The sequence below is a fragment of the Phocoena phocoena genome, chromosome 12 (genome assembly GCF_963924675.1).
Source record: "Phocoena phocoena chromosome 12, mPhoPho1.1, whole genome shotgun sequence".
Classification (NCBI taxonomy): domain Eukaryota; kingdom Metazoa; phylum Chordata; class Mammalia; order Artiodactyla; family Phocoenidae; genus Phocoena; species Phocoena phocoena.
The window spans coordinates 16,206,903-16,783,618 of record NC_089230.1 but is presented as its reverse complement, the minus strand read 5'-3'; the positions used below and the strand labels follow the sequence as shown (position 1 = coordinate 16,783,618).

At 41.7% G+C, this 576,716-nt stretch overlaps 1 protein-coding gene and 1 pseudogene across 2 annotated transcripts; both read left to right on the top strand.

Annotated features, from left to right (window-relative positions):
- The first annotated feature begins 150,226 nt into the window (after nt 1-150,226).
- UST (uronyl 2-sulfotransferase) lies at nt 150,227-443,489 on the top strand. Of its 2 annotated transcripts, XM_065888985.1 has the most exons (9): nt 150,227-150,516; nt 263,311-263,354; nt 314,359-314,514; nt 326,042-326,121; nt 336,475-336,628; nt 378,168-378,265; nt 380,103-380,260; nt 440,509-440,788; nt 442,377-443,489. In XM_065888985.1, the coding sequence occupies exons 1-9, from the start codon at nt 150,264-150,266 to the stop codon at nt 442,474-442,476; spliced, it is 1,323 nt and encodes a 440-aa protein (XP_065745057.1). In that variant the 5' UTR covers nt 150,227-150,263; the 3' UTR covers nt 442,477-443,489. The 2 variants fall into 2 exon arrangements, with proteins under 2 accessions (XP_065745057.1, XP_065745058.1); XM_065888986.1 differs by lacking the exon at nt 442,377-443,489 and having other exon boundaries at nt 150,264-150,516; nt 440,509-440,792.
- On the top strand, nt 344,532-352,853 carry LOC136132294 (serine/threonine-protein kinase 3 pseudogene; annotated as a pseudogene).
- Nucleotides 443,490-576,716: the final 133,227 nt, after the last annotated feature.

Sequence of the window (576,716 nt, the reverse complement as noted above, 5' to 3'; positions counted from 1 at the left end):
GAGCCCGGCACTGTAAACTTTTCTCCTTTGTAGCTGGCATGATGCTAAACATTGTCAGTGGAGGGCGATAGAGGGACCACTGCAGGAAGAAGGGGTTTCTCTTCCTAGCAGCCAGCAGTGACATGGGGTGGTGGTGGGGATCCTCTGGGGCTCACTGGGGCATTTCAGCAAACTAATTGGGCTGCAGCCACACCTTCCCCAATGATGTCTGAATTCCAGTTTGGGGAGGAGGCTTCCTGTGTTCATTTCCTAGGGATGCCATAACAAACAGAAATGTATTGTATCAGATTTCCAGAGGCTGGAAGTGTGAGATGCAGCTGTCGACGGGCTTGGTTCCTTCTGAGAGCCGGGAGCGAATCTATTCCAGGTTTCTGGTAGTTTGCTGGCAATCCTTGGCTCACAGAAGCATCACCCACATCTCTCCCTTCATCTTCACATGGAAGATGCTCTGCCTGTGTCTGTGTCAGTATCCAAACCTACGCCCCCCCCCCCGTTTTTTTTTTTGCGGTACGTGGGCCTCTCACTGTTGTGGCCTCTCCCGTTGTGGAGCACAGGCTCCGGACGCACAAGCCCAGTGGCCACGGCTCACGGGCCCAGCCATTCCACGGCATGTGGGATCTTCCCGGACTGGGGCACGAACCCGCATCCCCCACATCGGCAGGCGGACTCCCAACCACTGTGCCACCAGGGAAGCCCCAAACCTCCCCTTTTTATATATGACACAAGTCATTCTGGTTTAGGGTCCCACTCTACCCCAGTATAACCTTATCCTAACAACTAATTACATCTGCGGTGACCATAAGGTCATTCCAAATAAGGTCATGTTCTGAGGTTCTGGGGTTTAGGACTTCAACATATGGATTTGGGGGACACAGTTCAACCCATACCACATTTTTTTTATATATAAATATTTATTTTTTATGTTAAGAAAAATGTATTAAATTGTATAACCTATTTTTGGTGATGTGGATATATTTTTTTCTCTATTTTTTTTAAACATCTTTATTGGAGTATAATTGCTTTACAATGGTGTGTTAGTTTCTGCTTTATAACAAAGTGACTCAGTTATACATATACATATGTCCCCATATCTCTTCCCTCTTGCGTCTCCCTCCCTCCCACCCTCCCTATCCCACCCCTCTAGGTGGTCACAAAGCACCGAGCTGATCTCCCTGTGCTATGCGGCTACTTCCCACTAGCTATCTGTTTTACATTTGGTAGTGTATATATGTCCATGCTACTCTCTCACTTTGTCACAGCTTACCCTTCCCCCTCCCCATATCCTCAAGTCCATTCTCTAGTAGGTCTGTGTCTTTATTCCCGTCTTGCCCCTAGGTTCTTCATGAGCATTTTTTTTTCTTTAGATTCCATATATATGTGTTAGCATACGGTATTTGTTTTTCTCTTTCTGACTTAATTCACTCTGTATGACAGACTCTAGGTCCATCCACCTCACTACAAATAACTCAATTTCATTTATTTTTATGGCTGAGTAATATTCCATTGTATATATGTGCCACATCTTCTTTATCCATTCATCTGTCGATGGACACTTAGGTTGCTTCCATGTCCTGGCTATTGTAAATAGAGCTGCAGTGAACATTGTGGTACATGACTCTCTTGGAATTATGGTTTTCTCAGTGTATATGCCCAGTAGTGGGATTGCTGGGTCGTATGGTAGTTCTATTTTTAGTTTTTTAAGGAATCTCCATACAGTTCCCCATAGTGGCTGTATCAATTTACATTCCCACCAACAGGGCAAGAGGGTTCCCTTATCTCCACACACTCTCCAGCATTTATTGTTTGTAGATTTTTTGGTGATGGCTGTTCTGACCGGTGTGAGATGATATCTTATTGTAGTTTTGATTTGCATTTCTCTAATGATTAATGATGTTAAGTATTCTTTCATGTGTTTGTTGGCAATCTGTATATCTTCTTTGGAGAAATGTCTATTTAGGTCTTCTGTCCATTTTTGGATTGGGTTGTTTGTTTTTTTGTTATTGAGCTGCATGAGCTGCTTGTAAATTTTGGAGATTAATCCTTTGTCAGTTGCTTCATTTGCAAATATTTTCTCCCATTCTGAGGGTTATTTTTTCGTCTTGTTTATGGTTTCCTTTGCTGTGCAAAAGATTTTAGGTTTCATTAGGTCCCATTTGTTTATTTTTGTTTTTATTTCCATTTCTCTAGGACGTAACACCACCACCCTTTTACATTTGCTCCTCCCTCAGTATTCCTTCACTCAGCCTTAGGGTATTCTTCAGAGATATTTTTTGCCCCTTTATAGCTAATACCCTTGTTTGTTTGTTTTATAATTTATTTTACTAAAGTACAGTTGATTTACAGTGTTGTGTTAATTTCTGCTGTACAGCAAAGTGATTCAGTCATACATATATATATTCCTCTTCTTTTTTTTTTGCAGTACGCAGGCCTCTCACTGCTGTGGCCTCTCCCGTTGCGGAGCACAGCCTCCAGACGCGCAGGCCCAGCGGCCGTGGCTCACAGGCCCAGCCGCTCTGCAGCATGTGGGGTCTTCCCAGACCGGGGCACGAACCTGTGTCCCCTGCATCGGCAGGCGGACTCTCAACCACTGTGCCACCAGAGAAGCCCTTCCTTTTCTTTTTTAAAAAAAATAATTTATGTATTTATTTTTGGCTGTGTTGGGTCTTCGTTGCTGCACGCGGGCTTTCTCTAGTTGCAGCGAGCGGGGGCTACTCTTCGTTGATGTGCTCAGGCTTCTCACTGCGGTGACTTCTCTTGTTGTGGAGCACGGGCTCTAGGCACAGTAGTTGTGGCTCGTGGGCTCTAGAGTGCAGGCTCAGTAGTTTTGGCGCACAGGCCTAGTTGCTCTGCGGCATGTGGGATCCTCCTGGTCCAGGGCTCGAACTCATGTCCCTGCACTGGCAGGCAGATTCTTACCCACTGTGCCACCAGGGAAGCCCTATATTCTTTTTCATATTCTTTTCCATTATGGTTTATTATAGGATATTATATATTACAGGATATTACAGCAGGACCTTGTTTATCCATTCTATATATAATAGTTTACATCTTAACACCCTTGTTACTAGGTAATTATTCTCTACTAGTATAACTTCTCTAAGTTAAACTTCTCCTTTCTCCTGACTGAACCCTAATGGATATGAAAGTAAAGGAAACTAACAGAAGACGTGCCAGGAACTTTACTTTTAATCTTTCCTCAACCTTATCGGGTAGGGATTTTTCTCACACTCATTGATAAAGTGATTATGTAGCTTTCCCAAGTGCTACGCTTGGGGAGTGGCAGTGCTGGAGCTTAAACTTTTGTTTTATTCCAAAGGCTGAGCATCCTCTACTGCCCAGTGCAGCTTCCATACTGAAGAGGCCTGTGTGGGTCTCCAGCAGGCTGGTCTTGTCCCCACCACGATGGTCACAGTCTCCGTCCAATGAAAATGTTGGCTTCGTTCATTTGCTCATTTATTCATTCAACAAATATTCACATTGTGTATGTTTACTACCACATGCTAAGTTCTATATGCTAAGGGACACAGAGAGGGCTGAAGCCCTGATCTCCAAGAGCTGAAATTAAAATGGCAGAGGCCGACAAGTGGGAAACATGTGTTAGATGCTGTGGAAAAGCTTCTCTGAGAAAGTGATGCCTAAACTGAGGTTTGGAAAAGATCAAACCAGGAAAAGAACGAAGGAAGGGTATTCCAGACAGAAGAAAGAGTAGGGACAAAGGCATGAAAAGAACTGGGCGTGGTTTCTTAGGGAGACCGTATCAGCAATGGTGGAAGGAATTGAGAACATTAAACCTATAAAAACGAATATATTTCTCAACACACAGGATTCCTATGCCCTTAAAATGCTTGTGGTCCAAAAACCATGCACGGTTGTGATAGACAGTCATGATCCCAGAATGTCAGCCAGGCGGCAAACCTAGAGATTCTCAATGTCCTCATGTGGAAGGAGATAAAATATGGAAAGTTCACATCTGATATTAAGACCATAGCTGTGCACAAGGGGGAGTATCCAGGGCCACACTGTGGCTCTTTGCTAGGCCAGCCTGGAGATCCCGAGGGCCAAATCTTACCTCGCCTAAGTAATTCTTGAAAAGTGATACTTCACAAAATCAGTGTTCCCCATGTGTTTTTGACCTTACACGCTTGTCAGTTACAAAGTTTTGAATGCACCCCACAAACACAGATTGTGTAAGTATATCACTATACTACTGTACTGTACCCATTATGAAACATAAGTGAGATTTAAAAGTATGAGATGAAGACTCAATAAACAATTTAAATACATTGTTTTTACTTATTACTGACGCCAAAAGCCCTTGACCTATCTCCCATGAGAAGTACCATTTTTCATGAGAGCACCCTGATTATACATACTTCATTTCTGAAAAATCTTGATTTACATTTGGTGATACAGGGATTTGAAGGCTTATTTATAAGCCTGGTCTTCATGGCATTAGCAGCTGAAGCAGATCCCTCACAAAGATGCAAATGGAGGAAGTCATCCTTGGCTGAGTTTACGAAGCTATGATAACCGTCAGTAGCTCAGTGAGGCCAAATGGTGCCTGACGGCAATATAATAATGCCCTGTCTTCCTAGACTTGCCCAGAAATGAATAAATACATATAAAGGGGTATTCATGTGTTCAATGTTCAACAAATGTAAAATTATTAAGTCGGTGCAAAATTGCAATGAAAAACTCTCTTACTGGTGTCTTTGTTGGTCCTCATAGCTGACACTGAGAACAGATGGACCTTTGCACCGCCTTCACCGTCACTGGCAGGGTCTGCTGTTTGACGTGGCAGCCGACTTCCCACAGAGCAATCGAGTGATCCAGGAGGGCAAGGTAGGAGCTGCAGGAGCCTTTCCTGACCTGGCCTCCCAAGTCACACACCAGTACTTTCATTGTATTCCATTTGCCACACGGGTCCGCCTAGGAAGGAACGACACAGGGCAGAGACATCAGGAAGCGTGGATCACTGCGGAGTATTGGAGGCTGGCTACCACAGAATAGGGCAGAAAAAGGAGAGAAGGTGCTGAAAAAAATATATATCTCTATGACAGCCAGAAAACAGAGAATCCAACCTAACAAAGTAACAGAAAAGTCCCAGGATGACACTGTGTCGCAGGCTTAACAAGCACCCAGAGCAGACTGTATGAGGAGTCTGCTGAGGGGGGCAGGCGGGAGTCCTCCAGGAAAAATAAATAAACAAAGAAAGAAAAAGATAGAAAGACCCTCTGGTGTGCTTAAGTGTTTTTAAAAGGTGGTTTGTATAAAAGATAAACTGAGGTATATTACAAATTTTAAGAGTTTCTTAAAAAAAATCGGATGGACTCTGGTAGCACCAAACAGGAAGTGGTTAGGGGCCCTCTCCCACAGGAGCCAGGGGAGACTTCGATAAAGTGCAGCAGCAAAGAAAGGAAATTATTTGATTGGCTACAGCTTGAAGCCTCCTTGGATGTTTGTGATTGGTTGTCCTTAGCGTTTTCGTAACCTGGAAGCATTTACAGCCTTCGATTTTGGGTTGCTTATGTAGGCTTCCATGGTATTAGAGTCACCTCAGTCTAATGGCCGCCTTGTTTAATTTAACAATATATCAAATAATTATAAAAATTGTAGTGTGTGTAATTTTAATAATTATGCAGGAAAATCAAACCTTCAATACATAAAATACTATAAAGGGAAAAAACAAGACAGTTATAAGTCTAGGAGAACAAAACATTTTGCCAGAAAGACAATATAACAATTGTATGCTACTTAGGTTTTACAGGGAATATTGTTTCCATGAACATACTAATGTCAGAGACTTTTATTCACCTAGATAAATAAAAATGGAATATAACTGTTAGGAAAATGGCAAGAGACGAAGTAGGAGTAGAGAATACAGAAGCACTAAATTTTCATCCAACGTAACAGAAAATCAATAGATAACGTCCAAGGTTAAAAAAACTCAATAAGCATTACTTAGAAATCTAGAAATAAATATCAAACAAAATGGTTAAAGAATTTAAAGTCACCCCCTCTGGGGATCAGAACCAGGGATGCGGAAGCTGGAGGGGCAAGGCAGGGGCACCTGTTTTTTGTTATAAACCATTTAGTACTATTTAATTTTCTTTGCTCCTATAAAAAAGAAGACTAATTCAAATAATATGTATAAAGTAGATCTCCTGTGATCTAGGAACTAGCATTTCTGAATTTCTACATTCAGAAATTACAACACTTATGGCTGCAAATATATCTGGAGAGTAAACTGCCGCTGTGATGAATATAAAAATGTCTTCACTGTATCACACATAGTCAGTCAATTATAGGAACTAAAAAGGATTAGAAATGCACAACTAAATGGCTATTTAAATTATCCATTAAAAACCAAATATTTTCAACCCTTTTAGAAATCATTGCTTTAGCCCCTTGGTTGCATGTTTCTTCCCTTTTCTGCCCATTTTGGCTGTCTTAGCCAGGACCTCCACAACGCCTCCTTCCCCAAGATTTCAACACCTGGGCTCTGCTGCCACTCCTCTTTCCAAGTCAGAAGATATCTTTCCTTCTGCTCAGCGCCTTAGCCCTGCATCCACACTTCATTTACGACATTTTAAGCTTCTGCCTTGTATTATTTATCTCCACGTCTGGAGGACAAGGTCTGTATTCCCATGAGCGCCTTTATCCTACTCATGTGCTTCTAAAATGAATGGCTTCTGCGACAGGACTGTATTAGCTCAGTGCAAAATTGAAATGAAAGATTATCTGAGCAGTGTCTTTGCTGTTCCCCACAGCCTGACACCTGGAACTGCGTGTCTCCTTTACACCCCCTTCACTAGATATTTCAAACTCAGTTCTTTGATTGCTGAGTTATCATGAGCAGCCAACCACCCTTATCAAAGCGTAAGGCAGCCTGCGGTTATTGGGCAATGAAAAGGGTGGCTTTTCAAAGTTACTACCTGGAAGTTTAGAGTTCTTATGAATATTTCTAGGAAGCCAGAGACTCCTGGGGAACATTTCAATGAACACTCTGGTCAATAGCTAGCTTTCATCAGTGATAAATTCAGGTCAACATAATGCCTTTATCCTACTAATGTGCTACAAAGATGAAGTACTTGAACAAACACAGGCCTCTGCCTGGACTGTCACTTTCAATCAGATTTACCTGAGTTTGATGCACGTGTGCCTGCTTAAAACATGCATAGGTATATATAGAGTTCTTACATGGAAGACAAAATGTGCATAAAATGTTAAGATAGAACAAAACCCAAGGAAATGTCTTGCTTGCTCCGCATTGGCCAGAGCTTCCCTTTCCTTTAGAGACCTGATGGCCCACACTCCCTCCCTTCTGCCTGGGACATTTTAGGAGAGGCTGACAAGTGAGTGCATTGAGGTCAGCCATCTAAAGACATACCCTGGGACCCCCTGGTGGAGTGTCAAAGACAATTTATCAGAATAAAGGGTAAAAATATTAGAACTTCTATGTGTATTTAATTTTTATATTAAAAATAATTAACTGGGCTTCCCTGGTGGTGCAGTGGTTGAGAGTCCGCCTGCCGATGCAGGGGACACGGGTTCGTGCCCCAGTCCGGGAGGATCCCACATGCCGCGGAGCGGCTGGGCCCGTGAGCCACGGCCGCTGAGCCTGCGCATCCGGAGCCTGTGCTCCACTACGGGAGAGGCCACAACAGTGAGAAGCCCGCGTACCACAAAAAAAAAAAAAAAAAAATTAACCATTACTAACATTCTATATGAGCCGTCACTGACATCATCACTAGGTCCATAGGTCAGATGCCCAATGTCACTAGGCACCCTGAGGAAAGAGTTCCACAACAGGGCGGTGGGGGGAGGGGTGGGTGACAATGACCCTCATTCATTTATTCTCTGAAGAATTTCCAAGGTGTTGCTGTTTCTATGTGACCGTGGAAATAGTTTTCAAGATACATCACTGGATTTAACTGAAATGACGCTCACCGAATGGGCAAGTGAGCGCTACTAATGCAAGTGCAATGGGCAGCCAGAAAGTGGCAGAATGGACCTGTGGTCTCGGGATGATTTGTCTATGTCATAATAATAAGATAAAAAATAATGCTTATCCAATTCTGTCTTATAAAATGTTGGTCAGAAAAATTCAAAAATTTCAAGAAAAGACTCAAAAGAGGGATTCACATCCATTATCTGTAATAGTGAAATTAACCTAAGTGTATTATTTGTTGTGCCTTGGGATGTTGGCTATTAGCTCTATAAAGTTTCCTGGAAGAGCAAGACATTTTCAAATTGAGCATCTGGAACATGAAGACAAACCTCTATAATTGGTAAACCGGAAGGGAATGATATTTATTTCTAGAGTTCTAAATAGTGTGCTTACAGAACCATTTTTTAAAACTTGGATATTACTTTACTTATTGATTTTCTGTTATGATAGCTGAAGAGTTAGTGCTCCTATATTCTCTACCCCTACTTCCTCTCTTGCCATCCCCCCAATAGTTATATCCCATTTTTAGTAAGGTCAGTAAGGGTATTTACATTAGTATGCTTTGGTAAATAATATTCATAGCAAAACCCAAGTGATCCACTATTATCATCTTATCATTTTTTATCCTTGCAAAATGTTTCTTTCCCTGGAGTTATATAATTGTTGTACTTTCTATACACTGAGACTTGATTTTTTTCCCAATCAGATGATTTATATATCAACCAACTTTTTTATGCTCAAGCATATCAGATGGTGTATCATTTCATCACTGTTGCTTTTACCTGGAGACCCACACCCCTAACACCCTCCATCCTCCACATACAATCTGGACTGTTCACTTTCTAGGCCGCAGCACTGTGTCATCCTGCTTATTAGGGGACTAGATGGAAAAGGGATTGGAGCAAGATTGTCAAGGGGCTGGTTTGTCACAATAGGGGGTTTGGATTGCATTAAGTTATTGGAAGACCCCATGAAGTGAGAAGATGAAATCTGCTAGGTAGAGTCATTGCACCAGCGCAACCCGGGGTTAAGGAGATCATGTCTTTCCTGAAGTTCAGCTCTCAGCTGCAGGTTGAGGCACTTACAATGGGAGGAAAACAATCTATGATAAAAAGTTGAGGATAAAGAATTTTCAACGTCACAGGAATTCATAGTTCAGGCCATTGTAACTCTCTAAATCTCTCTATGCATTTAACACTTTCCAAAATCTGTGTCAGAACAAGCATTTACTTAAAATGCAAACTTTGAAGTTGGAAATAAAGCTGACCTCTCATTACAAAGAGAGATTACTAAGACAACTTGAATTTCAAAGGGCGGCAAGAACAGGAGAAAATTTGTTCTGGTGGCTGCACTGCAGCAGGCAGGACCCGTGGAGCCCCCGCTCCGACTTCCCTATTCTTTGGACCCTCCTCACGTGCTTTTGTCCTCTTCTATGCTTTTTCATTTATATTATTGAAACTACATTATCATGGCTATCTTACTGCCTTATAGTAGTTTGTAATTTTCCAGTGCTTTCACAAAAATCCCATTAAGCCTTCTGACAGCATACAAGGTAGATATAGGTAGATAGATAGGGTCAGTGGTGTAATTTCCATTTTTATAGGTAAAAAAAGGCTAAGGGAGGTTTAACGACTTGTTGAGAATCCACTAGCTGGTCAGCAGCTTCAACAGCTTGAACAGTAAACTTTTCCAACTATCAGCAGTGTTTTATCTCTTTCTCCTATGACTCCTTGTCTTTCTTTCCCAGCTCACTTCCAGTGCTTTTTTTCCTTCTTCTTCAACATGATATCTATATTATTATAACTGAAATCTATTGCTTATCATATTTATAAAGTTTGTTTTCTGTTGTTAATAATTTTAAATAATCAAAATAACTTTAAGAATTATACAATTAATCTATATTAATGATAGCTTATATGTTAACATAATTTAAATATAAAATATAACTACCATTTATTATATTTTAATAAATAATATTTTAAATAATAAATAGTTTTTAAAGAAAATTATGTTTTTCTTAAAAAGCTCGTCCTTTGGGGCTTCCCTGGTGGCGCAGTGGTTGGGAGTCCGCCTGCCGATGCGGGGGGCGCGGGTTCGTGCCCCGGTCTGGGAGGATCCCGCGTGCCGCGGAGCGGCTGGGCCCGTGAGCCATGGCCGCTGGGCCTGCGCGTCCGGAGCCTGTCCTCCGCGGCGGGAGAGGCCACAGCAGTGAGAGGCCCGCGTAACTCATAAAAAAAAAAAAAAAAAAGCTCGTCCTTTGTACTCGCATGTGGTTCTCAACTCTTTCCTCCCACCCCAGCCTGAGGGTCATGGGGTTATTGGGGAGGGAGATTGCCACGCCTGCAACAGAATCCACATGGTTCACCTTGGATCTCTCACCCACGTGTTTCTGTTTGAGGTTTGTGTGAGCCTCGATTTCAGAAAACCTGATTCTCACGTTCTGAACGTATACAAGAAATTAGGAGGCATGGTTTATCCGCTTTCTTTGATCTACAAAAGGTAACTCCACAGGATTTGTGTAAACATCAAGCTAAGTCTATTTTTAATTCAACCCAACTGTCTTCAATTCAACCTGGGAAAATCAACCTGGGAATTTCCCACCTGATTTACCCGCCGCCTGCTGCGGGGCTGACGCAGCTCAGCCAGCGGGGGAGCCGCTGCGCTAGGGGGCGCTCGGAGCGGTCGCTCGGAGGAAAGGGTTGCGGAAGCTGTGGCCTGCGAAGAAGCACGGAGTTCGGCGGACGTGAGGCCGCATCTCTCTGAGCTCTGTAGTCTTTTCGGGAAGAATGAGGACCCCTCTGCCCTGATGAAAACTGGTCGCAGCGGTAAGCCATCACCCTGTCATCTTCATCTTGATTGGTTCATGTTTATCGAGTTCTAGGGCACCGTTCCTCCCTGCCCGCAAATAAAGAACATCCTGGAACACATGGGAGAGCGGTCGTCCTTAGTGACTTCTGATTTGACAAAGACAGTTCTCTGTAGCTGACTGTGCCCTGTGGACCTAATCCCGAGGCACAAATTATCTGCCTGGGGTCAGTCTGGCCTAGGCACATGCTTTATTTAACATGTCGTTTTAAACAAAATGTTTAAAATAGATATCAAGGGCTTCCCTGGTAGCGCAGTGGTTGAGAGTCCGCCTGCTGATGCAGGGGACACGGGTTAGTAGTGCCCCGGTCTGGGAGGATCCCACATGCCGCGGAGCGGCTGGGCCCGTGAGCCATGGCTGCTGGGCCTGCGCTTCCGGAGCCTGTGCTCTGCAACGGGAGAGGCCACAGCAGTGAGAGGCCCGCGTACCGCAAAAAAAAAAAAAAGGTATCAACACTTCAGAATGAAAAGACTCACAGGAAATCCCGATTTTGTGTTTCTTTTGAAAAAAAGGTATTCCTGGCAACCATGGCCCCAAATTCCTACAGGGCAGCTGTGAGGGTGGACTGGGCCTGGGCCCCTCAGTTCTGCACAAACCCCACTGGCCAGCATGGCCCCTTAGGGGCTCACCTGGTCACCATCTGCTTAGTGTGAGCAATTCCTGCGCTGAGGTTTTCCTGCAAAGGCCTCATCCCCTTCTCAGCGCAGGCTGTGTGCTTTGGTCAGCGTTGGGGGAGCAGGGTTGGGGGATAGTGTCTATGTGTTCTGGGGGGCGGTCAACCACTTCTTCCTGAGGACTTTGCTTATCCTTGATTCGTCACTTTCCTTGCCAACTTCCTGAGGTGTGGCAGAATCTTATCCCCAAATATACGTGATATTCATCCCCCAGGCCTCTGAATAGCTCATACTACCTGCTGTGTGGATCCGTGACGAAGCCAGGGACCTCTCCCCTTAGGCTTGATCAGAACACAGGTCTAAACCCAGACCTAAACCAGCGGGGAAACTGAGGTTCAGAGCTGCAGAGTGGTCCCGAGGCAGCCAGCATTGCAGGGCACTGGGGCTGAGAGCGGCCGGCACTGCTCTGTCATATGCTAAAGAAATTCACTACCTAATGTCACTTAGCTCTCCTAGATACGTAGTTTTCTATTTCTTACTTTTTAATATTTTTTTGAATTTTATTTAATTTCTTTTTTATACAGCAGGTTCTTATATTAGTTATCCATTTTATACATATTAGTGTATACATGTCATTCCCAATCTCCCAGTTCATCCCACCAACCCCATCTCCCCTGCCTGCCTCTTTCCCCCTTGGTGTCCATACGTTTGTTCTCTACATCTGTGCCTCAGTTTCTGCCCTGCAAAACGGTTCATCTGTACCATTTTTCTAGGTTCCACATATATGCGTTAATATATTTGTTTTTCTCTTTCTGACTTCACTCTGTATGACAGTCTATAGATCCATCCACGTCTCTACAAATGACCCAATTTCATTCCTTTATATGGCTGAGTAATATCCCATTGTATATATGTACCACATCTTCTTTATCCACTTGTCTGTCGATGGGCATTTAGGTTGCTTCCATGACCTGGCTATTGTAAATAGTCCTGCAGTGAACATTGGGGTGCATGTGTCTTTTTGAATTATGATTTTCTCAGGGTATATGCCCAGGAGTGGGACTGCTGGGTCATATGGTAATTCTATGTTTAGTTTTTTAAGTAACCTCCATACTGTTCTTCATAGTGGCTGTATCAATTTACATTCCCACCAACAGTGCAAGAGGGTTCTCTTTTCTCCACACCCTCTCCAGCATTTGTTGTTTGTAGAGTTTCTGATGATACCCATTCTAACTGCTGTAAGGTGATACCTCATTGTAGTTTTGATTTGCATTTCTCTAATAATTAGTGATGTTGAGCAGCTTTTCATGTGCTTCTTGGCCATCTGTGTGTCTTCTTTGGAGAAATGTCTATTTAGGTCTTCTGCCCATTTTTGGATTGGGTTGTTTGTTTCTTTAATATTGAGCTGCATGAGCTGTTTATATGTTTTGGAGATTAATCCTTTGTCTGTTGATTCATTTGCACATATTTTCTCCCATTCTGAGGGTTGTCTTTTCGTCTTGTTTATGGTTTCCTTTGGTGTGCAAAAACTTTGAAGTTTCATTAGGTCCCATTTGTTTACTTTTGTTTTTATTTCCATTACTCTAGGAGGTGGATCAAAAAAGATCTTCCTGTGATTTATATCAAAGAGTGTTCTTCCTATGTTTTCCTCTAAGAATATTATAGTGTCCGGTCTTCCATTTAGGGCTCTAATCCATTTGGAGTTTATTTTTTGTGTATGGTGTTAGGGAGTGTTCTAATTTCATTCTTTTACATCTAGCTGTCCAGTTTTCCCAGCACCACTTATTGAAGAGACTGTCTTTTCTCCATTGTATATCCTTGCCTCTTTTGTCATATATTAGTTGACCATAGGTGCGTGGGTGTATCTCTGAGCTTTCTATCCTGTTCCATTGATCTATATTTCTGTTTTTGTGCCATTACCATATTGTCTTGATGACTGTAGCTTTGCAGTAGAGTTTGAAGTCAGGGAGGCTGATTCCTCCAGCTCCGTTTTTTTCCCTCAAGACTGCTTTGGCTATTCGGGGTCATTCGTGTCTCCATACAAATTTTGAGATGATTTGTTCTAGTTCCATAATAAATGCCATTGGTAATTTGGTAGGGATTGCATTGAATCTGTAGATTGCTTTGGGTAGTTTAGTCATTACAATATTGATTCTTCCAATCCAAGAACATGGTATATCTCTCCATCTGTTGGTATCATCTTTAATTTCTTTCATCAGTGTCTTATAGTTTTCTGCATAAAGGTCTTTTGTCTCCCTAGGTAGGCTTATTCCTAAGTATTTTATTCTTTTTGTTGCAGTGGTAAATGGGAGTTTTCCCTTAATTTCTCTTTCAGATTCTTCATCATTAGTGTATAGGAATGCAAGGGATTTCTGTGCATTAATTTTGTATCCTGCAACTTTACCAAATTCATTGATTAGCTCTAGCAGTTTTCCAGTGGCATTTTTAGGATTCTCTATGTATAGTATCATGTCATCTGCAAACAGTGACAGTTTTACTTCTTCTTTTCCAATTTGTATTCCTTTTATTTCTTTTTCTTCTCTGATTGCCGTTGCTAGGAATGCCAAAACTATGTTGAATAATAGTGGTGAGAGTGGACATCCTTGTCTTGCTCCTGATCTTAGAGGAAATGCTTTCAGTTTTTCACCATTAAGAATGATGTTTGCTGTGGCTTTGTCGTATATGGCCTTTATTATGTAGAGGTCGGTTCCTTCTGTGTCCACTTTCTGGAGAGATTTTATCATAAATGGGTGCTGAATTTAGTCAAAAGCTTTTTCTGCATCTATTGAGATGATCATATGGTTTTTATTCTTCAATATGTTAATATGGTATATCACATGGATTGATTTGCTCATATTGAAGAATCCTTGCATCCCTGGGATAGATCCCACTTGATCATGGTGTATGATCCTTTTAATGTGTTGTTGGATTCTGTTTGCTAGTATTTTGTTGAGGATTTTTGCATCTATATTCATCAGTGATATTGGTCTGTAATTTTCTGTTTTTGTAGTATCTTTGTCTGGTTTTGGTATCAGGGTGATGGTGGCCTCATAGAATGAGTTTGGGAGTGTTCCTCCCTCTGCTATATTTTGGCAGAGTTTGAGAAGGATAGGTGTTAGCTCTTCTCTAAATGTTTGATGGACTTCACCTGTGAAGCCATCTGGTCCTGGACTTTTGTTTGTTGGAAGATTTTTAATCACAGTTTCAATTTCATGACTTGTGATTGGTCTGTTGATATTTTCTATTTCTTCCTGGTTCAGTCTTGGAAAGTTATACCTTTCTAAGAATTTGTCCATTTCTTCCAGGTTGTCCATTTCATTGGCATAGAGTTGCTTGTAGTAGACTCTTAGGATACTCTGTATATCTGTGGTGTCTGTTGTAATTTCTCCTTTTTCATTTCTAATTTTATTGATTTGAGTCCTCTCCCTCTTTTTCTTGATGAGTCTGGCTAATGGTTTATCAATTTTGTTTATCTTCTCAAAGAACCAGCTTTTAGTTTGCTTGATCTTTGCTATTGTTTTCTTTGTTTCTATTTCATTTATTTCTGCTCTGATTTTTATGATTTCTTTCCTTCTACTAACTTTGGATTTTGTTTGTTCTTCTTTCTCTAGTTCCTCTAGGTATAAGGTTAGATTGTTTATTTGAGATGTTCGTTGTTTCTTGACGTAGGCTTGTATTGCTATAATCTTCCCTCTTAGAACTGCTTTTGCTGCATCCCATAGGTTTTGTATCATCATTGTCATTTGTGTCTAGGTATTTTTTTGATTTCCTCTTTGATTTCTTCAGTGAACTCCTGGTTATTTAGTAATGTATTGTTTAGCCTCCATGTGTTTGTGTTTTTTATGTTTTTTTCCCTGGAATTGATTTCTAATCACATAGTGTTGTGGTCAGAAAAGATGCTTAATATGATTTCAATTTTCTTAAATTTACTGAGGCTTGATTTGTGACCCAAGATATGATCTATCCTGGAGAATGTTCCATGGACAGTTGAGAAGGAAGTGTAATCTGCTGTTTTTGGATGGAATGTCCTATAAATATCAATTGAATCTATCTGGTTTATTGTGTCATTTAAAGCTTCTGTTTCCTTATTAATTTTCTGTTTGGATGATCTGTCCATTGTTGTAAGTGAGGTGTTAAAATCCCCACTGTTATTGTATTACTGTTGATTTCCTCTTTTATAGCTGTTAGCAGTTCCCTTATGTATTGAGGTGCTCCTATGTTGGGTGCATATATATTTATAATTGCTATATCTTCTTCATGGATTGATCCCTTGATCATTATATAGTGTCCTTCCTTGTCTCTTGTAACATTCTTTATTTTAAAGTCTATTTTATCTGATATGAGTATTGCTACTCCAGCTTTCTTTTGATTTCCATTTGCATGGAATATCTTTTTCCATCCATCCCCTGACTTTCAGTCTGTATGTGTCTCTAGGTCTGAAGTGGGTCTTTTGTAGACAGCATATATATGGGTCTTGTTTTTGTATCCATTCAGCATTTGTCGTAGAGCTGGTTTGGTGGTGCTGAATTCTCTTAGCTTTTGCTTGTCTGTAAAGCTTTTGATTTCTCCGTCGAATCTGAATGAGATCCTTGCTGGGTAGAGTAATCTTGGATGTAGGTTCTTCCCTTTCATCTCTTTAAATATGTCATGCCACTCCCTTCTGGCTTGTAGAGTTTCTGCCGGGAAATCAGCTGTTAACCTTATGGGAGTTCCCTTGTATGCTATTTGTCATTTTTCCCTTGCTGCTTTTTTTGTTGTTGTTGTTGTTGTACGCGGGCCTCTCACTGTTGTGGCCTTTCCCGTTGCGGAGCACAGGCTCTGGACGCACAGGCTCAGCAGCTATGGCTCACGGGCCCAGCCGCTCTGCGACATGTGGGATCTTCCCGGACTGGGGCATGAACCCGTGTCCCCTACATTGGCAGGCGGACTCTCAACCACTGCGCCACCAGGGAAGCCCTCCCTTATTGCTTTTAATAATTTTTCTTTGTCTTTAAATTTTTTCCATTTGATTACTATGTGTCTCAGCTCATTTCTCCTTGGGTTTATCCTTCCTGGGACTCTCTGTGCTTACGGGACTTGGGTGGCTATTTCCTTTCCCATGTTAGGTAAGTTTTCAACTATAATCTCTTCAAATATTTTCTTGGGTCCTTTCTCTCTTTCTTCTCCTTCTGTGACCCCTATAATGCCAATATTTGTGTGTTTAATGTTGTCTAGAGGTCTCAGGCTGTCTTCATTTTTTTTCATTCTTTTTTCTTTATTCTTTTCCACAGCAGTGAATTCCACCATTCTGTCCTCCAGGTCACTTATCCGTTGTTCTGCCTCAGTTATTCTGCTTTGATTCCTTCTAGTGTAGTTTTCATTTCAGTTATTGTATTGTTCATCTCTGTTTGTTTGTTGTTGAATTCTTCTAGGTCTTTATTAAACATTTCTTGCATCTTCTCGATCTTTGCCTCCATTCTTTTTCCGAGGTCCTGAGTTATCTTCACTATCATTATTCTGAATTCTTTTTCTGGAAGGTTGCCTATCTCCACTTCATTTAGTTGTTTTTCTGGGGTTTTATCTTGTTCCTTCATCTGGTACATAGTCCTCTGCCTTTTCATCTTGTGTTTCTGTGAATGTGGTTTTTGTTCCACAGGCTGCAGGATTGTAGTTCTTGCTTCTGCTCTCTGCCCTCTGATGGATGAGGCTCTCTAAGAGGGTTGTGCAAGCTTCCTGATGGGAGGGACTGGTGGTGGGTAGAGCTGGCTGTTGCTCTGGTGGGTAGAGCTCAGTAAAACTTTAATCCACTTGTCTGCTGATGTGTGGGGCTGGGTGCCCTCCCTGTTGGTTTTTTGGCCTGAGGCGACCCAGTACTGGAGCCTACCCGAGCTCTTTGGTGGGGCTAATGGCAGACTCCAGGAGGCCTCATGCCAAGGAGCACTTCCCAGAACTTCCGCTACCAGTGTCCTTGTCCTCACTGTGAGACACAGCCACCGCCCCGCCTCCACAGGTGACTCTCCAACACTAGCAGGTAGGTCTGGTTCACTCTTCTATGGGGTCACTGCTCCTTCCCCTGGGTCCTGATTTGCACACTACTTTGTGTGTGCCCTCCAAGAGTGGAGTCTCTGTTTCCTCCCAGTCCTGTCGAAGTCCTGCGATCCAATCCCGCTAGCCTTCAAAGTCTGATTCTCTAGGAATTCCTCCTTCCGTTGCCGACCCCCAGGTTGGGAAGCCTGACATGGGGCTCAGACCCTTCACTCCCGTGGGTGGACTTCTGTGGTATAATTGTTCTCCAGTTTGTGAATCACCCACCCAGCATTTAAGGGATTTGCTTTTATTGTGACTGCGCCCCTCCTACCATCTCGTTGCGGCTTCTCCTTTGTCTTCGATGTGGGGTATCTTTTTTGGTCAAGTCCAGTGTCTTCTTGTCGATGATTGTTTAGCAGTTAGTTGTGATTCCAGTGCTCTCACAAGAGGGAATGAGAGCACGTCCTTCTACTCCGCCATCTTGAACCAATCTCTTAGATATGTAGTTTTTAAAAAAATTAACCACAGAAATTGGCTTTTTTCCTCCAAGTAGTTTGAGTATCTTATATATCATTTAAAGTGTCTTCCTCTGTAGTAGAAGGGGTTGCCAGACGTTCACCCAGTTTTCTCCTCTTCCCCCCAGGGCACACAACCAGAGCTCATTTCCCAGCCTCCCTTGCCGTTAGTTGAGGTCATGTGACTTGCTTCTAGCCAATGTGATATGACAGGAATAAAGACATCCCATCCACTGCTGGCTCATAAAATCTCTCACATTCTTCTCCCTCAGAAACACAGATTGAAGAGAATGCAGGTTTGAAAGGAGTCTCTCTCCTGAATGAATTCTTCTGTGTGTAGCATTTGATAGGTTACATCTCTCCTCTACCAGTAAGGGGTAAATTAGTTAATTTTTCTGTGCCTCAGTTTTCCTCATCTGCAAATTGGGAATATTGATTGTAACTAACTTGTAAATATTGTTAGAGCTATTGGAAGTATTATATGAGTTAATATTTGTAAATCACCTAGAAGAGCACTCTGTTTATAGTGAGCACTGCAGGAAAAATGTGTTAAAATATTAAAGCTCTATAAATATTATAATATTAGCTTTTATGGCTGTTCTAAACGTTTTCACACATTTCCTTGGATGGCAATGAGAATTTCCTTGGGTGACAGGTTTGTTTGTTTGTTTGAGGATAGGATAGAACTTAGGAGTTATGGCCTAGGTGTCAGATGGATTAGCCTGGGTTCAAATCTTGGCTTTGGCACTCAGCTGTGAGGCATTTAAAAATTACTTAACCTCACTGAATCTCAATTTTCTCATTAATAGGACCCTTAATACCTACTTAATATGGTTATTGGTGGATTCATGAGATAAAGTTTATAAAAAATTTAGTCAAGTGGCTGGCACATAGTAACTGCTCATTAAATAGCATTGCTGCTAGGCAGTAAGTGATTGAGAGGTCTGGTTTGAGATGCAGTTGTCCCGAACATTTGTAGTTAATATCTGAACCATTTTCTTCATCCCTACAATGAGGTGGTTAAGTTGAATTTAATTTTCAAACTTTTTTTTTTAGCTGCAAAACTCTTCCTTCAAGCAAAATCTTACATAGATGGAAGCAGTAGGGTAAAGAGGGAGGAGACTCCTCTCCACCCACTGTTTTTCCCTCACAACCCCTTTCTGGATTGTCCCTGAATCACCTTTGTGGAATCCCAGGGCTCCTCAGCACAGTTTGATCATTTGTAGGACTTGAAATTCTCTAAACAATTTTGTTCCGGCTCTAACATTTTATGACCGCCAAGAACTGGCATTTGGCAATGAAATAGAACTGTGGTTAAAATGATACCAACACAACCTGTTCCCTATGCCGAGGCCTCTTCTGACTTGTCCAGTTGCTTCCGTCGCTGCCTCTCACACTCACCAGTTCAACCCTCTCTCTCAGGGAACAGTCCCTCCCTTTCCACCTGCTTCTGCCACATGGAGAGAGGGGGCAGGATACTGACGTAAGGCCATTGTCCAGCTGTCTCAGACCTCATCTAGGGGCCTAGCCTGTAGCATCTAGTGGAGCCACGCTAAGGCCAGAGGTTGAGTTTATGACAGATAAGTCCCTCAGCCAATTGCAGAGCAAGGTTTTAAAACAAAATAAGCTATCTAGAGAAAAATGAGCTCTCTCAATGCTTCTTCTCTAGCCCTACTTATTTGTGTCAATGTAAACCATCCAGTCAAAACTCCAGTCAGCCAGCTCTGACTTCAGAGGAGCAGCTCCATTTCCCTTGCATTCAGAGCAGGTCACTTTGCTGCTCAAACCCTCAGGGCACTTCCACTTCCACTGAGGTGAAATTCAAGGACTTTTCCTTGGCCTCAGACCTTATCTCCCACCACTCTCCTCCTGGCCCTTGCTGCCACAATCATAATGACTCTGTAGTTCCTCCAACGTGTGAAGCACCTTCTGCTTCATCTCTTTCTTGCTTGAGGATACCTTGAAATTCCTCAGTTCCCTCTGGTAAGCCATCATTCTGTGATTTTTTTACCTCCTCTATAAAGCCTTCCTAAATCAATAGATAAGATCAGTGTCTCTCTGGATAAACACAGTTATCACAAACTTACATACGTACAAACTGTAAAAAAACAGGAGGAAAAAACCCCCTCTTTCTCTACCCTCTTAGGTTCTGTGACTGGGGCTCTGGAAATTAAATGGACAAAAGTCAGACTAACAAGAGAAAAACAGAGTTTATAAACTTGTGCAGTGCAAATAGACTCAGGAGTTGCTCAGTGATGCATAGCTCAAAGGGGTGCTTACAACCTGGGGCTTATATAGCACCTTCAGAAAGAATAATAGATTTGTGGAGAAGTGACAAGATAAAGAAAAAGGGGTTCAGACTCCTAGACGTGGCCAGCTGTGGGAAGGTAAGTATGTGGGGGGAAGTAATGGAAGATAAGGGCTGTTTTAGTAAGATTTGTTATGTACATTACATCTCTGGGCTAAGAGTCTCTGGTGATTAAGAGTCATCTTGCCCTTCCTGGTACAGGGAGGGCACCTTTCTCACAAGAAATTCTAGATCCTGCTTTTAGATAGAAAGGTCACAGCCCTTCTTGCGTTGCTGTGTCTGAAGTACCTTCAGCTCAAAATAATATTTATGCCAAAGTGGCATACTTTGAGGGGGCATATTCTGATTCGCTACAATGTATATAAGGTGGACCAAATTTCTACCATTGGTACCTCTACCTTTAACTCTTACTATTAATAAATTCAGCTAATACTTATTAAGCACAATTTATATGCCAGTGAATGTGCTAAGCATGTCACATAGCTTATTTCATTTAATTCTTTCAACAACTCTATGTGGCTCAAAGAGGTTAAGTTAACCTGCCCACAATGACACAACGAGTAGATGGCAATAGACCAGGAATCCAACTCAACTCTACGCGACAACAGATTTTGACGGGTTCTCCACAGCCCCACTACAGACGACTGAGCTGGACTCAGCCAGCAGTTGGGGTGTAGTTATCTTTACTGCCTTTGAATTTTGCTGTGCCAAGCACCCCCTAAGGCTAAGAGGCTTTTGTTATACATCTTAACCTGTTAGCCCTGAAAGGCAAGGAAGGTCATTACACACAATGGGCACTTAAATCCATTTGAATGATGACTCTGCTGCTTTTATAACCAAGCCAGCAGTTTGGACTGGAGTCCCAAACTCTGGGCTGCTCGATAAATCCCTGTCAGAGTGATTGCTGATGGCTTGTTTTCTTTCCTTTGCTGGAGTATTTATAGAAGAACTTTGAGCAAGCTCCAAAATATAATACTCTCCAGAGATACTTTTTGGACCTTGAAACTATGTCCTGTAAAGAGAAAAAAAAGGATTTCAGATAAGTCTCAAATATTGATTTGTGAGTACCTCTCAGAGAACTCAGCTATGCTTAGTTGAATCCTGTATTATTCCTATCCAATCCTACCACTGAAACAAACTACTAACATATTTAAGTACATGCTGACTAAAGTAAAAATTTTTAAATATTTTAGTAACTTCATTGCCAAAAACAAGTTGTTGCATTACTTCAAACTTGTCGCAGAATCTGAGTCAAACAGGAAATTTATAAACCATGTAGTGCAATACTGTTATTTTTCAGAATAAGAGATGTAGAGAAGAGAATGAATTTGCCTGAGATCACAAAGCTAGTCTTTGTCTCAGTTATAAGTAAACAAATCAAACTTGATATCTATAATTCATTCTTTTGGATGTGTTGCCCACTTCCTGAATTTATTACTTTTTTTGTGGTATCTTCAATGCCTGGCACAATACAAACACAATATACAAGTGCTCAAGAAATGTTTACTGAGTTGGACAATGTTTCAAAAATCTGATATGTTTCCAGATACAATATTTGCTTTTATCAGTTACTGATCCAAATAATTTTTAAAAATAAAAATGCATCCATACTGTAAAAGAAAAAGTGTACCGGAGTCAAACAGTCCAGGAAGACTTTGTTCAAGACTATTGCAACTGGGGAGAGAGAGTGAACTCAACTCTGCTGAAACAAAAGGTGGGGAGAATTTTTGAACACTAAGGTGAGCTAGTGAACAAATATTGGAGGATGTTAGTGGGGAGGTTGATCATCTGTGTATGCTATTAGGCTCCTACCCTCCCACAAAGAGTGGGATATGGGGACACTGTCCTTCTTAAAGATTACATATCAGAGGAGTGGCTCCCAGGTCCTAGAGAAGATGTTCCTGGGTGTGGCAAGAGGCTAGGTGAAGATTTATGTCTCAGTGGGAGAGAAAGAATTTGTGATGCCAAATTTTCTAAAGTAAATGCTCTAAGCAGAGGGAGGTCAGGGGTCAAGGGTCAGGAAGAAGACTGTGTAAAGTTTAGTCGAGCTGAGGGGAATGCTAAGGTTGTCTTGGTCAGTACCTTCTGGTAAAGAAGGAAGTTTAAACACATATATTTACTTTTACTCTCTCCCAAAACCCCAATAAAATGCTAGCAAAAATATTTTTGTTAAGGCTTAAAACCACAAGGACTGGAGGTAAGAGTAAAGAACTTTTGGAAACTGGAAAGCAAATAAAAGAACAGAAATTGACTCTTGGTAGACTGAGAGGGTTAATTCCTTAACTGGCTTTGTGGAAAGCCAAGAAGCAACCTGGTTTATGTTGCACACCCTGCCCTGCCCCCCAAATGTTTCTGAATTGTCAGTGTCAGGAATATCTGGATGTGAAGATAGGGTTAAAAACAGGGTGATTGTTTGAATAGCACAAATGAAAAACTCAATTAAATGGTTGGAAGATTAGCTTGAGGAAATCTAATGGAAAATGGAACAAAAAAGGCAAAGAGATGAAAAAAAGAGGAGAGACAACTATAAGAAAATTAAAGAACTAGTCCCTGAAATCAAATAGCCCCCAAAGGAAGGGGTTCTAGAAATAGGACAAAGAATATAAAGGGGAGGAATTAAACAAGGCACAAGTAATGCAAGATAATTTGCCAGCACCAGATCAAAAGGCTTCCACGTAAAGATGCATCAATGTGAAATTTTAGAATGTTAGGGGCAGCAAGAGATCCCGTGAATTTCCAGAGAGGAACAAACAAGGTTGCATGTAAAGAATGGGGAATCAGAATTACAGTAACATTTGAAAGTGAAAAGGCAATGGAGCCTTAAAATTCTGAAGGAAATCTTTTGAAAAAATGTATTTTCGAATAGAGAGTTTCAACCTTTCCAAGCTATCACTTTATATGTGAGGTCAGACTAAAAAGAGTTTTGGATGTTCTAAGTCTCCCATATTTACCTCCCATGCGATTTTTCGCAAGAAGTTAATGTGTATCACGGAAATAGAGGAATGAACTGAGAGAGGAGAGCATGGAATGTAGGAAGAAAGAGATCCAATACAGGAAAGGGGAAAAAGGCATCTCTAGGGGGACAGGGAATGTTAATTCCAAGATCACAAGTGTGCCCAGCTTAGATGGCAAGTTTAGACTACAAATACTGTGTGCTGTCACTTATATATGGAATATTAAAAAACCAAACTTATAAAAACAGACAGTAGAATGGTGATTACCAGGACCTGGGGGGTGGGGGAAATGGAGAGATGTGTGATGGTACAAACTCGCAGCTAGTAGATGAAAAAGTCCTGGAGGTCTAATCCACAGCATCGTGATTTTAGTCAACAATACTGTATTATAAACTTCAAAGTTGCTAAGAGACTAAATTTTAATTGTTCTTACCACAAAAAAAGAAAGTAATAATTATGTGATGATAGAGGTGTTAGCTAATGCTAAGGTGGTAACCGTATTGCAATATATAAATGTATCAAATCAACATGTGTACACCTTAAGCTTCTACAATGTTATATGACAATTCTATCTCAATTTAAATAACTACATACATACATACATGGATACATAATTTAAAAAGAGAGGTTAAAAGATTCTTAGTAGTTTTCATTATGAAGATTAAAGTGATAGAATACCTGAGAAGCGATTTAGCTATTTGATGATGATTTGGGGCTTAAATTAAGGATCAGGTTATAGAAACCTGAGAAATTTAACATACAAATGGACAATGGCCAGACCATATATAAAAATGGAACTGTGACCCACAGTCTGTAGCAATCAGACCAGAAAACCAGTCCATTAGCTACAGTAACTGGCCCAGGAAGCCAGGCTGTGCTATCTGTAAGTCAGACTTGTAGGAAGTCAGACTACCATCTCTAGAAAATGGTCCAGGAAGTCAAATAATAATCCCTGTAACAATCAGCCTCAAACAGCCAGGATCTGATGAATGACTGACAGCTTTCCTAACTTTTATTCCTGCTTCCAACTTAGGACTAACCAGAGAAAGCCGAATACGTACCGCTAACCAATCACATGGATGCCCTGCTTCTAGTTAGTCCAATTACACCTTTCCCAGACCTAGAGTCTCTATTCAGGGCACACCTGAAGCCTTCCCTTTGTTCCACTATGAAGCTTTCCTACTCCACTGCCTGCCTTTGGGTTTCTGCTGAAAAGCAAGTGATGGTGTCTGACTCTTGCTATAGTGATCTCTGAGTAAATAGCCTTTACTTGTTCTCATATTTCCACAAACCCAAGCCAAAAAAAAAAAAAAAAGCCATTTTTAAATGCAATGATTTTAAAAGCAATGATAATCTATCATGAGACTTAGCTGTGAGTAAAAATTTCATAATCATAGACTTTAATTTATGTTTATAACATAATTATGTTTAATTTACATTAATGTATAAATTTTAATGTAAGCATTAAATATTAACCCATATTTTTATTTGCTTTCATGGATAGAGTTAAAAAGTATATCTAGTCCATTGTACTGCAGGAGATAGAAGCCACTAAAAATCTTTTTTAAAGAACACTCTGCTATTGTGATATAATTTGTGTATAATTAAAGACATCCATCTAAGTGTGAGGTTTAATGAGTTTTGACAAATGTATTCACCCATGTGACCACCACTACAATCGAGAACATTTCAGCATCCCCCAAAGTTCCCTTATGCCCGGTTGGATGCCCCACTATACACCCAGCCCCAGGCAACCAGTGATCTGCTTTCTGTCACTACTGATTAGATTCCCTATGAAGGAATTGCAGAACGAACAAACAGAACCAAGCAGTACCATTGTTTTACCGTTTTTCATCCTCACCAGAGACGTACTACATGAGCATCAGTCATTTCACGTTAGCTCCAGTGAGTCTTGTCCGTGTTTTACATTTTACCTCATCTTTTGAGTTCCTGGAGGTCTCCCTTTGTGGTGTGGTTTTGTTTGGTTTTAGGTACATAGAACATGCTTTTGTTTTCAAGAATTTCGCTCTGACATAGACTTTCAGTTATTTCATTTCCTGGAATGAGTGAGAAAGGCCAGGTTATCAGCAGATAGTATGTTTCAGGATATTATTTCCAAGAGTGGGATTTAAGTTATTGTGGTTGGGTTGAAATGGGGGATGTAGTTTACTAGGAGCTCTGGACTTGTTCAAATAGAAGATGAGAGGTAATCAAAGCATAGTTTCCATGCTACAGAACCTGTGAATCTTTATGTGCCTGTAGGACGCCCTCTTCTGTACCTATCATTCCATGTACTAACCATTCTCCTTTTATCTTCTTCCTTCCACAGAAGTCAGGTTATTTTGATATAATTTACAAATGGTAACATTCACCCTTTTAGGTGTACTGCAGTTCAATAAGTTTTGACAAATGTATGTAGTCCTATAACCACCACCACAATCAAATAATGATATTTCTGTCATTCCCAAAACTTCCCTTGTGCCTCTGTAGTCAATCCCCTGCCTCCGTCTCCAGCTCCTGGAACCATGGATCTGATTTGCCTTTCCCAGGTGTCACATAGTTGGAAGTATGCAATATGTAGCCTTTTCAGCTTGATTTCTTTCACCTAGTAATATGCATTTGAGATTCATCCATGTTGGGTATATCAGTAGTTTGTTTCTTTTTATTGCTGAGCAGTATTCCAGTGTATGAATGAACCACAATTGTTTAGCCATTTGTCTGTTGATGGACATTTGAAAAAGTTCTGTTTTTGGAAACTATGAGTAAAGCAGCTGTAAATAGTTGCATACATGTCTTTCTGGAATATATACTTTCTCATTTCTCTTGGATAAATACCTAGAATGGGATTGCTAGGTCAAATGGTGTATATAACTTTCTAAAAAACTGCCAAACTCTTTTCTAAGTTGACTGTACATTTGTTTTCTTACTAGGAATGTACAGAAGTTTCATTTGTTCTACAGCCTTATCAGCACTTGGAATTATCAGTTTAAAAAATTTTACCTATTCCAATAGGTGTGTAGTAATGTCTCAGTGTTGTCTTAGTTTGTTTGCATTTCCCCAAGGACTAATGATATTGAGCATCTTTTTTGTTTTGGCTGTGTTGGGTCTTTTGTTTCTGTGCGAGGGCTTTCTCTAGTTGCGGCGAGCAGGGGCCACTCTTCATCGCGGTGCGCAGGCCTTTCACTGTCGCAGCCTCTCTTGTTACGGGGCACAGGCTCCAGACGTGGAGGCTCAGTAGTTGTGGCTCACGGACCTAGTTGCTCAGCGGCATGTGGGATCTCCCCAGACCAGAGCTCGAACCCGTGTCCCCTGCATTGGCAGGCAGATTCTCAACCACTGCGCCACAAGGGAAGCCCTGAGCATCTTTTTAAGTGCTCATTTTCTAACCATATCTCTTTGGTGAACTAAAGTTTTTTGCTGTTCTTTTAAATTATTCAGTTGTAAGGGTTTTTTGTATATTCTGAATACAAGTCATTTTTCAGAGATGCGTTTTACAAATATTTTCTCTTAGTTTGTTGTTTGTCTCTTTTATCTTCTTTAAGGTATCTTTCAAAGAACAGAAGTTTATAATTTTTTAAAATAAATTTATTTTATTTATTTATTTATTTTTGGCTGTGTTGGGTCTTCGTTATTGCGTGTGGGCTTTCTCTAGTTGTGGCGAGTGGGGGATACTCTTCGTTGCGGTGCGTGGGCTTCTCGTTGTGGTGGCTTCTCTTGTTGCGGAGCACAGGCTCTAGGCGTACAGGCTTCAGTAGTTGCAGCACGCGGGCTCAGTAGTTGTGGCACATGGGCTTAGATGCTCCGCGGCATGTGGGATTTTCCCAGACCAGGGCTCGAACCCGTGTCCCCTACATTGGCAGGCGGATTCTCAACCACTGCACCACCAGGGAAACCCAGAAGTTTATAATTTTGACATAGTACAGTTTATATCAGTTTGCCCATCTCAATTTCACAAGGCTTTTCTCCTGTGTTTGCCTCTAGAAGTGATATGTTTACATTTATTTTTTAGGACTATGATCCAATTTGAGTTACTTTTTTGTATGTGGTGTGAAGTAAGAGTTGAGGGTTTTTTACTTTTGCACTTAGATAACCAGATTTTCCAGCACCATTTGTTTAAAAGTCTTTCTCCCTCGAATTGCCTTGACACCTTGTCAAAATGAATTGATCGTATATGTATGGGGCTTTTATTCCCACTTGAATTGTCCTTATCAGAGTAATGCTGGCCTCAGAGGATGAATTGGGAAGTAATCACTCCTTAATTTCTTAGAAGAGTTTGGGTAGAATTGGTGTTCTTTCTTTCTTAAATATTTGCCAGAATTTCCCAGTGAAGTCATATGGGCCTGGAGTTTTATTCATGGGAAAGTTTATTCATACAATTTAATTTAAAAAACAGATATAGAGCTATTCAGGTTATCTATTTCTTTTTGTGTAGACTTTGATAAATTTTGTATTTTAAGGAATTTGTCCAATTAATCTCAGTTGTCACATTTTTTGGCATGGTGTTTATTAGGAAAAAGTAATTCTTGATAATCCCTTATTATCTTTTAAAATACTTTCTAGTACTGCTTTAGTTGCATCCCACAAGTATGGGAATGTTGTGTTTTCATCTTCATTCAGTTCAAAATACTTTCTAATTTATTTTTTGATTTCTTCTCTGACCCACGGCTTACTTTTTAAAGTAAATTAGTGTCCAAATATTTGACTATTTTTCCAGACAACCTTCTGTTATGGATTTTTAGTTTAATTTCAGTCAGAGAACATATTTTGTATTACTTGAGCCCTGTTATATTTTTTGAGACTTTCAAATGGAAATATATTAATTTATAATATTATGTTAGTTTTAGGTATAAAACATAGTGATTCAATATTTTAATAGAGTATATTCTATTTAAAGTTATTACAAAACATTGGCTATATTCCCTGTACTGTACAATATATCCTTGTAGCTTATTTATTTTATACATAGTAGTTTGTATCTCTTAATCCCCTACCTGTATCTTGCCCTTCCCCAACCCCTCTCCCCATTGGTAACCACTAGTTTCTTCTTTATATCTATGAGTCTATTTCTGTTTTGTTATATTCATTTGTTTTTTTTTTTTAGATTCCAAATATAAGTAATAACATATAGTATTTGTCTTTCTCTGTCTGATTTATTTCACTAAGTATAATACCTTCCAGGTCCAGTTGAGACTTCTTTACGCATCCAGGATATGGTCTAACTTGGTAAATGTTGTGTGCACTTGAGAAGAATGAGTATTCATTCTGCTCTCGTTCAGTGGCGTGTTCTAGAAATGTCAATTAGGTCTATCTGGTTAATAGAGTTGTTTAAATTTTCTATATCCTTACTGATTTTATGTCAACTTATTTGATTAGTTATTGAGAAAGGAGAAAAAGGTGGTCAACTCTCCAATTACAATTGTAGATTATTTCTTCTTGCAGTTCTGTCAGTTTTGTTCCATGTATTTTGAAGATCTGTTATTAGTTGCATTCACATTTAGGATTATGTTCTCTTGAGTAATTAACCTTTATCATTATGAAATAACCTTTTTATCTCTGGTAATACTCTTTGCCATGAAATCTGTTTTGCCTGATATTAGTATAGGAACTCCAAGTTAAATTTTTTTCTTATCTATTTATTTGTAGTATTAGCATGATATATCTTGTCTCATCTCTTTATTTCTAACATATTTGTGTTTTCATATGTGAAATGGACTTCTTGTAGGCAGCATACAGTTGGGTCTTTCTAACCAACCAGACAATCTCTATCTTTAACTAGAGTGTTTAGACGATTTACATTTAATGGGATTGTTGATCTTTATGGATTCTTTCTCCATGCACTCTCCATCAACCCCCCATAATACTCTACGGTATAAGTTCCAACCACCTCAGTATTCTCAAACTCAATTTTTGTCTCCTCAAATAAAATACTCTACTTGTGATCTCTTTCTCCATGATTCATGATCCAGAGAAGACTCCAAACAGATAGCTGGGGTGATTACTTGGCTCACCTTGTGTGTTTCCATTCTCTGAGAGAGCACAGTCCTGTGTTGCCTGTTGTCTAATATCCCCAAACTGCTTCCTCATACATTTTGTCCAATTTTCTTGTTTCTGGTGAGAGGGTAAATCTAGTCCCCATTATTCAATCATGGCTGGAGTGGAAGTCTCCCTCAAAATCTTTTAAAATTAATAAATTAGCTAAGGAAATCTTGACATATATGCTGTGAAATGCATGTTATAAAATTATATAAATTGATATATGTATTAATTTCATATAAAATGATAGAAGTGGGGGAATATAATATCTGCTTAACTCTCATTCCCTCATATCCTAGCATTGGACTCTCTCTCGAGGTAATGAGAGTTGGCCTCCTTTTATCTTTTGTACTTTTCTGCATTGCAAGTCATGGTGTTCATGTGTCCACCCCAGGATATCCCACCTTCAGGTTAAGCTTTTTCAATGGCAATATAAATGATTTTAATTATAAAAGTAAGAGTGGGCTGTTATAAACCACTACTCAGGATTTATAGTGCCCCAGCTTTGAAGACAGCTTTACTTAAGGTGCCTTGGTGGGATGTTGCTGTCCCCACATGCTCACATTATTTTGAAATTAGAGTCCTTTACAGCAAGGTCCCTGAGAAGTCTCTATTTTCTTTCAGTCAGAAAAGAGTCAGGAGAGATTTCTTTCACAGAGTACAAATGGTTGCTGTTTTATGTGTTTTATCTGATATGTTTACTCTCCACTCCCTGCCTCCTCCTTCTCTGCCTCTTCATTATCTTTATCATTTTTCAAATTTAGTTTAATTTATTTTTTTACACAGCAGGTTCTTATTAGTCATCAGTTTTATACAGATCACTGCATACATGTCAATCCAGATCTCTCAGTTCATCCCACCACCACCACCACCCCCTGTTGCTTTACCCCCTTGGTGTCCATACGTTTGTTCTCTACATCTGTGTCTCAATTTCTGCCCTGCAAACCGGTTCATCTGTACTACTTTTCTAGGTTCCACATATATGCGTTAATATACGATATTTATTTTTCTCTTTGTGACTTGCTTCACTCTGAATGAGTGAAGATCCATCCACATCTCAACGAATGACCCAATTTCGTTCCTTTTTATGGCTGAGTAATATTCCATTGCATATATGTACCACATCTTCTTTATCCATTCGTCTGTTGATGGGCATTTAGGTTGCTTCCATGACCTGGCTATTGTAAATAGTGCTGCAAAGAACATTGGGCTGCATGTGTCTTTTTCAATTATGGTTTTCTCTGGGCATATGCCCAGTAGTGGGACTGCTGGATCATATGGTAATTCTATTTTTAGTTTTTTAAGGAACTTCCATACTGTTCTCTATAGCGGCTGTATCAATTTACATTCCCACCAATAGTGGAAGAGGGTTCTGTTTTTTTCTCCACACCCTCTCCAGCATTTGTTGTTTGTAGAGTTTCTGATGATGCCCATTCTAACTGATGTGAGGTGATACCTCATTATAGTTTTGATTTGCATTTATCTAATAATTAATGATGCTGAGCAGCTTTTCACGTGCTTCTTGGCCATCTGTGTGTCTTCTTTCTAGAAATGTCTATTTAGGTCTTCCGCCCATTTTTAGATTGGGTTGTTTGTTTCTTTACTATTGAGCTGCATGAGCTGTTTATATATTTTGGAGATTAATCCTTTGTCTTATGATTCATTTGCAAACATTTTCTCCCATTCTGAGGGTTGTCTATTCGTCTTGTTTATGGTTTCCTTTGCTGTGCAAAAGCTTTGAAGTTTCATTAGGTCCCATTCGTTTATTTTTGTTTTTATTTCCATTACTCTAGGAAGTGGATCAAAAAAGATCTTGCTGTGATTTATGTCAAAGAGTATCCTTCCTATGTTTTCCTCTAAGAGTTTTATAGTGTCCGGTCTTCCATTTAGGTCTCTAATCAATTTGGAGTTTATTTTTGTGTATTGTGTTATGGAGTGTTCTAATTTCATTCTTTTACATGTAGCTGTTCAATTTTCCCAGCACCACTTATTGAAGAGGCTGTCTTTTCTCCATTGTATATCCTTGCTGCCTTTGTCATAGATTAGTTGACCATAGGTACGTGGGTTTATCTCTGGGCTTTATATCTTTTTCCATTGATCTATGTTTCTGTTTTTGTGCCAGTACCATATTGTCTTGATTACTGTAGCTTTGTAGTATAGTCTGAAGTCAGGGAGCCTGATTCCTCCAGCTCCGTTTTTCATTCTCAAGATTGCTTTGTCTATTCGGGGTCTTTTGTGTTTCCATACAAATTGTGAAATTTTTTGTTCTAATTCTGTGAAAAATGCCAGTGGTAATTTGATAGGGATTGCATTGAATCTGTAGATTGCTTTGGGTAGTAGAGTCATTTCCACAATGTTGATTCTTTCAATCCAAGAACATGGTATATCTCTCCATCTATTTGTATCATCTTTAATTTCTTGCATCAGTGTCTTATAATTTTCTGCATACAGGTCTTTTGTCTCCTTAGGTAGGTTTATTCCTAGATATTTTATTCCTTTTGTTGCAATGGTAAATAGGAGTGTTTTCGTGATTTCACTTTCAGATTTTTCATCATTAGTGTATAGGAATGCCAGAGACTTCTGTGCATTAATTTTCTATCCTGCTACTTTACCAAATTCATTGATTAGCTCTAGCAGTTTTCTGGTAGCATCTTTAGGATTCTCTATGTATAGTATCATGTCATCTGCAAACTGTGACAGCTTTAATTCTTCTTTTCCGATTTTGATTCCTTTTATTTCTTTTTCTCCTCTGATTGCTGTGGCTAAAACTTCCAAAACTATGTTAAATAAGAGTGGTGAGAGTGGGCAACCTTGTCTTGTTCCTGATCTTAGTGGAAATGCTTTCAGTTTTTCACCATTGAGGACGATGTTGGCTGTGGGTTTGTCATATAGGGCCTTTATTATGTTGAGGGAAGTTCCCTCTATGCCTACTTTCTGCAGGGTTTTTTACCATAAATGGGTGTTGAATTTTGTCGAAAGCTTTTTCTGCATCTATTGAGATGATCATATGGGTTTTCTCCTTCAATTTGTTAATATGGTGTATCACGTTGATTGATTTGCATATATTGAAGAATTCTTGTATTACTGGAATAAACCCCAGTTGATTATGGTGTATGATCCTTTTAATGTGCTGTGGATTTTGTTTGCTAATATTTTGTTGAGGATTTTTGCATCTATGTTCATCAGTGATATTGGCCTGTAGTTTTCTTTCTTTGTGACATCCTTGTCTGGTTTTGGTATCAGGGTGATGGTGGCCTCGTACAATGAGTTTGGGAGTGTTCCTTCATCTGCTATATTTTGGAATAGTTTGAGAAGGATAGGTGTTAGCTCTTCTCTAAATGTTTGATAGAATTCGCCTGTGAAGCCATCTGGTCCTGGGCTTTTCTTTGTTGGAAGATTTTTAATCACAGTTTCAATTTCAGTGCTGTTGATATTTTCTGTTTCTTCCTGATTCAGTCTTGGCAGGTTGTGCATGTCTTAGAATTTGTCCATTTCTTCCAGGTTGTCCATTTTATTGGCATAGAGTTGCTGTAGTAATCTCTCATGGTCTTTTGTATTTCTGCAGTGTCAGTTGTTACTTCTCCTTTTTCATTTCTAATTCTGTTGATTTGAGTTCTCCCTCTTTTTCTTGATGAGTCTGGCTAATGGTTTATCAATTTTGTTTATCTTCTCAAAGAACCAGCTCTTAGTTTTCTTGATCTTTGCTATTGTTTTCTTTGTTTCTTTTCATCTATTTCTGCTTTGATCTTTATGATTTCTTTCCTTCTGCTAACTTTGGGGTTTTTTTGTTCTTGTTTCTCTAATTGCTTTAGGTGCAAGGTTAGGTTGTTTATTCGAGATGTTTCCTGTTTCTTAAGGTAGGATTGTATTGCTATAAAGTTTCCTCTTAGAACTGCTTTTGCTGCATCCCATAGGTTTTGGGTCGTCGTGTCTCCATTGTCATTTGTTTCTAGGTATTTTTTAATTTCCTCTTTCATTTCTTCAGTGATCACTTCGTTATTAAGTAGTATATTGTTTGGCCTCCATGTGTTTGTATTTTTTACAGATCTTTTACTGTAATTGATATCTAGTCTCATAGCGTTGTGGTTGGAAAAGATACTTGATACAATTTCAATTTTCTTAAATTTACCAAGGCTTGATTTGTGAGCCAAGATATGATCTATCCTGGAGAATGTTCCATGAGCCCTTGAGAAAAATGTGTATTCTGTTGTTTTTGAATGGAATGTTCTATAAATATCAATTAAGTCCATCTTGTTTAATGTATCATTTAAAGCTTGTGTTTCCTTATTTATTTTCATTTTGGATGATCCGTCCATTGGTGAAAGTGGGGTGTTAAATTCCCGTACTATGATTGTGTTACTGTCGATTTCCCGTTTTATGGCTGTTAGCATTTGCCTTATGTATTGAGGTGCTCCTATGTTGGGTGCATAAATATTTACAATCGTTATATCTTCTTGGATCGATCCCTTGATCATTATGTAGTGTCCTTCTTTGTCTCTTCTAATAGTCTTTATTTTAAAGTCTGTTTTGTCTGATATGAAAATTGCTACTCCAGCTTTCTTTTGGTTTCCATTTGCATGGAGTATCTTTTTCCATCCCCTTACTTTCAGTCTGTATGTGTCTCTAGGTCTGAAGTGGGTCTCTTGTAGACAGCATATATATGGGTCTTGTTTTTGTATCCATTCAGTGAGCCTGTGTCTTTTGGTTGGAGCATTTAATCCATTCACATTTAAGGTAATTATCGATATGTATGTTCCTATTACCATTTTCTTAATTGTTTTGGGTTCGTTATTGTAGGTCTTTTCCTTCTCTTGTGTTTCGTGTCTAGAGAAGTTCCTTTAGCATTTGTTGTAAAGCTGGTTTGGTGGTGCTGAACTCTCTCGGCTTTTGCTTGTCTGTAAAGGTTTTAATTTCTTTATCAAATCTGAATGAGATCCTTGCTGGGTAGAGTAATCTTGGTTGCAGGTTCTTCTCCTTCATCACTTTAAATATGTCTGTCAGTCCCTTCTGGCTTGCAGAGTTTCTGCTGAAAGATCAGCTGTTAACATTATGGGGATTCCCTTGTGTGTTATTTTTCCCTTGCTGCTTTTAATATGTTTTCTTTGTATTTAATTTTTGACAGTTTGATTATTATGTGTCTTGGCATATTTCTCCTTGGATTTATCCTGTATGGGACTCTCTGTGCTTCTTGGACTTGATTAACTATTTCCTTTCCCATATTAGGGAAGTGTTCAACTATAATCTCTTCAAATATTTTCTCAGGCCGCTCCTCTTTCTCTTGTTCTTCCGGAACCCCTATAATTCGAATGTTGGTGTGTTTAATGTTGTCCCAGATGTCTCTGAGACTGTCCTCAGTTCTTTTCATTCTTTTTTCTTTATTCTGCTCTGCAGTAGTTATTTCCACTATTTTATCTTCCAGGTCACTTATCCGTTCTTCTGCCTCAGTTATTCTGCTATTGATCCCATCTAGAGTATTTTTAATTTATTTATTGTGTTGTTCATCATTGCTTGTTTCATCTTTAGTTCTTCTAGGTCTTTGTTAAATGTTTCTTGCATTTTGTCTATTCTATTTCCAAGATTTTGGATCATCTTTACTATCATTATTCTGAATTCATTTTCAGGTAGACTGCCTATTTACTCTTCATTTTTTAGGTCTGGTGGGTTTTTTTCTTGCTCCTTCATCTGCTGTGTGTTTCTGTCTTCTCATTTTGCTTCTCTTACTGGGCTTGGGGTCTCCTTTTTTCAGGCTGCAGGTTCATAGTTCCCATTGTTATTGGTGTCTGTCCCCAGTGGCTAAATTTGTTCAGTGGGTTGTGTAGGCTTCCTGGTGGAGGGGACTAGTGTCTGTGTTCTGGTGGATGTGGCTGGATCTTTTCTTTCTGGTGGGCAGGTCCACATCTGGTGGTGTGTTTTGGGGTGTCTGTGGACTTATTATGATTTTAGGCAGCCTCTCTGCTAACGGGTGGGGTTGTGTTCCTGTCTTGCTAGTTGTTTGGCATAGGGTGTCCAGCACTGTAGCTTGCTGGTCGTTGAGTGAACCTGGGTGCTGGTGTTGAGATGGAGATCTCTGGGAGATTTTCGCCGTTTGATATTATGTGGAGCTGGGAGGTCTCATGTGGACCAGTTTCCTGAATTTGGCTCTCCCACCTCAGAGGCACAGCACTGACTCCTGGCTGCAGCACCAAGAGCCTTTCATCCACACGGCTCAAAATAAAATGGAGAAAAAGTAGAAAGAAAGAAAGAGAGAAAGAAAGAAAGAAAGGAAAGAAAGGAAGGAAGGAAGGAAGAAAGGAGGGAGGGTGGAAGGAAGGAAAGAAAGAAAGAAGATAAAGTAAAATAAAATAAAGTAAGATAAAATAAAATAAAGTTATTAAAATAAAAAATAATTATTAAGAAAAGAGAAGAGGGCTTCCCTGGTGGCGCAGTGGTTGAGAGTCCGCCTTCCAATTCAGGGGACACGGGTTCGTGCCCCGTTCCGGGAAGATCCCACATGCCGCGGAGTGGCTGGGCCCGTGAGCCATGGCCGCTGAGCCTGCGCGTCCGGAGCCTGTGCCCCGCAATGGGAGAGGCCACAACAGTGAGAGGCCCGCGTACTACAAAAAAAAAAAAAAAAAAAAAAAAAGAAAAGAGAAGAAAAAAACCAAAACGGATGGATAGAACCCTAGGACAAATGGTGGAAGCAAAGCTATACAGGCAAAATCTCACACAGAAGCATACACATACACACTCACAAAAAGAGGAAAAGGGGAAAAAAAATCATAGATCTTGCTCTCGAAGCCCACCTCCTCAATTTGGGATGATTCGTTGTCTATTCATGTATTCCACAGATGCAGGGTACATCAAGTTGATTGTGGAGCTTTAATCCGCTGCTTGCAAGGCTGCTGGGAGAGATTTCCCTTTCTCTTCTTTGTTCTCACAGCTCCCGGGTCTCAGCTTTGGATTTGGCCCCGCCTCTGCGTGTCGGTCGCGGAGGGTGTCAGTTCTTTGCTCAGACAGGACGGGGTTAAAGGAGCCGCTGATTCCGGGGCTCTGGCTCACTCAGGCGAGGGGCGGGGGGGGGGGGGGAGGGAGGGGCACGCAGTGCGGGGCGAGCCTGCGGCGGCAGAGGCCGGCGTGACGTTGCACCAGCCTGAGGCGCGCCGTGCGTTCTCCGGGGGAAGTTGTCCCTGGATCATTAGCGGGCTGCACAGGCTCCCCGGAAGGGGGCTGTGGAGAGTGACCTGTGCTTGCACACAGGCTTCTTGGTGGCGGCAGCAGCAGCCTTAGCGTCTCATGTCCGTCTCTGGGGTCCATGCTTTTAGCCGCGTCTCGCACCCGTCTCTGGAGCTCCTTTAAGCAGCACTCTTAATACCCTCTCCTCGCGCACCAGGAAACAAAGAGGGAAGATAAAGTCTCTTGCCTCTTCGGCAGGTCCAGACCTTTCCTCGGACTCCCTCCCGGCTAGCCGTGGTGCACCAACCCCACGCAGGCCGCATTCACGCCACCAACCCCAGTCCTCTGCCTGGGATCCGACTGAAGCCCGAGCCTCAACTCCCAGCCCCGCCCGCCCCGGTGGGTGAGCAGACAAGCCTCTCGGGCACCGATCCTCTGTGCGGGAATCTCTCCACTTTGCCCTCCGCACCCCTGTAGTTCTTCTTGCTTCTGCTGTCTGCCCTCTATGTTTATCATTTTAATAGTACTGCTTTATAACTTATTTAAGCTTTAGTATGCATAAACTATTTTACATTATTATAAGGAATACAAGTTTGTAATGAAAGTAATTATTAACTTCTACTCTATAGAAAATGAAACAGCTACATAAATGTTGTTAAGACTTACTCAAGGTCAGGTATGGATATGTATTAGTAACAGAGCTAAGACTAAAACTCCAGGTCTTCTGATTCCAAATCTCATGGTGATTTTTCACGGTATTTCAGTGTCTTTCCTGCAGGCCCTTTCTTATTTATTGGTCTAGTTTGTTCTCAACCAACCTTGCCTTCAAAACTCATGCTTGATGTAATTTTTTTAATCCCAGAGGCTTTCAATTTCCCTGATGTTACAGAGCAGTATTCCTTTTATAAACATGTTGGAAGAATCCCTTTCTAAACAAGGTTCACGATATAAATGTTTGTTTTTGATGCTTCTGTTTTAATGAACACATGAAGTTCCCAAAAGCTTTTTATAAGTCCATTTGTTCATGAGTCCAAAGCATTACTTTTAAATTGGTTAATGTATCCATATCATGTAAAGTTAGTTTTCTTCAAAGAACTGTACACATTGATGGGATTAGTTCAGAATTTTGGACTTTCTTGGCCCCTTTCTTACCACTTTCATCATTCTCCAAAAGCTTTGTACTTTTTGGACATAATGGAGTTAATGATGTTAACAAACTAACTCAGAAAACACAAACACGATCTGGCGTGCAGATCTGGGTGTGTTTAGTCTGCACGGAGCTTTTCCAAAATGTGAATTAGCTGCAATATTTAAAACCAGGAGACTTCATAAAAATCAGAATTTTTTCTGTCTTGAAAAATCAGAATATCTTGCACCAGTGAGCCCTCAACCCCTCATGATAACAGTTGTCCAGAGCTGAGGTTTGGCTGCCCTCTTCCGATAGGGCATGCACTACTTGGTCTGCTACAAGTTTTATTTTCCCGTTGTCTTTTACTGGTCTCACTTCACTCATTTACTTTATCTGCCTGAGCTTATGATTTCAGCCGCAGACTAACAAACTTTAGTCGAGACTAAAATATCTGGGTGCAACCATGGTGCCCTCTGTTGGTGAAGAGCAGGCTGGTGGGGTGTGGCTCTGAAAAGTTGCTTTGTTCATCTGTACAGATGGCTGTGAATTGAAAGTTTGTAAGTAGAGAAGCACTTACATTTATTAAGTATGTATATGTAGCAGCATAAGTATTCTCCAAGTTTCCCACACCTGTGTACCTGCAGTTCAATTCCTAACCTTGACAGACCTTTCGGGAGGATTGGGTATGTGTGTTTGTATGTGCACGTGCACTGTGGGATACAGGAAGTGGAGAGAAGTTAGCAGTACGCTTCCCTTGAAAATTCTTCCCAGAGACCAAGCATTACAGGAATTTGTTCATCTGGCTTTCTGGAAGAGGTCCCGCCTTTCCTGCATTGCTGTTGAACATGACTTATCCCATAGCAGAAAGAGCAACAACGTTTGGAATCAGAAAACCCTGATAACGGTCTTATTCTTGCCCATTACTATTTGGTCTGGATCAAGCTACCAAGTTTCTGTGGTCTTTTGGTTTTCTCATGGAAGAATCAGGATAATAACAACCATGCAATTTAGCAAGGTTGTTGTGTGATAATCTGTGTCGGGTTAGAAACAGAGATGGTGAAAGACATAAATTATGCCACACTTCATGTTTCTGGCTTGTTTACATAGGGATTCAGGCTGGAAGGTTGAAACATATCCCATTAATTTTGAAAACTTATTTTTTTAATTTAGCAGAAGTCAATACGTTTTAAAAACAGCTCTCTCCTAGAGTTTTAATAATAAAATGCCATTTGATCAAGTATGGGTAGGATTACGTACACAGCTCTGTCATTCTAACATCTCTCAGTCCTGGGCAAACTTTCTGTGTGGAATGTAACTGGTCCTCAGATGTAAGGGATAATAGCAGTAAAGCTTTGCCTTGGGCCTCTGCTTTTCTCTCGCTGTGGGCTCTCTTCCTATGAGTGGTCAGCCATTACCATGGTTTCAGTATCACATTCTTGCAGGTGATTTTTTTATTACCTCTAACCTGATATTCGTGTACCTCTTTGATTACATAAGTGATATTTTCATTTGAATTTCCCTTCATCAACTCACAGTCCAGAATTCAAAACTCAATTCATCTCCTTTCCCAAATAGAGGCCCTTCTAAAATCTTCTATCAGTGGCATCAGTATTCTCTCAATACAATGTAACTAGATTGTTCAGTGATTAACATGGCCACCATCACTGGGTTTGAATAACCTGTGACCCAGTCTTCCCCTTTATTCCTTGTATCTAGTCTAGATAGATCTTTTTCAGTATCATTCACATCTGTCCTTCCTTTTCTATTTCACTTATACCACATCAGTCTAAGGCCTCCTCACTACCGCTTGAATCATTATGGAAATCCAGCCTAAGGATCCTGAAATTAAGCTTTTCATGAAAACCCTTCACTGGTTTCCTATAGACTACACCATTAAGCCTGAATGTTTCTGCCTGTCTTAAGCCTTTCCATACGCTAACCTTACATCTTTACATATTTTCGTTTTGCATCTCATTTCTCACTAGTCAGACCCTCCACTCCTTCACCCTAGCCTCTTTGCTTGCATGTTTTCCTTGCATGGACACTCTTCTGTGTCTATCCAAGTCAGACAAGATCTAAGAGGTCTAGTCATATGCCACCCCATTTCTAAGGCTTGTCTGACTATTCCTTCCTATCCTTGTTTCCCTCTTCCTGAACTTCTATAACAGTAACAATCTGTCATGCAGTCATCACGCTGACTTATCCGTACTTCTTGTTCACCGTCATTCATGAGTGCCATTTTTGCCTCTTCATCTAAATGATAAGCTACTTGAGGAGAGATATCACATCATGCTGAATCTCTCTCAGATTCCTCGACTGTGGTAAATATTGATTGAAGGAAAAATGGAATGCCTTGTTGATTTATTTGGATAAGTGAATTGAACAATAGATTCAATTAGATTTTGACAAGGCCTAACTTACTTTGTTTTTTTTGAACTTTTTTTTTATACAGCAGGTTCTTATTAGTTATCTATTTTATACACATTAGTGTATATATGTCGATCCCAATCTCCCAGTTCATCCCACCACCATCACCCTCCCCCCCCTTGGCGTCCATACGTTTGTTCTCTACATCTGTGTCTCTATTTCTCCCTTGCAAACTGGTTCATCTGTACCATTTTTCTAGATTCCACATATATGCGTTAATATACGATTTTTTTTCACTTTCTGACTTACTTCACTCTGTGTGACAGTCTCTAGATCCATCCATGTCTCTACCAATGACCCAATTTAATTTGTTTATGGCTGAGTAATACTCCATTGTATATATGTACCACGTCTTCTTTATCCATTCGTCTGTTGATGGGCATTTAGGTTGCTTCTATGACCTGGCTATTGTAAATAGTGCTGCAATGAACATTGGGGTGCATGTGTCTTTTAGAATTATGGTTTTCTCTGGGTATATGCCCAGTAGTAGGATTGCTCAGTCATATGATAATTCTATTTTTAGTTTTTGTTTGTTCTTTTTTTTTTTTGCAGTACACGGGCCTCTCACTGTTGTGGCCTCTCCCGTTGTGGAGCACAGGCTCCAGACGCACAGGCTCAGTGGCCATGGCTCACGGGCCTAGCCATTCCACGGCATGTGGGATCTTCCCAGACCGGGGCACGAACCCGCGTCCCCTGCATTGGCAGGCAGATTCCCAACCACTGCGCCACCAGGGAAGCCCTATTTTTAGTTTTTTAACGAACCTCCATACTGTTCTCCATAGTGGCTGTATCAATTTCCATTCCCACCAACAGTGCATTCCCACCAACAGTTTCTCCACACCCTCTCCAGCATTTGTTGTTTGTAGAGTTTCTGATGATACCCATTCTAATTGGTATGAGGCGATACCTCATTGTAGTTTTGATTTGCATTTCTCTAGTAATTAGTGATATATTGCACAGCTTTTCATGTGCCTCTTGGCCATTTGTATATCTTCTTTGGAGAAGTGTCTATTTAGGTCTTCTGCCCATTTTTGGATGGGGTTGTTTGCTTTTTTAATATTGAGCTGCATGAGCTGTTTATATATGTTGGAGATTAATCCTTTGTCCATTGATTCGTTTGCAAATATTTTCTCCCATTCTTTGGGTTGTCTTTTCGTCTTGTTTATAGTTTCCTTTGGTGTGCAAAAGCGTTTAAGTTTCATTAGGTCCCATTTGTTTATTTTTGTTTTTATTTCCATTACTCTAGGAGGTGGATCAAAAAAGATCTTCCTGTGATTTATGTCAAAGAGTGTTCTTCCTATGTTTTCCTCTAAAAGTTTTATAGTGTCCGGTCTTACATTTAGGTCTTTAATCCATTTTGAATTTATTTTTGTGTATGGTGTTCAGGAGTGTTCTAATTTCATTCTTTTACATCTAGTTGTCCAGTTTTCCCAGCTCCACTTACTGAAGAGACTGTCTTTTCTTCATTGTATATCCTTGCCTCCTATGTCATAGATTAGTTGACCACAGGTATGTGGGTGTATCTCTGGGCTTTCTATCCTGTTCTGTTTATCTATATTTCTATTTCTGTGCCAGTGCCATATTGTGTGATTACTGTAGCTTTGTAGTATAGTCAGAAGTCAGGGAGCCTGATTCCTCCAGCTCTGTTTTTTTCCATCAGGATTGCTTTGGCTATTTGGGGTCATTTGTGCCTCCATACAAATTTTAAGATTTTTTATTCCAGTTCTGTGAAAAATGCCATTGGTAGTTTGATAGGGGTTGCAATGAATCTGTAGATTGCTTTGAGTAGTATAGTCATTTTCACAATGTTGCTTATTCCAATCCAAGAACATGGTATATCTCTCCAGCTATTTGTGTCATCTTTGATTTCGTTCATCAGTGTCTTATAGTTTTCTGAGTACAGGTCTTTTACCTCCTGAGGTAGGTTTATTCCTATGTATTTTATTGTTTTTGTTGCAGTTGTGAATGCAATTGTTTCCTTAATTTCTCTTCCGATTTTTCGTTGTTAGTGTATAGGATTTCAAGAGAATTCTGTGGATTAACTTTGTATTCTGTAACTTTACCAAATTCATTGATTAGCTCTAGTAGTTTTCTGGTGGCATCTTTAGGATTCTCTATATATAGTATCATGTCATCTGCAAACAGTGACAGTTTTACTTCTTCTTTTCCAATTTGTATTCCTTTTATTTCTTTTACTTCTCTGATTGCCGTGGCTAGGACTTCCAAAACCATGTTGAATAATAGTGGTGAGAGTGGACGTCCTTATCTTGTTCCTGATTTTAGAGGAAATGCTTTCAGTTTTTCACCATTTACAATGATGTTTGCTGTGGGTTTGTCATATATGGCCTTTATTATTTAGGTAGGTTCCCTCTATGCCCACTTTCTGGAGAGTTTTTATCATAAATTAGTGTTAAATTTTCTCAAAAGCTTTTTCTGCATCTATTGACATGATCATATGGTTTTTATTGTTCTGTTTGTTAATATGGTATATTACATCGATTGACTTGCATATACTGAAGCATATACTTGCTTCCCTGATAAATCCCACTTGATCATGGTGTATAATCCTTTTAATGTGTTGTTAGATTCTGTTTGCTAGTATTTTGTTGAAGATTTTTGCATCCGTATTCATCAGTGATACTGGTCTGTAATTTTCTGTTTTTGTAGTATCTTTGGTTTTGGTATCAGGGTGATGGTGGCCTCATAGAATGAGTTTGGGAGTGTTTCTTCCTCTGCAATTTTTTGAAGAGTTTGAGAAGGATGGGTGTTAGCTCTTCTCGAAATGTTTGATAGAATTCACCTGTGAAGCCACCTGGTCCTGGACTTTTGTTTGTTGGAAGATTTTTAATCACAGTTTCAATTTCATGACTTGTGATTGGTCTGTTCATATTTTCTATTTCTTCCTGGTTCAATCTTGGAAGGTTATACCTTTCCAAGAATTTGTCCATTTCTTCCAGGTTGTCCATTTTATTGGCATAGAGTTGCTTGTCTCTTAGGATGCTTTGTATTTCTGCAGTGTCTGTTATAACTTCTCCTTTTTCATTTCTAATTTTATTGGTTTAAGTCCTCTCCCTCTTTTTCTTGATGAGTCTGGCTAATGGTTTATCAATTTTGTTTATCTTCTCAAAGAACCAGCTCTTAGTTTTCTTGATCTTTGCTATTGTCCTCTTTGTTTCTATTTCATTTTTTTCTGCTCTGATCTTTATGATTTGTTTCCTTCTGCTAACTTTGGGTTTTGTTTGTTTTTCTTTCTCTATCTAGTTCCTTTAGGTGTAAGGTTAGGTTGTTTATTTGAGATGTTTCTTGTTTCTTGAGGTAGGCTTGTATTGCTATAATGTTCCCTCTTAGACTGCTTTTGCTGCATCCCAGAGGTTTTGGATTATCATGTTTTTGTTGTCATTTGTCTCTAGGTAGTTTTTGATTTCCTCTTTGATTTCTTCAGTGATCTCTTGGTTATTTAGTAATGTATTGTTTAGTTTCCATGTGTTTGTGTTTTTTACATTTTTTTCCCCTGTAATTGATTTCAAGCATAGAAAGATGCTTGATATGATTTCAGTTTTCTTCAAGTTACTGAGGCTTGATTTGTGACCCAAAATGTGATCTATCCTGGAGAATGTTCCATGTGCACTTGAGAAGAAAGTGTAATCTGCCATTTTTGGATGGAATATGCTACAAATTTGAATTAAATCTATTTGGTCTATTGTGTCATTTAAAGCTTGTGTTTCCATATTAATTTTCTGTCTGGATGATCTGTCCATTGGTGTAAGTGAGGTGTTAAAGTCCCCGCTATTATTGTGTAACTGTTGATTTTCTCTTTTATAGCTGTTAGGATTTGCCTTATGTATTGAGGTGTTCCTATGTTGGATGTATATATATTTCTAATTGTTATATCTTCTTCTTGGATTGATCCCTTGATCATTATGTAGTGTCCTTGGTTGTCTGTTGTAACATACTTTAAGTCTATTTTATCTGATATGAGTATTGCTACTCCAGCTTTCTTTTAATTTCCATTTGCATGGAATATATTTTTCCATCCCCTCACTTTCAGTCTGTATGTGTCCCTAGGCCTGAAGTGTGTCTCTTATAGACAGCATATATACGGGTCATTTGGCAAGCCTGTGTCTTTTGGTTGGAGTATATAATCCATTCACATTTAAGGTAATTACTGATTGATTTATTTATTATTGCTGTGTTGGGTCTTCGTTTCTGTGTGAGGGCTTTCTCTAGTTGTGGCACGCGGGGGGGCCACTCTTCATCGCGGTGCACGGGCCCCTCACTGTCGTGGCCTCTCTTGTTGCGGAGCACAGGCTCCAGACACGCAAGCTCAGTAGTTGTGGCTCACGGGCCTAGTTGCTCCGCGGCATGTGGATCCTCCCAGACCAGGGCTCGAACCCGTGTCCCCTGCATTAGCAGGCAGATTCTCAACCACTGCGCCACCAGGGAAGCCCTAAGGTAATTATTGATATTATGTTCCTATTACCATTTATTTAATTGGTTTGAGTTTCTTTTTGTAGGTCCTTTTCTTCTCTTGTGTTTCCCACTTAGTGACATTCCTTTAGCATTTGTTGTAGAGCTGGTTTGGTGGTGCTGAATTCTCTTAGCTTTTGCTTGTCTGTAAAGCTTTTGATTTCTCTGTCGAATCTGAATGAGATCCTTGCCTGGTAGAGTAATCTTGGATGTAGGTTCTTCCCTTTCATCACTTTAAAGATATCATGCCACTCCCTTTTGGCTAGTAGACTTTCTGCTGAGAAATCAGCTGTTGACCTTATGGGAGTTCTCTTGTAATGTAAGACCAGACACTATAAACCTCTTAGAGGAAAGCATAGGAAGAACACTCTTTGACATAAATCAGAGCAAGATCTTTTTTGATCCACTTCCTAGAGTAATGGAAATAAAAACAAAAATAAACAAATGGGACCTAATGAAACTTAAAAGCTTTTGCATACCAAAGGAAACTATAAACAAGACGAAAAGACAACCCACAGAATAGGAGAAGATATTTGCAAATGAATCAATGGACAAAGGATTAATCTCCAATGTATATAAACAGCTCATGCAGCTCAATATTAAAAAAGCAAACAACCCAATCCAAAAATGGGCAGAAGACCTAAATAGACACTTCTCCAAAGAAGACATACAAATGGCCAAGAGGCACATGAAAAGCTGTTCAACATCACTAATTACTAGAGAAATACAAATCAAAACTACAGTGAGGTATCGCCTCACACCAGTTAGAATGGGTATCATCAGAAACTCTACAAACAACAAATGTTGGAGAGGGTGTGGAGAAACTGTTGGTGGGAATGCACTGTTGGTGGGAATGGAAATTGATACAGCCACTATGGAGAACAGTATGGAGGTTCGTTAAAAAACGAAAAATAGGGCTTCCCTGGTGGCGCGGTAGTTGGGAATCCGCCTGCCAATGCAGGGGACGCGGGTTCATGCCCCGGTCCGGGAAGATCCCACATGCCGTGCAGCGGCTAGGCCCGTGAGCCATGGCTGCTGAGCCTGAGTGTCTGGAGCCTGTGCTCCACAACGGGAGAGGCCACAATAGTGAGAGGCCCATGTACTGCAAAAACAAACAAACAAACAAAAACTCAAAATAGAATTACCATATGACTGAGCAATCCCACTACTGGGCATATACCCAGAGAAAACCATAATTCTAAAAGACACACGCACCCCAATGTTCATTGCAGCACTATTTACAATAGCCAGGTCATAGAAGCAACCTAAATGCCCATCAACAGACGAATGGATAAAGAAGACGTGGTACATATATACAATGGAGTATTACTCAGCCATAAACAAATTAAATTGGGTCATTGGTAGAGACATGGATGGATCTAGAGACTGTCACACAGAGTGAAGTAAGTCAGAAAGTGAAAAAAAATCGTATATTAACGCATATATGTGGAATCTAGAAAAATGGTACAGATGAACCAGTTTGCAGGGCAGAAATAGAGACACGTATGTAGAGAACAAACGTATGGACACCAAGGTTGGTGGGGGAGGGTGATGGTGGTGGGATGAACTGGGAGATTGGGATCGACATATATACACTAATGTGTATAAAATAGATAACTAATAAGGACCTGCTGTATAAAAAAAATAAAGTTCAAAAAAAACAAAGTAAGTTAAGCCTTGTCAAAATCTAATTGAATCTGTTGTTCAATTCACTTATCCAAATAAATCAACAAGGCATTCCATTTTTCCTTCAATCAATATTTACCACAGTCGAGGAATCTGAGAGAGATTCAGCATGATGTGATATCTCTCCTCAAGTAGCTTATCATTTAGATGAAGAGGCAAAAATGGCACTCATGAATGACGGTGAACAAGAAGTACGGATAAGTCAGCGTGATGACTGCATGACAGATTGTTACTGTTATAGAAGTTCAGGAAGAGGGAAACAAGGATAGGAAGGAATAGTCAGACAAGCCTTAGAAATGGGGTGGCATATGACTAGACCTCTTAGATCTTGTCTGACTTGGATAGACACAGAAGAGTGTCCATGCAAGGAAAACATGCAAGCAAAGAGGCTAGGGTGAAGGAGTGGAGGGTTTGACTAGTGAGAAATGAGATGCAAAACGAAAATATGTAAAGATGTAAGGTTAGCGTATGGAAAGGCTTAAGACAGGCAGAAACATTCAGGCTTAATGGTGTAGTCTATAGGAAACCAGTGAAGGGTTTTCATGAAAAGCTTAATTTCAGGATCCTTAGGCTGGATTCCCATAATGATTCAGTGGTGATGAGGAGGCCTTAGACCGTCTATTCATCTCCTTTCCCAAATAGAGACCCTTCTAAAATCTTCTATCAGTGGCATCTGTATTCTCTCAATTCAATGTATCTAGATTTTTTCAGTGATTATTGTGGCCACCATCACTCGGTTTGATTAACCTGTGACCCAGTCATCCCCTTTATTCCTTGTATCTAGTCTAGATCTTTTTCAGGGCAGGTAGCCCTCTGCCTTTTCATTTTGTCTATCTTTCTGTGAATGTGGTTTTTGTTCCACAGGCTGCAGGATTGTAGTTCTTCTTGCTTCTGCTGTCTGCCCTCTGATGGATGAGGCTGTCTAAGAGGCTTGTGCAAGTTTCCTGATGGGAAGGACTGGTGGTGGGTAGAACTGGCTGTTGCTCTGGTGGGTAGAGCTCAGTAAAACTTTAATCCACTTGTCTGCTGATATGGGGCTGGTTACCCTCCCTGTTGGTTTTTTCGCCTGAGGCGACCCAGCACTGGATCCTACCTGGGCTCTTTGGTGGGGTTAATGGCGGACTCTGGGAGGGCTCACACCATGGAGTACTTCCTAGAACTTCTGCTACCAGTGTCCTTGTCCTCCCTGTGAGACACAGCCACCGCCCCGCCTCCACAGGTGACTCTCCAACACTAGCAGGTAGGTCTGGTTCACTCTTCTATGGGGTCACTGCTCCTTCCCCTGGGTCCTGATTTGCACACTACTTTGTGTGTGCCCTCCAAGAGTGGAGTCTCTGTTTCCTCCCAGTCCTGTCGAAGTCCTGCGATCCAATCCCGCTAGCCTTCAAAGTCTGATTCTCTAGGAATTCCTCCTTCTGTTGCCGACCCCCAGGTTGGGAAGCCTGACATGGGGCTCAGACCCTTCACTCCAGTGGGTGGACTTCTGTGGTATAATTGTTCTCCAGTTTGTGAATCACCCACCCAGCATTTAAGGGATTTGCTTTTATCGTGACTGAGCCCCTCCTACCATCTCGTTGTGGCTTCTCCTTTGTCTTCGATGTGGGGTATCTTTTTTGGTCAATTCCAGTGTCTTCTTGTCGATGATTGTTTAGCAGTTAATTGTGATTCCAGTGCTCTCACAAGAGGGAGTGAGCGCACGTCCTTCTACTCCGTCATCTTGAACCAGTCGATTAACTTACTTTTCAATACATACATCCCTCTTGGGCAAGTAAGTTGTGTTTTTAAATAAAAGGAATGGAGGAAATTGTTGTAATTTACTTTTAAAGTAAAAATTGGGACCCAGTTTAATGAATACACAATGTATTTTGAAAGGCAGTGGGACAGAATATTTGAAATCAGGTCTGTTCTAGAAAAATCTAAGATATTTGTAACAAAATCATTAGATCTCCTAAATTCATCATGTTTCTAGTACTTAAACACTCCTAGACCACTGGAGAGGAAGTCAGAACAATATTGGCTATAGAACCTGACCAATGGGATTGACTGCCCAACGAAAGTGACAGGAACCTTCCGCCCACAAAAGTACCATGTCTTTTTTCCACGAACTCACCCTGCAGTGATTAAGTATGTGTACTTGAGAATGCTTCCAAAGGTTTGAGCAATCCATCTGGCAAAAGCATTTGACATTATGGGATTTGTTACTGTGGTGCTGTGCCAGCGCCAAGACTTATTTAATTGCATTAGTCATCAGGCAGCAGTGCCACTAATCTTGGATCTTACTGAGTGCCGTCTGGATTATATGTGTGAGAAACAAAACAAACAAAACTAAACAACTACAAACATCACCCATGTTTAAGTCTGAGGTCTGGATGTTCTGACCCCAGCTCCCAACCAGTCCTGTGGTGAAACTGTAAGGTTCACCCCCATGCAAAAGAGGCATAACTGAGGTCAAAATGGTGAGAGCTTCCAAAAGGCCTTGTCTATCCAAAACACAATTCCCCAGTCACGTGCTGAAGGTCTCCAAATTCTTACTATTGGGTCTTACTGTACTATTCTGTATATTTGAGTGGTACTTCCAAGAAGTCCCAGTTTAAACACAAGTATATTACCTGGAATTAGTTACCTGTTAACCCCTTAGTTCTCTGCTGTGATCTGTAAGAGCTAGCTAGCTTCCTCCAGCTGGATCCTGAGGGAATTGAAGTCAAGTAGGTTGGTTGTTTCGATGGGTTCAAAAATGCAAAGGCTATAACCATGAGATACTGCTGGTTAGAAATAACAGGGTTATAAGGATGTATCCTGAGAAGCTAGCCTTAGTAATGAGGGGGGAAGAGGGAGAACAGGGAAGAGGAAGAAACTTCCTACTTTATGACTTTGCCTACCTCTGATCTGACATTCGTGACTTCCCATACCAGATGTCATGAGACTGAAGCCTAACCATTACTTTGTGAAGCCCTTTAGCTTTGCCAATTGACACATTAGAAACTTACTCAAAACTTCCTCCCAACTCTCTGAAAGTTCAGCCAAGAGAAAAGAAGTTAAAGGGCAAGGCAAAGAGGAAGATAAAAAGCAGACGTTCAGTTTCCAGAAAAATCAACTTCCTTTTTTGTCTAGAAAATCTCCCTTTCTGCAAAATGTTGCCCTAAAAAAAAAAAAAAAAAAAAAATGTTGCCCTATTGTGAAAGGTTTTGTACTTCTACCTTAACAGCCACTTGGAGTCCTGTCTGTACTCCTCTGTGTATTCTAGGATAAAATAACCAAACTCCTTATTGCCTGTGGCAGGAGAACTAAAAAAGTATTTAGAAGTGATTGGGCAAAGCTCCTGACAGGGACTAATATGGGTGGGTAGCCTCCCAATGGATGGGTAATTGGCTAGAAGCAGAATGCAGAGCTGCGGTGGGAATTTGTGAGGTAGAGGAGAGGGACACACACAATGAACCCCATCAAATGATTCACTAGAAACATCCTTCCCGCCCACCGTTGATTTGAGACCTCTGTCCTGAGAAACATAACTTCAGTATCATCTGAATATAAAATTTTGGTTTACTTTAATGGGCACATAGATATTAGTTAAAATATCAGATTTTGTGATATTAATCTTCATGATATAAAATAAACAGTACTACCCTCTCGTCCCTTTTAAACTGCCACTCTTCTACCTTACAATAAAATTGGCTTTCCCAACAAGGGTCTGAGAGGGAAAATATCACTGAATAAGGTTACAAATATAATTCACATGCCTATGATTTTTATTTTAAAAATGGAAATCAAAGCAAACTTCATTCATTAGCAAAACAAACCGAGGACTTGTTTCTCCACCAAAATAAACTTTCAGATGCTCTGAGTACATCAAGAGCCAAAACAATTTTTTTTTTAGCTAGTCTTCTCTAAGAGCGCTCTTTTGGCTGCTATGATACAATCATCTGTCACATCTGGCCTGGCCCACCTTAGTCCTCTCTGCCTAGTATGGAAGACACTGGATTGATTGCAGCTGTACGACAGAGTCACTGGCTCCTCCGATCAAAAGTTATGAAGAACTTTAGCCTGGCTCTCTAAGATTTATTCCTCAAAATGATCCCAATGATAGCTCTGACTATACCAAGAAGGTCCTGAAAAGGGCAGGGTTTGGAACACCACAGGATCATATACATGCTTCCTTCACAACTCATCCTTCACCTTGGCAGGCATACGTCTTCAAGTTCAGTTCAGGACGTACAATGATCAAGAGACTGAGACAAAGTAGATTTGGCTCCCTGGCTTGGAGTGGATTCCTGGCCGAAAACCCAGGGCAATGACTTGAGTGGTCAGATTTCCAAAATATAAAAGGAAATAGCAAGGGAAAAGGAGAAAAGAGAATGGTGTGTGTGTGTGTGTGGTTTCAGAGGTGTGTGAGTGAGAAAGATGGGTAAAACAAAACAGATTAGAAACCATGCCTCGCCTCTGCTATGCTCTGTGCTGGATGCCACTTGTTCACCTCTCCAGGTTCACTTTCCACCTTTTCTAATGTGATCTTGCTCTAGAAAGCCAACCTTTTATAGACCTCATCAATAGGTTCCCATGCCCTCTGACTCCCCATGGTTTCAACCACTGGAAGGCCCTGGCAGGAGTTCTGAAAGCTAAAGAGAGTAAAGCTGTAGTTGGCAAGGGTGTGTCCGCCTATGAAGACCACACCTCCTGCCAGGTGGCTTCTCCATGACACCCTCTCTGGAATTTCATGACTTTGCTCCCGTTCTGCCTTTCACACCTATGGGTGGTAATGGTGATAACAGACCTTTACTGTTGCCAGTTCTGGGATCTGACACTATCGTCTGTTGGTTCCCTTAAACCTTGCCCACACCTCAGTAAATTATCCCTTTATTAAACTCTCCCCAAATCAAATTATTTGAGCGTGCTACTGGTTTCCCATCAAGACTTGGATTGACACATGTGCTAAATACAAGAGTTTTTGCAAAGGAAGTGATGGAGATTGAGCTTGGGAAAGGCAGGTTAGAACCATAGTAATGTTATTTATGGCTCTAGCGTTGTCGATGCCAATGGAACAGGCCTATCCTTTTGTCTCCACAGACAGCACAGCATAAACAAAAAGAAAAAGCAGTAAACGAGGAGTCAGAAGACTTAGAATCCAGTCTGAAATTTACCCCACACTGGGTATGTGGCCTTGGTCAATTAATTTAATTTTTGTATGACTCAGTTTTCTCGTTTGTGTAATGGAAATAACCTGCTCCGTATACTTCACAGCACTGGTAGGAGATTCAAATAACATAATGCTTTGAAAAAAGCCTTCTCTGTATTTATCTACTGTAAAAATTCTGTAGGCTCTTCCGGGCTTAGCAGCAATATCAGCTACTTTGAAGATTTCCTTGAGTCTCCCCATAAGAATTAATTCTCTTTCCTTCGTTTTCACGTAGCAACTGATCAAACCTCTATTAAAGCATCTATCCCATTACATTATAGATGAGTGTTTATAAATGTATTACGTTAGTTGCATGATCTGCTCTTTACAGGTTGTATTCCAAACACCAGGCATGAAGATCTCAGCGTGAGTTCAGGAAGGAATGCATAGCACAGGCTCTTCTCTTTTACTCTCATGTCTCCATCATGTTTATATACTACTAGTTATCTCACCATCACCTTGTTTTGCTCTACAATAGCCTTGCTCCACAATGCCTGTCCCACTCATAACTTCTAGAAGTAGCCCGAAGGACTGCACAACACCACACTAACTGAGCCAGGGATAAACTCCAAAGGCATCTGAGCAGACAGCTAGCCATATATTGTCTGGTTTGGACCAATGAGCTATCCCTATCAGATTTTTTTTCTAAAAATTTGAGCTATTCTGTAGTCAGTCAAGAGAGTTTTGAAGCAGGAAGGTACTAGAAACCTGGGACATGGGCATTTGTGAGCTCATGTAAAAGCTGATGAGTAAGCTAAGGAGGTGAGCCTGCAGCAGGGACAGAACAGAGGAGGCATGCGGAGATGAGTGAGGTGAGAGGCTGCACCGTGCCAGCAAATGGGAATTCTACTCTGGGGCTTTATAGACCCTAGGAGGCTGGGTTATGTTGTGTTCACCAACCTTAGATTCTGTGACACTTCTCCGTGTCCCTCTGCATCTCCTGTGTGTGTGTGAGCGAGCTTCAGGGGGTTTCTAGTGCTTGGCAGTCCAGTGAGCTCCGACTGGAAGATCCATCTTAGTTTTCTTTCATGGTCCCGACACGGTTGTTGGGATAGTGAGTGAGTTGAGCTATGGCCACTTTGAATTTGTCAGATACGGCTTACGGCTCGTCCTTTTTTTTTTTTTTTTTTTTGCGGTACGCGGGCCTCTCACTGCTGTGGCCTCTCCCGTTGCGGAGCACAGGCTCCGGACGCACAGGCTCAGCGGCCATGGCTCACGGGCCCAGCCGCTCCGCAGCACGCGGGATCCTCCCGGACCGGGGCACGAACCCGTGTCCCCTGCATCGGCAGGCGGACTCCCAACCACTGCGCCACCAGGGAAGCCCTCGTCCTATTTCTTATATGCATGAGCTTTCTTCTTGTTTACAAGGTTTTCACAGCTTGGACGAAATCTTTTTTCTCTCATACCTGCTGAGCAGATGTCTCCTTTCCTTTGCCATCAAGTGTCAAAATTGTTTTGTTCTTAACCACTTTATTCCCTTAGCTCATTGTCCCTTTTCTCTACCCCATAGGTGCTCACATGTCACACAACTTCTGATAACCCACGTCTCCAGGGAGCAAAACAGAGTAAGAGTAAGAACAAGCAAAAAAAATGAAGTTTTAAAGCCAACAATTATAATACTATAGGCAAGCCGTAGGCCTGGGGGACCTCCAGTCTTTTTTGTTTATTTTTGAATTTTCGAATTTTATTTTATTTATTTTTTATACAGCAGGTTCTTATTAGCTATCTGTTTTATACATATTAGTGTATACATGTCAATCCCAATCTCCCAGTTCATCCCACCACCCCCCGCCACTTTCCCCGCTTGGTGTCCATACGTTTGTTCTCTACATCTGTGTCTCTATTTCTGCCCTGCAAACTGGGAACCTCCGGTCTTAACCCTGTCTCCCACATCTGGGACAGGGGCTATACTTCTGGGGCTCTTGGTTGACAGGGATTCCAGTGGGCCCAGACTGCACTGAATCAAGATGATACAATTGATCTGGGATCCCCCATACTGAGTTGCTTCTGGGGTCTGATGAAGAGAAACCTTAAACTGTGTCCCAAAGCAGCTGAGCGCCATCCGAATTCCTAAGAATTGGAACCAGCTGACTCTTTCCCGGTGTTCAGGATGGGAAAGTTTCTAGGGGCAGTTCTATTACCCGGAGATACTCAGAATCACAACTTGTCATATGGCTCTAAATTTGATATCAGTTTCTGTAACAGTGGGTTGGGAAGTGCTGAAGCAGAGAGGGGAAGTTGGAACCTAAAAGAGGAAGAGGAGAAAAATGGCCTTGGAAAAATGGCGGCAGATTTGCTGCTTTCTTACTGTGAAAGTGTTATTTTTCAGCAACTACCTTGTGTATAAAGTAGTTTCTGTGGTGAAATCCCACCCTTTGAGCTACAGTTTAAGTGTGTGCATTCTGCTTTTAGGAACTTATGCTAATGGTTTCATTAAATAGTTATCCATAATAATAAATTCATGAAATACTTGCTTAATTATTAAAGAAATGATGTAACATCCAGCTATAGAGTCCACTAATTGCCTTTATAAGTATTGTAAGTTGCAAACTTTCTTAGAGAAGTGGTCTTTTTATTTTTCTTTCATCTTTTTGCTTCATAATGGCTTTCCTGATAACAATGATAGTACAGAAGAAATATTAACAGCATGACCAACAACTGGGCTTTACTTCCAAGGATCATAAGTGATCATCAGAGGTTATGCAATGGCACTTGAAGGAGGGAAAAATGGAAGGGGGAAATCTAAGTTCTTCAGTCAGATGTTCCGTTTGTTTTGACCAGGGCCCTTTCACCAACTCTCGGAAGTCTGTGATCAGGGATTCATTGCAGGCAGCTGTGTTACCTTTCAATCTGTGAGCAAGCCAATACCCTTCAAACCTCAGAGTGATGAATATCACCCCCAGTTACAAAGAGGTTTGTTCCTTGCTTTAAAGTGAGAATCCAAATCTTGAAGTTTGGATGAAAAACCTTATTGAAAAAACAGTGAGTGGTGAAATACAGTTCAGTGTCACAGTTTTTTAAAAGAAGAATATGGGCGTCTTTAAAAGGAGGTAATGATAAACACATTTAGCCTGTTAGTCCCTAGTGAGCTGTAAATCAAGTTCTGAGCTCTCAAAGCCTGAGATAATCATGTGAGCCCGGGCAGGGATGGCCTGAAATCATATTCTGGTGACATTATAACTTTGGCATTGACCTAAGGTTGTTATTTAATATCTCCAAGCCTCAGTTTATCTGCAAAAAAGGAGAGTGGTAGGATTATTTCTCAGGATTAATATGGAAATTAAAATAGATATTTTGTAAAAGCTCAGTAGTTGCTGCTAGAGGTGTTCCCACATATACGACTATATATCCCAGTTCATTTGAACTGCACTCAACTCCTGAAGTTATGAAATCCAAATAGCGGTGCCTTACTCTGTTCAGGCTGCTATACCACAATACCATAGGGTGGCTTGTAAATAAGAGAAATATATTTCTCACAGTCCTGGAGGCTGAGAAGTTCAAGATCAAGGTGCCAAGGATTCAGTGTCTGGTGAGCCCATCTTCTGGTTCATAGACGGCTGTCTTTTCATTGTGTCCTCGCATGGTAGAGGGCTAAGGGGTCTCTCTGGGGCCTCTTTTATAAGAGTACTAAATCCCATTTATGAGGGCTCCACCCTCTTGACCTAAACACCTTCCAAAAGCCTTACCTCCAAATACCATCATACTGGGGCTTAGATTTCAATATAAGAATTTGGGGAGACACAAACATTCAAGGAACTCATAGTCTTGTTGGAAAGACAGACAGTAACAATTCAGAATGACAGATTCTCTAGTAGAAGTTACCACTGGAAAGTAGTGAGGGGATAGTGGATGCCAGGTGCAGTGGTAATTTTCTGTTTTAAGAAAAGTATTTTTCAATGTCTCCTGTGAGATAGGTTAAGGTTAAGATGGTGAAATGTGAGCTGGATTAGAGAAATGTTAGACAGCTTGCATCTGGCTGGCTCACTAGACCCAAAGGATGTTAATGAATAGTCAGTTAACCTGTATAGATTTCTAGTGGTGGACCGCAAGGCTCTGAGCCCTTGTCTTATTCCGCTTTTGTATTAGTGGTTTAATAAAGTCATAGAAGGCATACTCATAAATGTACGCAGCAGATGCACACCTGCCAAAAACAACTGATTTAAATGATAATGGAATCAAGATTTATAGTGATCTCAGTCTGTTGGGATATAGCATCAAAATAAATCAGATCCAACTTAGAAAAGGAAGAAGCCTTCATTTATGATTGTACTGTTGTATCCTCATAAACATTCTTACTGTTAGTGCTGGTTATGTCAATTTCTTTTCTTGCACCTAAGAGATCCCCAACTGAGACAGCTGATAGCATCAAGTTCTCGGGGGCCTAACCCGGGAGAAGTGTGGAGCCGCTAGGGGGTAGATGAGGGGAGTAGATTGGACTCTATGGCTTCCTACATAGGTAAGGGAAGTGTGTTAATCAATTTTGTTTGAAGTTGAAAATAACATAAACGAAACTAAAGAACAAACAAAACGCATTGCATGTCATACTTCACGGATCCCAGAGATAAACCTATGTGCAGTATGGTTGGAGCCAAGTGCTCCCTGTAGGGAGAAATCTGCCTCGCTCAATCCCTTGACTGTTGTTTCCTGTGTGCTCTACTTATTCTTAGATTGGTTCTCATTATATGGGGATAAAGATGACCCTCAACATCTATGACATATTCTATTAACTTAGCAGAACGAAAACCCCTTTCCCATTAGTTCCCCCAGAGCCCTAAGGTGGGCTCTCATTGACCTGACTTAGGTCACATCCCAACACCAGTCACTGTGGACAGGGTAGGGTGGCCATATGTAGGTCGTGTTCCCATTCTAGGTTTGGAAGGGTTAGTAGCGGCAGATAGGATCATTTCTATCCAAACCACATGAGGTAGGTTCCCACACAAAGAGGCATCCTATGAATAGAAGCAGAGGGGAGTGGATACTAGATAGGCAAACACAACAGGTGATCAGCCTGGAGGTAATATTCCCACTGTACTATTCACAACAATACTGGATAAGACGGGATGGAAAATGGTTAGAAGAACTGCGGTGAAAAACCTAAGGGGAGGCGTGAGAGCTGTTTTAAAGCTTGTGAAGAGTGAAGGGTCTTCCTGGAGAGAGGGCACTGGCTTGATTTCTTATATTCAGAGCATAGAAATAAGATTATTGGATAGAAGATTCTAGGAAGCTAATTTTAGTTCAATATGTGAACAAAATTCTATAATGACTTATGTTGTCCAACCATGGTCAGTCACAGAGCAAGCTCTTCCCAAAGGGAGGGACTGATCACGAATTCCTGTTGATGAAGAAGCTTCCATTGGGTGGGAAGCTGAATTAAATGACCACCAAGATATCTGTTTTATCTTTAAGTTCCTATAACTCTTTGATTTTAAACGATATGGCAAGCATCCAGTGCATTACCTAGACAGTTTTGTTGGAATCCAGCTATTTCAAACTGCCAAAGCCAGAAATTTGAACCCTCTGACCAAGTTAATTAGGAGTGCCTGTATCCATGGGTATGTGTCAGCATTTGTATAAATGTAATCTTTATGAAAGTACCTCTTGTTGCTGGAAAGGCCCATGTAGCTTCTGGAGAGCTATTTTGCGTTTCAAGGCTTAAGTTTAAGCGCTAAGAAGTCCCAGAAATGCACCCAATAGCCTGACTTGAGATTTCCATTTATAAATACTTTGACTGTATTATGGTTAAAGGAAGTTGATTAAAAGGAAAGAAGATAAGTTTTGTAATGAGTGGATCTGGTGAGTTTGGAAAATTCCATATTAAATGTTTCTCTCATTCACTTATAGTCTCTGAATGATGATAATGATTATAGCTTTCGTTTGTTGAGTGCTCGCTCCTAATATTAATAGCTAACATTTATTGCTATTACTAAAAAATAGCTGATATCATTTACTGGGAATGATTCCAAATACTTTATATGTAGTATCTCATTTAATACTCATAAGACCCCTATGAGGCAGGTATGAGGATTATCGTCATGTTATCAATGAGCAGATGGAGGTGCAGAGTTTAACCGCTTGTCAAGTTCACACACTTGTAAGAAGCAGTACTGCGATGCACCAAAAATGCTTTCATATGTGTTATCTTCTTTAAATCACAGAACAGCCCTGTGAAGAAGGTATAAATAGTTCCATTTTTAAAATGACGATAAATATCAAGATGTCACTTGTTTAAGGTTATGTCACCTAGCTATCCGGTAGTGATTGGAAGTGGAGTCAAGCTGCCTCTGAAACTTGTGCTTTACTTTCTCTTATATTCTGGAATCCAGAATGGTGGATGCAGCCCTGACTGGATTGGTCTTGGACTCCGTCCGCTGTGAACTAGTCTTTTCTTTGGGGTAGCTTCTATCACACTGCCCTCTGCTGGTCTGGGGTGTAACTGGTGGCATCAAGTGTCTGCTCAGCCCCTCGGGGTTCCGGAGAGGGGCAAGAAAATCCTCAGAGTTCCTCACCTGCTTTGTCTTCAAATTGTTAGTTCCTTGGGTGATCCCACAGTTCTTTTGTTTCTTAGCCTATGGATTTTCAGGGATTTCCCTAAGAGCAATGTTTCTTCACTTTCTGCTTCCAGGGACCATTAGGGAGCATAATTTTATGTAGCAGTTGACAGGGATTAGGAGAATGGAGTGAAAGGTCAGTGACCATGACTTATCGTCTTAGAGTGTCCTGTGCCTTATAACAAATCTGTTGTATTTTTAATCCTGTTCAGAAGAAAATGAAGCATCTGGCTACCCAGGGTCCTCTGTATCTTTGTAATTAATCTCAGGTACTAAGTTATATTGTGTAGATCAAGAATTCAAGAAACAATATAATCTCCCTAAATTCTCATGAATTATGTATATAACATCAGTATATATGTATATATATATATATATTTACATGTATAGGATCTCTACTAAAGTATGTGTTCAGAATCTCCATTTGTCTGTCTGATCTATTTATATCTTGCTCCATGTTTTAATCTACACCTCATAAATTTTATCATGCTGAATACAATGACTTTTTCCAGTGAGCATTCTGGAAACTGTCCTACAATGGTAGTAGTGACTTGGATTCTGGGTGGGAGGGTCATTCCTAAAATGGTGCCAGGGGAAGAAGGTCCTGAGCTGAATCAGCACAAGAAAGAGCAGAGTCAGTGTGGAGAAGTGGACGAAGGTCATGGATGGGAAGGCAACAAGCCCGGGAAGCAAGAACAGAACAGAAATAATTAGAGACTGGGCTGTGATATCAGCTCCCAGATAATGATAAGGTCCCTAATAGATTTGTCAAAAAAGCGTAACATCAGCTACATTTCGTATTTGCATTTGTTTTCTTTGTTTTTATTTTCATAAAGATAGAAAATAAAAACAAAGAAAACTTGTGAGCTCTTTGTAACGGATTTTCCTTTGTGCCATCTCTATTCCAGATGGTATCCATTCTGCCCAGGCTCACTTCTTCTCATGGCAAGTTTCTCAAAATGAAACTCCGTTTAGAACTTACAAATGAAGGAATAAACAAATGCACAAGAATTTAGTGACTCGATGCAAATATAATCTCAGCCACACAGAGTTTAACTTCATCTCTTGCTGTTATCAGCTGAATCTTAGCTGCTGCTTTCACAGCGAGGCTGTCCAGGTCTCAGAGGCGTTCCCCATTATATGACTCCGGAAGCCCAGCCAAGGACTTCAGACAGCACAAATGTTATTTGGTCGATGATATCTTTTTTTAAAAAAATTAATTAATGTATTTATTTTTGCTGTGTTGGGTCTTCGTTTTCTATGCGAAGGCTTTCTCTAGTTGTAGCATGTGGGGGCCATTCTTCATCGTGGTGTGTGGGCCTCTCACTATCGCGGCCTCTCTTGTTGCGGACCACAGGCTCTAGACGCGCAGGCTCAGTAGTTGTGGCTCACGGGCCTAGTTGGCTCCGCGGCATGTGGGATCCTCCCAGACCAGGGCTCGAACCCATGTCCCCTGCATTAGCAGGCAGATTCTCAACCACTGCGCCACCAGGGAAGCCCGGTCCATGATATCTTTAAAAAGTGTTTCCCAGAATCATGAAGGAAGAGAGCTCAGACACCTGACTGGAGGTTATTTATCTAGAATTAGTAACCAAGCTGAAAGCGCCACATACACCCAGCAATGTTACAGAGAAGTTTGCGGAATCAGCTGAGAGATAAATGATACTTTATTAATTTATTAAAAAAAAATTTATTGGAGTATGTTTAATTTACAATGTTGTGTTAGTTTCAGGTGTACAGCAAAGTGAATCAGTTATAATACTTTATTAATTTAATCTCACCTTAAATCACTTGGCTCTTTGGTTAGAATACTTTCATACTTTCTCTTTTCCATGTTTATCTCAGAGGTCCTAAAGCATTCTTTTTTTGTTTACAGGAATGTGGTGATGGTATCATTGGCAAAATAACATAGTGGGAATAAACCTGCTAATTTATGTTACTCAAAACATGTTATTAATTTATGAGTAACTTGTGAGTCACATTAACCTGAAATTTCTTATAAAGCTCCTTGCTTGCCCCTGTCCACTTATGTAGAAGTCTAGCACTACTATCATGAGTAAATGCTACTTCCTGCGTGCCATCTGCCTCCAGTATTTTTTTTTTTTTTTTGTGGTACGCGGGCCTCTCACTGTTGTGGCCTCTCCCGTTGCGGAGCACAGGCTCCGGACGCGCAGGCTCAGCGGCCATGGCTCACGGGCCCAGCCGCTCCGCGGCATGTGGGATCTTCCCGGACCGGGGCATGAACCCGCGTCCCCTGCATCGGCAGGTGGACTCTCAACCACTGCGCCACCAGGGAAGCCCCGCCTCCAGTATTAATTTACTTCCCTCATCTACAGTGAAGTCCAGATGCAGAACGGGAAGAGGGTTGAGGAGCAAATAGAAACAAGCAGCTTGAGACTGACTTTACAAGCGGGACCCCGCTCCTCTTCCACGTGGTGCACTCATGCATGGACTGGACCAAGTAGTTCAAAGGGTCCGTGGTGGATTAGGAGTAACAACGGATGTACTTTGAATGTAAAGGAGAAACGAAAGGGAGAAGTGTCAAACTGTAGTGACATATGCTGGTTCTTCAGTAAATCCAAAGGTATTCAAGTGCCGACTGTACACTTAACACCATGCTCAAACGTCACTGTGGTAACATTTCCCTAGGGAGTTAAAATGGCTTGCAGACTACTGAGTCCTCCAGATAAACCTGCATTTTATATAGTACCCTGTATGACTATGATGTAGACAGTCAATGAGACATCCTTCAAAATGCTGTTTTGGGTACCATTTGGAGCTTGGTGTGGAAAAAATAATTTTATCATCCTTTATTGGGCGTATGTGACTTAGTAATGAAATTTACTATTTAATAAGTGATTATCCAATAGTACCATTTTTGGGCAATCATAATAAAAGGTATTACAAGGGGAATCAGTTGTAAAAGCCATAGAAAATAAGTACATATTGTACATATTGATACATGAACTGATTTGAAAATGCAGGTGAGAAAGGTTGTGTTATCTCGGAGAAGCCAGAATGGAGGTGGGGTGGAGGACAGTTAGTAATAGGCGGGCTCACTGAGCGTCTGGCTATGCCAGGGGCCCCAGAGGCAGGCAGGGGGGTCAGTATCTGCTTAGGCATGAATAGGCTCTGATTTATTCTGAGGCAAAGCAGAAATCCCAACTCAAGGGCAAAGACAAAGAATGAGTTTCAACCCATTGTTTGCCTGTTGCTACAGTTGACTTTTATGGGCTTGGTCACAGTTGTAGGTGCTCTCACCCCAGGGAAAGGAAATAATTTTTGATTGTCTATTTATGAAGAGTTTTCAGATAGGTTATGAAATTGAAGCCTCCAACAGTTCTGTAAAAGGGGTATCATTTCCCAATTAGGTTAAGGAATATCAATTGTAACTAAAAGTTTCCATTCAAACTCAGGTGTCCTGATTCCAGATTTAGTGCCTGGAATTTAGTTATGCTATGCCCTTGGGAAGTAGCTGTATATTAATTATTTAGGTCAATTTTAAATTTCTCCAGAGCTGCACAAAATTGGGATGACCCATATTAAGGGTTATTCTTAAGAGATTGGTGCAATAGCCTTCTACTGAAATGAAGATTTTCTTTGCAACAGAAATTGCTAAAATTTTTGTAAATCAAGTTAACAGAACCATTTGGATAATGTTAAAAAGTATTTACCTAAACAAGTTTTACAACTTCATTTCCTAGAATCCAATTGTTTAAATAACTGCACCATTGTAAACACACAAGTGTAATTTTGCTAAGGAGTTGATTTTGACCAGAAGCAATCAGATTGGTTTATTACTGAAAGGATGATGTAGTCCTTGCGGGGGGAAGGTACTTAAAAATGACATTTGAAAAACTTTTCTAAACATTAATGTTAAATCTTTAAACTGTTTAGAAAAACTAAAAATTTGTAATGCTAGGGAACTTGCCTACATTTCTTTGTCTGAGTTCAAAATAATTATCATGTAATTCCTATAGATCATACGGTTCTGAAATAAAATAAATAGTATTAAATAAATGCAGGGAATTTGATAAATTATGATCCCCTTTAGGAGCAAAAGGTTTTATTTATTTATTTTTTATAAATTTATTTATTCATTTATTTATTTTTGGCTGTGTCGGGTCTTCGTTGCTGCGCACGGGCTTTCTCTCGTTGCAGTGCGCAGGCTTCTCATTGCAGTGGCTTCTCTTGCTGTGGAGCACGGGCTCTAGGTGCACGGGCTTCAGTAGTTGTGGCACTCAGGCTCAGTAGTTGTGGCTCATGGGCTCTAGAGTGCAGGCTTAGTAGTTGTGGTGCATGGGCTTAGTTGCTCCGTGGCATGTGGATCCTCCTGGACCGGGGCTCGAACCCGTGTCCCCTGCATTGGCAGGCGGATTCTTAACCACTGAGCCACCAGGGAAGTCCAAAAGGATTTATTTTGACAGCATTTTTATTTGCACCAGTTGTTCTAATAAATATAATTTTCATATTTAAAAAATTATGGGGCTTCCCTGGTGGCGCAGTGGTTAAGAGTCCGCCTGCCAATGCAGGGGACACGGGTTCGTGCCCCAGTCCGGGAAGATCCCACATGCTGCGGAGCGGCTGGGCCCGTGAGCCACGGCCGCTGAGCCTGCGCGTCCGGAGCCTGTGCTCCGCAACGGGAGAGGCCGCGGCAGTGAGAGGCCCGCGTACCGGAAAAAAAAAAAAAAAATTATGAGGTTCTGATTTTTCTCCTTTATGGAACACACCTATCGAATAAGACAATTAAAAAAACTTACAGAGCTCTCCTAAACGGTGGCATTAAAAAAAATATGCCTTCACTTTTTCTGCCAGCCATTGGTGGTTGAAAACGTGTAGTGTTGCAGCAAGAGCCTGAGGTTATCGTAATAACTGAGTGAAAATATAACAATGCACTTGAAAGCTCCTGGCATGTGGTAGAATCTCAATAATCAAGCATTAAATTCTTCATGGAGCTGGATATTTATGGGAAAAAAAAGAATTCATTTGGAATTTTACTTTCAAAAATCTTAAAAATTTACTTGGCTCCAAACTTTCAGCAAACATGTATTGTGTCCTTATGCATTTGCGACCTTGGAGCCACCTGCTATTTTCCCACAGCAGTGTAGTTCATGTGCCCGTGATTAACTGCAAGCATTGTTTATTTTGTCTTCATTAGCAAGAGCTGGCAAGAGACCCAGTTTTCTTAGCCTCAGCTAAGAAAGGAGGAGTCAGCTTTGATAAACTTGCAATACTTCAATTTCAGTGAAATAGTGATCTGGAGGCAAAGCCAACACATGTATCCACTGTTTCTCAGTTAATATGAAGGCCACATCTAGACTGCACAGGTACTCCATTTTCACATGCAAAAATGTCAGATAATTCTATTGTGTCTTAGCCCAACTACCTTGTCCCATCTTTCCCCTTCCATATAGAGAAAGGAAATTTATATTTAAATGAAAAAATAACTGACAACTCGTTTTTTGATTGTTTTAATGTCTTTATCAAAGACCATATTAGTTTTTGTTTGAGAAGTCTTTTTAAAGTACAAATAAGAATACTCGGGCTTCCCTGGTGGCGCAGTGGTTGAGAGTCCGCCTGCCGATGCAGGGGACACGGGTTCGTGCCCCAGTCTGGGAGGATCCCACATGACGCGGAGCGGCTGGGCCCGTGAGCCATGGCCGCTGAGCCTGCGCGTCCGGAGCCTGTTGCTCCGCAACGGGAGAGGCCACAACAGTGAGAGGCCCGCGTACCGCAAAAAAAAAAAAAAAAAAAAAAAAAAAAAAGAATACTCAAATGTGTATTGAGAAGTAATCTGTAATAAAGAGTAAATGGTCATTGAACAGTAATGAACAGTAGCATCTAATAACAATAATTGAACAATTGAATAATAATGTCAAGTGACTTGTGACACTGACCAAAATGTGGCTCCTGAATCTTTCCAGCTGTATCAAATGACTAATCGTGATTAACCTGTAAATAGCTTTTGGGCTTTTACAGATTTCTTAATTTAGAAAATATTAACAAGGTGTTGGGGAAGTCAAAATGTTTATCCCTCTAGTTCCAATCCTGTAACAATTATATGTCAACTTAAATGTCTCTTGTAGCAAATCTAGCCAGCCAGCCAGCCACTCTCCCATGATTGGACTAGACAGAATGAGGAAGTTGAGGGAAAAAAATTCTCAAGAAATTTGGAGATACCAGACATGAAAAATGTGAGATCATAGTGTAAAGGGAGGAAAACCTTTTCCTCTACCCTCTTACTTTACTCTCTTATTCTGAGGACTGTGAATTAAACTGACAAAAGACAGAGTGACGGGAGAACAGGTTTATTTCATATGCACGTGGGGAGCCTCACAGAAAAAAAGTAAAAACCCCCAAAGTGGTTAGGTCTGGGAGCTTATATACTGTTTTAACAAAGGATGATAAAGTGTGGAGAAGTGATAAGACAAAGAAAAAAGGGTTTGGGCTTCTAGGACAGTAAATTATGGGAAAGTAAACACATGGAAGAAACTAATGGAAGATAAGAGTAATTTGGTAAGATTTGTTGTGCAGACTCAAGTCAGTGCTTTCTCCAGTGATGAGAATCATCTCCTCATCCTGGTGTGGGAAAAGGGAGAGGGGACACTTTCAAAAAGGGAAATTTATACGCTGCTTTTAGGTAGAACTGCTGTTTCTCAGTTGCCTTCAGCTCAGAATAATCCTTATGCCAAAGTGACATATTTTGGTGGTGGCATATTTGGACACCCTTCAATAGCATGGTGCAAAAAAAAAGCAAACTAAATATAAATCCCAGCCTGGGTCTCCCTCTTACTACTAATGCGTCATTACAGATGTGGTTTAACTTGTCTGATATTAAGCTATCTTATCTAAGATGGACATGGTAATATTGATCCCACCTATAAGGTTGGAATAAGGACCAACTGAGAAATGCACGTGAGCCCTTTATAAACTGTTAAGAACTTTATGCACGCTGAGTATTACATGTTAAGTGCACCATGTGGGGTAGCCTCCAAATTAGTTTTTACCAATTAAAAAAAAAAAAACATTGTACCTAGAAATCCTGATATAAAGAGGGGTGGGTGCAAGAGAGGTCTACTCTCCTAAGAAGTTTATTCCTTTTTCACGTCTATAAATCAATGCAAATAGTTTTATCTTTTATCTTAAAATACATTATGATATCCTTTAAAAATTATGCCTAAGATTCTTATGTGCTTCTCTCCCCCTCATCCCTACCCCCAGTTGACAAGCTTTGCTCAAAATGGAATAAACGGTTCTCCAGAAAAGTATTAGTGATGGCTCAAGTTTTAGTGACAGGCCTCCTAGAGGAAATGGCACTTAAACTGGTGCTGAAGGAAGAAAAGGCTTGGCCAGGATGAGGACAGAGAGAATAGTATTTGAGAATAAAGCAAAAGCATAAGCAAAAACAAAGAGATGGCAAGAACAGAGTGTGATGGGAAATTTAACTGTGAAAATATCTTAAAACATTTCAAAATATAACCCAAAAAGTAATTTAATATTTAAAAATGATTCCTTCTGAGAAGTCACTTCAATGAAGCTCTTTGTTCTATGAATGCTGGCTATTTTGTTTTATTCTTTATCTTTCTGAAGAGCATGATCTAATTAAATCTGTTATTTTGAAGACCAAGGTAAGTGTCAAAATGGCCACATGTAAAGTCCTTTAAAAGAATGCTCTTCTTTTTTTTTTTGCGGTACGCGGGCCTCTCACTGTTGTGGCCTCTCACTGTTGTGGCCTCTCCCGTTGCGGAGCACAGGCTCCGGATGCGCAGGCTCAGCGGCCATGGCTCACGGGCCCAGTCGCTCCGCGGCACGTGGGATCCTCCCAGACCAGGGTATGAACCTGTGTCCCCTGCATCGGCAGGCAGACTCTCAACCACTGTGCCACCAGGGAAGCCCTAAAAGAATGCTCTTCTTTTATAACAGAAGGCAGCCTTAATTTGGCTGAATGCAATAGTAATTTTTCTTTTTGATAAGAGCTTTGGGTAAAAAAATAGTTATCCAACTCTTCTTTTGAAAAATGCCAACTCTTCTGAAAAATGCAGCAGATTTTTTGGAATCAAACGAAAATGACCTTTTTAGACACAGGAAGCCAAGTAATTCATGAAGATGCCCGGCTTTGTTTTAGCAGCGAACCAAGAAGATGCACTTTGACAGAGTTTATTTTCAAGTTGGTGAAAAGGAAAGGACAGTGAGATGCTTTCCTGTATTACCAGTGAGATGCTTTCCTGTACTACCCATAGAGCATATTTGTTACTTCACCAGACTTGATAATGAGATGGACTAAGCCTTTCTAGAGACATTTGGGATAGAAACTATTATCACACACGTGAATAGTATCCTTCAAACCTCCTATGTTCAACATAAACATTAAATGTGTTCTTCCTTCTCTTTGGAAGATTCTAGGGGCGTTCGGCAAGAAGAGGCTGCTGACTGGAGTCCAGAACCGAACTAATCAACTCTCTGAAGTCAAAACAGTGTCTGAATGATGAGTCCCCAGGCAGATTTCAGGAATGTAGAACATTTGGTGAGTTTGCATATTGTACCAGGAGCCTCTTGTTTTCTCTGCAGGTTAAACCAAAACCAAGAACGTTCTGGGGAACCAGAAACTCTTGGGCTCTAATACTGTTCTTTGAAAAGCCCTCTTCCACTCCTTCACTGACAAATGCAATCAGATTCCTGCAGTGTGAAGTGCATTGTGCTGAGGGCTAGAGAAGACAAAGGAATATAAACACATAAATCTCTGTCTTAGGGGGGGTGTTCAATTCTTAGGGGAGATAGGCATACATACAAAGAGATATAATGAGATTAAATAAAAAATTAGTGCCACGACATGCATTCATTCTCTCTTTCAACAGATTTTGCTGATCATCTGTTGTCAGCTAGACACTCTGCTTGCCTTGTTAGGAAGTTTAGACTTTATCCTATGGGCACTGGAAGCCATTAAAATGTTTAAGCAGGCACTAGCTTGACAAGATTGTGTTTTAGAAGGGCCTATCTGTTGTAAAGTGGCAAGATTAGAGTCAAAGCCACCAATGGAAGTTGTTTCAATGATCAAGGCAAGAGATGATAGTGGCCTGAGCTAAGGCAGAGGAGTAGAAACGGAGGGAAGTGAACATGTCTGAGGAAGTACTGTTGGAGAACTTGGGCAATGATGAGATGCAAGGAAGGGGTAGGGAAGGGGAAAACCCCAGACTGGGACTCCACAGAAGATGGGTGTGAGCCCATGTTTGGGAGGAAATCTGGACGTGACACTGGGAAATAATGCTGATGTTCTGCTTTCACTTAAGGCAAGAAGTGGAGAGAACTTTCAGGGAGAATTTAAGGATCTAGGGGAGTTTGCTTACTATACAATAAGACAATGTTTTCCACAATAGATCATGACCCATCAGTGAGTCAAGAAATCAATTTAGTGGATTTTGACTACCATTACTTTTACTTTCTCAAGATAATTAATTAATTTTTGGTTGCATTGGGTCTTCGTTGCTGCACGCCGGCTTTCTCTAGTTGTGGCGGGGGGGGGGCTCCTCCTCGTTGCTGTACGCGGGCTTCTCATTGTGGTGGCTTCTCTTGTGGCAGAGCATAGGCTCTAGGCACGCGGGCTTCAGTAGTTGTGGCATGCAGGCTTAGTAGTTGTGGCGCACGGGCTTAGTTGCTCTGCGGCACGTGGGATCTTCCCGGACCAGGGACCCGTGTCCCCTGCATTGGCAGGCGGATTCTTAACCACTGTGCCACCAGAGAAGTCCTGTGTTTACTTTTAAAAGCAGCTTTTTTGAAGTAAAATTTACACACCATAGAATTCACCTATTGCAGGTGTACAATTCAGTGATTTTCAATTTATACAGTTGACCGTTGAACAACAGAGGTTTGAACTGCGCAGGTCCACTTATACACAGATTTCTTTCAATAAACATATTGGAAAATTTTTTGGAGACTTGCAACAATTCGTAAAAACTTGCAGATGAACCACATAGCCTAGAAATATCAAAAAAATTAAGGAAAAATGTATGCCATGGATGCATAAAATTTATGTAGATGCTAGCCTATCCTTACATGCACGTAAGGTGAGTGAGTGATATTTAATCTAAAATCAATAATGTGTTAGGGTTTTCTTTTTTACTATTTTTAACTTTGCTTTCAAAGAATTATATTACTGTACAGTATGCCTCTCTCTCCTGTAATTGGAGCCTATTATCACAGGTAAGTGGATTTTTAAAAACTGTAACAATGTTTCCAATACTGTATTATGAATATGACTGTAATATTGTATGACATAAAGTTTTTTATAACGATTCATTCATTAGTGTATATGCTAGGCTACTGTGAAGCAGTTGTATTGATTACAACTAGGTGACCATAAAGCAATCATATTGCTGCTTCGTTGTTATCAATGCATGAATTATTATACCTGTAAATAAATATGAATTTCTTTTTCACATTATCTTTTCATTTTTCATGTCTAGTGTTAGTAACACACATAACGTCTACAGTGTTTTGTATCCTATAAGACAATACTGATGTAGGTACTGACAGATGGTTCATCTTGTAAACAGATGACGTGAACTTATGGTATGGATAAGTATGGTACAGTACTGTAAGTGTGCTTCCTCTTCCTTATGATTTTCTTAATATCTTCTTTTCTCTAGCTTGCTTTTTGTAAGAATACAGTGTATAATACATATAACATATGAAATGTGTGTTAATTGACTGTTTATATTATCGGTAAGGCTTCTGGTCAACAGTAGGCTATTAGTAATTAAGTCTGGGGGGAGTCAAAATGTATACATGGATTTTAAATTGCCCAGCGGGTCAGCATCCCTGACCCTTGCACCGTTCAAGAGTCAACTGTGGTTGTAAAGCCATGACCACAATCCAATATTAGAACATTTTTAACACCTAGCAGGTTTCCTTGTGTTGTTTGAAGTTCATCTCTGCTTCCATCCTCAGCCCTAGGCAACCATTGATCTTTCTGTCTCCTTATAGTTGCCTTTTCTGGACATTTCATATAAATGGAATCATAGAATATGCAGTCTTTTGTGTCTAGCTTATTTCCCTTAGCATAGCATTTTTGAGGTTCATCCATGTTGAATAGGTATCAACAGTTTGTTCCTTTTATTGCCGAATGGTCCGTTGTATGGATACATTTTGTTACCCATTCACCAGTTGATGGACATTCGGACGGTTTCCAGTTTGGGGCTAATATGAATAATGCTGCTATGAACATTTGTGTATAAGTCTTTGGGTGGACATGTCTTCATTTCTCTTGGATATATCCCTAGGAGTGGAATTTCTGTGTCATCTGAAAAGTTTATGTTTAACTTTTTAGAAACTGCGAAATTATTTTTCAAAGTGGCTGTACCATTTTACATCCCAGCAGCAATGCGTGAGTGTTTCAGTGGCGGCACACTCTCCAACTAGTAGTGTTAGTCTTTCTGACTATAACTCTTCTAGTGCGTGTATTGGTATCTCATTGTGGTTCTAATTTCCCTAATGACTAATGTGGTTGAGCACACAATGAGCTTATTAACCATTCATATATCTTCATATCTTTTGTGCATTTTGTAACTGGGTTATCCTCTTATTATTGAATTATGAGAGTCCAGGATATATTTCTTTACTAGATGCAAGATTAACAAACATTTTCTTCTACCCTGTAGCTTGTCTTTTCATTTTCTTAATGGTATCACATTAGAAGCACAGAAGTTTTTAATGAAATCCGATTTCTTAATGTTTCTTTTATGGATTTTGCTTTTGGTCTTTTATCTAAGAACTCCTTCCAACCCAAGGTCACAAAGATTTATATTCTCTTCAAGAAGTATTATAGTTCTAGCTGTTACATTTAGGTCTCTGATTCATTTTGAGTTAAATGTTGTGTATGGTATGAGGTAAGGATATAACTTCATTTTTTTTTTTTTTTTTTGCCTGTGGGTGTGCAGTTGCCTCACAGAGTGTTATTTGTTTAAAAAAGACAATAGAATGCATTGCACATTTCAAAATAAAATGTGTATATATTCCACGTGGTTTCTGAGTTATATAAAAGAAAAAGATATAGTATTTTGCTGGTTTGTGATCAAAATATCTTCAAAGCTACTGCAGTATGGCTTCCGGAGTGTACAGTGCAAAAATTTGGGAAGGAGGAAAAGGAGAAGGTAGGAAGCAACTGAGGTTGGAAGCCCAGAGTCAGGACTTAACATCTAGGGCGATGACCAAGTTCAGAGTGAGTGATATGAGCTGGTGAGGGCCCTATAATATTGGGGAACTTGGGCTCTAGACAAAAGCCAATCCTGAGTAAGAGAAATCTATGAAAGTATAATGAAGGGAGTATGTAATTCTAACAGGGAGGATTAGAGTAAATTCCCCACTGGGAGAGAACATTTGAGTTGGGCTTGAAGGATGAATAGGCTTTATCAGGCATCCCAGGGAGAGAGGCACTTTACTCAAGGGAAGAGCAGAGGTAAGCAAAGGAATAGATCAACTAGAAAGAAAAGAACCACTAGCGCATCGTGGTGAGAGATGATAGAAAAGTAAGTCAACTGTGATGAAAATTCCACTAATGTAGGAAGCTGGGTTTGAAGTTTTTAAAACCAAAACCTTACTTGGTCTCACCACCTAACTAAATAAAGACTAGTGTTTGTGTTTTTCAGTCATCTTCTATTTAAAAGTTTGATTAAAATAATTAAATTAATGTTTGTTGTATATACATGTAGGAAAGTCTTTTATCCATTCACTGTTCAGTCTTTCAAAATTTGTCTTTTTTCATTCTTCAAGACTCACTTTTTTCCAAGTGATAAACTTTTAAAATTGGCATTGCCTATAATGACAACCTATCCACCCTTTTCATTTTTACTTAAAAAAAAATCTACAGCCTCATGAGAAATTAGAATATCAGGCCTGCCCCTCTGTGCTGTCCTTCTTCCCCAACCTTAATAATCCATGTCAATATTTAAACCCCTTTAGCAGTAGAACATTCTTCACAAAGTTAGGTTAATGGTGCATTCACGTGGGATCTTTAACTCTTCCAGTGTAATTTGAGTTATTTTCTGCAAGTTAATTTTAACATACAGGCCAAAAAGAGGTGTGGGCAGGTGCACACCATTTTACAGCTCACAAATATGTTTTCAAAATCCCTATTGGATGGGTATCTATCAAAAAATATCGATCTCTGTCATTACCTTGCTTTTTGGCCTTGAACAAATATAATTTACCAGGCCTTGATTGCCTTACCTATAAATTCGGAAGCTTGGACTATTCTAAGGTTCTCTTCCTGCAATAGAAGCATGACTATTTTAGCCATTCCCCTGGACATCTTCAGCATAAATTATATTCACTTATACAAGCCAAGATCCAAAAGCAACATATAAACCCACCAACTGGACAGAAAAGTGTGATGAATAAGAATAATGGACACTCATACACATTTATAAGAAATAACATTTCCTTTCATACTAAACTTTTAAATCTTAAGCACATTAAGTATATTGTATTTTCTTTTGCGACTGGTTTGTAACGGATGTGATTTTTCATCATAGGCAGCGTGCACTTAGTCATTTATTTATTCAGAAAATATTTCTCAGCCACATATTGCATGTAGATTCTGTCCTGGGTCCTGTAATGGGCACAGACATCCAAAAATGATCATCTAAAGATCGAATAAGACAGCTAGGGCAGGGATGTAAATAAGAATGGTGCCAGTCAGTCTGTGTGATCACTCGGGTCAGGGAGTCACAGATAACAGCTACCATAAAGTACAAGGGAGTGAGTGCTTATTTCCAAATGTGACGAGGAAGACCACAGACGGCAGCATCTGAGAAAACTCCTTTGCATCCTAATGAGCACCTGTTCCCAAGAATGTTGTAGACTATCTGAAGGTTAAGTCAACTTGGCAGAAAAGCACTTAGATCATCTGTGTCAGTGTGAGCCTGTGGACCAAAACAGATCGCACTTTAGGGCCGTAATACTTGACAGTGTCTCCTCAGAACATTTTAGGGTGTTTTCTGTAAATGACCTGGGTTTTGGCACCACATTTATTGCCTAGTATTTTCTTTTTTGGCTGTCAGTTCAACCTCAGAGCTACATCATAGAAGTATAGGAAGTACACATAGAGGTTTAAAAATATTTACTGTAAATTGGAATAAAACTTAGGAAATAGATGATATTTTAGTATGCTATTTTAAATATCACATTTCCTCTTTTTTAAAAGCTGGCAGAAGTAATAACTTAGTTATCTGAATGTCTTTAAAGACTAAGACATAGCTTTTTCCTGACTTATTTTTAGTTTTAAGAAACAACGTTTTTTTTAAATCCAATTTTGGAGGCGGGTAGAGACACTTTATAACAACCACATGTATGAAGTTACATACATATTCAGGGCATAGTAGAAAATGGTGTTGTAGGGAGAGGCCAGGACTCAGAGATAATGTCTAGTTCTGTCATTAACTAATTGTGAAGCCCTGGATGAATCTCTTAAGTGTACTAACCTTGGGTTTTCTCCACCATAAAAGTCAGGGGACTGAAATAAATGATCTCTAAATCCCTTTCTAGTTCTGATAATTTTTGTCTATATTTATAACTTATTCTGTGTAGAGGCAAATAGCCAAGTTTTATAGAGTAATATTTACCCATTAGTACAAATACTGAGAACGTCTCCTTGAATTGAAGCAGATCAGCCTGGGAGGACTGCCTGCATAAAGAGATACGAAATGATATGTCTGTGTTTGTGTTTGTGTGCAGAGCTGAAGGCTGAAGTCCAGTGACTCTCTTTTTGCTTTGTGCCAGCATCAGTACTAATCAAATGGTTGAATTAGCTCTGAACCCCTCGCAGATCAACCTAACTAATTTGCGAGTGGGGAAATTCTGCTGAAGCAATTGTTGAGCACTTAGTCTGAGAGCTGTAAATAGAATCTGATTTAATTGCTCAATAATACAAAAATAAGTTATCTCTCAATTATAGAGTGGAAAATTTAGGCAAGCAACAAGAAAAACAACCTCACAAACCACAAAAGCAGTATCCAGTGGGAGACAAAGTACTTTAACCGAGGACATTTTCCTGGGGTTCCTGAAATCACCCCAGAGGCAGCTGTCTCCTCTGCCTACATTCAAGCCCCATCCTATTTGTAGGTTTCAAAAGTAGCAATGCAAATGTTTCATCAACGTGTTTGACGTGTGATAGGCCTGTACTAAAGGATTATTTTGCCATGAGTCCTAGTTGCAAGGAATGTGCTAAACTCAGAAGAGGTATTTCTAGGACACCATGCCTGGGAATAATAGGCATTCATATAGCAACTGCCTCAGACCATGGTACCAGATCCCTGAGCACTGGTTTTCTTTAAGTGATGCCTAGAGCATCCCAAGTTGGGACGAGACATCAAAGGAAACTGACTGAACGAATGCCCTGCTCGAGTTACTAAGCGTGTGCTGACATAGAGCTTGTGAGGAAGGGCTGAGACTTTGGGTTAGTGGAGGACAAGAGCCCGTTACCCGTTCTGATAACAAGCTATCTTTATTTCTCCAAGCGTGTTGATTGATAATTTGGGCTGGGGAGGGCGCAGTGGTACCAAGAGTACAAGTCACTTAGTAGAGGGGGCCAAAAGGGGCAAGACACAGAGGAGGAGAGAGTGTCAGACTAAAGCAAAGACAAGCAATGTGAAGTGGTAGACAGAACATGGACTGTGAAGCCAGACAGAGTCAGGTGTTCATCTCGGCTCTACCGCTTCCTGACTGCCTGGTTTATATTTCAGTCTCCTCATCCGTAAATCAGTAATAATACCCCCTACCTCATGAGATCTTGTGAGGATGAAATAACGTGTGTAAAGGCCTCAAATACAGTGAGCATTAAAAGAAGTGATCTTTCTCTCCCTGCCCTCCAGCAATGTTATTGTGTTCCCCCAGATCCATATGCTGTAGTCCTAAACCCCCAGTGCCTCAGAACGAGACTGCATTTGGAGACAGGGTCTTTCTTTATTTTTTCTTTTTTAAATTGAAGTACAGTTGATGTATAACACTAAATAAGTTACAGGTGTACAATATAGTGATTCACAATCTCCAGAAGTTATACTCCATCTGTAGCCACTACAGAGCACTGGCTATATTCCCCATGCTGCACATTTTATATATAATATCAATAGTTTTTACTTCCTAATCCTCCATCCCAAATAGTCCCTCCCCCCCTTTTCTCTCCCCACTGGTAACCACTACTTTGTCGTCTGTATCTGTGAGTCCGCGTCTTTTTTGTTATATTCACTAGTTGGTTGTAGTTTTTAGATTCCACATATAAGTGATACCATACAGTATCTTTCTTTCTCGGACTTATTTCTAAACATAATACCCTCCAAGTCCATCCATGTTACTGCAAATGGCAAAATTTCATTCTTTTTTATGGCTGAGTAGTGTTCCAGTGTGTGCGTGTGTGTGCGTGTGTGTGTATGCGTGTACGCACGCACATACACCACAGGAGAAAAGGTCTTTATGGAGACAATTAAGTTAAAATGAGGTCATTAAGGTAGGCCCTAATCCAATATGACTGGTGTGCTTAGAAGAAGAGATTAGGACACAGCTGTACACAGAGGGAAAACCAAGTAGAGAAGCAGGGAGAAGATAGCCACCTAGGACTTCCAGCCTCCAGAATTGTGAGAAAATAAATTTCTGTTTTTTAAGCCACCCAGTCTGTGGTATTTTGCTATGGTAGCCCTAGCAAACTAATGTAAGCACCAACCCCTACCCCACCTCCAGCAGAAGGGCACATGGCAAAATATGGCCACTGTGGGGAGAGAAATCTAGCATCCAGAAGTAGCCGTAGCTCGTAGGTAATAGTATACCAGGGACACCTAGACTCATGCCAAACCATTTGGTGTGTACTATGTGAAGGAAAAACAAATACCATGAATGTGAAGTAAGTCAACATTATCCAAGCAAGATATAAATCTCTGATAAAACAAACTTTATCTTATGAGTAAGAGAAAATAAAAATTTTAATAATGGGTGTGTTAAGCCATTTATACATAAAACCAGACATTATTGGAATTACGAGCTGAACAGACTAAAAAGTACAGTTGACCATTGAACAATGTGAGGGTTAGGGTCACCTATTCCCCCAACCCAGGGTACAGTTGAAAATCGTGTACTGCTATCTCCGTGTCAGAAAACAAAGGAATCGGGCTTCCCTGGTGGTGCAGTGGTTGAGAGTCCGCCTGCCAATGCAGGGGATGCGGGTTTGAGCCCTTGTCCGGGAAGATCCCACATGCTGCGGAGCAGCTGGGTCCATGCGCCACAGCTACTGAGTCTGAGCTCTAGAGCCCGCGCATCCAGAGCCTGTGCTCCACGACGGGAGAGGCCACTGCAATGACAAGCCGGAGCACCACGGCAAAGAGTGGCCCCCGCTCGCCTCAACTAGAGAAAAGCCCGGGTGTAGCAACAAAGGCCCAGTGCAGCCAAAAATAAAATAAATTAATTAAAAAAAAAAACACCATTCACTTAAAAAAAAACCCCAAAAACCCAAAGGAATTGAAAAATGACTCATCCAAGGGCAGGAAGCTGAAACAGTTTGGCTAGAATAGGATTCAAACCCTCGTTCTTTTGATTCCACATGTTGTGATCTCTAACAGAACACAAGCTTTCCCCCACTCTCAGTTCATTTAAAGATCTGTAAAATGAAGATACAAGTACTACATTCATTGAAAAAAAAATCCACATATAAGTGGACCCGTGCAGCTCAAGCCAGCGTTGTTCAAGGGTCAACTGTAGTTATTGTTGCCATTATTGTAATGATGGCTAAAAGCGATAATAGAAATCTTAACGTAAAAATCCCAGTGTGTTGGTTTAATAAGGTGCTTCAATTTAAACCCCATGTGGACATGAGTAGTCATCTTTTCCTACCAGTCTAACTCATTGAAAACTCTCATCAGCCTTCCTGCTGCCTGGAGGGAAGACAGGTGAATAGGATTCACAGGGAAGGGCTTTCAAAACAATATCTTCTCATCCAGAACCCACTTCAGTGTAGCTGTTGAAATGCTTTAAAATGCCTTTTCAATGTGCCAAAGGACGAGTAATGAACTTTGGAGGGCTGTGTGCTTTCTTGCTGATTTGACTGTGAATCTTTTTATAGAAACTGAAGCCCATTTTATTTTAATGACTGCAAAGTGAGGCAGGAATGTAAATTCACTCTAATGAACAGGATTGTCTCCTTAAGGAAGGCCAGCACCATTACCTCTAACCGAATTTAAAGGGATACGAATCACTGAGATTAAACAGATGTTAACATTTTGCCATATTTACATTGGAAGGAAGGAAGGAAGGGAGGGAGGGAGGGAGGGAGGGAAGAAGGAGGGGGAGAGGGAGAGACAGAGAGAGAGAAGAAGAGAGACTTTTGGTTTCATTTCCAATATGTAAAGAGCTTGGAAGTCATAGCTCCCATTCTCACAACAAGAAAAAAGCTGAACAAAGTGATAATCAATGACTCTTCTTAGATCCATCAGAGAACTGAGGTCACAGGGCATACTGCCTCCACCAAACTGGAGACACAGGCAAATAAAGAAAATCACAGCCAAAATCAGCTTATTGGGAGCAGAAGCTGTTAGAGCCAGTAACTGGTAGGAACACTTAAAATGGTAATTTTGACAAGTTGCTGGAGGCTGAAGTGTGGACTAGCTTGAGAGTTAAAAACTCCTGGGGCTTCAGTCTTGAGGAGGTGTCACACTTTTGTGGGTTTACCTCCAGGAGTCCCACCAGGATCTCCCAGTGAAGACCAGAAAAAACTCCTTTCCTGTTTCAGGAAGGAGGAGGGGGAAAGTAACCTTCTGAATTATGCCTAGAGAAAAAGTAATCATTTTGCAGTACATATCGAGTGTTCTCCATGACAAAGACCTGTCCTCTAGGGCAAACTACTTTACCAAGCTTTATCTGACCTGGGGAAAGGGCAGTCAGACAACTCTAGGCCCCTCTAACTTTCTTCTGTCTCCTAAGGGGAGAAAATCTGCCTAAGAAACACTTCTGAAGGTCAAAGCCCAGGGACTGTAGGTACTGAGAGATTGATATCTAATCATAGGATTATGGAATACTTCCCTTCCCCAACATCTTAACCACATCAACAGGGCTCCAGTATAATAATGGTGGATTACAATGAAGGAGCTGTAAGGCACAGACTCTATTTAAGAAGGATGTCATAGGGAAATTCAAAGACAACAGGAAAGAGAAACAAACTAGGGAGCTAGAGGAAACTGAAGTCCCTGGCACCAACAGCTACAGAAAACATTAAACATAGCCTGGCTCCTAGCCAGATTAACATAAAACCTCACACTAAAAGCCTAATTGCCTCAGTTCCTATTACCCAATACATCATGTCTGACTTTCAACAAAAAATTACAAGGCATGTTCAAAGGCAAGAAAAAACATAGTCTGAAAAGAGAAGGCAAGCATCAAAACCAGACTCAGCTATGTCACAGATTTTTAAATTATCAGATATCTAATTTTAAATAAATATGACTAATATGTTAAGGGCTCTAATGGAAAAAGTAGACAACATGCGAGAACTGATGAGTACTGTAAGCAGAGAGCTGGACACTCATTTGATGAGGCCGGCATTACCCTAATGCCAAAGCCATGTGAAACATTACAAGAAAGGAAAACAACAGACCAATATCTCTCATGGACATGGATGAAAAAATCCTCAACACAATGTTAGAAAGTCCAATCCAACATAGACCTAAATGTAAAATGTGAAAACTTCTAGAAGATAATATAGGAGAAGAATCCAGATGACCTTGGATTTGGTGATGAGCTTTTACGTACAACACCAAAAGCATGATGCCTGAAAGAAAAAATTGATTAGTTGTACTTTATTAAAATTAAAAATTTCTACTCTGTGAAAGACACTGTAAAGAGAATGAAGATAAAAGCCACACACTGGGAGAAAATAGTTACAAGATATGTATCTGATAAAGGACTTGTATCTAAAATATACAACTCTGGAAAATCAATAATAAGGAAAGAAACAACCCAATTTAAAAATGGGCAAAAAATCTGAACAGACTCTTCACCATAGAAGGTATACAGATGGTAAAAACACATATGAAAAGATATTTACCATCATTTTTCATCAAAGGATTGCACGTTCAAACAACCTGATACCACTTAGAATGGCAAAAATCCAAAACACTGGCAATACCAAATGCTGACAAGGATACAGAGCAACAGGAACTCTCATTCACTGCTGGTGGGAATGCAAAGTGGTGCAGCCACTTTGGAAGACAGTTTGACAGTTTCTTACAAACATAGTCTTACTATACAAGGCAGCAATCATGCTCTTAGCTGTTTATGCAATTGAGTTGAAAACTTATGTCTTCACAAAATCTGCATATGCATGCTTATAGCAACTTTATTCATAATCACCAAAAACTAGACACAACCAAGATATCCTTCAACAGGCAAGTGGACATACAAACTATGGTACATCCAGACAATGAAATAGTATTTGATAATAAAAATTAATGAGCTATCATCCCCCACCCCCACCCCCAAAATGAGGGAAACTTACATGCATATTGCTCCGTAAAAGAAGCCAGTCTGAACGAAGACTCCATACTATATGATTCCAACTGTATGACATTCTGGAAAAGGCCACCTACAGAGAGAGTAAAAGGATCAGGGGTTGTCACAGCTTTGGGGGATGGGTGGAAGGGATGAATAGGTGAAGCACAGGGGTTTTTAGGGCAAACTAGGAAACTGTTCTGTATAATACTCTAATAATGGATATGTGACACTATTTGTCAAAGTCATAGAACTGTACAATGCAAAAAGTGAACCTTAATGTAAATTATGGACTTTAGTTGATAATAATGTATCGGTGTTGTTTCACTAATTCTAACAAATGTACAACAGAAATGCAAGATGTTAATAATAGCGGAAACTGTGAAGGGGACAGGGTTCTATAGCAACTCCCTGTGCTACCTGCTCAATTTTTGTGTAAATCTAACACTGCTCTAAAATATAAAGTCTACTAAAGAAAGAAAGTAAAAGGAAGGAAGGAAAGAAGAGGGAAGGAGGGAGGAAGAAAGCTTTACAAGTACATATGAAGTTCCCCAAACCCATCCCTTCTTTCTCTCTCTCCCTCAAGATGTGACCATGGTCCTAAAATTGGTGTCTTTTCCCATTTTTCGTTTTATATTTGTAACGTATATACACACACACATACTTTAATAAACAATATATAGTACTATTTTGGTACTTTACAATTTTACATAAATGACATACTGTATACATTCATTTTGATCAACTATATTAATTTATAATATACATACAAAATAAAACCCATCAGTTTTAGGTGTGAAATCTGACACATTTTGATAAATGTACATACTTGTGTCAGGACCACAGCAATCATGATATAGAAATCTCCTTTGCAGTTACTTCTCCCACCGATCACCTGACCTTGCAATCACTGACATGCTTTCTATGACCACAGTTTTGCCTTTTAAATTTTAAAGAATTTTAAAGTTTAAAGAGTTTTATCTAAATAGAATTATACAGTATATATGCTTGTTTCTGGTTTCTTTCACTTAGCATAATACTTATGATACTTGCTCATCTGTGTTTATCAATAGGCCATTTCTTTTTATTTCTGAATGGTACTTTTTTGTATTGCTACTTCACAATTTGTTCGTTTATTTACCTGTTGATGGACCTCTGAGTTCTGTCCAGTTATGGGCTATTACATGTAAAGCAGCTATGCATGTTGTGTACAAGTCTTAATGTTAACTTATGCTTTCATTTCTCTTGGGTAAATACCTAGGGCTGCAATGGCAGGATGGTAGAGTAGGTTTATGTTTTTAGGAAACTGACAGTCTGCTGATGATGTTGCGTTTTACATTTCCACGTGCAGTGTATGATAATTCCAGTTGTGCCTCCACATTGACACTCGGTAATGATCAGTCTCTTAAATTTTAGCCATTTTAATAGGTGTATAGTGGTACCTTATTGTGGTTTTGATTTACATCTCCGTAATGACCAAGGATGTAGAGCATTTTTTCATGTGTTTATTTGCCATCTGTGTATCTTATTTAGTAAAATATCTGTTCAAGTCTTTTGCCCATTTCCTTTTGGGCTTTATGTCTTATTATTGTACTGTGTGAGTTCTTTACACGTTTTAGATACAAATTCTTTATTAGAAAGTATTTGAAACTATTTTTGCCCCGTCTGTGGCTTGCCTTTTCACTTCCTTAAGTGTCTTTTGAAGACTGAGAGTTCTTAACTTTTATGAAATCCAGTTTTTCTGTTTTTTTCTTTTATACTTGTGCTCTTAGTGTCCTGATTAAGAAAACATTTCCTAACCCGAGGTTACTGTGATTGTCTTCTATGTTTTCGTCTAAAAGCTTTATAGTTGTAGCTCTTCCTTTTAGGTCTATAATCGTTTTGAGTTAATTTTTGTATATGATTTGAGGTAAGGAACAAGGGTAATTTTTTTGCATAGGGACAGCCAGTTGTTCCAGTGTTATTTATTGAAAAGATGATCCCCCCATATCAAATTCCTTTGATACCTTTGTCAAAAATCAGATCAATTGACTGGGTGGGGAATGGGGTGACATGCAGCATATTTTCAGAAGGCAGAAGTGAGAAGTGGAATGGTCCCTTTTCTCAGTATGACAGTCATTTTACCGAAGAAAATTATATTTAAAAACGATCATTTAAGTTTTCTGGGAATTGTCCCAAGTGTATACAGCAAATGAAGAAACATCCATTCAAGAAAATCTACTAAATCTTGATAAGAGGAAGAGTCTTTGGCATCTGAGCCATGACCGGCCCTTCCCTTCCCTCGACAAGCTGCATCTTCTGGAAACGCTGCTCTGGGTCCTCTACTTCAGGCAGCTGTGGCAGAGAACTATACAGGGGTTCCGTCTCCCTCCTGTGTCCCAGAACAGGGCTATAGCTTCACCCGGGGAGGGGTAGGCTGCCGGTATTTCTCATCTCCTCTCAGCCCTTTGCTGCAGAAGCTCCATTCCTATCTTATGTGGCCTAGAGGACTGAGGCTCCCTTCCTAGACTCTACTCATCGGGTGGAAACACTATTTCAGGACCAGCAGTCTGAGAACAGTGGAGTCCCCTTCGCTTCCTCTCCAACTCGCTCGGAGGCAGAGATTCTACAAGGAAAAGGCCAGCCAAAAAGACCAGAGGTTACTACCTCCCCCCTCCAGCATCCATTAGTAGAGCAATGGATCCTCCAGGATAAGGAGGCCATTAACTGCACCCCAGCTTCTGTGCAGAGTGCAGAGTTTCTGCCCAAGGGGAGAGGCAGGCCTTAAGAACAACTGTATGGCAACAAATTAAATAACTCAGATGAAATGGATAAACTAGAAACACAAACTACCGAAACTGACTCCAGAAAAAACCCTGAAAATCAGAATATACTTCTAAGAAGTAAAGAGGTTGATTTAATAACTTAAAACCTGCCCATAAAGAAAAGCCCAGTCTCAGATAGCTTCACTGTGAATTCTTCCAAACATTTAAAGAATGAATACCAATTCTTCATAAACCCTTCCAAAAAAATAGAAGAAGCAGAAATATTTTCTAAATTATTCTATGAGGTCACTATTACCCTGATACCAAAACCAGATACAGACATGAAAAGAAGAGAAATTATTACAGATCATTATTCCTTATTAATACAGATGCAAAAATTCTCAGCAAAATGTCATCAAACTGAATCCAGCACATAGGAAAAGGACTGTGCACAATTACCAAGTGGGATTTCTCCCAGGAATTCAAGATTGATCTAATATATGAAAATCAAATATAATATGCTGTAGTCCTATAATAAAAGGCAAAAACCTCAATAGGCACAGAAATAACAGGTATTTTTCAAATGGCCGATACGCACAAGAAAAAAATGCTCAGTGCCATTAGTCATGAGGAAATGCAAATCAAAAACACAATTAGATGCCGCTTTGCACCCGTTAGGTTGGCCATAATTAAAAAAATATACGGTAAGATGTGTTGGTGACGATGTGGAGAAATTGGGACCCTCAGTCATTATGGGTATGAGTGTAAAATTGTGCAGCAACTTTGGAAAACACCTGGAATTTCCTCAGACGTCTTAGCAAAGAGTTAGCATATGATCTATCAATTCCGTTCTGAAGTGTAAAGCAACAAGAAAGTAAAACAAAAATTTGTACATGAATGTTCATAACATTTTTAACAATAGCCCAAAGTGCAAATAACCTACATGTCCATCAACCGACGAATGAATAAACAAACGGTGGCATATCGTACAATGGAGTATTATTTAGCAGTAAAGGGGAATAAAGTACGGATACGTGCTACAACACGGATGGACCTTGAAAACGTTATGTTAAGTCAAAGAAGTCAGACACGAATGGCCACCTATTGTTTGATTCTACTTATATGAAATGTCAAGAACAATCAAATCTATAGAGAAAAAAGTAATTTATTAGTTGCCAGGGGCTAGGGAAAGAGAGGAAATGGGAGTGACTGCTGTGTGTGGGTTTCTTTCAGGGGTAAAAAACATGTTCTAAACTTAGAATCACTGTACAACTCTATGAGTATACTAAAATCCAATCAGCCATAGATTTTTGGACCTACTTATGAAATTTCTACTTTATTCCACTGATACATATGATTGATCTCTATGTCTATATTTACAGCAGTCCTACACTGTGTTAATTACCTTCCTTTTTTAATGAATGTTTAAATCAGGCAGTGTTAACAGTCCAAGTTTGTTCTTCTTTTGCAAAAGATTTTGGCAATTCTAGATCCTGTGTCTTTCCACGCACATTTTAGAGCCAGCTTACTAATTTCTGCAAAAGTCTGCTGGAATTTTGGTTAAGAGGCATTGAAACTATGGATCAGTTTATGGAGAACTGACATCTTAATTGTATAGAGTCTTCCAGTGTACATGTGCATGACGTATCTCCCCATTTTTTATGTCTTCATTTATTTTTCTCAGTGATGTTTTATAGCTTTCCGTGTACACGTCTTGCACATCTTTTGTCAAATTTATCCCCAAGTATTTTATAACTGATGTTTTTTAAAATTTCAATTTCCAGTTATTGCTACTATATGGATATATGATTGATTTTTCTATAGTGACTTTGTATCCTGAAACCTTGCTAATCTCATAATTTCTAGTAGCTTTTTTGTAGTTTCTGTAGGATTTTCTGCCTAAGTGACCATATCTGAGGATAAGCTAAAAATAACAGTTACCCACAACAAGCCCCCAGAAGTATTTATCAACTGTAGTCAGGCCCTTCTCTGGATCTCTCTTCCTAATTTAGCATATTGAAGAAAAGTGAGGACATCAAACACAGGAGTAAATGATCAATACACAACTTTTCTGTTTAGGGACGTTCTTATCAGCGCTTACAGAGAGTTTTCCAGAAGGCGGTTTGACAGTATATGTCAAAAGCCACTTAGGTGTACATAGCTTTTGACCTAACTGCCTAAAAATGGAGAAAGGGAGCATAACTTTTATGCATTTTCATGGTTTGGCTTAGGGTTGGCCATGTTTATTTTTAATACTTTGAGGATAAAACAATTTGAGTTGAGAATAGATATTTTTGTTATGCCTTGCAGTAGGAACATCACCTTGAGCACTGAGCTGTGGTAATAAGCCAGCTATGCTTTGTGTTAATTCATGACTTTTATTTTTAAACAGAATTTGCTCTAGCAGGTACTTTCCTCTTAGCAGATCTGTTCATCAAGGTCACTCTGTGTGATCCATAATTGCCCTGCTAGTCACCTTACAAATGGCATGTTCTATGGTTATTTGTCCTGGGCTGATGAGAGTGTGGATGCACTGGGCAGAGCATTCTGGGAGTTACCCAAGGGGAAAAATAACTACTGACAAATAGTGGGTGACAAGCATGGTTAGGGTATTCTACATGGTTTTCTCTTTCAATCCACCATTTTCAGCATTTACTGTGTGTCCTTATTAGATCTGTCCGGGGAAGATGGGGATAAAAAAGATGAAATAGACACAGTCTCTGTACTAAGGGCTTTGTAATATAGTGAAGAGGATCTGTTCTTTTTGGTGGGACCTCAGCTGCTGGACTGCTCTTTCCTCCATCTTTTGGCTTTGACTATAGATGTAATACCAAGTGCTTCAGTAGCCATGTTGTGATAATGAAACAGCAGTTGTGAGGACAAGAAGCCAACATACTGAGAATGGTAGCATGGAAATATAGAAAGCGTCTGGTTCCCTAATGACAGTATTGGGCTACTGAACCAACATCGAGACCACTGCCCTCTTGAGCAAACAAGAAATGTCATCATGGTTAAGGACAGGTCTTCAGTTACCTACAGCTGAAAGTGTTTCTCACTTTGACACATGAAATACCAGGGAACCAGAAGTTTTGAGCCTGAAGCTACAGTTTAAAATTTTACATTAGGTTTAAGTTTTTCCAACAGTAACTTGCAAAGTTTTAAAACATTCCTGCCCAGCTCCACTGGCACCACTTTTGCTATAGAATGCCTCTTTTTCATTTGGGCACATTGTTTCTGGAAAGCTACTGAGCCTGGCGCTTTTCCTATGATGAGTAAACTAGACATCTCAGCAAGGAGAAAACAAATCTAGGCAGAAGGCAAAGCTGGAGGCTTTTCCTTCTGCCGTGAGGTACGTAGACATATTTTCAGCACCATCCTTAGAATTAATTAATTAAAAGAATACGCTAAGTGTTTCCAAGGCTTGTTCTGAAATGACTCCTTCAATTAGAGGTTCTTTACTTTTGGCTTCTTTAAATCTTGCTGGTCCATTGTTTTACACTTAAATCAAGGAGCTTTTACATTTTTCTAGACCTTCGGGCTATCCTGCTTCTATAGCTGCCACCTGAAGGGCAGAAGAGAGGTAGATCAAGACTGAAATTTTCAATTTCTCTTTTCCTTTTTAGTTTTCAAATTAATGAGCTGTATGCAAATAGATGGGTGGCAAAGTGAGCTCAGGTTAGTGTCCTCCTTCCTTCATCTCATGCTCACGCGTGTCATCTGGCAGGCTGGGGCCTGCATAATGTTCCATTAATGATCCAATTTGGCCCATGTGAACTTCACCTCCTGTCCACATCTATATCAGCTTCTGCTTGGGAAGGCTTTGCATTTTCTTCATGACTGGAGATCATAGTGGGCGCTATGACTGAAACATCTGTAGGAAAATGAAGTAATGGGCCAGCTAATATGCTTAATGGCCTTAATAGCGTTAAAAACGAATGCGTTTAATGCTCATTTCATTCATAGCTGCCCTTGGCATTATGGATGGCAAGCCCATGCGTGATGCTGAGACAAAAATGGCCCAAATGTCACTGCAAGTTTGAAGAAGAGTGAAAGAAAAATATTATAGCAGCATTATAAAATTTCATCTCAAATCTGTCTTCATCGGAAAGAATTACATTATATGAGAAAAGAGGCAGCCAACCAGGAGACGGTTGCTGGCTTAAAGGAATTTAGCTCATGTGTAGAAAAGAAGAAATCCTGGGAGGCTGTGCTGAGGGGTCCAGTGAGCAAAGACCAATAACATGGGAGGAAGAGACTCTTCTGGGAAATAGGGGATTTTTAACTGGGGAGGTCACCCTTTCCTTTCATGGTTACAGAGTTTTCTCCTCATAGCATAGGCTGTGTTCCACACCCTCCCAGACCTCCTCCCCTTCTGGACTCTGTGTCATATTCCTCAGGGCACTATTTACCAGAAGTAGTTGGGTGAATGAATTCTGATCACTTCCTCACAATTAGCCCTACACGAGAAGCTGTCTCTGATGAGATTCTCTGCAGAAAGTTCTCAAGGATCATGGGCGGTCGGGACACTTGGCACCACTGCAGGTTCTAGCAGGGCCCTCCGATATTGTAGGCAAGCTTTTGCCACCTCCAGAGGGGCACAGGGATGGCCCTGGGGAGACAATTAACAATAATGTTCTAAACTCTGAAGATAAACTTCAATAGCAACTCTGGGGCCTCTTTCGTGGATTCTGTTCCCTCAGCTCTCAGAGAATCCTAGGGGGAGAAGGATAGTCTTTCCAGCTCCCTCAGGGATCCAAAGAGTGCTAGAGGCCCAGACAAGATAGGCTAAAGAAGAGTAACAAGAAGTCCTCAGAAAATGAAATCACTGCACCTCCACGTTCACTGCAGCTTCATGCAAAACAGGTAAGACGTAGAAACAACCTAAGTGTCCATCAGTGCATGCATGGATAAAGAAAATGTCACACACACACACACACACACACACACACACACACACACACACACACGCACGCACACACGGGCAATGGAATACTATTCAGCTCTAAAAAAGGAAATTCTGCCATTTGCAACAACATGAATGGATCTTGAAGGCATTGTGCTAAGTGAGATAAGTCAGACAGAGACAACTACTGTATATTATCACTTATACATGGAACCTAAAAAAGCCAAACTCATAGAGGCAGAGTAGAATAGTGGTTGCCAGGGATGGAAGGTGGGGGAAGTGGGGAGATGTTGGTCAAAGGGTACAAACTCCCAGCTATAAGGTGAATAAGTTCTGGGAGTCTAATATATACCATGGTGACTGTAATTAACAATACTGTACTACATACTTGAAAGTTGTTAAGAGACCAGATCTTAAGTGTGAATCATCACAAAAAAATGGTAATTATATGAGGTGCTGGAGGGGTTAACTAACCTTATTGTGGTACTCACTTTGCAATATATACGTGTATCAAACTATCACCTTGTACACCTTAAACTTACAAATGATATATGTCAATACTATCTCAAAGCTGGAAAAAATAGTTTGATATATTATATGGTAGGAAGGATTTTCTAAAGGTGAATAATTTTCATATTATATTGGAAAGTTCTTTTCTACTCTGATAAAATTAAACTATAATTATCAATTTTAAAAAGTCCTCAGAATTATAGAAGCAAACTGTGGACATGAAGAAACTTTTTACTTACTGATAACAGGCATTGGTGTAGAGACACTGCCAGAGGTTGGATCCAGAGATAAACATGGCCGGTCAAGCACTAGCGTCCGACATGGCTGCTACACTGCTCCTGACTCAGCTTTGCAGGGCTCCTGCCTTTTAGTAAGATTGCTGAATGACTTTTACGATCAACTCAGGCAGGAGGTTGTGATGTTTCCCGGAAAGGAGAACTTAAAAAAATTTCTCTCTGTAGAATAAATACTAGCGATGTAAGCGTTGGGATTTGTGAAAAGTTTGGGTTTCAGCCAAGGCATGTATATATCAAGGTCATGAAGGTTCATTTCTCTAAATTTTCATCACAATTTTAATTTGGCCACAGCATCTTTGACTGTGCTAAGCACTTGTGTTTCCTTAGAGCTGCTCACCCCCAGGTCTTAAAAAAAGCATTCTGTATTAGTTAGTTTTTGAGGACCGCTGGGACTTTCCTTGGTGACAGGCAATTCAGAAATTAAAAAAATTAAGGAATAAAGAAAATGATGAGAAACAGTGCGTCTTCTGAATGATTCTGGATAATCTGAAGAGAGTCCAGCTACCACAGCTCCTTAAAGCTCAGATATTCACTTATTGCCCCACCACACCTAAATAATTGCTTTCACAACTGATATTTGATTTCATCATATTTGAGTTTTTTCCTTGGAACGAGTTTATAAAGTGAACTCTCTCAGATGAAAATAAAATTTAATTTCCCGACTTTATTTTCTAAATGGCTTATCGATACTCTTTATTCATCAGTTTTGAGGACACATTTAAAAGGGGGAGATAAATATAAATTAGAGTACCTGTAATATTCCTTTTTACTCTCAACTACTAAGAGGAACTTCATTTTGTTAACATGTAGGAAAAAGTCATCCTCAAACTATAATTAAGCAATGCTGGGGTTTTTTCTTGAAATAAAGGAGCAGCTGAAACTTGGCTTAATAGTCCCTGTTTTCTGACACCTTAGTTACTAATCCAGATGTTTGGAGTTGTATTTGCATAGAGCGGAATTTTAGAGAGGGTTTTTTCATTTCAATATGTAATCTAGTGAAAGGCAGCTAAGCCATGTTAAGAACAGCAATTCTTTCTTTAGATATCGAATACAAGTACAGTGTTTTAAAATGCCATAATTAAGCATAAGAAGTTAAAGTGGAAAGGTGAATTTACCAGCAATACTAAATTTCTTTTATAATCTTTAAAAAAAATATGTGCAAGTACTATGTGTCCAGTATTTTAGTGCCTTACCATATTTAGTTCTCTCAGTTGCCGTATGAAACAGGCATTATGAATTCCTTCTTACAGACAAGAAAACCAAGGCTCAGAGTGTCTGAGGGAACTTCTCAAGGACACAAAGTCAGGAATGGTAGGGCTGAGACCGCAGCTTAAGCTCATTATCTTTCCACTACACTATGTTCCCATCCTTTGGAACAGCCATGGAAAAATCAACCAAGACCACTATCTCTTTATTATGAATATGGTATTAAATAGAAGGCAGAAAAGTATCAGTAGCTTCTACCCAGAAGAAAATCTTTTTTGCCTGATCTGTTCTTCATCTTTAAACTTCTATGCTCTCTCCTTTTACCTGTCCATCACCACATGAGGCATGTGGACTCGTGCTGGTGCAGGAAGAAAACGTCCTCAACTGAAGAAATTATATCAAAATATTAACAGTGGTTGTGTTTAGACTAGGGAAAATTTATTCCTTCTTTCTACATTTCTATATTTTATAATAAAAAATACACCTTAAAAATAAGATTTAAAATGCATATTTCTATTTTTTTTAAATTAAAAATATGTCTGTAATGGGAAAACAAGGATTAGATAAGTTATTGAGATGTAAGAATTTGGGTGGAAAGTCTGCTAGCTATAAAAGCCCAACTTGTAAACATACCAAGATGTCGGAACTAATTTAGCTGTTATCTCTTACTTGATTTAATTTCTTTCACAGCCTTTGGCTGTACTTCCACGTGTCTTGTGAGGACATGTGACAATGCTCCGCGGTCATTCTCTGGGTTTCAAGGGCTCTTCTTGCTTAATCTTTTTGGCATTAACCTTCTTGCCCTTCCCAGCCCTTCATTTGCCTCCAAGGTTTTTCTAGGACAGTGATGGGTTTATTTTATTTTTTCCTCTTTCCAGTATTAGGTCAGATTATGCTCCGATGCTCCAGAGTACTCTCTTTGTTTAAATACACACATTTTTTCCTCCTATTACAAAAGTAATGTTTTGGAAACCTTAGAAAAAAATAGTTGAACCAAACAATGAAAAAAAGTGCCATATATAATTTAATTACCCAGAGATGCTTTTGTGTATTTCCTTCCATTACTTTGTCTATTTGTGTGTGTGTGTGTGTGTGTGTGTGTGTGTGTGTGTGTGTGGTTCATAACAAATTGGACAGAATTTTTAAAAAAATCCCAATTTAAAATAGAATGGTTCAGTCTAGATGTAAAATGAAAACCTAAGATATGGTTTTATTGTGCCATGATTGCTTTAAAGACACCTGTCTACAGCTTTTGCCAACTCTCCAGTAGTTTATATAAAATATCAAAACTAAATTTGCCTCTTAGCTTTATCTATCTTGAAGGAAGGCACTTTTCTCCCCTTGAACCCTTGAACTCACGTTCATGTATAAAATAAGAGCTTCCTTCCTCTCCACCGGTACGTCCACCATCTCCAGGATGTACTGAATAAGGAAGCTTCAGAATTCTTTCCACCTCTTCACCAGCTCCCCGCTTTGGAAGAAGGAGTGACTTTCTGCCTGGAAAGATGGGAGAGCCCATCAGGCTGTGAAGTAAGCCAATGCAGAAGTGGAACTCGGCATCAGAAAAGAGGCCGGTGTCTATCTCCTCCCCATAACGTTTTCCCCTGTGGTGAGCACAACAGGAAGGGCACCTCCTGCCTGAGGTTCTCCAGCGGCACTGCCTACTGGTTGCAAGAGCAAGCCGGATTCAGCCCACCCTCCTAACTCTGCTGCATGCTGGGTCCTCCCAACTGTTGCCTGTGTGTATGTATCAAATTGTTTAAAACACAGCAGGGGGCTCCCCTGGTGGCGCAGTGGTTGAGAGTCCGCCTGCCGATGCAGGGGACGCGGTTCATGCCCCGGTCCAGGAAGATCCCACATACCGCAGAGCGGCTGGGCCCGTGAGCCATGGCCGCTGAGCCTGCATGTCCGGAGCCTGTGCTCCGCGACGGGAGAGGCCACAACAGTGAGAGGCCCGCGTACCGCAAAAACAAAACAAAAAAACACAGCAGGAAGGAGGAGCCTGATAATCAGCACCCAATCTCAATAATGGTCTCTGTAGAGCACACTCTGTATGTTATAATGTACACCTGTGCAGTGTGTGTATGCTGTAAGTGTATATTATTTCTCAGAATTTGAATTGCAAGTAGATTTTTGTCAGTTGCAGGAAGACGTTTTGATTTCCTTTAGGGCTCCATAATTAAGCTTCCTAGAATAGCTCAGAAAACAATTTTGCAATTATGTCAAAGCTAACCTATAACTTTAGTATAAAATTTAGCAAAAAATAAGTTGAATAAAGTGCCATTCACATGTACACTGAAACCACCAACCCTTGCTCACTTAGTTGAGAACAACAGAGCAAATTTAATAGACTTAGAGCCAGTTGAGCTGTTTTCTAGCTGAGGGGCTGGCTAAGGTGCCTTCCTCATGTCTCAGTGTCTCTAGACACCATGAGGTGCTTCCTGTGGGGAACTGATGGGGAGCGTGTCATCCCATTCTGTGATGGTAATTTTATGTGTCAGCTTGGATCATGGCATGCCCAGATATTTGGCTAGACATTATTTCTGGATGTGACTGTGTGTTTCCAGATGAAATTAGCATTTGTATCAGTGGACTCAGTAAGGCATTTGCCTTCTGCAGTGTGGGTGGGCATCACCCAATCCATGAGGGCCTGAGTAGAACAAAAAGGTGGAGGAAGGAGGCATTTGGCCCTTCCTGCCTGGCTGCTTGAGCTGGGACATCCATCTTCTCTTGCCCTTGATGCTTCTACTTCTCAGGCCTTCAGACCCAGCTGGGATCTATACCACCAGCTCCCCTGGTTCTCAGGCCTTTGGATTCAGATTGAACCACACCACTGGCTTTCCTGGGTCTCCAGCTTGCAGATGGCAGATTGCGGGGACTTTTCAACCGCTATAGTTCCGTGAGCCAATTCCTTATAATAAGTCTCTTCATATTTGTATCTATATATTTCCTGTCAGTTCTGTTTCTCCAGAGTGCCTTGACTAATACACATTCTAAGTCCCAAATGGAATCTGTTCTTTTCAAAGAAAGAGGGGTCTCTGAAACAGAGCTGTGGCCAAACTGCCAGAGATCCAGACAGGTTAGAGGGATAAGAAGAGAAAGAGGAAATGCTCAGAATTAAAGAAACAGGGATGCCAGGCCTTCTCCCTATGACCCAGACATCAGTGTGGATAGATGGGAGATGATCTGAAAGCTGACCAAACGTGATTCTAAGCATGTGTGAAACTCATATGGGGAATCTGCAAAGTGAGGCTTTGTAGTAGCTGGGGACCCACGTTAGCAGGTAAACACTTGTTTCAGTAAAACAAGAATTACACCAGAAGCTATACAACCCGAAAACAGGAACATCAGTACTAGTAGAAAAGGTAGAGATGACAGAGAGAGAGGGAGAGAGAGAGAGAGAAATTGTCAAGGGTTTTAGTGATGTTTGCAACCTCAAAACACATTCTGTTGCAGAGCCTGGCAGGGTATATTTGCCCATTTATGTAATTTAGAGTGTTCTGTTCAACCATGATTGAGCAGAGGTAGGTTGAGCAGAGGTAGGTTAGGACATTGATGTTCATTGTTGAACATTGTTGTCCAAGATCACACAGCTAGTAAAAGGCAGATCTGGGACCCAGACCCAGACAGTGACTCTAGCATCCCTGCACTTAACCACTGCACTCAGTGTGTCTATAGATACAAACAATGAGTCCTCCTAAAATGAACTCCCAAGAGGTTACCAAACCAGAAGCCACCTTTTCTCTTTATAGATACACGTCAAAGAGAAATGTTGACATCTGGCAATCCTTAACAATTTTACACTTATACATTTTTAACTAGGGACTATTTCTTTCAGTGTTCTTAAAATTTTCAAGGTAATGCTACTTCAAGTAAAATAGCCACAACTGGGAATGTCAGCAGAGTATGCTATACAAAATAAAACCGGCAATGTCTTTCAAAGAACAGTCAAATGTGTTTTGTCATTGCACAGACAGTCTCCTTCCATGGCAACATAGAAAAGAGCTTCCTTTCCATCCTGTTGATGAACTCCTTTGTTAAGAGTATGAAAAATAGGAAGAAAGAAAAAATAAAGGTTTTTCAATTTCTTTGTAATAGAGGGGCTAAACATAGTGTTTCATTGATTTATTTTTTGAAACTTAACAATTGGCTCGCTCTGGGTCCTTTCCCATCCAGCCACACTCCTCTCAGCTTCTAGGTTGAAAAGGTGTGTTCTCATTATCTAAACACTCATTACTGAATCCCTAATGTTATGAGGTTCAAAAGATGACACAACCTGGAAATCTTTAACAATAAACTGACCACATTTATAAGAGAATTCCTACTCAAACAGTTTCAAAACATGTTTCACAACCTTTGGTTATCTGAATGTTGATGATAGTTTTTTATTAGCATGCTACAAGGCAAATTCACTCAAAAGAAAAATGGCGAATCTTGCCATATATACAATTTCATAAAGTCATTGAAATGAATGGCAAAGAATGGCTTCACTCACAAAGCCACTGGCAAATAAGTTTCCAGCAGAGTTAGAAGACTTGACAACTGAAGAAGAGACACTTGACAAGGATGATGATGCTTTGAAAAGGAATGACTTGAATATCAAAGGATTAAGAAAAGATCTTGTAAAATATGAGGAAATCCTTGAATATATTTGTGGAAAAAAATGACTGCCGTTCTAGTTTGCATTGAAAGTCCAGTGTGAAGAATGTCAAACTGTGCTATAAGATAACTTTGCTGGGACAAAATTATACCCCTTAACCTTGCTGGGACAAAATACTTAATTCTTCCTTTAGCCTAAGAATTAACACATACATGCAATGATAGGCTAACATTTTTAAGGTAATGTAAAACTAATTTTCATAATTTTGGCTTCATTTTCAAAATAACAGCCTAATCAAGCTTTCTTTTTGATTTTCTATTAAATGTTGGTTCCCATTTTGTGCAGATTTACTTTTAAGTGGTTCTTTTCTGGTACCAATTATTCTTGGATAATGAGGACTTTCTGTACTTTATTCTGGCAGAGCAGGGGCTAAATGGGGTTCATGAGGCTAGATGGCTCGCTCATCATCAACTTCACTTCAATAAAAAACTCTTCTGAGGACCCACAGAGTCTGGAATGCCATGAGTTGAATTACTTTTCACCTTGCTTCACATCCAATGTTTACCTCCTCATGGCTAGGTTTGATGAAGGCTTTGCAGACCCACAGAAACAGGTCCGTGATGACAGTCCTAGATTTAAGAGAGGCTCAGTAAAGAGCAGCTCTTCAGAGTAACCCTGGCTGCCCAAAGTCAGGGGTCCTCAGAAAGTCCTTTTTCCTCAGAAAATTCTTCTGACTAAATAGTTCACATTGCCATACACAGAGAAGTACTAATTAAGCTAATGCTTGGAAAAGCATCTTTTTCTTTGCCCCAGCAATTCACCTTTTAAGTTCTTACACACTGTGGACATTACTGAAAGGGTAGCTGAAATGATCTTCTGGCATAAATCAGTTTATTTACTTATGGATGCATCATAGTGTTATTTTCTTGCAAAAAACTTAATAACAACCTATTATTAAAAAAAAACTCTCTCAAAAATGATTTATTATAAACACATTCAGCTGCTAAGAACTCTTGTCTCTCTCTCTAGACCTAAACCTTCCTCTAAATTTTGCAACCAATTTTCTCCTGTACAATAATCTCAAATTGATGAGTAAGTGTAAGGAAAGTGACTAATGCTAAAGATTAATCTTCAACTGGATAATTTTTTACTTGGGGAGATTCCATTGAAACTGAGCAAATATCTCTAAAAAAGAGTAAAAATTATATTTAGATATTTAACATACTAACATGAAAGTGGTAGTCTTGTATGGGGATGGCAGCTTGCTTCTTAGTCTGCTTTAGGCTGCTAAAGTGCAATGTGACTAACATGTCCATAGCACTTTTCCTAAAAGGTTATAACAAAAATATGATCTTTGTTTCTGCTGAACATGAGCTGTTTGAGTTTATTGATGACAAGCCACGCTGCTACCTTTACCTCTATTCAAAAGAGCCAAAGTTGCATTCTTCACAGAGTCAGAGACTCTTTATTCCATGTTAAAGAAAAGTTATATTAGAGGGCCTAGTGCCAATAGTACTTAAAATACCATCAATTTTAAAAGATCTTTAATTCAGAAAAAAATTTTTTTAAAAAGCCATTCGGAGGTTGACCTATGGCTAAATTGTCACTAGTCCCTATTGGAATACAAGTAATGCTAGCATTAATACATTTTTTTTAAAAGATTTTTCGTTTTTTTGGATGTGGACCATTTTTTAAAGTCTTTATTGAATTTGTTACAATATTGCTTCTGTTTTATGTTTTGTTCTTTTGGCCGTGAGGCATGTGGGATCTTAGCTTCCCGACCAGGGATCGAACCCACACCCCCTGCATTGGAAGGTGAAGTCTTAACCACTGGATCACCAGGGAAGTCCCAATACATCTTTTGTTTGTTTGTTTGTTTGACATGTGGACTTTTATTTTTTTCCCAAAATTAATGATGTTTTTATCACTATTATTTTTAATTTTAAGTTCATATCTTTTATTATTTTTTCTTTTTAAAATTTATTTATTTGACAGTCTTTTTTTTTTTTTTTTTACCAAAGCAAAGGCATTGATAAAGCAAATACGATCTGCAATAATAAACACATCTCAATAGAGGCTAAATATCATTAACTTACTACATAATTTACACAGTAAATATGGTCAATTTTTGCTTCTTTCCAATAGAATACATTTGATAACATTTTTTTTATTATAGCAGGTACTTATTAGTCATCAATTTCATACACATCAGTGTATGCATGTCAATCCCAATTCATCACACCACCCCGCGGCTTTCCCCGCTTGGTGTCCATACGTTTGTTCTCTACATCTGTGTCTCAATTTCTGCCCTGCAAACCGGTTCACGTGTACCATTTTTCTAGATTTCACATATATGCATTAATATACGATATTTGTTTTTCTCTTTCTGACTTACTTCACTCTGTATGACAGTCTCTAGATCCATCCACGTCTCAACAAATGACCCAATTTTGTTCCTTTCTAGGCCGAGTAATATTCCATTGTATATATGTGCCACATCTTTATCCATTCAACTATCGATGGGCATTTAGGTTGCTTCCATGACCTGACTATTGTAAATAGTGCTGCAGTGAACATTGGGGTGCATGTGTCTTTTTTTTTTTTTTTTGGATGACCACAACAAAAGCAACAATGATTGCAATTACCAAACATGAAACACACTCATACTATGTCATAATATTGACATTCAGTCCAGTAATCCTCCACTGTAACAGCTCCTTTACTTTGCAGCGAAAATTGATTTGTATATTTTTTGCCTCTGAGTCCTTGTGGGATTTTTTTTTTTTTTTGCGGTATGTGGGCCTCTCACTGTTGTGGCCTCTCCCGTTGCAGAGCACAGGCTCCGGACGCACAGGCTCAGCGGCCATGGCTCACGGGCCTAGCCACTCCGCAGCATGTGGGATCTTCCCGGACTGGGGCACGAACCCGTGTCCCCTGCATCGGCAGGCGGACTCTCAACCACTGCACCACCAGGGAAGCCCTGGATTTTTTTTTTTATTCAGACAGAAAGTCACAAAAATTATAATCATCCTCATCAGTTCACTCAGTCCCATGTAATTAATTTTTTTTTCATCTTGATCTTTTGTTGGCACTTTTATGAATTCATCAGTTTTCCATTAGAGTTCTGAAAATGCTTATTCATTCAGTTCAGTAGTATAGTCAGTTACCAGAAACCTGTACTTGTCAGAGTCTTTTCCATGAATTCCTTGAAGATGAAACGCTTTTATAGGAACATTTTTGCAAAAGCATCAGAGTACACCCAGAACTGTCTGGAAATGACAAAAGACTTAAAAATGACCGCAGTTAAAGATTTGATGAAAGTTCATAATACTGCAGTTGACAAGGAAATTTAGTTATTTCTGAGATATACATTTTAAAGTAATAACTAGAATTATGACTTATAACATTATACCAGAACATAAAAGACTTTTAGAAATTTCATGTAATGTCTGAAACATCTATATTAAGATATTTCCATACAAATAACCCAAAGAAAGTTTAGTATTAGTTTTTTTTTTTTGTTTGTTTGTTTGTTTATACTGCAGGTTCTTATTAGTCATCAATTTTATACACATCAGTGTATACATGTCAATCCCAATCGCCCAATTCAGCACACCACCATCCCCACCCCACTGTGGTTTTCCTCCCCTGGTGTCCATATGTTTGGTCTCTACATGTGTGTCTCAACTTCTGCCATGCAGCTAGTTCATCTGTGCCATTTTTCTAGGTTCCACATACATGCGTTAATATACGATACTTGTTTTTCTCTTTTCTGACTGACTTCACTCTGTATGACAGTCTCTAGATCCATCCACGTCTTAACAAATGACTCCATTTCGTTCCTTTTTATGGCTGAGTAATATTCCATTGTATATATGTGCCACATCTTCTTTATCCATTCATCTGTCGATGGGCATTTAGGTTGCTTCAATGACCTGGCTATTGTAAATAGGGCTGCAATGAACATTGGGGTGCATGTGTCTTTTTGAATTACGCTTTTCTCTGGGTATATGCCCAGTAGTGGGATTGCTGGATCATATGGTAATTCTATTTTTAGTTTTTTAAGGAAACTCCATACTGTTCTCCATAGTGGCTGTATCAATTTACATTCCCACCAACCCTGCAAGAGGGTCCCCTTTTCTCCACACCCTCTCCAGCATTTGTTGTTTGTAGATTTTCTGATGATGCCTGTTCTAGCTGCTGTGAGGTGATACCTCACTGTAGTTTTGATTTGCATTTCTCTAATAACTAGTGATGTAGAGCAGCTTTTCATGTGCTTCTTGGCCATCTATGTGTCTACTTTGGAGAAATGTCTATTTAGGTCTTCTGTCCATTTTTGGATTGGGTTGTTTGTTTCTTTAATATTGAGCTGCATGAGCTGTTTATGTATTTTGGAGATTAATCCTTTGTCTGTTGATTCATTTGCACATATTTTCTCCCACTCTGAGGGTTGTTTTTTTCCTCTTGTTTATGGTTTCCTTTGCTGTGCAAAAGCTTTTGAGTTTCATTAAGTCCCATTTGTTTATTTTTATTTCCATTACTCTAGGAGGTGGATCAAAAAAGATCTTTCTGTGATTTATGTCAGAGAGTATTCTTCCTATGTTTTCCTCTAAGAGATTTATAGTGTCTGGTCTTCCATTTAGGTCTCTAATCCACTTGGAGTTTATTTTTGTGTATGGTGTTAGTGAGAGTTCTAATTTCATTCTTTTACATGTAGCTGTGCAGTTTTCCCAGCACCACTTATCGAAGAGACTGTATTTTCTCCATTGTATATCTTTGTCTCCTTTGTCATAGATTAGTTGACCGTAGGTGCGTGGGTTTATCTCTGGGCTTTCTATCTTGTTCCATTGATCTATGTTTCTGTTTTTGTGCCAGTACCATATTGTCTTCATTGCTGTAGCTTTGTAATATAGTCTGAAGTCAAGGAGTCTAATTCCTCTTGCTTCGTTTTTTTCCCTCAAGACTGCTATGGCTATTCAGGGTCATTCGTGTCTCCATACAAATTTTGAGATGATTTGTTCTAGTTCCATAATAAATGCCATTGGTAATTTGATAGGGATTGCATTGAATCTGTAGATTGCTTTGGGTAGTATAGTCATTTTCACAATATTGATTCTTCCAATCCAAGAACATGGTATGTCTCTCCATCTGTTGGTGTCATCTTTAATTTCTTTCATCAGTGTCTTATAGTTTTCTGCATTCAGGTCTTCTGTTTCGCTAAGTAGGTTTATTCCTAGGTATTTTATTCTTTTTGATGCAATGGTGAATGGGAGTGTTTCCATAATTTCTCTTTCAGAGTTTTCATCATTAGTGTATAGGAATGCAAGAGATTTCTGTGCATTAATTTTGTATCCTGCAAGTTTACCAAATTCATTGATTAGCTCTAGTAGTTTTCTGGTGGCATTTTTAGGATTCTCTATGTATAGTATCATGTCATCTGCAAACAGTGACAGTTTTACTTCTTCCTTTCCAAATTGTATTCCTTTTATTTCGTTTTCTTCTCTGATTGCTGTTGCTAGGAATGCCAAAACTATGTTGAATAATAGTGGTGAGAGTGGACATCCTTGTCTTGTTCTCGATCTTAGAGGAAATGCTTTCAGTTTGTCACCATTGAAAATTATGTTTGCTGTGGGTTTGTCATGTATGGACTTTATTATATTCAGGTAGTTTCGCTCTATGCCCACTTTCTGGAGAGTTTTTATCATACATGGGTGTTGAATTTTGTCAGAAGCTTTCTCTGCATCTACTGAGATGATATGGTTTTTATTCTTCAATTTATTAATATGGTGTATCACATTGATTGATTTGCATATACTGAAGCATCCTTGCATCCTTGGGATAAATCCCATTTGATCACGGTGTGTGATCCTTTTAATGTGTTGTTGGATTCTGTTTGCTAGTATTTTGTTGAAGATTTTTGCATCTGTATTCATCAGTGATATTGGTCTGTAATTTTCTGTTTTTGTAGTATCTTTGGTTTTGGTATCAGGGTGACCATGGCCTCATAGAATGAGTTTGGGAGTGTTCCTTCCTCTGCAATTTTTTGGAAGAGTTTGAGAAGGATGGGTGTTAGCTCTTCTCTAAATGTTTGATAGAATTCACCTGTGAAGCCATCTGGTCCTGGACTTTTGTTTGTTGGAAGATTTTTAATCACAGTTTCAGTTTCATGACTTGTGATTGGTCTGTTGATATTTTCTATTTCTTCCTGGTTCAGTCTTGGAAGGTTATACCTTCTAAGAATTTGTCCATTTCTTCCACCTTTAACATTTTATTGGCATAGAGTTGCTTGTAGTAGTCTCTTAAGATGCTTTGTATTTCTGTGATGTCTGTTGGAACTTCTTCTCTTTCTAATTTTATTGATTTGAGTCCTCTCCCTGTTTTTCTTGATGAATGTGTCTAATGGTTTATCAATTTTGTTTATCTTCTCAAGAACCAGGTTTTAGTTTTCTTGATCTTTGCTATTCTTTTCTTTGTTTCTATTTCATTTATTTCTTCTCTGATCTTTATTATTTCTTTCCTTCTACTAACACTGGGTTTTGTTTGTTCTTCTTCCTTAGTTCCTTTAGGTGTAAGTTTAGATTGTTTACTTGAGATGTTTCTTGTTTCTTGAGGTAGGCTTGTATAGCTATAAATTTCCCTCTTAGAACTGCTTTTTGCTGCCTCCCATAGGTTTTGGATCATCATGTTTTCATTGTCATTTGTCTCTAGGCATTTTTTGATTTCCTTTTTGATTTCTTCAGTGATGTCTTGGTGTTTTAGTAACATATTGTTTATCCTCCATGTGTTTGTGTTTTTTACGTTTTTTTCCATGGAATTCATTTCTAATCTCAAAGTGTTGTCGTCAGAAAAGATGCTTGATATGAGTTCAATTTTCTTAAATTTACTGAGGCTTGATTTGTGACCCAAGATGTGATCTATCCTGGAGAATGATCAGTGTGCACTTGAGAAGAAAGTGTAATCTGCTGTTTTTGGATGGAATGTCCTATAAATATCAATTAAATCTATCTAGTCAATTGTGACATTTAAAGCTTCTGTTTCCTTATTTATTTTCATTTTGGATGATCTGTTCATTGGTGTAAGTGAGGTGTTAAAGTCCCCCACTATTATTGTGTTACTCGATTTCCTCTTTTATAGCTGTTAGCAGTTACCTTATGTATTGAGGTGCTCCTATGTTGGGTGCATATATATTTATAATTGTTATATCTTCTTCTTGGTTTGATCCCTTGATCATTATGTAGTGTCCTTGGTTGTCTCTTGTAACATTCTTTATTTTAAAGTCTATTTTATCTGATATGAATATAGCTACTCCATCTTTCTTTTGATTTCCTTTTGCATGGAATATCTTTTTCCGTCCCCTGACTTTCAGTCTGTATGTGTCCCTAGGTCTGAATTGGGTCTCTTGTTGACAGCATATGTTTGGATCTTGTTTTTGTATCCATTCAGCAAGCCTGTGTCTTTTGGTTGGAGCATTTAATCCATTCATGTTTAAGGTAATTATTGATATGTATGTTCCTATGACCATTTTCTTAATTGTTTTGGGTTTGTTTTTGTAGATCCTTTTCTTCCCTTGTGTTTCCCACTAATAGAAGTTCCTTTAGCATTTTTTGTAGAGCTGTTTTGGTGCTGCCGAATACCCTTAGCCTTTGCTTGTCTGTAAAGCTTCTGATTTCTCCATCGAATCTGAATATGATCCTTGCTGGGTAGAGTAATCTTGGTTGTAGTTTCTTCTCTTTCATCACTTTAAGTATATCATGCCACTCCCTTCTGTCTTGTAGAGTTTCTGCCAAGAAATCAGCTGTTAACCTTATGGGGGTTCCCTTGTATGTCATCTGTCGTTTTCCCCTTGCTGCTTTCAGTAATTTTTCTTTGTCTTTAATTTTTGCCACTTTGATTACTATGTGTCTCAGTTTGTTTCTCCTTGGGATAATCCTGTATGGGACTCTCTGTGCTTCCTGGACTTGGTTGGCTATTTCCTTTCCCATGTTAGGGAAGTTTTCGACTATAATCTCTTCAAATATTTTCTTGGGTCCTTTCTCTCTCTCTTCTCCTCCTGGGACCCCTATAATGCGAATGTTGTTGTTTTGAATGTTGTCCCAGAGGTCTGTTAGGCTGTCTTCATTTATTTTCATTCTTTTTTCTTTATTCTGTTCCTCAGCAGTGAATTCCACCATTCTGTCTTCCAGGTCACCTTTCTGTTCTTCTGCCTCAGTTATTCTGTTATTGATTCCTTCTAGTGTAGTTTTCATTTCAGTTATTGTATTGTTCATCTCTGTTTGTTTGTTCTTTAATTCTTCTAGGTCTTTGTTAAACATTTCTTGCATCTTCTCGATCTTTGCCTCCATTGTTTTTCTGAGGTCCTGGATCATCTTCACTAGCATTATTCTGAATTCTTTTTCTGGAAGGTTGCCTATCTCCACTGCATTTAGTTGTTTTTCTGGGGTTTTATCTTGTTCCTTCATCTGGTACATAGCCCCCTGCCTTTTCATCTTGTCTGTCTTTCTGTGAATGTGTTGTTTGTTCCACAGGCTGCAGGATTGTAGTTCTTCCTGCTTCTGGTGTCTGCCCTCTGGTCCATGAGGCTTGTGTAAGTTTCCTGATGGGAGGGACTGGTGGTCAGTAGAGCTGACTGTTGCTCTGGTGAGCAGAGCTCAGTATAACTTTAGTCCGCTTGACTGTTTTTGGGTGGGGCTGGGTTCCCTCCCTGTTGGTTGTTTTGCCTGAGGCAACCCAATGCTGGAGCCTACCTGAGCTCTTTGGTGGGGCTAATGACAGACTCTGGGAGGGCTCACGCCAAGGAGTACTTCCCAGAACTTCTGCTGCCAGTGTCCTTGTCCCCACAGTGAGCCACAGCCACACGCTGCCTCTGCAGGAGACCCTCCAACACTAGCAGGTAGGTCTGGTTCAGTCTCCGCTGGGGTCACTGCTCCTTCTTCTGGCTCCCGATGCACACACTACTTTGTGTATGCCCTCCAAGAGTGGAGTCTCTGTTTCTCCCAAGTCCAGTCGAAGTCCTGCAATCAATTCCCACTAGGCTTCCAAGTCTGATTCTCTAGGAATTCCTCCTCCCATTGCCGGATCCCCAGGTTGGGAATCCTGATTTGGGGCTCAGTACGTTCACTCCAGTGGGTGGAGTTCTGTGGTATAAGTGTTCTCCAGTCTGTGAGTCACCCACCCAGAGGTTGTAGGATTTGATTTTACTGTGATTGCGCCCCTCCTACCATCTCATTTTGGCTTCTGCTTTGTCTTTGGATGTGGGGTATCTTTTTTGGTGAGTTCCAGTGTCTTCCTGTCAATGATTGTCCAGCAGCTAGTTGTGATTCTAGTGTTCTCGCAGGAGGGAGTGAGAGCGCGTCCTTCTACTCCGCCATCTTGGTTCCTCTCCTCCCCAGTACATCTTAATATTAGCCTCCTCTCAATAATTTAGACGTTGGCTTTCCAGTCTGCCAATTGTCTTGTTCTGTTGCTAGTCTGTTTCACTCTTGCCTTCCGTTCTTTCTAAGCACATGGCTCTAGAAGGAGAATAGAATGATAAGAACTAAAACTTGAATTCATTAATTTCGAGAGTTGTTTGGAACTCTGATTCGAAGAGCTGAATTTAAAAAGTTAATAGATTTGGGACTGTTTTATTTATTTATTTATTGTTGGCTGTGTTGGGTCTTCATTGCTGCACGCCGAATTTCTCTAGTTTCGGCAAGCAGGGGCTACTCTTCGTTGTGGTGAGCGGGCTTCTCATTTTGGTGACTTTTCTTGTTGCGGAGCAGGGGCTCTAGGTGCATGGGCTTCAGTAGTTGTGGCACATGGGCCCAGTAGTTGTGGCTAACAGGCTCTAGAGCGCAGGCTCAGTAGTCGTGGTGCACGGGCTTAGTTGCCCCACAGCATGTGGGATCCTCCTGGACCAGGGCTCGAACCCATGTCCCCTGCATTGGCAGGCAGATTCTTAACCACTGCACCACCAGGGAAGCCCCTGGGACTTTTTTATGAACTTCAGTTATCTGTACCATTCCTGGTGAATTTTTTGCATGATAGGTGTCTACCTTCCCATACCAAGTGTTAAGACATGAAATATATCATTCACTTTATTTTTTCAAAAATCAAATTAAATCTAACTCAGAGGAAAGTTTATAGTAATCATTATTGGGACTCGATTCTCTGTGTTCCATCTTCTGTTCCTGCTAGCCAGGACCTTTTGAGGGCTTCTGAGATCTTACAGCAAAGCAGAACATTTGGGAAACTCCACTGCTCTGTGGCCTGTAAGTGCTTGATATTACAGTTGTCTATGACTTTATAGGCCTTGGAAATTGCTCCAGTTTTAGTGCCACCCTTGGGAAGGGTACTCAGTGCCTAGGGACTGCTCACTCATGGTACTGTGAGGTTCTGTTCCCTTCCTCAGTCACTAAGAGTTAACATTTAACTACTGTTCCCTTCTTGTATTAACCATCCTCTCTTGTCCTTTATCTTCTCCCTCACTCCCAAAGTGGATACCTGTCTCACTTTCCTCTGTCAAAATCTCTTAATTTTGTTTTTTAATTTTCAAAAACAGAAGCCAGAAAGGGAGGTTATCTTCAGGCAACTTGCACTTGACTTTGAAACATAAACTTCTCTGAGAAGGAAAATCCCAAAGTTCATCTCACTTCTTGGAAAAGGATTAAAAAAAAATAATAAACAGGAAGAGCCAAATATATCTCAATAGCTATCACTTAAGATATGGTTTATAATTAGATAAAATGTGAGAAACATAACAATGCAATATAAATGTAATGAGTAAGATAATGAATGAAGGATATAAAATGGAAGTGGAAAAAAGTTGTTGGCAATCATTAAAAACTAAGTTGTTTTGGTTTAACCTGACCTTGCTGACAAAGATTGCCTATGTTAACACGACTGCTGGATTTCCGCCCCCGCCCCCATTCAAAGGAGACTCTCCAGCCTTGATATTTAACTTTTGATTTCAAAATTCAATTCCAGCAACATTCAGTGTTCCTCCAAGGGTGGGCATGAGACCAAATGTCCTGTCAGAATCACCAAGTGCAGATTCCTGGACCCACTCTAAGACTGCAGCTCCTGCAATATCGATGACTTTTCAATATTGATGACTTTTCAGTATTGTGGTTGCAGCAGTCCACAGTCTCTGGAGCAACATGTGAACCAGTCAAAGCCAAATACTCTTTCAGTCACTGGCCAGTTAAAAATTTCCATCCCAGGACTTCCATCCTCTTCTCACGCCTAACACAGGCTCCTCTTTCTGGTTCTCCTAGTTTCAAGGGACTTGCTTGTGTCCCTCCCTGGGCAGAAGCAGCGAGGGCCAGGTGAGTCACCTACCGGATTGGCTCCTGACTGGCCCCAGGTTGGCTTTCAGCGGCTCTGGTTTTGGCCACGAGCATCACTCTGTCACATTCACCTCATGAATAAGTCTTTGCATCCTGGAGCACGGTCAAAACAAATTACTCGTAGAATTCTTATCTTTAAATATTTAGTCTAGCTTTTTGGACTCACCTTGGGCTCTGTGCTAGGTGACGCTCTTCTCTAGCACCTCACCAGGAGTTACCACAACATTTTGTTTTCAACATTTCTGTTGCCTCTGAGAATTCACCTCTCATCTGCACCCCATTTCTCAATGGCTCAGCTCCACTTTGATATTTAGGGTTATCTGTTATTTAGTAAACCTGTATAACAATTCTCGAGTGGGTTATGACTAGGGTGCCCTTGCAAATCCAAATTGGAACCCTGTTGAGAGTGAAAAGGCTGCTATTGATAACACTGGGACCGGAGTCAAGTCAAGCAAAACGAAGACCATCTTAGTGATGACAGGCACTATGAGAAGTGCTGCGGTGCCAGTTTTTCTTTCCTTTTTTTTTTTAGTGACTGTTCTCAGCTTTTCCCTAAGCCTCTATTTCTGCTGACAGTTGAAAACACTTGATTTGGGCATTTAAAAAGAACCTAATTCCAATTTAAAACTTACCCCAGTCTCTCTAGAGGCAAATGTTCAGGCTCTCAGAGACTTGCCCATCTCTCCTTCTTTCTTTCTCCTGGTAACATCTGGGTGTTGGGGAAGTTTCCTGAAGATGGTGCATTTAAACAAGGATCCTCTGGTCCAAGGGCCATTCAGCAGTCTTTGCTGAGCCTGTTGGCCTTTGGTTGATGGGCAGCTCAACCCTCTAGTTCATGAGGTGCTGAACTGTGTCCTTGTCGCATCTGCTACCCAAATGGCTGCAGTGGAGCACCTCCCAGGGTTGTCAGCATTCTCTAGGCCCAGGAGTCACTTGCCCTGCTATCTTGCCCCCACCCTGGCTCCCATACTGCCACAGTCCCTCTGAGTCCCACCTCTATTTAGAAGCAGGCCAGCTTGAGAGGGTCCACCTCCCAGCCTTGCTTTCAGGTTCTTTTGACTTCGTCTGGAGCACTTCCTGGCAGATCTATCACCCAGTTAAGTCTGCATACTCTGCCAGGGCTTGGAGGGTGTCGTCTGGACCCCTGAGATACCACCCACGGACTCTGGCTGGAAGGGGTGGGTAGAGGGGGAGTTGCTTCTTCAATTGTTAAATCCATGGTACACTCTCATCAGCTACCTAGTTCACTGTTTTAAGGGATTTGCCTATTTTAACTCTTTTAATCTTCACAGCAAACATCTAGTGTAGGTAACATTAATACCTTCAGGTTACAGATGAAACAGGAACAGAGAATAAGTAATTTGCCTGAGGTCACCCAGCAAACAAGGGACAGAGCCAGGACTTGGGTCCAGGCAGCCTGGTATCAGGATCTGTACTCTGAACCACTATGCAGGGAGAAGTTTTGGGATTAGGCTGATAAAATGTGATTATTCAACAAGAAGTTTCCTCCTAGATAAATTATTTAGGTGTTAAAAATTCTTCTGACATGAACAGATACTCTGACACTCAGTATTTTGGAGACTCTAAGTCAACGCTTTTACTCTGTTAACCTAACTTTTCATTAAAAAGCAGCATCTCCTACCATTGTAACTCATAGTTAAAATAATAACTTTACTGACTTGCTGTTTATAAACCCCACTGATACAATAATTTAGTAAATAAATGTGATTTCTTCAGAATTAGGCGTGCTGATCTCATGTCTTCTCTTAGGATTTTAATTAATTGGATGCCAGTAAATATTGGAATAGTTTTTAGTGCTTTAAGTGTATACATTTTTTAATGAAACGTCTTTTCGAATACTTGTGGTTTTCTTCTTTTCTTTCTTTTTTCTTTTCTTAACAAAGCAAATAGTTATTTCTGATACAGAGAAATTCTTTACTCTGTCTTAGATGTTCCCTTATCGTTACATCTCTAATTTAATCTTGTACTAATTCCAAAGAACAATTGTGCAGTTTCTGGATCTTCTAAAGTATGTCCCATTCATTTCCTGAAGCCTTGGAAACTCTTTATGCATAATGCTCTCCTCCCCAAGCCTTTATTCATTTTTTAATTCTTTTTGACCAAAAGTTTGCACTTTTCCCAAACCTCTGTGTTTTTTTTTTTTGCGGTACACGGGCCTCTCACTGTTGTGGCCTCTCCCGTTGCAGAGCACAGGCTCCGGACACGCAGGCTCAGTGGCCATGGCTCATGGGCCCAGCCGCTCCACGGCATGTGGGATCTTCCCGGACCGGGACACGAACCTGTGTCCCCTGCATCTGCAGGCGGACTCTCAACCACTGTGCCACCAGGGAAGCCCCAAACCTCTGTGTTTTTTAAAAAATCTTTTTTATCTTATTTTTTCAGTTATTAGGTGAATTTCTACTATCTTTCTGTCTCTGTTTTTTCCCCCGGGTTGTTTTGGTGATTCAGTTTCTGGCCTTCAAATGTATAGTTGCCACATTTTTACTGCCACTGACTATAAAATTCTGCCCAGTTACTAGGCTGTGAGAAAGTAGATGCAAAATTGTTCCTATTGCCTGCTGCCCAGCTGTGTGGCACTGGCACCAGAGTCCAAGAAAGCATCCTTTTTCTCCCTGTATTTCTTAGATTCAGGAGCCTGTTCAATATGCATCATCTATGGGACCAGCCAAGTAATTGCCTATTGATAACCACCTAGAACCTCTTACTTGTTTAAATAAAGTTAGTTTCACTTTCATTTTGCTTCAACTTCCACATAGAGAACGCTATTTATCTTTTTCTAATGGTATTTAAATAATTATTATCCTAACCCTGCAGGTTCAGTGAAGCGATATTGCCATTGGTGTTTTAGCTACAAAGGAGTTGCTCTCCCTTTGGAAATAAGCAGCATTGGCTTGCTGAAACTTGGCTGGAATTCGAAGCCCCAGAAACTGGGCTGGGGACAGAAGCAGCATTTGATGAAAAACAGAGAGTTAAGGCGCAGCACCCTGCAGAGGAAAACAAAACACAAGTCATCCATGTTGTCCAATAGTATCAACAATCCCAGTGAGCCGAGCAGAGAATCCATTTGGTAGGCGTTGGAGTAAAAACCAGACAGCAGTAACACGCAATACAGTAATTCATTTTTCTCGTTTGATTCTCAAAGTCTCATGGCCAGAAAGGGACAGAGCTGGAATCTGCTCTGCGTGGTGGGAGCAGAGAGCCTGTACACGTCATATCTATGCTTGAGTGCATTCTGGTTTCCGATCTTTGAGAGGTCGTCACCTGCCCTGGGTCATCCACTGATACATGGGGATCCAGGCTTGCCACGTTCTCTGGCTGCTGCAGAGGCTTCTACACTCTCAAATACTCTACTGAGATCGGGACAGGGACCCAGAGAATGTCCGCTGACCTGGAAAGGGGCTGCTGCAGTTGACTTTTTTTTTTTTTTTTTTTTAATGCGGTACGCGGGCCTCTCACTGCTGTGGCCTCTCCCGTTGCGGAGCACAGGCTCCGGACGCGCAGGCTCAGTGGCCATGGCTCAGGGCCCAGCCGCTCCGCGGCATGTGGGATCTTCTCGGACCCAGGCACGAACCCGTGTCCCCTGCATCGGCAGGCGGACTCTCAACCATTGCACCACCAGGGAAGCCCTGCAGTTGACTTTTATAGGACATCTGTAGAATGGGCTTTTGGCCCAACTTGTACACAAAACCTCAGTGAGGTTGATTTTGGGGTGTTATTTGTGCTTTTGCTTGTATCACAACCCTTTAGAATGCTCATTTTATTACCTTGTGGTTATGTCTTTTTCTATTTTGAGTAGATACATTATTTTCTTTCTGGCTGCTTATTTTCCTACCTTTTTTGTTTTCGGTCCAATTTACCACAAAATATAGATGTTCCCAGTAATTTTTTCATGTGTCTTTTTGTGGCTTGATAGTTTATTATTGCTAAATAACTCTCCATGGTATGGATGCACCACAGTTTATCTATTCACCTATTGAAGGCTATCTTGGTTACTTGCAAGTTTTGGCAATTAAGAATAAAGCTGCTGGGGTTTCCCTGGTGGCGCAGTGGTTGAGAGTCCACCTACCAATGCAGGGGACACGGGTTCGTGCCCCGGTCCGGGAGGATCCCACATGCCACGGAGCGGCTGGCCCGTGAGTCATGGCCGCTGGGCTTGCGCGTCAAAAAATGAATAAAGCTGCTGTAAACATTCACGTACAGGTTTTTGTGCGGACATAAGTTTTCAGTTCATTCAGGTGAATATCAAGGAGCACAATTTCTAGATCATATGGCAAGAGTATGTTTAGTCTTGTAAGAAACTACAGACTGTCTTCCAAAGTGGCTGTACCAGTTTACATCTCACCAGCAATGAGTGAGAGTTCATTCCTGCTGCCGCGCATTCTCACCAGCATTTGGTGGAGTCCGTTTTGTGGATGTTAGCCATTTTAATAGGTATGTAGAAATAGCTCACTGTTGCTTTCATTGGCAGTTCCTAATGACATATGATGTCGTGCGTCTATTTTTGTTTTTTTGTGTTTGTTTGTTTGTTTGTTTTTGGCTGTGTTCCCTGACCAGAGGTCAAACCTGTACCCCCTGCAGTGGATGTATGGAGCTCTGACCACCAGACCGAAAGGGAATTCCCAGATGCTGTGCATCTTTTCACATGCTTATTTGCTATTTGTCTGTCTTCTTTGGTGATGTGTCTGTTCATATCTTTTGCTCATTTTTTAAATTGAGATTTTTGGTTTTTTACTGTTAAGTTTTACAAGTTCTTTGTTTGGGATACCAGTCTCCTATCAGATATGTGTTTTATAATTATTTTCTCCCAGCCTGCGGCTTGTCTTTCCATTCTCTTAACAATGTTTTTCACAGCGCAGAAGTTTTAAATTTTAATGAAATCCAACTTAACAATTTTTTTCTTTCATGGATCGTGCTTTTGGTATTGTATCTAAAAAGACCTTGTCAAACACAAGGTCATCTATATATTTTCTCCTTTGTTATCTTCTGGAAGTCTTATAGTTTTGCATTTTACATTTAATTCTGTGATCTGTTTTGAGTTGATTTTTGTGAAAGGATTAGGTGTGTGTCTAGATTAATTTTTTTGCATGTGGATGTCCAGTTGTTCCAGCACCAAATGTTGAAAACACCGTCTTGTTTCCATTGAATTGCCTTTGCTCCTTTGTTAAAGTTCAGCTTACTTCATTTGTGGGGGCCTATTTCTGGGCACTCTGTTCTGTTTCATTTTTCTATTTGTTTATTCTTTTGCCAGTACCAACTGTCTTAATTGCTATAGCCTTAGAGTAAATCTTGAAGTTGGGTAGTATAAGTCCCCTGTGCCTTCCTTCAATATTGTGTTGGTTATTCTGGGTCTTTTGCCTTTCTGTATAAACTTCAGAGCCAGTTTGTCCACTTAGAGGGGTGGGACAGGGAGAGTGGAAGGGAGACGCAAGAGGGAGGAGATATGGGGATATGTGTATATGTATAGCTGATTCACTTTGTTATACAACAGAAACTAACACACCATTGTAAAGCAATTATACTCCAATAAGGATGTTAAAAAATATTTAAAAAAAAAATAATAACTTGCTGGGATTTTGACTAGGATTGCATTGAATATATAGATCAAGTTGGAACAGTTGATATCTTGACGATATTGAAGTCTTCCTATATTCACGTACATGGAATATCTCGCCATTTATTTATATCTTCTTTGATTTCTTTTATCAGAGGACTTTAATTTCCTCATGTAGATATTATACGTATTTTGTTAGATTTATACCTAAGGATTTCATTTTGGATGCTAATGTAAAGGGTATTGTGTTTTTAATTTCATATTCCAATTGTTCATTGCTGGTATATGAGAAAGCAATTAACTTTTGTATATTAATCTTGTATGCTGCAATCTTGCTATGATTGCCTATTAATTCCAGGAGGTTTTTGCTGTCGTGATTGATTCTTTGGGATTTTCTACACAGACAATCATGTTATCTGTGAACAAAGACAGTTTTATTTCTTCCTTCTCAACCTATATGCCTTTTATTTCCTTTTCTTGTCTTACTGCGTTAGTTTAGGACTTTCAGTATGATGCTGAAAAAGAGTGGTGAGCGTGGTTATCATTGCCTTGTTCCTCATATTAGAAGAAAAGCATCTACTTTCTCACCATTAAGTATGATGGTAGCTGTAGGGTTTTTGTACATGTTCTTTATCAATTTGAGGAAATTCCCCTCTATTCCTAATTTGATGAGGTTTTTTTGTTTTGTTTTGTTTTGTTTGCGTTACGTGGGCCTCTCACTGTTGTGGCCTCTCTCGTTGCGGAGCACAGGCTCCGGACGCGCAGGCTCAGCGGCCACGGCTCACGGGCCCAGCTGCTCCGCGGCATGTGGGATCTTCTGGACCGGGGCATGAACCCGTGTCCCCTGAATCGGCAGGCGGACTCTCAACCACTGCGCCACCAGGGAAGCCTGAGGTTTTTTTTTTTTTAATCATAAAAGGATATTGGGATTTTGTCAAATGCTTGTTCAGCATGTATTGATATAAGCATATAATTTTTCGTCTTTAACTTTTTGTTATGATGGATTACATTAATTGATTTTCAAATGTTGAACCAGCCTTCCATACTTGGAATAAATTCCAGTTGGTCATGGTTTATACATCATTTTATGCATTGTTGGATTCAATTTGCTAATATTTTGTAGAGCATTTCTGCACCTCTACAAAATATTCGTGTTCATGAGAGATATTGGTCAGTAGTTTTCTTTCTTATAATGTCTTTGTCTAGTTTTGGTATTAGGATTATGTTGGCCTCATTGAATTAGTTAGGAAGTATTTCCTGTTTCTATTTTCTCCTTACTCTGTTTACTTCTAGACTTATTCATAAGCCTCAAAAGAGTCAATAATCATAAACTCATATGTCTCATTTGGTATGTTGCATCATATTTTATGTAAGAGAACAGGGACAGCTATTAGCTTTTAATTATTTTGTGGCCTTAGGTTTTAACATTTAGTTAAACTCCTGTTCAAGCCAGAAATACCTTATTATCAACATTAGCATAAAGAAAAATTTTCTGAAAGTCATTCTTGCCTTGGCAATAGTACCAAGATTAATTGTCAATAAATGCCTGTCTGTTTGTTTGGCATCATTGTAAATTGAGCAAAGTAGCTTTCAGAAAATTTCCCTTTATAGGGATAATGCTAGACTGAAGAGATGTATGCTCAGAAAATAAGCAGCCTTTTGTAAGGAAAATTCCTCTGAATAAAACCGCCTTCAAAATACTTTGCGACAACAACAAATAAAGAGCTTCTGCAGGAAAAACCAGAAACAAAACTCTGACTCTAATTCCAAGGCCAACGATACCACACTGTATATAATACACTTCCTTTTGTGCAAAAATAAGAACATGAGTATAAAGGGAACATTTATGAGAGCCAGCATGATCAATTTGAAGAAAATAGCGGCCAGAAACTGCAATCCAATTTTTTTCTGTCTAGAAAATCAACGAACCACAGACATCTAATAAATCAGTCAATTATACTCAGATGCAAGGCTCTACAAAAGATGTAATATTAGGTTTTGCAAATCATTACTGTCTTACAGAGATTTTATGACAGTAAGTTCTACTGATTAAAGTGCCAGTATAAAACATTGCTTTTCATTCCAATAGCTAGTGCAGACTCATCCTCTGTAATGATGGAAGGTAATAATTATCTAGTGGGCAAAACCCACATGTTAGCAAACAACCAACAACAACAAAAAATCAGACTGCTCAAAGGAAATGGAAGAGCTGATGAGGTACAGCTGAGGTGGTGTCAGGCTTAGATCCCCAGTGAAAACACCCAGAGCAACACCCAGATTCCTCAGATGGCAGGTGCTGTGCATGTTTCCATGACAACTCCAAGGGCTTGGATGGGGACTTATCACTGGGGTTGCAGAGTTAGGATTTCTCTGAAAGGGGAATTACAAAATTTTTTAATTAAAAAAAAATTTATTCCTAATTTTAAAAAATGGAGATCATTTTTAAAGCCTTTGAGTTCTTTGTCAGCCCCACTGCCTAGGGTACCATTGCATGGCATGACAAATTCCCCTTTGTATTCTGTAGTCAGACCTTTTAGGATAGACCAGGCCAGAGGCTTCCTGACTTTACAGTAGGGCTGGCTTAGTTTCTGTCACCAGCCAAAAGTTCCTAAGGACTCTGGGCCTGAGTGAAAATTCACTTTTGTGGGGAAGGTTGCTCGAAATAATGATGGACTAGATAAAAATCATTATATAGGACTTGCCCTGTCCCCGCTTTGGACCTTACCTCAGCCCTGACTACCCAGGAAAGGAAAAGGAAATCTCTGTCTCCAGTCTCTTTCCTCATTCTAAGGGAAAGCTCTGCTGAAAAATCTATAGTAGGCCTAATATTCAATCACGAGAAATGCTGTGCTAAATGCTTGACCCATATCGTGAGCAATCCTCTGTCTCAGACTGGTCTGGACAATGGCTGTTAGGGACTGAAAGCTTGTGTCCCCCCAAAATTAATGTATTGAAGCCCTAATTCCCAGTGTGGCTGTATTTGGAGATGGGGTCTCTAAGGAAGTAAGTGCAGCCAAATGAGTTTGTAAGGGTGGGGCCCTGATTTGATAGGATTAGTTTCCTTTTAAGAAGAGACACAGGAGAACTCTCTCTTTCCCTTCCTCTACCCACCCCGGACCCTCCATCTTTCCACACACATGAGAACAAAGCAAGGAGGCAGCTGTTTGCGTCAGAAAGAGAGCTCTCTCATCAGAAACCAAATCAGCTGGAACCTTGAACTTGAACTTCTCACCTCCAGAGCAGTCAGAAAGTATATTTCTGTGGTTTAAGCCACCCAGTCTATTGGGTTTTGTTATGGCAACCCCAGCAGACTAACATTCCCTCAGAGAGGGAGATAGTCATTACATAAGATTCTGTCAGACACAGATGGTATCAGCCCTGGCAGTCCAGAAGCCTGCAATAAAAAACACCACATCACTGATCTTCATGTTTGGAGTGATGGCATTTTTTCCTATACATATAAGTGTGTCTGGAAATCCTAAGATAAGACAGCATTTTTAGTGTGACTTCTGGGTAATGACTGCCCTTGTGTCTGCTTAGCTTGTTATGAAAGCAGTTCAAGCCTCGTGACACAACTGTTGGACACACTGAGCATTGTCATAACATCTACAGATGGGACACAGATGGTCAGTAACTTTCACCAGGACTGACTAACCTGTGGGTGATCAGGAAAGAAACCACAAGGGACTGGAAATTGAACTCTGCTTCTCTGCGTGATCCTTGGGTGCCACTTTTGGCAGCAAAGTAGAGAATTTATTTTGACATCTTTACCCCATCAAAGTCTGTGGTTCTTCCCAACACTCCTCGCCACCTCATTTGCTCACCTGCAGCCTGTGCTAAGGTTGTGACTAAACGGCCCCATCTCATTAGGAGCCGCTTAGAGGGAGTATACGCAGGTTGTATAAGGGGAGCGAGGCTTGCAGGCACTGGGCTGATTGTGATTTGTTCATTTTTTACAGTAATCAGTGAAACGTTGATTGATTCGTTCTTATTTTCATGTTCTGGTTGTTACTGCTTACCGTGAATGTTCTTTTCTTTCAGTTGTGTCTCTTTACTGTTTTCTGTCCTCCAAATGAACATTCTCAAAGAGACCTTTGACCCTGAATCTACTTTTAGTTTATTGTTTCTGAAATACAATACATTGAAATCTAATTACTTGCATTGTTAAAGTGTATCAGTGGGGACACTCTTTTAGTTACTCATTTTAAAATAAATTCCCAAGGAGCTTCAGGTTCATCCCCTATGACTTTTCAGATGGTAAGTGAATAAGCACAGTAGAGATCCTGGTTTGGAATCCAGTAGTAGGTTTTGTTTAATGGAAACACCGTGTGTGAAGCCCCTCTACTTCCACTCTGGCAGTTCTGTCGGTGGTACCTCTACCTAATGGGTAAATGTTGAGCAGTTGGTGCTGTGAAGGGGTTTGTCAATATCCATGGTATAAACACTCCCCCACCACCTGTTTCAGGCGCCAACAGGGTGTCACTCATGTGGTGTTGGTAAGAGGTGCATACAGTTGGCTTTCAGGCTCCTGCTTGGTATGAGTACCAGGTCTAATTATATCGTAGAAAGGGAGATTTAACCTCTGCACCAGATCTTTGATTAGACCCCTGCTCTAAGGGGTTCCTTGTGCCTTGAAACCAGCCTTTGTCACCTAACCATGCATCTCTGCTGTGTGCGCTAGCTCCCCAAACATGATGGAGGAAATATACCAAGGCTTTAAAAATGCAGCAGAATCTGACAGTCTTCCCACACCCTTGTTCCCCGAGGCCACATCCCTCACCTCTTTAGTTCAAAAGCAATATTTCTCCATAGAGAACCACTTCCACTCTGTCTGTATGATCCAGTGCATTCAGTAAGCGTGGATGAGTACAATTTTCTGCCTCAGTGGAAGATGGAATGACATTGGTGAAATTGTGATACACAGTTAATTTGGTTTATACAAAAAAAAAAAAAAAGAAAAAAGAGCAAGCGAGACTTTCAGTTATCTGCTCATGTCAAAAACAAGGAAAAGGTTTATTGCACCTATTCTATGGCACATCCAGTGGTCAGTGGCGGTAGAAAGGACTGTGGTTTTCTCACCAGGGCAGCTCTGCCCTGTGGTTTCGGGAATTGTACCTGCTCTCTAGCCTCATGCCTACTTCTCCAGCATTCCCCAAAGTTCTGTGGGTTGCCCACTATCCTTCGAATAAACTCCTTTTTCTACTAAGTTGAACAAAGTTGGCTATTGCTTGCAACTAAGAAGAGTTCAGGCTCTGAAGCTAGACAACTTTGGGTCAACTCCCAGATGCCAAACCTACTAGTTTGTGTCCTTAAGCAAATTTCTCTATATGACTCAGGTTCCTCAACTGTAAAAGTGGGATAATATCTCTTATGGCGTTATTATGAGGCTTAAATGAGTTAATACATATAAAGCCCTTAGAACAGTGCCTGGCACATAGTAAGCCCTCAATAACTGTTAGCTATTATCATCATGCTGGGTACATTGTAGCAAAAATTGGTTGATGTCAACCAACTCCAGATACAAAGGAGAAACAAACAGCCATGAAACCATTGCTTTTTATGACACTTATTTTACATTTTCTCAAACATAAGAAACCGCTTCATAGTATAATAGCTTCAAACTTGATACAGAACAGAGAATATGTATTTAGTTTTTCCGTGGAAATCAGCAGTTTAGAAGTTGATCACTGTTTAAATCCAGCATCTGTTAATGTTTAAAGCAATTCATAGTTTTCCTCAGAGCACATGATTTTAGACAAAGACAACAAACAAAAGTGCCAGAATGGGCTCACTATCTGGTTTGCATAAAATGAAATGATTTGAATAAAATCTCTATATGAACTGTGTGTGTGCTTCTTCAGTTCCATATGAACAAAAGCTTTTATTATCCTTCTCAAAAATTCCTCTGATTCTTGCCATTTCAAATTCTGGAATGGCTATTCTAATTTTAATGTCCCATTCTTGTTTCCTTCTTGGCAAAATTCATTGTTTTGCTTTAGTGTTCTAATTTTTTTTTTAATGTTTCCAACATTTCTAACACATGGGCAGTTTTTAAAACTCTGGCCTTTTACTTTTTTTCCTGTTCATTTTGATTCAAAAAAATAAGAAGGAGGGGAACCCCTTGCATTTTCCAAAGTATATTTTACAATGAACACAGTTGGCTACTGGCTTCGCTAGAGATGATTCACTTATTCATTCAACAAATAGACACAGAACTCCTATCTGGAGCAGGACAGGGATAGATGCCAGGGATGTCGTGTTGAACAAGGCATGACCCCATCCTCAAAAAGTTTACAATTTAGTAGGAAGAGAGACAGGGAAACAGGCAGTTCTAATACCCCTCCACTAGAGGTAAAATTCATTGTGCTGTGGGAGCACAGCAGAGGGACACCCAGCCCAAACTCAGCGGGTCAGGAAAGGATTCCCACAGGAACTGACATTTAGCTGAGACTTGTACAATAAATAAGAATTAGCCTAGTGAAGGACAGTGTTTTTCTTTAATATGCTTGCATAAGTGTATATAATTAAATTATATAATGCTATGAATATCTTTTATGAATCTTTTCTTCTAAAAAAGATGATCACAGGGCTTCCCTGGTGGAGCAGTGGTTGAGAGTCCGCCTGCCGATGCAGGGTACACGGGTTCGTGCCCCGGTCCGGGAAGATCCCATATGCCGCGGAGCGGCTGGGCCCGTGAGCCATGGCCGCTGAGCCGGCGCGTCTGGAGCCTGTGCTCCGCAACGGGAGAGGCCACAACAGCTAGAGGCCCGCGTACCGCAAAAAAAAGAAAAGAAAAGAAAAGAAAAGATGATCACAATTTTTAATGTCCTATAAACATTTGATTTCTTTTGACAAGCAAGATGTAAACATAGCAGATTCTGAAACTGAGAATTTTACATGTATTTGCAGCTTAAATTGTACCCCTGATTTTAAAATACTTTAGAAACTTGTCTTGGTCAACTCAGGTTGCTATAACAAATACCACAGACTGGGTGGCTTAAACAACAAATATATATTTCTCACAGTTCTGGAGGCTGAAAGTTTGAGATCAGGGTGCCAGCATGGTGGAGTCCTTGGTGAGAGCCCTCTTCCTGGCTTGCAGAGAGCTCCTTCTAGCTGTATCCTCACATGGGAGAGAGAGACAGAGAGAGTAAGAGAGAAAGCTCTGGCCTCTTCATCCCCTGTTAAGGGTATCCATCCTATCTTTGCTTATGACCTTGTCTAAACCTAACTACCTCCCAAAGGCCCTACCTCCAAATAGCATCAGGGACTAGGGCTTCAATATGTAGATTTTGGGAGGACACAAACATTTAGTCTCTTGCAATACTTTACTATGTAGTTATGTTTTATTTTTCCTGTGTGAGAAAGTTTATTTTCATCACGTTTCTCTAGCAATAAATCAAATTCATTAAGAACGAAACAGTGAAATTTTTTTTTTTTTTTTTTTTTGTGGTACGCGGGCCTCTCACTGTAGTGACCTCTCCCGTTGCAGAGCGCAGGCTCCGGACGCACAGGCTCAGCGGCCATGGCTCACAGGTCCATGAACCTGTGGGTAGAAGCAGGAGGGGTCTTGCTTACCATCACTCTCAGTGACCACTCAGGGAATCTGTGCTTCCTGCCTCCACAGTTCTGTGTTCTGTGGGTTTGGGGATTCTGATTCACAAAGAGAAATACTTCTACCAAGTGACACATCAGTAGTCCCACCGATCAATAAGCCATGACTGTTGTCTAGGCACTTTGATCTTCATGTAACAAGGAACCAGCAGGAATGAAAAGTAGTTATTATCTTATTAGGGACAACTGACCCTAATCCTTGGAAGACGTAGGGCTGCTGTTATATAATGGGGGAAAGGAAGAAAAATTTTGTCACTTAGTGATCCGCTTGGGCATCTCTTGGTAGTTCTTTGTCTGACTTGATGGTTAATAGGCATGTGCAGCAGTGCTGGCTGGGGAATACATGGTAGCCAGCAGCTCACATCCCTCAGTGATTAGGGTCTGGGTCACACTACCAGCTAAGCCACTGAGACTAGCAGAGGTGCTAGCTGAAGGCAAGGGGAATATAAAATGGATAGTGGAGGAAGGATTCACTGAGCTTCAGTTGTAACTTCAGTCAAGACCAGATGCCGTTCTTTTCTTCTGTAAACTATTTTGGGGGCTGTAGTTCACTCTTTAACCTTTTGCTTACAAGTTTCTCCCAAGAAAAGAGGTCTGATGGAATCCAAAGGGGCTGCTCATGGAACTTATATTAAAAAGTATATTCAAGGGCCATATAGTATGCACAGCTGTGGATGCTGTTATGTACTGCTCAGAGTTTCTGTTAGGAATGAAGGGCTTATTCCCCCAGTTGCTGGAAGTGCTGCTAGCAGCCCCCTGTTGTCAGCCCTCTTTTTCTTTTTAACTTTTTATTTTATATTGGAGTATAGTTGATTACCAATGTTGTGTTAGTTTCAGGTGTACAACAGAGTGATTCAGTTATACATATACATGTATCTATTCTTTTTCAAATTCTTTTCCCAATTAAGTTGTTACAGAATATTGAGCAGAGTTCCCTGTGCTATACAGTAGGCCCTTGTTGGTTATCCATTTTAAATATAGCAGTGTGTACATGTCGATTCCAAACTCCTCAATTATCCCTCCCCCCTACCCTTCCCCCCGGTAACCATAAGTTTGTTCTCTAAGTCTGTGAGTCTGTTTCTGTCTTGTATATAAGTTCATTTGTATCATTTTTTTAAGATTCTGCCTATAAGTGATATATATACGATATTTCTCTTTCTCTGTCTGACTTACTTTGCTCGGTGTGACAATCTCTAGGTCCATCCATGTTGCTGTGAGTGGCATTATTGCATTCTTTTTAATGGCTGAGTAATATTCTATTATATTCATTTCAATAGATGCAGAAAAAGCTTTTGACAAAATTCAACCCACATTTATAATAAAAACTCTCCAGAAAGTGGGCATAGAGGGAACATACCTCAACATAATAAAGGCCATATATGACAAACCTACAGCTAACATCATACTCAATGGTGAAAAGCTAAAAACATTTCATCTAAGATCAGGAAGAAGACAAGGATGTCCACTCTTGCCACTTTTATTCAACATAGTTTTGGAAGTCCTAGCCATGGCAATCAGAGAAGAAAAAGAAATAAAGGAATCCAGTTTGGAAAAGAAGAAGTTAAACTGTCACTGTCTGCAGATGATGTGGTACTATACACAGAAAATCCTAAAGACACTACCAGAAACTACTAGAGCTCATCAATGAATTTGGTAAATTTGCAGGCTACAAAATTAATGCACAGAAATCTGTTGCATTTCTATACACTAACAATGAAAGATCAGAAAGAGAAATTCACGAAACAACCTCATTTACCATCGCATCAAAAAGAATAAAATACCTAGGAATAAACCTACCTAAGGAGACAAAAGACCTGTACTCTGAAAACTGTAAGATGCTGATGAAAGAAATTGAAGATGACACAAAGAGATGGAAAGATGTACCATGTTCTTGGATTGGAAGAATCAATATTGTCAAAATGACTCTACAAGGCAATCTGCAGATTCAATGCAATCCCTATCAGATTATCAATGGCATTTTTCACAGAACTTGAACAAAAAAATCTTAAAATTTAGATGGAGACACAAAAGACCCCGAATAGCCAAAGCGATCTAGAGAAAGTAAAACGGAGCTGGAGGAATCAGGCTCCCTGACTTCAGACTATACTACAAAGCTATAGTCATCAAAGTAGTATGGTACTGGCACAAAAAATAGAAATGTAGATCAATGAAAAAGGATAGAAAGCCCAGAGATAAAGCCATGCATCTAAGCTCAATTAATCAACGACAAAGGAGGCAAGACTATACAATGGAGGAAAGACAGTCTTTTCAATAAATGATACTGGGAAAACTGGAGAGCTACATGTTAAAAAAAAAATGAAATTAGGACATTCTCTAACACCATACACAAAAATAATTTCGGCCCTCTTTAGGAAGTGACTCACCTGAAAAGAACTGTCTCACCTGAACTCATACTCCCTTTCCAGGGCAATCCACGTGCAATGACTGACCATTGCGAGTGAACAAAGGCCCAGCCCCATTTACTCAACTTGGAAGAAGTCTGAAGGGCCATCCCAGGCTCAAAGATAGCCCAACTTTTCCCACTGCCCAATGCATAGGAGTTGGTCCCAAGGGCACTCCCTAATAAACTTCCTGTATGAAAACCAGTTTCAGAGTCTGCTTCCAGGGAACCCAACCTGCATCAGTCAGTTAGAATCACCCTTGACTTCATATGACAGAAACCCTACCGCCATAGCTAGACCAACTGGGCTTTTATATATCTCTAAATAAGTGCTGCATTGTCTCCATGCTGGCGTCAAGGAACTAGTTTCCTTCTAGCTTCCTGCTGTATTACTATTAGACTATGGCTTTCATTTCCATATAAGAGGATGGTTGCGCCACTTCCAGTTTCATGTTCTAGGTGAGAAGAAGAGTGGAGAGCAAAAGACAAAGGAGCATGCCTTTTAAAATTTTGTAAGAAGTCTTACCTAGTGACTTATATTTCAATGGCGAGAATGGATCACTTTGCCATCCTCAGCCACATGGAAGACTAGGCAGATAATTTGACTGGGTATATTGTTGCTCTGAACTAAATCAGGGCTATGATAGTTAAAAATAAGGCAGAATGAGGTTACTGAACAAGTAACTAGTAGTGTCTTCCTTTCCTCATGGCATGTAAACTCCTGAAGGGCAGGGACATTACTTGTCTTCTTTACTTCCATATCCACAATGCCTAGAACAATGCCTGACCTCTAACAGAAAACTAGTAGTTGATGAATGAATGGCTGAATCATTTTTACTTCAATTGAGTTATATTTCTATTATCACATCATATTGAAAATATAATGATCTGAAGAATGTGTGGTTTGGCTAAGAAGAGGAGAGGAATCCCATAAACAGAGATTAAATTTAAAATTTCCTTGTGGAAAGGATAATGAAACAACTAAGATTAAGTAATTTAATTGGTCCTTTGTTATTCTTAAATGAAAAGCATTGCAAGATTTCAAATCAAAAACAGACCAGTATACAAAGCCTTTAAACAACTTAAGAGGAGCCAGGATTATTTGACCTTATATCCCTGGCACTGGCGTAAGAGGGATCCCAAGAGGATTTTTTGAGTGAACACTGATAGAAGTGAGTGTTGAATGAATGAGACAGAAGTAGTCTGGCAGCTCTCATGTTCTTATGTAAAATAATCTCTCAGATATTTGAGAGAATGCACATATAGTTTAGTCATGTGAGTTATGATATTAACACGTATATAGTCCTAAGAATATAGGCAATGGAGGCAAGCTGGTTCAAACAACTTTGTATTAAGAGAGCATTGTTAAATTATGAGTGTACTTTCATAAAGAAGTGCTAAGTAAGAGTTCTTCAAAATCTTTTTATATTATTCTCTCTTTTTATCTTTACTCCTGTAAAAACAGGAGTAACCTAAACTTAACTTAAAGGGAAAGATGAGAACAGCTAGTTAGGAAATCAGTCTTTGTCTATCTGTGTCTCCGTCTTTCTGAGTCTCACTCCTTAATTCCTTGAACACAGAAAAGAAACTGAAAGTATTGAGAAAATCAGATTTGGTAATAATTCATCAAAATACAACTTATAAATCCTTTACATGGGTTTGTGCTTAGGAAAAATGGGAAAAGACATGGGGAAATTTGAAAATATTTTGTACCAACCAATGTACTCAGTTCCTTAAACTTTCAAAACATTCTAGCAATTGCTTTTAATTTTCAAACCCTGCTTATTTCAGTGAGAATTAAATTAGTCTACTTTTAAACAATTGAAACATCTTTCATCAATGCAGATTTGTAAGATTTAGTTCACAGCCAAAGATAAATTGATTTTATAAGCAATTTGCATTTAATCACAGGGTGTTTATTTTGCATTTGGGGGAGCCTAAACCTGGAAGGCTTTTTTTTGGATCAAGTTGCAAATTTGAAATCATAAAATTAAATCACAAATTAAATGTGTTAAAAACTTTGGAAAATGTCTTCTATTTCTGTTAATAACTTTCTAAATATTTATTTGAAAGCACATTCTCCCAATATATTCAAACCAGTCACATAATACTATTTAGAGTCGTGAGTCTTGGACACATATGCAACTAGAATCCAAACTGTGGGCCTGGGAGGTGTAGGTTTGGAAGTCTTCACCTTCCCATGCGTGTGTAAAGGGCTGTGTGGGTAGCACTTCTAGAAAGGTATTGGAATGAAGAACCAAGGCACACAGTGTGTGAAGGGAAAAGAAATCGATGCTCAGTGGACCAAGACTTCTGAGATGCCCCCAGCTCCCCCTCAGCTCCTGGGAAACCATCCTTTCATCTCCTACACAGTACGCCAGGTGGGGAAGGGCTCACCCTGAAGAAAGAAAGAGTATGGGGAAATGATTTAGGGTTGCCACGGAGGGCCTGTTGTGTATGTTTTGATGTGATACCGCTGACAGTTCTATTCCTTTTTAGACCAAGGCCAGAGTCCTACGTAGACTGTGGTATGGTGACCCGAACGAAAGGCATCCCCAGCGTCTCAGTGAAATGGAAGACATGGGACATAGTGCTTTCAGCTTAATGCAATCATACCAGCAATAAGGAAAAAGCATCTCTTTGAAGGGAGGCAGGAACATGAGTCAATGGTTATTGTGAGGACAACCATCAAAGGTAGAAGCAGGCACCTGACACATTGGGAGCATCTGGCACTGCCAGCTGCAGCCACCTTGGATGTCACAAAGCCAGGTGGGAAGCTGGTGGAAGATAGTAATTTATGAGATACTAACAAGAAGGAATTTGAAAGGACTGGGTCCCAGTGAGGCCACTGATGTACTGGGAAACATGAAGTAAAATGGAGTCAGATCAGACTCCTGACCATAAACAATTCTCCATTGATCTTGTCTTCATGTCTAATGTTTCACAGCATGGCCTCTGGACCACCTGCATTAGAATCACCAGGGACACCTGTTTAAGTTGCAAATTCCTAAGCTCTACTCTTTTTAAAAAAATTTTCTTTTTCTTGTGGTAAATATACATAATATAAAAGTTATCATTTTAATCATGTTTAAATGTTCAATTCAGTGGTATTAAGTACATTCACAATGCTGTGAAACCATCACCATTAGTCAATCCAGAACTTTCTCATCATCCCAAACCGGAATTCTACACCCGTTAAACAACAACTCCCCATTCCCTTCTCCCTCACACCCTGGTAACTTCTGTTTTACTTTCTGTCTTTGGATTTGCTGAGGCCCACTCTTGAGTGGAGAGTGGCAGAACTGACCAAGGAATCTGCATTTTAAAACATTTCCCAGGATATTCAGGTATATTGGAACCTTAAAAAACCACCAGGTAAGCAGTCACCTGACAAATTCATTACTCTAGATTTTGATGACCCATATGATCCAGCAATCCCACTACTGGGCATATACCCAGAGAAAACCATAATTCAAAAAGACACATGCACCCCAATGTTCATTGCAGCACTATTTACAATAGCCAGGTCATGGAAGCAACCTAAATGCCCATCGACAGACGAATGGATAAAGAAGTTGTGGTACATATATACAATGGAATATTACTCAGCCATAAAAAGGAACAAAATTGAGTCATTTGTTGAGACGTGGATGGATCTAGAGACTGTCATACAGAGTGAAGTAAGTCAGAAAGAGAAAAACAAATATCATATATTAACGCATGTATGTGGAACCTAGAAAAATGGTACAGATGAACCGGTTTGCAGGGCAGAAGTTGAGACACAGATGTAGACAACAAACGTATGGACACCAAGAGGAAAAGCTGCGGGGGTGTGGGGATGGTGGTGTGCTGAATTGGGCAATTGGGATTGACATGTATACACGGATGTGTATAAAACTGATGACTAATAAGAACCTGCTGTATAAAAAAATAAATAAAATAAAATTCAAAAAAAATGAATACTAAACTTTCTTTGGGTTATTTGTATGGAAATATGTTAATATAAATGTTTCAGACATTACATGAAATTCCTAAAAAAAAAAAAAAAAAAAAGCCTGATCCTAGGGGCTTCCCTGGTGGCGCAGTGGTTGAGAGTCCGCCTGCCGATGCAGGGGACGCGGGTTCGTGCCCCGGTCCGGGAAGATCCTACATGCCGCGGAGCGGCTGGGCCCGTGAGCCATGGCCGCTGAGCCTGCGCGTCCGGAGCCTGTGCTCCGCAACGGGAGAGGCCGCAACAGTGAGAGGCCCGCGTACCGCAAAAAAAAAAAAAAAGCCTGATCCTACTTCAGTGCTGGAATCATCTGTTCTTCCAGTAGCCTCGATGCTCACCAGCTGAATAAAGCCTTTAACAAATTAAAAAAAAAAAAAAAAAAGATTTAAAAAAAAATTTATTTTATTGTTTATTTTTGGCTGCGTTGTGTCTTCGCTGCTGCACGTGGGCTTTCTCTAGTTGTGGCGAGCGGGGACTACTCTTCCTTGCAGTGCGCAGGCTTCTCATTGTGGTGGCTTCTCTTGTTGTGGAACACGGGCTCTAGGTGCGCAAGCTTCAGTAGTTGTGGCACGCGGGCTCAGTAGTTGTGGCACACGGGCTTGGTTGCTCCATGGCATGTGGGATCTTCCCAGACCAGGGCTCGAACCCGTGTCCCCTGCATTGGCAGGCAGATTCTTAACCACTGTGCCACCAGCAAAGTCCATAGATTTTGATGACTTTCTAAAGTTTGCACTTAAACATTTTTGAGATGAAAACACCATTATTATCAGACAGTGAAGTGAGACCCAAAGAGAAAGCCAAGTGTGGAGGGGGAAGCTTGACTACATGAACACTGACTCTCCACCCAACCAGTGGTTCGTCACACTAGTAGAAAATGCCCACATAGTCAGTCTTTCATGATAAAGAATAATAAAGAGAAGAGCTTAGGGGCAGAGGGAAGCTGAACAACACTGACCAAAAGCAGTGGGATGAATCACTAAAGCAGATTCAAGTTTGCTCCAGTATTTTCTGGGATCAAAGCTCCCCGAGCTGTGGCCTGAGAGACCTTCATTCTGAACAGTTCAGGAAGTCTTCTGATTTCACTCTTTCTCCAGTGCTTTTCCTCTCCAGCTCCAACTTTCCTGGAAAGCTAGACTACTTCTTTTTCCTTACAGAACACATGTATTATATATATGAGGGAAGCAGGTGAAAAGTTTAACTCAGTAATAACTTATGTACTGAAAAAATAAGGTTTCTCTACTTGGTATGCCATCCATACAGTCTTCCACAGCTCCCAATCACTGACTAACCATAAGAAATGAATGGAATGCCCAATATGGTTTAAAGCTTAGTTCAATCCAGTATTCTGTGTTGGCTCCCTATTAAAGCAAATAGTTTTGTCTCTCAGATAGACCTCCCCTCCCCTAAGGTAATGTCAGGGTACAAGCAGAGAAGGGGGACTCAGGGTCCTTGGGTAAGCTGTCCTATGGTCCCTTGGGCAATGTCCTATCCATTTGATTGCTGGGCACGCTGTTGGTCTGCGAGGCTGAGGTCTGCGGTTGTTGAACTCATGATCCGTCCTTTGGGCACAGGCTCTTCTCCCAGCACCACTCCCTGTGCTGACGCAGCTTCACCTTGGCTCCTGTTGGCTGCATAACCTGAATCCTTTGCCAGGGTCTCCAGCCAGCCAGCTAGACTGGCTGTCCACTCCGTCTTTATTGTGGGATCACCTTGCCCATGGCTGGCCCACCAGCTCTCAGGCTCTGCCTCTTCTCGATCACAATATTCCATAATAAATTTAAAAGCAGTTACCCACACATTTAACACTTATTTAAATGTATACTTTATATCAATCTAGAGTTAGTACTTAGCTATATATCCCTTCCTCACCCTCAAACTCTAAGACTCCTAGCATGCTTTCCCCTTTGTCCCTCTCTTGGTTGACCATCCCCAACAAGATTTCAGGTTCACTAGTTGTTCTGATTTGTGTTATACCAGATCTATCTAAACTTGATATAGAAATCAATATCTTAAGGAAGTTTACTTCATTGTTTAATTCACTCTCCTGGTACCTAGGGATACTTTCTTATTTGCTTGAGAAATTTTAGTAAAAGTAATGAGCGATATTCATTTGGCAAATATCTATTGATCACCCGCCATGTGCTGAGCACTGTGCTAAATGATGGGGAATATAGCTCCTTACAAGATGGATAAGGTCTCTAATTTTACAGAGGTTATTTTGCTGTTTTTTCTTAGCGGACAACTAACGCTGACCTACCACTGCAATCATGACATACATCTCTAGTACTGATCAAAAGTTTTTTGGCAAGACTTCTTTAACTAGTTGAGAATGGGTAGACAATGGTGAGTTGGTTAAAGCTCTTTAGATTTGGGTACTGTAAGAGTGAGGATGTTTTGGTTGTAAGGTGTAGACCGTTCAGTTAAAAATAGCTTAAACGATATGGAGTTCATTATTCCTATTTCAAGAAGTCTGGTGATAGGGTTTTGCCTGTGTTGGTTAATTTAGTGGTAGAGCAATCTAGGGAGATCAATGTTCCTGGTTTACTCAGGGCTGAAGGGTTTCCTGGGACACGGGACTTTCAGTGCTAACTCTGTGACAGTCTCGGGTCAACTGGGATGGTTAGTAACCCTATCATATCATCAAGGGCCCCGTTTTGGCTTTTGTCCTGTTGGAGCAGCTCTAAGCATCATATCTTCATTGGACAACTATCAAAATTAGGACAGTTCGTGAATACCTGCTTATATCTCTTTGTATGAGAAAGAAAAACCTTTCTAAAAGCCACCTGGCAGAATTCTCCTTTTATCTCATTGGCCAGGGTTGTGTCATAAGCCCGTGCCTATACTAATAACTCTCAAGAGATATGAATGACCATGATTGGCTAAGATTAATCAGTATTTATGACTTGAGACTGGGAAGGGGCATATGAAACATATATCTTACAATATGTGAACACATGCTGATATAGAAAGTGCTGATATTACTTTTCTAATAGTAGAAAAGAAGTGGAGAGGAGGGCTTCTCTGTAGACAACCAATACAAGTAAGAAAATGCATAGACATTCAAAGAAACAAAACAAATATACAGGTTTAAAAAAAAAGTTAATGGAAACTGATGCCAGGTGGACCCAGATATTGGATTTTAGTGTAAAAAGACTTCAGAATAAATATTTTCAAAGAATTAAAGTAAAATATGTTAACTATGAGTCAGAAATAGAAAAATGGAAGCTATGAGGAGAACCACGTGGGAATCCTGGAGCTGAAAAAGTGCAATAGCTGAAATTAGAAATTCACTAGATGGATGCAACTTTATATTCAGGAAAAAGAATCAATGAATTTATATATATATATATATATATATATATATATATATATATATATATATAATTAGATTATTCAGTAAAAACAAACTAACAAAAAGAAAACAGATGAAAACAAATGAACAGTCTCAGACATATATGGGGCAATATCAAGTATTTCAACATGTATATAAATGGGCTCGCCCAAAAAAGAGAGAGAAAAATGGATAGAAAAAAATTTTGAAGAAATAAAGTCTCTCAAATTTCCCAGTGTTGTGAAAAAAATTAACTTATGGATCAAGAAGCTCAAAGAATACCAAGTTGGCCAAAAACAAAGAGAACCATGCCAAGAGACATGGTTAAACTGCAGAAAGACAAAGAGAAAATCTTGAAAGCAGCAAGAGAAAAATGACAGATCACATACAGGGAACAACAGTATGAATAGTGACCAACATTATAAATAAAATACAAAATTTAAAAAAATACAGAAAAATCAAGAAAGCCAAATGTCAGTTTTTTGAAAGAAGTCAACATAATTGATAAAACTTTAACTAGATTGATCAAGAGAAAGAGGACAGATAATAATTACCAATATCAGGAATGAAAACAGGATATCACTATGGAAATTGTGAAGAAGGAGAAAGAAATTTGTACTAGTTTTGCTGTTTCACCTCAAACTGAAAAAGTATAGCCACAGTGCATGATATGTGCTTAGTTAAGATGAAAAGACATTAAATTTATACAAGAAGATATTCTGAGAACATTTATTACAGTATATTATTATCATTGCTCTATTTTATTATTGGCTGTTGTTAATCTCCTACTGTGCCTAATTTATAAATTACACTTTATTATAAGTATGTATATATAGGAAAAACATAGTATATATAGAGTTTCGTACTATCTGTGGTTTCAGGCATCCACTGGGGGTCTTGGAATGTACCCCCCGCCATGGACAACGGAAGACTGCCCTACTCGTAAATTCCTAAGTATGATGACAAAGTCTGTGTAAAATTTCTTCCCTGTCCCTCCGCATTAAACTAGTACAAAAAAAAAGTTGGAAAAATTAAAACAATATAGAGTCGCTTAAGCATATTATCTACAATGTCCAGTTTTCATTGAAGCACTTGACAAATTCTAATGCCTATTTAAGATTAAATTTTTTTCAACAAGTAAAAATAGGCAGCAATTTTCTCCATCTAATAAAGGTATCAGCAAAGAATTACAGCTAATCTCATATGTAATGGTGAAAGATTGAATACTTTCTACCAAGGGTCAGGAATAAAACAAGGATGTTCACCCTTAACACTTTTGTTCAAAATTGTAGTGATGGCTCCAGCCAGTGAAATAAGAAAATCAAAAGAATTATAAGGCTTATAGTTTGAAAAGGAGGAAGTAAAACTTTTTTATTTGTAGAAAACATGATTATGTATTTAGAATATTGTAGAGAATTTACAGAACACTATTAGAACTCATAAGTGAATTTAGGAGGTTTATACATGAGAAACCATGTGAAACTTGGATTTAAAATTTTCCATTTATAATCACATTTAAAATACTTGAACATAAATGTAAGAAAAGATTTCACATAATTGTAAGAAAAGATTTCAGAGTCTTGCACTGAAAACAGAAAATATTACTAAGAGGAATTACAAACTGCCATATAATTCAGTGGAGGAAAGGATTGTTTCTTTCAATAAATGAAACTAGAATAACTGAATATCTATATGGAGGGAATGAATACTCTTTCCTCATGCCATAGACAAAAATTAATTAAAAATGGATAATGGACCTAGATAAAAGGGCTAAAGCTATAAAACGTCTAAAAGAAAAAACTCTTTGTGACTTTAGGTTCAGTAAAGATTTTTTAGAGAGATCATAGGAAGCATTAACCACAAAAGAAAAAGTTGATAAATTGGACAGCATCAAAAATTTAAATGCATGCTTGTTGAAAACCACAGTTAAGAAAATGAAAGTACAAGTACAGATTGGGAGAAAATATTTGTAAAATATATATTTGAAAAGGAATATAAAAAGAATTCTTACAGCTCAATAATATGACAACTCAATAACAAGACAAACAACTCAATATATGTATGTCAATCATACCTCAATAAAGTGGTTTTAAAAAATAAATGAAATAGACACCCCCCCCCAAAAATGGGCAAAAATAGATACTTCACAGTAGAAGATACAAGAGCCCAAAACAAACATGTGGAAAGATGTTCAACATCACTGGAAATTAAGGAAATGCAAACTAAAATTATAGTCAGATACCTCTACATGCCCATTAAAACAGTTGCAATAAAGAAACAAAGAACTCAAAAAGGTAAACATAGAATTACCATATAATCCAGCAATTCCGCTCCTAGGAATATACCCCAAAGAATTGTAAACAGGGACTCATATTGCTGGGCACCTATGTTCACAGCAGCATTATTCACAATAGCCAAAAGGTAGAAACAGCCCAAATGTCCAGCAGCAACAGGTGAATGGATAAAAATGTGTGTACATACAATGGAATAGTATTCAGCCTTAAAAAAGAATGAAATTATAATAAATACATCCTACAACATGAGTGAATCTTGAAAACATTGTGCTAAGTGAAATGAGCCAGACATAAAAGGATAATAACTGTATGATTCCACTTATGTGAAAGACCTAGAATAGGCAAATTCATAGAGACAAAGTAGAATGGAGGCTCCTAGAAGCTAGAAGGAGGCTATAGGGGATTCGTGTTTAATGGGTACATAGTTTCCATTTGGGAAGATGAAAAATTTCTGGAAGTCATTAGTGATAATGACTGCACAATATTGTGAATGTACTTAATGCCACTGAACTGTACACTTAAAAATGGTTAAAATGGTAAATTTTATGTTATGTAGGGTTTACCACTAAGAGTTCTTCTCCCAATTCCAATGTAGGGGGTATTTCCCCACACCAGCCCACAATTCTCAGACGCCAGCTGGATGTCTGTCCTACAATTCAACTCAATCCTGACACCATTTACTCAGAAGCATAAATAGTATCAGATTTCACAGGTTAAAGGCTCAGTCTCACAAGACTGCCCTCCACTTCAGCTGCCAATCACAAGTCCAGGAGGTTACCTGTGCTTCTGACTAAGCGGCTATAAATCAGAGGTTCCCACAACCCCCTCCTTGGGTTCGATTAATGCTGGAGCAGCTCATAGGACTCAAGAAACCAGTTTACTTACTAGACTGTGGGTTTATTACAAAGGATATTAAAGGATATGAATCAACAGCCAGATGAAGAGATGCATACTTCGGACAAGTCATGTGGAAAGGCAGAACTTCTATGCCCTCTCTGAGACCACCATACTCCAGCATCTCCAAGTGTTCACCAACCCAGAAGCTCTCAGAACCCTATCCTTCTGGGTTTTTACAGAGGTTTCATTAAACAGGTGGGGTGATTAAATCATTGGCCATTGGCTATCCATTCATCCTCTAGCCCCTCTCTGCTCAGGGGAGGGGAGAGAGGGGAAGAGAAAGGGAGACAGAGAGTTCCAACCCTCCGATCACCTAATTGGGTCCCTTGGAAACCAGCCCTCATCCTTAAGAAATCTAGGTGCTTTTTCCAAAAGTCACTTCATTAACATAACAAAAGACAACTTTTTTAAAAACATCTTTATTGAAGTATAATCGCTTTACAATGGTGTGTTAGCTTCTGCTTTATAACAAAGTGAATCAGCTATACATATACATATATCCCCGTAGCTCCTGACTCTTGTGTCTCCCTCCCACCCTCCCTATCCCACACCTCTAGGTGGTCACAAAGTACCGAGCTGATCTCCCTGTGCTATGCGGCTGCTTCCCACTAGCTATCTATTTTACTACAAAAGACAACTTTATTATTTTCCTCACTTAGGAAATTCCAAAGGTTTTAGGAGCTCTGTGCCAGAAACTGGAAGGAACGAAATATCTATTTCTTATTATAAATTACATCACAACCACAATAAAAATGGTTAAAATGGTAAATTTTATGCAAAATTTACCACAAGGAAAAAAATTAAGTACAAAACCCAAGTGAACAAAATGCTACTACATGACATGGGTGAATCTGACAGAAAGGAGCAAGAGAAGATAGTATGCTCTACCATTCCACTTGTGTATTTACAAAAGCAAATCAGTGGTTGCCTGGTGCTGGGGGCGGAGCAGCAGCAGGCACATTTGGGGGATGATGGAGTTGGTCTTAGACATGGTTGTAATGATGGGTTGTAGGACTGTGTAAGTTTACTAAACCTTGTCAAAATGTGCAATTAAAACAGGTGAATTTTACGCCTGACACTCTACACCTGACACTAACACAACACTGTAAATCAATTATGCTTCAATAAAACGAAACAAACGGCCTCCTGGAAGAACTTAGGGGGATATTCCAGTGAGGGGGGTTTCAGGTCTATCTGTGAGGCCGACATTTCTGAAGAAGCTGGTTCTCAAGGGCGTATTAGTGTGGTTTTCTGTTCCCATGTATTTCTCTTCTCATTGATGTCCTCACCCGTACCCTGCAGAGGGAACTCCAAGCCCACAATGAAGCAGAAAACAAGCCTCAAAGAAACTGTTGGCCCAAGTGTGGGACCCAAAGATTTGGATTTATGCTTTCCTAGTCCATCCCGACCCGCCCTCCTCCCTTGACTGCTCACCGTGCACCCCCGTGCAGTTCTGGGGCTGGAAGGGACAGATAAGTTAGACAGAGGTCCCCAGCCTTTTGGGCACCAGGGACCGGTTTCGTGGAAGACAGTTTTCCCACGGACGAGGTGGGCAGGGGTTCCGGCGGTACTGCGGGCAGTGGGGAGCAGTGGCCAGCGGCAGGTGAAGCTTCGCTCACACGCCCCGCCGCTCGCCTCCTGCTGTGCGGCCCAGTTCCTAACACGGGTCCATGGCCCGGGGGTTGGGGACCCCTGAAGTAAGGGACAACTGGGATAGCAGAGGAAGCTCTGGGGGACTGGATTTCTCAGGAAGAAAAGCAATCTTTTAAAATTTCATCATTACCTCTGATCTCTCGGTCCAAGCCAGAGGCAGATTTACAGGAAGCTAATGAGGCCTGTTTTAAGGCCTTCCCCAGAACTGCCCATTGCAAGGTCTGGAAAGGGCTCTAGCAAAGCATTCACGTGGTCAGTTGTTTTTTGTGGTGAGTATGGTCTTGGAGTGACTTTTGGACCATTCTACATGTCTTAAACTATAACAAACAAAAGCTTTAAGATTAATCATGTTTAAAAATCAAACGGGAGAAAGTCACTTTAGGAGAAAAATGGGCAAAGGACAGAAACTGAGACCCTTGGATAGAAGCTGTTAGATATTTAACAATACCAATTAAGAGTGCTGTTCCGGGCTTCCCTGGTGGTGCGGTGGTTGAGAGTCCGCCTGCCGATGCAGGGGATGCAGGTTCGTGCCCCGGTCCGGGAAGATCCCACATGCCGCGGGACGGCTGGGCCCGTGAGCCATGGCCGCTGGTCCTGTGTGTCCGGAGCCTCTACTCCGCAATGGGAGAGGCCAGAACAGTAAGAGGCCCGTGTACCGCAAAAAAAAAAAAAAAAAAAAAAGTGCTGTTCCTTTCACCCTGCCTTCCCTTCTATCCCATTTCCCTGAAGTATGATGGTGTCAGTGGGGCAGTGGGCATTTTAAGACACAGCTAAGGGAAAGTTGTTGGGGACACATTTAGATTGGTTTACTTGGGATAGAAGATTCACAGTCACCTGTGATTATAGGCATGTAGTCACTAGGTGTTAGTGTAGCAATGGCTTCAGGATTCTTCCAACTGCCTGCTACACCATCTCCCCTCATGTCATGGAACGAAAGTGCAGGGCAAGGGGACAGATCACTACCTGACCTTGTGCTGCAGGTAGTGGAAAAGAAACAGTATAGGTAGGGTGTATATGTCAATCTCAATCTCCAACTTATCCCTCCCTGCCTTTCCCCCCGGTAATCGTACATCTGTGACTCGATTTCTGTTTTGTAAATAAGTTCATTTGTACCATTATTTTAGATTCCACATATAAGCGATATCATATGGTATTTGTCTTTCTCTGTCTGACTTACTTTAAGGACCTACTGTAAAGTACAGGGAACTCTACGCAATACTCTGTAATGACCTATAAGGGAAAAGAATCTGAAAAAGAGTGGATATATGTGTATGTATAACTGATTCACTCTGCTGTACACCTGAAACTAACACAACATTGTAAATCAACTAGACTCCAACAAAAATTAAACAAACGAACAAAAAATGTAGGGAAGGCTGTCCTGTGAAATTGTGTAAGTGATGCCTTTGATTCTCACCAATTCACAGTCAAAACCGAAGCTGTCTCCTGTTATGAATATTCTTGGTAATGCAGCATATATAAAATGCCCTGTAAACTTTTTTCCCTTATGAGAAACTTTTCTCTCTTTTTTCTCTTATGACAGAAACTATGTAAAATAGAATTTATCAAAATTCCTACAGTAGTAGGGCAGAAACCTGTAGCTATACTACAAAGAGCAAGTATATCTGTGTGTGATGTTACATGGTTACATCCTAGATATCAACATTTTTCAGTCATCCATGCTAGAGAAAGGACTGAATTGTCTTTCTATTTTCTGTATAAAAAAATGATTACAAAATTGTTGTCACATGAAGAGGTGACCAAAGTTTATGCAACTAAAATACGTAAGGAAAATAATATAATAGAGATGTTTCAGTCAGTTAATTAATAAAAATATCATGTAAATGCTCTGGATTTTGTTATGTTTATGGTATATATCAATGTATTAGTCAGGGTTCTCCAGAGCAACAGCACCAGTAGAATATATATAGGTATATATAGGAAGAGTTTTATTATAGAAATTGACTCTTGCAATTATGGAAGCCGAGAAGTCACAGTCTGTGACTGCAAGCTATAGAACTAGGAAAGCTGGTGGTGTACTTCAGTCTGAGTCCAAAGGACTGAGAACTGGGGGACTGATGGTGTAAGTGCATATCTGCATCCAAACGCACGAGAGTCAGGAGTGCCAGTGTCCAAGGGCAGGAGATGGATGGCTCAGCTCAAGCAAGGAGAGCGTGAATTCACCCTTCCTCCACGTTTTTGTTCTATTCAGGCCCTCAGCGAGTTGAATGATGCCCATCCACATTGGGAGGGCTGCCTGCTTTACTCAGTTCAGTAATTCAAATGCTACTCTCTTCTGGAAACCCCTTGCCAACAAACCCAGAAATAATATTTCACCAGCTATTTGAGTATCCCTTATCCAGTCAAGTTGGCAAATAAAATTAACCATCCCAGTTAGCTTTATAATGTTCATAACTTCTTGTAATTATTTTTGTCATCTTAAATAAATATTAACTCCCATGCTTAATTCTGTATTCATAATTTTGTATTCTTGTCTTTAAGAGGGCCTTCCAAGCTGTATTAATTTGGGGACCACAAAATCTGCATCATTGGTCCCCTCATTTGATTATTTTTCTTCTTACTCAGTTTAGATTCCAGCGTCCAACATTGTACTCCTCCTTTGCAAATACCCTGAAAACCACTGCCTTCCCTCCCTTTCCCTGGTAAAACTCCAGCCCAGGTTAAGCACAACTAAACACCTACACAGCACCTGTACACAAGTAAGCAAACTGGACCACAGGAAAACACAACACTGGTGCCGACTAGGTTCACTTTAAATTCAGAACCACCCATTTCAAATGAGCTCAATACTGTTCAGCAATCTTACTACATTTTCTTCATGTGTGTTTTCCACTCTCTGAAACAATCATGCCACAGCACGTTCTCTTTATTCAAACTTCCTACGTTTCCTCTTGCCCACATCTTCATTCTCACTTACCTCATATTCCACTGATAAAACAGATGCCACCACCCAAGAATTTCTCTATTTCCATGCCAGTAAATTTCTAACATATGCTGTCTTTTTCAATGGATAAATTGTCTGTTCCTGTTAAAGACCAAACCCTCTACTTAATTCTGGATCCATCCTTTTCCTGCAAATATCACCTGTCTTTCCTAGATCGTCAATCCACCCCTTTCTACTGGATCATTCCTATCACCACACTAATATCTCCTGCCTTCAAAAGAGACAGAGTGACAGAGACAGAGACAGATAGAGACACCAGAGAGACTTTCTAAACCCCTATGAACTTTTCAGCTGTTGCCCCATTTTCCTGCTCCCTTTCACAGCAAACAGATCATCTCAAAGATGCCTCTATGGACGTTTATAGCCAACCCCAGCACACACACACTCTCCAAATCAGGCCATTTCTCACCACCTCCACCACTGTTATTCAAGTCCAAGCCACCATCATCTCTAGCCTGGATTACTTCAGTCAGCCCCTACATCTAGTTCTTCAAAGGGCAGCAAGATCAGTATTTTAAAATGCCAAACCTGATTAAAACCTCTATCATGACTCCGACAACTTCTTATCACACCTACAATGAAATTGAAACCCCTGACACTGGAAACTAACACAATGTTGTAAATCAATCATACTCCAATAAAAATTTTTTAAAAATTTGAAACCCTTTGTCCTGGTCTACAAGGACTTCCACAATCTGGCATCTTTCTTTTTCTCTAATTTCATCTCTTGCTTTTTTCTACCTCATTTACTATGTTCTATGGCGCCTCAGATTGCTTGCTATTCCTGGGACAAGTGAATTCCTGCCTGGGGGGACTCTGCTTTCTGTTCCCTCTACTTGGTGTACTATTCTCTAAGATTTTCATGTAGCTTTTCCCTTAATTCCCATTTACTTAATTCTGCTCAAAATTAACCTCTTCTAAAAGTCTTCCCCAGCCACTCTATCTAAACTAGCACTTCCTACCTACGTTCTCAGCTTTGTTTTCTTCTTAGCACATGTTACTACCTGGTATTCATAACTGTTTATTCATTACCTGTCTTTATGTTTACTCTTTGTCTCCTCCACTAGAATACGAGTTCCATGAAGGCAAGGGCACTATCTCTCTTGTTCTCTGCTATATCCCAGGGCTTAGGACAGTGCATGGCACATGGTAAAAACTCAATAAATATTTTAAATGAATGTAAGAGTGAATGAATGGATGAGCTCTTCAATCTATCCTATCAGGTTTTAGTCCCAGTGATACATCTGAAGTTGTCAAAGTTACCAGTGCTCTCTGCTATTTTCTTGACATGTGAATAGGTTATGGTACAGCCTCAGTTGCTAAAATAGAGACCCCAAAGTACAGTCATTCTAGAGAGAAGTTAATTTCTTTCACAGTGGAGTCCAGAGGGAAGCGGGCATTCCATAGCAGATGGGGGCAGTTCTGCTCCACAGAAGCATTCAGGGATCCAGCTTCCCTTCTTCAGTTTCTCTGATATTCCTAAGAGTACTGTCTTCATGTGCATGATCGAAACTGGGTCACTTCCATGTCTACATTCCAAATAGGAACCAGGAAAAGAGAGTCTCTGCTGTAACCTCTAAGGAGCATTTGCCGCAGTTGATCATTCTCTCCTTCTTGAAATGCTTTGATTCCCTTGGCTTCAGTGACACAGTGCTCTCCTGGGTTTCCTCCTACTCTCTGCCAACTCTTTCTCATTCTTTTTTGCTGGCTCTAGTTCTTCTGTTTGACCTCAAGATGTTGGACTTCTCCAAGGCTATGTCCTGTGCCGTCTTCTATTCTTTCTATTTACATGCTTCGCTAGTTAATTCTATGCAATCATATGATTTTATATACCATCTAGATAGAAATAACTTCTGAATCTATACCTTTAGCCTTGACCTCTCACTGGAGCGCTAACATCATGTATCTAACTTCCGACCTAACGTAGCAGATCGTACCTCCTGGTTGCTTGTCCCGCCCCTCCCCCTCCCCCAAGCCTGCCCCTGCTCCAGCTCCAGTCGGCTGTACCTCAGGAAATAGTGGCACCATTGATCCAGTTGCTCTGGCCAATCCCTAAGTGTCATCCTTAGGGGTTTACTCTCCTTCACGTCCTCACATCCAGTCTATTGGCCAGTCCTATACTCTCAACCTCCAGAAAACATCCCAAATTTGTTAGCTTTTCTCTTTTTTAAAAAAAAACCCCTATCTATATTTATTAATTTTTATTTTTGGCTGTGCCATGTGGCTTGTGGGACCCCAGTTCCCTGACCAGGGATTGAACCCCCGGCCATAGCAGTGAAAGTACCGAATCCTAACCACTAGGCCTGCAGGGAACTCCCAGCTTTTCTCTATCATCATCATTACCATCCCTGGACTACTCATAGACTTTTTTTTTTTTTGCGGTACGCGGGCCTCTCACTGCTATGGCCTCTCCCATTGCGGAGCAAGGCTCCGGACGCGCAGGCTCAGCAGCCGTGGCTCACAGGCCCAGCCGCTCCGCGGCATGTGGGATCCTTCCGGACCGGGGCACGAACCCGTGTCCCCTGCATCGGCAGGCGGACTCTCAACCACTGCACCACCAGGGAAGCCCTCATAGCCTTTTTTTTCACTCTTGCTCCCCAACAACCCATGCCCACACAGCAGCCTGAGCGATTGCTTATAAACATGAATCAGATGCTACTCACCTAGCCTCTCCAATGTTTCCCATCTCCTGTAGAATAAAAGACAGACTCTACCCTGGTCTACAAGGCCGTACAGGGACCGGCCCCATCTCCCTCTCCAGGCTCATCTCCTGCCACTTGCCTTCTGGGTGATCCCACGCCCACCACAGAGGCACATACCAAGTCCACTTCCATTTGGGGGTTTTGGATGAGGTGTTCCCTCCCCAGACAGTTACTTTTCATCCTTTCAGTCACATCTCTAATGCCAGCTCCTCAGAGAAGTCTTCCTTTTCCACACAACCTTCAGTAAATCAGCACATCACTCTGTCACATCACCCCGTCTTTTACCCTATTGGCATAATGTATTTGTCTATTGTCGGTCTCCCCTCACAGGAAATATAAATCTCGTGGGAGCAGGCTCTGCCTTGGGCTCTACTGTAACACCGGGGCCACACAAATCTTGGGCCCTCAGGAAGGGTTTGCTGAATGAATGCCTGAATATGGCTCCAATTTTGGACCATTCTCAGCATCTCAGTAGTGCTTTAAGGATCATAACAGTCTGAAGAAAGGTTTTTTATTTCCAATGGCACTTAAAGACTTTCCGTACCACTTTAGTACCATAAAATCTATCCTTCTCTTCTGACATAAGGACGAAAAGTGATGTCCTCATTTGGTAGATGCACCCAGAAGTACTTAGGAGAGACAACAGTCTGTAGCGTAGAGATTCTTAATCTGGGTCCATGGTCCGCTGAGAGGTCCATGGATGAGCTGAAATTATATGCGAAAATTACATGTATTTTTCTGGGAGGTGAGTTAATAGATCTGTCAGGTTCTCAGAGGGGTTTGTGGCCGAAATAAAGTTCACTTTATTGTAGAAAAAGTATTTGAGATAGAGTCACAAGATCTGTATTTGAGTTCTGGTATTGCCGCTTACAAATAATATAAATCTGTGCAGATTATGTAATCTATTTGCATTCTAGTTTCCTCATCTCTAAAAATAACCTTTTGTATTCTAATTTACATGTACCTGGCACTGTAAAAATGTATTTAATTCCATCACTGAATGCTAGGTGCCTTATTGCATCTCATGGATAATGACATGGAGGCTCAGAGCACACTTGGGTTACTCACTCAAGATAATCTTCATCCCCAGGGAGGTTCTTGACCAAGACTCATGCTCCTTCCACCATCTGAATTGGCTGCTCTTTTTTTAAAAAAATTAAATTAATTAATTAATTTATTTTTGGCTGTGTTGGGTCTTCGTTTCTGTGCGAGGGCTTTCTCTAGTTGCGGCGAGCGGGCTCCACTCTTCATCGCGGTGCACGGGCCTCTCACTGTCGCAGCCTCTCTTGTTGCCGAGCACAGGCTCCAGACGCGCAGGCTCAGTAGTTGTGGCTCACGGACCTAGTTGCTCCGAGGCATGTGGGATCTTCCCAGACCAGGGCTCGAACCCGTGTCCCCTGCACTGGCAGGCAGATTCTCAACCACTGCTCCACCAGGGAAGCCCCAAATTGGCTGCTCTTTAAAAAGAGTTTGCACTGTCATACATGCTGCAGGATAATTTCTTGGACACTTCACTGCAAGTACCATAGGAAAGCAGCTCGCTGGTGATGTGCTTCTTCCACAGGTTAAGTGTCATCCTGAACCAGAAAAGACTGTGAGTTCAGGAATGCAGACCTTATGTTCCATTCCTTACAGAAGTGAAAACTGAGGCGCAAAGAGGCTAAGTAACTGACCTTAGGTCAGAAAGCTAGTAATTTGCACAGCTGGAAGACTATACTTCATACTCTAGTATTTTCTTAAATTTTCTATTAAGATGACCTTGGGAATCTTTATTTAACTAAGCGTTTTGACTAGAGAGCTGACTCCCTATCTTCATAGTTCATTTTCTGGCTGTTCTTCAGAAAATTATTTTAAAGTACTTTGGAAAGCTTGAGCAATATTTTTCTCTAAGAAGACAGAAAGGTATGTGACATGCCCATTGAACAAGGACTAATGACATTGTTAATCAGGGAGGGAAAAATAATATCACTTCTGCATCGATTTCGGCTCTTACACATTAACATCAGACAATGACCTCTAAAATGAGGAAAGCACCAGCTTAACATTGTGAATTGACAAGGATCTCGGAAATGAGGAATTAAGGTTGAGTAGAGATTCAACTCTGCAGGTACATGGCAGAGTAAGAGGCAGCTGAAAATAACACAAAAGCAACTGATGAGTATTTGACTTAAACTTTTTCCCTTTCACTCTATCTATACCCATGTCTATGACACTTTGTAAGAAATAGGTAGCAGACTAAGACAATATGCAACAGAGCCTTTAGGTGGCCAACGATAGCATATTGTCCAGTCCCAAGAAACAGCTGTGCAGTACAACATTTGATTTTAAATACATTTGTCCTTAACTATAAGTTTAAAGCTCAGTTTTTAAAAGTTTGTGCCATTGCATAGGTGCTTAAATATAAGGTAGTTTGTTGGTAGCTTAGTGTTTGGCTTTTATTATCCTCTCATCCAAATGTACCTCTAGATCAGGTAGACTTTCTAGAGAACATTTGGGAAAAGGGCAGGAGCTATGAGCCCCTGATTGTTTTCAGTGCATTTCTGCCCCATCTATCACGGCAGCTCTATGATTGCTTTCTTTCTCTTTCTTTTCCTTTTGCTTCCCCTTCCTCTCTTTTATTAATGCCTTAGTCTTTTGACCAAATAGCTCAACACTTTATTCAACAGATTTGCCTTGGAATAATTTTGGCCATCTCTAAAAATCAAGTAAGTCTTCAAAGGATGAAAATAAGTTCCCTTCAAGGAACTGCCGACGCCAAAGGAAATTAAAAAATAAAAGGCCCAAAGGTGCATAATGAAGATGATATAGTTTGAATTATTTCTCTGAATTATTTTCCTTGTCTTCTAGTTTCTTTCCCTGTAGCTCTTTCATCAATATGGACAAAGAAAGCACTTCAGGTTCATGGGGGCTGAGCAGGAGAACAGGGAACAGAGAAAAGGAGAGAGAAAAAAGCAAGTCATGAGGAACATTGGTCTTAGCTGTCCCACTCCAGGGCCAAATCCTGTTCAGGGAAGTTTGAAAACAGCCATATAGTTTGGGGCTACTATGGGCTGAATGTTTGTGTTCCCCACAAATTCACGTGTGGAAGCCCTAACCCCCAATGTGATGATACTGTATTTGGTGGTGGAGCCTTTGGGAGATTATTAGGTCAATCTCATGCATGAGATTAATGCCCTTATAAGAAGAATAAAGTGTTCCCCGCCTCCCGCCATGTGAGGATACAAGTCAGGGTGTGGAATCTGCTGGCACCTTGACCTTGGACTTCCCAGCCTCCAGAACTGGGAGAAATAAATGTTGGTCGTGTAAGTCATCGAGTGCATGGTATTTTGTTATAGCAGCTTGCACTGACTAAGACAAGGGCATTCCCAGAATGGTGGGGTTTCTTTGTACTTCCTTGGAACAGATGTGGGATATATGAAGCCTCCTGGAGAATTACTGGGTTAACATAGTGCCAACCAGACAGGCTAGAAGTGGCTGAGGAAGGATTTGAAGCCGAGATGGCCTGATGGCCCCTCAGGTCTGCCTTGGGCAAGCAGGACGCCCTGAAATCCAGAAAAGTTCCTGGGTCCCTCAAGGTGGCGGAGGGGGCACAGAAGGTTCAGATCTGGGGATCATGTCATGTGGGGTGAGACTTTGAAGCAGAGGCTGTTAAGTAGATGGCTCTAAACTAGGAGCCACACCAGTCAGAAGCAGAGGTGCAAACAGAGAGCCGTGGACTGCAATGGCCGTGAGACACAGCGCCCACGCCCCTGACTGTGAAGCAGTACACTCCCTGCGTGGGACCGTCTTGGCCAGGAAGAGGGGGAGCCTTTGCAGGGAGTTTGCACCTTGACTTTGACTGAATAGTAACCCCAAATGACCAAATATAGTAAGTGTGCCCTGAAAGAGATTGTTTCCAACCAAAAAAGGTTTAGCTAGATCAACTCCTGCCATCCCTAACCCCTACCCTTTGAGGAAATAGGACCTGAGTAAGATGTGATCAGTTACAGGAAATAAAGGGTCATATTTTTATACTTTAAGCAACGCATTGGGACTTAAACAAATATCCGCACTTTAAATGTGACAACACTCATTTGCATTAATAATTTTTTAAAAATCCAATTACTTTATTTTCACATCTTTTAAGCAAGGCAGATGAGTCGATCAAATCACTGATCTAATTAAAGGCACAAAAGATATCTTGCGATAAATGAATATTTGGGGATTCATATTGGTACTCAGCTTCATGGAAAGCACCAGGCATATTTCATAATAAACCAATAACACTGCATTACACAAAGTTCATCTGAAAAAGAATTATTCAACTAGTTATTGGAAATAATGTTTTTAGAGGTCCCACATAATTTCCCACTTTCCCAGGCTTTTCTTGCCCCCTGCAGACTCCTTGGTCTCTCTGCCGGGACATCCGACTTCCTCCCACGGAAAATGTGCATCAGATACAGTCAATGTAAAACCTGCACAAGGAAATCAAATCCAAGAGTTCAGAGTCGCAGCACTCTTGGATCAAAAACAATCACCAATTCAATCATCTATTTTTCTTATTTGCTTACAAATAACTCTCAAATCTAAAAATCACTTCTACACTCAAGGGACAAAGGTTTGTAAGACAATTTTAAAAATCGAAGAAAAACTATTCCTTTTGGAAATGAATATTGGGATTCTCTAAATATTTGAATGACTTTGCTATTTACAATGCGTCACAAACAATTTATCATTTAATTACATGCTGCCGTGCATTATTGTCAAATTGCTTCACTTATGAACGATCCTGTCTTCCCGAAAAGATTGCAAATTCTTCGAAGGCTGAACAGCTGGTCTTACACTTTTCTGTTTTGCTTCATGGCAATTCACAGAGTGGTAGGCACATAATAGTGCTAAATATATATTTATTGGATGATTGCAAAGAACATATTGATTTTACACTATATTAACATAGATTGAGCCTGGTCAAGAATTTTTAAAAGAAAAAGATGAGCAAAAAATTGAATGCAGTTTAGAACCTCTTAGGAGCACTGTAAAAAATAATTCAGCCAGAAAAGCCACTCTAAATTTAGTGTAATCATTTGTACTGCAGAGATTCAAATATATGGTCCAAACAGCAGTCTGCACTCTAAGGTAACACATTCAATATTTGGACATATTAAGAAGGTTTTTCTTTTTTCATTAATTGTAAACAGCGTTAATTTTTTAGGCTTTTTACGTAGACTGAATGAAGACTCTTAAAGAAAATTCACTGTAGAAGATAGCCATCGTGGACCCACCCTTTTCTCAGAGTTGGAAGCTATAACCAAATTGCAGCAGTGAGGCTTCACTGTGCTATGTTAAGACTAGGAATCAGTGTCTGCACTTAACAGTACCTTTTTGGATAAGTGGTTTCTTTCTGCAAAATCTAAGCCATCTCTGTCTTTTATGCATTCCCTATATTAATATTGTTTTCTCTGCAGGATCTGTTTAATTATAATAGAATCAAGAATTTCTGCTCAAGACTTGCCTAAGAGCTAAGAGGCCTGTGAGCACTGGCCCGAAGGGGAGAATCTCTAAAGAACCTTTAGACAAAACTCCAGCTGGTGTCTGTGATTGGGGTCCAGCATTCTTAGCAATGATGCGGTTTCACAGATCTCCGCTGTCCCTCTCCAGGCAGGGCTGCCACTGTCCCCCAAACACATCTCTGTGCCCTTTCTTTCTCAGTTAGTTCTCATTACTTGGCATGCCCTCTGGGCTACTGCCCAGCGATAAATCCTCCTTATCCTACAATCCAGCTCCCGTACCACCTTTTCGGGAAAGCTTTTCAGACTAAGTCTCCCGTATCTGATATTCGTTATTCTTATCGTCTATTTCCTCATCTGTAAAATGGGGAAAATAAGAGTATCTGCATGAGGTTGTTGTGAAGATTAAATGACAATTCAGGTAAAGAGATTAGAACATGCTAGGAATGTAGCAATACTAACATAGTTTAGCTATCATTTTCAATACAAAATACTTGAGGTAAAAGGCCCTTTGGTTTAATGCTTTCTTTGTTTTTCTGCTTATTCGTTTGCTTGCTTTCTTGTTTATCTGTTTATGCCTTGTCTCAGGAGAGGGGTAAGAGTCATAAGGGAGCAGGGGTGGAGAGCACCTCTTGTTCTGTGTGTGTGTGTGTGTGTGTGTGTGTGTGTGTGTGTGTGTGTAGCTGTGCGCAGAAGGATGTGTCTGCTACACACTGGGAGCATACGGGGAACCTAAGACCAAGTTCCCGTCCACTCAATGGACCAGGGGCCCACAAGACTGGAAACCAGCAATGTTAGTGTTGTTATTAAAACCTTATTCTTTCATTTGACTTCTCAAATCCGAGGCAGAAAAACAGAACAGGCTGGCTTGTAATTTATCGTTATTACAATAGGGACATTCCAACTCAACAACTTTCCTGAAACAGCCCTACGTTTAGCAGAGCAGTAAAAGAAGAGGGTCTGAACACAACCCTGGTGGTCTTCCAAGGCCAAAGCTCAGAGAGCTTGGTTCTCCAAAAGAGTGAATGCCCCAGTCCCTGAAATTAGCAACATTCTGAAGACAAGCAATACTTCTGCCAAGGTGAATGGTAACACCTGGCAAAACCCATGGGTTCATATTCCTTTTGTGATTCCATGAGGCATTCTGTTTTTTCTTTTTTAAATTGAAATACAGTTGATTTACAACATTGTGTTAGTTTCAGGTGTACAGCAAAATGATTCAGTTATGTGTATGTATATATATATATATATATATTCGAATATAGTTCCCTGTGCTATACAGTAAATCCTTGTTGTTCATCTATTTTATGTATAGTAGTTTATATCTGTTAATCCCGTACTCTTAATTTATCCCTCCCCCCTCCCCTTCCCCTTTGATAACCATAAGTTTGTTTTCTACGTCTGCGAGTCTGTTTCTGTTTTGTGTATAGATTCATTTGTATTATTTATGAAATTCTGCATATAGGTGATATCATATGATATTTGTCTTTGGCTGACTTACTTCACTTAGTATAATATTCTCTAGGTCCATCCATGTTGCTACAAAGGGCAATATGTCATTCTTTTTTACGGCTGAGTAGTTTTCCAGTGCATATATAAACCACATCTTCTTTAGCCAATCATCTGTTGATGGCCACTTGGGTTGTTTCCACAGCATGAGGCATTCTTAGTCACAGGAAGCAGTTGAATTGTTAATTAGACTGTGGGGCATGGAGGTGGTGAGGGATTACTTCATTCATTCATTCTTTTTTTCCCCTCAACAGTATATTTTTCATCTCAAACAACTCCTTTAATGATCATTTGAATGTTCCAGGAGGATGCAGACCTATTCTCCATTGTGCCTCCATCTCTCATCCCCAATTGGCCAGATATGGAATAATGAGAGGTGACCCATTGAACTTAAGATCCTTCATATTGAAACGAACCTTCTCATTCAATAAATATTTACTGAGTGACCACTATCTGTCAGACTATTCTAGGTGCTGGGGAAAGATCAGTGAATGAGTGAGACAGAATCAGGGCCCTCATGCTGCTTGTTTTCCAGCGAGGAGAGATACACAACAGATAAAAATACCAACATGTCATATTATGGTAAGTTCTACAGAGAAAATTAAAGAAGGTCGAGGGAATAAAGAATGCAGGTCACGTGTACATTTTGTATAGGGTAGTCAGAAAAGATTCCTTGGCTAAGGTAACATTGTGCAGAGACTGAAGGAAGTCAAAGGGCAAACAAACCATGTAGAGATCTGGGAAAAGAACTTTTGAGGCAGAGGGGACCACGACTGCAAAGGCCCTGATGGAGGGGCAAGTTTTGTTGGTCTGATGAACAATGATGAGATAGGACGAGTAGGGAAAAGTGACAGGAGATGAGGTCAGAGAGACAATGGGGCCAAATAGAAGGGCACTTGTAGGGCACTAGAAGAACTTTGGTTTTGACTCTGAGTGTGTTGGGAGCCACTAGCAAGTTCTGTGCAGAGGAGTTACCTCTGGCTGTTGTGAAGGGGATGAAGTACAGAGTGAAAGTCTGGGATCAAGAAGGAGGAATGGCAGGGACCGCTGATTGCCACTTAGTAGTCACTTGTCCTTTCTTACTTTAGTAATAGGACCCTGATTCTTTTGTGGCAGCAGTGTGCCCAGCTGAAACCTCTATTTCCCAGCCCTCCATTGCAGCTGGACATGGTCCTGTGACTATGTTCTGGCCAAAAATCTGTAAGAGGATGATTCATGGCATTTTTGGAATACTGCTTTAAAAGAACCCACTCCATTTGGAGGAAGACTTTTGTCTTCTTTTGCTTCCTTCTGTTGCCAGCCTGGAATATAAGCATAAGGGGTGGCACTCCAGTGGCCATCTTGAATCATGAAGTTACCTTTAAAATGAAACCACACGCTGAGGATGGTGAAAGCTCCGATGCTTCCTTGATGAGAGCATGGAGATGCCTCACCAACTCTGCACTGCCTGCTTCTGGACTTGTTTCATATGAGAGGGAGATACACTTCTATTTTGTTTAAGCCATTGTTATTTTGGGTTTTTCAGTTACACACAGCTAGACCTAAATATAACTGACATAGGAGGCCACTGCAGTAACCCAGATGAGAGAAGATGGTGGCTTGGACCAGAGTGGTAGCAAAGGAAGTTGGATGCTGGATACTGTTTTGAAAGTAGGGCCTATAGGATTTGCAGATGGGTTGGACACAGGAGTGAGAGAAGGAGAAAGACTAAGGAAGACTTCTGGGTTTTGCCCTTGAGTGATTTGATAGTGCCATCATTTATAGAGATGCAGAAGCCTTGGGAGAGAGTATGCTTGGGTGTGGGGTTGGGTGGATTCAAGAGTCTAGGGCAGTGACAGACTAGCCTTGCTAGAAGCAGAGAGGGACACAGTGAAACAGAAGGAAGGATAGAGAGAGGGTTTAGATTGGTGGGGAAATGAGGTCACTTCTGTCCTACTGCTCTTATTTTCTCAATAAAGCATGAGGCCAGGTCGTCAGCTGAGACAGAAGAGATGAAAGTAGTGGAAGTAGAAGAGAGAAGTATGAAATAGCCATTTTAGAGAGTGGGGTTGCTGGACAGCAATGAGTGAGCGTCCAAGGAAATTTGTGCTAAAGTGAAGCAGTTGGCAGTGCTGGGTGTCTTCTGCAATCCGGTCCAGTGGCACTGCTGTGTTTATCTGGGTTTTGCCAGACAAGTATGTACCATGTAAGATGACAGGAACATGGGAATGAAAGGGTGTCTGCAAGATAGGGATCAGAACGATGGATCAGGAATCAGAACTAAAGGAGGAAGTAAACATACGAGATGGGTGATGGATTAAAAAGTTGAGTGTTCTTGAAAAGACTGAAAATTGCCCGAGTGTGGGCGCTTGTAACGTGAGCAGAGGAGAGAAGGTGATGATGGCCAGGGGTTGGGATTGTTGAAAATGAGTGGCTCAGGTGAGAGAGATGAAAATCACCAGAGAGAGAAGGGATGAGAAAGCTCAAGCTATTAAATAAAGTATGTTGAATTATAAGACTAATAATAAATGTTCACAAATTCCTCTAGTTAGTTGGTTTGTTAACTAGTTTGAATAAAGATACCATTCATCAGTATAAGTACTTTAAATTCAAAGTTTTTTTTTGATGGGACATTTATAGGATTTCAAAGAACAAAGTTTTACCCAAACATCTAAGTTTTTGTGGGGTGAAAATATAAAGCAATCTTCTCTATGTAAAATTTCTTCATATCTTAAGATCCGTTCTTTTCCCTCTGTGAGTTTTTTTAGGCAGTTAGTCCATTAACACAATCTTTTAAAAACTGCCCGATTTTTCCCCTCTAAAATTTATTGATTTATTTGTTTTTGGCTGCATTGGGTCATCGTTTTTGTGTGCAGGCTTTCTCTAGTTGCGGCGAGCAGGGGCTACTCTTCGTTGTGGTGCATGGGCTTCTCATTGCGGTGGCATCTCTTGTTGCAGAGCACGGGCTCTAGGTGCACCGGCTTCAGTAGTTGTGGCACGTGGGCTCAGTAGTTGTCTCGCGGGCTTAGTTGCTCCGCGGCATGTGGGATCCTCCCGGACCAGGGCTCAAACCCATGTCCCCTGCATTGGCAGGTGGATTCTTAACTACTGCGCCACCAGGGAAATCCCCCCTCTAAAATTCTTCATGTCATAGCTTACTTTTTTCTAAGCCAAATGTTGCCGCCTCGTATTTTCCTCATAACTTTTTCACTGTTTTCTAAACTCTTATTCCCATATTTAGTTACTTTTTAAGATGTTTATTTCCTTTCTTCCGCCTCCAACTGCCTGTTGTAACCTCGCTGTTGCTGAGATTCCTTTCCTTACGAGAAAGAATTGGGAAGTTTCCCAACTCATTCTGTGAGAGAAGTTTCTAGACCCTGGGGGTCTCGTGAGCACACAGGATCTTGTACATTATCCTACATCTAATGAAAAACGTCCAGATGATAGGGCCAGGCCTCAGGTGCGGGTCTGATTTGTCACAGGTGGTCTCTGAAACATTATGCAAATTGTTTTGCTCCTCCCGTCTCCTAGTCCCTCGTCATTAACTCAAGAATTATTAATTGGGAGCCGATTCTCAGGTACTCAGCGTGCTGATTAAAGTCATTCACAGTAGTGGGCAATGACTGATTGGCTTAATGCTCTCAGGGGCACTCACATTTGTAAAATGTGCATATTAATCCAAATAAATCTGATTCATGGAATAAATGTGAAACAAACCATTAACACTTTATTTTAGGATTTTCTGTGCTAGAACACAGGGACTTCCCTTCTCTTTCCGCCTCAAAGCAGCCTTCCCATTCATGAGAAAGTGGGCCAGGACGACATAAAATTGGGAAGTAGAGTATGTGTGTGTGGATGTGTGTGACACCACTCACCTCATCCACAACTGTCTCCAGTTCATGATCTATGTGTCTTCTTCGGGAATCAGAGATACTCACGTCTGGATGACGGTTAAACCGTATTATTTTTAAATTGTAAACTCTTTTTTTTTTTTTTTGCGGTACGTGGGCCTCTCATTGTTGTGGCCTCTCCCGTTGCGGAGCACAGGCTCCGGACGCGCAGGCTCAGTGGCCATGGCTCACGGGCCCAGCCGCTCTGCGGTATGTGGGATCTTCCTGGACCGGGGCACAAACCCGTGTCCCCTGCATCGGCAGGCGGACTCTCAACCACTGCGCCACCAGGGAAGCCCCCTAAATTGTAAACTCTTGATCTCAGGATTCTACTCCCTGATTTTCCATAGAAACTTTCTCAGATACCCAACTTTATAAAGGTTTTCAGGAAAACAGTCTTAGAATCATAGATGTCCCTGGCTCCTGGTTCTTCCTTTAATCCGTTGTCAGTCACTGGAATGTACAGAGTGAATAGGAAACCAGAGGTGTGAGGCAGACACAAGGAGCCTGAAATTTCCATTTCTGTTTCTCAAAGTGGCCTGAGCTAAATGCGTGTATCCCATCTTCCAGTCACCGTGCAAGTTATTAGGAAAAGCACCCTGACTGGGAGATAGTACCATGCAGTGGTTATTATAGTGGGCTTGAGCGTCAAACAGGTTTGGGTATGGCACCCAACTCGACTCCTGGTATCTCCGTGACCTTGGGCAAGTCATTTAAGTCCCAGGTGGCACAGCTTCTATATCTAGCAATGAATTATTCTTACTGGAAGTGTGGCTGACGAGAGCAGCCCTTTCTGTGCATCACCCACCCTCGCCAGAGGATCTGTGTTTGATGCAGCTTTCCTGCCCGGAAGGTGCTCTTTCAGGTCCAGAAACTTCCCTTGGAAGGAAGGGTGGCAGCGATGAAATGGGTATGCAAGGGCTCTTTCCCCTTCATATCTGCTAGAGGAAAGACCTCCTTGAGTCCGCCCTATAACACCCATCCTCACCCCACCCCCCCCCTTGCCTTTCTGGTCGCTTCCTGGATGAGCAGCTGTAGAGCGAAGGCGAGCAAGAAGCAAGCGTCCTCCTGTTTCTCTTCCAGAAGTTGGGGCGATGAGCCTGGCCCTATGGGGTCATGTTTTAATTGTAATTTACACCACTTGCTCTTTTACCATCTCAGCAAAGTCTTGAACCTATCTCCAAGTACCTTTCATCGGCCTTTTGTAAACAGCTCGGCACACAGAAGGAGAATCAAGTTTCTGAAATGAGAAAACAAACAAAACCCAAAAACCATATAGTACTAAAAGAAGTCGTGCTTCTTCCTGCCGGTGACTGTTTACGAGAGGGAAGTCAGCGGGGCCCCCAAGAGGTCGCTGGTGGCGCAGGAACTGAGGCCAGATTGTAGAGAAAGGGGGAAGGAAAAAAAACCCCAGAAACTTTCTTCCTAGTAGCGAATAATCGCCGCCCCCCCTCACCCCCCCTCCCCCGCTCCAGGCAGAGGCAGTAACGTGACACCCGAGAGAAACCCGTAGACCCGAGCCGAGAGAGGGAGGGAAGAGGGAGGAGAGAGAGCGGCGGAGAGCTGGAGGGAGAAAGGGGAGGAGAGGGAGGAAAACCCCTGTCAAGGAGGTGGAGCGAGGGGATGGTGTCCGCCTCCCGTTCCTCCCTGCCGTTTTTTAGAGGAGCCTGAACCCGGACAAAACACGCCGAGACCGACAGACACAAAGCCGGGGGGTCCACGCTGGCGCTGGAGGCGAGCCCCGGCGGCCGCGAGCGAGCCCGAGGCGCGGCGGGGCGCGGGGCACGGGGGCGCTAGCGGGCGCGGGCCGGGCGCGGGCAGCACCGCCGAGCCGGGGCTGGGCACCTCGGCCGCTCGGGCCGCGGCGGCGGGGACCATGCCGAGGAAAGTCTCCTGAGCCCGGCAACTTCGGCCCCTCCCCGCCCCCACCCGGGCTGCCCTCGGCGCGGCCCTGTCCATGTGCAGCCGGCCGGCCGGGCTCTCCTCCTCGCAGGCGGATGGGTGACCTTTTCCTGGCACGGGCAGGCTGTGCAAGGCGGCGGAGCAGGCGATGAAGAAGAAGCAGCAGCAGCAGCATCCCGGCAGCGGCGCGGATCCCTGGCCCCATGGGGCCCCTCTGGGGGGCGCCCCTCCCGGCCTGGGCAGCTGGAAGCGCCGGGTCTCCCTGCTGCCTCTCCTGCGCTTCTCCCTCCGGGACTACGGTTTCTGCATGGCCACCCTGCTGGTCTTCTGCCTGGGCTCCCTCTTCTATCAGCTCGGCGGGGGACCCCCGCGCTTTCTGCTCGACCTGCGGCAGTATTTGGGTAAGGAAGGGAGACGGGAGCGAGGGCGGCGCGCGCTGCTCGAAGTTGTGCAGGGGAGTGGGGCGCGCCGGGCACTCTGGAGCTGCCCCCGCCGCCGCCTCCCCGAGGGTCCCCAGGTGGGACGCCGACGAGCCTCGGTGCGGCGGCCCCGAGCTGCTGCTGCCTCCAGCGCGTCAGTCTGTCTGCGCCTAGGCGGGGGCGCCGCGGGGTTGATGTGCCGGGCAGGTAGCCCGGGGCTGGGCGCTGCATACCTTCCCCCGCCTCCGCCACCCCCTCTGGGCGGAGTGCAGGCGTGTGAGTGAGTGTGTACGAGTGTGTGTATATTCAAGCCTGGCAGAGTGGGGAGAGACGAGGGGCAGCGACTGCTCCTCCATGGCATTAGCGACCACAGTCCCGTCCTGTCCGGTGCTCGGGGTCGCGCGGGTGGGATTGACTCCTCCCCACGGCCCGTTCTGTGAATTGTGCCCCACGAGAGCTCCTGCCCCCCGGCCTGGGTGGCCCAGGGGCAGTTTTCGGGCTCCACGCTGTCCCTGAGCTGCCCTGTGCTTGGGACACCCCCTGCCCACCCCACTGTCCTCAGCGAGTGAGACGCGGGGAGCCGGGGTCCGGGGCGCGAGTCACCCTGGCCAGCAGTGTCGCCTACTTCGACTGAACGATCCTCAGCGCTGTGTCTCAAATCTGAACTTCTGGGGGGGGGGGCGGGTTTTGCCTGGTTTATTAGGAGCGAGGTCACCTATTTTAGCAGAGGTAAGGAAGGAGTGTGCGAAGAGAGAAAAGAGCGTCTCCAGAGAGAGGGCGTGACCCGCAGCTTGGTGGTCCGGGCGCGGGGAGAGCGGTGCCAGGGCGCAGCGGAAGTACCCCCCAGGCCCCCGGTGCGCGCCTTGGCTAAGGGAGGATGCACATCTCTCACAAGTCTTGCGGGGGGCCGGGGCGGAGGGGGAGAGGCTGGGAGGGATTCAGCTAATCGCAAACGTCCAAGGGGATAAACCTAAGCCCCCGGCAAACTTCGGCATCTGCGTGACGGGAGCGAAGGCGCAAAGGGAAGCCCCCGGAGCGCTGGAACCATCATGGGCCAAACGACTCCGGCGGCGGGAGGCTGCCACCCTCACCCACAGAAATCCTTTCGTCGCAGAAACCACAGGTCTGGATAGCAGATCGTTTTCGAAGGAAAAAACCACTTCAGCGAAGTGACAAATGTGTTAGAGCGTTTTCAAATGTACACGCAGATAAAATAATGTTTTTTTTCCACGTAGAGAAGCTCAGATTTTAAAAGTTACACTTCTTTTTCAGTAGAAACTTTAGGGAACTACGGTTTTTCTAAGATGCTTTAGGGAAAATTAAAGGAAAATATTGCCCAAGTAGATTTCCAAACATATCTGGTTTCTTAGAGGGTTTGGGGTAATACGCACTTTTGCTAAGGAGTCAACTCACTCTTCTTTCGAGTTCTGTGTTAGGAAGTCTCACAGCCTCATAGGCTCTCCGATTCCTGCTAGTACCACACAGGTCACAATTGTTACGATTACCGACAATCACTGTTAACTGGCATAGGGAGGGAAGTGATTTGGAAGCTCAGGGGCCTTTCTCCATAAACTCTGCTAATGAATTCTTTGGTGAGGTTCTTTTAAAGCAAAATATGCAGGCAAGTGATGTAGGGAAAGTGCAGTGGACAGGGAAGGAAGACATCTGTGGTGTCCTGAGGAGCACTTGGCTTTGGGCAGGGCACTGGAACCACATGGGCCTCAACTTTTCCATAGGTAAAATCCTGGGCGGGACCAGATTGTCTCTGACACCTCCACGCAGCTCTTAAAATGTTATGGCTCTGATACCCTTCTTGGGGCTGGGGAGCCTGGGAGGAGGAAGGAGCAAAGGCATGTAGTGAGGCTAAAGTCAGGAAACCGCAGCATCTAGCATGTTAACCTCTTGAAAATTCAACCAAGTACGTGTGGTATCCAGAATTTAGTGTGCTTTCATTCTATATTTCAAAAAATGAGGCCTGATACATTTGGAGGCTTATTTGCTGGAAGGGTGAATTCACAGCATTCACTCAGGGAACCAGGAAGAACTGAAGGATGGAATATTGCTCCTATTACTAACTCACCATTGAGTTTCTGACTGATGTAACAGGTTAAAAAATGACATCGTTGTGAACTGAAAATAGGAAACCCTTGGCCAAATTTGTTCCCTGTTGTTTTGTTATGTAAACATAATGATTTTCAGGAAAAGCAGGCTTGTGGTCTTTAAGAGGATCTAAAATATACCCTTAATAAAATAAGGCCAAGGTATCTGCAGAATTACTCTCCCCTTGTTTCCTCCATTCTATTATTTTAGTGTCTGTGAAAACAAAACTGTGGTTAGTAAACACATCCTCTCAATTTTCCTAGGTAGCCAATTTTGGAGGCAAGTATTTGTCTTAAATAAAAGTTCATATAAAGTCAAAATTTTCCAAATCAAAGTAATATTTATAGCAATATTTGTCTTGACAGGATATTATTTTTAATATACTTGTATAATATATTACATCTGACATAGTAGCTACTAAATAAATATTTGTCAAAGTGATGACTGCACCTATTGTATCAAATAGGTAGTGTGATGTTTAACATATTGAATATTCTCACAGGAAAAAAAAAAGGACCATTTATGATAGAAGCTAATATTTATTGGGTATGTGCCAGTCAGTGTACATGTAGGATGAAATTGTATTAGCATAGCAATATCATAGGTAGGTGCAGCTGTTATTCCCATTTTTGATATGGGAGAAGGGAGGGCAACGAAGTTCACCGACTTGCTGAGGGGCGCATAGTAAGTAAGGCAAGATTTGAACCCACATCCGGCTGAGTCAAGTACCCATTGCGTTAGCACTACAAGCAGTTTGAGAGAAAAAGGAAATAGAGCCAAGATGCGAGTGGAAACCTAAAGGGCTGACTGGCAAAAAATGATTATTTTTATTTCCATAATTTCACTTTCCTTTTCTTGAGACTTTGAGTATCTTGAGGGGCCAACAGAGAAGGGAAATAATTCAAGCAGCTGGCCTGCCCTTGACTCCACCTTCCTGTATTTATCTCCATGTTGCTGCTTCCATGTGCTAAGTAACTGAACTCTCCCAGAGCCACACAACTGGAGGTGACGTGAATTGGAATCAAATTAAGTCTTAAATTCCTAATTTCTTTCTCTCTTTCTTTAGCAGTCGTTCACTGTCTAGGCGGGTAGTTCTCAATGTGCGGTCCCTGGACCTGCAGCATCAGCATCACCTGGACACTTGTTACAAGTGCAGCTTCTCAGGTCTCATCCCAGACCTACGGAATGAAAGAGTCTGGGTGTGGGACCCAGGAATCCATTTTAGCAAGTCTTCCAGATGATTCTGATGCCTGCTTAAGTTCAAGAACATTGTTCTAGAGTTGCTTTCACAAGCAATTGCTTTCAGTTGCTTTCACAAAGTTTCCTACGTATTTGAGAGAAAGGGGGGGGATGACAGAGAGAAGAGATTTATAAAATATTTAGAAAGTGATGGACATGGTTTCATTTTTTAAAAAATTAATTTATTTTTGGCTGTGTTGGGTCTTCGTTTCTGTGCGAGGGCTTTCTCTAGTTGTGGCAAGCGGGGGCCGCTCTTCATCGTGGCACTCGGGCCTCTCTCTATCGCGGCCTCTCTAGTTGCGGAGCACAGGCTCCAGATGCGCAGGCTCAGTAGTTGTGGCTCACGGGCCTAATTGCTCTGCGGCGTGTGGGATCTTCCCAGACCAGGTCTCGAACCCGTGTCCCCTGCATTGGCAGCCACATTCTCAACCACTGCGCCACCAGGGAAGCCCCATGGTTTCATTTTTAAACTTCAGCTTTTAAAAATGCATCTGCTTTGCTGCTTACGCCCCATTGTTTCAAGGGAAGGACCGGCCAACAGCTGCAGCCCCAGCTGGCTTTCGAGTTTCTGAGGTTAGAAGATGCACGGAATGAGGTGAAGGGGGGCAACCAGAAAGCATAGTGTGGAGAAAAAAAGGGAAAAGAGTTAGTAATGATGCTTTTTATTCTCAAGGAACAGGGGTCAGACAGCTTCTTTTTTCTAGTCAGTTTGGGGAAGGGCAAAGTCTGTTCTTTTTAAAGATGCTTTTTGCTGCAACAGATTTATTACAAAAAAAAAAGGAAAGTAAGTAAGTCAGGGAGAGGAAAGTTATGCAGGCATAACTCTTGTCTTGATTCTTTTCCTCCTTGAAATAGGTGGAGAGAGGAGAGCATAAAACACACAATGGGATAAATAGCTGAATAGAGCAAATTGCTATACTTAACTTGGAGACCATAGTCTTTCCAGTTCAGTGAAATTATTTCATTTATTTTGAAGTGGCATTCAGACTTCGACTTGCTATGGAAAACCAACCAAAATCAAATAAAATCTCCCGCAGAAATTAGATTATGATGCAGCCTCTGCCAGTAGCCTCATTACTTATGAGCTGTGGAAATATCAAAAACTTGGAATAACACTCGTTACATCGATGTAAGCCGAATAAGTCAGATGGCTTACTACTGATCCTGTACAACCGGCAAACTCTAATGATTTATTATCAGGACTTGGGTATGTGATTTATCATTTATGGGGACTAAACCTGTCAGATTGATCTCAAGTTAATAGGCTTTCCTTTCCATTTTTAAATTATACTATTTAAAATGGAGATATATTACTTTAGTTCTCAGAATTGCTAATCTTTTTTTTTTTTTTTTTTTTTTTTTTTTTGCGGTACGCGGGCCTCTCACTGTTGTGGCCTCTCCCGTTTGCGGAGCACAGGCTCCAGACGCGCAGGCTCAGTGGCCATGGCTCACGGGCCCAGCCGCTCCGCGGCATGTGGGATCTTCCCGGACCGGGGCACGAACCCGTGTCCCCTGCATCAGCAGGCGGACTCTCAACCACTGCTCCACCAGGGAAGCCCAGAATTGCTAATCTTGATATGTATATTATATATGAGCATGGCAATTTTGAGTCAGAAATGAAAGAAAAAGATGTAACTTTATTGAAGTTCTCTGAGTTTAAATGAATTTAAAGGAAAATGTGAAAATTGAGGTCTAGACCTGTTACAAAATAGTTTCTCTAAACCCTAAAAGTCAAATTAATTTTCCTTCTGCACATCACGCATGGTTTAAATATAGTACTCCAGGCCCCAGACAGCAATCTAGGAAACGAATGCATAAAATATGATGTTATCAATAGAAATTGTTGACATAAAAAGAAAATGACATTCTTGTTCATAGCTGCAAATTTATCTTATAGGGTTGGTTGGGGACACAGTAGCAGTGTATTAGAAGAAGACAGAAAATGGAATTCAGCTATGGCAGACTGTTCTGTAAACACACAGCATGAATAGTGAAAAACATTCTGTCTTGTAAACTGTTTTTAACGTAGACTCGTCTCAGTATGAATTGTTTTAAAATACAGATAAATATGTATTATCTGGATTCTGTCTTTCTTCAAATTCCCTGTCATCAGTCCAGGTTTAAAACACTAGTTGGTTTTGTATTTGAGAAACTAGAATGAAAGTGCTCAAGCTTTTTGAGTCCCCAAAGAAAGAGTATCTTTTGCTTCCCTACAGGGAAGCTGCAGGAGCAGAAACTGTAGCTTGCCTTGCAGCTGTACTGAAGGGGGTCAGTGATGGGCAGTGAAAAGGCATCTTATTTGACAACTGTAGCTGCTAGAATGATTAGGAATTGTCACTTGCTTTTTTTTTTTTTGGAAAGAAATGAGACTTGACCACAAATAAATTTTGTCTTACCTATATTTATTTTTATTATAGAAACTCAACTTTAAGCAAACAGTGATATACATAAATCCTTTTATTTGTCAGAAATGGGGACAGAAACAGTAGCATTTCACCAAAAATCCTTAGTTGCAAAAGTCAAAAGAATGTAGCAACTATTGTGCAAGAACGTTACAAACAAAGCACATTTCAGTATATGCTATTAATTTTTTTTGAATAATTTTAAAAAATTAATTAGATTATTTATTTATTTATTTTTCACTGCATTGGGTCTTCGTGCTGCGTGTGGGCTTCCTCTGGTTGTGGCGAGCCGGGGCTACTCTTTGTTGCGGTGTGTGGGCTTTTCATTGCGGTGGCTTCTCTGTTGTGGAGCACAGGCTCTAGGCACACGGGCTTCAGTAGTTGTGGCATGCAGGCTCAGTAGTTGTGGCTCACGGGCTTAGTTGCTCCGTGGCATGTGGGCTCTTCCCGGACCAGGGCTTGAACCTGTGTCCCCTGCATTGGCAGGTGGATTCTTAACCACTGCACCACCAGGGAAGCTCTATGCTATTAATTTTTAAAATAGCTTTATTGAGCTATAATTCGCAAACCATACATTTCACCCACTTAAAGTTTTTAATAGTTTAATAGCTTTTAATTGTTTTTTGTATATACCTAGGTAAGGGAAACTATTATGATAGTCACTTCTAGAACATTTTCATCACCAGAAAGAGAAACCTCATTCCCCTTAGTTATCCCTTCACTATTCCTCCATCTCCCCAAGCCCTAGGAACTAATCTATTTTCAGTCTCTATAGATTTGCCTCTTCTGGACATTTCACAGAAATGAAATCATATAGTATGTGGCCTTTTGTAACTGGCTTCTTTTACTTAGAACATTGTTTTCAAAGTTCATTCATATTGTAGCATGTATCAGTACTTCGTTCATTTTTATGGCTGAATAATATTCCATTGTATGGATATACCACATTTTGTTTATCCATTTATCTGTTTTTCATTTCAGTTGTTTCTGTCTTTTGGCTGCTGTGCATAGTGCTGCTGTGAACTTTTGTGTGTAAGTTTTTGTATGTACACGTATTTTCTGTTCTTTTAGGTATATACCCAGGAGTGAATCGCTAGGTCATATGGTAATTCCATGTTTAATTTATCGAGGAACTGCCGAGCTGTTTTCCACAGTGGCTGCACCATTGCAAATCCCCACCAGCAATGTACGAGAGTTCCAGTTTCTGTACAACCTCACCAACACTTGCTCTTTTCCATTATTTTGACTGTAGACATCCTAATGGATGTGAAGTGGCACCATATTGTGGCTTTTTTTTTTTTTTTTTTTTTTGCATTTTCCTAATGATTAGTGATGTTGGATATCTTTTCCTGTGCTTGTTGGCCATTCATATATCTTCTTTGGAAAAATGTCTGTTCACACCCTTTGCCCATCTTTGAACTAAGTTGTCTTTTTCGTTTTGAGTTTTAAGTACAGTATCTGGGTATAGAGTAAAACCTAAATAAATTTCTAACGATTGAACCCAAAGACCTCTTTAAAAGAATCTTGGGGGTCTTACAGTTATGGATGACTTTGAATAGTAAACACTTTGCATTTAGCTCTAACGTATGAATATTCATGAATAGGTAGCACTTAACTATTTTACAGATGTCACAAAGATTATTGTGACTTATATGTGGAATATGAGTGGAGTCAGTCTTGAGCAGCAGACTATAGTACAATGGATCCGAGTATTCTGTCTTTGTGTTTGTTCACTAGAAAGGAGCTGATGAGCTCAGCGGGGGGAAGCATTTGGGTACGTTATGTTCCTTATATACTCTACTATGAGGCTACCAAGGAAATCTTGAGAAAATTGGAATTCATATGCAATTCATTTTTATTCACACTGTGGTATAATATACAGGACAAATATATAGTCCTTCAGTAAATTAGTAAAATAAGTTAGGAACTTTTAGGAAGAAGTTGTTTTTTCCAAAAGTGTTAGAAATTTTCAGTAGGTTTTAAAATATATATTATCAAAATAAGAAGCTTTAAAATAAGTACAGTCAATTCCATGCCTTCTGGAAAGAGACTCAATTTGAATAATTTGTGACACTCTCATATTAAAATTATCAGGGAGCCAGACAGCAGTTTAGTGTTGAGGGTATGCTGCACCCCTCCATCTATCTCAGGTCTTATAGCGGTGTCTGTACTTTCCCAAAGCTAGCCACTGGCTCATTTTTCTTGCCTCACTACCTGCCTTTGCTTCTGCTATTGCCTCTTTGCTGATAGTTAAGGAAGCTCAAATTCCAGTGATGACCTCTGAACTCCTGTAGTATTTATTTCATGATCACTTTTGAAGTTTTGACATTCTACCTTGTATTGTGATAACTTGTGGGGCAAGCTCCTTGAAAGGAGGAAGCTCTTCAAATACTTTCCATCTCTACTGTGGCACCTCTGCTGGGTAGCCCACAGGAACCCTTAGGAAGTGTCTGTTGATTCAATATATTTGCTAAGCAGACTGTTCTTTTCTTGTCTTTTTTTTTTTTTTTTTTTGCGGTACGCGGGCCTCTCACTGTTGTGGCCCCTCCCGCTGCGGAGCACAGGCTCCAGACGCGCAGGCTCAGCGGCCATGGCTCACGGGCCCAGCCGCTCCGCGGCATGTGGGATCTTCCCGGACCGGGACACAAACCCGTGTCCCCTACATCGGCAGGCGGACTCTCAACCACTGCGCCACCAGGGAAGCCTTAGCAGACTATTCTTTACTAGGTTCCATATTCTGCTTTGTTTTGCCCTTATTTTAAGTAGAGACCGTGGTGCAGTGTGCCAGGAAAGACTCAAGCCCGTTGATTCTACAACCCATCTCTTTCTGGCTGTTTGAAGCATATGCTGCAAGCAAAGATGTTAAAACCACTATGACATATACTTCTATAAACATTTCCTTCTGTGCACAGGGATAATTGTCCACCTCTTACCTGTGGGGATTTGGACTTACATTTATAGAGCTTTCCCCTGTAATTAAGAATGCCTGCGGTCAGCCTAGAGATTTGGGTGCATACTAGAATTCAAACTTCTTGTTTCTTGTCATTTTCCTGAACCCTGAACCAGTTTTGGGAGTTTGCAGAATAGCAGTTTATCTCTTGCTCTAAGTCAACATCTTCCTTAGGTAGCAATTTGTGCTAAATTAGCTAGTACGTTTCAAGCATGAATTTGACTCTTTAAGGAGATGAGACCATAAGATGATGTGGTTTTTGAAACAGTGACTGAGCAGATTTTAACCTAGAATGGCAAAATGATAGATTATAAGATTAAGGCTCAATGCACGAACCCATTGACCCTTGTTTAATGAATGATATGGAAATAACCTTAAGTCATGGTCTCGATTGAGTAATTCTTAGTTCATTCATTGATAGATGATTTAAATAACCATTTACATTAAGCTGTAATGCATTTCTGGAAACACCATTGATGTTTTTCTAGCTCAGTGCATATGACTTTCACAGTCTTGATGAAAATAAAAATGAGAGTATTCTGAGACATATAAACCCCTTTGTTCAGTCACTCAGAAAATATTCATCGAAAGCTTTCTGTGGGCCAGAAGCATCCAATACTAGAAAGAGCACAGGTTTTAGAGCAGAGGTCTGGGTGTGATCACTGTGCTACCACTTATTAGCTGGGAGAACTTGGGAGATTCTCTTAACTTCTCCGAACCTTAGATGTTTTAGTCTATACGATGGGATTAATAATTGCTATTTTATAAAGTACTTAATCTGACTCAAGGCATGGCATTTGATTTCAGCAAATGCCAATTTTCTCACCTTATTCTTTGCTTCTCTCAGATCCCCTTTTCTTTTGGCCCACACACCCGTGCACACACACACTTGCACAAACACACATACTAGTGGAGTACGCAAATTCATTCATGGTTTGCTTCCATTTGAAAGCACCATTCTACCCAAGAAATATGAAATGACTGAATCAGCATTTTTGTGGCTTATCTTGTCACCCTTACCCTCAAACTGGTGAGGGCTCTTCAACAGCTGATAAGCTCCAGTCATTTGCCCTGTTAACTTTACACACAAACCTTTCTGCTTCTCATCCTCTCTTCTGCCTCCTGGAAACAATCTTTAAAAAACGTATTCTTTGCACAGCCTGCTTTCCTCTGTTTTGAATTTATCCACATGTTTCCCCCCCTCCCCGCATTCACAAAAGAAAAGTAGTTGTACAGAGGGTGTTGTACAGCGCACTCTCTGGGGTTGCCAGCCGTTCTAGGACTGGACTGGTGATCCACGTGAATCAGACCCTTTCAAACGATCACAGTGTCAGGCATACACTGGGACTGCTGCTAGAGCTTCTCCCACTTGTGATGGAACTACCGCGTCCAGTAGCCTGGCACTGGTTTTTCTCTGGTTCCCATTTCCCTTCCATTGGAAGTCAGGGCAAGAGCAGAGAACCAAAGTAGCGGATCGTTTCTTTGTCAGAAGGCTGGGGAACTTGCTTCTGTTTTCCATTCTCTGCTTCTTCACGTTGCCTTCACCTGCCCAGCCACGGATGAGTGTAGGGGCCAGAGCCACAGGGCCGTGACTATCTGGTGTGGATGGTTACCCAATTCCTTGAGAACTTGAAAACAAATGGGATCTTACATTATTTGATAGAAAGTTAAATTTTGTCTAGGGAAACCGTGACCTTGCAGCTCCAACACAGAGCTTCCTGTTTTTTGTTTTTTTTTTGTGGTACGTGGGCCTCTCACCGTCGCGGCCTCTCCCGTTGCGGAGCACAGGCCCCGGACGCGCAGGCCCAGCGGCCATGGCTCACGGGGCCAGCAGCTCCGCGGCATGTGGGATCCTCCCGGACCGGGGCACGAACCCGCGTCCCCTGCATCAGCAGGCGGACTCTCAACCACTGCGCCACCAGGGAAGCCCGAGCTTCCTGTTTTGACACGTGGGCTGCTTGACACAAATACCTTCTCACTGGAGAAGCAAAACTGTCACGCAAAGCTGTACGAGTGGCGGGCAGGGCCGGCGGACCTGGGTCTGGAGGGAGTCCGCAAATAGTTCAGGGGTCAGCGCTGTTAAGTCACACGAGCCTCCTAAGCTCATGTTTCTTTGCCTCCAAAATGAAGACGGTTGATTAGGTCCGGGATTCTCAATTGTTTTTCTTTCCTGGGACCCTCCCTCAGCAGCAGCAGTGTTTCCATGTGGTCTTGATGGTCTATCTGGGAATATGTCCCAGTGGCCAGGAAAGGGAGAATGGTTGTGGCTCTGGGGTTCTTTAAAGAAGCTCTCTAGGTGATGGTGCCCCTTTTTTCTTTAGAATGACTGAATTAGGCGCTTTCTAAGGTCCCACCTACTTTAAAACCATGTGCTGAAAGAGCTAAGAAGCCATTTAACTGTAACAACTGAAACTATTTCCTTTGGAGCCAAACTTTTATTTAAAAGGTTTCAGTAGTCAAGGGACCAAGGCAAGTAGAATATGCCAAAACATTTCAGGACATCTTTTTCCAAGTCTTAATCATTGTTTCGTTTTGTTTTGTTTTGATCTTAATTAAAATTAGCAGCACTCCCCATCCCTGCCCCCATCACCAGTTTGCCCCAGCCTATCTGGACGATAAGGAGAGGATCTTGCTTCAGAAATTGTGGGAAGCAGACTGTCCTTAGGAAGGCAAAGAGAGAGAGGAAGCAGAGTAAGTCATGGATCTCCAGAATTCAGCGTATAATTGTGATAGGAAGAAAGAAGGAAAGCAAGTAGGGATAAGAAAGCTGTGTTTTCAAAGAGGATTCTCACAGTCTTGGCCCAGCTGCCTACTGCTGGTCGTCCCATTCCATTGTGGACAGCTCCAGTGGCTGAGGGAGTTCGCGCAGTGTGGCAGGCTACTTCTTTGTGGCTTCTCTCTACTTCTGCTAGTTCTTCTGGGAGCTACATAGAATAGTCTGTTGGACTTCACCCTCTTTCAGAAAATTGAAGCTATGAAGGTGACCATAATGCCCCCGCCATAAATCTTGTCCAGAAAAACAGATCTATCTTCCAGTAGTTCCTCATCTGAAGTTACTTTCAGATGCAGAAAGCACAAACAGTAAATGAAAAAAAGAACAACATAAAAGTGAAACCTTCTGAACAATAACATCCCATAAACAAAGCAGAAAGACTCAGATTGGAGACAGATGTTTCTCTAGAAAATGGGATTAGTATGCAGATATGTAAAAGATCAATAAATCAATAAGAGAAGGAGAATTCATGAGATAAACGGGCGAAGAATAGGAGCAGGCAGTTCACAGAAGAGCAAACACAACTGACCAATAAGCACATGAAAAGATGAAACGGGGCTTCCCTGGTGGCGCAGTGGTTGAGAGTCCGCCTGCCGATGCAGGGGATGCGGGTTCGTGTCCCGGTCCGGGAGGATCCCACATGCCATGGAGTGGCTGGGCCTGTGGGCCATGGCCTCTGCGCCTGCGCATCCGGAGCCTGTGCTCCGCGGCGGAAGAGGCCGCGACAGTGAGAGGCCCGCGTACCGCAAAAAAAAAAAAAAAAAAAAAGATGAAATGATTTTCATTCCCTTATGCATCTTAATCACTTTCCTCTGTCTCTGTGGCCCTTCAGTGGCCTGTAGAACTGAGGAATTCTCCAGTTCCCTTGGTTTGTGAGCCTCCTTTATGGGGAGGAGTATCAGAAGTGACTCTCTTCTAAACTGTCTTCTTTTGAAATGACTGTGCCACATCCACCCTGTTCTGTTCCGTAGTCATGGCAGGTGACTGGAGCGGGGGGTGGGAGGTGAGGGCGTGCAGCTCTCTGGAGCTCTGTCTCAGGTCCTAAATACAAGATTTCCCGAGTCCTTGGTGCCACAGTTGTGTTGGATGGTCTGCCCCCTGAGATGCCCTTCTCCTCGCTCAGAAGCACAGCCCGCAAGCCACTTCCAGTTTACAGCAAATAGCACCGTGCATTCCGCTCTGCTTCCTTCCATCCCTGAGACTTTGCTGAGTCTGTAAGAAGCAGAGGACAGGAGGAACTGACGTGGTGCTTAGAATGCAGCATCTTGCCTGGAAGTGTTTTCTCAGTATTCCAGAGAACAGTGGAACTGACTCATCTGGTTGGAGTTTTACAGAAATGTGATTGCAGATTTTTCGCGACTTCATTCTGCTTTAGTGTCAAAATTCAACCAACGATGTGCCAAAAAAAGTGTGTAAAGTCACATACAGATTTAGACGCTTGAAGAGGAAGTTATTTTTACTATAGTGGGGAAGAAAACAGAAAGTGATGATTGGCGGAGAATCCAAGGCAGGGCTGAGTCAGGAGGCGAGGCTGGGGCACACCTGCATCTCCAGTCTCGCCAGACTGGCCCGGGAATTGTGGTGTGGTCGCCTCTTAGCAGGTCGAGTGAGGAGTTCCGGTGTGGTAGACCTGCCTGGGGGAGGAGGATGTTGACATAAACTCTGCGTGTGATGCCAGTTTAAGCCGTGTGGGGTTAATGTTGGTTCCTCCTGAAAATGTGTGTGTGCTCTCCAGGGTCCCTCCTTAGAAGCCGCTCTCTAACTAAGAGCTACGTAAGACAAGGAGGTAAGAATGGAGAAACGGATTCTGGAAAGCTCCATAAACATGAAAGCCAAATGGTGCAGTGTCTTTAGTTTGCTTTAGCAGATGACTGGATTGAGGTCGTATTATTTTCTTGCTCGTGCTTTTCCCAGCTCAGAAGGCTGCTCTTTGCTTGCCCGGCGGAGATCTGAGGCCTTACGGAGTCTGAAAGGTTTGTGGTCATGTTCTTCTAGTCCCGTTGTGAGATGAAGAGGTTCCCAGATATAAAGGGAGGGAGAAAGAAATATGTGTTAGCAGCCATAATCTCTATCTTTTCATTGCTCTCTTCACCTGGGCAAAGGACACCTACAGCTACCATTTAGTGATAACATTTCCAGTCTCATGAGTTTGTAGCTTGATGGTGAACTTTTCAAATGCATTTAGACAAGGCTTTATTCAGACCTTCTTGTGTCTTGCTCTCCTGTTCCTTATGGCTGGGGAGAGGTGTGTAGGTTTCATGAGCCTGCGTCTTGAAGTGTGCACAGTTACGGTGGTGCCACTCTGTTTGTGACCTGCACTCTGGCATAGAAAGTGTGGGTGTGGGCACATTCTTAGGTGTGCTCCCTAGCTTGGATAGGGAGAACCTACTAGAACATACTTTGGTTATTGGGCAGGCTTCTACTTTTGTGTTTCGTTTCTTTTATGGCATAATGCATTGCTGTTTCAAAACACAGCTCCCTTTCGCCAGATATTTCCCGGCCACCTTGTTGGAATGATAGGTGACTTTTTGTTAATTTCAGAGTAAGTCTTCCCCACGAGGCTTACACTTCATTGAAGTTTCACATCAATGAGACTTAAAGGATCAGAGAACATGAGTTTTCCTATTGTTTTCATATGCCTGCCCTCCTTCCCATTTGGCTTCTCTCTGTCATCTCTTCTATCTAATCAAGTTTATTCCTTCAACAAACGTTCATCAAACTCCAGTTATGCACTGGGTGCTGGAAGTAGTGTGACTAATAACTCTGTCCCTGCCCCTGGGGGGCTGCATTCTACTAGGAGGGGCAGAGAAGGACTTAGGATAAATGTAAAGAGTGATGAGCAGGGCTGTCTGGGAAGCCACAGGAGGAGAGTAGAAGCAGGGATTAGATCTGCCTAGCTGTGATTAGGCTAATGATGTCTTTGGTTAAGACCCTGTTTATGCCAGTAGCTAAGGGGTTCTCAAATCGGGCTGCGCGACAGAATTACCTGGAGAGCTTTGGGAAATACTGATTTCCATTCATTTGGTCAGGGGTGGGGCCTGGGCATCTGTATTTGTTTAAAGCTCCTCATGCAATTCTGATAGGCAACCAAACTGGAGAACCTGTATCGTTGATACGTGGCCGGATAGCTTTGTGTGTGCGTTAGGTCTTCTGTGGTACTATTCAGAGATGCTTAGCCTATAGTCTTTAATTTGGCTGTGACTTATAACACTTTAGCTTTCAGCTTCTCTGTACCAGCTCTTCTCAAACTTTAATGTGCGTTCAGATCACCTGGGAATTTGTTAAAATGTAGATTCAGGTGCAGTCGGTGTGGGGTGGAGCCTGAGATTCAGCATCCTCAACAAACTCCCAGTGCCGCCGGTGCTGCAGTCGGAGGACCACACTTTGAGTAATAAGCGTCTCCACTGTAGCATGTTTGGAATGTGATTAATACTTGTAAACAGAAAAATGAGTGAGGGTTCATCCTAGCCCACTAAAGATCTGTGCTATTAAACATTTTGAAAGTTTCTTTTAATTGAATTCTCATTCATCAATTTGATTGTTCGAAATTGAGAACATTAGATTTTTCTTAAGAATCACACGCTTGCCTGATTAAAGTTTAAAATGTCTGCTTTTATTAATTTCTGCAATCCATAGTATTAAAATGCAGGCTGTTTGGAGATTTGTGAACATACAGATTTGACTTAATGTCAAGTTCATTAATAAGCGTAGGAAGTTAAACAATTGGTCTTGGACATAAAGTTTCTTCAAACAGTTATTGCAGATTCTTGCACTGTTTTAAATTTTAATGATATCAGAATTCATTGCTAAGTGTCCTGTTATCCAAATACTCCAGGTAAAGTTTTTTTTTTTTTTTTTTTTTTATGGTCAGAGTGAATAATTGGATATAAATAAAGCAAATAATTAGAATGACTCGGTGTAATGTTTTGAAAACACAAATTTAATAGATAATTAGAACCCTTACATGCTCATTGTAGAAAGCTGGAAAATAGAGAGAAGAGCACAAAGAAGAAAGTAAAAAGCATGTTAATTCCTTTACTCAGAACTGCTTTGGTTTGGTTACATTCTTCCTCTACTCAGCAGTACCACAAATGTTATTCCATGTCTTTATTTTTCAACAACATTGGTTTTCAGAGCAGCAGAGTTTCTTGTGAATGTACAGTCATTCCTCCAGCAAGGCCTTTTGATGTTTAGCGTATTTCCAGTTTTTCACGATTCTGCATAAAGCTGTGATGAACAGTATTACATTTTTGCACACTTCTCTACCTCCCAGGGAGAAATTCCTAGACTTGGAATTGCTGGGGTAAAGTATGCACCTATTTAAAAATTCCTTTTGGTACAAACTGCTATTTATCTCGGTGTGTTTCACCAGCAGTCTGCTTTGCTCTATTTTACAAACACTGGATATAATCTCATAAAACTCCTCACCCATTCAGTTGGTGAAAAATGATACTTTAAGGTCTAATTCACATTTGTTTGAATATTAGTGGAACTGAACAATTTGACTATGTTTTGGGAATTACAGTTTTACCCTTTCCCATTTTTTCCCTATAGATGTGTTCTTTCTCTTACTAATTTTAAGAACTCTTTAGAGTTGAAGGGTATTAGCCCTTTACCATACACGCACATACGTTTTTTTGAATTGCTCTTTAGTTTTTCAAATCAGTTTCTTTTATTTTTCCTTTATGCTAATTAAGTTTTTTCCATTTATTATTATTCCTTTGCTTTCATGCTTAGAAAGGCCTTATATCCTGTCCCTACATTTTCTTCTAATGCTTTTGTTGTTTCACCTTTGTTTTACATCCTTTCGGCGTTTATTTTGGTATAAATTAACTCAATCGTTTTGCAAGTCTAGCTGGAGATGAAGTCATACTTGAGTGATGTCATTCCTTAACATTAAATTCATTTTTCAAACGTGGAAACTGATTTCAAGCTTAACTCCTTTTAGAGAGTTTGAAACCCCTGTTTGCCATTTAATTCCTAAACTTCTGGGAACAAGGTCCCCCAGCTTCCAGCCCACTGCCATTGTTTCTGGAGAGAACTTTTGAGAGTCAGTGGATTGTGGAGTCGCTGGCAAGGCCAGGCAGACGTGACCACTCTCCTTGCCCACGCTGCCTGAGTTGCCTGAGTGAGTGTGGGACGAGGCAAACTGATCGGTCTTAGTTTCTTGATTCCTTTCGGGTCTCTGGAGTAAAAAGTGAGCACACCCCACCTCCAGACACATGCATCATTTTCAGGTTAGCTAGAAACCTTAGGGGGTGGTGATAGGTGAGCTCCTCATCAACAGCCTGGCTCAAGCCACCCTCAGCCCTTTGCAGCACCTTGTAATAAGGGCAGCACTCTTTTAAACTATTTTTATAAGCAGCTAGAGGATAATAAGTTTAGTTCCTGTGTGTTGTTATTCTTTTTAATGTTTATAAAATTCAAGAGACCACAATTTGAAGACACAGACTTTTTTTTTTTTTTTTTTTGTGGTACGCAGGCCTTTCACTGTTGTGGCTTCTCCCGTTGCGGAGCACAGGCTCCGGACGCGCAGGCCTAGCGGCCATGGCTCACGGGCCCAGCCACTCCGCGGTATGTGGGATCTTCCCAAACCGGGGCACGAACCCATGTCCCCTGCATCGGCAGGCGGACTCTCAACCACTGCGCCACCAGGAAAGCCCGAAGACACAGACATTTAAAGGCCAACCCTATGGTCTAATAGAACTACATTTTCTTCTTTGGAAATCAGATTTCTTCTGTGAATTTACCTTTAACAGGATGTTTACTATTACAAGAGGCAATGTAGTGTAAAAGAGCATTGGGCTTCAAATCAGAAGTCCTCTGTTTGAGTCCTGGCTTTGCCAGCGTGCAGCTGTGTGACCTTGGGTAATTCACTTAATCTCTCTGAGTCCCCATTGAAACTTTAGAGGGACTCTTTCTGTTCCAGAACAACAACCACTAGATCATAAAGAGAATGCTATCTGGTACTCTGCTCACTGGAATACTGTGAAAATTTGCATTTTTAATATCTGCTAATACACATCTTCATTTTAATTATCCAGGCAGAAGCCTAGCCAGAGCAGGTGGCACTCCAGAGTGTAGGAGCCAGAGGGATGTTACTTACTGTGGGATGTGTGTGCGTTGTGTCGACAAACAAACAAACAAACAAACACATCCATCAAAATTCTGTCTCTAGGCATTCACAAACAGTGGTTATTTGTTGTGTGTATTCCTACCCTTTCTGTAATTTATAGTTTGTGTGTAGGAAGAAGACCTCCAAAGATCATGTAAATTGTATTTTAGTCTATCAGATATTTTTATTCTTTGAAAGAATATTCTTGCAAAGAATAGTTTGATGACTAAAACTTATAAAATATTTACCCTGTGATCATTTGATAAGATTTTAATTTTTCAGTTTTATTTTTCAAAATTGAGTGTGCCAAAGACACAAAGATTATCTCAAGAGCTGCTAGTCGAGCCTCTGTGATACAGATGTATAAATTCATTACTTTCATGTATGTGTTTGTAGTAGTAGAGATTCATTCACATCCCTTGGGGAGCATGGGGGGAAAATAGGGAGAAGGGGAGGGCTTCATGGAAGAAGTGACATGAGCTGGGTGTTGAAGCATAAATAGGAGTTTGCCTGACAGAGATGTGGGAAAAGGGCATTCCAGAAAGAAGGAACAGCACTGGCAAAGGCAAGCCAGTGGGCACAGTTGTGGCCTCTTTGAGTCCACTGAGTAGTACGGGTGGCTGGTGAGAGACTGTGACAGAGAGAGGGGAAGTGGGATTGCTACAGGGAGGCTTCTAGGGGAAAGGGTAGATTGTAAAGGAACTTGTATCTTATACTAACTGGCAAGCAATGGGGAAACCACTGAACACTTTCAGACCACAGTGTGATAGCAGATTTCTTATTCATGAAGATAGCTCTGGAAACAGAAAGCCACGCGGAGGCTAAGCAGGTGTCTGAGATGGTCCTCAGATTTGAATGGTGTTTTAAAGATCAAAAAATACTTGCACACGTGTCACCAAGCTCACTTCTTTACTTTCCCGAATCGTGGGTGTTAAGCTCGCTTTGCAGATGAGAAACCTGAGCCCAGAGTCGTTTGAAGGGCCCTGAGTTGCTCCGCTGACGGGGTGGGGAGAATTTTGCCTCCAGTTTGGGTCTACCCAGGCCCCAGAAATCTCTTCCGTTTCACCCCATGCCATATGGAAGCGTATTTCAACAAAAGTACTCAAGTATTTTTCTCACTCTTTTAGCTTGAACTTTCAAAGTACTTTTAATCTTGATAAAGAAAGCTTGACAGGAAAATCAGCTTAACTCTTATCCTGTAGGTGTTTATTTAGTATACTATAGTCATGTCGAGTTGCCTCTTTGCTGACGTTTTCCTGTTATGATAGCGTTCTACAAGTTGATGGTTTATTTTCTCTGAGTAGCTGAAATGGGAAGAAAAATCCGCACTGCGTTTTTATTAGGATAGGTTATAACATCTTGATTTTATGTTTCATTTATTTCAGTAACTTTGATCATGCCATTTTGTCATAGATTAAGTTGGCGTTTAGGCTATGATTTCTTGCTGTTTTAAATATGACTTTTCACTGTGTATGGCAGGTTTATTTTCTCTGCAGCTTTACTGAAGACTCTTCAGAAGTGACTCCATTTATGTCTCACCTGAAGGCCCATATTCTGGGGCTACCGATCTCACATTCCAAGTGTAGCTTTTTGTAAAGCAGTTCAGCTCTTCCAACCCCTGCTGGAAGACATCCAGCCCAACCTGTGCTGCCACCTGCTCTGTGACGTTTGAAGCAAAATGGTCTAATTTTGGTTTTGTTTTTTAAACCAAAACCAGGTTTCTAAATCTCCAATTTTGTGAAAACACAGTTGGAGGAGAGGTGTTCAGGTCCCCAAAGCATTGAACTGTGCTAAGATTGCAGTGGGTGGGTAGATATATCCTTGAAATGAATTTTTGATCCCTTGAATTTCAGGACACTTTTTTAGAGAAGAGGCAAAGGGAAAAAAGCCCAGAGGGATGCTCCATACCCTGAACGAGACTGTGTGAACTTGCCCAGGGTCTGGCGCTTATCGGGTGATAGATGTTTATTAAGGTAATTAGAACATGTGCCTGGAATGAGAGAGTTTTTGTAGCTGAACATTAAATATATATCTGAAGGCAAAAAGGAATGAAGTGTGTCATGTCGTCATTATTTAATGTAAGAAGCATAGGTGTTCATTGGGAACGGGTGGCCTCTCTTTTTCTACCTTCAACTTATAGGAGAAATTGATTTGATCTTAGAGTATTAGAAGAGACAGTGTCTTCTCCAGTAATTTTTTCCAGAAAGTGACATGTCCTTCTTGAGGCTGTGCCATACACTTGCCCTTTATAAAAAGTGAAAAGTGTGCTGTAAAGTCCCTCGTCAGCAATTGCATTTCCCTGGGGAGCAAGCTGTCACAGTGGAGGTGTCTTGCTTTTCAGCGGGTTTAGGTGTTTAGAAAATGGATATTGAACTTGGCCCTGATTGTTTCTCTCAAGTGTCAGTTTCTTCGGGCTTATATTTGGCAGGAAGAGGAGAGCAGCCTGTTGAATGACGCGCTGGGGTGTAGAACTTCAGTGTGGCTGAGTGAGTCTGCGTGTCGAGATGGTGGATGTTTCGGCAGCAGGAGCAGTGTTCAGGTTCATTCACCCTCCCTTGGGCTGAGGAGGCTGCTGGGCCTGCTGGGGGCCTGGCCTTAAATGGGACCCTCCCGGACTCTCAGCATCACTCCTGATCAGCAGGAATCAGGCTCTGGCGGCTGAGATCTGGGCCAGGATCTTTGTCCGAGGGAGAAGTTCTGAGTAAACATATTTTGAATGCCTTAATGCCTGCTCTCTCAAAGGCCTTTTCAAAAAAAAAAATCTAACATATTTGTCAATGAGAGAATGGAATTCATTTTACTAGTTTTTCTTCTACAATTTTAATAATAATAGCTATTATTATTATTATTATTGAGGACCCCTTTTTCCAACTGAGCAAACTTTTGTTAGTCTTGCCATAGTTTAGACCCTCTTGGGTACATGATCTCACAAAATATCCAAGGACCTTTGAAAAAAATCATAGAAAATAAAGGATATTGAGCAATCAACTGTAAAGGAGGTTAGAATTTGGGACTTAAATTTCTTTCCATATCTTTTAATTTCATCCAAATTTATATGAATTAGAAAATGGTCGTTTTTTTCATGTTTGGAATAAGATGACATGCATATTAGAAGTCTAATTTATTTTTCAGGTGTCCATGAGGTAAATGGAAACACCAGAAGACTGTTTTACACACACACGCACACATGCACGTATTTTTTGTACGCTGGAATGGTAAATATTCAAGTCTTTTCCATTGGGTGACATTTTGCTTAAACATTTTTGCAGGACATTCATATTTTCTATTTTTACCTTTTGAAAGGGACAGTGTAAGGGACAGATGTAAGAGTAAATTTGTGGATTTGCACCAAATGCCAGGTGTAGGGGTCTGTGACATCTCAAAATAGGGTTTCGTATGCCTTTGGGCATCGTGGCACGCGACGACTTTCCAGGAGGGAGTGAGAAGGGATTGTCTGAGAGAATCAAATTCTCAGTCGTCAGCTGCCCAGTTATTCTTTTCTAAAATTGATCTCCCTGAGAACGTCACGCTGGCTGTCCTTTCCCACCAGTTCCCCCTTGATGCCCTCCCCCCACTTTGCATGAGTCTTGCTATGCTGGGTGCCAAACACCGCCAGGTGCTAAATGAAGAATTCAAAGGCTGGTGTTAAGGAAATGAATGACTAGTAAAGGTAATAAACCTTTTTCCAAGTCAGGTGGTTTCAGTTCTTTTTTTTTTTCAACCAAGGTGAAGGAGTTCAAGTTATCAAGGAATCAAGTTATCTCTTCAAGTAGATGATCCACAGATCACTATGGGCTTTAGAAAGCATTAAAGAAGTGAGTGGCAGGGCAATAATATCACTCGTCCCTTTCCTATCTGCTAATCTGTGTGAGCAAGGCTTCTCAGTGTTCACACTTATTAAAATGAAAAATGGAATAAAAGTGAAACAAGTAAAATTCAGTTATAGATACATTAACTAAATACCACAGCCCTGTTCATCTCATTAATAGATGCATTTTCAAGAAAATTTTACTTTTGCTTTTTAATCATTATTTGTGAAATCTGTGAAACCTTTATGTTGATCAGTTGTGAGCCAGTGGCAATCTTAACAGTAACTCAATGCAGAAGGTATTTTTGAAACCCTTAGACATTTTGGTCACAGAAAAAATTTAAAAATAAACTTCAATTTACATATGTATTTTCATTGAACAAAATAGAATAGAGTGATCAAAAAATATTCTCAAACATAAAAATATGTTCTGTTAGAACAAAAATCTGTGGGGGAAGTGGAATGAAAATACATTGTGTTAGTGGAAAAAAATGAATGCAAGAAAAGCCAGTTAATTCCTTCCTCCGCCTTGTCCTTCCTTCAGAATGGACTCGCCTCTAACAAGGATTTCCCAGTACTGAGGATAACTTACATATACCTGAGTTATCTTCTCCCACTCTCTCCTGGTCTCCCAGGAGACTGAGGTAACTAGTGTTCTCAATCATCTATTTTCTGTTCTCTGCCAGGTATTGCGGGGCTTGAATAATCTATGAATTTGAGAGCCTTCTTTAAGAAGAAGAATTAAAAATCATGAGTTAAAAATGCCCAACCAGCACCATGTCACCCAATTCGAGATGTTGTATGAGGAACGGGAAATTGGAGAGGAAGGTGACAGTGGTCTTAACCCATTGCAGTCACACAGCTTACCGTTGCAGAGTTTACAAAATCACGAGACCATGTGCTTACTGCTAGTAAGTTTATTTATGCAAGTAAGGGCTCCTGAGGCTTAAGCTTCAGTAATTTCACTGTGAATCTACCTCTCTGTGTGTGTGTGTGTGTGTGTGCATTCTGTTGGATATATGTATAAAATGATGTAATTGTTATATTTTAAAATGGCAATCACATCCCTTGCAGCTTTTTAAACATATGAAAAATTCTGGATGTTAACCTAAAATGTGCTAGGGCATATAGAGTTTTTCAAAATCCTTATGGGGTTACGTGAGCACAAAAGTTTGAAGACCAGCACGGTACAGAGTAGTCCATGCTGCTCTAACACTTAGAAGAAGAACGCATACCTCACCACCATGGGTGGAAATGAATCCCCCAGTGTATTTGAAGGTTTCTGAATGGAGTAAATGGTCCTGGTCACCAAAGACTGTTACCAAGTCTTCCTACTTGAGAGCATGGCTGCACATTGAGCTATGTCCTGGCTTCACATCTGCTTGCCAGGGAAGCATAGAAAACCAGTGTCCTCCATCCGTCTGCCTCCCCTTCCCCTTACTGCTTCTCTACTCCCCTCTACCTGACCAGCCTGTCAGTGATCTGAGTACACCCTGGATTAAGAACAAAAATTAAATGTTTCTATCTGCAAGGCTCTTAGATCTCATTTGGAGCATTTAACTCTGAGTCTTCCAAACTTGACATCCCCACACTCATCCCTTAGCGAATAGAGAGCCCTTAAGTTGCCTGCCAGTTTCTAAGAGGCATCAGGGATTATAAATAGCACGTAATTTTTTTTTTCATTGCCCCAGTAAAAATCATGTTCCATTTTGGTGGTGGTCGTGATGGTAGGTAGAACTTAACTTGATCCTGATAACATTTATTGGATGTTATTTAACTGTACCATGCACCTTATTTCAATATGTTTGTAAATTCTTTGATGACAGGGCAGGGACTATGCCTTACACATCTTTTTTTGATTCCTCACCGAATCTGGTGCCATGTTAGTACTTATCAGGGAAAATGCAATATAGATAGAACTAAATTTATTGAATTTAGATTGCATTGATGTATTCATTTAGTCAAAAATATTTATTGAACGCCTACTATGTGCCAGAGGGCTTCAAGGAGCTTGTAGTCTAGTGAAAAAAAAAACTCTAATGTTAATTGTCTACCGTGGGCTCAGTGGCAATGTCATTTAAAAAAATTTGATCATCACAAAATCCTATTCATTTTACTGATGGATAAGCTGAGGCTTAGAGATGTTAAGTACCTTTCTGGGTAAGCAGAGATGCAGGACTTGAATCCACACAGTCTTACTCCAGGCCACGAACTGCTCCATTGTCAGTCTGTGGCAGTGAAAGACAGACAGCTGGCCATAGTTTTAACCTTATTGGAAAAGAATCCAAAATATAGGGACTATTTTTATGATGTCACAGTTATCTACGCTTGATAAAATATGAATTTTATACTTGGGACTGTAGGAGAACATGACATATATCTTTGTCTCTTATTTTTTAACTGAAAAAACAAGCTGAAAACTTTGTTATTTATATTTTCTTTTCTGTATGTTTTAAAGGATATGTGAATTTCAGAGAATTGTTCTTATTTCTCTTGGCTGAAGTAATGGGGCAAATTTAGCTCATCTCAAAGAAACAAGCAAAAGTGACAAATCTTTATATTTTCTTTCATTTGTCTATTCATTTATTTTATTGAGGTACAGTTGATTTACGATATTATATTAGTTTCAAGGGTACAACATAGTGATTTAATATTTTGATAGATTATACTCTAAAGTTATTATAAAATATTAGCTAAATTCCCTGTGCTGTGCCATATATCCTTATAGTTTATACATGATAGTTTGTACCTCTTAATCCTCTACCCCTATCTTGCCCCTGTCCCCTTCCCTGCCCCCACTGGTAACCCCTAGTTTGTTGTCTGTATCTGTGAGTCTGTATCTGTTTTGTTATGTTCATTCGTTTAGTTATTTAGATTCCACACATAGGTGATAACACACAGTATTTGTCTTTCTCTGGACCGATCTTATCTTTAAACCCCAGCGTGATGCTGTTCTGGGCCAGGGCAGTTGTGACATTTACTCCAGACCCTCCGGTCCTGCTTTCCAGAGATGTGCTTTCTGGTTCTCGTTCAGGCATTTAGTGAATCTTCTTCCAAATTAAAAAAAAAAAAAAAAGAATGACCGTTAGCTTCCATTTTCCAACACGTTCAACCCTTTTCTCAGCAAAAGTGTTTGTGGTGGATTGTTGAGGGTAGGAGTGTGGTCAGTGACGTAACTGAGAATTTCTGGGACTTGGAAACAGAGCTGGTTTATTGTGACGACCAGTTTTAGCAGAAAGTGTAACAAAGTTTAACTAGACTCAGGAGTTGGAGTTGAGCATTTTGAAAAGACATACTTGTAATCAAAAGTATTGTAAAACCTTCATTATCTGGAGTGCCAGTATATAGAAGAACATCAGCTCCGGACAACAGTGTTTTCTGGAAGGAGAAGGTTTGCACCTTTAACCATCATGCTGCCCCTTTTCTTTAACCACGTTGATGGAAATCTCTCTAAAGCATATTACACATTCTTTTCTTCTCACATGGAACTGTTATTCATTGTTTGATTTTTTTTTTTTTTTTTTCGGTACGCGGGCCTCTCACTGTTGTGGCCTCTCCCATTGCGGAGCACAGGCTCCGGAGGCGCAGGCTCAGCGGCCATGGCTCACGGGCTCAGCCGCTCCACGGCACGTGGGATCTTCCCGGACTGGGGCACGAACCCGTGTCCCCTGCATCGGCAGGCGGACTCTCAAGCACTGTGCCACCAGGGAAGCCCTAATTTTGTTGTCATTTTATCTGCACACAGTGCCCGGCTCACTTACCAGCTTAGTAGAGACTGTATTTAATGAATAAATGATGAGCATTCATGAACCTTAATCTCCTAGGCTTTAGACCATTAGCTCATCAGAAGCCTTTTTTATTTGTTTAACTCCTGTTTTCAGCTGTGTTTTAGATGCAGGAGCCTGATGGATAACTGATTAAATAAATGATTTGATTGGATTACGCGATTTTGATAGGTTTTTCTCAGATAATACCTAATCAAACATAAAGCCAAACAAATATTAAAGGTTCTTTTTTCTAAAACAGGGCATGACTATTTTAAATTGACTTCCTTATGTTTACATATCAATAAAATCAGGATCTCAGAAATAAAAATAATATAATAATAATTTAAAATTTCAGCTTTAATTTAATTTTCCATGTAGACAGAGGGCAGGAGATGGCTTTCTGGGGTATAGGGCTGGTCTCTTTTCCTGTAAGGAGTTCAGAGTCCTAGTTCCCAAATTTTTTTCTTTTTCAGGTGACTCATGCAATGTTGTTAACTTCTTTATTTTCTCTCTTAAAAAATAATTTCAGAAGCAAGGTAGGGAGATTTTGGCCTATTTGAGATACTTTCTGTCTTATTTACTTATATCAAGTGATTTGACTAAATGGTTTAAAGTCCTGAGTATCCCAGGCCCTGGCTGGATATCCTGTTCCTTGGTGAGAAACAGAAGGAAGTATCCCTTTGGGGATAACTGGTTATACAAGGGTGCCCATCCTCGGGGAGGATGCAGGCACCATGGCTTGGTAAATAGAGCATGCCCTCCCTTTCAGCCCTGCCTGCGCCCCCCGCAGACCACCTCGTGCAGAGCACACCGGTGTGGACAGTGGTCATGCAAGGACCCCGATGTCACGGTGGGGACTTGGCAGGAGGATCATTCTAGGGTCACAGGTCTGAGTCCTCCACTTTCAGGGTCCATCCAGGATACCTGTGGTCTGCAGGCACGTAAGACATCATCACTGACATTGTGTCGACCTAGGGACCGAAACCCAGGGCCTTGGGGCAACTTATGAGGATTATAAAGCCAATACACGGTGGGGTGTGGCCTGGAGCCAGAGCTCTGGCCTTTTCTGGCATTGCCCAAGTCTTGTCCGCTCCATCCTGTCCAGAATGCACTGGCCGCAGCTTATCCTCCACTCTCTTCTCTCTGTCCTCCATCCCATGGTGGGCACAGAAGCCCAGCCCCTCTGCCCTGTTCTGTAAGGCCCTACTCCGGCCCCGCTGGGCCCACGATGTGCTGCTGTCCTTACCAGCTGTGGCGCCCATATGGGACTTCTCTCTTCTTCTGCAGAGTGACTAAGCCTTTACTTTACCAAGTCGTTTCTTTGTGGAACCTTTTTTTTTTTTTTTTTCAGCCAGAAAGTACTACCTAAAACCTCCTGGAAAATTCCTCATTATTTCGGAAACAGCACCAGACTTCTGCTGACTCAGCATTTTTGTTCTAATTTTCAAGTATGGATTTCAGACACTCACCATTTCATTGAGGGAATGAAGTAGACATGAGGGAAAATATTATGTAATATCAAATTATCATCGCAAATCTCTCAGACAGTACTTTTAGACTTTTCGGGTGTTTTCAAGGAAATCTCCTTAACATTAGTTTCTCCTGGAGGTTCCTCACTGGATGTTTTCAAGGAAATCTCCAACTCTATAGAAGAGATGTGATGGAAGGACAGGAGAATTCAGTTAACTGACTCCAGTGAGGATGCTGGCATCTGGAGGAAAGAGCACGGGTTGAGGGGTTCTTGTTCTGGCCTGCCTCTGTTTCTTCCATAGTCACAGGGAAATAAATCCCACTCGGCACATTCTGTGAGCTGATGCAGTATATGTGAAAGCACTTGAAAAATTCAGAAGCTTTAGAAATGTAGGTATCATCCTTACTGGAAATATAAATATGACTTTGAGATAAAAGAGGACCTTTGGTCTAAATAAGCTTAGGAAATAGTGAATTATTCTCTTCTTGGAGATTCACAGCATATTTTAACATATTAAGGGTTCCCCCAAGTCCTACAGATAAGAGGTCCTATTTAATTCTATTTAACTTTAGTCTTTCTCCAAATTTTTTCCTCCTATAAAGGATGGAAAACTTTTCCTCTGTCCTTTTATATTATGTTACTGGGGCCTGTGAATTAAATTGGCAACAGACAGATTAACAGGAGAAAAGGCATACAAATTAAAAAATTTTTATATGTGCAGGGGCTTCATAGAAGAAAAGTAAAACCTCAAAGAGGGGGTTAGACTGGGGGACTTATATGCCATTTTAACAAAGGGTGATAAATTGAAGAGAAGTGACTAGACAAAGGAAATAGGGATTTGGGCTTCCAGGTGAGTGAATTGTGGGAAGGAGACTAGAAAATGTATGATGATAATAGTTGTTTAGTAAGGTTTGTTATGCAGACCCAGTTGTCTCTGGTAATAAAAGTCATTTCCAGAAACATTTTCCTCTTCCTGGTACAGGAGAGGGGGACATCTTTACAAGTAAAACTTTGCGTCACCTTTACAAAGGAAAATTTGTGCCGTTCTTTTAGGCAGAGAGCTGGAGGACAGAGATCTCCTCTTACGTCTGCTGTCTCTCAATTGCCTTCAGCTAAAAAAATAATCCTAATGCAAAGTGGCATATTTGGAGGGTGGTGTATTCTGATCCCCTTCGCTCCCATGTTGTTAGTTGCCTCTTTCAACTACTGTGAGTGGAATTCTTGGAGGGCACGTGAACTTAGTGAAAAGACTTTATGCTATTTATTTTGGCAGCTTACTTACTGATTCTCAGGTTTATTCCACCTGAGAAGTCTCCAGGCACTAAGTTATGGATCAGTGAGATATTATTATGTTTTATGATATACTGTACATATACAAATACATGTACAGATACAGGCACATGTCTCTAACTAGGTAGGAGTGTTTTGCCAGATGCAGGTAAGTCATATTCTCCTTGTTGCCATAGCTCAAGTTTCAGTAAACCTTGCAGAGAGTACTTTTCTCCTGGAATCTGGTTTACGTATACCTTTTCCCTAAAGAAGTAGAACTATCATTATTTTTTAAGAATTCTTTCTTCTTTGGGGAAATTACGGACGTATTTTCTTCACACAGCTACCAAATGGTTTTGATATTTTCTTTTACTTTATTTCATTTCATCTCATTTTTTTGGCTGCACCCCACAGCTTGTGGGATCTTAGTTCCCGGACCAGGGATTGAACCTCGGCCCTTGGCAGTGAGTACGCGGAGTCCTAACCACTGGACCTCCAGGGAATTCTAGAAATGGTCTTTCCATTTTAGCACTGACATTTATATGTAAAATTAGAGCTTCTTAGAGTTTTAGAGCTGGAAGAGGCCTTAGCGACTGTCTTATCCAGTGACTCTCAACCCCCGAGCATGTTATTAGCATGACAAAGAACATACACTTGCGAGTGAAAGCCTGGGGAACTTTGAAAAAGCACACATTTCCTTCTAATCTTCCAGTTTCTCCTCCTCCGTCATTGCAACTGTGAGGTCTCTCTGCCCAACAGGAACCTGTCACACGCCTAGGGGGTTGGGGACAGAAGCGTTGCATTACAGATCCATTTCATCCCCACATTTACAGATGGAGATGGAGAGGCTGCCAGGTTCAGTAACTTGTTCAAAGTCACACAACTTGGCCTAGAGCCTGGCTGCTGCTGATCAACCCACTGCTTTTTCTCCCGAGTTTTCCCCAAATGTCAGCGAATTTTGAACTACTTCTATAATTGATGCCATATCATGTACCCCCCCATCTACCATCAAAGACTAACTTTTATATGTAAATAATTTGTAAGATAAACTTTATATCAGTATTCTATCTGGACATATAACAACCGGTTCCACTTGCTATGAAAAAAAGGTAACATTAAAAATAATGCAATGAAAAGATATGTTAAATTTTAAATCAATAAAGTTACCTGTTTAACGTTCTGAGCCTGAACCTTTCGCTCTGCTACAAAGATTATTCAGTTATAGAGATGTTAATATATATTTGCCCCAAACTATGCCTTTCTTGTGCAGTAAGAAAAATTGAAAGAGAATTTTGAAGGCGATAACATTCTCCATATTTAAGTCGAAGTAATGTTTGCCCACCCACACATCATCTAAAATCCTCTCAGATTCCCCCAATGAGTGATCTGTGTGCCATATATTGGGTGCTGGCTCCCAAAATGGAGGACCATGTCTGGCAAATCATAGCTTAGTTTGTATCCAGACTAGTTATAAGATCATAGACTTAGTTGCAGTCAGAATATGCCATTGGAAAGAAGAGCAAGTGAGAGGTTGAATAGATATTAGCTGTTCATGTTGTGTGTATATCCACTGAACCACTGGAAAAACTCAAAAAACACGGTGCTTGCTACATAGTAGAAGCCCAATAAATATATGTTGATGAATGAATGAATGGCAAGTGATAGTGCTATATCAAGTCAGGTAGAATCAACAGACTGTGGTACTAGCAAGTTGCTGTGTTTTATCCAAAATCACCTTAAAATTCTTGGCAGCGGGCATGACGTAAGGAAGACCCAGTATCAGCAGAGCATGGCCATGGACTATTTAACTAATTGTGAAGAGCACATATGCATACAGGCATTAAGAAGACTTAGCCCTTTATCTTTTATAGTCTATGTCACACTTTCCTGTATGTTATCTCAGAGAGGCAGTGCATCTTGAGAAGATCAGTGAAGACCCAGATTTGAATCTTGGTTTTACTACCCAGTAGCTAGGTGATTTGAGGAGAACTGCATAATCTTTTTATGGGACTCCTTGAATCTAAAAGTGAGGTTATTATAATTCCCACCTCAAAGGTTTTTGTGAGGATTTAGTAAGGCAATACATATGAAAATACCTTTTTGAAGACTAAAGTACTATACTCATTTGTCTTTATTGAAATTACATACCATTAAAACGACCAGTAAACCTCAGTTTATTCAGAAAGATTGGAAAACATGGAATTATGATTATTGGAATATTCTGGATAAAAGAGGTATTGTAAATGTCTTTCTAGTTAAAAGAATTACAATAAAATATCCTTAATATCAAAGCTATATTGAACACAATTAATCCTTTAGATAAGAATTCCAGATATTGCTGTATATTTCTTGACCAGCACATGAACACGGCAATGGGATGTAGAAAAATATAGGAAGATAACTGACTGAGATAGGTTTGGGCATCCAGTTAGTCATTTATCTTCCTATAGTTTACTCTAAAAAAAGTAGTTCATAAAACACATGTTTACTTATTCTCGATCCCTGAGTATAAAAAGTATATGAGTTGAGGAACTGACATGGGATGTCGGAAAGTAGAATTATAGAATTCTCTTTTTATGGGTATCTTGGGGGAGTAGAATTTAACAAGAATTAGTTTATTTTGCCTTGTTAAGACAAAAAAAATCAAGCCAGTTTTTTCCCATAATATAATACCTCTAGAACCCAATCTTTTTTTTTTTTTTTTTTAGAACCCAATCTTAAGACTTTTTTGCTTAGTATAGATTCTTACATCACAAATCTTGGTAATTCAAGTAGTGACAGTGCTACTAAAAAAATTATAATCAAAGCCACTAACATTACATGGTAAAGCTTTTTAAGTAGTTTCTTCCTGTTAGGTCATATTTTAATAGTTTAACCTTCTTGAATTTTAGTTAAGTTTTAATAATAGATTTTTAAACTAAAATATACATATATATATGTATACATGTATTTAGTTTTATTAATTAATCCAGATAAGCCTCAATGGGTATTTAAATAATAGAGATATAAGTCACTGTGAGGAAGAGTTATTATATGAAAAGATCACTAAAATACATTAGGAATTTCTTTTTAAAATGCTGTTATCGTGCTATTATTCATTTTATAAAGTTCTGCTCATGTCCATAAAGTTGGACCATTCCCAAGGATCCACTCATCATCCTCTTATAATAATTATCTGACACATCTAATCTGGATGACTTTGATAAAAAATACGGTCCAAGATGCTTTAATATGTCTTATGAGCTCTTTAAAAAATGATAAAATTCTTGAATGATGCCAGACATTAGAATAAAACTGTCAAGGGAAACTCAACTACTTTTGGCCCTGACAGCCTTTGCTTAATTTTAGGACCAACTCTTACTCCTTTATTAAAAATGTTCTGTAACTATCTCATCAACATGATGTCTGTTAGCAGATTATTTTCACTTAAGGGCTAAGCTGTGACATTTGAAGGGAACAGTTGTGAATGCCAGTTCAGTTCAGGAAAATGCTGTGGTTAAGGGCTGGCCCATTTTCACATGGAGTGATGTTATTCGGGTCTTGTTTTATGGTACTTATATTGTAAATAATATTTTCAAAGTCCATGTAACTACCTGAGCCAGCCAGCAAATGGTACCAGCCTACTTGTTGTCTTAGATCCAGATGTCTAATGTTTAAATATGGGAGGAAATATCTCTGGTTTGTTGAAAGTTTTAATTAGGGTTCACTTTGCTGCTAACACAGCAGAGTTTAAGCTACTAGATTCTTGGTGCAACACTGTTTCCACATTACTTTTTCTTTCTAGGATGCTCAATTATTTCTTCACCTGAACTTTAACAATCATTTGACCTGAATGATCTAGAAACTTGCTCCTCAACCGGCAGTCTTTGAATCAGCAGGGTGGGATCACCTATGAACTTATTAGCAATGGAGACTGAGGCCCAAGCCAAACCCATGGAATTAGAATCTGAATTTAATATCAATAGAATGCACTATTTGAGCATACTTTTATTTTTTTGATAGCACGATATTAACTTTATTATAATGCATGGTTTCACGGTTCCCCCTGCTTCTAATGCTAATGATAATGTGTAGAAAAAGATTGTTTTTGGCTCGGTTTGAATATGCATGTCTTTCCCCTTTAGAGTTAGCAGCTTGAAAATTTTAGCAAATAATATCCAGGGTGACTATCAATGAAGTGTTGTTGAAACCAACAGCTGTGTCTGTGTGTTTTTCCAAAGATAATGCCTCCTAGGAGTACAAACACTACAATTTCACACTATTTTGTTGTTCCTTTATCAGCTTCACCATCCAAAGTAGCTAATCAGTATCTGAATAATAAAGAGATTGTACGTTTTCTTTATTGACAGGAGGCACTTAGCATAAGAGACTGGTAAGTGGAAATTTTCAGTTGCGTTGGAGTTTGGGCTGAGGCCTCACAGCAAAGTGGAGTGATATGTGCACACATGTTAGAAAGAATGTCGACATATCTGTGCAGGACTTCAGAAGCCTGATGCCTTCCCTCTTGGACAGTACTTTTGAGTACCAAGGATCTAGACCTTTTACAGATCACACACACACACACACACACACACACACACACGCACACACACACACATGCAGTTTTCCAAAAAATTTTATAAACTTTTTGCTCATTGAATTAAAAGAAAATAATGTAACACTGAAAATATTTTGATAAGGAAAGCTCATCAAATAAAGATCACACATGTCAGCTAAACACCCAACGTCTTTTTCTTAGTCATCACGATCTCAGGATATGTTTCAGTTTTCAGCTCCTGTTGTTTTTCTCTGGAAAAGCTGATTCTTTGAGCACTTTTCTTTCTCTGGAAGCAGTAAATTCACATTGTTGTCATATTTATTTCAGACTTTAGCTGCTTATAGTGATTTGTTCACTGTTCCTTTGGCTGTAGCCTATCTCGGTGGATTTAGCAGTTATTTTAGCTTTCACTTCATGCCGGTGCTAATCTCACTCCTTGCCCTTCTATACCTTTGCGCTAGAATGACAGCTCCTGGTGAGCAGAGACTCTATTTTGTTCCCTACTATGTATCTCCGTTGCCTAACAATGCCTAACATCCATCACTATCTTTTTGCTGACCACAAGCAGTGGTAGGGACTGGAGTGGTAGGGACCACAATATAACCAAAATATAACTGGAGTGGTGTAGGGACCACAAGGGTCTGAAAAAGAGACCAGTGATTCAGATGGAGACAGGTCCGTGCGCGCGTGGGTAGCTGGGCTTCCTGCCTCTCTAACCTGATTCTGAGGTCCTTGCTCTTAGTGCCCTCCACGTACGTGTTCATGCCTGGTGAATCTCACTCCCCATCATTCGGATGCTGTAGTGGAGCTGTGGAGTGCCGTCCAGCACTTCATCCCCTGAGTGTTGTTGCCTGCTGAGTGCTCACAGCTGGGCCCCTCCTTCAGCCTTGCTCTGTGCTGAAGGCACCCTTCCTTGCCCAAGGTTATGCCTCTTTCCTGGGGGCAGCCCACATCCAATGCCTAGTTGGTGTGAGGGTGAAAAGGCCCGATCCCCTTGCCTCAGTTTGGGTCAGCTCTGAAGAGCCATCCCAGTTCCAGAGCTCCGGACTGACTAGCTGCGGTCTCTGTTGCAGTTGCATTGCAGTTGACCTTCTCCTTCTGCCCATTCCTGCTTCCCTCATGTCTTACAGGTCGTGCCTGAGAGCTTGCACATCTCTGCCTCAGAGTCTGAGCATCAGCTAAAACCGGTGCTTTACGTGAACCTCAGTGAACCTCAATAACCAGGTTACATAGTCAGCTAACTGCTGAATCTAGACTGGAGCCTGGCTCAATTGAATGCTTTTCCAATCCCAGTGTTCTGACTCACTCTGAGGCAGTGGTTCTCAACAGGGTGATTTTATTCTCCAGGAGACATTTGTCAACGTCTGGAGACTTGGGGGTTGTTAACTGCATCTCGTGGGTGGAGGCCAGGGATGCTGCTAAACATCCCACAGTGCACAGGACGGCCTCCACGACAAGGATTGTCTGGCCCCAAATACCAGTAGTGCCAAGGTTGAGAAACCCTGCCCAATGGATGCATGAGACGGGGGAAGTAAAAATTAAAAAGTGCATTTCCATGGATTCAGTGTTTTAAAAAAATCTTCCATTTTAAAACTATTACGTGGATAAATGTATTTTTGTTACATAGGTTTTGCAGAGTTTCCATTTACCAAAGGCCGGCGCATAAGTATGTAGGGTTGTAGAAGTGCCACTCGAAGTCAGTATTTCCACTCCTTTGCTCCCTGGGGGGAAAACACGGTCTACTCTGTAATCTTCAGGCTGGCAGCCGTTCTGATCATGAAGCCTGTGGAGAAGCATTTAAATAAACACTCCTGTTGTCCTGGGTCTTATGACTACTTGTCCTAGATTTTCTGTCTTTCTTGGGGTGTAAATAGTAAATCCTTCCTCTTGCTTCTGTCTTAAGTAACAATAAAGGGGAAATGTGAACCTAGGAATTCCATATCAAGGTCCTGGAGTCTAGGTTTTCTGTTTTTTCTTGACAGTCTCATGTGTTAAATGGGCACTTGGATCTATTAGCACAAAGCTCAAGAAAAGATTGTTGAGCCGATGAAGAAGTCGACACTAAAGATTCATATGACAGGATGTATGATGCTGTGTCTAAGCTTATAGGTTGACTTTAGGACGTTCAAATGGGAACACCATTGGACTTCCCTGCTGGTGCAGTGGTAAAGACTCCGAGCTTGCAATTCAGGGGTCATGTGTGGGTCCGATCCCTGGTCGGGGAACTAAGATCTCACATGCAGTGCTGCCAAAAGCGAAACAAAACAAATGAGAACACCATTCTCAAATAGTTACTCTAACTGACTCTAGTGCTGGAAAGCAGCACGCAAGAGGACATAGTTTGCACAGTGCTCCAAGGAAGTGGGCAAATGATGTCTGGAAGGAAGGGCAAGAGGCAGAAGGGTCAGCAGGTGGCTGGAAGGAGAAGATGCAGGCTCTCCCCAGCTCCATTCAAATTTTGTAAAATTTCAAGATATTGGGATTAATTGTGGGTGATGCCCTGGAGAATAATCTGTTTCCTGTTAGTGGGATTTAAAAAATATTTTCTCTGCTTCCATAACTGCACCTTGGCACTATGCAGACCAAAATATATTCAAGTTGTATTGAGTTTCATAAACTGGAAAAAACCAAGAGGCTGTCACTTGTCCAGAGATGATCCTGTGCTGGTGGTGAGGGCTTGCAGACTTTCCTGCTATAACTCCAGGACCCGGACTTCTGTGTCCAACAAGACCCAGAAGCCCCCCGGGCCTGAAGTGTGGAAACTGCTCCCCAGACAGTTCTGATTGAAGGATCAAGACAGATTTGGAAAATCCTCCAAAAGGGAACGTGTGAGGCCGTCTGGACGTCAAGTGCCTCCCGTCTGTCCCTCTTCTGCTGTCAGCTTATGACTCGATACTGTCCCAAACTGCCTGAGCTCACGATCCAGATTGAGACCCATTTAAGTCCCGTGTAGCTGGTGTTTTCAATTTTATGGGAAGTTTTATGGTTTAATGTCTTTCTACATTTTCTGAGATCTATTTTTAAAATAGGTGAGGGGAAAAAAAATCTATTATTTGAAGCGGCATTGCTTTAACTACCTTTTGCTGCGCTCTTCAAAAATTAATGTCATCTGAGAAGGAACTCTTAAACACAGCTGTTGGGAATGTAAATTCGCAAAACTCCTTCCTGGGAGTAGTTTCTCATACACCCTTTGATCCAGATATTCCTTAGGGGATTTATCTTAGGGAAATAATTATAGATGTAGTTAGCGATCTAGCTAACAGATATGTTTATTACAGTATTGACTGTAATAATGATTAATTATAAACAACCTAAACGTCTAGAGAAGCAAGTGTTTGTTAAATAACTTATTGTAGGTGTATGGGATGAGTTGTGATACAGCAGTTGAAAAGATATAGTAGAAGACTATTTAACGACATGAAATGATTTATGACATTAAGTGAAACAAGATTACGGCGGTAGGGAATGATCCCTGTGTAGTTGTCCTGAAAATGTCGCTAGTGGTTATCTTTGGATGATAGGATTATAGGCAGGTTATTTGTTTTTGTCTCATCTGTGTTTTCTATGTATTTTACATTGAATAGGAGTTACTTTTGGAATAAGTAAAAAAAAAATAAAAATTACTCAAAATGAAAGTTGTATGTGTGAAACATATATAGAAAAGTACACAGATTGTAAATGTTCAGCTTATTTTCTCACAAAATAAATACACCCATATAGCCAGTACCCAGCTCAGCTAGAATGTACAGGGCCCCGGAAGCCCCATTGCTCACCTTCCAGTCACTAATACCTGCCCCACTGTCCTCTACCAGGGGTAATCACTGTCCTGACTTCTAACTGCAGTGGTTCCTTCCTGTTTTCGAACTTCATATAATTGAAATCATGCAGTATATGTGCTGTTGGGTCGATGGCTTCTGCTTCAGTTGGTGCTTGTGAGCCCTTCATACTGTTGTGTGTACCTGCAGTTTGTTTAGGTTCATTGCTCTGTATTAGTCCATTGTGTGAATATACCAGTTTTAATCCATCTATTGTGCTGTTGAGGGACATCTGGGTTGTTTCTGGTTTGGCTCTATTACGCGTAGTGCTGCTGTGAACACTCCTTTCGTTAACACATTTCTGTTAGAGAACACCTAGGAATGGAACTGTTAGTTCACCTGGTATGTTTCTGCCAAGCAGTTTTGCAAAGTAGCTGTAGCAGCTCACGCTTCCACTCTGTATTTTTTCCCTCTGTATTTTCTAATACCACAAAATTTCCCCAAGCTGTTTTGAACTCTCCTGGATTGTTTGATGCCATCTTACTGGAAATAATTTCTACTCTGTTGTGATTGCAACTATACTTTGAATATCAAATAAATGTTCTAGAAAACTCTGAGTCATTGTCCACATTTTTTAATCATCTTCTCTTTGCTCAGAACAGCTTTAAGTTTCTTATACTTCTTGTGCTCGAAGAACAGGTGACAAAGTTTTTCTTTTAATAATTGTATTATTTGAATTGCAAGAGTACCACACTTCCATTCCCATTGGCAGAATTTTGCTTACACGGAAGTTGATTTTTTTTTAAATTTATTTATTTTAGGCTGCGTTGGGTCTTCATTGCTGCGCGCAGGGGCTTCTCATTGCGGTAGCTTCTCTTGCTGCAGAGCACGGGCTTCAGTAGTTGTAGCTCGAGGGCTTAGTTGCTCCACGGCATGTGGGATCCTCCCGGACCAGGGCTCGAACCCTTGTCCCCTGCATTGGCAGGTGGACTTCTAACCACTGCGCCACCAGGGAAGACCCTGAAGTTGATTTTTTGATTTAAAAAATTCTGGAGTGGTATGGCTAGAGGTACAAAATCCACTTATAAGTTATTGTCAGTCTTGGATTAGGAACCAAAGATTTGATGATCGTATAGATGATATTTTTTCAGCCAGTGTTCCCCCACTTCTAAGCAGAAATACTTGATAAACTGCTGGAAGGCCAGCAAGATCCACTGGCAGAAGATTTAATTCATATAATGCTTGCTCTGGACCAACAGCCAAAACATTATCCTGCTCTGGCAGGACCGGACAGGACTGGCTGCTGGTGTTGTCCTAGAACATCTGATGAATTCACAAAAGCTTTGGGTGGAAGGGCTTTCATTTGAGGCCCATAAAAACCTGGAAAAATTAATAAAGTGTGGAGGTCAAGGGCACTTATTCCATCTGTTTTTACCACGTTCTCTACACTGCCAAGGGTGTCCTTCGTCCTTTTAAAACTTCCTTCTGGGCTTGTCCCTAAGTGCTGAGGCCCACAGTTCTCTTTGCAGGCTGCTTGGTCTTTCCTACATCTTAAGGGAAGGCCATCAGTCATCGATCTAAATACTGACTCACACTGCTTTTAAGTATTACAGGGTACTGGCTGTTGAGGCAAAGCATAATGAATCTGGAGTTTTTTGACTTCTGTTTCTGGTCAAATTGCCATGAATCGTTTCTCTAATTTTTTGCAGTGTGATTTGTAATACTTTTTTTATAATGAAAAAATAAATCTCAGAACTTTACAAAGGTGTCATAAGAAATATTTGGGAGTGTCAGGGCTGGGGTAGAGGTGTGAGCTGAGTGGGGAGCGCCGACGACAAGGGGGTGTCACTGGCTCGTGTGTAAAGGCATAGTGGGAGGAAGAGGCTGAGTTATCCCGTCTTGGGCCTTCCCCAAGTTCTCGGACGAGGCAGTGAGACTTCCTTTCTGGTTAACTTTAAAGGTCGCCTTGCTCAGAAGAGCGTGCGTGTCATGGACGTGCTTCTGATTGTGACGCGAAGTGCCTCCTTGTTGGACTTCTTGGTCTTAGTGTGAACGTGTTTTCTTAAAGGCTAGGTTTTGGGCAGGGCTCAAAACTCTTTACTAGGGTTTCAGAAGTTTTTTTCTCTACAGTATATGAAAAAATTCCTCTCAACACCTGCTATATTTTACCTAGGGATTAAAAAAAATTATACCTTTAAGTGGAATAACTTCTTCAGGTGGGGTTGTGGAATGGGTGGGAGGGATCTCGGCAGGTGTGTAGTCTGGGGTTAGTTTTGCTCTAAAATATTCCGTCTTTGCTCAAATTATGTATTCAATTTTTGCATTCTAATGGAGCTATAAAACCATGCTGTGGACTTGATTTGTATGACTGTTATGTCAGGTGTGATAAATTTTATGTAATAATACTGATTCATTCACTCTGCCCATTCATTGTGGGCCGGTTAAAGTGATATACAACCATTCATTTTGTTTTACTTTCAGAGGTAGTTTATTATAAGCAAAACAAATGGTTGGCTCTTAACTACACCTGCATATACTATCACCAGGAAAATATTTATAGTTCAGCTTATCTTGTTTAGGCCTAAAGTAACTGTGGTTTAATCAGTCAGCAAACAAGATAGGGCAGCATGGGGGATGATCTCACTAACAATTCCTGCAGAGAAGCGAGGGCAGAGTGCCCCCCTTTGTAACTTTCACAGCCCAAGAAATGTAAAGGTGATTTTGAATTCTTATCCAGGATGAGGATTGAGATAAGAACCCACATGGGACTTCGCTCTTTTCTTCAGCACATGCGTCCACATACCTAGAAGGGAGGTAGGGTTTCGATTTAAAAATACACATTTCTTTTTTTTTTTCCTTGCTTCCAAAATTTTATTGCTTTGGTTTCCATGCCACTTTTATTTATCCTTATAGTTTGAACTTTTGTTGTTGAAGTATAGTTGATTTACAATATTATATTAGTTTCAGCAGTACAGCATAGTGATTCAATATTTTTATAGATTGTACTCCATTTAAAGTTATTATAAAATATTGGCTATATATCCTTGTAGCTCATTTATTTTATGGTCGTTTGTATCTCTTAATCCCCTACCCCTATCTTGCCCTTCCCCCACCTCCCCACTTGTAACCACTGGTTTGTTCTCTATATCTTTGAGTCTGTTTCTGTTTTGTAATATTAATTCATTTCTTTAGACACAAACATTTCTTGATCATTGTCTATAAGCTGAAGTTTTGTAAATCAAATCAAAATAGTTTAAGAGCAGAAAGGGAGAGAGAGTGAAGCATACTGAGCTTAAAGAATGTGCTCCTAGGGCTTCCCTGGTGGCGCAGTGGTTGAGAGTCTGCCTGCCGATGCAGGGGACACGGGTTCGTGCCCCGGTCCGGGAAGATCCCACATGCCGTGGAGCGGCTGGGCCCGTAAGCCATGGCCACTGAGTCTGCGCGTCCGGAGCCTGTGCTCCACAACAGGAGAGGCCACAACAGTGAGAGGCCCGCGTACTGCAAAAAAAAGAAAAAAGAATGTGCTCCTAGACCTCAGAAGTGAAACCCAGGGACACTTGCCTCTAAAGTACAGGCTATTTTAACCACATGGTATCTCCTTAAAAGCCAGTGTTCTGTGATAATTTAAAACAGTTTAAAAAGCACTATCTTACATATTGTTTTGTTAATTTTTTTTTTTTTTTTTTTTTGTGGTACACGGGCCTCTCACTGTTGTGGCCTCTCCCGTTGCGGAGCACAGGCTCAGCGGCCATGGCTCACGGGCCCAGCCGCTCCGAGGCATGTGGGATCCTCCCGGACTGGGGCACGAACCCGCGTCCCCTGCATCGGCAGGCGGACTCTCAGCCACTGTGCCACCAGGGAAGCCCTGTTTTGTTAATTTTAGTTCTCACAGATTAATCCAAAAGTCAATACATTGGAAAAGCAAAGAAACATGTTAAGAAACAGTCCTAAAATTTTATTTGTTTATTCAACAAACTTTTATTGAATACCTAGTATATGCTGGGTCTTTTGGCATGCATTGGGAATACAAAATCTAAAAAGAATCATGCCCTGCCCTGAAGGGAAGACGGGGGGATAAATAGTGTGCAGAGTACCGGGTGATAAAGTATATGATGGAAATTGTACTCATAGGATGTTGTGCGAGCACAGAGGGGCAATGGGATTTTGTGGAAGGAGTAAGCAGGGAGGGCTTCCCAGAGAAGTTGATACTTGCGTTGAGTTTTGAAGGATGAGGAGGAGCTGCTCATATGAAGGAGGGAAGGAAGCCAATCAGACAGAAAGAACATGCATGTGTAGGCCAATGTGATGAGCCTTGAGGATTGCCCATCATTCAGTATGTCCAGAGCCTAGTGCATAAGGAGATGTGTGTTAGGGAGGGTAGGAAGGGTGGCAAGTGATGTGGCTGGGTAGGTAAGCAGTGGGCCGTACATAATGGAGCACATCAGTGTACTCCATTGGGAAGTTAGGAGTTTGGCCATCATCCTGAAAAAGATGGCAAATCATATTAAGTAGGTGGGCAACAAGGTCAGATTTGAGTTTTGGAGTGTTCACCATGAGGCCAAGGTAGAGAATGTTGTGAAAGAGGCTGACCTGGAGACTGGGAGCAGATATAGGAGTGATCCAGATGAGAAAAGGAAACAGCCTGAACCCAGGCAGGCACGCTGGTGAAGAACAGAATGGGATATTAGAGAAGTAGAATCTGTGGGCTTGGTAGATTGACTGTGGACTGGGGGTACGTCTACGCTACACAACTTAGCTTTGAGCTTGCCTCAGAGCCAAGGTGAGAGAGCAGTGGCTATTTTTATTTTTTATTAATTAATTAATTTATTTTTGCTGTGTTGGGTCTTCGTTTCTGTGCGAGGGCTTTCGCTAGTTGTGGCAAGCGGGGGCCACTCTTCATCGCGGTGCGCGGGCCTCTCACTGTCACGGCCTCTCCTGTTGCGGAGCATAGGCTCCAGACACGCAGGCTCAGTAGCTGTGGCTCACGGGCCTAGTTGCTCCGCAGCATGTGGGATCCTCCCAGACCAGGGCTCGAACCCATGTCCCCTGCATTAGCAGGCAGATTCTCAACCACTGCGCCACCAGGGAAGCCCAGCAGTGGCTATTTTTAGAATGAATAGGTTTTGTGTGTTTGTTTTCCAACTTGCTAAGATAGGGAGTACTTGAAGAGGAGCGTGGGGAAGTGGGAGGGAGGCTAATAGGTTGTATTTGGGGAATATTGAATTTGAGATGTAAATAGTTCATCTCAGAGGAAATGATCCATAGATGGTTGGGTCAGGTTAGGGGCTCAGGAATCTGCTCAGGCTGGGAGATATGGACTGGGGAGACATCAGCATATTACTGCTGAATAAATTGGAGGATGTAGATGAAGTAGCCTTGGAAGTGGGTGTACTAAGAAGATCTAGGACCAAGCATGGATCCTTGGAGACCACCCACATTTAATTGATGAGCAGGGCAAGAGGAGTGTCAAAAGGGCATTAGGTGCAGGCGGCCAACCGGGAATGATGTGATGGAAGCCGGGAAGGGGTAAGTTTCTAGAAGGGGTGCTCACCAGGGTCGGACACTGCAGGGATGCTCAGCACTGTGCTTGGTGCCAAGTAAATGCTCATAAGCATTTGTTACTATTGACTTAGGAACACAGAAGAGAGGGAAATGACTGAGGCTTGGTGTGGTCAGGAAAAGCAATGAAGGAGGAGGTAGGATTTAAACAGAGGCTTTAACGGGGCTTCCCTGGTGGCGCAGTGCTTAAGAATCCACCTGCCAATGCAGGGGACACGGGTTCGAGCCCTGGTCCGGGAAGATTCCACATGCTGAGGAGCAACTGAGCCCGTGTGCCACAACTACTGAGCCTGCGCTCTAGAGCCTGCAAGCCACGACTACTAAGTGCACATGGCACAACTACTGAAACACGTGCGCCTAGAGCCCGTGCTCTGCAACAAGAGAAGCCATCGCAATGAGAAGCCTGTGCAATGCAACGAAGAGTAGCCCCTGCTCACTGCAACTAGAGAAAGCCCGCACGCAGCAAAGAAGACCCAACGCAGCCAAAAATAAATAAATTTATTTAAAATAATAATAATAAATAAATAAATACTTTAAAATTATATATAGAATTTAGATAATGGAGGGAAGGTAGGCAGACATCCCAGGTCAAGTTAGTGACTTAGCAGTCATGGCAGTGACAAAGTGACAGTGGTTTAGGAGGAGACGTGTCCACTCGGAGTGGAGGACATGTCTTTGGGACCCATAGGAAATGAGGGCCAGCTCTGCCCTCAGGGCCACTGCAGCCTGATCTCTTATGGACAGCCTTCTTTGATCTCGATGAAGCCTTGTCTCTGCGCAAACTGGGAGCCATCACTCCTTCCTGATTTATCGTCCATAACACTTAATCCATATGCCACCGGGACGTGTAGCACTTTCTGTCTTGTAGCTATTTGTTCACAAGTCAGATCTCCCTAGAGTGACCCTAAGCTCCCAATAGGCAGGGCAGTAGTTTGTTCTTCTCTGTATCTGCCAATCACATGACACAGTTTTGTCGCAAAGTGGTCAGTTAATAGATGCCAGTTGAGAGAATTGATGAGGTGGCAGGAGCTGGTGGGACACCACCCTGAGAGGTGAAACTCCACTCTCGCGGTTTCCTTCTGGTTCAGGGAAATCAACTGCATCCTCCCTACTTAAACCATCCAAGAAAAGACTTGTTCCTTTTTGCCTCTTTTATCTGCACTTTGTCTATTTCATTCCTCTTCTCTCTTTCCCTTTCTCCATTTCTCCTTTTCTCCCTTTCCCTTTGGTTTCTCCCTATCCCCTTACCCCCTCCTTCCCTCCTTCCCTCCTCCCTCTTTGTTCGTTCCCAGTTTCTTATCTCTTTCCTCTTATCCCAGTTGCTATTTGTATGCTCATTCTTATCTGAATGTACCCAGAAACTCATATGTGTGTACTCAATCTTTATTTTGCCCATATGCAAAATACAGGTGGCATCCTTTTGATTGGTGGGATCCTTTTCATTGGTGGTTAGTGAAATACTTTATGAAATATTTATATAGAAGCCTCAGTTAGGCCTAGTATGTGAAGTAGAATTAGGAGGAGGTAGCAGGGCAACTCTCGCTCATACACACACACACATACACATGCACACACACACACACACACGTTTTAATAAATATAAATGCTCTCAAACCTGTCAGATGTCAATGTAAAAAATATTTCATTAAAACTGAAAACCCAAAGAAGAATACCAGAACTTTCTGAACCCATAAGAGGAAGATCCTTCATGAACTTTTTTTTTTTTTTAACACTTTATTGGGGTATAATTGCTTTACAATGGTGTGTTAGCTTCTGCTTTATAACAAAGTGAATCAGTTATACATATACATATGTTCCCATATCTCTTCCCTCTTGCGTCTCCCTCCCTCCCACCCTCTCTATCCCACCCCTCCAGGGGGTCACAAAGCACTGAGCTGATCTCCCTGTGCTATGTGGCTGCTTCCCACTAGCTATCTACCTTACGTTTGGTAGTGTATATATGTCCGTGCCTCTCTCTTGCTTTGTCATAGCTCACCCTTCCCCCTCCCCATATCCTCAAGTCCATTCTCCAGTAGGTCTGTGTCTTTATTCTTGTCTTACCCCTAGGTTCTTCATGACATTTTTTTTTTCTTAAATTCCATATATATGTGTTAGCATACGGTATTTGTCTTTCTCTTTCTGACTTACTTCACTCTGTATGACAGACTCTAGGTCTATCCACCTCATCTTCATGAACTTTTGATTTGAACAGGGACTTCGTGAACAGAGGTTAATGAAAATTCTGGGCTTTGGAGTCAGAAAGACCCAAGGCTCTGCCACTTAGTGGCTCTGTGGCCCTGGGCAATTACTGACCCTCATTGGGCTAAGGTGTTTTCACCTGTAAGTCAGTTCAGAAGCCAGCCTCATAAGGATTTTGTGAGGACTCAGTGACATAATATTTGTAACTTACCTAACACAGGGCCTGTATCATAACCAGCACTAAGGTCCCCTTTATTCCCTAAATCCACATTTTTTACTTCAACTTTCTTCCTCTTCCGTCTTTTGTTTAAGGACAAAACATTGAAAATCAGTCAAATAATCATTTTATGCAGAGAAAGGACTCCTTTTCCTCCATTTATTTAAGTATCTGGCTTTGGGTGTGGGCTGGAAAGTGTCCTTGCCTCATGGTGTGAGACTTGGGCTATTCTCTGTGGCCTGCCTTAATGGTTATGAGGAATGATTATATATTTGTTTACAACAGGCAACTTTGGATTTCTTCAAGGGATGTTTGTATCATCTGTGATTCACAGTGAGCAATATTGCCAAATACAAAGGAGCTGTGTTTTTCTATTGTAGTTACTGTTTTGGTTGGCAAACAATGCAGCCTCCTTACCCACCCTCTTTTTGATCACAGCCAATGATTGCATAACATTTTTAGATCAGTTTTTTTTTTTTTTTTTTGGTGGGGGGGCAGCTGATTGAGACACATGGCTCTAGAGGAATCCTCACAGAATCCTAAAACTCTAAGGGGATTCAAGGAGACAACTTTTCCACTTGCTTTCCTCCAGCGAGGCCTATGTTTAAATTATCTAAGAAAGATATTGGTAAGTCCTTCTGTTTTTAAGAATTAGAAAGCTATGCCCACTTTTCCCTTAAAACTAAATTCAAAGAGAAACTTTTTTGAATAAATGAACAGATTTTTTAAAATTAATAAAATAGTAGAGGATGGCTTGCATTTCCATGAATAATAATTCAGGAGTGAAGCTGTCTTAACACCTCAGTCTTTGGAAAGTTAAATGGCAGGAAGAGCACTTGGAGTTTGAAAGCGTGAGGATCTAGTTTTGCTGTTTATTATGTCTATTGACGCAGTCAGGGTAGATTGTTCCCCACTTGGGTACTTTGTAGTTTTGATTTGCGGGCTTATCTTCAGTGGACTTCATCTGTGGGATTCCTTGGGGTCTGGTTAAGTCTGTTTCTGTACGGAGTGGTGTTGTGTTTACTGCTGAGTGGTGCTCTAGGATATCTCTGACCTGAGACACTATGTTAATCTATTACCCCAAGGGTTCCTAGACTCACCCTAGTGTAGATTTGATTTCAAAACCCAAATGAAAATCAGCTCCTAGTTATTCTCAGGGAGACTTCTTTTTTCATTCTTTTTTCTGCACCTGGAGCTCACACTGAGACAAGCATCCTTACTGTCTCGTTGTGCTAGTGGGTAGACTTTGTATCTAGTTCATCCTTTTAGTGTAGCCCTGTGAAGTTCTCAGCTTTACATGGGGTTCTCAGTTTTCATTCTACCCCATTTTGGGGTCTAAGATCAAACTCTCGATCCTCTTTGGCCACTAAAATCCAAGCTCCTGGGTTGCCCCCCATCCCCGTGGGCTGCCTGAGCAGCAGTGCATGCCTCCCACTCAGTGGCCTCTTTCTTTTTGGCCTCTGGACACATCCTGTTCTCTCCCTGAGCTCAACCAAGCTTGTAAAATGTTTATTATATTTTATCCAACATTTCTAGGTATTTTATGCTGGGAAAGTTTTCAGGCTGTCAGGTTTAATAAATGGAAGTCGAAGTTTGAAGATTTGGGTTACAGTTCCAGCTCTGCTAATTGATTCTCTAGCTTTGTAGGACTGATTCCACCTCTCTGAATTTGTTTTCTCCTCTGTAAAGGGAGAGGAACATAATAACCTCATGGGCACTCCACATATGGAAAAGTTTTAGAAGAAAGCAAATTCACGCTGGGAAGACAGCCTGTAGTGCATGTTGTGGGTGCCCTGCCCACGTCCTTCTCTGGGCTGGTGTCCCCAGTCCCCAGCTTCAGGTCTCAGGAGAGCCTTCCCTGAATCCGTGACTGGATCAAGTTACCCTATAAACTGCTTTCCCAGCTCCTCATCATCTCCCCTACTTAATTATATGCTCCATGAGGCCAGAGAAGATGTATGGTTTTGGTCTTCACTTTATATTCAGGGCCTACAGTGGCCTCACACATAGGATTCAATAAATACTTATTGAATGAATAAACTAAAGGAAATGAGGGAAATGCAGGAACTGAGCAACAGGGCAACTAGCCCACTCTTGGGCAATCCTCTGGAACTCTAGAGATGACTTCTGTGAATCTCTGAGCCAATCTCACATCAGGAGGGGTCAGATGGAGTGGCTGATACAGAGTTTTGCAAGTGATCATGCTGTGATCTCAGAGATGGAGGGATTGGAAACTCTCCTTCCCATCACATGGAGGAAATTCAATTTGATGATGCTTATAAATCCTCCCTGCAAGATGATCCCTTCTAAATGTTCCCTCTAATTTTTAAATGTAGTATTTTTCCAGGGTGGTGTCCCTGTGTGTCGGTGTGTGTGTGTGTGTGTGTGTGTGTGTGTGTGTGTGTATTCATTTTGAGGAATTCCACATGACTAAAATTCTCCATCAGAGGGTTGGTGTAAATATATGCATAAAATAGACCATTTTATGTAGCTAAGGGCTTCAAATTGTTCTCCCAGATATTTTTTTTTGTTTATTTCCTATTTCATTTTTGAAGGACATTCTTCAGTATCCCCAAGTAATTATGCAATTTGATTGTTTATGTAAGCGTCTTCAAGGGATTCTGCAGAAGAATTATTTCAGTTTTTGTTATGTTGTGTAGAAATGTTCAGAAATCATGTAAATTAGAAAAGAATAGGAAATGAATAATCTGCCTGCAGATTTGATTCCAGGATTAGCCATCCAAAGTCAACTGGAAAAAGTCCGAGACACTGGAAAATTAGGGGAGGTTTTTTGTTTTGCTTTTCTTCTAAAAGGTATGTAGAAAAGACATGAGAAAAGTGGGGGGGAATGATTCTCTCTTAAAAACTTAGTGTTCTCAAAGTCATTTTATTGTAAGTGAAGGTGACAATAAAATGGTTAGGATTTCTAGAATAAGTTTCCCAGAAAAAGGGACTACAGCTCTTTTTAGGGCTATTCACATTTGGAGGGGAAATTGAAAGCTGATGTAATTTTCCAACACTATTCCAGAATTCAGGCTTTAAAGTTTCATATTCTTAAACTTTTCATTTCCTTAAAATCAGTTGTCACTTTGGAAATTTTATTTTTTCTCTGTTGTATCCTGAAAAGTAGTGAATATCCAGACGACTCAGATTATGAAGGCAGTTAGAACACATGTTTTCTAACTTCAGAACATTTTTTGCATTCTTATCTCTACAAGAAAACTTTATGGAGCCAGTGAATGGAGATTTAAACTGCAGGATTCCCCGTTAGGTGCTCTGAGCAATTCTTGTTCTTTTCTTATTATTTTTACAGAGGTCGTAGAGCTTATTCAAGGGGAAAAAAAAGGTGGGGACTCAAGTTTATAGGAGCCAGGAGCTGTTTCTTTGCTGGCCTAAATATACATTTTGAGAGATCAAAGGGCTAAGTTTTCCTCTTATCACTGTTTACGGTGCAATTGATGCTTTGTTTGAAAGCAGCGGTGCTTTGCTGCTTATAATCTGAACCAAGTTTATCCAGATTGAATTTTGAGAAGAATCCTGAATTTGGTTAACCTTTTTGCTATTGTAGGCTCATGCTTAATCGGGCCAATTTTTAACAGTTGAGACACAATTAACATATAACATTACATTAGTTGCAGGTGTATAACATAATTATTCAATGTTTGTATATATTACGAAGTGATCGCCACAATAAGTCTAGTTAACACCCATCACCACACATAGTTATAAATATTTTTTTCTTGTGATTTTTTTTCCCCTCTTTTAGGATCTGCTCTCTTTTTTTTAAAAACATGTTTATTGGAGCTTTACAATGGTGTGTTAGTTTCTGCTGTATAACAAAGTGAATCAGCTATACATATACATACATCCCCATATTTCCTCCCAATTGCGTCTCCTTCCCACCCTCCCTATCCCACTCCTCTAGGTGGTCACAAAGCACGGAGCTGATCTCCCTTTACAATGTGGCTGCTTGCCACTAGCTACCTATTTTACATTTGGTAGTGTATATATGTCAATGCCACTCTCTCACTTTGTCCCAGCTTACCCTTCCCCCTCCCCGTATCCTCAAGTCCATTCTCTATGTCTGTGTCTTTATTCCTGTCCTGCCCCTAGATTCTTCAGAACCATATATATATATATATATATATATTTTTTTTTTTTTTTTTTAGATTCCATATATATGTGTTAGCATACGGTTTTTGGTTTTCTCTTTCTGACTTACTTCACTCTGTATGACAGTCTCTAGGTCCATCCACCTCACTACAAATAACTCAATTTCGTTTCCTTTTATGGCTGAGTAATATTCCATTGTATATATGTGCCACATCTTCTTTATCCATTCATCTGTTGATGGACACTTAGGTTGTTTCCATGTCCTGGCTATTGTAAATAGAGCTGCAATGAACATTGTGGTACATGACTTTTTGAATTACGGTTTTCTCAGGCTATACGCCTAGTAGTAGGATTGCTGCACTGTACGGTAGTTCTATTTGTAGTTTTTTAAGGAACCTCCATACTGTTCTCCATACTGGCTGTATCAATTTACATTCCCACCAACAGTGCAAGAGGGTTCCCTTTTCTCCACATCCTCTCCAGCATTTATTGTTTGTAGATTTTTTGATGATGGTCATTCTGACTGGTGTGAGGTGATAGCTCATTGTAGTTTTGATTTGCATTTCTCTAATGATTAGTGATGTTGAGCATCCTTTCATGTGTTTGTTGGCAATCTGTATATCTTCTTTGGAGAAATGTCTATTTAGGTCTTCTGCCCATTTTTAGATTGGGTTGTTTGTTTTTTTGATATTGAGCTGCATGAGCGGTTTATATATTTTGGAGGTTAATCCTTTGTCCATTGATTCGTTTGCAAATATTTTCTCCCATTCTGAGGGTTGTCTTTTTGTCTTGTTTATGGTTTCCTTTGCTGTGCAAAAGCTTTTAAGTTTCATTAGGTCCCATTTGTTTATTTTTGTTTTTATTTCCATTTCTCTAGGAGGTGGGTCAAAAGGATCTTGCTGTGATTTATGTCATAGAGTGTTCTGCCTATGTTTTCCTCTAAGAGTTTTAAAGTGTCTGGCCTTATATTTAGGTCTTCAATCCATTTTGAGTTTATTTTTGTATATGGTGTTAGGGAGTGTTCTACTTTCATTCCTTTACATGTAGCTGTGCAGTTTTCCCAGCACCACTTATTGAAGAGGCTGTCTTTTCTCCATGGTATATTCTTGCCTCCTTTATCAAAGATAAGGTGACCATATGTGCGTGGGTTTATCTCTGGGCTTTCTATCCTGTTCCATTGATCTATATTTCTGTTTTTGTGCCAGTACCATACTGTCTTGATTACTGTAGCTTTGTAGTATAGTCTGAAGTCAGGGAGCCTGATTTCCCCAGCTCTGTTTTTCTTTCTCAAGATTGCTTTGGCTATTCGGGGTCTTTTGTGTTTCCATACAAGTTGTGAAATTTTTTGTTTTAGCTCTGTGAAAAATGCCAGTGGTAGTTTGATAGGGATTGCCCTGAATCTGTAGATTGCTTTGAATAGTATAGTCATTTTCACAATGTTGATTCTTCCAATACAAGAACATGGTATATCTCTCCATCTGTTGGTATCATCCTTAATTTCTTTCATCAGTGTCTTATAGATTTCCACATACAGGTCTTTTGTCTCCTTAGGTAGGTTTATTCCTAGGTATTTTATTCTTTTTGTTGCAATGGTAAATGGGAGTGTTTCTTTAATTTTTCTTTCAGATTTTTCATCATTAGTGTATAAGAATGCAAGAGATTTCTGTGCATTAATTTTGTATCCTGCTACTTTACCAGATTCATTGATTAGCTCTAGTAGTTTTCTGGTAGCGTCTTTAGGATTCTCTATGTATAGTATCATGTCATCTGCAAACAGTGACAGTTTTACTTCTTTTCTGATTTGGATTCTTTTTATTTCTTTTTCTTCTCTAATTGTTGTGGCTAAAACTTCCAAAACTATGTTGAATAATAGTGGTGAGAGTGGACATCCTTGTCTTGTTCCTGATCTTAGAGGACATGCTATCAGTTTTTCACCATTGAGAATGATGTTGGCTGTGGGTTTGTCATATATGATCTTATTATGTTGAGGTAAGTTCCCTCTGTGCCTACTTTCTGGAGGGTTTTTATCATAAATGGGTGTTGAATTTTGTTGAAAGCTTTTTCTGCATCTATTGAGAGGAAGATCTGCTCTTTTAACCAGGGTAATCTTTAGGCCTTTACCCTGTGATTATATGATTTTAAAAGTTATTGCTATCCAAGCTTATTTTTGAAATTAAAAGAGAAAAGAATTTACTTTCCTAATATTTCTAATTCATTTCCTTTTTTCTTTAGTAATCTCTACATATTGAAAGCTGGGCTGTAGTAGAGTTTTGAGGGTGGAAAAGAGAGGAGCAATTGAAAGTTTTCCAAAATGTGGAAGAGTTACTTTGGCTAAGGCTGGAAAGTTCGCCTCTTGTGGGTCTGGTCAGTACCTCCATCACCTGCCCAGAGTGGGAAGCATTAACCTTTTGGTTAATATGTGGATGCAGCTGATTCGGGCAGGTGGCTGGAAGAAATGTCTGATGAAGCCTCTGCTGCATGGTCTGATTGGGATGGAGAGATGCTACATTTTCCTCATTGTCCTTCCATCCTTGGGCCTTCAAATGAGCCATCAAGGAATAGAGGGAAAGGTACGGGCTACGGGGTTAGCGGTTTCTATCCTAGGTCTCAATTTCCCAGCCTTGTGATCATTTATAAGTTACTTGAGCCTTGTTTCTTTGAGATGAAATGGGGATAATAATGAACTTACAAGAATTGAATGTCTACGAAAGCACCTGTTGCTTAGTACCTGTACACTAAATACTGGCTTCCTTCTCTTTTCTAGAGGTAAGCAGGTCAGGAGTGGGAAGAAAGGGGGCTGGACCAGCAAGGTGAATTGTGCCAAGGGGAACTCAGGGTAAGATATTATATGGGACATTTATAGAGGTAGCTGTAGATTTATTTAGCTTGAGTGTTTGGGTGGGTTGGGCAAAAAGAAGCCAGAGGGGAAGGCCATATTTTCACATTGAGAAATAGTGATAAGGTGGCCTGTAACCACGATGTGACCTGTGTTGTATGTCTGAAAGAGATTACAGGGTCACTCTGGAGGATTGTTATATAAGGAGAAGATACTGGCTACGGATATCGATGCTGTGCTTTTAAAGATATGAGACAGGAATGTGAATAGGCCCTCTGAACTCTCTTTCTGGCTGAGAAGAAACCAACCAGCGAGGAGAGATAAGACGCTCCTGGGATTCATAGCACCATGCTACAGGCCCTGGTAGATGAATGCTTACTTGTGAGTGGTGAAAGCAGGAGCTGGTGGGAAGCCTGGATGGCAGGCAGGGCTGGGCTGGTATGGGGTCAGAGCCATTAGTACCAGGGGCGAGAAATTCCAAAGATCAGGCACCCTTGTTCTCGAGGGGGCTGGAGTTTCTATGGGTGTTTTAGGGAGACTGGTGTAAGGAGCATTAATGCTTGAATCCTGAGTGTCAACTCATAGAAAGGGTGTTTCAGGCAGGCCTCGAGGGAACCAAGTGTCTGTGAATGAGCAGGGTCTCCTTGGGGACACTAAGTCTTCTTACCCTCTCACTCATGTGCCCTGGCTTTGGGGACAGCAAGAGCAACAGGTGCCCTAGTCTTCCACCCTCACAGGCCAGTGTTGTCCTGCCTTTTCTTTCTTTTCTGTTTTGTACTGGTGCAGGATCCCAAAGGGGAAATGGCTTTTGCCCCGTCCTAGTGAGGGGAGGGGCTTTCCACCCCTCCCCCAAGGCAGCTCTCCTTACCTGGGATGGCAATAGGGTGGGTGGGAAGGTTTCCTGCCCCTTCTCCGGTGGCATGCTGCTTTTGCCTCCCCTCAAAACCGGGTCAGGTATGCAACTTGGGCAGTTTCTTGCCCCTGCACAGCAGCAGATGGCTTTTGCTTGCCATTAGAGACGGGTCGGGACAGAGGCAGGTTTTGTGCTTGTCTACTATGGTTGGAATGGTTGTGTGTCTCCCCCAACCCCCAGATCCATATGTTGAAGCCCCCAACCCCACTATGATGGGATTGAGGTGGGCCCTTCAGGAAGCAGTTAGGGTTAGATGAGGTCATGAGGGTGGAGCCCCCATGATGGGGTTAGTGTCCTTCTGTCCTTAGAAGAGGAAGAGGCATCAGACCATTTTCTCTCTCCACCCTATGAGATCACAGTGAGACAGAGACCAGGAAGCAGACCCTCACCAAGAACTGCACCAGTAAGCACCTTGATCTTGGACTTTCCAGTCTCCAGAAGTGTGAGAAATAAATGTTGATTGTTTGAGCCACCCTGTCTGTGGTATTCTGTTATAGCAGTGCAGGCTGCCTGAGACACTTCCCCATCATCTGCAGCCGCTCACCACCTTGTATTCGTGTCGGGTCCAAAGCATGCGTGGGCTTCCCCAGTTCCCTCTGCTCCCCGCCTCAAACCTCAGCAGCTCTGAGCACTGAGGGAGCCCGTCAGGTCTTGGCTCTGTCCCCAGAGTTGCTCATGGGCATTCAGTGGAAAAAGTTATCCCTTGTAGGGATCCAGGGATCCCTAAACTATCACACTAACCTATACAGAATTTGTTAAAATCTCAGTTTTTTGTTTCTCACCTGCTTTTCTGGCTGCCACCTCTTTCTTTCAGGCTTTATCAAAGGTAAGACAGCTGATGTGTCCTTTCTCCCCACAAAGGCACTGACCACCCTTTGGGGCACAGTTCACCTAGCTGCCTTTGACCTCAACATTCCTTTTTTTTTTTTTTTAATACAGCAGGTTCTTATTAGTCATCCATTTTATACACATCAGTGTATACATGTCAATCCCAATCGGTTAATTCATCACACCACCACTACCCGCCCCCCCGCCACTTCCCCACTTAGTGTCCATACGTTTGTTCTCTACATCTCTGTCTCAATTTATGCCCTGCAAACCGGTTCATCTGTACCATTTTTCTAGGTTCCACATATATGCGTTAATATATGATATTTGTTTTTCTCTTTCTGACTTACTTCACTCTGTATGACAGTCTCTAGATCCATCCACGTCTCAACAAATGACCCAATTTTGTTCCTTTTTATGGCTGAGTAAGATTCCATTGTATATATGTACCACATCTTCTTTATCCATTTGTCTGTCGATGGGCATTTAGGTTGCTTGCATGACCTGGCTATTGTAAATAGTGCCGCAATGAACATTGTGGTACATGACTCTTTCTGAATTATGGTTTTCTCTGGGTATATGCCCAGTAGTGGGATTGCTGGATCATATGGTAATTCTGCTTTTAGTTTTTTAAGGAACCTCCATACTGTTCCCCATAGTGGCTGTATCAATTTACATTCTCACCAACAGTGCAAGAGGGTTCTCTGTTCTCCACACCCTCTCCAGCATTTGTTGTTTGTAGATTTTCTGATGATGCCCATTCTAACTGGTATGAGGTGATACCTCACTGTAGTTTTGATTTGCATTTCTCTAACAGTTAGTGACGTTGAGCAGCTTTTCATGTGCTTCTTGGCCATCTGTATGTCTACTTTGGAGAAATGTCTATTTAGGTCTTCTGCCCATTTTTGGATTGGGTTGTTTGTTTTCTTAATATTGAGCTGCATGAGCTGTTTATATATTTTGGAGATTAATCCTTTGTCCATTGATTCGTTTGCAAATATTTTCTCCCCTTCTGTGGGTTGTCTTTTCCTCTTGTTTATAGTTTCCTTGGTGTGCAAAAGCTTTTAAGTTTCATTAGGTCCCTTTTGTTTATTTTTGTTTTTATTTCCATTACTCTACGAGGTGGATCAAAAAAGATCTCACTGTGATTTATGTCAGAGTGTTCTTCCTATGTTTTCCTCTAAGAGTTTTATAGCGTCCAGTCTTTCATTTAGGTCTCTAATCCATTTGGAGTTTATTTCTGTGTATGGTGTTAGGGAGTGTTCTAATTTCATTCTTTTACATGTAGCTATCCAGTTTTCCCAGCACCACTTATTGAAGAGACTGTCTTTTCTCCATTGTATATCCTTGCCTCCTTTGTCATAGATTACTTGACTATAGGTGCGTGGGTTTATCGCTGGGCTTTCTATCTTGTTCCATTGATCTATGTTTCTGTTTTTGTGCTGGTACCATATTGTCTTGGTTACTGTAGCTTTGTAGTATAGTATGAAGTCAGGGAGCCTGATTCCTCCAGCTCTGTTTTTTTCCCTCAAGATTGCTTTGGGTATTCTGGGTCTTTTGTGTATACATACAAATTTTAAGATTTTTTGTTCTAGTTCTGTAAAAAATGCCATTGGTAATTTGATAGGGTTTGCATTGAATCTGTAGATTGCTTTGGGTAGTATAGTCATTTTCACAATATTGATTCTTCCAATCCAAGAACATGGTATACCTCTCCATCTGTTGGTATCATCTTTAATTTCTTTCATCAGTGTCTTACAGTTTTCTGCATACAGGTCTTTTGTCTCCCTAGGTAGGTTTATTCCTAGATATTTTATTCTTTTTGTTGCAGTGGTAAATGGGAGTGTTTCCTTAATTTTTCTTTCAGATTTTTCATCATTAGAGTATAAGAAAGCAAGAGATTTCTGTGCATTAATTTTGTATCCTGCAACTTTACCAAATTCATTGATTAGCTCTAGTAGTTCTCTGGTGGCATCTTGAGGATTCTCTATGTATAGTATCATGTCATCTGCAAACAGTGACAGTTTTACTTCTTCTTTTCCAATTTGTATTCCTTTATTTCTTTTTCTTCTCTGATTGCCATGGCCAGAACTTCCAAAACTATGTTGAATAATAGTGGTGAGAGTGGGCATCGTTGTCTTGTTCCTGATCTTAGAGTAAATGCTTTCAGTTTTTCACCGTTGAGAATGATGTTTGCTGTGGGTTTCTCGTATATGGCCATTATTATGTTGAGGTAGGTTCCCTGTATGCCCACTCTCTGGAGATTTTTATCATAAATGGGTGTTGAATTTTGTCAAAAGCTTTTTCTGCATCTATTGAGATGATCATATGGTTTTTATTCTTCAGTTTGTTAAAATGGTGTATCACATTGATTGATTCACATATATTGAAGAACACTTGCATCCCACTTGATAATGGAGTATGATCCTTTTTATATGTTGTTGGATCCTGTTTTCTATTTTTTTGTTGAGGAGTTTTACATCTATATTCATCATTTATATTGGTCTGTAATTTTCTGTTTTTGTAATATCTTTGTCTGGTTTTGGTATCAGGGTGATGGTGGCCTCGTAGAATGAGTTTGGGAGTGTTCCTTCCTCTGCAATTTTTTGGAAGAGTTTGAGAAGGATGGGTGTTAGCTCTTCTCTAAATGTTTGATAGAATTCACCTGTGAAGCCATCTGGTCCTGGACTTTTGTTTGTTGGAATATTTTTAATCACAGTTTCAATTTCATGACCTGTGATTGGTCTGTTGATATTTTCTATTTCTTCCTGGTTTAGTCTTGGAAGGTTATACCTTTCTAAGAATTTGTCCATTTCTTCCAGGTTGTCCATTTTTTTGGCATAGAGTTGCTTGTAGTACTCTCTTAGGATGCTCTGTATTTCTGCGGTGTCTGTTGTAACTTTCCTTTTTCGTTTCTAATTTTATTGATTTGAGTCCTCTCCCTCTTTTTCTTGATGAGTGTGTCTAATGGTTTATCAATTTTGTTTATCTTCTCAAAGAACCACGTTTTAGTTTTCTTGATCTTTGCTATTGTTTTCTTTGTTTCTACTTCATTCATTTCTGCTCTGATCTTTATGATTTGTTTCCTTCTGCTAACTTTGGGTTTTGTTTGTTCTTCTTTCTCTAGTTCCTTTAGCTGTAAGGTTAGATTGTTTACTTGAGATTTTTCTTGTTTCTTGAGGTAGGCTTGTGTAGCTATACACTTCCCTCTTAGAACTGGTTTTTGCTGCATCCCATAGGTTTTGGATTGTTGTGTTTTCAGTCTCATTTGTCTCTAGGTATTTTTTATTTCCCCTTTGATTTCTTCAGTGATCTCTTGGTTATTTAGTAACATATTGTTTAGCCTCCATGTGTTTGTGTTTTTTATGTTTTATCCCCTGTAATTCATTTCTAATCTCATAGCGTTCTGGTCAGAAAAGATGCTTGATATGATTTCAGTTTTCTTAAATTTACTGAGGCTTGATTTGTGACCCAGGATGTGATCTATCCTGGAGAATGTTCCATGTGCACTTGAGAAGAAGGTGTAATGTGCTGTTTTTGGATGGAATGTACTATATATATCAATTAAATCTATCTGGTCTATTGTGTCATTTAAAGCTTCTGTTTCCTTATTTATTTTCATTTTGGTTGATCTGTCCATTGGTGTAAGTGAGGTGTTAAAGTCCCCCACTATTATTGTGTTACTGTCAATTTCCTTTTTTATAGCTGTTAGCAGTTGCCTTATGTCTTGAGGTGTTCCTATATTGGGTGCATATATATTTATAATTGTCATATCTTCTTCTTGGATTGATCCCTTGATCATTGTGTAGTGTCCTTCCTTGTCTCTTGTAACATTCTTTATTTTAAAGCCTATTTTATCTGATATGAGTATTGCTACTCCAGCTTTCTTTTGATTTCCATTTGCATGGAATATCTTTTAACATCCCCTCACTTTCAGTCTGTATGTGTCCCTCAGTCTGAAGTGGGTCTCTTGTAGACAGCATATAGATGGGTCTTGTTTTTGTATCCATTGAGTGAGCCTGTGTCTTTTGGTTGGAGCATTTAATCCATTCACATTTAAGGTAATTATTGATATGTATGTTCTGTTTTTTTTAATTGTTTTGGATTTGTTTTAGTAGGTCCTTTTCTTCTCTTGTGTTTCCCACTTAGAGAAGTTCCTTTAGCATTTGTTGTAGAGCTGGTTTGGTGGTGCTGAATTCTCTTAGCTTTTGCTTGTCTGTAAAGCTTTTGATTTGTCCATCAAATCTGAATGAGATGCTTGCTGGATAGAGTAATCTTGGTTGTACGTTCTTCCCTTTCATCACTTTAAGTATATCATGTCACTCCCTTCTGGCTTGTAGAGTTTCTGCTGAGATATCAGCTGTTAACCTTATGGAAGTTCCCTTGTGTGTTATTTGTCATGTTTTCCTTGCTGCTTTCAATAATTTTTCTTTGTCTTTAATTTTTGCCACTTTGATTACTATGTGTCTCAGTTTGTTTCTCCTTGGGATAATCCTGTATGGGACTCTCTATGCTTCCTGGACTTGGGTGACTATTTCCTTTCCCATGTTAGGGAAGTTTTCGACTATAATCTCTTCAAATATTTTCTCGGGTCCTTTCTCTCTCTCTCCTCCTTCTGGGACCCCTATAATGCGAATGTTGTTGTTTTGAATGTTGTCCCAGAGGTCTCTTAGGCTGTCTTCATTTCTTTTCATTCTTTTTTCTTTATTCTGTTCCTCAGCAGTGAATTCCACCATTCTGTCTTCCAGGTCACTTATCCGTTCTTCTGCCTCAGTTATTCTGCTGTTGATTCCTTCTAGTGTAGTTTTCATTTCAGTTATTGTATTGTTCATCTCTGTTTGTTTGTTCTTTAATTCTTCTAGGTCTTTGTTAAACATTTCTTGCATCTTCTCGGTCTTTGCCTCCTTTTTTTTTCCGAGGTCCTGGATCATCTTCACTATCATTATTCTGAATTCTTTTTCTGGAAGGTTGCCTATCTCCACTTCATTTTGTTGTTTTTCTGGGGTTTTATCTTGTTCCTTCATCTGGTACATAGCCCCCTGCCTTTTCATTTTGTCTATCTTTCTGTGAATGTGGAGTTTGTTCCACAGGCTGCAGGATTGTAGTTCTTCCTGCTTCTGCTGTCTGCCCTCTGGTGGATGAGGCTATCTAAGAGGCTTGTGCAAGTTTCCTGATCTGACCTCAACATTCTAATGGGCTCCAAAAATGATGACTTCATGGATTGTTTTTTTCTCTTTTTTATTATTGTTAGGGTGAAAGTGATAGACTCTTGTCGCTCTGTATATTCCAAGCAGAATGGAATTGGGAAATAGTGTTTAGAAATTGAAAGCGAAGAGCTAGGCATGCTGATGTCCGCTGTGGCAGCATTGTTCCTAGAAGGTCTTCCTTTCCTTGAATATCTCAGCCTGAAAGAAGTTTCTCTTGCTTCCAAACTTTTTTCCTATTTGTGTGGATACTCATTAGTGAGTCTCAGGATTAGAAGAGCCCATAAATGTCACTTTGTCCAGTCCTGCATTTTATTCTCAAATTCACATTCTGCCCTGTGGCATCTTTCCAACGGTTATCTTGACCTTTTATTTGAATCTTAATATTGTTCAGCCCAGTGTGTATATATGTCCATCCTTAGCCCAGCTTTGCTGGTGTATGTCAATTGGTGTCCACAGCAATGTCATGAACAGAAAATTTGATAGCAGTTTGAGTGGGAAGGAGTGTTCTGTGCTGGAGGACAGGGAGCAGACAGCAGAATTTGTGTTTTTACCACATTTTATTAATGTATTGCCGGAGTCAATTTTAGGATGAAGTTGAGTTAAATTAGTAGCTTGAAGAGAAAAGTCAGTAGCCAGAAGTAAGCTGAACATTAAGAGTTTTGAACTTTGACCATAATATTGAACATTATGGCTTACCATCTTTAGGTTAAAAGGTTAGAAGGAGGGCGGACTGAAGAGCAATGTATTTTTAGTCTGCTTAGAATTATAGCTGCTTTTGGAAATTTTTGGTAAGCTGCCATGGATCAGGATTAGAATAAAGGCCATAAATATGGTTCAAAAAAATGTCCTCGACATTTCATTATATGGTTTGCTATTGGCTTTAGTAGTAGTGCATTATCTGAATTGATGTAAATAGTGTTTAAGTTTGTCTTTTCCTATGAGTAATAAGTATTGTATGCAGAGATTTCCGTTTCTATTACTTAAATAGATCACCGTAGTAGTTTGGTACATGGTTGCCATGCACATAATTACCGCATGGCTATTATTAGGAAAATTGTGTGGGTAAAATCAACCCTGCTGTTTGGTTATGTCTGAACCTTACTGCCCATCTGCTAAGCAATGTGGGGTCAAAATAAATACCAGGATAGTTCTGACGTTGGCCTTTTTGGAGGTGAGTTCAACTCTTCTCTCTCAATTCTAAAAACTACAATAGGAGGTGTCACCAGAGAGGAAAAGCAATTAAAAAAACCCCCCAACTCACCAAATTGTTATTCCCAGCACTGCTTTGCCAGTGATCCTTACTCTTGGGTTAACCTACTTCTTTTAAACCAGTACTCCTTCATATACATCATGACTTACAGGTTACAGTTAAGCTGCAAAATAATTCTTAAAACAAAGTAGGGAGTGTTGTATACTAATTAGTGTGCATTAAGTCATGAAAGAAATTTTGACATATGTAATATAGCATTACTGAACTTTTGCAAGCTGGCATTTTCGCGTTGTGTAAAGGGTACATAGGTTTATCAAAGACATTGCTTTTCTGCAATTGTTGTATCAGTTATGTATTGCCACGATGCTGTGTAACAAACAAGTACAAAATACTCACTGACATACAAAAAGATACATTTATGAGTGCTGGGCAGTTTTTGTGGTCTGGCATGGAAGGCTCACTCATGTGTTTGTGGTCAGCTGGTGAATCAGCTGGGAGCTGGTTTGCCTGGGAGCACCTAGGACCACTGGGTTCACCTCTACAAGGACTTTTATCTTCTGGTTCTTTTAGCAGTAGCAGGATGTTGAGAGTGTGAAGGGCAGAAGGCCATTTGAGGCCTAGGCTTGAAACCAGTATACCATTACTTCTGCCATATTCTGTTGGCTAAAGCAAGCCACAAGTCAAGCCCAGGTTCAAAAGTGGGGAAAGAGACTCTACTTCTTTATGTCACATAGCAAACAGTATGCATAAGGGGATTGGTGAGAATTGGCACCAAATTTACAATCAACTTGTTCTGGTTACTACTGCTTTTCCACATTTCCTAAAACTTAGTGATACAAAACAATATCTGATTTTGCTCATGATTTGGTGGTTCAGGCATTTGGGAAGGGCTTAGCTTGGCTGTTCTCATTTGGGAGTCACTGGCGCTGGGTCTGCAGTCATCTGAAGATTCAGTGAGGCATCCTGGATGGCTCCCTCACATGGCAAGCAGTTGATGCCTATGTGTGGCTTTTCCAACATGTAAGTAGTCAGACTTCTTACATGACAATGGCTTCCCTCAGAGTGGTATCCCAAGTGAACAAGGCGGAAGGTGAATGACCTTGTCTGATGTAGCCTGGGGAACCACATGTCTAAACTTCCAGCACCTTCTACTGGTAACAACAAGCCACTAATATCAGCCCAATTCAAGTGGAGGTGAAATAGACTCACCTTTTGGTGCAAGAAGTACTGGAGAATTTGCAGACATGTTTAAAACTCTCCACAAATCTATAGCAGTTATTCAACGGAGAGAAATCAATTCCCTGGTTCTGTGATGTTAAGTCACAGTACTATGATCTTTACATCTTTAGCACTCACCATTCCTATTAAATAGTGCACTTACAATTTTCATACTCAGATTTCTTATTTTGTATAGTTCTGTATATTATAAAGTAACCCAAGAGATGATTAAGGGTAGCTGTTTACTTCATTCCAAATTCTCAATGATCTTTGAGAAAATGCATACATATGTACTTTCTACATAGTTTAATTAGTGTATATATTTGTGCTTTAGTTTTTTAAGTTATTTTATAGACAAAAAAATGCTTGTAATGTTTATTTTAATTATCTAGGAATTCATCAAGCTAATACTAGCATAATTGGCTTAGCAGTTTCCCAGTTTAGGTAGCTCAGTTACTTACAATTACACTAACTTGATGGCCCCATGTTTGGGTATCTATTGCTATGTAACAAATTACCCCCAAACTTAGTGGCTTGAAACAATAACCATTTATTACCTCATGCAGCTTCTGTGGGTTAGGAACCCAGGAATGGCTTGGTCATTCATGAGGTCTCTCATGAGGTTGCAGTCTAGCTGTTGCCTGGGGCTGTGGTCTCATCTGAGGGTTTCACTGGGGCTGGAGATTCCACTTCCATCTTCACTCACTTGGCAGCTGTAAGGACGCTTCCGTTTCTGGCCACTTGGATCTCTTCACAGGGCTGCCCAAGATATGGCCTCCAACTTCCCCAAGTGAGTGATGAGAGGGAGAGAGAGAGAGAAGGAAAGAGAGAGAAAGGGAAAGAGAGAAAGAGATGCTGACCAAATAGAAGCCGAGGTTTTTTTATAACCTAGTGTTGAACGTCATATACCTTTACTTCTATCCTACTCTGTTGATCACACAGACCGACCCTGGTACAGTGTGGGAGGGGACTCCAGATGGGTGTGAATGCCAGGAGATGGGGGTCATTGGTGGGGTCTTCTTGGAGCTTGTTTACTACACATTGCTGTAAACATCTTTGCACAGATTGCTTTTTATTGATGAATGGAAAGGAGAAATTTACTCTCGGTATATCCCCCTAGTGTGGAATTAGCAGATCATAGAGATCAACAATTCAGTGGCACCTTTTGAAAAAAATTGTAAAGTATTCTTATAAATATTTTTTGTGTTGTAGGATATTCTTATATTTAATTGCATTGCAATTATTCTTATATTTTAAATGAGTCCACAAAATACTTCAGAACATTTTACAAAGCATTTAGCTGCTGGTGCCCTCAGTAAGCTTTGATTTGAGAAAAAGAGAAATAAGGGGGGGAACTGCTGGTGCATCATCTCCCAATACCTTTTTCTTTTAAATTTAGTTCCTGGTTTCCATAAACTAGGCCAAGCCACTGCCATTAATAGCTCGTCTAATGGAAGAAATTTTAATTGGCAAGAAACTTGACCATTACAAATTAGAACATGCTCTTCACCATTTAGGCTGTGATAGTTCTGCTATCTTTACCACTTCTGAGACAGCATAAAGAAATGTGCTCCAGACCAGGGTACTGAAAGGACTGTTCTATGTCAGGTGATTTTTAAAGCTTTTATTACAATCTGTGAACTAATTTAATATGTTATAAATGAATACTCCTACGTTTTGTGAGTTCACACCCCTCCCTTCGCCATTTATATAAAATATAACTGATTCATTTTCATGTCTGTAAAAGTCTTTCCAGCTTTTCCAGAAATACATTGGATTCATTTACATGATGTACTTTCAATCATTTCAAAATTTCATAAATTTTATAGCACCTTCCATGTTGTGGGCTCTCAATAAATTGCCATGACCAAGTTAAATGATGGGGTAATAAGGATAGAACTCTGGTCGTTTACACTGATGACAAGGTTTGCGTTTATAATGAAGTCCGGGCCACCGAGGGGCCAGGAAGAGTACCTACCTGTAAGAGGCGTATGTGAGGAAGGGCTGCATTTTAAAGCTTGCAGTGAGGATTATGCTGCATGAATAAGCCAAGCTGTGTGTGTGTGGTCCTCTCTCTGCCCCCTTCTGCTTTTAAAGACTTAGAAGAGATGCCAGAGTACCTATAGAAGGTGTTTGATTTAAAAGGTTTAAAAGGAAACACTCCAGTTTGCCTTCCTGTAGGGGCATGCAAGCGAGTAGAGTTTGCAGCTGAGTGGACGGATAAAGAAAAACAGAGCATTTAACAGAATTTTAAAAATCATGCCAGAAGGGCCTTTGACCAAGACATTCTTGCAGGTTTATGACACCCGGTGCCTGAACTCCATCTGTGACACAAGGGTTACAGTTTGCAAGCCCTTAACCCTGTAGCTGATCTGGTCAACTTCTGGCTACACTGGGGCCTGATGCAGTTTGCTCTGGTTGTTTGTAGACTTCACGAAAAGAAGTTGATAATTTGCAGATTTCCAGCATCTCTACTAGATTTCTTCACTTTTTCTTTCTCACAAGGAAACTTTCCAGGACACGTAGCACACCAGTATCTGAATGGCATTCTCTTTGACATCTCTGTTTAGGGGTGGTGGAGGCTTCACCCATATGGAGGGGTCGGGGTCAGCCCATTGTTGCTGCTGATGGGTTGGAGAGTGCCTGCATATGCAAGGACTAAACTATGCCAAGTAACCCCATTAAGGATGGCTTTATGTGTCAGAATGTGTGCGTGAAAAAAAAAAAAAGAATGTGTGTGTGTGTGTGTGTGAATGATAGAATACATGTCAATAGTTTGTAATAATAAAAGATTGAAAGAGGCACTTGTTAGATAAATTGTGGTAGATCCACACAGTGGAATACGACACGACTGTAAACAGGAGGTACCAATATGGGATGAACTCCAAGTCTTGTCAAGTATAAAAAGCAAAGTGCAATACAGAGCATATAAATGACGTATTTATTGTATTTAAAGTAAAGGAAAGACAGAGTATATAATACTTGATTGCTTGAGTAGTATAACATTTTCTGAAAGGCTATATATGAGCTAATAATATTGGTTGCCTCTAGGGAGGAAAGTGACTAGCTGGAAGACAGAATGGGAGGGGTACTATTTATTCATTGTATAGCTTTCTGTGCCTTTTGAATCTTAACAAGTAAATAAGATGAAAAAAAATATATTGAAAGAAAACAATGTTGTAACAAAGATGGCAGAAGTGAACCAATCCCTGAAGGGCAGAGAACCAAGCCCCTTCTACTCCCTTTTTCTTTTGCCTCTATGTTCCCAGTGCACAGTGCTTGGTGCATGGTAGATCTTAAAAAATATTGTTAACTGAAAAATACATAACACGTGGAAAATCACCGTTCATTTTTATTTTAAAGTGTATATTACATTCTTAAAAATCAATGCTGTTCAATGCGAAAATTGTCTTGGCCAGGAAAAAAAAAAATGGAATTCAGAATGAAAAGTTGTCTGGGTCAGGAGTTTGGATTTGGAATCATATTTTTATCAATGTTTGTTAACGATTTTCCTATTCTGTGTAAAGCCCTATTGTCAGAGTTAAATAGTTAATTATGTGAACTTAAATTATAGAATGAGAGAATTTTATCACTAATTAGGTGCTTATAGATGTTGTAGTTACAGGCAGGCTGAGTCCTGAGTCTCCTTCTTTCCACTCAACTTCCCTCCTTCTTCCCTATTTCCCTGTCTGACATTTCACTGCTTATGAGTGGCAGACCTGATGGGCCTCCCACCAGATGGTAGACTCTTTTTTCTTTTTTTTTTTTTTTTTTTTTTTGCGGTACGCGGGCCTCTCACTGTTGTGGCCTCTCCTGCTGCAGAGCACAGGCTCCGGACGCGCAGGCTCAGCAGCCATGGCTCACGGGCCCAGCCACTCCGCGGCATGTGGGATCTTCCCAGACCAGGGCACGAACCCGTGTCCCCTGCATCGGCAGGCGGACTCTCAACCACTGCGCCACCAGGGAAGCCCCAGATGGTAGACTCTTTAAGGGAGCTTGACTGTGACCTACTAGGCGCCATGATTCTGCCATGCAGGGGACTGTTGGGTACCTTGGGATAGCTTGGATGTAAATGGAGGGATTGAAATTGCATATTGTGTTGTTTTCACCCAGTTTCACACACTTGAGTAAAAATTCTCAAGAGAGGCTAAGAAAAGTAACCTAATGACTTATGCGCCGCAGTCCCCGGTTGGTCCCAAACAGTGCATTCCGGCTCTGCTGTCACTGTGTGGGGAGAATTCAACACATTTCAGGTGAAATATGACTATGACATCCAAGCAGATGTGCAGAGGGGACCCTTGTGGTCACGTGAGAGGACTTTCTCACTCTGGAACAAGAAGATAATTAAATTCCAAATTGAGCGTATATTACTGAAGGAAGAGATAGGATAAAAAGGAAACGTCCTTTGTGACCCCTGGTAGGGACTTATGTACAAACTCTAACGTGTTAAGGGAATTAATAGACTTCTATGCAACTGTCTATACATGTTATATGGCCATTTCCAGTTGAAAAAAAATTTTCTTGAGATACCAAAACCAAACTAAAATAAAAGAGCAATGCTATCAAGTATATAAACAGAGATGTATGAAGAATGGATTGTAAAGTATTAAGCAATTAAGGTTTACATCCAGTTATTTACATATAAGAAAACCAAAGCTGATATTAAATGGCTTTTATATAGGAGAAACAGAGAAGAGAATATGGAACATTTATTTCCTTTTTGTTGTATTTTAAATGTTTTCTTAAACAAACAGCAAAATGTTACCCATCTGTGGGGTAAAAAACGGTCCTTGAGATGAGAGTGAATCTCTCTTTTGGGTTTAAGGTTTGGATAATAGAGTTTTCTGTGTTATTCTCACACCATCACCCCCCAGTAGATGCAGAATTTTATAGCCTATCTTACTTTGAAGTCGAGGCTCTAAGGGTTAACTGGGAAGCTGGTAAACATGTAGATTCCTGGGCCTCACTCCTGGGGATTCTGATTCAGGAACTTGGGATTGGCACCCAGGAATATGAATGTTCTTCAGACATGCTGGGAGATTTGGGTGCAGATGATGTATGGACTGTAACTTTAGAAACCCTGTTCTTGTGTTTCTGTTGTTTTCTTGTTATTGTTTTTCTATAGAAAGGCTAAGTTTTACTGTAGAGCAAAGCCAAGAACTATTAAAGCTGAGGTCGGCAACCTACAGCCCATGGACCAAATCTATCTTTCTTCCTATTTGTGTAGATATAGTCTCATTGGCACACCACCATGCCCATTGGTTTACGTATTGTCTGTGACTGCTTTTGCGCTACAGGGGCAAAGATGAGTGTTTGGGACAGAGACCAAAATGGCTTGCAAAACCCAAGATATTTGCTATCTCACCCCTTACAGGAAAAGTTTGCTGACCACCATGTTAAAGGACGAGCATGTACCCAATGTATTACATATATTTCCCTAAGAACAAATAAGACCTTCACCAGAAGACTGGGATATTTAGTTAGCAAGTTGGGAGTCTGTTTCCATTAGTCAGGAAAATTAAAAAGACTCAGAATGCAGTAAATTCGAAATATACGATTAAAGTAAAATGGCATAGAACTTGAAGGAGAAGATAGGCCTCAGGCCACTGAAATAAATGATTTATGTCACTTACCAAAGCATGGCTTGGAGTAAGGGATATATATACCTGGCCCCCTGCTGGGTGTGACTCTCCTTGTGTTCTCATCTCACTTTTCACTGGAAGTAGACAGGTGCATTAACTAACCTAGAGAAGGAGGTAACACAGAAGTCTTCATTTTTCCATTGACAGAGAACACTGTCATTAATTCAGTTAGTAGGAAATGGATTTCTTGGCTCTGATAATTAAGCTGGCAAAGCAAATTTGGTTCCAACATTTTAATACGCGAGTGTGGGTGGCCAGCAAATTGCAGGTTCGGACATAAATGTTTCAAACATGGGTGGCTGGCTTTTAACCCTGGGGCAAATTCTGTGATTGCAAGGAAGTTGTAGGCTGGTAGCCAAGTTCAAAGAGTATTTGCCAAATATTAAGAAAAATGTGAACTACTCTAAGGAATATTATATTATTTGGGGACAGGATTATGTTGTTCATTGAGTGTGATTGGGATATAAGTTAACATCATTTGAGTCCATACAAATTATATATTTGTGAATATGCATATGTGTGTATTTGTGCTGGCATTTCATACACAGGGGATTATCTCGAAGGAGAGAGAGAAATGAGAAAGGAAAGAAATGGTTTTGTTTCTCTTTTCCTATCTTCTAGTGCCTAACTGTTAAGGTATTCAGACCCATATAGTACTTTCTGTCCAATTTTGGTTTTCTATCTGGGGGGTAATCAAAATCTGGGTTCTTATGTAATGTAAAACCACTGGATGGCGGAAGAATGAGTTTGGACCCAAGAAATGAAGGGTTAATACGTTCACTGAATTTTCACTTCCTTAGGGAGGCTACAGTTGAAGCAGAGTCCCGCTGGGTTCTGTGAGTGAACCTCACATCACAAAGAGAGGGGAGATTTGCAAAAGAAGGTAGTAGATTTCAATTTAGGTTGCTTTTCAGCCTGAAAAATAGTCTGAATTCAATCGCTGATCCTGTTAGCAGAGATAGTAATGAAATGCAAAGCGAGTATGGCTTAAATGTTAAAGGAGACTGTAAAATACCACTGTAGCTTCTTGGTTTACTCTCTCGCATTACTCAGTAGAACAAAATATGATTTGACATAATGTTCGCTGTGTAGTTACCCTGGGCTCAGAAAACTAGCCTGTTACCTCATACTTCTTACATTTACAAAAGCAATCAAGACTGTGACTTGAATTGGACTGGTAAAGCTATTGACTTAGAGATAGAAAGATATTGGAATCTCTTACCTTACTTTCTCTTATTTCCCTACTGACAACTTATACAGGCTTTGTACGTTTTCTGATAGCAGGGTATCCAGGTGGATATTAATGCATTTTATGCTCTTAAGGAAGTTAAGAATTGGAGTTGTATTTTTTGCCTATTGTTTTCAAAAGTCAATATGTTGTGGGTGTTAAAAAGCATTATTTTGTATTTGTATTGTTACCAAGGATCTTGCCCCAGAGTCATACTCCTGCCCCTCCCTCGAATGGAAACCAGTTACTCTTATCTAAGTTTCAGGAGGAAGTTGCAAAGAGAAAAAAACAAGAACTGGTTAGAACCAATTAGGCCCAAGATGGAGGAAGATTCCAGTGGACGTTGAGCCTCATTATATGCTCATTGTAATACATGGGCATGCTAAATAACATACCCACCGGTGACTTGACCGTGACAGTTGCTATGGCAATAACCGGAAAAGCCCAAACAAGGACTAAAAAGGAGTGTCGCATTCATTCCGGGTCCAAAGCACGCCTTGTTCTTGGATAACTCATGAGTATTCCTTCCACTCTTTCCAATTCCCTCACTTTTACCTTGACCGTCCTATACATTTGTGTCTCTGCCCAAGTTGGGTTGAGATGTTGATTTGCGAGCTAGGTTCCCACTTCTCCATTCTCTGCCCATTGAATCAAGCTTGTGCTGTTCCAGTTTCAGCATCGGTTTCGTTATTGGCTGCACAAATCCGATCGGAAGAAGAACTTCCCTGGCTGAGACAAGGGGTCTCGGCCCAGGCTAGGACCCCAGCGCAGGTCTAGTAGACCAATTCCGTAGCAGTGTTCGTTGTAACTTATGTTCATGAATAGTGAGTGTGATCGTCAAGATTAGTGATAGTCTCTTCTTTCATTGCACCAAATGTAGTGTAGGCTGCCTGGAACCTCTCTGTGAATGAAAAGGGAAAACTAGCATCTTCCACTGAAAGTTCTTCTGGTTAAGAGTAGCCTTGTTATCCACGCCTCCTTCCATGAAACTCTTATTCCCCAGCTATTTTGGGTTTTATTACCCTTCATTGTTCTTCCATGTGCTGCTTTTTCTTTCTAGAATGCCCTTGCAGTCCATTTGTGCCTGCTGGTGGCTTCCATCTCTTAGTCTCAGGTGTTTCACATCATATTGCATGTATTTGCTCATTAGCCTCAAGGTCAGGTCTGGTTTCTTTGTATATTCCCAGTGTGTTGCAGAGCTTGGCAAAAAATAGGTGCTCAGTGACCACCATCTGAAGGTATCAGTATATTAAAATCTCGAATCTTTTTCCTGTAAAAAATACTTCTTTAGAAATGATTTCAAACTTATAGAAGAGTTACAAGAATAAAACAAAACTCTCATATACCTTTCACTGAGATTCCCCCAAATTGATAGTTAACCGCACTTGCTTCCCTCTTTCTTGCTCTTTCTCTCTTTCTATGTCTGTGTATGTATACATACACATGTATCTCCTCTATATATGTTATTTAATTTTCTGAACTATTTGAGAGCTGGATGAAGACACAATGTCCCTTTACCCTTTAAACCTTTAATATATATTTCCTAAAAAATTAAGAGTTCTCTCTTATACAACCACAGAACAACCATCAAAATCAGAATATTAACACAGATATAATTCTACTAGTAAATGCTTTGACCCCACTGAAATTTTGTCAGTTTTCCCAATAATGTCCTTTATAGGTCCAAGATCTGGTTCAGAATCATGTATTGCATTTCGCTGTCATGAGTCTTTAGTGCCTTTCTGTAGCAATTTTTTCCAATTCTAAATCAATAACTTTGTAGAATGTCCCTTAATTTGAGGTTGTCTGATGTTTCCTCATGGTTGGATTCGGGTTATGCTTTCTTGGAGACGGGAATAAATACCAGAGAAGTGACTCTGAGTTCTCAGTGCGTCATGTTGGGGTACATTATGTTGACTTGTCTTATCACTGGTGATGTTAACTTTTAGCACTTCAATAAAATGGCACCTGCTGGATTTCTACATATAAATTTAAATAACAAGTATCATGTAGTTGTTAGCTAATAAGTAGTTAATAAATATTTTATGAGGAGACATTGAAAATTATATAAATATTCTGTTCTTCTTCAGATTCTTATGCTCTTATTTTAATATCCATTGACAAGTCTTGACAAAATCAATTATTACTAAATGTATTGAGTTATTACCAGGTTGGTACCAACGGTGATTTTCTACATTCTCATTTTTTCTACTTTCATTGTTTGACACTCCACTATAAGGTAGAATTTTCTCCTCTTCTTTATTTATTTAACTATAGATTCATGAAGTCTTACTTGATTCAGTGGATTATAACTCATTACTATCATTATTTATTTCCCAGAATTGGCCAGCGATCGCTCCGTCAAGCTGGCTTCTGTGTCCTTTGACATATCCCCATCATTCTTAGTGATCATTTTTTATGATCCAATAGGATGTTCCAGACTCACCTTGTACTTTCCCTGCCCTGGAATCAAAATTTTCTCCAATGGTATCTGGTTCTTTTTAGTAGAGAATAGTATTTAAAAACCAAGATCTAGGTGCTAGGTATGCACTTTGCTACTGGAAGGTCATTGCTTCTAGGCCATCAGTGAATGAACAGAGCTAGAAAATATGTGACATTATGCACACGCACACACACACATTTCTACACCAATTTCTATATCTATCTATATCTAATAATGCACACAGTCTTTAAAAACAAGCCTGGTATACGGTCTCAAGGCAGGTTTTTGACATATAGAGCCTAAGTAGCCATGGCCCATGAAACACTTCTGTGGGGGAATACGAGTAACTTGGTATTTCTTAAATGATATGAGCAAAACTGATTTTCTTTCCTTTGGGAGGGGGTTTGTAATCTTAAAGGTAAAAAATAAATATATAAGCCTAAGGCATTATTTTTGCATCAAAAGTCAGAATCTTACTGGAAGAACTTGCAAAGGCAAACTATATACTGTGGTTAGTAGAAAACAGTTTTTTTGGAAAGAGCAAATAAGATTTTAATTGTTTTTATTAATAAGCTAGTTAAATAAGCTCACCATTAAAAGGAGCTGATGCAAAGTATTTGTGGCTCTTACAAGACTCATGGGTGTTTGTGTTTGTGCGTGTGGGAGTGGCTGGGTGTACCTGTATGTACTTGCACACGCTGAGAGGAGGGTGAGTTTGCCACATCTTCCCGCATCACCAGAGAGGTATAGATAATTTCCTTTAGTTTTAGAAGAGACGGTTGCAAGAAACCGTTCTTTTACTTGAAAAATGTGAAATATGACACGAAATGCTGATTTGGGGAGACTTTTTCTGACGTAATGGCATGCTTTTCCGGACTGCGTAAAAGTTTATGACAAAACCCGAAAGCATGATTTAGAAAAGTTTTTTTTTTTTTTAAGAAAAAAACCCCTAAATATAGCAAGCTGAAAAAAAGAGGTTTATCGCTGACTATATAAAATTTACCCTTGGGGAAAAAAGGTAATCTATAAGTTAATATGCAGTCCTTTGCTCTAAGAAAGCCTTTTGTATCTCCAGCTAATATCAGGTATTCTTGAAATCAATAGTAATCTGATTGCCTACAGAGAACAGTTGCCCTCCTGTGCTTTAAGCCAAAGAGGAACTGTGCACTTTTGTGATAAACATAATTTAGCGGAGGATTATATTTTCTTCCTTAATTTATTAGCTACTGGTGCTGCCTTATTCTGTTACCCTTATTTCCTTTTCATTATTCAGTTGATAGCACAGAAAAAGAAATATGATATTAAGATTGGTAGCAGTACAACTTAATTTGGAAGGGTGGGAAATAAAGGCTTTCTTAAAACTTGTCTCCTTAATTAGAAAGATTAACTAGTGTGTTTAGAGTTTCGGTTAACACTACTCTCTGGTGGATTCTGTCTTGTGTACTGTAGACTGGAATGAGAGGGATTTTTACAGATTTTAGATTCAGAATGAAGTGATGTAACCAAGATGGCAGAGTAGGAGACCCCAGCTCTGACCCCACCACAAAGATCAACAGTGAGACAGCTATCCACAAACAAAACCAGCTCTGGGAGAGCTCTGTAGTCCACTTAAGAAACTTGAGCAACACAGTGGAACAAAAAACTTGAGAGTAACCACACAAAAGGGAAGGAAGAATGGGTTCATTTTGCCTGCCTCATTCCATCCCTTAAGCCGGCATTCCTCAATTTGAAGAGGGAACTCCCCAGATAGAAAGAGTTTGCTTTGCTGGGAAAGGGTGAGTAACCAGCTCCCTCAGTCTTTTGAGGCACCACGTGAAGGACATGCTTTGGTTTCATCCCAACAGCCTTTGCACTCTCTGTGTATCACTCACAGTGCTCACCAACCACCACACAGTTATAGATGGTGTGGACACTAGTGGCCTCAGGGCATGAGTCACCATGTCCCCCTGGGCCTGGAGCCACCACGCTCCCCCACACTTAGTGCCCTGGACCCCTAGACTGAGGGTTACTGCATGCTCTAGCATGCCCCACCCACAGGTGAAGATCTTTCCTTAACAAAGTCAGTCCATAAAGTCTGAAAGAGGTGACTGCTTCTTCAAATGTTCAAACATCTACACAAGGTTACAGGGGTCATGAAGACTCAGGGAAACATGACTCCACCAGAGGAACACAACAAACCTTCAGTAACTGACCTAAACAAATGGAGATACAGAAATCACATGACAAAAAACTCAAAATAATTATTTTAAGGATGCTTGGAGAGCTACAAGAGAACAGATAATAAACAATTCAAAGAAATCAGGAAAACAATACAAGAACAAAATAAGAAGTTCAACAAAAAAATTAAAAAAACATTTAAAAAGAATCAAACAAATTTTGGAACTGAACACTATAGTGTCTGAACTGAAGAATTTGATAGAGAGCTTCAACCTCAGACTGGACCAAGCACGAGAAAGAATCAATGAGCTTGAAGACAGATCATTTGAAATTATTCTGTCAGAGGAGCAAAAAGAAAAAAGAATGAAAAGAAGAAAGCCTACAGGATTTATGGGACACCATTAAGAGAAGCAATCTATGCATCATTGGTGTATTAGAGGAGAAGAAGGGGAGAAAGGGTTAAAAGCTTATTTAAAGAAATAATGGCTGAGAACTTTCCAAACCTGGGGAGAGATTTGGGCATCCAACTTCAGGAGGCTAATATGTCACACCAAAATTTCAGTTCAAAGCTCTCTTCTCCAAGACACAGTATAATAAAACATCTAAAATCAAAGAGAGAACATTAAAAGCAGTAAGAGAAAAACAATATTATTTCATACAAAGGAACTCCCATGAGGCTATAAGCTGATTTCTAAGCAGAAACGTTGCAGGCCAGGTGAGAGTGGAATGATATATTCAAAATGCTGAAAGAAAAGAACCATCAACCGAGACCGTAGTTGACCCTTGAACAACACAGGTTTGAACTACGTGGGTCTATTTATCCACAGATTTTTTTTTCAATAGTAAATACTCCAGTACTACATGATCTGCAGTTGGGTGAATCTGAGGATGCGGAACCATGAATATGGACGGCCCGGGAATACAGAGGGCACACGTATTCAGAGGACCAACTCTAAGTTACACACAGATTGTCGATTGAGAGGAGGGTTGGTAACCCTAGCTCCGGCATTGTTCAAAGGTGAACTGTACTTTACCCAGAAATGAAGGTTCTCCCTAAGAAAAGCTGAGGGAGTTCAGCATCACTCAACCTGCCTTACAGGAAATGCTGAAAGGGGTTCTCCAACCTGAAATGAAAGAATGCTAACTAGTAGCATGAAAATATGTAACACGCTGGTAAATGTAAGTATTCAGTCACATTCAGAATACTCTAATGCTGTAATATGGTAGTGTGTTAACCACTTAACTCTAGTAGAAAGGTTAAAGGACAAAAGCTTGAAAAATACCAATAGCTACAATAATTTGTTAATGGATGCACAATATAAAAAGATTTAAGTTGTGGCACCAAAAACATAAAACGTGGAGGGGGGAGTAAAAGGGTAGAATTTTTGTATGCAATTGGAGTTTTGTTATTGGCTTAAAATAGACTGTTATATCTATAAGCTATTTCAAGTAAGCCTCAGTAACCACAAAACAAAAATGTATAGTAGATATGCACAAGATAAAGAGAAGCGACTCAAAATAGGACCTTTTTGGGTCAAAATCATCAATTTACAAAGGAAGACAGCAAGGAGGAAGAAAGGAACAAAGGAACTGCAAGACAGCCAGAAGACAATTAACAAAATGGCAATAGTAAGTCCTTCCTACCAATAATTATTTTAAATGGAAATGGATTAAATTATCCAACCCAAAGGCACAGAGTGACTGAATGGATAAAAAAATAAGACCCAACTATATGCTACCTGCAAGAAACTCATTCAGGTTCCAAGACACACATAGGCTCAAAGTGAAGGGATGGAAGAAGGTATTCCACATAAATGGAAACCAAAAGGTAACAGGGGGAGCTATACCTATATTAGACAGAATAGATTCAGAATGGATGAAAGAGGAAAAACTTGACAAATACAGCTTCAAGTGATGATTAGCTTATGTTTGATGTTTTTATTTCTCAAGGTAGAGTTCTAGTCTTTCACCACTTGTCTGTAGCAATTATCCTATCACTTATAAATGATCAGAAAAAAAAAATTCACGTTAAGTTTAAAGAGAAGATTTGGAAGTCTGAGGATGGTTTTGACGGATACAAGGAGATAACAGAAGGAAGCTAAAATGCAGGGAGGAAATGAGAATGAAGGACCAATAACACCAGGGAAATCTGAAGATGTACTTAATGTTCTGAGTATTTTTCCACTACAGCCGGTATCTTTGGCCTGTTAGGAGCATCTGAGCTTATTTAGCTTCATGAACTTTAGATCATAATTCTGGAGCTCTAAGCTCAAGTTATGTTGATGAAGTGTGCTCAGATGGCCCAAAGAAGTTAGGTTTTAGGGGATGAATCACAAGAATGTGTTGGATAAACCTGGCTGTTCTCTAGCTCTGAAAAGAAGATGAATTGGGCCAAGGTCTGTGCTATAGCTACTGGATGATTGTGCAATCACAGATATAGTAAGAGGCAATGCCTTCGCCTCCTGCTTGACAAACTCAGGGCCAACATACTTGACACAAAACACAAATTTTCTTTGAAGGCTTATATTATGCAATATAATACTAATAGAGGGCTTTAGAGATCAACTTCTGCTGGATGGATGGGGTGGGTACTATTTGAAAACATCCAATCACTGTCACACTAGAGAACATTGATACACTGAAGGGACCATGGGCTACTGGGAGATGGTTTTTGCTAGAAGGTACTCTCCTCATTTATTTTCACTATCTCTGGATCGAACTTGATGGGGATAGATTGTGTTTTCTTTTTTTTCTTTTTTTACATCTTTATTAGAGTATAATTGCTTTACAATGGTGTGTTAGTTTCTGCTTTATAACAAAGTGAATCAGTTATACATATACATGTGTTCCCATATGTCTTCCCTCTTGCATCTCCCTCCCTCCCACCCTCCCTATCCCACCCCTCTAGGTGGTCACAAAGCACCCAGCAGCTGATCTCCCTGTGCTATGCGGCTGCTTCCCACTAGCTATCTACCTTACATTTGGTAGTGTATATATGTCCATGCCTCTCTCTCGCTTTGTCACAGCTTACCCTTCCACCTCCCCATATCCTCAAGTCCAATCTCTAGTAGATCTGTGTCTTTATTCCTGTCTTACCCCTAGGTTCTTCATGACATTTTTTTTCTTAAATTCCATTTTTATGTGTTAGCATACGGTATTTGTCTTTCTCTTTCTGACTTACTTCACTCTGTATGACAGACTCGAGGTCTATCTAGATTTTGTTTTCTTAGTACCAGAATCTGGTCAGTACAGCTGTCTGGGTTACTTGAATCATTGCAGAATGTTATTGGTGTGTGTGTACAGCGTCTCCTTTCTAGACTTGAAAGGCAACTGGACGATTAGGAGACTGAAAGTGGGAGAGATGTGGGTTGGCAGGTTGGTCTGACTAATATGTTCCCCCCTAATGGTAGGCCAGTATATTCTGGCACCCTAGTTGGAGCCTGAAGTCATTTTATTGGCCAGGCTGTCTTGAAATCACTTGTTTGGCTTCAATCATAGCACAAGACGTACCCCCTTCCTTCAGCTTCAAACCAGCAATGTCAGGTTGTGTCCTTCTCTTACTGTATCCCTCTGACCTTGCTTTGGTGGTCACAACTCCTTCTTTGTCTTTCTCTTCTGCTTCTCTCAGTGATTACATCAGGACCAACTATATAATCCAGTATAATCTCTCCACCTCGAGATCTTCAACTTCATTACACCTGCAAAGTCCCTTCTGCCATGTGAGGTAACATATTCACAGGTTCTGGGGATTAGGACATGGATATCTTTAAGGGCCATTATTCTGCCTACCAACAAATACCAAAAAATAAGGGCATTGCTGATAATGGCTAAATGCAGATGATCTTCGTCTCTCTACAGTGTGAGCAATTAACAGGACGTACTTCTGGTTTGCTGGCAAATGGACTTTTGGACGTTTCAATTATCATCAAAACAGATTCAACTTTTATTCTGCGTATAGAGTGGAACAAGATTCTGAATGAAAAGAATTACATGAGATTTGTTCTTTAATTCTGAGAGAGGAGTCCGTGGCCTCCTATTGGAACAAAAAATGTCTAAACTTCAAATGAGATGATCTCAACAAGAATATTCATCATGATCCTGGTCATCTTGCCATGTTCTCAATTTTTAAATTATTCTAGTTTGTAAAAAGAAATGTAATTGTTAATTAAAGAACTTGCTCTTTATTTATTAAAACAGTAATGTTGACATGATATTTAGATGAACATATGTAGTTTTCTAAAACATAGGATAGGAACATTTTACCCTCAAGCATATATTTTTTTAAAGTGTTTTTATACCTTTTTTGAAATGATTGGATTAAGGAGAGTGGGAAAGTCTATAGCAGTCCATTTTCATTTGTTATTTTGAGAGACAGAAAGTTTTTCGTAGAGGTTGTCAGTTGTTTCCACGCACTTACAAGTGAGTTTGAACTATTCACTTTCTGGATTTTGGATAATCCTACAGGGTTTTGACTTCTAAATTTCTATTTGTTTAACTTCGGTCTGACAGGTTGATATTCTCAAATACTTTGTTAGTCTATGTGTTATTTTAAACAAAGAAAACCATGATTGTTTAGAAATCTGATTCTTATTTTATCACCAGATTTTTTTAAACATCTTTACTGGGGTATAATTGCTTTACAATGGTGTGTTAGTTTCTGCTTTATAACAAAGTGAATCAGTTATACATATACATGTGTTCCCACATCTCTTCCCTCTTGCATCTCCCTCCCTCCCACCCTCCTTATGCCACCCCTCTAGGTGGTCACAAAGCACCGAGCTGATCTCCCTGTGCTATGCGGCTGCTTCCCACTAGCTATCTATTTTACGTTTGGTAGTGTATATATGTCCATGCCTCTCTCTCACTTCGTCACAGCTCACCCTTCCCCCTCCCCATATCCTCAAGTCCATTCTCTAGTAGGTCTGTTATCACCAGATTTGAAGTCAAGAGTTATATAAAGAAGGAGCTTGGAAAGAGCAATATCATAAGCTAATAATGCCGTCATGTTACTGTTGGAAAAATTAAGCTTGCAGAGTGAGTTATTGGACTATAATATTTGGGACTACATCTAAGTGATCATATGCTCCTTAAAATAAAAAATTCTTTTGCTTAAGAGGGGCAGGATAATGAGATATTAAGAGCACAGACTCTAGAACAAGTCTGTCTGGGTTGAAATCCTTGGCTCTGCCATTTCCCAGATATGTGTTCTTGGGCAGGTCTCTTTACCTCCACCTGGCTTCGTTTTCCTCATCTGTAAAATGGAGGAGAAAGCTAAACACATTTATGTACCTAAAGCACTTGGAGAAATGCCTGATCCGTAGTAGGTGAATCAAAGTATTTGTTGTGCTCCTGCTGCTCATGGTGATGAGAATGGTGATGATTCTATTTAAGCCTTACAGCAAGATTATGCAGTAAATAAATAATCTTTATTAAGCATTTTTCAAGGCTGAAAAGAATCTTGAAATTAATCATCTCGACAGTAGAAAGAATTTAATGTTACGATGACATTTCATAACCAGTAGCATATTGTGGTTAACTTTTTCTTAGTACTCCATTTGAATAGGCCAACTAAAACCAGAATTTCCTCTTTCTTAAAAATTAGAAAGCAGATGCTATTTATTTGCCAGGGAGTAAGCAGAAATTACTCAAAATATACGTCGTCCACCGTAAACACAATGCCACCAATTTCTTGAAGTAAGGAGTGGAAAATTCATTTAAGACGTATGTCCCTGATCTATTTAATTGAGGGTTCCCAGGGACAAAGTGGATATTTCAAGTTACACCCTGGGATTTTTTTTTTTTTTTAGTTGTTAAATGTAAGACCACACATGTTTAAGAGTGGTAGGGGAAATAGATCCCTACTTAGGGCTTAATATGTATATGCGTCCTCTGCTCCCAAATTCCCTTTAACCCATGAATGCATGTTACCTGGTTCTGCCCCTTCCACCCAACTACTGGAGCAGGGCACTTGTGCTCTAATGATCCTCTCCATGCCAAGTTCCCAATCTGGAAAATGCAGAAATTGTCAGCCATGTCCCGACCTCATAGTGAAGCTGGGAGGGCACATGGGATAACAGTGTACTATGTGAAAGGCCAGGTGCAAGTATTATTAAATATGCTGTGTTCTGTTCAGTCTGCTTCCAAGATTCATCTTGAATCTTTCCTGTTCTCTGCATCTCCACCTGCCTGTTTTTCAGTCCATAACTTCTTTTCTGGGCTCTGTACCAACCTTTCCCTCACAGTCTCTTTTGTTCTCTTTGTCTTCACTAGTTATTTTTACCCCCTGATTATTTTGAATTTTGGGGGGGTTGATATTTTATGAATTCAAAAATATTTATTTTAAGACGTTTTCTTATTCTTCTCTGTATTCCTCTTCTTTTAAATAGTGACTCGTAGCTTCAGTTCCAAAAATGAAACAATTTTACCACACCCATCATTATGTATTTCTCTACTTACTTTGGTATGACCTAAGGAATATTATTTTGGAAGCTGTTATTTTTAGTAATTTCACAGTTTATGACTTAGAGAGCAAGGACATCCTGGAGTTAGCATGGGCAAAGGCTTTCGCACCATCTCCAAAACATTGAAAAACCACTGGGCACTGATATTTTATGTATGATTAACTGCTGCATAAAGGGCTGTGAGTTCTAAAGCATCTTGTCTGTGAGGCTGGGTAGTGCTTCAAGAAGTGTGAGTACAAAGCAGCAAGACTTAAGATCTATAATTTTTTTTTTGCGGTATGCGGGCCTCTCACTGTTGTGGCCTCTCCCGTTGCGGAGCACAGGCTCCGGACGCGCAGGCTCAGCGGCCATGGCTCACGGGCCCAGCCGCTCTGCGGCATGTGGGATCTTCCCGGACCAGGGCACGAACCCGCGTCCCCTGCATCGGCAGGCGGACTCTCAACCACTGCGCCACCAGGGAAGCCCAAGATCTATAATTTTTAAGGTAATTTGAGGAACAAGTGCCTCCCTAATGTAGTTCCCTTAATAAAGCAACTTGCTGAATTATTTGGGGGCAGACACGAGGAGGTGCTTTGTAGAATTAGTTGGAAACTGGACCAAACTATCAATCTCCTTTTGCCAGTTTATGGCAAGTAGGCCAGGTTTTGTTGGCAACATGAGGTATATGTTTAAAAATAGTATTTTGTATTGTCACTCATTTTTTACATTTGTAGCATAACTAGTTTAGAGCATGAAAGAGGGATGGCAATTAATACAGGAAGTGATACACCCAACATAGGTTCCGTCCGATTCTCCCCCTGCAGGGACCACTGAGCAGTAGCCCCAGGGTCCTAGTACATTATTTCAGGTTTATTGAGCACCCACTGTAACGTGCGGTCTATTGAAAATGCGACCATTGCCCTTGATCATAGAACTGTGGATTATTTGTGCAAGATGAGAAGTTGAAGGTTTTCTAGTCCAATGGTTCCCAAGCTTTTGGATGAGAAACTGGTAAGAATGTTGCTTGGGGACTGCCAAGTAAGAACATTAGAAAAAAAGCCTGACCTTGAAGATATTATGCTAAGTGAAATAAGCCAAACACAAAAGGACAAGTATTATATGATATCACTTATGTGAGGTACCTAGAGCAGTCAAATTCACAGAGAAAGAAAGTTTGGGAAGATGAAAATGTTCTGGAGATGGATGGTGGATGGTTACACAATACCGTAAATGTACTTAATGCCACTGAACCGCACACGTAAAATTGGTAAATCTTATATTATGGATACTTTATCACAATTAAAATAATCTACCATCTACTTTCATAACTGTTGCCTAAAAGAAAGGATGTTTTCACATCAAAAAGCAAGGAAGAAAGGAAAAGGAATGAAAAACAAGGAAAGAAAGAATAAAAGGGAGGGGGAAGGAAAGGAGAGGAATGATCTCAGATTAAAGAATATTCCTTCAAAATAATTAAGTGTAACCTTATGGAAAAAAATCAATTCGTTGTCCTTTGTTTTCTCCTTTTGTCACAGACCGGATCGGCACCGACTGGTTCACAAACTACATACCAGCATTTAGAAATTAACGTAGTACAGTTCTCTCATTCGCAGATTAAAAATTCAGATGCAGAGAGGAAGTGTCTTATCCAAATATCACAGGGTGTATTTGTGATTGGGACAATCATTTCATGACTCATGGAGAGTGTTCTTTTGACTATACAATGCCCATTATTACAGGAAATTGGCTTTATAGTTTTAATGTTGTTTTATTAAGGCTGTACTGCTATTGGTTTCAGATTTAGCTCATTTATTGAATCCCTTCTAATGCCGGGCATTGTAAATATTTTCTATTTCGTTTAGCAGACGTTTATATAGTGCTTATTAAGAGCAAGGCATTGTTCTAACTGCCTTACAAATAATAACTCATATAATTCTTATAATAAAGCTAAGAGATAGGTATAATTGTTATCCTCATTTTAAAGATAAGGACGCTGAGACCCAGATTGCTCTAAGTCACAGAGCTAGTACGTGGTGGATTAAAATTCAGTTTTGACTCATTACAGTTAAACTCAGTTACCTACCCTGGTTATAACTAGTGGGTCTGATACATACAAATGCATTTGATTAAATTTTAGTTAACATTAGACCAGACATCATAAAATGCATTTTTAAAAAAACTCAGGGATGTGTCTGTCTAAGGATATTGTTAGATCCCTATCGAACTCAGCCATAATTAGATGCCAAGATTTGGTGAGTGTCTTAGTTAGCTTGGGCTGCTATAACAAAATACCATAGGCTGGGTGGCTTAAACAACAGACATTTATTTCTCATAGCTCTGGAGGCTGGGAAGTCCAAGATCCAGATGCCTGCAGTTTCAGTTCCTGGTGAGGGCCTGCTTCCTGGCTTGTGACAGCTGCTTTCTTGCTGTGTGATGACATGGCCTTTTCTTGGTGTATGTGCCTGGAGAGAGTAAGATTTCTCTGCCTTCTTCTTATAAGGGCTCTAATCCTATCATGAGGGTCCCATCATGACCTAATCTAACCTAAGTATCTCCTAAAGGCCCCACTTCCTTACATGGTTACATTGGGGCTTAGGGCTGCAACGTATGAGTTTTGCGGGGACATAGGCAGTGGACAACAATACTGTGCATATTAATTTTCTTTAGTCCTTAAGAAATCTATAAACTGAATATATTGCTTATGGATGTAATTTCCACATCTTAGTGTGAAGCCCTTAGGATCCTAGTACAGTGCAAATTTAATTTAAAGGTATAACTGAGAGACACCTAAAAACTAGTCAGCATCTCACAAAGGGAAAGGACAACATATAGCACTTCCCCAGGTCTGCACTGCCCTGTTACAGTAACGTGGTGATAGGGGAATGAAGGTGAGACTCTTGCATGTTGCATTAGTGATAACGATTATGGTGATTTAGTGGTTTTGAGGAGCATTTTCAGGAGAAAAGTCAAAGTAATCTCTGACTTGTACAGGAAAGCGAATCAGAAAACACAAATCCAATTGCATAGCAGAATCCTATACCTTATTAGAGTTGAGATACCTATTGGAGAAATGTAGTCGGTTTATATTAGGAGTTTTGGCAGATAAATTTTATTTGATATGTAGGCAAGGATTCAAAACTAATGAACTACTTATATTCCTTGATTTTTATAAACTTGCATCTTATAACTAGCAAGAAGTGCCAAGTCAGTATTGTATTTCTGTCTTTTCTTTGTCATAACTGTCAGAACAAATAGTCAGTAAAAAAGGATGCAAGAAAGCTTTCATCTTGAGATGTTAATAAGAAGAAAAGAAGGTATAGGAATTCCCTTCTCCAGCACCATTTGATGGAATCATTCTTGACCCTTTTGTCCTCCCCACAAAAAGCACCAGCCTATTGGAGACCTTCTCACACTGTTTCATTTAGTTCTGTGAAGATGTTATTGGTAGGGCATAACAAAACAATTATTTGCAGTGATAGGAAAACATCACAAACATGTTTTTTAAAATTGTGGAGCCTACAGAAAGAAAGGAAAAAAAGACAACCCTGGTTTTATGAAATGAGAACAAGAAAGTTCTCAGTGGAAAAAGTGTGTGTCCAAGATGAAAAGGATACCTTGTGGTCCAGGAAATTTAGGAGAAAGACAAGTAGGCTTTAGATGTTCTAACCTTGCTGGAAACATTGTCACCTTTCCAGGGAGCCACCCACCTATAAACTTCATGGAGTCTACTGTGGAGATCTACAGCTCGGAGAAGTGGAGTGACTGAAATTCAACAGGCACAAACCTGAATGTTAATTTTTAAAAACATACCTTTGAAACCAGCCATTTCATCAAAAAAGGTTAAAGGAAAATATATTTTTCCAGAATTAAGCACAGTCTTAAGGGCCTGCAAACATCTTGATGGTTAAAGAGCAAGGTCTTTTTCTTATCGATGTGAGTGTTCTGTGAAATGACTGACTTTGAGAGAAACACTTGCCATGCTGAGCTTTACCTCCTCTTGTTTTTTGTTCAGAAATTGGTGCTGTTATTGAAACAATATGGGTGAGCATCTGTCTCAAACATGTAATTTTTTCCACCTCTTCTCTTTATGGTTTTATGTTGTTTAACAGCTTTTAAAGGGACTTCCAAAGAATAGCACTGATACAAGAGGAAAAAAGAACCACGTACAGTTATAAGATTCATTTCATTTTAATCTTCAATACATTTAAGCAAAAGAAAAAAAATACCCAATGTCAAAATAAAATACTTCTTTGATTACCTTAAAAAAAACAGTGTATTATCATTTAGTCACTTCTTTCAGGAAAGCCCTTACTAGGAGGTAACCTTTAAATTTTCTAGGTGAAAGTAAACCATTTTGAGAAAGCATTATCTTTGCTGAAACAGCACTATTTCCCATAAATAAGCCACTCATTCATTTAGTTCTTTGTTTATTAAACAGTTACTGAGGGAGTACTGTGAGCTAGCGGCTGTGCTGTGTGGGGATAAATAAATATAGAACCTGCTGTCATGGAATTCACACTATTTAAAGGTAAATTTCAACTGAAGATTGCCATTTTTTTAAACATCTTTATTGGAATATAATTGCTTTACAATGGTGTGTTAGTTTCTGCTTTATAACAAAGTGAATCAGCTATATGTATACATATATCCCCATATCTCCTCCCTCTTGCATCTCCCTCCCACCCTCCCTATCCCACCCCTGTAAGTGGTCACAAAGCACCGAGCTGATCTCCCTGTGCTATGTGGCTGCTTCCCACTAGCTATCTATTTTACATTTGGTAGCGTATACATGTCCATGCCACTCTCTCACTTTGTCCTAGCTTACCCTTCCCCTTCCCCGTGTCCTCAAGTCCATTCTCTAGTCTGCATCTTTATTCCTGTCCTGCTCCTAGGTTCTTCAGAACTTTTTTTTTTTTTAGATTCCATATATATGTGTTAGCATACGGTATTTGTTTTTCTCTTTCTGACTTACTTCACTCTGTATGACAGTCTCTAGGTCCGTCCACCTCACTGCAAATAACTCAATTTCGTTTCCTTTTATGGCTGAGTAATATTCCATTGTATATATGTGCCTCATCTTCTTTATCCATTCATCTGTCGATGTGCACTAAGGTTGCTTCCATGTCCTGGCTATTGTAAATAGTGCTGCAATGAACATTGTGGTACATGACTCTTTTTGAATTATGGTTTTCTCAGGGTATATGCCCAGTAGTGGGATTGCTGGGTCATATGGTAACTCTATTTTTATTTTTTTATTTTTTTTATTTTTAGTTTTTTAAGGAGCCTCCATACTGTTCTCCATAGTGGCTGTATCAATTTACATTCTCACCATCAGTGCAAGAGGGTTCCCTTTTCTCCACACCCTTTCCAGCATTTATTGGAAAACAGCCATTTAATAAGACCGGTCAACATGCAGTGCCTATAGTATATAGGTAAATAGTCAATCTTTAAGGTAGTATGTTGGTACCAACTCTGAATTCCATTCCAGGAAACTCAAAGACTTTTTATTGAATTAAAGAGGAATTACAAAACATTTTATGATCCCTGTGCAATATAAGGGAAGGTGGCCAATGGTCTATTTTTCAGTTGGGAGAAAGGTAATAAGCTTACTCAAGCCCATCTCTGGTCCCTGGTTAGCTCTCCTCAGGGCTTGTTAAGATTTAATCAATTTATTGGTGAAGTGGTCTTTTCATGAAGGGCTCAAGTACCATCATTTTCTGAGTCTCTAGTTTACCATTTGACATGTTCCAAATGGGTACCACCCCCGCCCCGCCCCCCTGCACTGAGCGAGACAGCTCACTGGCACCCAGAGTGTTGGCCAGCCTGCATGCTTAGTTGGGGGCCTGTATGGTTTTCCAAGATGACGCCTAGTTGATTCATTCCTGAATCTCAAGCATTGACATCTGTGTAAAAATATGGGAGTGTGTAGGGCAGGAAGTTCAGAGCAATCAGCTCTCCTTGGAAAATATTTTTCCTTTTCAATTTCATGGCTATTTTTAAAAAGGGATGTTAGAAACTTGAGTTAGTTTAAAGATGAGTATGTGTTTTCCTTTCATGGTGGCACATAATTATTTTCAGTAAAGACTAAAAGAAACCATCCTTTTTTGTTGTCTAGCCAATAACTGACTGAAATGAGCAGTGCTGATCTACAGGTCTGGGTTGTGGTGACTGAAAGCAGAGCTTTTGGGAGTCTCATTTTTTTCTTGAATTTGAACTTGCAGAGTTCACGTTCTGTGGAGAGGGAGGGGCGGTCCCCGGCACGCACGGGGGGGCATCTGCTTGATGGCCTCCTCAGTTAATCCGCACAGCTCCCTGAGCTCGGCTGTGTTCTTGCCAAAAGGCACTGCGAAGCTAATGTGCGTGGAAATTATCTATTCTGAGCCATGAGTTACTTTCCTTAGCTATAGTTGTCATTGGTGCTGTAATAACTTGGCAGCATTTCATCATTTTTTCTTATGTCTGGCTCATGTTAGCTTGTGTTAACTCCGTGTCACAAAAACCCAAACAAACATAAAGTTCATAGGACCTACTTGGCGTCTGGCAGTGTTTCACACAACTACCTAATTTATTTATTGACACTCATAGTAAAGATGGCTCATCATGAATTGATACAGTGTGTTCAGACCCTGCCACGCTCCTAGCTGAGTCACCTTGGGTGAATCACTTAACTTCTCTGAGCATTGGAGTCTTGATACAGGGATTGAGTCAGAAAATCTCTAAATTCCCTCTAGTTCTGAAGGATTTGATGAACGTAGTTGTTCCCAGGATGAATTTGCAACTCTCTGAGACTTGTTACCATCTTCAGATGCCATTGGTACCACTGAGAGGCCCTGCAAAAAGATGGACGCTGGGTCCACCAAGTATCCAGGATGGGAGGGTGGGCAGTCTGAGGAGTGCACAGGTGATCCCCTGGGGAGGCAAGAACTTCCCCCCAAGGTGGGTGAGAAAGCAAGGTGCTTCCCAGGTGAAATAGCTTGCACTGAGATGTTGGAGACTGGCTTACTATGCCACGAAGAAGAGGTTAACAATTCTCTTCAGAAGTAATGGGAAACCACTTGAGTTTTTCCTCAGTTGATGACTCATGAGGGCTTAAATTGGAGGAGAAAACAGAATTCTAGATCGTTTCATGGATATTTGAGAAAACCATTTAGCTCTCCAAAAATACCCATTTATATTGATAGGTATTATCAGTATACCTGGCATGAGTAGTGATATGTGTTAGAGTTTCAGGTGGCTTAATAAATAACACGGCTTTAGTCCTCTTCTGAATTTTAGACGAATTGGGAACCATTGGAAACAGGCAATTCGAGATCAAAATGGCTTCAGTTTGCATCCCCATGGGCTTGCTAACTCTCCTCTAAATTGAAGATATCCTCCTGAACATGCACTATGTTCCCTTACTGGGACAAAGCCCATGCCATTAAGAGAAGGGAGTGGCAGAGGGTATCAGAATTGAGGAGATAGGCTGGTTCCAAAAGCTGGAAATATTCAGTTACTTTCTCCAAAACTCATCTATCAAACAAGTCACTAAAAAAATTTGGGAGAGGTCGGACCAGGAATGTTCTCTGGCTGCAGTTCCTTCACTTGGGTCCCAAGATGTAGAAAACGACACTGCTGAGAGTTAGCATCAGACTCGGTGTAGTGTTGGGAACTGTGGTTGAGAAATATGAGAGAAGTATATATTCAACAAGTATTTCTCAAATGCCTATCAAGTAGCCAGCACTCTTCTGGGCTCTGAGATATAGCAGAGAACAAGACATCCAAGGTCTCTCTTCTTACGGAGCTTACACTCTTGGGGGACGAGGCAATAATAAACATAGAAATAAGATAATTTCAAATATTCCTAAGAAATTAAAACAAGATAATGTGACAGAATAATTAAGAATGGGGTGAGAGAAAGGGACCCATGAGAGGATGGACAGGAAAGGCCGCTCTCAGGAGGTAACGGACGACCTGAGGGCCTGGGGATGAGGGTTAGGGGAGCAGCCTGTTATAAGACCCTGAGGCAGGAATGGGCTTGGTGGCTTGAGGAGCAGAAGGAAGGCCAGTGTGTGTGAGCACAGCGAGCGTGGGATGCAAGGCTGGAAAGGAAGATGCGCCAGGTCATCTGGGAGTCAGGTTCCTCCTGGTGTAACAGAAAGCCACCGGAGTATTTAAGCAGGTTCCTTTGAATCATCTGGGGAACTTGCTAAACTGAAGACTTTGGTTCATTAGACCTGGGGTGGAGCCTGCGAGTCTGCATTTCTAACAGCATACAGGTGATGCTGTTGCTGCTGGTTCAGCGGACCCAACGATGAGTATCAAGGTTCTCAATCATGTTTGAAAAGATCACTTGGCCCTATGGAGGGTGGAGAATGAATTGCAAAGGTTAAGAGTGGAAGCAGGGAGATCAGCGTGAAGCTGTTGCAGGACGCACAGGGGCGTAGACATTTCAGATCGTGTGACTGAGGCCTGATACTCCCGAAAGAGGTTCCAGTAGATTCAACTCAAGGGTATCGCACAGATATGTGCCCCAATATGCAGCAACCCACTATTCAAATTCAATAAGTATTTATTATTTTTCAATAAGTATTTCAATAAGGCTAATATTCAGCTCCTACCATTGTTCATTGAGTACCTAGTATATTCCAGATCAGTGTTCCTCAAGCTGTAATGTAGCTAGGAATCATTCAGGGATCTTGTAAAATGTGGATTCTGGTTTAATAGGTCTGAGGTGGGGCCTGGGAGTCTGCTTTCCTAACAGGCAACATTGACAGTGCTTGTCTGCAGAGCATACTCCGAGCTCTACCCCGGTGGTTTTCAAATCATACTATGAGACTGAGTCACCTGGGAAATTTTAAAACTACCAGTGCTTAGATCACACAGGATGAATCTTCAAACTCTCTGGGGAAGGAGCCCAGGTGTGTATTTTTTTTTTTTTTTTTTTTTTTTGCGGTACGCGGGCCTCTCACCGTTGTGGCCTCTCCCGTTGCGGAGCACAGGCTCCGGACGCGCAGGCTCAGCGGCCATGGCTCATGGGCCCAGCCGCTCCGCGGCATGTGGGATCCTCCCGGACCGGGGCACGAACCTGTGTCCCCTGTATCGGCAGGCAGACTCTCAACCACTGCGCCACCAGGGAAGCCCAGACGTGTATTTTTTTTCGACGTTCCCCAGGTGATGCTAATGTGTAGTTAGGGCCGAGACCCTCAGAGCTAGCCGTGGTCACCCAGTTTCTCTGGGGAGGTGGCTAGTACTGTTGTTCCCATTGCACAGAGGAGGTAAATAGGTGCTAGTTAACTTGCCCAAGGTCACATGGCCAGTTTAATGATAGAGCAGAGATTTCAACCTAGTTCTTCGAACTCCAAATTTAGTGCTTTTTTCATAGTACCATACTAATTCCGTACTTCCCTGTTTTGGGCAAAGCTCACTGTGCTAGATGTTGCAGGGAACATTGTATAAGGCAGGGTCCAATGAGGAAACTGAAACTCAGGTATTTCAAACAGAGGGAATCTAGTACAGGTGATTGGTTCAAGTGGCACTGAGAGGGCTAGAGGGAAAAAAGGAAGGGGCAGTTGCAGAAGGAACAGAAGGGAAGAAACGGTTGTTGCAGAAGGCTAAAAAGGAAAAAACTGTTGCCGAAGAGACAAAAGGAAAGGATATTCCCTGAGATCAGGAAACCGTCATGGTCCTGGGCTGGAAACTATGAACTTGCATCTGGTACTGCACTGCCAGAGATGCTGTCTTTTGTGGTCATGCTGCAACCACTGGACCCATGCTTCCCCCAAACCCTAACCCCACTTGAATCTAAGCCCTGTTTAAAAAGGGTTGTTGGTAGGCAAGTGGGGTTTGACTTATGCATTCTGTCTGAAGGGTGTATTTACTAGAATGCGCCTCTTCTGTATGCAAAAAGATATGATAGATGATGTTCTGAACACTGCAACTTTTAGCTATTGGTCATGTCCTAGTGGTCACCATCAAAAGGAAGCAGGTATTGTTCTTTGGTATTTAGAGCCTGACCCTCTTCTGCTCTGAGCCCTACCCCCATGGAGCGTTTGTACTTGCTGAGCCCAGGTGATGGACGCCGCCAGGTCCCCCGTCTTCGCGCTGTGCTCACTGTCTCTTCCCTTGGTTGGTGATTTTACCCTTTCTCTGCTGTGCAGTGTGTGTGCTTACCATGCTGTCCCTGCTGGTGTTTGTTAGTGAAAACTTGCCCTTGTGCTTGACCATGCCTGTCTTCTGAGCTTGATTGAACTTCTTCAGTGACCAAGAAACTTTTGCAAAGAAAGAAAGAAAAGAACTGTAAAAGTATAATGGCTCTTCCGGATATTTGGATAGATTTTGATAGATTTTATTTTGATAGATTTTTTTTTTTTTTTTTTTTTTGCGGTACGCGGGCCTCTCACCGCTGTGGCCTCTCCCGTTGTGGAGCACAGGCTCTGGACACGCAGGCTCAGCGGCCATAGCCCACGGGCCCAGCCGCTCCGCGGCAATGTGGGATCTTCCCGGACCGGGGCACGAACCCGTGTCCCCTGCATCGGCAGGCGGACTCTCAACCACTGCGCCACCAGGGAAGCCCTATTTTGATAGATTTTGATAGATTTTTGGATAGATATTTTGACAGATGCAAAATAAAGACGAGTGAGGTTTAAAATAGAATAAAATTGTCTTTCTCGTAACTTGTGAAGAAAACGTTTTTAAAAAGCAGAGAAAGATCACCTCTTATTAAGTGGTACATTAAAAAATGAAGTTAGCATGGACTTATATACACTACCAAATGTAAAATAGATAGCTAGTGGGAAGCAACCGCATAGCACAGGGAGATCAGCTCGGTGCTTTGTGACCACCTAGAGGGGTGGGATAGGGAGGGTGGGAGGGAGACGCAAGAGGGAGGGGATATGGGGATATATGTATACATATAGCTGATTCACTTTGTTATAAAGCAGAAACTAACACACCATTGTAAAGCAATTATACTGCAATAAAGATGTTAAAAAAATGAAGTTAGAAAATTTCTTATGGTATCAGCAGTTAATTTGTATCCGTAAAACGAATTTGCATACCTGCATTTATTTACATAATTTCCTCTCTCATGATTAATTTAATACTTACAAAGAGAAGAAATTATTGAAATAGTTTTTTTTTCCTGCCAGAATTTCACCCTGTCCCAATTTCCATCTATGATAAGAATATTTATGTTTTGGAACTAGGAAGAGAGAAAATCCCAGTAGATAATTAATAGATGTTATTTTATATTCTGCCGTGATTGAATTACTATTTGGTAATTACAAATGAGAAGAGCAAGAAAGAGATATTGGTTCTGATCACTAGGGCTTGTGGAGGCTGCTGGCTTACTTTGTTAAGGAGAATGGTGTGCAGCCTTCCAGGAGGGGAGTTAACAGGTATCATTCCCCCAAAGGTGTGAGTAGCCTGAGGAAAGCTGTGGGGATTTTCTTCCCATCTGCATGTCCCTTCTTCTGTGGTTATCCTAACAAAGTGAGAATATTATTTAAACCTTGTACTTTATTTTGCTGGAATATTTGATATGTTTAAAAAGTGTAAGACCATTTCCTCAGGAGGCATATGCTTGCACTTAGCCTTAATTCATACCCTTGGAGGCAGCGAATACAGCGGGGCCCTATTCTGTGTATTTTAAGAGGTTTCTTATAACAGGGCTGGTCTGTTGGCGATACTGGTGAGTAGCACTTAGAGGGTTTACAAACCACTCAGTGGGGGTGATGACATACTCAGTGTGGTTCTGGAAGCTAAATAAAACACAGGAAAGAGATATTCAATAAAATAAAGAACACACCTATGTAATTATTGCCAGAAATGAAAATTTGAAACCCTAAATTTGAATGTGGTCTAGGCACCTGAAGATTCTGTAGATAAACATAATTTCCCAGATTAAAATTTCAGGAAAGAATGTCTATCTCAAGTGTCTTATTTAGATCAAATATTTTGAAAACGTTTTGACTGATTGTAGGAGAAACAGGGAGCACATGTTGAGAGAGACAGGTGCCCACAAAAGCAACATTCCCTGCTTAGTGTCTCCATTTACGGTTAGTAAGCCTGAAGAGCACCCCATCCAGGTCATCGTCACGTATATTCCACTAGGAGATTTTTGGTCATCTTGTAAGATGTAGACCATTACTGTGGAATTGTTTTGTGACTTAAAATGCAGATCTAAAAATAAGTTTTTCTTTTAGAAGGACTGATTTTTTAATGACAGTGAGCCAATCAATTCTATCACGGTTTGAGGTTAAGAGACACCCCCTTCTCCTGTGGATAAATTCTAACCCAAGTCTTTAGATTTTTTTTTGGTAGCCATTTGCATGGGAAGTCAGCTAATGTCTTTCAAGTCTCTGCTATACTAAATACTACACTGTCCTAGATGTTTTCACTCAGGCTATCTCATTTAATCTCCAAGATAACTTTCTTAGGTATTTTCCAGGTAAAAAAAAACTGAGACTCTAAAGAGGTGAGACAATTTGCCAAAGGCCACAGGGTAAGTAGGTATTCAATTCCAGATTCCAATCCCAGCTTGTCTGCCTAAAACTGTATCATCTCCCCAAAACACTTTGATAGCCATGATTCAATGTGACATGGGCCTCGCAGGGTCAAATACATTTGTAATGTGGCTGAGTTTTCCATTTTACCTGAAGTTAATCATACTTCCAGTATAATCCAGGTATTTTTGGTTTATTTTTGTGTTTTGTTATTTCTCCCATTTATAATTCCTAGCGTGATGTGCTGTATATAGCACATAATTAATGAATACTTGAATCAATCCATTTTCATGGACCTTGAGCCCCATGAAAGCTGCTTAACTTACAGGGGTCAGAGTAACCTTGGTTAGAAAAGGTACAGAGATGGAATACCTCCACCTTTTTTTCTACCTGGTAAAATCCTATAACAAAGGCCAGTACATGCTATCCTCTCATTTATATAGCTTTCTCTGACTCATTTTGTCACTGAGGCAGAATTTCTTCTTCCGGGTATGACTTAGTACTTTATATATACTTCCATGTAGTTTTTTTTTTTTTAAAGAATGATCATGCTAACTTCTATTTATTGTGCACTATGCCAGGCATGAAGCTAAATACAAATGTTATCTCTTTTTTTTAAAAAAATTATTTATTTATTTATTTATTTATTTTTGGCTGTGTTGGGTCTTTGTTGCTGCGCGCGGGCTTTCTCTAGTTGCGGAGAGTGGGGGGCTATTCTTCGTTGTGGAGCACGGGCTCCAGGCATGTGGGCTCAGTCGTTGTGGCTCACAGGCTCTAGAGCGCAGGCTGAGTAGTTGTGGCACACGGGCTTAGTTGCTCCGCGGCATGTGGGATCTTCCCGGACCAGGGATCGAACTTGTGTCCCCTGCATTGGCAGGCAGATTCTTAACCACTGTGCCACCAGGCAAGTCCCTGTTATCTCTTTTTAATCCTCAAAACAACCCTGGGGGACAGCAGACCTTAGGCATCATTATCGTATATTACAGGTGAGGAAACTGAAGCTCAGAGGGATTAAATAACTTGCCCTCCGTCTCAGGGAGTGCATTTCAGAGATGCAGTGGGAACCCAGATCTAACGAATTCCTAAAGCCTGTGCTTTCAATGTATTCTTTTATTTTTAATTGAGGCAAAATTTACACACAGTGAAGTACACATATCTTAAGTGTACAGTTTGATGAGTTTGGTAAGTGCACACATCTGTGTATCTGTCTACCCATCAAGATACAGAACATTTCACTGCCCAGAAAATTCTTTCATGCCCCTTCTCTGTCAGTTCCAGCCACTCAAGATTAAGGCTGCCTGTTCTTGAACTTCATAGAAATTGAACTAGAGAGTATATATATATATATATATATTTTTTTTTTTGTCTATCACTTTTTTCATTCAACATATTTTTGAATATGTATATGTGTTACTGATTCACTTTGCTGTATACTGAGACTAACACAACATTGTAAATCAACTATACTCCAATAAAAATTAAATAATAAAAAAATATTTTTGCGATTCATCCATGTCATGGTATCTAATGATATCTACCGTATCAACGGTCCCTTCGTTTTAATTGCTGAGTAATAGTCCATGTTATGAATAAACCACAGTTTATTTATCCATTCTCCTATTGTTGGGCATTTGGCTCTTTCCTGGTTTGGGCTGTTGTGAATAAGGCTACTATAAACATTCTTGTAAACAAGTGTGTTTTTTTGGGGTTTTTTTGCGGTACGCGGGCCTGTCACTGTTGTGGCCTCTCCCGTTGCGGAGCACAGGCTCCGGACGCGCAGGCTCAGCGGCCATGGCTCGCGGGCCCGGCCGCTCCGCGGCATGTGGGATCCTCCCGGACCGGGGCATGAACCCGCGTCCCGTGCATCGGCAGGCGGACTCTCAACCACTGCGTCACCAGGGAAGCCCCACAAGTGTTTTTGAGGGCATATGTTTTCATTTCTCTTGGGTAAATACCTAAGTGTGGAATTGCTATGTCATGGAGTGGAAACATGTTTAACTATATAAGGAACTACCAGTTTTCCGAAGTGGCCGTACCAATTTACACTCACATTAGCAATGTCTGAGAGTTCTAGTTTTCCATTTCTTCTCCAACATTTGATACTGTTGGTCTTTTGAAGTTTTATGCTACCTTTTTTTTATTTTTATTTTTTTTTATGCTACCTTTTAAAATGCTCTCTTTCCCACTTAACTGTGAGCCTTTGAAGGTCAGAAGATAGGTGCCAATTATTTCTGTATCCAGGCTTAACTCAGTGTCTGGCACAAATCTGATGCATGTGAAACTAATTTTGAGGATTGCAGAAATGGTTGTCATGGTCCTTTCTACCAATGAAAATCTGTAATTCTAACCTGATGCCATGTGGTATGCAGATGGTTTTATCTGAAAGGGCTTTGGACAGTTCTCTTCAGAGGGTAGCAGCCTTTCCAAAGGGAGGTGGAGATTGGTGATCCCTGTTGAGAAAGGGAGTGACCAGTCAGGCATCTGTTGTCCTGAATGAGGTGGCCTGGTGAGTCCCACTCTTTGCTGGGAGTCTGTGCCTCAGCCCTAGGCACATGTGACGTGGAAAGTCTACTTGAACATCACTGAAAGCACAAGTGTTGACTTCTGACCTGCATTCTTTTAGGACTGTTGCTGCAAAACAATATGACAACAAACTTAGCAGCTTAAAACAGCACATATTTATTATTGCAGAGTTTCTGTGGATGAGGAGGGCATGGCTTACCTGGGTCTTCTGCTTCACAAGACTGCAATCAAGGTGTTGGCTGGGACTTTGCTTCCAAGCTCACATGGTCACTGGCAGGATTCAGGTTCATGTGGGTTGGTAGACTGAGGGCCTCAGTTCCTTGCTAGTTTTTGACCACGGGCCACCCATAGTTTCTTGCTATGTGGGCTTCCCTGACATGGCTGCTGGCTTCATCAAAGCCAGCAAGGGAGCAACTCCTAGCAAGATGGATGTTGGAATTTTATGCAATATAATTATGGAAATGACATCCTGTTCCCTTGGCAACATTCTGCTGGTAAAAAGCAAGTAAGTCATAGATCTTGCCCACGTTCAAGGGAAGAAGATTACACAAGGACATGAATACCTTGGTAGGGATAATGGGAGGCCATCTTAATGTGTCTGCCACAGATGGTCAATTAAAATTCTTTATAAAAAAAGAAAAATACAGATATTATGAGGAAAATAGTTGTTTTGATCCAAAGAGGGCATTAAATTTTTTCACTGTTCTAATGAATAGGTTCAGAGGCTCCAACATTACCCCAACAGAGAGAGACCCTGTTCTGGATAAATTATCTGCAGTTATTGTCCTGATGGATAGGAAAGCATGAAGTGATGTCTGGATAAATACTTCTCAGTGGGTTCATTCAGGGTAGATGAATTGAGTCTTTTCTATGACCTGCTACTGGACAGAGCTTCTCCTCTGAGATTTGCCATGGATTAAAGAAGGAGAGAGATTGGCAGAGTGACGCCTGTACCCCCAGTGTGGGAAGCCAAACTTTTTGGCAATGAATTTGCTTATCTGGAATAGAATGATTGACTCAGATCAAACACAGAAAAAGACTAAATTGCCATACTTTGGGGGAGATTATTTTTGATTAAAAATGTAAGTCACACGTATAAAGAAGAGCAGTGCAAACAAAATATTTTACTTGTTAAACGATACCTGGAAGATGTTCAGGCTTTAACCCTTAGCTCTGGAGAGTTTAGACAGTCAAGGAGGACAGGAGAGCCTTGTCCAACCTTGACCATGTGGTATTTATCCTGCCTATCCTTGATCACTAAGGAGTTTGAGTGCCCTAAATGTTTTTCCAAATTTAAAACAAGCACAAAAGTTCATTTCCAGACTTTTGGGAAACATTATTATAATCCTTTAATTGTTTAGAAAGCTTTGGGAAACTAAAGGTCAGATAGCTAGACTTAAAAAAAAAAAGTTTGTTTCAAAATTCGTCTCCTCAGTAAGCTGTATAACCTCTTTCCTCAAGTATAGGGATGAATCATTTCAACAAAATGGAAAACAGTGTATTTATCTCTTCTAGTTAAAAAAAAAAAGACAATGTTAATAGACATTTGGAAACTAGTTTTGCCACATTCTAGGCACTTTACATTGAAAGCAAAAAAAAAAAAGCTTCTTTTGATGGATGCACATTGAAAGAGCAATTTTAGTTTAGTTACAAAATACTAGTAATGGTGACAGTTATATTGGGTTTATTATGTGCTAGGTACAGTTCTACTCAGCATAGTATATATAGTATATACACACATATACACATATATATCTATGTAAAAATTATATATACTGATTTAATCTTCATAACCACCTATTTAAAAAATCCAAAATATATGTATACCAGCCCTACTTATTCTCTTTGACAGCAGTGTTCTCCTCCTGGTCGTTCTCTTATTAATGAGTGAAATAAATATTTCATTCATGCTCACTTTATATTTTCTTGAGAGTGGTGTTTTAACTTTTTCAAAATTATGCTTTGATAAATCCTATGACGTAGGTATTATTATTATTTCCAGTGTACAGATGAGGCAAAAGAGGCACAAGGAAGTTGGGCAGCTTGCCTGGGGCTTCACAGCTGGTCCACGGTGGAACCAGCATTCAAACTCCAGCAGCCAGAACTAGGGAATCTCTGCTGTTAGCTGTCACAGTCTCCCCAGGCTTGAGGAATTTGTTTTCACGCATAGGCCATGGCCACCCTTACCAACACTAAAGAAGCAGAATCAACAAAAGACTCCAAGAAAAACCAGTGCGTTCCAGCTTAAGGAAAACCAACAAACCAGAGAAGCACACTCCCTCCAGCCTGGTCCAAGCCTCTGGGTTAGGACAAGCAATCTAAGAAAAAACCCGTACTTCACTATTAAAAAAAAATAAACACAATGATAATGGTCTAATTATGATTCTGAAGGACAATATAAAATGCTTCCCAAATGGATTAAAAAACCACCCCCCAAAGTTTCAGGAATAATTGGAGCTCTACGAAAAGTCTCAATGGGTATCTTGAAGCGTGGTCTCCAGGTTGACATAAGGATTATAGAGCAGCCAAGGAGGGGAAAACCGTGAGGAGAGGTGAGTAGTTCCTGAAGAGCAGTGTGGCCTGGCCGGTGTCATAGACTCTACACTAACACCTACCCCCACCCCAATTCCTGTTGTCCTGCCCTGAAGAGTCCTTCCGTAGAGACACATTCGGAAGCCAGGGATGACTTTCTGCTCGATCCATCCATAGACAGCCTGTGGACGACTTGCATGGCATTGGGGTGTTCCTGGGCTGGAGGGGAAGCAGAGCCTTCTTCCTTTGAAGCCTACCATATCAAAACGGCCTTGAAATGGCATTGTACCATTCTGGAACTTATCCTTGTAAAGCAGACAGCTCAGGGCCTCCTGCCCTTGTACGGAGGACTTGATGGGGGAGACAGCAGTGAGAGCAGAGGAAGGCTCAACCTGCCATGTGGACCCCGCTGGAGCTGGCCTGACTCCTCGCGCACATCTGCAGAAGCAGTTACTGTCGTTGACAGTTAACACCATTTGTCGCTGGAATGTAGCCTGGGGACAGTCTAGCCAGCTGCCCCTTCAGATTACCCTGGCTTACTTCACTTAAAAAAAAAACTATAAATAAATATGTGTGATTATACATATAAATAAATATATAAATATCGGCATACATATATACATATTTATGGTTTTTATAAATATATCTATGTAAAACTTTATAGTATTTACATGTACATATTTATTTATGGTTTTTACTGACAATAAAATAAAACCTTCCCATTATAAAAACGATTCAAACATCACAGAAATTTATAAAGTAAATAGGTAAAAATCCCCTAAAATCCAGCCACTCACAGATATTGCTTTATTTACTAAAAAATGAACATTAACATTTAAACACCCTTTCAGGCAAATATCTATCCATATATAGCTATGTAATACTCATACACTTGTATGAGAATTTATTCATCCTAAGAAGGCCATCGGTAAACTTTTCCACCCAGTAAGGTTATGTGGAGGTCTTTCAGGGTGTATATATCTAGATAGATAGATAGGTAGGTAGATAGGTAGTTTTTCTTGGCCGAGCTGAGCAGCTTGTGGGATCTTAGTTCCCTCACTAGGGATCGAACCCAGGCCACAGCAGTGAAAGCACTGATTCCTAACCACTGGACCGCCGGGGAATTCCCATGGTCAATATATGTTGATCCAAACCATCAGTGTAGTCAGTAGAAGTTAGAAGAATATTGTGACTAGGCTTTCTTAAGGTAAGGAGACATCTGGGAATAGAATTATCAGAACAGCTGGTCATGTGCAGATTTTCTTAAATCTTTGAAAACGTCATGTGGACATGGAATGTGGAAGTACGAGGAAGGGCATGAGCGAAGCCAGGAGGAGCCCTCCAGCTCGCTGGCTGGTCACTTAGGGCCCAGCAAGTGAAGAGACAGAGGGGTTGATATTCACAAGCGTTGCCTGTGGTGTTGACCCTGGAGCTGGCCCTGACAAGGTCTTGAGAGTGAGGCACACGCTGCGTGGGGCTGGGAAAAGTTTTGAATGATGACTTTTTACTCTTGTTCCTATAAGATGTGAGGAATCCTGGGATGATGGCTGGTGCTGCTTTAGTTAGCAGCAAAAAGAATCAAGCACACCAGCAACTAGATTCTTTCATCTCTCTCCAGAAAGGACGGTTTTAACTGTACTCGTGTTATGAATCTGTGATAAATGCCAGTGTTGTAATTAAGAAAGGACCTAAAGCAAAACAGAGGCAGGACCATTGTGTTTAAAATGTTTAGAAACAGACGTGGACAAAGTCTACTGATCTTTCCTTTGGGAAAAAGTGACAGTCCATGTAAATAAACAAATTATACCGAATCTATTAAAAACACATGTTGTGCTTGGTTAAATGCTAATCTCTTGTTTACCCTTCTGCTGCCAAGGCCTGGGGTGCATGTCCTGGAACTGAATGTATGTTTGAACTGTTAGAGCACAGGAAAAGAGTCTTTTTGTTTATGTTACACTGAGGCTCCTATCCTCAAATTTATTGATTTTCAACCCAGGGATTCTACTGAAATAGATATTACTGTGTGTCCCTATATAAACTAAATCCATTTTTTCTTCATCCATTTGTATGAAGAAATGTTCGTATCATAACATTCAGAACTTTGGAAGCACAAGAAATTGCCTCCAGTGCATGTAAGATGGGAGTTGCCCAGAGAGCTCTGTTCAACTTTGCCAAGAATGTGCTTCTCTCTCACCAACCGCTCTTGATATCTTAATTTTTATTTACCTTTCTCGTTGGATTACAGATAGTACTTTCCCAGAAAGCCTTTGCTGAGCCCTCCAAGCCTGACTTGGTTACTTCTCTGCTTTTCTCCATCCTTCCACTTGTCACACCTGGTTGTGGTTGCCTGTACCCTGTCTCTATCCCTCTACAGCGGATGGTTGGTGAGGGTCAGAAGCACATCACCTGGGACAGTGCCTGCCCTAGGATTTTAGTAAACATCTGTTCAGTGAATGAGGATGCCCGTCTTCTCAAAGGCATTTGTCCTCCAGTGGGGACCTGCTGGGTGCTGCTAACACTTCCTACTCCCAGGGCCACCCTTGCCATGTACCCTGCATACCCAAAACCTTGGTGTGACATTGAAACAATTTCTACTCGCTAGATACATAAGGACCAAAATGTGCAACTTTTTCATCATGTAACGAACTCCTTTCTTTATACCCTAACAGATACCATACGTGATTAAGTCTGATAACCCCTGGCAGGTAATTGATCAAAAAACAAACAAACAAAATTTTTAGATAAAAGCAAACCTGTGGTCTTCAGTATAAGATCCTGGTCTTCAGGATAGGACCACTTTGACTGGATTATAGAAATAGGACTTGGAAACACTTCAGTGAGCATTCTAAGTACAGCCCCTCTGCCACCATGTGGCCTGGAGCCCGCCACTGGCCTCTGTACTACTGAGTCTGCTTTGTGGGATCTCAAAATCAGGGGATGGACTTGGGCATTGCAAGGACATGGAGGGCTGATGTGATTTTGAATGTATGGCTGGGGAGGAACTCACCCAGTCTATTTCAAGACTGTCCTATTTCCTCCAAAAGCTCTCGCCCACACTTTCTCTTCTCCTCTGGCAGAACTGAGAATTACAATTTGTCTAAATGTGCTTTTCTTCATAGTCACTTACACTCTCCCCACTGTGCTATGCTGTCTAACATGTTAGTAATGAGACTGGTTTTGTCCTGGTGTTTCATTTCAGGAAGAGGTTATTCCTGAAATATCTTGGTTTGAATATCACCATGCTTGGGGAGCAGTCAGTACAATACAGTTTTAGACAGATGTTGCATTAGAATAGAAATATCAGGGGGGACAAGGAGCGAGGGTGGGGGTAGAAAGGTTCTGTCTCCTCATTAATGAGGTTAATATGTGGATGGTGTAGATCACAGTGTAAATGGGCAACACTTGGGTGGAGAGGATAGATGTTAAAGGTAGAAGAATATTTCCCCTACCCCCGCCCCAATAGTGGAAATTCAGATAAGACACAGATGAGTGTAGCTGAGTTTAAAAAATAGAATTAATGAAAGAAGTTAGGTGGGGCTCGAATGGCTAAAATTTAGATGAATAAAAAGTGGTGATAAAATACTTTAGGTGAAGACCGCCTTTGGCGAGGCTCGTGTCATCTCTCACCTAGAATTTTATCTGCCTCTCATCCGATCTTCCTATGGCTAACATGATCCATTCCCATATTTTCCTCCATAGATTTATCTAAGTTGAAAATCTGACCATGTAATTCTCATGCTTTCAGTCAGTTAATGAATGTCTTTGTGATACAAATGAGATTTAGTGGCAAAAAGAAATCCTGGATTTTCCAAGTATTAAATGTGTGCTCTTGGGCATTAAAAAAACAAAACAAACACTTTACATGAGAAAACAACAAAAACTATCCATTGTAAACTTGACTTAAAGGTTTTGTAAACTTAAATGTTTTAGGGAATGTGCGTGGAATTTATTTAAAAATAGAATGAGTCTTTTCAATTGAGACAAATGTCTTCCCAAGACAAATATCTTTTACATATATGTACAGCTTTGTGCGACATCATTTACTGAACTTTAGAATATATGTGTGGTGTAGATGAGTTTTAAAGTTCTTTCCTACTATGTCCCATGACAACATTAGTTATTTTATGTAGTAATTAAAAAATAAAATAACATTTTTAAAAACCTATGATGGGCCCCCAACCTTACTTCTTTCATGGATTTGAAAGACTTTGTAAAATCCCTGATTTTATTAAATTACGGGTGGTATGCAGGCAGAAGAGCCAGTAGTGCGTGGTGGGTCTGAGTGGCAAGAAAAATCTGCGAGGGTTCTGGAAGTGGACTGGTCTTGCTCCGTCCTGGCCCTGCCCTTGTTTAGTTGTTCCTTCTCAGGAAAGTTTTTTGACCTCTCTGAGGGTTTGTTTCCTTATCTCTGAGGGTTTGTTTCCTCAGAAAACAATATCTACCTGAAGATTGAATGGCAGAGCTATATGTAATGATTTGCCTAATGTACAATCTGTGATTGGCACATAATAAATATTCATTCCTTTCCCTACTTTTCTGTACCTCAGGAAAGGATCAAGACATCCCTACCTAAAAATCCATTTTCCAGCGCTTTATATTTCTATTAGCTAGTATCATCTAATTCTCTATTTCTAATTTTCATCATCACAATTTCATTAGCATATTCAATTTCTCCTATTATTTATAACCCTACATTATTATTTTTATAATCCTTACAAATTATTTTTGTTCCCGTGCCTCTTTGCACTGTCATGAAATATATTTTCTCCATTGCCGAGTGATTTCTTCAATTGTCCTCAGTTATGTAGAAAAGCATTCACATACCCTCCTATGATTTATCTTTTCACAGCTCTCAAAGAGCATGATTTTTAAATTTCATCTTTGTAATGGCTTTGCTTGAGTCTGAAGTGTTCAAGGCCTCTAGACAAACCGGAGTCTTGTTCTTATTGTTGCCTGGCCTATGGCTTCTTTTGTAAAACCTTAGCTACAAAATCCTTAACAAGAACTTTTCAGTTCTCCCGTACTCAACTCTAACTTCAGTCCTTTGTCTTGAAATTAGACTGTCTCATCCTCATGCAGCCCCAGTTCCTACCACTTCAGTGGGCATAAATCAGGACACGCCTGCCTGGCATTCACAACAGAGAAAAATCTGTGATACTTATGTCATTTGCTTGGCATAAAGTTGTTCCTAAAAGAAAAACACAGTTTTTGTTCACCAGCTTTCCCTTCCATTCCTACCTTTCTTTTGCAGGATTGAAGTTCAGTATATATATTGAAGTTTCAAATATATATGTAAATTTGAAAAAGCCATTTCGTATGTCAAATTCTGTGCTAGAAAGAGTTGTGCCCATGTTAAAATGTCTTTTTTTAAAAATTTATTATTTTTGGCTGCGTTGGGTCTTCGTTGCTGTGCATGGGCTTTCTCTAGTTGTGGCGAGGAGGGAGCGCTACTCTTTGTTGTTTCGGTGGCTTCTCTTGTTGTAGAGCACGGGCACCAGATGTGCGGGATCCAGTAGTTGTGGCACACGGGCTCAGTAGTTATGGCTCGTGGGCTCTAGAGCACAGGCTCAGTAGCTGTGGCCCACGTGTCCAGTTGCTCCGCGGCACGTGGGATCTTCCCGGACCAGGGCTCGGACCCGTGTCCCCTGCGCTGGCAGGTGGATTCTCAACCACTGCGCCACCAGGGAAGCCCTAAAATGTCTTCTTGGTATCATTGATATCTCTGTTCTTGATATTATTCACACTTACACGGATGATTGAAATCTGCATGATGAAGAAAGTGATTTTTGAGAGATGAGCAGTTTCATTTGCCCACTGCCATAAAGGGTCTTCAGGGAATCTGAGAATTGGAAGGAAGGTCGAGAGGTCGCCTTGCACCTCCTTCCATCCAGCGAAGGCATCCTGTCCTTGACGCCAGGCAGGGTCTGGTCAGCATGGCTTCAGCAATGCCTCTGGAAGGATGCTGCTCTGAGGCCCCATTCCACTTCAGACGACTCTTCAGACTGAAAGTTCTGTCTTGATGAGCAGAGGCTCCCTTTGCACCATACAATTGGGGAAAACTTTATTAAGAAGTATTTTCCAATAAGCAAATTGATATTAAGTAGGCTTGCGTATATTTGGAATTCATGAGCATGAAAACCAGGAAACTAGCTGTTTGTTTTGCTGGAAGGAAGGACTCCAATTTTCTTCCAGCAGAGCTCATGCTGGTCTTTGCTCCCAAGTTCTATATCTGTCTCCACCCTCAGACTCAGTCCTTCAGTGGTTCAGAAAAGTGAGTGACACCCTGTAACTTTGAAAGACCATTAATATTTCCAGATCTATGATGGATTCAAGGCAGCCAGGCTTTTAAGAAAGACTCCTCTTGCTGGATATAAGAAAGCACACCTCCCCAGCTCATTTTGTTGAAAGGCAGGATTAAGACTTTGCTAGAAAAGAAACCAATCTGCTGTGTGCTAGAGAGTATTTATGACCTCCAGTATACTTTATCTTTCTGAATAACGCAACCATACGAATAGCCACATTCTGCCAGGTTTTAAAAAATTACATTTCATTCATGCCCAGGTATAACCTCCCGTCATAAATCCTGGAAATTGTGGAGCAAGACAGTGACAGGCCATTCTAGCGCATAATGAGAGATGCATATTTCAGTGCTGGGACTGATGTTTATGTATGTGATTACTTGGAAGAGGTTTTATTTAACGCACCGTGTCATTAAATTAGCTCTATTTTAAATATAATCATCAGAGCTACACTTTATTGTATGCATGCCAGGCAGTTTATAAATGTAATTCTAATCCCCCCAGTCCTATCAGGTAAGTTTTATTCTTCCTGCTTTTCCTGTGGGGAAACTAAAACCCAGGAACTTCAAGACCTAGCCCAAGGTCACATTCAATAAGTGGATTGCCACCTTGGACTGATTTGCTGCAAAGCCCACATCCTTTCTCCTGCATTCTGTACTTCGGCTCTTCTTTGGCAAAGAATATCTGATTTTTAGGCACTTACTTATTTGTTTGTCCTTTTCTATTTGGGGGGAGGGGTGTTTATCTGTGCCTACAGAGTAACATGGTGGTATAAGAACCCTCTTTTATCTTCCAATATTATAGTTCCATGAACCACAAAATCTCACCTAAATCCTATTAAATCTGATACAAAATAGAACTAGAGAGATGATAGAAAAGGGAGCAACGTTGAATTTATTGAAACCTACTCTTTTTAAATAGACACCGCCAGGCTTGTACGTTCGATTGCTAGTTAATTTCAGGAGGATTACTGTTCTGAATGACATCAATAATTTCTGCTGCTCTATTAAAAATCCTCTTTTACATTTGAAGACCTAATAAACAAGAAACTATGATCTCTTCCTTGTGTTACTTGAACGTTCATATGAAAGTATAATCCCAGATGGGATAGCTCTGTCTGCATTACAACATCTGTGTAAGACTGACTTCGCCATGAAATCCATTTCATCCAAACAGCATTTATGAGCAACTCTTCAAATCTCTTGTTTGTATGCATATCATTTTAGTGCAGTTTATTTGAAACACCCCGTAGAATGCTCTTTCATACTAATTTCCCTACAGCATGAAAAGAATTGGCAAGTGACAAGTAATTCTCTGTCAAACATATGACTGTTTCATTTAGAATATAGAGGACACAGATGCTCATTTACCAGTGGCCTCAGGCCATGGCCCAGAAAACCATCAAGCAGCAGACAGAACTAGAAACATACTTTTTTTTTTATCCATTAAAAAATATGTATGCTTTGACACCAGTCTTTCAGAAAGTAGTGATCCATAACTCAGCAAGAATTATCTCATTCATAGGACATCACCAAGGCCCGCTAATGACTTTCCCATGGTGTTTTCCTACTTAGACCTCACAGAGTTCTTCCATCTGGATTCTGGGTTCAGCCTTCCTCCAGACTCACAGTGGTGTCGTTTTTGCACACACGGCAGCCGCAGGAAACTCTCCCATCTGCCCACTGTCCCACCTTGCATAGAGCCCTAAGGAAGCGTGGACTGGGGTTCCTATGAGCTTGAACCCAAGTTCAAGTCCAGCTCTGACACCTCCAGATGTGTGACCTTGGGCTCAGATCTTCCCTGTGGAAAGGGACCCTCACTCACTCTGTCCTGCTGACCTCCCAGGGTTGATGGGGGTGTGGGCTGCTGAGAAGATGCATGAGAATATTAGAGCTCCAGACACACGTAAGCTCACTTCCGATGCGCCCCAAAGCCCTTGGAATCTTTGCGCAAACTTCCCTTTGCTTCTTAAATGAGACTTTATCTTTGGGTCTTGATTTCAAGGTCACAGGACATCCTTAATTTAGATTCACCATCCTCTTTGACCTACTCTTTCTCTTCCTTGAGTTAAGGAGCCTCTGTTGTTCCTTCTCATACCACCCTGTACTTTACTTCTTAGAAGACTCATCACAGACACAACTGAATACTTATTTTATAATCATTTGTTTAATGTCTGTCATCCATTTTTATTGCAGACTTCAGAGGGCTAGTGCTATGGACTGTTTATACACTCCTAAAAGCTACATATAGAAGCCCTACCCCTAATTTGATGGCATTTGGAGGTGGGGACTTCATGTGGTATCAGGTTTAGGTGAGGTCACGAAGATGGGGCCCCCATGATGGCATTAGTGTCCTAATTAGAAGAGGAAGAGACCAGAACTGTCTTCCTCCACCATGTGAGGACACAGCAAGACCACAGCCGTGTGCAAGTTAGGAGGAAAACTGGACCACGATGGACCCAGATCTTGGACTTCTGGCCTCCAGAACTGTCAGAGATAAGTGTTTATTGTTTAAGCCACCCGGTCTATAATTTGTTATAGCAGCCCAAACTGACTAAGACAAACAGGGATCATATCTTTTGACTCATGCCTATATCCCCACGTACAGTGCCCGGCACGGAAGAAGCACTTGAGAAGTATTTGATGGGTGAACTAGTGAGTATCCTGCCTGGGTGTTGCTCAGAGAGCTCAGACCCCTCTCTGCTTCATCCCTGAGTAGCCCCAGACCGATCAGCCTGAGGAGCCCTGAGAGCGAACAGGCTCAGTATCTCAAAGCACCTGTGGCTCCCAGACTGGAACCTCGGAGCGAGGCAGGGAGTGTGTGGGGAGCACAAGGGCTTCAGGGTCAGGCAGCTGGATTCAGATCCAGGAGCGCCTGCTGATGAGCTGTATGAGGTGGTACGGGTCACTTCGCCTCCCCCAGCCTCAGCGTCCTCTGCTGTAAAATGGGGATAAGAGAAGTCCTGTCTCAGAGGTTGTCGTAGGAACGCAATGGGATGAGGTTTGTCGAGTGCTTAGCACAGAGCTTAGGTCAGCATGGATGTGAACCATCGAGGATCATAAGGAAGGTATGGATTTTTTTGGCCTTGTTTTGTTTCTCCCAGCGTAGACTCTTGGTCGTCTTCGTCCTGCCCATCTTCCACTACATTTTCCACTACATTTAGGGGTGCTTCATGCAGTAAGCATCTGTTGGAAAGTGTCCATCCTCATGGTGGCTAGGTCCTAATAGAAGAAGATTATCGGGTTTGGGGTAGAGCCTTGGGGTGTGCAGCCTTGGGCTGGGGCTGCTCTGTTAATGGGTGTATTAGAGTCGCAAAGGTGGGATCAGTTGACTGGAGTAATTACTTTGAGAGGAAAATCTGATGGAGTGAAACAGAAACCTAAGTGATTCCATCTCGCTTTGATACTTTATTTCTACCTGCATATATCATATAATACAATTGCGATGAATTCCTGAGCTAATTTGGCAATAATTCATATTTATATTCAGGTTGTAATTACAGCAATATTGCACTGATCATTTGATTTCAAAAGTAATTTCTTTCTACAAATATACCCTCGACATCCTATAATGCATACTCAGATTTAATGGGAAAAAAAGCGAGGTATTAAAAATCAAGGCAGTGGTTTTGAGCCTGAAATACACAGAGAAAAGCATTAGTTTGCTTTTTAAATTAATTAGAAATGGAAGACACTTTCTAAATCATAACTGATAACAATTTGGATTTTTTTGTCATAGTCTGGAATGCTCATTTTTATCATTTAGGCTCAAGAAAATTTTTTCAGGCTTTTTTTGCCTTTGTTAACTGGTTGGGTGGAACATTCAATATTTTGTAAAGGTATTTTTGTAAATAAGTATTGATAGTTAACAAAACCATTTGTTTTAATTTAGTGGAAAATAATTTTATTAAGGCTTAAATAAATTTGTGCAAGCAGTTCTCCTCCATTACAGTGTCTTTGGGGCTACGTTAATTGTAAGAAGTGGAGCTATTAGAGATGCTTACGCAGTGCACAAACTCCTCATTGTTAACCATGGCTGCTGTGCGCTGACAGCTGCCTCTTAGGGAAACGTAACCCGCGGTTAATGGTGGAAAGTGCGGCATTAGCATAATTTTTTGGCAAGGACCGAGCTGGGGCTGCAGTGCTGCCTTCTATCCTCCTTCATTAACAGTGTCTCATCAGAGACCCAGACTCCAGGGGGGAGATGCAGCCACATGACTGTGCTGTAGGTAACCAAGATCCTGTGTGAAATGCCCACTTCTGAATAAAGAAAGAAAGGATTTCAATTGCTTACGATTATGATTTTAAAAGGGCCCCTGGAAGAAAGACTCTGAAGAGAATTGCTGGTGTTTGATCAAAATTGACAGTGTAGAGGCGGCTTTTTTTGACATTGACACTAATGCATGTTATGGTTTCTATAAGAGGAATTAGAATTAAAACAGCTTTATTCTTCAGGGACCAATTCAGACAAAAATAGATCTGCTAATGCACGACTTAGAGTCAAGAATAAATTACATCCCCTGAAGGGTCCCTAAGTTCATGTGCGCATTGCTAAAGGTACTTCAGACAATTGGGAAAGAATTTTTTGTATGTTTTGGAGGACATATCAAACCAGTATTGGAAAGTAATAGAAAATATCAAATAGTTATTTTATAGTAATATTCATTCTTGATACGATAAACTATTCCCCTGGCCTGAGGATTCTCTTTGATTTCCTCAATAATAAATAATATTACAAACTTGAATATGAAGGATACAATTGGGTAATATAAGATGAGGAAGTAGCTACCACTCACTGAGGGCTTAATATGTATCAGGCAGGCACTATGCTAAGTGCTTTATACATGTCTTGTTTCATTTTCATAACAACCCTATTACTTAGGTGCTGTTATTAATGTCCTCAGTTGCAAGTGGGGAGATTAACCCTCAGGGAAATTTAGTGATATTTCCAAGGTCACTCAACCAGTAAGGGGTAGAACTGACATTTGAATCCAGGTCTCTTTGTTCTGGCTCCTACAGTAATCCCTTGGCCACCCCTGGGCTTCTGTCCCTGTTACCAGCGATGGTCACTTCCATTAGCGGTGTCTTCCTGAACCCATTAAATGATTGCCCTGGGGCTCCTTTCGACTCTTCCTCTTACATTGGAGTGACTATTGCTACGTAAAGCACTACAGGGCACGTTGGTAACTCTCTTCAGTAGTCCTTCAGTATCAGTGCTTTCACGTCAGTGCTTCTGGCAGTTTCTTCTTTATCTGGCTGTGTTGGTCTCTCTTGGATTCACATGGGAGTGACAGTGGGCTCCTCTGTGTTGGCCAGGTCCCCTCACCTCCGCTTCACTCCAAGCCCCCCAGCCTGGAAAGACAGGTAGCCTCAGTGGGCTTGGACCAGCCAGTGTCTGTGCTTCAGATTTTCTAGAGGCTTCTTCCTTTTAGATCTTTGTGGTTCCCTCAAGGGAACAAACATGGGTGTCTCTCAGACCGATGGAACACCCCCTATTTGTTAAGTCAAGTGGGGTCTGGAGAGGCTCTGGGCAGAGGGAGAATTATGCGTTTATCCCCTTTTTTACCATGAAACAGGAGGGTCAGCAGAACAGTATATGTGAACAGGAACGTACTTGTGCAGGAACAAATATGTTCTGAAAGTGTAAGCTCAAAAAATTATTCTTCAAAAGATCTGTGGAGTCCCAGAAAGGTTTGGGCAGCCCGTGTGGCTTAAAGTGTAATCTCGGTGCCTAGAGCCGGCCCGGCCCCCTGGAGCAGGTGCTAACTGGAACTGCCAGGTCGATCCTCCTGTGATGGGAAACTCATGTTGTATAATCTGTCACCAGAAACGATGGAGGTGACCTCTGATTAAGATCCGCCTGAATAAGATCTGTTACTTTTTATTTCTGGAAAATGAGATTCAGCCTGAATTAAGAACTTTAATGTGTGTTTTTTTTTAGCTCAGTGATTCTCAGCCTTGGCCAGACATTAGAATTACCTGAAGGACTCGAGAAAATACCGATTGTCAAATGACTTGTCCCCAGATAATTGAATCGGAATAGCTAAGGCTGGCGCCTGGCATCCACATTCCTTAAAAATTATTGTAGGCAGTGGAATGTGCACCGGGGGTGGAAGACTATTGAGTTGGGAGGATGGAGAGGCAGTGAAGGGGTGGCCTTGCACTGCTGCCGCTACTCGGTACAGCTCGTACTGCTGCAACTTGCTAGGTGCTTGGTATGTACAGGTATTGTTCTAGGCATTTTTCATAGAATGAGGTTACCCTCGTGTCCTCCTTACAGTGACCTATGAGCTTATTTCACTTCTCCAGATATGTATACGGGAAACTTTGAGGAGGTAAAGCAGTTTATTCAGAGTGAAATGACACTTCTTGGGGATATGCTCTGCTACGAAAGTGAGACTTAAACCTGTTCATCTAGGTACACTATATCTGGTTTTTCATATCACTGCTCTAGTAAGCACACAAACAGTAACTCCCATGTGCTTGGACCTAACATCTTTGCACATTCACGTATGATCTTTCATGTTATAATAACAGCCTCGCTGGGAGGTCTCCACCAGGAAGAGCTAGGTGGGCAGGGCGAGATTTAGAATGTGTTATAATTTAGTCTGAGATCACTTGCCTTCTAGGGAGGGCATTTTTAAAACCATTAAACCACGAGTCTTTTGTTGGTGGTGGTTTTGGTGTATAACTCGATCAGTTTTAACCCATGGATAGAGCCATGTAAGCACTACCACCATCAGGATATAGACCAGTGCATAGAGCTCAGAGGGCTGGAGTGTTGCTTCAAATCAGTAAGCACCCTGCCTCCTGCACCCACCTCAGCAGATTCCACAAGCTTGACGTTCTGTAAGAGGTTTATCTCCATGCCAGCCAGAGCTAGTGATTTCTTGGCAGTTTGGAGACAGGCCCTTCTGAAAGTTTGACTGATGGTAGGAGTGGACCCATGTGGGGTATATGCCTTTCTTTTTTTTTCTAACTTGACAAGATACTGTAATCCTTGATCCCCAAAGGAAGGACTTGAGACACGAAGAGGAGGCTGAAATCAGAGCTCTAAAGGTGTAGGTTAGTTTCTGGAAAGAAATGAAATGATACACCCCTCCAGGCCTCCAAAAATTACAGGGATCAGAGACTGAGGTATCAAAAGTGGACATTCGCAGGGCAGTGGAGAGGGGTGGCAGGTAAGCATTTGTCCTCTGTCCTGGCCCCAGACCCTCGTCAGCCCTCCTCCGCCTTTTCTTTTCAAATTTGCATTGTGAGCTCTAAGCTCAAAGGCTCCAAGGGCTGGGGTCTGATCTCCCTTCCCCACCACTTGACACCTTCCGTAGAATCCTCCCTAAGACGGTGCAGCAAGAAGCCTCTTTGATGCCTGGGAGCTCCTTTTGATAAGAGCGCTCGGCTCGCTCATCCTTTGATCTCCACAGCCCACAAGTTACCAACTTCAGGTTTGAAAATCCTGACGATCTTGTTTATTTTGCACTCGGAAAGTGTAAGATCCTAGGATGAAAAGCTCTACCGAAACACCAAAAAATAACACGGTTATACCCTAGGAGAATAAAAACTTGCCGTCTCCAGCTAAAGAAATACTTTTTATTTGTGTAGCTTTTCTTTTCCCTTTTCGTGCCTCTGCTACAAGTGCGAGGCCCTTGTAGCCTCTGTGTTCTAATAAACCGCAGGAACACAGCTGTGGATGGGAGCTCAGGGATCTGCTGGTGGCGGTAACAATGGGGTCTATGGCACAAGTGCCAACGCTGGTCAGCCCTGGTCCTTTCTTTGTGCAGAAAGAAGTGATGTTTTAGGATAAGGGAGGGAGGGATGGAGGGAGGAAGGGAGAGAGGGAAGGAAGGAAGAGCTGAGAAAGCAGGGATGTTTGACCTGAGCCTGGGTGAAGGGGTTGGGAAAGAGCTTTTTCTGGTAGAGGAAAGAGCCCATTCAAAAGGTCCCTAGGGCTGCCCTGGTGGCACAGTGGTTGAGAGTCCGCCTGCTGACGCAGGGGACACGGGTTCGTGCCCCGGTCCGGGAAGATCCCACATGCCGCGGAGCGGCTGGCCCGTGAGCCATGGCCGCTGGGCCTGCGCGTCCGGAGCCTGTGCTCCGCAACGGGAGAGGCCACAAAAGTGAGGGGCCTGCATACCGCAAAGAAAAAAAAAAGGTTCCTAGCCGACAACAGGTTGCCTGTTCTGGAGCAGAGGGAGGGCTGTTGTGCTGGTGTCAGGTGTGGCAGGGAGCGGGGCCTGAGTCATGCAGGGTTAGAGACCATGGTAAGGAATTGATTATTTTGTTCTTAGAGAAATAGATTTTAAGCAGAGGGCCAACATGGCCAGATTAATAAGGTTAAAAGATCTCTCTGGCTGCTGTGTGGTAAGGGAGAAAATTGGCGATCAGCGAAGAGAGGGCTCTCGCGGGTGGCCCAGAGGGGTTGGTGAGAAATGGTCTGATTTGAGGAATATCTTGAAGGCTGAGCCAACAGGACTTGCAAATGGCTTGGTACGGATGGGGTGAGGGAAAGGGATGGATCAAGGATGACTCTGGGCTTTGGATCCTGTCGGGGAAGGGACGTGTTGTGTAACCTGATGAAGAAGACAGGAGAGACAGCGATTTGGGGGATGGAATGGGAGCAGATAAAGAGTTCTGTCTGGATGGTGAGGTGTGAGATGTCTGCAGACATCCAAGCATCCAAGCTGAGGTGCTAAGGAGTCAGGGGATACCCATGTCTGGAGTTTGAGGTAGCAGTCAGGCATTGAGATCATTCCTTTTAAGGAGTTCCTGGGAACTTTGCTTTATGGAAACGTTTACTATTTTAGAAACATTTAGTTGTTTGAGCTCCCTTTGATTCCTGGGATGAATACCTGGAGAACATGCTGGAGTGTGTTGGGATTTCTCACATCCCTCCCGGGGAAGACACGTTCACACGATGAGCAGACAGGACCCTCTGCAGCTCTCCTGACTGCATTACGGTGGAATTCGTTCTGAGGATTTCTCTAGACTTAGGCAACCATTTTTCTGAATTCTTCATCGCACGTCCTCTTTACCAAGTCAGATATAGATCGACTTCCTATTCACGTGTGTTCCCAGTGGAGCCGCAGCACAGTAATTAAGAACCACAAATTGTTCTTCATGTTCACATCTCATAGGTTACTGAAAAGAACCCAGTCGCGAGCATTCCAGGTGTTTGTGTGTGAGTGTCTTGTACATGAAAATTGGACCTCATTTTCCCTCTGCCTTCCACAGACAGCCAGGGTACGGTCATCGCGCACATCATGTGGGTGATAAATCGGAAGACTATGAAGAAAAAGGGGTTGGATGAGGCCTCAGTATGGAAAAAAAATCTATAAGCCAAAATACACTTATTTATTACGTTTGGATAAGTTTCCCCACTTGAACTGTCCCTGGCTTAAACTCTGCTTCCCTTTTTTATTCCTATTTCTTAAGTTACTTTGCTCTCTCCTGAAAAAGGTCTCCTTTCATTAACCCTATTCCCTAATCTACTGTCTTCTCTAAGCCTCCTTTTGCTTTAAATATTTCCCACATTTTGCTCTGTTAGAAAGTCTGGTCATCTTCACTTTCCCCTAAACTCACCACATCATTGGCTCCCCTACAGGATCAAACTCAAACGTGTGGCCAGCTGGTAATGTTGCTGGCGCCCAGGCTGCACAAAAGGTGGAGATGGCAACACTCCAGGTGGGCTTTTCAGATGAGCAGATGCCGGGGCACCTTCTGGAAAAACCAGTCTTCCCTCCTCTGGGCAGCTTTAACAGCTGTGTGGCTGCCAGCAAACTACTGGATTTCTCCAGGCCTCTATTCTCTTCTTTGTAAATAGGGGTAATTCTAACTGACCTCTGATATGTGAATTAAGTGAATAAATACCTGTAAAACACTTAGCAGAGAAGGAATTCAATAAGCTTTAGTTCCGGTCAGAATCCCCCTGAGTCTTTATTCATCAGGAAACAATAACCACGCACTCTGAAAAAACACCCATGCCACTAAGTGGCTATTAGGGAAGACAAAGCGAGCTTCGGAAGCAAGCTAGACTGAAAAGATGAAGGGAAATTGACAATCAAGACAAAGTGGAGAAACAATGCAGTGGTTCTCAAAGTGCGGTTTCAGGACCCATAGCATCAGCTTCATTTGGGAGCTTGAAATGCAAATTCTCAGAGCTACTGAATCAGAACCTCAGGGCCGGGCAGTCTGTGTTTTAGCAAGCTCTGCAGGTAATTCTGATGCACGCTGAAGGTTGAGAACCACTGGTCTAAAGTAAACTCAACAGATATTGGGTGGAGAATGATGCTGCATGTTTCTGCATGTGTATGTCCGTGTGCATACGTACCCACATGGGTAGACTGTTTGTAACTGCTGAAACTGTTAACCAAGCCTGGTAGTATCAGCAGAGTCCCACCAAACTGGAGATTAATTACCCATTTTCCTTTGGGACTTTTGTCTGAATAGAAATACATCTAGAGTACTTATTTTCAGTGACTTTGCACTAAATTCATTTGGGGTTTAAGACTGTTAATTCATCAACGTTTTCTTCTTTTTTCCTAGGAAATTCCACTTACTTAGATGACCATGGACCCCCTCCTAGTAAGGTAAGACCTTTGCTTGTGGTATAAATCCCCTTTTCCTTTTCTAAGTACCTACCGCCTTCAGTAACCCCAGCCAGATCCCTCCGGGCCCTGAATTGTTCACAAGAAAATAGTAGGTAGCAGATGTCAAGTTAATCTTTGACTAACAGTGGGTGGAAGAAGGAAGCGCACAAAGATAGCCTAAATGGTGAGGGAGCAAGAGGCATCATTTCATCAGGAGCTGAAGCTATCCCAGGCACGGGAGCCTCAAGCTGACTTCAGACTTTTGGTTGCGTCTCCCGTTTGCTGCCTCCTTTGCCTTTACTCTCCATGTTGGACTGTGATGTGATGTCCACACCCCAGCCTCCTCATGTCTTCACGCTTTGGGCTAGCCTAACCTCTGCCCCTTTCTCCATGGCCTGCCTTACTGGGGATACTCCACACAAGGCTCAGCCCTCTGGAACCGGCCTTCTCTGCCAGTGCCCTTGCAAGTCTGCCGTGGCCTGGCCTGTACGATCACTTTTGTTCTTAGCAGCAATTTTGGTCTGACTTTTAAGGGTCAGAACAGTCCAGTGAAGTATTAGTGGAGTTCCCCCCGCCGCTCTCTACTTTCTTGAGTGCAATGAAAACCAAATGTCAATCTACTGAAAAATGAGGAAAAACACAGACACTCTTTGACCACTTAAGGTGATGCCTGCAAAGTGCGGTTGTAAGTACATAGTGAAAAGATAATCGACCAGTAACCTTAGAGGTTGGAAATTTACCCTAAAGTTGGCTTCTGCATTTGTGGGATTTGAAGAACTCCACCACATTTAAGACCATGAGCTTTGGAATAAGGTATTTCTGGGTTCATCTCGGGCTCTACCACTGTAAGTATATGACATTAGACAAATTACTTAATATTTCAAGCCTCAATTTTTTGATGTACAAGGTGGGGTTAAAAATATGACCCACAGTACAGGACATGTAAAAAGATTGAACGAGCTGATATATGAAAAGCACTCAGCACCCGGCATGTGATAAGCGTTAAATAAACGGTGGATAGTGTTAACTAGACTGGAATAGCATTAAGATTATTGATGAATGGTACAGTGGTATTATCACAGTGGTGAATAGTTTACCACTTGGCCCACTGCATACGTATTGAGTGCCTGCGATGCTGCAGGCACTAGGAATACAAATATGAAACAAAACAAGAATAACCATAAGGTAGCCCCTACCCAGGAGAAACAAAGGAATATAGAGGGTTAGACACCATCTGAGGATAAGGACTTCATCTAGCTCATCTCAGTATCCTCACATCCTTGCATTAGCCTCGACACACAGAGAGGCACATTGTGACTATTCATTAATTCTCACTGAACTGAACCATGGAATCCAGAGCTGGAATCTGAATCGGGTCTCCTGGCTCCCATCCCAGGTTCTTTCCACTGGGCCAGTGTTCTCAAACTTTAGCTTGCACCAGGATTTCCTGGAGGCTTGTTAAAACATGGATTGCTGGGCCCAGACCCCTGAGTGTCTGATGCAGTAGGTCCAGGGTGGGACTTGAGAATTTGCATCTTTAACAAGCTCCCAAGAGATGCGGATACCAAACTCTCTTACAACACAGATAATAGCAATACTATTTGCATTTTTAACAAGCTCCCAAGCGATGGTGATTATCTAGGGGTGGAGTGGCAAAAACACTCAACTTTCTAAGCAGTAGCCAAAATAATAAGAAGAATATAAAAATAGGTAAAAGTAATATTGGTATGTTAACATCTTTCATCCATGCTTATTACTTCTGGCAGGGTGTAAACAAACCCCAGAAGTGATGAGGTCAGGGTTCCGGATGAAGGTCCCTTAAATGTCGCCCGAGGTGAAGCCTCGGTTATGTAAATCTACAGACCACTGGTGTATTCAGGGACACGGTGGCACCCAGGGGATAAGGACTCACACGTGTGTGGCCTCCGGAGTGAACCCCCAGCCTGGCAGTGAGAAGCAAGACTGAGTCCAGGTCCACAGTTTTCCTATTTGTTTAGCGCTCAGAAATAACTTTTTGATGCCAAGATCGAAAGAGCTGTGATCTAGATGAAATAAGGTTTTAAACCCTGAAAATGTACAGACTGAGGTTTACAGGCAAGTTCTCATTTTATTAGAAGATTCAGTTCCACAAGTTTCACATTCCACAAGTAATAGCCATTTAGAGAATGGGGTGTGTGCCCCACAGCACATCCAGAGCCCAGGTCTTCATTCTCTCCAGTATTTTCATGAAAAAGAACCAAATGCCTCTGACTTTTACTTGTTTTTTCAAATCTACTTAAACCTCACAGCTCACCCCAGTTTTTGATCTAAGTCATTATTTAAAGGCGGATGTTAATATTTTCTTTTGTCGACCACTTTTTACGACCGCTTTGTGTGTACACAAAACTTAGCGGTTTAAGCTTAGAACCCTACTGAGACTGACGTGGAGATCGCTATTGAATGAATGAGAAAGATATTCTTGGGTAAAAAAACAGGCGTGAAGCAGCAATATAGTGTGATCTTATGTCTTTAAAACTTGTGTGCATATGTATGTGTGTGTACAGAGAGAAGCCTGGAAGGATAAGGATGTTTACTCCGGATGGTGAGACTTCAGGAGGCTTTTACTCATTCCCTTATTTTCTGTGTAAATTTGAGTTTCTTAAAGTCATACTTGCTCAATCTAAATATCAGAGTGTGTGCGATGGTGGTGGTGGGGAAATACTGTGTAAGAGAAGATTAAAGTTGGGCTGAAAAATCTGAGGTGCTCTGGCCTCTGCAGCATCACCTGTGGTTCCGTCCACCCCACCCAGAGCAGCCTGACCTCTGGAGGTGATGTCTTCTCCTTCCTGGCTTCACTTCGCCTAGGATGTGGGTCTCTGATGTGAGCTGCTGGCATCGGCAATGATAAATTCCGGAGGTAGCAGATAGAATACAGTTACTATTTCACATATGTTGGGTTCCCAGATCCGATAGATAAGGAGAGCTGCTCTAAGCAACTCAAGGAAAATAAAATCACTATCCATCGCTGATGTCTACCGTTTCCTATGTGGCAAGCACTCTGCTAAGCGCTTCGCATGGAAGTTTAGTCTCTATAAAACTCTATAGAAGAGGAAGTAATTATTTAACCATTATTTTACAGATGAGGGAACTGGATCTTAGAGAGGCTGGGTAACTTGCCAGCTACTAAGAATTGGACTTGGGATCCCAGCCCAAGGCTGTGTATGTAGCTCCAAGGTTCATGCTTTTAACCATTCCAAGATTACTAAGTTAATGTAAAGACAACAATTTTTTACCTTATTTCTGGAGTTTTACCCTTTTATATAAGTTCTCTAGTACTTTAACTAGTACAGTACACAAAGTCTCAGTATAATACCAGAAAAAAAAAATAGTCATCACCATTTACTGTTGGGTCCAATGGACTTTTTAAAAATATCAATCCAGAGATTTTTTTTTTCATCTTTTTCTTTCTAATCACCTTTCTATACATACCCACCTTCGGCATTTGTTCATTTACATACTGTATACAGAGTAAATTTTGATGTACAAAATCATCAAAGGTGAAAGAAGACTGTCCCACATTCATTTAGCAAAATGGCATGGTCCAGGTTCTTGTTGCAAAATAATGTTTGATGAAGTCCTTCCCCTGGACGACTAATTGCATGCGAATACCATGTTTTCTTTTTGACCTTAGAAAAAAATATTGTTTCCTCATCGACTCTTGAGTTTGAGAGAGTTAATCTAGAATATCATCATTGGAAGACTCATGGTCTGAGGTTTCACTTTCATGATTAATTTCATTTGATCATCACCATCAGGGTCTTGAGTGTTGCTCTCTGACTCTAAACATTTGTCTCTGATTCTTCTAATGCCTGGGAAACCTCTCCCTCCGTCGATTTTCTTCTCTTTGTCATTATAGGCAGGAATGAAACGTTCTGAATCTCCACTCTGGTCAATGAAAGTTAAAAGCAGGGAATTCCCTGGCGGCCAGTGGTTAAGACTCCATGCTTCCACTGCAGGGGTCCTGGGTTCAATCCCTGGTCGGGGAACTAAGATCCTGCAACCTGTGCGGTATGGCCAAAAAATGAATAAATAAAAAATAAAATTAAAAAAAAAAAGAAAGTTAAAAACAAACTACAAAGATGGTATCTCCAGTCTTCTGCTATATCTTTTGTAAAGATGATGTAACACTTTAGGCAGCAAAATAAAATATGAAGAGTGGTGAAATAGTGACAATTTATTTCCCTAATGAATCGTTCTAAGCCTGCACTGTTCAGTACAGTAGCCATCAGGCTCATGTAGCTATTTAAATTCATTAAAATTCGAAAAATAAAAATTCACTTTTTCAGTTGCCCTAGCCACATATCAAATTCTTTGTAGCCATGTGCGACTAGTGCTACTGTATTGAACAACACAGAATAAAACATTTCAGTCATCACTGAACAGCAGTGTAGTTCTAAGCTATTCCATCATCCTTCCATTTTTCTGTTACTTTAGTCTTTTTTAAGCATAGTTGGGAGTAATTAATGCATAACTGGTAGGTAATTATTTTAAGATGATGAACTAGCAAAGCATTTCAAGATACAGGAAAAATAAAATCATTAAGATTCCATAATGGATCTTAAATTTTTAAAAGAGGCCGGTAGATCCTATTACATGGTAATTATATTATATTACATACTACATATTATTATTATTATATAATTATAATTATATGGACCTATTATATGGTAATTACAAGGTAGGATGAGTTTTATTCTCTTTGTTTTAAAAAAGTACATTCTCTTTGGAACATCTCCAAGAAAGAATAAAGTCAAGAAATATTAATCCATACAAATGGTTAGAACTGCTCAAAAAAACCCCCAAAAAACCTAAAACACTAAAATTGAGTCCAGGGAATCCTGATGGTATACTGAGGGTTAAGATATATTACTCATGTCTGCATTTGTATGCAAATGTATTTTGACATATAATACTTATATGTTATTTTTGTATAGAAAGTGATGTGCTAGGAAATTTAGTATTCGAAATTCTGTTTTTAAAGGGGTTCATTAGAAGGGGGTTTACAATTTATTATGCTGGGAAACCTCCAAATGAATAAGTGGTAATATTAATTGAGGTGACATTTATATGCACCTAGCAGTGTCTGGAAATGAACAATTGTTCATTAAAGGTTAGTCCTTCTTCTCCACCCCCAAGAAGCTAATTTCCCGTTAGTATCAATTAATTAATGAGTGACTACTTTGTGCTAGGGATCAGGAGGACATGATAAAACTTGAAAATAATCCCCTGCTGTCTAATACTTTATAATCTAGTTGCATTTTAAGGTTTCAAAGAGGCAAAGACTGTGGGAGCACATAATTCTGCGGTGGATGTATTCTTCAGTCTAAATGACCGTATATAGACAACCATTCATTCGTTGAGGTGTTTACTATGCCCCAAATTTGTGTTGGGCTCTGTACTAGGCACTGAGGCTATAAGGCTGCAGAAGGCACAGTCCCTGCCCTCAAGGAGTTTAGAGTCTAGTGGGAAGGACCGGCTAGCAAACAGGCCCATTCTAATACATTAAGTAGGTGGCTAGTCGCTATGATAAGGGTGAACCCAGGAGTCTCTGCCTGACCTTCCTTCCAAGTGAGAGTCCTGAAAATGGAGTAAGGTGAATGAACCAAGTCAAAGAGTCTGGTATGGATGGGGTGAGGAGGGACAGGCCTCGTTTCTGGGATTCGAGGTGTGCTGGGTGGAAAATGGAGATATGAACTGCTTTGAGGAGCTTGGCTTCAACAGGAAAAAGTGAAAAAAATGACAGCCTAAGAGATGGAGACCATGTTGGCATAATTGTATAGTAGAAAAATTTGACTAGTAGGAAAGGAGTGACAAATGAGAAATTCAGTTCTGAATGGTGTTATGAATTGAATTGGGTCCCTCAAAAGACCTGGTGCAGTCCAAACCACCAGAATCTGTGAATGCAGTCTTCTTTGGAGATAGGCTCTTTGCAGATGTAATGAAGATGAGGTCACATTGGGCCCTAAATCCATGTGACTGACGTCCTTATAAGAAGAGGGAAATTTGGACACAGAGACAGAGACATACAGGGAGAATGCCATGTGACGTTGGAGGCAGATTGGAGTTATGCTGTCACAGCCAAGGAGCACCAATGATTGCTGGCAACCACCAGCATCTAGGAGAGAGGCAGGGAACACATTCTTCCTGTGAGTCCCCAAGAAGGAATTCACCTTACTGACACCTCGATTTCAGACTCACGGCCTCCTGAAGAGTGAGAGAATAAATTTCTGTTGCCTTAAGCTACCCAATTTGTGATTCTCTGTTATGGCAGCCCTAGAAAGTAATTCTACATTGAGTTTAATATCTTCAGTTACCAGGATAGCATTGCATTATGCCCTGTTAGGCATTATTTGGTTTGACTTAATAAACATTGAAACGATCCTTACATGTCTCTCACTGGGATAATTTAAGTGCATTTTCATATTTTTTTCAACATTCAGTACTACTCACATCTTCCCCCAACATTCCTTCTTCACTTTGTTAATTTTTTTCTTTGTAATTCCCATGCCTTAGCTATTTTATTGTCCCCAGTATTCTCCCCAAATTCTTCTATTTGACATTTGTTTCTGCTGTTCAAATTGTGTTTTTTAATATTCAAAAATCATTTTATATTGCATCATACTTTTTTCTGGAAAGGATCTCAGCGGCAATGCATTTAGGAAGTTACCTAAAGGAAACCTCCTATTTTCACAGGACCAGGGAGCTATGAGAGCAAGAAGCTAAAATAGTACAGAAGTCCGTTGCATTTCAAAAAATATGTCCCTATTTCTATCGGGGATGTCTCAGCTGCCCTTTAACACCACTACCACTGAGTCCCTAAGAAAGACTGCATATTTGTTTAGGTTTGTTTTTCCCTTTCAATAACTCCTTTCAACTTGGAGATACATCTGTTGAAAGAAGCTATTTTAATGTTTTCTACTGAAGAAACCATGTTTTTCTGGAGCCTACAAAGGAAAACCCACATATCTGGTAATCATAGTAGGTAAGTGACTTCCGGAGGATACTGGGAGTACAATTACTTTCAGGTGTCCTGGCCAAACATCTGCCAACTTGGAGAGCGTTTCTGCATCCAAAATTCCCCCTTTCCCTGAAGGCTGGTTACTGAGATTTATGTGCACCTACAGTCTCCTTTGGTCAGAATCACTTTTTACTTGGAAGAGTAGAGCTGAGATTCAAGAGGAACAGTAATTTCTTGTTTTTCTTCCCCTGAAACCTCCAAAGCTGTTTTTCAGGGTATAGGCATGGCCATCCACCTTGCTTTTTCCTCTTGTCTATGAGGACCTGCAAGAAGCAAATAAATCTCTGGCACAGAATTGGGCTGTGTGCTGGGCTTGCCTTGTCTGCCTGCTTCCATTCCCACAATTGCTGGAGCCACTGCTGCTGAGAAAAGGGCCCCCCTTTTTGTCCTGCTGTAAATAGCATCGGATGTGGTTAAAGACCCCTGTTATCTGGTTTTCTTTTGGGGAAAAAATCGGCATTCTCCCAGAAGTTTGTATCTTCTTATTTTTATCTAAGGCAGAAACAATGCAGTTTCTTTAGAGTCATTCTTAAATTATGAAATATTCCAAACACAAAAAATTAGGGAGACAAATAATACATATATGCCTCATATATCCAATGTGCCTGCCCCTTAGATTTCAAACACGTTACTCTTTTAATTTGCCAGATTCTTCATTTTGACTTTCGTATTTACTCTTGGCGGCCAGGAGGTTGAGGAGCATGGATTTTGCAGTCGGACCTCAGTTCGGATTCTAGCCATGTGCCTAGTTACCCCACAATAAAAACTTCACCTCTTTGAACTTCAGTTTTCTATTTCTAAAAGAGGATAGCTATATCCACCTCTTAGAGCTGTGCGGCTTAACTGTGATAAATGGAAAGCACTTAGCATGATGCCAGACACAGGTGAGCTCCCAGCACTGGGTCCTTAGTACTATATACTATAAAAGGCCTTTTACAAATTCTGGTAGCTCACTTTGCTGTAATGTAGAGTAAGCCTCACTCCCAACCCCCAACCTTATTTTCTTTGGATTTTTAAAAGCAATTAATTACATGTCATTTGGCATCCCAGATACCATCTCTTAACTTACGGAAACTTTCAGGTCCTGTGGTTATCCCTTCTTTTATTCCCTGGGCTAGTTTAGCACACCAAGCAAGGCCTTCCACCATCCCCTTGCCATTTAGCTTTTCTTAAAGCGCGTATTGTTCTCTGTGTCCACACCTGACCTTACCCAAAGTCCCTTTGAAAAACTACAGAAGTGCAGCTGATTTTTCATTTTATGGACAAATCAATTGTACTGGGTAATAGGTTTGTGTTTAATGATTCATGGTAAATATATTAGGTTTAGGAAAGAACTAGCAGGACAGAATGAGGCAGAGAGTCAGGAATCAGTTTCACTCTGATGCGCATGACCTTGAAGGCATCCCTTCCACCCTCATTTTGTTGATCATTGCAAATGATAGGAAAATTAATGACTTGAGTATTTTATTTTTGAATAACTCTTAAGAGTGTCTGAGCTCAGCGTGTGCTATAAAGAACTTCACGCTTTGGTATTTGGTTTAAGATGGGTAATCAATAGCTTAGAAGGTTAAAGAAAAATCAGCCTTACGTAATCTTATCCCGAAGTCACCTGTATTCTTGCTTCACTCTTCCTTTGCACTCATCACAGTTCTCAACCATTAACGTGGAAGTCTTGGGCCCAGCTAGCGGCCTCTTGAGATTTCAACTTTCCCTGGAGATCTGTGTCCAAGTTCAGAGACAGTACTTGCAAGTTTATCAATCTTATGAGCATGTCATGTGTTCTCTTTTTCCCAAGAACATAATGAATCCATTTCTTCTTCCACATATGTTTAGTGCTATTAAACACATCTTCCACTTCTTTTTTTTTTAATTAAAATTTTTTTTTGTAAAACCACAGGTTTAAAAATATGTGGTTTATGTAATTGTTCTTTTAGCATTTGCGCCAGCACACTCCCCAAGGCCCAAGGGCCAGTTATCATTGATAAGATAGATGTTCTCCAAACCTTATCCAAACCAGCACCGGTTACAATCATGGACTTAGTAGTTGGATTTGGGCTGCCTTTTACAAAAAGGAAGGGCTTTAAATGAAGCATGAAATTTCAAAACTGCATCTTGTTGGCAAGCATATTTAATCAAGAAATTGCTTTAGTAAATGAAGAAAACCCATGCTGCCATTCTTTGGCAGGGTAACAGTTGGCCTTGGGATTTTCAAAGTTGTAGTAACTTAATCGTCTTAGCAGTTCCCAATATAGTTACCTAATTCTTTTTATTTGTTTTATTTCTTCCTTGACCATCTGATCAGTTTTTTTTTTGTTTTAAAAATTATACATGCTCCTATTTTTTTTTTTTGATTTGGAAAGTACAGAAAATTATAGAGTAGCAGGAAAAAACAATCACCCAGAATGCCACCACTCAGAGGCAAACCATAATGAAGAGTTTTGCAAAATCCTGTCCAGTCTTTAGACAATATTAAGAATATTAAAGTCTTATGTACCATTTGTTGCAAATAGTTTGCCAGTCCTTGTATGTGACCTTCTGCACATATGTAATGCACAGTTTAAAGCACCAGAGCTTATTAGCTTATTGTGAAAAAGTGAACCCTGACTACACCCTTCCCCATTCCTTTCTGCTCTTGAGAAACAACTATTGATACTTGAAACTCTTTTAACTGAGTCTTTAGTGCTAGTTTTCATATCTTTGAATGACTTGCTTGTGTTACTTCCTCTTGGATTTCCCCGGCTTTAGGCATTGTCCGCTGACATCCTTCTGTGAACGGGAGGATTTAGGTCTTTCACTGGAGCCCACCTGCCACCACACAAGCACTCTCCTCATCCCTCATCCTCTAAACTGGGTGTGTGTTGTTTAGCGAGTCCTAAATCAGTACTCACTGTTTTCGTTGTTGACACCAGTAAATAATAAAATGGCAGCTGAGCCATTACGATAAGGTTTCCTTTCCTGTCCATCTTTTTGTTTTCTTTGTAACAAGTAATTGTCTTGTTTTGTACATGTATTTTCATGCTTTTCTGTGATCCCCAGGTTATCTCAGACTCTTCTCCAGTTGTGGAAATATCCTTTCAGTGCCTCCAGACACATTTGGTATTCTGTCAATGTTGAGCTGCTGAAGTCTGTCCTGGGCATTCTTGCCCGTTCCCTTTGGGCTGGTTGCGCTCAACCTCCCGCTCAGATATGCCTTGGGAGCTCCCTTCACTCTGTTCTGTTTGCTCCCACTTCCTGCATCCCATGCTGTATTAGTTTCCTGTTGCTGCTATAACAACTTACTACAAACTTAGTGGCTTAAAACAATGCAGATGTATTGCCCTATAGTTCTGGAGGTCAGAAGTCTGAAATGGGTCTCGCTGGGCTAAAGTCAAGGAGTCGGGGCATGGCTCTTCTGGAAGCTCCAGGAGAGAATCCATTTCCGTGCCTTTTCCAGCTTCTAGAGACCACCCGCATTCTTTGGCTCATGGCTGCTTTCTCCAACTTCAAAACCAGCCTTATAGCATCTTCAAATCTCCAACTCTGTCTCTCTTCTCTCCCTCTTCCACTCATAAGGACCCTTGTGATTAAATTGGGCCCACTTGATTGATCCAGGATAATCTCCCCATCAAAAGATCTCTTTTTGTGATGTTAAGATACCATATTCACAAATTCTGCAGGTTAGGACTTGGACATCCTCTGTGGGAGGGCCATTATTCTGCCTTCCATGCCTATCTTTCTCTTTCCTCAGCCTACTGAGAAAAGGTGCATGGGATGGAAATTTTCTGAAATACTGCATTTCTGAAAATGTCTTTATTCTATCCTTGATTAATTGTTCGACAGGATAAAATTCCAGATTAGGAATCTGTATTAATCAGTAGAGGCTAGAGTGATGCAAGAGCTCAGTGGCTACACACCGAAGAGTTTACGTCTTGCTTATATAAGACCCTCAGTGAGTCCAGTGGGTCCACTGGTTCTTAGGGAAGCACATTTTAGGAGTTCACGAAGGGATTTGGGCTGTTTCCATCTCATGGCTTCACCATCTCAACTTGGACCTTCATGTCACTGTGGCAGGGCAGACGGGAGCTGGGTGTGTGCGTGAAGACTTCTCATTCCTTCATCCTGGAAATGACACGTGTCACTTATGTCAGCAGTCTGTTGGCCAGAACTGGTCACAAGGCCCTGCTCAAGTGCAAGAGGGCTGAGAAATAGAGCACATGGGTGCTGTGAGCATTGTGTCTCTGCCTCAGAATCATTTCCCCTCTGAATGTTAAGGTCCTTCTCCACTTTACTCTAGCTTCTGGTATTTCTATTGAGAAGGCTAACTGTTGGCCCATTATATGAAAATATAATCTGTCTCTATTGCAGCCTCTTATTCCTAGTATTCTAAAATTTTATAATTTTGTGCCTAGTATGTGTCAGTTTTCAGGTACTATTGTTGATACTCAGTGGACCTTTTGATCAGGAAACTGATATCCTATTCTGGGATATTTGCTTGACTTTTCTCTCTCTTTTTTTCAAATAAATTTATTTATGTATTTATTTATTTATTTACTTATTTATGGCTGCGTTGGGTCTTCATTGCTGAGTGCGGGCTTTCTCTAGTTGCGGCGAGCGGGGGCTACTCCTCGTTGCATCGTGTGGGCTTCTCATTGTGGTGGCTTCCCTTGTTGTGGAGCATGGGCTCTAGGCACGCAGGCTTCAGTAGTTGTGGCATGCGGGCTCAGTAGTTGTGGCACATGGGCTCAGTAGTTGTGGCTTGCAGGCTGTAGAGCGCAGACTCGGTGGTAGTTGTGGTTCACGGGCTTAGTTGCTCCATGGCATATGGGATCTTCCTGGACCAGGGCTCGAACCCGTGTCCCTTGCATCGGCAGGCGGATTCTTAACCACTGCGCCACCAGGGAAGCCCTTGACTTTTTTCACTGATGATTTCTTCCTCTGCATTTTCTCTTTCTGGATCTCCTCTTATTTGGATGTTGAACCTCCAGAACTAGTTGTTTATATTTCTTATCTTTATCCCTCCTATTTTTTATTTTCTTTGTGTTTTTGCTCTACAATCTGGAAGAGTTTCTCAACTTGGTCTTCCAACTTTTCTGTTGAGTTTCTTCTTCACTGTTCTCATATTTTTAATGACCGAGAGCTTTGTTGTTATTCTTCTCTGAATGTTCTTTGTTATAGCATTCTTTGGTTTCATAAAGGGCCTTTGCATTTCTTACAAAAGATTATTCCAAGATGTGTTACCTTTTTGTGGTTGTTATTTTGAATGGAACATGTTTTCTACTATGTTTTAAATTGACTGCTGTAATACTGAAAAATTATTGATTTTGTGTGTTATATATACTCACGTTACTGAACTTTTTATTTCAATACTTTTTCAGTTCTTCCTCTTTTTCTTGATAGGGATTCATGTAACAGACAAACAATATTCATTTTATCTCCTTCTACCTAATTCTGTTTCAAGTTTTATAACATTATCCAGAATAATATTAAGTAATATAAAGTCCATGAGGGGGACTGGGTATTCTCACCATGTCATCCACATTTATAAAATGTCCCTGGCACACAGTAGCACTCATTAATATTTGTCAAATCAATGAATGGTGGTTATAAAAGCATCTCTGTTTTGTTTGAAATTTTAATGATAATGCTACAAGTGTTTTATTACCAAGTGTAATTTTGACATTTAGTTGAAGATAGATATTCTTTTCTTTTTTTCGTGGTACGCGGGCCTCTCACCGCTGTGGCCTCTCCCGTTGCGGAGCACAGGCTCCGGACGCGCAGGCTCAGCGGCCATGGCTCACGGGCCCAGCCGCTCCGCAGCATGTGGGATCTTCCTGGACCGGGGTACGAACCCGTGTCCCCTGGATCGGCAGGCGGACTCTCAACCACTGCGCCACCAGGGAAGATAGATATTCTTTATCATGTTAATGAAATATTCTTAATTTTCTGGCTATTTAAGAATCATGTTCCCTTTGTGACTTGTGACCTTGCACTTAGAAACATGTGTTGAATTGAGTTAATTCACTTTAATTTTAATGGGGGAACATAGATATATTTGATAAGTATAAACAGGCACTTTTTATCAATGTTTGATTTGTCTTATCTTTACGGATGACGTGGAAGAGGAAATGCTCGGAAAAATCTCTGCTTTACAGGTACTCTAGTCTTTTGCGGGGAGCGGGGGTCGAGGGCTAGCCCTGAACCACAGGACTATCTGCTAAGCCTAGTGCCTTTGTCAGCTATCGCCTAGGGGCTTCTACCTAGTACGATGCTGCAGCCCAAAGAGGCCATCAAAATGTTGGACATCCCCCAGCAGAGACAGTAGCTGTGCCCTGTGCAAGCTATGATTTATCTGTACCCGAAAGATTATATGCAATTTTCATCAACAAACAGCAAAAGAGGCATAATTGAGCTGGAGTACATCCAGAGAGTAACAGCTAGAATGATCTTGGAAGGAAGAAGAAAATACTAAATTGATTACGATTCTTGTCAGGAAAGACCTTGGTATGGGAAAATGATCAAAATCTATAAAGCCGGAAGGAGTGTATGTTTGAAGTGAATACAAAACTGTTCACCAAGGCCTTGAACACATCTCTTAAACAGGGTGGGTCAGAGATAAACGGAAGAACATCGTGCTTCTTATGGAGGATAGTAAACCCCTGGATTTCATGTGCCCAGTTGACAGTGCAGGTCAAAACTATAAATCTGTCCTCATAAAAGTTTATATAATTCATGGATGACAAAGCTATACTGGATTAGGTCGAGAACAAGGTTGCTTAGAGGGACAGCCTAATGTTTCAGAGTTGATGTTCTTGAATCCAGGAAGATCACGCTCATTTTATATATAGAAAATGAACATTCTTCTTTCCCCAATTAGGGTATCATTTAGTGATTTTTGACTCTTATTTACAGTTTAGTCATTGTTGATGCCTATCTTTAAATCATTCACTGGATTGCTACTGTTCAGATTACCCATCTTGTAGGGCTCTGCTTAAATCCTACACCTTCAGTGGCTGCCCTAGCTGGAGACCCTATTGTGTGAATACTTTAGAACAAGGTGTTTGAAGGTCCTGGTACAAGCCCAGGCTCCAGGTCTTACTAGTTCTTAGACCTGGCAAAAGCCAACTATTCTTTCCGAGTTTTGTTTTTCTCGTTTATAAAATGGAAATAATGATTTTCCTGTATTCTTCACATTGGCATTTTTGTGAAAGGAAATAATGTTTTTGTAAAAGTGCTTTGGAAGCTGTAAGGTGCTGGCTATGTCACTAATAGGTCAAGATGGGGATGGCCTGTTTCCCGAACCTATAAGCCCTCAGGGAGCTGCCTGTCTCTTCTCAGGTTCCTGAGGGGAACCCCCTCCAACAAATGAGCCCCAGTGTGGCCTGCTGCTGTGGTGAGCTGGCTTGACTGTGGAGCTACAGGGTTCTTTTGGCCCCTGAAGCCTAAAGCCTAGTGAAGGGCAGAATGAGTGACAGCCTGACAACCCTCTTCCAGGCTCACACTCTCATCTTGACCTTGAGCTTTTACCATCTGAAGGGGACCTTTTATCACGTCGCTCATCTGACGGTGAGAGGATGTAGAGAGAGTGATAGCTATTTTCCCAAGACCCAGAGCAGAGCAGAACCAGCAGGACTCTCCCCATATCCTTTCCCTGCGGCCGTGTCCAGACTCCCTCTTGGCTTTTTTTTTCCCCCAATAAGGGAAATTGGGAACCATTTACTTATTTCATTATCTATACAGAACATAAGAGAAAACGAGCAATGCGAAGGAGGCCAACAACAGGAAGAGGACAGGATAGGGAGCCAAGTGGAAGATGACTTTAGAAACCTTTATATTGTCCCCTGAGAGCATTATTTCTTGCCACCATGGCCTAATTTTGTCCTTGAGAAATACATGACCTTAGGATTCCTCCTCCTCCATGAAGAAGAAGGTAGTCTTGAGCCCCTGTTAGAGATCATAGTGTGCAAAACTATAAAGCACCACAGATGTTAATTATGATCTTATCATACTCTCCTGTAACAGTAGATAGCGTACGCCATTATACTTTGTACTGTCACCTGCGTGAATATGTTTTTATCTCCCCAACTATATTGTAATTCCCTGAGAGCATGGAACATGTTTTATACATCCTGCTTGGTTTAATGGATATGTACTGGTTATATGTACCTAGAGGAATCCTTTTATCTGGCGGTCAGAGGTATCCAATGAGCTTGCCGATTATATAAGCTGTTTCCAGCATGGTTCCATGGTGCAGCGCTAGCTTAGCATGGTGCTGTAGAGTATTCATAATCAGAGGTGGCCTGGAATGGCGGATGCTTCTTGCCTGGACTCGCTTCTTTCTCCAACTTTTATTCTCATGCCTTTCCCACTTTTTTCCTCCCCTCTTCAAAACTGGATGCCCCTCTTGCCTTGGACCAAAGGAATATCCCGTTAGAAATATATGTCAGGGCATTAAGGGAAATATGCAGACTCTAGTTGGATGAGGATTTCAGGTCCCTGGAATTCAAATTCTAAGAATTTGATTCTGTGCTACAGGTTAACTGCATCGTGGGTAAAAATATCAGAAGAGGAGAAAATAAGCTGATCTGGGTTTGTCATTCGTCTACTTAACAGACAGGTTATGAGGGTTATCCAGTAGATGTTTCTAAAATTACGCAATTTGTTGAGGTAACAGGTGGTCACTGAGGAGTGATACTGTTAGTGTGATTGCCCTTGTGACACAGTGGATGAGAGATCAGCCTCTAGAGCTTAGTGAACCTGCACAGGTAGATTAAGACTCTGCCTCTTACTGTGTCACTTGGGTCCGATTTCTGAATGTCTGTTACTCAGTTTCCTCCTCTGTATAATAGAGAAGTCCCTATTTGATGGAGTTGCTAAAAGGGTTGGTTGAAAGAAACCATATAATATGCTTATCACAGTCCTAGAACAATTTACATTACCTAAGTTGTGTTCCCTAATGCCACTAATTGATGAACTGTGTTTTACTGGATCCTGATCTGAATTGCTAAATATTTGTAAATATTATTTTAACAACTGTCCATTTATAATATCCGTTGAGGCCTTTCAGGGTAAAGTTTTAAATAAATTTGTTGTGGCGTTTGGTTCAAGCCAGATCAGCCTGCTTAGCCAGGGTTTTTTTCCCTAGCAGAAGTGTTTTTTGTCATTGAGCAGTTTTAATAGGTATACATACTATATTTTTAAGCAGTGGTACATTGGGATACGTTTATAGCTATTGTTTTATCCAGTCAGAAATGTAAAGGGCTACTTGGTTATTGGTATGTACTCAGAGCCAATTAGCACTTTAGTGAAGTGTCCCAGAGAAGAATAATTTCATTTCAATATCCTGGACTTTTGAGGGTGTATTTTTTTTATCTTGGTGTGTGTGAAAGTCAACCATTGTTATCCAGAATAATAAGAGTTTCTATTTTATTTATTGTATTTGATTGTTTTACTTATGCTTTTCATATTTTGAGTGTGTATTCACAGACTTATAATTTTATATTTTAATTATAAATATCAAATTTCTTTTGACTCGATGTGAACATGAGTAATTTGAACGAGTGAGTTATACGGACAATATATTTTCAGCCGCATATATATAATTCAAAAAATGCAAATGAAAGATGAATTTTCTCTTATTTTAATTACCAAATAATTTTGTAACATTTTGGAATATAATATTTGAAAAGAAGAACAATTTTTTACAGCATCACAAAAAGGCTGTTGATGAAAATACTAAATCATCCCTTTACGGGGTGTCTGAGAACTTAGATTATTCCATCAGTTCACACGGATTTCTTTCGTTAACCTTAGCAAAAATATTTTCAACAGTTTACTCTTAATCTAATTATTTACAGTTGATGTTATGGTTGTATGATCCTTAAATACTTAACAGCTCAAAGCCACGAATCACTCAAAATTAAGGATTATAGAGATGTTTATTCACACATTTTTTGGTATATATTCTATATTTCACAATTTTAAAAGTAGAATTATCTTTTTGTAACACTTTCTTTAAGTGTTATATGAGTATAGTGTTTCCAATATTATTTTATTGCAAATTGTATTTATCTTATAATGTTCTCTTTAAGAATAAATATATTTTAGTAAAACGTCTCTATTTTGTCAGAAGCTCAAATTTAACCATAAGTAATTCAACTTTTCTATATTTAAGAAGCTCTGGTAGTAATGGATGCTAAAGTATGTAAATGAGTAGTGCCCTTGTGCTTTTGGCCTTGAAAAGTGTCAACAAGAGTTCCAGGGCTTCCCTGGTGGCGCAGTGGTTGAGAGTCCGCCTGCCGATGCTGGGGACACGGGTTCGTGCCCCGGTCTGGGAAGATCCCACATGCCGCGGAGCGGCTGGGCCCGTGAGCCATGGCCGCTGAGCCTGCGCGTCCGCCAACGGGAGAAAAAAGAGTTCCAAACGATCCACCAACAGCATAGAGAGAAATGCTCTTCCTATTTCTCAGAAGTCACCACATAAAGCATAGAAAAAGAAATGGTTTCCTAGTAATTGTGCTAATGGCACTAAAAATAGATGGTCGATTTTTAAAATGTATGATTTAATATTCTTCCATATATGTATATATATAAAAGGATTGAAAATTTCCATCTCACTCTAAAGAGCTTTACTGGTATTTCATTTCAGGTGTCCAGAGGAGGTTTGGGCAAGCAGTTTTTGTCATTTTGTTTTTGTGTTTGCAGTGGAGGCTGTAGGGCCCTAGCTACCGAGAAGCTCTCAGAATCTGCATTATTCGCCCGGTGTTGTTTAGCAGTGCCGCCCTTGGGACCGCACATTAGCAGAGGGGGCGTGTGCTGGTAGACCACCTCCATTCTCACTTAGAAAACTGCCGACCTCCGCTTCTGCCTTCTAAGTGATTACTTTGCTATGGTCGAAGATTTTTCTTTCCTGTCAAGAAAAATCTTTTGCTAGATAGGAATTCCTCAAGTACTTTCCCCCCATCAAAAATGATGGCAGATGTGAGGGGTTCAGGTGACCAAATAGGCAAGTTCCATTTTCACAGAATCAATAGTGCATCCTATTTTAAAAATTATTGTCTTACTTATGCAAATGTAGAAAGAACTAACAGAGCTTACTGAGGAAGAGCAATAGGCCACTGTTCTGCTATATTTAGAGGGGAGGGGTGTTATCTGCTATTTATTTAATGATTTAGAAGTTTGTTTCCTGTTGATGGAGCCTAGAACTAATTTGATTGAGTTGGGGAAACAGATAAATTTAACAATCAAAATAGATTCTTTAAATCTTCTAAGGTAACCTTGAATGATTTTTGGACCCTCCCTCTTACCTAATACTCCCTCTCCTTCCTCCAGAGCTCTGTTCCAGGCGTGAATGACAATTTAAGCCATCTCCATCCTCATACCACAGCCCACTTCTTCAAGGCACAACCACAGGCTCACAACCTTAAAGAAAGTTAATGAAATTAGAACTGTTAGATGGGCCCCTCTCTCCCACTTTCCCCATCAATCGGAGTTAGTTCAACTTTCTAGAAAATTTAAGTATATATACATATCCGTATACTATACATACCTGTAAAACGTATGAGGTTGGGTGTGCAAAAATGTAGCATTTTAGATTTTTTCCTAATATAAGTAAACCTAGCACAGGAATCCCCATTTCCACTGATTACAGAAAGGTATCTCAGTTTCTTCCAATTGAAATCAAATTCTCAGGGGTCTCCCCTTCCCTTTCCTTTCATCCCTTCTCCTTGTGGCTGATCAAGTTCCCTGGGGGTTTTGTGTGACCTCAGCGGAGTGACACCTTGTCCAGATGCTGTCTTCTCTCAGGGATCGTCGCAAGTCACCAGGCCTCATCTTGGTTTCAGCCTGTTGCTTCTCCATCTGAGTCAGCTGACCTTGGCCTCACCAGAGCCTCTGATCAACAAGCCCATGGGTGCTGCATCTTCCTTGTCCTGAGCCCAGCTCCCTCTGGCCCTGTTTCATAGCTTCAGAAAAGCCCCAGAAGACTTCTCGTAGTGACCTGTCCCAGGACCATGTCTCTGAGTAGCTCTCTAGCCCTCACCACCTTAAAGCTCAAGCTTTCGTCTGAAGCCTGGCCTCTCGATGTGGCCTAGAACCTCCAAGGACACATCTGTGAGGCCAGCCCCTTGTCCTCTGGGATTCCCACAAATGATCTGTGGTTTCTGTCAACCTGACTGTCCCCAAACCACTTGGCTGGGGCCCAGACCTTTTCCTAGGGAGCCAGACAGCTTCTAAGATCTAATCTTGACCCTCTTCATCCTTATCTCAGTGGCCAACTAAACCTTTATCTCCTTTTGGGAAGGAACTAACTCTTACTGTATTCCTTCACCAATCTTTGATTTTGTTGATAAACTTGATGTCTTCTTCCTTCAGACTTCGCCTTTTAGAATTCCAAATCACTCTTCCCTCGATCACTTAGGGTTGGAAAAATTTGGCTTTCAAAGCAAATAGCTTTCTTAGTAGGTCACAACTGAAATCTTAGAAGTTCAAAAGAGAAACATAAAATAAAAAGAAATTCTCAGGAAAAATAATCAGGTCTGAAACTGAAATTGTCTTCTTTTTCTATATTGTCTCCTTTCCTTTTTACTTACCTGTTGGTCTTTTGTTCTTGTTTTAGTTGCTTTATTGGTTCTGTGCTTTTTTGGGGGGCAGGGGGGTGGTAGAGAAGACAGTGGTCAACTGCCTCAAAAATTTTTAGCAGCAAAGAGATGAGAATTTAAAAATAGATTCAAATGCCCCATCTATGTGTCTTTTTTTGTGGCACCTTGTTTGTTTTTTTAAATTTTTGGCCACACCGCATGGCATGTGGGCTCTTAGTTCCCGGACCAGGGATCGAACCCGTGCCCCCTGCATTGGAAGGTGGAGTCTTAACCACTGGACCACCGGGGAAGTCCCTGTGGCACCTTGTGTGCATTTCCTGATTTCATTTAATTCACTGGAAAATATATCAATGAAAATTTCAGTTCATGAATTGTTTCTTTTCATCTCAAAGCTGTGTATCAGATGACATACAACAGCATGTAACCATAACAGAAGAAAAGGACAAAGGGAGAGCAAGGTGGTATCACTGCATCAGTCCTGAGCTGTTTCATTAAATTCTGTACTTCGGGGGATTTCAGGCCTTGCTGTTGTTAATCAGTAACTCTAACCCTGTGGTGTATACTTTAAGAGAACACAAGGATCAAGGAGAAGCAACTCTTATCTCCGTTGCCTTTGCTTGTAATGGCTGCCATAATTTATCCATAGGGAGAAACAAGCAATTGGAAAAATTCCTCTCTGGCCTGCCAGAACCTGTTCATAGTTTGTTTGGCAAGACATGAAGATAAAGAGTTATCAGGTGTGGTAGATTATCCCTGAGAGTCTGTGTTTTGTTTTTATCTTTCCATGAATCACCCTCTGAGAAGCACAGAGGATGGCACTTAAAAAAGAAAATCTCTTTGGAGAATAAGTATTTAATTCTGTTGCAGAATGCCAAGTAGATGGTCATTTCACAATGAACTGTTCACTGCACATTATTTCAGAGCAGATGGGGACACCGATGTAGTTTTCTGAAAGATCGGGTATCAAATGATAATATGCATATGAATCAAGGGGAATCTTGTTAAAACGCAGTAGATCTGGAGTGGGACCCGAGATTCTGCATTTTCCAACATGTTCCCAGGTTACCGTACTACTACTGGTGCCTGGTTTCACTTTACACAACAGAGTCTTAACTTAGGTGTTTCAAATAGCTTTGTGCAGAAATTTCTTATTGAATTAGTGGAGCCAGTAGGGACTTGCAATGCCGGTGTTTTTTACGGCTCATCATTAAAGAAATTGCACCTGGAAACCAAGAGTTTAAGCGAGGATAATCTGTAAATGCTTTGCTATGGCCAGAGCAGCACCTGTGCAAACACCCAACCTGAATTGGTTCTGATGTTCTGACCCACCTGTTGGAAGCGTTGCTTGAAGAATGCCTTTTTTCTAGACCCACTCCACCTGCAGGACTCCCTTCCAGAACTATATAAAACCTTGTAATTACATTCTGCAGCTGTGCAGTCTTATAGGGACCAGAAAACTGCTGTGAGGATTGGGGTGACCCAAGAAACCAACTGGATAAGAGTAGATGTAATTATGCTAATTCATCAAAAGATAGTTTCATTTTCAGTGATGAATGTCCCTAAAAGTTTTGGACACATGATAAGAAGGATTTTCAGAGGAAAGCCATAAGCAGTGAGTAGTTTATACATTTCCTGGGATTTTGATTCCTTAATGTGAAATCCTGATTCCAATGCTTTGGCTTTCCTATGCCAGTTCAAATAAGCTTCTGATTCTATTAATTATTGTTTCTGTAGAGAAGAATCTGCCATATTAGAAGAAAATTGCTTCAGTGCTCATACCCCAGTTGCACCAGTTACCAACACACGAGGCTGTGGACTAATTGTTTGTGTCCCCTCAAAATTCATACATGAAACCCTAATCCCCAGTGCGGTGGTATCTGGAGGTGGGGCCTTTAGGAGGTAATTAGGAAATAAGGGTGGAGCCCTCATGAATGAGATTAGTACCCTTATAAGGAAGAGACATGAGAGAAATGATATCCCTCTCTGCCATGTGAGGATATAGCAAGAAGGCAGCCATCTGCAAAGCAGGAAGAGAGCTCTCACCAGGAACCCAATCAGCCTATGGTGTGGTCTTGGACTTCCCAGCCTCCATAACTGTGAGAAATAAATTTCTGTTGTTTAAGCCACCCAGTGTATGGTATTTTTGTTATAGCAGCCCAACCTGACAACGACACATAGTCTATTTTATTTCCTATATATCCTCAAATCCCCCACCTCGCCCTTGGATTGTTTTGTATCAAATGTCAGATATCATGTCCTTTCATCTATAAATATATCAGTATGTATCACTACAAACATGTATATAAGAACTTTAAAAATGTAATTGCAATACCATTATTACAACTTTTAAAATTAGCAGTAATACCTTAATATTATCAGAAATCCATATGGCATTTGCTTTTCCCTGATTGCCTCAAAATGTTTTCTGTTGGTTTGTTCAATTCAGTATCAGAGGAAGTTTCTATACGCTGTATTTGTTGATATGTCTCAAATCTCTTTTTTTTTTTTTTTTTTGCGGAACGCGGGCCTCTCACTGCTGTGGCCTCTCCTGTTGCGGAGCACAGGCTCTGGACGCACAGGCTCAGCAGCCATGGCTCATGGGCCCAGCCGCTCCACGGCATGTGGGATCTTCCCAGACCGGGGCACGAACCCGTGTCCCCTGCATCGACAGGCGGACTCTCAACCACTGTGCCACCAGGGAAGCCCTCTCAAATCTCTTTAAATGTGTAAATTCCTTTTCCTTCTTCCTCACCCGACCTTGCTATTTATTTTGAAGAAACGGAACCATTTGTCTTCCTAGAGTTTCCTACATTATGGATTTTGATGATTGCATTCCTGTGGTATTATAGAACATATTACTCTGCTTTCTGTATTTCCTGTAAATTGGTGGTTAGATGCAGAGGCTTACTCAGATTCCAATTCAGTGTTTTGGTAAGAATACATTATAGGTGGTGCTGAATGCTTTCCATTGCATCTCATTAGGAGACATACACAATGTCTGGTTTTATCTCTTTTTTTGCTATATTGTTAAATACAGTGTTATCTTTCATATGAGAGTTCAGAAATCTGAATCAAAGTTTGATGCCATCTTTGATAAGTGAAATATTGTATATAGGACTAAATATATAACATGTAATTATATATTTAATATACATAATATAAAAATATATAAGATTAAATTGGGCTACATATAATAAAAAGACAAAATAAAAGTGGTCTATTCAAGAATAGAAGTTTATTTTCCTTGTTTATTAGATAAGTTCAAAGATAGGCAGTTCTAGACTGGCATCACAACTACATAATCATCAAGGAGCCACTATTTTTGTGCATGGCTTCCATGCTGAAGATTGCCTCGTGGTCCAAAATGGCCACAGAAGCTCCAGACATCACATGTGCTTCTCAGGCTGGTAGCAGGAATGGAGGCGAGGAGGTAGAAAAAGAGCCTACCTCCCAGCTAAGTCAGTCTACTTTAAGAAGCTGTCCCAGAATCCCAACCAAGGAATTCTGTATATTTCTAAATAGTCACCCATAACTTCAAGGGAAGCAAGAAAAGTTGTTCACACAGCGGAAAGCTGTCATAATATTGATAACGTGTTCAAAAGATCTCAGGCAGCCACAAATGATAAATGTCCATTACGTATAGTATGGAATTGTATCCTAGTGCAACCCACTATTATGTGAACATAATTACCAAATTCTAGAAAAAAAATATTGATCCAAATAGGTAAAAAAAATATTGATCCAAATAGGTAAAAAAAAGGCATGCATAAAAATGCAGAGAAATTCTTGACTAACGTATTGCCAGCATATGATAGGTTTTTGTTGTTGTAGGACAAATTTGACTGATTGTATCCAAGAAAGCCAGGCTGAAGTGGGAACTGAAGTCAAATTTTTCCAAGAAAAGGAAGGATACCTCCAATTTGAAGGGTGGAGTGAAAGGTGGTTTCCAGAAACCGGTACAGGAGGGTAGGTGTGGGGGGAATGGGTGCTTAAGCCAGGTGTGGGGATGTAGGTGTTATATAGATGTACCCACTGATGCAATGGAACACAGAACTAATAGCTTCTCTAGGAACTATGTTCAACAGACTCTCACATCTCTAAAGAGGATGTGCCTTTAAAAGGATGTGCCTTTTATAGAAATAAAAGCAAAAATAAACAAATGGGACCTGAGCAAACTTACAAGCTTTTGCACAGCAGAGGGAACCATAAACAAAACGAAAAGAAAAGCTACTGACTGGGAGAAAATATTTGCAAATGATGCGACTGACAAGGGCTTAACTTCCAAAACATACCAAACAAACAACCCAATCAAAAAATGGTCAGAAGACCTAAATAGACATTTCTCTAAAGAAGACATACAGATGGCCAATAGTCATGTGAAAAGATGCTCAACATCGCTAATTATTAGAGAAATGCAAATCAAAACTACAGTGAGGTATCACCTCACACTGGTCAGAATGGGCATCATAAAAAACATCTACAAACAATAGATGCTGGAAAGGGTGTGGAGAAAAGGGAACCCTCCTACACTCTTGGTGGGAATGTAAATTGGTGCAGCCACTATGGAAAACGGTATGGAAGTTCCTTAAAAAACTAAAAATAGAGTTACCATACTATCTAGCAATCGCACTCCTGAATATATATCTGAAGAAAACTCTAATTCAAAAAGACACATGCCCCCGCAGTGTTCATGGTAGCACCATTTACAATAGCCAAGACATGGAAGCAGCCTAAATGTCCATCAACAGATGACAAATGAATGGATAAAAAAGATGTGGTACATATATGCAATGCAATACTACTCAGCTATAAAAAAAATGAAATAATGCCATTTGCAGCAACATGGATGGACCTAGAGATTGTCATACTAAGTGAAGTAAGTCAGACAGACAGAGAAATACAAATGTCATATAATATCACTTATATGTGGTATCTAAAATATGATACAGAGGAAATTCCCTGGCGGTCCAGTAGTTAGGACTCGGTTTCACTGCCGGGGCCCGGGTCTGATCCCTGGCCAGGGATCCTCAAGCTGAGCAGTGTAGCCAGAAATCAAAATTCAAAAATAAAATAAAATATGATACAAATGAATTTATTTACAAAACAGAAACAGACTCAGAGACATAGAAAACAAACTTGTGGTTACCAAAAGGAAAGGTGGGGGAGGGATAAGTTAGGAGTTTGGGATTAGCAGATACAAACTACTATATATAAAATAGATAAACAACACAGTCCTACTCTACAGCACAGGGAACTATATTCAATATCTGATAATAAACTATAATGAAAAAAATAATAATGAAGGATGTGCCTTTGTTCCACTGAAACTGGAACGTTCATGCACTTATATTTCCCAAGTAAGTGGTCTATTCAGCTGTTTTGTTTTGTTAGGAACTTTGGAAAGGGAAAGAATAATAGGTAAGGTGTATTGAGTGCTTACTGTGTACTCACTGTTTTGGGTAGTTTACATCTAAACCTCACAGCCCATGAAATTGGTTCTACTATCAGCCCATTCTACAGATGGAATAAGTGAGGCACAAAGAGGTTAAGTAACTTGCCTAAAGTCACAGTGCTGGTAAAAGGTAGGCTGGAATTTGAACCCTGGCACCATGCTGTATTGTAATAGATCAGTTGTAATACGTATTCGCCTTAAGTATTTTTTGTGAATTGCTAGAGGAAGCAAGAGGAGGGAGATGGGGTGTTGGCACTGATTTTGTTTCATCATAAGTAGTGACACGGACAAGAGATCATCTGGGTTTCACAGTTGAGTACAGACATGGCTCTGCGTCCTGGATGCTCCATCATCCATGCTGGGAGGAGGGCACTCACTCTGGCAGCTCTCAGCCCAGGAAGTTAATAGGAGATCTTAGACCCCAGAACTTGTGTCATCCTTCTGAACCCGCCTCCCTCCCTTCTACTGCTTCTTCATTTCCTCCACCTCTGCGGGTGGTCTTGACAGGGGACTCCGTGGCCTGCCCCGAGGCTGACCGCATACATACCCCAAACACCTTGCATTGGAGCACAGCACTTCTTAGATTTTGCAGGCCTTAGATTTTGAGTTCGATGTTATGATTTGTATTTGGCCTACAATTGGCCATGAAATTCACTGACCAATAATTCTAATTGAGCTATTTAGCAGGAGACAACCTTGGCAGAAAAAACAGACTGGAGCAGAGGAAATGTTTTCTTGCTTTCCCATCACGTTGTCCAGTTAGGGTCAATCCCTCAAGCCCTCCCTCCCTCCCCGCCTCCCTTCCCGGCTCCCATGACGTCCCCGTGCCTGTGCTCCTCTGATCTGAACTGGTAACGCGGCCCAGGCTCCTGGGCAGCGTGTGAAGGGCAGAGGGGAGTGGAAGGAGGGAGGAGGAGACGGGTCCTGGCAGGGCCCCCAGGCGGCCTCTGTCACCCTGTGGGCTCCAGATTGGAGCACTGGCTTGGGGAGGAAGGACTGCTTATGATTCGAGGGGAGCAGCCCTCACTGGCTCTTCCGCCCAGGCCTTGGCTCAGTTTTCTGGAAAATCTGCATCTCTCTCCTCTGCCAACATGTGTACCCTCCTGTGAGAGCTGGGACCATCTTACACACCTGAATACCTGCATGTGCTCCTATGGTAGTCCACAGAGGCTTGCACATAGCAGGCCCTCAGTAAATATTTAATGAATAAAATGCATTAGTTATCGTCATAGCCCTTGAACTCAGTAAAGCTGAAGCCACATACTGACTGGATATAAACACACTGACGGATATAAACACACTGACTGATATAAACCCCCCAGCATTGCTCAGGATACCCCACAGCAGTGATGCTCAGACATTCGTGCATGTAACCGTTACCTGTGAGCTTGTAAAAAAAATACAGGTTCTCAGGCTCCAGCTGAGAGAGAGCCTGGTGCAGGGGCAGGCAGAGTGGAGCTTGGGGATCTGAATTTGTAACATGTGACTCTAAAGCAGGTAGACTGTGGAACTCACCTTGAGATACAACCTAAGAAGCATTTCTCCATCTTTCTGACAACTGTGGCCTGCTGGTGCATACACCCTTTGCGACTGAGTCCCCACTTCCTTAAGAATGGAAGCTGAGTCCTCGTGCGGTTAAAAATCCAGAAGAGCTTAGGGTTTGCTCAAAATAATCTGTAAGAAGGGAAGAAACCATTGCTCTATGATTGAATAATAACCTGGAAGTAGTCCCAAATCAGCGGAACTTTGGTTTTCCATTCAGAATCTTCATTGGATGCCCTTAAGTGAGTTTTAAGGTACCATTTCCATGTAAGAAGCATATAAAGACTTGTTTTTTTAAGAGTAGGCTTGGAAGAGAAACATTTTTATCCTGTACTATGCATGTTATCTGAACTAATAGGTTTTCTCCAATCTTCCTCTGCTACTTCCAGCTATTGAATAGCCGTTTGATTTAATATAGCGTCTAATGAGGCCCCCGTTCGTCAGTGGTTCTTTATCAGCCAGTGCCTCAATTTGTCTGCAGAGTGTTTTTTAAAAATTGGCCTACACGGTGCTTTTGATATAAATTTTATAGGGCCATCTTCAGATTTTTCTTTGTCAAACAAAATACTCTCTTTTCTATTATTCTTACTTGCTTTCATACGATGATTAAAGTTTCACAGGAAATGTGTGATTGAGTTCGTATTTCCTAACAATTGGGTTGGCCAAAAAGTTCGTTCGGGTGTTTCCGCCAAAAACCCGAACGAAGTTTTTGACCAACCCCATATATCTTATGATTAGGCTCAGACAGATGGCTCCTGCCATAGCTAATAGAATACCAGAAATCCATCAATAGCCTCCTTATGGTGTGCATTTTAGCTCTAACTCCCCGTACCATGTCAGATCCCAAGCCTTGTACCTTTTTTCTTTATTTTTCTTATTAATTTAAAAATATTTTGTCCTGTTTTTAATTTGTGCTTCTTTGATATGTGGAAGATATCTTTATGAGTTACCTATCTTGTATCCTTTCTGAAATAAACTAGAAGATGTGTAAATAAATATCGTTAATACACATGAATAGAGGAAACTAAGATATTCATCTCTATTCATCCGACTTTTGGTTCATTTTGATTCACAGCATTATTTTTGCATGGACATCGCTATAGGCCTGTGATCCCTCCAGAGCACTCTAATCTCTCCCAGAAAAATTAACTTGAGCCCCCTTAATATCCAGTCTCCAAATCACAAGTATCGCCTACAAACAGACGCCTCCTTCCACCCAGGCAGGATGTGTCTTTCTTCTCCCAGCGCCCCTACCACCAGGGAACACCCCCATCTCCTCTCCAGTGATGCTGTCTGGGACCCACTACCTCCTCACAGCCAGCCGGGTATCTTCCAACATGGCTGCCACCGCCAGTAATCACGCCAGCTCATCACTGTAGTAGTTCTTGCCGCCCCAGATCTGCTCCAGCCCAACAAAGGGAAATGTTAGCTCACCATGGAGCAGGGAGAGCCTCTCTCTCTCTCTCCACAGTGTTCTCTGTGTAAGGGTGGTGTGTGTGTGTGTGTGTGTTTGTGTGTGTGTGCGCGTGTGTGTAAGGACACTTCTGGTGGTAGGGGCTGCAGACAGGTGACAATGAATGCCTGCTTCTGTTACCGTGGTGAGCTCACAGTCTAATAAGGAAGATTTATATAAGGTTTTTCTGTAAAATGAAAGAATCAGGCTAATAATATCCCACAAGTATCGTGGCAGTTATGGCAAAATACAGGCCCCGTGAGATTTCACAATAGTTTGTCTTCTGAAGACAGTTACTCAGTAGCAATCTTTTCTTGGGGTTTTTCTTCTAAACATTTCATCATCATTGATAGAAGCAAGTAATCTTCATAATGGCCATTATTTTCTTTACATGTATCTCAGGTTTTATGGCTTTGGTGTCAGTTAAACCTTTTAGACTTTCTAGAGTGGTCCTAGGTGATTTCTGACCACTGTTGTCCATGAAAAGGGCTTGGATTGAGTGTGAGGTCTAGAGTCAGGCAGACATAGGTTTGCAGACCGGCTGTGTATCTACTGGCAGTATGAACCTGGTGACTTACTGACCTCTCCGGGGTTTCCTCACCCGTAAGTTGAGGGTGACAGTAGCCCCACTTCATAGGTCCGGTGCGAGGAGTAAGTGAGGTCAGGCCCGTGGGCACAGAGCAGTCCGGCCACGTGCCCAGTGAACAGCCACCGAAGCCTCATGCCCACCCTGAGAGGCCCCATGGATGCTTCCCCGCAGAGCCCCTGACCTCCTCCCTCACGCATCGTCTTGGAATCTCCTCAGGAGGCTTTATCTCACACATTGGAGAGAAAGCAACGTCAAGTGCTTAAATAGAGGTGCTTAAATATAGGTAGACTTTGTTTCGTTTTCAGGGGTTTCATGTTCTACATTGATCTTTAGAGGACACGTCAGTACTGTGAGTTTCTTGCTCCCAATTACTGTTACATTTTAAATAGGCTTTCGGATCTCACAGATCTCCTCCTCTCCAGCCTGTTCTCCACATTCTCGGCAATGTGGTTCTTCTCGGGCACCCCTGCTTCAGTCTCTTCTGACGCCCCCTGGACAAAGCCTGAAGACTGAGGAGGATGTAGGGCCTGGGCCTCCCCCAACCCCTTCCCACTCTCTCTACCCTGGGCAGGTTTTTTTGTCTGTTTGCTTTTGTTTTTAATAGCTGCTGTGATTTCCTGCCTGCTCTTTTTAAAAAGTGAGACTACGAATATTTACGAGATGGTGATTGGAGACTTGTCTGGGTTATTTTTATCAAATCTCCATTTGTACCTTGGCTGTGTTCCTATCAGGTGTGTCAGATGGACAGACAGCAGCCACGTGATCCCACGCCAGGGAGCCGTGGGGGGCAACATACCAGCTTGGAAGCTTTCTTCATTAGGCACTGCTGGCACCTAAAATAGATGGCTTGAGAGTTAATTAGATGCAGTTCCTTGCAGAAATCCCAGAGGCATTTTCTTGATCGCACACGAGTCTATTAATTATTTCTAACGAGGAAGGTTTAAATAACATCAGTTAATGGCCAATTGCTGGTGGTAAGCAGCAGGCAGAATGAGGTACCCCGAGGTGAGCGTCACCCTCTTCCCCGAGCGGGAGGAAAGATCTCTGAAGACAGAGCTACTGACTCTGGGAGCCTGCAGCCTACTGGGGAAGATTAAATACGTGTAGATGCAGGACGGAATAACTTAGTGCCTGTCTGCGTCCTTGTGGTTGTCAGTACAGTGGGTGAACAGGAAACCCCCAAGAGCTGGAGAAGATGTGGGTGTTTGGGTCCAGCACAAATCACAAGTTGCTTTTCCTAGTGATTTTATAGCACAGACGGTGTTTCTTGGGTCTCTTGTGAAACAGTACTCAACCCCTATGGTGTGTCTAGGCTGGGACCCCACCGGCGAAGTTTCTTCTTCTCCAGGGGCCTTTGGTGCCTGGTATTTGGCCATGAACAAGGTATTGTGTTAGAGTGAAGCACTGCTCTCTTTCAGGTCCTCTTTTGGAACACACACACCTCTGGGGGGAGGGATCCCGCTGAGCCTTCAGCACTCCAGGGTGGACTCTTAGATCAGAAGCTTCCTGGGCAGGAGGGACTGAAGCAGCCTTGTGGGTGATGGGAGCATAAAAGGGGAGAGAGGACCTCCAGCATCCAGGCCAGTCATGGAGTGCCACCCGCCATGGTCTGGAGCCTGTCCCTCTGCAGCCCCATCTTCCTCTATCTTACTATTCCCACCATCCCTATCCAAGCTCTGCTTTCCTACTCTCCAGCCATGTGGGGTTAATCGTGTTTCTTAGGGCTGCTCCCACGGCTGCCTAGAGCATGGCCCCAGCACTGTCCCCCTCCTCCCGCACCTGGATAATCAGAATCAGGGCCAGTAACTTGGATACCTGACACGGCAAACAACCTCAGATTAGCGAAGGCATGAAGGGGAGAGGCGGAGGGTGGGCTGGAAGGCCTTGTGGTGGAGGAGGAGAGAGAAAATAGTATTTTTAAAAATTGAGATCTTATTTACCATAAAATTCTCCATTTTATAGTGTACATTTCAGTGGTTTTTAGTATAATCTCAAAGTTATACAACCATCACCACTATCCAATTTCAGAACATTTCCATCACCCCAAAAAGAAGCTCTTTACCCACCATCAGTCTCTCACCATTTCTCCCCAACCCCCAGCCTCTGGCAGCCACTGATCTACGTTCTGTTTCGATGACTTGGCCTGTTTTGGACATTTCATATAAGTGGAATCATATAACACGTGGCCTCTAGTATCTTGTATCTGGCTTCTTTTACTAGGTCCATCCACGTCTCTACAAATGACTCAATTTCATTCCTTTTTATGGCTGAGTAATATTCCATTGTATATATGTGCCACATCTTCTTTATCCATTCATCTGTCGATGGGCATTTAGGTTGCTTCCATGACCTGGCTATTCTAAATAGTGCTGCAGTGAACATTGGGGTGCATGTGTCTTTTTGAATTACGGTTTTCTCAGGGTATATGCCCAGTAGTGGGATTGCTGGGTCGTATGGTAGTTCTATTTTTAGTTTTTTAAGGAAACTCCATACTGTTCTCCATAGTGGCTGTATCAATTTACATTCCCACCAACAGTGCAAGAGGGTTCGCTTTTCTCCACCCCCTCTCCAACATTTGTTGTTTGTAGATTTTCTGATGATGCCCATTCTAACTGGTGTGAGGTGATACCTCATTGTAGTTTTGACTTGCATTTCTCTAATAATTAGTGATGCTGAGCATCTTTTTATGTGCCTAATGGCCATCTGTATGTCTCCTTTGGAGAAATGTCTATTTAGGTCTTCTGCCCATTTTTTAATTGGGTTGTTTTATGCTTAACTTTTTGAGGAACTGCCAAACTATTTTCCAAAGTGGCTGTACCATTTTACAATCTACCACCAAGGTAGGAGAGTTCCAATTTCTTCACATCCTTGCCAATATTTGTGATTGTCCACCTTATTAATTATAGCCATACTGTTGGGTACGAAGTGGTATCTCAGTGTGGTTACACAATAGTTTTAAATAATTATTTAAAGTATTAGCATGTTCTATAGTGCAGAGATCTAGGCAAAGCCCTAGTCTTCCTCCTTAAATTTTCTTTGTTACGGTTCTAAAAATGATAGTCTTTGAGCCAGTTAGGAATAGGCACCCCCCAATCCCTGCAGCACAGCCATACAAATGCCTGGCTTGATGAGTAGGTGGCATCTCTGTATAAAGAAAAGGTCATCTTCCCCTTCCTCGTGCTGGACACAGCTCCTCACCCAGACTGGGGGCTTGGTCAGTGGGGTGTGGGCTGGATTTCAGCCCTTCACCCCTCTTCTGCGGGTGCCTTTATCCAGAGCATGGCCTACACAAGTGTACTTAGCCTACACTTGGCCACTTTGAAGCCAAATTGACCTGGGCTCCAGTCTCAGCCGAACCCTAGCGCTGTGACTTTGGGCAAGTGATTTAATGTCCCTGGTCCTGTTTCCTCATCAGTGAATCATAATGATAATAATAGAACCCTCTTACAGTATCGTGATGTTTAAATGAAATGAACTTTATAAAGCAACTTGCCCAGAGCCTGACAAATCAAAGTGCTTTTTCAACAGTAGTTAATTTTATGTCTTGTCCTGAGGGATTCAGCACAGTATTATTTCCTCTGGAAGACTAGAAAACACCATAGCCCAAGGGTCAAGTCAGCCTTATTTCATACCTCCCATAGGCTAAGAATGGTTTTTACATTTTTAAGGGGCTGTGGAACAAACAAAGAATATGCAGCAAGGTAAATATGTCCTCTATGTCCTAAAATATTTCCCTCAATAATTGCTATTTGGCCCCTTACAGTAGAAGTTTCCAGCCCCTGCTTTGGAACCTTTTTCCGACAGCCCCCCTCCCCTCACGCTGCCCACCCCTACTCCAGGGCTAGATGTTCCCACTCATGGCCCCAGTCACCTTGGCCCTGACTCCATCATAGCCTCTCACACAGAATCCCCCTCGAGACCACCAGCGCCTTCTTCACCCCTGCATCTCTTGGCACATAGTAGGAAGTTAACAGACATTAGTTCAGGGAAAGAAGGGGGAGGGAAGGGGGGACACTGAAGAACAATTTTGTCAACTTCACAATTTTGCCTAAGTGCTGACGTGAGCAGACTGGCCCTTTAGCTTAGCTGTCCTCCTCTGCGTTGCATTTTAGCTGAGCAGCACCTTTGGGCCCCAGTATGAGGGACACCATCCAGTAGTTTAGTTGGAAAGACATTCTGAATTCCCCCTTGGCTAATGTGCATGGTGTGGACTTCCTAGGAACACATTTCTCTGTGATTCACAGCTCCCCTCTGGAAAGGAAGCTTGGCCTGTGGGGAACGGGTCCCTGTGCAATAGCCCTGTGGCCACTCCGAGAGAAGGGACCGTGGCTTTCTTTCAACTAGGCAGCGTGAATGCAGGATTTGCACCCTCTTGGACAAGGCTGGACTGAAAGAAGTAGTGAGAGTGTGTTTGAGGGTCTAAACGAGAGAAGCAGGCATGACTCTGCCTGCTTGACTCTATGACTTAGGGGCATTTTGAAAGAATTTCTTAAGCCTCTACTTATTTGCCTAATATTCATGCTTATGTTGAATTCCTCGTGCAGAAACAGGTGACTTGCTTTTACCCTAGAGCTTTCGTTGCAGTTTTATGGAATCAGCCGCGCAAACTATGTTGACATGACATACCTTCATTGTTTGGTTTCTTATATTCTAAACATGATTTTTAAAATTTATTTCTAACAACTTGAGCTCTGTGTGTATGAGAGAGAGAGAGAGAGAGAGAGAGAGAGAGAGAGAGAAAGAGATTGATTTGTGCCCTGACCACTTGTCACCTGAAGAAAGGCCAGAGGGTCTGAGATGAAAAGACGTAAGATGCGAGCAAGACAGCACATGTTCAAGGGAACAGATGTTCAAGGTGCTTTCAGGTATCTGAGTAGTGCAGTTTATAACTTTTGGTAAAAATGAGTATAGAATTTTTCAACGGACAAGGAAGAATTCTTGAAAAGGAAAGTGCCAAACCCGCATGAAGGATTTGCAACTCATAATGATCTGTTAACTTTCTACCTAGAAAGAAAAGTAAAGAAAAAGAAAAGAAAAAAGACAAGAAATCATTACAGTTGATAGCAGATTTTCTCCTAAGGTTTCCAACATACCTGTTGTTTGCAAACATATTGACCAGTAGAAGGAGTAAAAGATTTTCAAGTCACAATTCTAAACAATTTATGTCAAAGCTTACCAAGTACAGTATTACTCCTCTGAAACTTCAAAGGAAATGTTTATAAATTCCTGAAAAATAAAATTGCATTTTTATCCTTGGAGGCAAGTGATCCTCTGGGTGAGATCACTCCCCGTGACGGACTCGAGAACATAGTTTGGCCTTGAGAACAACTCACAGAAGTAGGTCAGAAGTTGTTTATTGACCACGTAAGTTTCCAGGTACAAAGTATATACTTAATGCACTTACACTGAAGTTGGCGGGAGGGGACATGAGGGCTGAAGGACTCTAGCTGCGTTTCTGAGCAAATTAGTGTGTGTGTGTGTGTGTGTGTGTGTGTGTTGTAAGTAAACCTTATACATCTCCAGGACGAAGCCTTTACCATAACTGAGCAGATTAAAAACACTACAGTGAGTTACATTTGACAGGCTGCTGGTGCAGGTGTATGTTTGTAACAAACGGGCTTCCTCATCCAAGCTACCTTTGACTTCCAACTATAAATATTTTATAAACTACCCGGAAAAGAGAGCACCCTGTTATGTGAAGGACTTATAAAGTTGAAGCACTTGAAGAAAGAAAGCAGGCATACTTTATGAGAACCTTTTCGGGGACATATTTTGATCGTAGATGTAGAATTTTTAAGCTGACCGTTCTGCTACTGCAATGTCGGTGCACTGTGGGCGCAAAAGCAATGGTTAGACCTGATTTTCACCTTCGCACCAGGATTGCTCTTGATTTTCTCAGAGGATAATAATACCTGGGGCCATTTTTAAAAAGTAATAAAATCGTCAAAAAATTAAAAAGGGAAACGTCTGTATCAGTTAGAAATGCATTTGGCCACAAACCTAACTACGGTGGCCTGAACAGGCAAAGAAGCTTATTTATCTTATGCAGTAAGCAGTCCAGGCCTGGTACAATAGCACGGTGATGTCACTGGGGGACCTACCTCTTTTCTTCTTTCACTGTTTTCATTAGTTTGTAGATCGTAGCTTTCGGGTTATCCTCATGCTTGTCTCCTCATTGTCACAAGATGGCTGCTGCCCCTCTAGGCTTTGTGTCTGTGTTTCAGGAAGGAAGAAGGAATTGAAGGTCAAGGCAAAGGATTGAAGAAGGATGCTAGATAAGTCTGTCCATTATTAAAAGATTTCTCAAAAGGCCACGTCAGTGACATACATTTACATCCCATTCATTTGTTGAATGAATGGCCAGAATTCGATCACTCAGTCAACCTCCAGGTTCAAATGAATCTAAGAAAGTGAATATTTTTAGCTGGCTATATTGTTACCGATGATGAAACCATGACTATATTCAGATGAGAGGAAGGATAGATATTAGGCAGGCAACAAGCAGAATCTGTCGGAGGGCTGGCAGTCGTTTCAAAGTACCTTATGTGGTTGATAGCAGTTAGGTTTGAAACAGCTATATGGTCTATTTTGATTTCCCAGTTCTTGGGCAGGCTAACCCTTAGGAAGATCCTCTCTTTTGGTAGTTAGATGGATCCCTGCCGGTCCAGGCCTGCACCCAACTTAGAAACTATAGTAGGAAAATGATCTTGACTTTCAATAGACCTACAAAATCCTGAGATGGAGTCTCACCGGACATCCTTGGGTCAGGTGCCTGTTTCTTAACCGGTCACTGTATTCAGTGGATGGATGTGCTGGTTGGCCATGCCTGATTAAAACACCTTCCCGTGAAGCAAGAGTTGAGGGTAGGCCTCCAGAATCCCATGAACAGCGGGGGGGGGGGGGGGGGGAGTGACGCTCCAGAAAAAAATGGAGGTATTGTTGCTACAGGAAGGAAGAACGACTACAATTGTTAATTTTAATAAACTACTGTGAACTGAGTCAGGTTTGCAGGTAGTCTACCATGAGGTTGTGGATATGACTGTAGGCAAAGAAAGGTAAATCATAAGCTGATGCTTTAACAGTCAACAGAGTAATGGGAATGCATTTTATTTGTTTGTTGATGGATTTATTTAATATTTTGCTCACCTTCAAATAATTTGAGGCTATTTATAGAAAATGTAACACAGAAAATGATAAAATATAAATGAAAACATACCAGGGACATGGAAAATATAAATTAAAATAGAAACTGTATGAGAGACCATAAATTCCAAAAAATTGCTCTAGTTGAACAGCCTTTACTCTGAATTTCCTAGTAGCTAGAGGAAGAACGAGGCTGTAAGTGGTTGCAGAGTTCTCATTTTCCACGAAGCAGAAATATACTAGTTTTTCAGATAGTGAGTGGGATAGAGAGCATGAGTTTGGGGTTGAATACTAGCTTTGCAGTTGACCTTGGACAAATAATTTAATCCCATTAATTCTCATTTTTTTCATCTTTTATGTGGGAGTACTTGTGCTCATGGTATTGGGTTGTTTCACAAATTGAAGATAACTGCATATAAGATACCAACGAATAAGAGCCCTGAGATAAGAAAAAAATGAGAAAGTTAGGAAACAGTGTGGTCAATTACATCCTAATCACAAACACAAAACTGAATTACGTGATGCTGTATCTTTTTTGTTTGTTTGTTTTTGTTTTTGCGGTACGCAGGCCTCTCACTGCTGTGCCCTCTCCCATTGCGGAGCACAGGCTCCGGACGCGCAGGCTCAGCGGCCATGGCTCACGCGCCCAGCCGCTCCGCGGCATGTGGGATCTTCCCGGACCGGGGCACGAACCCGTGTCCCCTGCATCGGCAGGCAGACTCTCAACCACTGCACCACCAGGGAAGCCCAGTGATGCTGTATCTTATAGTGTCCCTTGATGACCACCAGGGACATGATGACAAAATATCACTCAGTCAAAGCACCTCTTAATGGAGCTAAGAAATTATGCTCCAAAAGACAGCCTTGTGATGGCCTAACTTGGTCCAAGACAAAAAATCCGGAGGGTACAGAGAAATGATTGAGTCTGTTCTTCAAACAATCTTCCTTACGTATCATGTCCATCAGCGAGCCTTTTGATAGAGTTGAACAGAGAGCCACTCAATGATATAGTCCCTGATGGGAGCCTGGAGTGGAGGTGTTGGTGGATGTTAAGCCCCTGTGAGTCAGTGATGTAGATTGGACATCAGGCCTCACTAAGACTCTGGTCCAGGACGAGGGTCATCCTGTGGGCAAGGACTAAATTTTAGCCCACTGCTCCAGGAAAATTCCAGTCAATCAGCAATGGACTCTTAAAACTTGTGCCTCTTCCTCTCTATTCATTCTTCAGTTTTCTTAGTTTTACCACATTTATCTGTCTTAACATAAACTCTCCTAAGAACACTTTTCTTATTGCTTATTCCGGTCAGCTCCTTGACAATTACAGGGAAAATCAGAAATTTTATATCTGATGGGGACTTTCTAGCTTGTTAAGACAGTTGTTGCTCTGTAAATTGTCTTCCTTTTTTCTCTTTCTATGAGATGGTAGAGTCTTGAGGGATGGCAAACATTCGTGTCAATTCAAAAATATTTTGGAAGATAATGATTTCTTTCATTTAGCAGTGTTTGATAGCCTGAATGTAATAATAGTTCCCTATAGGAAGTGGGATGCTTCGTCTGTCTTGGTGGGGATTTCTGAAAAAGCTGTTTACCCAGCACCAAGTAACAGGTGAAAACAAATAAAAACCAGCCTACAGATACTATGGAAACAGACTCTCCGTGGTCAGATCCATGCTGATGGATTGGGTCGATATTGCATGCCACACTTGTTCAAAATTAATTCATGAAATTAATGTTATGAAAATTAATTTTCATAAAATTATGAACCAAAAAGTATAGCTTTTATGAAAAAGTTGTAAAAAGCCTCCAATATGTATGCAGTATGAAATTTCTTCATCTGAGAGCAATTTTTATTACCATCTCTAGCTACAAATACCTTATGAATTCTAGATTCTTGTGTGGAGTTAATCTTCCAGCTCAAGTTCACCTTGTTGCTAACTCTCCTTCTCATTTCAGCGCATGGGGGTTGATGTCATTTTATGTAGAAGGGGAATGTATTTCATCTGTCCGCTTCTCCAGCTGTCAGCAAACCTGTTCCTGGGAGGAAGCTGCAGGGGTGTATATGGGCCACAACCAGCAAGTAGAGCCTTGTTGTTGTTTAGAAACGTTCTCCGTGTCTGCCACTCTTACTCGCTTTTCTGCAGCTGAGGAATGGGGTTTCATGAATGGGTGTTTGAAGAATCAAGAACAGTGGGGCCTTTGAGTCCTCTGTACAGCAGGCCCTATTGGTTGCTTACCCCACATTCATTTCCCCTCAGTCTCCTCTTCTTTAGCAGAAATCTGATTTTGCTCAGGTTTTACTCTGTGGGGAAGGTAATCCCATCCCCAGCTCAAAGGTGAGTCATGAGTAAGTTAAGCCTATAGCGGTTGTCTCATTTCGTTTGCTAATGGTTAGTTGAGATGTGGGCTGGTGGCTTAGATCTGACCAAGGAAACATGAGGGGAAATTTTCTCAGGACCTTCTAAGTAAGATTTTCAGATCTTAAAGGAAGCGCTCAAGAAAGATAGTCTCTTCTTCCTCTGGAGTTTGACATTCTTCATGAGATGGCTAGAATTGCAGCAGCCATGATACAACTTGAGGAAGGCTAGTCTGAGGACAATACTGACATATGAGGATAGCAGAGCAAAATGGAACAAAAATATGCAATGAATCTTAAAATCTCCATACCTAAGGACTTCTGTTTCGAAAGAGAATATATTTTTGTTTTGTTTATTTATTTCTAAGAGAATACAGAGATATTCAGGTTTGGTTCCCGACCACTGCAATAAAGTGAGTATAGCAATAAAGTGAGTCACATTCATTTTTTTGGTTTCCCAGTGAGTATAAAAGTTATGTTTACTATACTGCAGTCTGTTAAGTGTACAGTAGCGTTATGTCTAAAAAAACAAATTACATACCTTAATTAGAAATACTTCATTGCTAAAAACTGCTAACCGTCTTCTGAGTGTTCAGCAAGTTGTAGTAGTCACATCAAAGATCACTGAGCACCATTAACAAATATAATAATAACGAAAAAGTTTGAAATTTTGCAAGAATTACCAAAGTGTGACACAGAGACACAAAGTGAGCAAATGCTGTTGGAAAAATGGCACCCATAGACTTGCTGGGTACATGGTTGCCGTAAACCTTCAATTTGTAAAAAAACAAAAACAAACCACAATATCTGTGAAGCGTAATAAAGCAAATCACAGTGAAACGAGGTATGCCTATGTATTTTTCTTATTGTTTGAATTGGGTTGGATTTTCTGTTACTTGCCAACAAAAGCATCCTTACTGATATATGGAGATAAGACATAAAGCAATCATGGAAATCCTTAGCCATGTTCAACCCAGTTGTTCTTAGAGGCTGCAGCTCCTCAGTTTTCCTGCCTTGTCTTTCTAAGCCCAGTGGGCATGAGGGGGCAATGCTAGCAGTTGATGAATTTTGCATGGTGCGTTTTCCTTGCATATCACACATGCAGCGCACACACACTCATGAATGTGAAAGATGCCAAGAAGCCAATTCTCTGTAGCCAAATGAAGCTTGGAGGGCAAGAAAGTTCCTTATCGGTTCATACCAACAAGAGTTAGGTATTTTGGCAAAGGGAGAATGACTGAATTAAAGCAACAAAATTTCTAGAGATACCCAGCTTAAATGTCATGCTCTCTGTGAAACCTCCCCTGAGTCCCCAAGGCCAAGTTCATCACTCCTTCTCCCTGTTCTTGTACCATATCCCTGGCAGGGCACTTGCCACAGGTGATCAGAGGAAGTGGTGCCAGTGGTTGGTTCACTTGCTAGATTGTGAGTTCACACAGGGCAGGGAACTAGTTGTAACCTTTGTCGTATTCACTCATTGAACAGTGATTTATTCTGTATCTACTATGTGCCAGGCATTGAGCTGTATTGAAGATACAATAGTAAGGAAAAGGAGATGTGTCCCTATAGTCATGGAATTTAGACTCTAATCCAAGACAGATAATCAGATCATCACAATAACCAATTAATTTCTTGCCATTAACCAAGTGAATAGCACTCAGTAATTATCTGTTGAATTCAGTCACAGAATTTTCAATATTCCATAGAGTCTCTTATCCTCCTGGAGGCTAGCCTAAGTTTATATTGTGGGGGAAAGGCTTCCAGGGACAAGCAAGATTCAGCCCCAGTGTACAAGCTCTTTTCAAGCCTCTGCTTACATTTGCTTGCTAATGTCTCATTGGCCAAATCAAGTCGCAAGGCCAGACCCAAGGTCCACGTGGGAGGACGTTATACTCTTCATGGATATATAGGCAGGTGGAATTGGTTGGGGGCAGTTACTGTCCCAATCTGCCACACTATTTTAAAGTGTTTTATGTTTTGAAAAGCTTAAACTCAGCCAAGGAATTCAAACGATGGTCATCTGAATCCGAGAATAAGGTTCTTGCTCCAAATTCACACTCAAACTAAAATTTGATTCAGACATTATAAATGGAAAAAAATGATATGGTTCACAATGAACAGTGGATCTAAGGCTTTGGTTTTAAGCATTTTACGTGGTGCCTTGATGAGAAAGAGGAGTATTGGCAACCCAGCGTGGCTGGTCACCCAGCATTTGTACCGTTTACAATGAGGGCAGTCTTCCCTTGTGGAGTCTGTCATGAGAATATTTGACTCTTCTCCCCACCAGTAACCAAAGGAAACCATTCTAAACTGACTGGTTGGCCCATACCAGCAATATCTGCTATAAATTATGACATCTACAGTCAATAACCAACACTTCTCCTCTGTTGCATTATAACAAATGAATTTTTAGATTAGCTTCAGAGTATAAATTCTTAACTAAAAATAAAAATAGGACAGTTATAAATAAATAAAGCTTAACTTTAAGCAGACTTTCTAATCTTAAAGGTCTATATAAAGTGTCTATGCATGTTTTATTTGAAGAAGTGTGTGATTAAGAGAAAATGTGTTATAGATCTGAACGGCAAGTTAAATGAAGTATGTGGGTCTGGTAGAAAGATTATCAACCCAAAGGCATTTACAAAATTACATATTCTAGTTCAGAAGTTAATGTATAAATCACTTGAATTGATTAATAATTGTAATGGAACAACTCCAGATCTAAAACTAATTTGAGGACCTGAGTTCTTCTCTGTTCTTACTGGGAAATCCGCAACTCTGATTCCCAGAGTTTTGTTTAATAAAGACTTTTGGATCACTGAATACATAGCACAGAAGAAAGTGCCAGAAATGGCTAGAATTGGCCCAGATTTACTACAACAACAATATTACTTACAGTGCCTTTGAATGCAACAAAACGTATAAGGCATATACACATGCATGTACACACACAGAGGAAGATGAGGGTTAAATAGGATTGCCAAACGCATATTGGGTTACTCCATTTCGTTTTGATTATAAAAACCGTAGAGGAGGTTTAAGGGACTCTTAGAAGAGTGGTCAGAGGTTTCAAACACAAGTGCAATAGGGCTACCATATGTATTTGGAAGCACGGCCGAGTCCTGTGTAAACAATTTGAAATATTCCTTCAGGATGTTTTATCCTCTAAAACTTGCGCATCCCTCCCATGGCATGTGGACTTCATTTCTCTTTTCTGTCAAACATGTGAGTATTCCATGCACTCAGTTTTCCATTGGCTAAACTGAGGTTTGAATTTTAGAATCTGTAACATACTGTAGTAGTGAGATACCCAGATCATGGACTTCTTTTCTATGATTTGCATACTGATCAGAGAAAGAAACATAAAGAATGTTGCAGAATTAGAAGTAAATCTGCCCTTTCTTAATATGTATATTTTCTTGGCATCTGTCAATTTGAAATTTGAAAATGTTCATCTGTCCATGGCACTAATAGCATGCATCCAAGATCACCTGATATTTGAGTTTTTAATCAAACTGGAAGTCATTTTTTTCTGAAGCATACATCACAGTTCAACTATGATAGTTTAATAATCATCACTCCCCAAAATTACTTCTGGCTCCTTGTGACAATTGCTTCTTTTTTTCTTTGCGGTACACGGGCCTCTCACTGTTGTGGCCTCTTCCGTTGCGGAGCACAAGCTCCGGACGCGCAGGCTCAGCGGCCATGGCTCACGGGCCCAGCCGCTTCGCGGCATGTGGGATCTTCCTGGACTGGGGCACGAACCCGCGTCCCCTGCATCGGCAGGCGGGCTCTCAACCATTGCGCCACCAAGGAAGCCCGACAGTTGCTTCTTTGAATGAGGATTTTGTAACGGTGTGCAGGGTATTACATTCCTGGGAATAGTGTAATGATGTACATGATGGAGATAAGGACATTAGATAGACCAGAATGGAATATTTAGAGCACAGGATGCCATTTAGATAACCCTCTGAACATCTGTAAGTATTGTGTATCCCTGCCTTAGCATCGTGGGATGTGAACGGGAAGGAACCTTGAAATCATTGTGTTCAGTACCTCCAATTTATCCTTGAGGAAAATTTGGCCCAGAGATGCTATTCAAGGTCACTTGTTCAAGGTCACTAGTTTGGCCAAGGGGAAAACCAGACTTTCCTGACTTTCAGTCCAGGGGACTTTCTTCACTTCACCATACTTTTTCTTATGTAATATAGCAAATAAGAGTGTTTCGGGGAATTCCCTGGTGGTCCAGTGGTTAGGACTCTGTGCTTCCAGTGCTGGGGGCCCGGGTTTGCTCTCTGGTGGGGGAACTAAGATCCCGCAAGCCGCACGGTGTGGCCAAAAAAAAAAGGAAGTCGCAGAATATGAGTGTGAAGAAAACACTTGATGAACTTCCCTTACAGTCTTAGGGAACAACCAAAACAGCATCTTCTAAATAATAAATATGACAGCATTGGTTCTAAAACAACATTTAATAGTATTTTCATCCCAACAGTTTGTCTATTTAATAGACAGATATTTATTAATTATCGACTATGCACATACCAGGTAGACCCAGTCTATCAGAGGAATAAAACAGATGGATTTGTAAAGAAGTTATAGCTATATTTGTCTTTCTGTAGATAACATTAGACATGGAACTATTTCAAATAGGAGCAGGGGGAAAGGAGAAAGCATAAGGTTCAGACTTGGCAAGGCTTCTGGAAGAAGATGGGTTATGAATAATTAGAAGATACAGGGATGTCATTCGAGAGTTACAGGTAGGAAGAGCTTTCCATTCAGGAGGTGGCAATGAGGGAAAAGGTAGTTCTTAACAGGTCCTATGTGTTTCCTCCTCTAGAATGGAGGAGATGAGCCTAGGGGTCTGGAGAGTCGATGGTGATTAGGAAACAGAGATGCATCTGTTAGAAGACCTAGAATGCCTTGATGGACAAAAGCCAGTGAGAATCACTGCTGATTTCTGGACAGCACTGCTGGAAGGCTGAGCCCTGTACAGACTTCGGTGTTTGGTGATGGTCTTAAAAAAACCAGAGAACTCGAAGTGACTGAAGCTCTAGAAGGGAGGAGAAAGCATAAGAGGAGCACAAAGGAAGGTTTATTACATGACAAGCCCAAACAAGAGTGGGACATGTACAGAAATGCCAGAGGTTCCAAGAGAACCGTGAATGCCCATGGAGCTGGAATCCATGTCTGCAGCACAAATTACTGGAACTGTTTTTTCTGTTTATTTTATGAATACATTTGACAAGGAAAAATGTAAAAATCTTGTGTCAATTTTTAAGGCATTTCCAGGTGATATCTTGATAATATAGATTGAAATTAATCATTTAATAGCCTCAGAAGAGAGCATCATTTACCAGGTTTGAACCCAGCCCTCCCCTCTTACCGATGAAGTTGCTGAGGTTCCGAGGTGTGATGGGACTAGCTCCTGACACCGCAGTGTCCTAGGAAACTCTAAAGTAGGGATTCGCTGAATGGATTTGAACTGCTCCAAGTCCTGTGGACCGTGGATACCAGAACTGTCCCTGAGTTCAAACCTCACAAAGCCCTGGCCGTGACTCTTCCCAGCATTGGCGTGAGGAACCGTGGAATGGAGATGCTGTGAAATCACAAAGTGAATTTTATTCCTCCAAGAAAATCATTCATCTTTAGCATAATATTGGTACTGAGGGTCTAACGCTCTGACAGTGTTTAGTATAAATTTCAGTCAGCCTACACATTCAGTTACCCAGCACACCTGTTCTCTAATCATTCTAGGCGAGTAGGCACTTACCATAGTGTAAGCGTGTTTGTCAGGTTGATCATGACTTTGAACTATGGGTGGGAGGCCAGTGGCACTCCAGGGAGACCCAAGGAGGACATGAGAGTGCCTTTCACCAGACTCTTCTCCAGTATCATGCAGGCAACCCTCTCCCCACCTTAATCTCCCGTCAGGCTGTATGGAACCACCCAGCAGCTTAACATGGAAGGCTAGGAGTCCTCTACAAGAGTAGTTCTTGGAACGGACTTGGAAGTAGTAGGGCCTCAGGGGAGCTCTTAAAGCCAGACCCCTGACCCTCATCATCCTAGACTTTCTGTTTCAGTTAGTGTAAGAGTGGAGCCCAGAAATCTGGAGTTTTAAAAGTTCCATAAGTAATTCAAATATATAGCCATTTGGGAACCACAGCTTGTCACGTACTATATTAAATAGCATTTTGCAAAGACTTAAAAGCAGGATTGATGTTCATTCTTCCAACAAGACCAGTCCACAGAGAGACCTATAATCATGGACTATGAAAGTCTAGGTGCAGACCAAGTTCGCTTTTTACCTAAAAAGTCTTCTTTCCCCGGCCCATTTCAAACCTGGGTGAAGCTGTTGAATTGTGGACGTCATCTGGTGGTATTTACTGTTGTGCTTAGGATTTTGGACAGACTTCTGTTTATTGGGCACGCTCCACACAAGCCTGTCAGGCCCTGGGGATTTGTGGCATTTGCAGAACTTACAAGGCAGGCAACATAAAAATATATAATTCATAGAGTGAAATATTTTGGAGCTCCCTTTGCTTTTACAAATTGGCCATAAAATAGAAACCACAGACATAACATTCGTATAACCATAGTTGCCAAGAATGAAGAATCATTTGGGCTGGCGGGGGGTGGGGGGTGAGGGTTTTTGTTGTGTACTTCTTTATAGGACACTCAAAGAAAGTAAGTATTCAAAATTTGTGTGCAAGTGATAATAGGAACATTAAAGTTGAGATGCCTGACAATTGGCAAATATCTGTTGAGGAAAATAGGGATTTGAGGTTGATCTTAAGAGGTCTTTAGGCGTCTTTTCACAGTTGTTAAGTTTACCATTTGCTTGTCTTGATAGACATTTCAAGTGCATTTAGGATTTTATATATATTTTACTATGACTTATTGCTTCCTGTTTTTTCCTTTCCTAGTGAAGTGGGTCACAATATCCAAGGCAGCTGTGACTGCCTGTGATAGATTAGGGGAAGGAATAAAGGGAAGAACATATCCTTCTACTCTTCTCCCATTAGCGGCTCTGACACTCTGGGCTTACATTAGCTTATAAAATCTGTCCAGAGGAAGGAGAAGGAGAGGCCAGTCGACTCCTGTCAGTTCCAGCTGAGGATCTGGGGATATCAGTAATGGATGAGTCATGCCCGATGATACACGTTGTGATAATTGACTGTTGAACAGTAGCATTTAATGAGGTTGGACACGTTCAAGACAGGACAAAAAGAAAGAGCGTCTCTGTTGCAGAAGCCAAACTAGAGGTCATTTTCACCCTTTGATGTGATAGTGTATTAAATAGAGTGTCGTTTTGGGGTCAGGAGAGCTGCAAGCTGGGCTTTAGTTGTTACGTGCCACTTTTTGGCTTTGTCACCTTGAACATGCCAAATGATCTCTCTGGCCTCGTTTTACTCACCTAAATATAGTGCTACTATCTACCTCACAGAGTACTCGAGAGGATGAAAAGACAAGGTCATAAAGACAAGGTAAAGCTCTAGCCAAGTCAAACGCAGATTGGGCTGGGGCTGGGGGTGATAGGGGTGGGCGTGCAGGGCGGGGAGGGAGTTGGAATGGATGGGTTAGTCCACATTGCCTCTAGACCTCAAAGCCTGTCGTTCTGTGAATCTATGATCTATGGGACAGGGGAGGGCACACAGGAGAGTCACTTAGGTGCTATGAATGATGCTTAAATCATTTGATAATTTAAACTCCTAGAGAAAGGCACGATAGAGTGAAGACAATTATGCTATTTGATTCACCGTCTCTAAGAAGGATTGAAAGCATTTACATGGCACAGAGCCTGGGACAGGGTCTTTTGTCATCAACAAAAGATGACAGTGGTTGGTAAAGCAGACTTCAGGAGCAAATTTATAGTTCTGCCAAAAGCAGGGATGAATCAACTTGTTGCCATTGTTCATTTTAACACCTTATCCCAAACCATCAAATCAACACATCGATTTGGCCTGACTAAATTTGCCAATTTCCAGTGGATCCCATAGGTTTTTAGAAAAGGACCTAAGAGCCCCACCCTAAATTTGAGAGAGGTTTATGTTTGTGATGGTGTATGCTGTGTCTTTAAAGGTCACAAGACTGATTCCAGAAGGTCTATCTGAAAACACAGTTCCTAATTCTATCTTTATACTCTGTAGCTGTACATTGACATTTAAATAAATGGTAAAATTGGAGTCACGTTGGGGGTTTTTCAAACATTTTTGTAGATGTAGCTATTTTTTTCAAATATCATTGTATTATAGCAGCAGGAACGATGCAGGGATTTTTGTTTTCAATATGTGTTCTTTTTAAATATCAGATATTTATAATCATTATTTGGGAGCTTCCCACAAAACGAACAAAAGCATGGGAGTGAACATATTTTTAAAAACTAACTAACCAATAACTCAAAGGTAAATAACATCCCTAGCTATTAGCAAAAGAGAGTAGGTAGATATTAAGCCTGCTACCGTGTTGATTACCCAAGAAATTCAGGAGAAATTAAGTGCTTCCATCTAAGGTTTCTAAGTGCCTCTGTTCTTCATCTAAATCTTCTAAGATATACTCTGCACTCTTAAAATAAAGTGCTTAATATGTGGTAACTCACATCTTCTAGGTCATCAATTTAGTCATAACAAATTCTCCCTTGCTGTTCAATGCTGGGCTAGAAGACAGGGGAAAATGCACTCACCCAATTCTTGAACAGTTGAATTCCTGAAAGAAATTAAAATTTGTGTTTATTTTGGCAGCTTTGTCACAACCATAGTCTATCCCCCAGCCCGGTTATTATGGAAAATCCAACTTACAAACACTATTAATATCATTCTGTTAAACATGAAGCCCTGTTCAACCTCGTCGGGTCATAACCTCATAAAGTAAGAACTAAATAATTTACCTGAATATGTGAACTTCTGCAGTCATTGCCCGAGAACAGACTTTTGGGGTACTCACTGATTGAACCATAAGTAAAATGACCTATTATAATGATGGTCTTTTACCCTGATGTCTTGTATTAGCATTTGGTCAGAAAGATCAGAGCTGCATTGGAAGATTCTCTGGTCTCACAGTTTACTGGAATCACTGCGTTAGTGTTAAACAGTACATTAAACCTATCAGAGCTGCCAAGAACCAATCGATGTCTGTTGAGACCCTGTGTACCCAAGGCATTTTCTAGGCACTGTGAGGACATATAATAGAACATACTGACTGGCCCTAAGGAAACAAAGTACTGCTCATTTAAAGAATATATATATATGAAGAATTATATCAGAATGGTACATGACTGGTTGCTAAGTGAGTGATATAAGTATTATATTTTACTCCAATGACAATTAGCCTTGAAACTCCAAATTTACGAAATGCTGCTCTGCATATAAAACATTTTAGGAAATTAAACCTAGAATTACAAAGGCAAAAATTCAAGTTGCATACCATAGGCAAGTGTGGGGTATGTTTATGTTTATATTGTAGTATATTCTTTAGCTTTGGGCCTCTTTATGGCCTTCTGTTATGGATATGTGCTGAATGAAGGAATCTTTTGATTATCGTTTGTTAATTATTGCTCAATGCTGAGCATTCAAAATGGAAATAATATCTTTATTGGGGATATAAATATTTAATCAGATACTTGTTATAATTACTTCTTAGTCTATCAAAATCGTCATAACTGGGCAATTAAAAGAGAAAAAGAAATAAAAGGCATCCATATTGGAAAGGAAGAAGTAAAACTATCTCTGTTTGCAGATGACATGATCACGTATATTGAAAATCCTAAAGAATCCACACCAAAAAACTATTAAAGCTAACGAATGAGTTCAGCAAGATTGGAGGATACAAGATCAATATACAAAAATCAACTGTATTTCTATCAGCTAACAGTCAATCCAAAAATTAAATTAAGAAAACAATTCCATTTATAATAGCATCAAAACATAAATAAAAGGATTGTAAGGTTTCTACACTGAAAATTGTGACACATCAATGAAACAAATTAAAGGAAAATCCAGTAAGTGGAAAGACATCCATATTCATGGATTGAAAGACTTAATATTATTAAAATGGCAATCGTCCCCATATTGATCTACAGATTCAACACAATCCCTATCAAAATCTCAGCTGCCTTTTTTGCAGAAATTGATAAGCTGATCCTAAAATTCATACCGAAATGCAAGGGACCCAGAATAGCCAAAACAGTCTTGAAGAAGAACACAGTTGCAGGGATTCACCCTTCCCGATTTCAAAACTTATAGCAAAGAAATAGTAATCAAAATTCTGTGGTACTCAGTGTTCATTGCAGCTCTCTTTACAATAGCCAGGACATGGAAGCAACCTAAGTGTCCATTGACAGATGAATGGATAAAGAAGATGTGGCACATATATACAATGGAATATTAGCCATAAAAAGAAACCAAACTGAGTTATTTGTAGTGAGGTGGATGGACCTAGAGTCTGTCATACAGAGTGAAGTAAGTCAGAAAGAGAAAAACAAATACCGTATGCTAACACATATATATGGAATCTTAAAAAAAAAAAATTGGTTATGAAGAAACTAGGAGCAAGACGGGAATAAAGACGCAGATGTAGAGAATGGACTTGAGGACGCAGGGAGGGGGAGGGGAAGCTGGCACGAAGTGAGATAGTGGCATGGACATATATACACTACCAAATGTAAAATAGATAGCTAGTGGGAAGCAGCCGCATAGCACAGGGAGATCAGCTCCGTGCTTTGTGACCACCTAGAGGGGTGGAATATGGAGGGTGGGAGGGAGATGCAAGAGGGAGGAGATATGGGGATATATGTATATTTATAGCTGATTCACTTTGTTATACAGCAGAAACTAACACACCGTTGTAAAGCAATAATACTCCAATAAAGATGTTAAAAAAAAAAAAAGATTCTGTGGTACTGGCATAAGGATAAAAACATATGGATCAATGGAATAGAATTGAGAGTCCAGAAATAAACCCGTAAATTTATACTTAGTGGATTTTCAGTGAGGTACCAAACAGTTAAATGGAAAAAAACCCAGTATTTTCAATAAATGTTGCTGAGGCAAATGGATATTCACATGCAAAACAATGAAGTTAGGTCACTAGCTCACACCATACACAAAATTACCTCAAAATGAGTCAAAGACCTACATGTTAGCACTAAGACTATAAAACTTTTAGGAGAAAACACAGGTGTATATCTTTGTGACTTTGGATTAGGCAGTGGTTCCTTAGATATGACACCGAAAGCGTGGAGAACCAAAGAAAAATTAGATAAATTGGACTCCATTAAGATTAAAAGCTTGTGTTTTGACACTATCAAGAAAGTGAAAAGGCAATCCATAGAATGGGAGAATATATTTGCAGATCATATATTTGCAAATCCAGAAAAAATATAAAACTTAAAACTCAACAATAAAAAGACAAATAACCCAATTTTAAAATGGGCAAAGGATTTGAATAGACATTTCTCCAAAGAAATTGTACAAATGGCCAATAAATACATGAAATAAATATGCTAACATCATTAGTCATCAGGGAAATGCAAATCCAAACCACAATGAGATACCGCTTCACACCCATTAGGATGGCTATAATAATAAGAAGAAAAACAGGCAACAACAAGTGTGGGCAAGGATGTAGAAAACTGAAACTCTCATACATTGCTGGTGGGAATATAAAATGGTGCAGCTGTATTCAAAATAGTTTGGCAGTTCTTCTAAAGATTAAACGTAGTTACCATATGATCCAGCATTTCCACTCCTAGGATTTACTCAAGGTGAATCAAAAACATGTGTCTCCACAAAGTCTTATAGACAAATGTTCAAAGCAGTATTATTCATAGTAGGCAAAAGGTGGAAACAATCCAAATGTCCATCAACTGATGAGTGTATAAACAAAATACAGTATATCCATACAATGTAATATTATTCAGCCATATAAAGAGATGAAGTACATACTTCATACTACAACACTGGTAAACCTTAAAAACATTATGCTCAGTGAAAGAAGCCAGACACAAAAGGCCACATATCCTATGATTCCTTTTATATGAGATGTTCAGAATGCTATAGGCAAAGCCACAGAGCCAGAAAATAGATAAATGGTTTCAATGGATCAAGGTAGTGAGGTAAATGGAAGTGACTGCTATGGGTATGGAGTTTCTTTTCAAATGCTCTGGAATTAGGTAGTGGTGATGGTTCACAATTTTGTGAATATACTGAAACTCACTGAATGTATACTTTAAAAGGGTGAATTTTATTGTATGGAAATTGTGTCTCAATTTTTTTTTTTTTTGGCGGTACGCGGGCCTCTCACTGCTGTGGCCTCTCCCGTTGTGGAGCACAGGCTCCGGACACGCAGGCTCAACGGCCATGGCTCACGGGCCCAGCCGCTCCGCGGCATGTGGGATCTTCCTGGACCGGGGCACGAACCCATGTCCCCTGCATCTACAGGCGGACTCTCAACCACTGTGCCACCAGGGAAGCCCTGTCTCAATTTTTTTAATTACTATATTTCTCTGGAGCAGTCTGCAGATTAAGTTCTGATAAAGCATAATATAACTTGCAAAAGAACACTATCATTAAAGCACATATTTACATATTTTGTTCCTAAGAAAAAACAAAAGTAGTTTCACAATCGGTATTATAGATGGCATGAAATTTTACCAGTTGTAAGTATCAGGGCAGATGGATAAGGAGTCCAACGTTTCTCTCAAGTTATACTGTGAAGATAAATACGAGTTCGTTGCTTCCATTCTCTTGTTAGTTTCGTATGGACACTTCTCATTTAGAGAAATTGAGGGAAGCCCCCGAAGTATTTTAACCCACACCCTCTCATTTGCTCTCTCGTTCTGCCCAGGCGCTACCTTTCCCGAGCCAGGTGGTGTACAACAGAGTTGGCAAGTGTGGGAGCCGGACCGTGGTCTTGCTTCTGAGAATCCTGTCAGAGAAGCACGGATTCAATTTGGTTACATCAGACATTCACAACAAAACCAGACTTACCAAAAATGAACAAGTAAGTTGTCTTCACCCGTGGTTAAGTTGTACTTCACTGCAATTCATTTGTGTAATTAGTGGGTGCCTTCCGGAAGACCCTCTGAGTCCCTAACAGATGAATACCTGAGTTATAATGTCACACTGTGTTTTTGCCAGAGTGCGGAAGGAAATTTAAGTTAAGGGTTCGGACAGAAGTCTTCAAACCAGGAAGTTTACCTGAAGGGATACTTTTATTAAGACCAATGAAGGCTAGAGTACTCTGGTCATTGTATACTCAGCTAACGTCAGCAATGCATAAGTATCAGAGCGTTACACCACTGAGCTATAAATAGTGCTGACGTTTTGGGAGCAAAAGTAAGAAGACTTTATTTTAATATTTCTTCCTCTGTGTTTTCTCACAAGTGTCCTAAGTCTTTATGGTTATCATAAAGAGAAAACCCTCTTTGGTCCAGGAATTTTGTTGGTTGATGGGGACATGAGCTCCCTATTATGGTAAGTTCAGGGGATCTTGAGTCTCCAAAACAGCTTCTGGCATATCCACTGGTAACAAAAGAATTACCCCATTTCCCGGGAATAAATCTGCCCACATACAGCTGAACCATACAAGCGTCATGCTGGTGGTAGTGTAGGGGTGCTAGGTTCTGCCAGGAAGCTGTACAGACAGATTCTACTTTGTACGCCTACACGAAGTAGCCTTAACCATCTCCATTGAAATACTTTGCTAATGCAGAAAAGTTAGGCCTAGGGCTCCCACAATCATTTTACTGGGTCAAGTTTGTTAGCCTGCTCTCAGAAAGTTGCTTCGGTCCCCTTAGGTATTTAGGATGGATGGGTAGCCACCACTGTAAGTCAGGGTTCTCCAGAGAACAGAACTAGTAGGATGGAGATACACTGATAGATAGATAGATAGATAGGAATAAAGAAAAGGAGATGTACTATGAGGAATTGGCTCATGCAACAGTGGAGGCTGAGAAGTCCTACCGTCTGCCATCTGCAAGTTGAAGGCCCAGGAAAGCCATTGGTGTAATTGAGTCTGGGCTTGAGTGTGAAGGCCTGCAAGCCAAGGGAGCCGATGATGTAAATCCCAGTCCAAGGGCAGGGGAATGTAAAATGAGATGTCCCAGCTTAATCAGTGAGGCAGGAAAAAAAAAAATCGACTTCCTCCTTCTTCCACATTTTGTTCTGTTCAGGCCTTCGAGGGATTGGGTAAGGCCCACCCACACTGGGGAGGGAAATCTCCTTTACTGAGTCCACTGATTCAAATGCTCATCTCATCCAGCAACACCCTCACAGATACACCCAGAAATATTGTTTAATCTGGGCATTCCTTGGCCAGTCAAACTGACACATAAAATTAACCATCACACCACTCAGTGACAAGGTGGGTTTGGGGAATAAACAAGGTATATGGCTGAGTGTCAGGTTGAGGCCATAATTATGGAAATTTCCACCCATGTCTGCTTCTTTCTGAGATAATCTCCACCTTTGAGGCATTCAAAATCTCACACACAAATGGAATATGCAATAAGCCTTCCTGTCTCTCTTATCACGGGGGATGGTAGGACTGTTTTAAGTGCATAACACAGCCAGCAGTACTTGCTATAAAGCCTGTATGTTTAGTGTTGTCCACAGTATAGAGATTAAAGTGCCCATTCCATTAAAGAGTCTCTGAGTAACAAGTCTAAATAGTCATTATCAATCAGCAAAAAATATTTTGAGATTACCCCTTGCAGGTTCTGTAGTAGGTGCTCAATAGAAAAATTATATTTGGTGACATTTAAGGATATCAGAGTTTATCAGTAATTTTCATAGGGGTAGGTTCTCTTTGATTTCCTTACCTTACTGAAGAACGAATAAGATTAGGGCTGAAAGAGAGTGACTATACTAAATAGCCTATGCTATTGCAATGTTATTATAAATATAAAATTTGGTTTTCTTTTGAGTCTTTGGGTCTGCGTATCAGGTTAGACTTAAATGTTCCTATGTGTGGAAACTATGCTTAGTTCTTGAAGCCTAACAAAACACAGTAGCTGGATTTTAGTTCCCACTGCTGAAAAGTCTAACAACCCAGAGGGAGCAAAGTAACAAAAGTATTAGACCCTCAGATATTCAGGAAGGCCCTAGAAGAGCAAGCACAAAATACGAAATTTAAATATACTGTGGGATTTTACACAAATCAACCTACTTTGTTTCCTATGAGGAACTGTCAAGGGAAGAATTTAGATTAAAAACGAAGAATAATTTACTAATGGTGCATGAATTGTTAAATCTTTTAGAAAGGGTTAAAGCCAAAGTCATCCTTCTTCTCTAAAATAGAGGTTAGCTCTCATCTGTTTGGAATGACTGGCCTGTCTAGAAGCCAGGGAATAGACTAGACAATCTTTTAAGGTTCTTTCCAGCCCTGTGATTCTGTGATATATTTATACAACTTCTACCATAATCTATGTATAATTAGTTGAAGCATTTCTGATTCCTGTGGTCAGTGTGACCTAGAATATATTTCATTACTTAGTTATTCCAGATTCCTATTAAATTATAAGGCAAGTTTTAAAAACTTAAGGGAAAGGTAAAGATATGGTAGAAAAAAACCAAATAAACAATTTTGATGTATTTAAAAACAAACATAAGGATAGTGACAGTTGCCTCTCTGCAGCTAGACGAGTAGGCTGTGACATACAAGGAGAGCCAGGAAATGCCAGGACAAAAAAAAACAAGTTTGAAGTAGCTCAAGAATGTTTAAAGAAACTCTTTTTCTTTGTTACGTGCATCCTTTTCCTAAAGTTTCAAAGTGCATGAAACAAGCAAAGAAAAAACTATTATTTTAACCTAACATATTCAAGAAATAATTTGTGGTGTGAATAGCTCCTCTTCTTGATAATTTATTAAAGGAAAAGGGGGTAAGTGATTTAGGAGACAAGTTAAAATTTTATAGTCAGTGGTTCTCAACGTTAAAGAGTAGAACTCTGAAAATGTGTTTCCATGGAAACACTGTTCTCTGGAGTTAATAACAATTCGGCTTCAGGTGCAGTACGAGTTAAACAGGCTCTTGTGGGCTGGCCCGGGACTCTCTCCACCATGTAGAACATTTCTTTTATGAGAAAATGTGTTCCAAGTTCCAAACTACTGACTTACAAATGAACTTCAGAAAAGTATCCACATATAAGGCTGGAATCATCTGTACCGTTGCATTCATACACAGTGGCGTCTCTCTGGGCCAGAGTCAAATTCACACATACATTTCTCCCTGGAGGGTAGCTGTCATCACACACACACACACACACACACACACACACACACACACACACACATCCCCATTCAGTACTAGATTTTAAAAATCTATTTAATGGGATAAGACACTGAGGGATTATTTAGAAGGAAAGAGAACACGAAAGACAGCAAATGTTAGAATGTCTATAAAAATCCCATTACATCTGCCCTTATAGAAATAGAAATGCCTTTGAAGTTAATATTTTAGAAAACTCTGCCTCAACAGAAGAACATGGACAGCTGGTGCTGGCTAAATGTTGGACCTTTGCAGGGCATATAATGCAAACCTAGGATGACATCATTTCATTTACGCTCTGAAACCGGATTTCAATTTCTTGGTCTAGTTTAGATAATTTCTTGGAAAATGGAGATTATGTACAATCTAAAAGATAAAGAGCTATTTTCCAGAAGACATGGGGCGTGATTTCCAAAAGACTCATAACCATCTTTGTTAACGGTCTGACCCTATCTTTCAGAACATTGCTCTAAGGATAACAAAAGTCAAAGTGTCACAGGCATATCACAGACATAAGAGTTCAAAATTATTTCATTCCTGTTGGAGAAAGGCAAAAATTGTTGGCATATGAGCCTAAAAGATGGAGAAAGCAAATACTTTTTCTATTTTTATTTATACTGAAGCTACTGAGGATTCCAAATTGCAAACAGCACCTACTCTGGGATCATTGTTTTACTTCATTATTTCATGTAACTCTTTTGGGCCTAAAACTGTACCAGTGAGTGAGTATGATTTCCTATTTTATGGATGAGAAAACTAAGACAACCAGATGAAGTCACTTTCCAAATATAATAAAATGACTATCCATGGTACCTGGACTTGAACTTAGGCCCTCCCTAATCCAGGAGCCATTCTCCTAATGCAGTGGCTATCTGCTCTGGTTGCACAGCAGAATACCCAGCTGAGCCTTTTGAAACATATAATTGCAATGGCCCTTCTCCTGGAGATTCTAGGGTAGAGTCCAGAAAACTTTTGGTTTTTTTTTTGATCAAGTGCCACGGGAGTTACAGAGTTAAGGATCCCTGTCAAAATCATCATATCAGCATTTCCCTAAGTGTGTTACTGAATATCCTAGTCCCCTAAGACACTGAAAAAAAAGAAAATACCATGATCCAATAAATTTGGGAAATGTTGTCCCCTTGTCCCCCTCTAGGAAAGTCATGACAATTATTCACATTTTAAAGACTCTGAGGGGCTTCCCTGGTGGCGCAGTGGTTGAGACTCCGCCTGCCGATGCAGGGGACACGGGTTCGTGCCCCGGTCCGGGAAGATCCCACATGCCATGGAGCGGCTGGGCCCGTGAGCCATGGCCGCTGAGCCTGCACATCCCGAGCCTGTGCTCCGCAACGGGAGAGGCCACAACAGTGAGAGGCCCGCGTACCGAAAAAAAAAAAAAAGACTCTGAGAATTCTTTCAATTAAAAACAAAATGAAAAATCTGTTTAACCAGCTTTCATCTAGAGTTTCGCAGTCTTAGTTGGCCAGGGGACTCTTTATGAGTGTTTGTGGCTCTCAGTTGCATCCCACAGAACTCTCACAGTTTGGAGCTGGTGGACCAACATACATGGTTCCATCAGCCGTATCAGTAAAGGCTACTCTTTCACTATAAACTCCACATCTGCTCTGACTCTGTTCAACAGCCATTCAAATGACTAAAATCTTGAAAAGTATTCAAAGGGTAGAGGAGACAGAGCCCCTACGTCTGTGTGCTCTAGATTGCTTTAGCCTCTCGGTCAGAAACAGAATTTCTTCACAGTGTTTTAACTTCCCTTCCCCACTGCTCTCACCCACTGCAAAGTCCAAGTCTGACCGTGACTACAAAGCATTGCGACTCGAGAAGAGAAAGTGCACCTAAAGAAACCATGTTAAGATTTGGAACCGGTCTTGGGGCCTCGGGGATTCCTCCTAGGCTTCCCTAAAGCAGGGTCAACGGCCTCTGTTTAGGCAAATGTTCACTCATTTGTTTTTGCGGCAGGTCTCGCCATTGTTTCTTTATCCATTGTGATGTATATTCATTGGGGACCTACTGTTATTGGTGTATACTGAGCACCAGACAGCACACTAGACGTTTGTGCATCTTACTTTAATCCTTTAAGCAACATTATTAGGAAAGTATTATCACCCTCTTTATAGGAAAAAGTAAGTGCTCAAGAAGAATGTGGGAGAATAAGAATTGAAAGTGAACTGGGTCAAATCCTGGAGAATCTTGAATGTTAGGCTCAGGAGATAGAACATTATTCATGGGAAGTGGGAGGCTAATAAAAAAAATTGGTTCTTAACTATCATGGGCATCAGAGTCTTCTTGGGAGCTGTTTCACAACACATATTTCTAGGTCTTACTACAAAATACTGAGTTATATACTCTTAATGGTGGAGCCCACATATTTGTATCATGGGGGGAAAAAACTCCCCAAGAGATGCTCAGGCACAATTCTAGTGAAGAATCATTGCGCGAAAGCCTCTAATTATTAGAAAGTTTTCTCTCTATTAAGGGAGAAATAAGCAAGAAAAATTCCTCTTTACCTGAGAATCCCTCAAAGCTCTGAAGACATCTTATTTCCCCTGAAGTCTTACTGAGGGGTCTGCACATTTATCTCAGAAGCCTTACCCTTGCTTGAGACGTGTTGGAAAAGTCTCCTTAGAATGGCCCTCAGAGTTTCCTGACTTTAGAGTAGGAGGGATGTGTCCACAGGCATCAGAGGTGCTCCAACCAGACTTTGGAAGCAAACCAAAAAGATTAGCTGAGCCCGTCTCCAGGCCACAGGGCTAAGTTCACCCAGTTCTGCAAGCGAGGTCTTATCTTGGAGTCCTATAGACAAAAGCTGAGTCTGCTAATGAAAACTCAGTGGAAAGAAAAGCGGGAAAAGAAAGAAGCCACAAGGCCTGAGAAATTAAGACGTTTTCTCCTCTCCTTCCAGTTGTAGCCACTAGATTGATTTTTCTCTATTCAGATGCAGCCTCTTAGCCTTGTTCGCATCATTGCTCCCCCTGGTGGTCTTCTTCTTCATTGCAGGCATGTGTTGCACTGACTGCACAGCCCCAAGCTGAAGGTGGGAAATCATCGTACCTCCTGCAAGAAGGGCTTCCTCTTTGCAGGAGGAAGAGGGAGAGATAACCTGAGTCCACAGCCATCCTCCTGGCCTCTGAGGTTAAAGGACCAAGGAGTTCTCCTCTGAGCTACTCCTTATTTGGCTTTACTGTGTGAAAACATGCTTTTCTTTCATTTAAGATTTGTGCAAAATTATAGGGCATCTAGTTGTTCACGAGTGACACAAGAATTCAGATCAGAGTAGGGTCAGTACTCTGCCAGTTACCGCTGATGAGCATTTCCCAAAGAAGTCTTTTACTAACCAGCTGTGTTTGTAGAACTGCAGTGTAAAGGTTTTCTGCTCTATCATCTCAGGCAGTTAGGTTGAGAGTGAAAGATTAAAAGCTACTGCCTGGCATATCCTCTGCATTATAAATTCTGTTTGATTCATGCCTCTTTTTTTAAACTTCAGTTCTGTCTCATTCTCAGATGTGCTGTGATTTAACTTCTGCGTTTAGATCCATTCCGTTACATAGTTCTTTTTCTTTCTTTTTTCTTTTTAGTATTTTAAATTCATTCCTGGCTTGTTATAATATACTGTTTTCCTACCTAGAACTTTAAAAAATATTCTCTCTGGTATTTTAATGCTTTTTTTAAAAATTATTTTTAATGCATTTCCACCTGTTAGAACTTTCTTTTAATTTTTCAGCCCATCACATAAAAGGTAGAAAATTCATATCCCCGTAAACCCTCTTTAGTCTCCAGAGTTGTTTTGCTAACCGACCCCTTCCTGCCATTTTAATAGGTTATATATAGATTGAAAAGCAGTGGGAATGATAAGGAGATTGTAGCTTAGTGATAAGTAGCAGGAATTTTGGTGTCAGACAGACTTGGATTTGAATCCTGGCTCCAACTTTTTCTAGTGGTGAGACCGTAAGCAATCTATGTAGCCTTTCTGTGCCTCAGTTTCTTAACCTGTAAACCCTGGATAATAATACTGAACTCACGGAGTCGTTTGAAGATGAAATGACGGTATGTGTATAAAGAGCATCTCGATACAGTGCATAACCTGGGAACCACTCAGAAAATGATAGTTTGTTTGGTGTTGTTACACCCTAAATGTTGTAGTAGTAAAACTGTTAACTCCACGTGACACCACGGTAATGAAGGCACATATCTGGCCCAGAAAGGCTGAATTCATTGCCTTAGTGCTAATTCTGTCTTCAGTGAACTGTATATTTCTTAACTCCAAAAAAATGTTTTTAAAGAGGGTACTTCGTTGCATAAACAATTATGGGTATGTCTTCTATGTAGGCACCTGGGCTTGGCTTTCTGGGGGAGAAATAAAACCTGACCACAACCCTCAAGGAGCTTTCAAGCCGGTTCAAAGCGAGCACTCAAACTCAGCTATAATGTAACATAAACAGATCATGTCCTGGAAAATTCTCAAAGTGCTGTGGGAAGTTAAAGAAGGCAGTGTCATCTCTACCCAAAGATGTTTGAAACCAAACCCATTTTCCCTCACTTGTGGAGCCTGATTGCTTCCTCCTGCAGTGTTCCCCGTCTCCTCCAATGGGTGCCACCACATGTTCAGATCCCAGCCAGGACTCTGAGAAGGAAGCTCTGTTGACCCCACCCTCTCCTTCCCTTCTGCTGCCACAAGGCTCAGCAGATTCCCCCTCCTTAATGTACCCAAGTCTCTCCATTTATTTTCACTTCCATGCACTTCATTCTGTGGTTCTGAAACTGTTAAGCCGTAGACTCTCCTGGTGGGCTTGTTAAAACACGGATTGATGTGCCCCACCTCCAGAGTTTCTCCTAGTTCCGTAGGTGTGGAATGAGGCCTGAGGATCTGCATTCTTGTTGGACACATGTCCAGTTGATGCTGATGCTGCGGGTGTGGGACCCACACTGAGAAGTGATGCGTTCATGACCTCATCATTTCCTGTTGGGATTACTGCCGTCTTCCCAGCTAAGCTTTCTGCCTCTCTAAACCTCACCCTCTTTTTCTTCACATTCTCCACCTGACCTTAGACCTGAGAGAAAAAAAATCCTTTCTGGCTGTGGACTGCCCAGAGGATAAATGTCAAAATCCTTCATGTGACCTGCAAGACCCTCAATTACCCAGCTCCTACCTTCCTCTCTAGTTATCTACTGCCTTGCTGATCCCATGCCGGACCTCCTGGCAGTTTTAACATCCGTGTCATTTTTGTGTTTTGTCCTTCGCATCCACTGTTCACTCTGTCTGCCACGCTGCGAGTCCCTTTCTTCACTTGTTAACTCCTATGGGTCCTTGCAAACCACTTAGAAACACCTCCGTGGGGAAACATCACCTCTCCATCTGCAAGCAGGGACAGGTGCCTCACCTCCGTGCCTTCTACCCCGTGGTGATTATCACATGATGGTCCCTGCCTGCCCGTCTACTTCTCCCCCAAAACTCTGAGCTTCCTGAAAGCAAGAACCAAATCTTCTATCTTTATAACCACAACCCAGAGTGGCACGTTGCCTGACAGAGTTGGAAATCAACGGATGGTGAATGAAAGGAGACATCCAGGAAGGCTACTGGGAGGAGGCGAGCATTTCAGCCAGATGTAAAAGTGATTAGGATTTGGACATGCAGAGAGAAGAGGAAGAACATTCTATAAGAAGAATCTTGAGCCTGAGCTTGGACATCAGTCTTGGACATGGTGTGAGGAAGGAATATGGAGGAGTCTAGTTTGGCTGGCCACAGGATGTGGGGTCTTGAGAGCCAGCTGAGGGAGATAGTAAAGACAGAATTGACATGACTCAGCAAGGGATTGAGTATGGGAGTTCAGGAAAGACCCAGATCAAATGTGAGGATATGGAGAGTACCATTAACTGGAAGAGGAGTGAAGGTGGGCGAAGATCAAGAGTGTGGTTTTGGCCAGGGTAGATTTGGGAGCATCATTAGGACACATTCCACTGTCTTGTCTTTATGTGTCTTCCCACTGATCTTATTCAGGTTTTGATGTCCAGGGCTTAGTAAGCACCCAATAAATGCTGAATGAGTGAATGCAGTGGATTTAAAATAAAGGCCAGCAGTGGTCCCGCATGAGCCAAGGAAAAGGAGACTTAGTTTCTTTGATAATTTTAGGTAGTGCCATTGCCACCCATGCAGATAAGAGTCGAACGAGAGAAAAGGCAGGCTGCTGGCAGCAATGGGAAGACCAAGAGGGAACTCAGGTGATGACCAGCGGGGGCTCAGGAGACCCCCTTGTCACTAGACATGGGGAAAGTTAGCGATTTTGAAGACCATCATGTGATACCGTGAACCTGATGTCTTATGGTACCTCACGTGGCTTTTCCTATTTGGTGTGCGGGTCAGATGCATGAGAGCTGAGACGTACTCTCTGACTTCCCTGTACTAGTGCGAAAAATGCGAGCATTAGCAACCTTTATTCTTTGTTTAAAGATATGTCTCGAATGAGTTATGCGCTGTCACCGCTAATCCATTTTTCCTCGTGAAATAGACAGCTTTATGACTATTATGACACTGTTTTCATAATCTAACCACTACTGTTCTTCCATTAAATTTAACACATTGACATGTGTTTAGAGAATGTAATATAATGTTGAATATGTGAAAGAAACGGGTTTTCTTCTGACCTGTTTTTCCAGTCTTGTGCAGTGCTAGGATGCTTTCTCATATTATGTGTGCAGAGAAATGTCTGAAGAAAAATCATCTAAAGATTAAAGCATTAAATGGGCTTTATATTAAACATCCGCACAGTTATGCTTCTAAGCAGACATCCTCAGAGATCAGTCACCTTTGGTTGCGCTTTCAGATTGTTACCTGCGGTTGTGGTTGTGCTTCCAAATGGGTGATTCTACTGGTAGATCAACAAAAGTCAAAATTTACAGCTTGAAGGAAACCCAAAGTTTTATTACCGAAAACAAGCGCTGGGGCATGCAGGGGGGATGTAGAGGGTAAACAGTAGATAAAAAGGCAGGATTCAATTTCCTTTTACGCTCAAGCCTGGGGACAGGCAGACCATTATTTACCCGTGCCTGCCACTGACGAACAGAAGCACTGGTTACGAACTGCAAGTCATTTACTTTTAAAATTCAATTTCATTTCTTCAAACAGTCGTTGTGAGCAGGAATATCTAATGGAAGGGTTTAGGTAACGACGTCCTCATGTAACGATCTGTAAGTCACGCACTAGTTGGAATTAATTCATTTAAGATATATTCATTGGGCATTTCGGTGTATGTCAGCCCTGAGCTGGACAGGAGGGAACACGGCAGACCAGGTTTCCTCTCATGCTTGAGACAAACCTGGAGTTCCAGACTCTGATTTTTTTTTTATTGTTATTGCTATTATAGTTTACACATGAATGACCGTTTTTGTTTCCAGTTTTCAACTTGAACTATTTTATGAAATGTGAAGTGCTGCCCTTCTGATGTCTATCCAAAGTAGCAATTTTCAATGTGCTTCTTAAAAATTCCAGTGTGTCAGCTTTGATGGGGCAAATTAGAAAAGCTAAGGAAAGTGGAATTCAGGAAGTCAGGGAGTCATAAGAATGCTTGGAATTTCTAACAGATTTTACTAAACATTTTCTGTATCATGACATGTTCCAGAAGACCGTAACTGTTAGTTTATACAAATTAAAACTACTTTTTGCCTTGCTGATAACTGCAAATAAATAATTCAGATGACCACCCACCCAAAAACCGAGACTGTGTGTCTGTGTTTGGGGCGGGGTGGGGGGGGGAGGATTGTGTGTTTCCTATGAAATACTTGCTTTGTAAATTTTATAATCAAAGAGAAAAATAATGAAATATTGCCTCATTTTATTCCCACTTTTCAATTCTGCAGAACTAGTTTCACATACTTCTGTATTTCCCAGTAAGATCATTATAGAAATGTAAAATAATAACCTGTCTTGATTTGCCTTTAAAGGAGGGGATTAAAGGCATTTTCTTATTTGCACGTACAGCAACAGGCTGACTTCTCCAGCTAAAATTACTTAACCTGTAACTTTGTGTTCATGGTGGCAATCAGCTAAATTAAATACAGGACTATACATTGGGATAGCTGTGTTTTATTTAGTAAGAAGCCTTATGTAAAGTTCATAAATGTTGCACGAAACACAGCTGTTTGGCCCTGGTCCAAGAGGTAATGAGGATCAAAAGAGATGGGGAGATAACCTTTAGCTTAATATAGCTTGGTAAATTAGATCCTATATATGCTAATTTTGTACTTTTTTTAATAGATGGAACTGATTAAAAATATAAGTACTGCCGAACAGCCCTATTTATTCACTCGACATGTTCATTTCCTCAACTTCTCAAGGTAAGATGTTTTCCAGTTTAATGGTTCTTTGGTTTCTTTTCAGTACTTAGTCTCCTTCTAACAAACAATTACTTTAAAATCTACCTTCATTTCCAAGGTAGTGTAATTGCCCTTCAAAAGGCATTTTTAATCCATTTATTTTTGCTGTAGAGGGATCAAAATTTGAAAGATTTGGACAGAAGTTCATTTCTTTCTAGAATACTAATCTTAAATCTTGTGGAAACTTGAAATTATTTTTAATGAGAAGCCATTTGACATGATAGTTCTCTCTCTAAAAAAAAAAATTAGGTTCTGTATTGAAACAAAATAGGCAAGAGATGGATATTTTAGCAGACATATTTCATTGCACATTTTTATACAGTTTGAACTCTCACGGGACTCTGGCACTAACTTAGTGGTGGAATTATGTGTATTTTATAGGGTCCAAAACGTTAAGACCAGCCTCGCTACCTTTTTAATACTCCATTTGATTACTCTAAGCCTTGCGTGTTTGATGCTGGTGGGTATTCTCGAAATCTGCTTTTTTCTTCAGCTGCAGGGACCTTTTGATAATAATGCAAATCTTCAAATTTATGTGTTTAGACCCTTGACCTGTCAGGTTGCTAACTGCAAGTTCTGGGCAAGTTCCTCTCTTCCCCCGGAATCCATTAGCACAGGTGGCCTTGTCACTGTGCTAGGAGTTCTCAGACTCCTCCTCGAAGGCTGGCCTGTCTGAGCTCACAGTTGGTTTGGGCTGACAGAGCACTGGGTCCAGGGGCAGATCTGCTGACCAGCCCGAGACCCTGGGCCTCCCTCATCAGCCATCTGACCGGCACTTCCCTCACTGCTTTTCCCATGGGGATAACGGGACCTCATAGGCCCACAGGAGAGTCCTGCTAGCTGTGCTGACTTAATGACCCCGCGGGCCGGGCCACCAGGGAGGCCTGAGTTTGCACTGGGCCGGCACTTTGGCTGCCCAGCCCCAGGATGCCTAAGAGTCTGCCGGGATGGGAGAAGGTTTTAGCCTTCAAAGCACTCCTGCTGTGCAGCAGGCCCTGTGCAAATGAGAGAGAAGGAGATTCAGCGAAGCAAGTTATTAGGCAGCAAAGGGAGTTGCTGCCTTATCTTTGAAAGCACGTTTCCTCTGAAGTTTCCCCAGCCTGTCTGCTGCGCAGGGTCCCCTCAGGGTGGTGAACAGGTGAGGACACCTGCGGATTACCCTCAGTGGCCCGGGGAGCTGCGTGGGTCTCCAACCACATTTCTAAAGTGGCTTGTCACTGGACTGTTTGGGGTACGTGCCTTGCCTCTCACTTCCGGTGGGCCAAGAACATATAATTAGACATAATTAGATAACGAGGACTGGGTAGCTATTTCGGGCCTTGTGGTTTTTTTTTTTTTTTTGCGGTACGCGGGCCTCTCACTGTTGTGGCCTCTCCCGTTGCGGAGCACAGGCTCCGGACGCGCAGGCTCAGCGGCCATGGCTCACAGGCCCAGCCGCTCCACGGCATGTGGGATCTTCCCGGACCGGGACACGAACCGGTGTCCCCTGCATCGGCAGGCGGACGCTCAACCACTGCGCCACCAGGGAAGCCCGGGCCTTGTGTTTTATGACCTGTAGACGGCACAGCACAGACCCTCTGACCCCTTGCTTCACTCATGCGCTTCCTTCCCTCCTTCCTTTCTGCGTCACCCCTGATGTCCTCAAATCTCGTTCGTTTCTTCTTCTTTTTTTTAAACTTTTTATTGGAGTATAGTTGATTTACAATGTTGTGTTAGTTTCAGGTGTACAGCAAAGCGAATCAGTTATACATATACATATATCCACTCTTTTTTAGATTCTTTTCCCATATAGGTCATTACAGAGTATTGAGTTGAGTTCCCCATGCTATACAGTAGGTCCTTATTAGTTATCTGTTTAATATATAGTAGTGTGTATATGTCAATCCCACTTTCCCAATTTATCCCTCCCCCTGCCCCTTACTCCCTGGGAACCGTAAGTTTGTCAAACCTCATTCATTTACTCCTCTTGCTTCAAGGGCAAATCTTTACAACCCAAACAAACTGCAACACAACTAATTTTAATCAGGATAGTATAGCACTCTAATGACAAGCCAACACCAGTATCTTAATTGGATCGGCAGAGCTGGGCACAGCCTGGTGACCGTATTTTATCATGGCCTACACTACCAAGAGTTTAATCTTGATTGATTTAGTTCTGAAAGAAAAAAAAAATGATAAAAACCTTTTAGAAGACACCGCATTTCAGGAAGCAGTGTCAGCCTGACTGTCAGGACCTCTGGGTGTCAGACCTTCCTGCTGACCATAGGCTCGGTGAACAGTTTAACCTTTTGAGGGCAGAGGGTCTCCGTTTTCCCATCTATAAAATAGGGACAGTTCCTGCCCACCCCTGGCTTGTAGGGATGCTCTGAACACGTGAAGGAAAGCCTTCCAAGTTCTTGGAGAGAAGGCTATTATGTGTATTCCAAGTGGCATTTAAAAGGCATTTCTGTAGAAGCCTCAGCCTGAGCCCCCAGTTTGGCTCCTGTCCCAGGGCAGCCTGGCAGTGTCTCTAATGTAACGCCTTGAGGACAGGGCCCTGCTCTCGCTGGTTTCTCCTCCCTCGATTCCACTTTGTTCAATTAAATACATACATATTGACGACCCTCTATCTCTGGGCCCTGCGCTAGGACTGGGGCTTCTGCAGTGAACAAGAAATGCTGTCCATGCCTTCAGGGAACTGTAAGTTCTTCGTCCATTAAGGAAGAATCAGCAACGAAACATGATGAGCTTTAGGAGAAAGACTCAGTGGGTGTCCCCTAGGGGAATTGGGAGGGCAGGACCCTCCCTGCTAGAGCAGGAGCCATTGCTGCTGGGTTGTGAGGGATGGTCCAGCATGCAGGGGAAGGGCACTGGCGGCCCAGGAGCCAGCCTGAGCAAAAACTGAACAAAGAGAAGGATGGAAAGGAATCCCGGAAATGGGAGCACAGCAGGAATGGAACAGTAGTGAAGAGTTTCAAGCAGGAAAAAGTAGAGACTGGCCTGATCAGCTCGAAAAAACTCACGCTGACTATGGATTCAATCTCATTTTCTCTTCCCATCCCACATGCACAAGGCCCGGGGCCTCAGCTACGAGACCTCCATAAGCATAAACAGAATGACACATTGAATTTTAATATATTACAAGACTATTAACACTCATTGAACATGGGAATTTAAGCCATCAGCTTTTCTTTTTCAAGGGAATAGCTTTATTTAAGGAAAATTTCTTGGGTACAAATGGCAAACTGTGGGCATACAAGGAAGGCCCCCAAATACACAATTAATAGAGAAAAACAACTATGTTGGGACTTGTTTAGAGGGATTTCACATACTTTTAAAACTGAGGTCTGTATTTTGAATTATAAGGCATAGAGATAATTAAGCTGCTCTTAAGACACCTACCCTGATCTTTGCTGACACGCATTGTTTCAAGATAATGAGGTTATTAAGAGAAGAATTGATGCTACAACCTAATACTCTGTACGGATGCTTTATGTCTAAGTCTCCTTACATTCTTGACATGCAGCAAAACACTTGCTGGGAAGCGGAATGTAAGAACGGAAGTCTAACCTTCCCAACGCCTTCTTTTATACATTTATGTTCTGAACTCTTGAAGTGTACGGCGTTATACCAAAATGAATCGCCCCTTATTTCTTTTTCTCCATTAAGTATGGCATTCTTGTCTGGAATTTAGATACTCTGAGTGATGTAAAATTCTTTCCTGTGAGTCTTTGGTGATTCAATAAGTTTCATTTATTCATAACCTAGGCATCTTGTCCTGTCCCATTTTTTCTCTTTTTTTTTTTTTAGACCTAGAAGGGACAATTTCTCCATATCCATTTTTATTAATTCAACCATAGAAAGCAATACTATCAGACCAAAAGAGTGCTTTTGGAGATAATTAAGATTATCTCCAAAGTAGTTGCCTCAGGGAAGGCTCCCTGCCAGAGGAGATAAACACTACCGAGGTCAGCAGAAACCTCAGATCAATTTGGGTTTGTGAGGTTTTCCACTGCTCTTTGGTTTTTGAGCTACCTGAAAGTTCAGGCCAGACAGGTGTTTTTCACCTGGTCTACCTGGAGAAGTGAGTCAAAATTACGTCGGCCTAAAAGATGCTACTCTTTGTTGTGATGTTTAAGTAGGATGTTTAATATTTTTGTACTCTGGTTTCATGTGTCTGTTCCCAGTTGTTGAAGTCACCTAAAGAATGAGAATTTTTGAAAAAGTTCCGCTTCCCAACATCACCTCTTTAAGTATGTCTTAGATCATCAAGACTGTGACAGACAATTCAATTTGTCTTCCCCCCTCCTGCCCCATTTTGTTTTCTAAGATTATTTTTTGGCAGGGTGGGGGGAAGTAATTTTTTTCCAATCTACAATTCCCCTCGACCCCCAACTTGGGTCTTGCAGGGAAAACACCGTGAAGGTTTGTGTCAGAGCGCAATGCTATGAAAATAGCCCAAGCGAATTATGAGATATCACTACACTAACTGATCTCAAACTACCACTACTCTTAATCTTTTTCCGTGTCTCTTCCTTTCTCACCCATGACCCCCTTACCCTTCTTTGTGTCCATTTCTCTTTCCTTATTTGTCTCTGATGGTGGCTCCAATGCCAAAACTAACTTGCAAAAGCAAAACATTTAAAAATCAATCAGTCGCTGCAGAAGTAAGTAGGATGTGATGTGCAAGGACACGATGTGAGTTTTGGACACTTCTTTCTTCCCTTGAAGGGAGGTCTTAGTTACTGATGTGAACAAAGTCTGCCCTCTGATGGCATCATTTAACAAAACAAATCCGATCTCGCTAATTCCATAATTCAAACGGGTTTCCACATCTTATTTCTAAATGTTGACTTTGTTTTCATTCTCATTAGCAAAGTCATCCATTTTAATTGTGTCCTGCAAATCTTTTGTAATAGTGACAGACACCTCAAGCTCTGAAGAGAGCGTCAAAATAAAACTGATATTAGCGCTTAGTGAATGCTATCTTTACCTGCTTAGAGCCCAGAAGTTTGATTTTCAGAATGAGAGTTTTCTCTCAGTTTATCCTGTGAAGACATGGCTGGACTCATCTTCCGGAAATGGCGCTTTCCGCCTCCCTTTTCTCTTTTCCCTCCACAGCAGGTGGACTCTGCTGCCCCGTGAGCCCCCCCACTCGTGGCTGGCCCGTCAGGGCGTGGTATGATCTGGACTTGCCCTGAGCCCATCTCCATGCACACCACGAAGGGCTTCCTCCCTGTTGTCTATTGGTTTCCATCAAGTCATCTTCCTCTCCCAGCAGGAACCTTAACTCCAGTGTCCCAGCTGCCCCACCCTCACTCAGCAGAAGCCCCCACCTCTCGTCCCTCAGGACACTCAGGGAGCAGAGAGTAGCTCAGCCTCTGCTTGCGTTTCGTGATGGGAGGCTCTGTGCTGGGCACCAAGGACCAAAGTGTCCGCTGAATGAGGTTGTGAGGACGGAGGGTGGCCCTTCCACCCCGTTGCAGCAAATGACCATTAATTAACCATCTTGCCCCTCCTCCGCCCGCAGGCAGCCCCTCATGCTGCCCCCCAAGCAACTATATCCTTTTCCACGGTGGCCTTTCTCTCACTTCAAAGTGTCTCCTTCCTCACTGCCAGGGATCAAAGCATGGGCCACTAGCCTTGGGACACTCTTCCTTTTTTGATGTGGGTGACAGCGCAGGAATAACCTCTACTTTTAGGCCGGAGGTGAAAAATACAGATATACTCTCAGTAGAATGAAAATTGCCAGGGCTAAGGAGGAAGGAGGGGAATGGGATTTATTGTTTACTGGGCACAGAATTTCAGCTGGGGATGATGAGAGGATTCTGGAGTTGGATGATGGTGATGGTGGTACAACAGTGTGAATGTACTCGATGCCACTGAACTGTCCCCTTAAAAATGGCAGAAAGGGTAAATCTTATGTTATGTGTATTTTAGCACAAGTAAAAATTATATATATGCTGTTTGCACTCATAGAAAACTCTACTGTCGTAGGAGAACAAAATAGTCTTAACTCTCTAGAATAATTTTTTTTCACTTTCATGCTTTATTGAAAGTAAAATATGAATCAAAGACAGGTATTGGTAAGCAGGTTACGTCTCTAAAGAATTACTTTTAGTTCAGAGCAGAATGTTGTCCCATCCCCTGTGATACAAATCCTTTGCGGACCAAAGCATCTGGTGTGAAACTCAAGCAAGGAAATATAACAGAACTTTATTCCCTCCCGTGCCTATAAATCTCATGTGTAAACATGATTTACTGATACTGCTACTAAACTTTTTCAGTCTTTACTTGCCCATTTCCCCCCCGCCCCCCTTAAATATAAAATTTGAAACATTTCCTTCAAGTCTGATGGCCTTCAGTGCAATCTGCTGTATCTGACATAAGGCATTTGGGGACAGTCACTTTTGAATGGTTTCCTGCCTTGCGGAGGAGTCATGCATATAGTTTTGGCCTTAAGTCTTGTTATTTAATACGTGCAGTAACGGCCCAGGAAGGATATCATCTGCAATCTGATGAAAGTGTACCTAAAATTCTTTCCCAAGGGCTTTGTGCAGCTACTGGGAGGTGACTAGTGTTGATTGAAGGGTTGATCCATGGAGGTAGCTGTGTGGGGCGAATGGTGAAGAAAATTCTCAGAATGAGATACTCAGGAATGCATGGGAGAAGTGAAAACCATGCGGTTATTATTTCTGGAGAATTATGTCCTGCTTTGGACCTTCATCTTCTCATCAAAAAGCCAAAAACAGAATACGGTAAATTTGCAGCCGGTCAGAAGGAGACCCACAGGGGTAATTAAAGAGTTGGTAAATATGACCTATGAACAGATATCAGTGAAATTGGAAATACCTGCTATTTTAGGATGCCTGGAAAGAGCTCGAAATATGCTGTGGTTATTGTGGTGACCAAGGGCGAAGAGGGGGTGTTGTTAAGCGAAAGACAAAATATGACCTGACTCTCCTACTCTCCAGTACATGCAAAGCACAGAACCTCTCATCAGCTGTGGTCAGCTCAGGTTTTTAAAAAACTTGATAAAGATGAAATTAGAGCTATAGATGATAAAATTAAGGGAAATGAATCTCAAGACAAATGCTAAAGGGATTTCAAAAAGAAACACATGGCCTTCCCTGGTGGCGCAGAGGTTGAGAGTCCGCCTGCCGATGCAGGGGACACGGGTTCGTGCCCTGGTCCGGGAGGATCCCACACGCCGCGGAGCGGCTGGGCCCGTGAGCCATGGCCGCTGAGCCTGCACGTCCGGAGCCTGTGCTCCGCAATGGGAGAGGCCGCGACAGTGAGAGGCCCGCGTACCGCAAAAAAAGAAAAAAGAAAAAGAAACACATGCAAAAGAACGCTAAAGGAGCTGAGAAGGCTTAAAGTTGTAAAAGCATCTGAAGAGAAGCTGATCCTTTGTGTCGAGTGGATCAAACCAAAGGAAACGTGCACAGAAGGAAGACTAGGAATTTTGGTCGAGGTAACAAGGACGCCTCAACTGATGGGCTTCACAGGGAGGCTGTGGAATCTCCCCTCAAGGGTTTTAAAAAAATAAGGCAGAGCGCTGTGCTTCCTGGGAAGGCGGGGGAAGGGTAGGGGGAACAGTCAGTTCAGGTGACCCAGAGACCTTCCAAGGGTGACCTGGACTTCTGACCAGAATTTTAAAATTACTGAGAGAAGACAAACCGATCCTGAGAGAGGATGGGATGAGGGTGGGACATTTGTTTCCCTTCTCAAGCCCAGGGACACATGGGCGGTGTTTGGCCCCTTTTGTGTAACTGACATGTCACCCCAGGTTTTGCCAGTTTGGGAAGGAGCTGTGTGTCCTAGAAAAAGGATGAGGGTTGGTGGTCTGAAACCATTATTACTGTCATTTTCTGGAAGAGGAAAGATATGTATCACATACCTCTCTCACCGTTAGAAATTTCTAGAGAGGCTATTGCAGTATCTGATACTATTTGACAATAAATTCCTACATTGTCTAAAACTTCTTCTGGAAATCTTGCATTGGGTCACAATGTGCAAACAGGAGCAGGTCGCCCCGGCTCGAAAAGCCTTGTCATTCTTCTCATCTACAGCCTTCAGTGGAAGGTGGCTGTGACCAGGCTGAGAAAACCATCTCGTAGTGGGCAGCCGTGCATGGACTCACAGCACCAGGCGGTTCTGCTAATTAGCGGTAATAGTCATTCTTCACAGACCATGGAAGCACAGTTGAGGTTTTTAATAGCATGTTGCAATTTGAGGGTTGAATTGCATTCACATCTGGTATGCAGGCTTTGTCTTTCTAATCCCTAACCCTATTACTTTAGTTGCTATTTATCATAGATATGAAACCCAATTTAATTAAAAAGAGGAAGATACATCCAGGATGATGGTGGTTAGCCGTGGTTGGCACAGCTGATTTCTGGAACTGGTTAGTTGTTCGCCCAGCTGCGTGAACGTCACCTTGTGTACGTCTGGGATCTGACAAAGAGTCGTGTTGGCATGGCTAACCCTGCTCCTGAGTGGTGTGTTTTCAGATGTGGTGTATTCGAGGAGTCCAGAATCGCACTCACGCATCCTGGCGCCTGAAATCACACCACTGGAGAGTCATCCCTTCTTGTGCCTTTGGATTCTTCTCTCTGAAGATTCTCTTTTAAAATGCAAAGACCTGGAGGGACTTCCCTGGCAGTCCAGTGGTTAAGACTTCGCCTTCCGATGCAGGGGGTGTGGGTTTAATCCCTGGTCGGGGAGCTAAGATCCCACATGCCTCGCGGCCAGAAACCCAAAACATAAAACAGAAGCAATATTGTAACAAATCCAATAAAGACTTAAAAAATTGTCCACATTAAAAAAACCCGAAAAAACCTGGGGAAAGCATTCTATGTATCAATACACAAAAAACGATTGGTGGCTCGTTATGTCTACTTTCCTTTACCACAGAGACCTGTGATAGTGGCAGAAACTTGCAAACTCAGAAACATCCACCCATGGTGTCTTCTAAGACCATGCCTTCATTGGTTGAGCACCTACTGTGTGCCACACACTGTCTAAAGGACATTGTTCCTGGCTTCTGGAGGCCCATAGTCTGATGGGAGAGGCAGACATGTACACACAGAGTGGAGAGAGCATATGAGCCAGAGGAGGGAGGGATTGACACGAGGATGGGAGTCAACTGCGGAAGGATGTCACGGTGATTCTGGGCTGGGTCTTGAAAGGTGAACAGTCTGCCAGCTGGAGAGGTGGCAGCAGGATCGTGTCAGTTCGTTTTCTCTGAGCTCTTTCTGACCCCTGACAGAATGTCTAGGCACCCTCCTCGGAAGGTCACGGGGTGGGAGAAGCCTGTGGGTCCCTCAGGAGGTCCCCAGAGCAAGACCTCTGCCCAGAGCCTGGAGAGTTCTCCCAGGCCCTTCAGGGTCACTGCTTTCAGGCAGTTCAAAGAGAAAGGGGAGGAATCCGTAAGACAAATTCAACCAACCTAATCCTTTTGCCTGGCGAAGGCCTCGCTCTTGGGCCACAGTTCAGTGCATTTGTCTACTCCCTTTGCAGAAGGAATTAAAATGGCACACTTAGATATTTGCTTTATTTTTATCTAAAACCCCTTGCCATCATTTGAGGATAATTATATTGGTTTTTGTTGTGTTCATGTTATCCCTTACACTGTTACTTTTCTCAGCTTTGGAACCTTCTTTCCATGGTTCAGAGCACAGATTCTGGAGTCAGACTGCCTGGATTCATATCCGGGCTCAGCCACAAGTTACAAGCTCCCTGCCTCCGTTTCCCCCATGTAAATGGGGATAATTACGATTTCTACTCCACTGAGGCGTGGGGAGGGTTCGGTGAGTCGGTTACAAAGTATTTACAGCAAGGTGAACAGGGAGCGTTTCATAAATGTTGGCTGTTATTATCCACTTCCTGCAGAGCCCCTTATCTGAGACTGTTTGAATTAGAATGTAGAATAAGTACCATTTCACCCAATGAGGCTTTCGGAATTTACCAGGTAGTCAAAACATTCCATGAGGGCCGGTGGAAATACAACACCCAGTTCAGCGGGGCCCCGCCCTCAGGAACCTGCAGCCTCCTGAGAAAAGGAGACCGCATCTACACCTTCACGTTGACAAATACCGCAGTTTGCACAGCCCTCACCGCCTCTCAGCAGGTACCTGGACAGGCACCTCCCGCAGGATACTAAGTGCCCATCAGGAAACACTGCTCGCTGATTAGTTTGTGCACTGGCACCTGAGCAGACAGGGTCTTCTGATGATGATGTATTAACCTAGAGGGGAGCCAGTATCTAAGTGGGCTTGATTTTCCTCCAGAAGTGATGGCTTGTAACCAGCTCCATGTTTGTATGCGTCATAGGTTTGGAGGAGACCAGCCTGTCTACATCAACATCATTAGAGACCCTGTCAACCGGTTTTTATCTAACTATTTTTTCCGTCGATTTGGAGACTGGAGAGGAGAACAGAATCACATGATCCGTACCCCCAGCATGAGGCAGGAAGAGCGCTACCTGGTAAGTCCTGTCACATCGAAGAGCTGGTCCCTCCCCTCCCCGTGGCCGTCCTGTCCATGAGCTCCATGTGATGAGGGCACGTCCTCAGGGAGCAGGTTTTTGCCAGTGAAAAATTAATTTTCCAGATGACCCAGATCTTAACGAACATTTTCTCAAATGACTTTCTAACCTTGTTTTCCTCAGTTTGTCTTTAGTGCTAGGTTTTAGGCCCCAGAGAAAAAATAGTCTTTCCCAGGGAATCCTGACCAGCACTATTGTCGTTTTGGTGTGTTTGGGGATTTCTCTTAAAAGGTCACAAAGTACTGTCTCATACTTCATGCCATTCAGTTCCCGTGACAGTCCCATGAGGGAGGGGTATTTTCAGATGAGAACCCTGAGATTCCAAAAGGATGTGAGCACAGCCATGACTGACTGTTTCCAGGTCCTCTGACTCCAAGTCCAAGGTCCTTTCCACCAGAGCACAACAGAATCCGGCATCTTGGCAAAATCAGTTTGCTTTTCTGGACCTTGTTTGGGGACCCTCAGCTTCATAGGGATGTTCATTTTGATCCCAGTAATTGTTTCCACAGCTTGGAGTTGGTAACAAATGAAAGTACTGCATCTGGCAGCCAGCACCAGAATAAACGATGCGTTTCCCACTAGTTTGTGACCTAGATTGACAAACACTTGCTGAGTGGCTTAGAGCCTCAGCCACTAAAGTGTTAAAGAGGCTGAAATGCTGGTCTCTGTGTCTGAGAGAGCCCGTCAGGTTCACCCAGACTGTCCCGGGCTGTCAGGCACAGCAGAAAGAGAAGGATGTATGGAGGGCTCTGTGGAGATCCGCTTCCACGGCTGGCATGTAACACAGAGCCCATGCCCACCGCTGGTGTGTGTGCAGCAGCATCCTCGAGCTAAAGAAGAGTCTCGTTAGTCACAGTTCCAGCACAACGCCAGAACTTCTCTTTCCTCATTTGATTTTAAAAAGCATGATAAACGTATGTGTTTGGAGGATGGAGCATTTTTCGATAATGTCACTTTCATGTCTTAAAATTCACAATTAGAGTTGAGAAAACTGAGATGCACAGAAATTAAGGATCGTATCCAGTGCTACACAACTAGTTATAGATGGGCCATCACTAGCGACCAAGGCTTTTCACTCACCATTTAGCATTTGTTCAGCTACCCAATGCTTCAATGAAATATTCTGATGGTATATTTTTAAAGTGACTTTTATTTCTTTTTCTTTTTCACTTCTGATGGCAAAAACTCTGATCTTTTTCTTTAAAATACATGTTATGAATATGGCTCTGTATTTTTTTATTCAATGGCAAGTACATATTCAGAGTATAGAACCACTTACTAGAGGAATAATGTCTTTATAGTTTGTACTGGACCTGATTAGCATTATATGTTTTTTTGAAAACGTATAGCATCTTCCATGTAACCAAAATATACTACAAAGTTTCTGGCTCAATCCGATACTACAGAAGTTAGAACCGAGTGTAGCAGAAGATGCTGAAAAACCAAAGATATGAAGACAAGTTTTATGAATCCCACTCTTCAAATATTAATGTAGGTAATAAGTAAATTCACAGTCTACCAGAAAGTGAAAAGTGATTCGGGAAAGTGGATGGGCAGTGCCAGGGATCCATCATGCAGCGGGAGAGATGAGGGACAGGCTGCCATGCGATGTTGATAAGCAGGTCAGGGAAGGCATTGCATCTGGCATATAAGCAGCAATTAGAATGAGAAGTGGAATTGGTCACTCGGTCGGTTGGGAGAATGCAGCTCCAGGTGGAGGGGGCAGCTGGACCAAAGGCCTGGAGTGGGCACTTGTGTGCTCATTCAGAAATCAGCAGGGAGAACAGAGTGGCTGGTATAGAGTGAGGTGTGGGGAGAGGGAAGTGGCAGGTAAGTCTTGGAGACCACAGATCATATAAGGCCCTGTGAGGCACTGCAGTAACTTTGAGTTGGGAAGTAACATGAATAACCCCAAATCGTTCACACCCTTTTTTATTGAAGTATAGTTGATTTACAGTGTTGTGTTAATTTCTGCTGTACAGCAAAGTGACTCATTTATACATATTTATGCATTCTTTTTTTTATATCCTTTTCCATCATGGTTTATCATAGGATACTGAATATAGTTCTCTGTGTTATATGGTAGGACCTTGTTGTTTATTCATTTCGTATAGAATAGCTTACATCTGCTAACCCCAATCCCCCACTACATCCCTCCCCCAAACCCCTCCCCCTTGGCAACCACCAGTCTGTTCTCTATGTCCGTGAGTCTGTTTCATAGATACATTCATTTGTGTCATATTTTAGATTCCACATATAAGTGATATCATATGGTATTTGTCTTTCTCTGTCTGACTTACCTCACTTTGTATGATAATCTCTGGTTGCATCCATGTTGCTGCAAATGACATTATTACATTCCTTTTTATGGCTGAGTAGTATTCCATTGTATATATGTACCACAACTTCTTTATCCATTCATCTGTTGATGGACATTTGGGTTGTTTCCATGTCTTGGCTATTGTGAATAGTGCTGCTGTGAACATAGGGGTGCATGTGTCTTTTTGGATTAGAGTTTTGTCTGGATGTATGCCCAGGAGTGGGATTGCTGGATCATATGGTAATTCTATTTTTAGTTTTCTGAGGAACCTGCATACTGTTTTCCATAATGGCTGTACCAACTTACATTCCCACCAGCAGTGTAGGAGGGTTCCCTTTTCTCCAAATTGTCTCCAGCATTTGTTATTTGTAGACTTTTTAATGATGGCCATTCTGACTGGTGTGAGGTGGTACCTCGTTGTAGTTTTGATTCGCATTTCCCTAATAATTAGCGATGCTGAGCATCTTTTCAGGCACCTATTGGCCATTTGTACTTCTTCTTTGGAGAAATGTCTGCTTAAGTCTTCTGCCCATTTTTTGATTGGGCTGTTTGCTTTGTTGTTGTTGAGTTGTATGAGGTGTTTTTATATTTTGGAAATTAAGCCCTTGCCGCAAATTGTACACACCTTAATCAGTGAATCTTTCTCCCGTATCTCCACTAAAAAGCAGAGCCCTCCTCCCAGCCGGGGATGTGTCATCTCATGAGCCTTCAAACATCCTCAGCAATTCTCCCCCTTCTTTCTGGGAGTCAGGACTCCTCCCTGCTGCTCTAGACCTGTATCTGACACCTGGGTGCTTGTTCTGAAGTCTCACAAGCCTCCTCACACTCAAAGTTTCCAGGGGTTCTATTGAAAATGGGGTCTGTGGGATGGAGACCCCAAAGTTGTGCAGTGCACAACCTACACAGCTGTACATGGATGTCCCAATATTCTTCTTCAGTGCTCCCACCAGGTTCTACGCTGGCTGGCCATGTCATTTCTCTGGGTGATATAATGTCTTCACATCTCTTCTGTCCTCCCAACAGCCTATAAGCTCTTTGAGGACAAGATAAGATCAGAGTTCCATCTGTGTCCTTGGTACTCAGAAGAGGGGCTGAATTAGTGGAAGCCTCAATACACTACTTAATCAATAAAATAAACAACAACAAAAATATTAATACAGTTATAATGTAGTTAATATGGAGTTGGGGGAATCTTCTCCGTTTTTCTACCCTGTCATCCTGTAAATCATTCCACATAACATAGTCTTCCCACAAACAATAAGTTGTAATCATTAGCGAGAGAAATTGTGTAAACATGCGAGAAAAAACTCATGGTTTAGTCTTTTTTTTTTAAAGCCCATAAAATGTTGAAAGTTGGTAATGGAGGCAACTCTTATATTTTTGAAGAGCCTTTATGCTGTGATATGAGAGATTCCAGGGAAATTTCCCTGCCTGGAATTCTACCCTTAGAGATTTGCAGGGGCCCCCGTTCCAAATGTAAAGCACTGTGTCCTGGGAAGGGCCGGTGTCAGATGAGCTCAGCTCATTCCTTGGCAAGACCCCAGCAGGAGAGCACTGGGCTCCCAAAAGCAGCAGAGGGAGAAATCAGGGGAGCAGGAGTGGAGAGGGGCCCCAGGGACACGTGACTCCTTTATGATCCAGCTCCAGCCTGACCCCGTTAGCAGGGCTGTTTTCTTGTTCAAAGGATGGTTTGTTTATTTGGAAGAAGACAGTCTACAGCCTTTTTTTTTAATAGCTGAAACTTTTCATTCCATCTCCTTGGTCCCATCAGACCCTTGAAATAAAACTGCCCCCTTTCAGAGCCTGTCCTCATTTTGGCAAGCCTGGGTGGTCAGTTGTTTCACTCAAAAGAGGGTGTTGTTTGTGTCTCGCTGGGGTGCAGGGCAGCTGTGAGGAGACCTGGTCCCCTCAGTGAGGCCCCGCCTGGGCGTGAGGGCCCAAAAGGGGATGCACGCAGGGTGACCCTGCACCAGAGGGGGCAAGCAGAGCAGGCCACCCCCCTGGGGGACCTCGCGGTGAGGCCTCTCCCTGCTTGCTACACACACACAGAGTCACGGAGGGGGTGGGGGGCGCCCGAAACGGGTCCACTGATGTCCCCACATGATTCCAGATCTCAGCGCTCCGAAGCCACTTGCTTTATCCAGTTGCCAAAAATCAGGCAGCTCTGCTCCTGGCCGTGAGCCTTGCAGAGCTGCTTAGTGTACAGCTGAGAGAGGGCCGGGGCCTCTGGGGCTGAAATAGTACCATCTCTGATGCTGGGTGGTTGGGAAGAAAATGGAAAAGGGCGCAGGGATCGCAGGATTCGCAGGGTCCCTGGAGGTCGGTCATGAGGAACCTCTCATCTCACAGATGTAGGAACAGGGCCTGGGTCTAGTGATGGGTTAGGGGTCCTGCCAGGCGTAGAGGCTGTCCTGACTCCACTGCTGTGTTGCTGGATCACTTGGACCCTATGTTTGACTTCCTGAATGGTAAAGGGAGAGGAGGACTGGGCCGAGTTCCATGCTTTTTGAGCAAAATCATTTGTCTGACACATCTTTACAAAGACATAGCTGTTATAACAATTTTTTTCAAACACCCAAGGCTCTTGTAGCTGTTTTCCATATTTTCTGGAAACAATTAGATTTTTCTAAAAGTTTCTGTTTCTTCCCAAACCAATCTTCACTTGTATTTATCAGGAAATAATTTTACAATAAATTATTGCTAGAACGGATACAAATGCAACTTATAGCAGCCACGCTGTGAAAAGGCAATTCTCTTAGGCTCATTTCTCTTTGTCCAGAGCCAGAGTGCAGACGTAGCTGTGTCCTTTTTCGGTTTTCGACTCAGGAGGTGGGGTAGATCTGAGCCCAGGCACACTTTGACACGTTCCAGCACTTGAGACTCTTCTCCAGCTGGAGTTCAGGCTGTGTTATTTCCAGGGCAGGGAAATACCTGGCACCCAGGATGCAGTTAATGAGAATGAATGTCTGCTCATGAAGAGCAACTGTTGTGATTTACAAGCAAGGGGGGAGAATCTCATTCCTGCCGAAGCCACTCCCTTTTCCAGTCCATGAGTTTCCAGTCACCTGCCATTTCTACTCTGTCAGTTACACGTGTGTGATTTTTGCTTGTTGCTTGCCTAAAACCTGGCCTGAGAAAGTTTCATGGTAAAATATTCTGCAGAGACAGCACTTAGCACTTTCAGACTCCAAAAAATACCAAGTTGGGCTCCTTACCCAAACTTACTGCAACTTCACCAGACCGTCCTTCACTAGGTGACCCTCCATTTGCAGAGCAGGAAGAGAGAGGAGGGCATTTTCCCAGGGAGAAAACTGCCTCTGTGATACTGTTTATTCATCTTGGCTATAAAGCGTGGAAAGTAATGCATGTTTGAAAAAAAAAAGATGGTAATTTACAGCTTCTTAATTCATAAAGAATTCAGTAAATCATGTTGGCCCATTTGGATTCTGGAGAAGCCTGAACATTGGCCAGCGTCAGCAAAGATTTTCAGAAAGCTATGCATTTTAATCTGCTTGAAAGCTTTGGACTCTGAGCATCCTTTAGCTTTGGAAGTGTATGTATGAGATACTCGTTTCTGGAAATTTCCACTCAGTCCTGACTGGCTGAGGCCATCCTGGGAATGAAACCTCAGGCTGTGCCTTCATCCCTAGAGCATCATTTTTCTTAAAGGAAGAAAACGAATAAGGGATTTGGATCATCTGCTTTCTACGTACTTCAGTAAACATCTCTGTTTTCCATATCTTTGAAGGTAAGAAAGTTCTTTGTCTCCAACTAGTTCAAATTTGGCTTATGATTGCAGGCTGAGCTAACGGCCCAGGACATGGTGTACTTAGGTTGCGCTCTCGGCTGCCCTAGCTGGGTGACTCAGCCAGTGATTTAGCCTTGGCGAACCTTATTCTTCTCATCTGTACAATGGGAACATATCACCTTGCCTGTATCACGGGCTTCTTGAGAAAATAAATTGAACATTCTATACAGAGGTGCTTTGAAAGCTAAAACTTTACAAAACACGTTTCAGCATTGATGCTTTCACACCCCTGTCTCTATCAGTGGCTCCACGAGACCATTTTTTTCTGTAGATCCAGGGAGCTTGTCTCCTCCGGGGAGCCAGCAGGGGCTGCTGTTCTCTTGTGGCTCAGGCCACTCTGGGCCGTGTCCTGAACCGTCAGGTCCATGTGGCTTCTGCTGAGATCTCAGATAGCCCCACTAGACCCCTTCTCCTGGGAATCTGTTTCTAAGGAAACAGCTTCTCTTTGTTCCCAACAGCTGGAGACACGTTTTGATCCTAGCCTGCTGGCACCCATTTCTCCCGTGTTTATTTACTTGGAAACTTAAGCTGGTGTAGGCACGCGGCTGTAAAGTCACCGGAGCAGCACGTTCTGACCCCCGAGGGGTGGGGAGGAGAGGTGCGCGGGCCGGCAGGCTCTGTCATGCTGTGAGCCGCGCAGAGGACAAAGGACCCCCCCCCCCCGCCCCCCGCCGGAGAGAGATGTCTTTGACATCCATTTGTCCTGAAGTATGTCGAAAGCAGGGGTCGCAGGTGTTTTTAGAACCAAAGACCAGTTCTGCAGTTTAGCAATACAGGGAGTATCCCTGGGAGCTTGGGACAGAGAAGTTGATGGGCATAGAAGGAGGAGAGGCACGAGGCGAGAAGAAAACAACAAAGGGATTTTGGGGGAAAGGAGGGGTCATGAGAGAGCCGTGAGCTTGGAGCCTTTGCGAGGGGAGAACAGAACGCCACCAGCCACCACCTGAGATGTCACCGAATAACCACACACAGGGCCAAGTGTGTGGCTTGATGCAGTCAGCGGGCTGTCCCCATATTAGCGCATTCATCCCCAGGGCATCCTCTGGTGTAGGCATTAGCACCCCCCCCTCAACCCCTTATTACAGTAAGACCCCTACATACGAACGAGTTCCATCCCAAGAGCACATTCATAGCCCAATTTCTTCGTAAGTCCAACGAAGTTAGCCTAGGTACCCAACTAACACAGTCGGTATATATATCAATAGTACCGTACTGTAATAGGTTTATAGTACTTTTCACACAAATAATACGTAAAAAACAAACACAGAATATAAAGAAGACATTTTAATCTTCCAGTACAGTACCTTGAAAAGTGCAGTAGTAGCAGGACATCACCACTGCTTTTATGCTTTCTTCCAGACATCCTGGGCTTGAAATAAAGATCCTGTACCACCGTATTCTATACAGTACTGTACAGTAAAGTACAGAAAAGCACCACCACTTGTAGAGGATGCACACACATGACAAGATACACCAGACACATGAACTAACTTACCTGATTGGACATGTGAACTCACATCCACATCTTTGAAGGTTCGTATGTAGGGGACTTGCTGTGCAGACTAGGAAGGCAACTCTGAGAGGCTGAGTGGATAAGACCAAACCTTGAACATGAGGACGTGTGTTAGGCTGCATTAGTTACAAGGAGTTCAGGTCCACTCAGGTTGCCTCAGGGGAACAGAAAAGTAAGAGTTATCCTTAGGATGTATCCGGTAATGAGGACAGAAGGGCCACGACTTCCAGCAAAGATCAGGAGATGCCACGCAGAGCCAGGCCACGTGGGAAGAGCAAAGAGCAGAGCACAGCTCAGCCTCCCTGCGGGAAAACTAGAAGTGGTTCAGAACGGGAGCCGGGTCCAGCGGCCGGGTTATGTGGGCACCCGGTCAGCCCAGGGGTTCCCTTCTCCCTGTTCCCTGGTTCTTGACACACTTCAGCCGCTTGCTGTGCTCTCCTCTCTGCTCCCACGATGTTTCTCTGTAGCTCACATTCAGGCTTCTAAGAGTGACTTATTCGTCCACTTGGTCACTCTGACCAGCCGTAGGTCATGTTTGGCTGCCCCGGGACAAGTCTCATCCGTGCTGTGTTCAAGAGTGTGGTCAGACAGATGGGACACGATGGAGTCAACTCCAGGTGTAGTGTTTGTGTTCATTTCCCGTTACTGCTGTGGCAATTTACCACACACTTAGTGGGTTAAACTACCGACATTTCTAATCTTCCAGTTCTATAGGTCAGCAGTCTGACACCAGTCCCACTGGGCTAGACTCAAGGTGTTGGCAAAGCTGATTTTTTTTTTTTATGTGGACCATTTTTTTAAGTCTTTATTGAATTTGTTACAATACTGCTTCTGTTTTTTTGTTTTGGGTTTTTGGCCGCGAGGCATAGTGGAATCTTAGCTCCCCGACCAGGGATCAAACCTGCGCCCCTTGCATTGGAAGGGGGATTCTTAACCCCTGGACCACCAGGGAAGTCTCCAAAGCTGATTCCTTTTTGAAGGCTTGAGGGGAAGACCCATTTCCCTGTTCATTTTGGTGGTTGAGACTCCATGTCCTGTGGTTGTAGACTGAGATCCCATTTTCTCGCTGGTGGTCAGATGTGTGCCGTTCTCATTCTCTAGAGGCATCTACGCTCCTTAAACCGTGGCTCCCTCCCTCCCAGCTTCCAAGTAACTGGTGGTGGGTTGAGTACCTCCCAAGCTTGACATTTCTCCCCCTTCTTCTTCTTCTTTTTTTAAAATTTTATTTATTTATTTATTTATTTATTTTTGGCTGTGTTGGGTCTTCGTTGCTGCACATGGGCTTTCTCTAGTTGCGGTGAGTGGGGGCTACTCTTCATTGCAGCGCGTGAACTTCTCAATGCAGTTGAGGAGCACAGGCTCTAGGCACATGGGCTTCAGTAGTTGTGGCCCGCAGGCTCAGTAGCTGTGGCTCATGGGCTGTAGAGTGCAGGCTCAGTAGTTGTGGCGCACAGGCTTAGTTGCTCCACGGCACGTGGGATCTTCCCGGACCAGGGCTCGAACCCGTGTCCCCTGCGTTGGCAGGCGGATTCTTAACCACTGCACCACCAGGGAAGTCCTCTTCTCCTCGCTTCTTCCATCTCATTTCTCTAACCAGCTGAGAAGGGTTCTCCACTTTTAAAGATTTCTGTGAACCGACTGGGCCCACCCAGATAATCTAGAATCATCTCCCCATCTCAAGGACTGTAATGTTAATCACATCTGCAGAATCCTGTTTGCTGTATAAGGTCCCATATTCACAGGTCCCAGGGATTAAGGGTGTAGACGTCTTTGGGGTCTGTTATCCTGCCCACCACAGTGTCACCTAGGACTGCGGGGACTGAGGGGCCTGTGGAGGCATTGTGAGCATGACAGGCATTTTGAAACTTGGCTTGTCCCAGCCACCGGTGGGGAGCCCACGTCTAGCTTTCCACTGTGGCATGCTGCCATGCAGTGGCACCAAACTATGGCTTTCCTGTCTCTGGTCTGCAAAACCAAGGGGCCAGTCATACATTTTATTTTTACTCCTATGGGTGACTTATTCATCCATCCATCCACTTATTCATCCATCCATGTACTCATTCATCATTCATTTATTCATTCAATAAATATTGATTTAGTATTCTGTGTGACAAGCACAATAATAACTGGAAATAAAACACTGAGCAAAATTAGACCCCTTGTCTGTCCTCACAGAGCTCAGAGTCCTGAGAGGGAAACAGGTATTAATCCCCAAACCACACAGATTCATGTGAGATAGTAACTGCGTCACATTTTACAACACAGAGAGATGTACCACTGTCCAGGCATAGAAGGGGGTAGTTGGCAAGTCTAGAAGTCAGAGAAGTGATGGTTGAACTGAGATGTGAAGGGAAAGAGGAGAAGGAAGAATATCCAGACATTGGGAACAGCACGTGTAAAGGTCCTGTGGCAGAAGGGAGCAAAGTGAGCACGGGGGAAGAAGCAGGGAGGCCGGAGTGGGGTGAGGGAGGGAGACGGTGAGTGGCCTGGTGAGTGATGGAGGGAGGGAGAGCTGAACCCCACAGTGTGGGCAGGCAGGGGTCGGGCCCCACAGAACCTCCCAGGACTTGTTCAAGGGGCCTGGGAGACACTAAGGGGTTTAAAGCAGGGCTGGGGATGGGGGAGCATGTTTACATGGGATCCTAAAACTTACATTTTGGAAAAAAATTACTTTAGCTTCAATATACAGAGCAGAAAAGGGCTCCAGTTGATCTGAGGCTACTGCAGTGATCAAGGGGGAGATAAACAATCAAAAAGCAGGTATTTATGGAGCGAGGACCATGTGTGATGAGCAGCTCTAGGGGCAGGGGCGGTGATGGGGGAGCATTTACAGTGCGGGGGCCACCTCACTGCCCTTCCACTTGCTAACTGCCTGGCTGGCAACAGAAGACCCAAACTTGAGGAGTTGTCATTGGCTGGGACATGTTTAATTAGCAAAAGAATGATGCAGACAACGGAGAATTCAGGAGAAGAAACATCAGTGAGAGGTGGGATCTTTGCGGGAGGCTTCCTGGACGAGGTGGGAGCTCAGTCTTTGGGGACGGGAGGACCGCAGGAGCAGAGCGTTTGTATAAAAGCCCGAGAGCCCTAGGCTTGCGCTATGGTCAGCCACCCAGCTTGGCCGGAACAGAGGGTTTAGGGAGGCAAGGAGCTTTGGGACTGAGAAGCGATTCTCCAGATGTCCCCGAGGAGGCTGCCAAATCAGCTTTGCCTGACCTGCTTTCTCAATGGAAGGTCCCATCAGGAGCATCAAATCCAAGCTGCCAGAGCGCAGCCAGGTGCATCCCGCTGGCCACCTGTCAGCTGAGCTCATCTGCTCCGGACCCCCACGTCTCACTGTGAGTCAGCGACCAGCTGCAGCTGCCTCCTTGCTGGGGGCTCAGCCCTGCACCCCAGCTGGGACAGATGGCTCAGATTTATGAAGGTGGTGGTTCTCAGCCTGGCCGCTCATTGGAATCACCTGGGAGGCTTTTAAAACTACCGATGCCTGGGTCCCACACCCAAAGATTCTGGTTTAATCGGTCAGGGGTGCAGGCTGGGCCTTGGGACGTTTTAAAAGCCGGAAGTGAGGCCAACATGTAGCTAGGGCTGAGAACTACTGAGAAATAACAACACATCCATTCTTGTCTGTATTAGCAGGAGATATTTTTACTGAGAGATATACCTCCCGAATATCTTCTAGAAGCTTACTTTCTATATCCTCTGCACATTTGGAAAAGCTCTATTTGCCTTTGCCTCAGGATTTTTTTTATTTGTTAGACTTTTAGTTGGCGTGTGCAAATAAATGTCATTAAAGGAGTTTGATGGTATAGTGTAAGATTTGTTGTATTTATGAATACTCTGTATAGGTCTTAAGTCAGGCTTTCTTTTAAACTGAAGTGGGAAACCAAAGAGTATATTATACTGTACATTTAAGATCTCACTTTAGGAAGCGTGCTTTAGGCAATAAAACAGAGTAAGTACTTTGATGAATAAAATATTTTAGCATGAAGACATCTTCTTATTTGGCCGATGAGGCATTTAGAATCCATTGACATTTTTCCAGAGACGTGCGTCACTCTTTAGATGCAGGCCAGTTCATAAAATACAATAAATGCTAAATTTAAAGACATGGATGAATAGAACCACACTTTAAATGCAGTCAGGAAATGTTCTTTAAAATAATGTTTTTTAAATGCAGCCAGGGAGCTTGCTATTCAAAGAAGTTATGCAGTGAAGTTTTATATAAAGTAAAAAACTAATGGCTCGATTTAATCTGTGTTAAAATTTTGAATCTCATATCCTACACTTGTTTTCCAGAACCTGGCACACCTCTGTCGTTTTCCTCAATTTGCTTTGCCAAATTGTAATATTTTTTCACTGCCCAACTGTTTTACATACACAGCATAAATTCCCCAAAGGCAGAACGACCTCCAAACGTGTTCTTAAAAATATTTCGTGAACTCTAAAGACAGGAAAAGTAAGTGTAAAACATCTAAGAGATTCATTGGAATCTCAGCTTGAATTCTAATTGCAAGTACTTATGAAAATGTCAAAATTAACATGAAATGGCAGTTTTTCTAATAACTGTAAATTGAATTAGATAGTGTGTAATTGGAAAAATGCTTGCTTCGCTCAGGCTCTCTCAAAACAAGTCTTAGAATCTGTTAGCTGCAGCAGCCTTGCCCTCTAATGGCTGGAAATTGAAGGACAAGGCTAAATACTTTCGACTACAGGGAGGATAGAAACTAAGCAGAGGGATATGGCACCATGTCAGGAGACTCTTCCCTGACATGACATGAATCTTCATTCATGATTAAATGAAAGAATTTTAACCAAAGCCTACTCGATTTCAAGTCAAATGAAGCTTTTTAAAAATGCCTCTGGGGTTTCCCTGGTGGCGCAGTGGTTGAGAGTCCGCCTGCCGATGCAGGGGACACGGGTTCGTGCCCCGGTCCGGGAGGATCCCACGTGCCGCGGAGCGGCTGGGCCCGTGAGCCATGGCCATGGAGCCTGTGCTCCGCAACGGGAGAGGCCGCAACAGTGAGAGGCCCGTGTACCGCAAAAAAAAAAAAAAAAAAAAAAATGCCTCTGCATTTCATATTACAAACTAAAAACAAAATGGAATTGTATCGGGCTTCCCTGGTGGCGCAGTGGTTGAGAGTCCGCCTGCCAATGCAGGGGACAAGGGTTTGTGCCCCGGTCCAGGAAGATCCCACATGCCGCAGAGCGGCTGGGCCCGTGAGCCATGGCCGCTGAGCCTGCGCATCCAGAGTCTGTGCTCCGTAACAGGAGAGGCCACAGCAGTGAGAGGCCCGCGTACCACAAAAAAAAAAAAAAAAAAATGGAATTGTATCAACATGTAGCTAAATGTTTCTATACTCATTTTTTTTTTTTTGCATTGAAGAGGAAGGTTATACCGGTATGACTTTTTTTTTTAATTAATTAATTAATTTGTTTTTATTTTTGCCTGTGTTGGGTCTTCATTCCTGTGCTCGGGCTTTCTCTAGTTGTGGCGAGCAGGGGCTACTCTTTGTTGCGGTGCACAGGCTTCTCTTTGTGGTGGCTTCTCTTGTTGCCGAGCATGGGCTCTAGGCGCACGGGCCTCAGTAGTTGTGGCACTTGGGCTCAGTAGTGTGGCTCGAGGGCTCTAGAGCGCAGGCTCAGTAGTTGTGGTGCACGGGCTTAGTTGCTCTGTGGCATGTGGGATCTTCCCGGACCAGGACGTGAACCCGTGTCCCCTGCATTGGCTGGCGGATTCTTAACCACTGAGCCACCAGGGCGGCCCCTGGTATGACTTTTATAGTGAGATGGCTACCCCTTCACCACTCTGCAGAGTTTTAAACACTCACTGCCAGTTTTTGAAATAAACTAAACTCTTGGATGAGACTTGTCAAAAGAATCAGCAGGTGCATAAAAGAAAGTTATCAAGTTTAATACGAGACAGAGGAAACTTTGTTGATGAAGTCTCACTATAATTATGGCATTCCATATCTGACCACTATTAACAAACAAAATCCCTATGAGATTAACAAAAGTGATCTAAACCAAGACAATAGGGAGTTCCCTTGTGGCCTAGTGGTTAGGGGCTTTCACTGCTGCGGCCTGGGTTCAATCCCTGGTTGGGGAAATGAGATCCTTCAAGCCATATGGCATGGCCAAAAAAATAAAAAATAAACCAAGACAATAAGATTAACCTCAGCCAACCTTGATTACTGCTCATCTTTATTTCTCCAGGTAATTATTACTTGGTGTGAATTATATTTAGTTTTTACATGCTAATATAAATAATATATATTTTTTACTTGTTAATATATATTGCTTCTAAAATCCTTCAAATTATTTCACATTTGTATATGTCTTCTATGTTTAACTAAAATATAATTCTCTCAGATGATAGGACATGATCTCCTCTTTTAATCCCAGCACCCTTCACAGCCACCTGGCCAACACCCAGCCCAGCTTTCAGTACATACTTAATAATAGATACAAATGTGGACCAAGCACCAACGTTTGCCTCTTCTCTCCACTTACAACTTCAATATATTTTGAACACCTGCAAAGCGTCAGGCATTGTGATGGGAATAGCTGTGGCAAGATGAGCATCTGTTCCTACTCTCTGCCTCTACCGCACACAAAGAAACCCATCTCCTCCTGTATTCCATTAATAGTGAGTGATACCCCTATCGGTTCAGTCACCCATACAAGAGACTCTGGAGTCATCCCTGCCTGCTTTCTTTCCCCAACCCCCCAACCCATATGCAATCAGTCACCAGCTTAACCTGGAATCCTCCTGAAAGCAGAGCCTGAGGCAAGGGTTTGGAGGAAGGGTTTTAGAATTTGGACAGTGATCCCAGGGACTAGGAGTGGGGGACTGGAGAGAGAGGGAAGGAGGGAAGATCAACACAAGGGCGTGTCCTGACATTGGTCACTCCCGTGGAAACCGAGGCTCAAGCTTGCCAGCACTGTGGGAGGACAGGGTAGAATTTGCCCTAGAATGTTTCTGACTGAGGAAAGCAGAAAGCATTTACCCACTGCTTTCATCGTTTGTTGTCAGGTTCACCTCATGAAGCCTTAACTCCCCACACATCTGGGCTGTGCACACAGCGGGGCCATGTGGGTTCCTCTGGATGTAGCACTGGGAACAGAAAGCGAGGTTGCTCTCAGGTTACTTCTGCGTGCATCTCATGGCTGCAGCAATGGCTAGAGAAAAAGTGGCCAAGAGGACAGGAGGCAGGGCACAAGAGTGTCCAGTCCAGCTGCCAAGACCGTCGCTTCTTCCTCCTTGACGTCTCTCAGATCATTCCCCATCAGGGTCATCAACAAAGCCCTCCTCATGTTCTACCCAGATATCTGCAAAAGCCTCATAGGCGGTCAGCCTGGCTCCAGTCCATCTTCCAACCCACAGTCATAGCCTCTAGTGTGCAAATCTGACATTGTCCTTCTGCTTAAAACTCTTCTGTGTCTGTCTGTTCCCTAGGTGTAATGTCAGCTATCGATATTGTTATAATATTATCATAATATTTAGGGTTGTTTGGCCTGAGGCGACCCAGCACTGGAACATGCAGGCTCTTTGGTGGTGCTAATGGCGGGAGGGCTCACGCCAAGGAGTATTTCCCAGAACTTCTGCTGGCAGTGTCCTTGTCCCGGCAGTGAGCCACAGCCACCCCCCGCCTCTGCAAGATACCCTCCAACACCAACAGGGAGGCCTGGCTCAGTCTCCTACGGAGTCACTGCTCCTTCCCCCTGCATCCCGATGTGCACACTACCCCGTGTGTGCCCTTCATGAGTGGAGTCTCTGTTTCCCCCAGTCCTGTCGAAGTCCTGCAGTCAAATCCTGCTAGCCTTCAAAGTCTGATTCTCTGGGAATTCCTCCTCCTGTTGCCAGACCCCCAGGCTATTTTTTTGATTCCCGCAAACCCACCACCAACATTCAGGAAGCCAGAACTTTGTTCTGATGATTTCACCAATTTTGTTACAAAGTGCCTAGTGAAGAATTCTGAGCAGAGGGCTACTGCAACACAACGTTTACAGCAGCCTTTTATCAGGAATGCAAAACCTGTGTCAATTTTAAGAGACTTGATCACAGAAGCTATGGAAATCAAGGCTAAAAGACATGAGGAATAGAGCGAGAATTGGAAGAGGAAGAAGAAAATTCGGATGAAGATGAGCTGTATTCCCACACCATGGTGAAGACTAGCTCAGAAAGCGTGCGCACCATGAGGCCCACAAGCACGATGAGTGAAGGGGCCCAGACCATGACTGAACATAACAGCACAAGGTTAGAGCCTGACTTGGGGGCCATGGTTATAAACAGTGAGGATGAGGAAGAAGATGGAAATATGAAAAGAAATGCAACTTCACCACAAGTACCATCTTTCATGGATTACTTTGATAAACAGGACTTCAAAATAAGAGTCATGAAAACTGTAATCAGAATATGCATGAACCCTTCCCTATGTCCAAAAATGTTTTTCCTGATAACTGGAAATTTCCTCAAGATGGAGACTTTGACTTTGGGCTTCCCGGGTGGCGCAGTGGTTGAGAATCTGCTCCAATGCAGTGGACACGGGTTCGCTCCCTGGTCCAGGAAGATCCCACATGCCGTGGAGCATCTAAGCCCGTGCGCCAGAACTGCTGAGCCCGTGTGCCTAGAGCCCGTGCTTCGTAACAAGAGAAGCCGCCACAATGAGAAGCCTGTGCACCGCAACGAAGAGTAGCCCCCGCTTGCCGCAACTAGAGAAAGCCCGTGCATGGTAACGAAGACCCAACACAGCCAAAAATGAATAAATTTATTTTAAAATATATATTATCATAATATTTAGCCAAAAAGCATCACAACCGCATGTGAATCTACAATTATCTCAGTAAAAAACTTCAATGAAAAGAAGCTTCACAAACCAAGAGAAAAAGGATAGGTTAACCAATGAATAGCATAGGAAAAATGCAAGTGAGAATGAGCCAGGTTTGGAAACAGGATGTGAAGATGTGAGAAGCGTGGTTTGAGTAACACGTATTTATTTAGGAAAGCAGTAAGTCAAGGCTGGCAGGACAGGACCAGATAACTGAGAGTCTTGAAAGCTGCAGAAAGGACTAGAAAATTCATCACAGAAGGCAGGACTCAAGCGTCTTGAGCAAGGAATTAAATGTCAGGATGTGAAATGCTGCTTCTAAGTTGTGTGTTACACTTAGAAAGACCTTCTTCGCTCTGAAGCTATTAAAAAAATTCTCCATGGTGTCTTCCAGAGTTTTTGTTGTGATTCCTGTTGTCTAATATAAAATCTTTGATCCATCCTGCTGTCAGGTGTAACATATGAATCCAATATCTTTTTTTTCCCAGATGGTTAACAAATTATCTCAACAACCTTTACAGAATAATTTATTTTTTCACACTAAACTGTCGCCTTTACCATATAATAAATTCTTATTTTTGGAGAGATCAATTTTTTGACTTTTTATGTTATTCCATTGATTTGTGTCTTTAGGTATAGTAGAACACTATTACATATGTGTGTGTGTGTGTGTGTGTGTGTGTGTGTGTGTGCTCTTGTGTGTAAACTAATATATAATCACATAATATACATTTTATTATATAATAGACAATAATATCATCAATACAATTAATGTACTATACAATATTATATACTAAATATTTTATTATCTGGTAGGCTCTAATCTCTTCTCACTAATCTTTTCCCCTAACTGTTCTAGCTCTTTCGTCTCTGTTGATTTTTCTATAGAAACTTTAAAATCAGCTTGTTCAGCTCTCCCTCCCCCCACATACATCCCCAGAAAGCATTAAGTTTTAGATGGACTTGAGAAGCACCGTGGGCGACCTTGAGTGACACCGCATCTCCCACTGTGCTCACTCTTAGCCCTGTGTGATCGACACGTTCGCCGGATAAGTGTTATTTCTCCTTCACTTGTGGGAACTAAGTTGAAGTCAGCAAATAAAACCCCTCACTTGAATTGTTCTGACTTAATGTGCATCTGAGACTTTAACTTGGTCACTTCCAGCTGCTCCCCTCATTAAATTCAGATCACTAATATCATACATTAGTATATGCCTTTTACCTTTGTGTGCAAACCCCAGACGTGAAAGCCTGAGTAATTCATCATTTACTTTGAATGGAGGGTTCTGTTTCTGGCCCTTCACAGGTGGGCTCCTCCTGTCACACAATATTTCTTTCTTTCCATTCATACCTTGGCTCTGCATCTTCATCGGGTTCTCGCGTTCAGTCTTCCATGGGCATCCTGCGAGAGTTTTTTGCAGCCAGTTTCATGCATCTTGCCTATTCTCTGTTTGCCCAATCTGATCACTCTGCAATTGAAAACATTTGAATAATATACATACATCATCAATATACCACTACCCTGATTTTTGGGGGAAAGTTCTTCTCCTTCATCCATTCAGTCCAATCTGCACTGAAACCCTTTTTATTTTGTTTAGAATGTCTCTCAGCGTCGCTCACCCTCTCTCCATTGCCACTGCCATTAGCACTGTCTTTAATGTTTTTCAGCGCTGGAACAGCCTCCTAACTAACCTCCTCTGATTCAGCCACTTTCTCGCCCTTTCACCCTGTATAGTGCTGCCAGATTCGTTTTCCAAAGCAGCACTTCACATCCTGTCATTTAATTCCTTGCTCAAGAAGCTTGGTGTGTCCTGCCTTCTGTGATGAATTCTCAAGTCCTTTCTGCGGCTTTCAAGACTCAATAATCTGGACCTATCCTGCCAACCTTGACTTACTGCTTTCCCAATTAAATGCTAATTGAACCAAGCTTCTCAAATTCTCTCTTGAGAACAGGCTCCTTCCCATATCCATTCTTTTCCTTATGTTGCTACCCTAAGCTGGAACGTCTTCTTCTCGTTTCTCTCTCCATCCATATCCTATCCATCCTTCAAAATCTCATCACCATTCTCTCTTGATCCCAACCTTTGGGTCGCTGTTCCTTAGTACCTGAATACTTAACTTGATCCTCATAGCACAATCTTATGAGATTATTATTATGTTATCATGATCTCAATTTAATGATGAGCCTGTAGCTCAGGAAGGTTAAGCAAGTTGCCCAGAGTTAAGTTACATCCATGAAGTGATGAAACTAGGATTCAGACTCCGGCAGTCTGGCTTCAGAGGCCATGTCCCTAACCACCATGCTGAACTGCCTCTTTTCATCCTGTGTGACTCTCAGCTTGTTTCCTTAGTCCTTTCTCAGCCTGACTGTCAAGTATTCCATCTGCTGTTGGTCACGTATCATCTTCCCTGCTTTGTATACATCCCATTTATTGCTTCCCTGGGGCCCATCATGTAGGAAGGACTTAATAGGATTTACTGCATATGCGCAGGGAACTTAGCGGCCTTACCAGCATTTCTTCAGCACCTAAAATAAGTTTTTAAAAAAATAAAATAACAGGATCTGACACATAGTAAGTGCTCAAAGATTATTTGTTGAATAAATGACTAAATGAATATTGGATTGATTCACAGTTTGATAAATATATGACCATGTCAGTGTATCCTTCTCAAGTTTTTCCATTCATATAAATGTGCACATCTGTATTTTATGTACAGGTCTCTCAGTTGCCTCTAGGCCATGACTGATGATTAGCTGGATTTTTTTTTCTGGATAAAATGGATGCTTAGTTGTTATCAGCTAAGTTAGTTGTTGCCTCTACGGACCGAAAGGCACTTCCCAGGGCACGGCAGGTCTTGGAGTTCAGCTCTCTATTATAGCTGATGAAATTAAGTTACACCAATTTAATTAGACTAATATTTTACTATCAAAAGCAAAAAGAAACACTTTTGCTAGGTTTAGCTACCTTAGCAAATAGTACTTTTAAACTTGAGGTCTATAACACTTGATTATTTATAAGTAAATAAAATGTTATTGATAATCCAACAAAATTTAATTTTTAGAAGTGTTTCTTCTTCGTGAAAAAGTTCTTCTAACCTGGCAAAGGGCATTATTTGCTTCATACCCTATTCCTGAAGACTACTTTGGTTTCTACTTTTCATCCAGTATCAATTTTAATATTTTGGCTAAAAGATACCTCAAGTAATCCTCTCTAAATGTTATTAGTGGAAGTCAGGCTTCTGCAGAGCAAAACCTGTGTTTAATTTATTTGCAAAGCCACATTTAGCATTGCGAATTTTAAAATTCAGTCAAAATAAATGATTTTACATCAAGGGCTGAATTAACACCAAGTTTTCGAAAGGCTTTTTTTCTGAGAAATTCAAAGCTTCTCATTAAGTCTACAGTCTTCCAAAATTGTGCTGTTCCCCAAGATGGCCTTATTAGTCCCATTTTGCAAATAACAAAATTGTGGCAAGAAGCAATTAAATATCTTTACCAGGGTCTATTGGAATGGTGTCATACTGGGTAGGCCCTTGACTTATGATCACACCATCACTGGTAAATTAGAAGAGGCTACAAACAAAGAAGGAAGAAAAAAGATTAGCAAGGAGGAAGGCAAATGTAGGAACAGGATTTGTCATCAGGGCCCTTTTAACATGGGGTCCCAGGTAGTTGGGAGGGAAAAAAAAACAGACCTTAATTAATCATAGTACCTTTTAAGGCAGAAAAGAAACATAGAGGGCTTCCCTGATGGCACAGTGGTTAAGAATCCGCCTGCCAATGCAGGGGACACGGGTTCGAGCCCTGGTCCAGGAAGATCCCACATGCCGTAGAGCAGCTAAGCCCATGAGCCACAACTACTGAGCCTGTGTGCTGCAACTACTGAAGCCCATGTGCCTAGAGCCCGTGCTCCGCAACAAGAGAAGCCACCGCCAATGAGAAGCCTGCGCACCGCAATAAAGACCCAACACAGCCATAAATAAATAAATTTATAAAAAAAAAAGAAACATAGAGGTTATCTCATCCACTCATTTAAGGAGTTAAGACTGGAGCGTGAAGGTTGGAAATACCACATGGAGCTGCCCTCATTATGATGGTGTTGACTGTAAAGGCTAAGCTAAATCAGATATTTATCAGAGAAAGGAATTTAGAAATAGAATGTCATGAACAAATTTGTGAAATATAGGAAAGTCTGAAAAGGGTGTATGTTAAGTTCTGGAACAAAATTATAAAGCCCGGAAGTGATGGCCATCTCCTAAACTTTTCCAGTCTGTTGCTCACCAGTCTCCTTATTATGACAGCCTAGTTCAGTTTCATGTTTGTGCAGAAAAGGGGGACACAGTCATCTCAAGACGACCAAATCACCATGGTGGACCCCCTGTCACCACCCCGCCACACACACACACACACACACACACCCCCCTACACATACTCACTCACACCCTCTCAGTGACTGAAATTGACGGCTTTTTTTTCTTTTAATGTTAAACTCTTCTTCCTGGGTTCTTTTCTTTAATTATAAATAAAACTGGTAGGTCTGGCATTTTGTTACCAGCATCTTTTAATGAACGTACTCATCCACGAGGTTATGTACGTCTTGTGCATAAATGTTTGGACTATTTATATTCTGATACGGTTAATTCATTCTCTCTTTCTTTCAACAAGTATTCAGCACCTACTCTGTAGCCAGTGCTTTGGCAGATACTGAGAATGCAGTACTGAAAAACACAGGTGTAGTTCCAGCTTTCATGGAGTGTATAATCTGTCAGGGAAACAGACATTAAACAAGTGCCTGGAAGAGGTGATCAGGCTGTGGGAATAGTATGTACACAAATCAGGAGTCCCAGGTACTACAAAACTTATATGGATGGAGTTTTAGAAGGCAGGGCACAGGGGTATGCTATGCAGATGGAAAGGTGGGCAGGGGCAAATATGTCATAAGTATGAGGCTTTATTCTGAAAACAATGAAAAGTCTGAGACAGGTCGAATTGTGGTCAGGGAGGGGGGCATGACGTGACAGGATCTGCGTTTGAAATCCTGTGCAAGGGGAAGATGCTTGGAGTAGGGCAGGGTAAACTATTTTGGTTTGGGATAGAATTGGCATGGTAGAGGAGACTGATAGGAATGAAAAGATTCAGACACATGTCTGAGGTAGAATCAGCCATTGCTCCTTGAGTGATTGAATGTGGAGCTGGAGGATGAGGGGAGTTAAGGAAGATCCTGGGTTTCTGGTTGGAGCAATTCGATGGAGGGTACTACTGTGGGTGGGGAATACAGGTACAGAGGGGCGGGAGAGATAAGTTCTGCTTTGGATATGCTGAGTTTCAGTTGCTCACGTGAATGGAGACAGCCAGCAGTCAGAAGAGAGGGCTGGGCTAGATTTATAGAATTGGAAATTATCAGTATCCAGAGAAAGGGTAATTATATGTACCTATCTGCATATATGTACATCTATATCTATATTCCACGAGGGATGAGATCATGTCTGGAGCAATGGCGGTGCTCACTGATTATTTGCTGACAGTTGTTGAATTGAAGCCATTTGGTGAAATCAAGGATGAGGATAAAAAGCCTGTGGGTCACCCATTTTTTAGCACTCTTTGAGGAGTGGGAAATAAGAGCGTCAGTCCCAAGAAGAGGATAACATAGAGATGTGGCATCACAGAATCAGAGGGAAAAAGTCTTGAGAAGGGAGGATAGTTCATCATTGTTGGAAGTGGCTAGGAGGGGCAAGCAAAAGAAAACTAGAAAAATGGAGATAGTGATGGAAGTGTTGGTCTGCATTGCCCTGGTGAGGTAGGCAGAGGCACCCCTGGGTTGATAGTCATCGTCTCTCCTAAAGAGGATGTTCTGTCTCAGGATCACTTTACCAGGGGAAGAAGTAGGTCCTCAAGGGCAAGGGAATCCCACATCACTCTTCTTTTTAAAAAAATAAATATTTATTGAGAACTTGCTATATGCACAGTCTAAAGTGACTAGCATGCTAAGTTCCTCTGAGAAGCAGAAGCCAAGATGAGATTGGACATGCAGAGATTTATTGGAAGAAATGCTGGTGAGGGAAAAGGGAATTGGAAAAAGACACCATACCTGCTGTAGGTCTGACCCCCGTGAAGAACAGAGAGGGAAGAATTGGGTAGGCAGAAGCTCAGACTACAGTGCAGCTCTAATAAAGTTTTGGCCAAGCCAGTGGGGAATCTTCAAGCCAAGGTCATCCATCGGAGGAGTCCTGCAGCTTGCAGGAATGGACCTGCTATAACCTCCCTGCCAGTCTTTGGCTTAGAGCAGCCCGTGGCCTCAGCAGGAATGAGGTGATAGACTCAGAGCAAAGCATCTCGGACCATTGGTCACTTACTCTCCCGACAGCAGGAGAGGTTCATACCTGCCACACGTACATTATCTCATGTAATCTTTACAGCATCCCTCTAAGATAAATATTATTATGCCCATTTCACAGATGAGACACTAAGGACTACAGAAGCTATGTAACTTGCTTAAGTTTTCACAACTAGTAAGAAGTAGAGCCTGGGTTTCAACCAATGGTGCTCTGGAGCTGGCTTGGACTGGCTCTGAGCAACTGTTAAATTTTCAGGAATTGTGCTATTTAGTTGACATCAAGATGGTGGCTTGAATTTGGCCATGGTAGGCGTATTCACACCATGGAAATCTGCAAATGCTATAAATCAGGTCTTTGTTTTTTCAGGAAGGGTGGTTGTTATACATTTACCACTGATAGCCACTGATGGCAGATCAGTGGTAGATCATGTGCCACCGATCTGAATCCAGGTCATCTGACTCCAGAGTTGCCCCTGCTGAATAAGTATTTACCTTCGAGGGTAACACGGATGTACGTACATACCTCTACTGATGATTAGGGATTGGTAATCTATGAAATTATGTAAAATGTTGGGTCTGGTACAGTTATATCTGTTACCACTCATATGAATTCCTGCATCTTACATTTATAAAGGCAGACACTACTGGAAAGTGTGTTTCAACCTCAAGATGACCTCTGAAGAGGACTGTAACATCCATTACAGCCCAGTGATGTAACTGATGTTCTTCCTGCCTACTTCCACCCACAGACCAGAGGATATTAATTACCTGCCTGCCTGGCCACTGGCAGCTTATTGCGAAATTGTTTATCCTCCCAGCTCTGCACTCTCCAGCCTGGGAAATAAAATGTGCGTGCTGCCTGTGTCATGTGCTCCAGCGTCTGAGAGCACAGCATCCGTAGAGAACAACCCAAGAAAGGTTAGGATGAAAAGAAGCCCAGGGACTTTGGCCACTGTAGAAAGTAATGTGCCCTCGGTGTCCCTGAGAGTCAGAAGACGCAGGTTTCAGAGTCACTTCAAACTGCAAAATATGAGAGCTACTAAAAATATTTCTAGTGCACATGACCCAGCTGAGGAAGAAGCTTATGCCGGGAAGCCTGCCTCCAGATGAAAAAGCAGGTCTGTCATGACAGCAGCCCTTGCCCTCAAGCAAAGCTCTTTGAAATCTTCTGATATTGCAAAAGAATCTGTAAATCACCACTTCTGCACCACTTCCAAAAACGTTTCTTCCTTATTAATTTATTTAAAAATACTTTTTAGGGCTTCCCTGGTGGCGCAGTGGTTGAGAGTCCGCCTGCCGATGCAGGGGACACGGGTTCGTGCCCCGGTCCGGGAAGATCCCACATGCTGCGGAGTGGCTGGGTCCATGAGCCATGGCCGCTGAGCCTGCGCGTCCGGAGCCTGTGCTCCGCAACGGGAGAGGCCACAACAGTGAGAGGCCCGCGTACCGAAAAAAAAAAAAAAAAACACTTTTTAAATAAAAAGTAAGAGAGAGGCCCTTTTCTTGGCACTTGGGACCATCAGGGAATAGGACACAAATTGCTATTGCTGTGAAGCTCACGTTCAATTTTTTTTTTTTTTTTCTTTTTTGCGGTACGCGGGCCTCTCACTGCTGTGGCCTCTCCCGTTGCGGAGCACAGGCTCAAGACGTACAGGCTCAGCGGCCGTGGCTCACGGGACTAGCCGCTCCACGGCATGTGGGATCTTCCCGGCCCAGGGCACGAACCCGTGTCCCCTGCATCGGCAGGCAGACTCTCAACCACTGCGCCACCAGGGAAGCCCCATGTTCAAGTTTTATTCCTTGCTTCAACCCTCTTCATCTTCATCGCATGTGTATGTGTTCTTTTATCAAACGTGTATCATTCAGCCAAACAGGCACTGGGCGTCTGCTCTGGGCCACGTGCGGTGGTAAGGGCTGGGGAAACAAGATAGACTTTGCTCTTAGAAATACAGTCTAAGGGGAGAGGCAGGCACATAGCCCTTGGGTCCTAACACCAGGGCATTATCTACAAGCATCAGTGGATGGCTGTGGAGGTCATGTCTGGAGGCTTCCTGGAGGAGGTGACACGAGTTGAGTCTTGCTGAATAAGTAGAAGGCAGCCAGGCGGAGAGGGAATAATTTGAGACAGCTTGCTGCTTAGGAGGAACTAAAGACAGCAAAGGTTGCTGGGGCATAAAGGATGAGGCGGGAACAGGGACCCAAGGTTGGACAGGTAGGCAGAGGCTGCATCATGATGTCAATTCCCTGGTTAATTTCACTTATTTAAAAAACAGGACAGCCTAAACTTCCAGACGTTCATTTCGGCTGGTGTTCTCCATGGAAAGACAGGCAGGAAGCCAGAGGAGCCCGCCTCTCTGGTCTCTAACCTGCAGGTGTAGACCTGCGAGGTGATACACTGTCTCATGCTCCCTGCCCCCTCCCAGCCACGCCCCAGCCCTCTGCACTTCAACACTGCAACTCGCCTCTTTCCATTGCCAAATCCACTCTTCAAAGGACACCTCTGCCTGTTTCCAAGGATGCAGCTAGTTGGTTCCTCCTCCACATTGCCCCGCTTCCGGCTAATTCATGGTAATTCACTGGCCTGTCAGTCAGCAGCTCAGAGCCTGCACTCTCTCCCACCCACATTCCAACACCCTTTTACCACCAGTGAGTGAGCCAGGAGTGAGCTTTACAGCCACTTCTGCTCCTCTGGAATGGCCCTTCTAGAAATGTAGGAACCTCATCATCCTCGATCAGCCAGTAAAAATGGGATAATAGGTGTTCAAAGGCTTTGAAAATACAAGAAACGTGTAATTCACAGTGTTCTTGTTATCATTTGAAGCCTCTAGACTTCTAAAGAAGCAATTTATGGCTTTGTGGGAACTTCACGAAGGTGGGGTTCTTTGACCTCAGTAAGTGCCCCCAAATAAAAACCTTGGTTAAAAAGTTTAAAAGGTTCAAAAGGATTTAGGACAGTGAAGGGAGGGAAGAACCGAGGTGGAATATTGAAGTCAGAAATTTCAGGGCCTTCCCTCTGTGAAGGAGTAGCTAAGCCACAGCAGAAATCCAACACCTGGGTCTCCGTTACTTTTTACAAACTGCATTAGCATTTTACCAATACTGTAGACTGATTTGACGGAGGGCCACGGCATTAAGGGGAAAAAAAGTAACCCATGAGACTCTTACCAAAATAATGGATAAACAAAAGTGATTGGTCTTTATCCTCGTTCAAATAAACTGAAAACAACTTAGATTGCGTTAATAGAAGCATCTGTTCTCACAACAGCAAATGCAGATTATGTGTCTCCAGCTCTGTCCCGTGTCTTTCCAGGTTAACAGATAACTTACTAAATTAAGGCAGCCACGTTTACTCTTCCAAAACGGGACCTGTAAAACTGAGACATCAAATCCCAGCCAGGGCCATTGACCATTCTCATTTGAGAGGTGAAGGCTTTGTCTAATCTTCACATCTCTTCCTCAAATACAAGAGTTAATAATAAGTTGCCAGTTCATATGGTAAATAACAAACTTTCCTGAGCTTTTGGGTAATCAGTGAGTTTTTACTTTATTAATTCCACTCCTCTCCATTTGTAATGTAGATGGAGGAACATTTAAGTCAATGGAAATGCAACTAAAGAAACAGGGCCACTTTGTGAAGAAATTTCACACTTAAATATAAAAAGAAAAATATGTGTGTAGGGTAATAAAGTTCAAAGACCGTTGCTTCCTTTGTTCTTTTTAATATTTTATTTGGAATTTGGCATTAGAGTCAGGACAACCCACAGTAACCAAAATAGACTTTCATATAAAAAATACTAAAAAGGGTTATACACCAAAATATTTTTCTTTTTATCTATTATATTTTAATTCCTTATATCTTTTATTTTAAAGTATTTATATTTGTGTGGCAGATTTAGGGTTGCTTTTTATTTTCCTTTTTTCGCTTAACCGTACATTCTATAATAAACTATGGGTTGATTTTTTTTTTTTTTTTTTTTTGCGGTACGCGGCCCTCTCACTGTTGTGGACTCTCCCGTTGCGGAGCAACAGGCTCCGGACGCGCAGGCTCAGCGGCCATGGCTCACGGGCCCAGCCGCTCCGCGGCATGTGAGATCTTCCTGGACCGGGGCACGAACCCGTGTCCCCTGCATCGGCAGGCGGACTCTCAACCACTGCGCCACCAGGGAATCCCATGGGTTGATTTTATAATAAAAATATTGAAGGAGCAAGGCTAAGCTTTGACACCAAGGAGATCTTTCTTGCTTTGGAATTTGAATAGTTAAGCAAATTAGTGCATTAAGATTGAGAAGCCAAAGAAAACATTCAGGTACAAGTTAACTGGATGCTACTTCTCCATTTACCTGTCTGACCTCGTTCACATGACACCAGGGTGTTCTCGTGGATAAAATTATAATCCCAGATATACAGACTTTCAGATTCATATTTTCCGTCTTAGCGCACAGAAGCTTTACTTTGGGGATTTTGCAGAAAATTCTTGTGTTTCAGTCATTTGCCTTTTCTCTGTGAAAGCCAGTAGGGCACAGTAGTAGGGGCTGATCATCCCCAGACCCCCAGAGAACAGTGCTAGGAGGCTCTGTATTCATTGATTGAGAAGTTCTTTTAAAGCACCAACTTCTTTCTAAAACAGTTTGGATCAAATAATGAGACTGGCTCCGAACCACAATATTTATAAGAGGTGTAAATTTGAAATCTGCAGTGATGTTCTTTTAGGAGTCTGACCTAGAAGTGGAAAGAGGAGGATGGGCCAAGTTTATTGAGTAGGGCCTGGAACTGATGGTACTTCCTCATTCACTTGAGAAATGCTGGCTGAATATCTGCTCCGGGCCGGGCACCCTTCAAAGCCCTGGGACCGCTCTGAACAACACAAAGTCCCACCTCTCTTGGAGCTGATACCCTAGTGAGGCGAAACAAATAGTAAACAAATAGATAGACAAATAATAGGCAGTAGTCAGGTGGTGATAATTGTCCATGGATAAAGTCCAGGAGAGTCTATGAACTCCAGTAGAGGAAAAAAATACGTCATTATTTTCACTAACTTAGCATTTCCTTCATTTTTGAATATAGGCAACAAACTATAGCAGTATTCACAATACCTATAATGTCACCAATAGAATTCATTTCTGTTTTATATCAGTTACTCCTATTGGAGATCTCTTTAAGTAACCATTCACACTACCATAATACCTGGATTGATGTGATGGTAGATATTAGACCCACTGAGAAATCTTGTTATTTAATATTTTAACAAGCACATATATTACTTACCCCGACTTTTTAGTATTTTGATAAATAATTCAATATATTTGGTTTTCTTTCTACTATTATATGTTTTATTTTACACATTCAAGCACATTGATCTGAGAAGTGGGTCCTTAGACTCCACCAGACTGCCGAGAGGTCAGTAGCAGAAGTGCTTTATGCAATCTTCCCTTATCTCCTCACAGAGTTGAAAGGGCTGAAATTGAGCACAACTGATAGTTTTTACTGCTCCTTCAAAGACATTCTTAAGTTAAAAAATATTTTGAAGTATGTGCAGTGGTGAAGAGTACCACGATATCTAGTCACGTCTGGTCCACTGTCTTTTCTTTTTTTAATTAATTAATTAATTAATTTTTGGCTGCGTTGGGTCTTCGTTGATGCACGTGGGCTTTAGTTGCAGCGAGCGGGGCCTACTCTTTGTTGCGGTGCACAGGCTTCTCATTGCGGTGGCTTCTCTTGTTGTGGAGCACGGGCTTTAGGCACACGGGCTTCAGTAGTTGTGGCACGTGGGCTCAGTAGTTGTGGCTCACCGGCTCTAGAGCGCAGGCTCAGTAGTTGCGGCACACGGGCTTAGGTGCTCCGCGGCATGTGGGATCTTCCCAGACCAGGGCTCAAACGTGTGTCCCCTGCATTGGCAGGCAGATTCTTAACCTCTGCACCACCAGGGAAGCCTGGTCCACTATCTTGATTCATGCTAATGAGCCAACCACTTATCACCACCGTTTTGCACCATCAGTGCCAATGTTGACACCATCAAAAATACAAATAACACCTTAGTATGATTATGAAAATAGTTTTGATCTTGTGGACCCCTAAAGGGTCTCAAGTCCCGCCAGCAGTCTGTGGACCACACTTTGAGAACCACTGTGCTAGATTAAGTGTCAAGTACAGAAATCCTTTTAAGCACTTGAAACCACCAAGGGGACTCTTATTTGCATAAAAATATTTGTTGGTGGTTGTTGTAGTTTGCTCTCCAACTCTTTGAAGTGGAATTTTTTAAATCTTGGTAAAAAATAATCTTCTGTTGACAGTTTTGGATGGGCCAGTGCTGTAGTACAAGTTAGGAAATACATCTTACGGCAGAGACATACGCCTCCTGTCCATATCCAGTACGGAGGGTCTTCACCTCCTTCATGTCATGAACCGCTTTAGCAGTCTAGTGAAGCCTACGGACCTCTCAGAATAATGTTTTTAAATGCAAAACAAATCATACTGAAATACAGTTATAGCCCCAGACCCCTTTGCGAGGGTGGGGGAGTGTCTGTACTCTGTACTCCAAGTTAATAACCACCTGCTTCCCTCAGTCTTTACTGGCAAGGAGAAACAGCTAGGGATGACATTTGTTTTTTAATGCATTTGTTTCCATGTCAGTTGACATCTTAAATCCCCAAATTCTGACTATCAATGAGATAGATTTAGACCTAACAAGTCCAGAGCAAGAATGTAGCATAAGGAGAATGATTTTCTCCTCCACCTTCTATAGGACTGAGCAGCACATACCTCCTGCTAAATCCTGACTCTCTCTAAAGGAGAACTGTCGTGGGCTGCAGAGAGGAAGGTCTTGGGCACTGTCTCCCTAATAGTCTAGGACTACCGAGGATTCTCTAATGGGACTTTCTAAAATGTTGGTTACTCTTTTTGAAAAACGGTAATCGTTTCATATCAATAACTCCCTTCCTTTTCTCTGCTTCTTAAATCAAAGCAGCATCCTTAGGCTTATTGTACTTTGAGAAACTATCTAGCCCTTAGTGCTAAAAGTGAAGAAGCAAAGAATTTACAGTATGGTTACCGAAAGAGTGAAACCAATCATAACCCCCTGGGGAAATTTTCCACTCTTCTGGTGAAAGCTTTGAAATCCACTGTATTTAGTCTTGGAATTAATAACGGTATTCTAGCATTGTGACCTCCTCTGATTGTGTTTTTCTTGGGCTAATATTGAAATGAATTCTTATTCTTTGACTTAAGGGTGGAGAGGTAAGTTGGTGATTTGAAAATATCCCGAGAGTAGGAAGCCAGCCTGCGCTTTTAAATTTGCCACAAATAATCCACCAGGTGGCTATTCACCACTTCGTCAGTCAAGGGTTTCACTGTGGTCCTAGTAAGTCTTTTCACGACGGGAATCATGCTCCTTATAAACCACAGCTCTCCTTCCGGACCCCACTACTAAGCTCTTTTAGTTTTCACCCTGCTTTCCTTGTATTTCTCACTGCACAGCTTTCCTTCTAGGGGTGAGGTGAACTGTCAAGCCCTTGTATTTCCACGACTGCTTTATCCAATGTTGCTGAATCCTTGATAGCCCTTAATCAATGCATTCAAAAACAAAACCGCCTATTCACTCCTATAGTTCTCTCACCCAGTCAATTCTTTTTTTTCTCTTTTTTTTTGCGGTACGCGGGCCTCTCACTGTTGTGGCCTCTCCCATTGCGGAGCACAGGCTCCGGACGCGCAGGCTCAGTGGCCATGGCTCACGGGCCCAGCCACTCCATGGCATGTGGGATCTTCCCGGCCCGGGGCACGAACTCGTGTCCCCTGCATCGGCAGGCGGACTCAACCACTGCACCACCGGGGAAGCCCTCCCAGTCAATTCTTAGTCACTCATGATTACACCGTCTTAAGAAACTGCAGTTCCCAGTTCATCTAAAATAATCATTCTGGCTCTTTAGTTTCAATTTCTCTTTATTAAACCTGTTGTGGATTCTGTATGACCTTCTGAGTTGGGACTACAGGGCCACAGAAAGGAGAGGCTGTGAGCCTTCAAAGATCTACAGACATGTTGTTTATGCCCTGGATAACCAGAAGTTGAAAGTGTGACTTTTGTGGTTAGATTTGGCCTCTTAGGCCAAAACTATTAGACTATTGGATGTGAAAGAAAGAAAAGGGAATTCTAAACCTCTTCAGCTGGGAAGGCAAAATCATCAAAATTCTATGAGGTTAAGACAGTTTCTGTGGCTTTTAGAAACTTGTGTGGCCCAAAGGAGTCATAAATAATTTTTATGGTGTAAAAACCCTTGAAGGACGTACTTGGTTTCCCAGGAATTCCTGCCATTCTTACACTCACAAAGTCTCAGGTCGGTGGAGAAGCTCTGTTGGAGCCTGATTTGTCTGCCTAGTACTACCTCCAGGAGACACTGAACTGTGTGGGGACTTAGCCTACTCCTGAGGCTTCTTTTAACAGGTGAAATGAACAGATATGAGGTGAGTGATGCATTTCTTTCCAGTTCATAACTCAACTTTGAAGTAAAATCTGCAGTGGTCCTTCAGATCTCTGGCCTAAGTTTTACCGGCATCTTTTCTTTCTGGTGTTGCACGGAAAGCAGTCAAGTTAAAATGTATTTCCATGGTTTTATTAAGATCTAGAGTGGGAAAACTGTAGGCCCATAAGAGCCACTGGCAATCCACTCGAATGATATCATACTACCACCCCACAGAAAGCCCACAGAGTGGTGACCTATTTTTCTATGTGACTAGGTAGGAGAGAGGGCGGTGGATCTCTCCATAAACCTGTCCTCCTGCTTATTTTAAGGGCTTGATCAGCATCTCAACATTAGTCGTGCTAGAAGGACAGAGAGTCCTATTGACTCTATGCTTCCAAATAGAATCAGCATAGCCCCCTTTTGCAAAGATTGCTGCCATCTTTGTGCTGGGCCGAATGCACAGGGCAGAATTGCCCACAGGGGGCTGGTTAACCAAGATAGCATTTTCAGAGCTCACGGCAGAGCTGCTGGTGGCAGAGGTCCAGCCACATGGCTTTTCTGGGCCTTGGAGACTAGAATCACAAAGCCCCAAAGTCATTATTCCTCTAAGTGGAGCCCAAATCTGGAATGTACTTTTTCTAGCAGGGAGTGGGTTAGAGGTCATTTAATGACATTTCAGTCCTCCAGATGTCTACTAAAAAAATATATCCATAATGATATATCTTCATCCACAATATCATTTAAGCATTTTCTGATTAAAATGCACCAGTACTTTCATTCTGCATTTCACTCTGCTGCTGAATTTTTTATGATGTTGTTTATTGAAAAACAGCAGTGTCTTCTGAAAGCTTTTACCAGATTCCCATGGTGATTTGCTAGGCATAGCACAATTCAAATTAAAATCTCATCATCTTCAAAGGCTACTCTTATGAGCTATAAAAGAGCACCTGCCTGGCCCTGGGTGGGTACCATCATACAGAGAGGAGACAGGAAGCTTTCCTTCCAGAAGAGTCTACATAATACTAATTGAGAAAATGTAGAGGGAAGATTATGCCATTTTTGTGTTCGTGGTATACTTCACATATTGGAACTTTCGGCGACACACTTGAAGCAATTAAAAGGTTCAAAGCAACAGCATTATAATAAAGTCCCTGATACAATATATTAATATCTTGCAGGGTCTGTAATAAGAATCCTCAGGAATCATACTGTTCGAGGTCCGGCTTAAACTGTGCTTTGGCCTCTGACATCCTCATGAAGCAGAAATGATCACATTTCAATAAACACGTGACCTTGCTTTGGCATGGACTTGACATTTTACCAAGCATCTTTCCTCTGACTCAGCAAGGTGCACTCCCCACATCCATCACACACATTTCTGCACTCCATATTCTTTCCAATAGAACTCCCTGAAGGAAAAAAAGCGTGAACAGCCCATACAGGACCCCCAAGCGAGATGGTATAGAGATTTCGCTCTCCCTTGGCCCCAAACACATAGCAATGTTAGATAAGAATATTTAAAAAGGAAATCCAAAGAGGGTCCCCATGCCTGGAACAATACCAGAGTGATGAGCCGTGGTGAAATCACAGGCCAGCTGAGCTGTGGTCCAGAATGGGGCAGCGGCAGCCAGCCATTGGGCTCCCTGTCAAGATGGAGGCCAGCACCAGGCTCAGTGCTTTCAGGGCCTCAGGTGGGGAGCCACACTTCCCTCACAGCCAAGCAAAGAAAGCCAGACAGAATGACTGCTGACCCATCACTGGGACTATGGCTTTTAAAGGGCAGACCTAGAGAGGTGGTAGAACAAAGCCACAGCCTATGAACAGAATAAACAAAGTTAAATTTACATTCAAATATTTTAGAGTAAAACTGCAGGGTATCAAGGAAAAGGAAGAAAAACAGATGACCAGTGAAGGAAGCATAATTAGGCTGATAGCAGATTTCCCATCAGCAACAGTAGATACCAGATGACAGCAGAGTAATACCTTCAGAGTGCTGAGGGAAAATAACCATCAACCTAGGATTTTATATCCAGCTACACAATCACTCTATAGACTTTTTCAGACATAGAAAGAGTTAACCACTTAACGACTTCACTAAAAGGATCAAGGATCATTAAAAGATAGATTATGAGGAGAAGTAAGGAAGGTGCAGGACACAAGATGCAACAGTGAATATAGCCATTAACACCTGTTGGTAGAATGAGTTAAACACTGAGTGCGAAGAGTTTTTTGTGTTAAAAAAGGATTAGATTTAGACAACATTGATAAGATGGGATGGGCAGTGTTTAATGGATAATTAAAAGTGCTAAGATCTTTCCAGATTCAGGAGAAATATAGAAAGACCAAATTACTTCAGACTTTACTAGAGAAATATTAATCAAATTTGAACGTTAAACATTTTTAAATGACTCTTCCATCAGCTCATCTTTCTGACCATTTATGAATGATTTCTTAAAATTCTGCACCTCTCCTCAGTACTTCTCAAGTAATGAGAGTATTTTAAGCTGCATTGTTATCGTTTGTATTTTTTAAGCTGTCAGAACCACATATCTGGGGGAAAAAATCTTAGAACATTAAAAAATGTAAGGGTAATTGTGAAAATAGTAGAAAGAAAATCTTTAGATTCTAAAGCAGAAGAAGAAAGGCAGGTGGTATTATTAAAAACTTTAAAAACCAACAGAAAAGAAAAAAAAGAAGCAGAGGAAAAGAATAGCAAACAAAACACAAAGAAAGATGCAAAAATAAATCCAAATATATCAATAATCATAATAAGGTAAATGATTACATTCATCTGTTAAACAGGGAGAGGGAGTCATCTGTTGAAAATAGAGACTGGAAGTAAAGGGATGAGAAAAGGTCACCATTTAAATGCTAAAAAAAAGTTTATAAGACAAATTTTAATATAAGGTAAGAGCATTAATAAAAAGGGAACCACATACAAATAAAGGGAACCACTACCAAGAATATATTCTATATAAATGTTAGTAAAGTTACATTTTGTAAACTACAAGTAAAGGGAGACAGGCACAATTATTTGTCAGCTACTTGAGGCCAGGGTGCTTACCATGATGTCTTATGTACAGTAGATGCCTTAATTCATAAAATAATTAAAGGACCTTGGCATTGGTTTGTTGAAGATTTCAGCTTGATTTATTTAAACACAACAAGCAACCGATTTTGAGCTACTCCAAATTAAGAATCTCTGAAATCAGATTGCATTTGACCATATTGTAGCATCATAGATGTAAACTTTATGAGAAAATTCTAGTTGAAAGTTTAAAATTAGAATCCCAGGTGAAGTTTATCATGTGTTTCATTTCTAATAAAGGGCACTAAAGGATTGATAGCCCTCCTCTACCTCTTTTTCCTGAGTCTTCCTTCAGCTAGTCACTGAATTCAGTTCTCATAATTTATGATTCTATAAAATTTATGCCTGAAATTTTTTGTCGAAATGGACTTTCTTAAAGTGTCCCACTTGTATAAAATTTAGGGTATCCAGTGGTTTCTTAAGTAACTCCCACTGGGGGCTAACCTCCGCTTAAAGATATTCTTTGTGCAAATATTCCAGACATTATATGTAGAAGGAAGGGAAATGATCGTTAGCCAAAAAAACTATAATTATGAAAAGGAGTGACTGATAATGTATTCCACTTTTACTTTTGAAAATGTTTGTACAAAACTGGGTTGGGCCCAGTGGTTTTGCACTAGAATCTGTAGACATTTATTTGCCTAATAAAATAACTGCACAATCTGGCAGAATTCTGCATACTTGGCAGCCCTTCCTGCCCAGGAGCCTGGAACAGCATTGGCCCAGCAGGTGTGGCTTTCAAAACGTTCAGAGAGTTGAATTCGGGAAGTCTGCCCAGCACCCCACCTGTGTACCGTATGCCTTCCTGAAGGCCACGTTCGTGCCCAGCTTGTCATAGGTTCAAAGGGCCGCTATTCATTCACAATTGATAATGAAAACTAAAATAATCAAGGGATTGACACTATACACCAAAATTATAATAAATTAAATTTCTCTTCAATAAAAGATGCCATGCATTTTTAAAGATATTTTTGACATTTAGAATATAGATACTCTATAGTGTTTAACACTGTTGTGCACATAAGAAACCTACTCTTCCCCTTGCTAGCATGGGCTTGGTATCCCCTCTTTCCTTAAAGGGTGAGATAGGGGGAAGAATAGAACTCTCAGCAGCCTGGACCCTAGGAAGGAGAGGAAGAGGAAAAATGTTTTCTCATATTTTTGGCTTTTTCCAGAAGGTGCTCTTTAATCATAAGACCCAAACAGTCATGACCCAGCTAGTAAGATCTGACTTCCTGGGCCCTACAATCAGAATCACCTGCTTATATAGGGCAAAGGGAGGGGCGGTGTGATGGGGGTCATGCTAGCTGTTCCAATACCCTGAGCCTCTGCGTGCTGGCCTGAAGCAATGATTTTCAGATTTAGAGCCTTGTTATCAGCTGAAATCTTATACGGAACCCAATACATAAACCCAGGCAAAGCATAGCTCTTCAGGTTTTGGTAGGGCTGGGGGGTGCTGGAGCCCTGCCCATCTGGCACAGCCCTCACCTCACCATGGACCGTATGTGTAGCTCAACTTTTCCTTTTACTGGAACTCCTTAAATCCCTCCTTTCTGGGCCCAGGATTAGCCATAGGATTGGAGGGGGCTTGATGACGAAAGATCGTGGAATGAATGAGAAATATACTAGAGACTTCACTTATTTTGTCTTACTAGAGGAGCAAAGTCCCAGGACCACTCTCAGTTTGGTAAGAGGGGAGAGGATTGTTTTAAATGGGGACTGTGGATGGTTAGGAGGCTGCAAAGCACACAGTGTAGGTTGTGTGTGCTTTGTCTACCCAGAAGGCTCACCAGGAGTTACCTTGAACTTGCTGTCAGATCCTGAATTCCTCTCCAGCTTCTGGAGCCTTCCTTTCGCTACAGGTGGACTGGCATATATACTAACACTCGTCCTGCCAGGAATTCTGCCAAAACCTAGGCCCGCTATGGGACCAGGGGAGGAGGCAGAAGGAAATTCCAGGCAAGGAACCCAGATGAGCCAGGCGTGGAATTACCTTCTGGCCCAGTGTTGAGGCCCATGAAGGGCAACCAGGTTCTCAAAATCACCAAGGCTCCTCTTTAAAATGCAGGATGGACCTAGAGTCTGTCATACAGAGTGAAGTAAGTCAGAAAGAGAAAAACAAATACCGTATGCTAACACATATGTATGGAATCTAAAAAACAAACAAAAAAAGGTCATGAAGAACCTAGGGGCAAGATGGGAATAAAGACACAGACCTACTAGAGAATGGACTTGAGGACATGGGGACGGGGAAGGGTAAGCTGGGACAAAGTGAGAGAGTGGCACTGACTATATACACTACCAAATGTAAGATAGATAGCTAGTGGGAAGCATCCGCATAGCGCAGGGAGATCAGCTCGGTGCTTTGTGACCACCTAGAGGGGTGGGATAGGGAGGGTGGGAGGGAGGGAGACGCAAGAGGGAAGAGATATGGGAACATATGTATATGTATAACTGATTCTCTTTGTTATAAAGCAGAAACTAACACACCATTGTAAAGCAGTTATACTCAAATAGAGATGTTAAAATAAATAAAAATAAAATGCAGATTTCTAGCCTTGTCCCCAGAAAAACCTGTTAAATCAAGCTCTCCGTTAAATCAAGGTAGGGTCTGGGAATTAGCATTTCTTAACAGGTGCCCTACTTGATCCTTATTGCCACTGCACTGTCACTAAGAGTCCTTCAAAGCTTTTGAACAGAGGGGTGAAGTGGATGAATTTGCATTTCAGCTAAGTTACTGCAGCAACTTTGTGTAGAATGTGTTCAGGGAGAAGAGATGAAAGGAAGAGATACTAACCAGCTGCGAAGGAGCTGAGCAGGGCCTGAGGTGTGGAATGGATGCCAGAAGGCAGGTTAGAAAACCATTTAGGGGTCAGGTTGCAGGGTCGGGCCACTGAATGACGTGAACAGTGAGGGTGAGAGAGGACTCGGGAGTGAGCCCCAGGGATCTGGCTGTAGTGACTGGGGTTTCCTTTGGGCACTGAGGGCCCTTTGGCATTTGACTGGTGCGTGTTATTCATCACAGTCTATCCAGTGAAAATGTTACAGGAGAAAATCAATCGAACGTGATTTTGCTGTCTGATCAAAGTGGAAGAAGGTGAAGCCACTAAGAAAACCTGGAGGGTGTAAGTGTATGCTTTTAAAAATAGCACAGTTTAGAATAAATTTCAACCAAAATTGGCCTTTTTTTTTTTTTGTAGTCTTGGCAATTAAAAGGACTCAGTTGAATGTTCGCTCCTAGAGAATATCTCATTTCCCGAATAAATTGAGAATGTGGGGAGAATGGGGTCTTATGTTGAAACCCAGTCTTACAAGAGGGCTAGTCTTGGGCAAGGGGACACTTTGTGGGGTGCCATGGCAGCTGCCAAGATCCAAGGACCAGATAAGCAAATCATAGATCAAGCACTGGCAAGCAGTCTGGCAAGCGGGCCAGCTTGGCTAAATCATCACCGTCGTGAAGACCTTAGAGCAAGTCTTAAAATAAATATTAAGGTTTTCGTTTAAAACAACCTTATCCTAGAAACACTGCATGGGAAGAAAAAAATGAAATCGCATAATCATTTTAAACTATATACGTACAAAGAGAGCTTCAGTGTAAAAAGGGGATTGTAAAACAACACAAGATAGCGAAGCCTAACTCCAAAAAGAAAACCATTAATTCTGGGGGGAAACCGTATGGCCCTGGGGGGGACTGGAGCAGAGCACTGGAGGAACAGCTGTGTTGACACTTATCACATTTGGTTGCCCAAAACACTGAAAGGTCATTCACTGAAGTTCTGGGTTCCAGTAAGAGTGGACTGTGTGAGTGGCCAGGAGCAGCTTCCCGAAGCCCCGCGTCCTTGAGCTGCCGGGAAGCAGACGAGTGTTCACTGTGGCCAAGCCGTAGGCAGCTGAGTGCGTGGGTCTTCACAGCTCGTTTCCTGCTTCCGCTTGGTCTTACATCTGAGTCATCTTGTATTTATGTCCTCCTATAGCATTTCCATAAGATGCTTGTGGCCAACACCATCCATCAACCTAATGGGCTCAAATGGAACTCTTTGAAATCTCCTGTGACATGCCTTGCTCTAAGAAAGGAAGAATTGTTAACAGTAATTCTTAAACTAGGAATTTATGTCTTCCCATAAATTGACCTTGAGAGGTTATTTGTGGATTCCAATAGAGAAACGTCTTTCCTAGGTCCCTGCAGTCCTCAGCCCTCCCCTTCCCCACCAACTGATGCCCTCTGCCCCCTCCTGCGAGCCCCAGGCCAGGATCTCTGGGAACAGAATCAGGAGTGTGTGTCTTGGCTTGTTCCTTCTGCCATTTGCTCATTCAGTCGCTGAGTATTTATTGCATGTCTGCTTTTTCCAGGAAGGGCGCTAAGCACTGGAGATGCAGTGAGCAGGCATCTGGGCCCTCCTGGAGTCACCACCTAAACAATTACACAAGTTCTTCTTAAAAGGCCACTGTAAAGTGAACTCAGAGAAGCGCAGGCGCTGTCAGAGTCTCTGCAGGAGGCTTTGGTGGGCTCAGTTGCCCCGCCCCTCGTGTTAATGCAAGTCTCTGGGGGGCTGACTGTGTGTGGGGCAGATCTCTGGACACCCCCTAAATCACTACCATTTTACTCAGCCATTTGCTGTGAAATCTCGACCTCAGAGGACAGACCCTCCTGACCACGCTGGCCGTGCCCGGAGTCTCCTGTGCTCTGCTTCCCACCCAGCTCCTAGCTCCCTCCCTCTGACCCCAGCCCAGTTCCTGGGTCACTCTGACCTAAGGCTCAGGTCCCTGGGGGAAGCCAACTGTCAGAGGATACCTGGAGGGTGAGGGAGGTCAGAGCATCCTCATGGCAAAGCCTGGTCACCCTCTATACAAGTTTTAGTTTGTTTTACAATGTGTAGATCTCCATAAACTTTTCTGATGATAAAACTAAAATATATATATTATAATTAAAGCTAACATTTCAAAAACATTTTATTCCCATCTTCCATTACATCTACCACCATAAATGACTTCTTTTAACAGTTTGGTGTTTATCCTTACAGATTTTTTTTTTTTTTTTTTTTTTTTTTGCGGTACGCGGGCCTCTCACTGTTGTGGACTCTCCCGTTGCGGAGCACAGGCTCCGGACGCGCAGGCTCGGCGGCCATGGCTCACGGGCCCAGCCGCTCCGCGGCATGTGGGATCTTCCCGGACCGGGGCACAAACCCGCGTCCCCTGCATCGGCAGGCGGACTCTCAACCACTGCGCCACCAGGGAAGCCCCTTCCAGATATTTCTGTCCTTATGGAAACACATTTTATTTTTATGTTGTCCTACATGTTCATATTGTCCTATAATTGACTTTATTTCATCTGAAAACTCATCACAGACACTTTTCAGGACAGTGCATGTAGATCCTCCTTATCCTTGCTGGGTGCCCAGTATTTCATCATAGGAATGTGCCATAACTGCTCTGTGAATCAATCCCCCATTAACGAACTGTACGTTCTGCCATATTTTGTTGTAATAAATCTTATAGCAATGAATAGTCTTATACATACATCCCTCTGTGTCAATTTCTTCTTAGAAAGGTATTTGGGGTCTAACATCGTGCATTTGTAATGGGTTTTCATATGCAATGAGGTGCTCTTATTGCCTTCACTTCATGCGTGGCTGGATGGGCTGACGTACACCATTCCACGTGCTTCTCGTATACTTCTCTCTGCGAACTATGCACCTGTGCTTCCCACAATAGGCTCAGGTGCTCAGCTGGAGTGTGTCTGTTCCTAAATCTCTTTATTCCGGTTGAATTTGTTACTGTAATTGTGTAGTTTATTTCAGTGGTATATAAACCAAAGAAGCACGAGAGGGAAAAGAAAATGGTGTTGAAAAAAATAGATATTTAAGTCATATTTTCCAACTTGAACTAAAAAAAACCTTTTAATAACTAACCATTTACCCTAATGGTATTAGATTCAGTGGCTTCAACTGACTCATAAACTTCATTGACCATAGGACCATGTTTGCTGAGTTATATCCACTCTTAATTTGCCTTGCCAGTATTGTCCCTGAAGAAACATCCCATAGCTGTTGGGTTTGTTTGTAAATTGGGTTATCTTTTCTCCTTAGAAATACCTAAGAACCAGACATGTCTTATCTAGGGTATCCAATGTAATCTGCCTTGAGGAAAGAGGATTTTTAGCCCTTCTTTTCATGTCATTGTAAGCTCTAGTAATGCTGACAAAGACACTGCACTCAACCTCATAGAAGAGAAATTTTCTATCCAGAAATTCCAGATTTTCTATTTGAAAATCACAACTGTTGCTTTTGAAAGTGAGATAATGTCTATATGCAAACATCCGGCCACTTCCTAACCTAATATAACATTAGAAATGGTTTTACAGGGCTTCCCTGGTGGCGCAGTGGTTGAGAGTCCGCCTGCCGATGCAGGGGACACGGGTTCGTGCCCTGGTCCGGGAGGGTCCCACATGCCGCCGAGTGGCTGGGCCCGTGAGCCATGGCCGCTGAGCCTGCGCGTCTGGAGCCTGTTGCTCCGCAACGCGAGAGGCCACAACAGTGAGAGGCCCGCTTACCGCAAAAAAAAAAAAAAAAAAAAAAGAAATGGTTTTATAGCCCCTCCAAAATTTACAGACCCTCTATGTGACTGTTGTAGGTACTTAATAAGTATTTGTTGGACATGTGGATACACAGGGAAACACATTTCTACAGGATTGGCTGTACAGGGATCTCTGATTAAGTCTGGATGATTAAGTCATACTGAATTCATTCAACAAATATTTGTTAAGTGTCCACTGTATACTTCTCAGTTTCTCATAACTGCTGGGGCCACAGCTAGCCACAGTCAGTTGAACTGCTCCAAGATGCTTGTCACCTAGCTAGAGACTTCAGGCCACTGGGACACGCAGAAATTCATTTAACTCAACAGAACCAGCACTCTGTGAAATGCTCTGACCGTATGTGTACCTGGCCAGTGAAGCAGGCTGGTGCAAGGCAAAAAAGGGATTTCATTTCTTCTCATGAAATCCATCAATTCTGTACATCTTCTCAAGGCCTTCCCGTATCATTAAAGTATCAATTTTACTTACACTGTATGACATTTGACAAAGCCCTGCAGAGACCGCCAGACATCTCACTGCTGTGTTTTCTCTTCTAGGACATCAACGAGTGTATCCTTGAAAACTATCCTGAGTGTTCCAACCCCAGGTTGTTTTACATCATTCCGTACTTTTGTGGACAGCATCCCAGATGCAGGTAAGGACTGAAACAGGCTCATGACGTGCTCACTTGGACAACAATGACGGGAAACCTACCGACTGGCACTGCGTGGGCGTCTTCTGCGTCCACAGTCTCTCTAACTTCTGGAATTCAGTTAATATTTACTGTTAATCTTTCAAGATGGCATTTGAGATTCTGAATGTCCTATAAATAAAGAAATGAACAAATCAAGGTCTGGCAGAGGCCTTGGGAACCACCCGTAAAGCTGTGTAACTGAAATGCCAGCCAAACTCTTCTTCACCTTTGACGTACAGCTGTCACTCCCCAGCCCATGAGATAGTAAAGCCCAGGGGGTGCGCCCAACCTGCTCCTCTGTAGTGACGGTGCTGCATCCACAGCTGTCCTTGCCAGTGTGGTGTGTCTGATTGGGTCTGAAACACTAGATGCTCGCACCCAAAATTCCAGAGTGTCTCTCTCCTGAGGCATACTTAGTAAAAAGAGAAGAAAGTACTTTCTAGAGATCCCTCCTCAACCTTACTTGGTTGCAAGACCTTCTTTAGAAAGTGACTTATTCAGATAGTAAGGGCCCTCAGTGTGGTCCACCCACCTCCTGCATCTGCATCCCTGGGGTACTTGTTAGGACCCCTCACCTGATCACAGTCTCTGAGGTGAGGCCCAGGCATCTGTGACCACCTCCCAGGTGATTCTGGTCTAGCTACACTTGAAATTCGTTATACTAGACAAATGTGTAGCCTCCAGAAGAAATGGTAGTAACGATGAATATTATCTTTGCTTGGTGGAAAATAAACCCTGCTGCCAGAAGCAGCATTTTACCCGATAGGAGACATTGATTAGAAGGTCGTTGTGTTCCTTGAGAGACTGGGGGTTGGGGGGGACACAGCTGTTTCCAAGTTGCAGCTCACTCGTGCTTTTTGCTTGCACTGTGATTGCTGCTTAGTTATTATGTGTGTTGTTATTATTGACGTTTTGCCGAGTTAACCAATTGGTTTACGGTCAGAATTCTGGGGCTAGAAGTGTCAGTTTTCTGCTTCATTATAAACTCCTGAGCTCAGGAGGCCTCCCTCACCCACCCTGGCCCCTGGAGTAAATGCCTTCTGCTTCACGGTCAGGGCTTCAGATCCTGGGAAGATTTGGGGCCAGTTGACTCGCTTTCTGTCCAAATGAGGATATTTATTCCAAGAAACAAGATTCCAACTCCTTAAAGTACTTTTAAAATTATATATTTCCTGATCTTGGGGCGAGGACTTCTGATGCCTTATCTCATGGTGATTTTCAAAATGCTTTCAAAATGTCACCTTGTTCCACCTTGAGGACAATTATTTGAGCTAAGTAAGGATTATTAAAAATTTTCAAAAAAGAATCCTGGCTTGCCCAAATTCCCCCAGATAGTCAACACCAGCCAGGCGTTACATTCATATCAGTGTTGTTGGCACACGGATCTGCCTTACAAATAAGATTAGGCTGTTTTCCTTCTGTGATTGAAGGAAAAAAAAAAAGTTTGTTTTTAAATTCCTCAAAAGAATAAGATGATTAGTGGTCATGACCTGACACCTATTTTGACTTCTACAGAAATCAAAATCAGTAAGTTTCATACTTCAAAACTTCTAACTTTATGGGTTCGGTTTGGTCCTCCTATTAAAAGGCCATTCTAATCAGCGTTTGTTGAGACCTAGCTGCCTGGGCCCATTTTCTCTTAACAAACATTTAGGTGGGGCTTGCTGGGCCCTGGAGAAAGTGGGATTTGGACCTACGTGACTGGGGATGGGTGGGAGAAGGGAGAAGCTTCCAACATGTTGTTGCTGCAATTCGAAAACCAATCTTTGATTTCAAAATCATTTTTATATCCATAAAGGGAGCCTGGTGAGTGGGCCCTTGAAAGAGCAAAGCTGAACGTGAATGAAAACTTCCTGCTTGTGGGGATTCTTGAAGAGTTGGAAGATGTGCTGCTTTTACTGGAAAGATTTTTACCTCATTACTTCAAGGGTGTGCTCAGTATCTACAAAGACCCAGGTAACTCTGTCTGTAAGCAAGTGCTTCTCTGTTTTGAGGCTTACTCACCTTGAAAAGGACTCGGGAAATAAAGGCGTGAAATCATCTCTTCTGTTAGGGAAGGGGAGCTCCCCTGGCTTCAAAGCAAGGTTAGAACCACGAGATTTAGATACCAAAACCTTGAGCTTCAGGGCCAAACATAAACTCGCCATGTTTTAAAGGCCGGATGCTTCCGTTTCTCCCTCTGAAAAGTGAGATGGGCAGCATTCCCGTGGGCCGTGCCCTGGTGCTGGGGTGAACCAGTGAACAGGCAGGTGTGTGTTGGAGCCCTGGGGGAGTGTGATGAGGTAACTCTGGCCCTACTTCCATTTGACAAAAGCAAATCCTGGCACATAGAGTCCATAAAGCGGCACATTGAGAATACAATTATGATTTTACTCTAATAGATGGAGTGGTGTCCAAACAGAAGAAAGAGAATGCAGCAAAGCAATTATAAGGGTTGCCCATAGTGTCACTGTAAAATCATTACTTTCAGAAGTCCGTCATTTGTTCTTCTCAACTTTGTTTGTTTCTTTCCTGTTCTTAATCTACTGCTGCCTCAACAATACCTCTTCACTAATCCGTTTATGGTTTTGTTTTGTTGTCGGGAAATGGAAGGTATTATTCTGCTTTGTAGAAATGAGGCACAGAGGAAGGGCTCCCCAGACGAAGCCTCTGCCTCACACGCCACGCAGCCAGGCAGGGACCTCGTACCACACCTGCATCACTGACAGGTGCTGATGCCCAGGTGAACTGGTTTTGCCTACAGGAGCCCTGACTTTGGTTCCATCGGGTGACCCTACCACTACCAGGGACTTGCTGGGGGAAGGTGATTTTGCCTTGGTCTCCCAACACTCTTATTCAGAGGCAAACTCGCATGTACTTACACGACCATGGACCTCGAGGTGTGTCTCCGCAGCAAGAAGTGTGGTTGGAATAGCTAGAAGCATAACAAACTCTAAATTGTCATTTTTTGAAATAGGGCCTTCCTTTGCTCTTTCAACTCTGGGCAATTTAAAGAGTTCAGAGAATTTAAAGAGTTCTCCTGTGACCAGTTTTTAGCTCTGTAGGACAAAGTAAACTCTGGTCTTTGTGCAAGGAGGAGTCTCACCCTAAATCAGGCTCCTTTGAAGAAAAGGTTTACGTTATTCATTGTTATTTCCCTTCTTCGGCTTTATCTTGTTGTATAGTGTGTGGGGGTGTGGGGGTGTGAGATGTACAGTATGAGATAAAAGGCTGACTGGGTCTTGGAGACACATAGCTGTCAGATAAGAAGAACACACTCTTATCCCAGCACTTGGGAAGAGTATGGGTGAGGCCACACCACGTACTTCATCCATCCTGGGATCTGGGATTGACACGATTCACAGGATGTCACAGCCCAGCACACCAAGGGTCAACATCAGAAGCGTAGGTCTGATAACTTAGAAGAGGACATTTTAATCTTTGTTCTTCTTAAATACGAATAAACCACAAACAAAAATCTTAGCCCCAAGGGCTCACTTACCTACTGTTGTCAGGATGTATCATCTTCACTTCCCAACTGTTTTCCTCATTTAAATACCTGACTTCTCAGGAATTGTAGGCCTTCGTCCCGTGATCTAGAAGCCCATTAATTAAAGTAGAACATAGTTTTGAAGATTGATTGACTGTTAGCTCTTTTGTCTTTAGCTGTGATCTTTCCACCTATAAAGATTTTTCTCCCCTTTGAGTTTGGCATAGCAATATATGAAATACTTCTGAGGCTGCTGCCCCAGGGAGAACGCAGGCCAGCCAACACATTACCAGTTCACACAGTCCAGCTATACTAGTGGTTAAAACAGCAAGACACGTCTACACTGCCCTGGGCTCCCACCCTCCGGGTGCACTTCCACACACACACACACACACACACACACACACCTCACCGCCCGTCACCCCCGCAAGGCCCCCACCCCCCCGCAAGGGAGTCTTCAGGACTCTGGCCCAGGACTCAACAACTGTTCTAATTTAGTTCCTGAGTGGAACTGGTGTTAAATATTTTGCATATCACTCCAGTGTAATGGGCTCCGCTGCCACACGGCACGTAGACAACAAAATGAACATCTGAGTGATTCTTCAGTAACTTCCCCTGTGTTTTGTGGTCTCTCAGGCCCCTTCTGTGAGATTTTTCTATGGTAACCTTGAAGGCCAAGTTGCTCTGTCCCAAAGAGTTTCCTCATCCCCTGAAGCAGGGGACAGGAGATGAGCATCCTCGCCTGGCCAGCTTTCTGGTATATTTTAGCCTCTGCAAAGACTAAGCCCCTGTATTGTTTCCTCATGGCCACAAATCAGTGAGCTGGTATCAAATAGGTTAAAAGAAGAGAGGCAGCAGGTCACTTCAGCATTCACACCAGAGCCTCATCACCTGTGCATTTTCAATCTCCGCTCACAGATAACGGCCCACTAAAATCATTGCTCTTGCCCTTTATACAAGAATTTTATAACTGAGTAGACTAGAGGACAGAGGGAAGAAACACTAAAATCTGAGACCTTTAAATTTTTGTAGGTTAAACTGACCATGGAGCTGGATTAAGAGGCAAACATTCCACTGGCCATTTTTCTTTGGTGCTCGTCCTGTTATTTAAAAAATGCAGGTGTGTGCGGATTTCAGCAATCCCCTTCCAGCAAGACGAAAAATATTTAGACCAGTCTCACTGCTGAAGAAAAAACACTAATAACAATAACCGGGGAGCTGGTAAAAATAGCATCCGCTAGTCAAATGGGTTGCCACTTATTCTAGATTGGAAGGATAGTCATTAATTCTTTCCAATCAGTACTGTGGGTTCCAATAACCCACCATTTAGAGAAGTTAAGAACTTCGCTAAATAATAGGTCAACTGTTTGTGCTCCCTCACCCCATTCATTGCCTGTAAGAAGGTATATGCTGGTGAGTAAACTTGTCTCCTACCAGAAATATTTGAGAAACTTAGTCTTCATAAATTTTTTTGAAATTTAGTCATTTTATATTAATGTTTGCATTCTGTGGAGACCCAGTTAGTGTATCTCAGAAGAAGCTGAAGATAGTAAGTACTCGAGATGAAATAAGAATGAAAGTTGTAGCCTGGTGGATAACCAGGAGGACACACTCTGGTATTTCCCGCCAGCCCAAGGGCAGTTGCTAATGCTGAGGCCAGTACCTTGGAGTGAGGGCTCAGTAAACTCCGCCCAACCTGGGTATGAGTTTGAATTGAGGGAACCAAGGCTGAAACAGATTTACTGGGTAAGAGTGACCTCACTTCTTTAACTTATGCGGTCTCATTTTTTATTGATTAATCTCGATTACATTTGCTCATTACTTAACTTTCAAAAACGAGAAGCTTGGAGCCAGCCCAAAGAATTGGAGAGACAGCTCCATGGTCATCCACCGAAATGTGAACCAAAGGGCCACAACTTAAGAGTTTCTGAGCCACAAGCGTTAACGTGTTCATGAATGCTTTTCCCCCTTAGCTCTTAAAAAGGGACACGCTTTCTTAGTCATAGTTTCTTTAGGAGCTAAAATCACAGTGGTGTTAAAGGCCACAATAAATAAGAAAATTAATTAAAGACAGAGAATAAGTGAATATCTGTGATAGGAAAAGACCTTATATCAGCGTCTCCCATATCCGCCCCTGACTTGGTGAGTAACCCAGCTGTTCCAGTTCAGTAGTGCCACTTAGCATCCAGATATGGAACAATAGGACCTGATATTTTAACCCTCCTACGTGAGGACTACATGAGGACTTGAAAGCTAATCCTTTTCCCTTGTATTTTAAATACTTTCCAATCCTTTCCCCTTGTATTCTAAATACTTTCCATGACTAGCATTACATTAGTATTCATTTTCAACTTGTTTCTGTTACAAATGTAAACACTGGAACCTCAGTAGAGAATTTACAAGACTTTTGTGGGCTGTGTTGAGAATCTGGCCATCAACTATACTACAAAGGAAAAATGTCTAATTCCAAACAAAATGACTTCCGTGCTAACTTTGAGGATTTAAGTTCATTCATAAATTGGGTGCTTTTTTTTTTTTTTAAAAACTGCTTATACTTAAATATTTTTTATTAACAACGATGCTAAATAAAGTACAAATTTAAGTATCTTTTTCCTAGGCATGAATGATAGTTAGACTCCTATTAAGGGTATAGCAGTGTACTCTTGGAGTTCATTTGCATTGCAGTATTCAAATCTGAGGATATTTACATAGAAAATTAAAATTGTCCTATTATTCATAAAGAAAAGTTATTATTATTTTTTTTTTATGCGGTTCGCGGGCCTCTCACTGTTGTGGCCTCTCCCGTTGCGGAGCACAGGCTCCGGACGCGCAGGCTCAGCGTCCATGGCCCACGGGGCCAGCCGCTCCGCGGCATGTGGGATCTTCCCGGACCGGGGCACGAACCCGTGTCCCCTGCCTCAGCAGGCGGACTCTCAGCCACCGGGGAAGCCACATGGGAAGCCCAAGAAAAGTTGCCACCAGGGAAGCCCAAGAAAAGTTATTTTTTAAGGAAAGAAGACTGAGTTGGGAGTTTGAAGAGACTCCTTTTCCTCTTTCTGCCGTGGTTCTGCCCAGAGGACCCGAGCAAATGTAGCTTTGGGTGGTTGATCGCTAAGGTCTATATTATTATGATACTAAAGTATCACATAGAAGGTTTTAAGGCTCCTCTTTCTACCTTCTGTTGGTTAGCACAATTATACGGTGCTTCCCCCCGCCCCGCGCCCCGCAAAAACCACAGGCAGTCCCCATTGCCTTCGTAATTCCCAGGTTTAGTTATGGAGACTATCGCCACCTAGAGGACATGACGAATCCTCGCTGCAGGGTCATTCCTTCAGAATCCGTTCTTCCCTAAGCCAGGGATCCCAACACACTCTCTGGTCACACTGTCCACCCTTCTCTCTCCACACCATATGCATTTCTGTCCAGAAGACAGAATATCATAATTATTAGGGCACAGCCTCTGGAGTAGGCAGTCTGGGCATTAAAGCCTGTTCTCCACTTAACTGGATAACCAGAGGTAAGGTGTAACCCCTGTACCCCATAGCTTCCCCATCTGTATAAGGCACATAAACAGTACTGTCTACTTCACTGGGTTGTTGTGAGAGATGAACCTGATCGAATCCATGTAAAGCCCTTAGCCCAGAGCTTAACATATGATTAAGTGTTCAATAATTAGCTATTAGCCTGCCAACCACATTACAGGAGAGAGGGCCATTATCTGGGAGGAACTAGGGCTTCAGCTCTCTCTGTAACTTCTACATGAAAGAAGGAAAGGCGGGGGGGAGAAGAAAAAAATGGTCACCCTTCACTTATTTCATCAGTGACAGCTGACCTATGACTGTGAAATCGCATGCCTTTAGGAAATAGTATTTCTGACTTAGAAGGAGAGGAACAATTACATTCTGGCCAATACTTTATTCCTGAAACAATCACAGGGAATAAGTTTAATGGAAATATTACTACAGTGACATGCTCAGGACTGAAAAACACACACCATGCAAGTCACTGAGGGTTTTCAAAAAATCATCTATTTGTATGCCTGAACTCTTAGCAGAAATATCAGGGCGTTAAAATTTCAACCTTAAATGAAATCCACTAGTTGAGATGTGACCAGGGCCAATTACCATTAACTCGAGTTGAATGTTGAATCTTTCAGCCTGTTATGCATCATGTTATTTAGTAGATATAGGATGGGTGTTCAGTGATTTAATGGCGTTTTTATTTTAACTATGACCCTAAGATTCAGTTCTTGAAAAACCTTTATTTTCCATATGCAGAATTGCATACTTCAGAGCGCTGTTAATGAATTAAACTTTGTCCAGCAGGTGGCAGTGTCTCTCCATTTTCTCAAGGAAGTGCTTGTGGTTTCCTAACAGTTTGCATCTGCTGACAGGCGTTTACAGAATGCTTGAACACAGAAGTACAATTATGCCCAATATGGGGCCTGAAAATGGGATCGTATCAAAAGGATTCCAAGTACAATTGATTGCAGTAGTCCAAAGCACATTATCTGAGAGCCAGTGGGGTCGGGAATTGGGGGATAGTTTACAAATAAGTTTGCGTGGGTTAAAAATATATGTACCGTCTACTCTGGTTTTATAAAAATCATCCATCATTCTACAATGATTGGATTAAACATGCTATTTCTCATTTTTTATTTCCATCTTCTTATTACTTTTGTGCTACAACAAACCCCAAAAACATTCTGGAACTTCACGGGTATACAACTGATGGTTGGGAGAAATTCAGACTATCTACAGGCACCAATGAAGTTATTTAAAAACCTCAATTATCGGGCTTCCCTGGTGGCGCAGTGGTTGAGAGTCCGCCTGCCGATGCAGGGGACATGGGTTCGTGCCCCGGTCCGGGAGGATCCCACATGCTGTGGAGCGGCTGGGCCTGCGCTCCAGGGCCTGTGCTCCAGGGCCTGTGCTCCACGACGGGAGGGGCCACAGCAGTGAGAGGCCCGCATACCGCAAAAAAAAAAAAAAAAAAAAAAAAAAACCTCAATTATCATTTACAAAAAATAGGATACCAATCTGTTATTGGTTCATGTACCATCAATATTCTCCATAACGATTTGTTTATCACCAGTCATGTCCTAGGCTCAGATTCTAGTCAGGTTGGTACTGCATTACGTGTGTGTGTGTGTGTGTGTGTGTGTGTGTACACCCATTCATGTTCAAACAGCTAAACTCCTTATTACACAGCAGTGGTATCTTAGTGAATAGTCTTGCATGGGAACACCAGCAACAGTTCCTAAATAATAATAATTTGCATAGCAATTTACCGTTTATAAAGCACTTCCTTAAGATGACCTCGTTTGATTCTTACACGAATCCTCTGAAGCTGAGGAGGACAATTAGTCTTTGTCTCATTTTCTAAATAAGAAAGCTGAGAGTCAAAGAGTAGAATAGCTTTGCCCACAGTTATCAAGTCCTAAGTGACCACAGACATTCAAGCTTCTGTCCCCAGAACCACCACAAACTCCATGAATCTATGACCCTCCAAACATCCTTCATATTTAATCACTAATACAGAGCATTAAGTGGGTATTAAGCACTCTTATGTATTGCAGTTGAAGGTAAATGCTTGAAAATAAAATCTGTAGATTATCTCTATTCAACACATGGTCTGATTTTATAGTAATAACGTTCCAAAAATATTTCTCTTCTTTGAAGACTAATATCTAAATAGCGGGTATAATCTGAAAATACTAGAAAAATTCAACAAGCACTTTCAACAAGTGTTTCCGTGTCTGCAATACACTCCAGTCCTGGGCGACAGCCGTATAAAGGTAAAGAACACCATATCTGGCATGAATGCCGTCGCAAACTGGATGGGCACTTCCTACTGGAGATATTTGAGCCAGGCCTTGAAGGGTGCATCACTCTTCACCAGGTGGACGTGGAAGGAGGCAAGTTAGGCAGAAAAAAATAACATGAGTGCAGACCTGGAGGTGTGAAGGCACAGAAGTCCCAAGTCCCATACTTGGGAGGCATGAGGGGCGTCCAGCCCACCTCGGCCCTTGCCTACTGACCTTGCCTCTTTGAGCTGAGCCCCCAATTCTTCGCAGCTCAGTCACCCTACTGCTAAGCCAGTCCACAGCCTGTTCCCTTATAAAAATTCTCTTATAAAAGTATCCGCAGCCTTAGATCTCTATGTGGTACAACCTGGAACTGAGTCACTCATACCAATCCCAGAACCAGTGGCCAAGCCACAGTTGCCAGAGGGCCATGTGTCACTCCCCCAACCCCGCTTTCCCTGCCCTCTGCAAGCCTAACCACCACCCAAGGATCCCTCACTTCCTAACAGTGTGTCAGGATACTGCCAGGTTCCCAGGTCCCTAGAGCTGGGATTCTTCCTCCTTGCTTTCTTTCCGTTTTTCTGCACCCAAGACCCAGCCACTCTCCGGGCCTGGCGTAACCATTGGCTCCAGTCGGTCCTGCACTGTTCCACTGGGGAGCCCACCACACCTCTCCAGATACCACCTACTGCCCTGCCTGACCCCCAGATTCCCCTCTCTGCCCACCAGCGTGGACTCCCCTTCTGTTACCAGGCACTCGCTGACTCCGGTGAGCTCGCTGTATCCCTTGATGCTGCCTCTGGTCTTCCTGGCCTCCCTCACTAGGAGCCCTTGGAATACCTTTCCAGAAGTTTCCCCCAGTCTCCACCTCCCATCCATGCACGCTGGGAAATTGATCTCTTCTAGGTCCCAACCTCATCCTCTGGAGAACCCCAGATGCTCCCCACAGTGTGGCCAAGCATGGGCTATGCAGTTTTCTTTCTTATGATTCATTTCCCCAGACAAAAAGGTGGCTAATAATATCTGGGTGTGTGGTGGAGGTACCAGCATTCTTCTGTGTTTATAGGTGAATTTCTTCTACTTGGGAATTTATTCACTTCTACTTTGAGCAGTTTTTAGTTGAACTTGACAGTAATGTGCTTTGCATTGAGTAAGAATGTTACTAAGTGTGGAATTAGTCACCACACATTTCAATTTTTGGACTTTCCTGGTAACTCAGCAAAGCTGAAATGCTCCTAGAGCCGGGGCAAAGATTAGAGACCCGACCCCAGAGGTGATAGTTGATCTTTTTATAAAAGACCCTGTGAGCTTCCTGCTCTTTCACGCCCAAACTTCCAAGGTCTGTACCCGCCCCAGGGCCTAATATGGTGATGTGGAAAGGGCCTCAGACAGAGAATTTCAGAACTGTCTTTGTACCCTTGACTCACGGTCTTGCGTTGCTGACATTCTTTGCTTATAAAATGTACCCCCAGCTGGGGCGAAGTACAATCCTTACCCATTTCGCATGACTCAACATTTTACAATGGAAACTTCTATTTTTGTTCAACTAAATCTTGTTCAAATAAAAATATCATTTCCTGGGCTGTATTTTTTTTAATATCTCATACATTTTTATCAACATATAATGTCCTAGCTTTTCACGTCTTGCAAATGGTGTTGGACTGTGAAAGAACACAGTGAAAAACTGCAAATGTACCTGTGTACAGAACATTGCTGTTTTTAGTGGTTTCTTGTGAGCTATATTAAGCATATTCATTTCACTGTCCACAAACCCATAGAGAAATCCAACCTAATTCCCCACTGATGAGAGTAGGGAAGTTTTACTTGTTGAGTGGGAGGTTCAGATACTCTGGAAAGTCTCACCTCTCCAGTTTTTACAGTATGCTTCTAAGTACTTCTGTTGCCTTGTCATAGCCAGACACTACTGGAGCTACTTTTCAAAGCACGTTTTCCTAGAATTTTACCTTCCTGTTTTTTAACTGTACTTTATATATTAAAGTAGTGCATGTATATAATTAAAAATCAAATAGTACTAAAAGACATGTGATGAAAAGCAGTCATTTCCTATTCAACCCTGTCCATTGCAAAGTCTGGTTCTGCAGAGGCAAACACTTTCAGCACAGTGGCTGGTTCTTCTGATAATCACCACACTAATTATAACCAGTATGCACAGGCTTGTTTTATTTTTATTGTCTTGATGTATTTATTTGAGCCATTATTTAGTGCTCTTATTCCACCACCCTTACCTCTACTTCCTCTCCTCCACCATCTTCATAGTATAGCTCTATCCATGTGTTACATGCGTAGTCCCTGTTTACGTTACTGTGACTGCACACGTTTGTTCGAGGCTGATCCAAGTAGTACACCATCATCTTGTTTCATTTCTTGCGTAACTTATTGTTTTTCTAGAATTGATTATTGCCTTGGGTTTCTTATCCGCTTAGATTTATTTATACCTATCAAAATTTTCATATGTGTTGGGGCTTCCCTGGTGGCGCAGTGGTTGAGAGTCTGCCTGCCGATGCAGGGGACGTGGGTTCGTGCCCCAGTCCGGAAGGATCCCGCATGCCGCGGAGCGGCCGGGCCCGTGAGCCATGGCCGCTGAGCCTGCGCATCCGGAGCCTGTGCTCCGCAACGGGAGAGGCCGCAACAGCGAGAGGCCCGCGTACCGCAAAAAAAAAAAAAAATTTTCATATGTGCCATTAGATCTGTTGTATCAATCTTACTTTTGATTTTTTTCCCATATTTTTATCAGATAAGTATACCATTCCATTTCCTGCTCCCCCATCCCAGGACCACTACCCTCCTTCCCACCCAGAGCTCTAACTTCCTGCTTCCATCTGGGCTGATTACTCAGAAGCTCCCTTCGCAGCTGTCCTGCAACTTCCCTTTACCATTTTACTGAATGTATTGTATCCCTGATCTCCTGAATCCCTCAAATTCCATTTCTTGATTTCATAACTCATTTTATTCCAAGATAGGCCCAAATTGCTTCCTGATAAAAGGTGCGTGGGAGGTAGTAAATTCTTTGAGTCCCTGCATGTCTGAAAAGCTCAGTGTTCTACCATCTCACCTGATTGCCAGTTTGGCTGGGTATGGATTTCTTCATACATGCACTTCATTTCCCACATCTTTTTCTCTGACTTTTTCATTCTCTCTCTCTCTCTCCTGGAGTGTTCCGTTTATTCCTTTTATGAAAATTTACAACGCCTCAGGGTACTGAGTATTCGGTAGATACGTTTAAGCTTAAAATTCCTGTTTTCCATTTCTGGGAATTTTTCTTGTTTTACTTCTTTCATGATTTTATCAGCACCATTTTCTCTGATTCATTTCTGGAATGCTGTTGGTCAGATATTTGAATCCCTAGCTGCATCCTCTCTATGTGCTTTATATTTTTTTCCTCTCTTAATTTCCATTTCTTCAGCTTTTTCTCTCTGGAAGAGTTCCTCGATGTGTATTCCAGTCACTCTGTTGGATTTTCTCTTTTCCAAGAGCTCTTTTTTAATCTTTTTTGTCTTTTTGCATAATATCTTGCTCTTGCTTGTTGGGTACGATGCCCCCTTAAATCTCTGAAAATTACAGAGATTTTTGAAAAGTGTTTTCATCTATTTCTTACATTATCTCTACTTGCTCCAGGATCCTTTCCACTGTCTGGTTGATTTGGGCATCTCTTTTTCAGTCTGAAGTCTTTCCTCTGATAATCTTTGTCGGAACTCATATTTGAGGGTGAGACACTAAAGAGCGCATTGCAAGTGCTGTGCAGTAGGGGAGGCTTATCAACTAATGGACCCACTTGGGATGATCAGGCAGCGATAGAAGTTTCGCTGGGAAAACATTTGTTAGTGACTTTAGGTCTTTTTTTCTCTGGAGTTGATGCAGTTTCCCCCTGAAGTATCCCCCAAATATCCCCTTGGGGGACGGGAGGTGAGGAGGGAATAGGGGAGCAGGACACACGTCTGATTGCTGGTGAGGGACAGGAGCTGAAGGCCCACGTTCAGGCACAATTCACTTCATTGTTCTCATTTTAGCCCATGCTCTCCTCTCTCCGCTGGGTTAGCAAATCAGTCTGGAGCCTCTGCCAGATTCTTTGGAGACTAATCCTAAGATTGCCGGATCACAGGCAGTGGAGAATGGGGGAAGAAGCATCGCAAGATAGCTGGCTGCATGCAGGTGTGGAGGGAATTTGGGGCCCAACTGCTTCATAGCCAGACTACCTGCCTCATGCCCGGCTTCCCCATCTGGGCTACCTGGTGCCACTCGTCTCTCTCTCAAGGGTTCTTTGGGTGAGCTGACCCTCCTGATGTATGTCTCCCCTCTGCCAACACTCCAGTGCATATACTCTGCTCGGCCACGTGCAAGGCACTCCTCCAACCACTTTTCATCTTCCAGAAGTTGTTTGAAGTTTGTCTTCTATTGAAATCCTTCTCCGGTTCTTTGTCCTTGCAATCTTTTTATAAAGTTATCGTCCTTTACTGTCACTTTAGTGAAGTGTTTCAAAGGAGAGGTGTTGAAGGCCTGTAGTCAGCCTACTGCGTTTATCTGGGAATGTGCTAACTACCTGAACTTTACGATTCTATTACCAGTTTTGTGTGTATAGCTTCTAGCTAGATCTGTTATAAATGTTTCTTTCATGGGATATCTGCGTAGCCATGATGTGAATCGGGCCACCGTAGCACTGCCTTCAGCATCCGTATCTTGGGATTATAGTACTGATGAAATTTCAAAAGCAAAGCAAACAAAAACAAGATCCCTTAATGGTAGTTTATTAGTTAAACTCCTTTGTGTTTTGGGTTTTTTTTTGCTTTTCATTGGAGTAGAGTTGTTTTATAACGTTGCGTTAGTTTCTGCTGTATAGCAAAGTGAATCAGCTCTACGTATACATATATCCCCTCTTTTTTGGATTTCCTTCCTGTTTAGGTCACCACAGAGCACTGAGTAGAGAGTTCCCTGTGCTATACAGTAGGTCCTCGTTAGTTATCTATTTTATACATAGTAGTGTATACGGGTCAATCCCAGTCTCCTAATTCATCCCCCCGTCTTGGTATCCATAAGTTTGTTCTCTACATCTGTGTCTCTATTTCTGCTTTGCAGATAAATTCATCTGTACCGTTATTCTAGATTCCACATATAAGCGATATTATATATTTGTTTTTCTCTTTCTGACTTACTTCACTCTGCATGACAGTCTCTAGATCTATCCACGTCTTTTTACTGAATGATGTTTGCTATGATGAGGCCCCAAACTACTGTTTTTTAAGATTACCTGGAAGACAGATCAGGGCCATATTGGAGATTTATTTGATGGGAGAGAATGTAAATTATAAGAACTGATAAAAAAGACACTCTCTCATGATCAGAGGCAGTACCCGACCGTCCAAAGATACCATGCCCGTGTAACTTGGCAGAAACAGGCACCACCGTTTTGTGCGCTGTCCTGTGTCGTTTCCCTAACCTAATGCAGGGATAGTGACACAGGTATCCCAAGCCTGGAGAGTCCAGGGCCTCGGTCCATGAGCGCTGTCAGTCAGCACATGTCCAGGAAAAAAAGCAGCCATTGAGAGGGTTTCTCGGCAGCAGCTGCTTTAGTAGCAGTAGCAGCAGCTCATATAACAAATGTTTCATGACGAATGCAAACAAAAGCCAGCTCCGAAATTCCAGCCACGCCGTGTCCAAGCCAGTTCAGAGTCGTATCACCACTCCGTTCAAGGTTTCTCCCCTCTCTAAATGCATTCCATATGAGCCGTGGTGTTGGGACAGCTGGGATCTCCTGCATTCACTCAGAAGGCTGTTTTTAAAGCCCAGACTGAAAGGAAAGTAAGTCAGTGGGAAAACAAACTCAAAGAAAACACTGAGACTCAGGTGGGTGTGGGAGGTGTGTTTGTTTTCCCCAGCCAGGCATGACCCCCGGAATGGGGCTGAAGGCTGGGAACCCTTTAGCCCCCCTCCTCGGAGGCCTGGGAGCAGGACGGTCCAGTGGGGCCCCTGTGTCGGCATTGGCCCTGGCTCCAGACAAGCACCACTTCTCAAAGTGTGGTCCGAGGACTGTTGCCAGCCCGTAAGCTGCTTGCTACCAGCCCATGGTGAGACGAGGTAGAAATTGAGAGTAAGCCTGTAGAAACTTTGATGGTAATTTGGTATGGCTCTGATTATTTTTTTAATAACTCATTTTTATTGTAGTTTACAAAAGTATCAATCTGAGATGGATTACAGTGGGAAAAATTCAGAGATCTTTTGCGAAGCAATGTTGTAGATTCTCCCACTGGCTTGGGCTGCCCAGGTCAGCAAGTAGGAGGTCATCCAATTGACAAGACCAGTCCTAAGGCATTTGGGGCTTCTGAGGCGCCCTGATTCTTCCATATGATTTTGTCTTCTTGGCTTCAAATCTCAAACTGCTGTTCCATAGAAGTGGCTGAACACCCAAACTCAAGGAGATGTGATACTTTGAAACTCTGCCTTCCTAAAACTGGTGCCTTGACCTAAAACCTTTAAAAGTCATGATTCACACTAAGATAGCACTTTTACAGTTAACAGAGCACCTTAGATTTATGTTGACTCACTTCTTCCTCACAACTTGGTTAGGTAGTGTTGTAGGTTGAATTGTGTCCCCCCAAAATACGTTGAAGTCCTAACCCCATGTATCTGTGAGTGTGACCTTATTTGGAAACAGGGTCTTTGCAGATATAATCACGTTAAGATGAGGTCACATTGGATTAGGGTGGACCCTAAATCCAATGACTGGCGTCCTTATACAGAGAGAGAAATTCAGAGACACAGGAAAGAAGGCCGTTTGAAGTCCGAGGCAGAGATTGGAATTATGTTGCCACCAGCCAAGGAATGTCAAAGATTGTCAGCACGGACAGTCAGAAACTAGAAAGAGCCAGGAAAAATTCTTCCCTCGAGTCTTCAGAGGGAGCATGGCCCTGCTGACACCTTGACTTTGGACTTCTAACCTCCTGAACAGTGAAAGGATACATTTCTGTTATTTAAGCTACCCAGTTTATGGTAATTTTATGACAGTCCTGGGAAACTAATACAAGTAGAAATCTTCATCCCATTTCCAGATGAATATCTGGAGACTCAGTGATAATAAGCTCTGTCCATGTTCGAAGCAGCCAGCAAGTAGCAAGACCTGGATTTAAGCAAAGGTGAGCGCTACCCAATACACCAGATTGCCTGTCTCTGTGGGACACAGGAATTGGGGGGAAAAGAAATATCTAACATATGGAGAAAGTTAAATAAATGACTCTACAATAATGCAATGAAATATGAAGAAGCCATTGGAATTTCATTTTGAAGAATTGTTCGTTCTGAACCACTAATGAAAAATCAGACACACTATTATATTGTACAATATGTTTATAGTGTACACACAATATGCTTAGAAGAACAAACGAAAAGGGAAAACAACAAAAGAATAGCAGTTGTTAATTGTGCTTGTGGGCGCTGAGTAGTTTTCATTTGTTCCTTTAGACTTTTCTGTTTTATCTACCTTTTTTATAATACACATGCGTCGCAGATGCCACAGTGCGGTATGTCCCGACACTGTGCTCTGTACCCTCTATGTATCTTCTTAATCATCACAGTGGTACAGCAAATTAGATACTATCCAAATTCTACTGAGGAGAAAACACACCCAGACAGTCTAAGGGCTCCATCTGAGGTCTCATAGCTGGTGAGAGGCAGAGCCTGTCTGGCTCCAAACCCACTATGCGTGGTGGCCTCTTCCACTTTCATGATCAGAAAAAAAGAGGATTGTGGGAAGGGGCACAAGTGAACAGCAGTGAAACAAGAAGAGACTGTCACTATGGCCCCTTCAGGCAGGGCTTGCTCATCCTCGGTCATTTGTATGAAATAGAGGAGTTATCCTTTTGGCATTAACTCTACAGGGACTTCTTGAAGACAGGGACCATGGCTGCTACCTTCCTGATGCCCCACAGTACCCACTGTAGAATGCTGCTCATCAGAGGTGATGCCTGGCTGTCCTCCCATCATTCCCTTCTCTCTGAAACCCCCTCCTGGCAAAGTTTTGGGAACACTAGGTAAAGCACAGTTACTTACTGAGCATTTCCAGGACAAATACCTGGGAGTGCCTGCCTGGGTGACCAGATGTCCTATTCCTCCAACCCCCCCCCCCCCCACACCTGAAGGCTAGTTAGAGCAAGAAAAAAAAAATTGCTATACTGTTCTCTGTTTGATGTAGCCCTGAACCTTTCCAATTTGAATAATTCAAACCTTAACTATAAAAAACTTGTTGATTTTTAATAGAGTATTGAAACAAGTTTTATTCCATTAGTATATCAAATAGTTTCATCATCGAATTTTAATTCTCATTTGTCTGATTCTTTGTTTCCATTATTTTGATCTGATTTTTATTTATATTTTTAATATTTTTTTCCTGAAAAATATCTCCAGATACCAGCAGATAAGCATTGTAAAAATCAAATCTTATTTTTTATGTAGGTCGGTGAAAGACCTTCAATTCAGTCTGTCGTCTGCACGCATCCTCTCTAGGAGGGTGTGCCACTTCCCTGGGTGTTAACTCCATGGCACAGCTTTTTAAAGGCTCAGTAGCATCCTGGTAAAGACTCCCAAGGCCTCTTCTTACCCGATTCTATTTCCGTGATCTGAATACGTTTCTCACCCATCTTACTAATATGCTGTAGCAGATTCATTCTTCAGCCCAATGAATGAATTGTGCCCGATGCTCCTTCTTGCTCTGAGACAGTCTGTGGCATTCCCCTAAGAGCTTGGGTGGGTATCAGTTGTACAGAAATGTCACCTTCCTTGCTAAAATATGAGTAAAGCCCATTATTCCCAGGAAGGAAATTTCCTGATAGAGAGAAGCAACTGGGTCACTCACTTAACAAACATCAATTTTGCACTTACTATGAGCCAGGCAGCATGTGAGCACTTTATAGATATTAACCCGTTTAATAGTCGTGACACTTGTCTCTGTGGCTGAGTTCTCCTTGCACTGCTGGTCCCTGTGCTCCCTCTTCAACCTCCAGCCCAGAGAGGTAGATCTGGAATGTTCCGCAGGAGAGCAGAGGGAAAGGCACAGAGACAGGGGCATAAACCTGGGTAGTTTGGCTGCAAGGTCTAACTGGCATCCCGAGGTTCATAGCCAAGGAAAGGACCTGGAGCTGTGGCGTTCCTGTCTTGTGTCCCCCAGTCCCTGTTCCTTGCTCTTCTGGAGATGTCCCCCTCTTTCCAGGGAGACCCACTGCACCAACCTTCAGTCTAGCCGTGCAGACTTTCTGCGACGATGGAGAGTATTGACGACAGTCTCTGGTCATTGTGAAGCGCACACACCATGGTCTGGATGCCTCATTAGTGTTCATTCTCTCCCGTAACTGGAGATCAGGTCCCTCTCTCACTCATGCGTCATTGTGAGCAAATGAAGTTTCTCTTCTGCATCCTCCTACTGCATCATTCTCCTCTGTGCCTGCCTCCAGCCTTCCAGTACCCCTGTAAGCCAGCAGTCCCCAACCTTTCTGGCACCAGGGACCAGTCTTATGGAAGACAGTTTTTCCACGGACTGGGGGAGGGGGATGGTTTGGGGATGATTCAAGCTCATTACATTTATTGTGTACTTTATTTCTGTTATTATTACACTGTGATATATAATGAAATAATTATACAGCTCACCATAATGCAGAATTAGCGGGACACTGAGCTTGTTTTCACTTGCCACTCACTGATAGGGTTTTGATATGAGTCTGCAAGCAATCGGTTCATTATGGTCTCTGTGCAGTCAAACCTCTCGGCTAATGATAATCTGTATTCGCAGCTGCTCCGCAGCGCTAGCATCACCGCCTCAGCTCCACCGCCGATCATCAGGCGTTAGATTCTCGTAAGGAGAACGCAGCCTAGATCCCTCACATGCGCAGTTCACAGTTCGAGCTCCTGTGAGAATAACGCGGCCGCTGATCTGACAGGAGGCGGAGCTCAGGCGGTAATGCGAGTGATGCGGAGCGGCTGTAAATACAGATGAAGCTTCACTCGCCCGCCACTCACCTCCTGCTGTGCAGTCTGGTTCCTAACAGGCCACGGACCAGTCCATGTTCCGGGGCTTGGGGACCCCTGCTGTACACCATTCCCACACCCTAAACTGCCCTCTCCGTGCTAATAGCACTTGGCACCTGAACTATCCTCTCTCGAAATCTAGCTGTCTTATGACTCCCTTAGAGCCCTGATAAATAATTCTAGAAGTTTGAAGGGCTTAACAGCTGACAGTAACACAATTTGTGTTGCCCAGGGGAATTTCTAACAATAATGATAATAATAGCAACCCCTAGAACGGTGCTTTGCACATTGTGAGTAATCAACAAAAAGTTATTGAAGTAATATTGAAGGCTTTTTATGCGGACTTCCTAATTTAATCCTCAGAACAATGCAATGACGTAGATACTTTCATCATTCCCATTTTACCGATGAGTAAAGTGAAGTTTAAAGAGATATAGATGACATCACTCTTTTATTAGGAGATCCCTTACAAAAAGAATCATTAAAAAAATTTTTTTTCATTGGAGTATAATTGCTTTACAATGTTGTGTTAGTTTCTGCTGTACAATGAAGTGAATCAGCTATATGTATACCTACATCCCCTCCCTCCTGGACCTCCCTCTCACCCACCCTCCTTCCCACCCATCTAGGTCATCACGGAGCACCGAGCTGAGCTCCCTGTGCTATACAGCAGGTTCCCACTAGCTATCTGTTTTACACATGGTAGTGTATATATGTCAATCCTAATCTCCCAATTCATCCCACCCTCCCCTTCTCCCCGTGTCCACGTGTCCATTCTCTACGTCTGTGTCTCTATTCCTGCCCTGGAAATAGGTTCATCTGTACCATTTTTCTAGATTCCACATATATGTGTTAATATACAATATTTGTTTTTCTCTTTCTGGGTTACTTCACTCTGTATGACGGTCTCTAGGTCCATCCACGTCTCTACAAATGACCCAATCTGGAGTATAGTTGATTAACAATGTTGTGTTAGTTTCAGGTGTACAGCAAAGGGATTCGGTTATATGTATACATGTATCTATTCTTTTTCAAATGAAAAAGAATCATTTTAGATACATTTTATTATATGTGAACTAAAAATCATTTCTAAAGAGCTTCTTAGGAGGAAATATGTTGCTTTACTCACCTAAATTTAGTGCACTAGAAATATAGGGAGGGGATGTGAACTTCAGTTGGTCATTACATCTTTGTTATTTTACATCTATGGCACTTCCTTTCATTCGTCACATCAGCAGCTAGGACAGAGGGTGAACTCTTGGTTGGCTGGGGGTATGGTAATATACTCTTTATGCCGATAGCCCATCCTAGGTCACAGAGCACCAGGATTTGGATGTAACCACCACACATCCTGCCTCCTGTGGTTTATTGTGTTCTTCCTGAGGGGAGAAATTATTAATGGTAGAAATCCAGACATGGGCTATACTGCTAAGAACAAGAGCTTTTTCTAGAGGCATGGATCTTCATTAGCCCCAGAAAACCTACCATTTATAGGACTATCTGTTCTGCCCACAGCAAATGTTCTTAACCTGAAGCTCCATCACATGGTTTTCAGGGAATCCTTACACTGCCCCATCCCCATCCATTTAATATGAAAATATTTTGTGTGCCTTCTTTTCTCTGGGAAGCAAAGTCTTTTCAGACTTGCACAGATGTTCCCAACCCCCCGAACAGTAAGAATCACAGTCTGTATGTAAGGCCAGCCCCAAGGGCCTCTCACACTTGCTGTTGCACATACTCCCTTTCCAATAGCTGGTCTCTGGAAAGACCTGCCCACTTGATAACATGCCCATCCTGCTGGACTGTGGTGGAGCCCTACCACAGAAGAGGGAGCCCCATGGCTGTGAGCTTTGACACAGGCCTGATCTGATGGAGAACGACCAGGAGGACTGTTGAACTGGCCTGATGGCCTGAGGTGGGCCATCTTCTTTGGAGCCAGAATATCGAGCTGAAACTCCACATGGTGATGAAGCCTTGTGTTTGTTCAGGGTGATTTTTGGCTCTGCCGTACTTCCAGACTTCCACATTCTAGCATAGGAGATTGTTTGCCTAAGTATAATAGGGCATATGAGTTGGTTCCTGGCATCGACCATGGAAGATTGGCTTACGTTCACCAACCCAGAGTCAGTCCCCATGGCTATCAAGAAAGACCACACAAATCCCAGAGTGTCTATGAGTAGATACCAAACCACATGTGTTATTATTCTTGATCTTAAACCATATTATTATTAACTTTGCTTTGGTTGAAAAGTGGACCCCATCATATTGTTAAACTAGAGTTTCACAGCCTTTAAGTGACCAGGGTATGACACTTTCCAAAAGAAAATGTTAAATCCCAAATACAATTTTGGCTGAATAGTTGGTTTTAATGGTCCAGAGTCAAAAACTGTAACTTAATTCCTTGTAAAACTTAAATCAATTTCATGAGGGTTCTGCTACACAGTTCCCTCTGTTCAGCCCGAGATTCCTACTAGTGCCTAACCCTTAAGAAGTATTAGCGTATTCTTTTCAAATGCCAATATTTTTCCATTTAAAAGAAGTTCTGTTGTCAGTATCTGACTTCCATTGACATACAGTAGCTTATTGGAGGCCTCAATTATAGTATTGTGGTTATAGTTTCCCCCTTTTCCCTCACTTCCTTTTGCCTTAGTATCAGTGAGGAAACACAGTGTCCAAGTGATGATCTACATCTATAGTTTTCTGCATTTCTGCATTTTCTTTCTGAAGGTGTTGAGAGTGGATGGGAGTGTTATTCAGAATTCTGCATCTATAGGTCGAACTTAATATTGAGCATGACTGGTGTCTTCTACGTCTCATTCATGGGGTTTAGTGGTAACATGGCATCTGCTACGTGCCTGTGGCTCCAGCTTAATACCACCAGAGACAAGAATGCTGGGCCCCGCTGAAAGGCGGTAAAGCATCTGGAGAGCTTCTAAGAAAGATCCAAGTCGTTTTCAACTTTGCCTAATAACATGCTCAGTAGTCTGACGTTTTGGACACAAACAGCCAAATCTTCTTCCAATAACACGCGCTTTGGATATCAGATTATGTGCGGCAGGAAACACTTGCAAAAAGGAATCCACCCAAAAGAAAAAGGCCAATATGCCAGCATCAAAGGCTTGGTGTTTTGTTTTGCTTTGTTTTGTTTTACAAAATGGAAAAGAATCTTACCCCGTAGTGAGCACACATTGCTGAAATAATCAGTCTTACCCCGTAGTGAGCACACGTTGCTGAAATAATCAATGTCTCATCAACAGTGTGCCCAATTCTGTAAATTGGTAAGTATCATTCTTTATGAGGGGGTGTTAACTAATCTGGTACTGTTTTCAGATTCAGAGAGATTTAGGAGTTCTGAGGTTCTGAGGACAAAGTCTTTATCTAAAGTGTGGATGTGTGGACAGGATTTTCTGCTTGTTGAAGGCTATCATTATTTATTTTGGGCTCAGAAATCTATGTATTTGAGGTTCATCTTTTTTATATGAAGCTGGTCTCTTTTGTGGATTGCTTTTATGTTCCTTATTTTCCCATAAGTTTCCCTTCATTTTTTAGTAATTTTTTTTTTTTTTTTTTTACTAAAGATGCAGCACTATAGAGGAATAAGGAAAAGGGATTTATTTGGTGAACAAACTCAATTCAGTGTCACAAGTACGTTTTTGAGCACCTGTTATGTGCCTGACCTTGCTGGGCTCAGGAAGAACTCTCAGGAAAGTGGCTTCTTGGTGGGATAAGGGTCCCCAGGGGAACCCCTCCCCATGATGGACATGCTGACTCTCTTGTCCACCCAGGGACAAGGTGCCAGGAGGTGCCAGCCCGGGAAGCCCCAGATGATTCCAGTGCAGTGTCACCACCTCCCACACTGAGCATCTCTCTCCTGGGATTGAAAGACTGAGCTTGAAGTCAACCAGAATCTCCAAGAGAAAGCATCAGGGTCTTTAGGAGCAGGGCAGCCCCTTCAGGTTCTCTGCTTGCTTTAATCACCTTTGTGAAATTTCGTGTTTTATTTATTTAAAGGGAGATAGATTACCCTACAGCACCACCATTTTGTCAGTCACCCAAGTTTAGAAGCTTGAAGTCATTTCAGTTATAACTAAAGAGAACCATCCCCCAGAAAATCTGTTTGGGAGCACTGTGGAAATTTTCCCAGCTCACCATAGAGAACACAGATTCCAGATTGCTGGGTGCCAGACATATGTCTCTCAATTACTATTGTTTCCTGCAGGCTACAGTCAAGAAATATTCAATAGAGAATTGGAGATTTTCCTCTTAAATCCATACAGAGCTTCAGCACACTTCGAATGCACATGTGCCTGGAGTGCATCATTGCACCCCTAGTTATGGAGCTTGGAATTTTACTTGGTGGACAGAACCTATGGGTAAGCAGTAATGGCTGCAGCCCTATCCCAGAAGTTGAACAAAAGGAGGCTCAAAGGCTTTTTGGTTGGGTTTTGCAGGCCACACTTGGTGAGGGTTGCAGGTTGGACCCTCAGCCAGTCTACTGACCGGGGCTGGGGCCTCTACTTCCCTATAGCAGGCCGAGGGATTAGCTGAGCTTCTAGGAGCCTGGTTCACTTCACCTTGTCCTCAACAGTCTGTTAGGAAGCTAACAGCTGCTCTTTCACAAAAGGCTTCATATATTTTTTATATATATATATATATATATATATATATATATATATACACACACCATATCACATGGCTTTTGGGATCTTAGTTCCCCAACCAGGGATTGAACCCAAGCCCTTGACAGTGAAAGCGCTGAGTCCTAACCACTGTACCGCCAGGGAATTCCCAGGGTTTCTTCTGTTAACAAGGTTTGCTTCTCCTTTCCTGAGATGAGAAAGCAGTATAAACACAGGTCACAGTCATGGGCTTTGGAGCCAGTAGACTTGGGTTTGAAATCAGCTCTAATTCGTAGCAGCTGTTTAACCCTGGGCAAGTTTCTTAACCTCTCTGAGCTTCACTTTCCTCATCTGAAAGAAGAGAATGGTAACCGAGCTGTTTAGAAGATTAATGGACACAATGTACTCCTGCACAAATGCAGTTTCCAGGGCCCTTTTCAAACCACCTCATTTGATTCCTCATTTAAAGTCTCTCATAGGGCAGTGTTTTCAACAAGTGCTCATGCAGTCCCGTCTTTGAGTTTCAAAGGAGAGACCAACACAATGGTTCCAAAGTCTATTTGTCATAGTGCTGAGTTCCAGTATTCGCTGGCATGCTCCGTAGTGGTGTGTGGCCTGAGTTGTCTGTGGGCTGCAGCTTTTCCTGTCGTAGTGGAACTGCCCATTTAGTGCCTACTGATCTGGGCAGCTTAACTTTAAGGAAGCATCTCTGTCGGGAATAAAGGAGGAATTATTTTCCTTCTGCGTTATTTTGAAAATCACCTTTGAAGTCAATAGTTAGAGTTGTTTTCTGACGCAGATGTTGAGGGCACATGAAATTGACTGACCACATCCTGCGGTACATTCCCACTTGTTCTTCCCGTTTATTTGTATTATAAACCAAGAGTAAAAATACAAAACACCCCATCTCAGATGCAAATTGAAGCCTGGCTGTGTTTCCACATATCTGTAAAGTGGAGTAAGTAACCTAGTGGAAAAAAGAATGGTGCTAATACTTAGGCATATTTTACTAGTTGTTGTTAATACCAAGTTAACATAGAGTTTTTAAGAAGAATTAAGGAATAGGTACAGGATGGTACCATGATCATAACTCTTATTTCTGTAATGTGCTAGAACTAGGATTTTAACACCAAAGCTCATTAGTCAGAGTTAGGGAAACATTTTCATAACCATTTACGGAGCATTTCAAAACGTAGAAATCCTCTTGGCTTGGTGAAATTTCATCTTTTGTGCTTCTCCCACCCCTTGGCCATTGGTGTGTAGTATGCTTTACGTGAGCTCAAAAGTTTTCATCAATAGTTCTAGCCCTTGAGAGACCCCAGAATTTCTACTTGAAATGTGAGCACCAAACTTTACTTGGGGAAAAACAACCACCACAAATGCAAAACAGGAAGGTAATCCATGTTTGTGCCTGAAAATGTAAAATATTGTAAATATGTCATTTTTCTCAAATTAGCATATAATTCGAAGAGAATTTTTTTTAAGTGATTCTCAAGCTTATCTGGAAAAATAAACATGTGAGATGGTTAGTGATTTTTTTTTTTTAAGGAAATGAGAGGACATTTGCCCTACAAGACTCTAAAATATTAGAAAGTTCCTGGGTTTAGTATGACGATGTAAAGGCACAAGCTCTGACAGACAAGTCAGTGGAAAAGAAATAGATGCTAGTGTAAAAAGTGTTGTGGTGTCACGTTTAGAGACCATTACAAAGAAGGAGTAAAAAAGGTGTCAAGTAGTTGGCTAAACGTTCAGAGAAAAAAATAGAATCTCACGTTATAACATGAGCCTTAATATTGATTGTTCTAAAGAGTTATTTTGTTTAATGGAAACAGAAATAGAAGAAAAATTGGTGGCTATTTTTGTGGTGATGGGGTATTGCTAAGGGTTTACTAAGTATAAAAGCAACAAAACACATATATACATACAAAGAGAATAAAGAATATATATGCTTACTTAAAACTTTAAAGTAAGCATGTCTAAAACACTTAGTTGGCAAAAATATTTTTTCCAGCAATGATAAGATATAGTATGGTTAATATCTTACCATTAATATATAAAGAATTTTTATAAATCCATAAGAAAGACACCAACAGAAAAAAGTGGAGAACAATACAAGTGGCCAATAAATATATTAAAAAATAAGCCCAGCCTCACTAATAATTTAAGAAATGCACATTAAAATGACACCTTATTTTCTATTAATACGTCTGTTAGTGGACAAACTCTAGCAGAATGAGAGAGTCCCTGATGATGGGGATTTTGTAGAGAAATGGCATTTTAGAAGGACAAATTAGTACAACTGGGGGTAAAAAGTAACAATAATAAATATTAAGAGTAATTTAATAATACATATTAAGAACCTTCAGGGTGTCATAGCTGGGAGACTAACAGAAGTATCCTGTATCTTATTTGTGGCAGTGGTTGCACATGTATATGTAGCTATCAAAACTCATTGAATTGCATACTTTAAACATGCTTTTGAAAATATTTAATGACATAGGTGATTTCTCAAAGTGTGATTGGACATGAAGTGCAAGGGAAAAGGATAGCCAACAGTATTTACAATATGATACCAATGTTATTAGAAAAACTATATAAACACAGGAATACAACTAAATTGGAATATCTCAAAGTGTTCATGGTCATTATTCATATCTCTGGGTGGTGGGATTTCTAGTGACTTTTTTTTCTTTATTTCCCAACTAATATATAATAAGCACATAGAATTTTAAATTTTGGAAAAGGATTACTAATTTTCAGAAAATAATTGAATAGTCACATAAAATTTATATGTGAAAGCAGAAACAGTGCCCACTAGATCACTATGGCATTGCTGGGATTGAACAGAACTTTTATCCTTTCTCTCTTCCATGTTCTTTTGTGCACATGAAGCAAGATTGACCGGGAAGGGACAAATAAAGAGCATCATAAATAAAGATTCATGCACACGGAATCCAGAGCCCAACTTTTTGTCACTTCATCAGCCTTACTCCCTAATGATGTTCAGTCTATTATCAGCATCTCTCCTTTGGAGTTCATTAAATTGCCAGCCGCGCACACACACACACACACACACACACACACACACATACACAGAGCTCTTTCTGAGGATATATTGGAGCTCTGAAATTGTGTAAAGGTTTCTAACTCTGAAATACTAAAATTCTGTAATTCTGTCCTTAACTCTTTAATAGTCTTGAAATTTTTATCTTGCTTTAAGAACTATGGTAGAAACACCAAAAGGGCAGGAATTGGCTTCCTAGGCTTGAATCCTTGACTATTTGGGTCAACCATACAAATATTAAGATGGTTTAATTACACGAAGTTAGCTCATAGATCTTTTCTATTGCAGCGTGACCATCCTTAGCCTGAAAACAAATTGACTTTATTCTGCAGTAGCTGACTCAACATCCTCCCCACAAGTCATCGTAGTATGAAGGGTAAATGTCAGTATCATGGTTTAGCCAAACCAGATGTGAACTGTGTAATTATTTTCATGTCAGGGACTGAAGTTTAAATATGCATCCTTTATTTGTTTTTAATTGAGTGATTACAGGTGGCACCTAATAAAGTCTTCATGCTGTGATATCTTGAGGTCATTGATTGATGAAGTTTGGTAGGTGTAGACACTCCAAATTCTGGTCAACCTCCCTGGCGTTCCACAGCACGATTCTAAAGGAATGTTAAAATGACATTTGCCTGTTTACTTTTCCCCTTGACCGATGATGATCCTTTCTGAGAGGTTAACACTAGTGTTATTCAGGAGTGAAGTTTAGATTTTGTTGATATTTTTCAAAGTCGATTTTCAAAACTGCTTCAAAATTAAGTGGCAAAAATAAAAGCCATGGACTTTTCTTTGGATATGTATTAGCCATAATCATCACACCTCTGGTTGATACAAATTGATTCTGAGTTTTTTATAAAAGTAATGATTAATTGTACAAAAATGTTGAGAGTCAGGAACCAGACTGGTCAAGGAACCAGAGTCAGGGCAACACCTGGGCAGGCAGTTCAGCCAAGCTAGGATGGTGGCTGAGACACAAGGCACAAGGAACCCAAGCCCTGGGCGTGTCAGGTGGCTGCAGTGTAGAGACAGATCAGGTAGGCAGCGCAGGAAGACAACAGTGTTGGGGGTGGGTAGTAAGAGTGAGGTCCACAGCCCGACAGAGACCAGAAGACTCCATGGTGGAATATGGATGCCACGAGCTGAGAACTCTCAGTTTCACATTGAGCTATAGGTCTTGCCCAGCCATATTCATGCGGAAACGCTTACGTTCAAGAGGAGAGAACTCCAAAACTGCCCTCAGCAACCCTTGGTCAGCCCTGTGGGATGCAGCTGACCAGAAAAGACCTCGAGGGTTAGGCAGCCCATGTGCACCTTTTGGGGTCGTCCACCAAGTAGTGGTTTTTATTCTGGAAAAAAATGGGAAAGCCAACACAGAACAGAAGAAGTCCTGGGACTGGACCTGATTTTCTTAACACCAATTCATGGGTATTGTTGGGTCTTTTGACCCACCAACTCAAACTGATTCTCTTTGTGTTTTATTATTCAGTTAAATAGCATGTCATGCCTAAAGAAAGCAAGTCTGAATTGGTTTAGGCCAAATTACATAACCCAGGGAATTGGGCAGAGGGTTGAATGGCATAACTCCAGATCTCAACAGGGCCATGTTTTTTTTTTTTTAAATAAATTTATTTTTATTTATTTATTTTTGGCTGCACTGGGTCTTCGTTGCTGTGTGCGGGCTTTCTCTAGTTATGGCGAGCGGGGGTTGCTCAGCAGTTGTGGCGCAGGGGCTTAGCTGCTCCGCAGCATATGGGATTTTCCCAGGCCAGGGCTCGAACCCGTGTCTCCTGCATCGGCAGGCAAATTCGCAACCACTGCGCCACCAGGGAAGTCCCCAGGGCCATGTTTTGTCCTTTCTATCTTGAGCATTTTATTGTATTTCCCTAGACTGCCCACTATTATAATGATGGGTTGGGGATGAGTTTCTAACAAAATATTACTTTTATTCTTCTTTTAAAGCATTTCAGATGCTGCAGTCATGAAATATTTTTTTTTAAGTTTGTTATTTTCCCAGCCCAGGCAAAATGCAACAGATGAGAAAATGGGGAGAAAAGAGATAGTCCTACCCAAATGGAACTCTGGGGAGAGAAAAAGACATGAAATATCCAAAATAAATTTCTGACATCTAAAGCATTACAGAATCAATTCTGGATTGTGTGGCATTAGTAAGCAAAAGGCACACTGAGAAATTTATAAAGCTAGTTAATATGTAGGTGGGGGAAGTCTATCTCTAACTGTGCATGAATACTCTATAGGATATGAATCTTTACTTTCATTGACCACCAGGTCTTAAACTTTTGAAGAAGTGCATCTTGAAGTTTTGATGTGTGTAATTGCAGGAAGTATATCTGCTAAGTTTCATTTAAATTTAAACTTAAATTCTTCTGTTTCAACTGGAAAGATTAGCATTTTTCTGTTTTAGTAGCAGAATACTGTTGTTCCAAGAGAACAGATTTTGAGAAAGATAATAATAGTAATCATCACCACCACCATCATCATTGCTCTTGTTACAGTTAACAACTATTTGGGAATTTATTGTGTCCTAGGAAGCTTTTTTTCGGCTGCGTTGGGTCTTCGTTGCTGTGCAGGGGCTTTCTCTAGTTGCGGCGAGTGTGCGCTACTCTTTGTTGTGGTGCGCAGGCTTCTCAATGTGTTGGCTTCTCTTGTTGCGGAGCACAGGCTCTAGGCACACAGGCTTCAGTAGTTGTGGCGCGTGGGCTCAGTAGTTGTGGCTTGCAGGCTCTAGAGTACAGGCTCAGTAGTTGTGGCGCATGGGCTTCGTTGCTGTGCGACATGTGGGATCTTCCCGGACCAGGGCTCGAACCCGTGTCCCTTGCATTGGCAGGCGGATTCTTTTTTTTTTTTTTTTTTTTTTTTTTTTTTGCGGTACGCGGGCCTCTCACTGTTGTGGCCTCTCCCGTTGCGGAGCACAGGCTCCAGACACACAGGCTCAGTGGCCACGGCTCACGGGCCTAGCCGCTCCATGGCATGTGGGATCTTCCCGGACCGGGACACGAACCCGGAAGGGGCACGAACCTGGCAGGCGGACTCTCAACCACTGCGCCACCACGGAAGCCCGGAACTTTTTTTTTTTTTTTGAAATATAGTTGATTTACAATGTTGTATCAATCTCTGCTGTACAGCAAAGTGACTCAGTGTAACAGACATATACATTCTTTTGTAACATTCTTTTCCATTATGGTTTATCCCAGGAGACTGGATATAGTGCCCTGTGCTATACAGTAGGACTTTGTTGTTTATCCATTCTAAATGTAATAGTTTGCATCTACCAACTCCAAATTCCCAGTCCATCCCTCTCTCTCCCCGCCTCCCCATTGGCAGCCACAAGTCTGATCTCTATGTCTATGAGTCTGTTTCTGTTTTGTAGATAGGTTCATTTGTGCCATATTTTGGATTCCACATAAGTGATATCGTATGGTATTTGTCTTTTTCTTTCTGACTTACTTCACTTAGTATGATAATCTCTAGTTCTATCACTGTTGCTGCAAATGGCATTATTTTGGGTTTTTTTTATTGCTGAGTAATATTCCATTGTATATATGTACCACATCTTCTTTATCCATTCATCTGTCATTTAGGTTGTTTCCATGTTTTGGCTATTGTGAATAGTGCTGCTGTGAACATGGGGTGCATGTATCTTTTTGGATTAGGGTTTTGTCTGGATATATGCCCAGGAGTGGGATAACTAGATCATATGATAATTCTATTTTTAGTTTTCTGAGGAACCTTCATACTGTTTTCCATAGTGGCTGCACCAACTTACATTCCCACCAACAGTGTAGGAGGGTTCCCTTTTCTTCACACCTTCAGCATTTGTTACTTGTAGACTTTTTAATGATGGCCATTCTGACCAGTGTGAGGTGATACCTCATTGTAGTTTTGATTTGCATTTCTCTAATAATTAGTGATGACAAGCATCTTTTCATGTGCCTACTGGCCATCTGTATGTCATCTTTGGAGAAATGTCTCCTAGGCACTTTTTAATCCTTTAGTTATATGATTTCATTTCATCCTAATAACATTCCTATGAGATAGATACTCTTATTATCTCAATTTTACAGATAAGGAAATTGATAAGTTAGAGAGGATTTCCTAGGTTAATGAGCTGGTCATCAACAGAGCCAGCACTCAAACTCAGGCCTGGGTTTTCAATACCCCTTGCTCTTGGCCAGTCTACTGCCTCTCCATGTAAAGAGCAAAACCAAAAACATAAAGCTCTGAGGGAGATGGGGTGGTTAATAAAACCTATGATTCTAGGAAATCTTTTTCTGCTAAATTCTTAGAACCCAGTGTTTCTGGAAAGCTTAGAAATTCTGTTGAGATGATGTTCACTGTTCTGTTAGATATGTTACTTTGTTCTGTTTTTTTTCTGGGAGAAATTCTTTATTAGTTGAAATCACCAGAAATGACTGCTTTAATAAAGTGCTTGCAAAGCCTCAATCTGGTGAACAGTGAAGTCGTTTGTTTCAGTCGTGTCAACAACTTTGGCTTTCAGAAGGATTTTAATGAATCGGGGAATGGAATTTAAGAAAGCAAACAATCTAAGGAAAATCACTTATTTTTCTAAAATAGCAAAAGCAAAAATGGGAATCTTTTCCAGTCTAGTTGCTGCAAATGTCTGTTGAAGTCTTAAAAATTCTTAGAGTACATGATTTATCACATATAACAAAAAGGTCTTTAATGAGCACTTCTTTTTTTAAATTTTTTTTTTTTTTTTTTGGCCGTGCCATGTGGCACACGGGATCTTAGTTCCCCAACCAGGGATCAATCCCGTGCAGTGGAAGCTGGGAGTCCTAACCACTGGACAGCTAAGGAATTCCCAATGAGCACTTCTTTAAGATCTTTTCTGGATCCTATCATCATTATTCTGGTTGCTTAGATAGGAAAATATTCCATGATGTATTCACTGTTAAAATTATAGTGAGTCAACCTTCAGTAACATTTATTTTAAAATTTATTTATCAAAATATACACTCTATCAGAAATAAATATAGTTACCAAGTAGGGAAATCAATTTAATTTTTTTTAACATTATTATTGGAGTATAACTGCTTTACAATGGTGTGTTAGTTTCTGCTTTATAACAAAGTGAATCAACTATACATATACATATATCCCCATATCTCTTCCCTCTTGCGTCTCCGTCCCTCCCACCTCCCTATCCCACCCTTCTAGCTGGTCACAAAGCACCGAGCTGATCTCCCTGTGCTATGCAACTGCTTCCCACTAGCTATCTATTTTACATTTGGTAGTGTATATATGTCCATATATACACTACCACTCTCTCACTTTGTCCCAGCTTACTCTTCCCCCTCCCCGTGTCCTCAGGTCCATTGTCTAGTAGGTCCGTGTCTTTATTCCCATCTTGCCCCTAGGTTCTTCATGAGCATTTTTTTTTTAGAGTCCATATATGTGTTAGCATACGGTATTTGTTTTTCTCTTTCTGACTTATTTCACTCTGTATGACAGACTCTAGATCCATCCATCTCACTACAAATAATTCAATTTTGTTTCTTTTTATGGCTGAGTAATATTCCATTGTATATATGTGCCATATCTCCTTTATCCATTCATCTGTTGATGGACACTTAGGTTGCTTCCATGTCCTGGCTATTGTAAATAGAGCTGCAGTGAACATTGGGGTACATGACTCTTATTGAATTATGGTTTTCTCAGGGTATATGCCCAGTAGTGGGATTTCTGGGTTGTATGGTAGTTCTATTTTTACTTTTTTAAGGAACCTCCATACTGTTCTCCATAGTGGCTATATCAATTTACATTCCAACCAACAGTGTATGAGGGCTCCCTTTTCTCCATACCCTCTCCAGCATTTATTGTTTGTAGATTTTTTGATGATGGCCATTCTGACTGGTGTGAGATGATATTGCATTGTAGTTTTGATTTGCATTTCTCTACTGATTAATGATGTTGAGCATTCTTTCATGTGTTTGTTGGCAATCTGTATATCTTATTTGGAGAAATGTCTATTAAGGTCTTCTGCTCATTTTTGGATTGGGTTGTTTGTTTTTTTGATATTGAGCTGCATGAGCTGCTTGTAAATTTTGGAGATTAATCCTTTGTCAGTTGCTTCATTTGCAAATATTTTCTCCCATTCTGAGGGTTATTTTTTCATCTTGTTTATGGTTTCCTTTGCTGTGCAAAAACTTTTAAGTTTCATTAGGTCCCATTTGTTTATTTTTGTTTTTATTTCCATTTCTCTAGGAGGTGGGTCAAAAAGGATCTTGCTGTGATTTATTTCAGAGTATTCTGCCTATGTTTTACTGTAAGAGTTTGATAGTGTCTGGCCTTACATTTAGGTCTTTAACCCATTTTGAGTTTATTCTTGTGTATGGTGTTAGGGAGTGTTCTAATTTCATTCTTTTACATGTAGCTGTCCAGTTTTCCCAGCACCACTTATTGAAAAGGCTGTCTTTTCTCCAGTGTATATTCTTACCTCCTTTATCAAAGATTAGGTGACCATATGTGGGTGGATGTATCTCTGGGCTTTCTATCCTGTTCCATTGATCTGTATTTCTGCTTTTGTGCCAGTACCATACTGTCTTGATTATTGTAGCTTTGTAGTATAGTCAAGTCTGGGAGCCTGATTCCTCCAGCTCCGTTTTTCTTTCTCAAGATTGCTTTGGCTATTCGGGGTCTTTTGTGCTTCCATACAAATTGTGAAATTCTTTGTTCTAGTTCTGTGAAAAATGTCCATGGTAGTTTGATAGGGATTGCATTGAATCTGTAGATTGCTTTGGGTAGTATAGTCATTTTCCCAATGTTGATTCTTCCAATCCAAGAACATGGTATATCTCTCCATCTATTTGTATCATCTTTAATTTCTTTCATTAGTGTCTTATAATTTTCTGCATACAGGTCTTTTGTTTCCTTAGGTAGGTTTATCCCTAGGTATTTTATTCTTTTTGTTGCAGTGGTAAATGGGAGTGTTTTCTTAATTTCACTTTCAGATTTTTCATCATTAGTGTATAGGAATGCAAGAGATTTCTGTGCATTAATTTTGTATCCTGCTACTTTACCAAATTAATTGATTAGCTCTAGTAGTTTTCTGGTAGCATCTTTAGGATTCTTTATGTATAGTATCATGTCATCTGCAAGCAGTGACAGCTTTACTTCTTCTTTTCCGATTTGGATTCCTTTTATTTCTTTTTCTTCTCTGCTTGCTGTGGCTATAACTTCCAAAACTATGTTGAATAACAGTGGTGAGAGTGGGCAACCTTGTCTTGTTCCTGATCTTAATGGAAATGGTTTCAGTTTTTCACCATTGAGGATGATGTTGGCTGTGGGTTTGTCATATATGGCCTTTATTATGTTGAGGTAAGTTCCCTGTATGCCTACTTTCTGGAGGGTTTTTTATCATAAATGGGTGTTGAATTTTGTCAAAAGCTTTCTCTGCATCTATTGAGATGGTCATATGGTTTTTCTCCTTCAATTTGTTAATATGGTGTATCATATTGATTGATTTGCATATATTGAAGAATCCTTGCATTCCAGGGATAAACCCCACTTGATCATGGTATATGATCCTTTTAATGTGCTGTTGGATTCTGTTTGCTAGTATTTTGTTGAGGATTTTTGCATCTGTGTTCATCAGTGATGTTGGTCTGTAGTTTTCTTTTTTTTGTAGTTTTCTTTCTTTGTGACATCTTTGTCTGGTTTTGGTATCAGGGTGATGGTGGCCTCGTAGAATGAGTTAATTTAATTTTTTTAATTGCACTATAGTAGATTTACCATGTTGTGTTATTTTCTGCTGTACAGCAAAGTGATTTGGTTTATATATATTATTTTTCAGATTCTTTTTCATTGTTGGTATTACAAGATATTGAATATATTTCCTTGTGCCAAACAGTAGGATCTTGTTGTTTATCTGTTTTATATATAGTAGTTCATATCTGCTAATGCCAAACTCCTAATTTATCTCTCCCCCTTTTCCCCTTTGGTAACCACATGTTTGTTTTCTGTGTCTGTGATTCTGTTTCTCTTGTATAAAAAAGTCCATTTGTATCATATTTTAGATTCCACATATAAAAGGTATCATTTGGGGCTTCCCTGGTGGTGCAGTGGTTGAGAGTCCACCTGCCGATGCAGGGGACACGGGTTTGTGCCCCGGTCCAGGAGTACCCCATATGCCGTGGCAGAGCAGCTGAGCCTGTGAGCCATGGCCGCTGAGCCTGCGTGTCCAGAGCCTGTGCTCTGCAACGGGAGAGGCCACAACAGTGAGAGGCCCACGTACCAGAAAAAAAAAAAAGGTATCATTCGTCTTTTTCTGTCTGACATCACTTAGTATGATAATCTCTAGGTCCATCCATGTTGCTACAAACGGTATTATTTCATTCTCTTTTATGGCTGAGTTTTTATTCCATTGTATATATATACCACATCTTCTTTATCCATTCATCTGTCATCTGTTGATGAACATTTAGGTTGTTTTCATTTCTTGGCTATTGTAAATAGTGCTGCTATGAACATTGGGGTGTATGTATCTTTTCAAATTATAGTTTTCTCCAAATATATGCCCAGGAGTGGGATTGCTGGATCATGTGGTAATTCTATTTTTAGTTTTCTGAGGAACGTGTTTTCCATAGTGTCTGCACCAGTTTACATTCTCACCAACAGTGTAGGAGGGTTCCCTTTTTCCACAACCTCTTCAGCATTTATCAATTGTGGACTGTTTCTTGTTTTTTTTTTTTTTTTTTTGTCCCGGTCCGGGAGGATCCCACGTGCCGCAGAGTGGCTGGGCCCGTGGGCCATGGCCGCTGGGCCTGCACGTCCGGAGCCTGTGCTCCACGGCGGGAGGGGCCACAGCAGTGAGAGGCCTGCGTACTGCAAAAAAAAAAAAAAAAAAAGGAAGGCAAGAAAGAGAAGTTATTATGCTCCAGAGTGTTTTGCACCATTCAGAGAAAGAGCGTGAGATTAAATCTACCCAAAGAAAAGCCAAGGAGCTTTCCCTCACCTTCACTTCCTCCAAGTCAGGCCTTCATTTTCTTGTCTCAAGTAAAACCCAAGAACTGATGATTAAGTTGAGTAGCATTAAATTAGAATCTTTTTTGGTAGAAATTGTGTAAAGTTGTTAAGGAGTACATGCTAATTCCTGTTAGCATGTTCTACAATCATTGATCTTCAACCCCATCGCCTCCTTGAGCTCATAGCTAAAGAAGGTCATAGACATACTAGCACTGTCTTTACAACCTTTTGCAATTCTAGATACTGCTGGGGCCAGAGGCGACGCCAATACCTAATGGGAAAGTTAATGAATCCATACAGGTCTTACTTTAAAATCCTGATATTTTAGGTGACTTTTAGTAGATTCATCTTGTAATCTAAGAGGAAGTAAGGCAGTAAAGACAAGAGAAAAGTGAATCAGAACCGCGGAGCCAGCAAAGATTTGAAATACTCAGCCTTTTGCAAAGGTATGGAAACTTTGCCACTTTACAATATTCAGTGGGTCAAAAGTGTCAGCGATTTTCTCTTTTCTCCAAAGAGAAATGACAGTGAAAGTGGGACATTTTACAACTGAACCCGGGACTCCTAGTTTGTCTGCATGAGAACTCTCAACCCTCACAGAAACTCACTAGACACATTAGTGAAGAGACTCAGGCCCTTAGAGTCTGAGCTGTGAGAACTCAAACAGTGCAGCCAGGAGGTTACCTCAGCACAGACTGAGTAAATGAATCATTTGGTAAAAGCCATTAGAGGGAAATGTTACTGGAAAGTCATAAATGAACCAGCCTGTCTATGCCTGGTTTTGCTAGAATGTAGGAACCATTTGAAAATTTTTAAATGTTTCTCTGTGTACGGTTTAAGAAGAGGACTGTGACATAACTCACCAGTTTCTATTATTATATCAAAATGAGGTAAAAATATGGTATGGATTTAATGCTAATTCATTTTTTTGCATTTAAGTTGTTGTTTTTAGAATATCATGAAGCTTCGTTTCATGCCCCAATAAAACTAAAATGTGATGTGTTACAGTTTTTCTGTTTGCGGCCTCTCCCGTTGCGGAGCACAGGCTCCGGACGCGCAGGATCAGCGGCCATGGCTCACGGGCCCAGCCGCTCCGCGGCACGTGGGATCTTCCCAGACAGGGGCACGAACCTGTGTCCCCTGCATCGGCAGGCGGACTCAACCACTGCGCCACCAGGGAAGCCCCTTTATTTTTTTATTTTCTTTTTATTTTCCATTCTTTGAACAGATTTTTTTTCAATGTCTTGCATGTCATTCAAATTATTCTTTTCTCCTGTCACCACCTCCACCTGTCTCTAACGCAGTTTCTAAAGTGAACCAGTCCTGATAGAACCTAATGATACCTATGCACAATTTTTGGAAACATTAGCACCTCCTTCTTGGCTGCTTCTAATGCACCAGTATGGTCTTTCCAGCATTGGTGGATTCTTTTTAGTTTTCCCCTCAGCCCCAATCATGCCGAAGAGGAAATTTGGTGCACAACTACACAATTTCAAGCTCGTGCCACATCCAAACCCTTCCCTGGCAATCTGTCCTCTGTCTCCCTTCGACCAAACCTCACAGGTTTCTGCAGCTTCTCACAGCCATTAGCCAGGAAAGTTCAGCTCAAGACATCACCCCTGATGCCTTCATTTATAGCCACTAACTACCTAACACAGGTCAGTGTTCCTGCCTTTTTCTCTTTCAGTTGTCAGAAGGAAAGAACTTAATCTTTCTCATCAGAAGAAGTTTACATTTCTATTCTACCTCAATAAAAAAACTTCTCCCCCACCATCTCTTTCTAATGGTAACTTCTGCCCAAAGGCAATTAATCATTTAAATATCTTCTCTTGGAAACTTGTAACTTCTGTTGCCAACCATCTTTCATAGGCAAGTTCTAGTTACAAAGACAAGTTATATATATCACAACCAAACCTTTCAAAAATATATTGTGAAAAAATTTTATCTTTTTCTTCTCCAATTAATGTAAATTTTAATGTCTAACATTTTTTACCGTATTTAAATATTCATAGCAAACATCTATTACTGTTCTTCAAAGTACTAGCCATGGCACCCAGGCATTTTCCCTTCAGATGGTCTTGGTACCCACTGGTATTAGCCTGTCAATATCAGGCCTTCCTTAAGTAAACAAATGGATCTCCTCCATACAAATGGACAGGAGGCAACTTCATCTCACTGTTCTTAGGATTTTGCTTAAAGCGAAAGCAAAGTGGATGTTTTAGACATATACACTGTCTTATAGAGCATGCAGTTAAAAATCTGATATCTAGGGCTTCCCTGGTGGCACAGTGGTTGAGAGTCCGCCTGCCGATGCAGGGGACACGGGTTCGTGCTCCGGTCTGGGAAGATCCCACATGCCGTGGAGCGGCTAGGCCCTGAGCCATGGCCGCTGAGCCTGCGCGTCCGGAGCCTGTGCTCCGCAACGGGAGAGGCCACAACAGTGAGAGGCCCGCGTAACGAAAAAAAAAAAAAAAAAAAAAAAAATCTGATGTCTAACAGGGGGAGAAGGAGAAGGAGATAAAGCTGTTAATTTACATCCTCCTAAGACCTGGTACTACCAGGATGCTATAAGTTACCCAGATAAAGTAAATTTAATTTTAACTTAACGTTGGAAACTCTCTCGCTGGAATTGACAGCATCCTTGGAGCTACATTTCACACTTTCCTGACTTGGGAATGGTTATTTTGAGTAGCAACTCTAATTAACCTAACTTCTTAATGCCTGGGCAAGAGGTTAAATATCTCACTTATCTACACATTTGGCTTCCATGAACAGCTACTTCATTCAAAGACTTTCAAGGGTTTATCAAAATCTCACCATGTTTAACATTCCAGAGAGAACATCCAGGTTGCTGGTTCTTGGGACTTCCCTTTAGTCTACTCGTGGATACTGATCACGGTGATAAATATAATACTAAAACAACAACGATGAAAATGGAGTAGGCTATATTCTGCTGAAGAAAATTTATCTAGAATGGATGATAAAAAAAATCAAACTAGGTTCTGAGTACCCAGTTTATAGAATCCAAGAATGAGGAACTATTTACTCATCATGTGGTGAAATTTACTAAGAATTTCTTGTGCACTAAATGTTTTCAAGCACCCGTACTCCCATATTAAGTGCTATGCTTAAGTACTTTCTATTCTCACAGACAGTACATACAAGATCTTCAAAAAGCCCTGTGCATTTTAGAGTTAGTAAGTTAGGTTATAGTTAGATGGATGTTGTGTAAATTTACCGTCTTAAAAGTTAGGAAAATTGCATTACACAAATTTCAGGATCTCTGACAAAAGAAGTAAATGGTGTCCTAGAACTGTCAGAATTCAAGACCTTATCAGCTATCAGAGGAAGAGCACCACTCAATACCTAAAGTTACCAGTTATTTTAGGGAGACAAACAAAGAGGCACATGATCCCTTATGAACATGGATGTTCATCGCATATTATTTAGTCACAGAAACTGAAAAACAGCTCAGTTATCCCACAATCGCAAACTAGCTTATGACCTATAAGGCATCCATAAAATGAAGCACATAAAAATACACTGCAAAATATGACTTGAAATAATTAATGCTATAGGCGAATGCTTGTCATCAGTTAAGTTTTAAAAGATTATAAAACTAAATAAACAGTATAGTAGAGGTCTATTTTACAACTCATATACATAAGCAAAAAAAAGACTAGGATATATATATTACTACAATAAATGTGGCTTGATTTAAAGTCATTTTATCACTTAGTTTTTTTCCAAATCTATACATTTGCGTATGTATACGTGAGTGTGTATGTGTATGTTATGTATATATTATGTACATCAAAACCAGAAAAAATGAATTTTTTTTTTTTTTTTTTTGCGGTACGCGGGCCTCTCACTGTTGTGGCCTCTCCCGTTGCGGAGCACAGGCTCCAGACGCGCGGGCTCAGCGGCCATGGCCCACGGGCCCAGCCGCTCTGCAGCACGCGGGATCTTCCCAGACCAGGGCACGAACCCGTGTCCCCTGCATTGGCAGGCGGACTCCCAACCACTGCACCACCAGGGAAGCCCGAAAAAATGAATTTTTAAGTTGTAAAAGACCTTTCCAAAAATTAAAATTCAAAGCTAAAACTTAAACTGCCCAAGGACTTTATTTTGACCCTATACATGAGTAGATATGTAGCTTGATGTATATGAAACCCTGGAGAAAAAAATAACAGAGCAACATAAAAACTGAGACAAAGATATGACTATATGTAGTGTGCCCAGAATGACTGTGGGTGTCAGCAGTTGTCTTTAACACCATCAGGGCTAGACTCAGACAATGCAGTGTGATTCCAGGAGAGGGCCTCTTCCCTGCCAAAGAAGGGATGTGTGCGTGCATGCACACGTGTGTTGTCAAAGAAGGGATATGTGCGTGCACGTGTGTGTGTGTGTGTGTGTGTGTGTGTGTATGAGACAAATAGCCTAGGCCTGCTAACAATATAAAGACTGTGAGAAAGAGGAAAAAAAGGAATCTTGCAGAGAAAGTAAAAGCAGAATTTATGAGATTGTCAGATGCCAAAAAAATTTGGATAGAACTACCAGGTCAGTGTTTCTCTCGATCTTTTTTGTTCAGATAAATCCGTTTGACCTGGATGCCCTCATCAGTCACTGATAAGGGCCACCATAATATGATTGCAAATAAAGTAGAAAAAGGAACAAAGTACATTTCTCAATAAAGATTTCAAATAAAAAGTGTATTTCCAACAAATACATTTTATTAATATTGCCATAGTAATATGTCTTCCAATAAGTTTTTTTTTTTTCAGAAATAGATATTTTCAATCAGAAATGTTTGGTTCAGTTGTTGCTGTGAAAATAAATCCTTCTGTTATTGCCATTCTCACAATCAAGCCAGTATTTTGATGGCAAAACGCTGTGTTGGGGAAAGCACGCATGTATAATTGGGTGGGCTATACTTTCAAAGAAATATAGTAGCAGCTTTTTTATGATCTGGGTCATGAGGCCAAAGCTGGGGAGAAAGAAACAGGAGCAAATGGCCCTCCACCCAGTGAACCAGGGCAGCAGGGAAAGCGGGGGAGCTGGGCCAGTTGACCCTGTGGGCACTGGAGTGCCCCTCGCCCTGATTACTCAGAGCACATGAGTATCTGGACAGGTGAGCTGGGACATCTTTCCAGCCCTGACATGTTTCATCCTAAGCTTTAGGATCTGAGTGGGGTTGGACAGATCCCACATCACAATCACCTGAGGTGCTAATCGGAAATGCAAGTTCAGGGGCCTGGCCACAGACCCTTGTAGGGCAGTCACTGCGGGGGTCACCCGTCTCACCAGGTGAATTGTTGCATATTAAATTCGTCTAGCCAGGTGTTCATTGGTCCTACAGAAGGACACCAAAGGTAGCCCTCAACGCCCACCCCTTGGTGGTGGCCCCCCTTCTCACCCCTCCTCTGATGCTCCCCTCTGAGGGAGCCCTTCCTGGCCCGCAGTGAAGCAGGGATTTTCAGATCTCCTGGGAAGTTGTCGGGTGGATTGTACATTTGTTTTTCTCTTTACTGTTTACTTTTTCTCCTCCAGCAGGGAGCCTGTGTTTTCAGCTTTAGCGGTTCCTTTATTTCCTGAAGTCAGTCTGCTTAGTAGTTGCTCAATGCAGAGGTAATGAATGAGCAAACAGAGGCCACAGCAAGATAGTAACTAATTACCACCACTCCCCACCCCCAGCAATCAGGGCAGATTCTGAGGGTAAGTGCTGTGGAGTTGGCTCACCCAGGAAAGAACCCAGAAGCTCCTCCGCTGGGCCGCCCTCACCTCAAGATTCCACGGGGTTAGGACGTTGCCTGAGCAACGTCTCTGGAAATGCATGCCTCCTTGCAGGGCCGGGTGCCTGCTGCCTTCCCAAAGGAGGCCAGTGCCCTGGCCTTCATGCGCCCTCGTGACCCACCCCACACAGGCCAATGACTTTTTCTTTCTGGTTCCTTCTGTTTAGCTCCAGCTTCCAAAATTCAAAGCAGAGTAGAAGCATTATAAAAAGTCTTTATTCTCTTCCATCAAAGGAGCCTAGCAGTTTCAGGCGTTAAAAAAAAAAAAGTAATCATGTTACTTTCACTTGGCCACAGAGAGTAAAGCTTCTCTTGAAATTCAAAGTGAACTCAATTTATTTTTTAATTATTGATATTTCCAGATCTGAAGATTGCAAAAAAAAGAGAAAAAACCCTTTGTGTACTTTACCAGCCCCAAGCTCCGAGCCGGCCATGAAGTGCTTTTTGTTCTTTTCTCCCCTAATTGCCTTACCTCCAAGAAGCTGGTCTTAACATACCATCCATCATCCCAGTGACAAATCAAATGTGGCCCGTTCAGCCCAGCTCGTTGCTGCGAGCCACAGTGACACACATTCGTTTCTGGTTCAGACAGCTGCAGGGGAGCTGCATGTGTTTGAACTGTGTGGCCTCCCTATATAATTCAGGAAATGAGTTTACTGTATCTGTGGCAAGCGTCGTGTTCGCATGGTTTGGGGAGCAGCCGGCAGGGTGTGGGGCTCTGCAGCAGCAGCCCAGGGATGTGTACCCACCATGCTTCCCTCACGCTGGCCAAAGCCCCAGCCCCGGTCCACCTGACCGTGACTTTCATCACACCTGCCACCTGAGAAAGTATGCCTCATCCCTTGGGTGCTGGAAATGTCTGGATGTAATCTAACCTGAGATTCGTAAACCCCAGTTTTTAACACAGACCACTTCTTAAAACAGCAGGGCCTGTTGGTGGATCACCACTGAACTCCCCTGAAGCTGAAGAATTGATGCCTGTCTTTTGATGATGCTTTTTTTTTTTTTCCAGTGGTAAAATTTGGCCCAACTTCTGGTTGTTATTCAATTTGTATTCATCGCTTGCACATAATCTCTGCTGGACCAGGTTCAAACAAGCTCGGGTTGTTGGGGAAAGGGGGCTTTGGTAGGTGTAGAGTGTGCATTTACTTAGATCAAGGGAAGGAATGCCAAAACCAGCCCAGCATCAGAATAGATGGCAAGCCTGTGGTGAGGTTTTGTTATTTTGCATATGGTTAACCATCTCGGAGGTCATAAAGCGAGGCCTCTGTCCTCCAGTGCAGCAGCTGGGTTTACACAGTATTTCCAGATTGTTTATTTTGGCCCAGAGCCAGGGCTACATCATTTTTCCATTATGCACATTTGACAGATGAAGAGGGGTGGGAAGGGGGATTTCACGGGGCAGGTCTGTGATTTCCTTTTTATTTACGTTAGAGGGACTTTTAAGAGTTCTGAAGGTTATGAACCAGTCCAAATATAATGTCAGTGAGGCAGAGGTAGAAGGAGCCACTGCTTTTGCAAAAATGCCCAGATCTTGGGCAGTAAAGCAAAATCCATGTATGACCTCAGCCTGAGGCCATGTTGGGAGCACAGTTTGTCACTGCTCAATCTTGCATACAGACAGGTTACTGGTAAATGATATTTAGCATCACATTCAAAAGTTAAGCTCTTGGGGCTTCCCTGGTGGCGCAGTGGTTGGGAGTCCGCCTGCCGATGCAGGGGACGCGGGTTCGTGCCCCGGTCTGGGAAGTTTCCACATGCCGCGGAGCGGCTGGGCCCGTGAGCCATGGCCGCTGAGCCTGTGCTCCGCAACGGGAGAGGCCACAACAGTGAGAGGCCCACATACCACAAAAAAAAAAAAAAAAAAAAGTTAAGCTCTTGGTGTTTGCTTGCCAGTGCCTTGGGAGCAGCAATGAGTTGGGGAACCCAGCCTGCTTGCCTTCCACTGGCCGTCATTCTGTGCAGACAGGCGGAGGCTTTTCCAAGGTCACTGTAGAACTTCTCCTTTGCGGTCCTTTCCCAGAGACACCAGCCTTCTGAAGATACTCCCAATGGCCTGGCCTGAAGTTCTTTCTGCAGGGAGCATACAAGACTGGCCAAAGAGCCACAGTTTAAATGATACCCACAGCAAAGCTCTTTGCACTTGGGTCAAGTGCATGTGATCTGAATGCATGTTTTCCTTCCAAATGAAACATTTTCTTTTGCTGATGGAGAAATAGCAATTTAAAAGCACCCCAAATGATGACAAATTAAGTAACTGAACAACTTAATTACTTGACTACAATTAAGTAATATAGCAAAATTAGGTCACACAGATGCCTTATTGTCCTAACAGTGTTTGGATTTCTTTAGTGAATGGCTGTAAATACTATATGTGGCATGAAGTCATTAGCTACATGGTCGTGGTGTATATTATGTTTCTACAAAGGTATTTATGTTTGTAGCAAATGTCCCTTATCGAGGTATTTCTTAAGCTTTGCTAAGTCTTTGTAAGTGATCTGTCACCATAACATGGTGCTCTCCAGTGGAGCGGCCCAGAAAGGCAAATACCGCTCCCTCTCCAGAGCAAGCCTAACCTCCTCTATCAGCCTCCCCTAAAGAAATTTGATTTCTAGAAATGGAAAGTTTGCTCAGGGAGGACCTTCTGCTAAGGAAAGAATTTTGCAAAAACAACATATGTACAGTCGACACCAAAAGTTGCCCTCTGGGTTAATCCAGTCTTACAGATGGATACAACATACAGGTTTCAAATCAACAAACCTTTATTGAGGGTCATTATGTGCCAGGCATGGAGCTGGGCGCTTGGGAGCCAAAAATGAAAAAGACAGTCCCTTTCAGTCTGAAAACGTTTTTGCTGGCTTGCAGGTTTTTCACCAGACTCTCCCAGACTTACCAAAGCATTGCCCTTGACTTAGAACACTCAAGCCCTTATTTTCAACCAATCTCCTTAATGCCAGAGTACACACGGGGCAAGGGGAAGTGGGTGGTAATAGATTTCCTCTCAATTTGGAAATTAACAGCCAGTGATGAAGCAAAAGGTGCTAGACTGGGAATCAGAAAGCTCGGTTTCTAGTCTCAGGACAGTCACTTGTACAACCTCGAGCCAGTCCTGTGACTTCTCAGGCCGCCGTGTCTGTGGAACAGGTTGTGAGGATTGCATGGAGTAAGGAGGGGATATCTGAAAACATGTTAATCCGCGGAGCTCTGTGCAGACGAAGGGGATGCTATTTTGATGGGCTGTGGGAGGAATATGTGTGTGGGGGGGTTGCTAATTGAGCTGTTTATACCACTATCTATAAAGCTTTAATAATGCAGAAAGCTGACCCAACTCAGCAGTCTCCCAACTGACCTTATTATATAGTCTTGGGTTTTTTTTCTCTCCCAGCATTGGATGACCAACTGCAGATTTTTCTGTTGTTGAGGGTCAACAGTATAAAAAGGGTCCCCATTCAGGGCCACTTCTCAGGAAGAGGCCAGAGTCTGGGAGCCCAGAAGAGTCTGTCCCCACACAGTCCTGATTCTGTGGCTGACTTTGGACATGTCTATAAGGAAAAATCATCCTTCTTTTGCTATTCAGATTGGAAGATCAGAAGTTGTTTTTTGGTTGCTTGTTTGTTTGCCCTCCTGATCATTTCACAGCTCAAAACCAGTGCTTACTTTGAGGAAATTTTCAGCAATTATTGTGATTTAATGGGCTTCTTTGGCCAGTCCCTCGACGTAAATAAGAAAAATGAAAAAAAAAAATTAAAAGCCACCTGAAACCACAGCTTCCCTTTGCCAAAATGTATTTATTAATTAAAGGACAGGGGCAGGAAAACATGACATGGCCAGCACTATGGTTCCAAAGAGGCAACTGAACCACAAAGCTAAAAACTCCAGTGGGAGCTAAAAAATCCCAGATGTGAGGGTACACCCGGCATTCACGGGTCTCTTGAGAATTTTCTCTTAAGCACACGCAGATACTGCCTTTGTCTCCACTTGGCTGTGTCTGTACCTCACAGACACAGCCAAGCCTTCTTCGGGTCTGACTACACCCTCTTCCATCTGTTGGTTTCTTTCATTCACTCGATGAGCATGTACAGAGGGTGCTGCGTTTCCCCAGGTGCTGAGCTGTGGAAGTACAAAGACAGAGGGGTATCATCCCTCTCCAGACACTCGTGGCAAAATAGGCTGCATTAGGAGAACAGCTAGATGAAACTGGTGGGGATGTGAAGAAAACAAATCCAGGGAAAATATTTTCAAAGTTTCATGGTGCCTCAGAGGCCTCCTAAAAGTTTTCCATCTTTTGGTTGAAACACACACACACAAACATACCCTATACACTCAGACTTGCACACACAGCACCTCTACAGGATCCAGTAATCATAGTAGTTATGAAAGACCCAACTCCATGCGGAGTAGTTAGACAAGTCCATTGGGCTTGGTCCCTCTTCTAGGGATTTCTGACCAAGGAGAGGAAACACTGATAACATCAAACCAACCGGAGGGAAGTGCCCCGTCTGCCCCGCCGGTGAGCAGGCCCGTGAGGAGGGGTGCTCCTCTTACAGTGTGAGCCCCCTTCAACCATGAGCAACATGAAGGGTTAAGAGCTTGGGCTCAGTCGTCAGACTGTCCCAGACCCGAACTGTGGTATCTCCACTTACGAGCTGTGTGACCTTGACCATGTTACCAAATTCCAGTGTCACATCTGTAAAATGATATTAATAAGAGAGCCTGACTCACTGGGGGCTTTGGAAAGATTAAACGCATGTTAGATAACTTGCAGTCCTTGCACTGAGAAAGTGCTCAGAAATACCTGATAATGATGATGACGATGATAAAGTTACATTCACTGCTAGGAACTCCTGTGCCTGGTGCAGAAAAGTCATTCAGTAAATACTTACAGAAAAAAAGGAAGGGGGTGACATTGGGCACACAAATGAGGCCGAACTGAAGCCTAAATTTTGACACAAAAGCACTTGCTTCCTAGTTTTATGAAACCCAGAATTTCAAAACCTTTTCATGAGACGCATAAAACTCAAATTTCTGTAGCAGCCAGGCAGGTAACATAAAAGAATGAACTGGCATTTAGAGTCTGAGACAAAACACAGCGCACTGGCCCCTCTGAGGGGACAGCCATACTCGGCTCCTAAAGAATATCGCCTCACTTTGAGAGAAGCCAGAAATCCAGATGCCCTGTGAAGTAGACCACATCTTCCAACAACTAAGTCAGTTTCTTAAAAAAAGTACCCCACAGGTCAAATAACACAGAGCCTGGCAGTCAGATCTCAGGGCTTGCTGCCCCTGCCTTAACGGAAGCTGCTCTGTATTTGTGTCTTCCTTCTGAAATGTTCACCGGGGGCACAAGAGATGTGAGCCCCTTGGAGTCATCTCGGGGGTCCTGCTTTTCAGGGGATGCACGTGGGGCTAGGCCTCCACTTCTTGATGGTTTTGCTCTACAGTATATGCCCACCTAACGCGGGCTGCTTCATTTCCCAAAGAATACTGATAATAAGTATGGATTTTTAAAGCATGATTGTTTTCTGGCTGAAATAACAACAGTCTCCAACATTCCTAACAACTTCCTCTGCTACTGCTATTACGGCAACCTGGAAAGAGGCTGATTCCATAGTTCACGTAGCTTTGTTTTGTTTGGAGGGAAAGTCTGGCCTTTTATAAAAATGTGGAACACTTAGCACTGGAATGATTTTTCCATAGCACTGATTATTGTACAGCAAGACACTTAACCATATGTCTTCGAAATGTGATTTTAAAAATTCTCCACTAACCATAAAAGGCAGACTGCCCTCTACTCTTTCCATATGAAGGTGATAATTTTCTACAGGCTCACGAAGGCTGCGCTGGTTATGGCCAAGTACTTAGGGGAAACCTCATCACAAATGAGAGACCTGGGCTCCAATTCCAGCTCTGTTGCTTACTCACTAGCTATGTGACCTTGGGTAAGTCATTTAATTTCCAAAAGCTTCTATTCCCCCATCTGCAAAATAGGGGCCAAGACACCTCAAAGGGTAATTGGGAATATTAAATAAAATAACATACGTGTGGGCATAATCCAAACCCATAATAGGTATTTGCCATCAGTGTTGGTTGAATCTGAATCTCTGCTTCTCCTGCCACAAAATTGCACTCCTATTTCTGACCATGACATAACCCTCTGGCAATATCATTAACCCTCCTATCAAATTTGGCAGCTCTGTGGAAAACAAAAGGGCAAAGAAGCTATAATTGTTTCATATAAACTTTTGGTTTTGTGTCCACAGTGGTATGAAAACTAGAGGGTGGAGGGCTGGATGACACTAGCCAGAGAGGAAGGAAGGGAGAAGGGAAGAGGCTGGACCAGAGCCCTGGGAGTGCTGACACTTAAGGGACAAGCAGGGAAAGAGCACCGGGCATAGAGCACCGAAGGGGGAGCAATCAGAAGGAGTCCAAGACCACCAGGGAAATGCTCTTGTAGACGCCACAGGAAGACGGTTCCAAGATGGCGTGTGTGGCCATCAGTGTTGTGAGGTCATGCTAAGAAGTCATAGAAGGCCTGAGAAATGTCCACTGAGTTATCAACAAGGAAGCAAGAGCAATTTGACTGGACTGGAGCAGTGAGAGGACAGAAACCAGGTTTTGATGAGTCCAATCATGTGAGTACGTTGAAAATCTGGTGACAACAAATTTAGACAGCTCTTCAAGAAGTTTGGTTGCGATGGAGAGGAGAGAGAGAAGATAGAAGATAGAGGACCACATGAGACTTAAGGGTTTTCTTTAAGGAGACTTGACCACATTTGATTTGCAGGGGGTAAGGAGCCAGTTGAGAAGGAGAGGTTGACAATGAAAAACAGAAGGTAGAGCAAGAGTGAGGGAGAGAGAAGGCATAGATGGATGAAGTGAGGATTGGATATCAATGCAAAACTGGAGCTTAATAAAAAAAAAATCATCTGTCATAAGTGTCCTCTGAACCAGCTGTCAGTACCCCTCATGTTTAGACAGGGGCTAAGGAGGGGTAAGGAGGGTTGTGGTAACCGAAATACACTTGCAATCTGTTGCTATCCAAAAAAGGATCTTGCAAAACTTTGTCTTGTAGCCACAAATGAAACATTTCCCTTTACTCTTAGCCTGAAAGTCTGTCCTATCTGTTGAGTTTTCTAGCAAGCACAGGATTCAGTCTGCTAGTGTTTGTTCTTACTGGTACTACCCAATAGCCCGAACACTTTCATCAGGAGAGTGAGGTGATGTGTAATTAAAATTTGGTTGGAAAGGCTAATTGGAATCTTATCAAATATAAATCTTATTAGAGATCTCCCGTTACCTTATAAAATTTGGATAAAATAAGTCAATGAGTGGGGCTGTAAGTGGGATCCCCAGCACTGACTTGATGGAGAACACTATAAAGTTCAGACTCTGGTCGTTGCAAGAAGGCTGACTTTTCCCAGACTTTGTAGATCCTGGGTCATTTTCTCACGGGGTTCCTGAATAATGATTCTGATAGAAACACTTACAAGTTCAGGCTAAATAAAACACCAGGAAGAGGTTTCCTGGAACTGAGGAACTCTCCAAATACCGATGATTATGTTCATTTTCATCATTGACTCTGGGTATTGGCCTTTCTTATTGGACCCAGAGATAACCTAGTCCAATTTCCTTTTTTAAATCAACCTTTTTCTTCCTCCGGATTATAAACCCACTAGCCATCCCTACTAAAATGCCTGCTTCTTTCCTGCAAGATCTACTACAATCTGGACTCCCCGGTCAACGTGAGGAGTGGTAGGCTTTAGGCCCACCTGCTGACTACCGTTATGTTCCATTGCTTTTGGAGAAACCCGAGAGGGACAGTGATAAGGTTGCTGGCCTTTCTGCAGCAAGAGCACAATTGCTTACCATGCAGACCCTCCTGCCTCTGCCTCTTTTCAGCTACATGACCTTGAACCAGTCAGAGTCTTGCTCTGCCTCAGTTTCTTCATCCATAACATGGCTCTTCCATGAGGGGTTAATGTGAGGATTAAATACGATTCCATGTATAAGTGCCTGGTTTAGCGCTTGGTACACCTTAGTCCTCACTAAATGTAACTGTTACTATAAAAATACACCGCAAGGGATCAGGCTCAGCTGAGACCATCCCCGTCTCTTGACCAATCAATTAACTAATGATGTAAATATATCCTGGTTCTTTCCATTGTGCTTGAATGACATACTATCTTTGACATACCTGCTCTGCCCACACACCAACTTGCCCATCCCCAGCCATGGAGAAAAACATGCAGGGAAGAGAGTTTTGTTGTGGTGAACCAAGAGTAGCTTTAAATCTATCGACCTAGTTAACCTAATCACAACCAAACAGGGAAACATATAAATCCATCATGCCATCATTTTTAAAAACCTTCACAAAATTTTACTAGCTTGATATTAATAACCCATTAGAGCAAGTCAACTCAATCCATTAAATAGATCAACATTTTATTTGTTTGTTATTTTAATTTTTTAAAAATTTTTATTGGAGTATAGTTGATTTACAACGTTGTGTTACTTTCAGGTATACAGCAAAGTGAATCAGCTCTACATATACATATATCCACTCTTTTTTTTTTAACATCTTTATTGGAGTATATTTATTTTACAATGCTGTGTTAGTTTCTGCTGTAAAACAAGGTGAGTCAGCTGTATGTATACATATATCCTCATATCCCCTCGCTCTTGCTTCTCTCTCCCACCCTCCCTATCCCACCCCTCTAGGTGGTCACAAAGCACCGAGCTGATCTCCCTGTGCTATGCAGCTGCTTCCCACTAGCTATCTATTTTACATTTGGTAGTATATATAAGTCCATGCCACTCTCTGACTTCATCCCAGTTTACCCTTCTCCCTCCCCATGTCCTCAAGTCCATTCCCTACATCTACGTCTTTATTCCTGTCCTGCCCCTAGGTTCTTCAGAACCATTTCTTTTTTTTTAGATTCCGTATATATGTGTTAGCATACGGCATTTGTTTTTCTCTTTCTGACTTATTTCACTCTGTATGACAGATTCTAGGTCCGTCCACCTCACTACAAATATCCCAATTTTGTTTCTTTTTATGGCTGAGTAATATTCCATTGTATATATGTGCCACATCTTCTTTATCCATTCATCTGTTGATGGACACTTAGGTTGCTTCCATGTCCTGGCTACTGTAAGTAGTGCTGCAATGAACATCGTGGTACATGACTCTATTTGAATTATGCTTTTCTCAGGGTATATGCCCAGTAGTGGGATTGCTGGGTCATATGGTAGTTCTGTTTTTAGTTTTTAAGGAACCTCCATACTGTTCTCTGTAGTGGCTATATCAGTTTACATTCCCACCAACAGTGCAAGAGCGTTCCTTTTTCTCCACACCCTCTCCAGCATTTATTGTTTGTAGATTTTTTGATGATGGCCATTCTGACTGGTGTGAGGTGATATCTCATTGTAGTTTTGATTTGCCTTTCTCTAATGATTAGTGATGTTGAGCATCCTTTCATGTGTTTGTTGGCAATCTGTATATTTTCTTTGGTGAAATGTCTACTTAGGTCTTCTGCCCATTTTTGGATTGGGTTGTTTGTTTCTTTGATATTGAGCTACATGAGCTGCTTGTATATTTTGGAGATAAGTCCTTTGTCAGTTGCTTCATTTGCAAATATTTTCTCCCATTCTGAGTGATGTCTTTTCATCTTGTTTATGTTTTCCTTTGCTGTGCAAAAGGTTTTAAGTTTCAATAGGTCCCATTTGTTTATTTTTGTTTTTATTTCCATTTCTCAAGGAGGTGGATCAAAAAGAATCTTGCTGTGATTTATGTTATAGAGTGTTCGTGCCTATGTTTTCCTCTAAGAGTTTTATAGTGTCTGGCCTTACATTTAGGTCTTTAATCCATTTTGAGTTTATTTTTGTGTATGGTGTTAGGGAGTGTTCTAATTTCATTCTTTTACATGTAGCGGTCCAGTTTTCCCAACACCACTTATTGAAGAGGCTGTCTTTTCTCCAGTGTATATTCTTACCTCCTTTATCAAAGATTAGGTGACCATATGTGCGTGGGTTTACCTCTGGGCTTCTATCCTGTTCCATTGATCTATATTTCTGTTTTTGTGCCAGTACCATACTGTCTTGATTACTGTAGCTTTGTAGTATGTCTGAAGTCAGGGAGCCTGGTTCCTCCAGTTCTGTTTTTCTCTCTCAAGATTGCTTTGGCTATTCGAGGTCTTTTGTGTTTCCATACAAATTGTGAAATTCTTTGTTCTAGTTCTGTGGAAAATGCCACTGGTAGTTTGATAGGGATTGCACTGAATCTGTAGACTGCTTAAAGTAATATAGTCATTTTCACAATGTTACTTCTTCCAATCCGAGAACGTGGTATGATATATCTCTCCATCTGTTTTCTTTCATCAGTATCTTATAGTTTTCTACATACAGGTCTTTTGTCTCCTTAGGTAGGTTTATTCCTAGGTATTTTATTCTTTTTGTTGCAATAGTAAATGGAGTGTTTCCTTAATTTCTCTTTCAGATAATTCATCACTAGTGTATAGGAGTGTGAGAGATTTCTGTGCATTAATTTTATATCCTGCTACTTTACCAAATCCATTGATTAGCTCTAGTAGTTCTCTGGTAGAGTCTTTATGATTCTCTTTGTATACTATCATGTCATCTGCAAACAGTGACAGTTTTACTTCTTTCCTGATTTGGATTCCTTTTATTTCTTTTGCTTCTCTGATTGCTGTGGCTAAAACTTCCCAAACTATGTTAAATAATAGTGGTGACAGTGGGCAGGCTTGTCTTCTTCCTGATCTTAGTGGAAACGGTTTCAGTTTTTCACCATTGAGAACGATGTTTGGCTGTGGGTTTGTCATATATGGCCTTTATTATGTTGAGGTAGGTTCCCTCTACGCCTACTTTCTAAAGAGTTTTTATCAAGAATGGGTGTTGATTTTTGTAGAAAGCTTTATCTGTGTCTTTTGAGATTATCATACAGTTTTTCTCCCTCAATTTGTTAATATGGTTTATCACGTCGATTGATTTGCATATATTGAAGAATCCTTGCATTCCTGGGATAAACCCCACTTGATCATGTTGTATGATCCTTTTACAGTGCTGTTGGATTCTGTTTGCTAGTATTTTGTTGAGGATTTTTGCATCTATATTCATCAGTGATACTGGCCTGTAGTTTTCGATTTTTGTGACATCTTTGTCTGCTTTTGGTGTCAGGGTGATGGTGGCCTTGTAGAATGAGTTTGGGAGTGTTCCTCCCTCTGCTATATTTTGGAAGAGTTTGAGGATAGTTGTTAGCTCTTCTCTAAGTGTTTGATAGAATTCGCCTGTGAAGCCATCTGATCCTGGACTTTTGTTTGTTGGAAGATTTTTAATCACAGTCTCAATTTCAGTGCTTGTGGTTGATCTGTTTATATTTTCTATTTATTCCTGGTTCAGTCTCAATTTCAGTGCTTGTGGTTGATCTGTTTATATTTTCTATTTCTTCCTGGTTCAGTCTCAGAAGGTTGTGCTTTTCTAAGAATTTGTCCATTTCTTCCAGGTTGTCCATTTTATTGGCATATAGTGTCCTATTTTTTTCTTTTTTTTTCTGCGGTACGCGGGCCTCTCACTGTTGTGGCCTCTCCCGTTGCGGAGCACAGGCTCCGGACGCGCAGGCCCAGTGGCCATGGTTCACGGGCCCAGCCGCTCCGCAGCATATGGGATCTTCCCGGACCGGGGCATGAACCCGTGTCCCCTACATCGGCAGGCGGACTCTCAACCACTGTGCCACCGGGGAAGCCCCAGCATATAGTTTCTTGTAGTAATCTCTCATGGTCCTTTGTATTTCTGCAGTGTCAGTTGTTACATCTTTTTCAATTCTAATTCTATTGATTTGAGTCTTCTCCCTTTTTTTCTTGATGAGTTTGGCTAATTGTTTGTCAATTTTATCTTCTCAAAGAACCAGCTTTTAGTTTTATTGATCTTTGCTATTGTTTCCTTCATTTCTTTTTCATTTATTTCTGATGTTTATGATTTCTTTCCTTCTGCTAACTTTGGGCTTTTTTTGTTCTTCTTTCTCTAATTGCTTTAGGTGTAAGGTTAGGTTGTTTATTTGAGATATTTCTTGTTTCTTGAGGTAGGATTGTATTGCTATAAACTTCCCTCTTAGAACTGCTTTTGCTGCATCCCATAGGTTTTGGGTCATCGCGTTTTCATTGTCATTTGTTTCTAAGTATTTTTTGGTTTCCTCTTTGATTTCTTCAGTAATCTCTTGATTCTTTAGTAATGTATTGTTTAGCCTCCATGTGTTTGTATTTTTTTTCCTGTAGTTGATATCTAGTCTCATAGCGTTGTGGTCGGAAAAGATACTTGATACGATTTCAATTTTCTTAAATTTACCAAGGCTTGATTTGTGACCCAAGATATGATCTATCCTGGAGAACATTCCCTGAGCACTTGAGAAGAAAGTGTATTCTGTTATTTATGGGTGGAAAGTCCTATAAATATCAATTAAGTCCATGTTGTTTAATGTATCATTTAAAGCTTGTGTTTCCTTATTTATTTTCCTTTTGGAGGATGTGTCCATTGGTGAAAGTGGGGTGTTTGTTCAAGTCCCCTACTATGATTGTGTTACTATCAATTTCCCCTTTTATGGCTGTTAGCTTTTGCCTATGTATTGCGGTGCTACTATGTTTGGTGCATAAATATTTACAATTGTTATATCTTCTTCTTAGATTGATCCCTTGATCGCAATGTAGTGTCCTTCTTTGTCTCTTGTAATAGTCTTTATTTTAAAGTCTGTTTTGTCTGATATGAGAATTGCTACTCCAGCTTTCTTCTGATTTCCATTTGCATGGAATATCTTTTTCCATTCCCTCACTTTCAGTCTGTATGTGTCCCTAGGTCTGAAGTGGGTCTCTTGTACACAGCATATATACAGGTTTTGCTTTTGTATCCATTCAGCCAGTCTGTGTCTTTTGGTTGGAGCATTTAATCCATTTACATTTAAGGTAATTATCAATATGTATGTTCCTATTACCATTTTCTTAATTGTTTTGGGTTTGTTATTGTAGGCCTTTTCCTTCTCTTGTGTTTCTTGCCTAGAGAAGTTCCTTTAGGATTTGTTGTAAAGCTGGTTTGGTGGAGCTGAATTCTCTTAGCTTTTTCTTGTCTGTAAAGGTTTTAATTTCTCTGTCAAGTCTGAATGAGATCCTTGCTGGGTGGAGTAATCTTGGTTGTTGGTTTTTCCCTTTCATCACTTTAAATATGTCCTGCCACTCCCTTCTGGCTTGCAGAGTTTCTGCTGAAAGATCAGCTGTTAACTTTATGGGTATTCCCTTTTATGTTATTTGTTGTTTTTCTCTTGCTGCCTTTAATATTTTTTCTTTCTATTGAATTTTTGATAGTTTGATTAATATGTGTCTTGGCATGTCTCTCCTTGGATTTATCCTGTATGGGACTCTCAGCACTTTCTAGACTTGATTGACTATTTCCTTTCCCATATTAGGGAAGTTTTCAAATATAATCTCTTCAAATATTTTCTCAGTCCCTTTCTTTTTCTCTTCTCTTCTTCTTCTGGGACCCCTATAATTCGAATGTTGGTGTGTTTAATGTTGTCCCAGAGGTCTCTGAGACTGTCCTCAATTCTTTTCATTCTTTATTCTTTATTCTGCTGTGTGGTAGTTATTTCCACTATTTTATCTTCCAGGTCACTTATCCGTTCTTCTGCCTCAGTTATTCTGCTATTGATTCCTTCTAGAGAATTTTAAATTTCATTTATTGTGTTGTTCATCATTGTTTGTTTGCTCTTTAGTTCTTTTAGGTCCTTGTTAAACGTTTCTTGTATTTTCTCCATTCTATTTCCAAGATTTTGGATCATCTTTACTATCATTACTCTGAATTCTTTTTCAGGTAGACTGCCTATTTCCTCTTCATTTGTTTAGTCTGGTGGGTTTTTACCATGCTTCTTGATCTGCTGCAAATTTCTCTGTCTTCTCATTTTGCTTAACTTACTGTGTTTGGGGTCTCCTTTTCACAGGCTGCAGGTTTGTAGTTCCCGTTGTTTTTGGTGTCTGCCCCCAGTGGGTAAGGTAGGTTCAGTGGGTTGTGTAGGCTTCCTGGTGGAGGGGACTGGTGCCTGTGTTCTGGTGGATGAGGCTGGATCTTGTCTTTCTGGTTGGCAGGACCACATCTGGTGGTGTGTTTTGGGGTGTCTGTGAAACTTATTATGATTTTAGGCAGCCTCTCTGCTAATGGGTGGGGTTGTGTTCCTGTCTTGCTAGTTGTTTGGCATTGGGTGTCCAGCACTGGAGCTTGCTGTTCATTGCGTGGAGCTGGGTCTTAGTGTTGAGATGGAGATCTCTGGGAGAGCTCTCGCCAATTGATACTACGTTGGGCTGGGAAGTCTCTGGTGATCCAATGTCCTGAACTCGGCTCCCTCACCTCAGAGGCTCAGGCCTGACACCCAGCTGGAGCGCCAAGACACTGTCAGCCATGTGGCTGAGAAGAAAAGGGAGAAAAAAATAAATAAATATATAAATAAAATAAAGTTATTAAAATTTAAAATAAAATATTATTAAAATAAAGAAATTTTAAAGTATTAAAAATAGAGAGCAACCAATCCAATAAACAAATCTAATGATAACAAGCCCTAAAAACTAAACTAAGATAAACATAAAAATCAGAAACTAGTCAGTCACATACAGCAAACCCCAAGTCTACAGTTGCTCCCGAAGTCCACCGCCTCAGTTTTGGGATGATTCATTGTCTATTCATGTATTCCGCAGATGCAGGTACATCAAGTTGATTGGGGAGATTTAATCCGCTGCTCCTGAGGCTGCTGGGAGAGATTTCCCTTTCTCTTCTTTGTTTGCATAGCTCCTGGGGTTCAGCTTTGGATTTGGACCCGCCTCTGTGTGTAGGTCGCCTGAGGGCCTCTGTTCTTCGCTCAGACAGGACGGGGTTAAAGGAGCAGCTGATTCGGGGGCTCTGGATCACTCAGGCCGGGGTGGGGGAGAGGTACGGATGCGGGGCGAGCCTGCGGCGGCAGAGGCCGGCGTGACATTGCACCAGCCTGAGGCACGCCTGAGTTCTCGCGGGGGAGTTGTCCCTGGATCCCGGGACCCTGGCAGTGGCGGGCTGCACAGGCTCCTGGGAGGGGAGGTGTGGATAGTGACCTGTGCTTGCACACAGGCTTCTTGGTGGCGGCAGCAGCAGCCTTAGCGTCTCATGCCCGTCTCTGGGGTCCGCGCTGATAGCCGCGGCTCGTGCCCACCTCTGGAGCTTGTTTAGGCGGTGCTCTGAATCCCCTCTCCTCGTGCACCTGAAACAATGGTCTCTTGCCTCTTCGGCAGCTCCAGACTTTTTCCCGGACTCCCTCCCGGCTAGCTGTGGCGCACTAGCCCCCTTCAGGCTGTGTTCACGCAGCCAACCCCAGTCCTCTCCCTACGCTCCGACCAACGCCTGAGCCTCAGCTCCCAGCCCCACCTGCCCCGCCGGGGGACCAGACAAGCCTCTCGGGCTGGTGAGTGCCGGTTGGCACCCATCCTCTGTGCGGGAATCTCTCTGCTTTGCCCTACGCACCCCTGTTGCTGTGCTCTCCTCCGCGGCTCTGAAGCTTCCCCCGCTGCCATCCCCTGTTCCCGTCAGTGAAGCAGCTTCCTAGTGTGTGGAAGCTTTTCCTCCTTCACAGCTCCCTCCCAGAGGTACAGGTCCCGTCCCTATTCTTTTGTCTCTGTTTTTTCTTTTTTCTTTTGCCCTACGTACGTGAGGACTTTCTTGCCTTTTGGGAGGTCTGAGGTCTTCTGCCAGCGTTCAGTAGATGTTCTGTAGGAGTTGTTGTTCCACATGTAGATGTATTTTTGATGTATTTGTGGGGAAGAAGGTGATCTCCATGTCTTACTCCTCTGCCATTTTGAAGGTCCTCCTCTTTTTAGCTTTTAGTATTAAAGATTTTCTCGTTTAATGACGCATGCAGAGTCTGTATTGCACGTGAAGGAGTGCATTCATATTGTAATTAATGCTGGAGTGCCGAAGCTCTGAATGCACTCATACACAGGCATAAATCCTCAAGAAGAGATGAAAGCAGATGAGAGATGTCAACAAACTATGGGGGTGCTCACAATCCAGCACTGATGTTGCAGAATGGACAACATTCCTCCTAGTTGTGGTACTGTGATCCAGGCTCCTTTCATTTGGGGTCTTTCCATTTTTCACCACATGGCTACTGAGTCTATTCTAGGAGCTTTCTCTAGTCCATCCAGCTCACCTTTAATTTATTTGATCAGAATCAGCACAGTGGATCCCAGGTGATGGTTTTTCACATGCACTTTTTGAAACTCTGGTCTCATCGGGTGCCGCGTGCAAAGGCCTTGCACTCAGCACTTCAGATCAGAGTTCCTCGTGTGAAATGGCTATGCAGACAACTCACCTTGTCTGGGATAAGCGCCACGCACAGCACTGCTATCCGCTCTCTTTTTTTTTTTTTTTAAGGTTCTTTTCCCATATAGGCCATTACAGAGTATTGAGTAGAGTTCCCTGTGCTATACAGCAGGTCTTATTAGTTATCTATTTTATATATAGTAGTGTGTATATGTCGATCCCAATATTCAAATTAATCCATCCCCCCTTAAATAGATCGACATTTTGTATCTAATTTATTTTGAAGACTAGTCTAAGTTGTTATCTTGCTCTAGGTTAAAAATTCACTGAGTACTCTTGGGATGGCTTTGTAGTTAGTGATTACACTTGCTGTATGTTATTTTTAGAAAAACAGTGTTTCAACCTTAAAGAACTTTGAGGCCCCGCAATAGAGCAGACCCCAAGTTACTTCTTTACAAAGACCAGGCTCCCCTATGCTTACTCTCTTGGGCCTTCCTCCAGAGCAGGGTAGGGTGGCCTTCTATTTAAGTTCCAGGCACTGCTAAGCCCCTCCCTTTTCATAAAATGTAAATCTAAGTCCTCCTCTCTTTGCCGTTGCAATGTTTATGACTGTATATCAGGCCAGCACATAAAATAACGAATTCCAATATTTATCAATTACACTGGGGCTAATATTAGAACAAAGTATATGAAGGATTGTTGAAGGAAGTGCAGTTTTTTTGGTTTCTCAAAATCAGGGGTTTCTACAGATCCATAAATGCCTAAGATCTTCATATATGGGTTTCCATGTACCCTTCCTGTCTTCCTGAACATAAGCTTCAGTCAGGTTTTCAGGAGAGTTAGAAACCGCTGCTCTAGATTTTCTGTAATGTGTTCCCCAATCAAGCCAGAGTTGAGAACCTGACACGTGCCACTTTCCTCTGGCCCCCATGAAACCCATGGCTGAACTTACTCTAAGGATGTTATCGAAAAATTGCTAATTCCATACAATTTTTTCTTATGAAAATTCATAGAATATATTTCTTTATGGCATTACAACTAGGAATAGATGTGAATGGATTGTTTTCCACGAAGAGTAATATACACTGTTTGTTAGCTGCTAGAAAGTTTAGGGCCAAACTCTTGACCCACCTCCTACATAAGTAGTTAGGACTTCACAACATATATTTTGTGTTCCTCGATATTGGGGTCTGAGAGATGGATGACTAAATAACAAACACCCATTTCCTCCTGCCTGGGTTCTAAACTATGTGAGAAATCAATACTGAAGACAGAGATGGAGGTCCAAATGTCAGCTTTATTACCAAGTAAAGCTGGATGGGAGAACTCAGCTGCGGTGTGAGGAGAAATGGACCAGTAACATTCCATCCTGACTTCCACAGACTTGCCCATCGAGTCACAGATTGTGGCTGAAAGCCCTCGCCCTGCTCTACAGGAGGATGTGAAGTCTCTGCAGACAGGCACACTCTCCCCAGAGGAGAGAGCCTCTCAATCCTTTATTCCAAAGGCACAATCAGAAAAACCATCTGGCCCTGGAACCTGGCTTACCTCCCCGAATGAGGGGCTGGGGCAAGAGGCAGGAGCATGGCTCTATGGAGACCCTCCCATATGGGGAGGGGAAGCCGTTACCCCCAACACTGACCTTTCTCCTTTTTTCTTTCCTACCTTCATTCTCCCTTTGCCCAATTTCCTTAACTGTTTAGCTAATTGCATCATATGTATTATTGTAAAATTCTTTACATTCTTTTTGGAATAGCTTGGGTCAAATAATTTAACTAAAGAATTTCTTTTAAAATCATAGGAATCCTAATATTTTTCTGGCATGAGATAGCAAGACCCCACGCATTTAGAGTGCTTCAAGAGGAAGGCACCAGAGGAGTCTGGAAGTGAGCGAATTTTTTTCCGGGGCCTCTGTGTGCCTTGTCTATCTTTAATACCAGCTTTTTAAGCTCTGTCTTTTAAAAACCCAAAGAGATCTGTACTTCAAGCCTATTAACATGTGTCGCCTCAGAGTAGCTATAGTTAATATCTTTAGGGAAGACAGATATTACAAAATGTTCTATCACAAACCCACTTTGTACAGGTAACAAAAAAATAAAAAATAGATAAGCTGGTCTTCATTAAAATGAAAGATTTTTGTGCATCAGAGAAAACTATGAACAGATAAAAAGACAACCTACAGAATGGGAGAAAATATTTGCAAATCATATTCCTGGTATATATGTAGAATATCCAGAATATATTAAAAAAATACCAACTTAACAACAAAAAATTAAACAATCCAATTCAAAACAGGCAAAGGACTTGAATAGACATCCATCAAAAAAGGACATATACAAATGACCAACAAACACATGAAAGAGATGCTCTGCATCATTAACCATCAGGGAAATGAAAATCAAGACCACAATGAGATACCAGTTCACACTTACTGGGATAGCTACAATTTTTTGAAAATGGAAAATAACAATTGTAGAAGAGGATTTGGAGAAATTGGGACCTTCAGACATTGCTGCTAGGAATATTTAGTGTTTCAGCCACTGAGGAAAATAGTTTGGTGGTTCCTCAAAAAGTTAAACATAGAATTACCGTATGAGCCAGCAACTCCACTTCTAGGTAGAATCCCAGAAAAAATGGAAAACAGGGACTCAAATGAAGACTTTTACAGAAATGTTCATAGCAGCACTCTTCACGATAGCCAAAAGGTAGAGAAACCCAAATGTCCATCAATGGATATATGGATAAACAAATTATGGTACTTTCATATAATGGAATATTATTCAGCCATAAAAGCTAATGAAGTACTGATACATGTTACAAAATAGATGAACCTTGAAAACATTATGTAAGTGGAAAAAAGCCAGACACAAAAGGGCAAGTATTGTGTGATGCCACTTACATGAGGTACCTAGAATAGACAGATTCATAGACAGAAAGTAGATTAGAGGTTACCTGGGGAAGGGTGGGAAGAGGAGAGGTATAAGGGAGCTATTGTTTAATGGCTACAGAGGTCCTGTTTGGAGTCATGAAAGAATTTTGAAAATAGTGGTGATAGTTGCACAGCATTATGAATGTAATTAATTCCACCAAAACGTACACTTCAAAATGTTTAAGGTTTTGTCATATAAATATATATATAACATATAAATAGCATTTTATGTTATTAAGTGTTAATATTAAATTATACAAATTTTAGTTATATATTTTACCACAATAAAAAAATAACCATTCAAAATTGACAACAGTTAAAATTGTATTTAGGGAATCTAACATTCCTTCCTTTACTTTTCTCAGCAGACACCTTGCTGAAATAGTGAAATGCAATGGCGTTTGTATCAAATTAAACTTTAACTAATAGATGTCGATATTTTAAAATAAAAAACCAAGATGATTAGCAAGTGGCGAGACAGCTTTTTCCTGTGCTTTCTTCTGCAAGAAACAGGAAATAAAAATGAAAAGCAGGTAGATTTTGCTGCCCAAAAGAATGTATAGGGGCTTCCCTGGTGGCGCGGTGGTTGAGAATCTGCCTGCTAATGCAGGGGACACGGGTGCGAGCCCTGGTCTGGGAAGATCCCACGTGCCGCGGAGCGACTAGGCCCGTGAGCCACAACTCCTGAGCCTGCGCGTCTGGAGCCTGTGCTCCGCAACAAGAGAGGCCGCGATAGTGAGAGGGCCGCACACCGCGATGAAGAGTGGCCCCCGCTCGCCGCAACTAGAGAAAGCCCTCGCACAGAAACGAAGACCCAACACAGCCAAAAATAAATGAATAAACAAATGTGGGGTTTAAAAAAAAAAAGTATAACTTATAGTTACCATTGAATTGTGGTCAAATCTCATTATTCACATCCCACGAAAGGGATGTTGGCTAGTTTTAGTCAACTGGTGTTGATATTAACACGTGGAATACGGTGAAATCTTTCCCAATGTTGTTGCGAAGCCATTTACCCCTTCTGTTCCTTGAATGTTTAGTTTCTTTCCTTAGGAGCTGCCAGTATTATGCAGGTAACACAGGACCGCACCATCATCCCCTTTAAGCTGCAGCATTGCAGACAACGGCTCACGTGCAACCCTGCTTCTTTTGCAGAGCATAGGAAACTTGGAAACATGACTGTGACCGTGAAGAAGACCGTCCCCTCTCCTGAGGCTGTGCAGATTCTCTACCAGCGAATGCGATACGAGTACGAGTTCTACCACTACGTCAAGGAGCAGTTCCACCTGCTGAAGCGCAAGTTCGGACTGAAGTCCCGGGTCAGCCACCCCGTACTGAGACCCCAGTTCTTCCTTCCGACCCCACTGGAAACAGAGGAGCCGATTGATGACGAGGAACAGGACGATGAGAAGTGGCTCGAAGATATTTATAAGAGGTGATGCCAGCTCTGTGTTGCCTCCAATGGCTTAATCTCCCTTTCCAGAAAGTTTTTTGTTTGGGGAAGAAAAATCCTTAAGGGACGAAATTAATGCTAGGCAGCATTAAAAAGAACAAAACGTTCCCACAGGTTGGGGTCATTGGGAGATGCCCGGTTTTGCGGGTTTTATTTGTTTGATTTTATTCTGTGTTTTTCTGGCTCCTTGGGTCCTTCTGAGGTACACTACATGGCTCCATCACAAGGCACCTCGTCATAAAATAGCTTTTCTTCCCCTAGCATAAACGAGAGAAAGCGGAGAAATAGAGCCTGTAGCCCAATAACTTATCATCTGTAAGATGACCTATAAAAATATTACCTCAGTGGTAGGAAACATCCAGACTTGTATATTTCAGTAGAAACACAAAACCAGTTCAGAGACCAGGGAATCTACTCTAGAAGGATCTAAGAGGAGAAGTTCAGCCAGATAAGGACATCAGAAGGAAGGATGTCCCTGGGTAAGTGGTTTCTGCCCGCATGGGTAGAATTCTGCCTCTGGTCCATCTCAGGGGACAGTCTCACCAAGAGCAGCACACTTATTATCTCTGAAAGAGCAAGTAGGCTTGTGCCACACCCTTCACCAGTCCAGAGCCTTGAGTACCTCTCAAGGTCAAAGCGCACAGCAAACTCCATTGAGACATTTCATTTCCGAGCACCATTCTGACAGATTTCAAAGTAGCATAGCCAGGAAAAGAGTTTGTTGGCTGTGTAAAGAAGAGCACAGGCAAGACAGATCAACTCTGGAGGACATGTGGCCTAGGAAAACGGCATGGCTGTGTCCTGTGCACCCTATATGAAGCATGTCTCTTACCAGCATTGCTTTAACTGGAAACCCAGGAACCAATTTAGCTCTGACATTTGTGACTCCTGTGGCATAAGTTCCAAGTCTGACCACAGACGATGCACGATCTATCAGGCACACCCCTGGCCAGCTGTGTCCCAAAGTAGCTGGTATCTTTTACCTTCTAATCCCTTAAGAGGTACTTGTTTTTGGTGTTTTGGGGGCTCAGAAAGGGATACTGAGTTCTGTGCAGGCAGCAGTCGAAATACAGTTCCACTTACTATGGAAGCAACTCCCTGCTGAGAACCCTTACTAGGACATCGGGAAGAGAAGCAGGAGCTTCTGGGTAAGAGACTGCTTGGCTAGATTTATGAGTAGCTGTCTGCCCCCAAAGTGATCTGAGTAGAAGTCGGGCAGTTCCATTCCTCCAAAATATCTCTTCCCCATCCCATTCCCATCACCTGCCCATCTCCGTGATGCCTTGGTTCAGTCATTAGAAATCTATTTCTTTGGATTTGAGATGTTTTCATCTTTGACCACCCCCCCCCCCGAAAATACACATACTCTTGGGTGGATAATATATAGCCAGCTGAGAAGCAGGGGTACAGGTGCTGGTGACAGGCAAGGTACTTGGGACAAATTTTGTCTCCTTCATGTTTTTTCCCCTAGAGCCAGCCCTTCAAGAGCACTAGCAAAGTGTGAGTTGGGAATACTTAATAGTAAATAAGACTCTGACTTTACACAAGATACACATTTTCTGCTTTTCAGAAACCAACAAGTCTCTCTAGAATTTTTTCTTCGTTCACTAAAATTGGACGGTAGCCAAGATATAAAGCAAGTCATTTGGAACCTGTCAAGTGTGCACTAAAGCTACTTTATTATGAGATGTATTGAGAAGGCTCCAGCCCGCAGGAGTCCAGTGAAGGCTGGGACCACAGAGGCACAGAGTCCAGCATTTGGCCACTTGTGGGCCTCCTTTCTGCCTCAGAGAACTGGGGCAGGGAAGTGATGAAGGGAAATGTTCTTAGAAGAGGAAATATCCTTTGTCCTGTTTAGAGAGACCAGGGCCCTACCGTTAGGCTTACTTTAAAAATCAACCCGGAGAAGCTATCATACTCAACAACAGAGCAAGAGCTGCTGCCTGGTACCCTGTGAGTCCATCCCTTTGAAATCGCATATAAAGAATGATCGTTAGTTTACACACTGTGCAATCTCATTATCTGAAACTAAGGCCTGCGAAGTGTTCTCTGCTGTTGTCAGCACATCAGGACAATTCGTCATTTAAAAAAGTGCATCCTCTCAGTGCAAGTTCACATGGGCACTTCTACCTGTGTGTTCAAAGGCATTTATCGTCAGCAGTGATCATTATAACGTCACAGCGAACGAGGCTGGCTGATTTACTTACAGGGCCTTAATGTAATTTTGCCCCAACAAACAGCCTCTGGGCCCTAAAAGTCGAGGCACTTCATCAGTTTATCTGGCACACATGACAACGTTTCTTTGGCCCTGAGCCCAACACAGTTTGTACTTCATGAAATATATTGTACATTTTACATAGTTTAATTTAAAAAATACATTTTAAGCTGGTAGATCTTTGACTGCCTTATTTATTATAAGCTTTCAGCACATTCCAAGGTTTTAGTTACTCAGGAAGGAGTTAATTAAAATGATTTTATTTTGGTCTGATGGATGTTTTTTAAAAGGAAAATTATTATTATGAACCTTCAGCCTACTTTCCTTGAGTGCCGTAAAAGTGCTTGTAAAGTGTTTTTTTTTTTTTTTTTTAAGAAGAAAACATGGTGTTTGACATTGATGGAAATTCAAAAATATATATGGAACTGAAACATTAGCTTAGCTAAAATAAAAGCAATCTGTGTTTGACATGAAGTGTTCCTTAACTTATTCATTACCCGTATAAATAAATGAATAGAAATAAGTTGAAAATTTTTCCATTCTGTCGATAGCTGGAAATAAAGGTGCCTGCAGATCCTCACTGCCCCCTCAGCCTTCTTAGTAGGCCAAGCTTCTTCCTTAAGATGTGATTTTGGGAACGATGTATTTTTAACAATCTAGAAACTCTTATAATTAGATGATAAACACCTGCTGGCTTCGTTGCTATGTGCACTGGTTGGTTGGGTGTCAGGGTGCTTCGTCGGAATCCCCAGCCATGATAGTGGGGTATCTATGCTGCCCACCTGCAGTCACGTCGCTGTGAAAATAAGGCTGTGCCATCCCACGTCGCTCGGCGAGTACTCTGATCTCCTTCTCAGACATGTAGAGCCTCCAAAGGTGGCTGATTCTAACCTCCCAAGTGAGCAGGCTCTAATCCAGAAATGCTCTTCCTGAGAAGTTTCACTGCTGCATCAAATGGAACTCACAGAGAGAGAGAGGGAATCCCCATGCTTTCTAAATACTGGACACTCCAGTCCAACTCCATGTGACTATTTTATAAAAGAAAAGAACCAGAGTCTTGGTACTGGATGAAAGAAAAATCCATTTTGGTAAAAATAGCATACTTAACTTCAGGTAAGAATCTGAGGGTCTTAAACAGCAAAGTGATCAGTGGTTACTTTATCAGTTAATTTGTCTGTAACCCAGTCACAAGATGTTTGACTCTGAGTGAACTTTAAAGGCAAAAGTACTAAACAAAACCAGGACTCTGCCCCCTCTGGAGCTGCTTGTGTGTTCTGAAGTTCGTTATAAATGTGCTGTTACCTGCGGGCTTATCCAATGAGCTATTTGGCCTCAAATGAATTTTATAGGTAATGGCAGTCTTTCTTAAAAGGCAAAATGATGATCCACAGCCATTCAGGAAGACAATTCTGTGGGTCAAAACTGTGAAACTCCCTTCAAATAAAAATAAAGGGGATTTATTTTACTAAAATAATTTACTTCCACCAGATGACAAAGAAATCGATTTTTTAAAGTATTTTGAATACGCTGCCAAAGAAAAGTCTATTTTAGGCTACCAGTATTGAGTCTGTTAAGAAAAACACATGGAACTTCTTTCACAGCTCAGAAAACTCATTGTGGTGTAACCCAGTGTATTCATTTGCTAGAGCTGTCATAACAGAGTGGCTTAAACAACAGAAATTTATTTTCTCACAATTCTGGAGGCTGGAAGTCTGAGCTCAAGGTGTCAGCAGGGTTGATTTCTTCTGAGGCCTCTCTCCTTGGCTTGCACATGGCCGTCTTCTCCCTGTGTCTTCACGTGGTCTTCACTCCATGTGTGTTCATGTCTGTATCCAAATTTCCTCTTTTTATAAGGATCCCAGTCATCCTGGATTAAGGCCCACTCTGAAGACCTCATTTTAATTTGATCACCTCTGTAAAAACCCTACCTCCAAATAGAATCACATTCTGAGGTACTGTGGGTTAGGGCATCAATATATGAATTTCATGGGGACACGAATCAGCCTGTAACACCCAGATGACAGCAGAAAAGTTAGAGCAGATGAAGTAAACTCCAGCTAGGAGAAAAGCAAACCTAAAATCGCAGACCACTAGGGCTGCAATGGGGCTCAGCAGTCATCCGGTCCTTTCCCTCATTTTACAGATGAGGAAACCAAGGTCCAGATGGGAGATGCAAATACATCATGGGCTTTTTCCATTCAGAGTTTAATTAACTTTTGAGTACCAAATTAAAACCATAAAATAGTGATGGAGCCAGAGTCCATCTACTGACCTAGAATCCGGAGTGGAAATGATAAGGCGCATTTAGCCGCTCCCAGTACCACCTGCCACCTGAAGGGAGCACAGCAAGCTGCCCTCTGCAGCTCTCCTAGGAGCTGGGGATGTAGGACCCTCTTCCGCAGAGGGAGGCCCTATTGGTTTTCAAGCACTTATGTCCTCAGAAACTGGTATCAGATATTCTAGATTTTTCTCTCTACTCAGAGGTTCTTGTTTTTGGATAAACATACTTGGACCACGTTTGCCGATCTCAAATTATAGAGTTTCATTTTTCTTAGAGGCAAAATGAAAAGTCATGTCCTACTTCCTGTATGGCGTTTTAGATGGACCCATCTCAAAAAATAAAGTCAAATGCAGCTCATAAAACTAGTTGAAGGTGAGTGCAGACATGCCCTTGGAAAACCAGAACTAGAGGCTAACCAGGCCCTGATCACTCGCAGGCCTCCTTGCTCACCGACTGTTCCACTCACTTGAGAATTCCTTTCTGCCTAGGGCAGGCTTGGCTCACAGTTCGGGCACTGCTGATTCCCAGGGAACACACAGGCCCACAGATGTTCATGGGTCACAGAAGTGTGAACTGACCACTTGTGCATTTTGGATTTCAACTTGTAAACATGGGGATTCCCTTTTTTAAAAAAAGAAAGCAAGAAAGAAAGAAAGAAAGAAAAAGAAAAAAAAAAGGAAGGGAAGAAAAATCACCACGCAAAGGAAAACTGTGAGCTAAGTTTTTCCTTTTGGAATCTTGGCGTGTGGGTGTAGCTATCTTCAATCTGGCTTTTGCCAGACACTGTATGCTTTGGGCAGGCATGGAGCAATCTGCCTTACGCTGTACTGCCAGAACATTCAGACTTGACCTGTAACACGCCTCATTCCAGTCCTGAGCAGGGACAGCCGGGAGGACAGGCTGCGCCAGACGCAGCACACTGACTGCTTGGTGCAACTCAGAGAAGAGGCGAAAAGCAGGAAGCAGAGCGTTGACTGCCTGGGGCAAGCAGCAGAGTCCCCAGGTCCGAGCCTCAGATGGTCTGTTTCACTGGGCATTTGAGTAAATCACTTGACCTCCCCACGCCTGAAGTCAACCCAGCTGGAAAGCGTTGGGAAGAACATAGGACGTCCCTTGACAACGAAGAGCTGCTTCTGGGCTGAACCCTGTCCCACCCTCTACCCCCATATGCTAAGAGACTAAGAACCACAGTCCTTCTGGGGCTGCGTCCCCAGCAAAAGAGAACAGAATTACACATAAGTCCAGATCCATTGATGCCCCCAGTCCCTCACGTCTTCCAGTGCAGTTGCCCAGTGTACCAGTGAGTCGAAAAGCAGCACTTCCGAAATGTCAACGGAGCTGATAGGAAGAGGCTCATTCTCCTGGGTGTGAGTCAGTGATATTATCCAAGACAAACCACTCTGTGGATCTCCATTTTTCTCAACACTCCCTTCGGGAGTTTATCTAGCTGTGAGTTATAGGATTCCTCTTTGACTCGCAGCTTCTACTAAATACAGGCTTCCTCTAAGTCCTTTGAAGGACCCTGTGTCTGTGGTCCTACTAACAAGGAGCTTAGACCGTCCCTGCGAATTAGCACAGGCTGTGTACAAGGAAAAGTTTCAATAAAAGTTGAAAACCTGACAGGACGGGTGCTGTGCTTTTTGGAGCCTTATTTCTCATTCTCAGAAGTGGCATCAGTGCTATGATGTGGGAGAAATCTGGTAATGATTTTGTGGGCTGCTGATGTGTTCAGCATGGCCCATCCTTCTGAGGGCCTTCCTTCCACTATAGGACGGCCACGGTTTGAGACTTTAATACGTTGGTTACTAATGTTTCACATGCAAAGGAGAGCTACGACACTAACCGCAAACGTCCTTACAGCCCCCCTATTTGCTGCTTGTATCAAAGGTACTGCTTTCTGTCCTCCTTTCCTTGGTACACTCTCCTGTGTGTTCTCCATCTTTGATTGAAAGTTAATGAAATTCTAATCCAGTGCATGTTCCCAAAGGATAATTCACGAACCAGGTGTGTGAGATAGGCGTGGAAAAAAACCTTGTGTTAATCTGGAAAATGCCGAAGTTCAAAGACTAGTGTCATACAGTACAGTGGTATTTTAAGGGCATGCTAAGGGCCTGGAGGAATATTGCAGTTAAAAAACTCAGTTTATCTTGTCAAACCCTACATTTCTCAGAACTAAGACCCATTAATAGCCTGTGGAACTGGTGTTCTGGAGATTATGCTTTGAGAAGCATTGTTTTAATGTAAGTCATTTCCTCCTCATTGGAAGAGTTTCTTTCCCTCTGCTGTGGTTCATGTTTTGGTCTTCCAATGGTCCATGTATCCTGCCTGAGGAAAATATATTTACCGATGATTATTAACATTTTGACAGATAGAAGATGAAGGCCAATAACACGTTTAGTAAAATAATTAACAAGGAATCATATTCTAATTTTGCTTATTTGCCCTAATTTCACTTCCCTCCCTCATGAGAAAGTCTTTTTAAAGTAAAACTTTTTATGCTTTTTAATATGATCTGGGTACCTCAAATCAATTCAGTCCTTCCATGACAATGGTGCTCAAATCAAATTGGGTAACAGACCTCTGCACCCTATCTTCCCTGGTCTGTGGTTGGTTATACAGTAGGAAGGAAACAGTGGCAAAAGAGAGATCTCAAGTTGTTCAGATAAGGTTGGTGTTTGGAGATAAGAACTCTCAGCTCCGGAACTTGAGCCCAGCTTTTGCACACTGGGGCACCTGTGCTGTTCAGCACACTAGGGGGAGCCGTATCCATAACAATTTACTCAAGAAATGCCAAGGTCTTTCCAAACCTAATTTTTCTCCCATACCTGCTTATTTTCCTTCAATGCTTTAGGGTAGTATGGGCGAGGCAAGTCATGGTTAAGGTATTTAAAACACAACATACACACTGTCAACCCAGCAATAGGTTATTTCTCCCAGGCTCTGTAACCTACTTTAGTTTTGTTGCTCTTGTTCTAAAATCACTATAGTATTTTTAAAAATGTCTTTATCAATCTTTCCTGAGTGTGTTGTATAATTACAACATGATTGAAACTCTGATTTGATGAGTCACAAGAGGTGACTCACGTGATGACTCGATGATCGTCATAACCCTCGAGCAATCCCGCCATTGCAGCTAAAAAGGTAAATAGAAAGTAGTACAATGGGGCTTCCCTGGTGACGCAGTGGTTGAGAGTCCGCCTGCCAATGCAGGGGACGCTAGTTCGTGCCCTGGTCCGGGAAGATCCCACATGCCGCGGAGCGGCTGGGCCCGTGAGCCATGGCCGCTGAGCCTGTGCGTCCGGAGCCTGTTGCTCCGCAACGGGAGAGGCCACAACAGTGAGAGGCCCGCGTACCGCAAAAAAAAAAAAAAAAAAAAAAGAAAGAAAAAAGAAAGTAGTACAATGAAACAAACATGGATGTCAGAAGAAGTCAAGAATGCCATATTGCCCTGTCATCAAGGCAGCCCAAACTATAAAATTCAGATAATTCTCAATTCAAATTATTTTAATATACAAAAACTCACTGGCACACAGACGGGCTCAATGTGGAGGAGGTGAACGATCAGTGAAGACCTGAATAAAAAGGTTTCATACGGGATTTGTGCTACACCCCCAGGGACAGTGGAATTTGCAGAAAATAGCAGGGCAGATCTAAAGCACAAAGATCACTACCTTTATAGCAGATCTGCAAGAAGGGTCTTGTACCCTGTGTGTATAATAGGAAATAAAGGTCCCATGAAGTTAAATAATGAGCTCCTGGCAGCACAGTAAGTAGCAGGTCCAGGATGCATGTCCAAAAAGGCAAGATACGACTGAGGCTGACTGCCAAGGACTCTGGAAGAAATGTGTACTTCACTCTAAGGGCAACGAGAAGCTCCCCTGGGCATTTCAGAGAAGGAAGGCAACATGAGGAAACCATTTTTCTAAGTTAATTAACAGGTGAGCTGATTGTTCTCCCTTTGTCCTCCTCCCCTTCCATTCACTACCCTTCTTCACAGACTCCATCTCCTGAGATGCTGATCCCTGTGAATTGTGTCACCTGGCCTCACTGCCTGCTGCCTCTCTGGTAGATTTGACCAATGGGTGGCGTGCAGGAAATGGGGAACTTCTGAATGGAATTCTGCCTCTGACTATATAATGGGGAAGGAAATACAAGGCAAAACTCTGGTTTAGTCATCCCATGTGTGCATGGGGGATGGGCTCATCGGTGTTGGCCATGAGACTGGAGAGGAAGGACAGAAGCCAGAACTTTAAGTTGACCGATTTCAATCAGTGGAACACAGTGCCTTGCATAGAAGTGCTCAGTACATATTTGCTGAGTTGAATACACCACAAGGAGCTAAGGGAAAATACAGCATTAGCTCAAATATTTCCAGCTTGGGTAGAGATGTAAGTCATAGAAATGAGATGGTGGGGTGACAGAGGTGACTTAGTGGGTAGAGGAGTCCAGCTGGAGATGTGTGGCTGCGTTGAGATCAGTGTGCCTACTCACCCCTTCCTCTATTTCATTGTCCTCAGTGGCAGGGTTCCTAGTGGACATTACATGGATCCCCCCAGCCCTCTGTGTGGCCACAAGCACCTGGGACTGGGTCCCAAATTCCCTCTAGTCAGCACCAGAGTGCTGTACAAATCTAACCATTTCTAGGTGTGCCATGATGTGGAGAAAAAGGTTGGGAAGCCCACTTCTAATTTACTCTACCCAAAATACACACAATTCTTTTGATTTTTTTTTTTCTTAACACAAGTCTTTTCTTTCCAGGTCCTGCAATTCCTTTTCTTTAACACTAATCATTATTTGACTTCCAAGTAAGCATATACAGATACCAGAGCACTGATTCACCATCAATAAGGGGACCTGTTTAATTTTTCTAGCAAAGATAATGGATTAGAAACCTGTCCATCTTAGACTGCTACAGACCAATTTGGAGAACATGGCAAAACTAATTTACATAAAAGCAAATCTTTGATTTCAGCTTCATGAGCACCAGCCTCGAACAAACTGGCCAACCATATATCCAAAGAAAAATAGGAATCAGACATTTATTACCATTCTCATGCTAAAAATAATTAAGCTGTGCATCTAGAGCCTCCCTGTCACTGAAATGATTAAAAAGTAAAATGTTTCCATAATTATAAATGGTATTTAGTATTGATCAGCTAAACCATGATCAATATCCAGTCTTGATATTCATCCCCAAAGAGGGTTTTATATATATTACTTGGCATTCAAATATATGCATGCTAAAATTAAAATAGTTTGAAATTAATATTTTAGAATTCATAAATTAAAAATGCAAAAGGTAGTTTATTTGACTGGATAGTTTAGGAGTCAGAGGTAAACATTTATTTCAGTCACACTTACTGTGCCGCACATTTGCATAGTTCCAAATCATGTTTAAAAACACTTGCATAGGGCTTCCCTGGTGGCGCAGTGGTTGACAGTCCGCCTGCCGATGCAGGGGACGTGGGTTCGTGCCCCGGTCTGGGAAGATCCCACATGCCGCGGAGCGGCTGGGCCCATGAGCCATGGCCGCTGAGCCTGCGCGTCTGGAGCCTGTACTCCGTAACGGGAGAGGCCACAGTAGCGAGAGGCCCGCGTACCGCAAAAAAAAAAAAAACCACTTTGATATATGTTATATCAGCCCTATGTGTAGACAGCTATATGATAGGAGTATATATAGGAAACTGAAACTCAAAGAGGCAAATTGATTTACATGAAGTCACAGAGTAGCTGAACTGATTCTAGAAACTTCTAATTTTTTGTCTGTTGCTTTCTTGTCTAAATTATGCCTCCACAGCCAACATACAGGAAATAATATTCTTTTTTCTTCATTCATTAGATATGCTTACTACATCATAACTTCAGGGTTCCCCTGGGAGTCCATAGGAGTGCAACATTTGAACTCTTATCCTAAGAGTTTGATTTAACATAATAGAAACAGCTGCTCCTCATTTGGGGCATTTTTTGAAGCTCCTAATCCAGACACAAGCCTTTCACGGGGGAGATTCTACTGAAATAAGACCTATATTTTACCTGGTTTATCTTTACTACATACTACCTATCAGTGTAAATTTTAGTTTCATGGAAATAAAGAGAAAAAATGCAATGTGATTGGATTAAGACATAAACTTAGTTGAGTGGAAATCTAAAAATGTCCCCTTTTCCCATTCCTTGTATATTAGTGTCCAAGTCTTGGGGGCAGGTTGTAAGAATGAGGAAGCGGGAGGCGGGGGCAGGAAGAAAAGATGTCAGGAATCAGGTTTCCCAGTCTCCTCGCACTTTACCTCCTTCCCCAAAAGACTCCCCTTCATTTCATCCCTGGACTTCCAGGCACTTAATCCCTGTGATGGTCAGGTGAGATACGTGTTCTAGTTGTAACTTGCACTGGGGCTGTCTTAGGCAAATCCAGGCCTCTAGCTATCTTCCTGACTCTGGCCAGAACGCTAGCCTGAAACCCAGGAGCACCACGAGGGCAGAGGCCAGTCGCTGGCCTCTACGCAGAGACTCAGATGCAGCAAACACTCTCGGATCTCAGGGACTATGGATATTTGCCCTTCTATTATGCCCTCTTTTCTTGTCTTCTCTTTTCTTTCTTTTTTTAAAATAGCACAAATAAAAAATACTGTCCAATATCACTTATATGTGGAATCTAAAAAAAATGATACAAATGAACTTACTTATAAAACAGAGATAGACTCACAGACATAGAAAACCAACTTATGGTTACCAAAGGGGACGGGGGGGGAAGGGATAAATTGGGAATTTGGGATTAAGAGATATACACTACTGAATGTAAAACAGATAAAGACCTACTGTACAGCACAGAGCACTATATGCAATATTATCATATAGGTAATAACCTATAATGGCAAAGAATCTGAAAAAGAATATGTGTATATGTATAACTGAACCACTTTGCTGTACACCTGAAACAAACACCACATTGCAAGTCAACTATACTACAATTTCAAAAAAGAAAAGAAAAAATTAAAATGATTTTACTTTATTACCCCTATATGGCTCTATGCTCCAGTGAATTGACAGGCTTTATGTTGTTTTGTGCAAGTGAACACAAATCATAGAGGACTCTGATTTGGGGGCGAGTAAGGACTTTAAGCAGAAGCACATGAGGAAAACTCACAAAGAAAAATGTATTAGAACCTCTGAGGTTAAAAAAAAGAATCACAATTAAAAAGTAAATAGGGCTTCTCTGGTGGCGCAGTGGTTGAGAGTCCGCCTGCCGATGCAGGGGACGCGGGTTCGTGCCCCGGTCCGGGAAGATCCCACATGCCGCGGAGCAAGTAGGCCCGTGCGCCACAACTACTGAGCCTGTGCGTCTGGAGCCTGTGCTCCACAACAAGAGAGGCCGCCATAGTGAGAGGCCCGCACACCATGATGAAGAGTGGCCCCCGCTTGCCACAACTAGAGAAAGCCCTCGCACAGAAACAAAGACCCAACACAGCCTAAAAATATAAAAAATTTTAAAAAATAAAATAAATTAAAAAAAAAAGGTAAATAACAAATGGGGGGAAATACTTGCAGCAGAAATGACAGATAAAAGATTGAAACTGCTACATAAAGAACTTACACAAATCAATAAAAAGAGTAAAACATGTGCAAAAGACATGTTAGTTCTCAGAACTCAGCTCTACACAAAGCTAAAAACATGAAAAAATTGTCATCCTCATAAATAACCAAAGAAACGTGAACTGAATCAATGTGATGCCACTTTTGACACTTTAGTGACAAACAAAACGTAAGACATAAAAGTGGGCTAGGGGCTTCCCTGGTGGCGCAGTGGTTGGGAGTCCGCCTGCTGATGCAGGGGACACGGGTTCGTGCCCCGGTCCGGGAAGATCCCACATGCCACGGAGCCGCTGGGCCCGTGAGCCATGGCCGCTGAGCCTGTGCGTCCGGAGCCTGTGCTCCGCAACGGGAGAGGCCACAACAGTGAGGCCCGCGTACCAAAAAAAAAAAAAAAAGTGGGCTAATGTCTGGGATGAGCAGAGTCTGGTAAAACAGCAATAAAATCAGTACCTTTCTGAAAAGTAATTTAGTAATTCATACCAAAACCCACAATAAAGTAAACACCGAGATGCTAACTAGTTTGGAAGCTCAGCTGAAAGTGCTGATTTCATAGCATCATAACCCAAATCTAGAATCATCTAAAGACATCAGGCAAATGACTCAAAGTCTTGGTCTAAAATACTGTGATAACAGTATCTCTCAACCTCCAAGAAATGTGAACATGGCTTTTATTTGATTTAGAGCATTTAGGTCATAGTCTATTGAATCAAAAAATGTTAAATTAGTCTCATTATCTTATAGTCAGTCTGGATGTAAACTCCTTCCCACGGACTGCCAGCCTACGCAGCCTCCGAAGGTGGAAGTGTCTCCATCACGGCCTGCTTAGCACATCATCCTGGGCAGCCCATTTCTAAACTCAACAGAAACACACATTTGCCAATAGAAAATACAGTTTTGCACACTTTCACTGGGGATATGGATAGGACTGGATCTGAAGTTGGAGCTTTTTGCTCGGATGAGTTATATTTTAATTTTAAAAAGTTGTGAAATTTCACTATGTCAAGCATTCTTAGAATCATTAAGCCATGTCTCAGTATTTTTTAACTGCTTTCACCACAGGTAAAGATTTGTTGAAATGGAATTGGCTATGGAGGGTACAAACCCACATGTAAAGTGATCATTCTTACTGAGTATCTCTACCAACTTGCTGAGATTTTCCTCTTTAACAGAGCTCAGATATCTTCTGGTTGCCAGATTCATGCAGGGATTAATTTCTAGCTCACTGAGTGACAAAATACATTTATCCTTCATTCATTTGTAAATTTGTTACGCCAAGCATCGCATTCATAAATGAGAGAAGAGACTTGCGATTTTTAAGGTGATAACGAAGGTTTGAACAATCCCATTATTGTCTGTTTCTACACAGAGCCAAGAAGACAAGTTCTACCTCCTAAAGGAACAGAATGATCTAAAGATCTGAGCCAATCAACCCGGTTTGTCTCTGCTCTTTGAACCTCCTCTTTCCCGCACAGAGCCAGATACCCCAAGCCAGCCACTTTCTGTGCCCAGAAATATCGTTGATTGCATTTCTTTCACAGCTTGGGTCAAATTTTATTCTTGACTACTCATAAATTTACTTCTGTTAATTGTGTGGACTTGCTGGTTTCAGGGCCAGAAACCCAACTTTAACTAGTTCAGACAAAAAGAAAATCTGCTGTAAGAGTAAAAAGTATAAAATCAAAGGAAGAATTGAAAAAAACAAAATGAAAGAAGGGCTGGGGAGCAGCTGGGCTCCGGGGCAACTGGAACCAGGAACTATCTGGTGTCTCTCTGCCTCTCTCTGCCTCTCTCTCATTTACAGGCCAGCCGCAATGTGTCCCCCTCCCGGCTCCAAAGCTCCCAGACCTCACTCAGAGCTTCTATCACCACAGAGAAACTGGCTCCTTGTTAGAACTCAGAATTCTTGGGGAAAGACACTGATTGGTTTAGCTGAGTCAGCCCCCGCAGAAGGCCCGGAGGAAGGTTCCCGTGGTATATAGATCACATGATCCCAGAGACTGGTAAATATTGTGAATGATGCAGACCTAGAGTCTGTCATAGAGAAGTGAAGTAAGTCAGAAAGAGAAAGACAAATACCATATGCCAACACACATATATGGAATTTAAGAAAAAAATGTCACGAAGAACCTAGCGGTAAGACAGGAATAAAGACACAGACCTACTAGAGAATGGACTTGAGGACATGGGGAGGGGGAAGGGTAAAGTGTGACAAAGCGAGAGAGAGGCATGGACATATATACGCTACCAAATGTAAGGTAGATAGGTAGTGGGAAGCAGCTGCATAGCACAGGGAGATCAGCTCGGCGCTTTGTGACCACCTAGAGGGGTGGGATAGGGAGGGTGGGAGGGAGGGAGACGCAAGAGGGAAGAGATATGGGGACATATGTATATGTATAACTGATTCACTTTGTTATAAAGCAGAAACTAACACACCATTGTAAAGCAATTATACTCCAATAAAGATGTTAAAAAAAAAAAAGGAGTGTCTGCTGGAGCATCTTTTTAGATTTGCTTTTGAAAGCTCTGTTCAGTATTTCTAAAATCAGTCACAAGAAACAGATACTTCTGTGAAAATGAACTAGTGAAAATGTCATTTTTAAATTGTGAAAATATAACAAAATTAGAGAAGAAAATTAAAATCAATCACAATCTCATCACCCAAATATTTACATTTAGGGCATATCTTTCCAGTCTTTTCCATATACATGTATTCTTTCCTAGATCTAGTATATAACTGAGATCGTGTCAAATGTACAATTCTATATTGTGCTGTTCATTTGAATGTAACAAAAATTATTGATAACATTTTATACTTATAAATCCCTTTAGATAAGGGGCTCGATAATACATCAGAAGATGCGTGAACTTCTTGACTTCATATGCAAAATCTTATAAGCATATTGGTGTGTATTTCTTTTGGAAAGGGGTCCGAATTTTCACCAGATACTCAAAGTGGTCTGTGACCAAGAAAATGGTTAAGAACTATGCCATTCAAGTTTTCAAAGCGCTTCCACACACGCTACAATAGACTCAGAACTGCTGCGTATCTAATATTTTACTCGCATCTAGTCACAAGTGACACAAAAGTTGGTGTCATTGGGCACAGGCACACTGTAACTTGTAAATGAATGAATCTGAATCACAGATGTTCACGCCAGACCCTTAGCTTGTGGGCGAGCCCAGCTGGTGTCCACCAGCATCTCCGCTCAGCCAAGCACCCTGATCCTCACATAATGACTAATACTTGTGAATGTTAGAACAGCCTGTTTCTATAAACTGTGAAGGTTAACAGTTGAAGGAGGCTGGCAGGTGCAGGGAGGGGAGTGGTGTGCTATAGAGTTAAGATTCTGAGAGAGAACACAAGATCTGAGGGGCTTGTGGTTAGGGTGCTGCTGGTGAATTACAGAGGCATGGATAGAACTGTCTGGCTGAACCAATTTCGCCTAAAGCTATTTCACTGCCTGAATTACTAGGGCTCCTAGGCACTGACAGAGCTTGGAGCAGTGCCTTCAGGACAAGATCGTTCAGATAATTCAAAGCCAAAAGCAGAGGTTTTAGGCAGAGTATTAGGTTCATCTATATAAATTAAATAGCCAACTATTATTCAAGTCTCCCCTTCGTGGTGAATTGTATACAACTTCAGTGGATTTAACCCTCTTTGATTCTGCTCTGATTAAACTATTTGATAACGGCAAACTTTCCTTCCATCCAGTGCAGCCTTGTACGCTCTCGTTACCTCACAGAAGTCATGTTCTCTGTTCCCAGGCACACACTTATCTTAATCTTCGTTCGCCAAGGGAAAACCCTTTCACCCTCAACAAAAACCACATACACATTTAAACTTGCCTTGGGTCTCCGTTCTGCAGGGGAGCCCAGGTCCAGCGTAAACAACCTCCAGCTGCCACTTTAATGGTACATTCTCAGGTAGAGCCAGGTCTCCACCTGCTTTGTGATATCATACTGCTCCTTAAAATGCCTCTGTCACCCTCAAGTATATAACAGCCGATTATTTCACCAGCAAACGCGAGTTTATTCAAGAATAGACAGGAGGACTGCAATCCGGGATACGTGAAATACGGCGGAGCACAGGCAAGTGTAGAGACAAGGAAGGGGAACTTGCTTTTATAGGGGAAAAAGGGGGCGTTGGGAGGGGGGGGGGCTAAAGTAACCAAAGAGTCCATTGGAGGAAGCTGAGAATCCAAAGTATGGAGGCTTCTCATTGGTTGGACTGCTAGTCTCTGATTGCCTGGGCTGTTGTCCCGCGAGAGAACTTTTCTTCTTCCGGCTGGGTAGTGAAGTAAGCAACATCTTCCCGCTGGAGATGCAGGTGTACATCTCTTCCTATTCAGCGTGATTGAAGATGCATGGCGGGGGCTTGAGAGATACCCCTACAGGCCTGTTGGGACTCCAATTTTAGCTGAGGTTTCTGAATTCCACACCTCCATTCAATGTTTCCATTCATTCAGGTCCATTCTCTGATTTGCCCGATTGGTAGGTGTTCATCACAGTCATTTTCCTCAGAAATGTCAAGATCCAGTTCTCAATTACAAAATTCTTTTAAGTTTCTCAAGGTTAAACTCACACTCTCTTTCTTATTGTTGGATTCCCATTCGGCCCATGGGAAGCAGATTTTAGAGTTTACCTTGACGAGTGAAAAAATGTATCGATCAAATAGGTTCTTTACTACACAGAAAGCAACTAGACCCAACAACTGAGAAAAATCCAGTGGAGACAGCTTGGAATGGCAGGGCTCACTCCCCAGTGCCCAGGGTTCAGCCTCCAGTTTAGGGGAAACCTTCTGGAAGCCCCACCTGACCCTCAAGAAACTGCTCCTCTCTAGCACTCGCCACTCTACATTGTAAATGCCCATCTAACCATGACCTTACCCTATAGACCACACCCTCTCTGAGGGCAGGGACCTTGCCTGTCTTCTTCACTTCTGGGTCTGCACCACCTAACACAGCATTTGGAATGAATGAGTGAACGAACGAACGAATGAATGAATGAACGAGTGAATAAATGAACGATTCCTTTTTCTCTGAGCAAAGAGGGGTGGGGAATATGCAGTGAGACAGAGGAAGGAGAAACAAATAGGAGAAATGGAGAGAGAAAGAAAGCGACCATAACCTGTTACCTCTTGGAAACTATCACTAAGGGTCTGACAGGACTGGAATTCCCCTGGTCCGCTTCTAAGGGATACTCCATGGTATTTTATTTAAACATTTAAAACACATAAAAAGAAAAAATCTGAAGAGAGAAAAATCATTCAATATGGGAATCTTACTCTGAAGGAACCAAGCAGGTAGGTCTAATAAATCAGGCTTCTCCTCTGCTCCATGGTGTGTGGAATGATTTACTACTCACACCCATAAAGCAAACAAAGGACTTTGAGCTGAGAGACACTCCAGAGGCCTGGAGCTGGGATGGCGCAGACACGGTTGTATTTGAAGGCGTGGCTCTGAGACTGAGGGATGGACGGTTCACAGTTGCCCTGAGTCCACGGGGGTTGGAGTTCAAAAGAGGAGACGCGTCAGCAGCAGCTCTGTCCACGGCTGATTAAAATGATGGAATGTAAAGTCCGAAAGGGGAGGAGGATGTGGATCAGGCTGCAGACTTCCTCAGTTGGTCCCCAATTTGCAGGACTTCGTTCAAATGTAAGGGGGCCATCATACCTGATACAGCCTAATGCAATTTCGTACTGTTTGTAAAAATCATTAGAATGCTTGAAATAGAAAAAAAATACGCTCAGGCTTTACAAACAAAGAAAATAACTGTGTATAAAACAAAATAAGAGTGGTCTCAGAGAGATATTAACTGATTTGCACATTCTGTCAGTTCAAGAAGCCAGACATAGGGAGAACACAGGAAGGAAAAATGGAAATCTTAAAGGAACAAGAGGCTGCAGCTTACAGAAGAGATGACTTTTCGCTAAAACGTCCCTAGTAAGTTCTATCTACAGTTTCTCATCAAACTTGAACCAAATGTACTGTCAGCGAATCCTAAATCAAATTTTCAGCACATTACCTAGGCCGCGGGTGTGGCCCTGGATTCGAGAGCTGTGCTAGTCTTAAACTATGAAGAGTTACTTCATATGAAGTTGAGGTCCCAGACTTCTGGAATTAATGGAACAACAACAAAAAATTAATGGAAACATGGACCCAAAATAGGATTGTCAGGGGTTTTTGTTTTTGTTTTTGGTCAAGTTAAAACAAAGAGGGAGGAGCAGAAAGAGAAGAAATGGAGGAATAGGAAGGGAAGGAGTAAGAAGTGGAGGACGAAGTGGGGAAGGGGAGGGGGAGAGAAGGAGGAGGGGGAGGGGGAAAGAAGTCGGGGGAAGAGGAGAGAACTTCAGTCCACCATGACCATGATTTCAAGAAAAGAATGGACAGTGTAACACATCACACACACACACACACACACACACACACACACACACAAAGCTAAGAACATAATCTCCAAATTAAAAAGACATGAATTCATATTTATGGAAAAACTCACTCATTTTTATTTTCTCATAGGCAGGCTTTGGGGAACGAACTGATGGACTAGTGTAGCATGTGAGCTTTGAAGCAATACAGGGTCAAATCCCGACTTGACCACCTACTAACTAATTAGAGCAGGTTGTTTCACGTCCCCCAGACATAGCTCCCTCTTCTGTGAGGCAGGGCAATTGTGAGCAGGAAATGAACCCGGCACATTAGGGCTTAATAAATAGTATCTGCTGTTATTCTTGGGTGTATCCTTCGACCCTCCTTTATCTCTAAGACTAAGCGTGAGTACAGGTAAGTGTTGGGATTGGGGCCAAGGGTAGAAAGGAAAGGTCACTCCTGGTACTCCCACCCCCCCAATGTGAAGCTGTGCCTCTTTTGGACCACAAGCCCCTCCCCTCAGATGAGATTCTGTGGGATCTTGTCCTCTTCCCTGTTAGGGAGTCCAGTTAAACTTGATCTCATCTGACTAAAGATGGTACCTGAAGAGACAAGTTAGGTGGGAGGGGCCTCTGGGTCCTGCCCATCCCGGGATTCTCCTGGGCCAGCGCTGGAAGGCCAGCTAGGGCTCCTAAGAAGCCCATCATCTTGATTTAGAATAAAATTGATTTGTTTGTCGACCATAAAGACAGATGGAGTACGTGTTGCCAAAAAACAGAGGATTTGGCCGTGACTGGTTCTTGCATTCCGTAGACCTTTTTAGCTACAAGATTTATATCAGAGTGGAAGATATGGCCGCAAAATGTACGAGAGTTAAGTGTGATCACACTCCTCCCTACTTCCCTCCTGCAGACAAATGACAAGCAGATTTTAAAGGAAAGAGCTAAGGCTCTGGATTTGAGATGTTCTGGGCAAAATGATATCACCTCCTCACTGGTATACTCTGAGATGCTGTTTTAAACGTTGATTTGCTCAGAATTAGAACTGAACTCTGTAGCTACCTCATTTGAGAGGAAACTGGAACACTAAGAACCAAGGCCTTTCCCAGATAACCTTGAGGAGAGGTTCCAGCTCGGCTGTCAGGTGAGCTGCCCTCAACAGCGTCTAGATCGTTCATCTCTTTGAGCCTCTGTTTCCCAACAGGAATGTAAAACTAATACCAGCCGATTCTCTGACAAGACTGGGGCAAAGATCAAAGAACACTGTAAATCTGAAAAAGTTCACAGCACAGTAAATTTGAAGAAATGCAATACGGTATAAAACTGTGATCACGGTAATATTACTGGAGTTTCAACTCTGTTCTTTCTTTAAAGGCCTGAAGTTTAAAATCACAACATACCAAATAGGAGCTTCCCTGGTGGCGCAGTGGTTGAGAGTCCGCCTGCCGATGCAGGGGACACGGGTTCGTGCCCCGGTCCGGGAAGATCCCACATGCCGCGGAGCGGCTGGGCCCGTGAGCCATGGCCGCTGAGCCTGCGCGTCCGGAGCCTGTGCTCCACAACGGGAGGGGCCACGACAGTGAGAGGCCCGCGTACCGCAAACAAACAAACAAACCAACAAACCAAATAAAATAAATGCTTTTCTCAGTCTACAGGACCTCATGGAAACTTGGCTTTCAGCCGTGGAGTAACCCGGATGCTGTCAAGGGTCTCCTGCCTCTCGAAACACCAGCCAACATGGCCTCCGACACCACCACGAATTTCAGCTCCGCAGCCCATGGGGCCTCCGGACCCTCAGTAGGATCCTTGTGTTTTCCAGAGAGCCTTACCTTCTCACGGCCTCTTCTCTCCTGGGTTCCTTCCTCTTTGTGCTGAAGATTCAGGGCCGGTGCATGGGGCAGAGGCAAGAAGCAGAGAGCTTTTACAGCACAAAAGCCTTCAAGGGAGTGCTGGCCACGCCCCACACCTGCTCCTTTTCTCCTGCCCTCCTTCTCATCCTCTCCATCCACCTCCCCTCCCCTTCAGGAGCAAGCCCCACACATTCTTCACATTGTCTCCTGAGGAGTCACTTCCTCTTCCTGATATCTTGGTGCTGGCTGGCGTCCAATGGGTCTCACCCCATCCAAGCAGGCTCATCTAGGCCTGCTTTTTCAAGCAGAGGCGGATTCTCCCTGAAGAGGAGCTCAGGTGCCAGCTGTTAAAATAACACCTGGGTAAAACAGCGCTGTCACTAACTGCTGTGAGAACAAACCGGGGCTCCAAAGGTGGTTCTCTTCGCTAACAACACCTGCATCACCTGGCGACTTGTTTAGAAATACAAATCGGGGGGCTGCAGACCTATTAGGTCAGAAACTGAAGGTGCAACCCAGCGATCTGTGTGTAAACAGCCTCCAGGAGATTCTGAAGTATGAGGATCACTGAATGCTCTAAAGCTGCTCAGTGCCTCTGTCTCACGTACCAGTTATCCAGCATCCAGCACGGTGCCTGATGTACAGGAGAGTTTCAATAAATGCTCGTTAAATTAATGAGTAGACAAAGTACCGCATACCCAGCTCTCTGTTACCATATGGAGAGCAAGAGGAAGCAGAATATAAAACACAATTTCTGCTCTTGTACTCGAAACCAGCAACAATGAGAAAGCAATGTGTGAGCTTGAAGTCATAGAGCAACTTACAGTCAACTTACAGATATGTAGCCCACGTTTCTGATGATCCGGATGAGGAAACAGAGACCACACAAATTGACCCAGGTGAGAGGGAGCAGAGTCGGACCAAGACCCACTCACTGTCCGGGTGTCCTGGCCTCGGGGGTCCTGGGATTTCCCAGCTTCACAACCCCTCTAAGTTGGAGGATGATTAACGGCTGGATTTCATGGTTCAGCCCCCGAATCTGCAGGGGCTCAAGGGGAGAACTCAGTGTGGGGCTGGAGGAGTTGGAGACGGTCGTGCCGCTGATGGGGAGCTCGACTGGGCTTCTTTTCAGAACAAGAAAGATCTGGATGAGCAGAGATTTATGGGATTTTCTTTTTCAGTTTTGGTAACATTCCAAAGCGTGGAGAGAAAACATGCAGCCAGCTTGCATTTAGGGGACATAAACTGTATTTACCCAAAGAAGGAATCTAGATCCAGCCAAGCAAAGATTCAGGCCAGGCTTCTAGGCCTAGAAGGAAATTGTGATTGGACTCTTGAGCCCTAAAGGGTACCAGTCTCCTCCACCCCCAACTCGCCCCTCAGGGATGTGGGGGCTGAGGCTCGTTCTTTCCCTTCACCTTGATGCTTCTCTTGGCTGTTTCGCGTCTCTCTCCTTGGGCACATCTGCCCCTCCTGTCCATCCCTTCTTGGTAAATTTGGCAGCAAAACAAAATCTGATGATTTCTTTGAATTAGAGGTTCCCCCACCCACATGTCTGTGTCACTGCCAGCAAAAGGTCCTCTGAGTAGTCGTAACCTTGGAGGACTTGTGATGTGGATGACGGTGAGTGGGAGGTGTGAAAAAGCCGAGTGAAACCTTGAAGTCATAGAGCAACAGGTCAACTTACAGATATTTAGCCCATGTTTAGCCCATGTTTCCTTGAAGCAAAACTTTGAAGTTTTGCTTCAAAGAAAGTAGGCTGGAGCGCAGGGGGAGTACAAAGAAAAGAACGCTAAATTCACTAATTTTGAAAAGAGTGACTAATTTTCAACCTACAGCATATTGGAAGCATTAGAGCCTGTAAGTGACATCTGTCATAAAACCTCCAGCAGCGAAATCTGACACACCACATGAATGAATGAATGAATGAATGAATGAATGAAAAGAAGAAAAGAAAGTCGTTTTTCAAGAACTTGAAGTGTAAAACACCCATGCATGAGTTGAAAGTTGTCTTTCAACAGTATTATAGTTTGGTAAGCTCTAGGGAAGCCAAGTAATGGTTAATAAGTGGCTTTGTTAGAATCTTTGCTAAGCTAAAGGCAAAAACAGTATGTTTAGCTATCGAGGTGATAACCTAAACTATTCTGCAAAAGAAAAAGCTAACTGAAATTAGGACTAACTACAAATCATCTAGAATTTCAGTTGATCTTATTTGTTAAAGACATCAGCTGCTTCATCACAGATTTATGTTTAGAGGGAAGTGGTGGGTGAGATGAAGCATAAAATCAATAATTCAATAGCAGAGCTTCTTCAAAGGGAAAGGAGAAAAAAAAAACACTTTGTGTTACACCACAGAACAAGAACAAGCAACAGTGCTGGCCGTATAGCAAGGAAATACCTGTGTATTCCAACTTTAGCACGTACAATATCACTGTCTACTAGGGGCAAAAACATACTTCTGAAGGTCACCAAGCATTTTATGACCGGAAATCTAGATGTTCTTAACAGTTAAGCAGCAATGTACTTAGGTTGAAAAGCACGATTTCGTTCATTTAATTTTTTAAAAGTCAACTCACTCCATCTTTTCATGTACTTTTGGAGTTACTCCTGGAAAGAAGTCAACATCTTAGTAATGTAACTGCCCTAGGGCTGGTGTGCAGACTGGAGGCTGTGATTCAGGAAATCTGGGACCAACCTCAACACTACCCAGAACTCAGGAAGCCTAATTCTCAGGCTGAGAAAACTGACCAGAAGCTACATATTTCTCCCCTTTGAGATCTTAGGAACTAAGCACTTTAAAATGAAAATTCAGAGCAGATTCTTGGGATTTCTGATGACTGTGTGCTCACCTAAGTGCTGTTTAACCGAGGACCTCAGTGATCTGGGGGTCTATGTCCATCTTCAGTGTGAAGAACTCAGAGATCAAAAATAAACTCCCATTGATCCCAAATGACTGAAGAGAGAAGCCGTCTAGCTAATCGTCTATTCATTTCATCAACTATGTGCTCAGCTCCGTGGCTCTTGCTCTCATGGTTCGTGCTCATGTCTGGCTCCTCAAGCTATCCTATGAGCTCCTGTAAGGCACCTTTCCTCATGGCTCTTCCTGGTGGGGACTCCGTGCCTGACATTAGGAGACATTCAATAAACGTGTACTAAATGTAAAAACTAATTTTTTTCACACGCTACAGCAATGCATGATTAAAATTTTTTAAATATTATTTCATCTTTGTATATTCAAGTTATTTCAAGATACCAAACTTTCTCTGTATATTTAATAATGCATTGAAAAGTGTCTATTCTATGACAGTCATTTGGGTTGGGTGCCAGTAAGTTTTTTTTTTAAACATCTTTATTGCAGTATAATTGCTTTACAATGGTGTGTTAGTTTCTGCTGTATAACAAAGTGAATCAGCTATACATATACATATATCACCGTATCTCCTCCCTCTTGCGTCTCCCTCCCACCCTCCCTATCTCACCCCTCTAGGTGGTCACAAAGCACCAAGCTGATCTCCCTGTGCTATGCGGCTGCTTCCCACTAGCTATCTGTTTTACATTTGGTAGTGTATTTATGTCCATGCTACTCTCTCACTTCGTCCCAGCTCACCGTTCCCCATCCACGTGTCCTCAAATCCATTCTCTAGTAGGTCTGCATCTTTCTTCCGATCCTGCCCCTAGGTTCTTCAGAACATTTTTTTTTTTTTTTTAGATTCCATATATATGTGTTAGCATACGGTATTTGTTTTTCTCTTTCTGACTTACTTCACTCAGTATGACAGACTCTAGGTCTATCCACCTCACTACAAATAACTCAGTTTCATTTCTTTTTATGGCTGAGTAATATACCATGTATACATATGCCACATCTCCTTTATCCATTCGTCTGTTGATGGGCACTTAGGTTGCTTCCATGCCCTGGCTATTGTAAATAGAGCTGCAGTGAACATTGTGGTACATGACTTTTTGAATTATGGTTTTCTCGGGGTACATACCCAGGAGTGGGATTGCTGGGTCATAACTTAACATCCTTAAGTACAAAAGATGCCAACATTACAACAGGGAGTTGCCTAAAGTCAGTTCTCACCTCAAAGCACATTGTGGAAGCTGCTTTCTAACAATCAGTCCCACACAGAAACACGTCCACTCAGAGATTCTCCCCCTTATCTCCTGGTGTCTCCTCTTCCTGCCCCTCCTCCACTCCCCTCCCCTCTCCCAGCCCCTCCCCCATCAGCAGGCTTCTCTTCCACACATCAGCAGACCACCAAGGAGAAAACTTTGTATCTCACCGTAACAGGTATTTAGATTCCTGAGAAATGGAAGTTTCCTTATGAAAGCAACATTGAAACACACTCACTTTCAAGTGTCATTGCAGAGTTTGCAATGATTTTTTTTTAAATAGTATTGATGACCTGAAAGTGCACTTGACAAAGTGACTTCATATCATTTTATAAGACTGAACTGAGTTAGGGGCAATGTTCCTGGTGTTGGTCCCCATTTGTCAACCAAGCTACAGAGGTTGTTGGAAGAAGGGCAAGGCTGGGCTTGGGCCTCAGGTCTCTGGGGCACTCACCCCAGAGGACACATTCTTGAGTTTCTCCTTCCACCCAGGAATGCTCTTCTGAGTGTGAGTCAAACTTCTCTGACCATATCTGCCTGGCCCTGAAAGGTTTGGTGCTGTTACTTGAAAGTAAATGCTTATTATTATTATTATTCTCAGATTGGTCTCCACGGAAGAGAAATAATGGCTCCCGAGCCAAATGTTTATTCAATTGAGAGTGAGAAAATTCAAGCGGCAGAGGGGAGAGATCTTGTTATTGCCAAGGGGATGGGCGGTGGCTACAAAAAATAAGATGTTGCAATGCTTACGTCACAGATTAAAGTATCATCCTTTCCTTTAATTTGCCAAACTCCACTCTAAACTACCATTAGTATAATTTTAGTTAAGCTATCCAGTGGATCTTGTTCTGAATTTTATACATTTGGTGGGAAATTTGTGGTTAAGTGAGCCTCAAAAAACTCTCACCCACAGCAACCATGATGCTTAGAGAAGAGGCGGGGATGTGGAAAAAGGTTATCTGTAGTTCTATTTGAAGAAAATGTTATTTGAAAGACATCCCAACACAGGCCCATTTGCGTTCCTGAGTGAGACCCAGAAATCCATTCTATGTGGAGAAACAGGATACACAGGAACATTTAAAAATCCAATTGTCTCTGCTCCCAAAGGACTAATGAATCAGTTGGGAAGGCAAGGTCTAAACAGAAGAAAAATCAAATAGCAATATAAGGGGACAGACGATGAGAAAGCCAACAAAATGAAAAATGACCCAGAGCCATAAGTTCAGGAAAGGGAGAAAAGACCCTAACATTCCACACACACACAAAAAAATTATGACAATATTAGCTGTTTTAAGAGTGGTCATGTATTTCCACTGTTTAAAAAGAATATAGGTTTTTGCTAAAGGGCCATAAGGACTACATGTGTTGTTGACATGGTAGTGAGACTCCAGCTTTAGGGGCAATCCACCGAGCTGAGCCCGCGACTCTAGATATCGGGGACCCGATGTGTCGCTTTACTGCTGCTACTAATCATGGAAATGGCTAAATCCATTACCTGATCCTCCTTAGCTCCAAGCCAGTGTCCCAGTAAGACAAGAAACAATTGTTTTTTTCATTTTAGCACATTTGTTCTTATTTCTATGTCATAAAAAAAATGAAGCAAAAATTTGTCCTGTGTCCTGTTTTAGTGACAGAAAGTAAAATAGGCAGTTTCCACGTGTTGGTTCATGGGCAGGGCACCCTATGGTTCCTGTGAGGGCAGGTCCTGCTCCAGCGCCAGGAGGAGGGGTGGTCTCTCACCCCCTTACAGCTGTGATGGTCTCAGCTCCACCAGTGCTCCCAGGGCTAGTGCTCAGGCCTCGAAAACTGCAGGTTCCTGCCCTGCTCTCCTTGCCCAGACCATCCCCCGAGTCTCCTGTAGTTTAGAGGAGAGGAATGTGTTTACTTTTAAGACTAGGACCCTGAGCCTGAAACATGACTGGCTGCCCTTATAAAGCAGAAATTTGGGCCAAAGACGGCCTATCCAGAGAGAAACGCGTGACTTGTAATAACTAAAAAACATGTACAGTTGATTGTGAATGATAACGTATTAGGATGTTTTCAAATAACTTAGAGACCTTTCACTGGTGGGAGACTGACTACCTTGGCTGTTTATTAGATCCCATTGCAAGTAGAAACTACTCTTGAAAAAAAAAAATGCAGCTGTCTCTAGTCCAAAAGCATGGAAACCAGCTCTCTCTGCAAACAATGAGCCTGCTTCCAGCCAAGACAGCAAGAGAGTCTCATTTCTCATGATTTTCTTCCAAATCCCAAACAGCAAATGCCTTTGAAATGCACAAAAGCGCAAGGAGCCTACTGAATTGGCAATTATTCCTGTTCCTTTTTAGTAAAGGAAGGGAAAGCATAGAAAGATCTGTGTTTTACTCCTTAGGGGTTTCCAAAGACAAGATGGCCTTAGGACGAGTTAACCCTCCCCGTAGAGAACTGCTCAGAGCTGCAGAGGGAGAGTGTTTTGCATTTTCAAGGCCAAGGTATGTTTTCTTTTCGGCAGAGGCTCCGTTCCAGGGGGAAACTGAAATGTACTAGTTCCAGAATGAACCCCATAGAAACCACACTGCTTTTCAGCATGGTTATAGTCAGCACATAGTTTGCCAGTTAAAAACCACCCTCCCCCTCATTCTCCAGCCCAGATAGTCTGCAGTCTGCTTCCCAAACACACTCTTGCAACAAATAGCGATAGCCCAGATAAGTTGGAATTTTAAATATGCACCAAAATGCAGGTCATGTTATCAGAGTCATCCTAGGAGGCCCGACCTGTTCACCGAGTGGCTGACCCAAGCAAAACTGTGAGACAGCTGAGGCCTGATGCTGGTGGAGGCTGTCTACCTCCCTGCCTCGCCGTGTCCGAAGACCCAACGCAACGGCCTTCTTGACCAGGACTCTTCGTCCACGTGGGACAGCTGGCTGGTACACATCCGTGCAGGGCGTTAGCTGCCCAGCCTGGCTTGTTATCTCCTAAGAACTTCTCTGCTGCCCTGGAGTGGACCCCACTCTGTTCCCGAAAGATCCTGCACTTCTGCTGTCCTGGCATCCCTCCCCCAGTCCACATCCTCCACAGGCCCGGCAGCTCTGTTCCACTCACGGCTGGGTCCCTAGTCCCAATAAATATTTCCTGAATACTGTTGGAAAGATGCTGCTCACAGAGATCCATGCTAGCTCTTCAGCCGTTCAAAATGAATGTCTACCTGTGGAATTTCAGTGAAAGACGTATCTGAGTGAGAGGTATTTTGAGCAGAGGCAACTGGTGAAAACCCATCAAATAGGATAGGCCTTCCCCATACAAAAATCTGTAACCTTTACAGTTTCCTGGAGTGCTTTGAGAATATGATTAAACCTAAACACCCTCTACCCAGAAAAAAAAATGCATGAGAGAACACACACACACACACACACACACACACACACACACATACATGCACTCTTGTCTGCATTGTCAAGAGATTAAAGGATCCACTGAAGTACATTCCTGGATCCCAGACTAAGAACCTCTGTTCCATCTTAATTGGATACTTTTCTCAGTTTCTACTTTAGACTCCTACCTCCTTGAGGGCAGGAAGGAAATCGTGGTTGGCCCTGTGCCTACCAGAAGTGACCACAGCTCCTTGCATGCAGTGGGAGCTCAATAAATGGTCAGGGAAAAAATGCACATGTGCTAAGAAAGGGTGTCCCGTTGACCAATAGTTTCTGTGCTTTCTCTCCACCTGTCCAGACCCTCACCCAAAGAAACAGAGCATTGCTACAACTTGCAGAGTGGGGAGCAGCGGTGCTTCTCACACTTATGCAGAGTCAGTGACCCGAGGCACCTGCCCCAGACCAGTTTGGCCTCTGTGGTCTGCTGTCCTCTGGGGTGAGGGGGAAGGTAACAAAACTGCCCCAGAGGATGATTTGAAAATTTATGGGGGTACTTTTTGCTTGCCACAATTATTAGGGATGCCTATCAGTGTTAATTGGGAGGGACTCCAGACATTTTGCAAATCTTACATAGCAAAGAACTGTCCGAAATCTCACATGACCTCCACATGTGCCATCAGGTATTCATGTAGGTGAAAACATGTTTATAATTCTGTGACCCTCGATGTCAGCTCAGTGTTACATAACACAAAGTAATCTTTTGCAACGTTTGAATGTACACCGAATTTTCCAAGAATGAGGCTACCACGCAAGTCAATGTAAGATTGTACATTGCTTGGTTTGGAGCGTCACTAAGAATTGTTCACCTTTGAAAAATCTCGATACCAGCGTCTACACCTCTGAAGAGATTTGAGTCACCAGCACAGCACAACTGGCTGCATGTGAGAGCTGTTTCATTCATGGCGATCCTACACAGACCTACAAGCTCTGACTACATCCTCATGTCTTCTAGCATAGCTGTGCCCAATCATTTACACATTTAAATGCATATTCTTCTTTTAAATTATTTAATAGTCCTCCTTTACATGATAATAAGGGCATCTACTGATTTTTAAAAATTGTGTGTATAGGAAAGTTTTATTATCTAGATATTTAATTCCAAGAGAGTGAAAGGAATGTAACAAAAAAGGGGATACGTCTGGTAGTGAACTATGGCAGTGCCATTTATACGGGGTATCGTTAAGGATGCCCAAATGCAAGTAACAGTGTGCTAAATTTGGCTTAGAAAAAGAACACAGAGACAATTTTTTCATATAAGAAGAAGCCCAGAGGCTGGTAGTTCCAACATCGGTTTAGCAGTTTAAAACGGAAAACAACCCAGCTGATGACGTCCTGCTACCTACAGTGTGCAGGCATTTATCCTCAGGCCTGTCCCGTCGTGGAAGCAAGAGAACTGTGGCTGCTCAGCTTGTTTCCAAAAAGAAGAGTCACTGATTTTCTCTTGTATGGCTTTTTTTATCAAAGAGGAAGACTTTCCCCGGAAGCTCCAGGGGAGACTTCCCTTCTGGGTGAATTCACCAAGATTTCATTAGAGGCCCACGGGAATTTACTTAGATGCCCTTGGCTACAAGGGAAGCTGGGAAAGCCAGCCTTTTCAGTAGTAAGTAGAGGTGGGTTCTGCTGGCAAAGATATGGGGGGAGGGTGGCTATAGTTTACAATCAAAACCATTTGCTAGTCACCATGGCATGATTTCTCAGGAACAAATAACAAGCAAAAACAAAACACAAGAGCAAATATAGCTTTTAGAATGATGTAACTATGTGTTTATACTTGAACCAGAAGTATGAAAACATTGGACGGTTAATCTCTGTTTGACACTATTGATTCTTCATGCCCCAATGTTTTTTGTTGCCGTAATTTGATTCCAACTCAAAGTGGCATGTTCTGTGTTCAAAACAAGGTTCAACGCTGCCACCCATCTCACAGCTTTAGTGTGGGTATCAAATGAGAATATACACAATTATACAGAACTCTTTACATATGTAGGATATTCTTGATCTGACAACATCGATCCCAAAGAATAGTTAAGGAGCTTAACTGTACGTTTATTTTAAACTAAGTTTCTCAGCCTAGACGGGATTTGAAATGAAAAAAATACCCTGCATCTTTGAATTGAAATTTAAAAATATAACTTTCACGTTCAAACTAGAGACCTAATAGGCTAAACTATTTGAATACTGAGACTGTGACCTTTCTGAAAAATACAGAACTGAAAAAAAAAGAATCATTATAGACTGAAGATTCAGTAAGAAAAAAAAAAGAACACTCTGTCCTGTTTTAATCCCCATTGACAAGGCGCTGACCTTGAACACAATCAGGCAGTCGAGTCAACAGCCAAGAAAGGGTGATGCTGTTATTTCCAGCTGCTCCCTGGTGAGCATTTAAATGCTCTTTCGGGATGTTCAACATCACTAATTATTAGGGAAATGCACATCAAAACCACAATGAGATACCACCTCATGCCTGTTAGATTGGCTATAATCAAAAAGACAATAAATAACAAGCATTGGCAAGGATGTGGAGAAAAGGGAACCCTCATACACTGTTGGTACGAATGTGAATTTGTGCAGCCACTATGGAAAACAGTATGGGAATTCCTTGAGAAATTAAGACTAGAACGGTCATATGATCCAGCTAGCCCATTTCTGGATATTTATCCAAAGACAAAAACACTCATTGGAAAATATGTATGCACCCCTATGTTCATCACAGCATTATTTACAGTAGCCAATATATGGGAACAACCTAAGTGCCCATCAGAGGATGAATGGATAAAGAAGATGTGTACACACACACACACACACACACACACACACACACACACAGTGGAATACTACTTAGCCATACGAAAGATGAAATCTTGCCATCTGCAACAACATAGATGGACTTTGAGGGTATTATGCTAAGTGAAATAAGTCAGGTGGAGAAAGAAAAATACCATAGGATTTTACTCATATGTGGAATATAAAAAACTAATAAATAAGAAACAAACCAAACCCAACAAAAATAAACACTTAGATACAAAAAAACACAGTAGTGTTTACCAGAGGGGAAGGGGTGGCGGGGGTGGGAGGTGAAATGGGTAAAAGGGATCAACTGTATGGTGATGGATGGAAACTAAATTTTTGGTGGTGAGCATACTGTAGGTTATACAGAAGTAGAAACACAATGCTGTACACATGAAACTTATATAAGGGGACTTCCCTGGTGGTCCAGTGGTTAAGAATCTGCCTTCCAGTGCAGGGGACGTGGGTTTGATCGCTGGTTGGGGAACCAAGATTCCACGTGCCGTGGGACAACTAAGCCTATGCGCTGCAACTACTGAGCCTGCGCGCTCTGGAGCCCGCGCACCACAACTAGAGAGAAGCCCGCCCGCTGCAACTAAAGATCCCGCATGCCACAACGATGATCCTGCGCGATGCAACTAAGACCTGACGCAGCCAAATGAATAAGTAAATAAATAGAATTGATTTAAAAAGAAGAAACATATAAGGTTATAAATCAATGTTACCTCAATAAACATGAATTTCAAAACTATAAAATAAAATAAATGCCCTTTTGGTGCTGTGCACTGGAGCTGAAGTTAAAACGGTGATCACGTGTCTGGGCTTTTCATTCTCAAAAGTGTCCTGGTTTGGGTGATAAATTATAAATGGTCGCCTCACTAACTGTTTTAAAATTTCTAGATTATAAACATGCACTTATTCCCAACCCCCTAGCTTTAGGGCTGAAGAAGGAAAAGCTAAGAGAGGGAGAAAGTTGTAGGGCTGGGGAGTTGGAGCAGAAGAGGGTTGAGCAGGAAAAAAAAAAAAAAGAGTAGACAATTTAAAAAATAAAGAACAAACCTCACGTTAGAAACAACAAAAATCCAGAAGCCATCCCTCCAGGTACTCTCCTCCTTGGCTGGGAGGGCTGGTGGGGAAGGAAAGTTTGACAAGGGGGCCTGATGAATGGATGGCTTGTTTCCCTCCGAAAAGACTTACAGCTGGACAACAGAAGTCCGAATAGCAGTCCTGTTCCTCAGGCAGCCTTCCAGGGCTGCCAAGCGTTACAAGCCCCTCATAGAGTGACGGATTTTAAAGGTGAATTGAACCCATTTTAAGATCCCTCTAGGGCAGCAGATGGATAGAATGACAGACGGTTACTATGGTGTAGCCATTTTCTTTCCCGGCCCAACTATGCACACAGCACTGTGGGCTCGTGACTGGTGTGCAAGCAAGATGCATTCTATGAAGTATGCAAAGGGAGTTTGCAAAGAACTAGTCTACAAGTTCTTCTAAATAAAATAGAAAAATATTGACCAGGCCATAGTAAGACTAGGCAAGCCGATGTGCAACTCTGAGATCCAACTGGGAGAGAGGGAAGTGACATGTAGTGAAACTGTCCTTTCAGGAGTTTCATTCAATCTATTAAAACTGAGAGTTCTTTGGATTGGATCAATGTCACCAAATTCTTTGGCCAAAATAATAATGAATTTTAGTGTAGCTCAATGGTTAAGCATTCCAGTTCTGGATCAGACTGCCCTGGTTCGAATCCCAGCTTCACCAGTTACCATTAACTTGAGGCAACTTTCTTGACCTCTTTCAATCTGTTTCCTCATCTAGAAAAATGGGATAATTATAGTATCCACCTCATAAGGTTGTTGAGAAGAGTTGACGAGTGAAATGCTTAGAATAGTGCCAGGCACATAGTGGTGCTTGTTCATGTCAGTTGCGGCCCATCATCACTATTAAAAAGTGCAATTGCAAGGTTTCATTGTAATCTCTTAAATGTACAACTTGCTATGCTCAGCTTGGTGAGCCAGGGCAAATTGTTTTTTTCAGAGACGATATTAGAGTGATAGTTTGATAAATGTCCTAGTTTCCTTCCCTTGAGTAAGCCGGGAAGAGAAGTTCTGTGAAAGAACAAAGCTATTATAAAACATCGTCACAGGGTGATATAGCTCTATGGAGCTTCTGTGCTGCCCTGGCTACAAAACACTGAGAGAAGAAAGTCATAAGAAATTGATAGCAATTAAAGAGAGTTTCCAAAAGCTGGGGAGTTAGGACTTGGAATGTTTTCATTCCACAAACGTCATCTAAGCATTTGCCTGTACAAAGCACTTTACTAGGACCTTTCTGTGCTACACACACGTATGTAACGCTCAGGAGTTCATTCATTCACACATTTATTCCACAAATTTGGGTTTATTACCCACTGAGGACTGTTCTAAGGGTTGTGGATAGAATCACAAATGCAACAGGTCCCTAAGCTCAGGAACCTCTCAAGAATACGGGGACGCTGACCAATAACACTCCTCAGATAGGGGCTAGACAAGAAATAGCTGGGGGAACTCAGGGAGCACAGAGAAAGGATGCAAACTCAGCCTCTTGACACTTGAGAAGTCAATCCCAGGTTTGGATACGGCCAGGGTCTGCATATGGAAGAGTTTCAAAGTGGGTAATTCCTGACTTTATGTGAGATGGGGACAGACAGGAAAAGCTTAGTCAGTTTAACGTGAGCAGCCAGGGGAGAGGGGGCCTTGGGCAGGGCTGACACAGCATACACTGGCTCTTTGAGCACAATCCAGTGAGGTCAGGGTTACTGTTGACTTTTGACAGATGAGGAACCAGCTCTTAGCTGTGGAGCTGGGTGAAGTAGGTGGGTATGGCTCCAACCCTTGGTTTTTCCACTGCCCAACTGGGGCTCGATTCCAGGAAGAGTAATGGAGCCTTGCGAGGACATTGCAGAAGAAAACTAAGAGCATATGGTTACATTCAGAATGATAGTAATAGGTTTCAAATTAGATTATATTAGGAAGCTGACAATGCTAGGTGTCTCTAGGTGTGATCAAGCCTGGATGAAGATTCAGGCAAATTATCCTCTAAGATCAGGAACAAGACAAGGATGCCCCCTCTCACCATTGTTATTCAACATAGCTTTGGAAGTCCTAGCCACGGCAATCAGAGAAGAAAAAGAAATAGAAGGAATACAAACTGGAAAAGAAGAAGTAAAACTGTCACTGTTTGCAGATGACATGATACTATACATAGAGAATCCTAAAGATGCCACTGGAAAACTACTAGAGCTAAACAATGAATTCGGTAAAGTTGCAGGATACAAAATTAATGCACAGAAATCTCTTGCATTTCTATACACTAATGATGAAGAGTCTGAAAGAGAAATTAAGGAAACACTCCCATTTACCATTGCAACAAAAAGAATAAAATACCTAGGAATAAACCTACCTAGGAAGACAAAAGACCTGCATGCAGAAAACTATAAGACACTGTTGAAAGAAATTAAAGATGATACCAACAAATGGAGAGATATACCACGTTCCTGGATTGGAAGAATCAATATTGTGAAAATGACTATACCACCCAAAGCAATCTACAGATTCAGTGCAATCCCTATCAAACTACCAATGGCATTTTTTACAGAATTAGAACAAAAAGTCTCAAAATTTGTATGGAGACACAAAAGACCCCGAATAGCCAAAGCAGTCTTGAGGGAAAAAAAATGAGCTGGAGGAATCAGGCTCCCTGACTTCAGACTATACTACAAAGCTACAGTAATCAGACAATATGGTACTGGAACAAAAACAGAAATATAGATCAAAGGAACAGGATAGAAAGCCCAGAGATAAACCCACATACATATGGTCAACTAATCTATGACAAAGGAGGTAAAGATATACAATGGAGAAAAGACAGTCTCTTCAATAAGTGGTGCTGGGAAAACTGGACAGCTACATGTAAAAGAATGAAATTAGAACACTCCCTAACACCGTACACAAAAGTAAACTCAAAATGGATTAGAGACCTAAATGTAAGACCGGACACCATAAAACTCTGAGAGGAAACCATAGGAAGAACACTCTTTCACATAAATCACAGCAAGATCTTTTTTGATCCACCTCCTAGAGTAGTGGAAATAAAAACAAAAATAAACAAATGGGACCTAATGAAACTTAAAAGCTTTTGCAAAGCAAACTACAAACAAGATGAAAAGACAACCTTCAGAATGGGAAAAGATATTTGCAAACGAGTCAACAGACAAAGGATTAACCTCCAAAATATATAAACAGCTCATGCAGCTTAATATTAAAAAAACAAACAACCCAATCCAAAAATGCGCAAAAGACCTAAATAGACATTTCTCCAAGGAAGATATACAGATGGCCAACAAACACATGAAAGGTTGCTCAACATCACTAATCATTAGAAAAATGCAAATCAAAGCTACAATGAGGTATCACCTCACAGCAGTTAGAATGGGCATCAACAGAAAATCTACAAGCAACAAATGCTGGAGAGGGGGTGGAGAAAAGGGAACCCTCTTGCACTGTTGGTGGGAATGTAAATTGATACAGCCAGTATGGAGAACAGTATGGAGTTTCCTTAAAAAACTAAAAATAGAATCACCATATGACCCAGCAATCCAACTACTGGGCATATACCCAGAGAAAACCATAATTCAAAAAGACACACACACTCCAATGTTCATTGCAGCACTATTTACAATAGCCAGGTCATGGAAGCAACCTAAACGCCCATTGACAGATGAATGGATAAAGAAGATGTGGTACATATATACAACGGAATATTACTCAGCCATATAAAGGAACGAAATTGGGTCATTTGTAGAGACGTGGATTAATCTAGAGACTGTCATACAGAGTGAAGTAAGTCAGAAAGAGAAAAACAAATGTCGTATATTAACGTATATATGTGGAACCTAGAAAAATGGTACAGATGAACCGGTTTGCAGAGTAGAAATTGAGACACAGATGTAGAGAACAAACGTATGGACACCAAGAGGGGAGAGCAGCGGCAGGGGGTAGTGGTGGTGGTGTGATGAATTGGGAGACTGGGATTGACATGTATACACTGATGTGTATAAAATGGATAAGTAGTAAGAACCTGCTGTATAAAAAAAATAAATAAAATTCAAAAAAAAAAGATTCAGGCAAATGAAATCCACTAGCAGTTATGTATTAAGAATCAAGACAACACAACGGTTGATCTGGAGATGCCAGTGAATGAGAGACCTTCCAATATCGTTGAGTTTCAAGCTATTAGTGGACATATAAAGACCTGGAACAAATCACTTTTTATGAGTTTCTGCTGGGAACTGTACAGATGTGTTTAGAAGAAATACATTGAGGAGATAATTGAGATGGAAAATGAGACCCTACGAGGCAAACTGGAATAACAACAGGAGGTTAATACAGGCAGACCTCAGCAACACTGCAGGTTTGTTCCAGATCACCACAATAAACTGAATATTGCAATACGGCAAATCACACAGATTCTCTGGTTTCCCAGTGCATGTACAAGTTATGCTTACACTATACTATAGTCTATCAAGTGTGCAATAGCATTATGTCTGAAATAAACAATGTATATACCTTAATTAAAACATACATTATTGCTAAAAAAACAAAAATTCATTAGCAGTGGCCTGATAAGTCCAAACACAAGTGTTCGTTGACTCAGGGGAACAGAACTGCCCAGTCAATCAGAGTACTTGTGACTTTTCTCTCCCTGAACCACCCATATGGCTCCAGGACTTACACAAATGAACTTTTTTAAAAAATTTATTTATTTTATTTTATTATTTATTTTTGGCTGCATTGGGTCTTCGTTGCTGCTCGAGGGCTTTCTCTAATTGCAGTGAGCGGGGGCTACTCTTCATTGCGGCGCACATGCTTCTCACTGCAGTGGCTTCTCTTGCTGTGGAGCACGGGCTCTAGGCGCATGGGCTTCAGTAGTTGTGGCACGTGGGCTCAGTAGTTGTGGCCTGCAGGCTCTAGATCGCAGGCTCAGTAGTTGTGGCACACAGGCTTAGTTTCTCTGCGGCATGTGGGATCTTCCTGGACCAGGGCTCAAACCTGTGTCCCCTGCATTGGCAGGCAGATTCTTAACCACTGTGCCACCAGGGAAGTCCCTCAAATGAGCTTTGAATGTTCACAAGATCTGTCTCCCCCAATGCAGACTGTCCCCTGTTCCTCCCTTCCCAATTCAGGTCTCCTCTCTTTCACCTCTCTCTGTTCTGTGATTGGTTTTGCTCCTCCATTTGTAGGACCTCCTTCATCCATCACCGCAACCTGGGTCAGTTAGGGTTTATGTTCTATCCAAGGAACAGCAAACTTGACTGACCAATGGCTTCGACAAATCAGGAGGTTTAATTTTCCTTATCAGCCATTACCAGCACTGGTAGAGAGGCTTAAGGAGGTAAGGCTGAGATCTCTGCCAATTTTTGCCGCAATCCTGTTATCATAACCATATTCTAAGCAGGAAGCGCAGGACACACCAAGGAAGAATGGGCAATACCTGCCTTTGAAAAGCAGAACTTGTCCAGAAATGTCCAGCAGACTTCTCCTAGGTCTTGTGGTCAGAGCTGAGTTTAAGCCCACCCCAGCCAAGAAGGGGGCTGGAAAGTGCAGTTTCTTAACTGAGCACATTGCCGCCTCACACAAATCAGTGGGGAAGACCTTCACAGAGAGGAACATCAAGCCAAGACAGCTATACAAAGACCGCCAACAAGATCACAAATGTGTGCTAGCCTGTGAGAGCACAGGCACCCTCATAGAGTATTGGAGCTTCTCTTCCACTCACCGGTCACGCCCCAAGGCCCGTGCAAGACTCAGGGCAGAATCGCGAGCAGCTCACAGACTGGCCCTGAGGAGCTTGCCGCCAGTGGGGAGATGCACACAGACACATGTAATGACAATATGCCTGGGTTCTGATTTACAGTGTGATGGTTTTCTATCCATAGATGCGTCAGGTGTTTTATAAAGATTTACGGTGAAATTTCTTTTTTCATAAGAAATTAACAAAGGGCTTGAGATATGTCTCAGGAGGTTGAAAAATGTCAGCGGTCTGCTCAGTTGCATCATCAAGAATAGCCAATAAGCCATTTATGGAAAACGTGAGTATAGCAAATATTTATCAAATAAGCATCAGAATTCACTAACGGTGTCTGATCACATCACAGATCATCCTTCAACCTCTAGCTCTGGGTCTTCCTCACTGGAATGTTTGGAGAGAAGGGTGGGTGCTTTTCCAAACTCAGAACTTTCACCTTGGTGACGTCCGTCTGTGTGGTGAACCACTTCACGTGGTCAGTGGCATGATCCCTGGGCCTTTTTCAGAGCAAGTGAAAACTTTTACTCACTCTGGTCAGGATTGTTTTTCACTGCTTCTCAATCTGGGAGCCCACGTGCAATGTTCATTGGCATTTTCTGGTTATATGTTTACTCAGAAGTGGAAAAACTCTCAAGAAACATGCTTTCACAGAGCATAGACTCAGACTCCTTACCAGGCCAGTGACATTGTCATGAGGGGCCCTGGAAGTGGATCCAGGCTGGGAGGTTGCCCTGCCACGCTGGCAAGAGTCTCTCTCTCTCTCCAAGGCTGCTTGGTCAACCTGCACCAAGCAACCTGTAAGAGACCACTAAACCTTCACCGGGCAGTTTAAATCACATGGCCCTTAAACGTTTTATGTGTGTGTATGTGTGTGTGTGCATGCCTATGTGTGCCTATTTGAAATTTTTACTTTTTAAAATATTTTATTCTGAAAAGGAAGCATATGGTGTGATATTTCCATAGGGATAAACAGCGCATAGGAGCCCATAGGAGGGGCATTCAGTTTGAGGGGGTCAAGCTAGGTCCCCCAGGGGACGTGGCACGCAAGCTGACAACTGAGAGATTTTGAATTCCTTGACTTAGACCTCCCACCCAGCCTCCTATTTCTGCAACCCCATCCTAGATGCTATGCAGCTAAGCCTTCTCGATGGAGAAAGTTCTTCCTGGAGAATGCTGGCCTCACATGTAACAAAACCTACTCTCAGGACAGGTTTATTCTACTTTGTGTTGATTGCTCCAGCCTAAAATTCAGATGGTGACTTTCTGAGCCTTCCCCAGGGCTGGGTCTTCCCGTGCAGACAGGAATAATGAGACGCTTCATCTTTCCACCCGAGAGAGGGTAGGATTTTTTCCTTCCATACGGGAACGGCCTCAACTCATTATCAAGATTTCCAAGACTGCTTTTAAATGTCAGTTTTGTGAGTTTCTGTCCAAGACATTTGAAAACCGTTTTCTGTTTGGCTTATCTACAGTGGTTTGAAAATGGAGTTTGGTGTTTTTATTGTTTTCGACCATGTTAACTTTGGAAGACCTCACCGATGGTTTCTTTTCATATTATCCTAAGTGTGTCAAAAGCTTTTAATATAGGCCTGAGCTATGTTCTAAGAATTGATTGAAAAGCAAACACATCCCTGGTTCCAGCACTGAAACTACCACTGTAGACCGATCAAGGCCCTGGGCATAGCCTTGCCCCAGCCCGGGAACAGGAGAGGGAGTTTAAGAAGTGAGAGGGTCTGCGGACACCCCACGGAAGCATTAGCAGCACCAGGAGGTGAGGATGTGACCACAGTGAGCAGGCCGTGGGGTTCCCCGATGTGTTCAGTGTTGCAAAGAGTTCAAGGATTCTTCAATTCTTCCTAATTCCCCACTGGACATCCTAGCTAACAAATTCCCTCACTACCCATCTTACCCCCAGCCTCTCCCTATTTTTAACCAGCAGCCAGTCCTGGGACCATTGTCCAGCTGGGTGTCTTCTTAAGGAGATAATGAAGAGAGATGATTTTGCCCATTGCCAAAGGACCTTGGGTCCTCTGGTGTACTTTCTTATTGATGTGCTGGTGTGGTCCGGTCACTAGTTGGTTATTTTCTAGTTTAAAATTTCTTACTTTAATATTTAACCTAAAGGATTGAAAAATTGCAGTGTTATCCAACTGTTAGGCTACGCAAGTGATCATTTTCAAGGAGCTGGAAGGATTTTCAAGCGAAAATGCTGATCCTATCAGGAAGCAAACTGCTTACTCGGATGGGAGGTTAGTTAATGTGCTCTGGGTCTCTAGATTAATATCCACTGCCCTAGAGGGGCTACTTAGTTTCGTGATGGCTGCTGACTGATGCTGGCCACTGGTTCCCTCCGGCTGTCCCAGCTCCATTCTGGATTCAGGCTGTTACTGGCTAACCCGGCACCTCCCGGCAAGCTGCTCCACTTGCCAGTGGCTCAGGAGGGGAATTCTGGGTCGGTTCTGAGCTGCCCTCGGTTTCGAGGAGCTTGAAGAAAGCCCTAACACCTCCTTGCTGTTCTCTCTTCTCCTCGCTCCCCAGGTTCTGCCAAGAGTGCAGGGAAACTGTGACGTGGGAACGTGACGTTATTGAACACCTGTGGTGTGGTAGGCTCTTTGCTGGGCACTTTAGATGCAGTTTCTCTTCAAAGCCTCAGAAAGACCTAGGAAACGGACCCTACTGAAATTTCCATTTAGTAGATGAGGCAACAGGTTCAGAAATGTGAACAAGTTATATGGCCTGGAAGGCTCAGTCAGTCCGGTTCCAAAACCTGAAATCTGTCCAGTCACACTGTGCTGAGTCCTGAAAGTTCTCACTTGTCCTAAATCCCTGAGATGCTCCCATCACGTGCAGGCAGGGATAGAGAGGGGAAGACAGAAAAGACACCATATCGTAGGGCACCTGAGATAAGGCCGGGACACCAGGGTCTGTGTTACTAAAAGGAATTTTCCTGGAGACAGTTATCGGCCCAGACAAGGATCCCTGGTGGTCACACAACAGCTATCGTTCCCCCAGAGGGTTAGTATCCGTAATGGCAGTAACCGGGGAATCCCTGAGCTAGTGTAGATATTCGATAAGAACTAAGAGAAATCACATCTTGGTCTGCACTAAGGTCAGATAAGATTGAAGTGCTGAGCTGCTTTGCTCCTGGCGGGAATCGCATCAACTCCAGGTGAACACGAGCTCAGCTGACGAGCAGGAGAAAACACCACGTTTACCTCATGTTCATCAAAACTGTCATTGGTAGTTCTCTCTCTCTCTCCCTCTTTCTCTCTTTTCCCAAATGACTTATATTTAATCATCAGAAGCAAATGAAATGGAGCATTTACAACAGAGAAGAGAACACATCCGTGCCTTTGGTAAATGGCCCTGGGGCACAGAGGGTCTTCAGGCTGCCCCCTAACTGATCCCCACCAAGCAAAGATGCCCGCAGTGGCCCTCACAGTGTGTCCCAAGAAAGGGGAGGTGGAATCTGCTGGTCCTGTGGGCTCAGGTCTCCCTGCTCCTTGCTCACTCCTGACCAGTGTTAAAGTCCCCCGTGCCCTCTCTGGTCATCACTCTTTGCTTCACGGCTTGGAGCAACGTTGTCAACCTGCAGAAGAGGACTGCTGTGTCCACAGTGGTCTTTGCAACTTCTCAGCCAATGGCTACCAGATTCTTTCATGTCCTCCAAGATAACTATCCCATCAGATCTCAAAGTTCTCCTGGGGGTAGTTGGCCCTAAGGGAGGTAAGCAGAGGATTATCTCTGCTACACCTATTTACCAAAATGACTCGACGTGGGTAGCTGTAGAGAAGACATAATAGAAGGGGAGACTGAGTGCATTAAGCCTTTGAAAAGAGGGTCGATGAAACCTAAGCTCTTCCAACAGAGTTTTGGGGTGGGCTCTACGACTTAACTCGAGAGAATATGGTCCAATGTGGTGCTTCCCGTCCTCTTTGCTGTCACAGTACACAGAGAATATGTTCATACCTGAACCACACACCAGGGGACAGAGTAAAAATTGTGTCCACTCACAGCCAGAAGCTACAGGCCAGGAGGCTCTGGAAGCCCCAGACCCACCCCCACCACTCCGAAAACTGAGGGACCAAAATCTGGGCACACCTTTGGGAACCTCTGGACAAGCCAATAGAATGGTCTGCTGAAACGCCAGAGGAGCCCAGTCCTATTACTATTAATGATGTGGATATCTCTCCCTCGGGCAGCTCAGGAACCAACACTACTGTTTGGGGTCCGGACCAAGGTCTTAAACCCTGCCTTGTCTGAGCCTAAACCCCACCTCAGTCTAATCCCCCAGCAATACTGAACTCCTGATGGTGAAGAAGGGTCAACTGGACAACACAGCATCAATTCCGTCTCTCTCAAACAGCCAGAATGTTGACAGTGCACTAGAGAAAGCATATGAAGGAAGAATTTTCTCTGATTCCCATCACTCCTGGGCATTTTGTACCTAATCTCTTCTTTCCATGAAATCTTTGGAAGAAGGCTGCTTTATTTTGAAATTCAACATCCCACCAAAGGGTCTCAAAATATATCTTCTATTTTATTTCAGCTAATCCCCTCCTTGCCACATCTTAGGTCTAATGTAAAAAGTTGATCTATAAATTTTTAAGTGGCCATATTTCTATAATTTATTTTACCTTCAATTAAATTTATGATATAACTCAATACCACAAAGATATGTGATATCCCTAACTGAAGTCTGTGGAACCATACTAAAAATAACCTAAAAAAGGAAAGAAGTGACCTAAACTTGCTTATATCAGTTTATAAAATGTAACTTAATAAGTGGTTTTGATATGACCCAGCAATCCTACTCCTAGGCTTATATACCCAAGAGCAATTCGTGCATAGACCTGCCAAAAGGCATACATACACAAGAATGTTCTAAGCAGCTTTATTCATAACAACCCAAATGGGAAACAACCCACACATCCAGAGAATGGATAAGTAAATTGTGCTATATCCAGTCTCTCCCTGTCTCTCTCTCTCCCCACTCCCACCACCAATACAACGAGAAAACAGCCATCTGCAACCCTGAAGAGGGTCCTCACCGGAACCCGACCATATTGGCACCCTGACCTCTGACTTCTAGCCTCCAGAACTAGGCCCAGTTTTGCAGCGAAGGCACACAGGAGCCCGAGGTCAAATTCTGGGTAGCTGAATGGTGCTGCCGGAAGGGAACAACAGTTGGTCTCCCAAGCCTGGCTCTTTCCTTCTGAGGAGAGTGTGGCTGGAACTGACAAGGTCTTGCCACTCACAGGCCCACCAGCAGGGATCCCACAGACCCGATGCCCTGTGTGGACGGACTCCTTTGCCATGCTCCTTCCCACTTTGGGTCTCTGCTCTGACCAGAATAACCTCCTCCCTGTACCAGTGGTGAATTCCCCCTAGCCTTCCCTTTGAAGCCTTCCCTAAGGCCCAAGGAGAACAGATGAAACCTCAGCACTTTCCACATTTTCTTTATTTAAAATACCCGTGATCCTCTATGGTAACTATTTACCCATTAATCATCACTCCTACATATATTGTGAACACACCGAAGAAAATACATGTTTCTTATTCCACCGCCCCCCAAAAAATTGTCCTGTATCCATATAATGGGATACAGTTCAGCAAGAAAGGCTACAAACTACTCCCAACAACATAGATGAACCTCACAGACATTATGTTGTGCAACAGAAGCCAGACACAAAAAAGGGTGCATTGTATGATTTCACTCGTATGACGTTCAAGAACAGATGTCTGGAGTGGTTACCTCCAGGCAGAGAACCAAGGGTTGACTGGAAGGAGAACAAGGAACTTTCTAGACACATGTGCTGGACACGTGCTATGTCTTGATCTGAGTGGTGGTTACAAAGGTGTACACGTATTTGAACATGGAGCAGCACACTTCTGCTCTTTACTGTTATATCTCAATTAAAAAAAAAGGAAAAATAGATCTCACATCTATTTAGTGCCTAGGAAAATTGCCCTAGTGATTTCCCTTGTGTTAAAAAAAAAAAAAGATATTAGAAGTTGAACCAGGCAAGGCCAGGACGCTCTGGGAGAGAAGCAGGGATTGAACATCGCATCAGGATCAGCTGGAAAAACCATTAGGTGAAATCAGCCGACACTTCCTCTGCTGACTTGGCCCATTGTGAAATCTCAACAAGGTGCTCAGTCCACCCCTTCTGCTTTCCACTTTCACATTTTCCTATCTGAGGCTTATTATAGACTGAATTGTATCTCCAAAATTTATACGTTGTAGCCCTAATCCCCCAATGTGACTGTATTTGCAGATAGTCTTTAAGGAGGTAATTAAGGTTAAATGAGGTTATGGGGGTGGGCCCTGATCCAACCTGACTGGTGTTCTTATAAGAGGAGATTAGGACACAGACACACATGGGACAGACCACGGGAAGACATAGGGAGAAGATGGCCATCTGCAAGCCAAAGAGAGAGACCTTAGAAGAAACCAACCCTGCTTACACCTTGAGTTCAGACTTCTAGTCTACAGAACTGTCAGAAAATGAAATTTCTGTTGTTAAGCCACCCAATCAGTGGTGCTTTGTTATGGCACTCAAGCAAACTACTCCAAGTTCTTCCCCTGGTTGAGATGACTCACATTCCCGCTCCTGCTTCCTGCTGACTGTGGTGGTCTCACCTAAGTAGCCTTAACTTGTCGTTAATCTGTGTCCAGACCTCAGTTCCAGAAGATGTTTGGCATTCTAGACCCAAGACACACTCCAAGAACAAACCACGTTAGGCAAACACAGGAAGCCCAAGCCCCATTTTCTGAGAGAGGGAAAAAAGAAAAGGTGGAGAGATGGAGTCTAACAAGCTCATAGTAACCCAAGCAATGTCTCAGTCTCCTTAGCTTCAAGATTCTCCCCAAAGGAAGTGACTGTTTTGCCCTATTTGGGGACTTAAAAAAAAAAAAAAAAAAAAGAAGTGGGAGATGGAGCAGATGAGGCCCAGAGCATCAAAGAGCTGTATTTTTTTAATTTAAAAAATTTTTAAATGTTACTGTATTGAAGTCTCAAAAAGCTGTGTTTTTTAAAAAATGTTAACATTGTTAAAACCATAAGAGACTGATGTCTACTTCCAGGAAGATGGGGTAGTTGCAATCTTCTCTATTCCTTTTGTTAATACAACTAGAAACCCTGGATGTTACGTATAACCACAAAAGATGGAAAGAAGAGGACAGATCAGCTAGAGACATGGGGACCCAAAGAATGACACAGTGGTGAGTTCCTGAGTTTTCTTTTTGCTTCATGTGTCCCAGACTTGAGCTGAAGAAGCAGGCAACTGGTAAACACCAATGGGCACAGATAAGAGAAAGTCCCAAGTGAAGCTAGCCCTCTCCATGCCCTCTCTATGCCCTCTCATGCCCTCTCTATGCCCTCTCCATAACCTCTCTATAACCTCTCTATCCCCTCTCCATGCCCTCTCTATCTTCTATGCCCTCTCTATCTTCTCTCTATGCTCTCACCATGCTCTCTCTAGCCAACAGAACAGGGACAGGGCCACCTGGGATGACAGGTTATTTTAGACAATAACTGTTCTACTCCAGTCAAACATGACAGAAAGAACTGTGACCCCAGCCATGCCAGGAAAGACTAAGTAGGGAGCTTAGGCTTTCATCTTTACAGGCTTCAAAGAGGCACCCCTCCCCCATGCACTTCCCTATCTGCATGGGGGTGATATCAGAGGAGCCTGAATAGGGAGCTGAGACTTCACCCCACTGGGTGGTAACACCACTCAACAGCAGCAGAATGCACATTTTCTACAAGTGCCCACAGAACAGGTATCAAGATAGACCATATTGGGGCCATAGTGGAATCAAACTAGAAATCAATAACAGGAAGATAACAAGAAAATCTCCAAACACTTGGAAACTTAACAGTTGATTACTATGTCTTCTCAGTGGATTGGCCCTTTAAGAATTATATAATCTCCTTATCTGTCTCTGGTAATTTTCCTTTTCTTTGAAGTCTCCTTTATCTGATATTAATATAGCCATTCCTACTTTCCTTCAAATAATGTTTGTATGATAAATCTTTTTCCATCTGTTTGTTTCCAACCTGCTTATATCATTTTCTCTGATGTGGATTTCTTTTAGATAGCATATAGTTGGATCACGTTTTTTAGTTTACTCTGCCAATTTCTGTCTTTTAATTGATGTATTTTGACCATTTGCAAGCACTGAGTGTTTTCCACCTAAGATTGGGAACAAGGCAAGAATGTCCACAACCGCTACTCTAATTCAACATAGTGTTACAAGTTAGTAGCTAGTGCAGTGGACAAGAAAAGGAAATAAAAGACATACACATAAGAAAGGAAGAAATAAAACCGTCCCAATTTGTAGACGGCATGAATGTCTACATAGGAAATCCCAGGAATCTACCCCCAAATCCCTCAAATTAGTGAGTTCGGCAAGGTCACAGGATACAAAATAAACATACAAAAACCAATTGATGGGCTTCCCTGGTGGCGCAGTGGTTAAGAATCCCCCTGCCAATGCAGGGGCCAAGGGTTGAGCCCTGGCCCGGGAAGATCCCACATGCTGCGGAGCAATTAAGTCCGCGAGCCACAACTACGGAAGCCTACGTGCCTAGACCCTGTGCTCCGCCACAAGACACTGCACCGCAATGAAGAGTAGCCCCACTCACTGCAACTACAGAAACCCCTCCCGCAGCAACAAAGACCCAACACAGCCAAAAATCAATCAATAAAATAAATAAATTTATATTAAAAAAAACAATTGACACTGAAACTAGAAATACAATACCATTTATAGGTGCTTAAAAAATGAAATGCTTGGGCATAAATCTAGCAAACCATGCATAGAATCTGTGTGCTAAAAACACAATGCTGAGGAGAGACACCTTATGGATAGGAAGACTCAAACAGCAAAGATATTAATTCTTCCCAAATTTATATACAGGTTCAATGAAATTTATATCAAAATCCCAGCAAGATTTTTTGTAGTTATAGATAAAATATTATTCCAAAATATATATGAAGTAGAATAGCTAAAAAAATGATTTAAGAAGAATAAAGTGGGAAGAATCTGTTTGTCTATATGATTTCAAGCCTTAATATGTAATAAATAATACTACATAATAAGTAATCAAAACAGGGTGGTATTGGCAGAGGGACAGACACACAGATCAATGGAATAGAATATAGAAACCAGAAATAGACAATATGCCCAACTGACTTTTTTGTTTGTTTGTTTGCTGTACGCGGGCCTCTCACTGCTGTGGCCTCTCCCGCTGCGGAGCACAGGCTCCGGACGCACAGGCCCAGCGGCCATGGCTCACGTGCCCAGCCGCTCCGCGGCATGTGGGATCCTCCCAGACCGGGGCACGAACTCGCGTCCCCTGCATCGGCGGGCGGACTTCCAACCACTGCGCCACCAGGGAAGCCCCCAACTGACTTTTGACAGTGATGTAAGAACAATTCAATGGAGTAAAGGCAGCCATCTTCAACAAATGGTGCTAAAGCAGTTAGACATCCATAGGCAAATAAATGAACCTAGACCAGAGTCTCACACCTTCTACAAAAAATAACTCAAAATGGACCACAGACTCAAATGTAAAAATACAAAACTTTTAGGAAAAAAAGTAGAAAATATTTGAGATCTAAAGCTAGGCAAAGACTTCTTAGATTTGACATCAAAAGCACAGTCCATAAAAGAAAAAATGGATAAATTGGACTTCAAAATTTAAAACGTTTGTACTATAAATGACTTTAAAAAAATGAAAAGACAAGCACAGACAGTGAGAAAATATTTGAAAACTACACATCCAACAAAGGACTAGTATCTAGAATATATAAAGTACTCTCAAAATTCAACAATAAAAAATTTTTTGTTTAGAAAATGAGCAAAAGACATGAAGGGGTATTTCAAAGAGAGATATACAGATGACAGATAAGCACACAAGAAAATGTTCCACATCATTAGCCATTGGGCAAATGAAGATTAAAACCACAATGAGATATCACTACACATCTATAGGGATCACAAGGATGCAGATATATTGGTGAGAATACTGGTGGGAATGCAAAATGGTATAGCCACTTGAAAAACATTTTGGCCGTTTCTTAAAAAAGACAAACCTGCAGCTACCTTATGACTCAGCAATTGCACTCCTGGGCATTTGTCCCAGAGAAATGAAACTTGTGTTCACACAGAAACGTGGCCACGAACTTTTATAGCAGCGTTTTTCATAATAGCCCCCAACTGGAAACAACCTATATGTCCTTTAGGGAGTGAATGGTTGAACAAACTCTGGTATGTTCTTACCATGGATGACTACTCAGAAACAAAAAAAGAATGAACCTTGATACAGACAACAACCTAGCTGAATCTCTAGAGAATTATGCTGGGCTAAAAAAGCCAATCCTATATTTGATTCTATATATATAACATTACTGAAATGACAAAATTATAGAATGGAGAACAGAGTAGTGGTTTACAATGGCTCAAGAGGGAGAGAAGTGAATTTGGCTGTGAAACATCGACACAAGTGATTCTTCTGGTGATGGAATTGTTCTATACCTTGACTGTGTCAATATCAATGTCCTGGTTGTGACACTGTTACTATAGTTTCCTAGAATGCTACCCCTGGGGGAAACTGGGTGAAGGGTACACTGGATCGCTCTGTATTGTTTCTTACAACTGCATGTGATTCTGCAGTTATTTCAAATTAAAAAGTTTAATTTAAAAAAAAAAACAGAAGAGAGAAAAAAGTCAGTACAAGGGAAAAAATTCTCAATATAGACTCTGGTTCAGCTTACTATTTATCACCCTGGTGCATTTTATGACAGTCTTTCTTAGAGTTTAGCGTGGCCTGATTCAATACGGAAGGGAAAGGAATACCACATCAGCATAAGGAATAAGACATCAGCAGAGGGAATTTGTTTTGCTGAGGTAAACATGTTGCTCACCAGCAGCTGACTCTTCAGTGAGAAATGGAGTGTAGCTCTCGGTGGTACTCAAAGTCTATCCAGAAGAGGTCCTCCCAGCCGTGTGTTGGCGTCTCTTTGTAAACACGTAATGAAAGAGAAGCTGATAAGGGTCCTATTTTTGTGAGCCCCGTGCCCCTGATTCCCGGAAAGAAGGGGAATGTGGCACGAACACGTCTCAAGATTTGAGAAGACCATCCTTCAGTCAAACATCAGATCCATCTTTGCTTCTTTAAATGATAGAAGAAGCTCATCTTTGACTTCTGCCTAGTTTCACGGTATCATCAGTAGACAGATGGGGTGGAGATGAGCACACATGCAGAATCGCTCCTTATTTCTGCCCAGAGCACTGCGGAGGAAGTGCAGCCCATCCGGGGTGGGGCATCAGGGGGACATGACTCTGGGAAAGGCACGGGGAGTGACTGGCCAGTGACAGTACACAGCCCCTACTTCTGTGATGCTGGTCCCAATGTCTACGGAGATGCTCCTTTCTCACCCTGCAAGGCTGCTAGCATGACCTTCCTCTTCCCCCTTCCTACCCTTCACATTGCCAAGAGGGAAGAAGGGTAGACCAAAGGTCTAAGGCAAATGGGAGAGATTCTTATCAGCACCCAACATCTGAGTCCACTACACACTAAAAATTTCCTTGAGGTTGCTTATGTGCACAGAACTCCGTACCATACCTGTTTTATCACTGTAAAAAAAAAAAAAAAGCCATGTGTTGAATTACTCACCATCCAGCAACCTGATCTTTCAGAGAGATGGCCATACTCAACTCTCAGCTATGGACATAGAGGTTGTGTCATGCTGTAGCTGCGGGTCTGCGCTTGGGAACCAAACTGCCTGGAGGCAAGTCCAGCCTCTGCCTCTTGCAAACTGGATGAGATTGGGTAAGTTCCTAATCTTTCTGCGCCTCAGTTTCCTAATTTACATTATGTGGATTACAGCAATGCCTACCTCAGAGCTTGCTGGGAAAATAAGAGTTAATACGCATCAAACACTTGGTACACATGCTCAATAAATGTTAGTTGGTATCATCATGATTTGCTCTCTGGCATTTCACACCAGTGCATAGATCCCTCTAGAAAAGCAGTTGACAGCACAGCAGAGATAAACTTGCAAGGTAAAAAACCTGAAAAATTATTCCTACTTCAGGATAGTGAATTTAGACATAAAGCAATATGTTTTTGTTGTGTTGGCAAGAATGTCTGGGCATAGACATAATATGGCCACGTTAAAGTGAGCGTTCTGAATCTATTTGGTAATTAAAACTGCCTCCCTCTTTTCACCAAGCTGCTAAAGGATTTGTGCTCTGTGAAACACTGAATAGTATAAATGAGACCACTCAGAGCTTGGGCCCCTCAGTTCTGCGTGTCAACACTCTGCATACTCCCCTTTTTAATAAATGGGTGAATTCTACATTTCAACAACAGTGACACTATCCATGTCCTCCACGGTGGCTACTCTGTTGGCTGTGCTCAGGAAGTCTGAAAGGCTGTGGAGAACGTTAACAGGCCTCAAATGAGGCCTTTCGTGGCAGCTCTTAGCTGGAATGTGGTGCAGCGAGAAGCTTCTGAAGCTGGCCCAAGCTAAACACAGGATTTGACACACGCATGGCAATGACATAAAACTGGCGTATGCCGGTGCCCCTGGTTTTCCTGAAATGCGAGCCTCTACCCCAACCCTCTGTATTAGGGACGGCTGCTCTAGCGAGCTACCTTTTCATCAAAGATCCTAAGAGGCCAGAATCCTTTGTGTTGTATGAGGAACAGTCACCAGCTGTTTTCTGTTTCCACTAAGGGCAGGACAGGCGGAAATAAAATGGATCAAACAGCACAGACAGGATTTAGCTTAAATACAAGAGAAAACATCCTGACAGTGAGAATCACTGAATAGTCAGGGAGAGCTACAGGGGAAGCATAGAGCCCTCTTCTCTGAATATCCTTTTTAAAAAACCTCAGCATGGACTGAGGGGGAGATGATGCTCTGAATCAGTGAACAGCAATCAGTTTCCTAAAAGGGGGTACCTTTTTACTAACTCCTCATTTTCTGAAATATTGGTGGAGAATGAAAAGCCCTCCGGACTAAACAGTGTACCAAACACTCCCAAAATTGTGGTTAAGGCCTTCTCTTTTAAAGGGTAAATAATGCCAAATGGTAGGAACCAACCATTCCTACCAATGTGAATCACAGGAATCAGATAACTTTTTAAAGCCCAACCACTTTGCTTCGCCCAGGGAATGAAAGTTTAAAGGACTCAGGAGAAAAGGACTGGGTTCACCCTGAGCTACAATGTGAGATGGGCCCTTGGGTGCCAGAAAGAAAGAGAGCTGATGAAGTCGGAGAAGATGAAAGGGAAGCAGGAAGACCCCAGAATCATTGTCTTCATGGTTTTATCAAAGCTTCTATCAACTCACACAACTGCCGAGGAACACTGAGCATCCTCTCCTACCCATTGTGTCTGGCTCTGTGCTGTGAATTCCTAATGTGAGAATTAGAAGATGGTCCTGATTCCCTCCACACTTATCATTCTCTGGTCCTGGGATGTCTCTATTTCCCCAAAAGTCACAAACTCTGTCTTCAAGGGAAGCTCAGAGAGTCCCCCAAGGGGAGGTGCCATGACGTGGATAAGCTCAAAATGGAGTCATCAAGGGATGCAGGTATGGGGCCACCATAGGGGTGGAGCATTTACTAGAACAGAAAGACAGCATATATAATTTTATAACAATAGCTAAAATTTATGGAGAACTTAATATGTGCCAGGAAAATATTCCAAGCACTTTTCACATGTTATCTCATTGCATCCTCACGACAACGCTTCATTATCCCTATTCTAGGAAACCCTGGGTGGAAACTGTTACACCAAGTGGTTAGGAATCCTTACATCTCACAGCTGGTAAGGGGAGCAGCTGGGTGTCCAATCACTGTGCTCCCTGGGATGTGCCTGGCAAGTCTCTCTTTTCTCTTTCTTGAGTCACCCCTCCCGTGGTTCTCTCTTGCTGAGCTTGTGGGGTAAGACTGGATAGTCATGACCAGGAGGCACCAAAGGAGCCGCAGGGATGAGAGGAAGGAGGAAGAGGCTTAGACCAGCTCAGTTCTGGGAACTGCGAGAGCAGACGGTAGAAGGAGTAAGACCCCAAGGGCCAAAACTCTTGCTGCCACTCCTGGCTCCCAGGCCCACCCGAGACCACACCCCTCTCACTGAGCCAGGAAAAAATCTCAGTCTTTGTCAACACAGTACTCTAGGCAGCCGGGACTGGAACTGGCAATCAACTTGAAAACTTTTCACTTTACCTACCTAACACAGAGCTGGTTTTCTTTCGAAACACCTCAAACCCACTTACACCTCAGGCATAAGACTTATCATAGCAGAACTGCCCAATCGGTAAATCACGATGACAAAAGCAAAGGTGTGACCAGGTGGTCACACACGGCTCTGCTGATCCGCCCACTACTTCCTTGGTCCTTAGCGCATCCCCTGATAACGCTCTGAAGTGCTCTTCTAAGGACACCCCCTTTTGCTGCCTGGGCCAATTCATGATAGAGGTAGAAGCAAACACCTGTGGAAAGAGAAGAGAGCACTGGAGAGGGGCCCAGCGGTCTTGGCCTCAAGCTGGGAGTCCTGGGTGCTACTCCCAACCCAGGCTGGGAGGGGGAGCGGAGCCTTTGTAGAGATTTTCCGGCCTTGCTCCAGCCCACAAACCAGCCAAAGGATCTCGTCACCAGACAGAGGGAGAATGTCTGGGACGTTACTCCAGGGGACTCTCCCAGCTTTTCAGACATGGTGTTCACCTTTTCAATTAAAGGACCTTCAGCCCAGTTAAAACATGCTCCAGCCACCTCTTACCTCCCCAGCTCAAAGAAGAAAAATACATCTGAAGAACCAAAGAAAGCCTGCTCACAGGAAATGTCTGCATATCAGAAGGACTTGAAATTGGTTTGCAGAATGAGTTTGCAGAAGTAACTGAGAAGTAATTCTAGGCCTTAAAGAAGAAATGTTTCTGAAGAATGAAGAGTCTAGAGGGAGAGAATGTATAAGACAAAAAGGGGCTTGGCGACTACCCTTGGTCACAGCAGATAGAGCAGGAGTCTCTCTATCTCTGTCTCCCTCAAGGGAAACTGAAATGACTTGTAAGCTGATGGTATTTCTTAGTGTGACAAAGCAGGAAACTTTTGCTCATTGCTTTGCCTTTCAACTATTTCCCCTCCAGGAAAGAGGTTAATAAAGCAGTTGTGTGCAGGTTTGAGTTTTTCTTTTTGTCCTTTAAAGTGGCTAGCTAGCTATCCCTGCTATATGTGGAGGTTGAATTCCAAGTTCACCTTCTCAGACAAAGTCCAGAATGGTAACAGTAGAGTTCTTTAGGAAAAGAAAATTTTTTTCACCCTTAGTATATGTTTCAATAAAACTACAGAAAAAGCAGATTATGTGGGAAGAGAAGAGTTGCCATGACTCTGGCAAAATGCTGAAAATGAGAAAAAGAGACAGGAGCAAGAGAGATGAGCAAGAACCCACAAAAAGACCAAGAAAGATCATGAAAGAAGAAAAAAGAACAGAATCATGGAGAATGTCTGAACATCAGGACCCACCATCTCTTTATTCCTTCTTTTATGTCTCCCATTTGGCTAGGTTGAATCCAAGAGAATTCAGGGAATAAAATGGTCAAACACTCATGTTTTCACTTCCAAGTGGAAGCTGGCATATCATAATCATCATTGCCTTCTATATTCAGCTTGCTAAGATGGCCCACACTTTCTGCCATGATAACTTGGAGAGATGAGAAAAGGAAAGATTCCCAGAGAAATGCAGGAGATGCTGCTGGGCTGGTTCTTGCCTGACTCTGTTGAAAGTCAGTGACAGTGAAACCAAGTCTCCCTAAAACTGAGTTTATGATTAACCACTCTATCAAAAACTGTATTCCCTTTCTTGTCTTGCCCCTGTTCCCCTCAGGGTTGAGGAGTATCAAAGAAAAGGGGAGTGGATTAAAACCAAGCAGGACCCTGTGGGGCCCTCCTGGGTACAAAAACCCCTCCGTGTCCCCCATTTCTTGTTTGTAGAAAAAGGTTTTGTTCTCCTAGGCCTTCCCTGAGTTCCAAAGAGGAGACTTAAGCAGTTACTAATTAGGGAAGTGAGGGAATGGAGAAACCACGGGAAAGTAGTCAAGCAAGAAAAGTAATGACAACTTAAACAATAGTTCAGTGATAAAACAGAGTCCCAGTTCCTCCTCAGGTAATATACATAACAATCTGATGCATATCTTTGAGTTATTCTGAAGAAACTAAGACCCCCACCCAGGTGTAGGATGGTGACAACCTGCTGACCAAAAGTACATAAACTCCGGACTGGTTGGAACCAAAATGTTGACGATTAAGATTCCCAAAATATCACCCTGTTACCAACCAATCAGAAGGAAGTCTAAGAGCTGCAACCCTCGCCCAAAATGTTCCATTAAAAACCCTTCCCTGAAATCCATCAGGGAGTTTGGATATTTTGAGCGTGAGCTGCCCATTCTCCTTGTTTGTCTCGCTGCAATAAATGCTGTACTTTCCTTCACCACCACACAGAGTCACTAGATCGGCTTTGCTGCATGGCAAGCGAGCAGACCCAAGTTTGGTGCAGTAACAATTTAACGGAAAACTACCTAGAATTTAGGGAGAGACTTAAAGACAACTCCAAGTCTCAAGAGAGAAACACCCTTTGGTACCATCTCTGGGACTTGTAGGTAGGTTTCTATTTTGAAGCCCTGGATTTTCAGAGAAGTAAAATGTTACTAGCAAAAGTAGTCTGACTATCCATCAGGCAACTCTCATGGGTTTCAACTACTTTCCGTAGTTCATTAGGAGCAGAGAGCCACTAAAGAGGGTCTTGCCATGATCTGGGGGCCCCCAAAACATAAAAAGATCTACATCCTAAGTAATGCTTGGCTCTTGAGTGAAAGAAGGGACACACTGGGGGTTCTGGGGAAAACAAAGAACACTGACAGGCAATAAAACTGAGTTTCTGAAGTTTACACAGGAGGCTTTTACATCCTCCATGTATACAAAGGTATTGAAAAAAGACATTGAGTTTTCCACTGTTAATTTCTTAACCTATCTAAAACAAACAATTAATGAAAAAGAAAACCTGCATAAACAAAATTTCCTTTAGACTAACCCATTAAAGAACTGCACATTTAATCACTGCACACTAACCAAATAATAGTCATTAAACAGAAAGATAAGTAAAAGACCCCAAAAGAGGAGGGACAGGGAGAGATTCTAGATAAAGAGCTGTATTTTCTACCAAAAAAGTATGTAAACAAAATAGACCAGGCAAAAGACACTAAAGGAAAAGAGAAGGAAGCTAAACAATTGCTTTATTGATTTAAGACATGTGGATTTCATTAGGAAAGCTGAATGCATAAAAATGGGTTGTGATATCTGAACCGAGGCAAGGAGCAAAATTAGGTCACAGAGCTCCTCGGACAAAAGGAATGATGAATCTTTATTTGGTAATTGGACTCAGAGGTAGGAGGAAAAAAATAACCCTTTTCCTTCCTAACCCCACTTTGGATAGTTTTTAATCTTTCAAAGGTAACTCTACATGTTGAACTAAAATGGCAAATCCCAGAGCCCCACTTTTTGGTACAGCATCTGTACTGCCAAAAAATCCCTGAGCCAGAAACTGGAGATTCCTGGGAAAAAAACACTCATGCTGATATGGAAATAAATAATGCAGAGATCAAAGTAATTCTTGTAAGATGCCCTAGCGGCCCCAGTGCAAGGCTTCAGCTGAATTTGAAAGTAATAAAGTAGCAATAATAATATTTTTTCACTTGGATAGACATTTTCCTCTGAAGAGCTCAAAACCCATGGTAGCTTATATAAAGTTGATAAGCTATTCATATGGGAACCTCATTTTAATAATAATGGACAAAAAGCAACAATCACCAAACCGTTCAAATGAGAAAATGTGTACTTCAATAAATACATAGAGAGTGTGATGGGAATCCTTTTGTATAAACATCTTAATTTAATTTTTGACCCTTTGGCTTGGCAGGTCAAGCCTAGGCAAAAATTTTAACTAAGAGAAATGGTCTTTTTAAACTCTTATAACTTTCTTTCTGTTCTCTTCCCTCTATGCATTCCTTTTTCTAGAAATTTCTCAGTTTTATCTTGTGACCTAGCTGCCTCTTCCTGTTTCCCACCAAGCACTATGATCCCATAAGCTGGCCCTTCCCTGAAACCCTTGCCTGCACATCTGATCTCCCCAGGATATTGTTCCCTTGGGACGAGCCCAGGGAAGGGCTTCTCCCATCAACCAACACAGGAAGGCCTAGTGATGGATCCCTATCAGATAATACTTACACTTGAATAGTTGCTTTAGATACATTTCAATACACAATGTTATAAATTGAGCTAAATAACTATGGATGAATTTACTGACTGAAAAAATTTGATAGCCTTTTATATCTTAGAGGAGTAAATGAGTTTTTAGAGCACCTGATTTGTGCAAGGTATCCTGCCAAATTCTTTGAAACGATACCCACAAATACAACATGTAACCAGCCTGTTACCAAGGATTTGAGACTTACTGAGGCAAATAAGCCAAGTAACTTTAATGCAAGGCTGGTGTGTGGTGTGAGGGAGGGATAGAGACCTGGGGCTATGAAGAGTTCCCTCCTGGGTGAAGGGCCTGGGAGCAGATACACAAAATAGTGCCTTTGTCTATGTTTTGAAGAAGGGTCAGATTTCAATAAGGTTGGTCAGGGAGGATAAAGGCAGACCAAAATGGTTGAGCAAAGGTGAGAAGGGTCCTAACAGGAGCTTGTTCCTTAGACAGCCCTCAGGGACGTACCAGTGATAGAAGGCCTGGAAGGTGTAGATAAGGAAAGAGGGGTCCCAGCGTCAGGTCAGGCGTCCACCTCATGACCTCCCTTCTGGCTAGCATGGTCCAGGCTGTCATCCATAGGACTCCTGATGGAGGATATATTCAGAGAGGTGTGGGAAAAGAAAGGGCTGGAAAAACATGCTGGGATTCCATGTGGCAGACCCCAAATGCCAAGCCAAAGAGTTTGAGCCTAATTCCAAGGGTATTAGGGAGCCTCATAAAGCATAATAAATTAACTTTTTAGACTCACACCTGTGCAAGTGTGTGTGAATGTGTGTGTGTGCATGTGTGGTGTGTGTGCACCTAGGTGTGAGTACGAGGCTGTGTGGGAGGTCATATGTATACGTGTGGGTCTCTGTGTGTGTCTGTGGATGTGTGCGAGTATGTCTACCTATGTCTGTGAGTGTGCATATGTCTACATATGTGGGTGTGTGTGAGTGCCATGTGTCTGGGTGTACGTGTAAATGTGTGAGTATGAATGTGTGGGTATGTGTAGGAGTGTGTGAAGGGGGGCGGGGTGAGTCAGTGACCGTGATGGGCTACTCAGAGTGGAGCGAGAGCTGAGTTTCATGCAGGGGGCAATTCATAGCTGATATCAGCCAATACTTCTCTCCCTGACGCCGGACAGAGCCCAGCCTTGGGAAGCAGGGCTGACAGCCGCAAGGGTCTCTGCTGCCCTGGCCAGGAGCTAAGCCCTGGCACTGATCCTCTGTGACATCACCTGCCCATCAGTGAAGGATGGTGGTCAGTGAAGGATCAGAGCCCCTCCCCTGTGCGCTTCATCACTTAGGGGAACACACGTCTTCCTTTCGTCATCCTTTTCTCTTCCTTGTGCCCTATTCTTTTAAATTTCATACACACACACACACACACACACATATATGTGCATGTGTGCATATATAATTTTAAAAACATAGAGCACAAGGAAGAGATGTGTTTGGGGGTTTTATTTGGATCCTGCTCCAACCTGTCACTTATTAACCATGTGACCTTGGACAAATTACATAACTCATTTCTTCATTCTACAAATGTTTGCCTAATATATACCTAGCACTATGCTTCTTTGCTAAAGTGACTTTTATGAACAAAACAAGGGTGGGGCTTACTGTCTAGCAGGGCAGCTAGATGTTAAAACAAATCATCCAAATCTGTGAATATACACTGAGAAAAATGTTGACTGAAAGGTACAGAATGCTATGAGAGGATACATTTGGTGGGGGATGGGGGGCGCTACTTTCCTCCAGAGGAATGGAAGGAAACTTCCTAATGTTAATTGGGAGTATTGGCACTGAGCCAGCGGGGTTGCTGTGACACTTAAACGTGCTTGTGTGTCCACCACGGTGCCTGATAAAACAATGCTTATATTATTGTGGTGAAGGCAGAACGTTCAGGGATGTATCCTCTTGGCTCAGGTTATGGACAGAGGAGGAAGGACATTGGTGCTGATGGCTTCTCCCCTGAACGGAAGGGAGGCTATCCCCCAGCAGGTCTGGCCAAGAAGGCCAGGAAGGTAGCTGAGCTGTGACACACATAGGACTGCAGACCATCGCTCAGAAGGAAAAGCATCAAAAGGCTGGAGCACTGAACTCTGAAAACCAGTCTCAGAGCCAAGCCTGGAGAGAACCCCAAGGGCAAACCACCTGTGGGCCCCCAGTGCAGGGAGGGAGCTGGCACCGCCATGGTCTCCTGGCTTCCGGCCCAGAGACCACTCCAGTCCCTCCTTCCCACTGATACACAGCAGCATCTTGAAACACAGAGGTGAAATGTGTGTGACTGAATCTGATCCACACAGACTTTTGCAAATTAGAAATATTTCTCAGGTCAATCCCCAACTTCTGAAGTGTTCAAAGAAATTGAACACAATTTTTCCATTTCCTGGCAACTCCTAGTAACAAGAGGATACTCTGTAATCAGTAAATCACAGGCCTATTAAAGAGAATCCTAGTAAGGTTTTGTTTGTTGTGGTGGTGGTGGTGATTTGGGTTTTTTTATTGTGATAAAAATATACATAACATAAAATTTAACAGTTTAGCCATTTTGAAGAGCACAGTTCAATGACGTTGAGTACATTCACACTGTTGTACCACCATCACCACCTTTCACCTCTAGATCCTTTCATCTTGCAAAACGGAAACGCTGTCCCCATTAAACAACAACTCCCAGTTCTTCCGCCCAACCTGCCCCTATGAACTTGATATTCTAGGTACCTCATGTAGGTGGAATCATACAGTATGTATGTGTCTGGCTTACTTGACTTAGCATAAGGTCCTAGTGGTTTTTAGAAGTTAATGCAGCTTCCACATGTCTATGAGCCTGGGAAACAGGTTAAATACGGAGCACAGCTGGCCAGAGACATATCACAGCCGAGCGTGACGAGAGTGGACAGTTGAGGCAGACTGCCTGGTGTGAAGCCTGGGTCCAACATTCCGAGTTGTGTGATTTGGGACGAGTCATTTAAACTCTCTGTTCCTAGGTTTCCTGACATGTAAAATGGAAATACTTACAGTGCCTATTTGTGGGGCTATTGTGAGGATCAAATAAGCTAATGAATGTAAAACACAACAGTGCCTGGCACAGGGTCTGATCTGGACAAATGTTAATATAATTTAAAATAAATGACATAGAGGTACATATGTCTAAATGTAAAATTATAAAGTTTACATTCTCATGAAACACAAATAGTTTGAACTAATTATTACGAAGAAGGCAAAAATGTCTACTCTCAGAAAGAATGCCTTATATTCGTTAGGATATTAAACGTGAATTTTCTATTTGAGACATAGAAAGAAAATTTTGTTAAATACAGCGGCCCTCAGTCTTAAGAAAAGATGAGATCCAAAAGGATTTTGGGAAGGTTTACAAAACAGACGCCTCAAACCTCCACCTGACAGACACCACAACCAGAAGGGTGGATAAGGTCCCATTCAAGAAGTAAAAAGTAAAACTTAAGACACTTAGTGATGAAGCAAAATATCCCACTATTGCTCATTTTCAGAGGTTGAGATTTGGAGACAGTATAAGCAAAGAACTCTCAAAGAGAGAGAAAAAAAACCCCTCTATTATTGCATATTTATGGAAGAAATTTCCCCATTATTGAGCAAAGAGGTGGCTGTTTATCTTAAAAAAGCTCATTTCATAGGTTCTAAAAAAACCAAAAATCCATTTTGAGTGTAGATACTGCAAATGGAATTCCTTATCTACATATTAACTTTCTTGGCCCAGTTTTTGTTTTCGTATCAGAGGTCATCACTGTGGCTTAATGATGCAGATACACCTTCTACAGTCCTGTTGTCTGCTGTCCTAGGAGTTCTGCAGGGGAGTCAAGCTGCCCCCCGTGGTAGGGCAGTGGCTCCCCAGTACCATAACCGGTGAGATTTGCATCGTCTCCTCATATGGTCACAGATCGGCCTTTTCTTCTCCCATCCCTTTTACACATTAGGCACACAGTGAACTTTGGGAGAGACCAAAATCAAAAAAGCCTAATGTGGTTTACTGTGGAAGCATGGAGAGGGCCATTTGAGTCAGGCCATGGGTTTAAGAGTGGGACGGCCAGAGCTTAAGTCCATCTGGGGTCTGAAATCAAGTGGTTCTTCACTTACAGCAGGACTATATGGACAAAGAATTAAATTGCTTTGACTCCAAAGACCCCATTTCAGAAATACAGCTTTCTTTTAAGAGAGAATACCCATAATTCTCTCTTATCTTAAGCTTTTACTTGGCCCTTTTTGTGCTATGCCGGCCCAATTAGAGTCTTAAAGAGTTTTCTGAAATGTTTACTCAGGAAGCACGAGGAATGCACTCTGACAAGTAAAGCCCACATTCCCACTATTTACTGAGGCTCTTTGTTTTCACGTATCAGGTATCTCATGCCTTTACCCAGATAATTTATTTGCCAATAAAGATTCAAGACTTCAGCCACAGATTCAAGACTTTACAGGGATGGAATCCCTGTAAAAGGGGAGACGTTTTATTAATTTTTTTTCTTAAAGCAGGTTTTCAAAGGCCCTAGAAAATTCCCCTAGAGTTGTTTCATTAGAGAGAAAACAGTATGTGTCAGGGTATGATAACAGGAAAGGGGTGAGAGAGTAGCCGTTGTTTGATCATCTCTATCAAGGGGAAATTTGTCTGAGGTAAACAGTTCTCAGAAACAGCAATCATTTCATGAACTTGATTTTTAAAATGGTTGTGGTATCCTCCCAGTCAGGCATGGACTGAAAGTCCACACTGTTTAGGGATATGAAAGCCGGTATAAGTCAGTGGATTATCTTAGGACTTTAAAGAATTAACTTGGGACCCAAAGTGGTGATGATTTTACTATCAGGGAGTCACTTAGAGACAATAAGGTCTAATTTGTGTGTGTGTTGGGGAGGCGGATTCCAGTGGTTAAAACTGCACGCTTCCAATGCAGGGGGCAAGGGTTCAATCCCTGGTCTGGGAACTAAGATCCCACACGCCTCACAGCACAGCCAAAAAATTTTAAATATTAAAAAAAAAAGTCTAGGGACTTCCCTGGTGGTGCAGTGGTTGAGAGTCTGCCTGCCAATGCAGGAGACACGGGTTCAAGCCCTGGTCTGGGAACTAAGATCCCACATGCCTCACGGCACAGCCAAAACATTTTAAATATTAAAAAAAAAAAGTCTAGGGACTTCCCTGGTGGTGCAGTGGTTGAGAGTCTGCCTGCCAATGCAGGAGACACGGGTTCGAGCCCTGGTCCAGGAGGATCCCACATACCACAGAGCAACTAAGCCCATGAGCCACAACTACTGAGCCCATGTGCCACAGCTACTGAAGCCTGCACACCTAGAGACCGTGCTCCACAACAAAGAGAAGCCACTGCAATGAGAATCCCGCACACCGCAGCAAAGAGTAGCCCCCACTCACCACAACTAGAGAAAGCCCACGTGCAGCAACGAAGACCCAACACAGCCAAAAATAAATACATAAATTTATAAAAAAATAAAAGCTCTAATTTGTGGAGATTAGGAAATAAAAACAAAATAGAATTAAATATCTGATAAAAAGAGCATGGAAATTGACTGAGAGGTAATTGTAGGTAAGATATCTGGACATACTTGGATTATTCAAAAGGATAAAATATTAACATTGGAGCTGTTAATTAGATATGCATGATAAAATTTCTAGTAGAGCCACTGAAAGACTAGAAATAGAGGGTATAACTTCCAAACTAGTAGAGGGGAAAAAACAATACAGAGAAGGAACCTTGTCTCATAAACTAATATAACCATTATATTGTTTACGTTAAAAAAAATTACTGAGCTACGCATTTGATTTAAGAAGTTAACTATGAAAAACACAACAGAATCCAGCCAAAGAGCGTAGGCAAAAGAAAATAATAAAGATAAGAGTAGAAATTAATGAAACAGGAAAAATAAAAACAATAGAGTAGATCAAGATGCCAGAAGTTGGATCTTTAAAACACAAATAAATGGATACACTTCTCACAAAAGTGATCAAGAAAAAAGATAGATGATATTAATATTAAGACTAAGAAAAGAAAAGGACCAAACCATGGATGTAGCAGAGATTACAAATATAATGAAGAATATTATAAATAAGTTCATAAAAATAAATTGAAAACTTGGATGAAGTGGACAAATTCCCAGAAAAATATAAATTACCAAAAATGATTCACGCAGTAATAGAAAATCTGAATGGTTTGATAAATACAAACAAAATTAAACCTCTAGTTTAAAATCTTCCCACAATGGTTTTACAGGTGAGTTCTCCCAAAATTCAGGAACAGATAGTTTCAATCTTACCAAACTCTTTCAGAAAGCAGAAAAAGAGGAAATATTACCCCAACTTATTTTATAAATTTAGTATAATTCATTTTTTAAAAAACAAGAAAAAATACCCTACACATGAAAATAGAGGCAAAAATTCTAAAAAAAATGGGTAAACTGAATTCAGTATAATATATATTACATTATAATCAAGTAAGATTTATTTTAGGAATTCAAGGTTAGTTCAAACTCAGAGAATCTTTTGATATAATTGACATAAAGATTAAAGGGAGGAGGGTATGTGATCATCTTAATGGATTCAGAAAAAACATTCAACAAAATTCAATATACAGCAGATTAGGAATAAAAAAGAATTTCCTTAATTGAAACAAAGGTGCCCATAGAAAATTCCAGTGACTATTTTATTTAATGTTGAGATATTAAAGACTACTTCCTTTGAAATCAGAAACAATTCAAGGATATCCATTCTCACTTCTATTCAGTATTGTTCTAACAGTTGCAATCATCCTAGATAAGCAAAAAACAATAAAAGATATAAGAATTGGAAAAGAAGAAACAATATTATTACTATATGCATATCCTATGATTGTATGCATAGAAAAACTGAAAAAAATCTACAAATTTTTAACATTAGAGCTTCCAGCAAGGTTACTAATCATAATCCCAATTTGTAAGAGACTCTCTATACTAATAACAAACATTTCGAGTTTTAAATTTTAAAAAGATACCATTTACAATATCAAGATATACATATGTATACATAATATCAATTAGTAATAAATCTAAAAATATATGCAATATCTTTCTGTCAGCAAAGGTCTATAAATGTGTATTAAGAGACATTTTTAAATATCTGAATAAATGGAAAGACATTACTAACTTCACAGATCAGAAGGCTCAGTTTTGCAAGGATGTCAGTTCTTACAAAACTTATTTATAGATTTAATGAAATTGCAATCAAAATCCCCAAATGATTTTTCTTGGAAGTTGACAAACTAATTTTAATATTTATATGAAAGGTCAAAGAGCTTATGGTAGTCAAAACACTCTTGAAGAAGAAGATAAAGAAGGTAGGGAAAAAAAAAAAAAAAAAAAAGGTAGGGGAACTTTCTCAACCTGACAGCAAGGCTCACTACAGTACTATAGTAGTTAAGATAGTGTGGACAATCTTAATGGGATGGACAAACAGACCAACGGGATACACTAATCAGCCCAGAGCCATGCATGTGTAAAACCTTGATATTTGTTGGAAGTGTCATTACAGAGGAAAGCTTGGACTCTTCTCAGATAGGGGGGGACTATTAGTTACCTCTATAAAAAGCCATATTGGGTCTCTAATTCATAACTTACTCAAAAATTAATTTCTGAGGGATAAAGGATTTAAGTGAAGAATACAAAATTTTAAAACTTTTAAAAGACTATCCCTATTTTTAGAAAATATACACTGAAGTATTTAGAGGGAAGAAAAAGATTTATTTACCTTATCTTCAAATGTTTCAGGAGAGGAAGAGAGAGAAAAAAAGTGAGAGAGAATGCAAAAGGAAATAGAGGTAAAAATGTAACAATATGTGAATCTGGGTATAAAGCATACGGGTGTCCTTTGTGCTATTGTTATCCTTTCAACTTATCTATAAGCTTGAAACTATTTCAAAATAAAAAGTTTTGTTTTCCCAAAGCTCTTTTAGAAGAAAATACAGAACATCTTTATCACCTGGTTTAAGGCCAAGTCATTATTAAATACAACTCAAAGTATGAAACTTATAAAGAAAAATATAGACAAAATAAATTAGATTAACATAATTTCTGTTCATTGAAAGATACCATAAAGAGGGTGAAAAATACATGCCATCAACTGGGAGAAGACATGTGCCACACACAAACTGACAAAGGGATTAGGATCATGAATATGTAAAGAACTCCTATCATATAGGAGTATAGTTCTTTTTTTTTTAACATCTTTATTGGAGTATAATCACTTTACAACGTTGTGGTAGTTTCTTCTGTGTATAGTTCTTTATATATTCAAAAAACATGTATATTTATACATATTTCTATGTGCTAAGCTCTATTTAAAAAGTAATAACCAACTGAATGGAAAAATAGGCAAAAAAAGAACACACATTCCATAATGGGGGGAACCAAATATTAATAAACATTCTAAGATGCTCAACTCATTTGTACTCAAAGAAATGCAAATTAGAACCCTAATGAGACATAATTTCAGACCCACATGATTGGCAAATTTAAAAAATCTTGCCAATATCAAGTGTTCATAAAGACCTTTAGTAAGAGGAGGTCTTATATGCTGTAGCACAGTAGAAATCAGTGCATCACCTATTAAAATTGACCCATCAATTCCATTCCTACATACTTATAGACACGAGCAAAATTCTTGCACAAGTACAGCAGGAGACAAGTATACAATTATTTATAACAGCATTATTTGTAATAAATAGAAAGACTGAAAACAACATGAAATTTCCATCAACAGTGAAATGAATAAATAAAATGTGACATAGTCATAGCATGGACTACCAAATAGCTGTGGACAGCAGCCTAAATTAATCTCAGTAATGTTGATGGGGGAAAAATAAGTCCCTGAAAAAATATATTCAAGCAGTCAGGAAAAGATGAGATTTTGAAAACTGAGGAGTAAGTTAGACAAAGAGAAGAAAGGATGTTGCAGTCATAGAGACAAGGAACAGCAAGACCCATTTAGGAACTGCAGATGCATAATACCTGCCCCATTGCATGGGTCCCTAATGCAGACTTCTGGTATACCTGAATTCACTGCTCAATACCTTTTTTTGAACAATGAGAAATTCTGTAAGTGAATTAATTGCTTGTTGGGAATAGTTGCATTAGAGTGAGGTTGGAAAGCCAATAAAAGAGATAAAGCAGTTAGGAAAGGAATAGAGATGTTTATAATTAATTCCTCTCTAGGAAGCCAGGTAGGGGAAACTAAATCTTATGTTTCTGCCCACCCTCCAGTGGCATCCCCAAGGAGGAAAGGAGCAAAGGAGCAAAGGTCAATGTCAGTCATGCTTCAGTGTCAAGATTACCAATATTGAAGGAAGGTATGCTAAACTGGAGATAGGAGAGGGATTTTAAAAGTCAGAGACAATTAACTTAAGGTTATCTCTGAGCTTTTTCCATCTCAAGCACTTAAGTAACTGTATCTCTGATATCACAATGGGAATGATCAATGGAGATTTTGAAAGAGAATTTTTGTGTCCGTAAAGGAAAGTTTTCTGTAGAAGAGCTTAAGATTAGTGCTGAATTTATTAAAGCTATAAATTAAGAATCTCAGTTTTTATTAACATTTAAATTCAACTTGCAAACTTGTTTCTTTTTTTTTAAGAAATAGAGTAACTGTCGAAAAATAAGAAAAGTTGTTTTTATGTTTCTTGATTAATATCTAAATTAACTCGTAAATTAAAGGACTAATTTCTCCTCTCTTAAATTACCAACAAAATTTCCTTAGACATTTCATACTACAATTATATATTTAGCACATCTATAATTAGTACGTCTTGTCAAATGCCTGTCAAGTAAATTTAACAAATTTATTTCGTTAGTCACTATTGTGACTCTAATAAACTTTAAAGTATAGGAAACCATTAATCCTAATCTCACCTATCTTAAAATCAGATAAAGTATATTCAAAGTAGCATAGTAATGACAACACATTACGTTCATATGATCCCCACAAATACATATCTTACATAACAACATCAATATTACATTAATCTCTTTATCTTGGATTTACAAACTTATTCAATGAAGACCAGCATTAGCACTTCTGGCTGGCTGCAGCCATGTACCATTGGGCTGGCAGGGAACAATACTACCCGAGCTACAGGCCGACAAGAGGAGCCCTGGTTTAACCTTAGTCTCTGTCAGCTTACCCAATCATTTACTAAGATATCTTCATAATATTTTTCTGCTTACCCACACTCTCCTCCAATTCCGTGCCCCACTCAGATTGCAACATTTTTTTTTTTTTTTACCCAACAGGAAGTCTTTTTCAGATCAGTTTATAAGGAACTTCCTCAGTCTTTTTAATGGGTGTATTGGTTTTCATTGTATGAATATATGTACCATAATTTAGGTAAGTACTCCTCTACTAATAAATATTTATATTGTCTACATTCTTTTATTAATACAATCAATGATGTGATATAAAACTCTGTGCATATGTAACTTCTTTTTTGTTTGCTTTGGGGGTTTTTTTTAGCTTTATTGAGGTATGATTAACAAATAAAAATTGTAGGAGACCTTAAGGTGGTGGAGGAGTAAGATGTGGAGATCACCTTCCTCCCCACAAATACATCAGAAATACATCTACATGTGGAACAACTCCTACAGAACACCTACTGAATGCTGGCAGAAGACCTCAGACCTCCCAAAAGGCAAGAAACTACCCACATACCTGGGTAGGGCAAAAGAAAAAAGAAAAACCAGAGACAAAAGAATAGGGATGGGACCTGCACCTCTGGGAGGGAGCAGTGAAGGAGGAAAAGTTTCCACACACTAGGAAGCCCCTTCACTGGTGGAGACGGGGGAGTGGGGGGGTGGAGGGGAGGAAGCATTGGAGCCACAGATGAGAGCACAGCAACAGGGGTGCTGAGGGCAAAGCAGAGAGATTCCCGCATGGAGGATCGGTGCCGACCAGCACTCACCAGCCAGAGAGGCTTGTCTGCTCACCTGCCGGGGCGGGTGGGGGCTGGGAGCTGAGGCTCGGGCTTCGGAGGTCTGATCCCAGGGAGAGGACTGGGGTTGGCTGCGTGAACACAGCCTGAAGGGGGCTAATGCGCCACAGCCAGCCAGGAGGGAGCCCGGGAAAAAGTCTGGAGCTGCCGAAGAGGCAAGAGACCATTGTTTTGGGGTGCGCGAGGAGAGAGGATTCAGAGCACTGCCTGAACGAGCTCCAGAGACAGGCACGAGCCACGGCTATCAGCACGGACCCCAGAGACGGGCATGAGACGCTAAGGCTGCTGCTGGAGCCACCAAGAAGCCTGTGTGCGAGCACAGGTCACTATCCACACCGCCCCTCACGGGAGCCTGTGCAGCCCGCCACTGCCAGGGTCCCGTGATCCGGGGACAACTTCCCCGGGAGAACACATGGCATGCCTCAGGCTGGTGCAACGTCATGCTGGCCTCTGCCACCGCAGGCTCGCCCCGCATCCGTACCCCTCCCTCCCCCAGCCTGAGTGAGCCAGAGCCCCCGAATCAGCTGCTCCTTTAACCCCGTCCTGTCTAGGTGAAGAACAGACACCCTCAGGTGACCTACACACACACGTGGGGCCAAATCCAAAGCTGAACCCCAGGAGCTGTGCAAACAAAGAAGAGAAGGGGAAATTTCTCCGTGCAGCCTCAGGAGCAGCAGATTAAATCTCCACAATCAACTTGAGGTACACTGCATCTCTGGAATACCTGAATAGACAACGTATCATCCCAAAATTGAGGCAGTGGACTTTGGGAGCAACTGTAGATTTAGGGTTTGCTTTCTGCATCTAATTTGTTTCTGGTTTTATGTTTATCTTAGTTTAGTATTTAGAGTTTATTATCACTGGTAGATTCGTTTGTTGATTTGGTTGCTCTCTTCCTTTTTTTTCCTTTTTCCCTTTTTGTGAGTGTGTATGTATATGTTTCTTTGTGTGATTTTGTCTGTAGAGCTTTGCTTTTATCATTTGCCCTAGGGTTCCATCTGTCCTTTGTACTTTTTTTTTTTTAGTATAGTTTTTAGCACTTGTTATCATTGGTGGATTTGTTTTTTGGTTTGGTTCCTCTCTTCTTTCTTTCTTTTTAAAATTACTTTTAATTTTATATTTAATAAAATTTTTATTTTAATAACTTTTATTTTCTTTCTTTCTTTTTTACTCCCTTTTCTTCTGAGCCATGTGGCTGACAGGGTCTTGGTGATCTAGCTGGGTGTCAGGCCTCTGCCTCTGAGCTGGGAGAGCTGAGTTCAGGACATTGGTCCACCAGAGACCTCCCAGTTCCATGCAACATCAAATGGCAAAAGCTCTCCCAGAGATCTCCATCTCAACACTAAGACCCAGTTCCACTCAATGACCAGCAAGCTATAGTGCTGGACACCTTATGCCAAACAACTAGCAAGACAGGAACACAACCCCACCCATTAGAACAAAGGCTGCCTAAAATCATAATAAGGTCACAGACACCCCAAAACACACCACTGGACACGGTCCTACCCACCAGAAAGACACGATCCAGGTTCATCCACCAGAACACAGGCACCAGTCCCCTCCACCAGGAAGCCTACACAACCCACTGAACCAACCTTAGCCACTGGGGTCAGACACAGAAAACAATGGGAACTACAAACCTGCAGCCTGTGAAAAGGACAGCCCAAACACAGTAAGTTAAGCAAAATAAGAAAGAGAAACACACAGGAGATGAAGGAGCAAGGTAAAAACCTACCAGACCAAACAAATGAGGAAATAGGCAGTCTACCTGAAAAAGAATTCATAGTAATGATAGTAGAGATGATCCAAAATCTGGGAAATAGAATGGAGAAAATACAAGAAACATTTAACAAGGACGTAGAAGAACTAAAGAGCAAACAAAGAATGATGAACAACACAATAAATGAAATTAAAAATTCTCTAGAAGGAATCAATAGCAGAATAACTGAGGCAGAAAAACAGATAAGTGACCTGGAAGATAAAATAGTGGAAATAACTACCACACAGCAGAATAAAGAAAAAAAGAATGAAAAGAATTGAGGACAGTCTCAGAGACCTCTGGGACAACATTAAGTGCACCAACATTCAAATTATAGGGGTCCCAGGAGAAGAGAAAAAGAAAGGGACTGAGAAAATATTTGAAGAGATTATATTTGAAAACTTCCCTAATATGGGAAAGGAAATAGTCAATCAAGTCCAGGAAGAACAGTGAGTCCCATACAGGATAAATCCAAGGAGAAACACATCAAAATACATATTAATCAAACTATCAAAAATTAAATACCAAGAAAAAATATTAAAAGCAGCAAGGGAAAAACAACAAATAACATACAAGGGAATTCCCATAAAGTTAACAGCTGATTCCTCAGCAGAAACTCCACAAGCCAGAAGGGAGTGGCATCATATATTTAAAGTGATGAAAGGGAAGAACCTACAACCAAGATTACTCTACTCAGCAAGAATCTCATTCAGATTCAACGGAGAAATCAAAAGGTTTTCAGACAAGCAAAAGCTAAGAGAATTCAGCACCACCAAACCAGCTCTACAACAAATGCTAAAGGAACTTCTCTAGGCAGGAAACACAAGAGAAGGAAAAGGCCTACAACAACAAACCCAAAATAATTAAGAAAATGATAATAGGAACATATATATCAATAACTGCCTTAAGTGTAAATGGATTAAATGTTCCCACCAAAAGACACAGGCTGGCTGAATGGATACAAAAACAAAACCCATATATATGCTGTCTACAAGAGACCCACTTCAGACCTAAGGACACATACAGACTGAAAGTGAGGGGATAGAAAAAGATATTCCATGCAAATGGAAATCAAAAAAAAGCTGGAGTAGCAATTCTTATATCAGACAGAATAGAATTTAAAATAAAAACTATTAACAGGAGATAAAGAAGGACACTACATAATGATCAAGGGATCAATCCAAGAAGAAGATATAACAATTGTAAATATTTATGCACCCAATATAAGAGCACCTCAATACATAAGGCAAATGCTAACAGCCATGAAAGGGGAAATCAACAGTAACACAAGATAGTAGGGAATTTTAACACCCCACTTTCACCAATGGACAGATCATCCTAAATGAAAATAAATAAGGAAACAGAAGCTTTAAATAATACATTAAACAAGATGGACTTAATTGATATTTATAGGACATTCCATTCCGAAACAAAAGAATACACTTTCTTCTCAAGTGCTCATGGAACATTCTCCAGGACAGATCATATCTTGGTAAACTTAGGAAAATTGAAATCCTACCAAGTATCTTTTCTGACCACAATGCTATGACACTAGATATCAATTACAGGAAAAAGTCTGTAAAAAATACAAACACATGGAGGCTAAACAATACACTACTAAAGAATCAAGAAATCACTGAAGAAATCGAAGAGGAAATCAAAAAATACCTGAACAAATGACAATGAAAACATGACGACCCAAAACCTATGGGATGCAGCAAAAGCAGTTCTAAGAGGGAAGTCTATAGCAATACAATCCTACCTCAAGAAAAAAGAAACATCTCAAATAAACAACCTAACCTTACACCTAAAGCAATTAGAGAAAGAAGAACCAAAAAATGCAAAAGTTAGCAGAAGGGAAGAAATCATAAAGATCAGATCAGAAATAAATGAAAAAGAAATGAAGGAAACAATAGCAACAATCAATAAAACTAAAAGCGGCTTCTTTGAGAAGATAAACAAAATTGAAAAACCATTAGCCAGACTCATCAAGAAAAAAAGGGAGAAGACTCAAATCAATAGAATTAGGAATGAAAAAGGAGAGGTAACAACTGACACTGCAGAAATACAAAGGATCATTAGAGATTACTACAAGCAACTCTATGCCAATAAAATGGACAACCTGGAAGAAATGGACACATTCTTAGAAAAGCACAACCTTCCGAGACTGAACCAGGAAGAAACAGAAAATATAAACAGACCAATCACAAGCACTGAAATTGAGACTGTGATTAAAAATCTTCCAACAAACAAAAGCCCAGGACCAGATGGCTTCACAAGCAAATTCTATCAAACACTTAGAGAAGAGCTAACACCTATCCTTCTCAAACACTTCCAAAATATAGCAGAGGGAGGAACACTCCCAAACTCATTCTATGAGGCCAACATCAACCTGATACCAAAACCAGACAAAGAAGTCACAAAGAAAGAACACTACAGGCCAATATCACTGATGAACATAGATGCAAAAATCCCCAACAAAATACTAGCAAACAGAATCCAATAGCACATTAAAAGGATCATACACCATGATCAAGTGGGGTTTATCCCAGGAATGCAAGGATTCTTCAATATATGCAAATGAATCAATGTGATAAACCATATTAACCAATTGACGGAGAAAAACCATATGATCATCTCAATAGATGCAGAGAAAGCTTTCGACAAAATTCAACACACACTTACAATAAAAAAAAAACCCTCCAGAAAGTAGGCAAAGAGGGAACTTACCTTAACATAATAAAGGCCATATATGACAAACCCACAGCCAACATCGTTCTCAATGGAGAAAAACTGAAACCATTTCCTCTAAGATCAGGAACAGGACAAGGTTGTCCACTCTCACCACTATTATTCAACATAGTTTTGGAAGTTTTAGCCACAGCAATCAGAGAAGAAAAAGAAATAAATGGAACCCAAAACAGAAAGGAAGAAGTAAAGCTATCACTGTTTGCAGATGGCATGATATTATACATAGAGAATCCTAAAGATGCTACCAGAAAACTACTAGAGCTAATCAATGAATTTGGTAGAGTAGCAGGATACAAAATTAATGCACAGAAATCTCTTGCATTCCTATACACTAATGATGAAGAGTTTGAAACAGAAATTAAGGAAACACTCCCATGTACCCTTGCAACAAAAGGAATAAACCTACCTAAGGAGACAAAAGGCCTGTATGCAGAAAACTATAAGACACTGATGAAAGAAATTAAAGATGACAGATGGAGATATATAGCATGTTCTTGGATTGGAAGAATCAACATTGTGAAAATGACTATACTACCCAAAGCAATCTACATATTCAATGCAATCCCTATCAAACTACCACTGGTATTTTTCACAGAACTAGAACAAAAAATTTCACAATTTTTATGGAAACAAAAAAGACCCCGAATAGCCAAAGGAATCTTGAGAAAGAAAAATGGAGCTGGAGGAATCAGGCTCCCTGACTTCAGACTATACTACAAAGCTACAGTAATCAAGACAGTATGGTACTAGCACAAAAACAGAAATATAGATCAATGGAACAGGATAGAAAACCTAGAAATAAACCCATGCACATATGGTCACCTTATCTTTGATAAAGGTGGCAAGAATATACAATGCAGAAAAGACAGCCTCTTCAAAAAGTGGTGCTGGGAAAACTGAACAGCTACATGTAAAGGAATGAAATTAGAACACTCCCTAACACCATACACAAAAATAAACTCAAAATGGATTAAAGACCTAAATGTGAGGCCAGACACTATAAAACTCTTAGAGGAAAACACAGACAGAACACTCTATGACATAAGTCAAGATCCTTTTTGACCCACCTCATAGAGTAATGGAAATAAAAACAAAAATAAAATGGGACCTAATGAAACTTAAAAGCTTTTGCACAGCAAAGGAAAACATAAACAAGATGCAAAGACAACCTTCAGAATGGGAGAAAATATTTGCAAATGAATCAACGGACAAAGGATTAATCTCCAAAATTTACAAGCAGCTCATGCAGCTCCATATCAAAAAAACAAACGACCCAATCCAAAAATGGGCAGAAGACCTCAATAGACATTTCTCCAAAGAAGATATACAGATTGCCAACAAATACATGAAAGGTTGCTCAACATCACTAATCATCAGAAAAATGCAAATCAAAACTACAATGAGGTATCACCTCACACCAGTCAGAATGTCCAACATCAAAAAATCTACAAGCAATAAATGCTGGAGAGGGTGTGGAGAAGAGGGAACCCTTTTGCGCTGTTGGCGGGAATATAAATTGATACAGCCACTATGGGGAACACTATGGAGGTTCCTTTAAAACTACCATATGACCCAGCAATCCCACTACTGGGCATATACCCTGAGAAAACCATAATTCAAAAAGAGTCATGTACCCTACCACAATGTTCACTGCAGCACTATTTACAATTGCCAGGACATGGAAGCAACCTAAGTGTCCATCGACAGATGAATGGATAAAGAAGATGTGGCACATATATACAATGGAATATTAGCCATAAAAAGAAATGAAATCAAGTTATTTGTAGTGAGGTGGATGGACTGAGAGTCTGTCATACAGAGTGAAGTAAGTCAGAAGGAGAAAAATACAGTATGCTAACCCATATATATGGAATCTTAAAAAAAAAAAAAGGTTCTGAAGAACCTAGGCACAGGACAGGAATAAAGACGCAGATGTAGAGAATGAACTTGAGGACACAGGGAGGGGGAAGGTAAGCTGGGACAAAGTGAGAGAATGGCATGGACATATATACACTACCAAATGTAAAACAGATTGCTAGTGGGAAGCAGCCACATAGCCCAGGGAGATCAGCTAGGTGCTTTGTGACCACCTAGAGGGGTGGGATAGGGAGAGTGCGAGAGAGATGCAAAAGGGAGGAGATATGGGGATATATGTATATGTATAGCTGATTCACTTTGTTATAAAGCAGAAACTAACACACCATTGTAATAGCAATTATACTCCAATAAAGATGTTTAAAAAATAATAAAAAAATTAAAAGTAAAAATTGTATATATTTAAGGTATACAATATGACGTTTTGATATATATATATATGTTGTGAAATGATTACCACAATAAAGCTAATTAACAGATCCATCACTCACATAGTTACATTTTGTGTGTGGGAAAGGGGGGAGAACACTTGAGATCTTCTTTCTTAGCAAATTTCAAGTATACATTATATCATTATTACATTCACCATGTGCATTAGATCTCCAAAACATACTCATCTTGCAACTGAAAGTTTGTACTCTGTGACCAACATCAGACTGCAACATTTTAATGTCTTTTCATTTGTGAAATTCTGTATCCTCTTAATATGTTTCTTGTCATATATTTTATCATTTCTCTAATTCTTAATTTACACAAGGCAAACCCAGAGATGGGAAATTAATGCTCTAAATCGTAAATTCAGGAAAGAATTGGACACTCAGTTAGAAGATGAGCCAGAGACAAAAATTATTCTTAGAATATGAAGTCTCTCCAATAAAGAAAAAAATTACAGACATCTTGAAACTATGGGTAAGGGAATTTCTCAATTGTTTCTGACAAGCAGGGGTTGATAAATAAAATTAGTTCAGTGCCTGTGTCTTAGTTCGGGCTACTATAACAAGATACCATAGACTGGGTGGCTTAAACAACCAAAATTTATTCCTCACAGTTATGGAGGCTGGGAAGTCTTAGATCAAGGTGCCAGCAGGGCCGGTGCCTGGTAAAGGCCGGCTTCCTGGCCTGTAGACAGCCCCCTTCTTGCTGCACCCTCACTGGCCAAGACAGCCGTCATCTCTCTTGTGTCCCTTCTCTTAGGGCGTTAATTCTAGCGTGCGGACTCCAACCCCATGACCTAATTACCTCCCAGAATCCCCACCTTCAAATACTATCACACTGGGGACTAGGCTTCAACATCTGAATTTTAGGGGAACACACTCAGTTGGTAACAGCTCATTATAACTAGCTTAAGATCATGTAAAATGTCACTGCTTTTATCTGTATCCAGGGTCGACCTCACTGGGGGGACACAGATGCTGTTCCCAAAATAGTAGTAATCTAAATATAATCAGTTATTGCCCCTACCTGTTGATGTATGACCTTGGGAGGCCCTAAGTTCCACCCAAATATTTTTGGTGGTCCCACGTAAATATCTGATACGTTTTCATAAACAAGTTCACTCATGCAGCTGAGGCATCAGTAGTTTCAGTAGAAGTATTTTTAAATGAATGGCTTGCTCAAGACCCCAAAGCTGCAGTGTTCAGCTGTGTTTCACGTACACACAGGCGGACGTGGGTTACATCCTGCAAGAAGCCTCCGGCGGGACACAGCCGCAATTTTCTGGGTGTAGAGTTTGGAGAAATAGCTGTTCTATGAGGCTTTCCCAAGAAACCAGATCTAAGATATGACAGTATTTAAGATTCTGGAAGAAGACAGAGAAGGAGAAGCAGCAGATTCTGCTTGTGTCCTTGCCGGGTCTCTGAACAATCACATCACCCTCTCCTCACCCACACTTTGCAATTCCAAAATAGAAGCCAAAAGCAAAGCCAACCAAAGACACTCCAGTCTCCACAGAACCTCGTCTTAGCTCCAGTACATACATTACCCAGGTAGCGATGGGGGGTGGGGGAAGGGAAGCTGACATCCCTCAGAACTCTGTCCCAGCTGCACATGGCCAGTTTCACAGTCTTCTATTCACAGAGACCTTCTCAGAAAAACATGAGTAAAAGAGCACCTGGCTCTTACTATTTCAACCTTGGACTATGTAACAAGTATTTTTCAGTCCCCTGCTGGGTTAAAAATCACACCAATCCAGACAATATTCAGTTTATTACAACTCTATTCCCACTGGGCTAGCAGAAACAGCTAATATTGTTGTTTTAAATATATTGAAACTGAGTTTGGGGGCTTAATTTTTGTTAGTACAAGCCAATAAGACAGACTAGCTCCTTTTTTATTCTCCAGAACAATTGGGAGGTGTTTGGGGTTTTTGAAGTTTTTGCTTTTTTAAATCCCAACTGACTCATTTGGTGGCAATAAATTTATGTGCAGCATGTGTTTTGACCGATATAGACATATCCATAGAAGAAAAATCCATAACGTTTTCAAATTAACGTATATTCAGCAGTCATGCATTGTTTTAATTTGCCCTTGTTCTTTACATTTTATTGACCAACACCAGGCCATATAAGCAAAGGGCATGTGCCTGAGACTGCCATGGTAGGGAAGATTGATCAACATCAGTCCCATTGTTTTGGTCGGGACAATTTGGTCATTTCAGTCAGCTTGAGAAAGGGGTTGTTTATTACAAGAAGAAAGGACTATTTCATGAAGCTTGAAAATGTATACCTAGGAAATTCTCTTGGTAACCAAATGCTTGCTTACTCTGTCTCTTTTTTCCACCTTCCCCAACCCCACCTTGATGGTTTCTCACCTCTACTTCCCTCTATGCCTTTGCTCCATCCTCTGGCTTCTCTTAACAGACTGGTTCTCTGTTTACTCACAGTACTCATGGCCCCAATACGGCTGCACTGGTCCAGTCTTCTAGTTGAAAAAATGTCCATGGAACAACAGCGTCTCTTTGTCTCTTAAGTCCAATTTTTGTGATTTATATCTGAATTCTTCAGGTTGAGTCAGAAGCCCCTGATCTACTGTTAGAAAAATAGTTGCCCAATTCTACACTTAAACAAAATCTATGAAGGTATCTGTAAGAATGAGGGATGGGCTTTGCAGTCACCCCAAACATATTTACCACACTTCTTGCATTCACATTTGAACCTCTTAGCACATCCAACCCTATCCCCTGTGGCAGATGGTGAGATGACAAACTGTCCATCTTAGTGAACCTGTACGTCATATTTGGTTTTGCATAGAGGTACCCAATAGAGATGGGACTAATAATCCCAAGTTTCAGGTGTATAATATTTATTTTTGAAAAAAAGTAAGTGGGGAGGAATTATTACAGTATTTTTCATATTATATTTTTCATATTATATTAGATATAATGCATTTAAAGAAGATGAGAAGAAAGTATATCAAAATTTTAACAGTGATTATTTCTGAATGGTGGGGACATGTTAATTTTAAATTTCTTCTTGATTGTTATTTTATTTTCCTAATTGTCTAAGACAGATTTACATTGGCTTTATAAGATAAAATATGTTTAAAATACCAGGCAACCTTGGAGATATTGTGGGTTCAGTTCCAGATCACCACAATAAAGCATATATCACAATAAAGTGAGTCACATAAATTTTCTGGTTTCCCAGTGTATATAAAAGTTATGTTTACACTATACTGTAGTCTACTTAGTGTACAATAGCTTTTTGTTTTTTTAAATGTACATACCTTAATTTAAAACTACTTTATTGCTAAAAAATGCCAAAACAATTACAATGGTAAAATCAAAGATCAGTGATCACAGAACACCATAACAAATATAATAATGATGAAAAGGTTTGAAATGCCATGAGAATTACCAAGATGTGACACAGAGACACAAAGTAAGCAAATGCTGTTGGGAAATGATGCCTACAGACTTGCGCAAGTTAAGTCTGCCACAGACGTTCAATTTGTAAAAAACACAATACCTGCAAAGGGTAATAAAGCGAAGAGCAATAAAACAAGGTATGCCTGTACGTATTCTAATGGTCTTGCTGCCTGAATTTTCTGATTTGTTACTTCAGCTCTCCACCTTACAACAGTGGGTTCAGTAAAATGAATACTAAAGGGGGAAAGAGAGAGAAGAAACTACTAGTGAACTACCATGAAACATGACCAGAGTTTGCTTTTGTTTTCAGCTTATCTTTTGTTCTTGTGGGAATTACCCACAGAAGCCAGCAGTTTCCATGGGACTGCCATCTGACAGCAGCTGTTTATTTTCTTATTCTTTGTTATGAACTACAAATGCCCCAACCTAACGTTTGTGATCACCAGTAGTCAATTGTGCATTTCTGCTTCCACTGATGCATAGTGAGGCTGGTACGGTTTGTGAAAATCGTCAATCCCATCTTTTTTTTTTTATTATTTTAACAAATGTTAAGTTTATTATTAGAGTGTTGACAAGCATGGCAGAGACTAAAAATATAGTTCCTTTTCGAAATAAAATATTCAGCATTTTGACAGGCTGAGGATTTATTTGGCAATAATTTCTTGGTTAAAATTCCCTGAGGTTTGTTTATATGGCTATTTTAGTTCTTTATTTTAAGTACATCAGCGTTTTTCCACACCCTCAACCTATTCTCATCTCAGAATGCAGGAAGTTAATAGGTAGCACAGAAGCTCGTTATTTTAATTCCAGTAAAAACATAACTGGCTAAAGAAGCATGAGTACTAATGTCACTCCTCCTTGTACCCTGAAGGACCAGCGAAGATGACCACAAACTCAAACTCATCAAGGCAATCGGGACCGCTGGTCCAGGTAATGAAAAGAATGGGCTCAGCCACTGTCACTTCCAAATAATCTACGGGCACTGCCTGTAAATATGGAATAAGGACCACTTGGAATTTTGTTTTTCTAATGTGACAAAACTTCAAAAGACTTTTTTAAAGAAACATAAGAGGAATGTACTTCCATTTAAGGTGTTTGCCCACCTAGATTATACACTTATTCCAGTGGTACCACCATTCTTCAAAACATCTGTGGAATTCCTGTTTGGAATTGATCTCAGATATAGTTTATGGAATGCATCAGAAAATTAGTCTTGTTAGTTTCTAATCACATATGAATGAGATTAAAAAGTTAAATAACTTACGTACCAGACTGGGCCCCAGATGCATTTTGCATTTTCTAAATAGCAGATCTTCTCACAACCAAGTTTGCCACCAATAAATCCTTCAAAACCACATGCCTTGGTCTAAGACAGGAATTCCAATAAGAGAATTCCAAAAGGGATTAGAACAATGGCAGAATCATTGGAATAAGTGTATAGCCTTCCAACCTAAGAACTCTGAACTGGGCATTTGGGTCTGTAAGATCAGGCACACTTCAATTAAAAAAGAATAAAATTCTAACATTCTTTCATTCAACTAGTGGTGAGTGAGTGCCAGGCACTGTTCCAGGGGATGCAGCAGCAAACACATTAGATTTAGCCTTTGCTCTGTGGCTATACCAATCTTGAGAGAACCAATTTTAAGAAGTGATCTAAAATGCTATTTTAGAATTACATTAATTTGAACTATCTCAGAAAAAAAATATGCATAGAATAGGGTGCTTTGAAAGTTGGAAAGTGAGGGGGAAACTTTTGAAGTCCTTTCTTCTGTTTTTTGGTTTGGTTTGGTTTGTGGTTTTTGTGTGGTTTTTTGTACAGGACTTTGAAGCAAGGCAGGGAAGTACATTTGTATCCAGCTAAATTTAATTTGAATGCCTAGATAGCCTCTAAGAATTAGGGAGGCTACTCAAGCAGGAATGTACCACTGAAACTACCTATCTACTTCACAGTGGCTGTTATGAGACAAAGGACTAAAACCTTAAAGTGATGTTTAATTAAAGTATATTTGCCATCATCAATAACATCAACATTACCCGCTAGTTGAGAGATGTCCTATGTTTCATCCTTCTGAGGGATGAAAGCAAAAGTAGTTCAGGAAGGTCAGTTAGATTTAATTCACTTCCAGTCAACAAATATAATTCAGACACCAGGAATGGTGCCAAGATGGGAGGATACAAAAATGAATGTTCTGGTGAGATTTCATCAGTTGCAAGGAACTCATCCTAGTGATATCAAGTATTGGGGTCTTACTGAGAATAAGTAATAGGAATGCACATTCTCCCAGTTTCAGCTGAACAAGCTCTAGAAGCTCATTCCTTTCCTTCTACCCATCTAGATATTTGGCAATCCCTTAAGCTTAGTGGTGTCTTGGGGTGAGGGAAATAATCTTGTTCATGAGATGACAGTAGTTAGGCAGACAATATCTAGAAAGACAGGCAGCTTGATATTCCCATCCAGAAGAAGACCAGAATCTTACAAAACAGAATTGCATTGCAGTGGGAATACCAGACCACAGAGCATCACCTCATCTTGGGTGGAGCCCTTCATCCCTTCTGAGAATTCAAGGGCTGCCCCTCAGAGTGCTACTGCCACTTTCCAAGTCACCCCCAAATTTGGGGGTGAGAGACATTCAGCTGATCTAGAACCAGGTCCCCTTTTCCCTGCCCCTTTTCCCAAGCCCTACCTTCCCCTCCTTTAGGTCCTCAAGGACTGGTCCATATCAGAGAATAACCTTACACAGTTTTTCATAAATGATGTTATCATTACATCTGAGAAATGAAAATACCTGCCCTCATTATTCATGTTTATTTCATCTATATTTCTCTCGTGTCCTAAGTTGACTTTCTAAGATTTTTAGATGCTGTGTAGCAGGTGTCTGTTGCTGCACTCCTGGATACCCACTACCCGCTCCCCCAAATCTCCATGATGAGTAAGCACCAAAATTGTCGGTACTGGATCTTAGACTAAGGGAAATTACTCATCCAACCCAAGGATCCTCTCTTTGTTAGGAAGGATCAATCAATCATCCTCAACTCTTTAAAAATATTAACTGATTACACCCAACTGTCTAAAGATTCATTCCTAAAATCCCACCAATTCAAATTAGTTCCTCCAGAGCGCCTTGAAAAATGAAGAAGTGGGACTGCTCTCTGGAAGTACAAGTCCCTTTCAACACACAGGTCTATGAATATGTTAGTATATACAAATATATACAAATTCTCCTTTTAAGTTACCATTATATAAATGAGTAGTGGGTGTAACTGAAATTTAGGAATATAATTGGCTCTGTCTACTCTGTTCTTTAAATTAATTTGATATAAGAAATGTACATTCAGTAAAATTAAATTACTGAGATTAATGGTTCAAGATGGGTAAAAATTCAAATAATTTCTTCTCATATAGGGAAGTTTTGTGAACAGAAAGTGAGAATTGAAATTGACCTGTGCCACTGGCTTTTTCTGTGACCTTATTACTATCCCTAAGAAGTTAAGGAATATATATATATATGTATATATATATATATATATTTTTTTTTTGCGGTACGCGGGCCTCTCACTGTGGTGGTCTCTCCCGTTGCGGAGCACAGGCTCCGGACGCGCAGGCTCAGCGGCCATGGCTCACGGGCCCGGCCGCTCCACGGCATGTGGGATCCTCCCGGACCAGGGCACGAACCCGTGTCCCCTGTATCGGCAGGCGGACTCTCAACCACTGCGCCACAAGGGAAGCCCAGGAATATATTTTTAAATCATGAAAATTTGTACTGCCTTTGACATTCCAGTCACCTTAGTGGCCAAGAATTTAGATAATAAATGATGGAAAAGGAAATTGGCCTCAATTTTGTTCAAATCTAAAGATGATGATGTATATTTTTTTCCTTTGCCATTCAGTGCAGAGTCCCCAGCTATGTCTTATCTTCTAACATTCTATCACATACCTGCTTTGAATCTATGCGTAGTGAATGTTATATTTACTCTTTCAAAGTATCTTGTAACTGCATGATCAGAGTATAGGAAGACTTCAGTTGTTGGTCTATAGCTTCATTCCTTAGACATTATACAGTGCCTAATATATGCCAGGCATTGCACTGGACTTTGAAAATATAAAGATGAAGATACAGCCTCTATCCCCAAGGAACTTAAAGTCTATCTGGGAAGATAGATGGATAGATTACTAATGATGACAGAATGTGATGTATACATTAATGAAAACATGGACAAAGTGCTTTGGAGGCTGAGAGGTGGTAGTGAATAATATATTCTTTAAAAATTCAGGATTAATCAAAGTTATTTCTGCCACCTTTGGACTAAACTGAAACAGCAGTTGTAAAGTGGATGAATTGTGAACACACACACACACACACACACACACACATACATATTCACCCGTAAGAGTACAATTTCAAATTTCAATGTAAAGTTGTATCATGTACCTATTTCACAGCTGAGGCAATGGAGACATGCACTCCTCTGGAGTCTCGGTCAGTTTCGGGGCTGTCAGGGCTGACCCTGGCATAGTCTGGCACGTTAATTGGTTTTCTCTGCCTTGTTTGCTAGAGAATATTGTGCAACAGTGGACCTTTGCGATTTCCAAGTATTCAGAAGAATGCTGTTTGACCACTGAACAAATTCTTCGACTGCTTTGGACTAAGAATTGCTACTCTGCTGAAATTGAGCCAAAGCAGCATTCAGGAAGCAAGGTATTTTACTTGAATGCAACATAAATCAAAGGCGGAAATGGGGGCTGCTTGGGCTCCCCATCTGATGCCCTCTTGAGTCTGTGAATTCCATTTTGCCAAATCTCTGCTTCCAGACCTTGAGAACATGGCTTCACGGATCTGCCCGTTCCAAACTCACACTTCCCATTGCTTTCATTCTGTGGCTTCTAGGCCTGTGTCAAGAATGCAATGCAAAATTATAATTTCATGGAATATTGGGCATTTTTTTCTAATGGAAGAGGCCACTTAAATTATCAAATTTCATTGATTACCAAGCCACATAGATGACTGACCAATGGTTACAATTTGAAAGGTCCATGAAAGGAAAAATAAATGGAATGATTCCAAAGTAAATATAGGCCCTTTCAGGGCTCTTGTTAGGGTTTTCCCTCTTGGGATAGAGATGCAAAGAATTGAACGATGACTGAGGAATGAGAGTCACTATTACCTTTGTGCTGTGTCTCTGATTCACACGCCCCACACACACACACAAGAGATGACAATAGTCAATAGGTCTACTCACTGTGGGACCTTAGTTGAGCTATTTTAGATTCTTCCTAGCTTTGGTAACTCAACTATAAAAATAAAATAGGAAAACTGTATTGAATATTTGAAGCACTCAAATAAAAGATGATATGAGTAGAGAAAATCCCATTTTTATTTTATTGGAATAAAATATTGCTATGAACTGAATATTTGTGTCCCCCTAAAATTCACACTTTGAAGCCCTAATGTGACGGTATTTTGAGGTGGGGCCTCTAGGAGCTAACTAGGCCTCCGTAATAGGATTAGCATCCTTATAAGAAGAGGAAGAAAGCTAGCCCTCTCTCTCTCCACCATGTGAGGATACAAGGAGAAGGCCACCACCTGCAAACCAAGAAGAGGGCCCTCACCACACACCAGATCTGCTGGTACCTTGAACCTGGACTTCCCAGCCTCCAGAGCTGTGAGAAATAAAAGTTTGTTGTTTAACCCCCCTAGTCTACGGTGATTTGTTACAGCAGCCTAAACTAAGACAAACATTATTTAGAAAACAATTAAAGTGATACGTTATGTCAAGAGATTCTCAAACTTGTAAAATTAGAAACTCTTTGTTTTAGCTCTGTGACATCTTTACATTTCTCTCTTTTCAAAAAAAATATAAAATTTATATAAAATTTATATATAGTGCATTTTTAATAATAAAAGTGATACATACTCACAGTAGAATTTGAAACAGTACAGAAATTGAAAAAAGCGTGAATTTTTACTACAACAACCACTGCTACAATAAAATCCGTATCCATTGGATACATTCCTAGAAGTGGAAATAATGGATCAAAGAGTATGTACATTCAAAATTTTGATAGATATTTGTCAAACATTCTCCAAAATCTATGCCTCAACCAACAATATTTGTTTCCATGCACCTCCCCACATTGGGTATTATCAAGCTTTTAAATTTTACCAATTTTGTGGTTCTGAAGAACCTAGGGGCAGGACAGGAATAAAGACGCAGATGTAGAGAATGGACTTGAGGATACGGGGAGGGGGAAGGGTAAGCTGGGACCAAGTGAGAGAGTGGCATGGACATATATACACTAACAAATGTAAAACAGATAGCTAGTGGGAAGCAGCCGCATAGCACAGGGAGATCAGATTGGTGCTTTGTGACCACCTAGTGGGGTGGGATAGGGAGGGTGGGAGGGAGACGCAAGAGGGAGGGGATATGGGGATATATGTGTACGTATAGCTGATTCACTTTGTTATACAGCAGAAACTAACACACCATTGTAAAGCAATTATACTCCAATAAAGATGTTAAAAAATATTTTTTACCAATTTTAGAGGTTTAAAAAAATAGTATTTGATTGCGGTTTCAATGTGCATGTATTTGATTATAGGAAATTGAGCAAAGTTTTGCTTTTATTAAAGTCAATTAGAAGATCTTATTTCAGAGGGAATTTTATAGTATTTCTTGAAATACTAGATAATGCCCTGAGATAATCTAATAAATTAAGGGCAACCTAACTTAAGTTAGAATAATAAAAATGGAAGGTACAACTCTTTTTTCTGTGGGTTTGTTGACGTTTTTATTGAAGTATAGTTGATTTACAATGTTGTATTAATTTCTGCTGTACAGCAAAGTGATCCAGTTATACATATACATTCTTTTTCATATTCTTTTCCATTATGGTTTATCTCAGGATATTGAATATAGTACCCTGTGCTATACAGTAGGACCTTGTTTATCCATTCTGTATATAATAGTTTGTATCTGCAAAGCCCAAACTCCCACTCCATCCCTTCCCTCCCCACCTCCCGCTTGGCAAACACAAGTCTGTTCTCCATGTCTGTGAGTCTGTTTCTGTTTCATAGATAGGTTCATTTGTGTCATATTTTAGATTCCACATATAAATGATATCATATGGTATTTGTCTTTCTCTTTCTGACTTAGTTCATTTAAGTATAATAATCTCTAGTTCCATCACTGTTCCTGCAAATGGCATTATTTTGTTCTTTTTATGGCTCAATAGTATTCTACTGTATACATGTACCACTTCTTTATCCATTCATCTGTTGATGAACATTTAGGTTGTTTCCATGTTCTGGCTATTGTGAATAGTGCTGCTATGAACATACGGGTACATGCTTCTTTTTGAATTATAGTTTTGTCCAGTTATATACCCAGGAGTGGGATTGCTGGATTGTATGGCAACTCTATTTTTAGTTTTTTGAGGAACCTTCATACTGTTCTCCATAGCTGCTGCACAAACTTACATTCCCACCAAGTGTAGGAGGGTTCCCTTTTCTCCAGTATTTGTTATTTTTAGACTTTTTAATGATGGTCATTCTAACTGTGTGAGGTTGTACATCATTGTAGTTTTGATTTGCATTTCACTAATAACTAGCACTGTTGAGGAAGGTACGACTTTAAAACAAGCAAAATAAAATGTGAGGCGGCTGTGGAAAGCAGTAAAGGAAACAAAAAAAAGAAGCCATGATAAATGGAAAACATGAAATCAGATGGCAGAAATATATAATATATTCTAATATAATAATAATTATATAATATTATTTATCATATATATAAGATACAATATACTACCATTATTACTAAAATATAAATTAAAACAGAGATCTAAAGACAGACATTTTCAGCATCTATATTATTAATTGTTAATGTTATCTCCAATATTTTTTATTTTATTAAAATATACAGAAAGGTTGAAAAGACTGTGATGGAAAAAAGGATGCAACAGTTAAATATGGACCAAATAAAGATGCAATCACAGTTTTAATATTTATATGTAATACATTATATTTAATCTAATAGTAATATTAGGGAAAACAGAATTTAAGGTAAAAGAAATCATAAGGTATATTTCTTGGGCAAAGATGGATTATTTAGAAATGGCGTTATCTCATTACATGGCGAATACTAAAGTTGGAGGACTACCTCACAAATCTCACTAAATCTAAATCTCATTAAGACTATAAATGTGAAGATAAAGGTCTAACATTAATGGGAGAAAATACTGGAGGATTTCTTGAAAAAGATCTCAAAAGCAGAAACCATAAAAAAGTAAAAATTAATGGATTATATCAAAATTAAAGATTTCAGGTTTCAAACATCTGTAGCTTACATGATAGAACATACAAAAAACCCCTGCAATGGGCTTCCCTGGTGGCGCAGTGGTTGAGAGTCCGCCTGCCGATGCAGGGGACACGGGTTCGTGCCCCGGTCCGGGAAGATTCCACATGCCACGGAGCGGCTGGGCCCGTGAGCTATGGCCGCTGAGCTTGCGCGTCCGGAGCCTGTGCTCCGCAACGGGAGAGGCCACAACAGTGAGAGGCTCGCGTACCGCAAAAAAAAAAAAAAAAAAAAAGGTCAAAATAATTTAAAAGGACTCCTACTTCCTAGGAACTATTAACTGATTTATTTACAATTCCTAGGTTCAAAGCAAATTGGTTAAAAGCAGAGTATCCTATTCAAAGATTCTATTTTTAGTCCATCTGTGAGCAAGGAACTTTATGCCTCTAAATCTCATTTTCTTCATCTGTAAAATGGGGTACTTTACAGGATTTTTGAGAAAGCAGACAAGGTTACATATGAGGAATCACAGGGAAAGCTTGCAGTTATTATATATGAAAGGAAGTATGATTTGAGTGGTTCCCTCTGAAAGTGGTGTGACAAATGTGGTTCATGAACCACCTTTAGCTGAGTTTGCCGGCTCTCAAAAGGCTTCTCCCAAATGCCCATAGCAAAGGGGAGAAATCCTTAGCTCAAACTCCAGAGTAACCTTGCCTGTTTCAAGCGATAGCTCAAATGTGATTGTTAAGGTGCCTCTTGGCTTCATGACTGAGCTTACAGAAAACTGCAGATATATTTTCAAAAGATCTAATCGAAGCCAATTGTATCCAGACGGATAGTAAATGTGAAGAGGCTGGGCGGTCTCAGCACAGATGGGATTCATGGTAGGGTGTTTTGAAGAAGTGGCCCTTATAATTGTGAGCAGTTACAGTTCAGAGAGGCCACATGAGAACAGACTTAAGCTCAAGGAAAGGTGATTTTAATCTCTCGGGTCAGCCTAGTATAGCACAGATCTGCCCTGGAATAATATTTTCATAAATATGGACATTTTCATTTTTCCTAAGGGTCTAAAAATGTTCACCTGCCCCTAGGAGGTTGCTTTCAAAGGTTAGTATGAGGCGAGGGGAGGAGAAGAAGGAGGAAGCTATAACCAGCTCTCTTTCTCTCCTTGATCCGAAACAGGTAAAAGGATGGCAAAATGCCCAGCACAAGCCTCCCCTTTGGCTGGCCCCCACCCAAGGACTGGGGCTCCTCCTCTGAGGGCCACTGTGAAGCCCTTCTTCTTTTGCCTGCAGTGGTGACCTGCTAGGTGGTTAATAACCAGAGCGGCGTGTGCACCGACTGGCCAGAATGGACACCAGCTCTGGTGCTGTGAGCCACACCCTGGAGGCCCAGACCTGGGTGCTTGGAGTGACAGGAGCCACGGTGGGAAGGAGGCTCAAGAAAACAGCTAAGGACCCACCCAAGTGGGCTTATTTCATATGTTAACAACTGCTCTGGGTACACCAGAGCATACCGGCTGGATGTCAGCTCTGCTTGCCTATACCTCTCCTCGGAAGTAAGACTTTGCTAATGACACATTTTCCAGTTTCCTGACTCTCGCCGTGCGGGACGATTCGGACATGAGCGGCTACAGAATCACTGGTGTAAAACAGGGCAATGACCATCTATGTCCTGCTTAGGAATAAAAAAGGGAAACCACCACTTCTTTACATACCAGAGTGTTCAGTGCTTTTATTTCATGGTTATCATCTTATTTTATCCTCAGAACAGCCCTGTTGGATAAATATTATCACCCTTCTATTATAGATGAACCTTTAGATCATAGATGGTCAGATTACTAACAAAGTCACACAACTAATAATTGATAGAGTTAAATTTACAAGTGGGTCTGTCTTGCTCCCACAAAGGGGATCTTTCTACTGTGCCATACAACAAAGTGGTTGAAAGCTGGAACCACACTGGAACCACACTGCCTGGATTTGAGCCCCATCTCTGCCACTTAGCTTAGCTAAGTTCCTCAGCGACTGTGTGTCTCAGTCTCCTTACCTACAACACGAAAATAATGGCATTTTTCTCAGTTTTGTTGGCGGGTTAAACGAGCCACAGTCTTTGGAAGAGTCCTGGCACATATTAATCCCCCAATAAATGTTAGACTTCTTGCGCTTGCATCCCTCAAGACTGCCACCAAAGTCCAGCCTACTCATGGTCCGATCTTTCTAGGTCAATGGATCTGAAATCTACTTCTTAATTTCACCTAGTTTCTACGCCCAGGCCAAACACTGGGCACCTAAGAAAACAGATTCTTCAGGCTTCCTTTCATCCTGAAATACATAATTTCAGAGGTAATATTAGGCACTTCTGCTAACTGCTGACTCTTAGTTATACTTTAATTTTCACTTGAATTTCACTTAATTGACTTACTTATTAAGTTGATGAAGTCTCTGATGCTAAAGGGAGAAGAGAGCCCCTGGGAGCAGTGGAGTTAGGAGTACGGGGGCTTAGGGAGCACGCTGACTTGGGCAGGGCCCTGGCTTATGAGAGTTTTTTAGAACTGAACAGTTTCATAGGTTTTATTATTATTCACGTATGGTGAGGTCAACAGATCAAGAAACGAAAACCGTTGAAAAGACAGCTTGTCACTCACAGCTCCCACGAGGGGTCACACGGGGAAACCTCAGGGTGGGCAGGAGAAGAAGGGAGAAGGGGAACAGCTGTGGGCAAGAGCCTCGATAGTGGTTTCTGCAGGAAGGAATGAGCAGGGCAGTGTGTGCTAGGTAGGATTGGGCACCTTGAATAATTTCAGTGGGCTCTGGGACACAGGGGTTGTCCCTAGTTGTCTGGTGCCTGGCTCTGGGGTGATTAGGGCAGGTGGATAGTGGCCCAGAGGTGGAAAGAAGGTGTTCAGACGTAGATTCTGGATCGGTTGGTTTGTATTTGAAACGTGCACTTGTGGGCAAGTTGTTGACTATCTCTAGGAATTGGCCTAGAGAGAGTCGGTCCTTCCAGAGTCAGCAAGGACCCAGATGTCAAAGCATCAGAACACAGAAAACGAGAGACATGGTTAGTATACCGAAGCGTGGGGCACGAGACACCTTTATTAAAGAGAGTGAAGAAGACGAGCCAGCCTCCCTAGAAGCACCTGCTCTCAGCCTGACTCGTCTTTCCCCCCTCCTTCATTACCCTGCCTCCACAAGGGCCTCGAGCACTGCTTAGCCAGCCTTTTCTTCTCCCATCTGTGTCTTGCTACTGCTGCCCACCTCTTCCCACCTCCCCCCTACACACACCTGGCTGTCAAGGCTCTAGTCTCCCCTTGGCTGGGCCCTGGAAGGCCTGGTTCCTCAGTCCTTGCTTCTCCAGAAGCCAGAGACTCTGTCACACTTCAATCCTTTCAATTAGAGCATACAAACAGGCCTTTTTACTGAATAGCCAGGGGCCGCAAAGACACACACAGACTCACAATGCGGCACATTCATCAGTAAAATGTGAACTTCTGGGTCTGGGCTTAATTTCAGTGCGCTTTGTCCAACAGTGATCTGTGCCCTCCCAGAGGGGCAGGGCCAGGGCAGAGCTCTGAAGCTGGCCAGGCTCAGCGTTTGGGCAAATAGCCTAAATGCCTTCTGGGTGTGGTTGAAGCCCCTGAGTCACCTTTGTGCTGTACCAGCTGTGCAGAAGAGTCAACGATACCAAGGAGACCCCCCAGAGGTGCCCTTTGTATTCCTCACTTTGTGGTACTGGCTAACTCAGTGTGGATCGTTCGCAAGTTAACTGGGAGAAGGACAGGAATTTAGGGTCAGGATGGCAAGAAGTTTCCGTGTGTTCTGGGCTGTCCCGATGTCTGTCTGCTAGAAGCCAGTTTAACGTGGATGAGAAAAAGGCAGCCATGCTTCCTTCCTTCTGGCTGACCCTTTGTAAACCGACATAAAGCCCTAGATCTAAAGCCACCAGTTTTCCTACCCTATGGTAACATTCTGAAGTTCTGTCTTAGGACTGGGGAGGTTTCCGTGAAGTTCCCTCAGCTAGAAGCTTTACTTCTAGAAAATTAAAGTGCATAGAAGTGAGGCAAACATGAGTATAATTACATAACTGTTTTCTCTTCGAGAAACCCTCCCATGTGAGATATTTCAAACCACTTTGGACAAGGCAATATTTCCTTCTATAATTAAAAAAAAAAACCTGACACAAAAAGATCAAAGAAATTGTATAAGAATTGGCCTTTTAAACTCTGATTTTTTTTGTTTGTATCTCAGTATTGCTGTCTACAATATTGATATAAGGTTTTACAATAAAACATGCATTTAAACACTTCTGCAGTAAATAAGCCCAGATTATCAGCAGTTATTACAAAATCTGGAGTTTGCGGAAAAGATTTCTTTGCCTTCCATTTTTCTCAGAGCATTTGTAAAACATGAAGTCCAAATGCCTGAGCTTTTCCCAGCATCTCTACACAGTTTCTGCTTCTCCTGATCACATCTTTCAATCTCCTACTTCATTCTGCCCACCTAGAAAGACCCCCATCCTTTCATCTGATAACCTCTTACCCACCCCCATGGTCAAGCCCGACTTCTTTTCTGGCCGCAGTTCCTTTCTTCCGATGCAGAATGAACGGTGCTGATAGGATTGCCTTGGCAATTAGCCCAGGATGACCATGAAATTGTTCACCCATTGCTCTCTTGTAAACTGTCACTTAAACACTCTAATGCTGTTTAATTTTTCCCTGAGTTACATCTTATCTTCCCACATGGACTGTAAGTTCCTGGCGGGTCAGCACTTCTAGTTTTTTATCCCTGAGAGAGCTCAGCAGAATGGTCCTAGGAGGTAATGTAACTGCTGTGAGGTCTTATTTTTGCCATTTAATCCCTTACTGCCTATGTTCTGTGAGCCCACTTAAACTTTTACGAAATGCCATGTGCTTTACATCTTTCTGGTAATCTGAAACTTTTAGTGCTGTTTGTTTTGGAACCTGGAACACATATAAACTGTTCTGTGAAGAACTTTCTTTAAAATGGGAAGATTAGAAGATTTGAGTAAATAAGTTCTTTTGCATCAATGACTTTTAAAGATTTATAGACCAATATAAGTTAGAGCTTAGTCAATGTTACTTCTTAAAAATGTCTAACTTATATTTCCGGATTCTGTCCTAATCAAGCTCTCTCGTGCAGTAAGACAAGCAAAACATTTCCAGAGCTGTGATTAAATGAAGGCAAGCAAGATGCTATTGAGCCGGTGAGGCTGAATTACCCCTATTCACTTCATCTCCAGAAATATTAGAGGGTTCAGCTAACTGCACTGACTTGAAACATACCGGAGAGACCCAATCTATGAAATGGTAAGAAAGATTTTTGTTTTATTGCCAGACTTGAAACCAGGCCAGAGTGGTACTTAAAATTTCAATTACATGAGCAAAGGGGCTTCTTTACACTTGAGGAGGGGGACTCACATCTCCAAGTTGGAACAGGTTCAACAAAGGGGGTCTATGAGCCATATGTTGGCTGCCTCTACTCATCATGATATGAGTGCCTGCTTCAGCAGCTTAAAACACAAAACAAACAAACAAGCATGCATCCACAGATCTGGCTCTCACTCTTGGGGACAGAGCCACTCTGAGTGTCCTGTTAGTGTTCTTTTCCTGCAGAGATGCACCAGTCCTGCAGTGTCAGAGGCACGAGCATCTACTCCAGCACCGAAGCGCCAACTAAAAGTGCGAGAATCGCCTGTAAGGGTGCTGAGAACTCTAAGCCGTTTAGTCCCTAATCTGGCGGTAGCCCCATCCCAGAAGAACCAGAGGCCACATCTGTGCTGTGTTTTGAGAAGGCTTGGGGTGTCTCAGCAGCCCGCAGTCAAGCTTCAAATACCACCATTACAGAAGCGGCCCTTCAGGTTAGACCACCACCTCCTATTAAAATGCAACATAAAGACATGCACACATGACATACACAACCCTGGGACCAGGGAAGATGAATGCAAATACCCCAGGCCTGACCCTCACAGGGCCTGCCCTGGAGCCTGAGTCACCAAGAATCTCTCCATAAAGCATGTGTCTTGGTCAACACAACCTGCTGTAACAAAATACCATACACTGGGTGGCCTAAACAGACATTTATTCTCACAGTTGTGGAGTCTGAGAAGTCCAAGATCAAGGTGCCAGCCGATTTGATTCCTAGTGAGAGGCCTCCTCCTGCCTTGCAGACAGCCATCTTCCCACTGTGTCCTCACATGGCAGAGAGAGAGAGAGAGAGAGAGAGAGAGCGCGCTCTGGTGTCCCTTCCTCTTCTTATAAGGGCATTAATCCCATGATAGGGGGCGCACTCTCATGACTTCATCTAAACCTAAGTACAGGCAGACCTCAGAAATACTGTAGGTTCAGTTCCAGACCACTGTGATAAAGTTAATATTACAATACAGCAGGTTGTGTGAATTTTTCGTTTCCCAGTGCATATAAAAGTGATGTTACACGATATGATTCTATTAAGTGTGTAATAATTATGTATAAAAACCCACTGTACATACCTTAATTAAAGAATACTTTATTGCTAAAAATCGCTAACCCTCAGCGAGCCTTCAGCGAGTCATAGTAGTAACATCAAAGATCACTGACTGCAGATCACCGTATCAAAACTAATAATCATGAAAAAGTTTGGAATACTGTGAGAATTACCATAACGTGATACAGAGACATGAAGTGAGCAAATGTGGCTGGAAAAATGGCGCTGACAGACTTGCTCGACACTGGGTTGCCACAAACCTTCCATTTGTAAAAACGCAGTGTCTGCGATACAGTGAAGCACAAGAAAACAAGGTACGTCTGTACCTCCCAAAGCCCCCACCTCCAAACGCTACCACGTCCAGGGTTAGGACTTCAACGCATAAATTTCAGGGGACACAAGCACACAGTCCGTAACAGCATGAGAACTAAGAAACATGACAAGAATGTGTCAGTTCATGGTGCACCATGCAGCTGAAAGGTCACAAGGTGAAATCAGACCTGGAAAAGCCAAATCAGAGAGAGGCTACAGTTAGGGTAGGGGAGCAAAATCAGTGAGAAGAGATTGGAAATCACTTTTGTGGTGAGGCCGGAAAAAAGCAACACTACGTTCCGGTTGAGGTATGTTAATGACAGAGCACAAGAATGGATCTCCATGCCTCAGGGCTTCCCGAAATCAGGAATCTCCTTCTAGCTCCAGGACCAGCCCGATTAGGCTCCCATTCCAGGATGTTATGACTCATTTTTATTGTATACTCCTACCATGAGATGCCCTTCTTTACCTGAGTTTGTCTGAGTCAAGATTGACTGGAACAGCCACTGAGATCAAGTACCGTCTCAAAGGCTGAGTGAGCTGACAGCCAATCCGTGTGGAAAGATGGCTGTTATGGGTTGAATTGTGTCCCCAAAAAGGTATGTTGGAGTCCTAACGCTGGGTACCTAAGAATCTGAACTCATCTGGAAATACAGTCTTGTCAGATGTAATCAAAATGTAAGTTAAGATGAGGCCATATACTGGAGTAGGGTGGGCTTTCCACTCATTGTGATAAGAAGAGAAGAAAAGAGACACAAACACAGACACCCACACAGGACGCCATATGAAGATGGGGGCAGAGGCTGGAGTTCTGAAGCCAAGGGAGGCCAAGGACTGCAGGCAACACCAGAGGCTGGGTTGGAACAGATTCTCCACGCACTCCTTCAGAGAGCATGGCCCTGCTGACGCCTTGGTTTCAGACTTCTAGCCTGAAAGAATAAATTTCTGTTGTTTTAAGCCTCCCAGGTTTTGTAATTTGTTACAGCAGTCCTAGGAAATTAACATAGGTGCTCCTAAGGAGTTCGGAAAAGTCCCAGAATGCTGAGTCTTGACCAAAAAGGGCAGGTGTGAACAGGTGCTAGAGCAGGAGACTTTGCACGGAGGGACGTTATAAAGATGCTGCCTTCCTGCTTGGGGTGAGGCAAAGAAAAGAAGAAGTGGAGGATGCAAAGCAGGGTCCACGTTGCAACCGCTCACCCCCTAAGCACTCACGGAAAACACCAGAATGTCCGGTAAGTAAATGCTGGCTACAAGCAAAGAGGGAGGAGGAGAAGAAGAAAGGAATGAGAGGGATGGAGACGAAGGGGGGAAGGGGGAGGGGGAGGGGGGGTGAGGACCTGTGCTGTGTGAGGCAGCGTATGCACAGGTGTCTGGGATTAGAACTTGGATATCTTTAGGGAGCCATTCAGCCTACCACTGGGTCTTTAGGTCAGTGCATGTTTACACAGATACATAAATATATCTTTCTCTACTACAGCTCAGAAAAGAATTGAATTCAATCGAATTGCCTTTCAGTTGGAGAGATCACAAAATAGAACTTTCCGCATTTATTCCACTCTTCTTCTTTTAACCACCTATACAAATCCCCGGAAGAAGAAACAATCACCTGATAACCCCAGTGATAAGACAACCTCGATCATGGACTTTAACTAATGTTTTCTGAGCCAGCATCATGGCCTAGCAAATCCACCTTGCTTCATTTTTCACACAGGGGCCAGCAGAATGCTGTAATCAGCGTAACAGTCAGTGTTGCCTTAAACAGGCAGTTTGCACTACAGTGCTGGGTCACAGAACAAAGGGTCAATTCAGAGGAGAAAAAAATGAGTAACATTGGTTGTTTGACTTTCACGTAGGCAAAACAACCATTTGACTGATGGACTCTTTCATTTTTCATAGTTATTTTAGCACCTTATAACTACGAGCTAAGTGTGCCATTTATATAACTGTACGGTGGTCTATTTACCGGGTTATCAAGTGTTTTAATTCATCTATGAAATCAACATTAACCACTCCCAACATTTATAATTGCCTGCGGCATACCCAGCCTTCACGAACCCACTCACCACCTCCATTTTTCCCTTTAACTCAAAGTAGAATTCTCCATTCAGTTGGGTCACTAATTTTTAAATTTTTTACTCAACAAATATTCTCTGAATGTCTATTATGTGCCCGGCACCGAGCTGGATCCAAAGACAGAAAACTGTGGCAGACTGAACATTTTTTAGTAAGAGAGTTGAACAGTCCCCTTCTGATCAGTTTGGGAAGGCTTTCCCAAGTTCAGGAAGGAGTCATGGCATGGTTTGTTCTCAGTGTTCTTAGTTAGGCCAATATAAGGTTGGTAGGCACCATTCATCCTGGGAGAAGCAGTACTAGATCTTACTATGGTTTGATCAAATGCACCTTACAGTTTGCAAATGGCTAAATTTGCAAAAGTGTCCCAGGCGTCCGCAGGGTAGGAAGTTCTGGTCCCATGAACTAGTTCTTGTTGTAGTATTTTGAAGCTTGGAAAAGGTACAGCTCTGAGATAAAAAGAAGGAAACTCTAGCTACACAGCCTGAGAAGAAAGCCCAAAGAACCAACCAGAAATAAGATTCTTCATAAAGACATATGAAGAGCTATCAGGGGACAGACATTCAGTCAGGACTTTCAATCTGCCATCTTAACATGACCCCAATGGTTTGGGTCCAATTCATGGAGTCAAATGTCCCAGAGGAAGTCACTGAACACAGTGATATTCAAAGGGCAATCAAGTTACTATATTAATATTACACACATAAACATATATATGTGACAATTCTGTATTTCATCACCCCTCCCCTTTTGTTTTTAAAAAATGTTGGTTGACCGTTAAGATAATAAAAAAATGTGGGGGGATGCTTTAATATTAAAGGGGCTTTAATATTCAGCTACCATCCACTGCTCTTGTCATATATGACAAAGCAGGACATATAAAAGAATGGCCCTACAATTCAAAGAAGCCCGTGACTTGCTTTGGTTGTCTTTCAGGTAAACAAAATATGAGATAAAGCTTTCTGGAAAAGTTTCATTGATTATTTCATGATATCATTAAAGTAGTGTATGTAGAGCGCTGTGCTAAGGTTGGAGAGTCCGGGTCTCCCAGATCTCTTAGTGACCAGCTGTTCTATTTTGGGCCCTGGCCTTAATTTCTTTCTTCCTCCTCTCTAAAATAAAGAGTTCACAGATTTTGTGGTTCTCTTCACTGCCAAGAAAACAGCCTTTTTGAGGTTCCATGTTATGGAGAAGTGATCTAATAGGTTGGAAGGCTGAGGTCTGTTGGCAGGAGAAGAGCTCTAAGGCTTCAAACGGGACACCCCCAGGGATGAATGAGGAGTTTGGACTGATAACCCAGGCTCAACTCCAGCACCAAGTGGACGGGGAAAGGACGGTGGAGGGGACAGGGACGGCAGAGGATGCAAACCCCTCCAGACACAGCCCTTTCGGCACAGAGATTGGGCTTTGGGATCATTTGGTTGAGCATGTGAGTGTAAACTTTAAAAAACAAAATAGTGCTATCAAGACCTGGCAGATCTAGCTAGCTGAGAAAGGGCATCCTTAAAGCACTAGACAAGGACACATTGGACTATACAGGTCCATTTTCAACTGTGACACCACAGTAGGGCTGAAAATGAATCATGGTAACCAAAAAGTGGGACCTACAAGCAGACTAAACAGATTTTCCAGTTCTTTACTTACTGACCCTTTTTGAACTGAACAAGCTCCAGGATGCTTAAGTAATTGTGGGAGTGGGGGTAGGTGAGATCAAGAGCAAGAAATATGAACTTCCTGCTACATGAAGGAAATGGTGGCTCCAGCGCATCACTGGGGAAATTAAAGCTGTGACTGTATTTGTACCTCAAGACTGTGATGTGGGTAATGCACCTCTGGCTGTGAATACCCAAAGCTGAATGACATACTCAGACAATTATCAGGATGACTGCTGGTGCTCTAGAATGTTTTCGGGCCAGGAAAGAGAGTACCCTGTGTAAGAAAGGAAAGGCCTGCAGGGACCAGGCAGGGGAGATGAGGCTGGAGACAGCAGGGCCACAGCAGGAACACCTTCTAGGTTCTAGATTGGTAGGAGCCTCCCTTTCTTGCCATAAAGAGGGCATGAAAGTGCTGCTGGGCCAGAGCTATGGATTATAACTAGTGTCCTTTAACGCAACTAGTCTCTTGTGAGTAATTTGCACTTCTGGAGATCTCCAGATAGATTGATATTGATCTCAAAGTCTCTGTACTAGAAAAGTCACCCAAAGGCATTTCTTTTTGATCCTCAATTTACTAAAGAGCTGTCATGTCAAATTTCTTTGGTATAAAAGTACAGCAACACAATTGGTTAAAGGTCAGCTAAAGTAAGCCCTTTTAAAATGGAGACCAAAATTTCACACTAAATATAAAACTGTTTGATGGAAACTTAATCTTGAATAATAAAACTAAAACTTATAAAAGATAAATTTATATTCAACTTAACAAAATTTAGGCGGAATTGCAATTATGCCTTAAGTTTTAAAAAAAAGATAAATTGCATAAGGTATTTCTTGAAGGTGAAATTATTGTTTTTCAAACAAATTGCATGATAAACATAGTTCACTTGATATTTACATTTGGCTTTTTCAGTATGACCATAAAGAAAGTAATTTAAAAAGATATCTTGGGGCTTCCCTGGTGGCGCAGTGGTTGAGAGTCCGCCTGCCGATGCAGGGGACGTGGGTTCGTGCCCCGGTCTGGGAGGATCCCACATGCCGCGGAGCGGCTGGGCCCGTGAGCCATGGCCGCTGAGCCTGCGCGTCCGGAGCCTGTCCTCCGCAACGGGAGAGGCCACGACAGTGAGAGGCCCGCGTAACGCATAAAAAAAAAAAAAAAAAAAAAAAAAAAGATATCTTGGCCATCATTAATTTTTTTCAATGCTTTTCTCTTAACCCTTTGATCATCAAATCAGTTTCTGCCTGAGGATATATCCTGTCCTTACTTGCATCAGATTTCCCTCCTTCAAGTGTTCATTAACTCTGACAAACTCTCATTGTTTAAAATTTTGAGTGTGATTCCAGCAATTTTCCAACATTACTATATGAGTTCCTGAATTTTCTGTGTTTGTACTTTACTGTTGTATGTTGACATCTGACCATCAACAAAAGTCAGGCCCCAGAAGGCCTTGACATGATAAGCAGAGAAATACTCTAGTGTTAAGCTGGGATGGCTGTTTGTCTAAGGACCAATTTCCCAAGCCCTCAGATCACTAGTGAACACTTTCAGGCCTTGATGGGTTTTGCTTGCCCCTGACTTTGTCTCCCTTATGCATCCTCATAACTACAGAGACTCCTCTAATGAATAAGAGGATAACAAGGACCCCCTATAGTTTGAAACTCATACTGTCTCAGACACTAAGTTCCTCATCTAACCCAAACGCCAGGGTAGACCCTCATATGTGCAGACTGGAGTAGGATAATCTGTCTGCAACTGTACTCGCTCTCATTTGTGAATGATTTTTATGAAAAATGCATCCTGGGTTGTGAATATATCAGGAACATATCTTCCCTTCCAGACAAAACACAACAGCTACAGTGGCAGCCTTCTGGGCACCAAGAATCATTCACTCTACTGTAAAATGAATAAGGGCACTTGATTATAAAACCCCTTCTAGCACTAAAGGTTCATGGCCAGGTTATCCTTCATCAGTTGGAGACACCTCTCTGGGTGGGGAGCCATGAGTATTGGTAGAAGCACTGACAGACCATTCTCCTGGTCAGAAGTGACTTATAAACTCAAATGCCACGGGGATATTTATCTCTATTTAGTCTCACTGACTGATTTTTTCAGAAACACTAGGTTATATTTTTAGGCCCTGGGTACATCATGTGCAGTTATTCATGGTTGGGACATAGTCTACCTTGATCCTTTGGTGGAGACTATTCATGTGCGTAAATCATTTAAAGCAAGCAGGTATGCAGAAGGAGAAAAGACAAAAAAGGAACAGAAATGCCAACTTCCTTAATTAGTTTCTAATGTGTGTAGTTTTATTTGTACCTATGACCAAAGTCTATCCTATTTTCTGTTCTGTGAGCTTTGGATTTATTACTGCAATAATCAGGCAAAATGCTTTTTCTATGTTGATGATAAAACGAATATTATTCCTAACAGTGTAGTGAGTGTACTGTATCCAAGGGTACTGGTAACCTCTGAATTACCATCCAGTCATAAATAACTAGAGAACTGGATGAAGTATAGAAAACAGCTATCTTCAGACATTATATAACAAGTCATGCAGTACTGCTTTTCCTGAGAAAAGAAACACAAATGAGGAGGGCCCTACCATTGACAAGCCTTTCTGAACTTCATTGCAAGGGGGTAAAATGCAAACGGACCCCAGCTATCTTGCTGAGTTGAGGAGACAAAGATATGAATTTGGGGAGTCCAAGGCAACTCTGTGGGGCAGAATATATGAGAAGAGGGAGCCATGTAGAGAAAGAACTCCAGAAATCCGCATAGGGATCCTCTGGAGTCTTTAACTGAATACCAGTCTGTGCCTGTCTGGGGTGAAAACCCACAAGGCCAGGCAAAAACAACTTCCAGGGAAAGAATAATCACCAGAGAAGTGTACAGAGACAACTCCCAGAGTTCATACCAGGGTCAGTAATATTTCAGGTTCTCATGAGGCAAAGTAGAGAAACTTCACGAATACACAGGACGTTTAGTAACTATTCTAGGAGGGCCATGCCCTAGAAATAGATCTAAAGTAAAGGCTAATTTAGCCCTAAACCAAAAGAGTTGAAAAATAAAACACAAAGGGATTAAACCAGACTGCAAGTAACTTCTAATTGCCTGCTGTAAAAAAAAATCCAACACTCTTTAAAGGGATTTAAGAAAATTCAACCATTAGCAATGTAAAATTCATGATGCCTAGTACTTAGTCAAAAATTACCAGGCATGAAAAAGAGAAGGAAAATACAATTCATAACCAAGAAAAACAATTAATCTATAGAAAGAAACCCAGAAATGACAGATATGGAATTAGCAGTCAAGGATTTTTAAACTGCTCATACAAATATTATAATTATGGTCAGGATATATGGAAAACATGCACATGATGTGAGAAACAGAAGATATGAAAAAGACACAAATGGAAATTCTAGAAATGAAAAATGTTACATCTGAAATGAAAAAATATACTGGTTGATAAAACCAGTATAAAAAAATATAAAATATAGAAGGAAAACTTAGTAAACTTGAGCATAGCAATGGAAATGATCTAAAATGAAGAAAAAGAAATGGAAAATACGTTATTAAAAAAAACCCAATTTTTACTCTTTTAAAATATCTTTAGAAATAGGTCTTCAAAATAAAATAATGACAATATATTATCAGGAATCACGATGCCTGAGTTGTGGGATAAATCAACCCTAGAGTGAAGGTGACCGTGGACCCACCATAACAAGCTTACAAGAAAGTCTTGATAAAATTGATCTCAAATAACCTAACTGCTTGCCAAGAGGAAAACCAATGCTCATTAAAAGAATACAGCAGGGACATGGAATGGAATGGAGAGAGGGAAATGTCTTATACATTCACTGGAGTAGTGATTACACAGGTGTACACGTTTGTCAAAACGCATCAAACTCTACACTTAAAATAGATGGGTGCATTTTATTTCATGTACATTATACCCCAATGAGTTTAGGGAGAAAAGCAAAGAAATGGCTATATTTAAGTCTTCCTTCGAATGTGTGTTAAGGGGAGGTGGGATTTTTTTCAGCAGGTCTAGGCTGTTCAAAGCATTTAAAAATCCTATTCAATACTGTTTGGACTGAAGACCCACTATTTTATTCTTGGAAAGTCTCCCTATTCTGAGCCTAAATATTATTTAGTGCTCCAAGGAACATCAAAGTAAGTTCAAAATAAGTGTTATCTGTTTTTTAAAAACTTCATCATCTATATCAGTCTCAGAGTGAAATGCTTTACAAGTTTTAAAAGGTAAATTTAAATAGCAAGTCTTAAAAGTAAAGGAAGAGGGAGCTACCTAGGTGTTTTTGAACTTCGTGCTTTAGTAGTGTTGGTGTCCTTGACTGCAGTCATTTAGGGATAAAAAATACTAAAATATCAGTGTGTTACTAAAATAAATGTGGGGCACTGCCCAGCTCTCCCTTTCAGACCGAGGTACTCAATCCTCCAGCAGCTGGGAGTGGTGACCTCCTGTGGCTTCTGGAATTGCCCTCTGCTGAAGGGCCTGCCTTGTCCAAGCTTACACCTCCTCCTCAAGGGCAGCCCATGTCCAATGAGAGGTCCATGTTGGGGTTCAAAGACCAGGCCCTTTTTTGTCTTATCTCAAGTCCCTGCAGGGAGATCTTAGCTCTAGAGCTCCCTATGTGACCATTTGAGGTCTCTGTTTCAGCCCCACTCTGGTTCAATTTCTCCCTCTCCCAATCCAGCTTCCCTTACCCCTCTCAGAAGTTTTCTTGAGGGAAAACTGCAATAAATCACCTGTACACATGAGATCCATCTTCCAGTCTGTTTCCCAGGGAACACGACCTATGACAATCAGTAAATGTGAAGGGACTCACCTGTGTCTGGTGTGATATTTCTATGCCCAAGTGAAAAATAAATATCCAATCACTAGCTTTCTTGATAACCATAATTAACCAGCCGTAAAATATAATGAAAAAATCCCAATCACAATAAAAAAAATACACAGAGAAAATAACTAGGAATAACCATAACAAGACAAGCATAGGATATACATTAATAAAACACTACTAAAAGTCATTTTAAAAGATGTGAGCAGGGGCTTCCCTGGTGGCGCAGTGGTGGGGAGTCCACCTGCCGATGCAGGGGACACGGGTTCGTGCCCCGGTCCGGGAAGATCCCACATGCTGTGGAACGGCTGGGCCTGTGAGCCATGGCCGCTGAGCCTGCGCGTCCGGAGCCTGTGCTCCGCAACGTGAGAGGCCACAACAGTGAGAGGCCCGCGTACCGCAAAAAAAAAAAAAAAAAAAAAGATGTGAGCAAAGGGATGAAAGTATATTGTTCTTAAGAAAACTCAGTCCTGACAAAGAGAGTGATGCTCCATAAATCTATTCAACATAGTCCAAATTTGAAATTTGATAAAAACAATACATAGTTCATGTAGGAGAATAAACATAGAAAAATGGGGCAGGGGAATTTAAAGAACAGGAATAGGCGAACCGGAGACAGGGTGAGCCTTATGCTGTCAAACATTGCAATATAAAGCTGCACTCACTTCCACCAGGATTCTTTCTCCTTCCAGAGGCTGACTCCCTCTGTCGTGCTTCTCTACCTCCCCTCTTTCCTACTGTACACCAATTGCCTGTTTATTTTGTCTCTCCCATTCTGCTGTAATCACTCAAGAGAACAATCTATGCTTTTCAAGATATGTCTTTAGCACCCAGCCCAGTGCCTGCACAGACTGATGAATGAGTGAATGAATGACCAATTAAAGGGACAAAGAAGCAAGCACAAAACTGGCTACAGTGAAGCTTAGTTCATTCCCTCTGAGATATCCAGGCGTCTCCATCATTACAATCTAAGCTGATGCTAACGCCATCAAGTAGTAAATACTTATTTCCTGCGGATATGCCCCATTTCCTCTGTGTCTAAATTTACATGTAAGATAATCCATGCACATATTGTGTGGGAATAGAGCCAATATTTTGTAACAGCTATAGAGTATAATCTATAAAAGTTTTGAATCCCTATGTTGTACATCTGAAGCTAACATAATACTGTAAAACAACTATACCTCGATTAAAAATTTAATTAATTTAAAATTGTTTTACTTTAAAAAGAAAAGAATGCTTGCATTTGTAAACATGTCCATGTTTGAACAACTAAACTGTGCACGTCAGATTATGTTCCTAAGACTGCGCGGCAATGGAGACCTTTAAAGGCCAATGTCTCAGCCCCCTTTATGAGAAAAGATGCTTTCGATATTGTAGTTGAGAAATAAAAGCCAATGTCATGAGATCTATTTTTCCTTGGGAAAGTCAAGGAAGGGCACTGCATTTACACCAGGACGTGCTGACAAGGCCGAACTACATCGAATCTTATCTGCACAAGCAGTAAATCCCCTCACCCATCAAGCTGGTAAGAGGGCGGGTTTGCTCCACCACTGCTGCCAGCCAAGTTTTTAGCCCTTCCGCTACCTAAGAGGTTTCATTTCAGGATGGAGATGATAACATGCCCAAATAGTACAATCCAAGTTCCAATGAATTTTAATAATGGCAACTCCCTTTGCAAAGCGGGAGAGAGAATATGCTGTCCTACTGTAAACTTCCTGGAGATCCACACAGTAATCTGACTACCCGTGCCCATACGGGTTACCAGAGGGCAGGATTCACCCAGGTAATGAAAGGTTAAATCTGGACTTAAAGTTACACACACCTCAAAACACATTTCATTTTGAGTTGTGTAATATAGCCCCAGAGTACCAGCTGATGACTGGGTAGATTTTAAATTCCAGCTTTTATCAGCGTATAGGTCAGAGTTGCAGAATGCCAACTGGGCAAGTGACTTTATGAAACAGAATGAATACACAAGCTCTAATATTACTAAAAGATGCAGTGAAGTTTTTTTTAAGGAAGATAGGTAAATCTGATAAAAAAAAATTTAGTTTAAGCAAATTGTACTTTAGAGTGCCGTTGAAAACATAATAAAAACTCTTCCCAAGTTAGAGGTGTACGCATTTGGGTCTTTCACAATCTAGCCTTCACATCCATACAACTTCAGGGCCTGCACTTCTACCACAGGTGAGCCAGGCTGCAGATTTGATCTGGATGCCATAATGAGGATTCAGTCCATGGTCCTAAAACTTGGAGCTAGACTCCCAAAAGTCTGAATTTTTTAAGGAAAACAGCCTTGTTGGTGTTTGTGTATTTCCTTTGTTGCTTTTGGCCTCAATTATCTCATAAAAGAGCTTGAAGAGCATACATAAAACATGCATGAAAATATGTGTACCATGCATAAAAGACCTTGAAAAGCATACATATTGAAGAACATTCATAGAATTTAAACAAGGCTGATGCCTTTTTTATCTTCATAGCAACTCTGTTATCATAATAATCAGCCCCAAGATTCAAAATGAACATACTTGAGGCAAAGGGGCTGCTGACTTACCCTAGAGAAGCAAAAGTTAAAAGTTTTCTGATTTCCCTTAGGTTGGAGGAAGATATCTCATTTCCCAGAAATCTCTTTGAGTCGGAGATGCCTGGAAATAGTTGTTTCTGGGGAAAGCAATAGGCTGAATCAAAAGTAACATACTAATTCTAAATCCTGGCAATTACATGTTGAGAGCTTGCCTAGATATTCTAGGTGCCACCGTGCAATAGGCCAGTGGTGTTGCTGACAGCTCAGTGCGTATCAGGGAAAAGACACACTCTCAGTGGGCGCCTCTTATAGCCACATTAATCCAACTGAAGTGTGATTCTGGATCACAGCCAGTCTACCCCACTGAGGCAAGGCTCCATGGAACACCAAGCTAGCAAAGGCGGACCTGACCAGCTAAGAAGATGAAGGATAGGAGAAGCAGGATAGTTGAAATATCTGTATAGTGAGTTTTCAAGCATCGCTAATGGAGTCCCAGCATCCCATGGCATCCAGTGGAAACAAAGGCAGTCACGTGACTCAGAGGGCTGAGAGTGATCTGAATGAGGGCTTATTTTGAGCAGAAGCCATGTGGGCTTCAATGCAATGGTGTTAAATCATGAATATAGAACAATCCTGGCTAACAGAAAGTCATTGACCAAAAGACAGTGTTCATACTTCCAGAGTGACAGCAGCAAATATTCATAGTCTGCCTATCCTTCTCAGCCCCTAACAAGACATATGACAAGTTCCAACACAGTCTTGATCTGGAAGAAGGATGTCCAGCCACAGAGACAAGAGTAACACTCATCAAACCAGAAAAAGACATACCTCAGTCAGTATGTCTAAACTGGCTAGCCCAAATGGTAAGTGCCTTAGCAGTTCTGAGGACACAGAAATCCTTAAGGGTGAGCTGGACCCTCAAGGGTACATAATTTTAATTGGTAGGGAGGCAAGCATTCCATGGAGAGGAAGCAGCATGTAAGAAGAAAAGAAGGTGTTGGACATTGGAAACATGGAGAAAATCAAACTGTAAAACAAAAACTTCACAATTGATGATCAGATCAGTGATTTTCAAACAGCTTGAAAATTTCTCTAAGTAGTCATAGCAGAAAGTAATGAGAGAGCCAGTGGAACCCCCCCACGCCACCCAACCCTACCACCACCCCTGCCAATTATGTTTTAATCCGGAGATTCACCTTTGATCTATTTTGTGTATTCAGATTCCAAGTAATATTTTGCTTTAGAATAAGTTGCTTTAAAAAAAAAAGCCTAAAAACATGATAAGGACCCTAACAACAAGAATAACAAGATAAGCTACAAAATCATAGTTTTTAAAAAGCCAAATGAAACTTAATTTCAGAAAAGTGACAAATCCTTTCTGGGAGAGAAGAGATCCATAGTGGCTTTTGTACTTGGCAGGGTGGTGGGAAGAGGAAAAAATCTTTCATAGATGGGAATCAAGAGAATCCAGTTGAACTCTGAACAAACATGTAACAGTTACATAGGCTCACTTGATGGACTAGAGTCCTGAGCGGCACCAGCCAAAGAGCCAACTCTTTCTAACAGGCCTTCATCAAGTTCATGAAAAAGTCCATCCTAGACTGAAGGCAGGAAAGGAGCTTAAAGAGAGATTCCTGCTGGGGTACAGAGGCCTTCTCCAAATACTAGGTAATGGCATGCTGAAGGCTGGAAGAAAGGCAGGAAAGTGGAGAGAAATCCCTGCGAGGCACACGAGGCCTTTGCTGAGTACATAGCAACAACCCTGTGAAGTCTGGGAGTGGGGTAGGAGGGGAGGGAGGAATCCCTCTAAGACACTCTGGACCTTCACTAAATGCCCGGTGGTGGCCCTCCAATGTCTGATGTGGGGCTGAGGGCATAGAGAGATCTCCCAAGGAGTAGAAGTCTGGGGTGGAACTGGGACCGAAGAGAACTCTGCAGAGACCAGAAATGTTGGCCACCAGCTTGTAAAGCAGAAAGTAGTCTTGTGTGGTTTGGAAACTTGGTGGCCAGGCTCTAAAGGTTGAGTTACAGGATGAGTTCTTTCAGCATCACAAATGAGAGTTGCTTTTTTTCTTTTTCTTTCTTTTTTTCTCCAGCGAACCTGAGCAGTAGGAAAGCTCTGATAATCCTTCCCACCAGGCCCTGAGAACAAGCCACTGAGAAAACGTCTTTTCTTCTCCTCTCTTCCATCCTGCAGGATTCAATGCCCCAGCACCCAACAATGGGACACCAGATTAATCTGAAGAAGAGGATGGAGAGCTGAAGGACAAAGAGAGCTCCATGTGTGGCGAGGTGGGACTCTGGGATTGGGAAGGAATAAAGAGAACTTACTCTGGCACTTGTTAAAAACAGCAAGGAAGACTTTATTCAAGACTACTGCAATAAGGGAGAGAGATTGGACTTACCTCTGAACAACAGGCACAAGCAGGAATTCATAGTCAATAGGCAGGGTCTGGGAGTGGATGGAAAATTACTAAGAGGAATAGGTTAGGTATCAAGGGTGGGTAGAAGGAAGAAGAGACTGATTGGATATCAAGGGTGGGGCAACTCTCAATAAACTGGCTTAGCAGGATGCTTTGCTAAAGCTGGATGGACTCAGCAAGCCAAGGACGGGACCAAGGATGAGGCCTGCTTGAAAAGAGGGTTCAGAGAAGGCTGACTAAAATTTAGTCAAGGGGAGAGCCCTTGTCATGAGTAAAGGGGGGTTCAAGGTTTGAGAAGCCATGGGAAAGGAAGGAGGTGTGGAAGGAAAAAGTCAGAGAGGGTGACTGGCTATACAGTGGTGGCCACATGGGTACCCAGAGAATTGATTACCAGGCCCTCCCAGTGAGAAACTAGGCAATCAGGAAATACCTGGAACAGGACAGAGAATGGAATGTATAATCCAAATTCAAAATAAAGGCCTATTTTACGCATTTTTTCCTGTATTCTGTGTGCCCTTCACTGGCTAACAGTCACGTAGGGGAGGTTGACTGCCCACTCCCTTCCACGTCGGGGAGTAGTGATGGGCTAGTATTCATACTTTGAAAGGTTACTTTATTTTTCCCACTAATTGCACTTATTAACCTCTTTATAGACCCCTATCCTTCAAGGTCTCTCAGCTGTTTAGAACTGATAGCTGGAAAGAGAGTTTTAAAGAGCGTTTGTGATTCCGAGGAGATAGCTACACACAAAGGGAGGAACCACAATTTCCAGGCTACACTGTCACTGGCCATTGGACCCAATGTCTCCAGTCCATGGTAGCTGCCTGACCAATATCTAAAGATGGACAGAGATAAGTTGGTACCCTGTGCCTGTGTCATCTCTTCTATTCTGAACTCTGTGATACTTTAACTTGTTCAACCATTAGCAACATTTTCCTGGAAAACTGCTGATGAATCAAAACACAGTGCTTTGTGGAGCCTTGGCTGAGTGCTGATGTCAGTGTAGGTGAAGCTGAGGTAAACCCTGAGAAGTGCCCCGCCCCTCTGTCAACATAAGAGGCAAGCTGCTGAACACCACATGGCTCCTTGGAACTTTCATTTTCCATCAAGTCACTTAAAGTTTGTCAGGAGAGTAGACTACAGGGTTAAATTAGAAACCTCACAGTTTCCAGATTCATTTAAATGGATTTCTATTTCTTAAAAATACCTAACTTTAAGGAGTTAATTATTCATTTTTATTAATGAGAAGCAAGCCAGACTAAAACGAGTGCTGTTGGTCTGAATTTAGTGGAGAGTTTTTTGGACTGATGTTTCTGTTTTTATTAAAGCTTATCCCAAGCAATGCAGATAAGGACCTGGTTCAAAGGATTCCCCGCAAAAGGCACTTTGCTACTGCTGTTGCCAGGGCTAAGCAAAGGGGCACTAAGGGAATGAAATATCCTCCTTCCCACTGTTCTGTTGTCTTTCAAAACAGCAGAACTGCCAAGATCGGCAGATGGAAAGCCTCCTTTGAGGTGTTCCCCATCCCTCTTTCACTGGTTCAAGCAAAACAAGCACCTAGACTGGGTGCCCAGTACCCAAGGGGACACCCAGGAGGCGACACAACCAGTACAGCAAAATGGACAGTGGCACAGTGAAGGCAGGGAAGCCACGGGCTGCCAGGGGTCAGATCCAGGAACTCAGAAACACGGGCTTAAGTCACTATAAATACCCTTGAAAAAGTAACGGGGGTGGGAGAGAGCAGGAACAGGTGGTCGGGGGGCCCTGTATGTACATCACCAGCCTAGAACAATCACTCTGGGGGCATGAACCCTGTGTGCTCTATTCCAAGTCCACATTTACCCAAAGACGGGATAATTGTCTCTTTTTGAGGCTTGATGCGCCTCTCCCTCATGCTAAGGATTGGTTTATACCTTCACAAACATCTGGTACGATTTTTTTATACAACATCATGCGCGCCTTCACAATTTACAATCCCGAGGCGGGGGGGAACCCCTGCCTCCATCACAAACATGACAGAAAATCTTTCAGAGCACAATTAGGGAGAAAAAGAACCTCTCAAATCTTCTAGGGAATATATAAAAAGATAGCGGAGAAATAAAAGAAGACCAACCAAAGAAGAACTAGCAAAGGCTATTTATTCAGAGTTGCTATAGCAAGGGAGTTGGCCAAAGTCATTTACATTTTGACAGAGACTCAAAGGCGGGCAGAGTAGTGGGAATCTTTTAGCGGAAAATAGGGAAGGCTTCGGGTGTGCCCTTGTGGGAGGTCGTTAGCCCGGGCAGCTGTAGGTGAGCTAACTATAGGTGGGGCTCCCGTGTGATGGGCTGGGGTACATATTTGGCTTTGTCTGGTTGATCCTAAGCTGGAACCAGCAACAAAAATTAGAGAAGCTGGCAGTTCTTAATCAGGTTCTGGTGATGCCGGGCCAGTTGTCATAGAAATTATTCTTTAGCTTCCTGGATTGTTACTAGAGATAGCAATTTGCAAGTCTGACTCACAGCAGGCTGCCTGCCTGGGTTGTTTATTGTAGATAAAGGGCTTGGTTTCCTGGGCATGTTGCAGATCAGAGTTCTATTTTTATATATGCTCTGGCCATTGTTCATTTGCATATCCAGTCTCTGTGTATTTTCTGAAACAAGGAGATCAGCAAGTAGGAAGAGCAGCTTATGAGTAAAGCCATGTCATCTCTCTGGAAGAAACCATAACTGGGGTTTCATGAGGCTCGGTTAAAGTCAAGACGTATTTTTTCCTGTATTTTATAACTCTTCCAAGTATTTGGTTTACTTGATCGTGTAGCTTCTTGGTCCGTATTCTCCCACGCTTCATGAAGGAGGGACCCAGCATCCTGCAAAGTGGAGGGGAAAAAAGGCTGTTTCTTCATCCTTCCCTGGAATTCAGGCTCCAGACATGCTTTCCTTGAAGACAAAGACAACCTTAATTCGGGAGGAATGGAGAAATTCCATTCTTAAAAAATAACTTTTACTCGGATTAAAATAACTCCTAGCATTCATAGGTAGAACGAGAGTTTGATGCTGAATATTGCATTAGTCTGCTCAGGCTTCCATAACAAAGTACCACAGACTGGGGCCGTAAACAACAGACATTTATCTTCTCACAGTTCTGGAGGCTGGAAGTCCACAGTCAAGTGACCAGCAAGTTTGGTTTCATACTGAGGCCTCTACTTTTGGCTTGTAGGCAGCCACGATCTCACTGTGTGTTCCCATGGCCTTTCTTCTGCATGAGCACTGAGAGGGGCGCAAGCTCTCTGATGTCTCTTCTTGTAAGGACACTAATCCTATTGGCTCAGGACCTCATTTAACTTTAATTACTTCCACAAAGGCCCGATCTCCAAATACAGTTATATTGTGGTTAGAGCTTCAGCACATGAATTTGGAGGGCTCACAAAATTTCAGTCCATAATAGTTGTGGAAGGTGGACTCATCTCTCTGTAAGGGGGTATCCTATTTGCCGATAGGTGTTCAGTGAGAGCCAGTGAGACGACCCTCAATTGTTCTTAGCTGAATTAGCCACACCAAGCTCCCTACAAATGAGGATATGGAAAGTTGAAGTTGTAGAGTTTTGTTCTGTTTCTTAGACTGTATATGTTTTTGATTATGAGACAGAAATCTTCACCTAAAGTCAGATGTGGATTGATAGAATAATCACAATCTGACCAAATCCCAATAACTTTTAAAGTATGATTGGGTTTCAGTTGTGCTCTTCTTTTTCTAAGATAAGATTTTGAGATAAATTTGTAATGAGGTGGATGGACATAGAGTCTGTCATACAGAGTGAAGTAAGTCAGAAAGAGAAAGACAAATACCGTATGCTAACACATATATATACAGAATCTAAAAAAATGGTTCTGATGAACCTAGAGGCAGGACAGAAATAAAGACGCAGATGTAGAGAATGGACTTGAGGACACGGGGAGGGGGAAGGGGAAGCTGGGACGAAGTGAGAGAGTGGCATGGACATATATACACTACCAAATGTAAAATAGGTAGCTGGTGGGAAGCAGCCGCATAGCACATGGAGATCAGCTCGGTGCTTTGTAACCACCTAGAGGGTTGGCATAGGGAGGGTGGGAGGGAGACGCAAGAGGGAGGGGATATGGGGATATATGTACATGTATAGCTGATTCACTTTGTTATACAGCAGAAACTAAAACAACATTGTAATGTAATTATCCTCCAATAAAGATGTTAAATTTAAAAACAAAAACATAAATACAGCATTTAGGGAACCATGGGTCCAGAAAGAGAGGTCAATTTTTATTAAACACCACCTCTCCCATATTACTCTTCTGCTACCAAACTTTCCTTTGTTTTCCATCCCCTACAGATTAATGTCAAATCTCTTGAACGCCAGTGTACCTTTCTGAAATTCTCTCCTACTTTTTCTGCACTAATAACCGTAATAATAATGGTTATCACTTGTTGTGTGCTAAACCCCCTCTGCTAAAGGCTTTATATGCACTGTTGTTAGTTGTCAGTACTTGCAGTAAACATATGAATAGGTACTAGTACTCCCTTCTACAGAAGAGGAGGTTAAGTAACTTGCCTAAAATCTCAGCAGTTATTCACCCAGCATTCCCATCTGCGAAATGGAACTCACACTCAAGACTATCTGACTCCAGAGCTCTAAATCACTATATACTATATACTCTTCCCCATCGACAGCTTGCTTTTCTGCAAATATTCCTTTGCAGGTCTTGTTCTCTTTAACATTGGTATGTCTCACACTGCAGGCCCCCCAAAGTATATGTTACTAAAATGTTGAACCAAGTTCAGAAAACCAACTCCTTGAAGTGGGTAGACTTTCCTAAACAAGAAAGTCAGAAAGGAAAGGAAAGACATATTTGATTATATAAACTGTTTTTTAAAACTGTTTTGTCTTTTGCCATTCAAAAGACATGTAGCAGCCTGAAAAAGTATTTGCTGTACACATGGCAGGCATAGGGTTATATCTCTAACGTGCAAAGAAGTGTCTACAAGTTGACAAGAAAAGAACAAACGAGCCATTAGAAAAATGGACAAAGGATATAAACAGGAAATTCACTGACGAGGATCTAATGGCTAATAAATCTATGATGAACAATTTCATTAGGATTCAGGGAAATTAAAATTAAACAACACTAATTATCTATTTTCATTCACTAGATTGGCAAAAGTTGAAAACAGAAATAACTCCAGTGCTGATAAAGATGTAGAGAAATAAGCTCATTTATATACAGCTACTGAGAATTGGGACTGCTATATTTTTGAAAAACTGCCAATATCTTTTGAAATTTAAATACGTATATATTTTAACAAAGTAATATAGCATTTGGGACTGTATCCTAAAGGAAATAAAAGCACCAGTACATAGAATATATGGAAAAAAATGTTTATTGCAGCATTATTGTATTGGGAAAAATAATAACAACTATCAATCACTTGGGGAATGGTTGGATGAGTTTAATACATACACACTATGAAACATCATGTAAACATTGAAAATAATGAGTTAGATATAGCTCTGACCTGGAAGGAATAGCAGAGATGCTGGCCCTGCTACAACTCTGTCTCAATTAAAACTGTACCACATGGCCACTGTCAGCTGCAAAAAGAGGCTAAGGAAGCAAATATTTGTTTTTTCCAGTATTCGAAGGGAAGGCAGAGAAGGGAAAAGGGATTTGAGAGTGGGTTATGGATTAACCAATAAGTGCCTACATAGGACCCATGTCACATATTTCTTGGTCATTCTCACCATGCTTTAGCAAAGGGCAACATACAAGGTAAGCGCTCTCTAAATTTTTATTGAATGATTAAGGAAGCTTTGGAGCAAAAGGTGAGACACCTTGAGCATCTCCTCATGGAAGATACCATAGGGAAACTGAGTCTGGAGCTCTAGGCTCAGGAGAAACAGAGTTAGGGAGAGCCTCAATTCAAAGTATCAGGACTCCATGAACTAGAGCCCAGGTGACTGCCACCAAAATTTACACTGGGCAGTGGGGTAAAACTGGAACCCTGCCAGAATGGATATTACTTCTACAGGAAGCTAAGGGACTGGGGCTCTGGTATGACCATGAGCTGTGAGATGGCTGTGAGAACGCATAGGGATCATGCTGTTGGGAACTGAGCCTCTGATCTTCCAGGAGCTAGAACATGACCTCGGTGTCATACCGACACTGCAGAAGCCAGACAATAATTCCCATTCCTATGGAATGGAACACACAGTATCGTAAAGAACACAGTTTTCCAGTGAAGTCAAGCAAATTTAGCCAGCTTAACCCTTAGAAACAGTTGGGTTTTTTATCACCAAACCCAGTCTGTTTTGCATGAAGCAAGAAAAATGAGCAAGTATGTGCAGACCTCCCTGGGATCATAACATAGAAAGTCTTGTTGAGAGAATCCTTAAGACAAGTTCCTGCTTTCTCTTTCCCCCAGACATAGAAAAAGCAGGATGTAGCTTTACAAGGAGTGTTTCCACTGGAAATCATTTTACTGCCATGGAGGTGGAGAAAAATAATTTAAAACAGCTAAAAGGGTGGATCGAGATACTTCATTTATTTATTTATTTATGGCTGTGTTGGGTCTTTATTGCTGCGTGTGGGCTTTCTCTAGTTATGGCGAGCGGAGGCTACTCTTCATTGTACTGCGTGGGCTTCTCATTGCGGTGGCTTCTCTTGTTGCAGAGCATGGGCTCTGGGCTTCAGCAGTTGTGGTGTGTGGGCTCAGCAGCTGTGGCTCGCGGGCTCTAGAGCACAGGCTCAGTAGTTGTGGTGCATGGGCTTAGTTGCTCCGCGGCATATAGGAACTTCCCGGACCAGGGATCGAACCTGTGTACCCTGCATTGGCAGGCAGATTCTTAACCACTGCGCCACCAGGGAAGTCCCAGTTTTTTTCTTTTCTTTTAGATCTTAAACACCATGCATTTTAATACCACAAACCCATGTAAGAATGCCATTCAAAATAACGGTTTTATATTTTCTAAATTTTTAGTATTAGTCATTTCGAGGGAGTATCATATATCAGAAGGCTGCTTTTATTTTTTTCCCATCAGACAAGAACACCCTAAACAATTACTAAATAGCTGATTCAGTGCTCATGATAAGAACATATGGGACTTCAAGATGTCATGTGGTTCTGTGGTCCCTTTAAATCTGGCGGGTCTGTAGGCATGTCACTAGTAATTTTTCTCAGAGCTAGTGGTCAGTCATGTCTCAGGCTGTTAGTACCACATGGGTTTTTGTGCATGTTGTTATTGCTATTATTATTGCTGTTTGCTTTTTAAGAACTCTTAGAAATTTTAGAAACATAGAGTGTGATTAGTCAGAGGAGAACGTATTATCCAACACTCGTTATTTATAAGAGACATTAGATAACATTGTTCTCAAAAACGTTAACCATGAACTATGATAAATTAATCATCTAAATCTTAAGGGAAGGCATGAGTTCTCTTTCTAGATAAGATAGATATTTTCATAGACAAGCCCCAGCATTCCAATTATTTTGACAAGTTAAATCAATCAGTAAGTTAAAACTCAAAGGTTCCCTCTTCAATAAACGGGGTGTTGTGATTTCTTTTATGCAAAACCTTGTTTTGTGTTTGATATGCTGTATGTGTATTCACTGTATGTGTAATTGGAAGACCTCACCCCTGGACAGGAGGAGGTGAGGGTGCCCTAAACATTGAACCTCGCCATGTTGGGTGGTAGGGTTCTGCTTTAGAATGGCAGATGGAGTGCTAATGTTTACTTGCTCTCCTTCATGGAATTCCATTGAAATGACACTTGGATTGGAATGAATCCATAATAGTACTGAGTACCATGGGCCAGAGATTTTGACGTATTTTTGAAGACCAAGAAGTACATGAGATCCTATTGATATAAAATCATTGCTGAGAAAGTTGTAGCCTAGAATACACGTAAAAAGTGAGAGCACTCTTCCCAGGAGAACCCTATGCTCATCTCTCTCAGTTTCCTAGGGCTGCTGTAACAAAGTATCCCAAACTGGGCGGCTTGGAACAATACAAATGTATTCTCTCACACTTCTGGAATCTTGAAGTCTGAAATCAAGGTATTGGCAGGGATGGTTCCCTCTGAGGGGTATGAGGGAGAATCTGTTCCATGCCCCTCTCCTAGCTTCTGTGACACCCAGCAGTCTTGGGCATTGCTTGCCTTGTAGATTTATCACTCTGGTTTCTGCCTCTGTTGCTCCATAATGCTCTCCCTGTGTTTCTCTGTGTCCTCCATCTTCTTATAAGTACACCAGTCATATTAGATTAAAGGCACACCCTACTCCAATATGACCTCATCTTAACCTAACCAATTATATCATCAATGACCTTATTTCCAAATAAGGTCACATTCCGAGATATTGAGGGTTAGAACTTCAACATGTCTTTTTAGGGGGACATAATTCAACCCGTGACACCTCATCCACCTGTTTGCTCTCAGATCCTCTCCCTACTAGTTCTGTCTCTCAGGCTACTAACCCCTAAAATCTACAGTTTCCAGACTCCCTTGCCAAACTGGCTTCTGGATAGTTTCAACTAACAGGGGGCACTGGTGAGAGACTGGCAGTGGGAGGAGGGAAGAAGCCAGGGTGTTTCTTCCCCTCTTTCTTGGCTTTGAGCCGTGTCTCCATCAGTAGCTAAATCTTCTCCATGGTCCCATTTCCTACCTGAAGGCCTTGCTCCAGCTGCGTGACCTACTCTGGAGGTCACACCCAGCAAGGGTTGTGCCAGAGGTCTGACACCCAGCAAGGGAGAGGCTTAGCTACTAAACTCTGGGGACTCCATCCCCTAACTCTCTCTGGTTCCAAATTCTGAGCTGTTTCATCATCCTGTTTGCTCTGTCAGCTCTTCCAAGGCCTTTGTAATTAATTCCCCTAATTAGATTCCCTCTATTGAATTATCTGGCATGAGTTCTGTTTTCCTGATGAGACCCTGGATTGACACAAGTTTCAAGAGATGCCAAGCTCTGAGTCAACCAGTAGAGAACAGGAGTGAACCGGGGGTCAGGCACCAGGGTAACTGTTGAAAGGACTGCCGATGGGATAGATGGGCAGACACTGGTCTTCTCCCTTCCGTCCCCAGAAAATGCAATACAATTGTCAGGAGGAGGGCATGTGGGAAATAACAGTTGTAAGTATGCAAAATCCTTCATCTTTCTTAGTGGGCAACCAATAGATACTAATCAAGGTTGAGAAATTAAGAAAAAGAAGTGTAAGCATATTTCTTGTAGTTCCCAAAATAATTTAAACATCAATAAATAAACGTAGATATCTCTCAGGCCTTAGACTTGACACTGGGGAGGAAAGGTCTTATTTCCTTCCTAAAAGTATATCTCCTTCTACACTATTTGAATTTTGTAATGCTTGTCCCTCTATTACTTCTTAAATTTTTAGGCAATAATTTGAAAGATTTGATTAGGTCTTAGAATAGCTAAGGAGCAAGTGATTTTTTTTCTTCAGTTCAAATTCTTATTTTCTGGTTGGACAGGGCAGGGGAAAGTAAAGAGTGAAAAAGTAAGAAAGTTTGAAAGCAGTCACATGAAAAAAGAAGCTAATGACACTACTCATTAATTAAATGAGTGAATTGCTTTAAACTGCTTTATATATTACAACATGGATGAGGGAAATCCATGCAGAGTGTGTTTCAAGTTGGGAAAAATGTCTCTCTTTTTTAATATGGATGTTTCTGAGAATTATCATTTGTTCTTGGGAGATGTGTTCAGTATATTCAATCTAGTTTTTTAAATTTCCACTCTTACTTCCCTAACATGGGAAAGGAAGCAGTCACCCAAGTCCAGTAAGTGCAGAGAGTACCACACAGGATCACCCCAAGGAGGAACATGCTGAGACACACAGTAATCAAACTGACAAAGATGAAAGATAAAGAGAAAATATTAAAAGCAACAACAATAACAACAAAAATCCCCACTCTTATTCCTGCTGTCCAAGATCAGGAAGAATGAGAGGCAGAGACCATGGAAAGTTCCAGAGTTGGAGGGGCTCAAGCCTACTCTGGACCTTTATAGTGAACCCAGGAGTTGTTGCATAGGCTAGATAAGTAGTACTGGGTGATCAGAAACTTTCCTCTACAATAACCCAATATTGTTTTCTTAAAAAAAATCATATAAGCTGGGCAATTTACTTGGATTCTCTGAACTTCAATCTCCATTTCTGCCAAATGGAGAAACAACATTTAGTCCATATGGTTGTCATGAAAAATAATGAGATAATGTATGCAAGGAGTCTTATAGAATGCCTTGCACATAGGAGACCCTCAATAAAATACAACCATCGCTGATGAGGAAATAGGTCAAATAAGGCTCTGCATATTTGAACATGTTCAAAGACTCCATTGAGGGGGTTTCTTAGATATTAGTGGATTTTTCAAAGCACTGGCTTGCTTATTAATCCCTGCAAAACGTATTTAGACTATTGTACCAAGGGTCTTAAGTAGGATGATAACAGGAATGATCCCAAGCAGACCAGCCTTCTCAGACCAGCTTATTGCTAGCTGTGGTTCCAGGGATCAGATTTAGATGAGGCACTTCTCATGAAGATGGGCTGGAAAAGACTGGAGTCCTCAAGACTTCACTCCAGATTCAAGGTGTGCCATTGAGTCTGGGGCTCATTTACAGTGGGTAGGTGGTAAGAAGATATTATCCAAACTGTGGTCCAATGAGGAGACCCAACATCCTTTGACATCTGCTTCCTAATCTCCACATTTCCCCATCTCTTCTGGAGCAAGGCAGGCAAAATGGGAGAAGCCCAGGACAAAGAGAATGAGTGGGTAAGTGAATGAGTGAGTGGGTGAAGAATATTCATAAGAATCTCCTGGGCAGTTTAATAAACCTCTAACAGCAACATCAACAAAATGTTTAGGTGAATGGTAATTATAGGTGTAATGGGAGACTCACCATTAGCCCTGTAAATACTGCTAGATTCTACGTGTATGTGTATATCTGGAAAACTGGTGAGGGGGACCCAACAGAAGTCTCCTGTGCAAAGAAGAGTTGAGAGAATTAGACAGACAAGCTTGACTTAGTGATTAAAGGGGAAGGTAACTCTGACTATAGCATTGTGTATTCATGAGGATTATCTACTGGTTTTGCCCAGACATAACAGAAATAGTGCCCAACTGCGGATGGTCCCTCAGATGTACTCAGCATCAGCAACATCCAGGGTGAGCAGGAAGGAACACCTGGCAGAGATGATGGGACCCAGTGGAGGAGGCTCGTACAAAAGAAAAGATGGAACGTGCCATTTGACAGCTATAGATAACCAGAGTTGCTCATTACTGTGTACGAGGCATCCTCTAGGGACCCCCAGGAACACATGAAGAGATTTTCACAGGCTCTATACCAGAGAGCAGAAAAAGAGGCAGTGAAACATGGAAGGTTACTATGATCCCAGCTACAGCTTACTCATAGGTTCGTGTGGCTTAGGGGGATTCCAGCACATGAGTAGATTATACAGAAATAGTCATTCTTTTGACTGCCATTAAGTTGTTGCCTTAAAGGAAAACAACCTTGGTTTCTTGTCAGAAGCCTATTATTGTAGCTTATGGTCCACAATAATAGCTCACTGTGAAGACCTCTGGAAACTTCTGCAAATATATAGACTATGATCTTAAGGCCAAGGCAGACCTTTGCAGTCAGCTCTGGGATGGGAAAACCCTGCTGTCTCATTTCAATATCTGCTGCCTCTGGGGACTTGTAAAAGACCTTATCTTTTCTGATAAGGTGATATCATTTGGTTTGTGTATTAGTCAGGTTAGGGCAGGCTTTGCTACAATAATAGTAAAATCCAGAAAATTCAATGGCTTAACACAATAAAAGTTTATTTCTTGATCACATAATGCCTGATATAGATTGGGTGGCCGTCTTTCATCTTAAATGCATGCCAACTAGAACACATGGCCTCCGTTGTCATCACAGAAGGGGAAAAAGAGCCAGAAAATCCTGTGGGATGATTTCAAGTGCCAGACCTAGAAAGGGCTTAGATCACTTCTGTCCATCTTCCCGTTGGCCAGGTAGCCCACAACTCCACGTGGCCTATGTGAGCTGGGAAATGTGGAAGAGCCCCCGACCACTGGATGAACACTAAGAATCTCACCACACCGTTTCTTTAAACAATTCACTTCTCTAATTATCACCTTATTTAAATTGCCATTATTAAATAAGTTTATTTCTGTCCCTTCCAGAGGACAGAATTAGTCAAGACAGGAGAAATTTATCAAATCATCACTTTGTACACTTTAAACGTATTACAATTTTATTTGTCAGGTATACTTCAATAAAGCCGAGAAAAAGAACATAAAATAAGAAAGGAAAAAGTTAAAAACTGGTACCAGATACCTCTTCTTCTGATCCGTCTCAGTATGATTTATCTAGTAATGAGTTAAATGCTTGCCGTATATTTACCACAGAGAAAGACAGAGCAGCCTTTATGTTCTCAGCAACAGCTCAGAAAGTTGCCAACATTAAAACCTATTTGTTTTATTGAGAAGAGGGATTGTTGGCTGGAACACAAGGGCTCCCCATTACTGTTTCTGGAAAAAGCAATGGGAACTTTAACTTTCCTCTGGACAGCGACCAACATCTATCAGGAGAAACACGAGTTTAACATCTCTTTCTGAAGAGCAACACTTAGAATTCCTAACAGGCCTCCCCAGCTTCTACCGGTGTCAGCAATGGCTCAAGGTCCCAAATCCAAGCTCTTCTGTGTTTACGGAAAGTGCTAAAACAAATCAACACGGCAAATTGCAAACAGCCAACTGGCCTGACCTAGAATACTAAATGAAACTGAAGTCTGATGGAACTGGGCTAAATAATCAGACCAAGGCTACCCTCACAGGATTAAAGCTGAGTTCTGACAGAGAATCATTCTGTGACCCGAGGTGGAAGAGTTCACAACTCGGTTAACTCGAGTTCCAATTGAGTCTCGTGGGCCGAGAGGTTTTGCCTTGAAGGACAGTTCTAGAGGTCAGAATACGACTGAAATGTGTATCAAAGTCTTCTGTTTCTCACAGTTGAGTTTTTAAAACTCCCTGTCTCTCAAATTCACCCCTGATTTTCATCTTCCACACCGCTGCCCTCAGCTTCAGGTCATCATCTGCCACCTCCTAATTCACAGAGCAAACAGAACAACTTGGGGGAGAAATCCCTCAGTTCCCTGTCCACACTGACCACAAGTCTTCAAATGAGGATTTCCCACATCCTGAACTAACCGTTTGTCCCTCCACCAACCACTGCCTGACGTCCACCTTCACCACCACTGGCTGATGCTACTGCCGAAGCCCTTATCCAAAGGACACTTGTAAGACCTCCTCTCCTTTGGCCTTTCCTTGGCATAGCGCACGTCCTTTGACCATTCCCTCACTTTCTACCCTGCTGGTTTATGGATCCCCTGATGTCCAGTTCTCCTGCCACCTACCAAGTCTCCTTAATGTCTACCTCTAAAAGGTTGGCAGTTCCCCAGGTTCTGCCCTTACCTCTCTTCTAATCCATTCCACCAGACCTTCTTGAATAAGGAAGCACTTCGTGGAGACACTAAAGCAAATCAGCTCCTCAGACTGAAAAGGAGCCCTGGGGTTGGTGCAGGGAACACAGGATGGGATCAGATTGGATCTACCCCTCCCTCAAGGACCTATAGTCAGGATCTCATTTAATGGCCCCGACATCTACCCAGGCCCACAGGCTAAAAGACTGACTTAGTAAGGACTCCTCTCTCACTCTCACAGCCAAAAAATCCCCGAGTACAGTCGAATCTATCTTTTGAAAATCTTTTGAATCTGCCTCCTCCTCTTCTTCTAGAAGGTCGCTGGCTGAGTTTCAGCTTTCATTCTCTCTCACTCGTTGGGAATAACTCTTCAACGTTCATCCTGAATCCAGCCTCGCACCCCTCCAGTCGCCCATGCATGATGTTTCAGAGTTATCTTCGAAAAATTCAGTGTGGTCACATCATTCTCCATTCAAATCCCCTCAAGAGTTCCACATCATCTCCTTCCAGGGCCTTCCATGAGCTGGCTCTTGCCCTCTTCTCCTATACACTTCCTACTCTTCTCCTGCACAAGTCTTAGCTTCCAACATCAATAATCACTTGGATGTTCACTCGTTCACACTTCCAGAACAGTAGCCTTAAGAAATCCTTTCTAATCTTATGACTACGGTTTTCTGTATGTTATGTACGTAGTTCACCTTGCATACCATGGGCCTTGCACATAAAAGTATATTGACTTAAATGCCTAACAGGCATATCAAACTTAACATGTCCAAAACAGAACTTCGTGTAAAACCTGCTTTTTCCTAGTCTCCATTGCTCAGGCCCAAATCCTAGGAGGGAAACACGATGCCTCTCCCTTTCCAACATATCCAAGTTATCTGTCAACTCCGTACCCAAAATGTATTCCCAAGCAATCCACTTTCTTCCCTTGCTGTAGTCCACATCACCCGTCTCCTTCCTATTGCAAACACTTCGCGGCAGGCTTGCCCCCTTAGAATCCATTCTCCACAGCGCAACCAGCGTGAACTCTTAAGAACGTCAATCAGATCATGTCCCTCCCCTGTTTAAAACCCTCCAATGGCTTTCTTGAAACTCACAATGAAATTCGAACCCTTTCAGAGCCCCCTGTGAATCAGCCACGTCCCCCCTTCTGACCTCCTGTATATACTTGACTCCCCTTCACCCCTCTGCTCCAGCCACACTGGGCATCTTTCCATTCCCCAAACACCCCAACCTCGTCCCAGTCCTTCTCTCAGAGGCTGTCTCCTTCCTGACGCTAGGTCCCAGCTTAAAGATCACCTTTTCAGAAATGCCTTTCTCAATCACTGCGCCTAAAGTAAACTTCGTCACACCATCCTGGTTTTTTGTTGTTGTTTTCGTCACTTTTTATCCAAGTTTGTATTTCATTTCTATTGACCAGTCATTCAATCAAAAATTAAATATATTAATACAGTAATCTAAGTACAAGATGAGAATCAGGAAATGTGTCACCCTCGTAGCATCACCCTGTTTTATTTGTTTTATGGCTCTTTCCAACGCCTGACCTCTTTATTTGTTGATTTTTTTTTTCCAGTGGACTCTCTCCTCTCATGAAGATATAAGTTCCACAAGGGCAAGAATTTGTTTATTGCTGTATCCATTGGTGCTATTCAAATTATTTAAAACAGTTACAGCATGGACACCAAAGCATCAGAAAGGACATCGATCTCAACACACTGGCTGGATGTCAGCCTTCTTATTCTTATTCCCAGCATCCCAACAGAGCCTTGCTCTAAATAATTGTCCACCAAAGGTATGAATGAATCAATCAACAAACGTTTCTTGGTTAATTTCACTGTTACCACATGAGCACCGGTCTATATTAATAAAGAAGGGGTTATTAGGCACCCACCCTGTGTCCAGGCCTGATTTGCACCCCTCGTGAGGCTCTTGGTTTTCTTCCACTGGTTAATTCTCTTCAGGGACTGCTACTGCTGCTTTTCCATTTTATTTGGACTAGTAGCTCTGGTGTTTGGATAAAATCTGTCGTCTTCAGAGAACCCTGACATCCAGCAGTGTTGACTTCCTTGTCATACTCTCTAAAGGGACCCACAGCTGAAAACTAGTAAGAGGGGCAATGAAACTGATTTTTGAAGACCGACTTCAAGTTCCAGCAGTATCACATATGAGTTGAGAGTGGTCAGGGGAATTACTTAACTTCTCTAACTCTACTTCTCCCTCTGTAAAGTGGGCACAAAATTATACCTACTTCCTAGGAAGGCTGAAGTACATATCAAAGTATCCAGGCAGTCACACCAATAGCATCCAAGGTCAATGTGTATTAGTTTTATCCTGCTCAACCCTTCCCTTCAGAGCTTTTATGAAGACTAAATGAGATAATGCATATACAAGTGCTCTGAAAATCATATGTAGTGTTCAGATTATTAATATTCCATCAATAATAAATTATTCTTTTTTTAAACTTATCTTTTTTCTATTTTATTTTTCCCAATCTTATTGAGATATAAGCAGTATCTAACATTGTATTCGTTTAAGGTGTACAGCATAATGATTTAATATACATATAAATTGTAAATTGATCACCACAGTAAGTTTAGTTAACAATCATCACCTCACGTAGTTATACATTTCTTTTCCTTGTGAGGAGAACACTTAGGATCTACTCTCTTATTAAGTTTCAAATATACAATGCAGTATTATCAACTATAGTCACCACGGTGTACGTTACATCCCCAGGACTTATTTATCTTATAACTGAAAGTTGTACCTTTTGACCCCCTTCACCCATTTCCCCCACCGCCCATCCCCGTGCTTCCGGCAACCTCCGATCTGTTCTCTATTTCTCTGAGTTCGGTTTTTTTAGATTCCACATATGAGTGAGATCATGCAGTATTGTCTTTCTCTGTCTGACTTCTTTCACTTAGCATAATGCCCTCAAGGTCGACTCACGTTGTCGTAAATGAGAGGATTTCCTCATAAATTATCCCTGATTTGAGAAATTGGGTGGCTTTCCAGGAGTCATAAAGGAGCTGGAAAGGAACTCTGGGCCTGTGGTGGCAACGCAGCACTCCAGCAGAGGAGGCCCAGGCTTTGCTTAGCTGAGCAGCTCTCCCTGGAGACCACATCGTTCCAGAAAAATCTGTTTCTATGTCATGCAAAGCTGTTAGATGCTGAAAAGTGACTTGCCAGTTCCTCCAGAGAAAAAAACCTCTGTGCTGGGTTCAAGCATTTCCCCGAAAGCAAGGCCTGTCTCCTTTGTCTTGCCTCCTACCCAAACGTTTGAAACAAACCTCACCTGGGCTCTGGCCTCCACTGACATAGGCTGAGGTCTCCGTCTCATTTCTCCAACTCAGCCAGGCTTCTCTTAGCCTCTGAAATCCTGTCTCTTTCCGCCCTCACCTAACACTGGGACGACCCCAGACCGTGATGCAGAAAGCACACTGTACAGCCCCCCGGGGCCCCTCGCCATCCCATGGTAGCATAAGGCCTTCCCAACCAACCCACACCTCCGTGCAAGCATGCCCTCCCACCAAGAGCCCTCACCAATGTCTATATAGCAAGTTATCCTGATCCAAAGGAATTAGGGTGCCCAGGAGAGCGCTTACAGGAAGCCTTAAACCAGCAATGTGATTCGCGATGTGGCCCACAACAGGTTTCCTCACCAGCCATCTCTATGTAAGAGCTTCTTCCCATTTTAACTATTCTTGCTAATGACGTGCTAAGCTTTCTAACTCATTATCCGTCTTTTGTGCCCTCTAAATTTACTGCCTTAGAGCAAATCCCTGGTCGCATGGCTCTGGTTACCCCTTGTCCAGACTTTTTGGGGGAGCAGGGAAGAGTGGGCCGCAAAGTCAATGTCTCCGTCCAAAACCCATCTGCCACTTACCAGCTGTGTGACCCTGAGCAAATCACTTAACTTCTCTGAGCCTCAATTTCCTCATAGATAAGACTGATGAGGATGATGAGACCAATTTCATAGAGTTTTTGCAGCATTAGTTAAGAAAATGGCTGTGAGATGCTCAGCACAGAGCCTAACACATACACAGTAAATGGAGAATAAATGTTATTTTTAGTATTAGCATTATTGTTTAGCCCAGGAAGAGGCAAACTAAGGCCCAAGTGCCAAATCCAGCCGTACACATTTACACCTTGTCTATGTGTGCTTTCACTACAGGAGCAAAATGGAGGAGTTGCAACAGAAACAATATGGCTGCAGAACCTAAAACATTTGCTCTCTGGCCCTTGACAGTTTGCCAACTTTTGGTTTAGCCCATAGCACCTCCCCCTCCATGATGAGATTAACGTAAGAACTATGGGTGGCAGCAGCTGCTCCTCGCCTCCTTCTTCTACGGTAACCGAACCCATATTTAGCCTGCATAGGATTGCCTGGAATAAAAACTGCATTTCCCACACTCTCTTGCTACCAGATGGAGCCATGTGATTCAGTCCTGGCCAGTGGGATGTAATCTGAAGTGCTTTATGTAACTTCTGGAAAGAATCCTTACAGGTCTTCCCTCTCCTCCCTCCTGATGCCTAGAATGCAACACGGGGGGAGAAGGCTGAAGCTGGGAGAAAGGTCTTTAAAACATGACGTGACCTTGAGAATGGAGGCCACTCACGGCAGAGCCACCAGATAAAGCAGCCTGTGTCCCTGCCACCGCAGACCTGCATACTAACCCGGTAGCATCCCCAGATCCCTATTTGGAATTTTCTGCACTCAGCGATGAACCCAATCCTAATAAATAGACTAGTGAAACCCATTTAGAAGAATAGAAAGCTATCGTTAGCTCTCAAGGGCTCCTATTTCATATACGACCTAAAAAAACTCTTTGTAGTAAATTTGGTACTTGAATAAATTGGTTCCTGGCCACGCAGACCACTTATTCTTACAGAATGCCAAAAGAACATTGCACATGTTTTATACTTATTCAGGAAAAAAGATTAATGCTCATTCAGGGGGAAAAAAAGATTTATTAAAATGCTTATTCCGGAAAGAAAGATTAATTTGGAATCAAGGTTTAGAAGGAGATTTAAAGAGAGGGAGAGAGAGAGTGACATTAAGCCTTGAAGAAAGCATCCAATTCTTGTGCCCACAGTAGATCAAGCTGGGTTGCTGGTCCTCACAGCCAAAGAGGATAAAACAGGCCTATGCTCCCAGAAAGGGCTGTCCCCTTAGAAGCCAGCGCTCTGAGCTGGCAGGGTGTTTCTGGGAAAAGGATCTTCTGTGATCTTGGGTCCTAAGACGGTTGAGCTTCAGTGGAGAGGCCTGGGAAATCTACTAATGAGTACAGAAGGGAACTCTAGGACTTTTTAAAATGCCATTAAAATCCCTGACTGCAAAGAAAAGAGACCGCTGGTATACGGCCAGCAAAAACCAGATTTGGAAAAGAAAGAGCTGTGTCCAGGAAACTCGTGAACTCTCTTTTTGTTCTCTCATCTTTTCCCTATAAACTTACTTTTGTTGTCACTTGCTCAGTTACTAGTTACAGTGGTCTCTGGGGAGGGTTTGGGAAGGAGAGGGTTGTCACTGACAGCCAGATGAATAAAGGAACCCATGGACTCTTCTCGGAACTCAAGCCACGGGAGTCCAGAAGCTTCATAGTTAGAAAAATCTCTGGCACCAGTTGCCATAGTTGTGCCAGATCTGTTCCGAAAATTAACTCTTGTTTTCCTAGGTGTTTCACACTGGTGCGCGTGTGCGCGTGTGTATGTGTGTGTGTGAGTGTGTGTGTGTGTGTGTGTGTGTGTTGCTAACATCTATAGAGCACTTACCAGGTACAAAGACAGGTACATAAGAATGCAATGCCACACTTTATACCTGATAACGGTTGGTGCTACTGTCCCATTTTCCAGATAAGGTAAACACTAAGATTTGCTCAGATTACACAGCTAGTGAAGTGGCCTTGCTGAGATTCCAACCGAGTCTCTGTTCATTTAAAACCTGCTCTTTTAATCATGATTCTTTTGTTTTAATGAGGAGCTAGAAAAGATTTTCGGACCACTTAAGGGAAGGGCAGCATTTTTAAAGTTAACTGCTGCTTTATGTTGCCTTTATTTTCAGTGACCTGATTCACCCCCTGAGCCTCAGACATTTATGTGGTATCCTAGAAACAGTTCACCCTTGTTTCAAAGAAACTCTTCCCCATCTCCCCAGGTCCCAAATTCTTCTGTGACTGGATACTTTCCCAGTGTATTTCTAATAGATCTGAGAGCCCCAGAGGCCATTACTGTAACCTGTAGAACAGCAGTTATCAATTTTTTTTTTAAATCTCAGGACCCTTTTACACTCTTAAAAATTACTGAGGACCTCAAAGAGCTTTTGTTGATGTGGGTTATATCTATTGATATTTTAGAATTTTCAACTGGGAAATTTTTAAACTATTTTAAATTATTGATTTAAAAATAATAATAACCCCATTGCATGTTTACATAAAGAACATTTTCATGAAGAATAACCATGATATTAAGAAATTAGTGAGAGATGTGTATTTTTACAAACCTCTTTAATGACTGCCCAGGTTCTTATGTCTTCTGTATTCAGTCTGTTATGATATGTTGTTTTGGTTGAAAAAAAATTCAGCTCTATACCGATGTGTGTTTGGAAAAGGGAGAAATATTTTCATATCCTTTTCAGATAAATGTGGATATTCCTCTTTGATGCCATACCAAACTCAACTCAAGTGGGAGTTTCTCTTAGAAAGGTTAGCTGTACGTGGAATCTGAATCCACTATTAATGAATTTTTCCCACTCTGTTATTGGACTATATTTCACTATGAACCCATGAGTGATTTTGTAACATCATGCACTGGTCATTTGGAAACTCACTGAGTTATTCAGATCTTCCAAATGTTGATGCATTTCACTGTATGATATCCTAAAGAGTTTACTTGTTAATATGACTACAAATATCATCAGAAAAGCACTGGTGTTTGGGGAAGCTATGAAGCCCACAGTGGAAGATACAGGTATTTTAAACATCTGATTTTCACCTGAAAGCTTGAATTTTATCATTAGCAACAAATACTGTGGGTTATTTTCCTTGAAATGACAGCTTGCTTAATTCATTTTCAAGAATACATCTGCCACATATCCTAGTCAGAATAACCAAGGTTTGCCGGTCATTCTTTCAAGGAAAAACAGCGTCCCATGAAAAAAGCAGCTAGTTAAGCTCGCGACTCAAACAGCTCCCCAGGTGTCTTTCCTCAAGAGGAAGTACCATGGTGATGGTACTTTTGTATGCAACGAAGTGCTTTATGTGCACTTCCCATTTTGTCAAAATATTAAAAAACCTGTAACCAAGAATCAAGATGAATGCAATGAATACACTTTACTGCTTCATAAGGGCACTCTAAAGTGGAACTAGTATACATTACAAGCAAGCGCAGGACAGTGAAGTTCACAATGAACTGCTGGGACAGGTTGGTACCACTGCCTTGACCTCAGGCATCAGCAGCTTTATCCCCACTGCTACTGCATCATCAATGCAAAAGCCAACCCAGTGAAAACAGCAAGTAACATTCCAGTGTTATAAAAGCAGTTTGACCTGATAAATCTCCCTTAAAGGACTTGAGGACCCTCAGCGGTCCACAAATCACACTTGGAGAACCACTACCACTACGAGGCTAGGGAGAACCCTCAGAAGCCAGACCCTCAGAGACTCCAGGCTCTGTGTCCCTGCCCTCCCACAACGAAACAATTAACACACTCTCTAACTGCAGCATTTAACTTACTGCGTAAAAGTCTACTTATTCTAGGGAGGAGGGAGTACAAAAGCTCTTTATAAAGTTTAGGTAGAATAGGTTCTGCTGGGTAATCAATCCTGGAATGAAAGCAGGAGAGAAATAATTTCTTGATTATCTGAGCCCAGGTCTGACATTCAGAAATGCTAGGATTCCAATTTCCAATTTCCACTTCCACTACCAGACTTGGGGAACATTACTCACCCCCTCTTGACCACATGAATGTATGTAACAGTTACTCCCTTTGAAAATAAGGAACTCATGGATATTGGAAGTATTACCCATACTTTTCTTACTGATGCCTAGCCACACAGGCAGTAGTGCAATACTCTCTCTCTCTCTCTTTCTCTCTCTCTCTCACACACACACACACACGCACACACACAGACGTCTCAGATTCTGTACAGTTAGAAAAGCGATTTTGCTGGAATCATTTTTCCTAAGTAATCTATATCCCATCTGTTAGTAATTATTGATTAATAAGTAAAGTTAACAGGAAGATCATGATTATTATAAATCCATCTTTCTGTTAGATTGTACAGAGTCTACCTCCCTTCTATTCATTATTTTCTGCATCAATCTCATTTTCTGAACCAAGATCAAGTCTAAGAAGAAAAATTTTTCTATTTTGCAGCATAACAACAAGCATGCAACAAATTATAAACTCAAAAGACTATCTTATTAGTGTCAAGAGGAACATTTCATCACAAAAGGCTTTGGGGTAAGAATGTGGGACTTCCTCAGCTCTGTTTGAGTGCAAACGGAGCCTATTCTGTGTTCTTCCTGTGAAATTTGGTTCTCAGAACTTTCTGACCTATCAATGAGGACATCTCAGATGGTCTTTTCCTGCACCTCCTTTCTTTTGTTTTAGCTTGCAGAATCAGTGCGACTGAAGGGAAATTAAAACAGCTCATCTCTGAGACTCATCCAGCTCTGACATGTAATAATTCTAGAACCCACATTAGTTTCCAAATTGGAGCCTGTGCTTCTTGCTTCGTCGTCCTGCCACTTCGTGAAGTATATGGTCCAGATTCTCTGCCTCATCCTAATCCATTGGAAAATGCTCTCAGTTTGTCATGCAAACGTAGATGGTTATAACTGACAATTCTCTCAACTCGAATCTCCATCATCTAGGTTTTCGGTGGCTTCAGTGACCAAATGCCTGCTGTGGAGTGATCGACCCTATCGTTCTAGAGAGTTCTTTTGTTGTTTCAGCTGCTTATGTAAAAAAAAAAAAAAAAAGTTAAGCTATGTGATTATTTGAGAATTTGATTTAGCAATGTTTTAGATGAATGCTTTCCATTCTCAGGACACTTCATTCAATTTCTTATATGCTGTAGCTAGTTTAAAACTTCAACCTTCATATTTTAAAGGCACCAGTAGCTGAGACTGCATGCAAATATGCCTTCAATCTGGCTGAGTCTACACCTCTCCCCCGTTAGGAAAAGAAAAAAAAATGGAGGGACCGTCATAAATAATTTTACTTAAGTGAATGCTGAAATTAGGCACCACATTTCCTGGCTCCTAGTAACATATTTGCAGCCAGATATGTCGAGTACCCACTAGCCAAAGCCTCGCCTTTTCAGAAATGGAAAGCAGGAAAAACAATACGATCATCTTTTAAAGTGGCATGTTGGACCCATCCCCAAAGTTAAATATACCTAGACAGTTCTTAGTGCAGGAGCTACAGCTGACCTTGGAAGAAAATGATGGTTATAGCGGCCCACAAGCTGGGAAAGGTGATAATGAAAGAGATGTAGTCATGTATTTCTGGCACACACTCTGGATAGTACAAGGAGCTAATTGCATTTAAGTATTATCTTACAATATTGTGACCCAATCATTTTGGAAGATAACTGAAGTCTCCCCTTTTGAAAGAGATATTCTATTTTTAGCAAAAATGCATTCATGTTGCACTCTGAAACTCCAAAAACCTCTTTCTTGGATCAGGTCAAATCGCATGGATTTTCCCCATAAATCTTCCTATCTGTACTGTCAAATGCTGACACGCATGTCAGTGGTTCCCAGGCTAAACTCTGAAATGATGGATCCTGTTTTCCCTTTGCTCCTGGTAATCCTTGGTTTAGTGTAATTTACAGCACCACTTACTGTGGTTCTCACTCAGATTACACGAAGGGAACATTCATCCTGCTGGTCAAGTGCCCATCCAGGGAAGCATGCCAGCCCACGGTGCCACGAGGGGGGAGGGAGAACACAAATGTCTCAAAGAACAAAAGAGCAACAGGAAGAAACTAGTCCTAAATGGCGGGGGAAGAGTATTCTTTGCTTTGCCTTTTTAATCCGTAGGTAGGTTGATACATAGATTAATGCTGCCCTACATACCTTTATGGGGGAGTTGAGCAGACTCTTGAAAAGTAAAAGGAGAACTAACAAAAGAATTAAGGTATTTTCCTCCTACATACATATCAATGACATGTGTCAAGTGTAATTGATAGCATACGATGCTCTTTGACCATTTTTCATTTCTATGTAGATACAGGATGTTGGGATTAATTGGTCTCTTTCTGGAATTTGTGTCTTGGTTAAGTGGCTATAATTTCTATTACAACTTCTTTAAAGCTAGTATTTTCAGTTAAAATGTATTTATAACCTCAACGTGCTAGGTACATTAAAGCCAGACAAAAAAACTACAAACGGACACTACCTCTGCTTTCAGGTGTGTACGTGCTACACAACAGAAATGGAGAATCGGTAATTATTTGTAAAAGTAGGCAATAGGGACACGAATCTTTTGAAAAATCCGAAATAGCAACCGGAGACATTGCTTCTAGGCCTTCAAAATCCATCTCGGTTTTAAAGCTTTACCATCATTAAATCCAATTTGCACATCAGAAAAGTGGGAAGGAAAATAATATGGATCTGTTCATGAAAAGAAAAAGTGGAACTCAATGGCTCAGGGAAATTTTCAGAATTTGCCAGATTCTAAATGTAGCCCAAAGTGTTTTGACATGACGCAGGGGACACCAGGCAGAGCAAGAGACAAGGCAAACGTCTTCCTGCGGTTTTTGGCAGGATCAGGGCTGGGCTACAAGGTAGCTGGGGGCTTCCCTTAGGACTTCCCACCTCTCGTGGATCAACCACTTTGTTAGAAGAAGAATGGGAATTTTATTTGTCCCAAAGCTGGGGACAGCAGGGCACAATTTTTAAACTAAAGGGCCTTACCCATCTCCCCCCTCCACCCCACCGAGTCAACTTTCTCCACTGTTACAGTCACCAGGCAATCAGCAGAGAGCAGGACATTCTCCCTGCTGGAGCCTGTGAATGAAAAAGTATGTCCTGGTGTTAGGTCATCCCAGTGCTTAAGAATTGGGAGAAAACAGAGCGTGGCATTTCAAGCATTCCAAAAACAAGCAGAATTTGAGAAGCAGAATATTAACAGCTAAGAAGCCAAGATCAAAGCATTAGAAGTTCAAGGGGATAAGCAGGGAAAATAAGCAGGCACTAGGCCCCGGGTGGCTGCTGAAGTGAAAAGGACTTGAGTCCTGCTGAGGTCTTTCCCCTCAGAAGCTCCAAAGGCAGAACCGGGGGGTCATGCAGACGAAGTACAAAAGAACTTGACAAACGCACAAAAGAGCAGCCGCCAGGAGTGGACAGGATTAAACTGGGCTGAGATACAATGAGAAGTTCCCGAGTTCTAACCATGCCAGGTTGCGACTGTTGTTTGGTACAGCCTGGGGACCTGGCTTTGGGGCCGGTCATGTGCCTGCCCTTGACTCCAGGACCCAGGAAACACCTCCAGCTAAGGCACAGCTGTGGCTGAGAATGAATCCAAAAGCAGGGTAGGAAGGGAGGTGTGAGGACCCATCTGCTTCCATTCCTCACGGACACCAAAGAACGTGATCCTCTCAGCCCTCGGGCAGGTGTGTGTGTATGTGTCCCTGCAAAGGCACCCTAACTGACACCTGGGGTGCTTTTCAGCCCCTGGGTCTCTGCGTCCAGGCCCCACTGCCTCAGCTCCCTGCACTGTGATGCTCACACCACCTTATACACCTACTTAGGATCATTTGCTAGTTTAGAAAAATAGATATTTGCTCACTTTCCCTGGAAATGCTATCTTGATGGCGCCGCCTCTGGAACAAGCCAGAAAGTAGAGCTATATGGAGACAGGCAGATCTCTGACCCTTCAAACCCCACCACGGGGCCGTGTCTTTTCACTTAACACTGCATTTGTAAGACAGTAAAGTGTAAAAACAAACATAAGACCTTCATGTTTCCTAATACTGATGTGCTTCTATCCCATGAGATCCGTGTCAGTTACTGCACTCAATGAGGCCCCTGTTGAGGGGGAAAAGAGGCCAGCTGGACAATGCTGTACGCATCCAAACCCAGATTTATAAATTGTACAAGTTAACGAAGTATTTAGAGCTCAAAAGTGATGAATGAATGAATGGATGGAGGAAGGGGGTGTTTATTCATGTATTAAAAATCCTTTGCTTCTCGAGTAGATTTATCTCAAAATCCCTGTGGAGAACTCCAGATTCAACAGAAATTATTTAGCCCTCCCCTCCACCAAAAACAAAGCAAAACAATGTATACATTGTTTTTTTCAAGAAAACACATATTATAGAAAGAAAAGCTCACCTCTTATAAACAAAGGTTAATATTACAATTACAGAGGATTTTTTTTCTGCCATGTTACCTGAATTATAGTAATTAGAAATGGTAAACAAATTCTTCAGTCTTTTCCTGTACATGACTAAGTATTATGTCCAGGGGCATTATCTTAAAATGACACTCTTTGCTTTGCTCCAGTAAACTTTCATCACCTTAACCACAACGTTTATTGTCTACTTTGTATTGAAAATATGAAAAGTGAGTGAAGCTTGCTTGTGAAAAGTCTAGCTCCTCGGTGCCCCAACTACATGCTAATACGAGAGGCTTAAAAAATTTGATATGGGCTCAAAGGGAAAGAGAGTCATGTTACCACCAACAAGCAGACAAGGCAGATTCCCATGATGCCAGGCCACTGCCGAGGGGTGAAGGGAGGGGGAGGCACTTCAGGGCATTCCTTCAAGAGATTGGTTTCCTAGGTGATGTCACTGGGGGTGAGACCAGGTTGCTACTTGCCGTCCACTCCCATGAAACTACAACTGCTCCGGAGCACGTCACCAATGAGTCTTTACTGGACTTCGGGTACAAAATGGGCCGTATGGACCCTCCTTCCTAAGAGTCGAGAAGAGCTGCTATCAGGCTGATGTGTACTGAATGAAACAGATGAAATGATTTTTTAATGTGAGGTTTGCTTTAAAGTAATCTATGGGGATAAAAGGGGATGTCTTGATAATTATTAATACTGGATGATGGGCACATGAGGGTTCATTATACAATTCTCTTTTGTGTATGGTTGAAACTCTTCCTAATAAAAGGTCTTTTTTTTTAAATCTGCTAACACAGTTGAGGCAGGAAGCAAGCATGTCCATAGAGAGGGAACAAATAGAATGTCTACACTAACCTCGTTTCTCAGGATGAAAAAAGCAAATCAGTACCTGTTATTGGGTGAAATACCCTAACCGTTAAAGCACTGTCTTATCCAATCTACACTGTGGCAAAGCCATTAAGCCCAGCACCAACTCTGATCAAACAGCTGCAAAAATAGAGGCTGCTCCAACCCTGAAACCTAAGGAAAATAATAATTTAAACTTTTTTAATCTCTGAAATGAATCCATTTCCCCCGCATTTACAATAACAACTTTCCACTTGAATTATGCATCACCGTGACCATTTGAATTACAAATGTATGAATTATTCATTATCCACAATGTGACAGTGTTTGGGGCCCACGTGTTGAAAGCCAGTGCTAAGCTGGCCTAAGATCTGGCTGGCCAGGGGAGGGTAGCATCTGGGGACTCTGGGAGGCAGATTGCCCTTCAGAATCCTCGGCCACCCGGGCGGCAGAATGGAAGGGTCCCTTATACTGTATGCAGTTGTCAACTCTGACCTCCTTGTACCATAAAACGTCCCCACTGTCTCCTGGCTCCCCAGCCTGTAACAGCTGCTACCCACTGGCACCACCTACATTTTAAACCAGCTGGAGACAGAGTTCTACGTGATAAGCCTGTTATATTTGCAGAGTAAGCAGGAACACCTAATGGCTTGGCCCCCTAACGATTCCGGGACCGGCCTCTGACAGGCTACAGCAGTGTGTACTGGCAAAGCAGAGGAAAAAATAATTAAAAGAGTCTTTGTCAAAGCTCTCTCTGAATCAACCTTTTAAATGTGCTCAGTTTAAGAGTCCCAAAGTACCAATTCAATCACACCAGCCTCTAAGAACCACAGAAACCCCCAGGATAGCCATGGCCAATTAGTTAAGCAAGAGGGGAGCGTGTGTGTGTGTGTGTGTGTGTGTGTGTGTGTGTGTGTGTGTGTTCAGAGAATCAACACAGATGCTGAAAGAGCCCCCTGGAGAGAGGGCAGAGTAACCCCCAGATAGAACTGAACTGTTCTCTTTTTGTTTGAGAGGTTGAAACAAAGGGGAAAGGAACTATTAGGAAGATGGTAGTAAAGACTGACACATAATAAAATAGAGTGGGAAAGTTAGCACATAAGGGACTTTTAAAGGAGTGAACCTAAAACTAGTATTCTTAACAGAATGCACAAAGAAAGCAAACCAGCCAGCCATCTACAACTGAAGTGGATGAGGCAGGGGGAGCAGGAGAGACAGATAAAAGAAGAAAACACAAGAGATGCCAAAACCAAGAGGGAAGAAAAAATACGTAGTGTCAGAAACCAAACACAAGAGTGAAGATGAAACTGACAACGATGCAAAGTAAAACCCTGAACTGGCACAGTGCTTTCGCTAACAAAGAAAACATGTGCTTTTTGTAGACAGCCCAGCAAACGTGAAGAAAGGCTTGCATATATTTTTTAAAGGGAGGGGTGGTGGCAACAATGGGCAGCTTTCGCCACCACCCTGGCCCGCAGTTTTCCCTCCTGAAAACTGCAGACCCACCCCATACACAGGAGGCAGGCCGCTGGTACACAGAGGTGGTGTTTGGTTGCCGTGGATGCGGGAAGCCATATCAATGCTGCATGGGCTTCGTTCCATGGGGGAAACTGGAGCCTGCACAGTCAGCTGTGCACAGAGAGGAAGCCTGGCAATGGATGGCTACCCAGAGGAGCAGGGATTCTGGACTTCGTGGGTACTGTGGATGATCGGACCTGCCACCTCCTGCTTGGCTGGCTCAGTAAGACTCTGGTCTGAACCCTTGCAAGCTCTGGTCTTCAGTTTCTTGTTTGCACTGCTGGTGGCCTACAGTGTCAGCCTTAACTCCAACAGTGCCCTGGTGGGTTAAGTTTTCAAACTATGGAGCAGAGTGCTGTTGTGTTGATTTATTTGTTCTTTCAGAGGTCATGCTATCATGTGGACCCAAGTTTCAAATTTCCCCAATTCTAATTGCAGTTGCTCAGGACATTGGTTAGTTTCAAGTTCTGGAAATATGTTTGAACACCTCTCCCAGAAGTGGGTAAGAAGTTAAAATAACGGAAAGGCTTGGCTCCGAGTTCAGTGGAATGTCAAAAAGCCCATGTTTGGCTGAATGGACTTTGTGTAATGAAATCCCAGCTCCCTCTCTGCTCTTTCAGGCCAAACATATAGCAGACGAAACTGATGAAATTCAACAAAGCAAGAGGCTTTGGAGTATTTATTGCAATATCCTGTTGATGAGGAATATTTACTGCAATAAGCTATCGATAAGCAACGATGGATGTCTCTTCCGTTTCATCCTGCATAAACACGGACAATCATTTACTAATTCATCTGCTCTTGTATTCGATGACTGAGCCCCTCTCGTATGCTAGTCATGACAGGGAGAGAGATGAACCCCTTCATCAGGGATGACCTTCCCTCCGCCCTCAGCTCAGGAGTGCTGGCCTGTGGAAAACCCCAAAGTTCTGCAAGCCTGAGAAGTTGCTCTGTTCTGCCCGTGGAGGGTATGCTGCTTCTCAGTTTCCTTCTCCCACCTGTGTCAGGGGGCTTGAGTTGCTCTACCAAAGGGACTAATAATAAATTGGTCTCTGGTCCAACTTAGGTCAATAATAGATATTCCTTAGGTCAATTGCCTGGAGCAAGGAACAGAGTTTTAAAATAAATTTATTAAGTTCTCTAGCTAGGGATCAGAGCCAAGCTCACTGATCCATGTGATGGCTGACTCCATTTCTTTGATGATAAACTGATGGATGACTCAAGCCAGCCATAATCCATAGAGCACAGGGAGATCTGCAAGTTGAATTGGCTGGGCCATCCCACCAGCGCACAAGCAAGCTGGCCTCCGCGGAAGCCTCTTTGCCCTTCAAGGCCATAAGGAAGAGCTGTGTGGTGAACTGGAAGGTCTAGGTTCGTCCTAGGAAGTTGACCCCACATTTGACACGCTGGCATTCACAATAAAGGTTAGGTAAGTATATTAAGTGTTTTTCTACGGTCAGGTTGGTATTCTGGCAGCCTAGGGGAACTGAAAACAGACAGACCACTTAGCTCCCTGGAGCTTTCTGTGTATTCACAGCCTGTGGTTTTGCTGCAGGAGAGAGAGGTGTTATGGAATAGAAACCAGGCAAGTTCACCAACTGGGCAAGTCAGCCCACTTCTGACTTGGGGTTCACCGCAGGAAGGCCTTCTTTGAGAAATAGACGACAGGTCTCTGCCTACAGGACACTTCTGTTCTAACACCAGGCTGCCACGCCGAACTTGGACCCTTGACGCTAGAGTTCAGTTCTTGTACTTCTGAACTTTGACATCAGTATTTGGGGAACATCAGGAAGGAGAGATGAAATGTAGACAATGATTCTCTTTTATTGTACATGTGACAAGGGCAATGGGGCCAATGATTAATGACCACATGCCCTGCGAACTTGAACAGTCACCACTTTAATACCGAAGACTTTATTTTCTGTTCCACAGAAAAAGCTGAAAAAAAGTACTAAGAAAACAGACATGCATTTGTGGCTATATACTGATGCGCTTAAATTATACTTAACTGCATTCTGTAAATTGCATGTATATAGGGAGTTAGGTTTGTTTAAC

What these genes read in the sequence shown, in the direction of transcription:
- UST (XM_065888985.1), top strand. Translation starts at nt 150,264, where the DNA reads ATGAAGAAGAAGCAGCAGCAGCAGCATCCCGGCAGCGGCGCGGATCCC. An exon ending in ATGGACCCCCTCCTAGTAAG is followed by an intron (nt 263,355 to 314,358) that starts GTAAGACCTTTG and finishes CGTTCTGCCCAG; the next exon opens with GCGCTACCTTTCCCGAGCCA. An exon ending in CAGTATCTACAAAGACCCAG is followed by an intron (nt 380,261 to 440,508) that starts GTAACTCTGTCT and finishes CTTCTTTTGCAG; the next exon opens with AGCATAGGAAACTTGGAAAC.